The 576,716-nt window shown below is 42.3% G+C and overlaps 1 protein-coding gene across 3 annotated transcripts; it reads right to left on the bottom strand.

Moving 5' to 3' along the window:
* Positions 1-104,591: 104,591 nt before the first annotated feature.
* Positions 104,592-512,702, bottom strand: TMTC2 (transmembrane O-mannosyltransferase targeting cadherins 2). Of its 3 annotated transcripts, XM_019494181.2 has the most exons (12): positions 512,402-512,700; positions 362,619-363,189; positions 283,678-284,506; positions 249,206-249,320; positions 228,090-228,175; positions 224,070-224,254; positions 220,501-220,579; positions 200,588-200,709; positions 178,706-178,787; positions 157,390-157,504; positions 145,556-145,619; positions 104,592-107,509 (listed from the first exon to the last, which is right to left on the bottom strand). In XM_019494181.2, the coding sequence occupies exons 1-12, from the start codon at positions 512,482-512,484 to the stop codon at positions 107,330-107,332; spliced, it is 2,511 nt and encodes an 836-aa protein (XP_019349726.1). In that variant the 5' UTR covers positions 512,485-512,700; the 3' UTR covers positions 104,592-107,329. The 3 variants fall into 3 exon arrangements, with proteins under 3 accessions (XP_019349726.1, XP_019349728.1, XP_059582119.1); XM_019494183.2 differs by lacking the exon at positions 362,619-363,189 and having other exon boundaries at positions 512,402-512,490; XM_059726136.1 differs by lacking the exons at positions 104,592-107,509; positions 145,556-145,619 and adding an exon at positions 160,774-160,847 and having other exon boundaries at positions 157,425-157,504; positions 512,402-512,702.
* Between the last annotated feature and the right edge of the window lie 64,014 nt (positions 512,703-576,716).

Here is a 576,716-nt window from a genome sequence, read left to right as displayed (position 1 = left end):
TTTGAACCAATTTCTGACCACTTAAACCAGTTTATGTGCAATGTCTGTCCCTAGCCTGTTTGTGTTCCCTCTTGGTTATATCTGTATCTGTTCTAGCGCTGTGCTTCTCAATCCTTGGGTCACAAACCCAGAAGTGGGTTGCAAGAATATATGAAAGGGTCATGAACAAGCTTTAAATATGGAGTCTCCTTTAAAGGAGAAAATGTGGGAAACTGTGGCTTTTCCTTTGCAAGGTGTAAGAGTTTCAGCCTTCAAGGGGCTGTTTGGAGGCCAATACCCCTCACACACCTCCCTGACCCACACACTGGGAGGCTGTGGCACAGGGGAAGGGGACAGCGTGGTGGGAATGAGGGGATCTGGGTTGGGACTGATGTTTAGAAATGGGTCCTGGTCCAAAAAAGGTTAAGAAAGAAAGTTCTAGTGTTCTTACTGTTGTTATCCCTTACCCTTTGTTTGACCCCTGTTGTTCTTACAGTAAATCCTTGTTTTATATTTTTTTCAACTTTTAATCCTCTGTTCCTGTGCGTGTGTCAACAAGCTCTGTAAAAGTTAGGCCGGCATGCGCCATCTGTCAGCATATAGGGATGCCTACACTGACAGTGAGTCTATTACTAACCTGCCCTACTCGCTTAACCACCCCAGTGGGTTCAGGTTCTAACTTTGTATCCAGTATACTACAGGCCTCCTGATGAGGAGAAGGTGAATGAGGCCCTCTTTAAACAACTGCCAGAAGCTTCCAAACTATAGGACTTGGTTCTCATGGAGGACTCTAACTATTGGAATATCTGCTAGGAGGGAAACACAGTAGTGTACAAGTATCCAGACAATTCCTAGATTCCAGCATTAAGTTTATGGAAATGGAAAATAGTTGACCCTTCATAAAAAGTAGAAGAACCTTGCAGTGGGGAGCTGTTCTCCACTTTAAGTGCCTTCTTGGCCTCTGATAGTTAGAGATTGAACTAAAATCTGAAGCATGAAGTTTAATAACAAAAAACAAAGTTAGTAATACGAAATAATCAAAAAAGTTAATTATGATCAAGTTAAGGATAATATTGCTATTTATATGTATTCCCCTTTTGAAGGGGTCTCCCTTTGATAAATAAAATATTGCTATGTTCTGAAAGATACTCTATTTTCCCCTTGAGTATTGAACTGAATTATATTATGTTCATAAATCACTTGTAAATGTAAATATTTTCATGATGTACACATGATGAAAATGTCATTTGTGTGGCTTAATAGCATCACATATTACACGTGTGCCAGTTTTGGGGGGATTAGATGAGTTTGCATTGTTGCAAACCAAACTACATCCGGATGTAGTTCAGTTTGCAATAAGGCATTGCAGCTGTCAGCTGCCCCTCCCCCCCACCCCCACCTCGACCATAGAAGAGGCAGGAAAGCTCCACAGAAAAAAAGGATTGGGTCCCTCACCGCTTCTGCTTTTAGCAGGTGTCTGCTGGAGGCAGAAGTGGCCAGGGGCCTGTTCCTTTTTTTTTTTTTTTTTTTTTTTGGCAGAGTCTGCCCACCTCTCCCATGGATGGGGAGTGAGCTGCCAGTGAGCCAGACAGCCCCTGAGTTGTGGGGGGTCCCCATCCTTCCCTCCACGGTGGTGGCACCCCTCAGGGCTGCCCAGGTGGGCTGCTAGTAGGCCGGGTGCTGCCCCAGCATGGAGGCAGCACCTGGATCAATCCAACTGTCCCCTGAACCTGACCACGGGAAGCCTACCAGGCACAGCTCCCTGGGTGGGCTTGGGGAACAGTTGGATTGGGCTGGGTGCTGCCTCCAAGCTGGGGCAGCACCCAGCCCACTAGCAGCCCATCTAGGCAACCCCAGGGGTTGCTGCCACTGCAGAGAAAAGGATCAGGGCCCTCTGCAGGTCAGGGACTACTAAACCCACCGGCAACTCACCCCTTAGCCATGGGGAGGCTCCAACTCTGAGAGGTGGGGGTGGGGAGGATCGGGCCCCTCACCATAATGTGTCAGAAAAACTGAAATGGTGGGTTTCAATTAAAAACCCACCATTTCAGTTTAGGGGGTATTGAATAAAATCCTGGGGATTAAAGCCCCATCACATGTATAAGTACACTATGTGTTTATCTTTTGACACTTCTTGAATTAGTTCTAAGTAACATATAATAAAACTAAGTCAGAAATAGCCTCTCTTGTGCTTCTATGAGAGCTTATTCCAAGAAACAATTACTTCAAGTATCAAGAAATTGCTTCTGTAAATTTTGTCCAATTGTGCTATTTGTCTTGTTTATATGTGGGTAGCTGAAGTTCCCTATGATTATCATTTTCTTCAGTTTTTCTGCCTTTTAATCTCACAAAATTATGCATTATTTTTCCTTTTTCCTAATCAGTTTCTTTTTTCCTAATCTAAAGGCTAGTAGTAAAGCCTTACTAATATACTCTTACCATGTAGGAAATATAATTTTAGCTTCAGAGAAGATGGATAGAGACAAAGGCAAGACACTGAAAAAGCTGACTTCTAAGGTGCATATAAGTATCACATTTCCACCAGTAGAATTGCAGTTCTTCCAGTAGAAAAGCTAGATGTACAAAGAATTCACAATATTTCCCCTAGACTAAGATTGGCATGCAAGGTGGAAATCTCAGCCACATTGCATGAAGTAAAAGTTGCCTGTAGTAGATACTGAACTTGTAAAATGAATCCTTATGCTCTTCCTCTATTGATAGGGGCTAATGTGCCACCCTTCAGTACCCAAGCATGCATTGCTCCCAACCCCCTTCTCTCCAGGGAGAGGCTTTGTGGCTCTGGCTGCACTCTACTGCTCTAACCGAGCATGGAACAAAGAGTGGCCCCCATCACCTGTGGGGCCAGGAAAGCCCAGAAGCTCTCCATAGCCTCACACTGAGCTCCAGAACTCCAGGGGAAAGTGTGGGGAGAGGGAGGGGATTGAGGCACCTATATCCCCTATCAGGGCCTAGACTTCTGGACTCTAATACCCAAAGCCAGACACCAAGACCCAGCTGCAAAGCCTCCCTCCCTACCCAAGACCCAGACAAACTCACACACACAGAAACAAAGACCCCAAGACTCAGACACAGGCCCAAAGACCCAGGATGCCAAGATGGAAACCCAGACCCAAACACCCGAGTCCCCAGCACAGATCTACTCCCTGCATGTTGGAGCCAGTTCTGGCATTTTGGGTTGGGGGTTAGTAGATGGACCACTTTGGGACATCAGGGAGATGAATCTGGAAATTTTGGGGTGGGAGGTATATGGCCAGCCCATTAGGGTTGGCAGATGGATGCCTCTCTGAAATGTCAGGGGTTTGGAGGAAGTGGCCAGTGAAGTTGGGGACACTCTGGATTGGGGGACACACCGAACCAGAGCTGAACCCAGTCAGGGTGAGAGAGAACTATGCACCTGAACCCACACCCAGGAGCCCTTATCTACACCCTGGTATCCAGACCCTTACCACCTGGTGATATCTTCACCCATCTGAGGACACCCAGACCCCAAATGCCCAGTCAAATACCATGGCAGAACCCAGATCTTCCTCCTCTACTACCTACAGCCAGGAACAAAATATGATTAGAGAAGAAATGAAGGACATCATTAACCTCTAGGGTGAGAAAGAAATCAGGAACAACTCCTCACTATACACTGCAACCAGTAGGTATTCTAACAGATTGCTATGGCCATGAGACTAAGTGGCCATGACTGGAACTGGGAGCAGTGCAGGGCACAACCAAATAGATGAAAACCTGATTCAGTAGGGCATTTAACACTAAAATGACCTCTGGAGGCAAGATACAGATTGAATCCTTCTATGAAGAGTTGTTTTGCATCCTTTTGAAGGAGTCTCAACACTGTGCATACCTACACTACATCAGAGGAGGTAGGACAGTAGGTGGCAGCAACCCCCAAGAGCAGGTGGTGCATGAGAGCCTTGGGGACACAGGAAAACCAAGGGCACAGGGGGAGCTTCCATAGGGACACAGGGGAACTGGGGCCCACATAGCTGTTGGAGATACATCTCAGCTCCCTCAAGGTATTCCTGGGCAGTGGAGCTACAGGCAGTAGCAGTAGGAGATGGAGCCTAGCTCTGACAGTATGGTGATCTCTACGCACAATGTGAAACTCTATGCTGTGCACTCTATGTTAGGTGTGGCCTCTTTCCTATTCTGTATTTCCCCATATCTGGATGCTTCTCCAGTGCAAGGCTGGCATCCAGCCAACCAAGGCTTCCTCCATCTTGGGCCCCTTGCGATACCCCAAGGAAAAAGGCAAAACTGATGTGTGTGCAATTGACCACACATAGGATAGGCTGTTTTCTGGAGCCACCAAGTAGGTAGGGAGGGAGGGATTACTGTGCCTCCAGGGGGGCATGGTTGCCTGCAGCACACAGCCAATCAGGGCTACCCTGTGCACTTGGCTGCTCCCAGCAAGCTTCAGCAACTCTCAGAGCTAATAGTGGAGGCTGGGGTGTATGCACAGGGTCCTCTGACTGTAGGCCATGACCAGAGCAAAGTGTGTGTGTTGATCCAGCCACTGACACTCAGCACTCGTACAGTGCTTTACTAGTAGCAGCTCCAGTCACTCAATCTTAAACAGCCAACTTCAGTCAGCTGATCTGAACACCTGCGCACACCCTATGTGACTCAGGGCTCATTTACGCAATTAAATATGCAAACATAACTATACTGTTATACTGGTATCACTTCCTACATCTCAGAAGCTGGAACAGGGGCTGATGGGGAAAGAATAGGCATACATGAAAACCTTCAAATAAGGAAAAAGTACTTTCCATCCTCACGAAGGATAGAGAGATAAGAAACCTCCTGTGAAGCCATTGCACTATAGAAGGACATCCATCTGCAAATTTCTACAAAAGTTATTTTTTATTTTACTCACATTTGAAAATGTTATTCCCATTTGATCTCAGACTTTGTCTCTCTCAAAATCATATCTAGTTTACAAATCAGGTTTAAGATGACTAGGCAATGCATGTACACTTGGGTCTCTCTTTATGCAAGGGTTGCATTCCAAAAAACCCTTGCATAAAGCAAATTCACATAAAGTGAATCCGTTATTACATGTAATTAATAGAGATACGTACCAGCCTCACTCTACTGCCTCCCTAAACCATGACAAATTCAAACAGTAATCACAATACGATACCATAATAAAATAAATATTCACCTGATGTGGTAAAAATAAAATTTAAAAAGAAATAATTACACATACTGACTTGAATGTAGTATAGTACATGGACTGTATTCACCATCAACGGGGCACGTAACCATTAATGGAGATGAGAGGTTGTCGTGAGGGTCATTACATGCGCTGAGAGTATGGCAATGGATCATCAATGCCCGATTCTATATCACTGGTCGGAGGCATCGGCCGGGTGACATCCGGATTAGAAAGTGGTGACAAGGGGCTATCATTGCATGGAAGCAACAATGGAGATGGAGTGGTGGAGAGTAGAGGGGTACAGGTTGATGGTCCAGGAGTGCCAACAGGGTCAGGTGTATCTGAGTGAGGCTTGAAATATTGAAACAATGTTGACTGTTTTGCCATTCATTGTTTTTGTGCATAAAGCTCCTTGTAGAGAGCAAAGGCAGAGGTTAAAGCACACTTGAAGCTCAACCTTCTTTCTAGACTAGGGTCTATATCAATTGCAAACTGTGCAAGAACCTCAGCACATGAAAAAAAAATCAACCATTGTTCATCTTCCTCCTGTTCTTCATTTTCTTCATTGTTCTTTTCAATTTCCAAAAGAGCACCAACACTTAATTAATCATCATAGCAATCAATTAGGTCCAATACATCTTCATCCTGCATGTCAGAGAAACCCTCTCCCCAACACCTTATGTCCGATGTCAACTACCTGTCGCACTGCATTTGAAAATTTAGGAAAACATTTAAAATCATTTACACATTCTTTCCATAGGAATTTCCAACAACAGTTCATGGTTGACTCTTGCAACTCATCCCATGAGGCCTTAATATTATCAACAGCATGCTTAATATTGTAGTTTTCTACCACTGACGAATGTCCAACTTATTAGATCCATGAGTGCCTTCAAGAAGTTGAGAGATTGTCCTCCTCAGGTAACATGATTTAAGAGTTGATAGGATTCCTTGGTCAAGAGGTTGAATTAGTGATGTGATATTAGGGGTCAAGACCAATATCCTGACATTTGGGTGAATGTGTCCAGGGGCATTATCTAATAGGAGAAGCACTTTAAATGCCAGGTTTTGCTGTTTGCGGTGCTGCTCTGCCTCTGAGATAAAATGATTGAAAAAACAGTTCTCAGAATACTGCCCAGTTGTCCATACCATTTTATTTGCTGCCCAGTGTACTGGCAACAAATTCTTGCTAAGTCCTTCCAAGGTACGAGGGTTGAAGTAGTGATAAACTAGTAGCCACTTCATTTTGTAATCACCTGCAGTGTTGCCACATAGTAGTAGAGTAAGTCTGTCTTTTGCAAGTTTGAAACTCAGTGCTACTATTTCATCTTTGGAGATGTATGTCCTGGTTGGCATTTTTTTTCCAATTAAGCCCAGTTTCATGGTCGGCACTTGTAGACTCCCCATTTACCTTCAAATTGTGTGGGTTTCTACATTTTATAAACTTAGTCAGCCATCCCTTACTTGCTGTGCAGGGATTATTAGGTCCACCTTCCTTTTCTACAAGGTGCTTATAGATCTTTAAGGCCCCTAATCATGGCACTACTGAGATCCACCTTTCTCTGGGTTTGGTCTTCTATCCACAAGCCCAGCATCTTTTTCATTTTCTCCAACAAAGGATTTTGTCTTCTTGTGGTTACTTTGGTTGATAGATTAGCTGAATGCATAACCGAATTCCGTATCTTGTTAGCATTCTTCTTAATAGAGCATACCATACTCTCCCCAATGCCACACACAGAACCAAGCACCGATGCACATATGCCAGCTTCAACCCTCCTCAAGGTCTCTAACTTCATTTCTAATGTCATACAAGTCCTTTTTTGCTTCATGGCTGGCTCAGGAGGGGGGCTAGGAGATGCACTAGAAGGTCATTTAGATGACATTTTGCTAAATTCAATAATAAAGACAAATAGATCCACCACAATACAAGTGCAAGTAGCGTAGCACCACATGGAAAATGGACAATGTGAGACTGAGGCAAGTGAGTGATGGCGTCGCATACCCACCTCACTCACCCTCCCACAATGCTTCACTTGTATCCCCGCATAGCCACATTGCATGCCTCTATACATAAGATTGATTTTTTCTCGCACAAAGCAAATTTCTGGTATAAATAAGGTTGTCGCCTATAGGCAAATTTGCATTAAATGAATTTGCATAAAGAGGGACCTGAACATATGTGCAGAAATTTAAAAAATACCTGACAGATGCTACTCTCAAAAATATGCATTTTGATTCTATTTCCTTTAATGAGATTTCACATGTAAGAGGATTTTGACCCTAGTGCCTGCCATTTTTCAGAAGTAACTAGTGACCTTAGGCAGTCAACTTAAAGTATCATAAAGCAATGGCCTGATTTCCAAAGAGTGCTGAATTCCCACCATTTGAAAAACAATACCTCAAACTGGACACCCAATAATTGAGGTAGCCAATATTTGTCACTGTAGAGAACTGAAACTTGATTTCTTATCTGACTTGGGCATTATATACTTACTCAACTGTGTGTCTTCTAGCCCTGGCAGTTTCTCTCCCCAGATGCTACAACTGTTTTTTACTGTGTTGTGCTTGGATGACTGTGCTGGTCAAACCTGATAAAGGATGTCTTACATTTGAAAGTTTGCTTAACTTTACCCCAGCTATGCAGTTGGTCCCATGAAAGTTATAATCCTAAGAAATCCTTGCCTCTTGCATACTTTCTCAACACATTTTTAAGTGTTTTCATATTTTTCATGGCAAATGAAACTACATTATGTAAGCTTGTTTTCTGAACTATGCTTCATCTTACAAGTAGATTTGTATTTCCTAACCCTGCTTCATTCTTCTATGAAGAAACCAGCACTATGATCTAAGCAACTTGCTAATGACACACTTGAGATGCTTCTACATGGTCATTAATGCTCAATAGTTACTGTGCATTTAATTTAGTACTTCTTTAATGAAGTACTAACTAAATGTTCAGTAACTAGAATTACTGCACAATAACCTGGTGAATGAATGCCTTTTTGGTGGCACTATTAGGCAGTAGCTTAATAATATTCTGCAGTGGCGTATTAGCACTGTCCATGGTGTGACATGTTACCGCAAAATGTTATTAGGTTACTGTGCATCCTATTGGGTAAATGCGCCCACTAAAGAAGGAACTTCTGCTGGTGGAGTCTCCTATCACTGCACAAAGCTGATATTGTTTCAGAAGTCAATGAAAGGTGCAGTGCTGTGTGATCTCAATTCATCTTCATCGCAGTAAGCAGTCAGTGACAAGATAAAAACGAACACTTGAAAAGGAATTTAAGAATTTCAGAGGGAAAACTATCCTTGTTGAGCATGCAGTTGGTGTCATTTGTAATAAAGAACAGAACAGTTCTCTTTTTTTGCATAAATAATTTAAATGCAGCAACTACTATAGCAGCCACTTGGAATGTAAATGGCTAGTTTTAGAGACTAAATCCCTTGATTTCAATATTAGGCTGTTAAAGAGGTTATAGTTGTCAGACCACAGTCATTACTTATATGGCAGAACTCAGAGAAATGAACAGCCCTTCTCTATTGAAATGGTAATTACAGAAACGATAAACCCATCCCCACCTTAAATCTTAAGCAATAAATGTTCATTTATTCTAATAAATAGATAGAATCGCTCTGTATTTCAAGGACCACATTTCAAGTGCCTATACAATTAGATCTACCCATTTTGCATGCACATTGAGACATCTCTCCATTCTGTCTGCTAGGTTCATTGTTTTCTACAGATCCATTATTGAAATCTGTAAGAAATCACAGTCCTCTGAGACGCTATGGCCTGACCATGGGAACAGCATACCGCAAAGATGGTATCACACTGCCATGTGCATTTCAGGTAGCAAGAAACCCAGAAGCCTGAGCCCCATGGAAGTATAGACTATGACACTAAAAAAAGGAAGAAAAAATAACTGTAGGTTCAATAAAAATAAAATAGGCACTGACTTTTTGACTAACTTGCAAAATACTAATCTATCTGAAAGTTAGGGATCCAGTGAAAAAAATGGCCACTGTGCTCTATTACATTCAGGGGCTTTTGGTATTTTTGAGTTTTTGTCCCTGATTCTTTCTGATCAATTTGCTATCCTTTAAGATGAAACTTTGAGAAACTCTCAAAACCTCCCATCAGCCAGGAACTTGGAACCTTTCCGTTACGAATTTTTCAAATTCATGTAAAACTGAACCCTGCAGTATCCTGTTGTCTTTCCAAAAAGACTGATTTCAAAATGGATGGCTTTTCACACATGCATTGTTGCTAAACTTTGCATTCTTTGGAGCTTTTCTTGCTATGCTGTAATCAAGATAATGACCAAGTAAAAGACATTTTTAATCACAGAGATTTAGATAAAGGGATAATTGGTTTCATCTCCATTGCATGCAGCCTTAAAGCAAAAGCACCACAGGTCAGATAACTGTTATTGCAACTATACAACTTTTATACAGGACTGAAGGAATGTTTTGTTTTGTTGGGGTTTTTTAAATTTGGATGCATGTGAATACTGAGAAAGGCTCTCTTTGTTTGTGTAAGTAGATCTTTTTTTGAAAAGCACTCCTAGCATCCCTGTATATTTCCAGCTGGTGTTACACGTAAATTAGCATTGTGCATACTTTTTGGATCTCATATGCTGATATCTGAAAAATTACCTTAGTAGAGAAAACATCTTTTTGCTAGAGACTGAATGATGAAGATAGGAAATTCTGCAAACTATCCTAGAGGTATTGCCTCAAGATGTCTGCCAGAATAGAATGCTTTAGCAGGCAAAAAGTAGCAGAAAGCTTTTTATTCCTGACAGCCTTAGGGTAGAAACGGACGTCACCTGACATTGCAGTTATAATGCCATCAAAAATTTTATGGCAAAACAAATGGCAAGCAAATAGACATCCCTACCCTTTGCTGCACCACATCAATAGCCACAATAGAAGGTAGTGTAAAATAGTGCCGCTTTATTGTGCCAGATGTCTATTTGCTCTCTCCAGCTGCCCCAGGCAACTCCAGGAGCTTGAGGGCCCAATCCCACACATCCTGGAAATTCAAGAGTATGACCCAGCCCATTAAGCCCCAGGAGTATGCCCCCAGCTTTCCCCACTTAGAGTCAATGGGGATTTTTTGGAGTGTCACTCTGTAAGTCAGAGATAGTCAGGGTTCCTCGCTTATGGGGACCTACCTCAAGATCTCCAGGGTGCATTTTCATAAGTGAGGAAAGCCCACACAACCCAACACAGGACCCAAGGAATCCCAAGTGCTTGGGCTTGTACACTGTGATCCATGTTGCCTTGTTCTTCAATGTTAGGATCCATACCAGGGCTGTCCCATGCTGGCAAGGAGGCCGGGAGAGCAAGGAATACTTAGAATCCGTGGGCAAAGGGAACACGTTGCTTGTTGTCCTGCGATGGATCTCTGCCCAGCGTAGGAAAATGGGCGACCTGTGTTTTGCCCAATAAAGTGGATCAGCTGTGGCAGGATGTATCCTGATAGAGCTGATTCACTTTGTTTGGCAACATCTGTTTTTACCCTTAGAGTGAAATATTCTTTGTGACACATCAGATGTCTTGCATCAGATTAGAAAACTTTGAAAGTCACAGGAACTGTAGCTGCTCACTTTCTTTCCTCCTGTATTGCATGGAAGAGAAGAGAGTCTCATCTCAGCTACCTGTTTATAGGAATTACCTTTCTTTACCTCCTTAATGCAATTTTCCCCCTCTAATTCTCAGATAAGGAAAATGCAAAGCCTTTGGCAGAGCGTTATTCACTCTTGCCAGTTGCAATATCCAATCTACAGTGTATATAACAGTGCCAGCTTCCTTAAATGTGGTGCTTGAACAGCTATGGACACTGAATTTTTGGTTGGTGAATGAGTGACCTTCTTTAAGTGGATTCTTTTCACCTATAGACAAATGTTTCCCCTTGTAGGTCTTGTAATTCAATTTAAGACAGTCCAATATTCTTAGACAGTGCCTCTACTGAAGATGAGAGCATTTTCTACATTACTGTTATGAGTTTCCCCAGCTCAGAAGAATTTTCTTCTTCTATTGGGCATATTTTTCCTGGGTATTAAAAAAATGACAAAACAGCTTTCACAAATGACAATTTTAAGCAATCTAAAATAGAAGGTATCTTGCTATCTCCCATAATTTATTTTTTTGTGCAATGCCAGAAGAAATTGAGGGAAGAAGCTCTCCTGAGTGGTGAGTGGGTGTATAATTTTGTACACTAGAAAAAGAAACCCCCTTTTTAGAATAAGCAGCCCATGACAAACATTCCTGTTTGGCATCTGTGTCTGGAAGTTGACTATATAAGCAGGTTTCATCTGCCACTGCAAATCCTTTTCATTGTCGTTCTGCCACAGGAAAAATTTTGACTCTATGCTTACATCTCAAAAACAATTGAAGAGCTCAAGAACAGATAGGGCAAATAGAAAAAAAATCCTCCGGGGGGGGGGGGAGTTGGGGGGGGGAGTAGGCAACCACTACACTAAAACACTGCTTCTGTTATGTCCATCTGCACAATATCTCTTATTCTTTAGTATTTTACGTTGATTTTTTTTCCTTATTCTTTTAGCTACCAATCCATGTTTTTAACCACATTAAACATCATTAATGTTCTGCCATTTACTACTGTGTGGTGGGTTTCAGAAATACCTTTATAATCTCTGTTTTCCTCTTCAGTGTTTTTGTGTCTCAGTTTCTTTTGTTTCTTTTTCCCATTCTCATAATGTGATATCACATAAAGTAAGTAAAGGAAAAGACCGTTTGCAATTACATTCAAGAGAACAGCAACTGTTCATTTATGCATACTAAATGTTTAGAAAACAGGATCTATTTTCATATGTAGTCATTTGTTGGTTACAACAAAAATTTAGTGTGTCAGTTTTACTACCTGTTAATAGAAAATATAATAGGAAGAAAATGGGAGGAATGATATCATCTGCTCTTGACAGATGTTTCAGCATATTTTAACAATGTGAGTTGATTTTTTTTTGGTTACTTTAAGTAATGAAAACACAGCTGAAAAATTAACACTCTAAATATACAGTAGAAATTTCCACAGATGAACAATATAAATTCCACATATGGCAGACTATCCAAATAATTTCAGGAGAGATATGGATTAAGTAGGATGCTGATGTAGCCATGAATCAGTGAAAAGTCATGATTTTTTATCTAAATGGTCAGACAGGGAACTCACAGAAGAAGATAAGGAAGATATGTATGCTTGAAAAGAAATGTTTATTTAAAGAGGCTTGGAAGGATTATAAAGGAGTTTGGAATGGGTAACCCTCAAAGTTTTAGTGCATATGTCCTTCACTTGGCTTGAAATAAAATACTTAAGGGTGGAGGGAAACCATTCTTCCTTAATGGGCATTTTTTCTAAATTTTATTCTGGTACATGAGTGAGTGAGGGCTTGCAATTCAATTAATTTTGACCTGAGATACCATCCAGCACTCACCCAAAATTTTCATCTGGAACTTCGGTTCAGATGTGAACCAGCTGCAATATTCAAAACCTAATTCAAATCCTGGATCTCCACAACATTCAAGGATATTTGAATCCATGATTTAAATGTGTTAGTACATGCACTAGTCTCAGAAAAGAAATGTTGCAAAGAATCAGAAGGTCATGACTAATATGCAATATAAAGTATAGGGTTAGAATTTTCAAAAGCCTCTACGTCGTCAGATTGCTGTAGTCAGGCACTTTGAAAATCCAGCTAAGATGGTTTTGAAGATTTTAACCACAGTCAATAATTTATATTCAGTCAGAAAAGTACAAACAGGAAAGGCCTAAATGAAAGGCTTGTGATTCTAAAACTGCTCAACAAGATTTTTTTAAAGTTTGAAAGGTTCAGTTTATATTGTGGCATGAAAAAAGCAAAAAAAAAAAAATTATGACTCAAAAAAATCATGTCTAGATTCTGATCTTATTTACACTGGTATGCATCCAAACCCCATTCTGGATGGGTGAAGAAGGGAAAAAATGTGCAATTGCAATCAGGCTCTATTCTATTAGCTCTTCTATCAAGTGATCTAAAACTTAGAACTCCATCCTCAAAAGACCTCAATGAGATTTAGGTGCCAAAATATTTTTGAGATTGGCACCCAAACGATAAATGGCCAGATTCTCCAGGTGTACTAGAGCTATGTATATGTTTAAGAGGGAGCAAATATAAATGCTTTTCTGTCCTCTTCATCTAGGGAGCAGTAAGGGACAGTGGGACAATTAAGAAGGGCAATTAAGTCCCATGTCCAAATTAAAGGAACCTCAAAGGGGCAAGTCTTCCTTTATGATGTGATGGATCACTAACATAAAAGGAGTAGTGCCAAGAACTGGCACAATATATTCAGTTATAGCTTGGATATGGGACAGTACTGCCATCATAATTTTAATGCTCTTTTTGGGCCACAATTCTCCGTGATTTACACCACTGTAATGCTTAATTTCAGTAGAGCTCCTCTAGATTTAGACAAGAGTCAGTAGAAAGAATCAGTTCTTTTATCCCTCATCTCTTAAGGCTGCATTACCTTCATCTCTTCCCACAACTCCTAAGTAGCATTTTTTATTTCATGCTACTATTATGCATTAATTATTACAGTGCAGGCATTGTATGGATGCTTTATATATGTAAGTCTGTAGCAGCCCTGGGGAGGGATTCTGTGAGTATCTAATGGTGAACTGGAGAAAAATACAGTAAGGCAGACCTAATTTGCGTATTTATTACCTATTATCACAATGTGAACATCTTGATCATTTTAGTTAAGTTTTCATTTAACTTGGGTCTAGGGATAATGGAATGTTATTGCCATTTTTTTTAGACAAAAAAGTAATATTCTTCTATTACCTATTTCATATTGCCTGACTAAAGAATTGTCATAAGCTAAGCCCTTTCATAGCTGGACAAGGAATATGGACATCAAGGGAAGATAAGGAAGACTCTATTCTGTATTGCATGCCAAAGGTATTCCCTCCACAGTGCAATGACACAATTGAGTAAACTGTGATCAGAACCTAGTACCGTAGAAGTAGTGACAAGTTTTCCTCAGTCCTGCATCACGAGAGCTGTCATGGGCTTGCTGGTAGAGCCTAAGAAGGACCAAGCTTGACATCATAAGTCAACCAAGTGATGACATGATGAAGAGGTAAAGGACAGAGATGACTGCAGGACCAGGGGTAACATTACTTCATGAAAACCAGCCAAACTTCACCTAGGCCTGGAGATGGACTTGTTTGATTGAAGTCCAAATTCTGGGACTTCAGTACCCATAGATTCCCAATCATGAGTTGGCAAAAAGAGAGAGAGAGAGGACAGGAGGATTTGAAAGGGAAGTTTGTCAATCAGATATTCACAATGACAGGTGCAGGACACAGAATCAAGATACCCAAACTACTCAGGATGAGTATTTTCTGTGTTTCTTTTCTTCTATGTAAAGGTTTACCAAGTTTCATACACAGAGGGGCAGCATTACCTTTAAAGGACTTGCACAGGAAGTCCTTCCTGGGTAGGGTCTGAAGTTAATTACAATATAACAAGCTGGGTATCCTTTTCGTTGTTAGCGTTGCCAGATGGAAGGGTTCATGCAAAATATTCTGCTTACAATAATATTTCTCTTTAAGAGCTATAACTTCTTATCCTAACTTCTTAAAGCCATGCCTGTCTTTTGGAATAGATTGTTTTACTTCACTAACGTTGCATTTGCTAGGAGCAAATTAAATGACACTGCTGAGGCTGGGACACATTTTGATTCCAGCCTTCAAATTTTGAAAACAAATTCAAGCATTTTGAAGTCTGACATTGGCTGACAATGTGGCTTGAGGCCAGTACCACTCCAGCAATGTCAAGTTCCTCTGAAGGAAACAGTTTCTAGCTTATAATTGCTGTTAAGCGTGCGATACAAAAGGTATCTTTGTGGGGTAGAAGGGTCTGTTTGCCTTCAGATAGTCATATCCTGACTGACTAACTTCAGCCACATTTTAAGCTTTGAAGCTGCTCCAGCAAAGGCTTCCTGGAATGTTTCAAACAATTCAGCTTTAATTTGAGGCAGAACATTAGCATCTTCAATAAACTCAACAATAAAGTCGTATAACTCTAAGCACTCTTAGGGAACTAGTATTCTTCAAAGCATGTTTTAGCTCCTTTGGTGCTTGATGATATCAGTGGTGAGACCAATCTGAAGTTGAAAAATCCCATGAAGAGAACTGGAGTCTACTTATTTGTTCCCTCAGACTGCCAATTCTAGCAGGAGACTCCAAAAGTGAAGTTATTACTGAGAAGTTTTGCAAGGAGCATAACAATCAGGGTAAATGTCATACTCATTAATCACCTTCTTAAATAGACAAAGCAAATAGCACTGACTGTATTAGATCTGTTTTTATGAAAATGCAGCATGGATTATGAAGATTATAATTGCATCTGATATTTTATAAACAAACCAGGATTGTTCTTTTACAGCTGAGTACAACAAGCTTTGTTTCTCCTATTCACCTCTTTTTTAATACTGAATAATTCCCAGAATAGACAGAGAAAACAAAACACCATTTTGCAAATTAAAGGTGTGCTAGAGATGTAATAAATTCATTTATTCGAGACACTTAATAGAAAGGGTAAAATCCTATCAAGATTTCAACAAAGATCTAACTCGTAGAGTTTCATATACTGGGCCACAATGTACACCATATGCTGCCTGAATAATCTGATCAAGGGGCCAGCTAAACTGACACAGGAAGGATAATTCCAAGAGACAAATGAACAAAGAACTGGTATATGAGTTTTTAAACCTTCATTGTCCTGCTGCTGACATAGCAAAGATACAGGATACGGCCATGATGTCTATGCCATAGTAATCTTCAGCTATGTTTTTGCCCCCCTACATCCACTTACAGCTGTCAAACTAGGCTTGTCTTACAGGGCTAGCCATTCACAGCTGCATCAAGGGAGTTCAAAAAAATGACTCAACTTTGCCCTTGGAAAGGCAAAGACCTATAATCTGTTTAGATGAGCCATATCCCTGTATATTGCTGAATGTTTAGTAAAGAGGGTGAGATTTTAGCCCTTAAGTAGCCTGCAGCAATGATGTGTCAAGCAAAATAATGTGCAAGCAGTTTGCCAAAGATAGACCATAATGGGGTATGGCTAGATACTCAGCCATATGACTTACGTTAATATATTGTTATGCTGAGTACTGATGTTTGCTGACAGCAAGTGAGTCTCTGATCTATGGGAAATCATGGACCCCGGTAAAGCTGATAGGAATGTCAGCTTCCTTTCATTCTGGCTGAATGGAAAGAAGTAATTATGCACCATTTTGAGTCAATGAAAAGCACTGACCAGATGTAAGACTTCAGCAGAGGCTGAACCATGCAGGTGGCAGTTTTCCAATGCAGACTGACTGCAAATTCACAACAAAAGCATTTGTTAGATGGAGTTACACACATTTCAGTAGGTCAAAAAGCAGAAATCCTGAAGAAAGAAACAAGGAAGTGAGGATAAAGCATATAAATGTTAGTAGCATGGCCATGGAGAGAAGCTAAGAGAAAGCTCCTTCTCGGACGATTGCTTATGTGCTTTTATCACACCTTCTATTTGTGTTCTCTTTTTTAAACAGGAAATTCATGGAGAGCCAATAGAAAATCTAATTGATTGTTTTCTTAAGATATACAATGTCAATTAAAACCATAAGTGCAAACCTCATTTTTTAACAGTGCTAAATGTTTAAAATTCTGTGTGTCCTGCAGAAAGTGACTCTTAAAGTGACTTTAAAAAAACCTAGGAAGTCAGAAATCAAATCCGATGGGGAAAGGGAGGGAGGGAAGGTTCTGATGTGTCACTCACAAACCTCTCCAGTTGTACAACTTGGGAGTCACCCTGGCAGCAGAACTGGATTGGCTGAACTAACAGTTCCCATGCAGGGCTCCTGGCCTTTTTTGGACTGAGAGGTAGAACAGAAGAGGGGTTGTTTGGCAAGGGGATTTTTTTTTCATTCCCTGCCGCGCTGCAGCTCCAGTGGTTCTCATAGATAGCTGGGTGCTGTCTCCTGCCTCTAACCTCAGTAACTTCTCTGCTTCTCAGCCACATATCACTGCCAATCAGGGTGGGGCACAGAGCTCTGGCAATTGTACCAGTTTTTTGGGTTTTTTACACTTTTTCCTACAGAGTTCAATAAACTGTTTTAGTGCCTTTCTATGAGTGCAAGGGAGAGGAGGGCTGTTTCAGTGCCAATGCTATGGGCACCTGGAAGAAGGCTCTGTTTCTCCCAGTAGCTGAGCATGGCCCTGAAAGAGAGGACAGGAAGGTGTGAATGAGGCAGATTTATGCTCCCCCCAAGGCCAGGAAGGCAGCGGGGCTTGGCACCTTGGCTGTGCTCCAGAAAGGGGAAGGGGGGTGAGCGGAGAGAAGGGGGTGACTTGTCTGCCCAGTGCCGAAAGACATAATCATCTCAAGCAATTAGTGGCCTGGGTCCCTATGCTTTGAGTGGTCAGGAAGGGACAACTGACTGGCCCACGACACCCCTCCATTCATAGACCAGGCTTCTCATCCATGATGGCCTGGGAGAGGGCTGTGACTAGGCATGTTCAGTAGTGGCCACTGAACCCCCAGGGGCTGGAGGGAAAGGGGAATAAAAGGCCAGCTGGTTGGGTCCAGTGACCACCTTCTGGAGGATTGCACTGGGGGATTTGGGCTGGTAGGGCATCATTGTCCTGCTACATGCTATTCTACTGGCTGTAGGCATGGCCCACCTGCTCCCCTTTCCCCACCCCAACCTCGCAGACACTTCTTGTTTCCCCTGGTGCCTGGGTCCCCACCATGACCACATGGAGTTGGGGTACAGCCATACCATCCTGAGCAACAGAGCATTGTCAATCAGTGCCAGAGTCTTCACCAGAACTGGAGTGAGGGTTGGCCATGGGTGCTCTGGGTCATGCTACAACTGCTACTGCACTGGTAGCCAAGGGAGTTAGGCAGTGCTCTGCACATCTGGAAGGGGGAGAGTGAGGAGGTGCCAGAGGAGTGGGAGCAGAAACCCATGACAGCTGTGTCAGGAATGGTGCCCTGGGGGTTGCATCTTCAGCCATAGTCCACAGAATCAAGGACTGAGTGGGGCACTCCCATGAGGTAAAGGGCACAGGTTTGGGGTCCAGGGGACAGACTCTGTTTGCAGATTGCTTTGGCCCTGCTTATGCATGGCTGAGAAGTGGAGGCGGGTATGGACAGTGGGGTGGGGGGGAGGGATGAAGGAGCTCAGCTGCTCATAAAGCCCCACTGGGCAGGGGCAGGTGCAGGACAAGAGGGTGGGCTGGGAGCAGCAGCAATAGCAGGAGCCAGTGTGGTCTTGGCTTCAGCCCTGTCAGACAGAGGTCAAACGAGCCAGTGGCACCAGGTTTGGCTCCCCTCCCTCCTCTCTCTTCTAGTAGGGGCTTCTCTTGCTGCCTGCCAGTGGCAGTTGCTTTCCTGCCTGTTTGCAGGATGCTGTTAGCCAGGCAGGCAATGCTGATCCTCCCCCTTCCCCCTACCACCTATGGAGAAGCTGGATTCAGTCATTAGGACAGTGCAAAGCTTCAGATCACGATTCAAATTCAGAGATGATCTGGAGTCCGAATCTACAAATCTGAATTGAATTGCTAGAAGCTTTAGGCTTTCTGAATTGATTCAGAAAAGATTTGGTGATTCAGCCACAGGGTATAATGGGGAATCAATGAAATATCTATAACTTTGTTGTTTTTTGGCTGATTTGGATGAAACTTGCCCCTGCTGAGAGCATGAAGGGCATGTCTCAAGGACCAAGAGACATACCTGTGCCTTAACACACACACAGTGTCACCTATGTCATGAGGTTTGCTTGTCAGCAGTTTGAGGTGGTTTCCCAGAAACCCCTGCACCTATCACCTTGAAACTTGAAAGGCTTTGTGGCCTCAGCAAGAGCTATCATCCCTGCAGTTTGTATCCCACTGTGGCTTAACACAGACACATGACATGAGTTTTGCTTTCAGGAGTTTGAGGTGCAGTTTCTCAAAAACCCTGCAAGCTTCATTCAAATCAGCCAAAGAACAACAAAGTTATAGATATTTCTTTGATTCCCTGTTATACCCGATGGCCAAATCTCTGAATCTCTCTGAATTGGCTCTGAGTATTTTCCAAATCGATTCAGCTGAATTGAATCGGAAAAGTGATTCAAATCTCTGAATCGAAGCAGCTGAATCCAAATCTGAATCGAATAGCTGCCTACTCGCACAGGCCTATCAGCCATGTCACAAAGAGCAGGTGGTGAGGAAGCCCCCCACATGCGCACATCCCAACCACATACCCCACACACACATCCACACCCCAGCCCCCGCCATATCCATACACACACCCAACACCCTCCCATACCTCCACACCCCAACCACACACCCCACCATACCCACACACATACCCTCCAGACACAGGCTACACACATCCCATACACCCAGTTACCTCTCCCACACCCCCCACACATGCACCCCACACACTCTCCACCATATCCACACCTGCAAACCATACCCCCCAACCTTCCCACATAGTATATAGAAGTAGGACTTTATTTTGAGCTATTATGCAATCACCTCTATACACACTACACAAATACATATAAATCAGAACAAAAACATTTTTTGAAATAAAATTAAAATATGTTATAGTATTTGTTTGATTTTTAGTGTATGATTTTTTTTTTCTGGTTCCCAGATGGCAGACTCCCCCTCTCCCCCTCTCAAAAAGGAGTACTTCAGGGGCAAGGGAAGGGACTTCTGGTTGTACAGGTCAGGGCCTAGGAGCATGACTTCCAGTCACAAGATGGCATCCAGGGGGTGAGATATTTGTCAAGGGACAGGGCTACCCTTGCAGCCCTCAACAACTCACCAAAATGCGTTTAAGTGGCCCTCCAGCCAAAATAATTGCCCACCCCTAGGTTAAAGCATCATGTTATGGCTCCAGTGGTCTGAATATGAACACCAGACACACTGAACTCTTTCCCTTTGCTGACCTATCTGACAAGGGTTCCTGATCTTTCAGACTGGGTATTCAAAGATGACTAGGTACAGTGATAGCCACACTATTCTCTTGCATGTAAATGCCTGAGAAAACTAATGGACCTTATACACAACAGTGCAATGGACCATTAAACTTGAGTGGCCTCTTTTTTTTTAAACCACTTTCTGATGAGAGACAGCCAGAGTCTGAGTTGGTTAATAATCAAAAATATAGAGTGTCCATATTTCATACAGTCTCTGTAGAATGCATGAACTAAACTAGTGAAGTTCTAGAGAGCAGAAACAAGGTCTAAACTTCTATGCTGCTTATCCTTAATATGGTCACTGGTTAATCTAGTATTTTGAAAATATGGGTACAGATGGTATAGTACAACATCACATATAACAGACACAATACAACTTAAATACACCCTTTTTCCAATTAAAGATAAAGAAGAGTTACTAATATGCTAGGAGCTCAGTGCTGTATTATTTAATTTAAGATCAAAGCAAAAACAAATATAACTTTTTTGGAAGGTGTACTAATTTGCTATCTTAAGTTTAAGAAACACAACAAACTAGGCAAAAATAGTTCAAAATACTGTTTTATTAGTCCTGTAGTCCTTATAGTTAAACATACATCGCTTCCTCAGATTCATAAAACTAAATCTAGCCTTCTTGAGCCTCTTGACAGTGAATCTAATAGTTCGCTGTCAATAATTTCTGCACCTGACTAAATGTTACCATGCTTGAGTTAAGGCTTTTAGCTAGAACAAAATACAGTCTGCAGGGCTGTAATATAGAAGAGAGACATTACCAGGAATGGCTAACAGAAAGCAAAATTGAAAAAGAAAGGATAATTTGATAAATGGAACATCAAGACCATTAAAATAGAGAAAGGGTCATTAATACCGGTGAAGTAAAGAGAGATTATCAGGAATCAGGTACATGATAGAGCCGTGAAGTCAATTGACTCCCTCAGCACTAACTAAATAGAAATGCGTTTGCCTTTCCAGGGCAGATGGTTTTAAAGTTTGGGTAGAGCAGGAATCAATTGTACCATTGCACCCCACCTAGATCCACCCCCGTTTTAGGCCAAATATAATGCAGAAGCTAACAGAGGCCTTAATACCATCTATATTGGTTCTCAAAAATTATATTACATTATTGTGCCCATTCAAATGTGACATAAGCCAAAACCCATATAATTAGAAAGTGACCTTTTCTACTAAAAAAAAAAAAAAAAAAAAAAAAAAACCCAAAAAAACTTACGTGCAAGAAAAGTATTTCTTTGGCTCATGCAAGCCCCCCATGTGAAAAAGTTGCATGGTCAGTACTTCTGGTTGTGATAGTTATTAATATTGTTAGTACTAATCGTATTTGTTGATAAATATGAAGCCAGATCTATTAAGTATAGAAGAACAGACCCACTGGTATTTCAAAGCACATTGCAGTGTGATAAATGGACTAGAAGACAAGAAATCAACAACTCCCAAAACTGTAAAGGGCATTTATTAAGTAAAAGAAAGATTTTGGTTCAATTCAAAAAGCCTTGGATTTTCACTTTGGACCAGAATATCAGGTCAAAGGAGTACCTTTATGACTGGTTTTCCTCAGTGGACCCTTTAGTACTAAGTTATTTCCACTGAACCAAAACCTTATTCTTAATTGGTAAATCTCACGGGCAATGATCTGTTTCAATTATTTGTCTTTACTCATAGTTCATTTATCATAGTAGGAAAGATTGACTGCAGAATCCCAATCCGATGCCTGCCTGCTTTCCCTGGGTGAAAATCTAGACTTGCAGTTATTTATTCAGCACTTTCATGACAGGTTTGTAGAGTTCAGATAGGAAAGACGGTAGCTGAGCAGCTGAACAAAACCTGTATGTGCTGTGTGACACAGTAGAATCCATACTAATTCTTTCTTCTCACTTGTGATACTAATGGTACCGATGGCATTTTCCCCTTACTTCTGTTCTTTTGCTTCCTAAGGCTTACTCAATGGTGGTGGTAGCTGTACCATCTTTTCCCAGGCACTTTTAATTCTCACATAGCAATGCATTTCATCATCTGAAAATAAATCCTCATCATCTACAAGGCTCTTTTTATTTATAAGAAAATATATATATATTTTTTTTTTATTTGGCTAGCACAAAAGATGAAGATAAGGGGCATCTTTTTTGGCAAGGAGGAAATTCCTTTAAATAACTAGGTTTCTGAGTACATCATTTGATTTTTCCTATTATTTTGCTAAGGGGGGCAAGGTCATTTGTCTTCTCATCCTCTTGTCCTTTTATCCTCCAGGAGTATCCCCAAATCATGAATATTTTTTTTCAATCTTTTTTCTTTAAAGCTCATAATTTTGGTGTATTAAGCCATCTTTTTATTTTTTTTTTTTTACTGGTTTCAGGTACAGGAAAGTGTAATAAATATAATGTGCTAGAGTATATTTTTAGAACAGTCAAAGGGATTATCAAACTACAAATAAATGTTATTTTCCACACAGTGCAAATAAATGTTTCATAGTGGAAATTAATCAATTATTTTCACCATAGACCTATGGATTTAAGCAGTATGACATTGCTATAGTATTGGAAAAGATGCACTCATCAGTAGCTGACAGATCCTTTGCCCAATTGTAATTTTACCAAATAGAGTTTTTAATATTTTCTTACACACTGAGCGCATCTCCGCAAGATGTTTTCCTGCACAGTAAAGCATCACCATCTATACGTGCATGCCATTTACTGCACAGGAAATTAGTCTATTGCACAATTAGCTACTACCTGTAAATACAGGTAGTAAACTATATTGTAGATATTGCACAATAGCACATATATAGATGCTAACCAGGAGCACATTTGCTCCCAGTCAGCTGCAACACCAGGGGATCAGAGGGGATAGGGAACTCCCTCGGTTCTGGTGCTGCTCAGCTCTTGGCTCCCCACAGGAGCCAGGAGCTGAATACCGCCAGGGCGAGGTAGCTCTCTGCCCTCCTCCCTCGGCACTGCTCAGCTTCCAGCTCCTCACAGGAGGAGCTTCTCAGCCCAGCCAGGGGCTGGCCAAGAGCTTCTGGGGCAGCTCCTAGTCAGCCACCCACTGGGCAGGGATTTCCCTGAGCAGGTGGAGGCTGGCTGGGAGCTACCCCAGAAGTGAGACAGCCTCTGGCCAGCCCCTGGCTGTTCAGGGAAGCCCTGCTGGGCACAGAGCTTGTCCCCATGTTCACAGAGCTAAGAGTCCTCTACAGCAGCAGCTGTTTCCCAGCTCCATGCACATCAGGACCCCTCCTGATGTGCACAGGGCCAGGAGACAGCTACCACTGCAGCCAGCAGGGCTCTCCTGGTCCCATGCACATTGGGACCAGCCCCCACGTTCTCCGCCAGCCCCTGAGCTAGCACTCTGAAGGAGCCTGGAGCTTCCCTGGGCTGCTGCAGGAGGCCAGAGCAGGGCTGAAGCAGCTCCGTACCAGGGTGCTTTAGTTGGGTGCAGAGATGCTCCCAACAGGGAGCATGAGTAGATGTGCTCCCATGGAAGGCTATGTATTTTACCGCACAGTAAGCCTTTTTACTATTAATAGCTCATGTAGACATGCCCACTACCTTGGTTTCCTACTAAGCAAGAGAGAAAGAGAGAGATGGCAAAAGTGAAAAAATATATATTTTCTTTTCCGTTGAAATCTTCTCCTCACTCTCCCCCATGGACCTTCTACTACTCCCCTCCCCCCATATAGTTTCCTTTTAATTGGTTTGTTTTAATGATGCTAGTTAAAGCAGAGAAGGCTCTATTTAAATTTGTGGAATACAAGTCTTGCCAGCACCTATCTGCTGTTATTGCAAACTTCCCCAATAGGTATTTCTAATTATAACTTTATTTTCTTTTGATTCTTCTACAAGGTTCTCTTCATTTAAAGGAAAATTGCTTTAAATTTAACTTTACTTTGAACACAAACACATACTCCAGTATGAAATGTGGATAAGGACTTCCCTGGTAGGGAAAAGTTCCCTTCTTTAAACCTCTTGCTAAAACTAGGCCACTGAGTCCTGAACCAATCATGGATTTGGCTCAGGACTGGAACTGAATGTGAAACAGCTCTTCAGTCCTTCCAAAATTTCTGTTCCGAAAGGGAATAAAACTGAGACCTTTCCAAAATATTTGCAAAAAAATGAGGAAGACAGGAGGGGGACCCACCCTATAGCAGTTGGCCTTTGGGGTTTAGGAAACATGGGCTCACATCCAAGTTCCAGCAAGAGAAATTGTTTCCTTTCTCATAACTAATTATTCCCTGGGTTACCAAAAAACCAAAAAAAACCCAAAACAACAACCCCCCCCAGCCTATATTTCTCATGTCTTGCCTTAGCCACTAGTCTTATTCTGAAGTCTCTATTGACCAGAAGTTCCATGTTATACCTTAGAAAATTCCTGACAAACTTGGAAGCAAAATGGAGATGGTCCTGCTTAAAGTATCACTTTTGACAAATCTTCATTTTCTGATGGAAAACCATTTTGGCAAATATTCCTCACCAGCTCCATTGAGAACCCAAGATTTACTGGGGAAAAATTGATTTTATTCAATCTTTAGGAACCTGTGATCATTAAATATCTCAACCCTTGACAAAATGTTTCCCAGAACACCAGTAGCTAAGGCTTCAATATACCCTCCCATTTTGTAAATCCTGTTTCCTAGCAGGTTTTTTTCTTAATGATCTCCAAGCAAAATGCACAGTGTAGGTGCAAGCTACTGCTCCCTGGTCCTTTCCTTTAGCAGTATTCAGCAGGATGTGAACTCGAGGATCTTTGTTACAAGGAATGGGGATTTAGAGACTAATGTTTCGTGGTACAACATTCCATTTAGTGTCAATTTAAAATGACTGATTTTTGCTCCAAATATAATTGACACTAAACTCTACACAGGGTCATCTGCTATAAGCAATTTTTCAGGTTTCCAATTAAGCATACTATGCTGCTTTCAGTCGAGCTGCAATACACCTACAGAGTTTGAACAAGCTAAAAATATTACTTCAGTTTTAGCACAAAAAATAAATGAAAACAATACCTCTTATGATTTTGTTGTCCATTTCAGTAGTCAGAACTGGACCTGTAAAAATAGATGTTTTTAGTTTGCTGACTGAACCAATAAAGGGAGAGAGAAAGAGAAGAGCGAGAGGGAGAGAGAGAAAAAAAAAAACACACTTCATTTTAGAACGACAGAAAACACTTGATTTGATTTGATTTGATTTGATTGTCAAAAGAACTGAACACTGAAAAAAATAGTTGAGGTTGAAGAAGACACTTACATTTGATCCTTTCACTTTTAATTTTTGTATACTTTTTTATTTCTAAGCCAATTAGGAAAACCGTTTCTTGAAATATCATTTTGATATGCAATAAATTATTAATGCAATTAATATGAAAAAATAATGAAATATTTTCTTTTTAAAGTATTTTTTTTTCAGCCACGAGTTGTCATCGATGTTGCTGTTTCTTTCTCCTGATAGTAACTGTCACATTCAGCACAAATTCATAGTTTCCATTGACTCAAGTATGCATTTTTTCCATAAATAAAATATTCAACTAAAAACTATGCCCAACTCCAGTAAAAATGAAGTTGTGGTGTAGAGTAGTTCAAGTGTTTTGCTACAACTCCACAAGCATGGTACTTTCAAGCCTCACTCCAGGCTTATCTCAATGGCTACCTCCAGTTGACCCCGCTGTAAATAGGTAGGTACCATTTACATATGCTCGTAGCAAAGTAGGGCAGGAAGGGACTTCCTGAGGTCATTAATCCAGCATAATGCAGGATAATCTCTGTTTAAACCATCCCAGGTAAGTGTCTATCTAATCTTCCCTTGAAAATGTCAAAGGATGAAGATTCCACAACTTCTCTGAGTAACTTGTTCCAATATTTGGCCACCCACATAGGGTGATCATTTGGGCTGAGGAATGAAATGCAGTCAGAAGTAATATGATGATGGCCACATCATTCATCTTTGTGTTGGCTAGAGAAATTGGCATGACTTAACTATACTACTAGCCCAATAAGTCACTGGGATCAAATGAACTTTTGACTTTTATCTATTAGAACACCTGACAGACAATTTCATAAAGTATATAGGACTTCTTCCTATTGAAGGAAGCAGGTAATCCTAACTGACTACAGTAATAAGGAATGGAACACATCTTTTTGAAGCATTACAATATGTGCCACAGTACAGTATTCAAACCTATAGCCCATTTGCCCATACAGTTGGGATGAAATGTGCTGCATCAGGTCAGAGCCAGGCTTAGAACTGAGGTCTTCTGCCTCACAGTCTAGTGCCCTATATATTGACAGTATTGTTTCTATATCTCTACAACATAAATATTGCATGTTCCTCAGGGTGGCCTGAGACCACATAAAGTATCCAAAAAATTAATTAAGTACATATTTTAGACCAAAAAGTCTTCTAGAAATAGGTTTCTATCATTTTTATTTCAGCTGTTGGCATAACTGTCTCTTGCAATGTACTTTTATTAAAATGCACATTTGCTATCTGAAAAGCCAGAATACAATATTAAAATAATATACTGACCTTTAACTGAGCTTTTCTTTCAACTTCTGTTTTAATAGAATTTATGACACATAATTATCTGTTCATTCTAATTCTGCTGTAATTATTCTTCATCAAAATGAAAATTATCAAGGTTACTGGAGAAAAGCACATAGAACTAAATTAGAGAACAAAATTAAAATTATATCAAGGTATTTAGTACCCCCCCTCCCTTTTCATTGTATTGCATTTCAAACAATTCAGGACAAAAGGACACACGTGTAAGACAAATCTTCATAAGTTCCCTTGGTACAATGTATATGCAACAAACTGTAGTACATAGGAAAACAAAAAAGAATAATTATGCCATTAGATTAGAAGAGTAAATTAAGTCATAACAGGGAACAACTCAACTGCTGAGTGAAAAACTCAACTGCTCTAGAAGATGAGTTAAAAACTCCATGAAACCTTCTCCCTCCTTTTAAATTCCATTAATGCCATAATTTTATGGGCAAATTCCTAAAGATTTTTTCAGTTTTATTCATCCATCTAGGAAGCACTCACTTACTTCAGTAGAGTTCCACAAAGCGAATACTCTGCTTCAAGCATTTCTTGTGTAAAGTCAAAATCAAAGGTGCTCCAAAGCTAGTGATCTTCAAATTTAGCCTGGTTAAGGCACACCACAGCTTATGGCAGAAGAGGAAGCTGAGGCTAGCATTACACATAGCTGCTTTGAACTCCCTAGGCCAAATGACCATATACCAGTTCACAGATGGGTCTACTGGAGCCTTTGGTATTGTAAAGCATCATGTGGCTACCCCTGATGTTGTGGTCTAATAAAATAGAGGAAAACTAGTTGGGAGGTGACCTTCTTGCTATGCATTTGGGTCATGACCATGGGTCTTTTCACATGGCTCCTCCAACCCCTACACCCTGCCCTTACCACACCTGCAATGTTCTGGACACATGTGCTCTCTTTGGGACTCTCCCTCTTCCTCTTTCCAGGCTTGGTCCTGGTACTGTCCTTCCCCAGTGGTTCCTTTAAGTATCTGACCACTGCCACCTACAGTTGACTGGCACTCCTCCAGGAGCTCTCCCCTTCAGGCTGTTATCTTCACAGCCCCTCCAGTGTCCCTGATAAGCACCTACAGCTGGTGACAGAATTACTGCCAGGCCCTTGCTTCCTTCAGGGTCCCAGTGCCTGCCTGTCCCTCTCAGCAGGGACATCCCTAGAGTCCCTTTAAACCCCTTTCAGCCCTTAGCATTTCCAGGCCACCTTTGCAGTGGAGGGGGATCACCCTCACTCCTGCTACCTTATAAACTGGCTCTGCTCAGCTTCTGTCTCTGTGGATGGGGCTCCACGCTGATTCTTCCCTCACCTGGCTTCCACATCCCTCTCTGTCATAAATGTCTCCACTGCCTCCAGACCATTGGCAAGTACCTGTGAGCACTGTGTTGCAGCGAGGCTCCAGACATCAGTCTTCATAGGGGTCTGCTCCGCTGGCCTGTGTCATCCCCATCATGCCACCAGTCCACTCTCCAAGGGCTTCCTTTCAGCCCCCTTCCCCCTTTTGTCCCCTGGCTCCTCCCCTGGGAGTCAATCCAGCAGGCTGAAGGCCACGTGTTTCCCTGCTGGGGTCTAGGTGGGGCTTCACTGAGAGCACCTGGGACCCTGGATCATCCCACTTTTCCTGCTGCAGCTCAGGTGCAGGTGAGTCTTATCCCCCTTAGTAACAGGCACCATCTCAGGTGTCTTGTTACAGGCATGAAGATAAATAAAGGCTCAGACTCATGCCACTGTGGCTACAGTACAATGCCTGAACCTTTCCGCCATCACAGAACTTTTTATTTGTAACCAAAAGCAAATATTTGCATGGATACCAGAGTTAATTTTAAATTTAATAGCCTCTTACCCCAAGTGATAGTTTCTAGGTTTCTAAGAACTGAACTTATTAAGAATACCACCCAGACTGCAATGGTGGAAAGCATGTCTTCTGATTCTCTTCCAGGGTTCAAAATGGCAAGCTTAACAGAAATGCTCATAAGCAACATATTTTGAAAGTCTCAGGGAAGCAGATACTGTTGGAAAAAGAGTAAAGAGTTGACTACTTTTACACTTTAGAACACTTGCAGTAAAAAAAAAAAAAGAGATTTTCCCATAATCCACCAGGATCAAGTGGCAGGTGTAGAAAACAAGGGGAACAATACATTATCATCTTCTTTGAAGAGAGTGTAAGAATCTCTGAGGGCTTCCCAATTTCAGTCACACTTAAAGACAGACTCATGATACTGGAATCATGTACCAGCAGATGACAATGGAGAGACTATGACATGATTTGTTTGTGATCTGGGTATGAGTCAGGGTTGTGGGTGCTTAGCACTTTTCACAACTTGGAGACTGCACTTGATGGTTCACAAAGCCCCTTCCAGTCCTATATTCTTCTGTTGTTACCCTTAAGCTATAATACCAAAACAGTAGAGGTAGTGGCATAACTAGTACAGGGAAAGAGGAGCACTAGGCCCAGACACTGACTCCTCCTGCCAGGAGTCTTCCTCATAGCAGATGCAGAGCTGAGCAGGCACAGCTGGACTAAGGCAGTGCCAGGCTTAGCAGTGCATCTGGAACTGGGATGACAGAATAATTCTCCCACCAACCCATGCCAGGCTTTGCTATAGGAGGTGCAACCCTGCCCTTCTGGGGCAGGGGACAAACAGGGCACCAGGAAAGGATCATGGGAGCTTGCAGTGTGCCTCAGCAGCAGCAGTCCAAGCTTATGTTTATAGATTTATAGATGCTAGGGTCTGAAGGGAACCCAACAGATCATCAAAATCATCGATGTTGCTAGGAGATAAGCAGCAGCAATGGCAGCTGCTGCTCAAGTGAGAAGAGCCTTGGCAGGTAACACTCCCCTCCCTCTTCCTTCCTTCCTTCCCCTGCTGTCCAGTGGTCAGCACAATTCCCCCTGCCCGTACCCCACTCCCCACCCTGCCCTGAGCACTGAAAGACCTTCTTACACTCTGAGTTCAGTAAAGAGTAGATGATACAGCTAAGGAATGGAAATAAAATGATAACTCACACCGGATCAGGAGAGTAGAGATAAAATTGGCATAGGAAGGCGTAACAATTTAGGAAATCTGTACAATTTACAAATCATGAGAGAGATTATAGACTCATTCTGTGTATCTTTATTAACCTACCTACTTCATATTGCATGTGCAGTCTTCTCCATTGTCTTTTCTCTTCCATGCTAGGCTGATATTCCAAAGGGTGGTGGCACACACCTGACAAAAAGGAGTTTTAAATGGAGACTGTTGTCTAATCAAATACAAATATCCTAGACAGTATGCAAGCTTTCATCTAGAAGAATGGAGTTGGGGGTATTGGCGTGGGAGCATTGTTTTGGCAATGATATCACCTTACAGGGTCTGCAATCACTTGAGAAGGAGTCAGTGGGTCCCCTATAAAGAAGGGGAAAATTATAAAATGCCAGAAACTGAAGCATTTGCTTGCTTTGGCTATTTTCAGTATTTCAAACTGAGGGGGAGCTGGCTGCATCAAGAACCTGGCAAAACAGTAGAAACACAGAAAGATCTTCTAGGAAATTGTAAGGGAAGAGTGAGCTAGACAGAGGAACACTGAGTTTAGTTGCTTGGTTGGATTTTAGCACTATGTTCTATTCTCTTCTGCTTTATACTTCACCTTTAAAAATAGGGGTTTTAGAAACTCCGTGGAAAGGTGCATATGCTTTCACATACCAAATGAGGCAAAGAACCTTGTCTCAAAAAGATAAACTGCAAAATTGAAAGATGAGATTCTGCTAAAGGGCATGTTAGACATGCAGTGGTAGTCTGAAGATTCAGAACTGGACCTGGGAAACAGCCTATTGTGGGCATCAGCTTTCAGGTTGGGGTGCTAGGCAGAAAGCCTGCAAGCCAAGAGTGAGATTAGAGATGACAAGACTAAAGAGCAGTGCATAGCACTGGTTCAGACTCCAGAGGCTTAAAAATACCAGGGAATTAAGTGGCTTATTCCTCTTACAGAAATTTGGTATACAGCCAACAGAGGTATTAGCCAAACTACTACAAGGAGCAAAGTAGGAGATGCCTTTCCCCTGAATTAATTGAGATTTAAATTGAGGACTTACAAATCAGGTGACAGGTACAAAATGTACACATTCATAATTAAGCATAAGAAGAAACTGGACACTTATTTTAAATGTTATGGTAATATTTACATATGTATCTTTCTCTCCCACTTAATTCATGTGGTTTTTGCAGAGTCAATAGCAGCCAAACAATGTTGTCATGTAAAAAGATACTGTCTTCATAGAAGTGGGTATAGGGGGAAAATTGTCTAGTATCACGCAGATTTAGTAACTGACTTCGGGACAGTGTTGATTGGCCAAAAGAAAAGACAAAGGGAATGGCTTAGCAGACAGGATTCCAACCATGATTGTTTATACACTTGGCTTATACATGTTGTTCTACCATTTGCTTATTTAAAACCCATGTTAGTATTTCTTTGGAAAACATTACATTTCTCTGAGCCTACCGCACTGATTTGGAATGATTACATATGAGCTTTTAAATGTTCTTAGATCTAAGAAGTTTTTTTTAAAATACAATATACAACTACAATCTTTGTGTCTCAGTCTCTAGCTAACCAATGCCACTTTGAAAGCTTCTTGGTTTAAAACAACCACTCTAAACAGTATGTTTTCTCTCCACAAAGCAATTTTGTGTCCTACAGAGAGATAGCTTATGTTACCTAAATGATCTAGCTTCAGTAGCAGAAGTGTAGCTATTGCTCTGCCCAGACTATCTCATCTCAGAAACAGAATATTAAGCCCAGGTGAAGCTATATGTTAAAGTGGCTAAAAAATACACAGGCTAAGTCAGACAGAGCTAGCTCAGATATCACCCCACGGCACTGCATTACACTGCAAAGTCATACCCTAGAATGATGGACACACAATCTAAAATATTTTATCATGATTGGAGTGACCTATGTTCCAATATTATCTCAAAGCCCACTCATTTAAATGGGATTTGTGTTCCTAAATTACCTAGGACCAGATGTCCAAAACAGACTTAGAATTTTAGCACCTTGATCCAAAACTGCAATCCTAAAAACCCCTGTTCGGCTGCTACCTTGAATTGCACCTCTGCCCACACCCAGCACTATCCCCATCTTGACAAGGCTGAGCAGTTCAGAGCTTATTGCATCCTGAGACTGATCAGGATGCAGAACCCAGATGTACACTCACTAAAGTGTCCTGACTCAGAAGATTTAACTCAATAGGCATGAGTAGAGAACTAATACAAACCATCAGGGCAAGGCTACCCACAGAATGCACTTGTGGTCACTATTTTCTTTAAAAATGATGATGGTAGAGGATAACCCAAAACTATTTAATATTTTTATAGAATGACAGCCGAGTAGATAATACAGGAATAATACTAAAAGCTGGAACCCCTCCTCCAAGGTGAGTGCCCTAACACTGAGTAAGGAGTTGGGCTTCTTTTCTTTGTCACATTTACACAGTAGCACGGCATCAACGGGAGCTGCGGACTGTGTCCACACCTGTGTCCCCCTGGGAAGAGGAAGATATGGCTTTGAGCCCAAACCACTTCCTGTGTAATAATTTTCACCACTGGATTATGAAAGGCCAACACTTCAACTTATTGCTCTGAATATATTTGAAAAGAAAAACGTGAACTCTGCTTAGTCTCCTTGACTAACTTCAGGAGGGGGTTCTGCGATACGCAGCCCTATAGCTCTGAGTGATTCCCCTAAGTCCCAGAGAGAAGAAAGACTTTAAACATACCCCTGTACTGCAGAAGTTTTAGGTAACTTCATGCTAAGTGTGATGGTTTTAGGCACTTTGTTCAGTAAGCTGGCTGTTTTGAATCAGGATACCTAAATCTCCCTGTATACTGTATAGGGAACCTGGAAAATTAACACAGGGTTCTGGTTTCCACCTGAAGACAAGGTGCTGGTCACTGTGTAGTGTAATATTTAGGGATCTAAATCTTTTCTGATGTCAAGCCATTAGTTATTTTTGAAAATCCTCACCTTCTAAATATCTAAAATCATACTTAGAGAAGAGGCAAGTACGGAAATCCCAGGAACATCTACATTAAAATGTACCAACAAACCTTGGAAACTTGCAAGACTTGCCTGGTTTCTGAAAGATTTACAGAGGAAAACAAGCAAGTGTATAAGTCGAAGTGTCTGCCTTTCAGACTTTAAGCTGATGATTCCTCAGACTTATTGACAGAGGTTTGATGCTTAATTCATCTGACCCTCATTTTCAAAGCAAAAGTAAGGCAAAGGAGAAGATGGCAATTAATAAAACCAAAAAATGTCACAGAAAATACAAACATGGCACCCAAATATGAAATAGTTACTGAATAATTAGCTTGCCCTTTAGTTTCATAATAATATAAATAAGCATTTTTTAAAAATCTAGAATAAAAAATGACTGTTGTTTAAGATGTATCTCCTTGTTATTTTATTACAAATTATATAAACTTTCTACTACAGGCAGAAACAAAAGAGGAAAGCAGGGGGAACAGAACAAAATCAGAATTCATGATTCATCAGCAAAAAGTAGCTTCCACCACGCTGTTGGCAAATATAGCCTTCTTTTGTTAAATGCAGACGAATTCTTGTTTCCTTTTTGTGCTTTTCTTCACCTTTTATTCTATCTGTAGGGCATGGTTTGTTTTTCTTGACAGTATTTGAGATTTCTGTGCTAGTCCACTGTGGTGCCAACACACACTGTGCACACTAAGTAAAGAAGAAACAATCTGGCTGTTGTTTCTGTACTTTGCAAATAGCAATTTGGTTCTTAAGCTCATATTTTTAAACCTGGATACCCGGGTTCTTAGTTCCAAGATTTTAAGTGTCTATTTATTTATTCATTCATTTATGCATGACTACTCTGAAGCAATCATACACACATCTGCAAATTCTTGTCTGCGTATATACATGTGGTGAAGAAAAAGCACAAAAACACTTCATGAACTGATGGCCTTGTATTTCTGATAATCCAAGCTCCCTCTGCTAAAACTGTTCATCATATTCAAACAAAAGTAGCTTTTTTCTTTTCCTGTAAAATCCAGGAGCAACTCAATAGACTGAACAAAAAGAAAATAGAGTCATTATAATTTATATTTATTATCTCACATAAAAAGGTAACCATACACTATACTATTTGCTCAATACAGCTTAATAAAACAATCTACCTTATTCCATTTAGACATCAATTAGCCATAATTAAACTGAAACCAGACCTCTTATAGCAAACTTTGAATCTTTTCCCAAAACATAATATTACTCATCAAGAAATCTCTAGGAAAACAGTACTATAAATCATATCTGCCACACACATGCATAAGTATGTATTTCATTTAGATTTAATAGACATGGTCCTCAACTAGTACAGACTGTTATAACTCTATTGAAGCCAATGGAGTTTATTTACGCCAGCTGAATACCTTTCTCCATACTGTTGGATGATTCACGTTGGTTTTTAAGCATTAGTAGAAAATGGGATCAGATGGTGAGACAGAGCAAGATGAAAACAAGCAGAAAAAGCATTCCAGGTACTTCTGGGATTTTCCAAGGGGGAGCTGAAAACCAACAATTAAAAAAAAGATTGCCTTCTTTAAAGACCCAATTAAAGTAAAATTTTGAAAAAAAATTTTGATCTATCTTGTATTGGGTGGGAGGGATGAACAAGTATTAAAAACTGAAGATTAATGATCTGGTTGCCACATAATAGAAGTTGTATTGTGACAAGGTCAGAGATGGTCATCCTGTGTTATATTAAAGATAATCCAGAACTATTGTGTTTAATTATTTCTATTTTTGCTCTTCAGAAAGATGCTGATTTAGCTTTACAAGTGGCCAGTTGCATCCAGAGAAGTGCATGTGTACATCATCAGCTCTTGTGATTCAGTATAGCTTTATCTCTTATTTAACATGGCTTTGGTTTCATTATAATAGACCCAGTTACAGTAGGCATCATTCTGGCTGCAACAGAAGATGTTATGAATCCTTGCAAATAATTAAACATGGTAATTCTGGATTATCTTTAATTAAACCACTGCTCTAAAGTGTCCTTTGTGATTATATCGACAAGTGATTGAAGATAATCTCAAGGTGGAACAATTAAGCTTCTTTCATCTTGATTGCCTTCGTTAAGTACCTTAATTGAAATGAGCTATTAACACAATTCACTCATTTCTGAAGGTGAAAAAACTCAGTATTTGGGCTAACCTGATTATCTTGGATTTTGCACTTCTGATTATTTTTCTGATAAGCCTTTCTACCCCAAACTCAAAGTGAAAAAGCTGAGCACAAGGCTCTCCATTGCACTTAGACCAGGTATCAAGGGCATGTGTAGATGAGCATTAATGTAGAGCGCCTGAAAATTTTAACCCATCTTTTTTTTGGTGTGGTGCATTTGTTTGCATGACTCAGCGTTTGTATTCGCACAAACAGTACTTTCGAGTTAGTTAAGCCTCATGTATCATTCCCCGCAAATTTCAGTAGGGTGAATCAAATACCAATTTACCCCCTGTAATGTGTTTCCTAATGTATTACAGCAGGAGGTACATGTAAACCACCCAGGCTCCCCAACCCCCCCCCACCCCGACTCTCACTGGGCATCTCCCCTGGGCATGGCATGGTCACCCCAAAATCCTTATCACTTGCATCCACCTATGCTTGGTCGGTCTGGTCTCTCTCCACCCAGTACACGATCCCTAAGACAAGTCACTTGAATCCTCCCCTCCTGTTCTTTTCCCTTCCCCTGCCACCATGTTAAAATGAAATGTTTCTTTAATTTACTATAGCTGCTATGATAACTGCTATGATATCATAAAATATTCAGGGATTAGAGTAGCAGGTGGGTGGATGTTTGTTGACGCCCGGTTAATTGGCGATTGCTGTTGATGTTGGTGGTGGCAAGCTCTTCTGGCTATTTTTTTTTCTGTTTTTTTGGATGACATTTCCCAGCATTCCCGAGCTTATTGATCTTTGTACAGTTTCCAATGGGGCCTCCCATTGGAACCCTTCCATTCCCTGCCCAGGTACACCATCAATCTGTTTGTGTAGTGCCACATATGGCTTTTGGAGCTGTGTTGTGAATTGTTTTATGAAAGTTTTGGAAAATGTGGATTGCTGTTCAGCTTGGTCTCCCACCCACCTAGCCCACCAAGAGCTATAATAGTTAACCTTCTCACCCACATGGGGGAGGGGGGTTCATTCAGATGTGGGTGACTGTGAGTAATGCCCCGCTCCCCTAAGTCACACTCAGTCTGGAAGCAGCAAACCGCTAGCCTAGTGCAGATTTCCTCCCCCTTCCCCTGACCGTCTTCCCTTCCACCCCCTGTCTGCAACACTGCATGCCCCTGTAGACAAACACAGATTTAAAGTGTAAATGCATTTATTTTAACATTACCAAAAGAAAGAACAAAGCACTCCTAGGTGTTGTTATCAGCAATATATCCTGCCAGACAATCACGCACAAGGACCACCCAACCAGCCTCTCCTTGAAGATATCTCCTCAGTCCCTGTGCTGCTGCTATTGCCTGGACACGTCTGTGTTGTCTGACCACTGCCTGACATGCTTCTTCCCATGACTCCTTAAAAACCTTTCTGTGGCTCTCACAGCTATTGTGCAGCATGCAGACTGCCACTACAAAGGCCATGTTATTTTCTTGCTCCATCTTGAGCAGGCACATAAGCACCCTCGTTGTCCTTTCAATCAGCCAAATGTACATTCCACAGCCATCCTGCAACTGCTCAGACAGTATTTAAAAACCAGCTTCTACAGGTCGGTGATGTCCCTCCATAAGGCTTCATGAGCCAGGGCTTTAGGGGTAGGCAGCATCTGCTAATATAACTGGGGGAATGGCAATACTGCAGATGACTGTCTCCTCCACACTGGATACGCACCAGGGAGGCCAGGGAGAGGGGAGTTTCTGAACACACGCGCATCATGTGCACTGCTGGCCCACCCAGTATAAGTGTTCATGAACCAGCCTCAGTGGTTCACCATGACTTGCAGGATCATGGAGGCATATCCTTTCCTGTTTGTGAAAGCCCTCCTCCTCCCTGCAAGGCACAGTACTGGGGTCTGAGTGCTGTTTAAAGCCCCCACACAGTTCGGAAACCCCTTCTTATTAAAGCCATGACTTGCTGCGGATTCACCAGGTGAATAATTTTGTTTGCAGTGATCTCCTTAAGCAGCTGGCATACCTCACAAGTTGCCAGCCCAACTGTGCAGGCAGCCATGCCAAACTGGTTCGTGATGCAGCAGAGGCTGGATGAACTGGCCAGTTTCATGATGGCTATTGCAACCCTCTTGTCTGGTGGGATGGCCCCATGCATTTAATGTCCTGCCTCATGATGTGGGACCCCAGCATCAAGATGATATGATAGAACATCTCCCTTTTCATTCAGAACATCTCCAGCCACTGCTGGTCATTCCAAGTCGTCAGCAGGATTCACTCCCACCACTCCAAGCTGCTCTTGCGGGCCCACGCTGGGTGGATTCTAGTCCTCCTCAGGTTTCTCAACAGAGCCCAGTCAAATTTCACTTCTTCACTTTCCTCTGTGTAGTCCAAGTCCTCTGGGTACCCGTATCATCTTCTTATTGTCATTAATGCTGTTAAACCAAGAACACAACTTGTCACTGAACACTGTAGCACAGTTCCTATCCTTCTCAAGAGTTCCAGCAGTAATCCCCAGGTAAACAGCATTTGCAGAAGCAGTAATGCTTCCTCCTCCTACTCACCCATGTCCTCCATATTCTCTATGTCGGAGAACTCTTCACTGCATTGTTCTCTATCATCATGTATTTCATCCTTATTCTCCATTTTGCCCCTCTCCATCAGCAGCAGCTTCTTACCTGTCTGCACCATGTGGGGGCGGGGCCAGGGACTGTAGGGTGTTGTGTGGTCTGGAGCTTTGTGTAGCTGCTTTTTCACCACTTCACCCTGGCACCTCAGGGCATTGGGGCTTTTGCACATCCTTTCATCCTGAGCTTCGCAGCCATTGGTGTTGTAATGTAATCAAGCTTGCAAACAAAAAAATGTTTTGCTTCCTCCTCACCTGGTAATATAGGTGTCACAACCCAAAGTTGTGATTTTTTGTTTGTGTGTGTGCTTCGGCATCGCTAAATTATTTCCCGCCAATTTGTCGCTTTCTTTGCACGGTAGAGTTCTCTGCTGCTAGAGAGAACTCTGGTGCAACGGGGGATTTCCCGCCAGATTACAGCTTCTTTGCAGTGTGCATCTCTTTTGCATCATAGTGATACACACTGTAAAGAAGTTCCCGCCATTTATATTAGGATTCGCGCCACGTTATTGGCCCATTCCTAATATAGGCACACGTGGCGGCTAGTGATTGGCTTGCTAGCCGTACAAAAGGCTTGTGTGGTTTCCTCCCAAGTTGGAGGACTCCACGAACACCGGAGGAGGGAGGAAGAGAGAGAGATTCTGTGTGAAGATCTCCAAGCACTGCGGACCCTCGCAGACCCGACGCGCCTCCCCTAAGCAGGCAAGAGAGGCAATAGAACCGAGCCTACGGAGCTTTCGCTTCTCGCCTCTCCCCGTCACCGAGAGCAATCCTAGACGTATCCCTTTCCTGTAACCGGACCTGCGGAGCCTAGCAAACTCCAGGGAAAACTTATCGGACCCGCGGAGCCTAACTAACTCTGGGGAAACTTTTCAAACCCAACTTAACCGGACCCGCGGAGCCTAGCAAACTCCGTGGGAGCAATCGATTTGTTAGAATCCTCCAACGAGGGTTCAAGCGGGATCTGTGCCTGGAAACCTGTCCAGTCTACACCAATTTCATCTTTGGGTGTAAGTAAATAATCTTTTCAATCAACCATTACGCCTCCGTAAGTAATTCTAACTCGCGTGCGCTAAACCACCCCGCGGTTCTCTCCCACCCCCGCGTGCCCGGGCTGCCGGCCACAGCCCGTGTGCACCGAAACGGGTCCGGTACGACCCCGGTTCACTCCCGGCTTGCCCATGGTGGCCAGAATGGGATCGGAATCACCGCCGCGCATGGTGACGAGGGCGGGATCGGGGCCCGGCCCGCATAATAGGCTACTCAAAACTTTTGCCACTTTAGGGAAAACAGGCTGTGCTTCTATAATAAAATCATTTTGCACAAGCAGGCAGGTAGGTATTGATTTTTGCAACACTCTAGGCCATTGAGCAGCCATCCCAACGTACAATGGCCTTATTTACCCCATCACCAGGTCTTTTTTTGTTGTTAAACTAGGTGCTTCATCATCTTTGGGTGTTTTGACACTTACAGGTAATGACTTCACAATCCCTGGAATTTTCCCCCACCCTCATGCAAACACAGCCTGAGTATAAAGGCACCCACCACCCCAAATTTCCCAGCCCCCTTTCACAAATTGCTTGTGCTGTTGACCACAAACTGCTTTGCCATGTCTCAGAAAGTATGGAACTGACAGCTGATACCTCCAATGCCCATGGACCCAACTGGACCAGGAGGAACTGGAGGACTTAATCAACATTTGGTCAGAGCAAAGGATCATAGACAGACTGGAAAGTAGGAGGAATAAGCCTACTTATGTCAAGATCACAAAAGGCATGCAGGCATGAGGGCACAATTGTGACTGGACCCAGGTCTGGTGCGAGGTCAAATTCCTGAGATCAGCGTTTTACAAAGCCAAAGATGCAAACTGTTGTTCTGGGGCAGGTCACACAATTGCCTCCTTCTATGACAAGCTGGCCACCATTCTCTCCAAGGATATGAGTGACAATCTGGGTATGGAGACTTTCAGCACTGGAATTGGGCAGAAGGAGGTGGCAGCAGCGGCTGAGGGTGAAACCATGAGCATGTCTCAATGATATGGAGACCGCTCCCTGGTCCCTGATGACTATGAGGCAGGAAGAGCTGTAGATCACCATACACTTAGTGCCACTTAGCCCCTCCATTCCACAGACTACCATAGATAATTAAGAGGAGGTGGTGGAGGGTCAGGAAGAAAAGCCAGTGCATCATCTACTGTTCCCGAGACCCAAGAACATGCTGCACTTGGTAACTCTTTTGTAATGTGCCTCTTGCCACTGCCAGGCAATGCCCAGGTTTGTGCTGGTTGGGTTTGGGGGCTAGGGGGAGAGGAAGAAATTCATATTTTGCTGTCGGTGGGTGGCCATGTTCTTTCAGTGGTGGTGCATGTTGGGTTCAATAGCTCATAATGTAACAGATGACAAACTAATTATTTGCTTTAATTAATTTTTTGCAGCTAGCATAGGCAGTGGCAGCCATGGACCTGTTTCCAAACTGAGTGTAAGTTTGGGGCAGGTCGAGTGGATGCAGGGTCTGTTTCTGTGCCTGCCAGCATTTTGTGCACTGCATGGTAGAGGTGGGGGTGTGTACTTCCTCTTGGGGGGAAGGCAACCATCATTTTTTTCTTTGTTTATCAGCCACCGTGACCCATATCTGCCCAGAATGGCACTCCATTCTCACTATAGCAAAGCGCTGCAGAGATTTTCGCAGCAAGCAGAGACAGTCCCACAAAACCTTGCTCACAGTTTTGGTGGACTCCTCAGTACCCAGAGCAGTACATGCAGATGCCTGGTGGGACAAATTCCGCGAGTCTCTGCGTAAGGATGATGCCATCCATGTGGTTGATGAGTCCCATGTTGAATTACAGAGGTCACAGGACACTTTCAATGATGCCTTTCAGAGTGTCCAGAAGTACCCAAATAAATGGGTATGATGACCAAAAGGGAAAAGTCGGTCCACTTTTCTTGCCTCTGTGCAAGACAAGCAGGCAATTACAGCCGAGCCATTCTCCCTAACTCAGTGGAGTCACAAGAAGGCCATATGAATGCCAGTAGGGCTAGGCAGGTGCCACTGCATTTCAGGGAGACAGGGGTGGTTCAGGATCATGGTGGGGTGAAGGCAAAGAAGCACAAGTAACTATAACAGTGTGTTTTGCTGCATGGTGCCGGGGGGAAGAGGTTGGCAATCTCCCTTGCACAGGTACACAGGGGGGCTCCAGAAGTAAACAGGGATGCTGCCTGGGTGAATTGCAACTCACAAGTGCTGGTGCGCACACCAGCATTTTGCAAAGGCAGCGCCCACTCTACAAAGTCACTTTTGAGGCCACACCTTAATTTCACCACCCTTAATTGGGAGAAGGGAAGTGATGTGTCACCCCCCAGGAGCCTGGCTTGCTTTTTTGCAAGCCACCAGCCACTTTGCAAAGGGGCTTATGCATTTTCCCTAGACCGGAAACTTTGAAAATGCACTTTTTCAAAATTCTTTTTACACTCTTTTCCAGCCAGATGTCAGGCACTGTCTCATTTGTTTTGGAACACCAAAGAGAGTCTGTGAGTTTCTGCAAGGAAGGGAGGGGGGAAGGAAGGTGGTGGTGGGGGGCAGCATGGGGTTTAAGACCTGCTTTGCTTGCACACAAACCCAGGGACTTTGCAAACTTTTCTGTCTTCTTTTCATGATTTTTTCCAGCCTGGCCCCAGAGTGTGTGGTTATTTTTCCACACCAAAACAAGGCTGCCAGTGGGGGGGGGGGGGGGCTGCCCCACTCAAGCACTATAAATTGGGGGAGCAGGTCAGGGTGCACGTTCGCTGCATCAATGAGGGAGATTTGAGATGGGTGAGGGACGACAGCACAGCAGGGGCAGAGAAAGATTAATACCAGTCACAAGACTTGCCCCTGGGGGGCACAGCAATGTGAGTCCAGGGTTTGAAAAGACTGAAGGCTGATCAAGTGGGGTGCAGTGAAGCTTTGGGTGCTATTTGATGCCCGCACCTCTGCGACATGTGACTCAAAAGAGGGCATGGAGATGTGCTACACACCACCTTTGGTAAGTGACACCTGACACTTTGGGGGCCCTGCAGAGATAGGTGGAGTGGATGGGGTGACTACTCAGCATCCGGATGCTCACCAACTCCCCTCCCTGCCACCGCCGCATGTGGGATGGGCTCTGCATGGGAGGGTGGGGACTAATTTGCCCAAGGCCCTGCACCAGTGGTGTATCATGGGTCTCCAGGGCCCAGGTAGTAGGCTCAAGTCTGTGGACTCTTTGATCCACTTGCCCACCTCTGCACCTCTCCATTGCACCTTTGTAACTTTTGAATAGTTGCCGGCCACAAAGGTAACTGTGCTCCTGAGCTATGACCACTGCAGTGGCGGAAGCTGAAGCTGAAGCTAAAGCATCAGTTCAATTTGCACAAATTCTGCAGGCCCACTTCATATAGTTTTCTTTCCCTCCTCCTGCTTACTGCTCATGTCTTGCATCAGCATGAACTGGACAAGTTCTGCAAGTGCATTTCATTCATTGCTACAGAGGGCTCGGGGTGCAGGTCAGGCCTTCCACTAAGGAAGCTGAGGCTTCAGTTTCTTTTCTGAATCATGGAGGCTTTCTTCTTGGTTGCTGGCCCAGACCCCCAGAGCCAGGTAGTAGGCTCTTCGCCCCACTTGCCCACCTCTGCCTTACACCTCTCTGTTGGACCCTTGGAACTTTGGAGTCATTGCTGGCCACAAAGCAAGCTGTGCTCAGGAGCTATGACCACTGCAGTGGCAGAAGCTGAGGCTTGAATTTCTTTTCTGAATTATGGAGGCCTTCTTCTTGCTTGCTGGCCAAGACCTCTAGTGTTTGGGTAGTAGGCTCTTTGCCCCACTTGCGCCTTACACCTTGTGAAGGCTTTGTTCTTGGTTGCTGGCCAAGACCCTCAGGGGTCCGGGTAGTAGGCCTAGGCCTGCGGGCTCTTTGCCCCACTCACCCAGCTCTGCCTTACACCTCTCCATTGCACCCTACTAACTTTTGAATCATTGCTGGCCAAGGGAAGCTGAGCTTTCTTCACTGGCTTTGGTCTGAGCATCAGCTCAATTTGCAGAAGTTCTGCAGGCCCATTTCATCATCTTCTCACCATCCTCCTGGTTACTGTCCCTGGGCGGTCCATGCATGGAGAAGTTTTGGAGATTGCCTGCTTGCCACTGGGGGTGGGTAGGTGGGGTTGTTTAGTCTTTTTTCTTACAGAACATGCTGGCTACACCACACACTAGCTAGCACTTAACAAGCTTGAGAGAGTTCAGAGGAGAGCCACGCTCATGCTCAGAGGGCAAGAGACTAGGCCTTATGAAGACAGGCTGACAGCCATGGGACTCTTCAGTGTGGAAAAGTGCAGGCTCAGGGGTGACCTGGTGGCTGCTTATAAGTACATAAGGGGTGTACATCAGAATCTGGGAGAACATCTGTTCACCAGAGCACCCCAAGGAAAATCAAGGACCAATGGTCATAAACTCCTACAAGACCATTTTAGGCTAGACATAAGAAAAAATTTCTTTACGGTCCAAGCCCCCAACACCTGGAATAGACTCCCTCCAGATGTGGTGCAGGCACCTACTCTGGACTTATTCAAGAAATGCTTGGATGGTTACCTTGATAAGATCCTTTGACCCTAGTTGACTTCCTGCCTCTGGGGCAGGGGGCTGAACTTAATGATCATCGAGGTCCCTTCCAGCCCTAGAGTCTATGAAATCTATGAAGCATTTTCCCTCCCTCCCTCTGATAACAGTCCACCCTGCAACTCTTTGCAACTCCTTCCAGTAATGCCATGACTCCATAACCTCCCCTCCCCCAAATCAAGCATAGCATCCTCACCACACTGAGGTGGGTGCAGTCTCCAGAAACCAACCCAACCACCCACCCACCCATGTGTAAAGAAAACATGACACATATATAGAACAAAAATAAAACACTTTACTGAAAATGCTGCAGCTTTAACAATAACTATATACAACTTAACAATATAAAATATATTCAAAATGTTTTAAAAGTTTTTAAAAATCTGAAGATATTTTCACTGTACTCCTCTTTACTATCTTCACTCTAATTTTCTTGTCACTTAGCTGTGTGCTGCTTGCCGCCCCCAGCAAGTTCCACTCACAAAAGTTTTCTGCAAGGAAGGGAGGGGGGAAGGAAGAAGAGGAAGGGGGGGGGTTGGCACACAGGTAAAAAATATACTTTTGCCCCCTCCTCCCCCTGCCACACACACAAGGTCAGTGGGACATAGTGCCTAAATATCACCCAGGACAATGCATATCTTGGGTGTCGGGTCTGGCAGGCAGCGTCCTGCCCCTGGACTTTTGGTCATGGTTGTGAAATGGAATGTGATGAACTTCAGAAGGTTTGAAATATTGAAGGAAGTCACATAACCACTCACTCCAAAGTTTCAAACAACTTGCAGAAAACTTACCATTATGGTGGTGCTGATGGGGGATGTGGGGGGGTCGCAGGTAGAGGGTACATAGGGGGGAGGACATACACTATAGGCGGCAGGGAGGGAAGAAGAATTAAGAAGGGGGTAGAAAATCAAGGAGTTATTTGTCTTCCACATTTTAAAATAATAATTCGTCTGAGTGGACCCATCCCGACTTAAACTGCATGCTGTGAGGGAGAAGGAAGGAGTGAGGAGTGAAGGAGGGTAAAAAAGAACACATAGTAGCACCTACTGGCTAAAGGCCAGAACACAGCGCCTGCTCATGGCTAAGGGGATTAATTAGAAGTCTTTGGAATCTCTGGCTGTTTGCATGAACAAATCCACCGTTGGAGCAGCATAACTGGAGAGCACCACAAATTAACACATCTCTGAGTATTATTAGTTTAAGGTGTTAAATGAACTTTAGAGCAGCAGGAAATCCTGGGTTGTGCAAACACAAATGCAGTTGTGTTGACGTAAACGAGAAATATCATTTCATCTACACATGCCCAATTCTACCCCATAAGTAGTCTCACCAGACAGCTGCATCTCTTCTACAGAGTACAAAGAAAATTCTCCCCATGCCAATTATACGTAGGACCATGCAAGTGGTCACAGAGGGCCTTGGGAGCCACTATAATTAAAGCGCCCACAGTATCTCATGTATTCAACATCCCACACTTCAAAATGGTGGTGGGGGCTCTTTAGCTAAAGCTTGTTCAATGGGATTTAGTTAAAGTACCCCCACCACCATTTGAAGCATGGGGACGCTGAACATACAAGATGCTGAGGCTGTTGGAGCGTGCTAATTAAACAAGTCTGCTCTGACACGCTGTAACTACAGAACATTGAAGCAGGCATCCCACATGTCTACAGGCACCCAATTTTAGCTGGTCCAGTGATGCTTGAATTGAGTGGCATCACTATGCAATGCATCTGGGACAGAAGGGCTGCAGACACCTTTCCACTTAACAGGGCAAAATGGCAGCTATGGGGAAGGGCAATACAAGTTAAAGAAAGGTCCCCATTGGGTTAATGGAAAAGTAGTAATTTTCAAGGATTTTTAATTTTTTGTATATAAATTAATCAGAATTCCTTTAATAGAATGGCTCAAAAAGCCTATAGAAATTATATCATTCTCTATTAAATTCTATGTCGTATTTTCCCCCCCCCCAAAAATCAAGCACACATAGCCGAAGTTGACTTTATTCAGCCTATAGGTATACAAACTCTACTGAAAAACAAAGCACATAAGTTTTTAGAATCATTTCTAAAGCACCTTCACACATTTATTTTTACTTCATTAGATTTTCTATCCCAATTCATCTCTTTGGGACTTTTCCATAAAGAAAAATATAGCAACAGCTTGAGGCTGTTTCTTATAAACTTCATAACAATTATAAACACCAACTGGTTATTGAGAATGTATGAAACACATTTCAAATTATTCTATAGTCATATTATCAAGGAAACACCAGTTACTTATTAACAGGCCTCTCAAAGGACCAAATATATCCATAGACTTAAAATGAGATACAAATTCCTTGGTCAAAGCTAATCAAGGTCAACAATAAGAATATATATATATATATATATATATATATATATATATATATATATATATATATACACATATACATACATACATACATACATACATACACACACACACACCTTTCTCATCCAATTTCTCTTTGGTCATCTGTGTTAACATGGAAATCCCAGACCATTTCCTAGTAAAATACTAAACACACAGACATAGCATGTCTACTGGTAACTTTAGCATGAAGGCCAAAAGCCAAATAAAGTATAGCAGATCTATATTTTTATCCCTGTGGAAGCCAAAGAAGTTAGGCTAGTGCTTCAAAAACTAACAACTGGCTTGTAGTTATGTTACAATTTTAACATCTATACTGAAGGTCCCTCTATATTTCAGGAATCATGGAATTAACTGGTTAATTGTGCAAGTACCTTGAGACCAGCTACACATGCAAAATACCTATCATGCCATAAAAAGCTCCAACCTGTTGGGTGATTGCTGCCTGTGTCTGACAAAAGCCCTAACAAGGGAGCAGAGCCAGGCCTAGCAGGGTTTAAAAGGAGACTTCCCAAGTGACCAAGGAGTGAGAAAATAGAAACAGCAAACAAGGCAGATTGCAACCAGTTCACAGGTCAATTCACCACCCCCTTTTTGAAGGGGAGCCTTTACAGTAAGCTCTTTCTTTAATTAAGAATAGGTAATTTACATATATTTACTGTAAGTAGCTAAAACTCAGTAGTTAGACCAATAACATAGGCCCCTTGTTTAACTCAAGTCCCAAGTGAAGAGGAATTCACTAGGGAGTCTGCCTGGAAACTCTCTCCTTTCTTCACTGTAAATTTGGTGAGTGGAAGCAGGAAAAAGGGAATCTTTCAGGACCAAGAAGCAGTGACTGGGCCAGCTTACAGGGAAGTTTACTAAGGGAGGCCTGCTTGGAAAGAGGGGCAGAAAGAAAGAAGCACTGGACTAAGAGACCAAGAAAAATGGCTGGAGGACATCACAATGCCAGAGCCACTGCTGCTGCCAGCTCTTCCTCTGCTTACACCTGTGATGTGTTGGCCCAAGCAGGACCGCTCACTGTCAAGGCTTCCAGCCAGGTCTTGGTTAGGAACTGTGGAGACTGCAACTTGCAGGTTCCTTCCAGTTACAGCCAGGTAGAGGAATGCCTGAAATGTGAGAGGTGCCTCCTGATGGTGTCCCTCAGAGAGCAGACAAGAGAACTGCAGGAGGAGATGCCAAGGCTCCAATGCATCCTCCACTGTAGGGACTTAACTGATTCAATGCTGGAAGAACCTCCAGGGCTGCAGAGGAAGGACTGCCAGAGGTAGTGCTAGAGAAGAAAAAAGACATGGACTTCCAGGAAGGTGGAAACTGAAAGCTTGTGACCTCTGGCAGTGGGCAGAAGTTTTCATTTCCACCTGCTGTGGTTTGCCTGAAGAACAGATAATGGATCCCTAGCAACAGAGGAAGAAAAGCATGTTCCATTGGTGGAAGAGATCAGTCTAGGCCTCCCCAAGGTCAGGAAGATTGAGATCACTGGCATCAAGAGGAAGCAACAGGTGGTAAGGGTTGGAGACTCCCTTATGCAGGGGGCAGAGGCATCCATCTGCTGGCCTGGCCTGTTTTTCTCAGGAGGTCTGCTGCTTACCTGGAGCCCTGATATGAGATGTCATGAACCATTACCAAGACTCACCTGGCCCTCTGACTACTACCCCATGCTGCACATCCACATGGACTGCCTGGGGTAGCCCTAAGCAGATCAAAAGTAACTACAGGGCTCTGGGTGAAAGGGTGAAGGGCATAGGGGCAGGTATTCTCCTTGACCCTTCCAGTGAAGGAAAAGACCTGGACAAGAGCTGATGCATCCTGCAGATCAATGCATGGCTGTGCAGATGATGTCACCATGGGAAGTTGTTACAAGAAGGATTGCCAGGAAGAGATGGAAGCCACCTGACAAAGAGAGGGAAGAGCATCTTTACAGACAGGCTGACTAACCTAGTGAGAAGGGCTTTAAACTAGGCTCACTGGGGGATGGAGACAAAAGCCCTGAGGTAAGTGGGGAAGTGGGTGACCTGGAGGAACCACCAGCTGGAGGGGGCAGTAGGGGAGGCCTTCTCATTCTTCCTGAGAAAGTAGGGCAATTGGCTGCTTACCTCAGGTGTCTTCACAAAGACTTCCAATCCCTCCTGCTTATGTTCCAGGCTCTGTGCATTCATGTACAGTCATAGAACTATGATGTGACTGGAATAAAAGAGGCTTGGTGGGATAGCTCACATGACTGGAGCACTGTCATGGATAGGTATGAACCATTCAGGAAGGACAGGAGGGGAGAAGAGGAGGAGGAATTGTGTGTTATGTAAATGAGTTGTAAGGTTGCTCAGAGATCCGGTATGAAACTAGAGATAAGACTGTTGAAAGTGTCTGGGTTAGGGTCAGAGGGGAGAGCAACAAGGATGATGTTGTGGTGGGGATCTGCTATAGACCACCAGACCAGGAGGAAGTGGTGGATAAGGCTTTCTTCAAACAGCTAGTGGAAGCTTCCTGATCACAGGGCCTGGTTCTCACGAGGGAGTTCAATCACCCTGACATCTGCTGAAAGGGAAATACAGCAGTTCACAGACAATCAAGGAAGTTTTTGGAGAGTATTGGGGACAACTTCCTGATGCAAGTGTTGGAGAGGCTAACTTGGGGCCATGTTCCTTTTGACCTGCTGCTCACAAGCAGAGAAGACTTGGTAGAGAATGTAGTACTGGATGGCAAGTTGGGCAGCAGCAAGATGACTGAGTTCAGGATTCTGGGAAAGGAAGGAAGGAAGGAGGGGAGCATAGGTAGTACCCTGGACTTCAGAAAAGCAGACTTTGACTCACTCGGGGAACTAATGGGCAGGATCCTCTGCGAGGCCCAGCTGAGGGGGAAAGGAGTTCAGGAGAACTGGTTGTATTTTAAAGAATTGTTATTAAAGGCACAGGAATGAACCATCCTGAGGTGCAAGAAGACAAGTAAGTATAGTAGAAGACCAGTTTGGCATAGCAGGGAACTCTCTAGTGAACACAATAAGGAAACTTATAAGTGTAGCCAGCTTACCTTTCAGAGCTTGGGTTGAGTCCCAGGCTTGAGATCCTGCTGTTTTGATTGGTGGAGCCCATCCACCAATCAGGAGGCAGCAGGAGAAATAGAGTCATGCCTCCTTCCTGAGGGGAGAGGGAGAAGAGCTCTCTCCAACCTGATCGAAGACTGTGAACTGTCAGGTCCGGAGGACTTCAGGGGCAGAGTCCTGGAGTGTATAAAAGGAGCTGCATGCCCAGCATGAGGGGCAGATGCAGTGAGGGACTCAAGAAAAGCATAGCTAATAAAAGCTGGGGAGCTCTCCTCCAGTAGGCAATAGGCCCAAGGCTCCTGAAGCTGCCACTGGAGGAGCAGCTTTGGGAGCGGTGCGAGGCCGCTCAGGCTGTTAACAGCACACAGGGATGGTGCACAGAGACCCAGCCCTGGGAGCAATGCGAGACTGCTTGAGCCCATCATGATGCACAGTTGGCTAAACGGAGCCAAGGCTTTGGAAGCCACAAGCGGCAGCTTGAGCCTGCAATCCCGGCAGGGCCTTGGGGGCCACAGTGAGGTGGCTCAGGCCCCATCTCCCAGCAAGCAGCCAGGTCCCACAGTGCACAGGGTGGTGCACGGGCCCGAGTCTTGGGAGCCAGGGAGCCATGGAGGCTTCTTGGGCTAGCCACCCAGCATGAGGAAGGCTGGCCAGAGCCTGAAGGGCCCGGCCTGTGCTAAGAGAGCCCTCAGTGCTGAGCCAGGGCAGAAGGAAAATAGTAGTGCTATAGCGTGAGGCTCAGCACCCAGGAGCCAGCAGCAGTGGTGCAGCAGCTGAGAGGAGCTGAGCCCTCAGCGCCCAGAGCGGGGCACAGGGTAGAGTGGATCCCAACAGTGTGGGAGAAGCCTGGAGAGGTGCTCGAGCAGAGGAGACCCCATCAACCACCACCACCTGAGGGAGCATGAGTCATTGGGTCCCACAGGGGATAGATGTTTGGGATGGGCAAACCCAGAGAAGGGGCTGGGTGAGCAGCCCGCCCTCCCCCCCCCACCTAGTCAAGGCCCTAAGAGGAGGGGCCCCTGGTGCTTCCTGGACACCCCCCAAGGGACCCCATTGGAAGGAGAACTATCTCTTGCCATGGGTCAGGGACTGTATTAGGGAAAAGATGTTATTAAGATTGTTCATGTTTGCACTTTATATTGTGGAATTGAAATGTTGTATTGTGATTTAGGTTAGTGTTCTCTGTATATATATATATGATATTTAATGTTATGTTTATGTATATTATAACTTAATAAATTGTATATAGTTAAGAACTTTGGGCCTGCATTAACTCTATAGAGGAAAGAAGGATCTGCTTGAAATCTGCTTGGCATCCATCTCACAGCACCCCCTCCTGGCTCCCCATCCCATCCAATTGAGAATAGGACACACCCTTGGGTGTACCTGGGTTACATAAGAAGTGGAAACTTGGACAAACAGCTAGGAAGAAGTATAGGAACATTGCTCAGGCGTGCAGGGATGAAATCGGAAAGGCCAGAGAACATACGAAGTTACAGCTAGCAAAGAATGTGAAGAACAACAAGAAGGGTTTCTACAAGTATGTCAGCAACAGGAGGAAGATCAGGGAAAGTGTGGGTGCCTTACTGAATAGGGCAGGCAATTTAGTGACAGATGTTGTGGAAAAGGCTTAAGTACTCAATGCCTTTTTCATTTCAGTCTTCACAGGCAATATCAGCTCCCAAACTACTGCACCTAACAGCACAATTTGGGGAGAAGCTGAGCAGTCAACACTGACAAAAGAACAGGTTAGGGATTATTTAGAAAAGCTGGATGTATATAAGTCCATGGGACAAGATGGGATGCACCCAAGGGTGTTGAGGGAGGTGGCTGATGTCTTTGCAGAGCCACTGGCCATCATCTCTGAAAACTCATGACAATTGGAAGAGGTCCCTGGCAATTGGAAAAGGGCAAATATAGTGTCCATCTTTAAGAAAGGGAAAAAGGAGGACCCAAGGAACTACAGCCTGGTCAGCCTCATCTCAGTCCCTAGGATTCAGAGAGACCTCAACAAATTAGAGGATTGGACCAAAAGAATTTTCACGAGGTTCAATAAGGACAAGTGCTGCACTTAGGACAGAACTGGCTACACAGCAGCTCCACAGAAAAGGGCTGTGGGGTGATAGTGGACAATAAGCTGAATATGAGCCAACAATGTGCACTTGTTGCCTTGTTGGCTAATAGCATTAATAGGAGTGTTGCCAGAAGGTCAAGGGAAGTGTTGATTCCCCTCTATTCAGCACTGGTGAGACCACATCTGTAGTACTGTATCCAGCTTTGGGCCCCCCACTACAGAAAGGATGTGGACAAACTGAAGAAAGTCCAGCGGAGGGCAGCAAAAATAGTTAGGGGACTGGGGGACATGACTTATGAGGAGAGGCTGAGGGAACTGGGCTTATTTAGTAAGGAGAAGAGAAGACAGAGGGGGGTGTAATAGCAACCTTCAACTACCTGAAGGGTGACTACGAAGAGGATGCAGCTACGCTCTTCTCAGTGGCGGTAGATGACACAAGAAGAGAATGGTCTCAAGTTCAAGCAAGGGAAGTTTATATTAAATATTAGAAAAAGCTCTCTCACTGGGAGGGTAGTAAAGCACTGGAACAGGTTACCCAGGGTGGTTGTAAAATCTCCATCCTTGAAGGTCTTTAAGACCCAGTTAGACAAAGCCTTAGGTGGAACGATTTAGTTGGGGGTGGCCCTGCTTTGAGCAGGAGGTTGGACTACATGACCTCCTGAGGTCCCTTCCAATCCTCATGTTCTATGATAAAGTTAGACCTTGAAAATGTGGACTAACTTTACAGCTGATTGCTATCAAACTTCAATTTGTATGTGTAGCAAGGTATCTCCTGCAGCTGATAGGGCTCCCAGCTTCATGGGTGCACCAGAGGGGTATGAAAACCCTCGGCCTGAGAGATCACAGCTGCTGCAATTTTCCAGCCCCTGGAGTTTCAATGTTCCTCGGAGGCTGTACCATCATGTTTCATGCAACCTTGAGGCTGGGAGATCAACTGAGGGGGTTCCCAGCCTGGGGAACTTGCTTATTGCTGGTGTGGAGAGAGCCTAGGATCAGCCCCCCACCCTTCACGCTCAATAAGGGTTAAATGGAATCTAATGCACAAGCATACCTCCTGCTATGCATGTGTGGCATCCCAGGAAGCATTATTATGTTGATCACAAATTAGATCCCATTGTGCCTTTACCGGCACATATAGAGGGGCCCTACCTGGCAACATTAGTGACCACATTCTGACTGTTCTGATGAAAAGAGACTCAAACCTTGTTTTTACCCTTTAAATATTTACAGCACATAGGAGGAACCGTGCAATCTTCCCAATTGGCAATTTGACACTGATATGCCTGCTAAAACTGCCCTGAGCCATTGGCATTAGAAGGGTTTTGACTAAGAATAGCTGATATCTTTAGTATCTTAGGAAACCCTAAGAAAATATTATCTGCGTGTAACAACTTTTGTGATAATTCAAACAATGGGGAAATAAAAGCAAAAAAAAGGCACTATATTTAAATGCCGTTGAATATATGTTTAAACAGTTAATATCATGCTAAGGATAACTGTCATATTTCTCAATATATTTAAGATCTGTAATGCAATTAACTATATTTTTTTACATTATGCTACATAAACATTATTAGTGAAGTACTACTGAAATAGGAAGGAAGCTAAAAGCACAAGAAGTTTCCCCTCCAAATGTTAAACGTTTAACATAGTTATACTTACCGATTCCTGGAATATTGCTGAAACGTTCCTTAGATATAAAGAAGCTCCAAGATCTTTCCAAAAGTCGATTTGATCCTTTCCTTAACATTACTTCCATACTTGATAGAAAAAAATGACAAAGATCGGGGGGTTTTATAACTCTGCTGAGGAAAATGGCATCTGATTCCAAGATAACAGAGCTCAAATTATTATATAAACTCACTTTATATTTGAGATACACATTTAAATGGATCAGTGCTATCTAAAATGTACTGAAGCTGCCAGGTGGGATATGTAATAAACCAAATGGGTAAATTCGGTCCTTCTGCCAAACAAACAGAAATCGACATACATTCAAATACTCGTGCAAATTTCCTTCATATCAAAGTTATTCAATAGGCAGTGATATTTATGTAAACTAGATACTTGAGCTAAATTTGTTTAGTTCACTTATTCATTTAATCTTAGGAAAAATCAACTTACTGTATCTTAAACACACAAGGAGGGCCTATGACTTCCTCATTCCTCTTAGTGGCTAAGACCTCATGTACTCTGAGATAAGCGAAAGCTAAATTCTCTAGTAAGAACTTAAGGCTTGTATTCTGGTCCTGATTTCTATAGCAAATATGAAATCCATTGACAGCTGCAAGGAAAGAGAAAAACAGAAGCTTTCACAGAAATAAATTACGTTTAATACTCATTAAAGCATGATTTTACCAACTCTTGAAAAAGAAAAGAATATTCAATACAATACACTTTAAGCTGTTTATGGATAATTACACACACTTTATCGTATGCAGTTCTTAAAGATTTTCAATATGCCACTGATTTTTTTTTTCCGAGTTGGCTGTAAGTATGGAGGTGTTTTACCAAATGTCAGGTTATGCAGAGTGGTTTGTATTTTGGTCACTTGAATTCCATCTGAATGTTTTTTGCTGGAGGGTAGAGATGAAAGAATTTCTTTTCTCATTCCATTTTGTACAGAGAGTGTAATATAAATTACACTACAAAAATGAGTTTTGGTGCTAGCTGCACTTATTCCAAATAACATTTCAAGTTTGTGTTTTGGGATTCTTCCTACCCCGGCACCCAGATATATTTAAATCCTACTATCTGTCCCTTTCAGTCTGCAAACTCCTTAGAGAAAGGAATGTGTTTTCATCTTGTGAAGTTGAGTTATGGCTTTGCCTTGCTCTTACATTTGGCGTGATAAGCTATCATTTTCCACTGCCCCTTCCTTAGGCCAAAAAGGAGAGCATATGAAGGCGATAAATCCAAGGAAGTTGTTTAGATTCAAACCTGATCTCCTTCAAACTATCCCAGGCTGATGGTTTAAGGCTCTTCTCACAAATCAGTTCACTTCTCTTATGATGGTCATGATCCAGTCCTTGTGATGTCTATGGAAGTTTTGTCATAAACTTCAAGGAGAGGCAGTGCCTGTGAAAGAGAACAGTAGCTATGATACTTCTTTAGTAAATCTCCTAACTCCAGCATCAAGAGGCCAAGGGTATAACTTATTTGCATACTGGGAGATCTAAAAACAGCAAAATGAGCCCACTAGAGATACAAGGCCAGCTTGTGATCCGGTCTGCTTGATAATGCAAAGCTCTAAGGGGAAGGAGGGACATGCTCTTTGTTTTTCTTACTCACTGCAGCTATAGTAGGCAGCACCTCAAAAGAGAGAACAGCTTGCCTTAGTAGTAGTAGTGCTCCATTTATTGCCACCCATGCAAGTGGGTGAAATCAAGGCATAGTGTGGACAAAGATTTAGGGCCTTTATACACCTTACACAGTGGCAGCACAAATGTTGATCGTGTCAGCACTACCTCAAGCTTGGAGCAGTCACAAGTTCAGGCCAGCAGGGGCCTGAAGGACTGAAAGTTAAGAATTCCTGACCCCATTCTGGGTTTCCCCTGGCACCTGGCCCCCACCCTTTGCCCCTTGGGCCATTACTAACTTGTGACTGCCTGTGCTGTCTGTCCCAAGGGAGCAGGCAGGCAAGGGTTAATCTGTATGCCCAACCACCAGCCATCACTGCTGCAAGGCAGCTGTTCCTCTGGCCTAGAGAGCTGCAGCAGCAGCGGGGGCTGGGCCTGGGCAAACAGTTCAACCCTTTCCTGCCTGCTCCTCCAGGACAGACAGCATGGGCAGCCATAAGTAAGTAGGGCAGGGAGCAGTGAGTGGGGATCTGGGGTGTTGGAGATGTTGTGGGAGGGTTTAGGGCCTTGTTGCATGGTAATTTTAGTTAGTTCTTGGAGCTCTTAATCCCTGGATTGTCTGCACATTAACACCTGAAACTAGTTTAAAGTATTTATTAGGTGGCTCAAAGTTACTCCACTGCAGTGGAGGATTATCTCTTTTCTGTATTACCTATCTCTTGTTACACTAAGGTGTAGCCACTCTAGACCACACTTTAGTGAACCCCCCCCCCCTCTTTCTTTTACTGGCCCAGATTGGGCTCACTGCTCACCCCCAGCCCCTCAGTACCCCAGAGCCCCACTCACTGCCCCCTGCCCACCCTCCCTGGCTTGCTTGTGACTGCCCATGCTGTCTGTGCCAGGAGAGCAGGTAGGGAAGGGTTAACCTGGCTGCCTGGCTTCTGCCACCACTGCTGATCCCTGGATCAATATAGCAGCAGTACAGCTGCAGATGCAGCAGCAGCAGCAGGGTAGGCAAGTTAACTCTTCCCTGCCTGCGCCCCTGGGGCAGACAGTGAGTGCAGGCTGCCACAAGTAAGTAATGCCCTGAGAGGTGGGAGGCAGTGGAAACCTGAATAAGGTTGGATTCACTCATAGGCAAACTAGGCACATACCTAGGGCCCTGAGCTGTGGGGGGCCCTGGTCCTTCCCTCTGTGGCAGCAGCATGAATGGACCTGTCTGCTTCTATTCCCTTCCCTTTCCCTCCCATATGCTGGCTTTTGCCACTGGGGTGGCTGCTTCTTAGCGGCAGCTCTGAGCTCCCCACGGGCAGCAGTACTGAAGGAAGGGGAAGAGGGGTCCTAACCAGCCCAGGACCTACAAATTTGTTTGCCTAAGGCCCACTAAGGGGTTAATCCAGCCCTGATCCTGAAGAGCAGAAAGGGGAGACCTGGAAGCAGGGGTGAACTGCGGGAGCCCCAGAGGTAGGGTGGAATTTTTACCTTTCAGTCCCCCAGGCCCCTGCTGGCCTAAAGTGTCCTAACTTTAGGTAGCACTAACACAGATCAACATTTGTGCAGTTCACAGTGTAAGTTGTAACAAGTCCTTTGGTATAACATGCGGTGTATAGCATGGAACAGAGATAAACCTGCCCTAGAGTGGCATAACTTTAAGCTGCATAACAAGTGCTTAAAACTGGTTTTAGGTGTTAACATGCAAACATTCCAGAAGTTAAGAGTTCCAGGAGCCACATTAAATTACCGTGTAACAAGACCCTTAGAAGGTGGGGTAGATTTGCCTCTAAGACCAACAAAGACCTGGAGTCAGTTACAAATCAGTCTCTTGGGCACTTCCACAGGCACTGCAGTGCCTAAAAATTGGATGCAAGCCCCAACAGACAGTCCAGATTGACATGGCTAGATATCTAGATCTAAGCCTATGGTGAAAGTTAGGAGCAATCCAGAACACTCATGTTCTGAGCATGGGGTCAGTACAACTAGCCAGTAGAAAATGCTAGGCACAAATATATGCCTCAGTTCCTCAGATCTTAGACTCAAAGATGCCTCTGTCATCTTGGCACCCAAACTCACAGGAGCAGAGTCTACCTTACCAGGTAGAGATATCTACCTTACCAGGATGCAGACTAGCCCTGGAGTGCCTTTTGATTCATTCTGAACTGTAACATTCACTCTCAAGCTCTGAGCAGCTGGTCTCTGTTGCCAGGTTCATTACTTTTTCTTTAACCAGTGACTGTCTAATGTAAAATACATGAACTATTCTGGGAGTAGAAATAGAACTCAGGACTCTCCCCTCCCAGGGGACTGCTTTCTTCATGAATTACAAAGGAGGAACGCATTTTCCTTCTGACCCTGTGACACTGGCACTCTTGGCTGGCCAGTGGCCAAGCTTCAGCACTAGTGGTGGAAAGTATCCTCCACACAGCTTTGCCCTCACCCTGGTACTTACGAAAAGCAGTGATTGAGTCCAACTGGATGCATCTAATTAGAAAAAAAAATATATTCCACACTTAAGAATGACATTACTTGAATTCCCTAAATGCCTCTGAGACTCAGCATAGACCAAGGAACACAAGTCAGAATTAACAGTAAAGCCAGTTTTACAAAGACAGTGGAAAAGTGGCTTTTGCCCTAATCTGTTGCCATTTAAGGAGTAGCTTGTGCCATCTGCTGAGCAGCTTTCCTCTATGCTGCCTTGTTTGCCATTCTTTAACACTGACAGGACTGCAACATTAACCTGCCTAACAAGTGATGCCTCTAACTGAGATAACTTCTGATGTGGATTCTGCCTCTAAAATACAGCCTGTTTCATTTCTGCCCTCCAGCTTCATCTCTGAAGTGTTACTGGTTGTGGTTTGTGATTGCAGTTGCTTCTCACTGAGCTCTGCCCCTATTATTCTCTCCCTTTTTCAGGACACAATTTTTTGGACTTTATGTTTTATTTAATTTCTCTAGTTCATGTCTTTCTTTTTTACTCATCTGCTTTTTTGTACTTCTACCACCGTTCCCCCATTTTTATAGGATTTATGTTACTGATTCAATATACTCTTAACCAAAGAAACATCAAAGTTCAACAGTCCCAAACACCCTCCTTTCTACCACCCCAGAATGACAGGGAATAAAAGAGAAATAACTACAAAAACCATTTTGTAATGAAAAAAAGAACAAAATGTGCTTTTGGATGCATTTTCAAAGCACTGGATAGCTATTTAGAAGTGTGACTCCCATTAACCCAGGGCCCTTGAACTAGAGCTAACAGCCATACTATCCTGTGATATGATCACTTCAAATCCACTGAAGTAAGAAGGATCATGCTAGGTCACTAGTTGACTGCAAGAATGATTGTCACTGTTACAAAGCTAACTGCAACTCTCTCGCCTTTCGTGTTTGTCTGAATGTACTCCTATTAGCTGGTCAGGCTTTTTTCCATACATTTCTGCAGGTAGATATAACAATTCTTCTGCTCTTAGACTGAACAACAAATATGCTATCCTGGGTATACAAACTGCCGATCACCAGGCAGGTAGAGCTGTGTTCCTCCTCATCATGCAGCCTGTAACCTTCTGTGTTGACTAACACCCAGCTTACAACAAGGACACCTGAAAACCTCTCACAAACCTACTTAAAGATCTCCACCAACTATACAACGTACATTGTCAAATACTATCTGTAACAGCCTAGCGCTTGCTTGGGGGCGTGGAGCTGGAGGGTGGGGACATGGTGCCCCTAAGTGCCCACACTAGGTCAATACCCCCCTCTCTGGTTTGCTAAATTGGCTTTGGTTTCTCAGTGCCTGCCACATATTTGATGTTCCAATTTGTTTGTATTTTAGGAGTCTGCCTTCAGAAACCAGAAATAGGGCTCAGGTACCTGCTCCACTCTGATCATTACCAGGCTGCCAGGCTTCCCTAGTCTTTTTCCCTTGCCTATGTGGAGTTCAGGCCCTCTTGTTCAGCTCTGTGGGTTTTGGGACCTTTTTTCCATCCCCACCCCCCAAGGGCCCTCCTGGGCATCAGACCCTCTAACCCTGTCCTTTTGGGGTTTCTTGCCCTCACTAGAAACCCACAGCCTCCCAACCTCCGCTCATAGCTGCTTCTAGTCTTTTTGTCTTACACAGAAATAAAGGATATACATACAACATAAATGACAACTTCAATGCATGGTGTTGCTGAGCTTCCTTTGACCCCTGAAGTATAGAACTCTTTTGCCAAAGCAGATCAAAGCCTTATAAACAGGGACCTACCAAATTCACGGGCCCCAGCAGCCGATTACACGGCTGTAACACAGTTGGGGCCCCTGATTTCATGGCCATATCACAGCCAGGGTCACCAATTTGAAGACGAAGCAAAGCCCCCTGCCACCCCCCCCACCTCTGATTGGCTGAGGGATGATGCAAGTCCCACCCCTAACAAGCATTGCTTGAAAGCCCTAGTTCAGGGGTTGGCAACCCCCAACATGCATGCTGCAGCATGATGCACAAGGCCATTTTACTTGGCATGCCACATCCAGCTGGGCTCCAGGCAGCTGCCACCAGCCAGAGCCCAGGTTGCTCACAACAGGAGGCAGGGGGCCTGCAAGCCTTGCTGCAAGCCACCTGGGCTCCATGGGTGGCAGCAGCTGCCCAGAGCTTGGCTGAATGTGACAGGCAGGCGCCAGTCTCGAAGCAGCTGCACCAGGCCCCAAGAGTCCTGCTCCAGCTTGCAATGTGCACCTCAGGGGAAGGCGCCAGTGCTGTGCTCCACTGCCAGGGGCTGCGCACCTGCAAAGCCTGGCGTCCCCATAAGGGGTAAGAAGGGGATGGAACGGGGGAGCAAGGAGGCATGTCCCCATCCCACCAGGCACAGCTGCTAAAGGCAGGGTGAACTGTGCAAGTGCAGCAGCCCCATGCAGGAAGGCTCCAGTCAGATGGCTCTGGCCCTGCTGTTCTCATCCACATCTCCTGGGGATGGGTGCTCGCAGGCAGTGGCTGTCCTGGGTAGTCCCAGGGGAGCTCCTCTTCCCACAACCAAGCACCAGTGGGCTAATCTGTGCTGCCAGCCCTGGCCCCCAGTCTTGATCCCATTGCAATAAGCTGGGAACTGGGCCACTGTTACAGGGTAGCACAGACCTTGGCTGTGGCCCCTGTCACTGTCATGGATGGAGGCATCCCAGCAGGGTCTATGCTGACCCTGTGTGCAGCTGAAGCCTGGTCTGCAGTGGGGAAGGGGCCAGCTCTCTCCCTATGCCCTGTTCAGCTGCCGTGCCTGCAGCCACTGACAACCTCCAGACCCCAGTTATTGATTTAAAATTAATTTGCCTTTATATATTCTTGATATTACCTTTATAATATCCTTTATTGCTTTGTTAATTTTTATTTTATAACCAATATCCATTTTACTTTTGCTCAAATAACTCTGTAACTTAGCCTTAGTTGGGACTCCATTTTGATTTTTACATTGCTTAATGTAAGTATAACAGTCATTTTGTTTTGTGATTTTATAGGTTAAATATAGTATGAGAAAAGTGGTGTGTATGCAAGACCTGTGATATGTCTGGGACACTTGAAGGTAATGAGGGAATAAATATGTAACCTGGGTACACCCAAATGTGTGCCCTATTCTCAATTGGAAGGGATGGGTAGGCAGGAGCGGGAGCTGTGAGAGGGATGCCAGAATTTCAGGCGGATCCCTCTTCCATCTATAGAGTTAACCCAGGCCCAAAGTTCTTAACTATATACAATTTATTGAGTTGCAAACATTTATATATAAAAGTCTTTAAAATAGATACAGGCACAGGTATAGATACAAATATACATAAAAAGGTCTGTTAGCAAGAGGAAGTCTGCCCTATGGAGGGCATTCAGGTAAGAAGAATTCTATGCCTCAGAACCAGAAGAGGGGTAGATCCTGGGACAGTCAATCCAGCAAGTTTATACCACAAGTGGGTTAGCTAATAAAGACATCCTTACAGAGCCCATTATACAGAATTAATACACCCAGCTATTTATAACACCAACAATAGCAATGGATACTAAATAGGAAGCATAACTATACCAGATATTAGATGCACCCTATCTGGGTTCCAACCACTTGGTCCCTCAAATGGGATAGGTTCTTCTCCCCCTAGGTTCCCTGGGTGTTCCACAGAACTCTCCCCAGTGTATATTTGGGGTATCCTCCCCTTCTACTCTGGAGAGCGGAGGGTGTGTGGGGCTGCCCCCCTTGCCCACTCCTCCCAGGGTCCCTTGCCTGGGGAACCTCCTCTGCATGACCCAGGTTCAAGGTAACACATGGTCTTTCACTGGGGGCTGTTGATCTGGCTTCTGGGTCCCCATACCATCTCAGGCCTCCTGGAGCTGTTGGCCTTGAGTTGGGGCCCTTCCTTCTGGGCCCTGTGCCCTGCACTGGGCAACCAGGGAGCTCCTACATGAGCCAAGCCCTCTCTGGCTCCAATTCCCCAGCCTCATGCCGAGGGTCTTTCCCCTTTCCGGGCCCTCTTCTGGGCACCAGGGCTCTTTTAGTTTAATGCTGAGCCATATTACGGGGCCCTGGTTACCCAGCCTACAGCCAGGGCTAACTTGAGAAGTCTCAAGCTGCTCTTGAGCGTCAACCTGCGCACCATGTGGGGCCCAAGCAGCCTTGAGGTGCTCCTAGGGCTGGCTTTTCCATGCACCGAGCTGTGCATCACGTGGGCCCTGAGCAGCCTCAAGCTGATCCCAGGGCTGGCTCTCCATGCACCAACCTGCACATGTGTGGGGCCCGAGCAGCCTCGACCTGCTCCCAGTGCCAGCTCTCTGTGCGCTGATCCACACACTGCCCTACCCAGCCTCTTGCTGGGTTCACAGACTCAAGCTGCCTCAAGAAGCTCCAGAGCCTGAGCACCATACGTTGATCCATGCACTATCGAGGCTCAGGCCAGGTCCCGATGACAGTGTGCTCCAGAGCTCCTCTCTCCTTGCCATCCCTTATTTACACCAGAGGCAAAACCCTGAAGTCCACTGGACCCGCAAAGCACAGTCTTCAACCAGGTCAGGGGCTCCTCGTCCCTCCCCCCCAAGCAGGGGTGGGGCAAGCCCCTCCTAGATGTTACCTGATTGGTGGAAATGTTCCAATCCAAAGTGTCCTTCTCCAAGCCTGGGTTGCCGGGCAAACACAGTGAGCCCACCACAAAGAGTATGTGTGGAAATGCATATGTTGAGACAATCTGTCTTGCACCTCAGACTAAAAGAATAGATTCTGTGATTTAACAGCCAAAAGTTACAGCAATGTCCAAAGATCAGCAGTTAAGGATTGAAAAGTATAAGATCAGGTTTTGTTTTAATGGCTAAAGAAATTGCGGGCAACAGATGGAAGAAATTGCAGACCACAAAGCCGAAGAGTCTGTCAATCATAACATCGTAACCGAAGAGAAGGATTATTTCATCATCGAGGGGACATGACATAGCAAGAACCATAGACTTATCTGGGGAACAATCACTATAAAGATGGAAAAGAACAAAGTGGCTTTTGGTCTTTCCTGCACAGAAGCAGCAGCAGCATTGGAACACCTCTGACAAGACCTGGCTTCATGCTCGTGGTTAACTTGGCTGGCCACCATGCTAACCTGAGCATCTTAATGACTGGTAATATCTTGATATTTTCAGGACTGTCTGTCTGTCTCCTATGTATGTGAATAAATGGGTATGTATGTGTGAGTGTATGAAATTACATTACCTTCTGTTGTTCTTTCTTTTATTTTGTTTGTCTTATTTTTTCAATAAATGTGGTGTTGTGCCTTGTCCCCTGATAACATTCCCGTTTGCTTTTAATTCACACTGTATGCCCTGTGTGTACAACACAGTGCAGCCACTTGCAGGCTTATGGCTGCCTGCTGCAAGCAGCCTGGGCTCCCCAGCAGGTGGCAGGGGCCTGCCCAGAGCCCAAGCTGTTCACAGCAGGCAGCCATGAACCTGCAAGTGGTTGCGCTGGGGTTAGAGACCCGGCCCTACTTGTTGCTGGCAGTGGCTGCACACTTGCCTCCAGACAGAGGGCAATGAAGGGGCTGGGGCTGCACTGCCACGACAAAGATCAGGTCTCTTGCGACTCCCCTACCATCCACTCTTACCCACACCTGCCCTAGCTGGAACTGCCTGGCTTATTAATTCAGTAATTATCAGTTATCACCCTATTCAAGGGGCGGAAGGGCAATAATTACTAAGTAAACAAACACTTTTGCTCTGCTCTGGCTGTCATCCTGCTCCTCCCCCTTCCCCCTTCAGGAGAAAGGGACTTTTGATGGGCTTTTCCCTGCTCCCCCCTCCCCTCCAGAGACAGAGAGACAGGAAATTTTCCATCTTCTCCCCCCACTTCAGGAGACAGGTGTCCAATTTTTTTGGTTGGCTTCCTTCCCCCTTCCCGCATCCTTCTAGGACACCGCTTTTTGCTGTCTCTTTGCCAGATTTTTTTAACATAGCCGGTCCCCATGCTTTTTCATGGGGAACCAGCTATTTCATGGGAGACTGCCAATTACACAATTTCCATGAAATCCATGAGATTGTGTATTTGGTAGGTCCCTACTTATAAAGTCTATACCCATACACCCCTTGGTCACCTAGTTTCCTGGGGCAAGGGGCTGGACTCAATGATCTTCCAAGGTCCCTTCCAGCCTTAGTGTCTATACCTGACCAGTCATTTTCCCATCAGGCATGTCAGTCATGGTTTGGGGGCCTGTGTTTCAGGCTATGATTGCACTTTCCACACCTGGGGGCAGGCAGCTGTTTTTCTCAGGGCCTCTTAATTCCCAGCAGTTCCTATAGCCTGTTGCCCCCCGGTCCTCTCCTCCTCAGTAATGGGGTAGGGGAGCCATCACATTTGAACCTATAAGAGAAAGATGAATAAATAGTCAAAATAAGCACTTGAAGTGATACCTCAGAAGTTCCCCACCCCCACACCAAAACACCCGCTCCTGGCTTTCAAACGATGCCTCATTCGCACCAAACTCATCATCAGAAGCAAACTCTCCACTGACCAACGAACACCAAATGGCACCAGTTGCTGCCATAACAAGTGCAGAACTTGCCAAAACCCCTTCCACTACCACCATCAATATTAGTATTCCTCAAAAACAAAACCAGCAGAATCCATGGAAGACCTAAAACAATGTGATACACCTCCTCATTCAGTGCATGAAAGGCCCTCATGGAAACCATGTGGGTGAACCAAGCAACCACTATGCTCCATAATGAACTCCCATAGAGAAATGGGCAGAAGACAGGGTAAGGCAACACCTTAGAGACATCACTTTAGAAAGATATAAGCTTTCATAGGTAACAGCCTACTTCATCAGTGCTATGAATGGATTTACAGAGAGCAGGAGTATTAAATAGAAAGGAATAAAGTAATTTAAATACAAAGGGGAGGGAAAGGGAAATGAAAGGCTAGATTGAAAGGACACTGCTGAGAGAGGCAAAAGTGGATTGAAGAGAAATAATAAAAGATAGAAACACCAGTCTGTCTCTGACTTCACAGTTCCATCTTCAAAGAAATCAACACAATACCATCAGAACATAAACCTGGGAACAGAATTCACAACTTTATTGAACATGAAAAAAACATGGACTTTATCGAGACAGTGATTTTATGATTAATTATAACTTCCCTCTCATGTCTCCCTCTGCTAGCTTCGCTGATAGTTCTACAATATATGACTGCACGCTTCTCTTTCAAATGGTCAAATTCATTAACATAAATAGGTTTAACTAAATCAATATTCTAACTTGTACTTAACTTGGGCTAGGACTGATTCTTTCCTGGACTGATGAAAGGTTCTTAAAGCAAATATCCCATTCCAGAACAGTATTAAACATCCCATTCCAAAATAAATCCTTCCATAAAAGAAATGGAGACCACTGAGGAGTTCACGTAATCTCATCTAGACTAGAACAATCTAGATGCAACTCAATACTTGGGTTAGAAATAACTTTATTGGCACTGATAGATGATCTACTGCTCCCAGTGAAAGGTAGGAAAATGGCCTGCCTGAAAGGGACCAGAAAATTGGGGAAATATGCTAAAAAGGAATAAAAGGAACTTCAGAAAAGGAAAAGTACTCCTTTTAGGGAGTAAAAGGAAGGCCCAGGGAGGAATAGGACCCCTGCAAAATGGGCAGAAACAATTGGTGATGGACAGGGAGGACAAGGCTGAACTCCTCAACGAGTTCTTTGCCTCAGTGTTCCTAAGTGAGGGGCACGACAAATCTCACACTGGGGTTGTAGAGAGGCAGCAGCAAGGTGCCAGACTTCCATGCGTAGACCCCGAAATGGTGCAGAGTCACTTGGAAGAACTGGATGCCTTTAAGTCGGCAGGCCCGGATGAGCTCCATCCGAGGGTGCTGAAGGCACTGGCCGACATCATTGCAGAGCCACTGGCGGGAATATTCAAACTCTCATGGCACACGGGCCAAGTCCCGGAGGACTGGAAAAGGGCCAATGTGGTCCCCATTTTCAAGAAGGGGAGGAAGGAGGACCCAGGCAACTATAGGTCAGTCAGTCTCACCTCCATCCTTGGCAACGTCTTTGAAAAAATTATCAAGGCTCACATATGCAAGAGCCCGGCAGGACAAATTATGCTGAGGGGAAACCAGCACAGGTTCGTGGCAGGCAGATCGTGCCTGACCAATCTAGTTTCTTTTTATGACCAGGTTACGAAACGCCTGGACACAGGAGGAGGGATGGATGTCGTATACTTAGACTTCAGGAAGGCCTTCGATACAGTATCCCATCCATACTGGTGAACAAGTTAAGAGGCTGTGACTTGGATGACTACACAGTCCAGTGGGTGGCGAATTGGCTAGAGGGTCGCACCCAGAGAGTCGTGGTGGATGGGTCGGCTTTGACCTGGAAGGGTGTGGGCAGTGGGGTCCCGCAGGGCTCAGTCCTTGGACCGATACTCTTTAATGTCTTCATCAGTGACTTGGACGAGGGAGTGAAATGTACTCTGTCCAAGTTTGCAGATGACACAAAGCTATGGGGAGAAGTGGACACGCCGGAGGGCAGGGAACAGCTGCAAGCAGATCTGGACAGGTTGGACAAGTGGGCAGAAAACAACAGAATGCAGTTCAACAAGGAGAAATGCAGAAAGGGATCTTGGAGTCCTAGTGGACTCCAAGATGAACATGAGTCGGCAGTGTGACGAAGCCATCAGAAAAGCCAATGGCACTTTATCATGCATCAGCAGATGCATGACGAATAGGTCCAAGGAGGTGATACTTCCCCTCTATCGGGTGCTGGTCAGACTGCAGTTGGAATACTGCATGCAATTCTGGGCGCCACAATTCAAGAGGGATGCAGATAACCTGGAGAGGGTCCAGAGAAGGGCCACTCGTATGGTAAAGGGCCTGCAGACCAAGCCCTACGAGGAGAGACTAGAGAAACTGGACCTTTTCAGCCTCCGCAAGAGAAGGTTGAGAGGCGACCTTGTGGCTGCCTATAAGTTCATCACGGGGGCACAGAAGGGAATTGGTGAGTATTTATTCACCAAGGCACCCCCGGGGGTTACAAGAAAAAATGGCCACAAGCTAGGAGAGAGCAGATTTAGATTGGACATTAGGAAGAACTTCTTCACAGATTGAGTGGCCAAGGTCTGGAACGGGCTCCCAAGGGAGGTGATGCTCTCCCCTACCCTGGGGGTCTTCAAGAGGAGGTTAGATAAGCATCTAGCTGGGGTCATCTAGACCCAGCACTCTTTCCTGCCTATGCAGGGGGTCGGACTCAATGATCTATTGAGGTCCCTTCCGACCCTAACATCTATGAATCTATGAATCTATGCTAAAAAGGCTTCTGTCTGAAAGAATGGTGAAAGGAGTGTATACTTTCACAGTTGGAACTCTGTTTTACAATCCTCATGAATATCAGTTCTCTTATCAGGTGTATTAAAATGAAACTACCAGGTAAAACTGATCAAAAACATGTATTAAAGTGCCAGCCATCTGCATCCTTACCAGATGTGCCACCAAGATGGCCCAGTGCACGGAAGAGAGAGGTTCTTCAACTGAGGATTCTTGGAGAGAGTGGGTGGACAAGGCATGCTTCTTGGTTGCATTCTAATGAGTGCCTCAGAGGCAGTAAAGAGTAGATATATCTTGAATAAATTATTAGAAGGTTCTGATAAAAGAAAATATAAAAAGGTAATAAAAGAACAATACAGAATGAATAGAACAGCCAAACACCTTAACCTTAAGGTAATAACACACACACGTATAGCATAACTGCATAGTAAACCCATCACTGCACAGCACCCATATAGCACTGCTGAACAGTAAACGCATTGCACGTGTAGACTAGTCCAGTGTTACTTAGTTCTCTTCACAACGCAGGATAAATGGGGATCAAAGGAGGTCATGGGATCCAAGTGAAGATGCTATAACAAAATGAAATGAAAACTAATTTTGAAGCTGACATTGAAGAGGTAAATGTCCAAAACAAAGAACCAGGCACTCAGCAATACAGTATTTTAAAATTAAAAAGTGAGTTTTATCCTAATGCATTCCAATGTATTAAAATCATGAGAGACAGAGAGAGAGAGAGAGAGAGAGAGAGTGTAGCTCTATCTTTTCTCTCTCTCTCTCTCCTTTTAGATCTACAGAGAGAGAGAGAGGCTAGCAGCCAGGGCCACTAGGGCCCATGTGTGATGCTGGTCCTGCTCTGGGGTTGCACGGAGCTGGGGTGAGCAACAGGGGTGGGCCCAGGCAGGGAGAGCAGCTGACGGGGGACCCAGGACATGAGGACCTTGCCATTGTAGGTCCACCAGACTGTTGCAAGTCAGGGGGCAGTAGGGGCTTGAGCCAGGGGCAGGGCAGTGGGTAGCATGATGGTGGCCACCAGGGCCAGGATGGTATCTGGCACCCAGCAGCCCTCTTCTGTGGTTTCCACTGCCCTGGCGATCATGGCAACCTGCTGCTCCTGATGATCCACTCTCTCCTGATGAATCCTGATTATCATCCTGAGCATGATGCTCCTCTCCTTGAGGGCCAGCCTGTCCCAGATTGCTTGGTCTGCCCGGTCTCTATCCTGCTCACACACAAGATTGGTCTCCTACACACCAGGCCCATGAGTCCACCAGCTGCTCCTCTGCCACAGTGATCAGCCAGGGTCTGGTTCTGGATTCACAGCGGCCAGAGCCAGCACATACGAAGGGCCCCCAGCAGCAGGGTCTAGTCCTGGGTTCTCCACTACCAGAGCCAGCACATACAAAAGGTCCCAACCGAGGTTGCTGGTCACCCTGATTGTGCATTCCCATGCACAGCTGGTGCCTCTCCCTTGAGTCCAGCTGCTAGACTTGCAAAAGCCAGGAGAAAGTGGCTGTTTGTGAGTTTGCAACATTTCTGAGAACATGCATTGTACCAGGGGGCTGTGCGCTACCTGGCCTCAGATTGAGGGGTTGTGCACACACAGGTGCTCAGGAACCATGGTAAATTGGCCAGGCAGACAGCCCCTACTGTAGCTGCTCCAGGCCCACTCCCCCTCCCCCTTCTCCACCTGAAAGTCAGACAATCTCCTCTATTGCCACCAGGCCCATCGTGCCTGGCCTCAGAGGGCAAGGGACTCCCAGCCAACTGGGGCATAAGAGCTGATGGCACCCCTACCCTTCCCCCAGGGGGGTATCTTTGGAGAGGCATCCCAGAGCAGGCTTCTCCAACCCCCTGCACCCCTAGTGTGCTCCTGGTATGTCCCATGCATGCTGCAATAGCAGTGTCCATGGACCAAGGGGTACCCAACCCACTATGTCCTGCTGCTGTTGACTGCCATGGTGGCCCAGGTGCACCTGAGAACCTGGTGTAGGATCCTGAGTTTTGACAGTGTGTCAGGCAAGCCTGCACTTTCCTGCAATGTTCATTGCCATCTGGAGGGGTATCTTTGCCTACACTGTGTCACTGCCCCTCACAGGTGAGGATGATATCACTGCTGGCATCAGCGTGCTTTTTCCACATGTTAGAGGCCCATGCCTGCCTAGCTGTGGGGGCACAGGCTGCTCATAAAAATGGTTTGCATGGCCTACCACCTCCCTGTGTGCTGTGGGGGTGAACTCCAGGGGCCAGGGGTATCTTGGCCAGGTCTGGTGGGAAGGGGGAGCAAGGTCAGGGATGAGGGCAGGGAGGGTCTTCCTTCCAGTTCAGGGCTTACCAGGTGGGCATGGCAGGCATGCCCAGTGGCCCAAGTCTGTCCCCACTGGTGGTGATGATGTGCGGCTCCCAGCAGCATTCCAGGGTGCAGGGGTGAGATGCTTGGCTGGCTGGGCAGGGGCCTCCTCCAGGGAGAACCTCATGAAGGTAGGCAGTGCCATCCCCAGGTTTGCTTGCTGGGTGGGCCTGCGCACCCAGACCTGACAGGACAGGGGCTGGCTCAGACTGCTGGAGCTGCTGGATTCTGGGGGTGGGGACTACAGTGGGATGGGCCCTCCCCCAAGGGGCCCTTCCCCACTGATGGCTCATCACTGCTGCCAGGCCATGGTGGAGGCTCTGGCAGGCTGCCCATGCTGGTGTACATGGAACAGCTCCAGCCAGGGTCCTGGGGCACAAGAATGCAGTCCAACTGCCACATAAATGGCATGGTCCTGCAGGCTGCCCCCAACAGATGGTTGTGGTTGGTGACACTGACCTATTGTGCCTGGAAGGCCCTGACCTTTATGCAGCACAGGCACAACAGACCAGCCATGCCCTGCTCCTACATGCAGCCCATCAGGCCCTCAGAGATGAACGTTGGAGTACTCACTCTGGACAAACTGGCTCTGGACTACAGCCTTATCCCACAGTGCTACAAGATCTTCGGTCCTCTCCTTGGACAAGTTATGCCCCTGGGAGGTGGTGTGTGGTGTCAGGGATGGTGCTAGCATGGCTCCCTCAATGGCCCTCAGGGGCTGCACTTGAGAGTCCAAGCCTGCTGGGCCTGGGCAAGTGCCTGCAGTGAACAGTGCAGGGGCACTATGCAGGACAGGTGGACAAGCAGTGGGGCTGGACCAGGAGCCAGCACTGGGGTTCAGGCAGACTGCTGCAGCTGGCGTGGGTCCAGTGGTGTGGGACCCAGTAGCGAGAGGCAGGCAGCAGGTGGCAAAGGCCTCTGGGGGTCACCACAGCATTTTAAAGGGTAGGCTAGGGCAGCTAAAGAGCCACTCCAGCCCCAGGGCTACAGAAGCCTGGGGCTAGCCCAAAGGTTACCTCCTGGTGGTAGGGCTGACCAGGAGCTAATTTGTTCCCGGTTGGTGTCTAGACATGAGCAGTAGCTACGACACAGTTAATTTGTTCCCTGCATTTGCAGATAGCAAATTAATCACACAGTAGACTAATTTACTGCACAATAAGCAGCTGCACATGTAGACAATGATGCTTTACTGTGCAGTAAATTAGTCTACTGTGCAGTAAAGCATCTTGTATATACACACCCACTGAGTACATCTACACATGCATTTTACTGCAGAGTTGATATTAGCTCTGCAGTAAAGCGTCACTGTCTATATGTGCTGATATTAGGGTGCATTAAATTAATTAGCTTCTCCATAGGATAGTACAGTCAGGGACAGTACTATCCTATGATGGACTAATTACATGTGCTGAAATGCACGGGTAAATGATGACAGGGGCTGGCTGGAGCATGAGGGTGCTAAAGTATGGGGCTGCCTGTCACACAGCTGCACACTTTAGCACCATTATGCCCCAGCTAGCCTCACTGCAGCCTGATGCTCCCACCAGGAGCCCAGGGTTGACTTCCCAATTCCTCCTGCCAGCCTGGGGTTGCTCTGCTGCTGTCTGGGGCACACGTGGAGGTGCTGCACCTGGGATCAGGTGACTCTGGCTGAAGCAGCTCCAGAGTTTATTGAGTTGGCTTCGCTGCATGTGTAGATGCACCCACTGAGAAAACAAATAGTACACAGTGTTTAGAATATAACTCTAAGAACAGAAAAGCTGCACAGAAATGTTTACCTTCTTAAGAGGCAAATAAAGCAGGTCCTTTTAATTTGAAATAAAACTGAGGTCCTTAAGACCTGTGGATCCTTCTTGCAAGAAAAAGGAGCTGACCCCAGTACCCTTGTGAAATTCCAGCTCGGGCATTTACATTCTTTGTAGTATTATTCCTCATTGTCTGTCATAAACTCTTTAAGGTTGCTGGAAGGTACTAAAATGCTGATGTGTTCTGCTTCAAAGACATTTCAGTCATGGGGAAATTATTTCTCTGCAACTCTCCACTGTGTTTCAGGAATGATTTGAGGTTTAAACTTACTGAGATCCTTAAATGAAAAATACTACAAGGAAGGCAAGACATTAATAAAATAATAATTTATATTGTGACATTTTTCTTCAATTATTAACTTCTAGTACAATAGTGAGACTGTGAGCCACATGAACTGAAGCCATCCAACATTTTCCAAAACCGGAATTAATATTTGGTGAACAATTCTATATACAGAGCATGCATCTATACATGCATTTGAACTGAGATCAGTTTACTCACGAGCTCCCAGGCAGGTGTCTACACATGCAGAAAAGTGGGAACAAATTTGCTGCTCCTAGCAGCAAATTGCTCCTGCTTCCTGGGGCCTTCCAATGGGCCCCTGCTGACCACAGGGGGAGCTTTAGGCTCCCCTGGGTGCTAGCCCAGGTGCTGGCAAGGAGCACTGGGCCAGGAGATAGCTGGGAGACATTGTTCTCTGCCCCCAGGGCTCTGCTTGTTGCCAGGGCAGAGACAATGTCCCTCTGCCTCAGTAGCAGGGAAGTCCTGGCCCTGGCTCCCCAGTCAGAGGCAGGAGACTTGGAAAGAGCTATAGGAGAGAGGCAGGTTCCAGTATCCTGCCTCAGTGCTCCAGTGGGGCAGCTAGCTAGCTCCTAGCTGCCCCAACAGCAGATCAGGGCAGGGATCAGGGACCTACCCCACCTCTGAAGCTCTTTCCAAGCCCCATGCCTTCATCACCCAATCAGGACATGGGCCTGGGAGACCCTGATCAGGACAGTTCCCAGCCCACCCTGCACATTGAGTGGAGGCTGGGAACCCTGTTTCCCTACTCAGTTCCACAAGTGCAGAGCTGGGTAGGGAACAATGTCCCCAGTCCACACCAGCAGGGAGTTCCCAGTGTCAGTTCCTCACTGAAAGGCTGGCCCTCATATCCCAACCTGAGCTCCGTGGTCATAGACACTTATCTCCCAGCACCAGCTCCATGACCATGGGGCCAACACTGGGAGATCCACAATCACGGGGCTGGTGCTGGGAGATCCTTTTGTCTGAGCACTGACCCTGCAACAACAGAGCTGGTGCTGGAAGAGGAGGATCTCCCAGCTCCCAGGCTCCCTGATCATGACGGCAGACTGGGTGTTGGGAGATAAGAACCTCCCAGTCCCTGCTCCCTGATTGTGATCTCGGAGCAGGAGGCTTGGAGCTCCCTACTGTTTGGGCAGGGAGACATAGTCCCCACCTGGGCTTCAGTGACAGAGCCCACCCCAGCAGCTCCCAGGGGCAGGGATCAATCTCCTGCACCCTGGTAGACGGCTGACTGGGAGCAAATTTATTCTGGTCAGTTGTCTACATGAGTGCTACTGTGCCATTACTAATTGAAAGTAAATTTGCTGCTTGCATTTGCAGGTAGCAAATTTACTCATGATTAGCAAGGTTTACTGTGTAGTAAGCATGTGCACATGTAGACACATATGCTTACTTTGCAGTAAATTATGCTACTGAGCAGTTAAGCATCTGGTGTAAACGCGCCAAGAAGGCGCATCTACATGTGACACTTAACTCTCAGTAGACTGATTCTATTGTGCATTAGTGCATAATGGCACTAATGCACAGTAGAATTAGTCTACTGCACATTAAGCATCACAAAAATACCATGCACCGTTGCTACTGCACATTAGCACCAGCTACTCCGCAATTACGTAGTACCTCATATTAGAGGTACTAAACTTAGTGCACAGTAGTACCAGAATATTAGATCCTAATGTGTAGACATGCCCAGAGGACCTTAGTTTTAGAAATACTAAATGTTCAGGAGTCAAAAGACAATGAGAACTGCAGGTTTTTCACCACTGAAAGGCAGACGCAGAATGACTTATTGTAGGTATCTAAAAATTGTGGCACCCAAAATGAAAGTCTGCGTTTTACCCAAGTTGTTTTGGGTTGTTTTTTTTTTAACATTTGGGAAAAAATATTCTTAAAGGGGCTTCTTCAAGTGTGATCTGATTACCATGGTAGGCTGCCTTTCTGTCTCTACTTCAGCCTACTGTTCACAGCATGATAGCATTGTATATTTCAGGTTTCTTGGAACCAAGAAAATAGCTATTCCAACCTTTAGGTATTTTTTACTTATGCAAAGCTTTTATGAAATCAATGAAATGACAATTAATTTTCCCATGTGGAAATTGTTGAGGAATTATCTTCTGCATAGTACATCTCTTTGGCTCTTCTCTTCTGAAAGCTTTTTGTTTCTATTCTTAAAACAGGGAGCTATTCTTTGCTTCCCTCACTTTATATTTCAGTGGAAGTTTGGATGGTTTCAGTTCGGAGTAAATTCAGCAGTTCAGAATAAATATAATTATTTCAACTTTGTCTATCACTTTAACAACCTGATAAGAGCAGTGAAAGATGTAATCAACCTGTTATATGTGGAAACTCAAAGACAAGTTAACCATGGAGATAAAATGAATCCATTCTGTCAAGACTGTGATTTAGAGGCTGCTGTTAGAAACCTCTGAAACAGTAGAAGTAAACTGTTTTATCAGGGATATTTGATGCCAATTAATGGTAATGATATATAATTGCATAATTATTATTATTATTATTATTAATCTTGGTACTTTAATAAAAAGTTCCAAAGAACTATATACAGATATATTGATCAATTTTTATAGAACATCCTCAAATTCTACAGAGCCAAGGAACTGGACAGCATCACAGCCAATTGAACAATGCAGTCAAAGCCAAGAGCACTTGAAAAATCCATTCAGTGAGCAAGAGCAGTTTCATAAATACAGTAAATAGTAAATATTGGCAACATTACAAATCAATGCTATAGGAGAAATTAAACAAGGATTACTTGTCTCATTTTTCCAGGAATTATAACAGTTAGGAAAATTAGGAAAAATGGAAAATAAGATGTTTTGCTGTTCTGTGAATTTTCCACCTGTGAAATTAAGTTCCTTCCATACTAAAGGAATTTAATAAGTTGTATGTTTGAGAGCATGGTTGGAAACATTTCTTTCCAGTCCTTTCTAGATTGGCATAATTGCCTGCCTGGTATCCTCTAGGCTAGAATTAGAAAAGGATTTGGTAAATAGCAACCTTTTAAATTATATGTATTAATCTTTTAACAAGATCAAATTCCATTCAAGAATCTGGAAATACAGTTTTTGAAAGGCTGTGCAATTAAAACCAGCTGGCAGAATAATCACTCCTACTTTGAAGTAATTTTATGGAAGGAACTATATGAATGCAAAAGGCTTTAAAACCAAAATGAATCTAATGACATCCCCATAGGGGGTATGTTATATGGTGTTTACAGAAAGGTAAACTCAGGTGAAATGAAGTTACCCAAACTACCCAAGGCACAAGAATAGAATCAAATTTGCTCTCACCATGAAATCACCACTTTCCTTGAAGGCTCGTTATAAGACTCCATCAACTCCAGAATGCATTAAGTGAGGAAAGGCACTGAGTATTGGCTCTTTATATTATGCATGGCTTGTCTAAATCCAGCTATACAGCTATTCTTGACCTCAGTTTGGAGGAATAGTTTTAAAAAAGTCTTTTAAAAGAGGATGTGATGAATAATAAAATTAATAAATTACTCTGTTTCGTAAGAGAAGATAAGAGCTAGTAATGTTCTCTTCCTTTCTACAAGCACAGCATCACACACAGGATTGGCAGCTACACATAGTATTTGGCAAGTGTTTGTCATCACTGATTCATGTGTTGCAAATGACAGATGACATTAATTTTATAAGCTTTGGGTGAGGTCCTTATTTAGGAAATAAGACCATAGTCCAATTAATAATACTTATAATGTGCTTTTCTTATCCTGAAGTTGCAGCTGTTATAGACACTAATTATTACTTCCAGTTAAGTCATTTTTACTTCTTGTAGTGTAACCGAAAATAAAATCATTTAGGAAGTGGATGAGAAAGCCTAGGAGCTAGATTCTTTTCTCACTTGTACATCCCCATTGACATCAGTAGTTTCTGTAGCATACAGCAATGTAACTGGAATTAGAAAGTAGTTCTAAATTTTTTCCTGCCTCTTCATCTCACTGTGTGTGAAAACTATTTGAATGCATAAGAACATGTAGGTGGAAATAGCCCTAAGGATCTTTATGGCACTAGACATTTTAGGCATTCTTTCCAATAATACCAAATAGCTAATCTACAAACAAGGTTATGCAGCTGTCCTTTATTACAGCACCTTAAATTAGATGTGGGAGAGGGGTCATTTCTTTTATAATGTATTCATTAATTCATTATCATATCTCATTTTCTGTCCTTGATGTATCCCTTTCCTTCCATGAGTGATGAATTACATCAGGCAATGCTAGCTTTTCTCTAACTGGTTCCAATTGACCTTTATAAGTTAACTTCTTGTTCCTTATCCCTCTCCCCTACTCAATTTACATTTTCTCTCATTAACCATGTTTTAAATAGCAACCTTGCAGTCAGAGTAGGCTTTTCCCATCCCCTAGTTTACTTAAACATAATTTAAGTAATTCGTCTTAATATTAACTCATTATAGAGATAGAATATATATGATGACTTTTCAGAAACTGACAACAATTTTGAAATAAAGCTACTTTGTGTGTAACGATCACTTGCTGGACCACATCACTTTTCTACTTAGTCATAAATGATTGGTGTGTTCAACAGTACCATCAGTATTCCCTGCTGCTGTGTAGTTTCCCACTTTGTTGTGGGCTTACAGCACGGGTAGCCATTTTGCCATTATTTCTGAAACACCCTTGTATATGGAAAAAAGAGAGCAATCTGCATCACAGTTGCATTAAGAATCACAAACGCCTTATCAATAGATCCAATCATTTCCTCCTCTCAAATGTCCGTGCACCATCAGCTTGAAGTGCATCTTCCCATACAATTTGAACAGCAACATAATGAAAATATACTTTCAGTTTTGTCTTGTTAATCCTGTCTGATGACTGAGAGAAGGGAGTGTATCACCTAATTCACATAAAGGGGCATTTTACATGACAAACTGACCAATAGCTTTTAATGAGGCTAGTCTCATCCCATGGGTGAGATCCAGTGCTGCAAGCTCTGAGATAACATTTTTTTTAAGGGTGCTCTGCTAATTTAACAGAATAGCACTTAACCTGGCTATGGTATTTAGACACCCCCAAAATATACAATTAAATCCCGTGACTACCATGACTGTCATTAATTAGTGATAACTTGTTTTTTCACATACATTGTAGAAGTTTGTGCTTGCTGTCTTGTTACTGCCAGAACAACAACATTTACAGCTTTGAGGTTTTGCTCCTACAGGTTGCACTGAAGTACCTGGAAGAGTCAGAAAATATAAGCACCACACATACAGAATAACAAGCAATTGGGGTCTGCGCTTCAATTTTTCACATGTTAACCTTTGGTCTGATGGGCTATAAGGATCAAGGCTAGGTATAGACATACTTATCGCGCATTAAGCAGGCAGAAAACACTCTAATGCCATAACTGAACAGACATTCATGGCTCTTGGAGCACTTAAAAATGGCGGATCATGCTCTAAATTAATCCTTGATAGATGAGGTATTAGATTAAAGCACTTCCTGTTAGAGCACTTTTTCAAATGTCTGTGCCAGAATCCATCAAGGATTAACTTAGAGCAGCAGTTCCCAAACTCTGACAGATTGCACATCACTAATTTAAAATAATACAAACTTAAGTACCACCAGCAAATTTTTCAGTTCAACCTTAAATACCACCAGCAGACTTTGTCATATGAAGTAATTCTAATAAATCCCTTAACGAATACCACAGACAGGTTGTCCATGTATCACTGGTGGTACCCGTACCACAGATTGGGAACTGCTGACATACAGCACGATCGCTGCCATCCCAGACGGCGCTGTGCAAGGCTGTGCTCTAGCCTCAAGCAGAGCACATTTGCCCTGCCCCCTTGGCTGTCACTGACACAACAGTTGTTGGGGAGTGTGGAGGAAGGGGTTTCCATCCCCACAGCTGCCCCAGACCCACAGCGCACTGCTGCTTGGTGAAGATCCCTACAGCTGCTCCTATCAGGGCATGCCATAGCATAGCCTGGGTGGGGTGGGGATGTGGGGAGAGAGGTCTGGAGTATCTCTCGTCACAGCAGCCCAGGCATTGACATGCTGCTGCTTGGGCGTGGGGGGGGGCGGAGCAGGCTATGAGAGAAGGGCTCAGGGGTCTCTCTCCCCACTGCTATCCCTGCTGACCTGTGCCATAACACAGCCTGGGTGGGAGCCAGTGATCAGGGAGCCTCTGGACAGGGGCTGAAAACAGGATAAGCAGTTTGCAAGCAGTTGCTTGGGGCAAGATGAGGAATGGGGGGAGAAGTCAGGCACCAGATCGTGCTCAGGGAAGGTAAGCAATTCCCCTGCCTGTGCCTTTGGTTTCTTGAGTGTTTGTTTGGTGGGGTCTGTGTGTTTGGGGCGTGTGCTCTGAGAAGCTGGGAGTGATTGCTGACTACTGAGTGACTGCTGGTTGTTGAGTGATTGCTGAGTGACTACTGCCTGGGCCTACAGAAGCCCTAACAAGGGGCCAGAGCCCAACAAGTTATAAAAGGAGACTCCCTAGGTGACCAGGGAGCCAGTGAACAGGGGCTGCAAACAGGGTAAACACTTTGCAAGCAGTTCTGAGGCCAGTTCGTGAGTTTTTGTTTTTGTTTTTTTGGAGGGGCAAGGCTTTCAGTTTGTCATGAAAAAGTAGCAAATAAAAGGAACTCTTTGGGGCTACCAAGAAATAAACAGGCCAGTTCCAGGCAAGTTCACTAGGGAAGGTCTGTTTGGAAGAAGAGTAGTAGGAGAGAGAAGGCAGATTAAGAAACCTGGGGAAATGGCTGGGAGACGTTGCAATGCCAGAGCCACTGCCTCTGCTTGCACCTGTGAGGCTTCTGTCCAGGCAGAAATGCTCACCTTTGATGCTTCTACCCAGGTCCAGGCTTGCAGGTTCCTTCCAGTAACAGCCAGGTCAGGGAGCGCCTGTGGTATGAGTGGTGCCTCCTGGTGATCTCTCTCAGGCAACAGGCAAGAGAACTACAGGAGGAGGTGGCAAGACTCTGAAGCATCCACTGCCATGAGGCATTAATTGATTGGAGGTCTTATGAAGACAGGCTGAGATCCATGGGACTCTTCAGTCTGGAAAAGCGCAGGCTCAGGGGGAACCTGGTGGCTGCCTATAAGTACCAAAGGGTGTACATCAGGATCTGGGAGAAAGTCTGTTCACCAGAGCACCCCAAGATAAAACAAGGACCAATGGTCATAAACTCCTACAAGACCATTTTAGGCTGGACATAATAAAAAAAATTCTTTACTGTCTGAGCCCCCAAGAAATGGAATAGACTCCCTCCAGAGGTGCTGCAGGCACATACTCTGGACTTATTCAAGAAACAATCTTGCTGGGGGTCTTTTGCCCCTAGCTGACTTCCTGCCCCTGGGGCAGGGGCCTGGACTTGATGATCTTTGAGGTCCCTTCCAGCCCTAACATCTATGAAATCTATGGAGGATACCTCCAAGACTGTGGAGGAAGAAATGCCAGATGCAGTGCTAGAGAAGAGAGAAGACATGGGCACCCAAAAGGGTGGAAGCTGGAAGCTTGTGACTTCTGGCCAACCCAAGATCTTCACCTCAATCTGCAGTTGCTCATTTGGAGAACAGATATACAGCCTTAGCAGCAGAGGGGGAGGAACATGTTCCATTGGTGGAGGAAGACAGGACAGGACAGGCCTCACCAAGGTGGGAAGGATCAAAATGACTGCCACCAAGAGAAAGCAATGGGTGGTGGTGGTTGGAGATTCCTTTCTGCAAGGGACAGAGGGAGTCATCTGCCAACCTGGCCTTTTGTCTTGTGTGGTCTGCTGTTTGCCTGGAGCCCAGATTCGAGATGTCACAAAGGGACTACCAAGGTTGATCTGGCCCTCTGACTACAACCCCATGCTGTTCATCCATGTGGGCACCAATGATACTGCCTGGGAAGACCCTGAATGTATCCAGAGTGACTACAGGGCTCTGGGTGCAAGGGTGAGGGGGCCTGGGGCTCTGGTTGTGTTTTCATCAATCCTTCTGGTCAAGGGAAAGATGCTGGGCAGGAGCAGGTGTATTCTGTAGATCAACACCTGGCTGTGCACACTGTGTCACCAGCAGGGCTTTGGCTTCTTCAACCATGGGATGTTGTTCCAAGAAGGATTGCTAGGAAGAGATTAGATCCACCTGACAAAGAGGGAAGAACGTCTTCACAGACAGGCTTGCTAACCTAGTGAGAAGGGCCTTAAACTATGTTTGCCAGGGGATGGAGATCAAAGCCCTGAGGTAAGTGGGGAAGTGGGAGACCTGGAGGAAAAGCAAGCAGGAGGGGGCAACAGGGGAGTGCTCTCACACTTCCTGAGAAATCAGGGAAATCAGCTAGTTACTTCAGGTGCCTGTACACAAATGCACAGAGCTTGGGAAACAAGCAGGAAGAATTGGAAGTCCTCTCACAGTCACAGAACTATGATGTGATTAGAATAACAGTGACTTGGTGGGATAGCTTGCATGACTGGAGCACTGTCATGGATGGGTACCAACTGTTCAGGAAGATCAGGCAAGATCAAAGAGGAGGAGGAGTTGTGCCTTAAGTAAATGAGCTGTTTGATTGTACAGAGCTCTTGTATGAAACTGGGGATAAAGCTGTTGTGAGTCTTTGGACTAAGGTCAGAGGGGAGAGCAACAAGGGTGATGTTGTGGTGGGTATCTGCTATAGACCACCAGACCAGGAGGAGGTGGTGGATGAGACTTCCTTCAAATAGCTATTGGAAGTTACCTGATCACAGGCCCTGGTTCTCATGAGGGACTTCAATCACCCTGACATCTGCTGAAAAGGAAATACAGCAGTTCACAGGCAATCCAGGAAGTTTTTTGAAAGTGTTGGGAACAAATACCTGGTGCAAGTGTTGGAGTGGCCAACTAGAGGCCATGATCTTCTTGATCTGCTGCTCACAAATAGGGAAGAATTGGTGGGGAATGTAGTATAGTTGGTGGCAACTTGGGCAGCAGTGACCACGAGATGATACAGTTCAAGATCCTGAGGACAAGAAGGATGGAGAGCAGTAGAGTAAGGACCCTGGACTTCAGAAAAAACAGACTTCAACTCACTCAGGGAACTCATAGGCAGGATCCCCTGGGAAGCCAGACTGAGGGGGAAAGGAGTCCCGGAGAGCTGGCTGTACTTTAAAGAAGCCTTACTGAGAGTGCAGGAACAAACCAACCCAATGTGCAGAAAGACTAGAAAGTATGGCTGATAACCCACTTGGCTTAGCAGGGAACTCTTAGTAAACTAACTCACAAAATGGAAGCTATAAGAAGTAGAAACTTGGACAAATCACTAGGGAAGAATATAAGAGCATTGCTCAGGCATGCAGGGATGAAGTCAGGAAAGCCATTTGGAGTTGCAGCTAGCCAGGGATGTGAAGGGTAACAAGAATGGTCTCTACAAGTATGTTGGTAGCAAAAGGCCAGTTCCTTACTGAATGGGGGAGGCAACCATGTGACAGGATGCAGAAGAGGCTGTTGTGCTCAATGCCTTTTTTGCTTTCGTCTTCACAGGCAAGGTCAGCTCCCACACTACTGCACTGGACAGCACAGTTTGGGGTGGCGGTGAGCTGCCCTCAGTGCTGAAACAATAGGTTATGGACTACTTAGAAAAGCTGGACATGTGCAAGTCCATGGCTGAGGGAGTTGACTGTTGTGATTGTAGAGTCATTGGCCATCATCTTTGAAAATTCATGATGATCAAATTACCCAAGGATGATTTGAAAAGGCCAAACATAGTGCCATATTTAAGAAAGGGAAGAAGGAAGGATCCAGGGAACCACAGACCGGTCAGCCTCACCTCAGTCCCTGGAAAAATCATGGAGCAGATCCTCAAGGAATCCATTTCAAGCACTTGGTTGAGAAAAAGGTGATTAGGATCAGTCAGCATAGATTCACCAGAAGCAAGTCATGGCTCACCAACCTGATTGCCTTCTATGATGAGATGACTGCCTCTGCGAATGCAGGAAGACTGGTGGATGTGGTTTTAAAACCTTGATTTTAGCAAGGCTTTTGATACAATCTCCCATAGCATTCTCATATGCAAACTAAGGAAGTATGGGCTGGATGAATGGACTGTATGGTAGATAAAAAATTGGCTGCAGCATTGGGCTCAGAGAGTAGCAATCAATGGTCCAATGTCTAGTTGGCAACCAGTATCAAGTGGAGTGCCCCATGGGTCTATCCTGCAGCCAGTTTTGTTCAATATCTTCATCAACAACCTGGAAGATGGCATAGAGTGCAAGTTTGCAGATGACACCAAGCTGCGGGGAATAGTAGATACACTGGAGGGTAGGGCTAAGATTCAGAGTGACCTAGACAAATTGGGGGATTGGGCCAAAAGGAATATCATGAGGTTCAACAAGGACAAGTGCAAAAGTCCTGCACTTAGGACAGAACAATCCCATGCACCAATACAGGCTGGGAGCTGACTGGCTGGGCAGCAGCTCTGCAGAAAAGGCACTGGGGGTTACAGTGGACGATAAGCTGAATATGAGCCAGCAATGTGCCTTTGTTGCCAAGAAGGCTAACGGCATTCTGAGCTGCATTGGTAGGTGTGTTGCTAGCAGGTCAAGGGAAGTGATTATTCCCCTCTATTCAGCACTGGTGAGGCCACATCTGGAGCTTCGCACAGCCCTACTGGACATCATCTTTGAAAACTCATGGAAATCAGGAGAGGTCCCAGATGATTGGAAAGGGGCAAACATAGTGACTATATTTAACAAAGGGAAAGAGGAGGCTCTAAGGAAATACAGATCGGTTAGCTTCACCTCAGTCCCTGGAAAAATCATGAAGCAGATCCCCAAGGAATCCATGTCTAAGCACTTGGAGGAGAAGAGGGTGATTAGGAACAGTCAGCATGGATTCAGCAAGGATAAGTCATGCTTGACGAGCCTGATTGTGTTCTATGATGAGATGACTGGCTCTGTGGATGCAGCGAGACCAGTGGATGTGGTATACCTTGATTTTAGCAAGGCTTTTGTTACGGTCACCCACAACATTCTTGCAGGCAAGCTAAAGAACTACAGGGTGAATGAATGAAATGTAAAGTGGATGGAAAACTGGTTGGATCATCAGGTGCTAAGGGAAGAAATCAATGGCTTGATGTCTGGTTGGCAGCCGGTATCAAGTGGTATGCCCCAAGGGTTGGTTCTGGGGCTGGTTTTGTTCAAAATTTTCATCAATGACCTGGAGTGCACTCTCAGCAAGCTTGCAGATGACAACAAGCTGGAGGAAGTAGTAGATACACTGGAGGGTAAGGCTAGGATTCAAAGTGACTTAGACAAATTGGAGGATTGGGCCAAAAGAAATCTCATGAGGTTCAACAAGGACAAGTGCAAAGTCCTGCATTTAAGACAGAACAAGCTCAGGCACCAGTACAGGCTGGGGGCTGACTGGCTGGGCAACAGCTCTGGTTCACTTCTGGGCCTGCTGCCAAGCATGCTGGGGACTCCTGTGGGATCCCACTTCTGTGGGATGCTCCATCTGCCCCACCATCACAGCATTCATGAGCCACCTGGTACCTTGTGGCAAGTAGAAAAAACATTTAAAGCGGTGTCTATGTCCGAATTGCCAAATCAATACAGAGGGTTCCTATTAGATTCAGAGAGATTAGAGGATCTCCTGATTCAATTTGGATTCAGAGATTCAGCCACCGAATTGAGGAAATCTCCGCCGAATTGAATCAGGGACCAAAGCTTTACACTGCCCTAATTATTAATGCCACAGCAACCTTTGCAAGTACAAACTATAGGGCAGTTTGGAAGGACAGTTCTATAGCAATGCTAGGAGCCCAAGGACCTGTGCCAATTTACTAATAGCTCCTATACAAGTGCAGGGAGGCTGCTCTGACATGCTGGAATTCCAGCACATCAGAGCAGACTCAGTTAATTAAGCAGACGTAATTAATTGACTCTGCTGGAGTGCAGAAATTACCGTGCTCCAGCAGACTCCAGCGTCATGTGTATCAGTGTCCCCGCACTGAAAAATGGCCATGGAGCACTTTAAACTGAAGCTCATTTGATGCACTTTAGTTCAAAGCTTCCCACCACCATTTTTCAGCACAGGGATGCTGATGATACACGTGACGCTCCAGGTGCCTTTAATTAGCGCAGCTCTGAGAGCTGCGCTAATTAAAGTGCCTCCCCTCTTTCCTACCCCCTCTCCTGGAGCATGTCTATAAATGGCCTAAGAGATGTTTCTAGGACAAAGGAAAATAATGTAATTACTTAATCTATGTAAAAAATACCCTTTAAATCAGGGGTGTCAAACATTTGGCCTGTGGGTCAGATCCAGCCCAGGGAGGTGGGACTTCTGGCCCCTGAGCTTTTTACTGTGGCCATCAGCATCCAAGACGTTAATGTTACTGCCATGCAAACCCTGTCATTTTAGCTAGCACGTTATGTCAGTGTGGCCTGTGCCACAGAATTTAGTGGTTTCGGGTGACTAAACTCAGTGGCATCCACTCCCTGGATGTTGCAGTGCTGACATTGTAGCACCAACAGCAATGGTGATGGGGGGGTTGAGTGGCATTAACTCCTTAGCTGCTGGCACCAACAAATCAGTGCTAGGAGCCATGGCCAGAAGCCCTGCCGTCTAGATCTAACTTACAAAGAGCCCTGTGTTCCCAATGCAGGCTGCAGGGCCAAATGAGTTGACTTAAATCAAACTCACTTGATTTGAATGAATTCCACAAGAAAAGAAATTCCATAATAAGAATAGATTTTCACTGTTCTCCAGTTCCTGCTGCATGGGCTAAATCCTTTGCTCTGTAGGAGCTGAAGAATCTGTCTCCTTCTATATTAGCTCACATGAATTTAAAAACACCCACAATTCTCAGCTTTTGTTTTTCTTTTTTTCCCTTTCTCATTATGCTGAGTTTGGACACATGTCGAAAACCTTAAACTTTTATAAATTACAGCCTTTGATTTTAGCTACACATTGCTGGAGCAAAAAAAAAAAAAGCTAGTTTTTTTTCCCCTTGATTACTTGACTATGTCCTATCAATCATGATTATAGTCCTGTTAAAATAATTAGGGCTTTTAATCAATTTTCAAACCTCATTGCTCACTGGACTGTGAAGTGAAGCTAAAATGCATCACAAGAGAGGTTATACTGAATACTACTAGAAATAATGCTTTCTGCAGATGGTGTGTGTATTATGGGGAAAGGCAGTGAGATCACCTTCTTATCAGGCCTTAGCATTCTTTCAGTACAGCACTAAAATAATTATAACCGTGCACTTGACAAACTGAAACATAAATTAGTTCTCAGTTGGATACTGTAATGCCACAGTAACAGAAGCTCTCTTGGCATCTCGAGAAGAAATATCTCCCAATAAATGGCATATTACTAAACATACAAAAGAATTTCCCTTTTGCAAAAAGTCCCTGTTACTATTTGATAATGTGACCTTCACAGTAAAAACAACCCACTTACTGCATTAATGACCAATGCTGGTTTTGTTCCAGGGTTTTAAAACAGACTTTGCTGTCTCAGTGCTCTCAGTAATATATCTCAGCATTGCCTGTGTACAGCTGTAGAGTCTCATGGAGTAAAAAAACAAAAAAAACCCCAACCAGTATTCTTTAAAATTTAAAATGTCCTTTATTTATGATACCATTAGAGTAGAAAATGGGAGACTAAAGTGGGGAAAACACATTTATATGGTGATAGTACCTAAAGGCAACTGGCTAGAGCTTTATCCCTTTTCTAGACGCATGCCAAATACTGACCCCAGTTTCCCCAAATATAAATGTGAGTAGTTATTTGCTCTAGGGAAAGAAAAGCAGACTGGTGTGATGCTATTCACCCCACTCCTGTGTGCTGTTGGCTACAGAGACTCATGTATTGCTAGCTCTATGGGCTGCCCTGCAAGGAGTAAGAAAACTTTTCACCTTGAGTACCTACCTAAATGAATCATTAATCAGGGATCCTATTGTGCAAGATACCATAAAGATGTGAAAAGATCCTTCTTGGCCCAAGGAACTTAACAATGAATTCCTGATCTCACTGCTGTCAATGACAAAACTAGCAGTTTTTCAAGATTTCTTCTTTACAAGCTAAGTAAATGTAAAATGGGGCCAGGACCTCTAAAAACCTCAGAGCCCATAAGGTGACTGGATATTTTAATGAAACAGTTAAACGTAGAAGGGCTATTGAGAAGCTACCTTACTCACTTTGTCATAACCAGCACTACTTTCTTCCCTGCATCTTGATCTTGTTACCAAAGTTTTTCTTTTTCAGACATTCTGGTCTATTACACCTGAGTTTTCAAAGTACTGCTTACTAGACAGAAGCTGGCAGAAGAAAATTAAGGCAAGGAAACTGTAAACCTATTAGGACATTTATTTCACAAACTTAGCCATTTGGACTGTTTCCAGCAGATCATTACTTCAAATTCAGCACATATATGCTAGTTAATGTGGAAGAATTGGAGAAAATCATGCTTACCACTGAACTTTGCAACTTACAAGACAATACTAAAAAAAAAAAAAAAAAAGCCCTATGGCTCCTCTAAATTTGGTATCCATCTCTGAGAATCCAGCATCCTCCTAGGGCTCAGTTATGTGCTTGAAGTTATTATTCATTTTGTAGCAGGTCTGTTGCACATGTTCATAATAATGACTGATGCTTAATTCAGCAGATGGTTGGAACCTGTACAATTCCCTCAGAGATATTGACTATGGTTATATTATTCCCAGTGTTGATTTAAAAGCAGAAAGCCAATACCAAGTGATTCAGTTTATCCAATGTAAGTGAGTTTATCATTTCTACAGCTTTTTGAATCTCTCTGATCTTGGTATGAGACAAATTACATCTTCTTACATTGTTATTAATGCTTTTTCTTGTCATACACATGGCAAAAGCAAGGCGAGTAGAAACAATGTATTAACCCTGCAATTATTTATTATGCAGATTGTAGCTCCCCATTGCTGTTGCTTATGGGTTTTGGAATGAGATAGGCTAATTATTTTATTTATACAGCACCATAAGTTTGCAGGATACTTTACACAGAACTATAAGAAATAATTCAATGTTCTCAGTACTGTACTAGTACAATAGATAGAAGGAATGAGCAGTGGCAATAGGTACAAAAATAAAGCATTGTGCACAGACTTATGTGCAGGGTTATGTGCATAAAAATGAGAAAGTTTTATTTATACACTGTCAATTCTTAAGTTTCAGCTTCCAAATAGGAAGTAATCAAATTAGACCTGACAATCATGAATTTGCCCAAAACTGTGATGCCCTGTACTTTTTAGTCAGCATGCCTGACAATCCTAGAATACCTAAGAAAAGTAATGGGAGAGAGTGACTAAGCAATCAGTCACAGATAGTGTTTCCACAGCGTTCACCTTGCTTCTATATATTTTTAGTTGTGGAATTTTTCCTGGTGAGTACACTAAACAAACAAGCAACCCCACCCTCTTCTTTAGACATCCATTGTCATTTCCTCTATTTTTTTCAGTGCATCATCATATCCTCTTTCTTTTCCTGCTGCTCATGCTGGGCTTCAGTTTTAACAACCTGCATGGCAATTTTTCCAGTTAAACCAATTGTCAGCAAAACCTGTACAAAATAATCTCTTTCCATTAAATAGTAGCAGTATGTTTTAGTTCGGAGTGGGTGTTGTCCCATTGTAAAGTGCCTTATCTCATTACCAATACTGCAGAATTAGCATTTTCAAGAAACTCCCCTATAGTTAAGGAAAATATATGCTGAATAAAAATTGGTCTACAGTGCAGGACTGGTTGAAAAAAAAGTTACTGAATACAAACAAGTTACATCTTTTATTTTATAACCTATTTTGATAAGATGCTTTTGTTCTATTTTTGAAGCCACCTTTGCTATCACGATCCGCATTGGAAGTGTCATGTTTGTGTCCCTGAAGGTCGAGGTGACTGTCTGCACTAAATCCAAGCTGATGACGCATTGAAGGAGAAGGGCCAAGTGTTGAAAACACAATGATCAACTCTGCAGAGTATCAAAAAGAATGAAAATTTCTAGGAAGGTGTCAGAAACAGTGATACAGGACAGGCTGATGAACAAAGACAATTAAATGGCAGCATATCAGAATCTGGGAGATGCCAGCTGGCATGGCCTGCAGAGGCAAAGGGGGCAGGAAGGGGGTGTTTCCCCCCTCAGTCCCTTCTGTCTCTGGGGGACTGCAGTGGGGTTTGCCAGCCCCAACTGCTGCCACCACCAATTGCTCCCCATATGGGACAAGCACCCAGATAAGCCCCCTTCTGCCTGCCTCTGCTAGATGCTGTAGGGAGTGGGGAATAACCCCTCTCCCTGCCCCCTCATCTCAGGGGCCACACATGCTGGCCTCTGGACATGACCCGGCCTCTGCCGCTGGAGCAGCGAGGGTGTAGCGCCCATGATGGGGGCAGTACCCCCTGTCATGGTGTCTGGGGAGCTAGCTAGCACTGCATCCAAAAGAGACCTGGGGGTCATAATTGACCATAAAATGAATGTGAGCCACCACTGTGATGCTACAGTTAGCAGAGCAAACAATAAGCTGGCCTACATCAATTAATGCATCTCAAGCAAAACTAAGAAAGTTATTCTCCCACTCTACTCAGCATTAGCGAGGGCACAGCTGGATTAATGCATCCAGTTCTGGGTGCCACACTTCAAGAAGCAGGTGGAGAAGCTTGAGAGAAACCAGAGAAGAGCCACTCATATGATTAGAGGCCAGAAGAGCAAGCCATGTGAGGAAAGGCTGACAGACATGGGACTGTTCAGCCTACAAGAGAAGACTTTGGGGAGATTTGGTGGCAGCTTACAAATATATCTGAGTAGAGCATCAGGGGCTATGCAAACAACTATTCATCAAAGCACCCCAGGGGAAAACCAGGAGTAACAGTCAAACTGCTAAAAAAAGGTTTCATACTGGATATAAGGAAAAACTTCTTCATGGTTCATGTGGCTAGACTCTAGAATAGATTCCCAGCAGGGGTGGTGCAGACACCTAACCTGGAGTTCTTCAAAAGGAAACTGGATGCACAGTTTACTGGAGTTATTTGACCTCAGCAGTTTTTCCTGCCCAAAGTAAGGGGCTGGATGCGATGATCTTATGAGGTCCCTTCCAGCCCTTAACTTCTGTGAATCTGTGAGACCCTTCCCAGTGGGGGGGGGGGAGGGAGGAGTGCACTTCAGGCAGGTTCGCCAAAGCTGTCACACACTGCATGGGGTGAGCGGTGGCACTGGGGCTTGAAGCAGTGACAATAGCCCCTAAACCACCCTAGTACCACCACTGCTTGCCTTATGCAGTTGGCAGCAGCTTTCCCTGCCCCACAGTTTAGCCCCCTACTGGAAAGAGGCTCACACTTTGGGATACCATGACAGGGAGTGCTGCTCTGGTCATGGTCCCTGCCCCCTCACCAGTCCAGTGGCAGGGATGGGGTCATGGCCAGAAGCCAGCCAGCATGGTCCTTTAGCTGAGGGGCCAGGGATGGGAGTTATTCCTTCACTCCCTCTGGCATCTGGCAGAGGGGGCAGGAGGGAGCTTATCTCACCACTTGTGCCATACAGGGAGCAATCGGTGGCAACAGTCAGGGCTGGCAGACTCCACTGTGGTCTCCCAGGGGCAGAGGGGGAAAACCCCCCTCCCTGCCCCCTCTGCCTCAGGGGGCCATACTGGCTGGCATCTGGCCATGCCCCGCCCCTGCCACTGCAGCAGCAAGAGGGGAGCAGTGGGTGGACCCTGGCTCTGATCCTTGCTGATGGGACAGGGAGGGGTCAGTTCATTCCAGGCTACTGCGGGGGCTGGCCACGCCCCCACCAGAGAAATGCCTGGCAGGTCGAAGCTGGTGGAACAGGGAAGGGAGGGAGGGGGGAATAAACCTCTTACCTGCTCCCTTCTGGGGCCAGCATCTGGCCAGGCCCCCACCCCTGCCTGTCCCTGCTCCAGCTAGGGACCAGAGGGACAGAGCCAACCCTGTTCCACTGAAGCAGAGATCACAGCCCATCCCAAAGACCATGCTGGGATGCTGGGGGACTCTGGTTTAACTTAAACCAGGAAGGTGTCTGGGACAGAAATTGCATAAACCAGTTTGAGCTCAATCAGTTAAGTCTGATACTACATTCAACCAGGTTTATCTCAAACTGGTTTCAGACATTTTGAAACTGGTTTATGTACACTGAGCTTAGATTCATAGATGTTAGGGTCGGAAGGGACCTCAATAGATCATCAAGTCCGACCCCCTCATAAGCAGGAAAGAGTGCTGGGTCTAGATGACCCCAGCTAGATACTCATCTAACCTCCTCTTGAAGACCCCCAGGGTAGGGGAGAGCACCACCTCCCTTGGGAGCCCATTCCAGACCTTGGCCACTCGAACTGTGAAGAAGTTCTTCCTCATGTCCAATCTAAATCTGCTCTCTGCTAGCTTGTGGCCATTATTTCTTGTAAACCCCGGGGGCACCTTGGTGAATAAATACTCACCAATTCCCTTCTGTGCCCCCGTGATGAACTTATAGGCAGCCACAAGGTCGCCTCTCAACCTTCTCTTGCGGAGGCTGAAAAGGTCCAGTTTCTCTAGTCTCTCCTCATAGGGCTTGGTCTGTAGGCCCTTAACCATACGAGTGGCCCTTCTCTGGACCCTCTCCAGGTTATCCTTATCCTTCTTGAATTGTGGCGCCCAGAATTGCACGCAGTACTCCAACTGCGGTCTGACCAGCGCCCGATAGAGGGGAAGTATCACCTCCTTGGACCTATTCGTCATGCATCTGCTGATGCATGATAAAGTGCCATTGGCTTTTTGATGGCTTCGTCACACTGCCGACTCATGTTCATCTTGGAGTCCACTAGGACTCCAAGATCCCTTTCCACTTCCGTGCCACCCAGCAGGTCATTCCCTAGGCTGTAGGTGTGCTGGACATTTTTCCTCCCTAGGTGCAGCACTTTGCATTTCTCCTTGTTGAACTGCATTCTGTTGTTTTCTGCCCACTTGTCCAACCTGTCCAGATCTGCTTGCAGCTGTTCCCTGTCCTCCAGCGTGTCCACATCTCCCCATAGCTTTGTGTCATCTGCAAACTTGGACAGAGTACATTTCACTCCCTCGTCCAAGTCGCTGATGAAGACATTAAAGAGTATCGGTCCAAGGACCGAACCCTGTGGGACCCCACTGCCCACACCCTTCCAGGTCGAAGCCGACCCATCCACCACAACTGTCTGGGTGTGACCCTCCAGCCAATTCGCCACCCACCAGACTGTGTAGTCATCCAAGTCGCAGCCTCTTAACTTGTTCACCAGTATGGGGTGGGATACCGTATCGAAGGCCTTCCTGAAGTCCAAGTATACAACATCCACCCCTCCTCCTGTGTCCAGGCGTTTCGTAACCTGGTCATAAAAAGAAACTAGATTGGTCAGGCACGATCTGCCTGCCACAAACCCGTGCTGGTTTCCCCTCAGCATAATTTGTCCTGCCAGGCTCTCACAAATGTGAGCCTTGATAATTTTTTCAAAGACTTTGCCAAGGATGGAGGTGAGACTGACTGGCCTATAGTTGCCCGGGTCCTCCTTCCTCCCCTTTTTGAAAATGGGGACCACGTTGGCCCTTTTCCAGTCCTCCGGGGCTTGGCCCATGCGCCACGAGCTTTCAAATATTCCCGCCAGTGGCTCTGCAATGATGTCAGCCAGTGCCTTCAGCACCCTCGGATGGAGCTCATCCGGGCCTGCCGACTTAAAGGCATCCAGTTCTTCCAAATGAAGAACTTATTGTTCAGAACAATATGTTTTGTTCCAAACAACTTTCTGTTCCAAAAACTTGAGTACATAATTGGGCGTCATCTATCTTGGATCTTGTTCTCAACAATAAGTTCTTCATTCCAGCTTATGTTCTGTTACGGGTTTAAACCAGTTTCTGGTCACTTAAACCAGTTTATAGGTAACTTCTGTCCCTAGGCCTGATGGCAAGAATCAGAAATGTACCCTATAGACCAGAAGGCAAGAGTTAAGTAGTTTTTGGAGTGAAGGCAGCCCCTTAGGCAACGGGCAGGTGACGGGCAGGCGGGAGTACCAGTGCCCCCCTGCGAGCACCGGCTGGAGAGTGGGGGTGCCGGATGAACTGCCATTGGCACAATCAGCTGTGCCCCCCCTGACCGGTCACTGACTGGCCTCTGGGGGGGCACGTGCCCCCCCCCCCCAACTCAGGTGGCACCAGTCACCCATGCTGCCTATTCTATTACACATTAACATATTAGCACAGTTTTTTACATGCCAGTTTAATGTGCAGTAGAATAGGATACTGAGCACTGAAGTACATGTGTAGATGCACCCAGTATGTAAAGAAAGTTATGACTTTATTAGCATTAAAAATTCAGTTGGAACAACTCACATGATTGGAAAATCAATATTGTGGACTGTACCCTATTTCAGAAGGGCAGGCTTAGTTAAAAAAAAAAAATACAAGGTACTTCACTCTGCCTAGAATATATATATGCCTGTTCCCAGCTGCACAAGGAAGAAACCAAGAAAAGAACAATAATGATACTCTGCTGCAGACCGCCAATTCAGGAAAAAGAAGTACATGAAGTGAGCAGGTAATAAGAGTATCCAAAACTTATGAAGTGGTATTAATAGCAGGTACCAGGGAAATTTTAAATTTTCCTGATACCTGCTAGAGGAAATAAGCAGCCATTAAGAAAAACACAAGAGGTCCTTATATTTCTTTATATGTGTAGAGAACATAGTATCATAGTACTTAGGGTCATAGGGGACCTAAACAGATCATCAGGTCTCACCCCCTGACCCGGGCAGGAATGGGTGCCATGGTCATATCACCCCAGCCAAATATCTGTCCAGCCTCCTCTTGAAGACCCCCAAGGTAGAAGAGCGTACCATCTCACTTGGGAGCCTGTTCCAGAGCCTGGCAACCCTAACTGTAAAGTAATGTCTCCTGATGTTCAGCCTGAACTTTCTCTCTAACAATTTGTGGCCATTATTCCTAGTAACCTTGGGTGGTGCAGAGCCTCCCCCAATTCCCACTGGTCCCCCCTGGTGAGTTTTTAAATCACCACCAGATCCCCTCTCAGCCTTCTCTTGTGGAGGCTGAATAGGTTCAGGCCCTTTAACCTCTCTTTGTAGGGCCTGCCCCACTGCCCCTTGACCATGCGAGTGGCCCTCCTCTGGACCCTCTCAATGCTAGCCACATCCCTCTTGAAGTGCGGCACCCAGAACTGGATGCTGTATGCCAACTGTGGTCTGACCAATGCTGCATAGAGGGGAAGGATCACCTCCCTGGACCTGCTTGTGATGCATCTGTAGATGCACAACAAGGTGCAGTTTGCCTTAATGACCACTTCCTTGCATTGGTGGCTCATGTTCATCCTGGAGTCAGCAATGACTCCAAGATCCCTTTCTGCCACCGTGTTGACAAGAAGGGTGTTCCCCAGCCTGTAGGTGTTTTGCTGGTTCCTTCCCCCTAGATGCAGCACCTTGCACTTGTCTGCTTTGAATTCCATCCTATTCTCATCTGCCCATTTCTGAAATTTATCTAGATCTAGCTGGATTCTGTCCCTCCCCATCAGTGTGCCTACCTCGCCCCACAACTTGGTGTTGTCAGCAAATTTGGACAGCATGCTTTCCACACACACATTCAGATCACTGATAAAGATGTTGAACAGTACAGGCCCCAGGACCAAGCCCTGGGTGACTCCACTGCCCACATCCCTCCAGGTCAAAAATGACCTGCCCATCACCACTCTCTGGGTGCGACCATCTAGTCAATTTGCCACCCGCCTGACTGTGTAGGCATCAATGCCGCAGTCACCAAGTTTTTTTAAGAGAATGTGGTGGGAAACCATGTCAAAGGCCTTCTTAAAGTCCAGGAAGATGACATCCACTGCAACATCCTTGTCCAGGGACTTTGTGACGTGATCATAAAAAGAAACCAGGTTAGTCAGGCAGGACCTGCCCTCCATGAGCACTACCTCCCCTGCTGGGCCCTTGCAGATGTGCTCCTTGATAATTTTCTCAAAGATAATTTTCTCAAACAACTTTCTGTTCCAAAAATTTGAGTACATAATTGGGTGTCATCTATCTTGGATCTTGTTCTGAACAATAAGGAAGAACTGATTACTAATGTGGCAGCGACAGGGAAGAAATAATCACATGAAATGAAAGAATTCATTAGCTTCCTCCGAAAGAGGCTTTCCTATGATTTAAAACAACTGAAAAATAGTAGATGAGGTCTTATGGGTAGACAAACTCATATATAAAGGAAAGCAGGAAGTTAGACACTTCTTAAAATGTATTATATTGGAAGTTTAACAAGAAGATATTCCAAAAAGGTAGGAACCGCTTGGCTACACAAGGAGCCAGAGACCAACTTGGCTACACAAGGAACTTCTTAGTTCCCTCAAAAACAAGAAAAAAATATTTAGTTAAAGTAAAAGAGTGTAAGTCATTGCAAAAGTAGGCCAAGGAATATCAAGAACTTGCAGAGACAAAACCAAGAAAGCAAAGATGAAAAAATGAGATGTAACTGGCAAGGGACCTTAAAGATATGACAAGGGCCTACAACTATGTCAGACAGAAGAAAAAGACCAAGATAGCTGTAAATCTATTTCTCAGTATAAAAGGTGATCAGTTAATACAAGATACAAAATGGCTCAATGACTACTTTGCCTGTCATGAAAACAAAAACAAAAACTGCAATCAAATAGCTAAAAAAAGTGCTACAGATGAAGAAAACAGAGCCAGATCACAGTCAGTAAAGAACAATGACAGTGTGCTTGACAAACTTGAATGAATTCAAATCAGCAGGGCCTGAGATATTCATCACAGGACACTGAAACAACTGACTAAAGAAGTGTCCAAGACACTGGAACAATATTTGCAAAGATATGGGTAAGAGGTGAGATTCCAGAAGACAGGATTTGGGCTATCACAGTGAACTTGTACATGTGGTAGCATTTAATCCTCATTAAATTAAATAGGTTTATTAAAATTGAAATGATTTGTTTTAAATAATGCATCCATGTTTACAGGTGACAGCTTTTCGACTGAACTAAGCTCAGCACAATTCACAGTAAATTACAGCAGGGGAAGCCACATAATCCAACCCGCTGATGTCTTTGATATTCAATTATAGCAGGGGGCACCAGCAAACTAGTAATCCCTTCACTACTGAAATGCAACCCTCTGAAGTTGTAAGCACATCCAGAAGGAACTGTAGAAAACGTAAACCTTTATTTGCTGCTTAAAAATATTACAGGAGCCCTCACTATTTGTGGTTTCAGCATTCATGGTCTCAAATATTCATGAATGCTGAACCCGCTTCTTAAATACACTTAAAGGAGCTCCTTGGAATTCTGTGCTTGCTGCCACCGCTGCGCTGTCGCCGTCGCCAGAGCAGTTGTGCGCCCCCCCCAGCCACTGGGGACACTGAGTTCATGAATGCAGATGGCGATCATGAATGCAGTGCCTTATTTGCGGATTTCACCATTCATGGGGGATATGCGAACGTATCTCGCATGAATGGTAAGGGTTGTCTGTATTTGCATATTAGTAAAGTATTAAAATATAAATAGCATTAAAATGATAAAATTTCACCATTCATGGGGGATATGCAAACGTATCTTGTGTGAATGGCAAGGGTTGTCTGTATTTGCATATTAGTAAAGTATTAAAATATAAATAGCATTAAAATGATAAAATGATCATATTATTGCAAAATCACTGTATAATATTTTTAAAAATGGTATAAAATATAAATTTGCATTTTCTGTCTTACGTACAAAATAAATAAATTAATAAACTATATGTAATTATTTAAATAAATAAATGTAGCTAACATCCAGGAACAACATCAACAACTGTTAATTACCCTATTCTACCTATTCTGTATTCTACTCTATTCCTATTTTATATTCTACTCTATCACTATTATTCTATAGTCTATTAATCTATTCTATTGTACTTCTATCTATTTCTATTCAGTTAGTTATCATTTTACTTTTCAACTGTCTCAATTCTTGTCTTGTCAATTGTGCTCCCTCTTCTTTTATCTCATGTCTTCTGAGAGTCCTGCAACGGAAGAAAAAAGATGGCTTTTCGCCCATACTCCCCAAAGCATCTTCCTTTGCCTCCCCCCATAGGCTACAAAATCTCCCATGGGAGATTTAAGTATTGTCTTTCCTTAGCTAAATATAATACGTGATGCAGCGTAGCCTGGAGGATGGGTTTGTCATGCTGTATCCACCATTCATGGGTTTTCTGGAATGCAATCATAAGAAATACTAAAGTTACCTCGAAATATCAGTGTGCTAACATTTGTCAAGGCACAGCCCCTCAATTGCAAACTTACCATTTGCTCCACCTGTTGCTGGAGAGCTCTTCTCACAGTTGAGGTGTGCGGAGGTGGTGGTGGGAAACATCACAAGCAGTGGTGACGGTGTTGGCATCACCACCACCACCATACATGGCCAGTATATAGTTAAAATCAGGTGGTAGGTGTGGCTCTGTCCCTCCATCTTTTTTTCTTTGTGTACAGACTACATTTCCCAGAAGCCCCTGGCCACATGACTCGGTTTCCATGGAGACCCCAGCAGCCACACAGTGCAGCCCTGTTGGTTTCCATGGAGGCCAAGCCAGATGCGTTGGCAATGTGCGCATCTGTGCATGCAGCTACATGCAATTTTGGGGTGGCTTTCCCCTCCCCCCAAAGACCCCCACCCCTTAGCATCGGCACTGCTTTCAAGGCATGTAGCATGGTGCGGAGCTGCAATGCAGTTAACCTGGCATCATGTGGCAGTGACAGTGTGGTCTGTAGCTGGGGCAGAGCCATGATTTCCTTCTCTCTGATATTATATTTAGCTGGGTTCAAAATTAGTTCAACTTTCCAGAAAGATCAAAATATGACCATGGTCTGTTCTAGATGTGCTTTTTAGTCCCATATCATCCAACTAGGCAGTGATTTTCGCATAAGCTGTGGAATCACCGTAACACATCCATGGGATGTTGGAGAGTTGTGTGTTCCCATATAGGTGAAAAGGCAGTCTGCCATTGATACAACCCAAGTGGCATAAAAAAGGCAGTCTTGTCATATGATTCTTCCTCGAGAGGCACGTGCCACTGTCTCTCTCTGAGACTGATTCCAAGGACACGTTTAACTTTACCCTCCAATCTCGGTCTTATTTATACACACGCAAACATGGAAAAAACATCAAGCTTTCAAAAGTCCACGCAGAACTGGGTTTTCCATCTGGCTTCGGAACTAGCTCAAATGAACTTTGTCTGCCACTGGGGGACACATCAATAGCATGCATTTCCAGCATAGTTGTTCATGTTTTACAATCTTATGCATTCTCTGGGGAAGTAGAAAGTTTTTTTCTCTTTGCAATTTTTCCTCGCTGTGTTTTGAGCTAATTGGGCATAAAACAGCTTATTAACCATCTGTGAGGAAATATGTTGTTTTGTACATATGTATATAGCAAAATTCTTACCTAGAAATTTAACAGGCAGGATCACAGTTTTTTCTTCAAAAATTTTAAGTGAGAGATGTTTGATGGTTTTCTGAACTAGCGCTGAAAAGGTCAGCCATACCTCAAAAATCAAATCCTCAATACACACAGAAAAGCACTGCAATTAAAACAGCTGTGAGGAAGGACTAGGTGAGCAGCCAGGTGGATCAGAAAAATCTAAAAAGGAAAAAGCTTTTAATATAAATTAGGACACTAATCCCTATGAAAAGCACTGAAGTAAACAAACTTTAATCTATTTACAAATTATAAATATCAAGCAATTATGACTACAGAGGCCAGTACTATTTTTTTGAATCTTCAAATTCACTGCAAAACCCACTCTTAAAAGGTCACACTATATTGACCTTTCCATATTGTTCCTAGTGAGATCACAGAACTTTAAAATAAATATACATGACTTTAAGTGACTGGAGTTTTGTTTTTCTGTGCAACCAGACAGTATTGCCTTACAGAGCAGCCCTCCATCAATCAAAATTAAACATTGCAGTAGATGGCATACTAACAGTATTTGCATAAATATTTACAGGGTTATACAGAGAGCTAGAAAGAATGATAGATAAAAATTATCAAATGTCAATGTTATGATGTAATGAATGAAGTAATAAGGGATTTCTTCAGCATAATGGAGAATCTGGTAAACCTGTTTGGCATTATGGGAATATTTTGTAAATCTCATTTAGTTATTCATTTAATTAAAAATTATTAAAATTATGTATTGTTCTTTTATCGATTAATCTTAATGAAGAATACTTTATTATATGAAAATGAAGCAATAGGCATAGTTAGGAACAACCAAAAATGAAAGAACAAATATTTGAAAAGAGAACCAGCAACAAAGAATACTTGGAGGAATTTACATTCATACTATAGGTAACAGTAGGCACTTCTACATGACACACTTTACTGTAGAGTAATTTACTGTGAGGTAAGTGTGTGCATCTATACATGCACATACTACCTGTGCAGTAAACCTTGCTAATCATGAGTAAGTTTGTTACCTGCAAATGCAAGTAGCAAATTTATTCATGAGTAGTTACTGTGCAGTAGCACTCATGTAGATGCCTGACCAGGAGCAAATCTGCTCCCAGTCAGCTGGCCACCAGGGGGAGGGAAATTGCTCCCTGCCCTTGGCCCTGCTGCCGGGGCAGGTTCTGCCACTGGAGCCTGGGTGGGGATTATGTCCCCAGCCCTGGCAGCAAGGAACTCCAAACACCCACCACCCCTCCTCCCCCCTGAGATCATGATCAGGGAGTGGGGGCTGTGGCAGGCCAGTAGCTCTAGGAGGTAGTCCTCCTCCCTTTGCAGGTATTCTAGAGCTCTGAAACATCAAATCCCACCAAGATGGGAACAGGAACCGCTTCCAGCGCACCCAGTTCTATGCACATCCCACAGCCTCTCCACTCAATGGGGGGATGGTTTACTGGTACTTCGAATGGCTGGGACCCCACCCCTTGAATGGTAAGGGTAATCCCCGGGACTATATCTGCAGGTGAAACAAGGTTGGCATTTATTAATGACACATGGACCCTGTGTCCAGTTCCCCAACAAGGGTTCTGTCATTTACTGTTATCCCAGTCTGGTGCAAGGCTGTCACCTCCTCTGGGTTTGTAATCCTGTAGCAACAGGCATGCCCTTCAGAATGGCTTGGGTCTCCCCTCTCACTGCTTACAGCTGTTGCATGTCTGACTGGTTTGGGTTTGTTTCTTAACTTTGGGCAGCTGGGCCTGATATGGCCTGGCTCCCCACAGTTATAGCACCCCCTCATTTCTGAATTGGGTGGTTTGTCCAAATCTGGGGTTGCCTTGCGCTCAGCAGGAGGTGGCTCTCTTTCCCCTTTTGGGAACCCTTTCTGTTCCTTCCCAAAGTAGGGAGGGCTTCTTGTCAGGCCCCTTGTGATTTAGCAACAGCTGGTCTGCAATTTCAGCCTCTTGGATGGTTTTGGGGGCCCTGTCTTTGACTAGGGTTTGAATCTTCCTCGGACAGTGGTGATAAAATTGGTCCAGTGCTATGAGGTTTAGCACCTTCTCTCTATTGTCTGCCTTGGCTCCATCTGCCCATTTAAGGAGTGAGTCCCACACCTGGGCTGCAAAATCGACCATTGTCTTCCCTGTTGTGGGATGGTATTCCGGAATTTTTTCCAGAAATAATCCGGTCCTAACCTGAACCTTGAACACACAGCATTTTTAAAGGCATCATAGTTATCTGCTGATTCCAAGGGCAGGCTGTTCAGGACCACAGACATGTTGCCCTCTACCAGAGCAGCCATGTGTTTCATGAACTCTTCCTTTGGCAACTTACATTGGTGTGCTTGGTTTTCGAAGATGTTTAGGAACACTTCTGGATGATCCCCATCTTCGTAGCAAGAGAAGATTGGGGTGTTCAGTCTGGGGGATGCAGCTAGTGCTGACTGGGCACACACAGTTTCAGTATTTGCCTGCATTCGGAGTACTGCAAGCTCATGCTCACGTTTGAGTTGCCTCTTCAGCCTCGCCTCACGTGGGCGCTGGGCTTCTCCAGCCTCCAGCTCCATCCTTTTCAACTCTAGTTCATGCTTGACCTTGCAGTCTCACTCCTCAGCTTCTAGCTGCAGCTCGAATTTCTGGAAGTCCCACTCAGAGGGTGGCCCCTCAGTGCTCCCCATGGGTTCTGTATGGATGGCTGGAGGTGATCTTGTGGCCTGGTCATTATCACACAGGATCTTAATCAGGTCTTCTCTCTTTTGCTCCTTCTTCATTGGAAGGCCTCTCTCTTTCATCAGCTCTCTTGAGTCGGCCACCATCAGGTGGTCATACTCATCAGCCATCCTATCTATCTATACTGTCCAGTTGACCTGATGCCAAATTAGAAATTGTTTGCTCAAGGGTTTTCAGTGACTCTATTCCCTTCCCCAGATTATGCCTTCAATATAGCAGGTTGTCGTATCCCACCACTATCACCACATGTGGTGGGCCAATAGGGGGTGCTCCTACATTGAGCCACCCACCTCACTATGCCCAACCACCTTCCAAGCTCTGAGTGCCTCCCTGGGGGCACCTCATGTCTGGCCAACCCCCTTCCTGCAGCACACCTGCTAGTCTGGGGATAAAACTGCCACCAACCAGGGATGAGCTTGATTCTGGCTCTGCACACCCTGGGAAACACAGGCCTAGTAGCCCTCAAGGGTACTTGATTCACTTCAAGAACTTGGGATGCTTCCCTCAGTCGGAAGCACAAGTAGTGGTCTCCCTTAGTCAGCCAAACCCAGGGCACCCCAAAACATAATCTAGACCCACTCCCAATAAAACTCCCATGCTAGGTACAAAGGAGAACTTTATTGGTTACAAGGGGTAGGGTGGCAATAGGGTACAGGGTACAGCAATATCAGAGAAATCCCATACAGCAAACTGGCATGACTGGGTAGCCTTTCATCATGCATCTGAGTTACTGCAAACTATATATCTAGTTAGATCTCAGGTAGCTTACTCACAAGTATCATCCAGAGGCAGGTGGAGATTCCCTCTGGAGGCAGGCAGTTCCTTGATGATGAGTTTTGTGAGAGAGATCAAGTTTCAGATGGTCCAGCTCTTCTCTCTCTCTGAGACTTCCTCATAGCTGCTTCCCCTTCCTCCTGGGCAGTCCTTAACTTATATAGCCCTTATGACCTCATTTACCTGGTCCAATGGAGGCCAGCACTCATTTGCTGTCAGCCAACCAATTTGAAATGCATCACTAGTTCCTGGACAGACTGGCAGTTCCTAGCTCCAAAGAGAGCCCAAGCCCCTCACCCAGGTATGTGATACCAGTCACATAGGCAGAGGGAGCAGGTGTTTCCCCCCTCCCTCAGGAATGTACCCAGCTCAGGTTACCTAAAGAGATAGGGTAAGGTGTGTACCCTCTGCAGGGCCCATCTTAAGCAAATTTTCACAGATCAGAGTTTTTGGGGAGAAACAGAGGTGGCCTTCTGCCACAGGGGATCTTTATCTTGCAGCCCCTGCTTTGCCTTCGAAATCAGGGAGCAGGGGGCTGGGAGATTCTAATCCTCCAGCATCAGCTCCACGATTGCAGGACCAGAGCTGGGAGATCCTTACCTCCCAGCCCAAGCCCTGCAACTCGGGGCTCGGGCTGGGAGATAAGGATCTCCTGGTGCCAGCCCTATGACCACAGAGCTGATACTGGGAGATAAGCATTTCCCAGCCCAAGCCCCACAAAGGTGGAGTTCAGGCTGGGAGATAAAGATCTCCCAGCACTGGCCCCAGGTTACAGAGCTGGCACTGGGAGCTCCCTGCTGGTAGAAGCTGGGGAGCTTGTACCACACCCAGATCTATTATCACAGAGCTGGGTGGGGAACAGGCTGGGGAGTGGAGCTGAACAGGAAACAGGCTTTGCTGTCATGGAACTGAGTGAGGAATAAGCTCCCCAGTCTGTTCCTCACCCAGCTCTGCACCCGTGGAGCTAAGCGGGGAAAAGGCTCTGCAGCACCCACTCTGCAATTACAGAGAGGGGGTGGGAACTGTCCTGGTTGGGGTAGGTCATAACCCTGAACCCCAATCAGGTGATCAAGGTTCAGGGCTTGGAAAGGGCTGCAGGGGTGGGACAGGTCTCCGCCCTCTGCCCCATCCACCTGTGGGACAGCTAGTAGCCAGCCCCTGGCTGGGCAGAGAATCCCCACCCAGCTATGGGATCGCTGCTTGCTGCCTCACTGGTGGATTAGAGCGGGGGGCTGGGACCCTGGCCCCTCCCCTGCAGCTCTTTCTAAGTCCCCTGCCCCAATGAGGAAGCCGGGGCTAGGAGCTCCCTGCTGCCAGGGCAGGGGGACATCACATTTACAAATGAGCTCAGAGTATTCATCAAAACAGATGCTTGAAAAGAAGCAAAAGGATAATAGATAATATATGCAAAAATATATAATATTTTTCAGAGTTTTTGGAGGAACAACTAATTAGGGGTGTGTGAAGTGGGCCCTATTCAATTTGAATTCAGCCCGAATCAGGGACAGTGATTCGATTCATTGATTTGGATCACCGTCCCTGATTTGATTCGGCTGAATCCAAATCTGAAGTTCCTATGCTGATTTGGAGAATCAGCGCTTTGGACACAGACACAGCTTTAAAAGTTTTTTCTACATACCTTGAGGTAGGAGGCACAGCTCATGATCATTACGATGCTGGGCTGAATGGCGAGTCCCACAGGTGTGGAGTTGGGGGCCCTCCACATGCTCAGTGGCAAACCCGGAAGTACTTCTGGTCCACTTCCAGGTCTTCCAGGGAGCGTGCTGCCCCCTCCACCCTGTGCCTCCCCAGCTTAGTGATCGGCCGCAGGGGGACCCTGGGTGCCCCACCCCAGATGCAGGAGGCACCAGTCACTGAGCCAGGTGAGGTTGGCGGGGGGGGGGGGGGCGCATGCTCCCCGGCAGACCCAGAAGTGGACCAGAAGTGATACTAGATTGAAAACCTTGGAAATCAAATAAGGATGAATTTAAACAAAAATAACTTGATAGAAAAAACTGTCTTTTAATGGGAAGAATAATAATTTAGAGAATATACTTGGTATAAATAAAAGAAACTCACTGATTTCATCCTTTTAGTGACCATTAATGCATTAGTTTCAACACATGCCGTTATTAATATTACAATGTAAAACAGACTGCAAGTCTTTTCTCTATATTGGATCAGTATAGGAATAAGAGATTTCCATGAATGCATTTGGATGAAGTATAAAAACTTTGATGTGTAAAGTTGTTAACAAGTTTCATTGTACATTCTATGGCAAGTATGTCACCATTCCTGACACTATACACACTCGCTGCCAATTCCCATGTATTGTATGAACATGAAATAACCACAATACCCAGAGCACTCTGGATTCCAGCATTTGTGGGTGTGTGAGTTTTTAGTCTTTGCTGGAATGGTGGCTTTGCAGGGTGGATACAAACCAGAATAAGGAATTTGTAAAATAGAAGAAACAATAAGTTGGGTTGATCATTGACATACCGCAGAGAACCTTATGGCAATGTTTGCAAGCATAAGCATGTCAGAATAATAAATAAATTACGCCATTAAAAGTTCTTTTACTGTAATGATTTAAAAACCAAAAATATTTCTCCAGAAAACTAGGAGGAAAAAATATTTTCCTGAATGAAAGGAGAAAATTCTAAGTTATGTATAATTATAATATGGGGGAGGGGAGGTGTTGGAACTAAACAAGCGCATCTCCACTTGGTTCACTGGAATTCCATATTTGTACATTAGAGTTAAAATTAGTTCTACCTTGTGGCTCTCATTACTCAGCCATTACTTTCATAAACATCACATTTACAAAGGAGATCAAACTATTCTACAAAACAGATGCTTGTAGAGAAGTAAAAGATTAACAGATAATATATGCAAAAATATATAGTATTTTGCATAGTTTTTGGAGGAACAACTAATACTACTTTGCACTGCAAATGGTTTCCAGCATATATGACTTTACAGAGAGAACTTAATATAAGGAACTCTGAAACAGATTTCTGTGCAATCTTGATCACTTTCTCATCATTACAGATACCTGCTTTCCCAGGAGAAACTCACCTGGGAATGATTTAGCTCTGGTTGATCCCAGGTCATTCTTGTCCTGGACCAGACATTTTTACTTTGCGAGAAAAAGCCTGAACATATGTACATTTTTGGTTTCTCCTAGGAAAGCGGCAACTCTCTCAGGATAAACTGAATGTCTGTAGGAGCTCTCTCTCTGCAGTCCCTCTGTCACAAAGGTAAATGAAAAATGAACAAGGTTTGTATGGAAATGCCAACTAGTTCCAGCACCTAGGATAATTTAACTTATTTACTCTCAAGGCAATTTAAAATGCTGCATGTGAAAATATATTTTAATTATATCCAAACTATAAAAAAAAATCTATTTTTTTTCCTGAAAACCCTTTGGAAAGTTCTTCTAACATTTATATAAATATTTATGTTCTCCTTTGCACTTTTAACCTTAATTAGATCTGCAATCTAGAACTCAGATTCTAGGCAAGCAGTTGATGAATCATTAGGTTAGTTAAACATGAAAAAAATCCCTGGAGATTTGATAACAGAAAAAGTTCCTTCTCACTTGAGAGAACACACACACACACACACACACACACACACACACACACACACACACACACTCCTTAATGATTAACTCAGTGTTACATAACATCATTCCAGGAAAAAGAAGAAAAGAGTTAAGGGTTTATTTTTTCCTGGGGGATAGGGGGAGGCTTTAAAAGCATACATTTCCATAACTTAACATGTTTGGATGTTTTTGCACTCTAATCTTAAATCAGAATTTCCTGTGTTTGCAATGCTTGGGTTTTGGATACAATGCTACTATAATTTATTTATTTTACTTTGAATTTCTTTCTTTTAAGTTACAGATACTTACTCGCAGCTTTCATGTCATCTTTCATCTTTGAATGAAGTTCTTTCTTTGGTGATGGGAGAAAATTCTCTCCCACTATGACTCCTTTTCCATTTTCATATGGCTACAGACAACAGCAGCATGCCTGCCACCACAGAGACAGTACTTTTGCTTATTTACAATACAGACTTGTATCACTAAATTACTGCATCATAGCGTGATTAACCATACAGCAGTGAGAAGTGAAATGGTCTTTCTCAATTTGTGGGGGCAAGCTAAATGGTGAGACCTGGATTATATCTGAATGGCATCCTGGTCATATTTCCAAGAACATAAGGGTAAAAGGGTAAGAAAATGAACATACATATAAGAGATTTTCTTTAGATTTCCCATGTATGCGTTCTGACTAAAATTTCTTCCACATAGTCCACAAATCTGCAACAACTGTGCAGACGTTCTACTGTACTAATTCTTCCCAGCTGTCAGAGAGTGCTGTGGCACTTGAATTAAGGGCACAAATAATCTTCCTCTGTGTCTTGTGTCTTCATTTTCTGTCAAGCTAGCATGAGGAGAATGCAGAAGACATGTTGGCAGGTAGGCCAATGGGGAAAGAATAGGATTTGGGGTGAAATATGTGAGGGATGCTGGTCTGAGAGAACAGACGCTCAAGGGGAAGTGATGAAGGAGCAATTAGGGAATTCAGAGGCTCAAAGGAACTTATGCACAGGCTGAGCACAATAGTACAATTCTGAGAGTTGCTGATCTGAGATGCAGCGCAAAGGTCTAGCCATAGCAAGCAACATTTCTGAGGCATAGAGGACTTAGCTAGTAGATCCACTGGCAAAGTCTCCTGTGTAGTTGAAGAACAGCTCTTCTGGGCCCACTGCAGACCTGACATTACAGGAAAGACTGCATTGGTAACTGGGTATATGTAATTAGGTAGATTGGAGAATGCTATGTGTGTCTGCTTGCTGAGGTCATTTACCCAGGGTAGGATTGGAGTTTGACTTCATGTGAACAGTTGTACATTCAATAACTATGCCATTTACTGCATATAGTAATCACATTTTTATGTCAATATAAAAATTGAACTAACTATATACCATCTTCTTCGTCAGTGTTTCCTGCCCTTATAGACAAAGTTATCCTCCCCAAATAATTCAAAGCCAGGGTTTAATATTTAAGAGACTCAAGAAAAATATTACCTTTCTGTTAGCTTTATCTGAATGGAGAGCAGTTATTAACACCATTTCCAGGTAAAACAAAGACAGATTTTTACAGTTGTAAATGTTGGAATAAGGGCTTTGAAAATATCAGTAAAAACATTTTTTTCAAGTCAGTACAGTACACCTGAATGCATAACTGCAATAAACAAGTACTCTGCTTACACTGTATATAACTTTGATGAAAAAACAATAAATATAAATTGGTAGCTTACAGTAATAAATCAGTCAGTGCAGTATTTTTAGCAATAGATAAAGGCATGAACAATGTATTAGTTGTCAATGCTTTATTATTGAAAACAAAATCAAAATTTTCTTATCTGGCACATAAACAATTATTTCTACAAAAACGAAAGCCTACAAATCTTGATAACTTATACAAATAACAGTTTTTTTCAAAAAATAAAATTTTAATTTAGTAAACTTGTCTTGTGCTCTTTTATTTTTTAGCACTGTCTGCAATAATCCACTATAAATCCCTGAGCAGAGAGACATATTTTAAACATGTTTTAAACTTATTCCAAAAGAAGAAAGTTATCAAGCCTAGCCCTAAATTGAAATGTATTCAGGGACAGTCTCATTAAATTTCTGTTAGTCCTTTTTAAAATAAATTTTTAAAAAACTTCAGACAATTATAAAAGGCAGGATGAAACCATATCAATTGAGTGGCTTTTGTGCAATGAATGAAAACTATGAAACAAGAATGAACACAGCTTGAAAGGAAGACACATATAACACAATAAAAAGTTATGACCAGGAAGCCACCAAAGTTTTATGACTTAAAATAAATAAAACTGCAGGATATCACACTTATATACTCAGTTCACTCGTGGCCTAATATCTAATTCACTTTTACAGTTTTTCAGACAGCCAAAAGAGAGAAAATAAACTCGAGCCACCATTATATTCTTACCATTGGCTTCAGTGGATGATCATGAAAAAATTGAAATCCGTCTTCTGACCACTAAGTTTTGCTTAAGTAGCCATATCATTATTTAAGTAAAAGTTTGATGCTTTCAACCAAACCCAACAGCCCCATGCCTTCAGAACCTATAGTAGGACAGTTGTAAACCTACTGATTAAAGCATGTAATTGCTGAATGAAAAGAAAAAAAAAATGTCCCCCCTCTCCCAGAAACCAAAACAAGCAAATAGAAAAGACTCCAACAACCTATTACAAGTTGCATTTATGCTCATTTAGAATAGTTACTCCCTGGTGTAGAGGTCTAAAAAAGAGAATATGAGGAGAATGTACAATAATGTAGAGTATATGCAGATGTTCCATTTCCCTTGAAGCAAACAACTGTCCACAAAAAAGGTAGCCAAATAAGATAGCAACTGTTGCAGATTATTGTCCTAGTGAAAGAAAAGTTGCTGCTGTCAAATAACAAATAAATAAATACAGCAAAGTATTCTCCTATATAGTTTAGTTGGAATGATGCTAAATACTAAAAAGTAAGCTTTTTCAGTACAAAGCGTTTTAAGAGAACATGAAGAAACTTCAGACCAAGGTGCTTGAGCACTTAACATTATATCATTTGTGAAGTGAACATTGAAGCAGATACTGGTCATTAAATGAAAGGAAATTCTCACATACACTAGTACCTGTTGCAACAAAAGAAAGCAGCTAGCAAATGGTCTGGACTAAAACGTTAATAAAATGAAACAAAAAAAAAATGATATGAATTTGTATGGAAAGCAAATTATCTGAAGCAGAAGCCCCCTCCTCCTCCTCCCCCCCTCCCCAAAAAACCCCTCATTGAGAATTGTGATAGTTCTGTTGCTTCTATGCATGTCTGGATATAAATGAATCCCTAATATATTAAAATCTGAGCAGACAAGCTGTCAAAAATATTCCAAAATATTTAAAATAATTAGAAGCCTTTGTTACATATTTCTCAGCTACACTGTTTTTGAGGATGCTCAACTAAAAACCAATCCCTCCTGTTAGTTGCTGGCATAGGCAATGGAAATTGTTGATAAGCTTCATCAGTAGCACATTTGATTTTAGTATTTGTAAAACTCATCCAGCTTGAACTTGTACAAAAATACTGTAGTTTGAAAAGCGTGGACAGTTCTGTTTAAAGAAGGTCTTCAATAACCACAGCACAAAAGAAGTTAAACAGGAGTTAAAAAGGAGTGTAGGATAAGGCCAAAAAAAAAAAAAAGTCCCCGTATTTTTTCCTAAGATTACAGCCTGTCCCCCACTTGTTATGAGGGCAAGCATTGGTTTCTGTATAAAACTGGACAATTCACAGAATTAATGATACCGATTAGGCTCTCTTATATTGGTCAGATGTAGCACATCAGACTGTCCCTTGCTTATTTTGTTTAGGACAGGCAAAACAAGTCATACTCAGTTGAGTATTTTAAGTAATCTACATCCAAACTCTTAACAACAAGCTGAAATAATATATGCAACTCTTCAGTAAACAATTTTAAGTACTGTCATAGAACCACAAGTGACACTTTTTTTAGATGGTCGTGTAAGTCTGTGGAATTGATAAAGTAAGCGATCCTAAAGAGAGATACAGCAGCATTAAAGCAAACTGCAAACACATTGGATTTAGTATACATTTTAATGAATTACAGCCTCAGCAAATACTTTAAGCTAGTATTATCTCTTTTACTCCCAGGTGGCTGGGTGTGTTCTACACAGTCTTTCCTCAGTGTCTTCAGGACAGTATAATTTTCAAGAACCCACATGGAAATAAGCAATATATGATTAACTGTGATGACTTGTCAAATATGCAAGAATACCTTCCTTTAAGTGTTATGGTATTAAATATGTTTGTGGGGTAACACTTAACTCCTCTGTGAAGCTCCCAAGAAGTCTTTTTTTTTTTTTTGGCAAGAAGTTATGCCAAAAATACACAATAGGATTTCCTAGCAGCAATTAAGACCCCTGACCCTGGCAGTCAAGTCCAATGAGAGCTTTGACAGATAACTTCCTGGAAGTTTTTATTTTGGGTTTGAGTCAATTAATTAAAAAAATACTAGATTATTCTGTGTCATGTTTTGGAGGTCTTTAAACCTTGTTTTTCCATGATGTTCCAGAGTTTGCGAAGGTTTGACTGGGTTATGACATCATCACGTTTAAGCTGGAGAGCTCGGAGGTAGTTTGCTTCAGCCTCTATGAGTTTCCCATTGAGATGAAGAATGGCTCCAAGGTTCATCAGGGCAGCCGGATACTGCACAAAAGGAGGGAAAGAAAAATATTAAGAGTATTTTCAGTTTTTCTTAACAGGCAAAATTCATCCACTTATACAAATTATTCCCTTATGTTTGCAGGCATTTCATGGAAGCAATTTAACAATTTAAACAAATAGAGATAACAAGAAAAAGTTTTTGAACAGCTGCTAACTGTGTACTTTGTGCTTTAAACAGGGTAGGCTCTGGTGTCTACATACATAGACTTCTTTCTTTAATGAGAAAACACAGACCCCATAAAAGCTTTACATGTGGTAACATTGGCATACTACAGTTTCCAAGAGAAAATTAAAGTAGTGCAACAGAAGATTGAAGAGAAGAATTTAATTTCAATTCAACCCATTGCCAATAGGAGTTTATAATCGCTGGGAAAGGATAACACATTGGGACTCCTGCCACCTTATTCTTTTACTTTGTTTTAAAGATAAGCGGAAAATACTGGTTGCCTTTGGATTTTAAAGACATACAAAGCTCCAAGGTACCCATTTTAGATTTGCCTTTATACAAACTCGGTGTTATGACAAGCTCTGGTATCTACAATACCTGAATAACTTTAGAATTACCAGGGGCAGAAACACGTAATATATTCACAAGGATATCGAAGAACACCACAATAAATTAAGAAGTTGTTTACCTTAGGATCTTTTTCTAATTAAATTGCATGAGCAACATTCTTCTTACTTTTATTTAAAAGCCTGTACATTATTTAATTTTAACTGAAAGGTTATTTTTAGGACCAAGAATGAGAATTTTATCACCCCAAATCTCTGACAATTACAAATTATGAGGAAAGACTTCTGATTTTGAAAATGAAGTAAAGTTTACTCTACATACCTGCATAGGAATCCATAGGACACTATACTTCAGTGAAAGTATAATCCCCTTATCCAACAAGTAAATAGATCCTGATTTAAAGTAAAAATTGACAAGAGTTCAACATGAGTTGTCCAAGACACCGTGGGCGAGTGGTGCCTCCTGAGTTGGGGGGGGGGGGGGGGGGGAGGGCACTAGATCACCGATGGGGGGTCCCCCAGTTGCCGATTGCCGAGCCAGCAGCGAAACCAGAAGTACACTTCTAGTTTCACAGCTGGCACGTTCAGGGGGTGCACATGCACCTGCGTGTACCTCCTACACATTGCCAATGCAAGATACCCATGTTTTTAGGTCCACATTGGGAACATTATTTTCCCAGATTACAGAGGTTAGAGGCAATAGCAATTAATTTGGTGTTTGGAGAGTAAAGTTATTCTAGGTATCATTCAATAGCACTCTCATAACATTTTTAAAATCAACTGTAAAGTTCCAGTCAACTCATGTATATACAAATTGTACACAGGATGCTTTTTGATGAATAGCATTAGAAATAACTCAAAGGTAAGAGAGAGACATGAAAATGCTCATATCTCATCTTCATACCAGGATGCAAGCCCTTCCAGGATGGTGTGGTGATAGGATGACATTGTGACTGGGTTTTAAATAACTCTCAAGCAATTCTCAGAGTTTACACAAGTATCTACAGTTTGCCTGTCTCTACATGCAATTTTAAAATCCCTTCTTTCAATAAGAGATCGATGTAAAAACAACAACAACAACAACAACACATGTTTCTCCCATCTAAAACAAACTTTTTCACTAAGGTTTAGAACAGCCTTTAAGTCGATTCCATTTTATTTTTCTTGTCTTTTTCTCACCTCTGATTAAAACAAACTCACTAGTAATAAAGTATGAGTAAAGCTTTCAGAGCCTCTAGGTTTTAAAGAGTTTCAAAACTAAACAAAAACAGTGAGTTCACCCATCTCCCCTGTAAATATCATGATGCTAAGCCAGGAGGATATGAACTGGCTACTGCTTTTGTTTTTCTTCCTTAAACCTGACAGGGTAATTTTTCCCCCCTCTTTGAGTCATTTCCCCAGCATACATGAAAACACAATATCTGTTATTTGTCGTATGTCCAAATATGACACAGATCCTTTCTCCACTCACACTTAAATAAAAAAAGAAACACAGCGTAATGATTCACCCTCACATGCAGCGTAAGGGCGCATGACTTAGGAGAAGTTACCCAACACCTGCTCTAGGTCATTAGGATGACTAATCTTCACATGCTGCTGGCCTGATCAGCTACCCTGTCCTTGATTCTCTTTAGTCCATATCACACAGAAAGCAATTGGAGATCCCACAACTTCCCTTGGTAGCCTGTTTATATTCTTGACCACTCTCACAGTCAGAATGTTTCTCCTAAATCTCCAACCAAAACTTTCCTCTGCTGCAGGCTGAGGTCATTGCACCTAGTCCTTTTCCTTACAGCCACAGATAAAAATATATCTCCAATCTATCTCCATCCTTTTTATAATTACCCTTCAGGTATCTAAAGATTGTAAAATCAAATCCCCCTAAGTCTTCTCTTCTCCAGGTTAAATAACCTTGACTCTTTCAGCCTTTCCTCATAAATCCTGCCTTCAAGGCCTCTAATAATTGTTGTCATTCTCCACTGGACTCTTTTCAATCTGTTCACAAGTGTGGAGCCCAAACCTGGACAAAGTGAAGCCTCACCAGTGCTGAATGGAGCAGAAGAACCACTTCTCTTGATTTGCAAGAGACATTCTTGTTGATACAATATAGTTTGCTGTTGACATTTTTTCTTTTTATAGCAAGAAGAGCACACCTCAAAACTAGGTGCGGAATGCATGGGTATTCTCCCAAATCAGATTTTAATCCTATGTACTTCTGTCATTTGATGATGTAACTGGAAAATGATCAAGTGAGGTATTTAGCACACACCTAAGATATTGTCCACCGGTGATGGGGAAAATCAACTCCACAACAGAGAAGGAATTGAGAGGAATAGTCCTCCAATGAGAGGCCCCAGGTGTCCTAGAGAGACACGAATCTACTGGAGAATTTTGGTGACAAATCAGCATTAGAATAATAGTGATGGGAAGGGACAGTCTGGGGAGGAGGCTAACCTTGGAGGCTTTCTAGGGTCTAGCTAGGATTGAATAAGTGCTTTTAAAATATCAGACTTGGCAGGGTCCAATGACCCTAGTTGCCAGGACTGGTAGAGTCAGCAGGAAGGCTGATATCCAAGAACACTGGCAGGTCTTTCAGGAGGGGCTAAGCTGTAGTAATTTGAGAAGGTAAATTGCACTTGTTTTGCTTTTCTGTTTCCAAACCTATGGTCTGTTTTGTCTGTATGGCTCTTTTCTCCTATATGATAAATATTTTTGTTGTTTTTCTCTTTATTGATTGCTTATGAGGGTGATTTCTGAGCAAGTGATATTCTAGGATGACTATCTCAATAGAGAGGGGGACCTATAATATCTTCTCAACCTAAAAATGGGAGCCACCTGGAGTTGGCACAGATTCCTTCACTGCAGGTGCAGGGTCCAATATAAGTGCAATGGAGCTGAGGCTTGCTGGGGTAGGGAGCTATCCTAGGGAAAACCTTGGTCTGTTCCATGGGGCAAGTGTGGGGCAGCACAGTGGGAGAAAACTCAGGGCTTTGGGAGATGGACAGGTTTGTGAAACACATTGTTGGCTCATATTGGTCCACTGCAACTCCCAGGTCCTTCTCTGAAGTATTGTAGCCTAGCCAATCATTCTTCACTCTGTATTTTTGCATAAAATTGATTTACAATGCAATTGCAGGTAATATGGAAACAATAGCTCTGAAATAAAAACTCTATTACCCTGCACTGTCAAGTAAAGGTTCCTTATACTATTTTTTGTTTAACTTGGTAAAGCAATTTCACTATAACAGGCTGAGAAGGGATGGAGGAAGGGGTGGGGAAGGAAAGAAAGCCAACACATTTCTCTGATAACCTTTGTAATTTTACCAAATCATCTGTTTTGGGGCCATTAATGCAAATAAAAATATCATGTCAAGTTGTGATGAATGGATTGTGTTATTTCAGATGGTGCTGAAAATTCATACAAAATCCTCCCTGTTTGAAACAACAAAGAGTACAGGTCTCCCAAAAGAACAACAGTGCACGTGACCTACCCACTGTATGTATATGGCACCGATCACTGCAGCGTCTAGGCGCCTGCAGTTTATTATAACATACACAAGAATTTCAGGTGACTGACTGATTAGACATCTGTGTCATCACTCCCTGACAGCTGTAGCGGATGGGCTAGGGACAGAGAGCCAGCCACATTCACTACAGTTTTTTCCTCAACATATATTGCCTTTTATTAAAGACAGCTGATGAAACTTTTCAGCATGTTAACAAAGGCAGTCAGCAGCTACCAATCCAATAATACAGGACTTGTAGCACTGTATAACAAATGACACCACCTACTACTTCAGAGACTTGAAAGGAAAAACAGGCCTTCCTTCATTTCCTTTATGAGACAGATGCTTTACATCAAAAGAGCTGACTGGCAGTTCTATCAGGGTTATAAATAGCATTTTCCATGGTCTATTGGGAATTATACCCTTTATTAGAATTTTTTGTGGCATAAATGTTTCCTTAGGGTGTGTATGTGTGTGCATGATTTTTTAAAAATTAATTATGCAACTAATAATGAAAATCTGTTTGATTTCTAAAGTGTTTTTGTTTTATATTGACATCAATTCTCCCAAAACTCCTCCACATTATCAAAATAGATGATACAACTCTGCATACAAAAAAAGCCAAAGACTAAAATCTTCTCTAAAAGACATTATAGAAATCCAACACTGCTTAATGTAATTCCACAAAGCTGTTTCATATTTACACTGACGTAACCAACAGCAGAATTTAGCCCCCTACTTCAACCATTAATTAAAATAAAATAGATGCGTTGGCTTTTCCCCACATCATCCCTGGTTCATTTTACACATGAAATCTCATATTTGCTAGTAGTTTATTCCAATATAGAGCTCTAAAGTGGCTTTGGAGATATAAAAACTTGTATGCAATCATTTCACTCACCAACGAAAGAGCAGAGCAGATAACAGCATCAGACACTGGTTTATGGAGAGTTGTGAAAACTGTACCATTTTAAAAAAAAAAGGAAAGTTCTGCCCAACACCCGACTTCCTATGTCAAGCGAGCATTAGGGGTGTGTGAAATGGGCCCTATTCAATTTGGATTCGGCCCAAGTCGGGGACAGTGATTCAATTTGTTGATTTGGATCACTGTCCCCTATTTGATTCAGCCAAATCCAAATCTGAAGATTCAATGCTGATTCAGAGAATCAGTGATTCGGCCATAAACACAGCTTTAAATGTTTTTTCTACATACCTCGTGGTACCAGGCGCAGCTTGTGAATGCTGCGATGCTGGGCCAGATGGAGGGTGCGGGGGGAAGGGCCTGCGTGCTCACTGGTGGACCTGGAAGTGGACTGGAAGTGCTTCTGGTCCACTTCTGGGTCTGCTGCCGAGTGCACTGGAGACCTTCCCCCCCAACACACTCCTGTGAGACACTTCATCTGCCCCAGCATCGCAGCATTTACGAGATGCCTGGTACCTTGAGGTATGTAGAAAAAACATTTAAAGTTGTGTCTATGTCTGAATCGCTGATTTGGAGGGTTCTGATTCGGTTCAGAGATACTAAAGGGTCTCCTGATTTGATTTGGATTCAGAGATTTGGCCACCAAATTGGACCGAATCTCTGCCAAATCGATTCAGCAACCAAAGCTTCACACAGCCCTAGTGAGCATACAGCGCAAGATGGATATATGGCTTCTGAATTTCAAAATGAATGCTTTGTTTAGAAAAAGTCCTAATTTGCTCTTCAGTACATTCACATGTCTGAATTACTTCTGGAATGATTGACTGATATTTAAAAGGTCACTGAAAGGTTGCTGCCAATAATCCTCTTGCCTTTAATGAATTGCTGCAAATGTACATTCCTCTTTGTGTTCTGAAATGACACCAGAATTGTTTAGTGAATGCTGCAGTCAGAATGGCTACACTTCTTTACATTCATAGGAGGAATCAAATTCACTAATCAACTGTAGAAAATAATTCCTTAGCATTAGAGGTGCACCACCATGGGCTTTCTTTTATTTAAGAGCAATTAAGAACGCCTAATTTTTTCCTTCAAGCACCTCTGCATAGTAGAATTTCATGCTCTGAAAAGATTCACAGAATTCTGCATGCAACTATTTTATCTTTAGGCTTTTTGGTTAGATGTGATTGAGGCATTCAAATAATTCAGTTCAGTAATTGAAAACAGAGTAGCTTGATACAGGTTGAGTAATAAAACAGAAAAGATACAGATTTATAGAATGGATCACTAAGTATGAAAACTAACTACAGTGGGCTGCTTCACCTTGTCAGTCACCATTATAATGTGCTGTCATGCTTTTTTATCCTCCTATAGTGATGGCAAAAATTTTCACTTGAACTTTTATTAATGGTGTCATTGCCATAGCATACTGGTGGGCTATTTTCTGAAATAATCAAGTGTCAAAAGCCCTTTTTTTTTTGGTAAGAGAACTGTGCACAACTGAGTCATTTCACAGGTGGCATTTATTTTTCACAGACCCCACAATGTTAATTTCAATGTTAGACTCTAACCTAAAAGCTTCCCTTAGGTTTTGTAGCTGCTGTTTCAAAGCAGGGTGAATATTCTGTAACCTGATACAAGTGCATGGATCCTGTCTCCTCTTTACAATTCCACTTAAGCCAGCAGGTATCATCACTCAAGAGAAGTCCATGCTCCTAGATATATTTACAGAATGGGACCCTAGAGATGCCAGATGTCCTAATATGTGAGTCTCAATTTCAGGCAGAAATTCCCATTTCCACCTGCTTCCTCGTACTATAGAACCACTGTATATGCAGTTCCTAAACAACTGGCCTGCCCCCTGAATCTTGCTGAGCCTAGCATCAGCTACAGTGCTTTTATAAAATTTTCTGAGAATATGTTAAACAACTACCTCTTCGCCATCGGAGATGCAGGGCAATGGCAGTGACCCCTTCTTCCCCAGGAGCCTCCAATCCACCTGTCCCCATCACTTGCAGCTCAGCATGGGCAAACCCCAACCCGAAGCTCCCTCTCCTCCCTTCTCCCCACTCACATCATGCAGACAGCACTGGAGCTGGGAGGGGGCTGGTGGGGCTAGGGGACAGAGGCTTCAGGCAGGCAGGTCCTCCTGGATCAGCTCCAAAGTAGAGCTTGATTTTCTCCCCTCTTCCCCTTGCACTCCCCCAAGGGTCCACAGGCTACATCAAAGGGGTATGTGAAAGATGACTGATCAAAAGTATGTGAACCCATCCACAACTCCATTGAAAATTTCCAAAGGAGTCTGGCACCTCCATGTAATTTTTTTTAGGGGTCCACAAATGAAATAAGGTTGAAAACCACTGCCTTAAACACATACTCTGGAAAAATGTATAATCTGTACATTGTAATCAACAGTTCAGTCCTAAATTACAATGGTACATCAAATTGTAAGTGGTAGGAGTAAACAGCAGCATAAGTAAACAGTTGAGTCACTCTAGTTTCTGAAAATATGAACATCCTTAATTGATCTAGACTGTAATAACTGGATATTTTACATCAACTGAGTATTTGCCCCTTAGTGTGTGATGTCCAAAGAAGATGTAGAGTATACAACTTGTTTACATATGTTTGGTCTTGAGAGCTTTTCAAGATTTGGGCTTAGATGTTTATGTCTAAGCCACTTACTAGATATTGTTTGTGTCTAAAACCACACAACTACATATAAACTAAAAAACCTTCCACCATTTCCACCCCCACCATACATCTCAAGTACCTTTGAGGTAAGGATGAGAATTTGTAGACACACACATACACTCCAAACTTTTCAGTTTGCTTGGTGATGTTTATAACATCATAATTTAGGAAACTGTAGCTGTAAGCTGGAATGGAGTTCTAGAACCTGGCATAAAAAAGGGAAAACCAAATAGCCTGTTTTGCTTCTAAAGATACCATACCACAGGGACAATGTCAGCACAATATGATAGTTTTCTAGTCAGTAAGAGCTCTTGCTCAGTCTCAGCTTTCAGAAAATACCCTAAACTTTATAAAATACAAAATCGTGCAAAACTGCAATTGCATATATATGTTATGTACCTGGTAAAAATTATCTGCTATTAATATCTGTATAAATTCACAGTGCACAGTATTACACACTGTACATTATAAATGCAAAAGTTACAACTATTAAATGCTGTATATCATAATGGCAGCTTGAAAAGTCCCAAAAGAACATTTGTAATTTGGGTAGCCCTAGGATTTCTGTTCCCAAAAGCTATGCATTAATTGCTTTTCTACATAGTCAAAAAGTCTCTCAGAAACCATTCTTTCACTCCATATGGAAACTATGATGAATATTTTTAGATAGCTTTTATTATAAAGCAAAGATACTAAATAAAAACATACTTTATGAGTATTTAATATTGTGGTCATAATTTTAGAAAAATAAATCACTGAAGTAAGTTTTCCAGACCTCAAAGTGTTTTTAATTAAACTCCTCCAGCTTTCCAGCTCAAATATTTTCATCAGTGCACAGCATCTGATAATCATATAAAATTTTCCTAGCAGTTTAGAATTTCATACAAATATCTTCAAATGACTCAATTTTTATTTGTAAAAAGAAAAAAAAACCACACAAGATGTGCAATGATGTGTATAATTCAATCATTTTAATATTTACCCAGGATTGCCATTTAATACGTGCAACTATTTATGCAGCAAAAACAGATTGTATTAATTAGAAAATTCTTGTTCACAGCAAATGTGATGTCTGCTAAATGAAAATGTCATCTGCAGCACAGTAGTGACAAATAGTAATTTTAATAACAATATTCTGTCCCATTAGGAAAAATGGTAGATATTTTAACACTACATGAAATCTTTGAATAACTCTACATTTTTGCACATCAATACTTTCTATTTCTGAAAACAGGAACTAACTTACCTTCTTTTTCATTGAAAAAATATACAGTTTACTGATAACACACATGATTAATTTAAAAGAAATCTGAAGCATTTAAAGGAATATAACATGATCTACTTCACCTGGCATTAGAGATGTACAGTGCTAAGCAGAATGCCTTTTCATAGGAATGCAATCACAGCTAGCTAGAACACTGATTTAGCAAATGTTTGAATTACACTTTTGGGCCCACTTTTAATATATGAATCCATCTCCCACTACTTTAAAAACCTTATACAATTTCACTAATGAAATTAAGACTTCAGATAATGAGGTGGGATGGGGAACAACAGAAGGGAGATGGAAAGAATACTATTCTTAAAGGAACACATTTATGCATACTATGCTAAGAATATAAAGGGGAAGACTGCTCTGGGCCCGAAAGAGTCTGAGGAAGCTCTAGTAGAAATTTTTATTTTACATCATTTCAAATATTTAGACTCAAGCAGCTTACATAAATTAACCTGAATTATTCCACAGTTTGATGTAAGAATTAGAGTGGGGTGGGGGGAGATGACTGAGAAGAATCTTAAGGGCAGGTTAAAGGGTAAAATGCTGGAGAAACTGGACAACAACAAAAAAATGGAAAGGGAGTTCATTTCCATTGAAAATAACAGCTCCCCTGAAAGAACTTTTAGGCAACATCTGATAACTATAATATAAATAACCATCCAACACAGGCCAAAAAATATTAATGATTTTTTTTTTGGTAGTCACTTCCATGAAGATGTCAGGATCAGGCCCTTATCATGTCACTTAGACACTGTTGTCTACTGTACTACTTATAAACTAAAGATTCGCATACCTTAACCAAACAAACACCAGAATCAGATTTGAACTTAATTAGCTGTTTTATAAACATTATTGTTTCCACAGAAATTTCTCTTCCTGCTGTTTCATTACTATTTATTTAGGTGATGACTATGGTGGCTGACTCAGAGTCTTAAGAGACTTACTGGTGTTAACAAACTTTCTCAGAATATAGCTCTATACTTTACCAGAATATATAGCAACATATAGTCCTTCAGGTTTGTAAAGTTACTTCATTCAATTTGATACAGCTCCTTAGAACAATGATGGAATAAGAATGATATAAAATTACACAGGGAAGTATGGAAGGAGCATGACACAATCATACATTAAAACAAAGTCAAAGATATTAGTCAAAGGATGTGTTATCAGAACCTAAAAGAAAAGGAGAAAAAACACGAAGAAATGCAGTGGGCAGTAAGACATTTCAGAATGCATTTCAGGTCCTTCTCTAGCCTTTCTGTACATGGTTTTATTGTTGAATAACTATCCCACAGCAATATAATCACCATCAATTCTGCTGACAACTTACAATTTGACAACTGTGCTAGAGGGAAAATAAATGTAGCTGTTTATCAAGAGAATTTAAATTGATTTCAGCAATTTAGATGCTGATCAATAATACTGGGTGCTGAGTACAGCTCCAAAATGATAGGGAAAAAAATAACTTCAGTTTGCAGTAAACTGTACAACCCAATGTTACCAAGGCAATCCCGGGGCAAAGCTAAACTAAAAAACACACAACTCTGTAAATAAACACACCTTCAGAAAGACCTACAATGCAAAAATACATTATGCAATCAGTAGCCACTGCTGAAGCAGTATAGAAGAACCTAGGGTAGGTTTCCAACAGCCTCAGCATGTGCCATGATCTAGCTATTGGCTCACCTATGTTTTGAATGCCTGATCTGGGAAGGTGACTGTAGGCATCTAGAATCTCTATACAGGCCATGGAAAAACTGTAGCGGTCCAAGACAGATTCAGTTTTAGGTGAGTAGGCCCCCAACACAGAACCCGGGTAACCTTAAGTACCTCTAAAAGGTGAGTCTGAAAGCCTGGAGATATCCTGAGGCAGCCAACTCCTTCCCCTCTGAGGAGTTTAGATACCCGACTCAAATTAAGCATTAAACATGTTCATTCACTTGCAATTCAAAAAGCACAGACCTACATCTGATGATAGCTGCATAGAGGGTTTCTAAAGACAGGACATTCTGAATGACTCATCTTACTTGCTCTTCTCTTCTTCCTCACTGTCTGAACAATAATCTAGCATTTACAACTCTAGAACAATCCCAGGAAGTGAGAGATCTGGAATCTAGCCCTCCTCACCTAAAGGGATCCTAAGCCCTATGACCCAATTCTCTAAATACCGGGCTGTAATAGACACTAAGTGAAGGAAGCCAAAAAGGAGGATCCCAAAGCTCCTCCAACCCACAGATCACTATCCCATGCTCCTTATTCATGTGGGCGCCAATGACACGACTCGGAGCGCTCCCAGATGGGTCATGAGGCGCTACAGGGATTTGGGAGCGGGGCTAAAGGGTCTGGGGGCACAGGTGGTGTTCTCGTCGATCCTCCCAGTCTCAGGCTATGGGCTGAGGAGGGAGAGGAGGATCTACGTGGTCAACCAAAGACTGAGGCGCTCGTGTTGTCGGGAAGGCTTTGGCTTTCATGACCACAGCCCGCTCTTTGGTGAGAGAGGCAGCGAGCTGCTGGGAAGAGATGGCCTCCACCTCTCTCCCCTAGGGAGGAGGCTCTTCTCAGCCAGACTGGCTGACCTGCTCCACCGGGCTTTAAACTAAGCCCGCTGGGGGACAGGGGGACTACCGCCACTGCTGGCCCGCTGAGCAATCCTTGCAAAGCCAGGAGTTCAAGGCACTTAAGGAAGCCCACCCCCGCCCCAGCCCTGGTAAAATCTGTGGGCAAGGAAGGAGCCCCCCAGGGGGCACTTGCCTACCTGTACACTAATGCCAGGAGCTTGGGGAATAAGCAGGAGGAGCTCATCCTCCTGCTCAATGCAAATAATTATGATGTCATAGGGATAACGGAGACCTGGTGGGACTCCACCCATGACTGGACCATGGGTATAGATGGCTATACCCTGTACAGGAGGGATCGTGTAGACTAAAGGGGCGGGGGTGTAGCTCTCTATGTTAAGGAAAGCTACACATCCCTGCAAGCTGATATTGGTGACCAGGGTGGACGACTGGAGACCCTTTGGGTTAAAATCCATGGGGAACACGGCACAGGAGACACAATGGTGGGAGTCTACTACAGACCTCCCACCCAAAGTCCTGAGCTTGACCAGGAGTTTGCCCAGGAACTGGCTGAGGCCGCATGCTCCGGGACCATGGTTGTCATGGGTGACTTCAATTACCCGGACATCTCGTGGGAGGATCACCCAGCAAAAGCTTCCTCTTGTGCGTGGATGACCTCTACCTGACTCAAGAAGTCTATGGGCCAATGAGAGGCAAAGCGCTGCTCGACCTGGTACTGGCTACTGGGGAGGACCTAGTTGGCGACCTAGTGATCGATGGGAAGCTGGGTGACAGCGACCGTGACTTGATCACCTTCACCATCTGCCGAAAAGCTGGCAAGTCAGTCAGCAACACAGAAGTCCTTGACCTCAGGAAAGCCGACTTTGACAAGCTCAGGAGGCTTGTCAGTGAGGCCCTAAGGGACCATGACCACAGGGAGAGGGGAGTTCAAGAAGAGTAGTTGCTCCTCAAGGGAGCGATCCTCAATGCACAAACTAAGTCTATTCCATCTCGGAGGAAAGGCAGCAAGAGGGCACAGCAGCCCCCCGGCTCTCCAGGGACCTAGCAGACCTTCTGAGGCTAAAAAGAAAGGCCTACAAAGGATGGAGGATGGGAGTCACCTCCAAGGAGGATTATTCTGCACTGGCCCAGTCCTGTAAGGAGCAGACCAGGAAAGCCAAGGCTGCAACTGAACTCCAACTAGCTTTGATCATCAAGGACAATAAAAAGTCCTTTTTCAGATATGTGGGGAGCCGGAGGAAAAGCAGGGGCAACATTGGACCCCTGCTGAACCAGATGGGGCAACTGACAATTGACGCCCAGGAAAAAGCCAACCTATTAAATAGGTACTTTGCGTCGGTCTTTCATCAGTCCCATGGAAAGCCCATGCCTGCTACGGGACAGGGAAGTCCAGGTGAGGGTGATCCCCTGCCCTCCATTAATGCTGACTTCGTGAAGGAACATCTTGAGAAGCTGGATACCTTCAAGTCAGCCGGCCCTGACAATCTTCACCCCAGGGTACTCAAGGAGCTGGCGAGCATCATAGCCCAGCCTCTAGCGCGGATCTTTGAAAACTCTTGGCGCTCTGGTGGAATGCCCGAAGACTGGAAGAAGGCCAATGTGGTGCCTATCTTCAAGAAAAGGAGAAAAGTGGATCCGGCTAACTATAGGCCCATTAGCCTGACTTCTATCCCTGGGAAGATCTTAGAAAAGTTTATTAAAGAGGCCATCCTTAATGAACTGGCCAATGCCAACATCTTAAGGGATAGCCAGTACGGGTTTGTTGCGGGTAGGTCTTGCTTGACCAATCTCATTTCCTTCTATGACCAGGTGACCTATCACCTGGACAAGGGAGAAGAGATTGATGTCATATATCTTGACTTCAAAAAAAGCCTTCGATCTGGTGTCCCATGATTGCCTCTTGGAGAAACTGGCCAGTTGTCGCCTTGGGTCCACCACAATCCACTGGCTGGAAAATTGGCTCCGGGGTCGGACCCAGAGGGTAGTAATTGATGGAAGTCACTCATCATGGTGTCCTGTGACCAGTGGGGTCCCCCAAGGCTCTGTCCTTGGACCCATACTGTTCAACATCTTCATTAATGATGTGGACACTGGAGTCAGAAGCGGACTGGCCAAGTTTGCCGATGACACCAAACTTTGGGGCAAAGCATCCACACCAGAAGACAGGTGAGTGATCCAGGCTGACCTGGAAAGGCTCAGCAAGTGGGTGGACGAGAATTTGATGGTGTTCAATGCCGATAAATACAAGGTTCTCCACCTTGGGAAGAAAAACCCGCAGCATCCTTATAGGCTCGGCAGTTGTATGTTGGCTAGCACTAAGGAAGAAAGAGACTTGGGGGTCATGATTGACCACAAGATGAACACGAGCCTGCAATGCGATGCTGCGGCTAGTAAAGCGACCAAAACGCTGGCTTGCATCCATAGATGCTTCTCAAGCAAATCCCGGGATGTCATTCTCCCCTTGTACGCAGCCTGAGTGAGGCCACAGCTGGAGTACTGCGTCCAGTTTTGGGCTCCACAATTCAAAAAGGATGTGGAGAAGCTTGAGAGAGTCCAGAGAAGAGCCACACGCATGATCAGAGGTCAGGGAAGCAGACCCTACGATGACAGGCTGAGAGCCCTGGGGCTCTTTAGCCTGGAAAAGCGCAGGCTCAGGGGTGATCTGATGGCCACCTATAAGTTTATCAGGGGTGACCACCAGTATCTGGGGGAACATTTGTTCACCAGAGCACCCCAAGGGATGACGACTAGGTCGAATGGTCATAAACTACTACAAGACCATTTCAGGCTGGACATAAGGAAGAATTTCTTTACTGTCTGAGCCCCCAAGGTCTGGAACAGCCTGCCACCGGAGGTGGTTCAAGCACCTACATTGAATACCTTCAAGAGCAAACTGGATGCTTATCTTGCTGGGATCCTATGACCCCAGAGGACTTCCTGCCCTTTGGGCAGGGGGCTGGACTCGATGATCTTCCGAGGTCCCTTCCAGCACTAATGTCTATGAAATCTATGAAAGTCTTCTCCTCCTCTTGAATGTAGACCATTATGCGGACAAGGCTGAAAGTGGAGAAGTCTAGTTTTTGTCACCAGGATTATTTCTGTTTCCCAGCAAATGACTGTGTAACGTAAATAATGTGCAAACAGTTATAGGAAGCAAGGTCAAGAACCAAGACTCTGCACATTCCCAGGATACACTTTAACTGAAAGGCTACACAGGCAGACTCTTGCTTGGTCTCCTTCTGGCCCACTGACTCTTGTATTCTTGGATGCTCAGAACATCCAAGCTCCCACAGGAGGGGTAGATAAATAACAGCTGGGAAGAGGGAACATGGCAGCATGGTAGTCCTTTTGCTCTGTAAAATACAGTTCATCATATAATGTACAAAAATTGGTAGAGTACAACCTATAGGTATTACTCTGTGTAGCATAAAGTAATTAAAATCAACATAGCCAGTTAAAATTGTGAACTGTAAGTTAAAATTGTGCCACTGGACACTTACCTGCTTTAACTTGTGTCTTGCAATCCCTACTATTGCTGTCCTATGTATTTGGTCCAAGAGACTAACTGCAGTGCTACACAAGTAGTAAATATTAATAACTACCTACATGAGGCCTGTTTTGAAGTATTGTGTTATATCCACATTTGTTTCATTTACATTCATACCATTAAATACTAGTGAATGAACTTGAACATAGAGTTTAGAGTTTTCCTACCACAGTTCCAAAAGCTGGTTGGGTACCAGGACCCAACACTGTGGGCGCATCTACACAAGATGCTACTGCACAGTCATTCCTGAGCATTTATTTAGTACTTGTATAAGCAAGTATTAAATAATTGTGCAGTAACTGAAGATACACCAAAGTAGTACTGGTGAACATCTTTTAGGTGATGTTACTGTGCAGTAGCCTAATAATACTGCACAGTTGCATATTAGCACTGTCCGTGCTGTGGTGCCCTACTGTGAAGTATTATTCAGCTACTGCACAGTTGGCATTTCATGTAGCTGTGCCCTGTGATTAGTATTTTCTTTAAAATATGTATTCATTTTCTTTCCTAAAATGTAAGAAGAAGGTTGGCTGGACTGGCTGTCAAAAGATCTAATTCCAGACTACCACAAACTTCCCAACCTTGATGCCACATGGGAAGTCACCTACTCATTGCCTGCAGTAGTTTGCTGTTTACAAAGACATCCTCTTCCTCAGCCTTTGCCTGTTTCATATATTTAGAATGTAAGTTCTGAGCAGCATGGACATCTTGTACAGTGGGGATGTACAGAAGCTAGCAAAGTTGTTTTTTTAGGTAACACTACATATAATAGTGTTAATAATGTGACAATGTCTGTCATTTATTTAGTTAGTCAAATAGGCCCTAAAAGTATGCATGCTCATGAAGGCCACTGACAGACATTAAAAAGATGGGATATGATGCACAATCCTAAAAATTGTGTTTCCTGCCATGCCACATGCACCTGGCAGGAGGCATGATCATGGGATCGAGTATCAAATCCCATCATGCCATGTGTTGGGGTGCACAGTACATCCCAGTTGCTTGGATGCTCAGTGCAGGGGGAGCTTGGGATCATGATCCTGGGCTCCCCCTGCACTGACAACCTTTGCTCCTGAGGCCACAGTGGTACACCATGTGCATCTCTAATGGGTTCAGAGCTTCCAGCTGCAGGAGTGCATGGTGTGGCCACACAGCTGGGAACTTCACTGATTGGAGTTCCTAGCCAGGGGAGCTCACTGTGCTTCTCAAGCTGGGACCCCAGTCAGCTAACCAGTGCTCCCAGCTTTTGGAGGACCCAGGAATGTGCTCTGGAAGCTGGAAGCACTGGCTACATGTTCAATAAGAAGAGTGATAGAAGCACACAATAACATTACAATGCACATTTTGTGTAACAGCTTTGTCACTTATTCCTGGTTTTATCACACCATTAATTGAACGAATGGGTGGCCAGGTTTTTAAAGTCGTGTTTAACCACTTAATGATGTCATAAGTGTTACTTGTGTCAGGGATCCAAAAAACCTAAGCTTCCCTGCCCACCCCAAGCCTACCTTCCTAGCATCCTAGAGGAATTAATTTTTACTTCTATTTACCAGTATCTTCTCCTTTACTCCCTCATTTATTCCTAAAGCAAACATTTTTGCTGGCCCTATGTTTTTCACATTCTCTATGCAGGAAGCATTTTCTTTCTCTATTATGGATATAAGTATAGTGTTAAATCTGTGGATGTCATCAACAGATGCACCAAATATGTCTTCTGGGAACAAGGTTTCTAAATAAGACTAGCAAAGGAGCAGTTACTCACCTTTCAAACACTACAACTGAAAAATGGAATTATATTTACAAGTATATTTATAAGCAATAACATTTTAGAAAAATGGAAAGGCAGAGTCTTGAACTTTTGCCCCACTAAACACTGCTCATCCCTAGAAAAAAAACCAGTCAGTTATCCCAGTATGTTTGAGAGACACTCATCATATTAGAATTCATATTAAGTTTTTAATTTTTTGTTATTTGGAGAAAGCTTGATTTTTTTTTTTTCATACTGTAGTTGTTTTCAGTTAGTGAGAGGCAGCCAGATGCCATGGCAATTAATACTTTTAGAAACCATAAAGTTAGGTTAAGTAAAGCTATTTGTTGTTCCATAGCTGAGAACAATTTTACTGGAATACCTGAAAAATTAGTAAAATTGTCTCATCTTAGATTTAGTCCTGCCCATTGCTCATTTCAGGAATAGATTACAAATATTAAGATTATCAGTTTAAATTTATGTTTTTGTTGGTCATTAACATTAATCGTGCCAAATACCATTATGAGTTTCAATCTGTCTCATACACCGTGTTTCTAATTTTTCCCATAGGAGCAGACTATCTATCAAGGAATTGACAGTAACCCTCACCCTTTCACTATCAGTGCCACCTTTTCCCAGAGAAAAGCAAATGCACCCTAGGAAGGCAGTAAGAAAAGTTATTGAAAGATTATGTACGTCTCTTCCAACCTCAATCAGCACTAATTCACACCCTTGCTCAGCAGATCCAGCCGATGTGGAGAGGTCTCTATCTTCAGACCTTAGTGAGAACAATACACACAAAATAAAAAACGGTCACTTACATCTTCTGTAAGAAGCAGCCGTGTTAAATGTGTCAAGAAAAAATATTAATCAGGTATTCCTTTTATAGTTGTCAAAGCATTGTTAGTAATACAAATGCCCTCTATCAGATGTTTTGCTGTTCTCAAAAAACTCCATGGCCTTACCACCACAACAGGAAAATAGGTAGAGCTGAAGGAGAGAATATCAAAGTGGATATACTATCCCTCCTCTAGAAATCATTCTTAAGTGGAAAATACATCAGTACGGTAGGTTAGAAAGAAAATTAGAAAGTTATTTATTGCAATATACCCTACTGAGTATGTAGAGTTGCAGGGTTTGTTTAATGAGCATTAAAAACCACTTCCTTATCAATTCTAATTGGATAATAAATTCATTGCATTGTTTCTAGAATCAGCACTGGAATACTTTATTAGGAGAACCTTGTTGGATTCTTTTTAAATAGAGTTCAAACAGATGGTTTAATTTCTGAAATGCTAATCAACTGCTGCGAGTTCTATATTTCATGGCACTTCATTTTTGATTGACACAGAGCTACATTCACAAGGCACAGATGATTCTGATCTCTATAAGAAGGGATGCAGGCATATTGGCACCCTCTGCTCTACTGCTGGAAAGCTCCAAATCACGATCAAGCACATAGGTGTGTCTGTGATGCATCTTCTCCTACCCTAAGGAGTCCCCCAAAAGTGACTGCAGCTTAACAGACTACTGACTCCTACTACCCAAAGCATGATGATCCTTTTTATTTAAGTCAATAGTAAAAAACTAGGCTGTGGCATCCAATTAATTAGTTTCACAGACCTCCTTTTTGAATTATTCATTCAATGAGCTACACAGTTCATTCTGCAGTTATTCTGTATCTAGATACTACAAAGTAATCTTGAGAATCAGTCTATAAAAATTTAGATGATATAACACAGAAAACAAAACTCTCACAGAAACAAGCCTACATGACTCTAAAACATTTTTGTCCCCACTTTCAGCTATACAAAGCAGATACCCATATATGGATTTAAAGATGTTATATTTACATAATGACAATGAACATACATTAAAAAATGGTTGAATGGGTTTCTATTCAGCAAGTTTTGCACTTATCCCAGTAACTTCTGAACTGGAATCTTAGAAAAAAATGGTTTAAGTATTACCTTAACTATAAAATGTTTTTCCTTGGACTATTATGACCCATCATTTAAGAATTATGATCTTCAGTTGACATGAGAAGTACCGTATGCTTTAATTTAAACTGAGCTGTCCAGAAAACAAAAGTGATTAGTACCTCGGTACCAATGAAACAATCATAGAAAATGTTTAACAATGTTAGTAATAATCAAGTATGATTTTCCAGAAGCAGGTGGGGCAGGGGGAGGAGAGATTTATGTATTTATTCAAGAAGATTTTGCATATCACTCTAGAGAAACATAATATGTCTTAGAAAATATTTCCCCAAAGTATTTTGTTTTATATTTTATATGGATAGTTTCTTGTGATAAGATTTTTTGGCAACCTCTAAGCTGATTTAGTTTATAATGCACCATGCATAGATAATGGGACAACAAAAAAGACTGTCAGTAGAAAATACTTCCTCGCTATGAGTTATGCACTAAGAGAATACATAGCTAGATCACTGATCAAGAAGATTTCTCCTCTCTTTATATAAAATTGCTATTTCTGCAATTACTAATAAGATTGTTTAACTATTTCACAAAGATCCAAGAATTAGGAAAAAACATTATTTCACAGTTACTTGCTTGTTCCTTCCATCCACTGTGTATTCAAATTAAATATATACATTTTATAGCAGACTTTGACTCTCTCTTTCTCTCTCTCTCTCTCTCTTGCAATGGCCCCCACTTGTAGGGATCAGATCAGAAAAGCTAAGGCAGAGAATGAACTACAATTAGCAACAGGAATCAAGGACAGCAATAAGTCCTTCTTGAGGTACATAGGGAATGGGGGGAAAACAAATGGAAGTGTGGGGCCATTGCTCAATAACTAAGGACTGCTAGTCACTTGTACTTAGGAGAAAACTGAACTCCTGAATGACTACTTTGCTTTGGTCTTTCACTGGGCCAAGGGGAAAATCACACCAGCTAGGGTACAGAATGAACGTTCAAGTGACCACCTTCCTACTATTGCTGTAGAACTGGTGTGTGATCAGTTAAAGAAATTAGATGTATAAAAGTCCACAGGACTGGATGAACTTCATCTGAGAGTGCTGAAGGAGCTGGCCGAAGTCATCATGGAACCCCTGGACGAGTTCTTCCAAAATTTTTGGTCCTCCAGGGATGTCCCTGAGGACTGGAAGAGGGCCAATATTTTGTCCATCTTCAAGAAGGGGAGGAGGGAGGGCACAGGTAACTATAGGCCAATTAGCCTAACTTCTACCCCAGAGAAAACTGCAGAAAAATTCATTAAGGAGACTATGTGTGATAGGCTTGCAGAAGGCAGGATTCTGAATGACAGCCAGCATGACTTCATCGCAGGCAGGTCTTGTCTTAGCAACCTCATCTCCTTTTCCAATCAGGTGACTCGTCACATGGATAAGAGAGAGGAGGTTGACATTATATACCTCGACTTCCAAAACGCTTTCAATCTGGTCTCCCATGATGTTTTCATGAGCAAATTGGAAGACTGTGGGCTTAACTGCAAGACAGTCACATGGGTAGGAAACTGGCTACAGGGTAGGACCCAGAGAGTTCTCATGTAATGAACGGATCTGTGTCTTCTTGACGGGAAGTGGCCACTGGTGTCCTGCAGGGGTCTGTGCTTGATCCAGTGCTATTTAACTTCTTCATCAATGATTTGGATGTGGAGGTGAAGAGCTCACTGGCCAAGTTTGCAGATGATACCAAGTTATGGGGAAGCGTGGTCATGCTTTAAGATAGGCTGAAGATAAAGGTGGACCTAGACAGGCTAGCAATTTGGGTGGACCGGAAACAAATGAAGTTCAAGATCAAGAAATTTAAAGTGCTCCACCTGGGGACTAACAATTGCCTGAACACCTACAGGCTTGAGCAAAACCAAAGAAATGATTCTCCCACTATACTTGGCATTGGTGAGACCGTAGCTGGAGTAAAGCATCCAATTCTGAGTGCCACACTTTAACTAGGATGTGGTAAGGCTTGACAGTCCAGAGACTGGCCACCCACGCGATCAGAGACTTGCATGGCAAGCCATATGAGGAAAGACTGAGGGATCTGGGACTCTTCAGCCTGAAAAAAAAGAAGGCTGAGAAGGGACTTGGTAGCAGCTTACTGCTACATCAGAAGCGTACATCAAGGGCTTGGTGAACAACTGTTCACCAGGGCACCCTTGGGGAAAACTAGGAGTAATGGTCACAAACCCCTGGAAGACCGTTTTAGGTTTAACATTAGGAAACACAACGTCACAACTAGGGTGTCCAGACTGTGGAATAGGCTCCCTCTAGAGGTGGTACAAATTGCCTACCCTGGAAATCTTCAACAGGAGATTAGATGGTCAACTTGCTGGGGTCACCTGACCCCAGTTGTCTTTCCTCCTTGGTGCAGGGGGCTGGACCTGATGATCTTCCGAGGTCCCTTCCAGCCTTGCTATCTATGAATCTATGGATCTATTAAAGCAATAATTAGGATAACAGCTATTTAATTATTAGGGCAAAACTGTAAGGAGTTCTGTAACCAAAACGTGAAAAGGCAAGTGTGACAGGCTGTACGGTGAGCCTGCCACTTTAAGAGGAAAGGCATCCAGGAAAACACCTTGCAGGTGTGGCATGGGCTGATTACAGGACAGGCTGCTTGATGAGCCTGTCACAGTCAAAGGAAAGGCAGCCAGCAAAGCTCCCTGCAGGTCTGGCAGGGGGCTAATTACTGAGTCTCCTGGCTGGGAGGGGGCTGGGCTTAGCCAGGAGATAATCCCAGACCCTGACCAGGTCAGGCAGTTTAGTGAGAGCCTGAAGGAACAGACCTTCCTGGCAGCAGGGCTGCAGTGGGTTCAGGAGAACAAGCAGAAAGGGGTAAGCAGCAGAGAGCCTGGGAACAGGAAGTGATAGGCTGGAAAATAGAGTGCCTTGGAATAGACAGTCCCAGGGGGTGGCTATACATGAGCAGGGAGGCTCTCTCTGACGTGCTGTAATTCCAGTGCATCAGATCAGACTCAATTAATCAAGTCCACTGGAGCAAGGTTATTACTTCACTCCAGCAGTCTCCCACATCTCATGTATCAGTGTCCCCATGCTTCAAAATGGCAGTGGGGGCACTTTATCTAAAGTGCCACTGCTCCCCCCACTCCCCCAATCCCAGATCATCCAGGGAGGCCAGGCTCTGGAATAGATAGGCCTGGGGAAGCCAGACCTTGGAAGCAGCAGACCTGCTGATAGGGGCCCATAACTCAGAGAGGGGCTGAGAATATGGAGGAAGAACAGAGAGTATGTAGAAAGAACATAAGTGAGTAATAAAGTGAGTAATAACACCCATAAGGCTTAGAGTCTGGTGTAGGGGTGGAATAGAGCCATGCAATTAGCCCTTAAGGTAAGAACCACAAGCACCTCGTGGTCATTAGAAAGAGAGCAGTTTGGGAAACCCTGGGGCAGCCTCCTTTATAGATAACAAACATCAAGACATGGCAGGAAAGATGAAGGGGCAGCTGCCCAAAACAAGCAGAGGGAACCAGGGCTGAAGGAACTCTAGGGGCTTCACAGTTGCGCCTGGAGAGGGAACCCCTTACAGAAAGTAATTCTATTATATTAACAAAACTCTGTACAAATGTTTCAAAGAAGTCTCTCTTCTGTTGTGTGGAGAATTGCTGGATAACATTTTTCAAACAGCAGCTTAGCTTAACTTTCATAATACACTGCATATTTTTAATGTGATTAGAAAGACCAATTCTCTTCTCATACTCAGGTAAATCAGGAATAATACTGGTGAAGTTGCATCATAAAAAAGTACCATTTGTGTAAACCAGAAGTAATTAGGCCAAACACTTTTTTTGTTGTTAATTTAGAAAATGCACAGACAAAATGGTAAGTTTGTAAGGTTAAAACAGTTTTAAGTGTGGCATTTAACTCACATAAACTCTTGAAAGGACGAAAGTTAAGGGACACATTTTATCCAGACCTGAATGTCTACACAACCCATCTCCACTGACTGTTTTAAATAAACACAGATTTGAACATACTGTCAATTAAACTGAGTTTCTTCTGTGAAGGAAACAAATATTAGAATTCCATTCCAAATGGAAAGTGTCTGTTCCCCCCCATTGTCTATTTTAGTTCTCATAAAAATCAAAGCTGAGAATTGCGAAAATGTGGTTCAAAACCTCCCACAGCTCAAACATGAAGATGGATCACAATGGTAAGGAACAGATTTAAATATTCCATAATACTGAATATTGTATTCAATCCTACAGCCTTTGCTCTTATAAAGCTTCTGTAGTGTGCGTGAGTATGTGCACTTTTTAAGGAGATGATGGTAACATATTTTCCAAAGGATATTCAGTTTTCCACAGCTGAGTAAGCTGCTTTTGCAATTAGACAACTCTTCCAGATACTCCATTTCAGTATTGTTGGTAAATATCCAATTTTAACTATAAATGATTCATCCAAGGTCTTTGATCTGGGAGGACCCATGCTCCCAGCCAGAAATTGTTAGAAGCAGAGAAAATTTTTAATAAAGCAAGGAGAGAGTTTCATTAGCCATCAACAAGTTTATGCCAAAACAAAGATTGTTCAAGACCTGGCACATTAGGAAGCTTTGGGATTTTCTGGCATGTGCAAAAGACTGTGTACAAGCGAGTGATTAGGAATATAAAAGAATTTGATAGAGGCTGGAAAAAAAAGTAGAAACGTAATGAATCAGAACATTAGTAGTCTGCAAGGCCATAATAAATTGTATGTGAATCTCACTAAGTCCCCTATCTTTTCAATTAAAAGTTTGACAATAATGGTCCATGGCTCTCTGCAATAAATAAATAAATAAATACATGTGTAGAGTGGTCTGTTGGTTCAAAAAGTTTGGGAACAGTAGACCTGAATAGCCAGGAGCAGGTATAGGAAAGAAGTAAATGTGAGAGTCTGGCATCATTCCATTGTTCAAAAGATGTGAGACCAAAGACAGACAGGTGGTAACTATTCTGAGCAAGCAAGGGAAGAAATAATTTAGGGGAAAGGCTGCAGAATCCATTTCTGCCAGTAGTGACAAAGCTGGTATAAGAAATACTGTCATCCCACTTTATGAAGATCCCCCTGGGACTGGTGAAATGGGCCAGTACACAATGACTATCAAGTGACATTTCCTTAAGTTTAACACCATCTTCCATGGAGTTTCTCTTATTCTGCATTCCTGACCACTCTGATACAAGACAAGGGCAAATATAGATATCCTTACTTGTACAGCTTATGGAGTAATTTATGTGATACAACTGACCCTGGTTATTTATGTTATTATGATCAGAGAACATATGTTGGAGATAAAAGTTGACATGTATTATTTATTTCTTTAGATTTACAATATCATAGAAGGTACCTATCTTGTTTTGCTATACACTAAAGTAACACATTTTTAAGACTGATCAGAGGAGACACTGGAAGCATGTCTCATGAGAAGGTTTTTGAGGAAGAATGATTTCCAGATAGTCTACTTTTAAAATAGTTCTACAGCTCCATATCTGCTAGAGGTATGGAAAGCCTGACTTTTATGACTCTAATCTTGCAATGAAATAAGCCTGCATGGAGTTTACTGCAAGATCAGAGCCTTTGTCATGAAACTCATACCATAAATGTTTGGAAAACCCCCCACTGATAAACTGCTTTGAAGACTGCAGTAATGTGCTATAGTATACTACTTGATTATATACACCCTTCAATTTAAGAAATGCTTTAGTCTTCCACATTGGCCAGGGACAGACATCACACATAAACCGGTTTAAGTGATCAGAAATGAGTTTAAACCTGTAATGCATTCAGTGTACATAAACCAGTTCAAAAATGCCTGAAACTGGTTTGAGATAAACCTGGTTGAATGTAGTATCAGACTTAACTGATTTGTCTCAAACTGGTTTATCCATTGTCTGTCCCAGACCCTTTCCTGGTTTGAGTTAAAACAGAGACCTCAAGCATCCCAGCATGCTCTCTGAGTGGGGCTCTCTGCTCCAGCCCAGCCAGGCTCTCTGCCCAGCCCAGGCCTAGCAGGGAGTGGCAGGGGCAAGGGCGGGGATCTGGCCAGTGAGGGGTTTAATTCCCCTTTCCCCCACACTCCCCCCTTGCTGCTGCAGCAGAGGGGCATCATGGCTCCTGAGGCAGATGGGGGCAGGGAGTAGAGTTAATTTCCCCTTTACCTCACTGCCTGCTGGGTGGCTCCCTGCCCGGAATAGGCCCCCAGCTGTCCCCTCTGCTGGAGGAATAACCCTGTCCCTGCCCGGCAGCTGAAGCAGCAAGAGGTGAGTGACCGACGGGCAGTAAGTGCCCTGGTCCCCTCCCGCCACAGCGGCAGGGAGGGGACAGGGCCCCTGGGGGGGGGCAGGGACAGGGTTATTCCTTCTCCCTCCAGCCTCTGGCAGAGGGGACAGCTAGGGGCATATTCCAGGCCAGGAGCCACCTGGCTGCCAGTGGGGTACAGGGGAAACAAACTGTGCTCTCTGCCTCCCTCTGCCTCACGTGCCATGGTGCCCCCCTGCTGCAGTAGTGAAAGGGAATGCGGGCAGATGGAGGTCAGGTCCCTACCGGTAGCACAGGGAGTGGGAATTAAACTCCTCTTTGGGCAGTTCAGCCTAGGTTCGCCACACTGCCCCCTCCCCTGCCAGTTTCACTGCAGGCGAGGGCCAGTTCTAGCATGCCCTGTGCCTAGCCTGAGCAACTGCAGGCATGTGCCCGCATTGCCTCGGTCCAGAGAGCATGTTTGTCCTGGTATGAACTGGTTCAGCCTAGACAGGTTAGACTAACCTGCAAAGGTTGAATCCATTCAAGCTCCAGCTTTTTAAATATCTTTCCCTAGCCATTTTGATTAAACTATGCAGTGGAGACTATATTTGCCTATAGGTGAAGTACTCCCTACCCTTATGCTATGTGTGTGTCTGTATGTGTTTTGTTGCAGTAAGATATTTAATCAAAACTTTTTGAAGTGGAAGAGTGGAAACAGCTGTATCTGACAATGTGTTGATGACATGGGGCTTAAAGCTGTCAAGAGCTGTAGACTGCAAGCAGGACTAATATGTAAGTGGGAGGGCAGTGGCTTGCAGGTCATGGCATCTTCATGAGGAATGCATCCAAACCAATCAGCTCAAGGTGGTTGCTCAAAGTCTCAAGGATCTGGTGAACTTTCATTTAATGCTCCAGAGGCAGTACTTCAAAGCACCCTTTCTTTTTAAAAGCCAGGGCCAGATGCGGGATGTTCACGAGTAGTCTTTTTTTGGGACTGGCTGTTTTAACTTCAGACCTAAGACATTTGAAATGCTCCACTACTACACAAATGGTATCCTAACAAATAAATAAATTTAAACTTTAATCAACATCCTGTGTGCTGGAAAAAAGAATGTCAGTTTAAAGCAAATGTTTACGTGACTTCCGCAACAAAATTAGCCAGAAGCATAATTGCAAGGTTCTTAACAACCTATTAAAGCAATTTCCTGGTTGCTGAACGTTATAAGATGAATAACTGCTAGACCCCATCTTTAAGCACAGAGATTTTTCAGTAATATTTCCATTTTCATCTATTAAGGGTGAAATGTCATCATGTCTAGAAACCCTCTTGCTTTTCATTGTGAGCAGTGGCATTTACTTGGATCAGGCTGGTACAAGTGTTCACCACTGGAAGGACTCGGCACTGCAGCCAGGCAACCAGATCAGCAAGACTCAACCTCCTAAGCAGGGCCAACTGAGCCTGAGCCTGCTGATTGGTTCCAGGGCTGCTCTTAAGCTGTTCTTGCAGCACCTGGTCCCTGCTATGCAACAAACTGGTCCCAGTCTGTGTGTAGCTATCGTCCATGTGACTTCTCTGGTGCCTATTCCTGACCCCATTCCCAGTCCCTGAACTTTGGAACCCCAATTTGACTTCGGCTTGCTACCTGACATCTGCTCCTGATGTAGTAGAGTCAATGGATGGATCCACCCTCTCCCTGTCACACAGAAAATGGTTCCCCTGAAAGTATGAACAGGCAAACTCCTTTGCTTTGATTTAATTATTTTTTTCCTACTGTTCAATCATCCTGGGGACACCCTGGCTGTCCTGCCATCATCCAGATGTCCTGTGGGGACAGAGAGAATGCCAATTTGGTTCCATAGAGAAGTTTCCTGGGAAGCCTCTGACCAGGGTCCAGATCAAGTGTAGGGCCAAAGCTGCCAGCCTCATCACATTATTGACAAAGGGATCACAGCCTGTACTACTAGAGACTGCTTGTCCAACAGTCAGTGACCCATCTCTCCTGGAAAAATACTGCAACCTGACTGATGCATTTGATAAGATGGGGGCAGATCAACTTTTCCCAAACCGCCCCTATGATTGCCCCATTGACCTGGTGCTAGGGACACAAATTCCACTTGGACACATCTACTCCCTCTCCAAGATGGAACCAAAGTCCTTCAAGGAGTATATCAAAGAGAACCTGCAAAAGGGGTTTATTAGGCCCTCCACATCCACATCTGGGGCTCCGACTTTCTTTGTAACCTAGAAAGATGGGTCTCTCTATTCCTGTGTGGACTACAGAGCCTAATCAAAGTCAGCATTCAAAACCACTGCCCACTTCTGTTGATCCAAAATTGTTGGACTAGCCCCACTTTGCCAAGCTATTCACCAGATTGGATCTCTAGGGGGCCTACAACATTGTCCACATTCATGAAGGTGATGAATAGAAGGCTAGTTTCCATTAATGAAATAGACATTTTGAATACTTGGTGATGTCTTTTGGGCTTTCTAATGTTCCCACAACCTTTCAGCACTTTGAAAAATGACATTTTTAAGGACATCCTGGACAAGTTGGTGATAATCTATCTAGGTGACATTTAAATATTTTCCAAGCACCCCAACCAGCATGAACATTTGAGCAGTGCTGCAACAGTTAAGGATTTCTGTCTTATATGCCAAATTGGAGAGGTGTGAATTTGATAAGACAACAATCAAGTTTTTAAAATGTGTGACCACTCCTGAAGGATTGCCTATAGCAGGGGTTGTTAACCAGGGGTATGTGTACCCCTGGGGGTACTTGGACCTGTCCTAGGGGGTATGTGCGGGCAGGTGGGGATGGAGCGCCACTACCTTGCAGGAGCAGAGCTAGGGTGGGCCAAGGGAAGTGGTGCCCCTTTGTGGGGTGGGAAAGCTCACACATAGCAGCCGCCACTGCCACACACCAGCCCAGTGAGCTTCCACGCCCTGCAGAGGGTACCTCTGCCCTCACCTCAGGCTGGTGAGCTTCCCTATCCCTCCCCAACCCTTCTGCTGGAGGTGGTGGTGCTTTGTCCCCGACCGCCTATGCGCCATCCCCATCTCTCTGCTCTGTGTCCAGCTGCACGCTACCCCACCCCACCATTCAGTGTTTGGTCGTGTGCTCCCCACCGGTGTTCAGTCACGTGCTGCCCCCTGGCGCTCGGGCACGCGCTGCCCCCCCCGGTGCTTGGCTGTGCGCTGCCCCGCCCCCCCCCAGTGCTCAGCCATGCGCTGCCCCCCTGGTGCTTGGTCATGCGCTAACCCCCCCCACAGTGTTCAGCCTCACACTAACCTCCCCCGGTGTTCGGCCTCATGCTAACCTCCCCCTCAGGGTTTGGCCTCATGCTAACCTCCCCCCAGCATTTGGCCTCATGCTAACCTCCCCCCCCAGCGCTCGGCCATGTGCTATTCCCCTTGCCCCCCGCTCGGCATCCAGCTGTCGGGGATACTTAGACTAAAAAAGGTTGAAAGCCCCTAGCCTATTGAACCAAGGGAGGTATCTGCCATGTGAGACTAGCAACCACCAAAAGATATCCATGGAATGCAGTGCTTCTTCAGTTTCACCAGTTTCTATAGGTGGTTCATCTAGGGGTAACCCCAATCAGTGCCCTTCTTAAGAAAGGGGTATTCTTTATATGGACCCCAGGGACTCAGGCTGCCCTCACTAGGTTTAAGCAAGCCTTCACCTTGGCCCCCATTTTGATACACCCTGGCCCTACCTGTCCTTTCTCGGTGAAGACTGATGCCTCCAGCTGTGCCATTGGGGCTGACTGGTCTAACCATCAAAAGCAGAGGGACTTCCTTATCCATGTGCCTATTTTCCTGGAAAAGTGACTCCTGCCAAGTGCAATTATAATATCATGGACTGGGAGCTTCTAGACATCAAGGCAGCATTTGAAGAGTGGCACCATTTAGAAGGGGCTCAGGTACAGGTACTAATCAACCATAAAAATCTAGAATACTTGCAGACACCCAGAATCTCAACCAGAGATGGATCCAACGGTCTCTATTCTTGACCTGTTTTAATTTCACCATCACCTACCACCGAAGTACCAAGAACACGAAGACAGGTGCCCTGTCCTGGAAAGATGAATATTCAGAATCTCTTCCTGCATCCTGGGTCCAAGGAACTTTATCAGGGCCACAGTAAACAAAGACCTTGTGACACAGCTTGGAAGGCCCCGAATCATCCCCCACATCAAATTTCAAGTTTCATGATGACCTTCTGGTACCAGGGATGCCTGCACATCCCAGAAGGAGAACAACAGATCAGAGTCCTAGAGCACTGTCATGATGCCCCACTTGCAGGGCACTTCAGACTTGCCAAAACCACCAGCCAAGTCCTCTAAAGTTTCCGGTTGCTCCAGAAACATTGACAAAGCATGCAGAGCTATGTTACCTCATACAAGGTATGTGTTCACACCAAGACCCCATGCATGAAGCAACTGGGCCTCCAGCTACTACCAACACTGAGCCAACCTTGGCACAAGGTATCTGTGGATTTTATTACAGGCTACCCCCCACCCCTCACTCAAGCATTTTGGTGGTAGTGGATCTTCTGACCAAGATGGCTCATTTTGTTCTCTTACCTCAACATCACAGCTCCTAAAACTGCATGGCTGTTCATCAACCACTTTTTCTGGCTAAAATGCCTCCCCATGAGCATCATTTTGGATTACAGATCTCTATTCATATCTCATTTCTGGAGGGGACTCCTGAAGCTATTAGACATCCAGCCATTGACCTCATCAGCCCACTATTCACAAATCAATGGGCAGACAGAACAGTTCAATCAAATAATAGAACAGTATCTCTGGTCCTTTCTAAATTATCCCCAAGACAGCTAGGTCTCTCTATTTCCCCTCCCAGCATTTGCATACAATAATGCTGAACACACATCCACCAACCAGTCTCCTTTTTTCTCTAATTATGATTTTCACCCCCAATTTCATATCCAACCCCCTTGGCCCTTCCACACACCAGCCATGGCCAATTTAGTTATACATCTCCACCAGGTCCAAAAGGAATTAAAAGAGCACTTGGAAACTGCTGAATAGGACTACAAGAAATTTGGAGACAGGGGTTATTGAGAATCACTAGACTTCACTGGGAAGGTCTGGTTGTCTACTGCTATATGAGATCCACATGGCCATCTGGCAAGCTTGATTACTGGTACCTGAGTCCTTCCCCATCACTGCACAGATTAACACAGTTACCTACAGGTTAAGGCTCCCTAGGAAAATGAAAATACATCTGGTCTTTCATACCTCATTACCAAAACTGCATAAGCAAAACCCATTTCTAGGCTGTACACTTACTCATCCACCTCCCATGCAGGTCCAGGAACATATCCTTCATATCTTGGATTCCTAGAGGATCGGGGGGAAATGCACTATCTGGTAGACTGGGAAGGGTATATTCTGAATGAAGACTCTTGGAAACCAGCTAGTAATGTCCATGCACCAGATCTGATTAGGAGTTTCATCAGGCTTTTCCAAACAAACCTGGTATCTAGAAGCTGCCTTTAAGGAAGGAGGGAGATAGCTGTAAGGCCTCTACACTGCAGCTGGGCAACTAGGTCAGCAACACTCAACCCCCTAAGCAGGGCAAACTGATCCTGAGCCTTTTAACTGGTTCCAGTGATCCGCTTGCAGCACCAGGTCCCTTCTGTGCCACAAACTGGCCTCAGCCTGTGTGTAGCTCTCATCCATGTGACTTCCCTGGTGCCTTTTCCTGCATTCCTGCCCCTGTACCCATTCCTTAAAATTTAGAACCCCAGTTTGACTTTGGCTTGCTTCCTGACAGCTGCTTCTGTTAACTCCCTGGGATCAGCACATGTATTTTGGTTTGATTTCAGCTCGCTTCCTGACATCCTCTTCTGGTAACCCCCTTTGGCTTAGTGTGTAGACCCCAGTTTGACTTTGGCTTTGCCCCTGACTATGGACATTGGAAACAACCCCATCATTAAGCACTAAGCTGGATGCCTCTGTGGATTTTGATGGCAGCACCCATTCTAGGTTTAGGTGCCATTGCTGGGAGTGGTGTGGGCAATCCAAGGTAAATATCTCAAGGTGGAAGGAGGGGCTAACAGATCCATAGGGTTTGGGGGTTGCAGGAGTGGTTGTTGGGTCCGGGGGGAGGGTGGGGAAGTGATCTGGGTGGGGAATGCATGGGGCTAAAAATATCCCAGTCAGGGTCAGTGGGGGTAGGAACAGCACAGGGCCAGGGCCAGGGTGAGCAAATGGGCTTTTCTACCCCAGACCTGTGCTGTGAATTACTAGATTGGATAAACCCTTTCCTAAATCAGATTAACATTTTCTTGATCTAAGTTAGCACATCTCCTGAGGTGAACTAACTTAGATTGGGTGCACCATTTTTTGGCCAATTTAAACTCTGAACACCTGCCTGAGTGGGCATTTAGACGGACCTAACCCTGCTTAGGTTGATCAAAATATAACACCTGTATGTACCCAATGTGTCTAGTCAACACTCCACCAGGATGACATAGCTAGAATTGACAAATTACCTTCCAGTAGAAGCTGAGAAGGATTTAATATGCTTCCGGTTTACCAAAGCATAAAAAAAAGTAAGAATGTTTTCTTTATGTCAGCCCTTCAGAAGTCCATTCAGAAAAAGAATGAATGTAGACTGGGGAACATATACCACTTGAATACAATTTAACAAAAACAGCTTCCCATTTTTATAGTATATTTTACAGAATGTACTGTTCTTATAATATTTAATTGGATAGAAATCATTGTAAGTGAGGTTTAGTACTTATCTACCAGTAACTCCAAACAAGGCTGACACATGACTGTTGTTACAAAGAACTGTCAGACTAAAGTTGGGCTTAATGGTATTTAGATTTTTTCTCACTGCTTCAGGCTTGCATTTCAAATTCTGTTGCCTTTAGGCTTCAATGCCATAACTGTTTTCACTGTTTGAACTAAAACTTCATCCTGTCTGCAGCCAGGAGGGAAGAAGAGTCCAGGAGCTCATGCACATTTTAATTTACCTGTAGTGCATTTAAAACTGTCCTGTTATTACAGACCTATTTGTCTCTCAATTTTCAGTCACCCTCTTAGCAGGTTTAAAAAAAAAAAAATGAAATATTAGCATTTTCAACCTAACTGGAATTATTTCAGTGATGAGGGCTTTTGCCAGAATTTCTGAAGGATGTCATTATATATCAACACTGAAATATAATAATTATTATTATTTGTATGTCTATTTTGGACTGAATGTCTCTCCTCCCACTTTCAACCATTTTTTTGCTCAATCTCAGCCTTGTAGCTTCAACAAGTACAGTGCAACAAGTACAGTAAATAAAGTGGCTGAAAAACAGCAAGCCAAGTAGCTGTGGACAAATGTACCTATTAGACACTTCAAAAGGAGAGTGGGAGCTGCCACTCACACATGCACAATCAGATGTTATAATCTAACTGTTGTGCCTACATGATCCTGTAGCAGTACAAGTTAGCTTAGTGCTGTAGCTTTAATCTCAAGAGAAATAGTTCCTATGGTTTTGCTACACATGCATAGCTATAGGATTATGCAGGCGCAAGTTTAATAGTAAGAGCTTATGTTGGGATCATTTAATGTCAATATAATTAAATCTGTCTGTATCTGAAGAAGAACAATTTTATAGCAGCAGTCTCTAAAACGGCAGTTCCCAAACTGTGGCTCATGACCCTGAATAGGGTTGCAGCATCAGTGAATGGATCACAGGAGTGGGGGGGGGGCTGTGGGTTGGGAGTGAGGGGCCATGCTGAGGAAATGGGGCCATAAATGGGGTCATGCTGAGTTCAGGAAGCACTGCTCTAAAACACCTTATGCTTTACTTTCTTAACAGCATACACAACAGAGGAAAGCTTAAGCAAGAGACAACTGCAATGCGACAATGCGAGTAAAACTACTAAAAATACTGTACTAATTGGCTGCGTCTCCACAAGATGTTTTACTGAGCAGTAGACTAACCTGGTGCACAGTAAAGTGTCAGCGTCTACTTGTGCGCAACATTTACTGTGCAGTAAATTAGATTAATTTCTACTACCAAGAAATACAGGTACTAGATTAAATGCATGGTAGCTACTGCATAGTAGTGCATGTGTAGACAGCTGACTGGGAGCAAATTGCTCCTGAGCAGCCCGGACAGTAGCAAGGCAGTTCCTGCCTCCCCTGAGCTGAGCCAGGCAAGCCCCACTCAGCACAGGGTTCACAGGGAGATGCCCCACAAGTGAGACAGTTTCCCTCCTTCCCTCCCCCCCCCCCCCTCCCTGGAGTCTAGGACTGACCCTGTTCCCCTCTGCCAGCTCAGGGCTGGCACCCAGGGGAGCCTGGAGCTCCCCCTGGATGCTGCAGGGAAGCACAGCAGGTCTGCAGCCACCATGAATTGAACTATTCCCATCAGGAGCACATGTAGACACACTCCCAGCCACCTGTTAATGCACCTTAAGGTACTGGTCAGTAACCTGAATGCACATTAATTGAATGTGTAGATGCACTCATTATGTGAGGAATTCTGACTGAAAGTCATACACAGAGAGGCTACTTTTTACTACTCAGATCTGAATCAGCTTGTTTCTTCGTGTCAGACAATCTAAAATGTGTGGATCATTTCACTCCCCCCTTACAACACATCCATTCTTTTTTAGGCTCAGATACCTCCCTTCTCCTGTTCCAGATGAATTCTTAAAAAAAAACAAAAAACACAAAAAGCATGCAGTTTTTCAGCCTTTTGCTATGCCACAGTGCCACTCTATTTCCTTTCCACATGCTATTGAGACCCCAATATAGAATCAGAGACATAGTGGGCAATCTGGCCCCCTCTACACATTTCCACTTAAGGCATGATTAACCAAGTAATAATCAAGACCCAGCTACACATTTAACTAATTAATTGTTTGTTTTATCACACCATAAGCTATGACGTTATCCCACAAAAAATGTGCAATAACTTTGTAGTTTGTTCTAATCATGTCATGAATTGAACGTGGAATATGTGGCCAAGTGCTCCCTTGTGTCTGGGAGTCCCATTAACTATGATGCTCCCAGACACAGGGGTGCACCACCTGCTTCCAGTCCCACAGCAGCCAAGGTTTGCAGTGGGGGCAGTGCTGTCAGCTGCAGGGCTTGCAGTGGGGGCAGCATCTTCACCTGCATGGCTCACAGCAGGGGCAGAGGAAGAATGCTGCTGCCAGTGCAAGCCTCGTGAGGTGTAAGGCAGTATGGGCAAAATCTGCCATTCCTGCAAGACCCCACCTCACAAGGCTCACAGTGGTGGCAGTGTTCTCCCCACTGCCATCACTTCCAGCCTCACAGAGACACTGGCTGCAGGGCTCACAGCAAGGGCAGTGCAGGTGAAAGCTGCTGACACTGTGAGCCCCACATTTCAAGACGCTCACAGTGGTGGCAGTGCATTCACTGCCAATGCTGCAAGCTCTACAGTGACATTAGCTGCGGAGCTTGCAGCAGGGACAGAACAAGGGAATGCTCCTGCCACTGTGATCTCCTCACCTCATGAGGCTCACAGTAGGGGCAGCATTCCCCATTTTGAGCCCAGAGGCCAATGATGTTTGGAGTGGCGAATGCTGCCTGCAAGCCCTGCCAAGCCCCAACAGCTGCAGGGCTGGTGCAGGAGGAGCTCAGGAACATGATCCCAAGGTCCCCCTGCACTGGCAACAAGTTGTGCTGGAATCTAAAGCACGATCCCACAACTGTGCTTCCTGCCATGCACATGTAGTAAGTGACTACAGATGATAGCTGAAAAAAATAACTTGGCAAAACACCAAACTTAAAGATAATACTTCAAAACCTCTTGCTATAATGAACATTTTTATGATCCTTCAGGCTCTTGTAAGATGGTGATGTGATTCATTAAGTACATATTAAGGTCTAAACATAGCTGGGCATGACTTACTGTGTACTCCTGTGCAAGTTACCATGAATTACATTATTTATTTCCTCTAAAATCTGGTTCAGGGGCTTATTTTCTTTGTGCTATAGAGGAATAAGGCAGAGATGATAGTAATAAAAACAAAGCAATTAAAATTCTTAATTGTACTAGATATAGCACCTTCTTTAACATGCTTAAGTGGCAATTTAAAATATTTAAAATAGCCCGTGCTACATTCTTTTTCTTGAAGGTCATAACAGCAACTAAAAAAAGAAAGCTAAATAACACAGCCTTTTAAATTTCTAGTTAAATATCACAGATTCATAGAAAATTAGGGTTGGAAGGCTCCTCAGGAGGTCATCCAGCCGACCCCCTGCTCAAACCAGTACCAGCCCCAACTAGATCATCCCAGCCACGCTTTTGAGCTGTCTAGCTTTTAAAAACCTATAAGGATGGAGATTCCACAATCTCTCTGGGTATGCTCTTCCACTGCTTTACTATCCTCCTCATGAGAAAGTTTTTCCTAATATATAATATTAACTTCCCTTGGTGCAATTTGAGACCATGCTCCTTGCTGTCATCTGCCACCACTGAGGACAGTCTAGCTCCAGCCTCTTTGGAACCACCCTTCAGGCAGTTGAAGGCTGTTATTAAATCCCCCCTCAGTCTTTTTTCTCTCCAGACTAAATAAGCCCAGTTCCCCAGTTCTCCTCATACGTCATGCCCCTAGCCCTCTAACCATTTTCCTTGCTCTTTGCTAGACTCTCTCCAATTTATCCAAATCCTTTCTGTGATGGGGGGCCCAAAACTGGATACAGTACTCTAGAAGTGGTCTCACCGGTGCTGAAAAGAGGGGAGTTATCACCTCCTTTCATCTGACAACACTAAGAAATTATTCCCACTAATACATGGTTGGTGATCCATTGGTATATCTTAGCTGTAGCTGGAACCTTGTTACCATACTTTATTCTGATTGGCAAACTCAGCAGAAAGTCAATGAACTTAATAAGCCATGGAAATGAATTACCCTTGATTTACTTCAATGACATTCCCTCAGATCACAGTTGGGACAAAGACAGGGTAATACATGTTTGTGAAGTTTGCACTGCTGCTTCCCAAACAGAGAGCTTCCTTTATCAGGATTCCATGATCTTCAAAGACCTTTCCAACTATCACAGTGATTAAGCCTGGAACTGATCAGCTAGAGAAGTTGTAAAAATCTTCCCATGAGAAAGATTAAAGTGCCTAGGCTGATTTAAAAAATGATGACCATGTTTTGAGCAGGAACATTGGATTTAGATGACCTCTTCAAGTCTGTTCCCGCCTTATTTTTCTATGATTATATGAAATCAACACATTGTTTAAATTTGGAATTTATGGTTACATAATATGTATCTGTAATAATTTGTATGCAATATAACTTGGCTATGGTCAAAATATGATGGCTATGGAATATGGCAGGTTTCTGATTAACAGCTGAGTGGATGAACAGAGAAAGGATTTAAAAATTAAATGCTATTAAGGTAGCTTATGGTATTCTATGAGTTCATTCAACATATCCATTCCACATTGCAATCGTTCATTTAAACTGAGCACCAACACACCTGAAACTTTTTATAATTAAAAAAAAAAAGTTTTGCTTGGCAATATTTCTGAAAACATGCACTCTAGCAGGCTTGAAGGTAACCAGATCCAAGCATTATGTCAATATCATTAAAAACAGTTGTCCAAAAAGGTGAAAGGAAGAAGGAATGAAAAACAGAATAAGAGAACCATAGGTAATGCAAATCAAAAATGACTATTTCCAATTCATTCTGCTTCCTTTCAGTTTTCTCGTTTTCACTTTGTCATTGTACTACAATCAGCTGGCGGTAAATGGTTGAAATAAAGGATAATTATTCCCATTAAATTATAAAAGCAACCTCAGAATTGTGTTTTTTTCTTCCTTGCTCAAGAAATGATCTGAGATTCCAACACCCAGTCCTCCCCCCAAAAAAGAGTTTACATACAAAGAGCTAAGAACTCTGATTATGAAGCATCAATTATTATATATAGCCAATAATGTATACTATACCTTTGATGCCTCACCCTTCAAATATATAAAAATGCAATGTGTTCTCCAAAAGTCAGACATATGTACAAACATTTGTAAGAGACTTTGAGAGTAAAATGATGAAATGAAGAAAAAAGAACACTGTCATGATTTTAACAACTTTGTACAATATTTAAGCTACTTTTTAACTGTTAAGGTATCCACAAGTAATAAAGACTCCTCAGAAGCATATAGGAATTTTTAAAATCTTTAAAATTACATCCCACAAGGTCTTTACATCTCTAATGAAAGACATCCTAGAAATAACAATACAAAGAAGTGTACATAGAAAGCTGGCATTCCTAGGGAAAAGGAGTTTAAATTCTTTGGATGTTTAAACTGTACACTGCCTTTCATACTTTTATATGGTTTGGTTTCTGTTGGGTATTTTGAAGCTGATTTTTTCACAGTTAAAAAAACAAACACTTTACAACTTTGTTTTTTACTTTCTCTAGAAATCCACTCCCTAAGTTTATCTCATCATATATCCCTACATATTATGGACCTCATGTGACATCCTGACCCCAATGATATCAAGACCCATCAATAAGCCATGTGCACAGTGGCAGACAGTGGATACTGAAAGGGAGAGTGAACTGGGTATGAACAAGGTTTTTCCCACTGTTCCTCTTTCACTTGCAGGCTCTAGCATTCAAGTCTGTATCTCTAATTCCCAAACGCAATAGCTACTGATGTCCCTTTCCCCCAAGAATCTGTCCGATCTCTTTTTCAACCTGGCAAAGCTGTAAACTTCTGCAACATCTGGTGACAAGGAGTTCCACACTTAAATTACCATTGTGTGAAAAATCTAGGGATTTTATTTAGCAAACTGTTAATAAATACTGCTTGTTTCTTGAAGATTCTACCTAGAAAACTCAGAAATATAGTGGCTGGCTATAATTACCTCAATTATCTATTAAAATAATATGAACAATGCAGGGTGAGAGATCAAGCACTTCAGCAATGACTTTTTTCAACAATCAGAGGCTCTTACACTATTGTGAATTCATCATTTTGAATAATGTGCATCATTAAGAAAGTACTTACATTAGGCCTTAATCCCGCTGCCATTTCATAATACTTCTCTGCTTCTTCATTGAGACTGGCTTGTCTAGTGAATTAGAAGGGGGAAAAAACACAGCACTTAGTTTTTCTTGGGTAAAGAGGTTAGTATTCAGATGGGCATTAGTATATACTAATGTTGTGAATTAAGATAAACTAACAGTACATTATATTTGTTCTCACCACTTAAAATACCCCTTTACCAAGTACACAAAAATATGTCAATAAAATTATGATTTTTATAGGTCAGAATATCAGTTCTTTATACTGAAATGCTATGTTTGTATACCTTAGTTTCTTTCTAGATCTCACAGAATGTCATTGTATATTGCATTGAAATATAGGAGTCTCAACTGATCAACAGAGGTTTGCTCGTTTACATCAGCTGCAGTTCTGGTCCATTTTTTTTGTAAATGTATCCATATACTTAATGTTATTTGTGAAGATTTGGGTTACAAAATAGCACAGTCTTTTTCTTCTCTCTTCTCCAAGAAACTGGAATTTTGATCCAAGTAACATTTTAACAACGAATAAAAAACAATGCGCTGACAAATGTAGTTGTGGGCAGACTGAATTTAGCAAATGCCTTCAGCCAAAAAAAAAAGAAAAAAAAATCTTAGAACTGTTGAACAGATTCATTTCTGTAACATTTTGATTTTTCAAACTGGATTTACAAGGAAGCACAAGCATTTGACAATGATGGTAGCAATACCTTTATGCTCTATAATGCCATTGATTTGGGTACTTACCTGGGAAATAGGAGACCTGATGTTAAATCTCCTTTCTGCATGATTTAGCATGTACTTGATGCTAAACCTCTCATCTCTCAAGAGAATATACTAAGTGATAGGGCATTCTTAGTGTCTCTCATTGAAGCTATTCCATTTTAAACAAATATAATTATATATTCATGGGGCCAGAGAGAGAAAGAATGACACTGTAACCTGGTGGTTTGGGTAATCTGCTGTGAAGGGAGCTCTGCAGTTTGCAGTCACTGCTCCGTGTTAGGCTGAAACAAGATTTGCACCTGGGCGTCTCACATTACAAGTGAAAGTTGTGAAATATTGACAACTAAGCAGACAACTCATCCTTCCTCCTCCATTTTGTATCAACAGTTCTGAATGCAGCAAAATTCCATGTAACAAAAAGGTGCCTTGCTCTGGAAGCACAAATGGGGACATACATTTATTCAGGAAAGAGCTTGTGGCACATAGGCCTGGAACAAATAGAAATTCCTGTTCTCTGCAGCCCAGTGAAAATCATTACTCTCCTTTCTTCCAGAAATGGAAGCCGTTCCATAGCCTTTCATAGTTTGAAAAATCTTTTGTTCTTTTTATACAAAGTGGCTAAAAATGCCTCAAAAGCAAAATGAAGCCTTTTTGTTTTTTGCCGACTTCTTATTACTTTAATTATTTTTTAGCTTGGTCACTGACCTCCAAAATCAATTATTCACATAAGCCATGTTGCCAAATAGCAACTGGCAGAGCCCAGAATAACTGTGGGAACAGCCAACAAAATAATGGGCTGCCCAAGACAGGTTACACTTTCCAGTATTATTAATGCTTAGCTTCTTATAATTCTTGAAACAAAGAGAAGGGCAAATGCAGTATGATTTCCTCTACAGGAGATAACACCTGGGCTTTTTTCTGGTTATCTCAGAAATCTTCATACCCTTATCAGGATACCTTGGTACATTTGTATATGCTAAAAGGCTACAGTGCATTTCTTTGCAAGTTTCTCATTCTTATCCAGAGATATATTATCCTGCAGCTTTTGTAGAATGTGAGAAAAGGTAAGAAGAGTAGTACAACAGATATTTCATTAGTTTTCTCAAGATTTCTGTAGCAGTTGTCAGTTCAAGCAATATTATTCAAATAAGTGCTTGAATCCACAGAATTTACTTTGCTGAATATGCAAGGTTTTTAAAATGTATGTTCTTCAGAGATCACCAGCTGCAGGTGTTCACCCTCCATGTGACTTTCCACCCAATTTCTGCAAATTAACCACACAGCATGCTATAGGCAATTCATTCCAATCAATGTGTTTTGATAGACAGTTATTGGTCTTGGGAGGAGAAGGGAAAAAGGAAAATCCTTTTGAAGTCTCACATAATTTACAAGCAGGTTGAAACCACTTCCTCACTAACACTTTGCCAAGGGGAACCAGGTTTATACCTGTTAACTGTTTTAAATTACTCTGCACATGTATCAACTCAGTGGTCCAGTGGTTAGATGCAAGTGTCTAAAAATATTCATTTAACAAGCTTGTGAATCATTCCTGCTGTGCTTTAGTAAAATGAATGCTGAGACATTTGAAACCACTGAACAAAAAGCAGAATTTTAAATCTTAAAAAAAAGAACAAAGAGAAAAAAGAAAGACAATAATACGGAATGCACCACACAGCTTTTAACCACAGGACTGTCAGGAAATGCAACACTCACGAATATTGAAAAATTCTGTATAACAAACAAGGTGTTTTGCTCAGAAGGAACATATAGAAAGCATACTATTTTCAGGAAAGGACTGCTGGCACATGAGCATGGAAAGAATTGAAATTCCTATCCCATCTAGCCCACTGGAAATACATTATTCTCTTTCCTTCCACAAATACATCTTGAAACATGGACTATTAATTTTCAAGTTGAAATCAAATTAAATTTATAGTTCTCTATTAAAAAATGGTTTTTATAAATGAATGCAAACCACACTAATCTGCCCAGGAAAATGCAAGTTCCATTCTCATGGTGTTCTAAAACAGTTCCTTCTGTGAAGGTATAGTCGAATTCTGGTTCACTTTCTCACTGGAAATCTAAACTAGAATTCATTATGTTAAGCCCTGGTATGGCTTCCCCTTGAGAAAAATAAAAGACAGAGGTAGGAAATTGCAGTAACCCTATGCCACTAAGCAGTAAATGGCTCTGGATCAATGTCAAACAATGGAAAGCTTCCACGGGAAGAAACATAATTCACATTTGAGTATAATATTTGATACAACACTGATAAGAATAAAATACAAGAGCAGAAAAGAAATCCAAGAGAAGCCGGGGAAGAAATAGTAGAAAAACTATTTTGTAATTATGAGCTATATCTATTATCTCTATTGTTAGATTTTCATAAGTACTGACCTTGACAGCATACTTGAGTCTTGCCTCTGACACCCAAAGCTTTAATTTAATCTAACTAAGAAAAAAAAATGTCTCTTTTTTTACTAAAACAACCTGCTCTCAACAATTGCTGGACAGAGCAATGCATAAACTGAGGACCTACACTGACTCACAGTCATCTTTAAAAAATGCCAAGCAATCACAAGTAATATCTCACAGTCAGAACTGATGGAACCTGGGTTGTATTGACATCCAACTAAATAATGAAAATGAATTAGTCTTGAATCCTAATGTTGCTAAATACTTTTTATAGGGAAAAAATATAAATGAAATGTTTACTTCATCTTTGTGCCAAGCACAAATATCTGAGTGGGAAAAACATATTATTAACTTGCACAAGGCAGTTACCATGTTATGAAGCCTGTAACTGCCTGCCCCTGGTTAAGTGAAAATCTGGTGTGTATACAGCCAAAGAAAGATTTTTTCCCCTTAGATAGAGATTCTAACTACAAAAGCTAGAATCTATCAGCAAGTATTCTTAAATTAAACTTTTTTGTACCATAATAAAATGATTTCAAACTGTAAATCTTTAAACTTTCATCCTTTTTTGTTTCACAATTAATTTAGAACTTAGCATACAGCCATATGCACATGTAGAATCTCTAAATATTGCCACATTATCTGCATAGTCAGTTATATATGGCAGGGGGTCTGGCAACCTACAGCCCACAGTTCTGGATCCAACTTGAGGATTCACTGGATAAGGCCCATGGATATGGAGCTTTGGTATGGGCACTCTCCCTGTGCTGCAGCAGGGACAAGCACTGGCTGTGGGCACTCTCCCAGAACCACTAGAGACAAGTGGTAGTGGTGGCTGGGTTCTAGCACCTGCCTTTCTCCCTGCCAATGACTGGGTGGGTCACTGCAGCCCACATCCAGAAAAGGTTACCTACTCCTGAATTTCTTGTTCCAGCATGTACTGCGATGTAACCTGTTTCAACTGCCACATGAAACCGATGGCTACAGAATGAAATTTAGAGGTTTGCTTTTGGGAACTGGCATGTAGGTAAAGCAGGTATGCATTAGAATAATGGTTCAGGGGAATGGCAAGGGTTAACTGGTTCTAAAAGCCTGTTTGTGACAGTTTTCCCTTCAAGGCCCACTGTCTGAAGCCAGCAGACACACAGAAAGTATGAAAAAATGAAAAACATGTACCACACTGTTCCATACCATGAGATAAGGTGGCATTAGGTCACAATGCCAAACTGTGCAGCTCTTGGGAGTTCCGGTTTGGGTGGATGGAGACCAATAAATGCCCAAATAAAGATATGTGTGCATGGGATGGGTTTGTGAAACAAAGGAATATGCTGCCAGGACAGAATGTAGACAATATGATAACCACAGGGAGACCAATCAACAAAACCCAAAGATGAAGGGTCAGAGGGGGGAAAAATACAAAATGAGGAATTTCAGAGCACCAAAGGATCCCCAAAAGGGAAACTGAGACCACCATGGACAAAGGGCACACCACCAGCCCGTCTCACCCACCCAACTCGGTGAACTCAGCTCTCAACCTCTAAGCTGCTGACATCTGATATTCAACAAAGAACCTCAGAGTGAAGCTCATGTACTGGCCAGACATACCTTCCCTGTGACAGCTCTAGGACTGGTAGATATAGAACTGTTTGCATTATTCTTAACTGTTATTGCTGTGTAGCAATAAAATTTGCCTATTATCAAATGGAGAGGCTGTGGTCAGTTAGAATCTGGGTCTGCCTGGAACAAGGTATCTGGATCACAAATCCAGAAACTAGAAATCCAGCAGAAACAAGGAACTTGCACTAGCATTGCAGGTCCAAACACCAACCTCCATCCCCATGGCATGCCCCTCTTCATCCCCTCCACCCCCCAAAACAAACTCACAGTAAAATAAGTTTCTTGATATACAGTATTACTGTAGATTAAATCTTTGTTTTCAAATCCTCACATAACACTCACTATCTTCACACACTGAATTGACTGTCTCAGTAGCAGCCCTTTGTTTTACTGAAGTGCCAAAAAAACAGTTATTCCCACAGTATGTGCTTTCAAGCAAAGCTTTTCTTTCTTTGCCTCTTTTTCATCTGGAGATACTGTACTGCTCTCCCCTTTTGTTTCCATCTAATTAGAACAAAGGTGTCACTAAACTACCATTTTTCACTTTAAGAGTAACCACCAGTTAGGTCACAAGAGACTTATCTGATTTCTCACGGCAGCTGACCTCAGGTAAAATACTAGAAAATAAAAGTCAGCTAGTACTGTTGTTATAGAATTCCCCAAGCTCTTCATCACTGAACCCATACAGACATAATTCCCTAGTCCTAATACAGGCTTCAGTATATTCCATTAAAATGTACGCAGTGCTCATGAAAGGTCCTAGAGAGTTTTTGAACAAAGATGAAACAAAACAAAACAAAAAACCCCAAACCCACAGCAAGTAATATATGTGAGCAGTTAGAAATTTAAACAGAATAAACAAACAAATAGCAATTTGACCCTTGAATGAAGCTTATTTGAAAATCAGATCCAGTCAGGAAATAAATTTAACAGGAGAGGACCTTGGAAACAAGGTGTTATTAGTCCAAGTCACTGCTGCAAAGACAGGCTGTTAGGATTCATACAAAACTTGAAGAACGTTATTTTTTTTCTTAAGCTACCACATTGTGAAGCATGCGCCCCTACCTCATTTAAAAAAAACAACTATTGGTCATTTCTTATAAAATTTTCACAACTGGGCTAAACAAATTTCTCAGTAATTAATCTTAGAAAACATAGTTAATATTAAATTGGAGAATCAGTATGAAGGCCTACGGTTCATGTTGTAGCAAAACCCCCAGTTTTTCTTTTTTTTTTTAATTTATTTTAAAATGCATTCCCACCCCTTCCCCAACCATTTCTAACTTTTTCTCTCCCTCCCTGTTCCCTATGGATAAGTGCAAGTGAGCTCAGACTTAGGATAAGCTTTAAACATTTTTATTTTGGTAGCAAGCTTTTGGTTTTGGATATCCACTGTTTTATATTGTATTATTATTAGGTTTGTATTGATTTTTACTATTGTATATTGTTTTATTATCATTTTCATATTGATTTTTGTTTCACATGGATATTGTATGGTTTAGGTCTGTGTTTGTAAGTGAACCAAAATCATGTCAAGTTTCCATTTTATAAATCAAGCCTCCATCTTCTGTCTTCTGCCTGGGCATTCCCTGCATCACAGCTGGTTGAGTCACGTATCCCTCCCATGTAAATTGGTTCCTGGATGAATGAGTGTGATTGGGAATGATTGAAATACAATGGTAGCAGGCCTCTACTGAATGGCCTGTAATGACTGGGCCATCACCTCGCATTGATTCACCCAGGTACCATGGACCTCACCCAGGAACAGAGACAAGAACCAGCATTTGAAAGACAAAAGACCCTGCAGAACCAGCAACTCTCACCATTACAGACATCTGAAACTGCACATCCCTGCATGGAGCACACATGCTCAGTATGCCAGGGGCTGACCCTTGCCTGGGTATGCCTCCTGTCACTAGGGTCACACAAGGTCTGCCCCTATAAAAAGGGGCAGTGAAGACAGACCCAGTGGGACCCATCTGGACCGGCACCATGCCATACCACCTATCCACCCAGAGGCCCTGCCGGCGACCCCCCTCTGGACAACACCTACTGGACAAGGACCCCTTCCAGCCTGGATAGGTAGATATTACCTGCACACCTCCTCCTACAATTTGGACTCTCTCTCTCTCTCTCCTCCTGGACTTCAGTGGACTTCAGCCCCTGCACCAAGTCTCTTTAACCCCTGCTGCCATTGTGTGTGTGTGTATGGGTGGGTGGGTGCAAGGGAACCAATTTGGCATTGTGTCACCATCTCCCCTGTTCAATAAAACCACTGTCATTTGCAACCCCGAGTTGGGTCATGTTTTACTGAATCCCAGTCCCTTCCCTATCTTAAATTCCAGCCTCATTCTCTCTCTTTCTCTCAGCTCCAGTCCCCACCCTCTCTGCTAGTTTCCTGATCTCCTCCCAATTCCATCTTCCCTTTTCTGCCACCCCTCAGCCTCTCCTTGCTTTCCTGCTGTCCCTCAGCCTCCCCTGCTCCTACTGCCTTTTCCCTGTGACTTTCTGCTGCCTTTCTCTGCTTTCCTGCTGCTCTGCCACCTGCTGCTTTTCCTGTGATTTTCTGCTGTCCATCTCTCTGTTTTCAGGCTTCCCCCCACACCTTCTATAATACTCCCCCCACTCCTGCAGCTTCCCAGCTCCTCTTAGCTGTCCTGCAGTTTTCTCCAGCAGCTAGAGCCTTTCTCCAGCTTCCAGCACCTACTGTTGCTCCCTGCAACTTCTTTAGCTGCCCTGGAGCCATCCTCTGGCTCCCCATACCCACAGCCCCTCTTTAACACCCACACTTTCCCTTAGTCCCATTTTCCCTCCCCCCACCTACCTTTTCAGCTCCCTCATAGCTCTGACTCCAGTCCGGCATGCTTCCCTGTTCTGCAGGCTTTGCGTGTTGTCTTTTAATCAATTAAGATCAATTAACCTAAAGTTACCCCCGAGCATCAGTTCTTCAGCCCAGGCCCCTCTAGTCTACCGGTTCTAATCCCGGTGACTTTCATTTCCTGGTAACTTTAACTCCCTACACTTCTACTTTCTTATCTTATCCTTTCCCCAGGTATCCCACATACACCAAGCACATACATACATACACATCACAACATTCAACTTACGAACTCACCTGTGTGTATGTGTAGGTGGGTGGTATGTGTGTAAATTAGTGAATACACATATATAGATATCATTTTGTGTGGAGGGGGGTATATGAATTAGTAATCCACGTATGTGTATTAGATGTGCAGGTGTCGGTAACTGGTAACTGATTCTGTCTAAATTTGGTGTGTGTAGCGTGTATGGGCTTAAACTGGTGATAGGTGTGGATGAACCAAGACTAGTTATTTTGAACATGTGTGTATCTGAGTTGCTAGTGTGTGTGTGCATGCGTGTGTGTGTATGGCATTGTATGCATGATATACGAATTACTGATCTGAGTCTAACTTTTGGGGCGTATAGTGTATGTGCTTGAATTGGTGATAAGTATGCATGTGCCTAGGCTCGTTTGGATGTGTATGTGCCTGAGTTGGTAGTGTGTGTGTGTATGCACCTAATTGATTTGTGTGTGTTTTGTGTATGTGCAATTGTGTCACACCCTCCTGTCTAACAGCACAATATTGAGATCCTGAGAGTTGGCCTGAGCCCCCCAGGGCAACAATGTCATACTCACACCTTCCATCATAATTCCCTATTTTCAGTTGCTAGCAGAACTGTCAGACTAGACTCCCCTGAGTTGAAGTTTTACATGCCTCAGGGTCAGTTTTCTTAGCAGCATACAGGTTGCTATATGCTCACCTACAGCAAGCTCTGTGACTACCATTGAGCCTGCATTGAACTCCAGCAGACATCTGCCACTGAATACAAGTAATCTCACCACATAATAATAGAGTTAATGCAGGTTCATGGTCTTTGTTAGGAAATATCAAGCTGGTTATGGAATAGCTGCTAGCTATTCATTGCAACTTGGAGGCCTGCAATCTGGCTTACTATTATTAAGGGAATATATGGAATTTCCCTACACCTAGTTTATTTCTTGGCAGCTTAAATAATACTTTTTTTTCAGTAACCATTTGAGTGTATATTATTGTCTTTCAATAGAACAGTATTTAAACCTATACAGAATGTTAAGCAGTGCAATTCAGTATTGAGCTCATTGATTTATGCAATTAAAAGTAAACCAAGTTTCCTAAATCAATACTGACATGAGTGATAGTGTAGGAGCAGAGTCTTAACTAAAAGGATTTGCATCCTGGGCAAACCCTGCTGGAGAACAGGGATCAGGTGGTGCTGCTGCTGAGTGAATAAGAAAAGGTGCATTCTTACCCACTTTGCAGACTTGAGAAAAGTTCCTAGCTTCAGCTGCCTTGGCGTGATCTTCCCACACCTACTATTGCTGCCACGGCAGCAGTGCAACATCCATGCACCCAGCTGCTACTACAAGAGCAGTGGTATGGGGCTACTACTGCCTAGACCACCATTTTGGCACCCCTACTAAATTGGCACTTGGGGCTGGTGACCAGTTTACCCGCTGCCCTTGCCAAGTTACATTTTTGCTTAGGAGCATTTCTCAAGTCTTGCTTTCCTCATTGACAAGAGTATCATCTGTCAGATATGTTGGGATTCTGAGAGTCTAGAAAGCAGGATTTGGATCACACATGGCTCTTTTATGAGCAGAAAGAGCAACTCTGAGGGTTCATTCAATTGCCAATTATTCCTTTTCTGTAAGAATATCTGTATTGTGCAAAGGCACAAACAGTTTTTTTAGTTTAACATTTATTCTACTCTGAGCAAATGCTTGGGAAAAAAGGGTGCAAAACAGGTTACTAAAAATAAACATAACTTTAGAAAGCAAAATTACTACTCCCTCCTGTAAAGTCATTTTATATGTTTACAGTCACAAAATTCATTTTTGATCAGGAATGTTATTGCTGGCATTACTTTCTTGTCATTTTAACCTTGTTGCTCTATATCCAGGCTAACACCAACTCCTAGCTTCTTCTCAATCCATAGTGTATTTTTTTTAAGCCATTCTTTTTTCCCTCTGTTGTCATGGCTAAACAATTTTCCACACCTGGTTAATTCCTCTAATATGTTTTCTGTCTTACAGCTATCCAGGCCCACTGGCTACCTACTATGATGTTTAAGATTCCCAATTTTGCTTTCATGGCTCAGCAAAACAGAGCACTTATCTACATTTTGGTCTCTTGTTCTGCTCCATCTGGCCACTTTCATTCCCCTCAGTAAGCCAATATTACCACTCACTCCATAACCTTCTCACTTTCACCCATGTACATTCTTATAACTAGCTTCAAACTAGTCCTAGAACTATTTCAGGTCTATCATCCTTTTTCACCCCCAAAACTCACTTCCTCCAGAATTGTTAAACACCTGTGATTGGTTGTTGTTTTCTGTGTATGTTGTAGGTAGAAACATAGGGCACTTACATACATGTAGGGAGCCTGCTCCGATGTGCTGGAAATCCAGCACATTGCAGTAGACTCGATTAATCAAGTCTGCTGGAACACGTAAATTGACATGCTCTGGCAGCCTCATGCATAATCAGCAGTGCAGAGTGACTCTGCAATGAGAAAATGGCAGCAGTACACTTTGAACTAAAACACGTTCAATGTGCTTTAGTTCAAAGCGCTCCACCACCATTTTCTCAGCACAGAGGCACACTGTGCCACTGATACTCATGATGTACAGGCATGTTTACTTAGCATGGCTTGCTAATTAAAAGTACCCGGAGCCACATCAGAACCACATGTAAAAATTTCCATTTTATTTAAAGCTAGCTGTAACTAAGTCACATAGTGTTCTCTCATTGTCCCTCTTTTTAAGTACATGGTACAGAGTATTTACCATACTTACTCAAATATAAGATAAGATTTTTTCCTCCAAACATTATGAGGAAAAAAGGTCTTCATCCTAAAATTGTATACAAGGAAATCATATAACATACATTGTCTCTCATTAAACTGCTGCCAAAAGCAGCATGTGCTCAGTAATTGAAGTCAACAATGAGATCGAATCAATGCATCCAACACTGAGCAAGACTATGAAACACTTGGCCCATATGGGGCACACAGACTGATGGGAACTTATAATAGTAAATTAGTAAAGCTCCTTTGAAAAAAATATATGGTAGTACCCATTGTACTCAGTCCCCCTCTATGCCAATTCTTTTTCAAATCATATTGAGCCACTACATTGCATACATTTCAACTGCTTCACTTCCACAGCTGAACAGCACCTTTCTTTCCCATTTCCACTGATTCCTGTTTCTTCACCAGCCTTAAATATCTGGCAAACATCAGCAAGCAGGGCTCCAAACAGTTCCCCAGAATTCTTCTGTTGCCCCTGTGTCAGCCTGCCACATATGATTAGTGTGGCCCCACTGTTTATGAGGTGGAACCAGAACAGGTTGCCCTGTGCTTCATCTATATATACATTTTGGGAGATCCCAGGACTCATGAGAAGAAAACCTAGTTCCAGTCACGAGTGGGGGGCTAGTTAGCACATGAATCTTTTGGAAGGGTGGTTTCTGGAGTACACACACACTGAGCAGTGCTCAGTGGTGGGGTAACAATGGCTTGAAAAGCTCTCGACTCTGGTGGAGTCCAGCCCAATGAACTGTGTGGTATATCATGAGCTTCTTGACTTTCAACTAATATTATGTGAAGTTTGTACTCAACATAAGTAAATACAAATTGCTGCTTAACAGTGTAATACCTGTTCTAAAATTTGCATCAGTAAAAAAAAAAAAGGTGGGGGGTGAAATGTATCATCTATCAGTGTTTTCAAATTTTTCCCTCACTTCCATGTGCTCAGGGAGAGCAGGGTTTGACAGTCAGGGATACAGAAGGGCTGCAGGGGGAAGAAGCTGGAGGAGCAGAGGACAAGGATGCCACCTTCCACCCTGCAGTTTATTTTCCCTGTTGTAGCAGAGGGACAGGGACAAAAATCAAGAAAAACCTCCAATAATTCGATTCTATGCCTGGAAAATTAGATAGGAATTTTTCCCTTACAGGTGAGAAAGAAAAACAGACAAGATAGAGATAAAGAACTAACCTGAGCATGTGTGCTGCATTGAAAACAACATCAAACTCTGTGTTATCCAGCTCAGCTGCTTTCTTTGCCATCTCAGCTGCTTCTATCAAGCGGGACTCTTCTAGGAGAAACTGACCTATAATGAAGTATGCATATGTGAGCAAGAGAAGCAGAAAGTACTTTGGCAAATCAACAACACAGACCCAAAAGAAAATATATATTCTAAGCAAATATAAAACTATATCAAGGGAATTTTTGCTTGCTTTCAAATAAAACAGAATAAGAGATTGAGAGTTACAACTGTAGCCTACTTATCTCTATAAAATTTACAGTATTATTGTTTATCATAAATAATTTGTTTCCATATAGTCAAATGCATATTAATCTCCCTATGCCTAAGTACTATTAAATGTATAATAAAAAGGAGAAATCAAAAACAGGACTAAAAACATTGAGTTCATTCAGTTGTATGTGCCTAAAGTTAGATGCAACAAAACCCAAACCAACGTATACAGGAGGTAAAGCATTCATCTGCAAACATTTCCATGCCAAATTCTTTATTTTGGTATTCAAGTTACTCGTTCTGCTAACTGTTTACATGATACAGTTAAAATAGCGGAGACATGACCTGATTCTTCACACAATCTAATGTAAGCCAGAAGTAAATACTTTGAAGTCAGTGAAAAGAAAGAGGTACAGTTTTTATATTCATTTCCCTTGTTCTCTTCAGTTCCTCCCCTAAACAATACTGTTTCAAAACTCCCATGTACATATTATTTTCTTTTTTGTGAAACTTAACCCTGAATCAACTAAAAACTTCCAAATTGCATGAGCCATTATATGCGCATTCAGGAAAAAGACATGGTTTGTGCTGAAAAATATCAGATAATTCTGAAAATTTCAACTAAAAACAAAACACATGGGAGGAAAAGAACCATAATGAATATATTTGTTGGGAATAAAGATAATATATTTGAGGGGAGTTTCTAGTCCTGGTAAACTATTTACATCCTGCGGATGACAAAACTGAAAACAAGGAATAGCAGTGCAGCTTTAAGGACCTAAACAAGTGTTCATGCTTTGTTGGCTGCAGTCTTTCACACTGAAATAGGCATTAAAATAGTAATGCAGGTACCCACTATGGGTGTTTAAGCAGGCACAGTATTCTCTGACATACTGTATAAGTAAAATGTCAGAAACCAAAATTAGTCAGAAACCATACTGCCAATCTCTTCTCTTTTTTGCATGGAGAAAAAAAAACTTTTAGAAATCTGCTTCTTCCCCACCCACCTTCAAAATTATATATACCTAGATATAGAAAAAGAAAAAAAAATGAAACATAGCTTTTTTGCTCATATACATCAAGCGAACATGGATTACTATGCATTAAACCCCCAAAACAGGGTCAAAGGTCCACTTGTCTACAAAACTGACTAGTGTGGTTAAGATACTGAATTTCTTTATGAATGCTGAGAAAACTCAAGAGCAAGCAATTAAATAGAGAAGGTATAAAGAGCTGGACATAGAATGATGTAATCAGATGGTAAAATAGTTATATCACTGAAAGGAGGCAAAGATTTTTTGTGATATCTTTTTTGTACCAGCAGCGCAGGTGAGAGGGCTGTTGTCCAAAAGCTGTTGTCAACACCTCTCCCAACTGTAACACCCATCCAAAGAAAGATATCACAAAAAACCTTCTCTTGACATTTCCTGGACTATCACAGCTACCGCAACACCCCAACCCTACTTAAATAACTGAACAGATTTCTTTTCATTCTAGAATTCTATCCATCATACTTCAGATAACCTGGACATCTCTGAGGACCTGGGTTTTGACCAAGGCCATGAACAGATATGCATTTGTAGAGCTACCACATACTAAGGAGGGGTATATAACTGCACAGCACCCTGGCTAGGGATTGACAGAGCCACACTCTTCAGTCAGGGGGTGATAGTGGACTACTGATTTGATCTTCACTTGATCCCCTACTCCCTTGAAAGAAAGGTTGCCTCAAACTGATGCCACTACTTGCATTAGCTGGAGGCAGCCATGGCAGAAAGCCATCCCTCCAGTTACTTGAAAGGCTGGTGGAGATGAGAATAACTTGCTCCAATAACTTACACGTAGACTGAAAGCTATTTTTGACAGCTGCTACCTCCTCTTTTCTCCCAGTCCCAGTATTGGAAAAAAGGCGGTCGAAGACAGTTCTCCCTCCCCGCGGTGGCAGCTGCAGTTAGTGCATCAGTAAGATGCTAGGCAGACAAGGTTCCTTGGGTGAATCTGATACCTTTTATTAGACCAACCCAAATAGTTGGAATATAATTATTCTATCTTATGTCCTTAGACCAACACGGCTACAACCTACACCTCAGTAAGATGCTGGTGTTCTGGGAGTAGTGGCAAGAACTGCAGGGTACCAGCAGAGCTCTTTCACAGCTTGCCAGGAGGCATCAGCTCTCCTTGCCCCCCTCCCCTGACTTAGAGGGGGCTAGGGCGAGTTGAGGGATGCTGCAGGGCTGACAGTCCTCCTGTAGTACTACATCTAACTACACAGATGTTCCATGTGGCACTAAAAAAATGCCCCACTTAAGTTCTTCTTCAAAGCAGAAATGTTTTGGTGGAAGATGTGTCATTTCTGTAATGTTGCAGACAGTGTACAGGTCTATACACTTGCTTTTGGTAGTGCTACAAATGTAACATCTGCCCACAGCCTAAATGTTATATCTGAGAGGCAAGCTGAATTTTCTTGGTAGACTACCCAGTTTCAGTTTGCAATAAATTATATTTTGTACCTTAAATAGAAAGGTAATGTAAATTAAAATAAAGATGTGCAGCTGCTTCCCTCTAACTACTACTCTTTCAAAATGAGAGGTGGTACAGATGGAAAATAGGAAATTTACATTCTTCTCCATCATAGGCCTTCCTAGGAATGCCAGAACAACAATTTCTTCACTACATACCATATCCCAACTGAGCCATATCTTAACAACACATATGAAAACATGCAAGCTAGCTGTATTTAGTAGATGAGTTTGTTAATATTACATTTGTGATATACTTCTCAATAGTATTAAAGTTTACGCACATCTGGCAAAAATTCACAGCAAAAATGTCTCTCTTTCGGCCATATTAGCACCCAAAGTATAAAAGATCTTTTTGTTGATACAGGCCAGGTCCCTAAGGAGACTGAAGTCTGATAGAGTTGGTTTATAGACTAAGGAGTGAGGGAAGAAACAATATTTGATTTCATTATCTAGATTCTTTCTTCATATTTTATATTCCATTTATAAGTTATAATATGTATGTTTTATACACAAGTCTGTTTAGGATGCAATTTATTGAGGATATTTTGGACACAACTGCATAGTAACTTTTCCATACCATTCAAATGATGCTTCACTTACATGCTATATATATGTTCTGTTGTATATTACTTGGAGGTCAAGTCAGACCTACTCAGGTATTCCATTTTCTGAACCTATAACACATTAATTTTCATTTTTATAAAGGCATAATTAGCACTATTTATTGATCTCATGAAATATATTTCTTTTGCTTTACACTTATAAAAAATATCTTGCTATAAAACACGAGTATATGCGTCTTTTGATGAACTGTTAATTTATCTTTTGCTATAATAATACTAAGAAATTGGCATCCTTCTGCGTCCAACAGTATTTTTTTTTTTTTTAATCGACATGGCTGTTTTTCTTGTTTCTCAAGAAACTGTAGCAAGCCATCATCAGGAGATTGTACCTATATAAAACAATACCAACAACTGTGGAAAAGCAGCCATCTCTTAGCAGCAAAAACCCATTTAATTGAGTTGAGATTAAGACATATGAATAATCTAAAGGAATAATATTTTACAACCATACTATAGTTCTACAATAATCAAACAACAAAGAAACAGCAGAACACCAGAAAAATGAGTTAAAATAGTTTCTCTCAAAGGGGTGGTGTGGAGAAGGAAAACCCCCACAACTCTGGAAACTGCCTACATGTACGCTTACTTTGTAAAATGTATTGCTTTTGGATTAAGGGTTTTGCAACAGATTTTAAAGGTCTGAAATCTTAAGTCTGAAATCTAAGTCTATACCTGCATCTTAATTTTGGGGGGAAGCACTTTCACTTTAAGGCACAGTAACTTTGCCTTCCATCTCCCATCTCTCCTTTTTCATGTAATTGTATACAAAGAGGATGTAGACTTTCTCTAGTCTCTGATTACTTTTAATTTGAGAAGCCACCATATCTTCACATCTTTCAAAATTTCAGAAATGCATATCACAGTATTGTTTCTATAATGATTTAGAAGATGTACGTATAGCCACGTTTCAATTTTTTCTGATTGATAGAACATAGAAAGATAATGAAAGAAGGAGCAAGTATTCCCAGGGTGGCAAGTGCCTAATCAGTAATTCGGATAGTTTGCATTTTTTGTTCATTATTTGTGAATTTAAAAGGATTAGAATATGCACAACCACTGCATGAGGTAATTTAGTCAATGGCTTTGTGACCAGTTGAAGTCAATAAAACTGCTGACAAGATCAAAATTAAGCAAATTTATGTTTGCAGAATCGGGACCTAAACAGCAATAAACCCATAATCTAGTTCTGGTTTAACACATATTCTATTGTCAAACTGAGTGTTCCTGGAACAGGGGACCCTAGCCCTGTTATGGAGAGAAAAGGGCCAAGGAAGGAAAGGCAGTGGGGCCTCTTTAAAGCCCTGAACCTTTATACTTTAGAGAAGAGGATGATTAGAGTAAGGAGGGACCCAGCCAGCATGAATGGGGCAGAGAAAACTTCAGCTGTCAAAGGAAGCCCCAGCTGGGCAGAAGGGGTGAGCAGCTTGCAGTATAGAGGGGGAACAGGGATGCAGAGAAGTGATAAGGCCAAGCCTTAGGCTGGGGGCTCACACTTGCAAAGTTTAGCCTGGGCTGAGCAGGACCAGCAGAGGGAAGAGAACAAGAGATTGAGCACATCTGTATGCAGGGAGCAGGAAGCCAAGTCATCTGACCAAGTGGGCATGGCTGACTGAGATATAAACTCTCCCCAGGTCAGAGGAAGGGGACTGGCCACAGTGGCAGAGGAAAACAGAGTCCCACAAGGAGGCAAGGGTGAAAACCCCTCTGGCCAGGAGAAAAAAAAATTGGAGGGCAGTTTTATGTTCACCCTGGAAAAGCCCCTAGAAGAAGGCCTGAGTATGCCTAAACATACTAAAAACCATTTGTGGTGACACCAGAGAGGCCTGAGAAAGTGGGGTGCCCCCAGGACCATGGACTTTTTGAGAGCCCAGTAAGGGCCTGCCTGCTGCTCTTTTTTCTTTTTTTGTTTGTTTTTTCCTGTTTGGGAATACCAGGTGGATCAGAGTGGCTATGCAGGGAGGCAAGGAGGCCACAGAACAGTGTACCCAGTGCATGGAGATTTTCCCTATGTTTTTTTCCAGATTTATCTTGATGGTTTTGGTGGGGGTAGGAGAAAGGGGCAAGAGACCTGGGATGGGTCCAGAATCCAGACTGATCAGAACCTGGAGAGGAGGAGGACTAGGACAGACCGGAGCCCTCCAGGGCTGGGCATCCACCCACCGGCAAAAGGGGTAGAGGGCGGTAGAAAGAGAGATGTCAAGCCCTGCACAGCCCTGTCAAAACTTGGGGTTCAGGACAAGATAGGGTAGGAGTGGACAATTATTTGGGCCCAAGGGAGTTTTGATGAGCTGTTGCAGGCCAAGTCAGCATCTCCACTCTCCTCCCTGACAACAGCTCACCAAAACTCCCTATGGGGTTGTAGATGGGTGGGGAGCAGTGTTCAGAAGCAGGGGTGGGAGTGAGGCTGGGATCACATGGCCAGGCCATGGGGCAATGACAGCTCAAGGGTGTGTGGCACATTGGTGTGGGGGGGCAGCATGTGCATACATGTGAGTGTGGGAGGGAGGCTGCCTGAGCGCTAGGTCCCAGGAGTCTGCTGTGGGTGAGGGGCAGGGGTGGGGGGCAAGTGCAGTAGAGCTTGATTGGGCAGTGCAGTCTGTGCTTCCCCCATGGAGCTCTGCATGGAGTTAAGCCCTGCCTGCCTGTGTTGGGGCAACCTATGCTGTGCTGGCACATGACCCAGGTCCAGCTGGCTGTTGTTCCGCTCCCCCTTCCTCCAGTGGTGATTCCTGCTCCTGTCCCTAACATGCTGCGCCCCTCTGGGTGGGCAGTAGGGATGTGCGAAGCAGGCCCTATTTGATTCGGATTCAGCCTGAATCAGCGACAGTGATTCGACTCGTTGATTTGGATCATGGTCTCTGACTCAATTCGGCCGAATCCGAATCTGAAGATTCAATGTTGATTCAGAGAATCAGTGATCTGGACATGGACACAGCTGTAAAAGTTTTTTCTACATTCCTTAAGGTACCAGAGCAGCGTGTGAACACTGTGATGCTGGGGCACATGGAGCATCCCACAGCAGTGTTGGGGGCAGGGGCCCTCCACATGCTCAGTGGCAAACTCAGAAGTGGACCAGAAGTACTTCCGGTCCACTTCCAGATGTGCTGGGGAGCATGCTGGGCCCCTCCCCACACCTCCCTGGCTCAGCAATCACCCAACAAGGTTCCCTGGTGTCCCCCCAGACCCAGGAGGCACCAGTAACTGAGCTGGACGGGGGCGGGGAGCCAGAGAGGGGCGGGAAGCCACCTGTGTGCTCCCCAGTGAACCCGAAAGTGGACTGGAAGTACTTCTGTTCCACTTCTGGGTCTGTTGCTGAGCACGCTGGGGAGCCCCCAGTGCTTCTGTGAGACACTTTATGTGCTCCAGTATCACAGCACTCATGAGCTACCTTCTACCTAGAGCAGGGGTGGGCAAAATGCGGCCCCGGGGGCCGGATGCAGACCACCAGGCCATTCTATCTGGCCCACGGGGCCCCTAAAAAATTTAGAAAATTAATATTTATATGTCCCTGGCTGCCTATCCGGTGGCCCTTGATGGCTTGCCAAAACTCAGTAAGCGGCCCTCTGCCCAAAATAATTGCCTGCCCCTGACCTAGAGGTATGTAGAAAAAACATTTAAAGCTGTCTTTATGTCCCAATCTCTGAATCTTTCCTAATCTGTCAGGGTTCCGATTTGATTTGGAGAAATCAAAGGGTCCTCTGATTCTATTTGGATTTGGAGATTTGGCTACCGAATCGGGTTGAATCCCTGCCAAATCAAATCAGGGACCAAAGCTTCGCACAGCCCTAGTGGGCAGGCAGCTTCATCTGGGTGGCTCCTGTCACAGCACAGTGGACTTTGGCTCCAGTTCCTGGGAAGGAAGGTAGCCAAGAGCTGAAGCCTGAGTCCCGCATGCTGGTGCAGGAGCTGTGTAGCTAAAACTGCCCACCTGCCCAGAGTGGCAGAGCATGGCAGGGGCAAGATCAGGACCAGCTTCCAGCTGTTCAGTGCGGCTGTAGCAGGGTGCTGTTCTGCTCCCCTGCCTCTGGTCTTGCTCCTGCCCCTGCTGTGTTATGCTGTTCCCAACAGGCAGGAAGGCAGCTTCAGCCGGGAAGCTCCTGCTCTAGCACACAGGGCTCCAATGAAAGGCAGCTGGGAGCTGGAGCCCCATTGTGCGGGCAGGAGCCACCCAGCAGAAGCTTCTCACTCAGAGTAGCATAGCACAACACAGCAGAGGCAAGATCAGGAGAAGGAACTACTCCTGGAGGTGAGGGGATTGGAGCAGCACCTGGCTGCAGCCGCATCAGGAACAGCCCCATGAAGCTGAGTGCGCCAGCCAGGGCTGAGCCATAGGTGCTGGTAGGAGCCTGGCATGGGCTGTTCCAACATGAGCAGGTAGGGCTTTGCCCCATGCAGAGCACCACAGAGGGAGCCACAGGCTGGCTCCAGTCACCTGGCAGGCTGGACCTGGTCCACTGGCTGTATTTTGCCCACCCTGGGATAGGGAAACAAGGCACCTACGGACTAGGTTTAGGTTGCTTAAACATTTCATTTAACACCAAGACATGGCAGGTGAGAGAGACATGGGGCTAGATTAGAGGATCAGAGTAGGTAGCCAGATACTGCTCCATCACAAAGGGGGCACCCAGTAGCCTCTGGAGAAGCACCCTATTATATTTCCCAGGAACATATGGACAAAAATGGCTTCTCATAAACCTGGCATTTTACTACACACCATGGTTTGGTGGGTCATCAGCACAGTGCCACCATTTCAAAGAAGAGGGAAAATAATTCCTTCAGAAATAAAAGTATTTTAAGAGAACCACTACTCATTTGTGATAGCATTATTAATAGTAGTAGTAGACAAACATTGATCCTTCTGGATCATAGTGTATGCACGAGAGGTCATCCAGACCTTTGACATAAGCCTAGGCAAGAGCATGGAGGACTGGAGGCTGCCTAGAATCCAAAAGGCTAGACTAAGTCCAGACATTTGGTGCCTCTAGGGCTGTACTTATGTGTGTGTCCAGGAATGGAACCCAGGTCTCCTGCATGGCACACAAGAATTCAACCACTGACCCACAACAGCAGGGCATGAACAGCATTACATTTAATGTAAAAGCAGCATTTTCTCTGAAACAGAGGCCTCTATGATACCTCAGAAGGCAAGTGGAGAAATCAATTGCATGCAAAATCTATTAAAACTATGGAAGCCTTTAGGATCCTGGTCCTAACATGGAACATCTGTACTACAATAGGGCTTAAATTGCATTTTACACACCAACCACAGATATATGGGAAACTTTCTTTGGTAAAAGTAAAGAAACCATTTTCTGAATTTAAAGTTTTTCTTCTTTTTAAACAAAACAAGAACAGAGATAATCACCAGAGTTAGTCAGAGGGGAGGAAGACACAAAATACAGAGGCTTACCCAGTGCATGGGAATGGAGCAGCAACATTTTGTTTTATTCTGTTATATCCACTCCTCAGATGCTAGAAAGAGTAGGGAGAGCAGAACAGTGGACACTGGTGCAAGCTAGAGCAGGATGAAAGTTACCTTAACTTATAAGTGCCATTTTCCCCCAGGGAACCCTTCGGGCAACTTGATTTCAGCCAAGCATTTTTAGCCATACTCATCCTACCATGGAGCAGGCCTATCAAACTTTTGAAGGACTGGGGGGCTGCAGGTGCCCTGCCACTCACCTCATAGGCCACATATCCCCCTCCCCTGGGCCACATACTGCATGGGCCATGCAAGGTACCTCATGGGCTCCCCCACACCAGCCATCTCATGCTGCATCATTGCCCCAGGTCCCCCCTGAGCATCCTATCTGTGGTAATGCTTGGTCCCATAGGCTATGCCATGCTGCCCCTCACCAACCCCAGAAGCAGGAGCAGACAGGAGAAGGAGAAGGAGAAGGAGAAGGGAGAGGGAGCCCAGGACTCTGGAAGCAAGAACAGTAGCAGCAGCAGAAGCAGCAAGGAGGCCAGAGGTGTTATTTAAGCCCTCAGGGGCCACCAGTTGGACAGCCCTGCTATAGCAGCAGGCTTAGTGGACAGTGGCAACACCACAAGATCAAAATAACATATGACAGAATCTTGTTACCTATGGAATCCTCAGGATTTCTAAGCAGGAGACAACAGCACAAGTAGCATAGCATTTGCCTTGCAAGGCAGAGGTCAGCTATCCAAAACCTGTCTTTTCCAGGTGACCTCTTATTAGACAAACATTTGTCAGGTCATCTTAGATGTGAATGATCCTAGCTCGACCAGGGAATGGACTAGTTCACATTTTGAGGTCTCTTTCTATGATTCTATGATGTTTGGATCCAAAAGTTGCCTTCTTTGGAAATATCTTGGTAGAGAATACCTAGTCAAACGTTTATAATCTAGCAAAATCAATTTTAATTTAGTGAAATGCAACCAGGAACTAAGAACATACCTATAATATGGATAACACTGCCCATATTAACATTGGAAAGGACTTTGGGGTCATAATCAATAACCACCTCCAAATGAGCTCTCAGTTCAAATCTGTGACAAGAAGAGCAAGTGTGATCCTCAAGTATAGGAAAGGGAAAATACCAAGTAATAGCAGGGGAGTAATCTTGCCTCCGTACATGCTAACGATAAAACCACTACTAAAATACAGTGGCCAGTTTTGGTGTTTATACTTGAAGAAGGATTTGTAAATACCAGAGAGCTTTCAAAGAGAACCATAAAAATGATCCAGAGGCTGCAAAACCAGCCTTAAGGCTAGGGATAGAAGTTGCACATAAGCCAGTTTAAGTGATCAGAAACTGGTTTAAGTCTGTAACAGAAGTTCAGTGCACATAAATCAGTTTCAAAATGTCTAAAACTGGTTTAAGATAAACCTAGCTGAATGTACTATCAGACTTAACTGACTTGGGTCAAACCAGTTTATGAAACTTCTGTCCCAGACCCCTTCCTGGTTTAAGTTAAATCAGAGTCCCCCAGCATCCCAGCATGCTTTCCAGCACTGGGGTGTGCTGTGCTATCTGTTCCAGCAGAGAATGGCTGGGGGGAAGGAAGGGACTGCCTGCCTCTCCCAGGCAAACCCCAGCTGGGGTCTGCAGTAGTTAAACCTCCCTCCCCAGTTAAACCCCACTTCCCCTGTGTACAGAGCTGCCATGCCCCACTAAACTTACTGAAAGTTACTGCTGGCTGCAACTGTGGGCTCCAAATCCCAGAGATACCTGGAAGCAGGAACAGGAAGTGATAAGCAACCCTGCAGAGTCCTGCTTCTGTGATTGTGGACTTCAAATCCTACAGACCTCGAGGGCAGCAGGAAGAGGAAGTGAACACATTGAGAATGTATCAGAGAGCCATGCTCTAGTGCCTCCTGGCTTCTGGCCTGAGCCACTGCAGGCATGTTGCTGCATTTCCCGAATCAAAGGTGAGTGTGTGTCCAGTTGTTTCTCAGTTTAATCTCTGCAGTTTATACTAACCTCCAAAGACTAAATCTATTCACTGTCAGGCTTTTTGACTGTCTGTACTTAGCCTAAGAGTGACATCTAAGAAATTCAATCTAGCTTCTCAATAAAAAGTTGAGAGGTAACTTGATTGCTGTATTTATACCTGGAAAAGATATCTGATAGCAGTGAGAGTGGGGGAAACACAGGTTCAACCTTGCTGACAGAGGTATGATAAGATGCAATGGTTGAACATTTAAGTTGGAAAACTGAACCTTGAAATATGATGTAGTTTCCCATCCATTAGGAGAATTAAGCTTCCTTATAGTTTAATTGGGTGTGTGGTAGGTATATCATCACTTAAGTCTTTACAAGCTTTCTAAAGGTTTCAATCCAGTTTCTAGTAAAATTCTACTGAAGGTTCAGAATGAATAGCTGTTGCCATTTTTGGTCCTGGAATCTGTGAATGGAGGAGTTTCCCTTTCCTCAGTATATCCATGTAGAGGTTGTGGTGATTCCCACACCCTGTTCCCCTCCCTAGCCCCTTCCCTTCCCCCTACCCCCCCGAAAAGCACAGCGGCCGCAGTTGGAAATGAGACAATAGACAAGACGGAAAAATTCTTTCAGAGAATAAGAGATAAATCCGGTTCAAACCAATCACCAGATTTGGACTTGGGAAGGAATTGTCCTCAGGTTTAGATTAAGAATCTGAGATCTTGATTATCTTTCACTTTCCTCTTTAGTCATGATCATCTACTGTGGTCATCACAGCAAATCTGAGTCAATCAGTTGCCTAACAGAGCAGTTCTTTGGCCATTAGTCAGATCCTGATCTTCTCCAGTTCTCTGCCTGAGACGTACAGTTTGATCTTCCAGTGGTTGAAATACTTTAGTGTAACTAAAGGACTTGAATTTAACATAGGATTATATGGGGAAATTTAAGATAATATGAGATAGAGGAGGTTAGACTAGAAGATCTAATGCAAGGAATCAGAGGAGGCAGTATCTTGTCCCTTTGCTACTCATGGATTTCTTTACACAAGGGAATCTTCATGAGGCCGGTTAAGGTGACCCACATAAATAGTTCCACTGATTTCATTTCGCCCACTCATGTCCTTATAGATTTGAAGACTGGATTCCTGCCTATTGCCTAGTGAAGTCTTTGAAGACCAGCTTTATCAATTGGTCACAAATTCTTTGCCGCAAACTGAATTTGAAATCTGGTCCATAATCTGAAATGTCATGACAAATGAAACTGACTTAGAGATGCTTATGTTTATTGCTCTATTAAAATTGTTAAATCTTGCCCTCCACCAAAGTTAACTTAAAAAAAAATCACAATTATTTCAATGTACTACCAAAGCACAAGTAAAAAAATGCATTAACTTCAGAATAACGCAAGCAAGAACTCCATTCACTCCAATTCCCTGTAAAGGCAACCCTGTGACTACCTATTGTAATAAATAAACCTTCCCTTTTGCTTAAGCCTAAATTATCTCCCAGTAAGCTAAATAACAAGTGTTCAGAAAAGCCTTACATTAAAATTAAATTACTAAGCAGTAAGAGTTGGGATACTCTGTTCAAAAAAAGGTCTGTAATACACTTTAGAGCCAAGTTCTCAAAAGGAGGCCAAGTACAAACAAAAATGCTTGTGAAAGGCATGAGGAAAAGTCTTTCAACTGCCACACACACATCTTCTGAATAGAAGAACTAGGTCTTTTTTCTGATGGACTGAGCCTTAAATATAACTTTCAGGACTCACTTTTCAAGTTGATGACAAAATCAATATCTGTACAGCCATGATGGAATTTTGAAGTTTGTGAAAAATGAGAGATGCTTAGTCCTCCTGAAAAACCAGGGAAATGCTAATCACATGATTAAATGGGTATAACTCAGTTGTGATATACCGCACTGAGAGCAAACAAGAAATTGGAATAATTTTAAAGGAGATATATTCTGCACTACTTGTTTAAAACCTGCTTAATAAACATCAGGCAGGTAGAGAAGGGTAATTTCTAGGAGAAGCAAACTAGGGTGGGTAGAATGTTGTCAGGAATTTGGATTGGTTTGGGAGTTATGACGCAAGGTCTCAACCTTGAGGGAAGTCTAGATCCAGTAGATCCTAATCTAGGAACAAATTGCACAGGTATAAATATATTACCATCATTTTCTTCTTAAAGATTACTGCCAACTAGACATGATTTTGAGACATTGCCAAGTCACAAATACTCTCACCAACTATGCAAGTTAGAATAGCCCCCTTTTTTTCCTCGAATCAGGATCAACTTTTAGAAAAAACAGATTTCTAAAGACTCTTAATCCATAAAACATTTTCCTTTTTTCAGGCATGTATACTTAAGTGTTTCTACAGAACTGTGCCCCTTCAATGCACAGGCCTTTCTCTGTGGGTGAAACTGTAGATCCGATGAGAAGTCCTTTAATAACTTCTGATTGCCATTTAAGATCTCCTGGCTTTTCAGCAGTTGAAAATCATCTGTTAACCAGCTGCAGTAAAACGTTCTATATGTTGTCTGTAGTCACAGAGACTTTTCACGAGTCCAACAGTAACGTTGCAGATTGGTTCTGATGTTACTTTTGATCCCCATCAGACCCAACTTCCATAGACGTGGTGAAATCTGCTTTTTCAGTCCAATTTAGATAGAGGCTATGAGAACTCTAGTTGTCTCTTTGGAATAAAGTAGTAGATTTTAGGTCATTTAAACTAACACCAATTTATTCCTGTCTCTTGGAGGTGCAAAAGCAGGTGCTGGGATTCTATCAAAGGACTTGATGAACTAATAACCCAGCTAGAAGAAAGCATGTACTCTTCTGTCCCTAAAATTATCATAAATTTTGATGAGACACAAACATGACGACACCAGTGCAACTCTCTGAATTGGTAGCTCTGTTATTCCATCAAAAAAATGCATAATTGGTTAGAATATCCATACATGTAGTCAATTTGCCATGTCCCGACCACATAGTTAATCACTATCCTCTAGAATGGATATGGTTGTTTAGAGATGTTCCATCTTAACTTTAGTTTCACCAGATAGAAGTTAATGTCTTTGATATTCAGGAAAGACTAACAATATTTTGAAATTAAAGTGTCTTTGTTTTGGCCAAAGGCATGGATTAAATATTGTTCTTTCATAATAAATTGATTCTTTGAAACATATGATTCATGGTAGGGTGGTATTTCAAGTTCCCACAGGTCTAGGCTAGTGTCCCCGGTAGTCTATAAATTAAAATGAACTTCCCTTAGCTGTCTGGTGCATAAAAGGAGGGAAAAATCAAAGCCTCCAAGGATGGGGACTCCCTGAAAAATATTCTGGGACTGGCATGTACATACATCATCCTTCTTTCTAATCAGGGTTTACTTAGAAGCTGAATGTTATGCTGTTTTTCTGCCATTGTTTAAATTATAGGTGTACAGCTATCCTGGGATAACTGTACAGATGCACTTTGCAGTATTCTAGGATAAACTGTTAATATGTCTTATTTAGAAAACTTTATTTTAGGATTTATTCCAGGAAAATAACCATGGATGTCTGTACAGCTGCATTTTCTACCAAGATAAAATGGTTTATTCCAGGAAAAATGGACTGTTTATTGCAGCCTTAGGCATCAAAATGACCTTTTATATCATTGGTGTCCAGACTGCACCTCTATTCAACCTTCTCAAAATAATAATTTTCTCCTCCAGCAGCAACATAACACTAAATTAACCTAGAAGTATTATGCTTCAAACTGTGGAATCAATTAACAAATCTAGTTGCATTATGTCCACAGTTTGTAGCAGTTATAACAATTCTATAACATTAATGTATTGTCTGCTGAAGCTAAGTAATTTTGGCACATTCACAGTATTTGAAGTTCCAGTAGAAAGCCAAGTTGTGATTAAACTTTGTTTGAAGTAATATAGCATGTATATTTTCATGCATCCAAAGAATGTGGTGGAAGCAAAACAAGAGACCCCCATCTTGTTGACCTCTGAACCATGGGTAATTGGTACAAACACAACCAAATGTGGAGGCACCATCAGTGTTAATCATCTGCTGTAAACATTCAAGAGCAGAAAAGGAGATTTCACAGGTGCTATCTTATGGACGAAGGAGTGGAGCTCTTGTGGTAGCAGTGAATGAAAAGTTCTTGTCCGAGTTTTTGTCAAACACTTCTCTAATTGTGCATCAATGTTTTTGTCACAGATAGAAAGCAAGTTGGCAATGTCACTTGCTTTGGGTTCACAAATTCACTGGCTCTGAGCAAATTCTGCAAAAAGCACCATCTTAAAATGCAGATATCCAATGGGACATCTTCCATTTGCTTGAATATTTTACTTTCAAAGCCTACCAAATCAGTTTTGTGCTGAAGATACTGGAAAGGACAAAGAAACCCAACTGAGCTGACACCAGGATGCCATGAACAGAAACTTTCAACCTTTCCCTAAGGCATGGATTTGATAGTGATCGCCTATAATAACATATTTACCCAAATCCAGGTCAACTGTGGATTTAACATGACCCTACAATAATTAGATTCTATGCATAGAAAATGTATACATTTATGATATTTCCATGCATGGAATCTAATTATTGGAGGGTTGTCTTAAATTCCACCCCCCTCCCCGCAGTGTGGAAAGCAGTGAGGAGAGTGTGGTGAAGTAGTGTAGTTGGGGGGGGGGGGTGTCAGGCAGTGGGGTAGGCATATGGTGGTGGGGGTGCTGCCTGTCCCAAACACTGTCCATCCCCTCCACCCCACCTTCCTCCACTCCAGCACCCTCTCCCTTCCACAATGCTTACCCTTGCTCCAGAGCTATAGCCCAGGACATGGAGTATGGCCCTAGCTGGCTGGTAGCAACAGTGGTGGCAGCTCTGGTCAGGCCTCAGAGTCAGGGTCAGACTCCTATGATACTGCCACTGCTATGAGCTGGACTTATATACCACCACAACTGTTACTGGCTGGGCTGGGGGCATGCCACAGGCTGGAGTGTGGATGAAGCCTCAAATGCTAAAGCAAGGTTAAGTGGGCAGAGGAGAGCAGGAGACAGAGGGCCTGATGCTGCCTGCCCCCCACCCCCACCCCTCATATAGTATTCCTAGACACGGCTAGGCTTTTCCCTTCCCCCCTGCTAAATGGGGTAGCAGCACTGTTACCTACTGCTATCAGCCAGCTAGTTCACTGTGAAGGAAGTAGAAAATATTACGTATATTCAGAATGCCAGAAAGAGTAGATTTAAGGATAAACTCTTGAAGAAACAGCAGAAAAATACTTTCAAATTGCACAGCCTTTGGGGTCATACATCTAGCCAGTTTGGAAAGATTCTATTTCATCCCAGAAAAAATGATCACCCTAAAAGGGATTTTATGATAAGCACACATTGTAATGGAAAGTAAATATGCTGTTTTATGTTGTGCAATTTCAGTATCCTTATGAGCAGAAAGAAGGTCTTGACAGTTTATGAAGACACATGGCATTTCTTTGTACATTAATTATATCACAGCTTTACTTAAATGCTGAATCACCTTCACAGCTGCCAAGTTGTTTGCAAACAAGACTTAACATTGGGATATTCTTTCACTTAGTCTGTTTGGTTTCAGTTTCAATACAAAGAGAGATGTATTCTCATATTATATCAGAGAGGCTAAAGCTTTTCTTAAATCAAGTTACTGAAGGCAGTTCAGGGAGCAGAGAGGTTGGAAGCTTAATGTGATCTTTATACTATCAATTACATCTATCAAAATATTTAACGTTTAGGAACTCAGCAATCCCATCTTCCTTGAACTATATTTCTTTGTGTTATAGTAGTAGCTGGAGGCTACACTCAGAAATTGGGACTCCTTTGTGAGACACACTGCATACGCAAGAACATATTCTGAGAGTACTCATTATCTGAATACTAGATAAGCACATTCTGCATTTTCCCCCCACATATCACCATACATTTGTGTAATGTCTGCCATTTTAAGTCTTTGTGGAGATTTCATTTTGAAATTCTGAGAACTTCTTTCCCTGGTTGAGAAGTTCACAGGTGTGGAACAGGAATGTTGGGAGAGTCGTATGCTAATCAGCATAGTGCATCTGTCTGGCTCTAAGCTCATGTCAATGGGGAATTCAGTTACCAAATATGTATTGTTATGAAACATCTGGTGTTCCCAGTGGAACAGATCCATGTTCTTTGTTCTGTTGCTCACTCAGGATAGTCTATGTTTAGTTGATCTGACATTCAGAAACAAACAATCCAGTGGAATTATGAAATGTGCAGTCAACTTTTAGGCTTTTGACCAGAAAACCAGTCATTTTTCTTAAGGTTTGGTGATATCTTCTCTCCAACAAGAGAATTCCCCCAAATACATCAGTTTTTTATTACCACATCACTGGCGATCTTCTTTACGGTCTTCAGTTTTTTCCACCCTCCCCCCAACATTGGGTTTTGATACACTCACAGTTCTCCGAACAACATAATAAAGAAACCAGACAGAATTTTTCTGAAGAAAACCAAAATCTTCTTTGAAAATGATATAGTAGAGAAAGGCTGAAGGTGTGATTTTGTAACTTTTAAGAGGAGTCCACTGCAACTCTAAGATACAACCCTTCTTCCACTAATAAAGCATGTTCAGAAATAAACTTATGTTTGAAAACTTAATAGCCACAATTTTCAACCCTTGCTGCCAAAAGTTGGACACAATCTAAATAAAATGCCATGATTTTTGAGAGGACTCCCAATTCCTAGATATTCAGCATCAGAAAGCCAAGTAATGTCTCATTACTGAAGAACACAAACATGCTTACATAGGTGTAAATAAGGAAACAAGCAGACAACGAACAGTCCTATTTTGGTGCAAGTCGAATACAGCGTAGAATGACCTGGAAGCAGAGAACTGGGTTAAACCCAAAGCAGCGTAAGTTACTGTCATCTGTCTTCAGCTCATCCCAGGATAGCATGAGGATTTGGTCAGAACATAGGCAGCTGGGCCCATGATAGGCCCACTAAGAGTAACTTGGGGGTCAGCACAGCAGGGGTGCAGGTTGCCAGAGCCAAGAGGGGATATTTAAGAGACGTAGTCTGAGGTGTAAGCCAAGGTCAGAAGCCAGGAGTCAAGAGAAATGGTGCCAAGTCCCAAGGAAGATCCAAGATCAGAGTCAAGGAATCCAAACTGAGTTAGGACGCCAGGGAAAGTAGAAAAACAGGGCCAGTACAAAGGTTCAGGGAAGATTCAAGATCAGGGTCAGAGAAAGCCAAAGCTAAGTCAGCCACCAGGAGAACCAGAGAGCAAGGCTTGCCGGAACAGACTGGGGTTGTGTAAAAGTGTGCCTGCAGCCTGAGGCTATAAGTGTGCTTACAGGATGTAAGTGGCATTTACAGCAGCTAACCTAGCTGCAGAGAACTGGGGCAGTCATATTAGGTAGGGATCAGGGGCTAGTATGACTACACAGGTGCTTGGCCCAGCCAGGCATGCCTGATCAATTGTCCTGACAGGTGGTCACTTTCTCAGGGCAAGCAGATTAGTCCCTAGGCCTCCACCACCTAATTGGGATATGCTATAGTAACACTTATATGTTGTTATATCTATGGGTCAAAAAGGGACATAGCCTGATGTCTCATTTGCACTGCCATAAACATTTTTATGGAGGCTTAAATGTTGACCTAATAGATGTTGTTATCCTGTGTTGCAGCATATCAAAGGAAAATGAGTAGCATGATAAAAGGTAGCAGACTCCACTGCTTTACTGCAGAAGACATCTATTATTATTTCCCTCAGTGTCAGGAAAGTAGAACAGCCTAAAGTGATCCTACTCTCCAGCCACCCCAAAGCACCTGCCTGGTTTACTCTTAGAGAGGCACCAGATGGATTCTGGATTGCCTCTTCATAAGCGGGGAGATCACATAGTCTCTTGTCCTGCAAGGATGGCACAAGGGCCAATCTGTGTTTCTCCCAATGAGGTGGATCACCTGTGCTATGACACGATGGCGCAGCTGATCTGCTTCATTTGGCGATATCTATTTCTAGCCTCAATCACCTATGTAGCTGCATATCTGTCCATTTCTAATGTCAGTGTAATTTACATCAGCATGCAAAACTGATATAAATTGCATCAGCATAAATTTCCATTCTGTCCTTATGGTAAGAACAAGTGCATAACATCATGATTTTTATAGCTTGAGAATTTTAGCTACAGTGTTGCTATCATATAACTGCTGCCCTATAATATGTATATATATTTTGAAGTACATGTATAACAAAAAAATCTACACGTGGAACTTCACGTGTACAAGCAAGAAAAAGAATTATGATTTACTTAATGAAGTAAATGTATAATTAATTTAATTAAACTAATGTATTGTTATTATAAAAAGAAAATAGTTAAGTGATTATTCAATGCATTATTCAAAGATAATTAAATTTAAATGAAGGTCTTAATGGTGATTAATACAAACAAATTAATTTGACCATCCTATTGGGTTCTTTTCTCTCCCATTTCAATTAAGTAATTGCAAATATGAGGAAGGTGGGATTTCTATACACATGTATATATTAACACCTCACATCTCTCTCGACTTCTACCATAATCCTGTACAAAGCAGACAACAAGAAGTACTTCCAGAGGCTAAGGTTAGAAATGAGAAATTGAAATCTTAAGTATTAACTAAAGCATAATCTCTATTTAATTTAATTTTAAATTGATAAATTAAGGAGGAAATAGTGAAATAAGGAAAGGTAAGTATTTCTAACATTTATAAGATGTGTAGCTAACTTGTTGGCTTTTATCTTTAATAATTGGAATGTTCCTGGACATATTATGAGTTTCCTACCAGGACTGTGGAATAAGCAAAGAAAAAAAAATACCCCAGAGAATCCTTTCCTAATTTTAGGATAAGTACAGCACCTGCCCAGTTTTGGCAGGTTGCAGGTTTTAGAGACTGCCCGTGTGGTGTGGTATATCTAATCCATACAAAAGCTAGGCCAAGTTCAGCTTGAGTTTGCTTTGATATAAATGTGGAGTAAACACCATTGAAAGCAAAGAGCTATTCTGAATATTTGCTGATATAACTAGTCACACTCACAGCCGTCTATCCCTAGTACTTGCCAAATTCTGACAGTGCATCTGTACAGATGAATCATATCCTTTGCAATAAGGGCCCTCTGTACCTAAAGGGATGGAGGACATTATTTGTCCTTTACAAAGCAAAAAAAAAAAATGCTTTCCTCTCTTTTATTCTGATCAGGTGATATCTTCTGTAGTGTTAAATGGATAACCTAAAATTATGAAACATTACAGTAGAATGTATGATTTTAGCATTTTAAATTTGAGAGGTACCACTGAATTTGTCCTCACTGGTTTCTGTGATCGTAACATTTATGTGCAACTTTGCATGTGCATAGGATATACAAATTTGTTCTCATGAGGACAAATAACTTCACATATTTAGGTATTACCTTAGGAAGGTAGGGTACTCCACTTTGTAATACCACAAAACCAGATCACCATGCAAGAGCAACCAGATTATTGCAGCCATTAAGCATGAGACTCAAAAGCATATGACTGCACATTTCATAGAAACTGCACAGTGATAGAAATAAAATTGCAACTGGTTACCTATCTTTTATTCTTATTATTTCAATTTTTGTACACCATCTCTACTGTTCATGTACTTAAGCTAGCTGGAACCAGAAGAGGAAATTAAAACAATATACAAAAATATATACTGTATGCCTGTGGTTCCCCACCTTCCTCCCCAACTAAGATTAAATTTATTCCCCTCTCTAAATTTTCCAGCTGGGACTATATAACTCATATTTTCTGCCGTTTCTGTTATCAGTTTTAAACTACAATAAGAGGCAGTTCATAAAGTTAAATATTTTTGGTTTCTTGGGACCAATCACATCTGGAAATATTTTTTGTAAATGTAGCAAAAAACAATCTAAAGCTATAATGATACAAATTAACTGTATACTTTGCATTACTTAGACACATGATTGGCTTAGTGTTACGAAGGTATAGCCAAACTTTTCAAAGCCTTTTATAATACTTATCTATTTTAAGCCAGAGAATCTGGGAGGGAGGCAGATGTATGGCCCATAACTACTCAATAGGAAACAGAAACTTAGCTGTCCTGCATTGGAGCATGCTATAATATAACCTTTAGTTGCCCACCCACAGGCAGCAAGCAAAGCTAGGCCAATGCTGTTAAACAATAACAAACAAAACTATGAAGCCTTTGACATATGGCTATATTCACCTTCCCCTTTTCCTGAGAGAGAGCAGTTCTGAAATTCCCCTCCCAGGAGGAAAGTTGTACAAAATATGAATATATCTACCTCTCTCTTTGCTGCGATTAACAAATTGAAATGGAGATGAAGTTCTACATGGTAAGTTAGGCTTTTTCCTTTAAAGGAGATATTTTGCCAGTAGCAGTTTTCAAATCCTTAATCATTCAGAGAGATTAACAGCGAGCCTGGAATATATGAGGAAATCCTATCTATCTGAAACTCACCATAATGCATGTAACAGTTTCCTTTGGTAGGATCCAGCTGAATAGCCTTCAAGAAGTACTTCTCTGCCTCACTCTTGCGGCCCTTAAAAAGAGAAAAGTGCATTATTTTAACTCTGTCACTATGGCGCTATCAGCTGACAGTTCAGTTACACTTTCCATATTCCAGGCACTAGAGAAAAAAAACCCATTTACTATTATCACTAGATTTAACCTAAGTAAATACGAATGCTTAAGTGTTATAACAAGGCCTGCGGCTGACTGTTTTATGCTATAGATCTCCAGGCAGTGAAAGAAATATGTCCAGACCTATCAAAGTTCAGGAACTAAGGTAAAAGTGAAAATCCATTATAACATATATTGTAAAGGAACTTCAGTGAACTGCAAACCACAAGCTACTTTTCCAGAAAAGTCATGGAAAGCATCACTCTGAAACAAAACTAAAGTATGAAAAATTAAATGCATTTATTCTTTCACAGAAATAACATACATTGGCTACATAATTTTTTACTGCATACACAGTGGATTGGTCAACATGAGATGATTTACTGCGCATTATACTAATCTAATGCACAGTAAAGCATCAGTGTTTCAACATGCATGGCAATTTCTGAGAATTAAATTAGTCTAATGCGCATAGATACAGGTTCTAGAAAACAGCACATTAAACTCATGTGGCAAAGCACACATGTAAATGCTGACTGGGAGCAAATTGCTCCTGGTTAGCCCAGGTAGCAGGGGGTCACAGGTTATCCCTGAGCTCCGTATGTGGGTGGGGAGCTGGGGACTGCTACCTGCCCACTTCTCAGACCAGCTGTCCACAGCTCCCTACCTGCCTGGTGATGCTCCCAGCTCCACAGGACTCAGAGTTGTTCCAGGGAGTTGGCAGATGGCTGTCCCCAGCTCCCTGCTTGCCTGGCAGAGGTCCCAGCTCCATGGGGTTCAGAGCTGCTCTAGGAAGTGGGCGGACAGTTGTCCTGCCCCTGCCCCCCCCCCCCATGCTCTCTGCCAGCCTAGGGCTGGCACCTAGAGGAGCCTGGAGCTCCCCTGGCTGCTGCAGAGGGGCAGAGTAGGGCAGGACAGTCCTGGACTTAACTGCTCTCATTGAGAGCAAATTTGTTCTCGATGTGTGCAGGGGTGCAATTTAATGCACCTGAATTTTCTGCGCATAAAATTCAGGCACATTTATTGGTTGTGTAGAGGCACCCAATATGTAGCTAAATCATTAACAATGGAACAACTCAGACACGACATATTTAATTATTAGTCATTTTCACACACATTAAATGTCTGAAGTAACAGCTTTACCTTCATACATGTACATGCACACACTTGCACAGACAGACACCTCAAAGCGATGGATACTCTGTAGCCTGTAGGAACTGATCAAGTACCAATACTATGAGAAAAAACAGTTGTTAAAAGAGTATATCTTTGTTAATAAAGTCAACAGTCCCTTTTGTTTGCTTAACACATCAAGCCACTAAAGCAAAGAAACACTATCAAGTAGGATCCAGAGGAAGTCTTGAAGTCAATAATCTTTCCTCATGGAAATGGGCATACAGGATTTCATCAATAATTCATCTCATCTAGAATGGTCTCAAACATTGGTCAGCCTTAAGTATGTCATAACATGCCTGCGAACAAAAGTTTCTCTCTAGCTCCACAAAGTCTTTGCCGTTGGTAGGGATTATGTAGGGTGACCATATGTCCTGGGTTGGCTGGGACACTCCTGCATTCTGTTGGCCAGTCCTGGCCAGTTGGTCAAAAGTCTTAAGCTAGGGTCCAGCAGGGAGGCAGAGTGGCATGGTGCACCAGGCAGGCAGCTGGACAGGCACCACTGCTGCTGTGTGAACGTATCACATGCAGGTAGGGTCATACCTGCTCCAGTCTACCTGTCTTGTTCCCTTACAGGAGCAACAGTGCCTGCCTGGCTGCCTCCCAGCTGGACTCCAGCCTTGGAATTTTGACCAACTGGCCAGGACTGGCCTACAGAATCCAGGAGCATCCCACCCAGGTAAAAGTGACCCTTATACCTCATGCACAGAGCTATAGCTTTTCCTGCCTCATTAGGGTTCATGCAACACCTGGCTGAGAACCACTGTAACTGCAGAAGAAAAATAAGTAATGATCCAGAAGATGTTAATGATACCTAAATAAAGTGCTCATGGGGCACAGCACTGATGCTCATGAGCAGTTTGCAATAACAATGCAGTCTGCACAACTTCAGCACTTACAAACTTATGCCAGCAATCCTATAACCCAAGCACCAGGAGCAAACTCACCATTTGCTCCTTTGTGAAAACATAATTATCTCTAGACTATAGGGGCCTGCCCACAACAGCAAACTGCATGGGACTCCCCTACACTGCACCATACCATGTGGCTCCTGCCCTGCCACAGCAGATAACCTCTGCTGCACTGCACCAATGACCCTGTGCAGTGCAGGGTCTCCAGGTCCCTTCAGCCCTCTGGCAGTGGACTCCCTCAGCTTCATGGGCCATGCTGCACTGCTCCACCCTTAGTTGCAGGCAGCAGAAGCTAGATCTACATTTGAATTTTATATAACTGCAGATTTTAGTGACAGATATGCATCCCAAGCTCTAGGAATCTACACCATAAATTAACATTCAAATGATAAGAACTGCCTTATGCAATTACTCAACTTCTCAACCACAAATAAGGTAAAAAGAGGCTTTACTGCATGTCCCAAAAACTTATTTCAAGTCTAGCACAAATAAGGAGAGTGGAAGGTAAATTCTGAGATCAAGGACACCATTCAGAGCGTAACCTACCAATTATTTTGCTGGTACTCCAGGAGCTGAGCTATCACGCTAGGGAAAAATTTAGCCCTTATCATCTAATAACATTTTCTTCATTCCTCAGATACTGACCAGCTTCTGGATAACTGATGCTTCCTAATATCACATAGTGCAAGGGAAGGCTGCCTTCCGAAACTGTGCCAGATGTGCCAGATGGTATCATCTTACCTTTAGTGCATTTCATCCCAAAATACAGTACACAAGTAGCACATACAGTACCAGCTTATGCAGATATCACTCATCCAGTGGGTGAAATCCAGAAACTACTTTTAAATAGCACACGAGTTATTTGGAACATGAGCTGAAGAAAAGTAGCACAACCAGTTGAAGTCACACAGGGGATTCTGGTATATATAAAATAATTATTAAAATAGAAATTGGTCAAATTACTGAGGTCAATAGCCTTACTCTGACAAAAAGTATTAGGGCACAATGTTCAGTCCTGAAACTCCAAAATGACAGACATCACCTGTATGCACAAATAATTAAACACATTTACAATTTCTGAATCCCTGCACTAAAACAGACTAACATTATTAAACTTTTCTGGTTGCAACCTTTTTTGCACCAAGCCTGGCTGCTATTCCTAAAAAGCAGTTTATTGAATACTTCCCCAAAAATGGAATTGCTGATAGGATTATGCATATAAGACCAAAAATATTTATCTAATTTAATTAACATTCATCTACTCAGGTCACTGGAATATGTTACCATTAAATTTTGTTTGGGCAGTTTCTAAATGTATGCTGCATGCAGCTAAAACCTGTCAGGAGAACTAAAGTACATAATAGTGGCAGGTGCCTATATATATGTGTTTGTGTGTGTGTATCTATACACACACACACACACACACACACACACACGAATGAATGTGCTATTAACATCCCAAATGCTTATTAACAGATAAAGGTGAAAAAAATGTACTTGCATCGCCCAAGGCATAAAAATGAACCAACTACAAATGAACAGCAAAGCCATTTGTTCATCCTCTTAATATATCTAAATTTGTCAAAAAACATGTAAAAATGTTTTCTTGAAGAGTGAATTCTGAGAAAACTTGCATCACAATTCATCTAAAGACTCCTCTTCTACATCATTTGTTTGCTGTTAAAAGGCTAATTTTTTGGCATAAATTTAGTAAGCTTTATTCTGGTGTCTAATGCTATAAACCCAATCATTTGACAGAATCAGGCTATTTCACTATTAAACTTTGGCATTTATCAAACCTATGTCTTCTGTCAGGCAGCTAAGTTATTCAACTTGCCAGTTTATTCCTTTACTAACATAAAAGGACAGATATGCTGAAATAGTGAGATTTGGAAGGCAACATCTATCTTTTTCCTACCTCACTGTAAGGATTCAGTACTATGTAGAACACAGACATGAGGGAATAGAGTTCTGGAACATAAAGGAAATCTGCAATTAATTGTTAAAACAGCTAAAAAACACTCAATTGCTGAAGACTGGCACGTTGTGTACATATTCACTTTTATGTGAACTGACCCACACAAATGCAGGCATTGAAGTCCATTGGAAATCTTCCAATTTCTAACAGCAGGGTCTACAGATGTACATGCACACCCATGTACCTTGGCAACCTTACAAATAAAAATATAGATGTATGACTGCACACCCAGAGACTTATAACTGTTTTCATAAATAAGTTTTTAATGGAAGGACTCTCTGGCTCCGAGAATTAATAATGGGATAAAAATGCCTTTCACCCATAGGTCACTAGTTCATCACAGCTAGTCCAGTTCAGTAGCTAATGAAAAGGTGCCATGTAGCCACTATTTGTTTTGAGAAATGAGTAGGTAGGTAGGTCTCAGCCAACATTCTAATGGAGAGATGCCAACATCTTATAATTGTGTACAATATCACTGTTAAACTGTTACTAGTCAGCCTTTTAGCAAGAGAAAAAGGACTCCAATATCATGAAATCCCACTTAATTGCCTGGGAAAGAATCCCTGTAGGAGTGAGTTAGGAAATAGTAAGTGGTATTTGGAAGAAGCTTGTACTGCTGCTGTCCACATTCTAGTTGGCTGTGCCTTATCCAGAAGTCCTTATTCAGACAAAATATGCATCAGCTTCAATGAGAATCTTCCATGAAAAAATCATGCTCAAGCATAAATGGAGGACGGAGTGCTCATTGCTATAATACTCCAGAACTCTTTATAATCAATGTTTCACTGGGGTCCTCCAACATAAGACTCTCTGAAGTTGCTAGGAATTTCAATAGTTGAGCAATTGGAAGAAAGAGTCATTTAAGGATAATTGAAATAATATTTAAGACTTAATTTATAATTTATTAAAATGCTACAAAAAACTCAGAAGAAAGAACATAACATCCACTCAACCCCCAGCCAAAACTGCAGAATTTTTCTTATTAATATAGCAATTTCTCCACAACCTGGCATAAATAAAATTTACTAGATTAAATTTTGAGGAATCTGGCCAACTTCAGGCTTCTGAGAAACCCAAGAAACCTAAGAAGCCCAGGCCCCTACTTCGCCCAGCCCCCCAGGGAGCCACGCGACCGGAGCCGCACGAACAGGCTGCACAAACAGGCGCGCTTCTCTGCCAGCGCGTGAGTTAGCACGGAGTTCGCGCGGGAGGGCATGCGGGAGGGCGCCAGACCCTGCCTGCGCACCCCCCAGGGTAGACAGTCCCAGCCGTAGCCAGCCTACCTGAGGCATGACATGGATGGGCACGCGCTGCACCCCGAGGGTCCCCTCGGGCTCCGTGGCCCACCCCTCTGGCACCTCAGAGACGGCCACCCAGACGGAGCCCCTGGTTCCGGGCTCCACGCAGACGGAGCCCCTGGCTTTCGGCTGCGGGGGCTGCCTGTCCCTTTTTCAGGCTCTGGGGCCTGGGAGCATGGCGACCTCCCCTTGCGGGGTCTGCTCCCTTTTGGGGTCTCTGGCACGCCAGGTGGAGGAGCTCCAGGCCACAGTCTGTGTGCCATCAGGGACTACAAGCAGGAGATAGACTCCTACTGCCAGGCCCTTCTCCCCCAGGAGGAAGAGGGTAGATCACAGTCTCCCTCCAGGCCAGAGGAGGACTCTGGGACCTCCTGCTGTGTCCAGCCAGGGGCATGGACCAAGGTGGTCAAGGGCCATAAGGCCCACCGCACCAAGGCCCCTCCCCCACCAGAACTGAGCAACAGGTATGCACCTCTTGCTGCCCCAGCAGAGCCTGCTGAGTTGCCGGCCCCCACAGGCAACATGGGCCTAACTGCAACTCCCGCCCCTGCTCTTCCCAAGACAAAACGTAAGGTGTTTGTTGTGGGAGACTCCCTCCTGAGGGGGATGGAGGGGCCAATCTGCCACCCTGACCCCTTAGCCCGGCAAGTCTGCTGTTTCCCAGGGGCCCGCATCCGGGACATTGCAGAGAGGATCCCCAAGCTCCTCAAACCCACAGACCACTATCCCATGATCCTTATTCATGTGGGCACCAATGACACGGCTCGGAGCACTCCCAGCCAGGTCATGAGGTGCTACAGGGATTTGGGAGCGGGGCTTAAGGGTCTGGGGGCACAGGTGGTGTTCTCGTCGATCCTCCCAGTCTCAGGCTATGGGCTGAGAAGGGACAGGAGGATCTATGTGGTCAACCAAAGACTGCGGTGCTGGTGTCGTCAGGAAGGCTTTGGCTTTCATGACCACAGCCCGCTCTTTGGCGAGAGAGGCAGCGAGATGCTGGGAAGAGATGGTCTCCACCTCTCTCCCCTAGGGAGGAGGCTCTTCTCAGCCAGACTGGCTGACCTGCTCCACCGGGCTTTAAACTAAGCCCGCTGGGGGACGGGGGGATGACCGCCACTGCTGGCCCGCTGAACAATCCTTGCAAAGCCAGCGGATCATGGCACTCAAGGGAGCCCGCCCCAGCCCCAGCCCTGGTAAAATCTGTGGGCAAGGGAGGAGCCCCCCAGGGGGCACTTGCCTGCCTGTACACAAATGCCAGGAGCTTGGGGAATAAGCAGGAGGAGCTCATCCTCCTGCTCAGTGCAAACAATTACGATGTCATAGGGATAACGGAGACCTGGTGGGACTCCACCCATGACTGGACCACGGGGATAGATGGCTATACCCTGTACAGGAGGGATCGTGTAGAGAAAAGGGGCGGGGGTGTAGCTCTCTATGTTAAGGAAAGCTACGCGTCCCTGCAAGCCGATATTGGCGACCAGGGTGGACGGCTGGAGACCCTCTGGGTTAAAATCCGTGGGGAACACAGCACAGGGGACACAATGGTGGGAGTCTATTACAGACCTCCCACCCAAAGTCCTGAGCTAGACCAGGAGTTTGCCCAGGAACTGGCTGAGGCAGCTTGCTCCAGGACCATGGTTGTCATGGGTGACTTCAATTACCCAGACATCTCGTGGGAGGATCGCTCAGCAAAATCTGAGCGGTCGCAGAGCTTCCTCTCGTGCGTGGATGACCTCTACCTGACTCAAGAAGTCTATGGGCCAACGAGAGGCAAAGCGCTGCTCGACCTGGTGCTGGCTACTGGGGAGGACCTAGTCAGCGACCTAGTGATTGATGGGAAGCTGGGTGACAGCGACCACGAGCTGATCACCTTCACCATCCGCCGAAAAGCTGGCAAGTCAGTCAGCAACACGCAAGTCCTTGACTTCAGGAAAGCCGACTTTGACAAGCTCAGGAGGCTTGTCAGTGAGGCCCTAAGGGACTGTGACCGCAGGGAGAGGGGAGTTCAAGAAGAGTGGTTGCTCCTCAAGGGAGCAATCCTCAATGCACAAACTAAGTCTATTCCATCTTGGAGGAAAGGCAGCAAGAGGGCACAGCAGCCCCCCTGGCTCTCCAGGGACCTAGCAGACCTTCTGAGGCTAAAAAGAAAGGCCTACAAAGGATGGAGGATGGGAGTCACCTCCAAGGAGGATTATTCTGCACTGGTCCGGTCCTCTAGGGAGCAGACCAGGAAAGCCAAGGCTGCAACTGAACTCCAGCTAGCTTTGAGCATCAAGGACAATAAAAAGTCCTTTTTCAGATATGTGGGGAGCCGGAGGAAAAGCAGGGGCAACATTGGACCCCTGCTGAACCAGATGGGGCAACTGACAACTGACGCCCAGGAAAAAGCCAACCTATTAAATAGGTACTTTGCATCAGTCTTTCATCAGCCCCATGGGATGCTTGTGCCTGCTACAGGGCCGGGAAGTCCGGGTGAGGGTGATCCCCTGCCCTCCATTAATGCTGACTTTGTGAAGGAACATCTTGAGAAGCTGGATACCTTCAAGTCAGCCGGCCCTGACAATCTTCACCCCAGGGTACTCAAGGAGCTGGCGAGCATCATAGCCCAGCCTCTAGCGCGGATCTTTGAAAACTCTTGGCGCTCTGGTGTAGTGCCCGAAGACTGGAAGAAGGCCAACGTGGTGCCTATCTTCAAGAAAGGGAGGAAAGTGGATCCGGCTAACTATAGGCCCATCAGCCTGACTTCTATCCCGGGGAAGATCTTAGAAAAGTTTATTAAGGAGGCCATCCTTAATGGACTGGCCGACGCCAACACCTTAAGGGATAGCCAGCACGGGTTTGTTGCGGGTAGGTCTTGCTTGACCAATCTCATTTCCTTCTACGACCAGGTGACCTATCACCTGGACAAGGGAGATGAGATTGAAGTCATATATCTTGACTTCAAAAAAGCCTTCGATCTGGTGTCCCATGATCGTCTCTTGGAGAAACTGGCCAATTGTCGCCTTGGGTCCCCCACGATCCACTGGCTGGAAAATTGGCTCCGGGGTCGGACCCAGAGGGTAGTAATTGATGGAAGTCACTCATCACGGTGTCCTGTGACCAGTGGGGTCCCCCAGGGCTCTGTCCTTGGACCCATACTGTTCAACATCTTCATTAACGATGTGGACACTGGAGTCAGAAGCAGACTGGCCAAGTTCGCCGATGACACCAAACTTTGGGGCAAAGCATCCACACCAGAAGACAGGCGGGTGATCCAGGCTGACCTGGACAGGCTCAGCAAGTGGGCGGATGAGAATCTGATGGTGTTCAACGCCGATAAATGCAAGGTTCTCCACCTTGGGAAAAAAAACCCGCAGCATCCTTATAGGCTCGGCAGTGCTATGTTGGTTAGCACTATGGAAGAAAGAGACTTGGGGGTCGTCATTGACCACAAGATGAACATGAGCCTGCAATGCGATGCTGCGGCTAGTAAAGCGACCAAAACGCTGGCTTGCATCCATAGATGCTTCTCAAGCAAATCCCGGGACATCATTCTCCCCCTGTACTCGGCCTTAGTGAGGCCGCAGCTGGAGTACTGCGTCCAGTTTTGGGCTCCACAATTCAAAAAGGATGTGGAGAAGCTTGAGAGAGTCCAGAGAAGAGCCACGCGCATGATCAGGGGTCAGGGAAGCAGACCCTATGATGACAGGCTGAGAGCCCTGGGGCTCTTTAGCCTGGAAAAGCACAGGCTCAGGGGTGATCTGATGGCCACCTACAAGTTTATCAGGGGTGACCACCAGTATCTAGGGGAACGTTTGTTCACCAGAGCGCCCCAAGGGATGACGAGGACGAATGGTCACAAACTACTACAAGATCGTTTCAGGCTGGACATAAGGAAGAATTTCTTTACTGTCCGAGCCCCCAAGGTCTGGAACAGCCTGCCGCCGGAGGTTGTTCAAGCGCCTTCATTGAACACCTTCAAGATGAAACTGGATGCTTATCTTGCTGGGATCCTATGACCCCAGCTGACGTCCTGCCCTTTGGGCGGGGGGCTGGACTCGATCTTCCGAGGTTCCTTCCAGCCCTAATGTCTATGAAATCTATGAAATCTATGAAAGAAAAATGGGAGGGGCTAAGGCAGTTAAACAGTTCTGTGTAATTTACCTGATATACATAAAACTATTAAAAACATAACTTTTAGCTAGCTGTTTACATGCCTTAATGAGGAATTTAAGTGATGAAGTTCTCAATTTTTTTACTCAGATAAGGATGGATATAAAGAAATATCACTGAACAGCTACAATTTCTACTGAAGTCAGAGTTATGAGAGCCCAACATACCTATGGATAAAAACTCAGATTGAGGTGATAAAGGGTACACAAGTACTTATGAAAAATAGGTTTTCTCTTTCCTACCTGCTCTTCTGTACTTCTATTACTAGAGTGACCATATGTCCCAGTTTGGCCAGGACAGTCCCAGATTTCATACATGGCTGAAAATGGAAACAAATTCCCGGATTGGTGCCACCTCACCAGTACTGCCTTGCCCAGCTCCTCCTGAGCAGCAGCTGGAGCAGGGGGTGGGCTGGGTTAGATACTGCTCCTCCTGCCCGGGGCAAGGACTGGCCAGGTCTGGGCAGGGGGAGAGCAATACTGTGAGTGCACATTGCTCATGTGTGTGGCAGACAAGCTTGCCTGCTTTCAGCCCAGCAGAGTTGGGACCAGGGAGCAGTCACCACCACTGTGCGGAGCCCAGGTGAAGGAGGGGCTTCCCCATGGGAGTTGGGTAGAGGTAGCTTGAGCTGTCAAATTTTCATTTAGTCTCTGGAATAGACTGAAGTTACCCTAAAACAAGCTAGGTAGCATGGTCCAGAGCTAACCCTCCCCTGAAGTGGTATAACTTTGAGACATTCAGAGGGCACTTAACACAAATTAACAAGCCTTAATATGCAGATACTTGTGTTTTAAGTGCCCTTTGTATGCTGTAAGTGTAACATATAATTTCACTCTAAGTATCCTGTCAACAGGAAGTTGGAACCAGTTATTGTAGCCCAGACCAACAAGTATGATTAGGTATTTAATAATTTTTTCAGGATCTTTATTAACCAGTTAGTGCAAAATTTACTATGAGATGAAATAGTCTTCTGTTTCACAATTAATCTCGTAAAATTTTTGCATATAGTAAAAAACTAAGTCCTAAGGGAAGTGAAAAGTAGGGGTGCACCGATAGAGATTTTTGGGTCAATACCGATAGTCAATATTTCAGGAGGCATATTGGCTGATATCAATCTGATTTCCGATACAGCTGCCTCCAGCTGGTAAGTCTGTGTGGTAGAAGGGGAGGGGGAATGGAAAGGGCATGGTGGGGGGGCAGATCAACATCCGTCATGATGGGGAGGGAGGGCGTAGAGGCAGGGGCAGGCACTGCCTAGGTGGGGTTCATGGGGGGAGAAGCGGCTCCTACCACTGCTTGCACCCTGGTAATGCAACAGGGTGGGGGGGCGTGTGCTCCCTGGCTCTGCACTATTAGTATTTGAGATAGGGTGGGCTGCAGCCAGGGCTGCACGGGGCTCTTCTCAGCGAGGGCTGGGCTCAGAATGGGCACCAGTGGCACTGGGAGGATGCTGCATCCACCAAAAATTTTGCTGCTGCTCTTCTCCCAGGACCGCCACCGCTGCCTGGCACAGCCCCGGCTCAATGTCGTGCCTCCACCCACATGCTGAAAAGAGCTGGGGCTGTGCTACGTGGCTGGCAGCAGCAGCACTGGGAAAAGAGTGGTGGTGAAATTTCGGGTGGATAATCTGAAGGTTATTAAAAATTGGCTTTAGGCAAATTAATAAATGCTCAAATACTAATAATGGCACGGTGCTACCCAATGGCCAAAGTACCATCCTTCAATGCTGCAGGGAGAAGAAGTTGAGGAGGAAGAGAGTGATGAAGACACCTGACCCCCAACCCCCCAGCCACTATTCTGTCTCCTGGAGTAGTAGGAGGGAGCCAAATTCAAGACAAACCTCCAATATTTAGATTCTACACCTGAAAAAAAGATTGTAACAGATTTATACATTTTCCATATATAAAATCTAATTATGAGGGAGACATCTTATATTCAGTCAACTTAGATCAAGTAAATATGGTAATTTTACAACCTTTTTGTTTTGCTTTGTCTTTTTTTTTGCCTTCCCTTGATCCCCTCATTCTCAATTTTTTTCAGGCTTACACATTTTGTTCTACTGGGGTCTGCATTATTTTTTTAAATAAATTAATTAATCTGTGGTGAACCTTTTGTTGTTACTTGAGTCCCAATAATTAACAAAAGACCTTTACATATTATTTGGCTAATATTCAGGACTGACAATTCATACTCCTTTCCTTCTCATTAGTCAACAGCATAAGGTCAATGCAAAACACCCAGGTAAGACTTTGGCTAGCTACTGGATATAATTAAAAAAAATGAGTATTCAGGTCTAACTTTAATTATAATACTTGAATTACTTTGTTTAATTTAATTTAATTTAATTCTAAACAAAGCCCTTACCTAATATATTTGGCACTTTAATTATATTTTTAAAAGTGCACTATAAGTATTAAGCCCAAACATTGTTGATTTTATCTGGTATGATTACTGTTGAATGCTTGAGAGCTGCAATATGGAAACTTGATAAAGCAATGACATTTTTCTTCTAACTTTTGGGTGAATTTCCAAGCTTGTAAAAATAAGAGAATAATAGCACTGTATGAAGCCATGTAAAATGCAAGCAAACACTGCAAATTTTTCCTAAGGAATTCACCAGCCCTATAATTCCTTAACTGTAACATGCCTAATTTTACAATATGGGGAAGCTTCTTAAGCATATTTGCAAGTGTATGAATTATTACAAATACTGTGTATTATAATGTGTCATAAGTCTACTTAGAATAAATGCAATCAAAACCATCAAGATGCTTTTATCTATGACTTCAGTATAGTCTCAAGAAGTAGAAGCTGAGCACAGCTACCATCGCTGCATATTGTAGTATATGCTAATAAATAGCTTTTAAAAGGGAAGAAGCTTTTGAGTTTAAAGTAAAAAAAACCCCAAACTTTGTTTATGTATGAAGCTTTCTTAGCATGTCTGCCGAGTCTTTCTGCCTAGAAGATTTGTTCATACAATGTAAAATAAATTAGCATGCTCAAGACTGCACCTGGTCCTGTCAATTTTGACAAAGAGACTCATTTATATCTTAGGAATGAAAGTCCTGCCTTTCTTTAGAATTATGTTTTCTTTTTTAAAGTAGAAATAAATTACCCTAATAAGGTAAGAGGCTCAGATGCTATAGCTGCAAACCCATGTTCTACCAGTTGACTAACTAGGTCAGCTAGACCTATCATGGCTAGATTCAAGGTCTCAAAACAGCCTGGAAAATGCAGAGTATTTAGACATTATCTGCTTAAATTCTGTTTCTGAGAAATAAATGAAGAAAGCAAAACTAGGAATCTAAAACCCAGAAAAATTGGCTGCTTTCCAAGTTTTCTAGCTGAACTACTAATCATGCTTTTTTAACCATTAAATTTTACCATTCTTGTGTATTTTCTGGAAAAAATGTATCCTGGTAAGATGTAATTTTAATATATGAATGTACAATGTTATCCAACAACGTGTGGATTGTGAAATATGTGTGACTGCTGATACTAGGTAAGAAGATCATAAATTCATTAGCTATTCATTTGGAGCACAGTTTTCAAGCATCTCAAGTTTCATCTGGTTTTCTGCATATAGAGAAAATATTGCTGCCAGTTTCCTTTTGGCATTTTCTCTCACCCAGAAAAGTTATCATGACATATGAGAAATGTTTACCTAACAGGATAGTCCAGGCAACATTTAATTTTGGTAGGAACTTTTTCAAACAACTTGGCATGGGCTTAACTGTGGTCCCAAATGAAGTCAATGGAACTTTTAACATTTACTTCAAAGAGAGCAGAGTTAGGTCACCAAGAAGCACCTCTGAAAATCCTACCTGTAGAATGCATAGAAAAATCTAACCTTGAAATGCTATGTATCGCTTTGAAAGCATAGTTAATTATGTCACTGTGTTCCCAAGCAGCCCAGGGAAATGAGAGTGAAATATGTCCTGTGAAATAGGCAGCTCCAAACCCATGTACTACTCAAGTACCAATTAAGCTAAAATTTGGATACTTTATGTTGGTTGAATTTTACCCTCAGTTAATAATATTGATGGAAAATAGCTGGCATCAACAACATGTGTGTGAATGACTATGTACAGTTAAAGGTTTGACAACAACAAGCTATAAAAACAACTGCAGAGAGTGAATTTTCATTTACATTAAAGATACTTTACATTATTCTGGCAACCTAAAGGAACCTCAGAGTAGAAACACACTATGCAAACCCATTAACATGGGATTTATATAAATTTTAAGGCTATCCATCCTCTTTCTATCTTTAGATGTAATGCTGTCTAAGAGAGAGAGACAAATCAGACCTAGGTGTTTTGTTATATACAGTAAACAAAATAAAGTTACATGAAAATGCTCAATTTATTAAATTTCTGAGTGTATTGGAATGATCACTGACCAGGAATATCTACTTTTATTGAGGTCTACATAGTTTCAGTTGAAATGTCCCATTGCTATTACAACACAGACAGCATCCTCTCAGTTCTGTGGACATATAAGCACAAGAGTAGCAGTGTCCCAGATAAGCACGCTTAATATGTGTATTAATATCAGACAATAGACAGTATTCAATAAAGCTTAAACCATATCACATTATTGGAAATTATACATGTACAAAGTAAATATATATAAGAATTAGGGAAACCTAAGATTTAGAAAGGGACTGGGTTGTCTAAAGGCCCTAATTAGAGATTGACCTCAGTGTGGTAGGCACTGTGAACGTAACTCCTTTTCTCACCACCTCACCCCCTAAAGTACACATAGAGGATCCCTGAAGCATGTGCTTAAACTCCCAAACAAAAACACATTTTGAACTTTTTTCGATAAAAATAGTACTATGAATGTAAATAAGGCATTTATTAAAATGCACAAAGTTTTCAATTATGTTCCTTTTTAGGTTGTGTGAAAATAGCATGACATGCTGTACTTTAAAGTCAAGCTAGTATTTTCTTCTTTTTGGCAGAAACAGTTGGAAGCATATAAATGAAACTGTTTAGTACTTTCCTTATAACTTCATATGAAGCACATACAAAACCAAGCACATTTTCACAAAGAAAAATGTAGAACACAAATTAGACTTTCTGCTTCCTATTGTTCATTTTATTGCTTATGAAATGCAAGCTTAAGGTCCTGCTGTGCAAACTGTCCTTAAAGGCAGTAGTAATATTAGCTACATGCAGATCTGAAGCTGCTAAAAATCAACTTCAAATGATGGCCTGAATTCATATCTTTCTCTCACTGCACAATTACCATCATTTTAAGACTAACAGTGCAGGATGAGTGATGATTTGCATTTTTCAAAATAGTAAAAGCTGGGTGCACCTTGCTGTGACAGCAACCATTTTTGTTTAAGAATCTCTCTTCAGCAAAACAGGACATCAGCTTTTAACTTAAAATGAACTGGAGTGTGAGTCTTAACACTGTCTCTCTGAGATTTTTGTAATGCAATTTTGGTCATTTAAAATTTGTTTCAGCAGGTAAATCAAGAAAATAACTTGACATGAAGACCATTGTCTCAAGTAGGAAGGAACAGAAAAAGGATTATACTAATTTTTTAACCGCTGACCTAGTACATTGGATTTAGCAGTGAGATGTCTTTATTTTAAAAGTATTTTGTAGAATTTGTTATTGGAATAAACAAACTCCATCAGAGCTGAAAATGTAAAAAGCATGTTCTCTGCAATTCCAAGCTCATTATTTGAATTTGAGTGTTAGAAGCTAGTCTAGACGATGAGCAAATTTAGCAGTCCAATACTTTAGTATACTATTTTGCCTATATTCCTTTTTTTCAAAACTATAAATACTTCCAGTGTAGGCTAGGAAATCATAGCCTGAAGTAATTAGCAAAAATTTTGCAAATGTCAATGCACTAGGCAAAGGTTTGCCACTCCTATAATCCTGAGAGTTACTAACAAGCAGAGGAAAACAGAAGGTACAAGAAGCTGGTTCAACAGCCAAGGATTGGCACTTTGGAAATAAATTAATCAAGTCACACTGCTGTTATTAAGTGCTAATACTGGCAGCAGAAATCCTGGGGTTAAAATTAGGCCACTACTGCAGTTTAAGTCAGGAAATAAAACATTACTGAATTTGTGCACTTTACAGTTTTGATTTTACAACTAGTGCTTTATATAGTACAACTACCTTTGGCTTGTACCAGAAGTTTGGCTAAGGTGTGTTTTCTTTTAACTCACTGGTCAAGGAAAGTTTTCTTCCCACATCATTGGTCACTTCCAGTGTTATTCCCCTTTTAATCTACTACCCACCTGTAGCAGGGCACTAAGGTGCCTGCTACTGAGAGAGCTGGGATAACTCCTCAGGTGCCAGTTGCTGAGGTAACTGGAGGGAACTACTGATCCCCACCTGCCTAGCCAGCTGAAGGAAGGGGCAGGGCCTGGCTCCTATATAAACCACAGGCAGGAGGCAGTTCCCTACGAGCAGCCAAGGAGGAAGGAGCTCCCTGCCATGTAAGAGAGGAGAGGATTGATGAAGGAGCAGCGTCTGATACTGCTGAGAGATAAAGGATCCCCGGTAGGCTTGAGCATGATTATAGCCGGGTGGCTTCTGTTTGTGTTGTAGCCAAAGGGGCTTGTGTTCGTGTTGCTGTTTTATTACCGGTGGTTTGGGTGAGGCTGTTAGGGGTTGGAGGAGGCCTCATAGGGGCCCACAGCAGTGTGGGGACCCCAGCACCAGCGAGGGCGCAGCATATGGGGTGCATAGACCCCAGCCCCAGAGAAGGGGGCATTGCTGAGAAGCGCCAGTGTGGGCGTGGTGAGCCCCGAGAGAGGGCGGCATTACTGGGAAGGCACCAGAGGAGAGTGGCATTACTGGGAAGGCGCCAGAGTGTGGGCACAGAGAGAGAGAGACGGGACTGCAGAGAGCCCGAGCGCTAGAGAGGGCACGATGAGAGAGAGACCTAACAACGTCGGGCATATCTGCGAGGCGTGGGGCATGGTACAGGGGTGGTAGGAGCCACACATAGCCCATAAGGTGGGAGTATACAGAATACTCAATACCGGAGAAGATCTAGAGATAGCAGGAGAACCATGGACAAGCAGACGAAGGGCAGCCTCCCTATAAAATATATAAGATCAAAGTCATGGCGGACGAGAATTGGAGGGCGCTAATCGGTAACTTGACATGGTAAAGGAGGCGGCAGGGGGAAGCACAGTGACCCTGACCGCCCTCCTGTTACACCACCCCATCATCTCTTCCCTAATAAATCTGATAACATCCAAAAAGATTTCCTAGCACTTGTCTCAGCATTCATTTTACTGTAAGTTACAAAAAAGGACTGCAAAAGGTTTGAGTTCAAGCACAATGCGACTGGTATGTAAGAAAAAGTGATGCGTACAAAAAATATATTTTCCCAAATATTTGAATAAATAATTAGAAACAACCCCAATAATACACCCCATAGTTTACTAACTCCTTGCCCTTTTTCTGTTGTCTCAAATCTGTTCATTCTATTCAAGGCAATAGCTCTAGGTAGCAAACTTCAAACGAAGAATGTGCCTCAAGCTAACCATGGCCTGAAATATATTTTTCCTAGTGGAGAGGCTTACTCCAGTTTCTATCTCCACTTAATCCCAAGAAAATCTAGGGAGACTTCCAACAAACAATCCAGTTAATGCTAAGTATGAAAGCAGAGTTTGTCTTACCACTTTCTGTGCACTAGGAACTGGCTTAAAGCACATTTCACTTAAGGCACTGAACCACAATCAGCACATCCAGATGAGTGCAGTCGTAACGTGTGGCACTGCAAACACTTATGCAGTGCCACGTACTGAACAGTCTGGTGCTCTCCACGCTGTAAGGGGGTGCTGCCCGAGCATGTGTTGCACTGGGGTATTTTTTTTGGAAACTGGTGCAACGCATGGTCAGCCAGTGCACATTGCTGAAAAGCGGAGCCAGGCCTCTCATAGCCGCACTGTGGCTGCCAGCCAGGCTCCATGCAGCAGAATTGTCACAGCTGCAGTCCCAGGAGGACCCCAGGCAAGGCTGCTGGGGCCAGCCCAATGCTGGCCCCAGTCTTCCCTCCACTACGCAGGGCAACTTGCCGCGTGCCAAAGCGTGCATGGTACAGGCGTTCACACCGCTGCTACTTATCCCCGCGGAACCAAATGTCCGTGCACATCTGGACGTGCCCCAGAAAGCTATAAAAACTAACCAGGGGTAAACTAAATTATCAACATAGAGGTAAAAGACTTCCTATTCTGCTGCCAAAGCCCTGTTCCATACAGCTCTCCTGGAAGATCACTGATGTCTGTAGGAAATCCAGTAAAATATATTATGCTCCTTTCCTATTACTAGGTAATAAATCAGTCCCAATACTGAATCATTAATGATTGAATTTGAATGACTTTAAAAAAAAAAAAAAAGGCCTCAAGTATCCATATGAAAAAGTGAACCTGACTTATAGTCTAAAGCTGTACAAATAACTGATGCTTTAGTCAGTAAAAAAAAAAAAAAAATGGTGTTAAATACTTAATTTCTAAATAATTTTTGACCAGACATGGATTTAAAAAAAAAAAGTTTTGAAACTGGAAAACCAGAACATTTCAATGCCAATTTTTGACTGAAAAAATGAGGCAAACATGATGTAAATTCTCAAATAATTTGTGCATTTTTCAGGGATTAAAGCATTCTTTTCTGAAAATCTTCTCCCAGCTCTAACTACAACATCAGTTAAATAGTGTCTTGTTACTTACCTTCTGGAGCAGTATGTAAATTATATTCTGGAAGGGTAAAAAAATACCTGTATTTTCTGCCTTATTTTGCTATAAAAGGAATAAATTTGAGCTGCTTCCATATGCACTGCACTGACTGTATAATGACAAGAAGTGACAGTAAAACAAAGACTTTAAGGAATGATGAAATCAACTTTGATGGAAATAGGCAGAGAGCTTGTGTATAAAGAGCAAAGGCCGAGTATTTCACTGGCCTATGGATTATCTTCCTGGTGAATAATTCAAATCTCAAGGTTGATGATAGCTTCTTTCATTTTTGTTAATGATTCACATTCTTTTCTGAATATAGAGCAGAACCTGGAGAGAGTCCACCTCAGAGGTGTCTCATGTTTAAATTACCTGTAGAAATGTACAGTTTTAAATACCACTAAAAAGTTTTGTGCATATTTACTTGTTTTCAGTTCTTCCCCCCAGTAAGGGCATACTACCAATCCAGAAGCCTGAGCCTGTAAAATGAAATACTTTCAGGACCAGAGGACAAACCTGAAGTTTCCTGTGGCCAGTTCTCATAAATTAGAAGGAATTAAGCTATTTACAAAGTGGTAGGAATTTTTTCATGGCATTTACAAGGCAGCCCAGATATTATATTCCAACTAATCAACCACTCTAAAAGTGTGTTTAAAAAAAAAAAAGGAAGAGGTGTGGGGAATCTTTTTTTTAAAAAAAGAAGAGATTTGTGTGTGTTCTAGTACACTAGAATGTGTCTCAAAAAAAAATGCTTCTAAAAAGCAAGAAAAAATTCAACCTCTCAGGTGCAAAACATGGAAAAGCATGCCAGAAAAAAGAAGGTGCACAGGGAAATTCTACTGTATATTCTTTTTGGAGTTTAATATTACATGGATGGGCTCAGCATGTTCATGTACATGTCAGCATGTGAGAAATTATATCTGAAATTGAGGATTAGAGTGAAAAATTACAGTCCCATGGGGTGAAAGCAACAGACAGTGTGATGACATTAAGAGTTCAACTCTATTGTATTTCAAGCTAAAAACACTAATCCAGAGCCTTGATGGCTCTGTCAAACATTGAAGCAACAGCTTTTCATAACCTTCAAAATGGTTACTACTTTTAATTTTTGCTTTCACTTGTATCGCTCATCTCTGCACTTCCATAATCAAATTATTTGCTCCTTACAATTTCATGTATTTTAAGCAGGAATACCACAGGTGCAGATGTGGTTGAATTAAATTCTATCTTGTAAATTCATTATTTTGTTTAGACTGTATCCAAATGTCCTTTGCCTGAAGATTGAACAGAATACAACTGAGGCAGAGAATATTCATGACGATGAGTGAAACAGAGATGGTGGTATGCATGTTCAGAATAAAGCCAGAAAAGTGAGGAGTCTAACAGGGCGAAGCAACAGCAACAGTTTTAAAAAGGAAACTTGTCAATAAAAGTGCCTTTCCAAATGACAAACAAAAGCAACAGAGAAACATCATTTTGGAGAGAAAAGCCCAGATGAAGCAAATGGAATAAAAGGAAAAAAGGGAAGGAGGAGAACAGAAAGACAACCAAAAATATGGAGCAAATCTATCAGGAAAAAGAGGATAGCCACTGGACACTTTAAAAGAGGAGAAAATCCAGGGCAGGGAGACAAAAGTTAGCAATACACTATTAGTACAATCCTATCTCAGAAAGGATGCCTGAATTATATTGGAGCAACAACCTAATATGTTTTAAGACATGAAAATAAATTCGATGACATGACATGAACACAGCTGGAAAAAAAGTCTAATAAAGTCATATTATGGCAACTCCAATTCTGAGAATGTGAAAAAGGGTTACTTAAGGCTTTGCCAGGAACACCATCCTGGGAAGGCTGCTACTAAAGGATAGAGGCAGGCAAAGTTCTTTGGTTAAATGTGATATCTTTTATTAGACCACCTGAGTAGTTAGAAAAAAGTTCTCTGCAAGCTTTCAGGTGCAAACACCCTTCTTCAGGCATAGGAAGTCTCTGCTGTTCTGAGACTCTCAAGGAATGAAAGAAGATAAAAGTTCATTCCTTGGAGTCTTAGAACAGCAGAGACTTCCTATGCCTGAAGAAAAGTGATTGCACCTGCAAGCTTGCAAAAAACTTTTTTCCAACTGCTCAGTTTGTATAATAAAAGATATCACATCTAACCACAAAATCTTTCCTGCCTAGGTCCTTAGACCAACATGGCTACAACCAAAATAACAAAGGGCAGAAGTAGGTGCAACATGAGACAAGTAAATGGGAGCCAAACTCCTAGCTCTGCTACTGGAGTTGCTGCATGACTTCAGTAAAACTGCTTAATTTCTGTGTCTCAGATGTTCATTCTGTAAAATGAAGGTACTGTTTTAAAATACCAAAGGAAAAAAAAACCTCAAGAACATTTGCAAAATCATTATCTGAAAGTTGACATGTATGCTAATGTATAGTTGTAATATTAATAGGGTCACTTGCTATCTTAACTGACTACCTTAAATTAACTTATTCTTAATACATGTCAATTTAAGCAGATACAGTTGTTCAGAAGCACAAGACTAGAAAGAAATTTCTACATCATCAAGTCCCAATTCCTGCTGTTTCAAGCACCATGTTATATAATACCTTCCATAGTAGTTAGCTATATCTTAAAAGCAGTCTTGCTTTTTGTCTTCATTGCTCCTTTTACCACTACTTACAAACTTACATTTCTTTGCCTCTCCCTTTACTACTACTACTACTACTACTTACATTTCCTTCCCTATATAAAGAAGTCTTGTGAGACTTGGATGCTTCTGCAGTATGTTAATGTTCTTAGTTGGAAGATACTGGCTGCATACACACATTCAAAAAAACTGGGAGAATACTCCCAGGTTTGCTCTTGTGTATAGACATTTGTATGATGAAGTCCTGAGGAGTGGAAAGCTTGCAATACTGACATTGAAGCTGGGAGGGACCCAGTGCATACATCTCATCATGCTCCGCAGGCTTCCTTAGTCTGCCTCTGACAACAGATCACAGCAGTGCATAGAGCAACTCTGACTGGCTATCCCAAACTGCCCATGGTCAGCCTACATTTCCCTGCAGCACAATGTCAAGATTGTGAAGGGGAAGTGTTCTGGAGCAGCAGAGTCCAGCAAGCAATACACTGTCTCCTTGAAGAGAAGGGGGAGAAGCTGGAGGACTATGTTCTCTTCTGAGAATGTATATACATGACACATACAAAACATTTGCTGTCCCAGAAGGAACTCTCCTGGGAGTGATTTAACTCTGCTTGTTCCCATGTTTGGACTCCTAGAGTGCCTATTTTTACCCTGGAGTGCCCATTTACCCCTGGGAGAAAACTCTTGAACATCTGTACATACAGTGACACTCCCAGGAGAACCTGAATGCATATATGAGGATACGACTGAAACATAAGCATAATAGGTATAATATCAATTTGTACCCCAAGAATGCCCTGCCCAGAGAACTTTTGAATTTACTCTGATGCTGCTGATTCACTCACCGTAAGAGCTAGAAGTTTCCCATATGTAAGGTGCGCTGGGACGTGATCGCCCTTGGACCTCAGTGACTCCACATACCAGTGTTCTGCTTCAGGCAGCTTGCTTAGTCTCATATAGGCTTCACCTACAGAGTAAAACAGATTAGTCAGGGGACGTAGGATTTTTGTCAATGTATTGTGTATCCACTTAGCATATAGACAAAGATTTCTAAGATGATAGACTACTTTGAATACTTGCAAAATGGAAAACACTCAACCTCATGGATACCTGAGTGACAGAAACAGCATTATAGGTACATTGAGGATGAAAGTCTTGTCAGAAAGAAGCTGAAAGTGAGAACCCCAGCTGCTAATATCAGTCAAATTTCTGAAGTAGCCACATTTATATCACATCTACTGTGCAAAAGCTATTTCTTTTCAATCAGTCTACATTACACAGCATGACTATCAGTGAAAATACAAAATTTGTTTGTGTTAAACCATAACACACTGAGATTATAGTAAAAACAAAACAAAAAAACCCCAAAGTAAAAAAAAAACCCCAAACCTGAAAGAGGTTAATAGTTCCAAAACTGTATGAGAATAAGGGAAGCGAATCTTAAAAAAAAAAAATTAACACAGCCCTTGCTGAGTCTTGTTCCCTGCCATCACTGAATAAAAGCATCAATGCTTTAATCTGATTTGAACTTGGTGAGGTTTTAGGAAGTGAACCAGTGAGAAATGATCAAAACCTGACAAACTTTTTAAAGCAAAATCCTTTGTTCTGAAAAACTCAGGGAGAAAATGTACAAGGACAGTGACAGAATGATAGAAGTAAAAGAACCATGCTCTATGGGACGGACGGTTGTAATCTTGAAGTTTTTGAAAAATGCATTTAATGTACTGTAGAAGAATCCATTTGAAGGGACAATCAAACTGAATCTTTCAAAGCCATGAAGCATGGCAGCTTTCAGAATACTCCTTTGGATTTACATAGAGCATTTTCTAAATACACCAATAATTATAATAAGATAAGATTTTCACCAGTTGAATAAGCTGACCCATATAATCTCCCTTCAAAATAAATGATTACGTATTTTTCTATTTTCACACAAAACATATAAGCATTTTATATTGGAAAGTGTTCTAGCTTTATGTTGTTGTAATATAGTGTTCTAGTTTGAATATGACCAGGTTTAATGCATGTTTGCTCTGCTGTACCTTGTCTGTTTCTCAGTCTTAAAAAATATTGCACCAGAACATAGGCAGGCAAGCTCCTTTGCTTAGACCTTTTGTCTAGAACCCACCCTTCTGTTTACTAGAAACAAGAAACCTAGCTATTTGTTACATAAGTACAGGAAAGCAGACCCCTAGCCTAATTGGCCAACTGGGCCATGTTCATAGATTATAGAGTAGGAAGGGACCCAATGGATCATCGTGTCCGACCCCCTGCCCCTGGCAGGAAAGAGGACTGAGGTCAGATAACCCCAGCCTCTGCTTGAAGACCTCCAAGATGGAGGTCTTCAAGAGGAGACTTGACAATCTTGGAGGTCTTCAAGAGGAGACTTGACAAAGTTAGGTGACAGCACCACCCCTCCTGGAAGCCCATTCCAGACTCTGGCCACCCTTACTGTAAAAAATGTCTTCCTAATGTCTAATTTAAATCTACTCTCCACTAGTTTGCACCCATTATTTCTAGTTACTCTCTGAGGTGCTCCGGTAAACAGCACATCCCCAATTCCCTGCTGTCCTCCCCTGATAAATTTATAGGCTGCTAGAAGGTCACCACTCAGCCATCTTTTGTATAGACTGAAGAGATCCAGATCTCTCAACCTCTCCTCGTAGAGTCTTTCATGGAGACAACTAATCATGTGAGTGGCCCTCCCCTGAACCCTCCCCAGATCCTCTGTGCACCCAAAACTGGACACAGTACTCCAACTGGGAAGTAATCCCTACACAAATCAAAGGGGGCAAGATGGCAAAAAGGCCCCCCTGGCTAACCAAAAGCATCCAGAAACGTCTCCAAACAAGAAAGGAGGTGTACACCTGTTGGAAGGGAGGGGCCATCACAAGAGAGGGCTATACCTCAGTAGCTTGGGAATGTAGGGGGGGCGGTCAGGAAGGCCAAGGCGGAAATGGAGCTGGGACTACTGACTCAGATCAAGGACAACAAGAAGTCTTCTTTCAAATACATAGGGGGGTAAAAGAAGGTGCCAAGTAACGTGGGGCCTCTGCAGGACACACTAGGAAATCTGGTCATCTCACCTGATGGTAAAGCTGACATAATTCAACAATTTCTTTGCCTCCGTATTTCTGAGGAGGGACCCGGATATCTCCCTCACTGGCCCCCCCGAGGGCCCTGTGGGTGGCACACCCAGGCCTAGTGTTAATGAAGACCTTGTCAGGGAACTTCTGGAGGGACTAGATGTATTTAAATCCACAGGTCCTGATGATCTCCACCCCAGAGTGCTGAAGGAACTAGCAGGGTTCATTGCGGGACCTCTGGCACAGCTATACGAGCACTCATGGCGCTTGGGCGATGTGCAGGAGGACCGGAAAAGGGCCAATGTGGTCCCCATCTTCAAAAAAGGGAGGAGGAGGACCCAGGAAACTTAGGCCTGTGAGTCTTACCTTGGTCCTGGGGAAGCTTTTCAAAAGAATTATCCTGCACATGTCCAGGAAGTGCCAGCAGGGGAAGTTATGCTCAGGGGCAACCAGCATGGGTTCATTAGGGGCAGGTCTTGTCAAACCAACCTGGTGGCCTTTTATGACCAGGTCACCAAGTCCTTGGATGTAGGTGTTGTAGTGGATATAGCCTTCCTGGACTTCAGGAAGGCCTTCAACACGGTCTCTCACCCCATTCTCAGTAAGCAACTAGGAGACAGTGGTGTTGATGCCTACACGGTCAGATGGGTCACTAACTGGCTGGAGGGCCACACCCAGAGCATAGTGGTGGATGGGTCTTATTCGACCTGGAAGGATGTGGCCAGTGGGGTTCCTCAGGGCTCAGTCCTCAGGCCCGCACTATTCAACATCTTCATCAGTGACTTGGGCGAGGGGGTAGAAAGCACCCTGTTCAAATTCGCAGATGACACTAAGATGAGGGGTGAAGTGGGTACGCTAGTAGGAAGGAACAGGCTGCAAGTGGATCTAGACAGGTTACAGGAGTGGGCCGAAGAGAACAGGATGGGGTTCAACACTGACAAGTGCAGGGTAATGCACCTGGGGAAGAAGAACCAGTGGCACACCTACAGGCTGGGGAACTCCCTTCTCGCCAGTGTTGAGACAGAAAAGGATCTTGGAGTCATCATTGATGCCACAATGAACATGGGCCGACAGTGTGGGGATGCGATCAGGAAGGCCAACTATACCTTGTTGTGCATCCACAGATGCATCTCAAGCAGGTCCAAGGATGTGATCCTCCCCCTCTATGCGACACTGGTCAGGCCGCAGCTGGAGCACTGCATCCAGTTCTGGGCGCCACATTTCAGGAGGGATGTGGCTGATATGGAGAGGGTCCAAAGGACGGCAACTCGCGTGATCAGGGGTCAGCAGGGCAGGCCCTACAAGGAGAGGCTGAAGGACCTGAACCTGTTCAGCCTCCAAAAGAGAAGGCTGAGAGGGGATCTAGTGGCACTCTACAAACTAGTCAAGGGGGACCAGCAGGCATTGGGAGAGTCCCTGTTCCCCCGAGCAATCCCGGGAGTTACACAAAACAGCGGACACAAGCTAGCAGAGGGTAGTTTCAGGCTAGACATTAGGAAGCGCTATTTCACTGTCAGGGTGGCTAGGACCTGGAACCAACTTCCAAAAGAAGTGGTGCTGGCTCCTACCCTGGGGGTCTTCAAAAGGAGGCTGGACAAACATCTGGCCAGGGTCGTTTGACCCCAGTACTCTTTCCTGCCACGGCAGGGGGTCGGACTAGATGATCTCCTCAGGTCCCTTCTGACCCTACCAACTATGAAACTGCTCCCTGCCCTCTGGTGAATTCACTTTGCCCCATAATTTGGTATCATCCGCGAACTTGGAGAGGGTGCTCACCACACCCTCATCCAAATCACTGATGAAGACATTTAATAACACCGGTCCAAGGACCAAACCCTGCAGGACTCTACTGCCCACCTCCTTCTAGGCCGAGAATGACCCGTCAATCACCACTGTCTGGGTGCAGTCCCTAATCCAGTTAGCCACCCACCTGACTGTGTAGGCATCCACTCTACAGCCCGCTAGCTTCCCTATGAGAATAGGATACAAAACTGTGTCAAAGGCCTTCCTAAAATCCAGGTAGATGACATCGGCCTCCGCTCCTGTGTCAAGGCAGTATGTGACCTGGTCATAAAAGGCTACAAGGTTTGTCAGGCAGGATCTACCTGTGACGAACTCATGCTGGTTTCCTTTCAGCATCGTTTCTCCTGCTGGGCCTTCACAAATATGATCTTTGATGATTTTTCCTAGTATTTTCCCAGGGATAGAGGTAAGAATGACTGGCCTAAAGTTACCTGGCTCCTCCCTTCTCCCCTTCTTAAAAATGGGCACCACGCTGGCCTTTTTCCAGTCCTCAGGGACCTGGATGGAGTGCCATGAGAGCTCAAACAGCCATGTCAGAGGATCAGCAATGACACTGGCCAATTCCTTTAGCATCCATGGATGGAGGGCATCCAGGCCAGCTGACTTGTACCCATCCAGCCCTTCCAAGTGCTCTTTAACTAGATTTTTCAAATTAAAAGGAAAAAAACCACAAGACACCTGGCAACCCCTGATAGGATGGCTGATATCACCCCAGGTACATAGGAAGAGGAAGCTAGGGGAACCCTAGGGAGGGCATATCTGTATGAGACTTTACAACAGAGTTGCCTAATTAGCTCTGCAGTAAAGTCTCTGTGTCTACACATACAGCCCTATTAGGTCTCGGTAAACAAATAAACACTGCCATAGTTTAGTACTTGTAAATACAAGTACTATCCTGCAGCAGCATTATTTACTGCACAAAAATGCACATGTAGATGTTGATGGGGCTGGCTGGGGCATGAGGGTGCTTCAGTGTGGGAGCTGGTTGCCAGACAGCCCTACAATGAAGCACCCTCATGCCCCAGCCAGCCGCTCCACAGGACAATGAGTCAGGTCAGAACAGCCCCAGGCTGCCAGACTGACTCCTCTCCCTTCCCCACACAGACCCCACTGCCAGTCAGGCTGCTCTGACCCAGATCAACATGCTGCAGTCCCAGGTACATATGTAAACATGGCACTCAGAAGCAATAAACTCTGGTGCGATATTGTGCTGGAGTTTATTGCTTTGCATTAATTGCATGTGTAGATGTACTCATAAAGTACTATATAAGGTGCCTAAACTCTGACTCTTACCTAACCCACAGCCACTCAGAGTTGCAGTTTATATGGAAAAAACAGCTTGATGAATTAATGGGAGCCAGAAGAAATTCAGCTGATAAAATGTAAAAAAAAAATCTCCATCAAGCATATTCCAACTACAGGGTTCTGGGTTTTTTTAATGTCAAATTAGTCTAAATTTGGGCACCGAGATGATACAAGGATGTAGGCCAATCCATCTACCCCAACTAAACTAAGTTCTCTCTCCAAAGCATGGGGGACCTATGACATTAAACCCCTCCCTGCACCAAAACAAAACAAGACAATTCTGGTGACTCTTATTTTCCTTCCCTAGACTTTGATTCCTTTTCTTTCCCTACTAGTCACATTCGTGGAAATGACTGAACCATGTGAATGGATATTTTTAACAAAAAGGGTAGAATTTCAACTAAAAAAGTTAGTTTGGCAATGTTCTAAGCAACTGAAACCTGGGTCATAAAAAGGGAAGAGCTACCAAACTCAAGAGACAATTCTACCAATGCCATTTAGAATATCCTCATACTGCTAACAATAAACTAGGTACTTTCCAAACTTTAGAACATAAAAAGTGCCATACTGGGTCAGATCAATGGTTCATCTGGCCCAGTATACTGTCCTTGATAGTGGCTTGGGTGGGTGCTTTTGAGGGATAGCACTGAACTGGATACATGTTGAGAAGTGGTTCTCAATCTTTTCAGACATGAGGTACCACCCGGCGGGCTCGAGATACAACACAGAAAATGCCAGCTCTTAATTATGGTGGGTTTTCTGGCTAAAGAAAAGCAATAGAGCAATTATTCTGTTGGCAAAGAACTCAAAAAGAACATAGCAGGTCAAAATGTTCATGCTTTGGATTCCTATTTAAAATCTTTGGGTTTATCTTGTGAATTTGGTTTTCACATCTAACAGTGCTAACATTGTATGGCACCCTGAGGCACCCTTGAATGGATCTCAAGGCACCCATAGAAAGTGATCCATCTCCTATTCATTAACTTCCCTGGCATCTACCTTTATTGGTTTAGAGATGCCAGAGGACATCTCTCTAAACTCTTATGGAAAGATACAATTTCTCAAAAACAAAAAATTTCTCATGGTGGGTGCTAACAACAGGAGCTGAACTGAGAAATATAATCTTGAAAGAAAGTTAGGCAGATTAAACTGCTGCAGGGTTTTTAGAGATCAAATATTTCACAGCATAGCCAGATAAAATGACCTCCTTTTGGAGGGTTCTTTAGGCTTGGAGGGTACCCAGAAGTTCAGCTATGGATTGATTGACCTGAATGTCAAGCTGTCCACAAAGGGAGCTTTTTAGAAGATTTTAAAATTGCCCTTTGTTTCTGGCCACATTCAAGGGCTTTTAAGGAAACTATGTTTTCTGCCTATAACTCCCCAGGTGCTAATTGCTTATAATAGCTTTTCACCATGCCACTACAGTTGAAAGAAGGTTTGTAAGAGTTCTACTACTATAAATCTCTTTTATTGAAAGATTTAGAACTCTTGATGCTAAAAAAATCATTTCACATTAAACATAAAGATGCAGAGGCTTAGCCATCCCCAAAATTACAAAATGTGTATTCAATCAATATAGCAATTTTCTTGGTTAAACTGAAGCACATCAAATAATTTTTTTTCCAGTTTGAGGTACATTTTTGTTATTCTATTGTACTGATATACAGAGACACAAAAATATATTCACACATGCTTGCACATATATGTACATAAATGATATGCAATATCAGTTTTTGACTGGATTTAGGATATGATGCATATCAACTTTGTTTGCTATGGCAAAACATTTAAAATAAACTGAATAATGTTTATCCTTAATACTGTACATTTATATTAATGATGCATTAGTAGAAACCTTATTAGGGTACCCATTGTGAAGAGATATCTGAGCCATTGCTGAATTGAAACTGGCTTTTCCACCTACACTAGCACTTACTAATTGCATCATTTAATGTAAATTAACTTTACATTAATTTGTAAAGTGCTTTGAAGTCCTCATAGTAAAACAATAAAAGGTAAAAAAAACCCAAAAAACCTAACATGTCAATTTCTTAATGTAATTTCTTAAATGAATGAAGTTCAACAGTATTAGACCCCACTTTGATTCAATAGTTTATAATAGCTTAGAAGAAAAAAAAAAAAACATTCAAGGAAGGAAGACCATATTATAAGACACCTCATACATAAAAAAGGAAATAAAAAAATACATTAATAGGAAACTAGACCTTGATTCAGCTGATGGGTGATCCCAGACTTTAATTAATTTTTACACTGTAAGAATCTGCTTATATGCAAGTTTGCATATCCTGTTGATATGGGACTAAAGTAAATCATCAACAGATAAGACTTTGATTAAGCAAATTTTCTTGTGGAACAATTATTAAATTTTTGTATTTAGAGTTCTGTGAATTTCAGACCTGAAAGTGGTGGAAGCCACATCTCATGGGACATCTAAAACACCTCACCTAACCCAGGGAAAATAAAATAAAATAAAATAAAAGGTAATCTATTTGTATAACATGTTTCAAATACTGGAGGAAGTTATTCAGTTGTTTGTTTTTTTTTTAATTATAACCACTTCTAAATCAACCTACATTGGTAAGTGATTGGTTTAAATGATTGAATTAATCTATGGTAGTTGTGATTTAATAAGATGGTGTAGAGTGATGCAGTATCTAAAACAATGTATACCGGCTTTTTTAACCACTGATTCCTTTAGTGCTCACTACCAAGGCATGCATAATGGATAAAATATATCCTTTGCCTAGATTTAAATGAATGAAATTCAAAATTGGTTTTCTTTAGAGCAACAGAGAAAAGATCAACCTTGGGATTTCTACTACCATTCCAAAAGCCAGTACTTTCAGTTTTGTAAACCTTATCAAAACCTTTGGAATTGAAATATCATCATGCAGTATAGGTAGCTATTTTAAAATGTAAGTAGGAAAATAACACTTAAATCATCACAGAGTAAGTAGCTAGCAATGACTCAACATTAAAGAGGTAATCAGAAAAGAAGACAATAAGAAAATGATTATTTGCAAAAGAAAAATGGAAAAATAAGGTGGCTCCATATCATCATCATCCATTACTTTATCCTGTAATGAAATAAGGTGTTAATACTTAGAATCCAAGAAAACAAAACAAAACAAAAAACCCACAAGGTGTAATTTTCCTAAGCACTGTGGAAAACAACAAAATTGGGCACCTGTTTACTATGAAGGAGGAGGCACTAGAGCAGGGGCAGGCAAAATACAGCCCATGGGCTGGATCTGGCCCACCAGACACTTTCATCTGGCCCATGGTGCCCACCACTGAATTGTACCCTGCCCAGACTTTCTGAGGGTGGGGCGAGGTGTCCATGTATACACATGGGTGGAAGGGCCCAGCCCAGCCAGCAGGCAGCTTCCAGGCAGGGCTGCTGCTGCTGCAGCCACCACAGACATTCTCAGCCTCCCTGGCATCACTCTCCCTCCAGGCAGCAGCTAGGGGAGTGGTAGGGGCAGGGGTGGAGCTACAGCTGGGCAGGAGCTTGGAGCCTGGGGCTGGTGACAGTGCAGAGCTTGGGTGGTCAACGTGTGGGTGTGAGGGAGGGTGGGGGGGTATGGGCCCCCGCTACAGTTCTCCTATGGCACACAGCCCTGGCATGCAACAGCAGCAGCAGGCTGGAGCACTTGGGACATTTGTGCCCAACACTGGTGCTCACCAGCACGCAGCTCCAGCCAGTGCTACACATTGCAGCATGAGGTGCAGGCCCCACTGGGCCATCTCTATCACCAGCGCTCTCCATCGTGCATGCGCAGCCCCTGCACTCACGTGGCCTGGGAGGGAAGCCCCACACACTGGAGCTGACTTCTTTCACAGCAGGGGGCAAGAAAGGTAGCTGGCTCCAGTGCACAGGGCTTCCCTCCCATGCTGCATAGGTGCAGGGACTGAGCATGCATGGCAGGAAGTGCCAGCGATTGAGATGCCCTGGCGGGGGCTACGTTCCTCACTGTGATGTTCAGTGGTGGCCAAAGCCATGTGCCATTGGGTACCAGCACCTGTGTCAGGCATAAGCACCCTGCCTACTGCTGCACCATGGGAAGGGAGGAGTGTGGGGGGGGGCATACCTCTGACCCTCCCTCACACCCTGCAAATGTGACACACCCACACCCTGCCCCCACAACTGCCCACTTATACACCCCCCAACATACTGTATGCCTCCCACACACAGCTAAACCCCCTCACAAACCCTCCCCCACACACGCATACCCCCCACACTCCACCATACCAACACCCGCACCCCACCATACACACACATACAACTACACCCCCTACACAATATACAAGGCTAAGACTTTATTTTTTAGTTATTATGCAATCACCTCTGTATACAGTATGCAAACACAGATCATAATAAAAATAATTTTGTTAATAAAATTAAAATATATTATAGTAGGTGTTTGACCTTTAGTGTAGGATTTCGTTTTTTTCTGGTTCTAAGATGGCAATCCCTCCCCCCCCCCTCCTCCCCGCAAATGAATATTTTCTGGGAAGGGGCAAGGGGAAGGAGTTCCATTGGCAAAGGTCAGTGGTTAGGGGTGGGACTTCTGGTCCCAAGGTGGTGACCAGGGGGCAGGGCAATACCCATGCAGCCCTGGAAAGCTCACCAATAAACTCATTGAGCGGCCCTTCACCCAAAATGTATTGTCCACCACTGCAACAAAAGTTATTCTGTTCTAGATTAAGTTCACCTGTGTTCATTTCTGATATGTTCATAAAGAATAAATCTGTACATCACAAGGTCAGCTTTACTTCAGACAGATGCAAGAACTTTTCACCATACCACAAATAATACTGTTATTTTTTTCAACACTAAGACAGCCAGAAATCTGAACAACCCAAGCAAAAGCCACCTCCTTGAGGGGAACATGTTAGGTTTATTGATGAGGGGATACTATGGGACTATGAATGTAACAGTATTGTGCTTCAATAGATGCCACATTCACATATGCTTTTGATCATTAACATCAGTCTTTCTTGGATAGCGGAACCCCTGGAGATGAAGATGCAAAAAGACAAATGAAGATATATATTATCTATAGTAAGAAGACATGCATTACAATCTGCCTTTTTATTCTTCCTCCACAGCATTGTTAAAGAGTTTATAATCTGACACACGAATTGATTGCTAACAAATTTGTTGAACAAAATCTCAGAACAATCTATTGGACATTGCAATGCCAAGAACGGAATTCAAAATATAATAAAATAAGGAAACAGAGCTAGGAAAACAACACCTATTGAAAATGCTCTGTACATTTTGTATTCTTGATTATCATACTGATAACTTTGCAGAACATAATGCATGGACTTTTACTGCACAAGGAGTTTATGCATGCAAGTAATAAAACTAAGAGCATAGCTAGCTCGATGCAATGTTTCACAGTAATACAAAACAGACAGTAATAAGTAAACGCTGAATCAAAGCTTCTCTGAAATCACTGGTGCATCCAGTATAGGATAGAGAAAAAGGATTTTTCTTTTCTGTCACAGAACACTGTGATTTACAATTTCTCAGAATGCAGAGTATTGTAGATGCTATTTTGATAGACTGAAGGTGGTCACATTTATTGAGAATGAGTTGATTTTTATGGGCCTCTGCTAGTCAATCAGGATAGAATCTTGGAGTTATTTAGAAGGCAAATCTATTTTTTTATATTTGTAAAATTGGAAAGGGGTAATAAATGAAAATCCAAAGTGAGTCAATTCCAATAAGGAACTTCAGGGACTGAGCACAATCATATTCTTTCACTGGAGGCCTCCAAGTAACAGAAGTAATTGACAAACAGTGACCTCATCTGAGAAAGGATTTGATTTTTACTTTCAGACAAATGTATAATGAACAGCAAAGGAGGAGGGAACAGACAGAATGACTAAGATTGCAAAAATATTAAGTGAATCTCTCTCTCACCTTTCATATTACTTAATTTCATGTTAAAGATTTTTAGTCTGCATTAAAGAGTTAAACATTGATATTGTACCAAAAAAGTATATTTCATTCCAAAGTGCTCTTGCTAAAAGTACTTAACACTAGGGCTATATCTAATTGGTGTTCCCGGAGGCCTTGTTTAGACACATGACTACATTTTGGTCTGGAAATCTTATGGTTATATTATTATTTTTATTCAGACTCCCATTATATTAAAAAATACATGCAAGGCAGGCCTACTGTCTTATTCACTCCAGAATACTGTTCATGTGAAAAAACTGAACTATTTTATTAGACAGTAGAGATCAATTGTCAAAAGGGGAAAAGTGTGAATGAAAATCCTGAGACTGTTGTAGTCCCAGTCCCTTTAGCAATCCATTACTATAACCTCTGTACTTAGTCTGAGTATGGTAACGAGAATCCCAAAACAAAAACAAAATACCCGAGAAGTTTCCATCAGCCCAAAGCTGATATTTTGCTGTGTACAGAGAATATCAACTACAGTAACCTATGAAGACTCATAGGTAAAGGAATTGGATAAAAGAATGGAAGCAAAACTATTCCTTCCATTAGAGTGGAGCTACATTTTTAGTACCTCTGTTATACTATTTTCCACTCATTTACATTTAGAGAAAAAATATTTTCAATGTACACTTAGCAAATAATTACCAACAAAACCCTATGACAAGCATGGTTAATGTTTTGACAACTGTATCTTGAACAAGTGCAAGAAACTATGCTTTGAATAAGTTATGTGGCGTGGGATACGCATTTCACAAATTAATCATCCTTGGCTCTTAAAAAATAAGTCTAGCACAGCATGAACTGTAAAACTATACCAACAAAAGTGTTTCTTGAAGCCCAAAACAATATTTAAAAGTAATTCAATAAAAAGGCATTTAATGGAATTAAGTGGCAAATGGGATAGGAGCCTTAACAATATTAACAGGTTTGTACAAACAGCCACATCCACCCAAAAGTATAAAAAGTAAAAATAAAGTAATACTTTATTACTTTATTCACTTTATCAAATAAAGTAATAGTTATGTTATAATCATCAAAACAGAAACTCTTTCCCTGTCTGCTAAGCCTTCAGACTTGTGAAGTGAACCTCCATGCCAGATGTAAAATCTGGCTTCCCCTCTTCTTTACCTGGCTTCCATTGAAGTAAGACTGCATTTTTTTTGTTCATGTATAGTGTAGTAGAGCAAGGAAGAAAGATAACGGACTTCCCAGATTGAAGGAAAAAAATTTGCCAAGACAGTAACTTTTCACCAGGCACATGTGCTAAATATGGACAGATGCTCATCATGTGTAAAGGCTGACCGGGAACTTCATTAATGGTTACAAGTCCCTCCGTTCCTTTTTGCCCTGGATGTTCCTTCTACAACCTGCACTATATACACACACACACGTTATAAAGTTTACAGGGTTAGGTGCAAGTTACAGAAGAAACTCTCTCACAAGAAATGGTGAGCAAAAATGCACTTGAAAATAGATATTCACTGCTGGTTGGAAGGGATGGACGAAGAGGAAAAATAGTATATGCCTATGAATGTATGCACTTGATAGCACTTTGTCATTCAAGGAGCTGAGGAACACTGCTTAAACATCCCTCCCTGTACCTTCACATTTTTTAAAATAAGGCCCCAGTACTCCATATCACTCCCTTTCACACCACTAAACTGGCAGAAGTATGAATTACTTTAGCAGGTGGGCCAGTGTAGTTTTAAAAGCAATGTAATTCAATCAACTGTACAATATCATATTTCCAGGAAAGCAAAAGACATATAGACCAGACCCTTATTCTTAAGCAATTCTAATATTGGCATTAAAGTGTTCAAGATCCCACAGGGACCATTTTATCTTTTGACCCTAGGTTTTAATTGAAACTTTAAACAAAATATATTACCTATTTAATTCAGCTGAGCTGGGCTCTGGCCTTTGTAGTGCATGTTGTAATGCCAAGCAAGTTAATCTCTGTAACCTTAGTATGTACTTTTTAATTCATATCAAAGATGAATTCCATAGAGAAAACACATACCAAGCCAACAAAACATGGAATCTTAAATAATTATTTTGATTTCAAAGTTTTAATTTGTATTTGTTTTGTGTTTTAGAGAAAAAGGAATAGGTTTTTTTTTCTTGGTACAAAGCCAAAAATCCATATGGTTCCCTTAGCTTGGTTACTGCACACCTGGCCAAATAAATCACAATGATAGAGGACCAAAACCTACATTGCAAGTTTTCATACATATGAACCTTGAACATCAAATGCACATCTCTTGATTTTCATACAATGGGGCAAATGCAAAGCTCAATGGATTGTTTGGGTCCTTTGGGCCAAACATTCCTTATATGTTTAAGATGCAAGGGGTTTTTTTGGTTTCTAGCAGCAAGGAGTCATCTAGGCAGATTGGCGCAACGGAGGAGTGAGTCACCACTGGCTTGCCAGAAGAAAAAGCCAATAGAAGTGAGCACAGGAAAGTACTGTAATGCAAACAGGGAAAACAGGTGGTGTAAAGGCTTAGCACTGTTAGAGTGTTAATGCTACTGGACTTAGAGATCTGGAGTTCAAATCTTAATTCAGTATAAACAGCAAACCTTTGTGTTTATACTCCTTGAGTATGTCATGTATAGCATATGGGGAAAAGGCTCCAGAAAAATCTCCATAAACTGCTGGAATAAGAGTTAACAATGGAAAGCAAGGTAAATTAAACATTTTTCTCAAATTGTAAAATTGTATCCAATACTGCAAACTAACTGTGACAAACAGATAAGGTTTACAATTCATCAATCCCAAAGTCATCTGAAGAGGACTGTCTTTACACCCACTATTCTCAGATTAAATAATCAACCCAATGGATTACCTATGTAGATTCTTGCTCTCACAGAGCAGATCTGAAATAGGGAAGTACCTACGCGTACTGAGTGTTCCCAGGTTGTGCCCTTCTCTGCTCTAGGGCTAAGTACAGACAGTCAAAAAGCCTGAGGCTGAATTGACTCAATCTTCACACATTTTTCATTCTGGAAATGCAGTCACATGCCTGCAATGGCCCTGGCCAGAAGCTGGGGGACACTAGAACCAGAGACAACCCCAGCAGGGTACGGGGCCCGGGGCAAAGCAGCCTGCGCAGGGCCCTCCTCTCCATCCCATGGCACACTTACACCAAGGAGTGAAAGCCCTGGCATACCGGACGCGGTGAGAGGGGTGACTGCCAGAACTTCCAGCTGGAACAGGCAAACAAACATCCAACCTGCCAGGCGGGAGGGTGGGCTAAACTAAAAATGCAGCAGCCACAGCCTCTCTGCCTGGCTCTGCGGGGCCCCCCAAAGTGCGGGGCCTGGGGCAGTTACCCCAATTTGCACCCCGCCAGGGACAGCCCTGGCTAGAGCATGCTTCTTTGCTCGGCTGGAGCAGACAGTTTGGGCCAAGGCTAGCTCACTCAGCCTGCCAGGTGGGGATTGCGGGGGAAGTGCAAAACATCCTGTAATGCTGGGCAACTGTGAGTCAAACTGAATCTGCAGGGGATCTAGGACAGAAGTTCAATAAGCTGATTTAACCTAAATCAATTAAGTCTGGTACTACAGTTTCGGCCATTTTGAAAGCAGTTTATGTGTACTGAATTTCTGTTGTCTTACAGATCTGAACTGGTTTCCAATCACTTACTGGTTTATGTGTAATTTTTGTCCCTGGCCTAGGGGATATCAAGCATAGCTCACTATCACGTTCCTGCAGTTACACATATAGGAGCACTGGCAGATCCCAATCCCTCAAGTTTCCAGTTGCTTATGTACTTCAAATATTTGTTCAGATACAATTTTGTAAGTAAGCAGCAGGCAAGTGTATCTAAAAATGAATATGTATTAAATAATAGCATTGTAGCTAACATTAGTTATTTTTGCTTAAATATTAAAACAGGCTTAAACATCCCTGGCAGAGGTTATCAAGGGGCCCCTGGCACAGCTTTACAAGCACTCATGGTGCTCTGGCCAGGTGCCAGATGACTGGAAGAAGGCCAATGTGGTTCCCATTTTCAAAAAAGGGAGGAGGAAGGACCCGGGAAACTATAGGCCCGTTATTCTTACTTCAATCCTGGAGAAGCTCTTTGAAAAGATTATCCAGGAGCACATCTGGGAAGGACCAGCAGGGGGGATGATGCTCAGGGGCAACCAGCATGGGTTCATTAGGGGCAGGTCCTATCAGACCAACCTGATTCCCTTCTACGATCAGGTCAAAAAAATCACTGGATGCAGGTGTCACGATGGATGCAGTCTTTCTAGACTTCAGGAAAGCTTTTGATACCATCTCCCACCCCATTCTCAATTTAAAACCCAGGCAACTGTGGCATTGATCCCTACACAGCCAGATGGGTCGCAAATTGGCTGAGGGGCCACACCCAGAGAGTGGTGGTGGATGGGTCATATTCGACCTGCAAGGATGTGGGCAGTGGGGTCCCCCAGGGTCCGGTCCTCGGGCCCACACTGTTCAATTCCTTTATTAGCGCTTTGGACGAGGGATTGAAAAGCACTCTGTTCAAATTCGCTGACAACACCAAGATTTGGGGCGAGGTGGGTACACAAGAAGGGAGGGAAAGGATACAGCTGGACCTGGACAGGTTACAGGGGTGGGCGAATGAAAATAGGATGGGATTCAATACTGACAAGTGCAGGGTGCTGCACTTGGGCAGAAAGAACCAGCACCATATCTATAGGCTGGGGAACTCCCTTCTCAAAAGCACAGTGGCAGAAAGAGATCTTGGGGTCATTATCGATTCCAAAATGAACACAGGCTGCCAATATGAGGATGTGGTCAGTAAGGCCAACTGTACCTTGTCATGCATCCACAGATGCATCATGAGCAGGGCCAAGGAGGTGATCCTCCCCCTCTATGCGACACTGGTTAGGCCACAGTTGGAGTACTGTGTCCAGTTCTGGGCGCCACACTTTAGGAGGGATGTAGCCAGCATCGAGAGGGTCCAGAGGAGGGCCACTTGCATGCTCCAGGGCCAGCAGGGCAGACCCTACGAGGAGAGGCTAGGGTACCTTAACCTGTTCAGCCTTCACAAGAGAAGGCTGAGAAGGGGACCTGGTGGCCATCTATAAACTTACCAGGGGGGACTAGCAGAGAATGGGAGAGACCCTGTTCCCCCGAGCACCTCCCGGAGTAACAAGGAATAACGGCCACAAGTTGATTGAGAGTAGGTTCAGGCTGGACATTAGAAGGCACTATTTCACAATCAGGGCAGCTAGGATCTGGAACCAACTTCCAAGGGAATTAGTGCTGGCTCCTACCTTGAGGGTCTTTAAGAGGAGGCTTGATAATTACCTGGCTGGGGTCATATGAACCCAGTTCTCTCTCCTGCCTAGGGCAAGGGTTCAGACTTAAAAATCTACTTAGGTGTCTTCTCACCCTATATCTATGAATCTATGAATCCCAGTTGGCCTGTTGATGCACAGTGCAGTAAAAGAATTGCAGGCTGCATGTATTTAGTATGTTTCTATAGCACACATCCTACAAAAGTAAGGACATGGGCACAAGAACAAATTACCAGGTTGTAAATGAGGCTGGTTTACTGCACAGAAGATACTAGCCATCAGAAAAGCCAATGGCACTTTATCGTGCATCAGCAGGTGCATGACGAATAGGTCCAAGGAGGTGATACTTCCCCTCTATTGGGCGCTGGTCAGACCACAGTTGGAGTACTGCGTGCAATTCTGGGCACCACAATTCAAGAGGGATGCGGATAACCTGGAGAGGGTCCAGAGAAGGGCCACTCCTATGGTTAAGGGCCTGCAGACCAAGCCCTGCAACGAGAGACTAGAGAAACTGGACCTTTTCAGCCTCCGCAAGAGAAGGTTGAGAGGTGACCTTGTGGCTGCCTATAAGTTCATCACGGGGGCACAGAAGGGAATTGGTGAGTATTTATTCACCAAGGTGCCCCCGGGGGTTACAAGAAATAATAGCCACAAGCTAGCAGAGAGCAGATTTAGATTGGACATTAGGAGGAACTTCACAGTTCGAGTGGCCAAGGTCTGGAACGGGCTCCCAAGGGAGGTGGTGCTCTCCCCTACCCTGGGGGTCTTCAAGAGGAGGTTAGCTAAGCATCTAGCTGGGGTCATCTAGACCCAGCACTCTTTCCTGCCTATGCAGGGGGTCGGACTCGATGATCTATTGAGGTCCCTTCCGACCCTAACATCTATGAATCTATGAACTGCCTGTGAACACACCCATCTTACATTAAATGGAAGTTAACCCACTCTTCTGTTATTATATATAGTACACAATGGAAAACACCACTGTGAAAATAAAAAGTGAAATTAAATTAACAACATTAAAACAATTTTTAAAATGAATTATTAATGAAAAAATTAAGAAAAGATTTAATTATTAAATTTAGAAGTAATTTCTACATAGAAGAAACTGCTGAGGAAAACAACTGGAGAAATTATCTGCTAATATTTCTTCTCTTTATTTCACTGAGAGCAAAAGTACAGCATTTTCACTTTTATTTCCTGTGGGGAGTAAGAGCAGGCACAGGGATAACTATGAAGAACTGCTGTTGAACTGCAAATACCCTGATTTTCCTTGTGGTAACTTGTTTGTGTGTCCGTGCCTTGTACATATCTAGATTCTTAGATTACAGAAAAATTATAATGTTATATCTACACTGTTCTCTTTGAAGCATGTATATTCCCCCCCACCAAGTAAACTTCAAAATAGCTAGCCAGGACACTGCCATAATGAGGCTGTGGCATCTCAGAAATCAGCAATTACTAATCATCCAATTATTATTTATTCAACTTTGCAAATGTAGCAACATCTAAGCTACCTAGTTTGAAGCCATTCCAGGCATGTGGTATCTCTAACTAAAGTACAGACTATGTAATGACTGAAGTGTAGACACATATGCAGTTTAGGGATACATGAACTTATCTATGCAGCCCTGCAACAGCCTGGCATTGTTTTCTAGCTTTTTAGCTGACACTGATTCTTCTGACAAGAGTTTAAGTAAGCTCTGCTGACCTTTAATTATTACTCTACCAGAAAATAAATGAAGTATAAATGTCTAAAGTTAAGATGTTGGACAAAATGGAAGAACAAAACCTCGCAGCAGCCACGCCTGGGAGAAAACCAAAATGATCTCTGCGTTTCTTTCCTGCTTTGTTCAATTAATCCAACTACTAGGAAACAGAGGAAGTTGGGCTCTGTGAACTGTTCTTATAAAGCAAGCAGGAACAATCCTCTCAGCCTACATATATAGCTGAAAGAAATTTGAGATTTGGGGTACTCAGTAAAGTACTTTATATGCAGCAATAGTTTTATAGAATAAATCCATTCAGGGGACAGGGCAGCACACTTCTTTTATACTGAAAGAACTGTCTGGGCAGAAATAGTAATGGCCATAGTTTTGTAACTTCTACTATTGGAAAATAATATTTTTATTTAGATTTTGAACTTTTGCACACAAAATAGGGCAATCATACTTCTCAAGCTATGACAATCCATCTTCAAAAGTTTCTAGTGAATATTAATAATAAGCAGATTATCACACAACAAAATGACGACTCTTTGTAAATTTGTTAGGATAATCAATGCAAGCTGACAAATGTAACTGATAAATTCATAGCAACTATCCAGGAATTCTTATATTAACTAAAATGTGTCCAAAAACAAGAGTATGGATTTCAGGTATTGTAGCCATACGGTTTAATATGCTGGCAGTCAGTGTTCTGGAAAAATGACTACAGTATTCATCAAAAACTACACACTGGCAAAGTGACATCAAACACGTAATTAAATATACCACCACAGTAAGTCTATTTATTGACTTTAAAAATTTACATACCACCTTACAAGTTTGTATACCTTTGTATATCTCCTTACAAGCTCTTACAGTTTTGTGACAATAGTCTACATGCACAATTCTTATAATCATATTCAAAATTTAGCTTTCAGAAAAGAAACAATTTAATTAGCAACTTTGCAGTGTACTAAAATTGATGTCACCATTTTAAGAGAGGATATTAGCTAGACCCAGATGAGAGGCTACTGAACTCCCTTATTACAGATCATACTCTAGTCAATTCTGTACTATAAAGCACTTAAATTGGACTGTGAGCCCATTAGGACATCTTATTTCTCTCCAAGGTAAGTAGTAAAAAAAAAATAAACATATTCCTTATATAATCTTAGTGGTTTCCTGATCCATCACCTATTGCATAAAATGAAGACGGTCTCATTTATTTCAATAATAAATAAAATTAGGGGCATTTATGAATAAAAGCTGTCTTATTCTCACATGACATTCTTAGATATTGGACAGGAAGTTCTTTAGATGAGCACCACTTAATGGATTCTGTGAACATTGCCAAATAAATTCAGAATTTAACTGCTCATGTACCTACTGGATTTTCTCAAGCTCATCTATTGCTGTTACTTGAACTCTGAAGCTTAAGTTAAGATTTATTTGAGCAATTTTTTATAATTAATTATATAATTTTAACTTTGATTTTAAGATAAGCACTCTCTCATTTTACCCTGCCTAATTCCTCAAGAGTCATTCTGAAATATTTACACTGCACTTACCCATCATATTATATAAGCTCTGGGGAGCAAACTGTCTTGGCATTTTTTGTATCGCTTCCTTGTAAACCATCAGTGCATCCTAATATGAAAGACAGAATCAAGAAAAATCACTATTAAAGTACCAATTTGAAAAGCAGTCTCTCACATGCAATTAAAAACAAGCTACCATCTCTGAATGGAAAAAAAAAACAACAGAGTCTACAATACTAATTCAATGGGAAGATCACATTTATCATTTATAAAAAGATCACCAAAAGATATAAAGCTCTTTGACACTAAACTTAATCATTTCTATTAGTTCATCTCTTTCCTGCAAGAGGAAAAAATGTAACATTAGTACTCCCAAAAGCTCATTAGTTTACTGATCAATTTAAAATTCTGTAGACTGACAGACTACACAGATTAATATCAAATTCCAGATAGAGAATTTTTCACATTATTGTGCTACAATAAGTACCTTAATAATAAAGAGTCATTGCTAGTACAAGTGCCAATAAAACACAGAACCCCAGTAAAAAATGCCCAAATTAGGTTTTTCCTCATTTCCCCCACTCTTGAAAGTGTATTGTTTTTTGAATTACATGAATTAGAGATGCACCAATACATTGGTCTGATATCAGATTGGTACCAATATAAAGAAAATTGGCTATATTGCAAATTGGTTTAATGTGGCCGATAATTTGTGCCCCATCCCCACCACAGCACACAGTAGGACAGCCCCATCCACATCACAGCATGCAGGCAGCAAGGAGCAGAGCCCAGCAGCGTACAGCTGGTAAATCTGTTGTGGTGGAAGGGGAGGGAAGGGGTGTGGGGGAGGAACATCAATGCCCCCTGCGGTGAGGGAGGGAAGGGGCAGGGGTGGATGGGTGGGGTGAGGGACAGAGCTGCAGCTCATCAGGAGAGTGGCTCCCACCACTGCCACCCTGGAAGGCCACCGGGTGGGGGCATTCCAGATTGGGACAGGCAGGCTGCAGCTGCAGGTTGGAGCCAGGGCCACGCTGGGCTCTTCTCGGCAGGGGCTGGCCTTGGGGCAGGTGGCAGCGGTGCTGGGAGTGGAGCTATGGAAAGGGATGCAGCCACCCCAAATTTCGCCATAGCTATGCTCCCAGTACTGCCACCACCCCAGCTCTTCCTGGAATGTGGGGGAAGGCGGGGGTTAAGCCAGGGTTGTACCAGGTGAGCAGCAGTGGCATTGGGAGTGGGGCTATAGCAAAATTTGGGATGGCTGCAGCCCCCCTCCCCTGTCCAGCCTCTGCCAAGAAGAGCCCAGCACAGCCCCAGCTCCATCCTACAGCCTACCCATCCCACCCTGATTTGTGGGCACATGCCCCCCACATGCCCTCCCAGGATGGCAGTGGTGGGAGCTGCCCCCCCTCCCCCGATGAGTCATGGATTCGTCCCGTGCCCTGCCCTGCCCCACCCTGGCTGGGAAGAACCTACCCCTGTCCCCTTCCTCCCTCACTGCAAGGGGGTTGATCTGCCCCCCCCAACCCCTTCTCTCCCCCTTCCCCTTTCCACCGCAACAGGCTTCATGCAGCTGCATGCAGCTATATAGGAAATTGGATCAGTATCAGCCAATATGCCTCCTTAAATATTGGCTACCAGATACTGGCCCCCAAAATCTCTATCAGTGCACCCCTAACATGAACATATTTTAATGTTTCATTCAGCTCTTGGGTAGGAGGTGCGTTGTGAATGAGGCAGTCATATAGTGAATATTTTCATTCATTAATGTACAGTGGCTACTGTGCATTTACTTTAGTACTTTTATAATCAAGTACTAAATAGATGTGCAGTAACCAGAATTACTGTGCAGTAGTGCAAATGAACACCTTTTTAGTGATGCTTCTGCGCAGTAGCCTAATAATTATGCACAGTAGCTTATTAGCACAGTTTGTCCTGTGATGTGCTACTGTGTAGTATTATTAGGCTACTGCACAATTAGTGTCTCGTGTAGATGTGACCACTGTGTAGTGTTCTAGAGCAGTGAACTATACAGCACTACACAGCATGACAGCAAACTTCTGCACTGTGCAATGGGTCAGACTAATTTGCAATACATAACTGAATGATCATTTAAGTCCAAATTAGATTGCAACTAGCCTGCGCAGTGAGCAGTTGTTTTATTTACTTCTGGTATGTCAGGCATATCTATGCCATTATATAAATAATAACTAAACACAATAAACCATGCACAGCCACAGCAGAATTATACAATATGCTACTTCATCTTTACAAAGGAATTAGTTTTCTGTGACTGCATTTTAAATAATGAATAACTCCCCAAGCTGAAAAAGGAAGTTGAATGCAGGGAGCTTGAAATGACCTATGCAAATTTAATCTTGAACAGCCAAGTTTGAGTGTTGGAATCTGAAGAGTTACGTGTATCGAAACTATGAGTAACTCAGTTCTGAATCGCCTCACCGAACAAAATAAAAATACTTTCTTTCTGGAACACAGAAATGTGTCTTAATCACACACAAGGACCTATTGCTTACTACTTCCTGAAGGGGGGAAAATGAATGTTACAATTTCCTTGTCATGCAGGAAAATTAGACAGCCTGGATACAGAATAAGATTATGCAAACAGTTGTATTTTAACCAACAGTAAAATGCAGACATGTGTCCGCAGAGAAGCCCAACCAAAAGGATACAAAATATCACAGTCTATAGTTAAGATCTAAGCTTTTCAAGTAGAAAAGTATTTGATTTTTCCAACTAGGCTTCAGTTTTTTTGGAATTATAACACTGTACGTGGAATTAAATTAGTAATTATGTACAAGGAATAACTTCCTAGGGAGAAACATGAATTCATGTAGGTGCAGAAATGTAGGCATGAATACTGTAGGGGCAATTAAAAAAAAAAGGTAAAGCTTGTTTTTATAAAAACAACAGGCCCTTACTATGCATACAACTGACAAAAAGACTTAACACCTCTTCGGCAAAGACGTCAGCCACTGCCTTACTTGACTCAGAATGGGACACAAGGTTGTTTAATTTGGGGAAAGGGTAGGCCACTTTTCTGTGTGGCAGGCCGGAATGACCCATTCTGCATCAGAGACAGATGGGCAGACACGTGCTCATCCACACAGTGGCATGGGGAAAGCACTCAGCCAAAGCCCCCACTGCTGAATGCCATGGAAGGCCCATGTCTGTGAGTCAGATGTGGCCTATGGGCTGTAAATTGATAATCCCTGACTTGAAGTGTTAAATACTATAAACTCTGCAGACTAGGCAGAGGGAAACCTATAAACCTATACTAAACTAGTTAGTTATGTATATTTTACCTGCTGTGACATATCCTTACGGAAAAAGGCAAACAGCAGAAAGTGATAAGTCTAAGAGTTTGATTATAATCCTGGATTTCAGAATGACTCTGTGAGCACTTCTGTATGTCTGAGGCTGTCTCTCCAAATTGTGACTATCCATCTACCTTACTGTGCTTAGTGAGCCTTAGCCAATATTTGTGAAGTATTTTGAGATTCTTGATTATATGAACTATGTTATATATACACATAATCGGTGGCATTTTCCCTTCTTTTTTGTAGGGAAATTTGGGGTCTCACCTCATAATGTCCTTGTTCATGAAAAAGTTTTCCTAAATTGTAGAGGCAGCTGGTAACTGAGCTCTTATGAGCATGAGGATCCTTCAAATTTTCATCCGGAATCTCTGAACACTTCAAAAATGTCCTCCTTGCTTCCTCAGTCTTTCCTTGATTCATTAGAATAATACCAGTATTTAAATAAGCAGCTGTGAAGGAGGGGAAAAAAAAAGTTGTTATATGTTTTACTGAAGCTCTACAATATCATTATACTTGTTCTCCATTTTATATCCACAAGCCTAAGATAGTCATAATGAAAAGCAACCATTGTGATAACTCAATCTGGCCTCCTATCTAACGCATGGCTTAAGACTTCCCTAAATGTTGTCTGATGCCTACTTAGAAGAACACTATTACAAATAATTATTTGTTTTGTTTAAGTAGAAGGAAAATGCTTCCATTAAAACAAGCATATGCTTACACACACGGATACCAAAGTGACTAAAAAGCTACAATTTGGGAACTGAAACTGGACAATATAATTGGAAACATTCCTGGATCTTATTTGTGGAATCTCTGTCCCAGATAAGGAAATAACAATAAAAGACAAACACCCGAACCCTTGTATTTTTGATTAACTACATTCCATAAAAAACCAGAAAACATAAAGTACTTATGTCATATGTATTTGAGGCAGACTCTTGTGTATGGTACTAGGATGTGCCATTGCTTTCAGTTGTTCTATAGCTCATTGTCCATGGTGAAAAATGTTAATACAACTACTGAATAACGAAGCAATGGTTCTATTAGCCATTGCACAGTAAAATCATTTCTGCTTCTCATTTTAACACTGAAAGGAAATTTTCTGAAATACGAGTGTCTAGATATGCACATCTCCACAGCCTAGGGCTAGGGACAGACATTACACAAACTGGTTTAAGGGATCAGAAACTGGTTTAAACCTGTAACAGAACAGAAGCTCAGGGCATATAAACCAGTCTCAAAATGGCCGAAACCAGTTTGAAATAAACGTGGTTGAATGTAGTAACAGACTTAACCGATTTGGCTCAAACCTGTTTAAGCAATGTCTTTAGCAGAGCCCTATCTGGTTTAACTTAATCCAGCATCCCCCAGCATCCCAGCATGCTCTCTGGGCTGGGCCCAGCAGGGTTGGCCCCCAGGTGTTCCAAAGGCAGGGACCCGAGTCAGGTCTGCTGAGCACTTCTCTGCACCTCCAGCCCTCCCGCTGCTGCAGTGGCAGGCCACTGTGGCCCCTGAGGCAGAAGGGGCAAGGAGTGGGGGTTATTCTACCCTCTATCATCACTGCCCCATGGGGAATGCAGCTGGATCCTCCTGCCCTGACCACTGCTGAGCAGTGGATTAAGCCCCTTCTTGTCCCCTGTGGAGTCTAGTGGAGGGAGGAGGAATGAGCTCCATCCTTGCCTCTCCCCCAGGTGGACATACTGGCCCGTGTCTAGCCGTGGCCTTGCTCAGCTGCTATAGTGGGAGGCGGCACGGCCTTTGATGGGGGCAGCAGCCCATCATAGTGTCCGGGAGCGCAAGCTCCTTCCCAGCGGGGGGCCCTGCTGTGGGCTGGGCAGAGCTGTGGGAGACTGCACGCAGCTGCACTGGGGCCTGGAGGGGGCCAGAGCTCTCCAAGCCTGTGCCCCCCTGCCCAGTGCTGTGGCCTGTAGCACCTTTCCCCATCATGAGCATGGCACCTCCTAGCCAGGAAGGGGTTCACACTCTGGGAAACTGTGACAGGGGTTTTGGCACACAGCTCTGGGTATGGGGGGCAGGATGTTTCAGTCCCATGAGTTCTGCCCTACACAATGAGCTCTGGTTCCAGCTGTCAAATGCCTTGGAAGGCAGAACGTGCCTGGGGATTGCAGCTGGAGTTCCATGCATGGGGCAGAAGCAGATGGGCCGAAGCCTCCGCCCCCAACCACCACCTCCTGGAGTGGCTCCAGAGCTGCAGGAATGGGAGGGTACATAACCACTGCAGGCAAGGGGAAGCTGGCTTTCCCCTGCAGGGATGTTTTTCTCCCCTCACTTCCAGCTGTGGCTCCTGCTGCATCGCACAACACCACTCAGGGCTAGGAGATCTTCCTTCAGCCCTGCCACTTCAACCTGAGCTGGGCTGAAGCTGCCAGGCTGAAGAAAGCTCTCCCAGCCCTGAGCAGCATTGTGTGGTGTGACAGGAGCCACAACTTGAGGTAAGGGGAGAAAAACAGCCTTGCAGGACCAAGCCAGCTTCCCCTCACCTGCAGCAGTTTCCTCCTCTCATTCCTGCTACTCCTGAGCTGCTCTGGGAGGCAGCGGGGGAGAGGGGGCAGCTTCAGCCCAGCAGCTTCCAACCTGCATGCGGAGTTCCAGCTGCAGCTCCTGGACACCTTCCACCTGGGCACCTTATGCTTTCCAAGGTGTCTGGGAGCTGGAGCCAAAGCTCCATGTGAGGGGCAAAAGCTTTCTGCCCCGCCACCCAGAGCAGCACAGCATGGTTGTGGCAGAGGCAGCTGGAAGTGAGGGGGGAAGAACAGCTCCCGATCCTGGCCAGCCCACATCTGCTTGTGTAGATGCAACCTTGGGTGCTGCTCAGGGCAAGGGACATGGCAGTGGTTCCTGCTGGGCTTGGGGTCCCCCAGCAGCTCTGAGTTGGCCCAGGAAGCCTACTCCCCAGCCAGCCCACACCTGGTGGGGCCAGATGTCAGCGGGCAGGGCCCCTTGGGGCAGGGCAGGGAACAGGGTAATTCCCCGCTCTGCCCTTGGGGCACTGCAGTGGGGTTTGCCTGCTCAGATTGCTGCTGCCACTGCTCACTGTGTCCCCTGGGCAAGCGGGGTAAGCCCCTTCTGCCAGACACCAGAGGGAGGGGGACAGGAGGGAGCTTATTCCGTTGCTTGCCCCAGGCACACAGCAAGCAGCAGCAAGGGCAGTCAGGGCAGGCAGACCCCACTGCAGTGCCCAGGGGGCAGTGGGGAGAATAACCCCCCTCCCTGCCCTCTCTGCCTCGGGGGGCACATTGGCCCACTGTTGCAGCAGCAAGAGGGGAATACCTGGCAGACCTGTTTCGGATCCCTGCTGGTGGGACAGGGAGGGGGAATTAAAACCTCTCTCTGGCCAGTTCAACCCAGGCTGGCCAAGTCCCCCCAGCACTGCATCCCTGCAGCCGAGGGCGTGCTCTAATGCCCCCGCCCCCCCTCCAACCCCGCAGCACCTAGCCTAATCAACTACAGGCAGTCCTCAACTTACAATGTTTCAAGTTACAATGTTTCTGACTTACAACGTTTATAAATTAACACCCTGTTTTAACTTTCTAACATCAGTTTTGATTTTACAATGCTTGATCCGATGCAATGCCATGCCAGTGAACACATTCACTACATCGACTGTCTTCCTGGAAAACATCTGTCCAAGCTTTCTTGGACGCTTTCTTTAAGAAAGCAACCAAGACTCCAGAAAAACCCGCAGCCAAGACTCCTGAGAAGACTCCAGCCAAGAACCCTTCAAAAAGTCCAGCAAAGTCACCTCAAAGAAGTCCTTCCAAATCAGTGTGATTGCTAATTACAATATAAATACATGAATGTAGCTATATTACTCATCTGTAATTGACTGAGTACAAAATTATGGGTTATTTTGGTGAAAATAGGGAATTGGGCCTTGGTTCAGGAACCAATCCCCCATTTATAATATTGTTTCCTATGGGAAAATCGGTTCCGAGTTACAACATTTCAACTTAAGACGTAGTTTTCAGGAACCAATTGTGTCGTAAGTCTGAGGACTGCCTGTACAGGCATATGCCCACATTTTCTCTGTCCAGAGGCTATGTCTGTGCTGTTACAAACCAGTTCAACCTAGGCAAGTTAGACTAACCTGCAAAGGTTGAATCATTGCAGGCTCTGGCTTTTTGAACGTCTGTTTCTAACCTAAAAGTACTAAAGTTTTACTTTGTATGCTACTGCATAAGTGTCCCTTTTTCATTCCTTAAGTGATTATAAGACTGAAATATGAAGGGTGGGGGGAGAGGGAACTAGTGAATTACTTACAAGCTAATGTGGGTCTGCTACCAATTGCCAGTTTATAGTAATGTAGTGCTTCTGAAAACCTGCTGTTTTCCTGTAACAGTAATCCTCTGTATAAAGATAAAAAAAAGAGAAGGTAGAGCATTACTGTAAATAACAATTTAAAACATAACTATCATTCTGTCATCCCAGAGGAAGCAAAAACTTTAAACACAAAACTAAGATAACAAAGGAAATTATACTGACCTGTATTCAAAGAAGTGGTACAATAAGAAAACCACTTACCTGCAAATATTAATTCAGAGAGGAAATTATTGTCATTGAAAAATAGGATTAATTTATAGATGTCAGGTGCATTCATATAGCTTTTGTTAAGCAGTTATTAAAATGCAGCAGTGTCAGCTTCTGTGGAAACTGGATGATTCAGTCATATTGAAAGAAAATGGCAGATTTGAGGGCTATTTTTTTAAATAGGAAGCTAGGGTTGGTGAGCTATTGTTAGCAAATAATCTTTCATATTTAGCCTCTTTCCTATTTACGACTAGAGAGAAACTAAATTTTTCAAACAAGTTTGTTACTCAGAGTTCATCACCTAATAGTTTTAGAAAAATGTAATTTCAGCCAGAGGCTTTTTTTGAGCTATTTGGTTTGACTATTCATGGTATATTACTGGCACATAGGACACATGATGCAGTTTCCCCCTTGTTCATTGAAGACAACGTGCAGCAATAGAAAGGAAAAGGAAAGACGCTTTCCAGTGCCAGCCCTTTATATGCAGACAAGGTTCTCTGGGTAAATGTGACATTATTTATTAGACTGACTAAATAGTTGGAAAAAAATTCCAACTATTTAGTTGGTCTATAAAAGATCTCATAGTTACCCAACAAAGCTTGTCTGCCTATGTCCTTAGACCAACGTGCCTACAACCAACAGCCCTTTATATGAACACTTACCCAAGTATTACTTTTGCTTCCCATAGAAGAGTAAAAAAAAAAAAAGACAAAAGAAACAGAGAGAACATACAATTTTAAGGGATTTTTTTTAAAAACAGGGTCAGGATACTGCTAAAATGAATTCTTAGTCTTCTATTCAGATGAATGTTCAGTACTTAGTACTATAATATTTCCAGGGTCTAAATGGATGTTTAAAATTAAAGGACAGACATACTTAAAATAAAACCCTTAGTTACTCATAATAGGACAAAAAGGCGCTAGTCAGAGTCATGACATCTCCGTAAAAATATGAGGTTGCTTCAGAAAATAATGGCTATTTCAAGATATTGTATTTACTCGAATCTAAGATGACCCTGAATTGAAGACAAGTCCTTAATAATCAGATTATCTACATGGAAGATTTATATATTGGTTCTAATTTTCCATGTAGGTAATCTTATTATTGTAGGGTCATCTTTAAAAGTTACCTGACCCCCTACAGCCCTCATATGCAAGTCTAAGATGAGCCCCCCCCCCATATTAAATAGGAGGATCATCTTAGAATTGAGTAAATATGGTAAAACTATGTTGTGTGCAATGAGTGGGAAACTATAAAGCAGAGAAGAATACTGATGTCAGCATTTTTTAATGCACCCATTGTTTATGACTGTAAATGATTCAGTAAATGATCACTACACATAGACTGATTTTATCACAATGGCCATTACTTTCTGAAACACCCTTTTATATGGTTCTTGTTTATAACTCAAATTATTCAGAAATACATAATGGAACCTGCTCATGAAGTGACTGAAGAAAGCAACTACTAAAGTTAAAGACAGGTATACACTGATTTCTCTGCTCTAGAACACTTCCCCTACTCTCCACCTATTTTTAGCAACTCTGAACACATACATTGGATTGAAGATTTTCATGCTTTTCATGATTTTCATGAAGATTTTCCATGTCCAGATGCAGGCTTTACTCAAAAGTGGTTAACTGGAATTTCCTATTTCTATTTTCTTTTTTAAGCATGGGTAGAATTTAACAGAGCACTTCAGTATAAATAACTGAAATATGTGATTTGAAACTAATGCTATCAACATAATATTCATCAGTATCTATAAAAAATTACAACAATAGTGTTCTGATGAATTTATTCATTTGAATGTTAAAAAAATTAAAAAATAAAATTATTTTATTTTGTTTTTTGGTGTTTTTCCAATTGGCTTCCAACTGCAAATTTAATGAAAGATTCCATCAAAATCCGTGTTTATGGGCATGTAGGTGTATACGCACAATGCATGTGTGCATGTGTATGAGCACATGTCGGGTGGGGGAATTCAATTTTTTAAACATTACTTAATTTTTTTATCACATCCTTTTATTTATTAAGAGAACTATTTTACTTCATTAAAAAAAAATACAAAACTCATTTTAAGTGTATGAAATGTATAAAAACTGAACACATTACAGGAATTTTAAGGTAACAAAACAGGAAAATATAGTTCTTCTGTACTGACTTTTCAAGCATAACCCAAATCCCATATTACTGCATTAACATAGTAGAAATATAACTTTCAAACAAAAATACCCATCAAATACAATGAGTTGGTTCTCTAAGCAATGTCTTATTCTTCAGATACATGGAGAAGAATGGAACAAGTCATACAATCAATAGGCTAGAACTTGCATTTTCCGGAGTAACCATGAGCTCAGAAGATTACTTTTGGTCACAATGAATATCTGACACATTATACATAGCCAGACATAAAAGACCTTTCTAACTCTGGTTTCAGTTGTATCCAAACAGCTTTCATGAAAATATTTCCCTTCACAACAGGAATTAAGATTCACTTTTTAAAAATTAATCTCTTTCTTAACAACAAAACACTTTTTACTTCAGCCTGTGCACTGACAGAAAAGAAAATATCAGGATGTAAGAGACAGGAGTCCTTTGTATATATACATTTCTGTACAATATAATTATAGGCAGAAATAATAATAAATTCTAAAATCCTAGAAAACTCAGATAATCTGACTGAGGTAGATTTCTAAACTTGAGAGGCAGGAACAAGAGGCTTTCTTATGGAGCAATAACCTCTATATTTTCCCCTTTATCTCTATATTCTCATTAGCAGGGATCCTGGTTTTCTCTGTTTAAAAAATCCAAAATTCTCTGACACGAAAATCCTCCAAATCCATGATACTCCCCAATTAAAATGAACCGACACTATATACTTATCTGTTGAACACAATGTTTTATCAATATATTTACAATTTTAAAGCAATTTAGAACCCTACCAGTGCCTCAGTCATTAAACAATAAATTCTAAATACCTATATATTTTGGCATTTGATTTTATTTTTATCATAAAGAAATCAGGCCTCCCCCATCCTCATTAGGATATGGGTCCAGCTGCAGCTTCCTCCCACCCCCCACTACTTTGTGTTGCTGAGCGGCCCTGATATGCCAGTGAACCTCAACCTTGACCCACAGCCCCATACCCCTACCAGATGCCCCTGCCCACAATCCCCCAGTGTGTGGGGCGGAGGGGTGCTGATCATAGGTGATGCCATAGGCAATGTGTAGGAGGATCATTGGTGGGGCACGTGGCTGCAGCTTGGCCAGGTGGGCACGAGGCCACCTCTGTGGCCCACAGGGCAGGATCTGGCATGGAAGGACAGAGTGGGGTGGTGACACTCATTGTTACTGCTGCCACTGCCGGAAACCCCACACCAGCCCCACCACCATGGAGTAAGACTGCACCACCAGCAGTGTGAGGAGTAACAGACTGGAGTGGGGGGTGCTGCCCTCATCTCTTCCCACCTCCAGCCACTTGCACACTGGGCCAGAGACCTACTCCACTGCCATGGCCCAGCCACTGCTACTGCTGCCACTCCCCTCAGGCTACCCATGCTGCCATCCAACACACCTCCCCTCTGGGGCAGACCTGCAGCCCAGCACACGAGTAGCTGGTGGAGGGAGGAGGTGAGGGCAGCAGTGTTATTCCATGGCAGTGTGGCCGGTACAGGGATCCCATAGGTGGAGGCAGCAGCAGCAATGAGGCTTACAGCCCCACTCCAGCCTCCTGTGCTGGGTCCAACTCACTGGGTGACAAAGGAGGCTCCTGCCCAGTTCCAGTCCAGCCAGGCCCCAGCCCCATGCCCCACTGTAGGCATACCAAAATGGAGTGGAGCACGTGTCCCCCCCATGCCCCTCTGACACATCATCTATCATGCCCAACCCCTCCCAAGGATAACCCACAGCAGCGGGGAGCTGGTCCCCCTGCTAGTTCCCCTCACCTCCCAAATGAGCCGCCTGTGGCTGCATCACACTCTGTGGCCAGGCCCCATGGCTGTGCATTCTTACCTGGCCCCGAGCACCACCCTAGCTGGGCAGTGCCCCCAGCCCCAGCTACCAACCCTTTCCCAGTCCCTCCCTCACCATGGGGGCTCAATGTGAACCACTGCCTCAATCTGTTCCTCACCATAGACTTACCCACGCAGGCAGCTGGGGGAGTTGCTCTTCACCACACTCTGCCTGGCTGAATTGCTGGCCACATGCATGTGGCACCCCCAGTGTCTGATCCCCCTCTTTGAGCTCCCCACATCCCTAAGCAGCCCCTTTCAGGCTGGAACTCAGTCAGCCTGCCAGGGGAAACCCATAGTTTCCTGCACTTTTTCTCTTTAACATAATCTATATTTTTCTCCTTTAAATCAGAAAATCCACATTTTTTCATGGCAAATGGAAAACCCAGATCTCTGCTCATCAGGATCAAAAAGCTTCACTTCTGCTCTCATGTTTTAGGCTAATATAGTAATAATGTGTTATAAATTATTTACAATATCAAGGCTATTTCCATTTCTCACATCCAGTAGTCTGAGACAATGACAGAGTGACATCTTTGTCATTAACGTGTTTAAAGACACGTGATTTGTAAGAAAAGGTTACTATAAAGGTTCTTTCTTCTAATGGAAAAACAAATAATATGCCTTAAAGATTTTCAGTTTCCAATTATTTATTTATATTTTATTTTTAAATATAAGCTTACTTTAAGATTATCTGTAAACCCAATGTTTTCCAGACAGGGTAAAGCAGCATTGCTACAATGTATGTACAATACAACATCTAGAATTTCTGTATTTTTCTGTCTAAAGCCTTATATATTATATTTGTACTGATGAAAACCTGTTTTTATTGTTCAAGGTATTTATTACTAGCATATAAAATCAACACCCATCATAAATGTAACATGTAACCTAAACCTGATGTTTAGGTTTGTCAGTTTGGCTTTCATGCTGTGCTCATGGTCTTGGTCAACAATTATCTCCTGGCAATTGAGAAATGAAAATGTGCCCTACAGATCTTATTAGATCTTTCAGCAGCCTTTGATACACTTGACCACTGGGTGCTGATAAAGTATTTATATAACCTGGTGGGTATTCACAGGAATGCTATAAATTTGTTCTGCTCTTTCCTAGAAGGGAGGTACCAGAGGGTGGTGATGTGGAAGTGTTTATCATTCCCACTGGTCCTTTCTTGGAAGGTTCTTCAGGGCTTAATTCTGTTGCCTCTCCTGCACATTGTGTAAATAAATCTGCTGGGTGAGATTATGTGGGGATTTGAAGTGAGGTGTCATCAGTATGTTGTATTTTCAAATCTTTGGATTAAAAAGATGCATCCATAGGAGAAGCTCTATTATTATGAAGTTTGGAAATACAGTTTTCACAACTTAAGAAAATTATTATTATTAATGATACAACATAAATTTTCAGTTTGAATATAATAAATAACTTTGGTATGACATCTCCACCATTTGGATTAAAAACACATTTGCTATTATTACTAAACTAATACCTTCTTTTCACTGTGTGCTTTAATATTGGCACTCGATTAATTACCTGACATTATATAGTTTTATTTTTCCTCCATCATTGTTTAAGATTCAGACATATTTTGCAGCATGCTAACTAAAAGTTTGTTTCACTAAAACTACTATTGATACAAAACTGAGACCTGAATTCCAGTAAACAATTAAACTTTTATTTCTATTTTGGTAGAAATAGCAGTGAAATAAAATAAAAATGATGTACATGACCTAAAGAACCTTGGTCAGGCATGAAACTGCCTCTTCCGATACAAAATTGGCTCTGATTGACCTATGGCTTTCCCAATGGCTTCTGACAGTATGAAATTGACTAGATTTATGGGTTTCTAGCTCTAGTTTCAGCTTAAACAAAATCAGGAAAAGACTTAGAGAGAAATTCCAAATGCAATTTTTTTAAACTGAAAAAAATAATATTTTTAATATGTTTTCGAGATGTAATGAGTTTGTATGCCTGCCAAGAAGGGAGTACAAATGCTTAATTAAATAGATAAAAAGTTAAGAAAACGATGCTAGCATGAAATTGGAAACAATGATTTAAGTACATGACTCACAAGATGACACTGTTATCTCTGCCTTCTTGAAACGGTAAAGGTATTTAGCAAGTTTTAAAAAGGTTTTGTATTTCCTTCCCCAAAAGAAAACTTAGCTCTTACCTATCTTTAAGACCAAACAAAACACAAATGTATATGTATACATATACATTACAAACTCTAAGTCCTTATTCAAACGCTGTAGTAACACACATTAAAAAAAAAATCACTGTTAAATGAACATAAAGGTTGCAAAGTCAAGCACTCAAAATGTAATGTCAGAATTAATGTTATCTGTGCAGGCTTAATTCAGTTCCATTTAGTATATACATTGTTAGCAATGCTTAATTATATGATTGCACACCATGATTTTCACAGCACGCAGACAGATGGTGCTCCCTTAATGAGCACCTATTTGATATTAGTTTTTCTCTTTATTGTTCAATGTACGGTCCATGCCTTCTTTACTGCATGCTATTCAAGCTCTGCTTCCCGATTTCATTTCCTCATAGTATTTTCCATGATACTCATAATACCATGGTATTTCTGCTCTTCACCAGCATAACTTGATATTTTGCCTTTTTTTTATTGTTGTTGTTAGAAAGGGGAAACTAAGGCCCCACCTACCTACCAGTTAATCTCATATTCAGTCATCACTCACTCACATATTCAATCAGTTAATGGTGTGATAAAAACAGGAATAAGTTACAAAATCATTCCACAAAATAAGTGTAATAACTTTGTAGCTGCTTCCTATCATGCCACTTATTGAATGTGTGGTAAGGGGCTCCTGTGACTAGGAGCCCTATCAATTTATGGGAGCTCCAACATAGGGGAGAGGCGGTCCATGTGCACCCCTGAGCTTGAGAGCTCCAAGCTGATGCTGGCTCCCAGCCATAGGAATGCATGCCCCTGCAGCTGGGAGCCCCATCAACTGACAGGGTCCCCAGTCACAGGGGCACCTATAGCTGGGAGACTAGCTGATGTGATGTCCCAACCATGGGGTGGCTTCATGCATATACTCTAGCTTCATATCTGCATGCCAGATTTAAATTTTGGAATTTAAGTGGGGTGCTTCTAGCCCCCTCCTGAGGTGTGGCAGGGACTCAGTGGCTCCCCAGGGCCACACCTCACAGTGATCTGGGTGAGCAGGTCTTCTCTGGACCCAGGCCCAGGCATGGACAAGGTGGGTGGGCAGGGTAGGCCATGTGCCTGAGCTGCAGGCCCTGGTGAGCCACCCCACAACCTCTTACCTCCACCTTGCCCCTGCTAGGCCCTGCAGCCACTGTGAGTCTAACAGGGGGGAGGGCAGCAGAGTTGGGGAAACAAGGGAGGGGTAGCAGGGGATTAGTACCTAATAGCTAGGTTCTGTGGACCTCACTGCAGCTGCTTGCAGCCTTCCTACTGCCTGCTGTGAGCAGCCTAGGCTCCATGGTAGGTGGCAGGGGCCAGGGCTGCTCATGGCAAACAGTGGGAAGGCTGGAAGTGGTTGCACTGGGGAGCACAGAGCCTAGCGAAAGGTACTAGTCCCCTTTCTCTCTCTCTCCTCCCCCTTCCCTGCTTCCCTCCTCCTTGCCCCTCTTTACTCCTCCATCCCTCCCACCTGTCCTGCTGCCTTCCAGTTTCTGCTGGAGCATTTTGCAGCCCCCACTTCCCTGCCAGACTGCACCCCACCCCATGCTATATAATAACTAGTAAGCTATAATCAGTTATCACTGGGCTTATTGGTTAATGATTAATCAATTAATTGTTCGCACCCCCCAATGCATTTATTATGTTACTGACTCTTTCAGAAGTAGTTCAAGAAGATTCTGAAAGCTCTATGGGTTACAGAAATTCATACATGCCAGAATCTTCACCGTCTGTTTCATAACAATATCTAATCAGCTCATGAGACAGAGCTAACATTTATTCCCAATCAAATGTTCTACAGATGATTTAATGTTGTGATTATGACGCAGAATGATGGTGGCAAGAAGCAGATAGTGAAAACCTAGCCAGGTACTTATACTATGTGCATCACTATGCTACTGGGATCCTGTATTATTCAAGTTTCCAGACTGAAGCAGAAAGAGATGTGAAGGGGTGACAATAACAGGAAGCAGATCACTCAGCAGGGGAGAGAAACATTGTTACATACAGTCCTTCATGTTAATTTTAGTCCTGCATGTTGACATGGTTGCAGCAGATAATACGTTCTGAGGACATCTGTGAAAGTGGCCAGCTACAGAATACAATTTGCAACATACAAAGACAACAGAAGACGAGTCTGGAGTGTATGGAACGGACAAAGCTGTAGCATGTGCCTCACTACAGAGAATGATTAGGATTACTCTGATTCTAATTATTATTATTATTATTATTATTAATATTGTTATTTATATTAAAATCTCATCAGTAGAATAAAGACAGACAGTGCCTAAACACCCTGGTGGGAGGTAGGGCCTAGACTCTCATTGCCCTAATCATCTACTGAAGAAATATGACACTAGCTCCGGATTGTTAAATAAAAACAAACTGATTTTTATTATTAGTACTCTGCTAAATTACAATAGACATACTATATCTCCAAACTGAAAGAGTATGTTGGCCTAGTTGTTTTATTTTCCCTTGCTGAGAATTGGTTAATTATGAGATATCTAAAAATAGAAACGCTCTTTTTGATCTAATATCATTTCCATTTTAGTGTAAAGGTTGAAGTCATTCAAACAAACTGAAAAATAAAACAAAGACATCACCTCAAGTAAGTCTGATCATCAGACACCTTAGCATCCTCCATTCCCATCTACAGAATTTCTCAGCATTGTGTATGCAATTAAAGTTACTTACTAGGCAGTCTGCAACTAGTTATCAATGAACCATAAAGGAGTGGGCTGTAGCATTTTGTGCTTCTTTAAGATTTTTCCAGAATAACTCAACCTACTTTAAAAAATTATAAATAATTAAGCATCCCTATCTGTTAGGTAGGCAAGTCTGAAAAGAGTTGCCAATGACACCCACAGAAATGGCAGAGCTGGAAGTAAAACTAATTAGAACTAAAACAAACATGTCTGATAATTATATTATTTTCCTCCCAAAAAGGCTCGTAATGCTTGTGGCAATGTATGATGCCACGAGCTAGAAATCAACAGCAGCACAGCTACTGAACCTGACTATGCTGTCAGGGAAAATGAGTCTTCAGCCACTGTTTAGCAGCTTTAAAGAAAAAAAATGTAATTTAATCATGGGATCAGACAGGCTTAAGCCCTTTGTATCATGCATATTATTCTGCTTTATTTCATCAAAGATTGAAGAAGCATGCCTTTTGGAGCTTTCAGGGCTCAAATGAAAGTTTTAATGCATTCAGCTATCAGTGGTGTAACTAGAGTGGAGCAACTGGGGCAGTTGTCCTGGAGGCTGATTTGTTGGGGATGGGTGGGGTGGGGGTCAAAAAGAAAAAAATAAAGTAGTTGTCACAGCCACTTGCTTGCACGGGCAGGGTGTCAGCAACTGAAAGTCACAGCTGCCCCTGATTAAACACCAGGGAGACAGCTGCTTCGGGCCCTAGCCATGTCGTTATGCCTCTGACAATCTTGCTCTGTATCTTGAAAGAAAAAAAATTATTTCTACAAAAAACTGATTTCCACCCTCTCATATACACTATCTCGTCCTCTATGCCCTCCCTGCAAATTCTCAAGAAAACCAAAGCCTTGGTCTGAATCTGTATATTCCTAACAAGCTGAAGGAAGTAATCTAGTTGGAGCTCATTCCACCATGTGCTAGAATTGTAGTGTGCATGTTTAGTGTGTATGACCTCAATGACTAGAGTAGGACAGAGGAAGACAGCCAGGACATAATGAACCAAGTTTTATGTACCAAAGTCAGGCTCTTGAAGTGAACCTAGCAATTACTACACACTACTGTGCTTCTTTTCCTGGAAGAGAGTAAGGAAGCAATGGTATGAGTCATGTCACAGATTATCTAGCAGAGGGAACAGGCTTGCATTAGATATGTATGCACCATTTTTGTCTCCAAATGGAAAGAGTGTCTTCTTTATAATGCAAAACCTGATTTGAAAATGAAAAAATGAAGGCCTTTGAAATCTGCTGGGTGCAGTAGAACAAGCTTGAGAGTTCCAAAAGCCTTCTGAAATGTTTACTTCCAACAAATCATTAGCAAAAGCAAACTAAATAAATAGCAGAAACAATCAGTTACTCAGTTATGACAATACATCCCTTTCAGATTTTACTGTGCTTTCTCCAGTTCACCTTACTGGGTTGTATTAACAGGAGAGGCACTTGCAAATCAAGAGGAATGATTCTTTCAGCCTCTTTGGCACTGGTGATCCCTCACATAAGGTACTTGTCCAGTTTTGGGCCACACACTTGATTTATCAGGAAAAACAAATAATTGTCTGCAGACAAGACAACGGAACGGGTATTTGACAATAGTCTTCCAATACCTGATGGCAGTTATAAAAAAATAGAGATATATTATTTTCTGTGGTCACAGGGAATGGGGCTAGGAGCAACAGTCTAAAACTGCATCAGAGGATATTCAGATTGTATATTGGAAAAAAAAACTCTCTCACTATGAGGATGTTTAAACATTGGAAAAGGCTTCCCAGAGAGGCTGTAAAATCTCTAAGTTTGGAAATTTAAGAGCAAATTAAACAAACATTTGATGGGGGTGATTTAGTTTGTGGGTTGGACTAAATGATGTCCTGAAGTCCTACCCAGCCGCCCTGTTTTCTGTAATTCTAAATGTAATCTCTGTGTACTAAATCTTAATGGGAAAAACTGCATTTTTTCATAGGAGAGAATTCCTGAAATGATCAGGGAAATGGGGAATGACCAGGGTAATATTATGATGGGACACTTAAAACGTTTAACTTATTTAGCGTAACAAATGAAGGTAGAGAGGGGATATGATTACTCCCTATAAATACAATAGGGGTGATGGGATTAAACATTGGGGAGGAACAAAGAACTATTTAAACTAAAAAAACCTGTGAATATAAGCTGGCCACAAATAAATTTAGGCTAGCAATTAGAAGGTTTCTAACCATCACAGCAATGAGATTTTGAACAGTCTTCCAATAGATTTTTGCTTATTCTATTCTGAACTACTTTTAAGATGAAGTCAAGTTAGTTTCTGAAAGGGACAACTTTACATCGTTACCTGTGTCAGGAAGCGACTGCACACATTAACAAAGGAGGTTAAATCTTGTCCTATTCCAACCTACCTCTCTCTTTTATTTTCAAGTGAGGCTCACACTTGAGGGATGCCTTAATGAAATGCCCAAAGTGACATACCTCCTGATTAGAGAATAATTTGTTCTTAAAGTTTGGCATTTCTTCCCCCTCAAAATAGTTTCTCATTAATTAAGGTTTCCATTACTCAGCTTAGTCTGGACCTACTGTATTTGTTCTTCAAATGCTAATTCATGCATGGAGATGCACTATCAACAGTAAACAACAACTATGCCAGCAGCTCTTATTTAAACATTTCAAGAAGGGTGAACTGCTTACCAAATTATGTATGTGTAGCAGAATACTTCCAACCCCCCCCCCCCCAAAAATCCCCACACAACCTCCCCCCCCCCCCCCGGTGTCCTATGGAACCATCCTGAACCCTTTGGGCTGTCATCCCTAACAGAAAATTCTCCTTATTTTGTTTGACCTAGCTCTGTGTGTGTGTGTGTGTGTGTGTGTGTGTGCGTGTGTGTGTGTGTGTGTGTGTGTGTGTGTATAAACATATTATAAACAGGTTTTCTGGGAAGTTGAAAGGGGGTGCTTTTTGGTTTGTGTTTTTTTCCCCATTAAAATTATTAAATATAGATGGCACAAAATTATTAAATGGTGTCATTATAAGTGATACAGAAAATAGTATTAAAATGTAATTACAAAAGCCATATAGTGGAATCATCATTATAGCACCTGTACTCAATAAGCACATTAGTTTAATTCCTGAGATGGCCCCAGTAAATGTAGTGGTTCTACTAAGTAAATTAATGCCCAATGTGAGTAAAGGTGAAAAAGAAAGAACATCTGCCAGTGGAATAAATGTATGAATTTGGGGAATACTCAAACTTCTTAGTCTAACATTATCTTGATGCATTACCAAAACTATAAAATCTTTCTTCTCTCATGATTGTTACTCCAAGGACATTTACTTGGAGCTTATTTGGGGCCTGATTCTGTCATCTATAGTCTTGTTCCATTCTATACACACAGTCCTATTTCAGTGGGTCTAACCTCAGACTGTTAGATTTTCATATATCATACACTGGCATCAAAGAATAAGTGGGAGTAAAACCCCCTCCACACATTATTCAACTTGTGACTCAGCTAGGCACACATCAGATAATTTCCATCTATCCCTGTAAGTGGTGTTTGAGCACTTGTGGCACTCAGGACAGGTCCCAGAGGACTGGAAAGGTGCCAACATGGTCCCTATTTTCAAAAAGGGGAGGAAGGAGGATCCAGGTTACTATTGGCCACATTAGTCTCACCTCTATCCTTGGGAAAACCTTTGAAAAAGTTATTAACGAACACATTTGTGGGAGTCCAGCAGGAAAAATAATGCTGAAGGGCAACCAGCATGGGTTCATAGCAGGTAGGTCCAGCCAGACTAATCTTGTTTCTTTTTTACGACCAGGTCACAAAATGTGTAGATGCAGGAGTTGAGGTTGATGTCATTAACTTGGATTTTAAAAAGGCCTTTGATACAGCGTCTCATCCCATTCTCATACGTAAACTAAGAGGCTGTGACACAGATAATTACACAATTAGGTGGGTGGTGAATTGGCTTAAGGGATGCACCCAGAAAGTGGTGGTGGATGGGTCGGTATCGACCTGGAAAGATGTGGGCAGTGGGGTCTCCCAAGGTTCAGTCATTGTACCAGTGCTGTTCAATATCTTCATCAGTGACCTGGATGAGGGCATGGAGAGCAGTCTGTCCAAATCTGCAGATTATACCAAATTATAGGGCAAAGTAAACACATTAGTGGGCAGGAAACAGATTCAGGCGGATTTGGACAGGTTGGAAAAGTGGGCAGAGCAGAATAGGATGCAGTTTAACAAAGATAAGTGCAAAGTACTGCACCAGGGACAAGGAATCTCCAACACACTTACAGACTTGGAGATGACTTCCTAAGCAGCACAGCAGCAGAAAGGGGTCTTAGAGTCATAGACAACTCTAAGATGAACATGAGTCAATGTGATGAAGTGATCAGTAAAGCTAACCGCTGTCTATCATGCATTAGCAGGGGATACTTCCCCTCTATGTGGCACTGCTGAGGCCACAGCTGGAGTACAGTTTTTGGTGCCACACTTCAAAAGGGATGTGGAAAACCTTGAAAGGGTCCAGAGGAGGGCTACTTGGATCGTTAGAGGCCTGCAGGTAAGGCTATAGAAGAAGGGATTGAGGGCCCCGGATATCTTCAGCCTCTGCAAGAGAAGGCTGACTGGGGATCTAGGGGCTATCTACAAATTCATCAGGGGGGACAGCAAGGAATAGGAAATGCTCTGTTTACCAGGGTACCCCTTGGAGTTACTAGAAACAATGGCCACAGTGACAGGGTGACAGAGGGCAGATTTAGATTAGACATAAGGAAGAACTTGTTTATGGTAAGGGTTACCAGAATCTGGAATGGGCTTCCAAAGGAGGTGGTGCTCTCCCCTACCTTGGAGGTCTTTAAGAAGTAACTGGACAAGCACCTGGAGGGGGTCACCTCACACAACCACGTTCCTGCCCAGGGCACTCAATGATCTACTAAGGTCCCTTCTGACCCTAAACATCTATGAAATCTATGAAATATCCATCAGTACTGTTTTGCCACCAACTATCATCAACTGGAGAAAAGTCATTCAAAAGCAAGTAATTTCCAGGAAAAGCCAAGCCCTTCTGTTATCCATGGACAATCCAATTAAGATTGCTTCCACCTCAGCACTATAGCACTTTCCACAAGCTGTACTTTCTCAACAGTTGGCAAGAAGGTATAGGGAAAGTGAAAAGTATCGCTTTTGTCTTTCTTACTATTTCTGGTGCAGCAGATAGTTATGCTAAGTTTTGGTCCTCCTGTTCTGACATCCCACTGAACAGAAAAAGCTGGTTTGTGGGCACGTCTACATGTAAAATTCATATGAAGCAATAAACTCTGGAGCTCATTGCTGGGCATTACTGGGCTAGCCAGCCAAGACTTTTTGTGCCTGTAATGGGGAAATCAACTTCTCTGTATTAAAGGCATCTGAAAGAAATACCCCATCTTCCAGAGGAATGCTAGATATCCCAGGAAGATAAATCAGGACCATGCTGATGGGGGGGGGAGGGATGAACTGGATAGGAGATATTATAAGGACTGGTTGTAAGATGGCTAAGGTCTTTGGATTTTTCCCAGGCTAGAGAAAGGTCCAAGGCGCCAGAAGTCAGGGCTGGCAGAATCAGCAGGAAGGCTGTTTTCTGAAATACTGGCCTCTCTCTCAGGGGGGCAAGGAGGTAGCCAAACAAGAGGGTAAGAAGATGTGCATGTCCTGTTTTGGGGTCTTCAAACTCACAGTCAGTTCTTCTTGTATAATTCTTTTCTCCTAAATAATAAATCCTTCTGTTGTTTTATCTCCTTACAGATTGCCTGTGGCAGATAGTAATTTCAGGGCAGTAATATTCCAGGCTGGCCCATTCTATGGAAAGAGGGACTTAGACCTTCTTCCACAACCCAAAGGGGAGACCACACAACTGTGGCAAAGGTTCTCCTGGTGCAGTTTAAGGGCAGGAAGCCAAGACTTGCAGGGATAAGGAATAATCCCAGGGCAAACCTTGTTCTGTTCCTTGGGACAAACAACAGGCCAGCAGGGAGAAACTCAGGTTTTGGGGGCATGACATGGATGTGTTTTGCAACACCCCTGAAATTTTCATGTGGTTAACTCTTTCAATCACTTTCTTTTAGGTTTTTTTTGTTTATTTTTGTTTTTTAAACTTAAGTGGCATCAGGATTTTTTCTCTCTCTTACTGGGAAGTAGCTCCTTTAAAAATGCTCAGCATTTAAATAATTATTAACTACTAGTTTTTTACAGAGGATTCTAAAAATCAGTCTGAGTTTCTTAAAATGTAGAAAATCTCCTGAAATATTTAACCTACTATCTAATTACTAGTACAGATCACAGGACTGTAACCAGGACTCAGAGACTCAGCCCTAACCCAAATGAAATAACATAGACAAAACTGTCTTGTAAACTGAAAAGCTATTTTGCTTTGGGCAGTAATGAGAAGTAACATGAAACAGTAACAATATGAGTTTCAACTTCTAGTAATAAAACTAAGCTGCAAAAGCACAAAGAATAAGCCTCTTCTCTTAATTTTACTGAAAATTATTAAGTTTGAGAAACGGAGCCAACAGCATTTTTTCTACAGTACTGTCTTTGGTGATTCCAAAGTTAACATATATTGAGCACTTTGTTTTTTAAAAATTAGAGAGGATAATTCTGGGCTGATTTACAGCCTATGCAATTCAAGTCAAGTCAGTAGGGTAGCCTATTGCATGCAAATTGGCAAGGAACTCTGTTTTAAGATTTATTCATACATTTGTATTTGAGGATCTCTCAAAGTGTCAGAGAAACCATTATTTATTAATTAGTTTTGGTCAGCATTTCAGAAAGGTAACATCTCATTAAATATTATATTGTAATACATCCCTTATCTATACCAAAATATTATGAGTAAAATCTTAACCCCAATTAAAGTCAGCGGCAAAACCCTATTGACTTTAGTGGAGTTGGGATTTCCCAATATAGATGGACAATATATGCTGTACAAAACTATCAGCCCTACAAATAGGGCTAAGCAGGGAAAAAAAATGAACATCTGAAGTTTTAATTCCCCCTCAGAATGAAACCAAGTATTGTTTTCAACTTTTAGGGAAAGAAATAAAACAAGCTTATCTAAGAGAACACAATACCAAAAAAAATCTCAGCATTGGTATGGCCATGGTTTACACCTTGAAATAACTGGGCCTCTACAACATGAATGAATATAGCTCATATTATTTCCTCCACTTTTCTCCATATTAAATTATCATATTATTCCATAAAAGCAGTTGGAAAAAATGTGCTGTTGTATGCTCAAAATCAGTAGCAAGCTGTTTACTAACACTTTAGAAATTATTTAAGAGTTTTACATAACTTTCCTTTTCAGACAATTAAAGATTTTACAGAAGAAAATGAAATGCTCAGAATTATGCGAGGTTCTGAATAGGGATGATATAATTACTCCATACTCAATTAATGTGGAGTGAATTTTTCTTACCAGTGGGTGAGCCATTGTAGTGGTCTCAGAAGCCATATTAATCTAACAAAATATGTTCTACCTCGTACCTGGAAATCCAGTTTCGTAAGTATGCAGAAGCAATACTGAAAAGTATCAAGCTAAACAAATTCACCATGGGAAGTGCTAGCATGCTATAGCCCATAACAAATTTATGTCAGAATCATTTCAAAAACCAACCAAAGTACTAGAAATAGCTATTTAACTGCACCTAAATCCCACAAATTTTAGTAAAGTAAAGGACAATTGTTAAGTTTATGCAACAATTTTTTATATGAGATAATGTCTTTAAAAAAGGAATAAAAAGATACCACAGAGGTATTCTATCCAATTAATCAAAATTGTTCTCCCTCTTTATAATCCCTGGGAATTTGAGTTGTGCCTTAACAATGTATTACCCCTCACCAGATAAGCATATTGGCTTGTTATTCTTGAATATGAATATTGAGCAGTGTCTGTACTTAGTAATTAAAAGTGCCTTGACACAGCAGAATTCTTAGCACAATGCGAGTACTCAGTGCAAGGGATGCCTTGCTACAGAGGGAAAAGCCTTGGTGCAGTGATCAGCTCCCGCCAAAACTAGCAGCTGCACTGTTTGGATGCATGCTACCGATTGGCTCATTGTAAATTATTCATACCCGGCGGCTAGCAATTGGCTCACTAGCTGTATAAATCTTGGGTAGTTTCCGCCCAAGTCGGAGAACTCCGCGTGTACGTTGGGAACGAGTTCCTCATGTACCTTGAAGCAAAATTGGAGCCCTTTTCAACCACCAACCACTCCCCGTCGCCAACTGTCCCAACGTACCCCGCACCCTGCATGCTCGGAAAACATTGGTGTGCCACCCGGTTTCTTTCTTTTGTTTGTAACCTGTACGGAGTGTGCCTACACTGTGTGCATCGACGCAAGTCCCTGTACATCAGTTTGTAAGTAAAGTTCTTTTCAATTCAACCAATACGCGTTTATGCCTAATTCCACTCCATCGGTGCAGCCCCATTCCAGCTATACTCAACCCCCACAAGCAGGAGGGATATTTATTTATTTTTATGTTACATGCCAAAGAATAAATGGGAAGGAAAAATATAACAAAACCAGCAAACAAAAGGGTGAAGACACACCCACAGCTTATTAAATTTAGCAGCATGTGTAGAGACACATACAAAGACAGTTCAGATAGAATCTAAGTGTTTCTGGATTAAGAATACTGACAGATCTGGCCAAGTTTTATTTTAATTCCATACAAAAGCTATGCTAAATGAATATTATCACTATAAGGGAACATACTGAAAAGTCAGGAAATGAGAAAGTCTAACCCAGTGCAAATACACTTCATGATATATACTTCAATTACAAGACTGCACTGTAATGCTTTTATATAGTTCTTAAAATTCAAGTCCAGGATGGGATGTGCCCAGGGAACAAGATAACTGTTTGGACCTTATGCCTAATCTCATTGTGCAGCTTGTGGTCCCAACGCTTCATTTACAACAAATCTTACCCAATTCATGGTTCAGTTTGGACACCTATTTCATTTAGTGCATAATGTAAAGAGATAAATAAGAAGGTATGTAGTCAAAGATGTCCATAATGCATATACAAAAGGGAAGAGTTGACAAGAAATATTTGCTCAGTCATTTGGAAAACTTTAAATCATCACTGAAATTTCCCTGTGGAGCTGCCTAGTAATTTTTGTTTGATTTGGGTTTTTTTTTTAAATGGAAAGAAGGGATTCCATTATATGTTAGAAAATGATAGTATTTTTTTCATGTGGAAAAATATCTATCTATCTATATCTCATGTATGGATGGAGAATGTGCTCCATTAAAATTCTGTCATCCTTTATGTGTACAGACACAAATAAGTACCATGTGCCATTTCCTATTCATACTAAAATTTCATTTATTACACACAGAAATCCAATGAAAACTGAGAAACTGTCTATTCAACTGAAATTTCTATTTTACACACACCACGCACACTTCATGCCACTACAATGTTAACGTTTTTCAGTTGCATAGAGGAAATAGTGTGTATGCACACATATTTAAAACATAAAAGATTAAAGCAAAACCATTTTCACTCAATCACCAAAAGACTGGTTAGTAAAATTTAATATTATTTATTTCTATAACTACTTGCTGAGTCACAAGAGCCATTTCTTTAAAAAATGACCAGAAATAATAAGAGAGTTTATTTCACAATTTCTTCCTCTTACCAACCTAAAAGAAACAAACACATTTTTTCTACTTAATTTGGTACACAAATTATGTTCCTACAAATAACTTGTTAGCCTATTATGATAAAGAGAGCTAGCTAAATGATTGTATTTATCTGCCAAGTCAAAGCTGTCTTACTTCTGAATGCCCATGGGCTGCTCACAGTGTAGCCGCCCCCTGCTCCCCCACCCCCACTTGGGCAACTAGGTTCCTTGAATATGCAGGTTCCCTGCCTCTCATGCACAGACCACGTGTACAGTGCATAACCTCCTGCCCACATGGGCCACACTGCCCCACTTCTAGGGGCAGGGACAGGAAGCTGAAACTAGAGGGAGGGGAATTTCAGAGACTCCAGTAGAAATAGTAGCAGGTAGGAACCTTTGGGACAGGTGTTAACTATTTATGGGCCACATGCAGCTCACAGGCTGCCAGTTGGCTAGCTCTGCTGTAGGTTAAAGCAATACTAATTGGCAAGCAAATCTTTAATACTTAACACAAATCAACTGACTGAGATAGTAAGGAAATAAGTTTTCTAGGCTGTGTAAAATTCTATTTTACAGGACAGTTATAGACAAAAGAATAAATAAAAATGAAATTTCTTTACTGAGATTTGCTTCTTATGTGTATTCTTGTTCTCACCTATTAACTGTTCTGAGCCACATATGATTTCTTTTTAAATGTTATACAGTTCATGAGTCTGGTGAGTTCTGATACATTATGAAATTGAATAGGTGATCATAATCATGAGTGATGATGTATAAGGCAAAACATCGCTTTGAGACTATCAGGCTGTGGCTACATACAGACATTCAAATTTCTTCTGGGAGAGTCACTACTCTTCCAGTAAAAACAATGAGTGTACAGTTCAGGATTTTTCTCCCAGAGCATAAGTGGTCACTCCAGGACAAAAATAATCTGGATAACAGCCAAGAGTAAATCACTCCCAAGAGAGTTTCTCCTGGGAGTGCAAATGCTTGTTCATATTCTAGTCTGAGAGGGACTACAACACATTCATTCCAGGGTGCTTTGCTTCCCCTCTGTTCTGCCTCCTCCCCACAACTCTCTTGCAGGAGGACAGTGTGTTACTTGATGCACTTAATTGCTTCAGCCAAGCAGGAAGTATCACAATTCCAATTTTGTACTGCAGGGAAACACAGGCTTACACTAAGAAGTTTGGGTCAGCCAATCAGGGCTGCCCTTTACATTGTTGCCATCTGTCACCAGGCAGGCTAAGGAAGCTAAGATGTGTGCACAGAAGAACCCTAGCTGTGCAGCATTAGCCCTACATGCTCTCTGCCCTTCAGGGGTTCAGCATTCAAATGTCTGTTCAAGTGCCTCCTGGTAAGTTTTCTACCAGAAAAAAGAACCCAGGAGAATTATCCAAGTACATCTAATCATGTATACACAGCATATGTTACGAGGGATGACAGTTAGGGACAAAGAAGCTTGCATAGTGAGCCATAGGGATGAGACACAAGACCCCCCACCCATGATGACAAGTTTCCCAATATCACAAGAAAAGCATGCTTTAGTCAATCAAGATGTACAATAAGTATACTCGGTAGCATCTGCTTATTATCTAGATAAAGGCTTACTGAGTCAGGAAATAACTTATTCACTCTATTGCTATCATCACTTATTCATAAGATTCATTTAATTTATTTCTTCCACCCACCTACAAACCTACCCAAATTGCAATGAATGACCTTTCTGCATCTATGTTCTTCTGATTCTAGGCAGCAATACCCATGTCAATCCTTAAGGAAAGAAAATAAAATATTTAGCTACTCTGACACTACAGTCTAGTATAGCTGACCAAATATCAATGATTTATATTATTCTGATTCTCACCTCTCGCTACCCTCATACCCTTAAAAAGGATTAAACTGTTTATATTTTTAGAGATTAATAATGATACGATGCTGGTGTTGAGTATCTGATTTTTTTCTGTATTTTTTCCATTTAGTGCATGGGTCGAGTATACTTAGTTTCAAACCAGATCCACATGCTTAATCTATGTGGTTCTACAGCACATGTACTTGGTCACTTCAAAAGGGAGCAGCAATAGACAAATATATCATAATGTGAATGTATACAAAAAAGGCCCTGTCCACCTCTTAGTTTTAAAAGCATGATTAATGAAAAGACTATTACCAAGACCAAAAAAAAAAGCAACAGCTAACATCAGCTCCATTTCCAACAGCTAAATCAATAGCCCCATTCACAACAGGTTTCACAGATGAACCAACCCAGGCAAAGTCGTGCATACTTACAAATTATAAAGCATATCAGCCATGTTGCTGCGGTAGTACAAGGCATTTCTATAGGCGCTTTCAGCTTCAGAAATCTTGCTCTGGCTCTTGAGAACATTTCCAAGGTTACCCCATGCTGCCAAGAGGAGAAAACAGTATTCAGAAAGAGCTACAATCCGATTATACATGACATAGTATCTGAATGTCAGGAAGTTCCACAGGGAGAAAAAACCCACAAAGAACCATTTTTATGGAACAATTCCCTCTCCCCCCAGCCCCCGCCCCTCCCCCCATTCCCCTGTATCATTTTATCTTACTGGGAGACATTAGTTTAGTAACAACAATCTGCATACATTCTGTCAAACTATAGTATTTCTGGCAAAAAAGATAATGTTTAAAAACTAAATGTTTAAGAGGACTTAAAGAAAACCTGTACTAGAAGACAAGGAATATTTCATTTAATATCACCTTAATATAAAAACTTTCAGTTCACATATATACCTAGGGGGTCTTCATGGTTTCAGTTTGTCAAATACCTATGTGCTCTCAAGCCTCAAAAAGTCTTCCCATAGTAAACAGATTTTACTAGAGTATGTAAAAGTTGATAAATGACATAGAAATTGACGGGAAGGAAAGGAAACTAAACAAAATCAAAGGCACATAATATGGTTCTAAACACACTACAAAGATCAGTAAAAATGCATTTTCTACTTAGAAGAACATGTGGTTCTTTACCTTACAATGTATTACAATATACAATGATCTGTTATATCATGCCTATAAAGCAGTTTGAAGTAAAATGTATTTGAGGCTCTGCAGATGTTCATTTTGAGAGTAAGGCTCCCTTAGTTGCAAAGAAAAATAAAAAGAGCACATGCAAACTAAAATGGAACAGAAGACTTATATAAAGTCCCCACTGCTCAATTTTTGAGCATTTGATACAACTGGTACTGCAAGGAGATGATGTACCTCTATGTGCATGTAAAATAGTTTGGATTTATACATGTAGATGTTAAAGATGCTTGTTTCATCGAATGTATTCTTTATGATCAAGCATAAAGGATGACAATGTTAGATGTCTTTTCTACAACATATGGAGATATAGTCTCCCTTCATATGTATTAGCCATATTAGTGACATTAACACTAATAAAAGTTAAACAAGAACATGAGACATCAGGGCTAGGTACAGACATTCAAAAAGCCCAAGACAGAATTGATCTAAGTTGCACTCTTTTCTGTAATTGGTGTTGTTTTGATTGGGATTGAAAAGAACACATATTTGCCCTTTGGTGGTAGGGCAAATCTTAGACCAGGTCCCACCTTCTTGAAACCAGTCCATGTATGCTGAATTTCTGTTGTTATGGGTGTAGACCAGTTTTCATCACTTATACTGGCACAAGTGTAATATTTGTACTTGGCCCAGATGTTCCTTCCTAACAATTCATCAAACCAATCTTACAGCTATGGGACACTGATATCAAGTTATTTCTTTCAGTGTATTGCTATTGGTCACAACTCCAGAAATCTAAATACTACAGCTAATTTTTATACTATAGATTCCTTTTCATACTGTTGCAATATATTTTTCAACAGAGCAATAATTATCACAAATACAATTTTTCTTATACTGCACACTGCTATTGTTGAGTTTACATCCAGCCACAGGAACAAAAGCAACAGCAACATTTTCCTCTTAGCAGAAGAGACTAAGCAGAAGCCTGCATAAAGAAACTATTGTGAACCACTGATGAAAGAAAACCTAAAAGCATCCATGAAAACAAAATAAAACAAAACAAAACAAAAATCACACAATTTTACACACAGCACTTTATACAGGTGAGGAGGCAAAACTGGATATTCCCATGAGAAGGGAATCTATTGCTTAGATGAGTTATATAATTTCTGCCTAGGCTTTCTGATAAAGAACATTAACTCAACAAATCTTATTTATCTCCTAAGTAACAAGAGGGACTAAAGCTGAAAACGCACTCTCTCTCTTGTTTAACAAAATATAACTGCTAAAATATTCCAATCCTCCTTCATTTGGTGGGCAGGGGGGTTCACTCCATCATTCTTTTTACTACAGTTCAGAAGCCTGAGAATACAGTTTATTCCCTGACAGTACTGATCATTTTTTATACATGATAAACGTTATGGCCATGTCCAGATGCGCATGACTGTGCAGTATGTGGCACTGCAGATACATCTGTGGCGCCACATACAGCACATTCAGCTGTTCTCCGTACTCCAAGGCAGCAGCACACAGGGGCTTTTTTGACCCCTGAATATGCAGGGGTCAAAAAACCCTGCACATAAAAAAGCAAAGCTGTGTATGCAGGGGTAGCACACTCTGCCCAAACCCAGAGTCCGGCCAGCCAGAGCCAGGCTCCAGCCGTTGGCCAGGCTCTGAGCAGCAGGATCACCACTGTTGCAGCCCCAGGAGGTCCCCAGGACCCCAGGTAAGTTTCCTCAGGCCAGCCCAGTGCTGGCCCCAGCCTCCTTTACCTCTCCCAGGGAAACATGCAGCACACCAGAGGCGGGTGGCACAGGCATTCCCCAGGGAGAACTAGCAGTGGCACACAGTGTGCCATCATGGCTCTGACTACTTTGCCACCTGATAGGATACCAACATTATTGGTACATCAGCAGAACACTGAGGCTTGTTAGTTAATGTACTCACTGTGAAGTTTAGTTCTGCCCTGCAGAAACACCATCTTAAAAAAGGATGTAGGTCCTCACAATCAATAGATTAAAATAGATTTTTTCTACTAATTCTCCCAGGACAGAGTAATAGACTGACTGATCATTTGAACTCGTAAAGCTATCTCCTATTAAATAGTCTTTACCTGCCAAGCCATCCCACTAACTTCATAAATCCTCATAAAAAGGACAATAATCCATCTAATATCTTTATATGTACTTCACTGTTACAGCCAATATTGTTTCATGGAGCGATTTAAAACTTTATCAAAATTCAAACTAGTACCAACTTTAAGGGAAATCAATACTAAAATACAGCACTGAAATGAGAAGATATAGACAAACACACTTTCTAATTTTTTTAAGAGGGGAAGGAGACCTGTTACTCAGGAGCTTGCTATACAGTCTAACACAGTGATGCTCAACCGGGGTGCCATAAGATTGCCATGGCACCTGCATCCTGTGCAAGGAGGTAAGCACTCTCTTTGCTCATGAACAAGCAACACTTGTGGCTATTCCTTTGAAGACGGCTACTGTCAGTTGCTTCACGCTGGGCAGCATGCTCTGCCATGGGTGACTGGACATGGGACCACAAGCCCAAGCTTTTCAGCACAGCTTGCTCCCCACTCCTTGCCCACACTCCCAGGGCTGGTGAGAGTAGTCATGGAGACAGATGACTTATCACCAGTATGCACGACTGGAGGAGCAGCTTTGGTGGTGTGGGCAGTACTTGGCCCCCTTAGGTACAGACCAGGGACAGGAAGAGGGCAGACAGGGAAAGAATGAGGCATGGTGGGATGGGGGCCTGTCCCCACTGCCCTCACCTGGCACCAGCTAGATCAGTGGTTCTCAAACTTTTTAGCATCAAGGCAAACTCCATGTCTTTTCTGAACTTAGATTCTAGCTCACGATCTCAACCAGGCACCACTATATTAAAAACTATGGAGGTATGTCTTGAGGCTAAAAAGGTTGAAAACCACTGATTTAACTCTTACATCTGCATGATTCCATAGTAAAAAGTAAGATAAACCATCCCCTGAATGAAATGGTATTAAAATTGCACCAGTTTTGGTGCACTTACCACTACAAAACATGCAGAATGATGCATGCAGTTGTAACCTAAAACTTGTATCAGTGTGCCTTCATGTTGATATGGTTCAATACATCTATCCACAGCCAAATAATTCCTCGGTTGTCCTATACTGCTCTCCATTTCATTTAATTTACAACAATCAATTGCTCTTTAACAGAAATCAAGTGGTTATTGAAGAGGACACTTCATTTTAGAAGTCACAAGATGTTACTCACCAGATTCTTAATACAGGTTGAAATCTGGGTTTGTTTCCAATATGACACTAAATAACATATTTTCTCTACATACTTTTGCTTCACTTTGTATATGCTGACCAATCTGAAGGCAATCTAATCGGTCAGTTCCTATATTTATATTAAAAAAATGGGATGTCTTAGGATATCAGTCTATATCCTGAAGTCCTACTACCCTCCTATATTAGTAAATGGAAACAGGACTAATCACATCAAAGTAAAGCCATGGTGTAGGCAAGTGAGAACAACTCTATATCTAGACAGCCACAAATGCAATGGAGGCAAATGGAGATCAAATCTAGGTACAATACAGCTTACTATTGTAACAGTGTAACATTGGCTACTTAGGAATGATTGACAAGGTATTTCCATGATTGAAAAGGTATTTCCAGTATTAATTACAATTTCAGCTTATAAAATGCTTTAATGTTCATGCTTTATAATTATATCCTGGATAAAGGTTTTGGTTTTTATGCAAAACTGGCACAAAAATAAGTCAAGTATTTAAGACTGAGAGGAGAAGAAACAAAATTATACATCACAAATTATACATAACTGCACACTGTTCTGATACTCAACTATTTTAGGACTTTAAACTACACATAGCTACAATTTAGAGGCATAGTTTCAATATTAAATGGGAAGACAACTGGATTTGCAATTCTGCAATTTTAAGTGTGATACTTAAGTGGAAATGTATTAAATTTCCATAGAATTAAAAAAATTAACACTAAAAATCACTTAACATTCAGTAAAAGCTGAAGGTAATATATGTTATGATTCAGTCTTAAATTACCAAGCTACATTTTCCCCATAAGAACCTTTATTCAATGCAAGGGCTTGTTGGTGTGCAGGGAATGAAGAAATTTAAAAATGTTGTCTCCTGCTTCATTCACTCTTCAGTGTCAGTACTGAAAAGGATGAGGGTAATTTTTTAAAAACAGCATGTGGTCGGATAATTGCAAATAAATTAATATTCATGCATCAAACACACTTTCAAAGAGTATATTCAAAGTTCTGTCTTGCGGTACACAGACAGTTAAATTCTACTTCACATTCTTATGCACAAAGACAAGAGAAAATCAAGAAATCACATACCGAATGAAAATTTCCATTCTAGTTACAGCTGTATACATGCTAAGCCAAAAGAAATGTGGGATTTGGGGGCAAAAAATAATAAATGTATATGAAATGAAATCAGCCCATGAATAGAAAACAAAAAATAAAACTTAGTCTGGCCCAACCAAATCACAATTTTACCAGATCATAAAACAATGCATATGTAACTATGGTGTTGCATAATTGTGCAGTTTCAGTCCCAACTAGTTGTATTCCAACTCCTCCAAACAAATGGGGATATTTCAACTGATGTACATTTTTGGTCTTTTTTTTTTCATTTGCTCTGTGACTGAAGGTAAATATGGAGAGTATCACTTTCAAAGGGGAAAAAAAAACAATTCTAAAGACTGTGCCTGATTTACTATGCTCCAAGTCATCTCATATAAATCAAGGCTTAAGCCCTCACTACTCTGAAAGGGAGTCATATACTTTAGTTTCTCTGATTCCCTCTGGCATAAAAGTACTAAGCCTTTTTTTTTTTAAACAGTAATAATGTTTTAATCTGCCTGGATTCACGGAGGCCTATTTTCTAAAACAGAACAGAGTTGGATTTTTATTTCCACTTCTTATTTCTTTGTTTCATTCAAATGCAAAGTAAATATGTACAAGTACATTTTTTTAAAACCCTTTTTCTTTCCACTATATCACACCTTACGATAAAAATAAAGGAATAAGATACGTTTCAGATAAAAGTACTTAGGTGGTGATACCAAGTAATAAACCTGGACTATTTTATTCAGATTTCTTATGAAAATGTGCTTAGAAAAAGTCAATCAGTACTGAAAAGGTAACAAATAGTCCTAAATCATGGACAGGCATTACATTTATGCTAGGGGAAAAGCCTCTCTCCCAGCACAAACCAAGAGCACGTAGCCATTCAGTCTTTTTTTCTTGCAGAAGAGACTTGACTCTTGCACAGGAAAGTTAGATGGATTCACAAAAGAAGGATCTCCTTTCTCACACACTAACTTTAATTGCTGTATACTTCTCTTCTATGTGGAGGTCACACAATAGCCCACAGTCCTCTGCTCTCACTCCTTCCCTCCATGGAAGATGGAGAGAGCAGCAGCACTGGCACTCTGATGGCCCACCCAGGACAAGTTGTCAGGGAGCCCTGTGGGGACCCTGCTTTGGAAAACTCCCCACAGTCCTACCAATCATTCTATTGGCCAGGCAAGGGAGGCTCCTGCTGGGCCTGCATGAAGCAGCTACTTTTCACTTTGGATTTGGGGGGTAGTGATTCAATTCAGTGATTCGAATCACTGCCGTGAATCAATTTGGCCGAGTCTGATTTGAAGATTCAGCCACCGCCGAATTTCTGAATCAAACAGGCCCTCATCCCCCGCCCGTTCTCCCAACCCCAGCCCCATTGTCCCGGGTCTTCAAAAAAAAAGCCCCATACTTAACTCACCGGCTCCTGCGAGGTGGGAGGAGTGGTGATCCCCACTGCCCCATGCAACATGGGGGTGCTCTGCCACAAGCCCCCAGAAGCCCTGACAACTGCTGCTGCACTGGTGAGTGTGGGGATTTTATTTTATTTTTTTTTAAAGAGCTGGGATGCTGGAGCTGGGCAGGGCAGCCATTGATGGGGCCTGGAGAGTGGGTGGGGGTCGGGGAGCACTCTGGGGGGCTGGGGGAGCAGGCAGGGAATGGGGCATATATAGGGGTGTATATAGTAAATATACAGCACTCAGAAACTAAAAGTAAATCAAAGGTATGCACATGCACGTTAACAACTGATTAACACTTTATGCAGTATTAGCCTTATATTACGTTTATGAAACAGAATAACCTGATGAAAGCAACAGAATTGTGACCTACATTACCTGAGCACCACTGAAAAAGTACTTTCAAAAAAGCCAAATTAAGGAGCAGCAAACAAGCTTGATATGTAATGGATCAAGTTCTCAATGGTCTATCGAACAAAGCACTTTGCCCCATGTAGATACAAATGAAAAGCAAAAACACCACTTTGGGACTTTTTACTATCCTTTAATTTTGGAAATTCATGAGTCTTATTTTTGGTTGGATTCTTGTGTATCCTTATTCTTTAAAATCTTTTCTTCTTCTCTTTACTGATGAATAAAAGAATGAATACAACAAATACAGAGTTTTCTATTTTCACAACAAATTTCAGGGATGGCAGCAGACTTCACTTTGTGTTCCAAGGGAAAGTCTTTAATTTTCGGTTTTCATAATACCTGCATTCAATGTTTAAAATTCAGCCAGTATATCACTGCTCTTATTTCTCAAAAAAAAACTGATAAGCAGAAGGTGCACTTCACATAGGGTATATAGTCCTGTCGATTTTTGTTTAAGTTAATTCCAAGGCTACCACCCTCTGGTACTTCTGGTTACATAGGATAATGCTGAAATGCAATTGTTCTTCGTCAATTTTTTTGCTTCCTTTACAGAGTTTCCTCTTTTCCAAAATACTGTCAAATCTGGCCCCACATTTTCTTTTCTTTCTTCCCAAAATTAACAGTGTAGCCCCCAGCACACGTTTATTGAATTGCACAATGGGATCTAGTCCCTGATCCCAATTATCAGGCACAATCCCAGGCTCTCCCTGAAGTGGCAGGTTGAAAGAGACAACAGGCTTATCCAGGACCAAAAACTTGTTGCTTGTCTGTTCCCGACTCCAGGCTCTACCAGGGACCCACACTGAGGTCTGAGGCTAGGGTCAACAATCAGCTTTCAGCCCCAGCACTGGACCACATCAAATTAGTTCAAGACCCCAGTATAGCAAGCTCACAATTGGGCAATTGGGTCAGCTTTAGAAAGCTTTGGGTCCAGTCTGAGACTGGGGCTGTCCAGGCTGGCTTGACAATAAACCGACTGTCAAAACCCCATGCCTGGCAGCTCTGGTTGGGCAGTTGGGCACAGAGATACCAGAGGCTCCCAGTAAGGGGAACCCTGCTGAGGGCTTTAAATCCAGCCACAGCCTCTGATTCCCCATGCACCAGAAGCTACTGGGCATGAAGTTTAAAGTCCCCAATGGTGAAACTACTTCAGGCCATTCTTTAAAGCCCTCTCTGGGTGCAAAGAGCCAGGCACTAGGAAGCCTCTACCTGCTGCCTGGGTCTAAGCATGTGAGCATGGCTGCAGCCCATCTGCAGGTGCATTCTTTAAAGCTCCCCATGTGCCACGACCCACAGTGCAGAGCTTGAATAACAGAGCTCCTGGCTCCCCATGCCCCATACTGTTAAGTGACACCTTCAGTTGTCAAGCAGGGAGCTGTTATACATTATATAGGGAATATTTGTGGCATGTTTACTATTTTATCATGCCATGAATTGGATTTAATATGCAACTTAAATGTAATGTCCATCCAGGGCTCTTATATTCTTTAGAGGTTAATGGTCCTTCCCTTTCAAGGATACCTTGCTACAAAACAAATAAGAGTAAAATTTCTTGGGACCAGCCTTTAAGACTTGCATTTAACAACAAAAAATCTGAGTTAATCATTTGGTTCCAGAAAAAAATAATCCTGAATCAACTGAAGGCCCTTCACATCTTAAAGGAATATATCTAAACTCAAAAGAACTGGTGGTGTTGTTGATTCAGTCTTCTTCTCCAAGGCAGTTCTGAACTGATGCACAAGAATAACACTGTAATTGGAGATACTTTAGATATGGTGATATATCAAATGTTCTAGGCATGAGGGGATTTGAAACTTCCTGTAGATCTCTATAAGAGTATTAAACACTTTAAATCCTCATGCCCTGGTTGAACACAAACACAGGAAATTGCATTCTATTAATCTAAGTTTTCCCTAAACGTTGTCTTCTTTACTTCCTATCCAGACATATTGTTGCTTTGCACTAATTCCAGAAACATTCCAGTGGCAGATACTTATATCAAAATTGTGCCCAAGGATAAAGCTTTGTTTATGAAATTCTTTTGGATGAATGGTGCCAGTGAGATCACCGATTCAGTATTTTGCTGAAAGAAAGGATTATATGAGAGAGGTTTTTTCTCATATATAATACCTGGTAGTGACCAACAGCTGGCACCATACAGTCATTTTGCCCTCTGTGGCTCTTCTGAAAACAACTGTCTTGATCTATTTCACAGTGGAATTGAGTCAAGACTCCAAAAAGAGAGTATCACAACTTGCTGCTAGATAGCACACTTGGTTGTCTGTCTCAAGTAGAGATAAAATCAGTCATGAACATGCAAAGCACTCCTACTACAAGTGAGGACCCCCGGAGGTCAGAGCTGAGGTGTATTGGCAGGCTAGTGTGGGGAAACTCCATCTGCCCATACTATACCTGCTTTAAGACGTCACTTTATAGGGCTGTCAGCTCTGTAACCTTAACTGAACATTACATTCAATTAGAAATGTGTTTCAAGTATTAAAGGCAGAAAAGAACTAAAAATTAATTAATATTCTCTTTTCCTTTACTATTAACTTTGACGTGCACTGAATTTCTAAAGCATGACAATCTAGGATTCCAATGCATGCCATTTTTTGCCATCCATTCTTACCACCTTTTCATATTGCACTATAAATTATTGTCTTACAACTATAGTAAGATACATATACATTATAAATATACACATTAGCACTTTACATCATGATAGCAACACCCATGATCTAAGCATTGGCACTCAATTGACTATATCATCATCCATGCCTGGGGTTGCAAAGATGTCACATCATCCAAGCTATGGTAGGAGCTGATAATTATTGGACTGATCACCAACTCATCCATTCGGCTGTGTCACTGCAACTAGCTCCCAAACAACAGCTGCAGCAGAAGCAATGCCAACAGAAGATCAACGTGGATTCAAGGACTCAAGCAAGAAAGACTTCTTCCACTGGTGCCTCAATGAAAAACTTGCGAATTCCAATCGAAAACAGTGGGACGTCAGCAGTATGTGGTGTGCCCTCAGGGCCACCATCATCAGTGCCTGTGAAGAAATGCTTGGTTTCTGTACCAGGAGACATCAAGACTGGTTTCATGAGAAGATCCAAGAGTTAATTTATCTCAAGCGTAAGGCCTTTTCTGCTTGGCAAAATGACACCAACTCCAAGCAAAAGAAACTGAATCTCCAATAAGACAAGGCAGAGGCCCAAAGGAGGACCCACAATATGAAGAAAAAATGGCAGGAAGACAAGACTAAGGAGATTCAACATCTCACTGACATCCATGATATGTACAGCTTCTTCAGTGCCACCAAAGCCACATGGTCTGAACACTCAGAAACCAACCCCCTTGAGACCTAAGAATGCAGGAGACCTGATCAAGGAAAGAGGAACCATCAATGCCCATTGAAAGGAGCATTTTGAAGACCTTCTCAATCAAGACTCTGCTGCTGATGAGAGTGTTCTCAACTCCATCCTGCAACACCCAGTCAGAGATGACTTCCTAATCCAACCTTCCTGAAGTGAGGAAAGCCATCAAGCAGAAGAAGAACAACAAAGCATCTGGAGCGGATAGATCCCTGCTGAAATCATCAACAAGGGAAGACCGGAGCTCACAAAACAGCTTCACGCCCTCATCTTCAGGTTCGAGAATGATAAGGAAATCCAAGACAACCTCAGAGATGCCATGACTGTGACAATCTTCAAGTCAGACAATCTGACTGTTGAAACTACAGCAGGATAACCTTGCTGTTCACCGCAGGAAAGATCATTGCAAAACCCTTCTGAACAGTCTTCCACTTGCTGAAGAGCTCCTCCCAGAATCTCAGTGTGAGTTTAGGGCAGGGGTGGGCAAAATATGGCCAACGAGTCTTTGTCCACCCTGCAGCAAGTCCCTCAGTCCCCTGACCCAGGCACTGTCCAGCTGTGGCATGTCCTGCTGCCCCTTGGGCATGCAGCAGGGCAGGGACAGCTCTACAGCTGGACTGCTTTTCTAGGCATCCCTAGATACCAGTAGGGACCTGCGCTGCCCAGCCCCAACCCCATGCACCCTGCACCTGCTCTGGGCTTACCCACCCAGGCTTAGCAGCAGTGGTGCAGGACAAAAGCTGTTGCTCAGTGCAAAGGGAAAAGCTGCCCCTCCCCCTCCTGCTGCCAGCCGTTCCCTGCTGCAGCCGCCCAGAGCCTATGCTAAGCTGCCTGGCATCTCCACTGCCATCACTGATGCTTCCAGGCTGCCCCACGGGGCAGCAGTGACACTGCAGAGCAGACGCAGGGCAGCCCCATGAGGTGGCTATAGCAGGGAATTGCCGGCAGTAGGAGGGGGAGGAGCTGCTTTCCCCCAGCACTGAGCAACAGCTTTTGTCCCGCACTGCTCCTGCTGAGCCTGGGCACATGAGCCCGGAGCAGGCATGGGGCATGCAGGTTCAGGGCTGTGCAGCATGGGTCCCCACGGGTACCAGAGGACTGGGGCTGCTGTCACCTGGGCTGCCCAGAAAGGCAGTCCAACTGAAGAGCTGCCCAACTCTGCGGCATGCCCAGGAGACGACAAGATGTGCCATGGGCAGGCGGTGCACAGCAGGCGTGGGGTAAGCCAGGTCAGGGCTGTGCCTGGGTTCCAGCTGATCCACTCTGGTGAGGGTGAGTCCAAAGTGGGCGTGGGGCATATTGAGACCATGCGCTGCTGACAGTGGTGGGGAGGTGCCACAGGTCACGCGGGCTCCGAGGTGCTGTGGGGGCAGGAGGGAGTGCTGACCGCTCAGGGGGGCATGCATGGGGGCTTCCATGCCCACCCCAGCATACTAGCATACTGTCCCCTGGACACCCAACCACAGCCTCCCCACACACAATCACACACCCCAGAAACACTGCACCCACCCACCCCTTTTGTCCACACCCCACAAACCCCACACTCTCCCTCACATGCACGCTTCCCCACACACACCTGCATGCCTCTGGAGGGAGTCCTGCTCACTGCTACACACACATACCCCACCGCACACACACACCCCCACACATGCACCCCTAGCCAGCCTCCCTCTCCACACACCCTACAAACCCCATACCTACCCACACACCCACATACCCCCACAAACACTCCTTCCCACAGACCCCGATACCCACCCACATTCACATCATCCCCCACACACCCACCCCTGCATACACCCCTACCATATACAAGAGTAAGACCTCTTTTTAAGCTTTATGCAATCACCTCTATATATACAACCACACAAATGCACATAAATCAGGAGAAAAATATTTTTAAAAATAAAATTAAAATATGTTAGAATCAATGTTTGATTTTTAGTATACATTTTTTTTTCTGGAAGGAATACTTCTGGGGGTCAAGGGGAGGAACTTCCGGTGGCAAAGGTCAGAAGTTAGGGGATGGGACTTCCAGTCCCAAGATGGTGACCAGAGATCAGGGCACCTGTCAAGGGGCAGGGCTACTCTTGCAGCCATCAACAGCTCACCAGAACTCATTAAGTGGCCCTCCACCTGAAATAATTGCCCGCCCCTGGGTTAGGGCATCAACTGACATGATCTTCACCGCTCACTAGCTGTGGGAGAAATGTTGGGAACAATATAAGCTTCTCTACATGGCTGTTTTTGACCTGACAAAAGTTTTTGACTCTGTCAGCTGAGAAGTTTTGTGGAGGATCCTTCTGAAGTATGGATGCCCACCGAAATTTGTCACCATTCTCTGCCTGCTCCACGATGGTATGTGAGTGGTGGTTCTCAGTAATGGATTTATCACAATCCTTTTAGGATTAAAATGGGACTTAGGCAAGGCTGTGTCATCATTCCAATACTCTTCTCAATATTCCTTACCGAAATGCTATATCTGACCACCAGCAAGCTTCCAGCCAGAGTGGAGCTAAACTGCTAAATGGATGGTAAACTGTTTAAACCCAGCTGACTATGAGCCAAAACCAGGACCACCCTGACCTCAATCACTGAGATCCAGTATGCTGCTCGTGCTGTAGTGTTTGCTCACTCAGAAGCAGACCTTCAAGCAATCATCAATGTCTTTACTGAGGCATACAGAACATAGGACTGATGCTTAACATTCAGAAGACTAAGGTCCTCCACCAACAAGCTCCTAATGAACAGTTCCCAGCTCTGGTAATCCAGATCCATGGTAGGACTCTGGAGAATATTGAGTATTTCCTGTACCTTTAAAGCTATCTAAAGCAGAAGGCCGACTTGGATGAAGAAACTCAACAGTGCCTCAAAACATGCAAGTGCACCCACTGGATGCCTGAAGAAACAGGTGTTCAAAAATCACAACATCAGATCTGAAACCAAGCTTGTGTTTTAACAAGCAGTCATGATCCCCACCTTGCTATACAGAGCTGAGACATGGACAACGTACAGGAAATACCTAAAGTTGTTGGAGAAGTACCATCCTGTGGAAAATCCTCCAAATCCAGTGGGAAGGCAGACATACCAATGTTAGCATCCTCCTGCAAGCAAACACCATGAATATTGAGGTGATGATCATCTGCCATCAATTTTGTTAGGCCAGCCATTTCATCTGGATGTCTGACTCCAGACTCCTGAAGCCAGTTTTATTCTCCCAGCTCAGCCAAGGTATACACTCAAGAGGAGGGCAGACAAAGTGCTTCAGGAATGTCTTCCAAGGCCAATTTAAAAAACAACAACATTGATGTCAACTCATAGGAGACTATCACCCAGGACTGCCACAAATGGAAAGAGTCTGCTGCAGAGATCTCAGTATTTTAAAACTACACAACAACAACAGGAGTTAGAAAAGAGGGAGCGCAGAATCAGCATGTCCTGGACCAAATCAAGAATCCAGTGCCACCCACCCCACATTGAAACATGGACACACAGATATGACAATCATGGAAGACAATCATCCTCATCTGTGAGGGATTGCCAAAGAACTATCTTACAAGTATAGTAATGTATAAATGATAAATTAGCACTTTAGGCCCTGTGGCAGGATCACCATAATGCAAAAAGTGAGAAATAAAGTATAGCACAATGGATCTCACCTCCCTGTAGGAGAAAAACCTATGAAAATTTCCAGAAAGTTTATATTTTTTTCCCATGCAGCCACAACCTTTTTCTAGCCTGAATATATCAATCACAATGTTGAAAATGTACTAAAATGCCCACTTTAACCTATGTTTTAACAAAACTATGTGTTGTCTTATGTAGCTAGGAAGAGTAACTTATTTTGTGGACCATAATTAAACTAGACTAGTCTATGCAATGATGATAGTTCAATGGGCACATAGTTAAAGCCTGAAGCCAGTGTAGAACCCCACACAATGGTCATCTGTGAATTATTGCATAAGTGTTTCATCCTGCTCTCTCTTGTTGTTCCATGGGGTAAGAATATAGCTGACAGTTCTCATGAGTCCCAGTACAGTACTTTGAATTCAAAAGCCATTTCTGCTGTAGGCTAGTATATGGCCTTGATCAGCTCACTTTATCTGCCTATGCCTTTCTATTTCTATTCCCAATTGCTGTTTCTTGTCTACTTAGATTGCAGCCTCTTTTGATCAGCAACTGTTTCTTGCTACGTGTTTGTACAGTGTATAACACTATGCAATTTCCAGACCATGCTTAAATACAAATAAATTAACATGATAATTTTGGTAAAAAGGTAAGTAGTAGAAATTGTTTCCATCCTATAAAAAAGATTCAAGTACTTCAACAGAGCCATGGGTACTAATCAGTGGGTTCTCTTTTCAGGATCAGTATACAGGGAGAGAACAAAACACTAGTTACATTGTTCTTATTTGACAGGTTGTCATCATAGCCACAAAGTTAATTTTTTATTTTTTTTTTAAATGTTCTGAGGTTAGATTCTTAAGTTGATGATCCTTTCCTTTCTAGTATACTTTACTATTTAATGAAGAGAGGCAGTTAGCCTAAAGTCAGGCAAATGGTAGGGCAGGAAGTATGAATTTTTTAACTGCTAGCTTTTAACAAGCAAATTTTGGCTGAGTTAATCATTTTCTTCCAGAAAAAAAAACAAAAATAATTCTTGCGTGAATGGAAGTTTCAAAATAGCTTCCCAAATAGAAATTTTTGAAATCTTGAACAATGCTCTACACAATTTAATGTACAACAGAGATTAATTATTACGCTATGTTTTAAATAACTTTTATATAATACTTAGTCATCATACCTCATGAGACATTCAAAATGATTAGATACTGTTTGTAAGGTATTTGAACAAACATGCAGTAAGATATGTTACAAGTTGTTACTTTGGTGGGTAACAGTTTAACATATAAGAATCTGCCTTTAAAAGTAAGGGTGTGCAACAGAATATTTTGGCTTCTCTATGTGTGAAGGAGTGAGACAGAACTTACAGCATGGAGGGCCAGCAGGGCTGCAGCTGCAGCCCAGAAAGGAAGGAAAATACGCACCCAATTTCTGGAGCCGCATCTCACTCAGGATTGGTGGAGGGAGGCTGCTCAAAGGTATTTCCAGCCCCAGAGAAGGGCAGAGAGGGGTCAGTTCCCTGCAGGCCACAGGGAGAGAGGAATGGCTGAGCATCTCGGCAGGCAGAAACTGCAGAATGTGCCTGAGGAATGCTGTGGGAGTGACCCTGAGGCAGGCAGAGGCCTGCGAGCAAGTGTCTAGTGGGAATCTTCAGAGCGGAGCTGCAGCTGAGGATCTGGAGCAAGGGAGTCCACAAGGCCAGAGAGAATTTCCGGACTAGAGTTTTTCCAACAGAGGATCTGGAGGAGGGCCTAAAGGGAAAAATCTATGGTCACAGGTAGAGCCTTCCTGCACAAGGGGGAGACCCCTAAAAGACTGTGAACATTCATAGGGGTGCAGGGCAGGCTAGCACACAGCAAAGGATGGACTAAGGGATTGTTTTGAGAGCCTGGCAAGAAGGCTGCTGGGTTTTTTTTCTGTGATTTCTTTTGCTGTCTATTTTGATTTTGTTTTGAGCATAGGCCAAGACCAGTCCCTGGAAGGGTGTACCAAAAGAGGCACTAGGACACCCTGGGGTGCAGAGGTTACAACAGGCATCACTGCAACCTGGCTGCAGAAAAACATCATAAAACACCATCCGGAGAGGCTAGGCTGGGGTAAAGGGGAGGTTTGAAGCCCCACAGCAGACACAGGGATCAAGATCAGGCAGGATCACCGTGGGCATTGCCTCTCGGAAAGATATAGGTCAAAGTCGTGGCAGGCGAGAAACATAAAATCCACTTCCTGGCAGACCTGGTGATCCAGAGCCAAGGTCTACCCTGTCGCCACCTGTAGGCAGACAAGCACGGAAAAGGACCAGCAAGCCCTATAATACTTACAGACACACTGTGGTATTCACATTTTCCACAAAATTCCAAATACATTAAACTTAGAAAAATATACCATAAAAATTAACCATACCAATTACTATATTTTTTGAAGAAAGGCTATTTGTAAATGTATATGTTCATTTCAATACACTACCCCATTTGCTTATCTATCAATGGGAAATACTGTACTTTTTATGTTTCAGGAGATAAATGAGTAGCCTCTACATCCCCATAACTATTAATATTAATGTTCTATATAGGAATTTTTCATATCAGCAAATATCTGCTAATGTCTAGATCTACCCTAATACTTGCGACTCAACTCTCAGTGCCTATACATTATTTTTCTTGCCCGTTAACTGTGCCCTTTGAATTGTTTGTTCAGCTTTTCAATTGTTGATATATTATATGGCTTAAGACATGACAGCCTGTGCAACATGCACACAAAGAGAGCTACAAGTCATTCATTATCATCTCACCATGGTTACTGAGCCAAATGAAGAATTTTTGGAAATCTCTGAGCCAATGTCGTCTCAAAGCTTTCTTGATGCATATGGCTATGAATAAATGCAGATATTTTCAGTTATACTTGTTCCAATGGTCTAAGATTCTCAAGCCACATGGTACATTCCAGTTTATGTAACAGTCAACTTCAGAGGTACTTTGTAGCAAAGGGGCTCTCTCAGCCCAATCAAACAAGCAAAGACCTTGAATGTCTTATGAAATTGAATTGATCTTGGCTTCATGAGTTAGGTCAGACTGTACAGCCTTCGCTTACTCTAGGAAGCACTTACTTAAATATTTCCATTGTTTTCAATAGATCTAATTACAGGACTGAATGATCAATAGTTAGTTATGAGGCTTTAGAGTGTATCCTTAGTAATAAATAACATGTTGCTAAAAGGATTTCCATTATGGATCTGCAGTGGAAACTACCCCTGAAAAAAGACACTCAGTATCTGACCACTTCTACCTTCCAGTAGGGTTGTGTGAAGTGGGCCCTATTCAATTCAGGTTTGGATTCGGCCCGAATTGGGGACAGTGATTCGATTTGTTGATTTAGATCACTGTCCCTGATTTGATTTGGCCAAATCCGAATCTGAAGATTCAACGCTGATTCAGAGAATCAACAATTCGAACATAGACACAGCTTTAAATGATTTTTCTACGCATCTCGAGGTACCATCACAGCTCGTGAATGCTGTGATGCTGGGATGGATGGAGCATCCCACAGGAACACCGGGGGGTGGGGGGAGGGCAGGGGGCATGTGCTTAGCGGCGAACCCAGAAGTGCTCCTGGTCCTCTGCCATGGAGTGCATGGACCCTCCCCGTGCCCCCCCAGCTCAGGGATCAGCTGCAGGGGGACCCCAGGTGCCCCCTGCAGACCCAGGAGGCACTAGTTGCCAAGCCAGGGGGGAGCCACCAGCATTCCCTGGCAGACCCAGAAGTGGACCAAAAGTGCTTCTGGTCCACTTCCGGGTCTGCTGATAAGCACAATGGGGACCCCCCCACACACTCCTGTGGGACACTCCATGTGCCCCAGCATTGCAGCATTCATGAGCCGCCTGGTACCTAGAGGTATGTAGAAAAACATTTAAAGCTGTGTCTATGTCCAAATCTTTCCGAATTGATTTGGAGGGTTCCAATTTGATTTGGAGAGATTAAACGGTCTCCCGATTCGATTCAGAAATTTAGGAACCGAATCAGACTGAATCTCCACTGAATTGAATCGGAGACCAAAGCTTTGCATGGTCTTACCTTGCCGTCCTGTTTCATAGGAGGAAGTTAATTAAAAAGACACAGACTTTGAGAAGCAAGAAGAGAATAGTTTATGCATGCTGTACCTCACAGGACAGAATAAAATTGAACTTTTTATTACTTTTAATTGTTCAAGTGTTGTTCTAACTGTCATATAAACTCTCACCAAGGGTTATTCAAAATGAAAAACATTCTAACCATACTCACTAGATATTACTAGAAAATAGTTGTCCCCCAGTGTAACAACTACAAATGGTGAGTCAATGTAGAACATACAATTTCAGTTTGACCTTCCTGCATATATATATTTAACAAATTACAACTTCCATGTTGTGTTCTGAGACTATTTGTAAAATTATTTTGCTGGCTCTATAAAGTTCTGGGATATCTGGCAATATCAGGAGAAGTGCTTTCATCTAGCAGAGTGGTAAAAAAGGTGGGTCATTAAACACTGATGACCTTTTATTTAAATATACCATATTTGCCTGAATCTAAGATGAACCCAAATTTAAGATGACCTACCCTCAATAATTAAAATCTATGTATGGAAAATCTTGTTATAATTTTCCATGTATAGTATCTAATTATTGGAGGGTCATCTTTTATTCATGCCCCCTTACTGCTGAAAAGGGGAAGCAGTTGGAGGGGCAGGTGGTTTAGGGAGGTCAAGCAGCCTGTCCCCTGCTTATGCTTGCTGCCCTACCACCCCTACCCCCTGCCTGTCCCTCCACAGACTCAGGCCCCTCCCCTTTTCCCCACCAGCCTCTGTTCCCTTCTTCCCTTGCCTTACCCTTGCTCTGTGCTGGCAGGAACTGTCCCCATTCTAGCCTGAGCATGGCCACAGGCCAGCCCCTGTAGGAGGTATGTGAGCTGCCTCCCACTGTTACCAGACCAGGCTAGGGCCATGCTCAGTGTCCCAGGCTGGAATGTGGATGGAGCAACGGTAACAGGGGCAGGGAAAGGGACAGATAAGGGAGCAAAGACTGACGCAGGGAAAGATAGTGGAAGAGGCTACAGGGAGGAGATGGCAGGGTGCAGCAACTGTGGCTATGACCCCAACCCCAGGTCAGCGCCTGAGCCCCAGCCACAGCAGCTGTCTACCACATCCTTCCTCTCCCCACCCCCATACTCAATTCTAAGATAAGGCGCTTTTCCTCCCATGTTAAATGCAGAACAAACCTCATCTTAGAATCAAGTAAATACTGAAAGCCCCTTGGATAAAGTCAATGATAACAGCAAGAAAACTAGTCTGCCTAAATAGGCTGGTAACTGAGCACTGGATCACGTAATGAAACTGGTGATGAGGAGTTCATCTAGCAAAAGCAACTGCTGTTTTATAAAAGTAGGTCTCTTTCACCAGGCATTACACATAGACAAAGATACAGGCACCCATAGCCAGAGAACTGTTTAGATGAATAAGCCTTTTTCAGAAGAAGAAGAAAAAAAAAAAAAATCGGTGACTCCTAGATATCCACAGGGACTCTAGCTTACACTCTTCAATCCCTCTTCCCCAAATGATTCAGATTGCTGCAGTGGCATAACAAGCCAAGTGGGTGCCCAGGGCAACCCTAGATGACATTCTGAGAGCTGGGGCAGAGGGAACACGTTCTGAGAGCAGTGGGGTGGAGTGCACATCTGGGAATGGGGCACTGGGAGGGGTGGAGGTGAGAAGGCAGCACTCTTATCTTCCAGTAACTTCTACACAGTCTCAACTGAGCTGCTGCTGCTACACATACTCTGCCTACCCTGGGTCTGTTGCTTTTAAAGCAACAGCAGTCAGGGACTGTTTTGGAGTTCTCAGCATGGCAATGCTGCTGGAGTGAACTCTGTAAGCCTGGGAAGAGATTATGCTTTGCTGAGGAAATCAATGTAGTGAATATCATGCAAGTTTCATGATGTTTTGTGCTGTCTAAAGAGTACATGCAAACCAGATTCTTAAACAAAGTCTGTTGCATATACTAAATATTTTAACTCCCTAGAGCGGTATCTGTATATGGACTGTCTGCAAAGTTGAAGCTCTAGGAAAAGACGTGCTTAAGCAACTGGAATGTTAAGCAAGAGAAGTGTTACTGGTCTTTGGGTATGAAAGAGTTGGACCACGTAGTGTCACTTCCAGGAAGGGGTAATAAGCAGAGCATGCGCCTTAGAAATGAGCCGGAGGCAAGAGAGACGGTGCTAAAGCCTTCCCACACCAAAGGAAGCTTCAAAGTGAATAAATTTAACATGTGAGACCTAAACATAACATGCCAAGTGCCCAGCAACTGGGCTTTGTCAGGACTGTGATAGTCTCTAGGCTTTTTTCCTTCTGTATCTGGCAACAAGAATAGACGTATACTTGAAAACCAAAACTAACTTGTTAGCTGTTGGTCAAATAGGGGTTCAGTGTTTTCACTGACACAATGAAAAGCATCATGAAATTATTATTTCAGATTTTGCCTACAGCGAATTATAGCTACAAGCAGACAACACCTTTGTCACGCCATAAAAGTTTTATGACAAGACAAAACACAAGCATATAGAAGTTTTTAGAACATAAGAACTGCCATAGTCCCATCTTCCTGTGTTCACATGCCAGAAAATGGATGTTGAAAGGGTGAGTGAACAATGTATGACTAGGGTTTTTTTCATGGTTCCTCTCCCACTTGCTAACATTGGAGGTCTAGAAAGCTCCAATTCAGAGTTTGTACCCCTAACTTCCATGCTTAATAACTACCGATACACCCCTTCCTGCAAGAATTTGCCCAGTCCCTTTTTGAACTTGGTTATAAACTGTCAGTTTCCACAAGGATAATGGAACACTCATTCTAACTGTGCCCTGCAGCTTCCTGACTTTAATACTGAGTAACAGTCCACATATTTAACCCATACTACATGTCCCATGCAACAAAAGCATTTACATTACGAGTCTCAAAAGGCAAGATGGGTGTAAATAACTGTCATACTGATTCAAGATCTCATCACTGCTGGAACAGCATAAAGGGGATTCAGGGCACAAAAGAATAAGGTCCATTAAGAGTTCTGAATGGCAAAACAAAGCAATCCATCGCCTATTTTATACAAAAAGGGTGCATTTACCTTTTAGAAGTACTAAAGCACAGTGCAGTATGGGCAACTACTACATTGTGTGCATAGTGAACAGTTAGATTTCATCGTTGTGTCGCTGTGTAGACCCACTTGAGTGCTACTTCACTGTACTGCGCCATACAGCAACGTAGCATGCTGCTATGTCTCCATAGGGAGATGTGTAGATGTGCCAAAAAGATACAAAAGTAAAGCTTTCTTGAAATGACTACACTTTGCACACTTGTTTATATTCATATAAGAGAAATATCTGGATGATCTCATTTTTCCTTCCACTATTAACAAAATAGCATCTGAAAGTCATCTAAGTAGAAAGAGATTTGGGTGCCTAAATTTAAGCACTGAAACTTTAAAAAAATAATAAAATAAAAAAATCACTTCTATATAAAGGTAAAACTCTTAAGTATAGGAATAATTTTAAAGAACCACCTTTCCTAAAACTATCAGGCACTCTTCTCTTTATTGGCGTGACTCTATTGGTGTTTGTTATATGTGGAATATGAGATGAAGAAAAATGTTTACCAGCCATATTTTACACCACAGACGTTAAAACTGGCTCTGAAAAAGTAATATGCCCCAGATACTGTATTTATTTGAATCTAAAATGGCCCTGAATTTAAAATGACCCCCCAATAATTAGATTCTATATATGGAATTTTCATAAATTTGTTTTACACTTCCAGGTATATAATGTTCTAGGTACAGAATCTAATCTAAAATTAGTCTTAAATTCATCCCCCTACACTGCTACAGCAAGGGAAATAGTGGCAGGGCTCCCTTGCCCTCTGTCCCCCCAGTTCTTCCTCATGAAACCTTCTTGACTTCTTGACTTCTCTTCCATCAGTCCTACCACCCCCAGCTCCTCACAGCCTCTGCCCCTCTCCCCAACTCCCCACAGTCTTTGCCCCATCCCCACACTGCTCCCTGCAGTCTCTGCCTGTTCCTCTTACTCTGCCCTTTACAGTCAGATGCTGTTCATTCTCTGTTCCCTCCTAGGGAACAGCACATGGAAGCACAGCCCTTGCCTGGCTATGCAGCAGCGGGGGCACTGCTGATTCGGTGGGCAAGGGATGGAGTTTCCCTATGCTTCATACCTGGGAAGAAGCCAGGTCCATGCCAGAGCCAAGCTGCACCTGACAGTAAGAGGGGGAGGGAAAGGGATGGGGGGGTGGCAGAAGCTGTAGAAGTCAAGTACAGGGGAGGCAGGAAGCTGCTGCGGGTCTGACTTGGCTCCCAACACAGGCTTAGAGCTAGAGTCAGGGCTGCAGCAGCCACTTCTTCTACTTTGTATGCGAATCTAACATTGGTGACATGTAGAGAGTGCACATGCACCAGGTGCGGCAGTGTACCCCCTGCAAAAAGGCACTGCCAACACTGCTGGTGGTGCCTATTGGCAGTTGCCACTCACCATCCCTCTCCCCTCCTCACCACCTACACCACCGGTGGCATTTGCAGGTGGTCCACAATCACTGGTGGCCACCACCAGCATCTGTGGATGGTTGCCAACCTCCCCCTCTCCCCACCACTGACAGCACCATGGCTGCTTGCAGGAGCTCTCTGCTTGCCATCACCACACTCCTGCTGCCGACAGCGCCACCACTGCTGCCTGCAGGAGCTCACCTGCCCCCAGTCTCCCGAGGTACAGTGTTCATGGAATCTAAGATGGGGGGCTTTTTCCCCCCCAGGCTGACGGGAAAAAACCCTGTCGTAGGATTTGAATAAATACTGTAATATCACCATCTCATGAAATGGGGTTTCTTTCCTCCTTTGCTTCTTAAGATGTGCAAAGATGATGTCTAAGCATCAAATCACTTTTTACAATGATAGTGGTAAATGTTATCCTCATCTTTAGGATTAATTGCTTAGAAATGAAATGTGTCTGAGGGAGAAAAAAAAATTAAGTATACTGTTTTTCCCCAGAAAAATATACTCACATACAATGAATGTGTCAAGTGTCCTTTCGAAAGGCAGATACTCACCAGTGATTTCTGATTTGGTTTTAAAAGAATGACAGTAATACTTTAGAAAATGAAAGAAAGAAAAAAATACTGATGTTAGGAACTAAAATCCAGTTCTTTTAACTGGAGAGCAAACCACTTTCTTTCTGCTTTCCAAGATTCTCAAAGATTCAGATTGTTTAACTGGGGCTAGGCTATACGTGGGATGCTCAGCTGCACTAGCTGCCTGTAGCTCTTTCTGAAATAACTTGCTGTGGTCATGTCCTCCACACCCTTCAACTATTCAGAGCAGCAGCACCACCCACTTAGGGAGGGCCCTGGGTTATTTTCTGAAGGTATCAATTTTATATAACAGACAGTTCTACGGACCTACTGGCCTGAGCTTTCTCTTTTTAAAGTTGTCATGCTCTACATACGATTGATGGATAGGCAAAGTCTTTTCTATGTATTTCAAAGTTCCAAAGTAAGAATCATGTTGGGCCTTCAAAATCTGCTCATTTCGTCTGAGGGAAGAATAAGTTTAGCTCACTCTTCCCATATAGTTCATATACTTTTAGACAAGTACTATAAAGACTGATGAAACCATTTGTATTTATCTATATCTTTAACAATACAATTAATAATAACAATACAATTAATAAAAACAATAATACCTCAAAAATCTTTGACTTGCATAAATAAGTTTATTTTAGGATTGGCTTTATTACTTACAGCAGCTGCTATAGGAAACCTAGCCAATGGTTAGAAGCATTTAGTTATATTGACTAAAATATGTATTTGCTTCTTACGCTAACTTGTCAAATAGCTACAGGCTTCAATCAAATTTTGATAAATAAACAAACCAACCACAGGCAGGAATTAAACATGAAAAATATCATCCTTAAAAAGTTAAAGATCGAGAGTAGGAAGCAATTTGAAACAGCCGTTTATGAAGGAAAGTCTTACAGAATCTTAAATGAAGAGGTGTTTCTATACTTCTCCTCTGATAACTGAACACCTAAAATCTCCCTAAATGTGCTTTTAAATGATCTCTTTCTTTGTGTTTTTGTTGAGGAACCATATTTATTCTCCATATCTAGTTAAATAAAAACTCTAAACTTATTAGTCTCCAGGAACTGCCAAGAACAAATACCTGCAGCAAATACCATATTTACTCAAATCTAAGATGATCCTAAATTTAAGACATCTCCCCAATAATGAGATTCTATATATGTAAAATTTATACATTTGTTATAATTTCCCAGGTACAGAATCTACTTATTGCAAGGTTGTCTTAAATTCATCCCTCTCCACTGCTACAGCAGGGAAAGCAGTGGCTGGGGGGGAGGGGTCAGGTGCTCCCCTTACCCTCAAGTCCCCACATTTTTTCCCCCTGCAGTCTTTCTTTCTGTGACCCCTGCCACTGGCACCCTTGCAACCCCCCTGCTCCCCACAGTCTCCATCCTTTCCCCCCCATTCACCATAGTCTCTGCTCCTTCCATTCCACTTCCCAGGCTCTGCCCCTTCTCCCTGCCACTTGCTGCAAGGTGCTGCTTGGATTCTGTTTCCTCCCATGTTACAGAGCATAGCATGTGAAGAACGCAATTTTGGCCAGCCCATTCAGCAGCAGTGGCACTGGTGATTGGCCAGGCAGGGGACAGAGTTTCCATGTGCTCCATGCCCAGGAGGGAATCCAGCCTGAGAAGGAGCCCAGGTGTTCCTGACAGTAAGGGGATGAAAGTGGGCAGGGTAGGGACAGAAGCTGCAGAGGGCAAGTGTGGGCGGGGGGGAGGGGAGCAGGCAGGACAGGAGGCTGCTGTGGGTCTGACTCTGGCACAGGACCAGGGCCAGAGTCAGAGTCATAGCAGCCATTCCCATCCTCTCCCCACTCCAACTCACACTCACTCAGTCTCTCTCTCTCTCTCTCACACACACACTTTTTTACATGAATCTAATATGAGGGGGCCTTTTTTCCCCATGCGGGGGTGGAGGGGGGAGGAAGTATATGGTGTTTTATTAATATGGTAGTGTAATTTAACTGTTTTTTTAAAGGAAAATCCAAGGTGCATCATTAATAACATTCTTAACAACTAAAGTAGTACGTCCTATACAGTATGTATTCAACACATTGTGAAATGTTTAATTCAATATCTAATGTAGCTCCCATTTTATAGCTGGGAGAATCTGAGACAGAGAGGTAAGGTAGCATGCCTAGAGCCACAAGGGCAGGCAGCAGCAAAAAGGCTAATGGAACTCCGGGGTGCCTGACATCAAGCACTGTACTCAGACCACCCCAATTAAAGCAAAAAGATGTTGAACTCTAAGGTATATGCAATTAACAGATTAGATATTTAACATAATTTGAGTGAAAGTCACTGAACCAAAATTACTTTAAAGTCTTAAATTGTATGGAAAACATTCCCCAGTCCACCTGTAGCAATATCCAAATAACCAGTATTACTCCTATATTAGTTCCAAAGACTTTCATTATTGGTAAACATGAAGGAAATATCAGAGAAACAAATGGTAATTACTAATCATTACTTTTGCTGATGCATTGGTCAAATGAGTCAATATTTTAATAGCACGACTCCAAAATGCTCAAAATGTTAAAAGTTGCCACTTAATAGTTCTCACAGTCCATTACTCTAAAGTTCATTTAGTAATACAAACATGAGGCACCTTTACACGTACATCGAGGCTGCTCCGCACACTGTGATTACAGTGATCAACTGAGTCTGCTGGAGCGTGGTAATTACCACGTTCCAGCAGACTCCAGCGTCACATGTATCAGCATCCCCATGCTGAAAAATGGGAGCGGGGGTGCTTTAACTAAAGCTCGTTCAATAAGCTTTAGTTAAAGTGCCCCCACTACCATTTTTCAGCACAGGTACACTGATACACATGAGACTCTGGGCACTTTAATTACACCAGCAATCTAATCCACACTAATTAAAGTGCCCCCCCCTAGCTCCTGCACCTCCCAGAACATGTGTATAAGTGCCAAGCATGCCTGGTATAGGTACTGAAAACAAAGCCAAAAGTTGTGCCCAGTTTCTTGATGGTAAATTTTCAGTTAGTAACAATAGCTCTAAGTCCCTTATTGGCAAGATTCAATTGGTTAGAACAGGTCTGAGGATACTGGGATAAGTACATGGTTTCCCCCATTCAGCTATTATTGAAAAATGTCACAGAGAATACTAGTTTGTGACTGAGAAAATTCTCTCATTCATGATTACTATGAAGGTACTACAATAGTTGTGTTGCATCTACATGACCAGCAGTTATTTTTAAGATTTGAAGTGGAGGAAGAGACACACTGCTGACAACCTTTGTCTGTAAGGAGTTATTTTCCTAAAGCAAATATGTATAATAAGAAAAGACTGTCAGATCAGTGGAAAGGCCTATGTTATTTCTCTTCTAACAAAGCACTCAATAACACTGGAGCCAAAGAATACAAACTACACGTTATAGTTTTAAGGAAGGGAAATATACTGTGCAAGTCAAATGTGAGCTCATGTTTTAATGTTGTAAAATGAAGATGAACAAAAACGTGTCACTGACTTTCTACCCACACTAAGAATTAAAATGTATTTTAAACTAAGACATTCTTCTGCTGTATTATGTAGCAGTAGACTAGAATGGATATTAACACTACTAAAAAATGCATAACAGATAAACAAAAAACCCTTACTATTAAAAATTATAATTGTTCCAGGCAGAAGTCAGACAATATAGCATAAATGGCATTCCTTCAGTTTAAACTAACAACTATTATTAGTGACTTAAACTGAAAGTATATGAACTCAATACCTGCATCTGTAACAAGTACCTAGTTTTGTAAATGTGTAAAAAAATAAATAAATAAATAAAATTAAAAAAAAAAGCTTGAAAGGATCAAAGTACTCTGTACCTAGTTGTTTAACTGACCTGATTTGCTATGCCATTGAACATAGTCATGATCAGATCTTGGCCGTAGTATACAGCCACTCCTTACTAGTAAAGAAAGATAGCACAGCTATGAATACAAAAATAGGCCAAAATGACCAAACCACTTCCCTAGTTTAGCACAGTATGCAAAATAGGGTAGTGGACAGTCCAAAAATAATTATGCTAGCTTTAAATATGATGCCAAGAGAGATTGAAATGTCACATTCTGCTGAAAAAAGACTGTTATCCAGCCTTCCAATAGTCCATACCCCTGAGAAGATAAAGACAAAAATTCATTATACAGACTGATGTGGAGGTGAGACAAAAGAAGAAAAGGAAAAAAAGAAAAAAAAAAGAAAAAAAATGAAACACTTTCTGTATATATTCATACCCAAAAGCTTTTGTAGCCAATGAGATCTATTACCTTACCACTGCTCGCATGCTTGATTTCCTGTTTCTACAAGATGATACAACAATTGACATGCCAGTCAGAGCAGATTTCATTTAAAGTGAGGTCTGTAAACCTTAATTATTTATTAGTTCTAAATTTAAGATGTTTAGGATAGTTTATTTTAACCACAATCCTATGTGAAAAAAAACAATTTAAAATATTGTTTCAGGACTATTTATCTATCTAAATTAAAGCTATACTGAAACAATGTTTATCTGGATATGACAACAGTAAATAAATCAATTTTTTGATGCCACAGAAATTAGATATGAGCAGCTTTTACTGATATAATCAGTAGAAACAAAAACCCTGTTTTTCCTATCATTGACCTTAGATAATATTTTGGAGTAAGTTTGGTCAGTGTCTACTATATTACAGAGCATACACCTCTATACATACAAATTCATTATTACTGTCGTTCATAAAGTTCAAAATAATCTGGGTGAAAAAGAATGAGTCTACTACATAGTATAAGTAGAAATAATAGTATGACATACCAGATACTATTATTCTGTGGGTAATCAACAAAAAAAAAAATCGCCATCAATTTTGAAAAGACACGTAAACTACTATCCTAATCCTTAAACGTAAAGCTGGAAAAAAAGGAGGGAAAGAAAAAGCCTTCCTCATTAAAGAAAGAATTTAATATTCAAGCAATGGAAACTACTTCATAACACTGACTGATCATTAAGTTGAAGACAGTCACAGAAAAACACATCCCCCCTATCTCCCCAATGTTGACATATATATAGCCATTCCAGAATTCATAAACTACATTAATCAATCTAGTTTGTTTTCTTTCCAAGTGCTGACAAATAGGGAGACACTAGTCGGCTCATTTTGGAGTTATTTTAAATACTAGTTATGAAAAAGTTGCTGTTCAATCAAAGGCAGAAGTGAGCATGCACACTAACAGATGCAATAAGAAATCTCTTATCTTCACTTAACTTCCACCGTGCAACATGCTTCCATGCAGTTTTTCATACTGGCAAAAGCAGTAAGAAACATCCATAAATTGAGGTAAGGCTGCTGCAGTCCAGAAAGGGTGAGAACTCCCACAGCACTTAGCGTATGTAGTCTGCTCACACTTGAGACAGCAATGAAAACTTATGAAGGTCAGAAGGAACAGAGAAACCACATCACTGACACACACCCTTTTCTGACACTCACCCTTTACACTTGCCCTTTTCTTTCCTTACACAGTTTGGGGAACCGATTAAAATACTGTTTCAAAGCTCCATGTTAGCAGAAAACAAAATGGCTTCACTACAGTTGGCCCACAGCAAAACTGTTCTCTCCATAGGCCTCTGGCTACATCTCTGTCAGTGAAGGAGCAAAGGATATCTTTGTAACAATTCCTGTTCTTAGTCTGATAAATCATTGTTGAAATGTTCTAAACAGGAGAAGGTAGCAGAAGGAAGATAATAGCATCTTCAGGGAGAATGTTTTTTTTTCTGAAATCAACCAATTGCCCTAGCTTCCTTCAGGCCATCAGCTTTCATCCTAAAATACTACTCCCATCATCTACAACCAAGCTCTACATTACAATCACATTTGCTCTGATCCCACTGACCAGGGTGTATATCTTAAAGACCTGGAGCAGGGATTTTTACAATTAGAATATATTCCCAAGATGGGCGCCACTCAAATCAACAAAGCCAAACTCAGACCTTGCTCTGACATAATACAACATAATACTAGGGCAAGGACAACAGAGTCCCTCTAATTGTAACCAACAGCCTCCAGCTTTTACACCCTAGACACATCATTAATTACCTCCACCCCCTCCTTGAAAAGAGTATGAGTGCCTCAAAGTAACCAGGAGGGAAAACCTGTCCTGGTTTACAGGAAGCCCTCTAATCTTTAATTTCCCAAGGAGCAGGCTACTTAATATCCATTCTCACCAAGGCAGCAGGCCCTGCAATGGACCCAGGTGCTGTGCCCCAATATCAATACAGACCACATCATCACTGGACTGATTAACATGGGTTATAAACAACCAAGGTTCATTCACCTGCAACCCTACCAATGTCTTACATGCCATCACCTGCTTACAGTGCCCCTCTGTAATCTACATTGTCTACAATGCATGATTCCTACATGAAAGAATGAATGCAAATTTATCTGACATCAGCTCGAGAAAGACACAAAAGCCTGCAACAAAACTCTTTTACCTTCCTGGACATTCCAGTGCTGACCTCAGGTTAGCTGTTCTTAGGCAACTGTTAAAAAACTGATTCAGATGGGAAAGAAGAGTAAGAAATCATCTACAGATAGGTCATGTTTAAAGGGGGACTACATACGTGTATCCCATTACTTGAATTAGTTTTTGTGACCCACTTTGTTCCTATGGGTTCTTTGTTGGTATGTCTTTCCCAGCACTGTTCTCTGCCCCTTCCTCCATCATACCTTTTCTTTCCACCTCTTACATACAAATCACTCTCTCCATTCTACATTTTGCTCTATGAACATCCTTTCGCAGCTTAAGATGAAGTGAGCTCCTATTCACAAAACCGCTGCTATATATAATTTAATTAGTTAATGAGGTGAAAAACTACCCCGCCTTCTACTGAGGCAGAGTGATGGGAAAAAGAACAGCAACCTTCCTGGACAGCCAGAAAGTCACCAGTAAAACAGCTATTTCTTTCACCTGGATATCATATTTTGTATCAAAAGTTTAAAAACAAACAGAAAACCCAAAATGACAAGGCAGACAGAAAAGAACCTATTTTATGACATCCTCATTTAATTAATGCAAAAGAGTTTGGAGCATTGATTTCTTAATTCTTTGGATTGCTACTCAATCCCAAAACCAGTTGGGATTGCTCAAGTTAAATGAAAAAAACTGAATGCACTTTAAAAATCAAAGTTTACATACAAACATTCAGTTTCTCCCAAAAAAATCATTGCTTTCCTAGGAAACACCATGAGCCTACAAATGTTCAGAATTTTTATCCCAGAGTGAAAATGCCTACTCAGGGGAAAAAAAAAAATCACCAGGAAACAACCATGGTTAAATCACTACTGGGACAGCAAATGTCTGTACATGTTCTCTTCAGAGAGAAGTCAGGGAACAGTCCTTCAAATTCCCAAAGGGCTTTGCTCCTCCTCCCCCTTCATTCCAGGAGAAAGTGTATCACTCACCGGATTCTACTTCTCGAGCTAATCAAGCAGCACTACCCCTTTCACAATTCTCATATTGTGCAGTAAGGAGAAACAGGTTGACCCTGAGCTCTCTGGGTCAGCTAGTCAGGACTGTTCTGTACACTGCTGCCGTCCATCTCCAGTGCATGCTAAGATGTTTGCACAGAGGAACACTGTCTGCTACGCATTAGCACTGCTCCTCAGGGTCTCAGCATTCAAATGTCTGTTCAGGTGTTGCTGGGTAAGTTTTGCTACCAGAAAAACAAACTTCTCCCAAATTATTTGAATGAGTATACACAGCCAAAATCAAAGATAATCTAGGAAATATTCTCTATAATGAATATTGCTTGGATAATGGGATGCCATTTCTGAGACAACATCACCATCTGATATGTTGTCTTCAAGGCTGCTAAAGGTCTGTAAAAGTGATGTTGACTTGCCAGATAAGAGCCAATGCAACAATATATAAGCAATAATGTATATAGTTAAGATGCGAGATGCAGGAATAACAGAATGAATGCAGGATGACACCAACTAGATTGTCTTCTGGGAGTGGACTGCTTACTTCACCATTTCTAGTCACCACCTACATCAAAAAACGTATTGTTGGACAACACCAGGAATGGTAAGGAGGACTCCATCAGCGGTCCTAGAAAATAAATGGCTATTCCACAACCTCTGATGTTTAGGAAGACTCTGTTAAGGATATAAATGATAATGGGAAATAAAACCAACAGAAGTTACCTTGCCAAATGAACACACGTTTTCTTCTGTAAAAAGTATATCAATATTTGCTGCGCATCTTATCCTGTCAGTGAACAAATATACCTCATTGCAGTATGTAAGCATTCCGGCATGCCGTCAGCCCACACAGCCACATTTATTCTCTACCACTAAATACTTCTTTTGCAAAACATAAATAAAAAATGGGATGCACTTAGCACAGTCACTTACTTTCAGCATCAGGTTTTTATAACTACAGATTTTACCCAAGAGCTCTAAAAATATGAAAAAAGGTTTAATAAGTTTAGATTTAGAAACTTTAGTACTATTTTACACGATGCCTTTCCAGCAAAACCTACTACTTTTACTCTCTCTTCCTTTTAACTTATGGCAACATTTGCATTTACATTTTATCATCATAGTATTTAGAATATGGATGATTATGGTCTAAGCAAAAGCACAGTTTTATCACAGCAATTCCTGATCCAACATCACATAACTAAAGATTCTAAGTACAGATTCCTAGGATAAAGTAGAAAATGTTAACATGGCATTTAGTTTCCATAATTAAATATATGAATAAACACACCACTTCCCAGATGCGGGGAGTTATAAATATGGATATGCTTACACCAGTGGCTATCAACTTGGACTTGAGACACCCCTCAGTGGACTAAAGGCACATCTGGATAACTTTTGTGAATTGAGTAACACCCAGTTTCAAAAATGAATTTATATATTACAGCACTTACCTCCTTGAAAAGAGGCTAGACAGCTGGGGTAAAGAAGGATCCAGGCAGGAACAGGGCAGCCTGCACTTAACTGCTTATCTCATCACATCTCATTTATCTTCTCATACTTCATGGAACCCTTCAAAGGATCTGGCAGCATCCCAGTGCCCCCCACACTCTGGGTGGGAATCACTGGTCTACAATGTAATAAAAAAGTAGGGCTAAAGCTGCACTAGCTTTAAACTAACAGCTTGGGTACTGGTAGCAGTGTAGCCATGGTAACAAACACCCTGACATGGGCTAGCTGCATGGGTATTTACTCAGGGGGCCACAATGAACCTCCATCCTGCAGCTATACTTACAACCTACCTAGAGAACTAGCCAGCTTAAAATCAGCTATAGGATGTTTAAGTGAGCTGCAGTCACATTTTTGATCCACTCCAGTGTAGGTACATCCTTTGAGTAAGATATTTGGCTGGTGTTACAAATCCCTGATATTTATGCATTAATATGTTAATATAAGTGGCTATGCTTATTTGGTTCCACAGTGTTTTCAATACAACATGGGTTCCAGTCACTTTTCAAACTGAATTATTACAAGCCTGACTTTATGTGGCTACATCATTTGCAATTATACCCAACAAGAAATTCAGTCAAAACTAATGGAAGCTTTATCACAGAGAAGGCAAACAGACTTCATCCTCTGAACAGAGATTACCACTTAAGGTCTATATCAGTGGTCTCCAACCTTTTCCAGTAGCAGATCACTTTTGGAAAGGGCCGTGGTGGAGGGTGGAGTAGATGGAGGCCTCCACACCCTAAATCACCACTGGGGCCCTGATCTGCGCCCCCCCCCAACCCCTTAAACGGCGGTGAAGTAGGGAGTGGGGCAGGGGCAGGCCGTGAAGCAGGGGAAGGGCAGGACAGAGCCATGAGCAGCTCATCTGAGGGGTGTAGGGAGGGGGGCGTGCACCCCAGGAGGGCATGGGGGGGGCATGTGCGGGGCAGGCCGCAGCTGTGGGCTGGAGCACTGGGCCACTGGGAAGAGCCTGGCCAGCAGCAGTACCTGGAATGGAGCTACAGGGGGGGCTGCAGCCCCCCCCAAACCTTGTTTCCCAGTGCTGCTGCCCGCCGCAGCGCAGCACAGTGCAACCTCCCAGCTTCCAGCAGCAGCCACCCCACCCCGTGCAGAACCTGAGCACACCACTCCCATGCCCTCAGCAGTGGGGAGGGGAAGGCTGTGGCATGGTGTTCCTGGTGAAGGCTGTGTTGCGCTGTGCTCAGGGTGGGTGGTGGCAGCACTGGGAGGGGAGCCTGGGGGGGGCTACAGTTAATTTTTGGGTGGCTGCAGCACCCCCTCCCCACCGTGGCAATGCTCCCAGCACTGTTGCAGGCCTTTTTCCAGTGGGCCAGCTCCCCTACCCCTGCTGAGAAGAGCCAAGCCCCAGCCCCCAGCTGCAGCCCACTCTGCCCCACCTGCAGAACCAGGGGCACATGCCCCCGTGCCCTCCTGGGTACATGCCTCCCCCTCCCTGCACCCCATGGACAAGCTGCTCATGGCTCCATCCCACCCCTGCTGCAGCTGCCCGCACTGCTCTGTGTTGGGGGGACGGGCGTGTGCCCTCCCCCAACTCTATGTGCAGGGCAAGACAGCTGTAACTTCATGCTTAGCTTTGCACCATGGACTTGGTGCCCTCAGCTGCAGTGGGGCACAGGGCACAAAGCCCAGTGCACAGTGGCAACTGCCTCACCCTGCACACAGACTGGGGGGGCACGTGCCCCCTTAGACTCTGCTGGGGTGTGTGCATAGACAGAAGCCCCCCAAACACCTGGATGAGCAGCCTGGGCTCCAACCCTCTCCCAGCCCAGTGGCTGGGGACCCACTCATCCAGTGGCAGGGGGTGTGGAGGGGGATCATGCCATTCACCCAGCCCAGCCCTGGCTACAGGGGGTGTACCTCAGCCCAGCTACATGCACCTTGCCGCTCCTATGTCCCGCCACTCCCGAACTGCATCCCAGCTGCTTCCAATCATGGAAACTCTGATAGTTGATCTCAGTCTGGGGCGGGAGGTGTCAGGGCTCCCCAACCGACCAGTTGATCGGGAGAGACCAGTTGGTGGCCACTAGTTTATATAATGCTAATGGTAAGCATTTGATTCCAGAGTACTTAAAATAAATAAATAAATAAATAAATAAATAAATAATCTTACCTCACATTCCCATTTTCTGTATATCAAGGCCAAACCTGAACACCTAATCAACAGGTTTTCCAGCTTTGCCTTCTTTTCACTGCACTCACATGCATACTACTGCACCTAAATATACAGTTCTGAAATGAATCTTTTTTAAACATAGTTGATAAACCTAAAAATAGAAGAGAGACAGAGGCAGGAATAAAATATTCACCATAGAAAGTATTACCTTTGGCTGGGTTTACTTTTATCCCTGACCTATACAGCATCTCCTCATTCTGCCAGTCCCCATTTCTGACAACAGTCTTGAGTCCATAGAAAACAATTAATGAAGCAGTGGCATAAAAAATCAAGTTCTTCAGAAAGCGCTTTTGGGCTTTGACATAAAGGGCCCTGACACCCACTGTAATCAGCAGGCAGAAGCCCATACTAGGAATATACAGCACACGCTCTGCTATTACAAAGCCTACATAGAAAAATAGGTTTGTGGCTGGAACAAAGGGCACTATTAACAGAGACAGAGACAGAACTACAATGTTCTCAGTTGAAGGAAGTTGCAGTCTCTGGATTACATGTTTTTTTATGCCATTCTCTTCTTTTGATGCAAAGCTGGACTTCTGCTCCAAGCTCCTATATTCCATGTCTGAGTGGCAGCTATGCCCATTAGTATTCTGCTTGCCATTCATTACAGCTTTCCCATTGCATTCTCTCTCACTGCTGGAACTCTTCAAGCTAGAGTAGGCAAGAAGGAGGAGTCCAGCATAGAAGGCCACAGTGTGTAGATTCCTCCAGTCACTGACTGTTTTAAGAAGAGGCACAGCATCCATGGACCAATCAAAGCTGAGGGTGTCCGGGCACAGCAACAGCCAGAGGTTCTTGGTCGGCAAGTAAAAAAAGGTCAGAGTGCGTGTGAGAAAACTGTCTGAGTCAGCTGCTGGGTTGTCAGAGTTGGAAAAGCTTGGCGGCTTGTTGCCCATCCAGTACAAGCGGGCACCCAGCAGTGCAGTCCCCCAGAATGTCAATAAACCAATGCTGAAGTAAAGGGACAAATTCTTCCTCTGAAACCAAAAGTAAAAGAAAAAAAAAGAATCATCAATACAAAAATGACATCAGAACCTTGAATTCATACTAGGGCTGTTAAACACACTTTGTTAAAACACTGTGTTGTTTCTTATACATGAGGTGGTTTTTAATGTACCTTAGTGACCCACATTCCCACAGTAATTTCACCACCCCGCCTCATTGTCTGGACAATAGAAATCTCTGGATCTTTCCCAGGTTTTAAGTTAAAAGAGCTGCCTATTTTCGCTCATGGACTAGAGGCCCATGCTTTAAGATGCATATGTAATAGATTCCATTTCAACTGCTGACCACCTACCCAGAGATGTCTTACCCTTTATAAACTCTTATCCAGATGAAATGTACAATGTATCACTTTCTACTGTATTCAGCTCTCTCTCACAGCTCCATTCTGTGGCTAATTTTGTGGCCTATTTTGCTGCCTTTATTATTGCTAATATTTGAATGTAAAGCTTGTAATAGTTGCTGGCTCAGCAGCATTAGGATATTGAGAATTTACTCTACAGACTGAAGGACCTTTTCAAGAAGATAAGAAATTAAAGCACTTCCAATCAGATGCCATATTTATTTTAACTAAGACTCTTGACAAAAGTTATTTGTTGAAGGTTGAAGGTTGAATACCTATCAGTTAAGAAACATAAGAAAAAGCATGTTTGCTCCCTAATGAAGTACACCACACTCAAACCAGTGCCCTAAAAGGAGGGGTAAAGGTGGTATGGAAACTAAGCCATTCACCTCTCCACCCCTATTCAAATCCCCCTTGTATCCATTAAGGTTTTTGTGTAACACTCCACTTACTCATGGATCCATTTATGTAGATTATAAATGTTCTGAACTTGGGGGGTGGGAGGGGGGTGGGGGAAGGACAGGGGGACGATACCCAAACACCTTTTTCATAAGAAAACACAGAAATGTATTTGCTTTGATGATGTCAGGGAAAGAGAGAAAGATGCCACCACCTCTATAGCCTGAGGTGGAAGAAACAGGTTCAAATCCCTGCTCCAAATCATGGAACCAAAAGAAGGATTGCAGGCTGCAATGCATCATGGAGATACCTGAATAAACTAAGGGTACAGACAGACATGACAATTTTTGCCTAATTTGGCCATAGTAAGCAGTTTATAACCATGACCAAACACAAGTGCATGGCTGCAGACAGCTTCAAAAATGACCGACTGGGTGAAAATCTGATCCCTCATTACATGAGGGGTCAGATGAAGAAGTTTCAAAACAGGCCTGCCTGCCTCTTAGTCTGTTGCTGTTTTCAGAATGGGAGAGGGGAAAAGGAGCAGATTGAGTTTGGTGTGGGGGGTTTTCAGTCCCTGCTGGAGGGTGGGGTGGGTGTATTGAAGCCTTACCCCACCCCTCCCGGAAGTGTTGGCATCAATTCATCCACCCCACCCTCCCTCCAGAGCTGGCTGGAAAACCCCTAGTATGAGCTCCCTCTGCTCCCTTTCCCATATCCCATTCTGAAACAGGGACAGGCTGGGAAAGAGGAGGGGCCACTGCTAGAGGAAACTGGCTGCAGGCTTCCAGCCAGCAGCTAGATTCCCCTTGGGGAGGAGCCATACTTCTGTCTGCACCCTAAATGAGCTTGTTCTGGTACCAGAAGCAATTCAATGACACTGGAGCCAATTCACACTACCTCTCAAAGAGTTGATTCCTAGTTCTTTGTGGGAAAAAATGTCCTTGATCTCATGAACCATAAAACTGTTTGTTTCTTTGTTTATGCCCATTGTTTGAAGTTAAGATCAAAGGAAAGTAGGTCTGGAAGGGACCTCACAAGGATATCTAGTCCAGTCCCCTGGTCAAGGCAAAATCATCTCTTGACTAAACCATCCAAGCCAAACATCTGCCTACCCTGCTCTTGAAAACTTCCAAAGAGGGGGATTCCACAATTTATCTAGGTTCCAATGCTTGACAATCCTCAGTCAAAAAGTTCCTCCTAATCTCCAGCCTAAATTTCTCCTGCTGAAGCTTGAGGCCATTACTTCCAGTCCTGTCCTCATAGTCCCATATTTGCAGTAAAGAGCCAAATTTAGATTATCAGAAAAGAGCGTGCCAAAAGAGCAGCGTGGTGTGCATGGCAGCTATGTGCACCTCCCAACACCTGAGCCTGGCTGGCCACAGCCATACTCCAGTTGCCAGCCAGGCTCCACGTGGCCAGATCACCATCACTACAACCCCAGGAGGCCCCCCAGAACCCCAGGTAAGACTGCTGGAGCCAGCCCAGATGCTAGCCCCAGCTTCCCCTACCCTACCCGGAGCAATCTGCCCTGCACCAGAGAGCAGACACAGGGGCGTTCCCTGGGGACAAATAGAAGTCACACAAATGTGCCATTTCTAGTTGTCCCTTGGGAAACATGTGTGTGCTCTTGTCTGGATGTGCCCACTGGGTACATCTTCTACACATGCACTTTATTGAGGAGTAGATTAATTAGCTCCAGAGGAAAGCATCATTGTCTATGTTTGTGCTGGTATTAGCGCACAGTAAATTAATTAACACTGCTATACAATAGTACTGTCGGGGACAGTACTATCTTATGGCAGAGCAATTAACTGGGCTGAAACTCACACATAGATGCTGACCAAAGGGCATAAATTGCACCCAGTAAGCCCAGGAAGCTAGGGGCCTACTCCGCCCCAACTCAAATTGCTGTTGTCCTGGGTGCACGTGTAGACACTGTGCCCAGGAGCAGTTAACTCTAGCTTGAACTTGTCTGGAGTTTGATTCACATTAATTGCACAGGTAGATGCACCCAGCATAAATTATTTATTCCCTGACTAGTTTACTCTAGCAGCATTTTTTTGTTGTGCTACTCATTTGTTGTGGCACTGTTCACATCAGGCCTTTTTTAGGTGACTCAACTGATTCTCTGAGTTTATTTAACAAGACTCTTCAAATCTCAGCTCTGCTGGTTTCACTTATACCCCTCAGTTGTGATTTAGGACAAATCAGAAGCTGAACACTTTCTTTCATCCCCTATTGTTATTTTTGCCACTTTTAAATTCTTTTGCACCTGTGGTTGAGATGTGTTGGAACTTATTTTCCATGGTACATCCAACTCTCAGCTCTTAAAGGTGACCCTTTTTTGCTCCCTTCTGTGCTCTTTTTGGCTCTCTTGTGAGATATAAAGGAGAACCAAAAGGCTTTGTGTAGAAAGAAAATAGGCTGGGAGGGGAAGGATGTTCTGCTTAATTTCTTAATTAGAAATTCAGGTCAGGCCTGTACTAGTAGTATGCAGGACTAGCAAGATTAAGACATCGCAAGTACAATTACAGAGAGACTTGATTGCTGAGAGAGGAAATGAGATCCTTAGATTGTTAGAATCCCTTTGTTGCTTTGTTATCTTATTAATACTTATTTAACAAAAATAATTAGAAGAAAACCTCCCTTTGGTAAGGATCCACCAATTGCCCCTTTCAATTAAGGGCAGACAAAGTCTGAATATTTACTACTCCCAACAAAATCGTTCTGGTTAAATAGAAGACAAATGGAAACCTCCTTAAAAAACAATAAACAAACTTGGATTTCTTATTCATATATGATGCAACAGCAAAGATCCTTGGATTTATGGTACCATAAACAAATACAGTATTACTACTAGTAATGCTGTTTCATGCTTGTCACATATTATCCTAATGTCCTCAAAAGTTTACTCACTGTGTAACCTTTTCTTTTTCAATTCTATTTAATATTCGAGTTATTTACCATATGGTTATTTGAGGGGTTACAATGGACATCACAGTTGAATAGAGGACAATGCATAAAATATTGACCGAAACAGCAGAGCAGAAATATTGACTGAAACAGTCCAGTGGTGGCAGCAACAGGAGCTTTGGCCACATTAGGACACGCGCTGGAATGTGGGGCTGGTCTGTAGGTCTGGTCTGGCCTGCAGACTGGTCCTGCACCACTTATCTGGCTGAGTTTGATGCCCTACTTAAAATTTAAAATGCCCTCCTAGGTGGAACTTTAAAATAGTGAATTCCTGTATTTCCCTTAATATTTCACAAAACAAAGGGTAACACTTTGTTCAATTAACCATTTTCATAACTAATCTTACACTAAATAAAAGTCACCTACTCTTTTTCACTAGGCCTAAGCCTAACTCATGCCATGCTCTTCATTTGCAGGTTTTAGGTCCTCCTTGTTCCCTACCTGCATTATAGATATATTATTTCCTATAGTTCCAGGCTCCAAATCTACAGGGCTCATGGACTTAACTGAAGCATGTGGGTTTTCACTAGGCTCGCTGTACTTGGGTCATTTTCCATCCTGATTTTGTTTAACACACAGTATAGTAAATCTAATGGGTAATGGTGAAAGGTACTATATGGGGGTGGGAAGGAAGTGTTTTTAAATGACAGAGAGCTGAGATAGAGTTAGTCAGGGAATAAAGGACGAAACAATCATGGGCCGGCAGAAGCAGCTGAGGAGAGTCAGCCTCAGTGCACAAAGATCATGGAGGCTGTTACCCAGTGAAAAAAAAAATGTAGTGAAAAAGGGAAAATTAAGAGGTTTGTATAAAGTAACCCAGGTTTACTTTATATAAAGCTTTAGTTAAAATGAGGAAGGAAGAAATGTAAACCAATGGATGTTCCCTAGTCATTCCTTAAAGATTATCTGGTTCCATATATGCAAGTTGCAAACTCTAAATTTTTCCTTTACCAACTATAATTTTTTCCTTTATCAATGGAGAAGAAATATCAATATGGCTGCATGGCAGAAGTTATTTAATCTATGTTTTCTCCTCTGTCTCATCTTGAAGCTGAAAAATGAAATGGTATAAACCAGAAAGGAGTAAAGAAAGAGATAAATTACAGAAGTGAATTCTCATTAAAAAAAAAAAATCACATCATTGCTTCTGTGGCTATCTGCAGAGGGAAGAGGAGGGGGAGAGTAGGGATGGAAAGAATGATAAGGGAAACAACAATGACATGAAACTAATAAAATAGAAGGAAGAAAAAATTCAAGTAAGAACAGGGAAAATTTGAGAGATGAGGAACTCCTCTCTAATTAAGATTCTCATTATTGTTCAGACTTAGACACTTTGAACTGTTTTCTAGATATTAGTTTTCCATACCTGTACCTTCTTAAGAGCTGGCAGACTCATTAGGAACTTCCTGTGCATGATTATATTGATAAATGAGATTGTTCTGGAGCCACTTGCCATAAATGGATATTGATCTCAATGAGACTACTTCAGATTAACAGAACCAAACTGAAACCTTCCATCACACAAACTGGAGGGTGAGTGAATCTATACTGTTTAATCTAGCTACTGTTTGTTCTCCACCTTTCTTCTCATACCCATCAGCTACTGGAGGTTCTAACAATATAGAGCCTTTTCCCTGGGGTAACATGTCCACACCTGGTCAGGAATTTGCAATTTAAAACTCTTAAATCCAAAACAAAATTGTCAACATTTTGTTTCCTTCTTTCCAATAACGCTTCCTCTAAGAAGTGTGTGTGTTTGAAGACCACAAACAAATCATGCTTTTCCAGTTGGTTCTTTCTAGGCAAGCTGTTCCTTTGACAATTCTTCCTTTTCATTGCCTGCATATGCTCCTTCAGACTGTGTATATTCAGTGTAGCCCAGCAGCAGGGGAAGATCCTCTGTAATGCTTGGCAGCAAGGCTTTAGATTACAGTGCTCCAGAGCCCTAATCCAGCCCATCTGCCATGTGTTCTGACACCCTCATAAATCCTCCACCCTTTCATACACAGTTATTTTCATCTGGGAAAAAAGCGAACACTGATTTAGATCAGATTTAATGTCTCCTCTCTCAGCTACCAGCCAAGTACCACAGGCAATTTTAGTGTTTTTGATTGGAGAACCACTTTCATCCCCTACCAAAACCCATCCATATGAACCACCCACACTGTACATTTTCCTTGCACTGAGTTCTAAGTCACAAGCTGCATAATAACACTCCCGAATGAAGCACCACAGCATATTGGCCAACGGTCCACTCTGCCAACACTCAGTCCTCAGTCATCCAGTGACATATACCATTCTCACAACGCTGTTTAGACTTCCCTCTCTCTCACAAACAAGTACCAAGAACCATTCATGGACATTAAAATGAGTGATTTGTTATTTATTAAGATCTGCTATAATGCATCTGGAAATGTTAGCAGGAAATTGGGCAAACTTAAAGCCCTCTGTCACTAATATTACTCGGTGACATGTTTACCATATGTTTAATGCTATTTCCTCCCTGAAGTTTTACTGACTCACATGACTCCCTGCAACAGAAGAGAAAACTTAGTCATAAAGTACATGGGCATTAGGCCTATGTGAAGTGGCTAGTATTCGCTTCAGATTCGGCCGATTTGGGGGACGGTGATTTGATTCAGTGATTCGAATCACTGATCCAAATCGATCTGGCCAAATCACCCAGGCCCCATCCCCCGCCCACTCTCCCAGCCCAGCAATGGCTGCCCTGCCTGCCCCAGCTCCCGACACTTTGGGAAAAAAAAAAAAAAAAGCCCCGACTTAGCTGGTGCTGCTGGGCGGAGGGGCGATCCCTGCTGCCCCATGATGCATGGGGGCTCTGCTCGAGCCCCGACCCCCTCCTGCTCCCCAGTCCCCCCCCCGTGGCTGCCCCGCCCACCCCAGCTCCGGCCCTTTAAGGGGAAAAAAAAAATGAGAAAACCCCCCTGGGGTTACCAGTTCCTGCCAGTAATCGGGCAATTCCTGCTGTCTCACACCACATGGGGGGCTCTTCCACGAGGCTGCCAAAGCAGGAGCAGTGAGTCCTGAGGTTTTTCTTGGTTTTTTTTCTTAAAGGGCCAGAGCTGGGGGGGGGCAGGGCAGCCATGGTGGGGAGGGCTAAAAAAACAAGGGGGAGGAATCCATGCAGCATGGGGCAGTGGGGATCGCCCCCCTGCAGCACTCACTGAGTCAGAGCTTTTTTTTTTAAAGCACCAGGAACTGGGGCGGGTGGGGCAGCGGGAGTGGGCAGGGGGTGCTCAGGGGGAATTAGCGAGCAGACAGTGGCTGGCAGGGGTCCCCCCCCTATGGTCCCCTCCCTTCTCCTCCAGCCCTCCCTCCCCTGCACCCTACTTACCAGCTCCAAGTCCAGCTGCAGCTCTGTGCTGCAGCCACCAGGGACTGTATGAATCATTGAAGCTCTCCAAATCTTTTCCAAAGATTCGGAGAGCTTCTAAACAATTTGGACCTTTTAACTGGTCCCTTGATTCGGAGATTCGGCCATCAAGTCAGGCTGAATTTCCTCCAAATCAAATCAGCACCCGAAGCTTCACACAGCCTTAATGGGCATATCCCTTACCATAGCTGTAAATACTCAGAAATGTGAACAGTGTCTCCCATTGTTGATTTGCTTTACAAAAGCTTTACTAAAATGAATAAATTTAAAATGCTGTTTTATTCAAAAAATTATATGTGAATTGAGCTATATATTATCCTCTTCAAATTTTTCTACTTGAATTTGTAAATAAAGCCCAGAGCATCACCTGAACGAATAGTGATTGTCACTACTGTGGAAATGAGACATCATTATAATGAATGTTTTTGTTCAGGTGAACAGACAGTGGCGTCCCACGAGTCTCTGGCACCCGGGAGCCTATGTCTGTCTTTGCATTCCCCCCTGGACAATCCAAAAAGGGTGAGGGTCCTGAGTCAAATCTACCTGTGCAGGGCCCCACCTCCTGCCCTACGACACTTCTGTGGGAGAATTAGCAGCACGGCATACCAGCTGCAGGGGGTGGAGTGGCAGCCAAAATTAATGGCAAAAGAAGGCCACAACCCACCGGGGGTGGGGGGCGCATAAAATGTGGGAGGCACCCAAGCTGGCGCGCCCACCCTCCCAGGCAGGCGTTCAGGGGGCCATGGCCCCTCCCCCCCCATCAGTACGCCACTGTGAACAGATAGAATTTCAGTATGGTAGCACCTATACTATTTAAATTAAGTGTCTTGAACATGCCTACTGTGAAATGGAAGCTTCAGTCTGCAGACATGTCTACAAAACTAAAGCATGGGTGATTGTAGTGCAGTTTAGTGCTGCCTTGGTTTACTATACAACAGATAACAATAACAGCAAAGATGAGCAAGCCCCAGGTGGAGTCTGAATATTTTCACCATTACTGGTACCAGAGCCACCATACACACTACAAATCATACCTGTATTAGGCTGTGCAAACATATACTGAACTGAGTGTTTTTCACAGGTTTCATAGACATTAGGGCTGTAAGGGACCTGGCAAGATCATCTGGTCCAGCCCCTGCCCAAAGGTCAGGAAGTCAGCTACGGTCAAAGGATCCCAGCAATATAAGCATCCAAATGTTTCTTAAGAGAGTCCAGAGTAGGTGCTTGCACCACCTCTGGGGGGGGCCTATTCCAGGCCTTAGGGGCTCGGACAGTAAAGTTTTTCCTAATGTCCAGCCTAAAACGGTCTCGGAGAAGTTTGTGACTGTTGGACCTTGTCATCTCTTGGGATGCTGTGGTGAACAAGTGTTCCCCCAGGTCCTGATGCACACCCTTTAGGTACTTATAGGCAGCCACCAAGTCACCTGTGAGCCTTTGCTTCTCCAGGCTGAAGAGTCCCATGGCTCTCAGCCTCTCCTTGTAGGGCCTGTTCTGTTGCCCTCTGATCATGCGCGTGGCTCTCCTCTGGACTCTATCAAGCTTTTCCACATCCTTTTTGAACTGTGGAGCCCAGAATTGGATGCAGTACTCCAGCTGTGGTCTCAAAGCTGAGTACAACTAGAGGATGACATCCTGGGACATGCTTGAGAAGCATCAGTGGATGCAAGCCAGAGTTTTGTTCACTTTACCACTTCTGTTCACTTTTTCTAATGACTGGAAACTGATGCACTATCTGTCCTAGTCAATGAGCCTCCTGAATATTCCCTAAATGTCACATCAGCTGCCAACAGCACAATATCCAGTATTTCAGTATTAAAAAGGGATTCTGCCAGATAGCTTAAACTCAAAATGAATACTTTGTCGAAACATAACCTATTTTTCTCTGACCTGTCAAACAACTCATCTATACTCTGACTGTCTCCTTTTTGACTACTGCAATTTCTTGGTATTTTGTCTCAGTGATATTCATTTCACTCCTCTCTATTCACCCACAATGTGATGCTTAAAATGGCAATATAGTCCTTTCTTCCAATCCCGTCACTATCCTCTGATTCTTTCTAGCAGCTCTCCTTTTCTCCTTCATATCACGTTTACATTTCCTGTTTTCAGCTTCAAAGAATAATATTAATCCATACTTTTGCCCTTGCCTGAACCTTGTTTCTTATTGTTTGATGCTCTCCCTCTTCCAGTTACTAATAAGAGTTTATCCATCTCTTTTCATCCATTTTTTTATGCCATTTCCAATACATGAAACACTCCCCAATTTTGGTCATCCTAAAGAAAAATACTCTCACATCATGACCAGAACCAAGTCAATAACCTTCATCTCTTTGTCTTTGTATATGTAACAAGAACAACAAATTGACAAAATCTATCAAAATGCATCCATTCCCAAGCTGAGCAGTCACTCTGGTATCAGAACCATATTTTAATGTCTCATGGGAAGATCTTGTTTCTGGTCATCGCCAAAAATATGTTTCTGGATGGCATAAATGAGAATCAGCTCCTTGGATCAGTATGGTCCTACCATGTTTCTGACAAACTAAGAATCTGGCTCATAACACTAAACAATAATATTAACCATGAACAGTTTGTCACTGTAACCTTGTAGCCTGTTGCTAATATGCGAGAAGTATAAAGTAAAACTAAGTGAAAACAAACAGACAGACAAAGTGGAGAGCTACAATAAATGCAAAAACAGAATACAAGATGAAATGGAAATGCCAGAATGATATAATAAGCATTAAAGAAACTCAATTAACATACATGCACAGCATTTGTGATCAGAATGAGCCAAGCTTTTTCAGGCTCATAAATGACCCAAGGGAGAATTCTAGCTCACCTGTGCCAGGTACCCACAAGGAAGAAACACAGGCCAAAGAGTAGCACTGGTTGGATAGCTTTCGTGATTTAGCAATACCCTCTCAGCATCATAGCAGAAATTTCACAAAGGCATTCCTGATAAAAATTGACCTTGTAAGAAGCCCTGAAGGAAAGACAAGCTGCTGTACTACCACCTGTCCTCTCTCAATGTGAATATGCCCAGGATCACTTGGCCAACCTGATGCTGAAAAACATGATTTATCTGTCATTGCACTTTAACTTTATACAGTAGATATGGGTTAAAAGCACAGATACAAATGCTGAGAACTTACCAAGGACCACATCATTTGAGCTGATTAATGTATCTTTTCAAAAGAGGTGTGTGCTGTTGCACTGTACAATGTATACATGGGGATTAAACAAAAAGAGAAAATTCATTAAAGGAGTCTTTCAGCTCATATTGTGATTACAACATCATAATTTTTGACAGCAAGGTGTTTTTTGGATGCCAAATTTGACCTTTGCTTTCTACACCAATAAACAGTATGCTGCTAAGTGAAAATATGAGCCAATAAGCATGTTTAAAATTCAATGCAAGAAAAAAATATAAATACTGTATGACATTAAAAATGGCAAGGAGGCAAATACTTTGCAATGAACTAATGTAAACGGATTTTATGAGCAGAAGTGTCATTTCATCCCAAATTAAGCCTCTGGCAAGAACTAAGCAGCTAGTAACAGGAAAGTCATGAATACTGAATTCTGTTCATGGTATAAATAGCAGGCTGGTTCTAGATTTGATAGAACAAACTATGAAGGTAACAGACATCCAATCAGTTGAAGTATCTATCAGTCATCACTGTTGTCAGCACTTGAGTATACGCCTATAATACATGTTTCTACAATGGAAGACAGTGACATTTTATTACACATATTTTTATCTATAAATTTAAGAGAGTTTTTTTCTTGTATGTTTAAGGTAAAAGATAAGGTTTAAGGAAAACAACAGCAAAGGTCATCTAAAAGTTCAAATTCTTATTGCATTTCAAGTAACAGGACACTACTTGCGCATCTACAGCCCCAGAACCTTATCATTTTCCAAAAAAATAAAAAAAAGTAGTTAGACACACACACACAATGCTGAAATATCACTACAATACTTAAAGGATTATTAAGGCAGGAAGATTAATCTTACTATAAGCAAAAGTTTCCTAACATCATGCTGGGAGAAGTCACTGTTTGCTGTTTAAAAGAATTTTAAAAAAATCTTATTAGTATATAAAAGGAATGAGTTTTCACATCAACTCAGTGGCAAGATAGGAATAAAGTACATGTTTTATTGTTAACTGAAACAAAACGTATTGTATGACAGTATTGCCCCTCTGGTTTGTATATGCTGGATAAATGCTTGAAAAATATAAATATGGAGTAAGAAGATGGGAAAAACAGCATTGAGCACCACTGGACAACAACTATGATGACTCGAATCAATCATTTGGAAGTAAGAACAAATTTCAAATCACCAGAGCAGCTATGCACCCAATTGGTACTTATATTATTAATTGCAAGTTAGTAAAAAGGCTGAATAACTGATTAACATGAGCTAGATCTGATCTTTAATAATTTTTGATTGGCCTGTCATTGTTTTCCTGCTGTAGTTAGTTTAGAGTATTTGGTTTCCAACCTATTTGGAAATGTCATGCTATTCTAACAGACCAATCAAAAATTATTAAAGATCAGATCTAGCTCATGTTAATATACTCTAAACTAACTACAGCAGAAAAACAGTGAGTATCAGGAAGAAAAAGTTTCTAACTAATACATTTACAAACAAATGAAGAATTACATTCCTAGAAGATCAAAAGTCACTCCCTAGCATCTTAGAGGTAATTCAGAGACAGAAAGCAATAGATTGTCTTCAAAACTTATAAAAGCCAGGGTTTCCGAATACTGTATTCACCTCCTCCCACACTCCCAGGTCAAAATGTATTGGGGCTAGGGACAGACATTCAAAAAATCCTTGCCTGAATTGATTCAATCTTTGCAGGTTAGTCTAACCTGTCTAGTTTGAACTGGTTTGCAACTGCACAGACATTCCCTGTGGACTGAGGAAATGCACATACCTGTAGTGGCTCAGGCTAGAAGTCAAGGGGCACTAGAGAAGCCCTCCCTTCCCTTCCACAATGCCAAGCTGAGGGCAGGTGTGGCCAGGCCCTGGCAGGATGTTCTGATTATGGAGGGGTATAAACCCCCACCCTGGCCTGCAGAGTTCCAGGCTTTTCCCTGCTCGCTGCTCAAGGGGCAGGAGTGTTGCCAGCCACCAGCCAGCACTCTGAGGCAAAGGTTTGGGGGGGAGGGGGGGGAGCACAGTGCATGCATCTATTGATCATACTGTGCTTTTCAAATCTCCGTCTGCCTACTTCTTCATACTGTCTGCAAACCTGACAGGATGGGAGCCAGCAGGGAGCTGATAGCACAGCATGCATCAGCCCATTAACAAAACAAAAGCCTCTCTCACTGGTTCAAGCTCTTCTTAAACAGCTTTTTGCAAGGAAGGAACAGAGGGACATTACCAGCTGACCTGCTGATTAGCTCAAAAAATGCCTAAGCAGACTGTTGTGTCTGCCTGTCCCAGTGAAATTGGAGACACTCACACAGGCACCTCTCAGCATTAGGCTAGCATACCACATGCCTAGGGTCCATGCTGTGGAGATGGAAGGGACAGGGGTGGAATCAATGCTTGAGCAGTGAGCAGCAAAGGGAGGTAGGCAGGGGGAAGCTAGGCAGACCTTGCTGTGCCTGCAGTCTCTGCCGGAGCCCTGGCTAGAGAGTAGAGGGCTGCGGACAGCCCTGTTCTCTGGAGCAAACAGACCAGACCAGCCCAGCCAAGCCCAGGGCTACAAAGCATCTGGGATGCTGGGGGACTCTAGTTTAACTTAAACTAGGGGTTTGGGACAGACATTGCATAAGCTTTTTTGACCCAAATCAGTTAGGTTTGATACTACATTAAACCAGATTTATCTTAAACCAGTTTCAGTCATTTTGAAACTGGTTTGTATGCACTGAACTTATGTTCTGTTAAAAGGTTTAAACCAGTTTTTGATCACTTAAACCAATTTATGTATAATATCTGCCCCTAGCCTTGTGTGAATTACAACTAAAAGCCTCTTTCCATGCACCCTAGACTTCCTTTCCATGCAACTAGCCAGACAATTATAAGGCCTAACGGTAAAATACTATGTCCTTGGACATATGAAATATACCAGACTGAAAAATGCAGGTAAATGTCCAAAGTTTATGAAAGAAAGGGAAATAACATGGTTTGGGGGGCCTGAGCAATGGTGCAAATCTCAGACAAGTAGGACTAAAAAATATTTTAATAACAGGAATTCATTTGTCCTCTGCCTTTTCCCCATTTGTTATAGTTTCTTATTAGGATCAGATTAATTTGAAGGAGAGAGCACTTCATATGTCCTATGCTAATGTTTATTTGTTTTTTTCTTTCTTTTTCATTCATTCCTCATTTGCTGAACTAAAATGAAATTGGAATGAAAACCTATTAGAAAAAGAATGGAAGGAACAAATTGAACATTTCTCAGCAAATAGCAGCTGCCAGCTACACAAATAATGACTACCTGACAACCCTACAAAAATATATTACCATAAAATGTACAAAAACATTTAAAATATTTAGCCAACACTGAAAGTCTCAAAAGAAATCTGAGCAGTAAGTTAGGGAAAGCAAAGGATTCAACCACAGGTGATCCTATTTACTTTGGTGACACTATCCATTAAGTATAAAGAATAAAAAATATTTTCAACATATTTCTAAGATATTGTGTTTTCCCATCATTAGGCTAATACAGCACTGCCTTCTTTCAAAAACATAAAATGTGAAATGGGTTATTAGGGTCTGATACAAAACCTATTAAAGTCAACAGTACTCTCCACTTCAATAATGCAAGTTCAAGCCCTTAACAATCCAGGGAGAGAGAGAAATGGAAAATGGAAAGCAGGAGTATGGATGGCAATCCTTACTTCATTTCATGGTATTGTAGTTGACATGGCAACTCATTATTCTTCATTAAACTAATGTGAGGAAATCAAGCAGTTAGCAATCTCTTGCACACCAATGGCAAGCTACTTCTAAAGAAAACTATTGGAAGCTGAATACCCTAAAGGAGTTCCATTACTGGAACCGCAAGGGGTATGTTGGAGCCCCTAACCCATTACATGAAAGCTGCTTTAACACCAGCTTTCACAGTAATCTTGTTTAGCTTAAAATAAGAGGTTTAACACTTCCCACCAGGCAGTGCGCCGTAGTCAAATCGGTTTAGCTGAGAAACAATCAAGCCTTTATGAAGAAATGTGGAGAAAGAATTGTTTTAAGGAAAATAAAGTTTGGTTTCTTTTTAAATCGTCACTTATATGATCAAAGCACTTTTGACTTCAATAAATACATTTTCTCCACACTTTGAACAACAACAAAACATAACTAATGGAATAAGAAATGAAATAGTGAGGGCACAAAAGTAATTGAATTAAAAAAAGAAAAGAAAAATATCTTTCTCTATCCATCTCCCTTTAGCAGGCCTTCTACAGTACATTGCAAATGCATTTCCAGCATCAATGAATTAAACTGCAACATTCTTTTCATACTGTGTGCGACTTTGGTGCAACAAGGTAGCCATTATGAAATACATTCCAGGCTCATTAATGAGGAAAGCTTGGGAGCCCAGCATTTTGGAACTATAAAGGGACATTTTATAATGAGACTTCACTCAGTGGGAAGGCTGAAGTATGGCAGTCCCCTCTCTAAGTTATTATAATAGAAAGCTGTTTAATGAGTGTGGGATTCTTCAAGAACAAAAAGACAGGACTTAGGAGAAGTAATATTATATTACACAGGTACCCACATCACTTGGTCTCTGCTAAGGCAAAATCATTAGAAAAAAAAATCCTTCGATTTCCTTTAATGTCTGCTTAATTTGGGCTTTTTATTTTAAATGAACACTTTCAAATATAAAATACAGATTGGCACAAATCAGCAAATTGACATGATTCAACAGAACAAAACAAGGTTTAGTGAATTGGGCTATATAAGGTCAGGCACTGCAAAATATACACAAAAAACTGCTTTAAAGACAAGCTGGGGCTGACAAAGACGAAATGACACAGCAGAGTGAAGTAACTTACCTCAACAGGCAAAACAGAAGCCTCCTATTAGCCAATTCACCCTCAGAGCATACTCCGGCTCTTTTTAAAATATAATTTTAACAGCATATGTGCCATAATAATGGATAGGACACTTCTGTGCACTATTTCCTAGGGGGGGAGAAGGGGGGAAATGGGGAATCTCAATCCAGTTTTCAGATTTTAAAATTATCTATAGTATTTATTTATTTATTTGCTAGTCTTTCCTTCCTTTTTCATGTCCTTGCAACAAGGTGTTTAGCAGAATTGGCAGATTCACTGGCATCTGACAGGCCATGCTGTGAGTGTTCCTGCTACAGCTTGCTTCCACAATGGCCATTAGCACTTCTACTATGGCTTGAGACTTCTGGGTCCTGTTTTTGCTAGTGAGTGATAGGAAAGGGTACAGTGTGTACATTAGATTTTTCAGTGTCACCAGGACAGAGACATATAGTCATATAGTGCTCCTCAACTAGTAAATTCAGACATTACCTTACAATCTACACTACTTCAATTTACTGCATGTATTGATACACCACATATTTACCCCAGTGTCATTTACATCAGTTTGTACACCAAAGTCCAGAGTGAACAGTGCCTCACTATTTCAGTGCCTCACTACTAGCTGTTAGTGAGATAATAGCTGCTAGCTAACAGCCTGTTTACACTGTACAAACATTACCCCAGAACAAAACTGACTAGAGAGGAAGACATCCGACACAGGCAATATATATACACTCCAGACTTTAAGAGGAAACTTGACTTAAGTACAGGAATTTGAACCCATGTAAGACTGTAAATCACATGTCCACTCCACATTTATGCCACCAAAGACAGATTTACACAGCTGTGTAAATCTGTTTATCCATATCCTGCATTAAGCTTGACATGCAAGAGTCAAGCAATGCATATATGAGTATTCAATAAACTAGTGGCATAAGTGTTGATCGGGAACATTTCATCACCAGACACTGACATTTCTTAATACTGCCTGTCACTGGACATTTTTAAAGCAACTTTGGCTTTTCCTATCATCTAGAGCAGCGGTTTTCAAACTTTTTTCATTTGCAGACCCTAAAAAATTTCAAATGGAGGTGCAGACTCCTCTGAATTGTGAGCATGGGTATTCACATACTATTGATTGACCACAGTCATCTTTCATGGAACCCTTAGACCCTTAGCCTTCACCATTGAAGGCTGCTATTAAATCCTCCCTCAGTCTTCTCTTCTGCAGACTAAATAAGCCCAGTTCACTTAGCCTGTCCTCACAAGTCATGTGCCCCAGCCCCGTCACCATTTTTGTTGCCCTCTGCTGGACTACCTCCAATTTGTCCACATCCTGTGTGTAGTGGGGGGATGGAAGAGGGACTGAACACAGTACTCCTGATGTGGCCTCACCAGAGTTGAACAGAGGGAAATAATCACTTCCCTTGACCTACTGGCAACGCACATACCAATGCAGCCCAGTATGCTGTTAGCCTTCTTGGCAACAAGGGCACACTGCTGGCTCATATTCAGCTTATTATCCATTGTAACCCCCAGGTCCCTTTCTGCAGAGCTGCTGCCCAGCCAGTCATCCCCCAGCCTGTACTGATACATCAGATTTTTCTGTCCTAAGTGAAGAACTTTGCATTTGTCCTTGTTGAACCTCATGAGATTCCTTTTGGCCCAATCCTCCAATTTGTCTAGGTCACTTGGGAGAGTGTTTCAGTGAAGAGTTGCAAAACAACTGGACACCTTTCAGAATTTTTTTCTCTTTTTCACCAAAATTCTTGTACAAGTGAAATCTACTACCACACTTAAATGTCAAATGTAAACCTAAAATTTTCTCTCTCAATATACTGATGCCAGTGGGAATTTCAAAGTAACATCTTGGCTGGAATGAAGAGAGCGGTGAGTAAGAATAGTGGAAATAACAAGGAAGGGTCAGAAGCAGCAGGGAAACAAAAAATAAATATGGAAATGTGAGGAGAGTAGGAAACAGTACTACAGAAAAGAGGAGGAAGAGGCACCATGACTCAGGAATAATGAGTGTAATAATACCACCTCCCCATTTCAGGGAGAAGGAAAAAAAAGTTAGAATAAGCATGTGGGTGAACAGTTAAAAATGTGGGACTAAAGAAAGAGAAGGGATGAAATACATTTGCAGGGAAGAACAGAAGCCAAAAGGCAATTCCCATGGACTGTGAATTTTTTCCTTCAATGTTTTACCATTTTTTTCCTTGCAAGCATCCCACATCCTGGGAGCGCAAACAGCTGCGGCATTCATGTCCTTGCAAGCCTTGTAGAATACTTCCCACTCCTTTGACAATAAGAACAAGCTATACAGCAAGTTTAGGAATTCTGACTTCAGACTACTGAAGCAGTGATCAGTCACAATACAAGATGTTAGTACATTCAGGGAAGACTGAACTATACATGGACATTCAAGTGGAGACTTAAGTAGTAAAGAGAAGAGTGGAAGACTTAAAAGATGCAAGAAAAAAAGGGTGTATTTTGGCAGAGTAATTAATAGACCATTTTTCAAATAAGCTAGAGGGGCTGCTAGTCACCGAGTCTGTCGCCCAGATGTATGTATACATGCAATGACTGCCTCAAGGATCACACGCAGGGGACGGGACCAGAAACCTCCAGAGATAAAAGCACGAGGGCTGTAATAATTTATATCCTCTAGTCATCAGTCACAGAAGCCGGAGACCTAAAATGCACTGACCGCTAGCTTATGTGAACATTTTGCAGCATGTAATCTTATTCATTCTCTTCCTGTCCCTCACTAAGAAAAGCTATAACCACAGTAGCATTTTTAAGCATCCACACCCAAAGTATCGGAAGACATGGCCCTTGAAATCATTCTGTAATACTAGTACCAGTCAGGGACAAGCCAAAGCCAGGGAAGTCAGGAGGGTTTTGAGGCCAGTTTTTAAGGTACCAGCAGGCATGCAACTGTAGCATGCATGCTTACTCCCACCTGAGAAAAAGCAGAGATGAATGCGAAGAAGTCTTTCAAGACCACCAAATGCGATGGACCATGCAAGACATGGACTAAATACGATGGAACATTTCAGCAGTGGACCATTCAAGACAGTATCCTGAAGGCACCTTGTACACAGATGGAGACAGACTTGTCTGTACTACCTGCAATCTAACTCTGAACGTGCCCAGGGAAGCCAACATTGATCATCATTTGGAGTTTGAGGCACACATGGAGAGGAAGGCTGTTGCAGAGGCTGAAGGTCAGAGCACGAAGCAAGCAACCATCCCCATTTAAAAGGACCATAGAAAGCAGTTTGACAAGGTAAGGGGTGGCATTTCCCCTTGTGAAGGCTTTTGCAGCAGTGAACATCCTGCTGGAGAAACTTAATCAGCTCAAGTTAAGGGACTACCTGAAACAAAACATGCCGAATGTTGGCAGCTGTCCATGTGCCAATAAGCTTCACTAGAACTATCTCCCTGAAGTGACTGCTTCACATGTAGTCCATGAGGGCTGCCTTGACAGAGTATCATTCCTTTTCCATTGAGTGGTTGATGAAGCCACTGACTCTCAGAACCACTATATGCTGCTCATTTTGTTTGTACCAGGGACTGGCCAGACCAGGACCTGCTTGTGTTTCAAACTGAGCCTGCCAATCCACCTCGCGTCTGTCAATTTTTCTACTGTGCCCCAAGCAATTGTGAAGATAATTGTCAGCTAGGATGCAGACTTTAACAAGATCCCAGCATTTCTGCCTGACAAGGCCATGTAAGTGTGCAAGGCTTTCTCTGATGTGCTCCACGGATCGCTGCCCAGTGCTGTTCATGCCACCTAAAACGAGTGCATTCTATCCCTAATAAGTGATATCTGGCTCATGCAAGATTCCCCAAGGTGGATAGCCTGGTGTCTTCTTTCAAGAAAGCCTTCAAGCACTGTCCAGGTTTTAAGATCCAGTACAGGAGTCTGTCGCCAGTCAAAGTGGGGACTTGCACAGGCACTGGTGGCAGTGACAGCGCTCACATGGTGGAATTCCTGGTTCAACGCAATCCATTACCACACCAAGTTCATGCAACACTACCAGCAACTTGAGTAAGGAGCTGGAAATCACAGTGGTGCATGCTCAAGTTTCATGATCTATTTAAGCAATGCAACATTCAAGATCAAGTGACATTTGTGGCTGGCAATGCCACCTGGTTCATGGAGTTCCTGACCTGGTTTTGAAAGCCAGCAGGCAGTGATCCACCATGCACACAAGGTGATGGATTTGATAAGCTGGGCTGAACACAGGGCATCACAAGAACTGTCAAGCTACCCTCATGAAAACCAGTACAGAAGGGACCTATTCCAGGCAACAGCTGCAAAGCTAAACCACTACTACAGGTATGACTGTCTCGGCGATTCAGACATCCAGCTGCCCGCTTCCTTAGTGCTGCTCGCATTTTGTGCAACAGGTGTCTTTGCTCATTTGTGACCCTCAGGTACTAAAAGGAATCCTGGGATGGAGGAAAGAGCATGACAATAAAATAGCATGCAGCTTACGTGATCTTTGCCAAAGAGTGCAACATCTTTATACTCTAGCAAGACGCTGCATCAACGTTCCAACCAACTCAGTGAACGCTGACCATGCCATCTCAGTGTAAAGACAAGTATTCACCCTACGGAGACAGAGAATGTCTGCAGTGATGGCAGCTGGATGCAGCATGCTAGCACTTAATAAACAGCATAAACTGCCTATCTTAAGGTTAGCATTCATTTTCAGTAAACTCCTTTTTGTAATGTCCTTTAATAAAGTGTATATAGCTGGTATTGGTTGCATTTCGTGTTGTGCATAGTATAGCTTTATTTTCATAAGATATTTTAATTTAAAGTTTAAGTGCTTAGAGTTTGATTGACTGCTTACTTAATAAAGTGTATGTAGATGGCATTGATAAAGTGTATGTAGTTGGTATTAATTACAATTCATGGTGTCCATTGCTTTATTTTAACAAAATATTTCATTTTAGACCTTACTTAGCTGCTTAGACTGCTTAATAATAATGTATCAATTAATGTCTTCCACAGGTTTAATCCCCTGATTAAGCCCATGGAAGCCGTTAACTGATGCACTATTAAGTAGTCTAGGATGTGCTTAATGGCTTCTGCAGGCTTGCTCAAGCCCATGAAAGCTATTAACCATGTCCTAGACTGCTTAATAACGCATTAATCAATGGCTTCCATGAGCTTAATCAGGGGAGTAAGCCCATGGAAGCCATTAATTGACATATTAGTAAACCCCAGTTTCGGGCCATCTGGTAATCTGTGGGGAGGGATGGGACTTCCAGGGCCCCTCAGCCGGAGGTGTGGGGGGGAACCAACCTCACTCAGACCATGAAAATGGCACTAGGAGCCATACTCAGACTGGGAAATAGGTGGGCAGCCACCCTGAATTTGGTAGGTCCCTACCTACATCCATAATATGCCTGTGGTCATTTGTGACCTACACTTATTGCCAAACTAGAAACAACAGTTTCTATGTCACCTATTGTGAACGTACTTTTCTACTACTGTGCTTCTATGCCCCACAAAGTCACAACCTGCTAGCTGTGACATTTAGCATGGTACAAACTTAGGCCTTAAAGAGGATGGGGAATAGATCAGCTATGTCTGAGACTTACTGAAACACTAGAAAATGGTAAAATAGGCATAAGGGGTAGGCATAAATGTTATATTTAGATCAGTATAACTCGGGTTAGGTTGATCTAAAGGCTGATCTGTGCCAACGTTTGGGGAGGTTAAACTGGGTAAAATATGGAGGTGATCTAAATGAGTTTACCTGAGGAGGTAAACTAACTTAGATCAGAAAGGGATTAGCCCAATCTAGTGAATGTCTGCACACAGGGACCCAGTGCTCTTTCCCAAACCTGATCCTGCGCACGCCATTCCCTATCCCAAGTTACTTACACCAGGTTCCTGGTGCAACTCCTGGTATCAGCAAGTATCTTCACATGCCACTTAAAAGTAAGCCACATGATCATTGACCTGCGGCAGTGAATGTCTGCATGTACCCTCAGTCAATTAATCATCTTTTAACTTAAGTTTACTGTTTAAAAAATTCCATAAACCTCTCTTCCTTGCCACATTTAGATATTATGCAACTAGCCTTTAAAACCTTAAGGTATCAATATTCTAGGTATTCTTCAGGTCATAAAAGTTTGGGTTCATGGCCCAAGTGTTTTTAAACTCCACTGTATCTGTGACTCAATTTCATAGAAATACAGAAATATAGGAAGGTTTTGAAATAGTCAACAAGAAAATGTCTATGGGCCCAAAGAAACGAAAAGGTGGAATGACAATTGCTCATCTTGCCAGCAATCAGCCTGAAGGGAGATGAGCTGCTCTTCTAGTCATTAAAATTCCCAGCATTCACCATTTGCTCACCCAGCAAGGAACCCCAGGCAGCAAAATGTAAGGGTCAAAAGAGTTCTCTATACCAGCATTTGTATCTCTCTACAAACCAGCTATGAGTTACTTTTAAAAATTACTATTGCTTGGTACCTATTCTGAAATTAGGTCACGCAGTTAAAATTCTAAAAGAAGACGAAAAAGAGTGTAAATGTCTAGATCCAGAAAAGGACATACGCTTTAAAATGCTGAGTGATTCAGAACTGAATTTATTAGGCAACTAGCCACCTATCAGAATCTACAGTCCCCAGTTAAATACCTGGGCTTATGATGAGCTAAGAGTTGGGTGCCTCAGAATAAGATTCACAAAAGCCAATCTACTGAGTAAGGGGCTATTAAAACCAGCCAATAAGGAATCCCAGCAAAAGGGAAGAAGGAGAACAGTTAAAGGCCCCACCTCTCCAAAGGACTCAAGTGCTTCCTACAAGATGCATGCAGGCACCTTCCTCCTCTTAGAGCTAAAATTGTCCTAGAGACTGATGTCCAAGCCAGGTCTCTCTCACAAGACATCAGGGATATAACCTGTTTTTATCTTTATCCATCAGCACTCACAACCAGGTTTATAAATATCTTTTCTGCATGAGAGGACTTGAACCTCCAATGATATGATTTTCATATCCCTGGAGAATGCTCTAACCATCAGATAATTTTGCATTACACCTGTTAGTTTTTCCTGTTGAAGTTATTCCATTTTTCTGGTAATAATAAAGTATTAATTAGGCAAGAGAAAGAGTTCAAATATGGGACGGACTCTTCAGCCAAGTGGTTAGGGCAATCACCTACTGGAAGAAAGATCTGGCTTTTACAGTGAAAATATAAAATTAAATATTCATTAGACTTGCCAGCACCACACAACCACTTCCATTACCATCCACTCCTCCTGTTCTATCTGGGGCCTGACCTGGTAAACATGCTATAAGCATGTCTACCAAACTGGGTCAGGAAAGTAAGGCAGACTAGAAGAATACCCATGCCTGTGAATCCTGACAGGGATCACAAGTGAGCTAGCTACTTAATTTAGCCCAGGTGCCTTTTCTCATGGAAACTTAGGGGCCTCTAGGGATAGGAAACAGCTGTGCACAGGCTCTGAAGATCTACATTTTGGTCTCAAGTGCCACTATACATGCTTAGGTTCCTAAATGCTTGCTTTAGATTTAGCCTCAAGCGCCTACTGTAAAAGATGACTGTACTTTCCACATACTTTTCACGTAAACCAAAGCAAATGTAGCTATTTTCCCTAAGCCCAGAAATCTATAGCCTGGCAATGCAAGTCACACAGCATTCATGTTCATAGCAGGGGACACTGCTCTTTGCCCTCATCTATTTTTTCAAGCTGATTTCATGGGACTTCATGTACAGCACTTTGCACCCTTTGTTTTGCAATAAAGATACAACTCATGATAGAGAAAGGCCCACATGCAAAGGCTATCATCCCACTGTAGCCTTGGATGGCAAGGAGTGTAGTCCTCCTGGAATGATACTTTTCTCAAGACTGGAGAAAGAACGCTTAAAAAAGCACTGAAACAGCTGGGGGAAAGGGCTTCCATTTAAAAAAAAAAATCTTACTGGAGCTAATCCTTCTCCACAGTTACTCATCCATTTTTCAAGTGACCAAAGATGTCCTAAAGTCGATATCAATTTGGGATGTTTCATAGTAGCTAGGGTCAGGAGGGACCTGAACAGATCATCTATCCTGACCCCCTGCTGGGTTCACAAGACCCCAGACAGGTGATCATCCAACCTCCTCTTGAATTTGCAAAAGGTAGGGGCGAGGACCACTCCCCTGGGAAGTTGGTTCCAGATTTTGGCCACCCTAACTGTAAAATATTGCCTTCTGATCTCCAACCTAAACCTGTTCTCCATCAGCTTATGACCATTGTTCCTCGTCACCCCAGGTGGTGCTGGGGAGAAAAGAGCTCTGCCTATTTGCTGTTGATCCCCCCGATGAGCTTGTTGGCAGCCACCAGGTCCCCCCTCCTTCAGCCTCCTCTTGCTGAGGCTGAACAGGTTCAGGTCCTTCAGTCTCTCCTCATAGGGCCTGTCCTGCTACCCTCTTACCAAGTGGGTGGCCCTCCTCTGAACCCTCTCCAGGCTGGCCACATCCCTTTTGAAGTGCGGCGCCCAGTACTGGACGCAGTACTGCAACTGCGGCCTAACAAAAGTCACATAGAGGAGGAGTATCACCTCTCTGGACCGGCTTGAGATGCACCTTTGGATGTATGACAAGGTAGGGCTGGCCTTGCTGGCTGCGGTCTGGCATTGGCGGCTCATGTTTCATCTTGGAGTCAATAATGACTCTAAGATGCCTTTCCGCCTCTGTGCTTTCAAGAAGGGAACTCCCCAGCCTGTATGTATGCTATGGATTCCTTCTCCCAAGGTGCAGCACCCTGCATTTGTCTATGTTGAATCCCATCCTATTCTTGTCTGCCCACTGTTGCAGTCTGTCTAAATCTAGTTGCAGCCTCTCTCTCCCTTCAAGTGTGTCCACCTCGCCCCACATCTTAGTGTCATCAGCAAACTTGGACAGCGTGCTTTCCACCCCCTCGTCCAAGTCGCTGATGAAGATGTCGTGGTGGATGGGTCGGTCTTTGTGGTGGATGGGTCGGTCTTTGTGGTGGATGGGTCGGTCTCGACCTGGAAGGGTGTGGGCAGTGGGGTCCCGCAGGGCTCGGTCCTTGGACCGATACTCTTTAATGTCTTCATCAGCGACTCGGACGAGGGAGTCAAATGTACTCTGTCCAAGTTTGCAGATGACACAAAGCTATGGGGAGATGTGGACACGCTGGAGGGCAGGGAACAGCTGCAGGCAGACCTGGATAGGTTGGACAAGTGGGCAGAAAACAACAGAATGCAGTTCAACAAGGAGAAATGCAAAGTGCTGCACCTAGGGAGGAAAAATGTCCAGCACACCTACAGCCTAGGGAATGACCTGCTGGGTGGCACAGAGGTGGAAAGGGATCTTGGAGTCCTAGTGGACTCCAAGATGAACATGAGCCGGCAGTGTGACGAAGCCATCAAAAAAGCCAATGGCACTTTATCATGCATCAGCAGATGCATGACGAATAGGTCCAAGGAGGTGATACTTCCCCTCTATCGGGCGCTGGTCAGACCGCAGTTGGAGTACTGCGTGCAATTCTGGGCGCCACACTTCAAGAAGGATGTGGATAACCTGGAGAGGGTCCAGAGAAGGGCAACTCGTATGGTCAGGGGCCTGCAGACCAAGCCCTACGAGGAGAGACTAGAGAAACTGGACCTTTTCAGCCTCCGCAAGAGAAGGTTGAGAGGCGACCTTGTGGCTGCCTTTAAGTTCATCACGGGGGCACAGAAGGGAATTGGTGAGTATTTATTCACCAAGGCGCCCTCGGGGGTTACAAGAAATAATGGCCACAAGCTAGCAGACAGCAGATTTAGATTGGACATTAGGAAGAACTTCTTCACAGTTCGAGCGGCCAAGGTCTGGAACGGGCTCCCAAGGGAGGTGGTGCTCTCCCCTACCCTGGGGGCCTTCAAGAGGAGGTTAGATGAGCATCTAGCTGGGGTCATCTAGACCCAGCACTCTTTCCTGCTTATGCAGGGGGTCGGACTCGATGATCTATTGAGGTCCCTTCCAACCCTAACTTCTATGAATCTATGTTAAACAGCATGGGCCCAAGGACCAAGCCCTGGGGTACCCCACTGCTCACATCTTGTCAGGTTGAGTACAACCCGTCCACCACTACTCTCTGGGTGCACCCCATTAGCCAATTTTTTACCCACCCAACTATGCAGGCATCAATGCCGCAGTCACTTAATTTATTGATGAGGATGGGGTGTTTGGGGATGACTAAATGAATCTAAGATTAACACTGAAAAGCAGACTGGTTAAATTGCTGGATGATGGTGCCAGCAGCAGTAACATAAGAAGAGAAGATGGGTGAATGCTAAAAGTGTACATATTGAGGAGTCCTTTTCAGTCATCTTGGAGTCACCGAATCTGAGCTATACCAGAGTTGAGGATTCGACCAAAACTGAGGCTTTTGCCTGACTGGAGCTGCGGAGTTTGGAGGAGGAAAAGGTGTTTGGTCCTTGTTTTGTAATGCTACCTGCACTGCATATACTTGGGAACCTCATTTTGCTTCTATTAATAAGTACTTCAATGCACACACACCCTAACAAAACTAGGGAGAGGAACAAAACTTGGGTTGAGAAACCTATTACTGGCACTGCAGCTAGAGCATCTGATAACACTACCAGTTAAAGGTATAACCCAGGGTAAGAAAAGGGTCCTTATGCAAGAGTTTTTATTCCACTAGAGCCTGGAATAGTACTAGCAATTTCTTATAGTGATCCATTTCCTCTTTTTGCCAAAATTGCTATTTCAGCAGAGTACAGATCAAAAAAACCCAGTAACATTAAGTATGTCGTCATACTGTTTTAAAACTAATGATGGAAGGAGGCAGCCCCTATGAAAAACAGAGATTATTTTTATTCCAAAGATGCATGAAAAAGTATGACTTGCAAATTTCAAGCATTATTTACCTTGTGAAATTACCATCATGTATCTTCACATCCTATGACACCACAACTAGTGAATTTGGAGAGATTTATGCCATCAGAAACTTCAGTTTAAAAAACAAAACAATGCATGCAGATGAAGTGTTTATGTATGGGTTGAAAAAGTTGAAAAAGAAACAGCTAACAGATTATTTATGAACCTCTAGCCAACAAGGGTTGCACTCCAAACAACAGTCACTTTCATACAGCAACACAAGCGTGTTCCAGTGCCATCTAGCTAACACTCAAGGTAACTTGCATCACTAGACAAAGATCCTGTTTCCATGCAAAAATCCCTGCTTAAAAGAAATAAAAGTGAAAAGCATTTCATATTGCAGTTTCTAAGAAAAATGGATTCAGATGCATCAACAGTTTCTGAGTACTTTACAGCAACAAGTTGGCAATACAAAATATTAGCTCATACAACATTTAAACTGCATCAAGGTGCTTTTCAGTTATATGAGTTTGGAAACTTTAGTTCAAAGACATGATTTAATACATAAGGCGTGACAGATACAGGACCCTTAAATCATGTCTGGTCTGACTGAATTTTTCATTTACCCAGATTCTTTCCTTTGAATGGTTTAAACACTTGCTTATAAAGTAAAACATACTAAATATCATTCTGCTACAGTTCTGTTCTGTTCTTTTGTGCCATATTACTTATTAAAGAGGAGAGGGAAGGTGAGAGAAGAATAGAAAACTAACAACAAAAAGGAAGCACAGCTCTAGCTTCTTTCAGCAAAAGGAAGGAGCACTGCTTTTCTGGAAATAAAGACAAGTGTAAAAGTGGACAAGAAAATTTTTTTTTGGAACTTCTGGGCAAAACATTCTGGTCAGTGTTCAATGAATTGTCTGAAAAATATCGTTTTACCCCCTTCCTTATAATGTGAGCTTTCAGACAATAAAGGCACTTAATATCCAGACCAAACTACTGTGATCAAATTAATACAGTACTACAAAATCCAGAAGCTCATTCTAAACTTTAATTATAATTCTATAGTAGTTAAAACCTCAGAGTCTAACTCTACTTCCTCCCTGACACCAAAAGGAGATGGTAGAAAAATGGTTTCCTTGCACACAGCAATATTCTTCTATATTCTCTACAAACTGGTTCAGCAACATAATGACCCAATCTTAAATCCTTCAGGCTTGAATGCTCACCATTTAAACCCCCTTACAATGTCCATGGATACTTAACAAATGCATGCCAAGTCATGCCATTGAAACTCCCTAGGGAAATATATATCTGGACCTACACTCACTTTCTCTAAGAACTGTCTCTGTTTTATGGGTATGTGCAAGAGGACAGTCCCTGGGATATCCCAGGGTAAAAAAAACCTGTGCAAAAATAATAAAAAAATAAAAACAGGGTGGCACATGAGGGACAGCACTCACTGCCCAAAACGAGAGCCTGCCCAGCCATAGCCGTGCTCCAGCTGCCAGCCAGGTTAAGAACAGCAGGATCACAGCTGCTGCAGCCCCATGAGGCCCACCAGGACCATGAGTGAGGCTGCTGGAGCCAGCCTAGTGCAGGCCCCAGTCTTCCCTACCCCACCCAGGGTAACCTGCCACACACCAGAGGGTGTGAGGCACAGGCGCTCCCCAGGGGCAAGTAGTGGCACAGGGTGTGCTGCTGCTAGTTGTCCCCAGGGAACCAAAAGTCCATGCTTATGTGAACATGGCCAAAATGTTCTCAATAAGAAAAGAACATAGAAACTTAAATAAGATAATGAGCACAGAAACGTACACCACACAAAAGTGAATCTTCAGGAAGATGTTAGGCATGTATTATCCTAGCAGTATATGTAATGTATTACAACAAAAATTACAATTAAGTGTTCCTTTTCCAGCAGATGCCACTACTCATTCCTTTCCCCCACTTATATTAAAACTTCCAGTTTCAAATTGCACTCTCATTGTCCTTATGCCCCCATTACTAACCATTCAGCCACTTCCCTCTGCATGATTAAGTTTACACATGAGATATATGAAAAGCATATATAAAAAGATTTAGTCATCAAGTATCAAAGGAAGCAATATAATGAGAATATTGTGGCGCCTTCGCAAAACAGCTCAAGAACGTTGTTCTGTTCACAAGATGTGGCACTGACAAAACATCAAAAAATAGCTGTGGGAGACATAAGCAACATGGGGATGCTGAAGCTGATATCACTGGTGGGAGAACTGAGAGAAGATGATAAAGCAAGACTAAGGCAAACAAGGCTTTCAAGACAGAGGCAAATTTGTCTTGAAGAATGAGCCAGTTAATGGACTGTAAAGCAAAAGGGAGATAATGTTGATGGAAGCGTTTGGTACAGACTGCGTGCAGGGTAAAACAGAATGAGGAGGGTCTCAAAGAAATTAAGATAGAAGGCTCTTAAATGGATGTGCTGCCGAAAGGGTTCTGTAAAGACTTTCCTATTGGTGTTACTTCTAAGTGAGTATTAGAATATAAAAGTTTACATAATATTTTTTTCTACATCCAAAAAAATCACCACATCGGTAAGAATATTTCTTGCCAACTGCTGACTCTATTTGATGCTATTTTTTAGTTGAATAAAATCAACAAGTCTTCAGGAAATCATGGTAACTGACTCAAATATATTTCAGTAGCTGACTCAAATATATCTTATGACTTAACTCAAAGTGACCATGATTTAGACTATGAGACTAAGTTTCTACCTTTATGTTTTGGCAACCATAATTATATATATTTTCAATATCCTTGCCCTTTCAAAACAGATTTTAGAGGCAAAGAGTAATGAATTTTAAAAAAAGACCCACAAAAACAGCAATTCTATCCTATCATCCAAGCTTCCATAAGAAGCTATCCAACTAAGAGGTCGAAAGGTAATTGGGTACAATTGAGACATAGCTACCTGCTTATGTAACTTTCTAAATCAGTATATTAATAATTCTATTGCATATCTCAGTCTGCCACCATCATGCAGGATTCTATTAAATTGTTAGTTCTCTGGAGCAGAGACCAAGGCAGGAGCTAGGATACCGTGTTTGTGAGTACTGTGATAGTGGGATGTGATCTCTAGTCAGTTCCCACAATCATATTCTAGAAGTGAAGAGTTCAAAATGTGAAGGTAAATCTGGAAAGTGTAAAATTCTTCCATACAATTTACTACTCAACTTCTAGGGTTGACTAGTACAACTCTAGAAGTGGTTCATCTTTACTCTCTCCATGAATCTTTCCACACAGTTACTTTCTGAATCCCTGGTGGAACATTTTATAATTTACGAAAACCTAGCATTTGCATTGAATTGACCAGCATAGAAGACATTTTGACTTTTCTTCAATTTTGGGAGTATTTTAAGTTAACTTGACACACACACGTTACTGTTTTAATATCACTTAAAACACACTTCCTTTGAGTTAAGTGAGGCCAGATATAAAAGCCTAAAAAAGTTTTAACAAACAAGTTCCAGCAATAATTTAGAACAATCTTCTTGGTCTCTTGCAATTATTGCAAATCAATGGTATGTGCTAATTATGCTGACACTCTTGAAGACATCATGCACCCACCTTCCTTCCCCAGTAGACAAACTCATGAGATTAGACAACTTGTCTGGCAGAGTACAGTAATTGTATTAGTTCCTAGAAGTATGTGCCTAATAGGAATTCTGTTTCATTTAACCATCATGGTCCAGCTGAGGTACTTTCATCAAGCTGTCAATCATTTCCTGACTGGCTTTCAGCACTCGTGATCCTGCTGGGAAATGGTGGGTGGTGCTTTATCAGGTGTGCAGCTTGTACTGAGTGCAGTAGGAGAGAACCAGCAGGGGAGGTGCTGAGTAAATCAGAGGAATCTGACCTTTTGCCTTAGGCACCTCATCGGATTTTGGCTCTGTCCCAAATGACCAATGGCCATGCAATTTTATAAAAATCCGTTGTTAAATAACTGTGAAGTGCTTAGTACAGTTCCTAATGGATTGCACATCTGGCATAATGGGTAAACATTACTCGTAAGAGGCCTAGGACTGTGCAGGCTGATAACAAAGACTATACAGCCAGGAAATAACAATATAGTTAAGAGAAAATCTCTCTTGTGCCAAATTAACTCTGCTCTCAATGACTAAATCCAGGACATGTTGGCAGCATTATTGAAATTAAATGGGTATAGATACAGCCATGGTATCTGATCCTTCAGACAAAGCACAAAGACAAAAACCTTATAAACATTTACTGTGTACAAATCTCTTCTCTAAGTTATGAGACCTCTCATTATTTTCTCTCCCGACATAGAAGCATTTGAAATTGTTATAGTGTTATGTTTGCAGGTATATTATGCAGTTCCTATGTCCACTGAACTGTAAATTTCTGATGTACTTGATTGGAAATGCTTATGAAATTTGATCTAGACTTAGTATAACACAGAACAAGTAGCACATCAGTTACATTAACTTGACAGTTGCATTCAGAAACTATTGGGTTGCAGTTATCTATTTCTTAGTACAAAGACAGATACTTCTACTGACATAGTTAAAATCAGAAGAGAAGAGCTAGGAATCAAGAAAGCAAAATTCCTGCATTACTTTGCTCTGTTGTTCTTTTGCCACTAACTCATCCTTTTTTATATCTAGAAGTCAAAGGTCTGAAAGTTGATGTGCCACATTTTTTCCACTAAAAAATATGTGGAAGAAATCTTACTTGAGACCTCCTTTGAAAAGTATTTCGAAAGTGTTACCACCTTGGAAACAGCATGAGATAAACAATTCCTATCCCTACCCACCTCTCAAAAAAGAAAGCAAGCTTCTCATCTAGACTCTTTTCCAAGTAGACACAATCGTACATTACATTTACCATTCACTGAGAATTCTGCATATTTGTATTCTCACTCTAGAAACATAGCCTTTGGGGCTGTGTTATCTAAGCAGCTCATAAATATTAATGAAGTTATGCTCTAGAAAAAAAAAATTTCTAGATATCAGTCCCATCTATGGCAATGAAATAATAAACCAATTCTACAGGGCGGAACCTAGATACAGAGATTGAGTGTCTTGCCCAAGGTCATACCAAGCCTGTGACAGAAAAGGGATTGAACCCAAGCTTCCCAATACCCAGCCTTGTCTACAAAGCGATTCTTCTAAACTGGCAGAAACAGAGAAGTTACACTACAGTAGTAAACCTGGAAAAAAATGTCTTTATTTAAATGTATATTTGAGCAATGCTAATTGGCATTCCTGACACTCAAAAAGAATAAGAGGTTGCCAAAGCTTAGACCTTCAGCTAATGTGCACAAATATTCATTAGACAATAAACTTTACATCCTACTTCCTGCAATGACTACACCATATCTATAATAATCCATTATTTTATAATGTTAACATATTATGCTGTTCCTCCCTAATTAAGCTCCTTTAAAAACTATTAATACTTTCTACATAACATCTAAACCCAAAAATTAAAGCTTTTGGTCATTTTAATTCTTTTAAAATTCAACATTTTGTTTTTTTGCCAAAGTTTCTAAAGTTCCGATTATTGTGGCAATTTTTCTTTGGCAACAGAAGTTCAGGAATATTTTTTTTGGCCTGCTGTAAGAAATTCTATGTACAGTTTTAGGGATACTACAAGTCTGATTTTGATCAGGATTATCACTGGGGGAGAAAACAGATCAGAGATCAAATAGCATTTTGTACTTTCAGTTAAAAAACAATTTGATAAACATTCACTAGGAAGACCCAAGAAAAAAAAAATGACCAGAGATGCTGGAGATTTGACTAACCAGTATCATAACCACATCATGTATCATAATCAGACACACAGTATCATAATCAGACAGTTATCATTCACTGATGATTAACAAATGCTGAAGTGTGCAAAAAGGTTTTAAATGGAAACTGTAAAAATGTAAGACTTCATCTACAAACTAGAGAATATTTAAAATAATCAGAGACCCAGACAGCTTACATTAAAATGTAGTAGTTTCCCTTCTATTACATTTATGGTGTAAGAGACAACATACGGTTTCTGTTCTGAAATTTTTACCACCAAAGCAGAAAACACAAATGGTAAGGCATGGACTATAAAAAAAGCAAAATGGCTTAATGGAGCTATTTCATAAAGCTTGTTGGAACCACAGCTCATTCATTTACTCTCTTTTCATCAGCATAGTAAGCTGCACTAGCGATTAAAAACCAGTGCAGGGAATAGAGTTAACAGTACAACTTTCTGAACTTCCACAGCATATCTTTCAAAAGCTCCTTTACAGATATCATAGCATATATTAATACCGAACCTACTAGAATATAAGTAGATACTATAGATCTAGGATTCCCAACAGTCAGCAGAGAGCAATGCAGATTTTTAGAACATTAAACACTCTATTTTTTCGGCTCTTTTAGCACCCATAAACTAAAATCAATTCTGAAACTCATTTTGGTAATCTAGCTCAGGGGTTCAGCATCAGTTAAATCAACCAACACATGTAAAAGTATTTTTTCAAGAGAGTTTCATTCTTTGAGCAGATAGGAGGCAGCAACGTCATATGGGTCACCGTGGATTCAGGGACACTTTGCAATATTTTGGTAGCAATAGTTATCGATTTAGTTTATTGGAGAGAATTAGAAGAAAGTCCAGAGAAGAAAATCTACCTTGCCACAAAGACAATTTTATTATCAGTTAAAGGGTTTTCTGTTTACAGAAGTATCTGAAAATCAGCTGACACTAAGCCTGACCAAGAAACAGGTGTGGCACATATCAGACAAGTAGTAGTAAAGAAAAAAAACAGACCTAAAAATAGACTTATAACATTCTCATAAGTGTCTAAAGAGGGCTTCAATATTCTGTAAGCCATATCCCTGGGCATATAAACATGTAAGTGTATGCTTTAGTATGTGAGCAAAAGCTAATGATCATGTGTTCAAGGAGAAAGGAGTAATGGAATAGACATTTTAACCCATTCAGAAAAATAATTTATAATTTATAGCATCACATGGTTCAAAAGTCATCAGGCTTGTAAATTTTATATTTGTAATTTAAGAATCCAAAACTTGCTTTACATTTCTTCCAAAAAGTCATGTGCTATATTTGTGCTAAGTTTCACCTCAGACAATTTTTACAGCTGCGTTATAAATTCTAGAAATAAGTTGTTCTTGGGAGCCAAGTTCTGTTTATTCAAGTTACTTGGGTGGAATATCACCAAAAATTATTTTGTGTTCAGGAAGTATAATATCCAGAGATGGCTAGAGTTTAATGTGCTATGATGTATAATAATAAATTTGCACTACCAGGAAGAACAATAAAAATCATTTTCATTTGCAACATAAATCAACATCTGAATTCAAAGAAACTAGAGGTACCTGACTACTGCAACTGACAGATTTTATGAGCAGTAATTTTACACAATTTCCATTTCTAAGTTTCACAACAAGGTATTTCTGTGCCTTTGTAGACCTACTTTATTAGGCCACCATCTCTGAATTTGGAAGATGGTTAGCCAAAATGTCCATACTGATCTAACGAGTAGAAAACAAACAAAGCAAAAGCCTATTTTAATATTATTCATAAGTGAAATTATTAATCAGATCCCTGGTACATCTAGGTAAGCATTCTTTAACACACAGTGTGGATGCTAAGGGGAAAGGTATATATGCAGGGTCTATTCAGGTTGACTTGTCCCCTGCCTTTCTTCCTTTACTGTTCCCAGAATTCAGAGGCCTATGACACCCTAATTTGCAGGTTACACCACTAACTATCCTGATTAATACCTCTATTACACCAATCCTGCAGGAATCTGTTCAAATCTGGATAAATTATCAGTCTGCAACATCTTGTGGCACTGAGGTACATAGATTAATTATATAAGGTATAAAAAAGAACATTCTTTTGTCTATTTTAAAACTTGTTTCCTAATACTTTCATTATATGCCCCTTAGCTCTAGTATTATGAGACAGTACAGGATCTCTGTTTATCTTCTCCACACAACACCCTTCTCTGTACTTTTTCTACCTCTCCCATGTATTTTTGAGGTTGGGGACAGACATTACACATAAACCAGTTTAAGTGATCAGAAATTGGTTTAAACCTGCAACAGAACATAAGTTCAGTGCATATAACCCAGTTTCAAAATGGCCGAAACTGGTTTAAGATAAACCTGGCTGAATGTAGTATCAGACTTAACTGATTTGGGTCAAACTGGCTTATGCAATGTCTGTCCCAGACCCCTTTCTGGTGAAACTTAAACCAGAGTCCCCCAGCAGCCCAGATGCTTTGCAGCACTGGGCTGGGCTGGGCTTTCTGCTCCAAGGAACAGAATGGCCCTGCCCCTCTCCTCTCTAGCCAGAGCTCTGAGGGAGACTGCAAGCACAGCAAGGTCTGTCTGCCTTCTCTTGCTGCTCAAGTAGGGATTCCCACCTCCCTTCCTCCCCACCAGGGACCCTAAGCTCAGTATAATCAACAGATGCATGCACTGCACACCCCTCTTCTGCCTGAGAGTGCTAGCCCAGGGCTGGGGGCCTGTAACACTCCCGCCGCTGGAGCAGCAAGCGAGGGAAAAGCCTGAGACAGTGCAGGCTAGGGTGGGGGTATAAACCCCTTCCTACCCAAAGCATCCTGCCCTGGCCTGGCCACCCCTCGGCCCCTCCCTCAGCTTAGCACTAGTTCTAGCACCCCCCGGCTTCTAGCCTAAGCCACTGCAGGTATGTGCCTGTATTTCTGGAATGAAAAGGGAACGTCTATCCACCTCTTACCTGCAAAGCATGAACAGATTTGGACTAACCTGCAAAGATTGAATCAATTCAGGCTCAGGCTTTTTGAATGTCTGTCCATAGCCTTGGAGGTAGAAAAGCAAGAACTGCTTGTAGAAGATACTTGCTCAGTTAAGACTTAAATGCTAATCAGCATCATTTTAAGATTTGTAAGCAGCTTTTTCCAATGGCCGTTTCTTAAACCATCTCAGTGACATGGGTCACAAGTAGTTTTATTGTTGCTTTATCATTAGGGACCTACTTAACTTGCAGTGAGACAGAGCCCTATTTATGGCTTTGTCCTGGCATGAACAGCCTATTTCACAGGCGTTTCACAGTGCCCCACCCCTCGGCACTGATTGGTAGATAGGCCCAAGGGGTAGGAGGGACAACAGGGCAGCCACCATCTTGACTGCTAGTTGCCCTTCATCTGGTCCCATCTCTCAGTGCTGATTGGTGGAGAGGTCCCAGGAGAGAAGAAGGGAGGTGGGCAGCCACCATCTTGTCTGCTGCCTGCTTCATGCCACCCCACCAGCCAGCACCTTCGCTCTATGACAGACTGCAACAAGGTGAAGACTTAATAAAAATTAATTTTTATTTGGTTTCTCCCCACTCCCCCCTGGATTTCACAGGCAACCCCAGATTTCACAGTTTATGTGAAATCCACAAAAACAGGATTTAGCTAGGTCTCTACTTATTAGGACTGTGCAAAATTTCACCACCAGTTTTGTTTCGACGCTGTTTCGACCCATTTTGAGGTCGAAACAGCAAAACCAAAACAGAAGATTCTGTGGTATGACGACTATTTTATCAATGTATTGATCAAATTATTTTCATTATCAACTTTACCTTCAGGGTGAGAAGTTTGGCATTAAATGGCTTCATACAAATAGCAGTTCATAAATAAAGAAAGAAAAATCACCTGGCAAAAAAAAAAAGTCTTATTTTTTAAAAATGCAACACAAAAGTTACTATATTGGAGGGACATATATTTCCCTTTGAAATGTTTATGGTGGTGGAGAGAATTCCTAGTTTTCTGAGCATAACCCATATAATTTTACGAATGTACTTACCTAGGATGGGGATAATGTACAACCTTCTTACTGGTTGACATTTTTTCCAGAGATACACAGCAAAGATGTTAAGATATGCTGAAAACTCTTCAGCTTACCCTAAAAACTCCAAAATCTGGTGTCGCTTAAAGATACTTACACTTTTTCAATCCGTTGCTGTTATAACACTTAGCTAAATAATAGTAGACAATAAAATGTGATAGATAGAGTGCTTTTTCAAATATTTTATGCCAAATACTTCTATTTGCCCATGAGAAAAAACACACACAACCTCAATTTCACCAGTGAAGCATCTTCCTATTTATCTTACTCAATAGGGTAATGTAGACGGTTAGAAAAATGGCTTTTAAGGCTAATTTTCTTTTTCATATTAATTAAGGCCATTATGCTTTAGATAATATTCAGGAATTTCCATCCCAGCCCTCTCCAATCACTGCTTGTTTCTAAACAGTAAAGAACAAAAGCACTAGTGCCACTCCAGAAACTGCTTCAATTCACATTTTGTCACTTAGAAAGAAACTTCAAGATAGCCATTTTTACTTGAACTATCTGATATCTTGACTCATTAAGAAAGAATGTTTTTCTATCTGAAGCCCTCTGTCCTGATGCATTTGTGCGGTGTATCTGAACCTAGCACTTCTGGTTTATGGTTCCTCTGCCAAAAAGGCTTGTTGGATACAAGACAAGGTATAAATTCTATCCAAATCTTAAACTGATAACATCTCTGACTGGGTGCAGTGCAAGGCTTTTACTATTGAAAGGCTGTACATTTCTGACAGGAGAAGCTGACTTGGCCTTAGATGTAGCTTTCCATAATCAGATTACAAAACCCAATTTTGCTTTCCCTCCCCATTCTTACTGTACAAGTATTTGTTACTTTTAACAGAATGGAAAGCAAAAAAATACAGACTTCAGAGAGAAACTTCAGTGAATCAGGTGTTCAGTGATAAAATAATCTAGTCCCATTTTAAACATAATTATTTTGATTCCCCCTACAGCAATTTTTTCCAGTCTAATTTTAAACGCCCTATATAATTAAGCTTCTACCCATTGCTTTAGAAACCTTACCATAGTCTAATGTTGTACTATCCAGAGCTTCTCTAATGTAAAACCTAAGAGTTCTGGTTCCTTATATTTCATCCTATTATTTTTAGCTATAGGCTTTAGGGTTACCATTACAAAAAAATCCTCTTCTCCAACAGTGTTTGGAGAATGTATTTGTAGACTTAATCAGCTATTGTAGACTTTAAAAAAAAATTACCTTCCATTCATCATGCATATATTTAGTTCTTTTAGCCTTTTCTCATAAAATTAATCCCTCTTTACCTGATAAATTTTGCTTCTCATCTCATCTCCCTCCAATTTTCTATACCTTTCTCATGAAATACCCAGCAGCAAATATAATATTCCTGGTCTAATAATTACCAAAGCACCATACAATAAGAAATTATCAGCTAGCAGGATGCAGAGCCAGCCTCAGGGGTGGGCAAGTGCCCAGGGTACCGTGGTCAGGGGGGCACCACATACACATACATGTAAGCAGCCCGTGTACACAGCAGCGCTCTCCCCTTGCCCCATCCCACCCAGGAGGAGCGGTGCCCAGCCCAGCCTACCCCCAGCTGCTGCTGAGAAGGAGCTGAGCTGAGCTGGGCCAGGCGGGGCAGGCAGCAGTAGTGGTGCCTGCCCGCCAGCCCACCTACCTGGTGTACCATGCTGTCCACCTCCCCATTGAACTGCACCCTGAATCCCTGCCTCCCTGTGCCTGCAGCAGTGCCACTGACATGGAGGGGTAGAGGAGACACCATAGATTCATAGATGCTAGGGCCAGAAGGGACCTCAATGGATCATCGAGTCTGACCCCTTGCCAGTGGCAGGAAAAACTGCTGGGGTCATGTGACCCCAGCCAAGTTCTTGCCCAGTCACCAGGAAGGGTGCAAGGGGCAGGTGGAAGGGGGTTTAAAATACAAGGTTGCCCAGGGTGCCACTTTCCCCAAGCCCATCTCTGGTTCCATAACATGCTGACTCACTTTATAGAATCCATGCATGCAGTAGGCTTTTTGTTAGCATAGCACACTGAAACTCAGGTCTAATTCACTGTCCACTAGTATATCTGCATGGATGCCCTTTCAATATTACTACTTCCCTAGGTTTTTCCTTGCCATTAGACACCTGTTTTATATTTCCCTCCACCACCTCAGGAAAATGCACTGTATTTTTCCAAACCAAGTCTCACTTTGTTATTTTCTAACCATGTTTCCAACCCACCTTGGTCAGCAATTCTTAAATGGTTATATTATGAATCATAAATTATAGAATCTCAGGTGTAGGTCCCTTCTTAACTTGTTCCTACCATCACAACATTTTTGCAAACAGTATTTGGGAAACATAAAAGTAATACCCCTATGTTAGGGATATGAAAGAAAATCCTGCTTATGACAGGTGAGGCAACTTGGTTAGGGGTTCATTTGATATATATTATTTATTTCCCCTATACTGTTGGAGATCTGTATGTTCATTGGTACTCAACTGCCTATCTGCAACTCTCACTGCTCATAATCTCTTAAAGTTGTTTGCAATTTGGTTTTGCCTTCCATTTCTTTTGCCAGCCTTTTCATTTCTGGTTTCATCGGCACATCTGAGCACAATATACTGTATATTAAAGAACCAGTTGTCAGTGAAACACAAAGCAGATGTACAAGATGCAAAGAGATTTTGAGTTAAATAGACTAAAGACAAGAAAAGCTTGCTGTTAGGGTCCTACAAGACAGCAGAAAGCAAGAAAGATATGTTGTCTTTTCCATTTTCAAAGTAGTTTCAAATCAAAGTTTATTTTGTCAGGTAACATAGCAGCTCTTTCTCTTTGCTTGTTATTGTGCACAAATCATCCTTGTTTCAAAGTATTCTACCAATTTTAATAGGTTTTCTGTCTCGTAAATCATTAATAAAAATATTAGGGATGCCAGATCCCAACACGCATTTGTTTTCAGGGTCCCACCTTAAACATGCCTCAAATAGATAATATGCCATTCTTGCTTTCTTTGTCCTTGAGGCAGGTTTTAACCTGCATCACAGCTTTCCTAAACAAGTCAATCTGAATTAGTTTTCAGACAAAAACTGAGGCATTGGGAAATGTCTTAAAAGTAAGGGTGAACTTGATAGAATCTAACATAAAAAATAATTGAGAACTATTGGTTTGATTTTTTGTCTTATTTTTAATTGAAAAGTCATCTTTATTATAAAAATGAATAAAGCCTTTCAAGCTAAAGGGAAAATTGTGCTTCATTGTATACCGTGCGTAACCATGCATTCTTTAAAAACAAACAAATCAAAGCTGGTGCAAATGTATGATTTGTGTTCTTGGTGGTGTATGCATATAAACAGAAGCACATAACACATTTTTCTCTGCACACTACAGTTTTTCCTGGATGAAAAATTAACTTAAAAACATCTGAGCTGGAACTGAACTTTGGAACAAAGTGCTGAAAATTAAAGTGGCTATTCTTCCTATTAAAGGGATTACTTATACTTTAGATCCCTTATTTTTAAAAATCTCCCAACTAAAAAGAAAGAAAGAAAAGAAATCAAGTTTCGATAAAAATGTGTTCTGCCTTTTTTCTAGGTTATCCAAATTTCTTTATCAATCTTGTAAAGAGATATTTGAGTAAAGTGTTCTGTTCCTTAAGCAATTCATCCCTTCCCTGTATGTCTAGTATTTTTCTCTCTTTCTTTAAAAGTTCTTCTCAATTGAGTAAATCTTTGACAGACACCAGTTCATTCTCCTTGTTACCACCAACCCCTTTTCTCTGAAAACTGTTCTAACCATGTATTCTTTATTTTGCCTATTCCAGCTGCCATCTATTTTATTCTTGAAAGTTTTAGTTAGCTTCAGTAGGAAAAGTATTCTGGTTGACAAAGCAAATAGTGTTTCATAGTCTCTGTTCAGAGTGTTCTTTAATACGTTAACTGTCCAATAAAGATCCTGTATATGTCAAATATGAACCACCTGTCAAGGGCATTCAAATAGGCTAAGGTAGACTAGTAATGATTCAGCAACTTGCTTTTCAGATTAAATATGATCTTCAAATAATTTTCTATGTATGCTTTTAAAGATATCACAGCTTTTAAGAAAAGGAAGAAAAGCTTAAAAGAAAAACTAATAAGTTCCATTTTAAATCATATGTAAATTAAACTCAGATACGAATAAGGATACATCATCTAGAAAATCTAGGAGTAATCGCTTAAAGCCTGTTGTATCTGATAACTTTGTAAAGGAAGCTGTCATTGTCTAGTGGACACCCAACCAGTATATTTCATGCTGAAGATGATTAGTCAGGCAAATACAGAGGTAGTACCCGAGTCAATATTTCTTAAAAATTGGAGCGAGTTAAAATCCAAATGTTTATTTATTTACCTTCAGCTACTAGAGCTGAAATATTCTGGCTGCCCAAGTACATAATAGTTTCAGGCAAGTGACAGACTTTCGCTCTGAATGTAAGGAAAGAATTACCTAAGATAAAGTTACATTGCCCCTTCTCCTATTTATGCAGTAACCTGAACAGTATGGAAACCAGTTTCAAATCTTAAAAGTGTACTTGTAGCAGGTGGACATTGAAGACTGCATTATCTTGTCAAAAGACAAAGAACCGTTATGTTGCCTCTTTGACAGTTTAAATCCAACTCTTCTTTAATCAGCCTTCCCATTTTTCAACAGTCATTTTCACCTTCGTCCACATACACTTTAGGGTTCATTTGTTCCTGGACCAGGCAGAAAGAACTGATGGCCAAATAATGGTCAAACTTACTTTGTGATGCAAAATTTAACCAAAATAGTCTTGCAAATTTACAAACAAGTGTAGTCCCCTTAATAAAAAAAGGAAGTTTGATATTGCTCAAGTCAGAACTAGATTTAACTGGATAATATATATTTCATAAGAGAGGTGGCATATAGGAAGAATTCTGATGCTAGTTCCAATGCAGAACACAGTCTTTCACACCACAACAGAAAGCAGAGAAAGAGGAGAAATCCCATGTTATAAAAAACTCAAACTTCACCCTTAAAAAGCACCTGAAGAATAGAAACACAGCATTTAAGCAAAGAGAAGCTGACTCAGTGATTAAGTTTTGTTACTTTCTAATTAAGCTTTCAAGAGTAGTCTCCTTTTCTTACTACAGTACTTTCCATAACTTGCAATTATTGCAACCAGTCAATTAATGGAAGGACAGATCACATTACTTTGCCAAGAACCTATAAATAGAAAATGTGATGCATTTATTGTTGGTGACTGGGGAAATGTGTCAGCAGAAACACTGCTGGAAAAAACAGAGTTGTGTATTTGTTTTCATGTACATCAAATAGTTTCCCAAGAGTATTCAACAAAAAGCTATGCTAGAATTCCTTAAGAAAATTGAAGTACATGGTTAAGGAAAATCTCCTCAGGATCTATAATAAAGCACACACTATCTGATCTGTTATATTGCGTATCTTCAGGTTGTAGTAAAAAGACATTAGCCCCCATAATTTTGCAGTAATGCTTGAGCAACAACCATATGATAGAAGTGTCTTATGACCATCTTATGACCCTTTTGTGTAAAGATCAGGAGGTCTAATGTCCAAGCTGTGGTTCTTACTGCTTGCCTTGCATTTTGAAATTATCTCTGTCCAGTGCCTTAAGGTTACGTTAAGATAAGAAGTTACTAAAGTTTAACTAACTTTGTTGAAATTGCTCTTTTCTTCTGATCATGCTGCAATTCTACCTTTGAGGGCGCACGTACTAACCCTGATAAGTCACATTAACCAATAACTAGTTAAGTACAGCCTACAAGATAAGACGTCACAATTAGGAACTGGTACTGCAGCCAATAAACTTCTAGTACGTCAAGACTCTGTTGAATGTAAGCTATAAAAATGTGATTCCAGGCCGGACTCATCGTCGGCCCTGATTTGAGCTCTCTGCTCCTCGGTCGAACCGTTTGCAAACAATAAACCTAGATGGACCCAGCCTGTATGTATGTGTGACTCTTTCCTTGAGGGTAATTGAACAAGCCCCCAGGGGAACGAAACTAGCCGTTTTGGCAACAATTTGGCGAGCCAGGCAGGAGCCCTCTGGACTACTTCAGGGCACGACGAGATCGGCAAAAGGGAGTCGTGAAGTGGCCATCGGACTGATCTTGGAGTCCGTCACGACCCCCGGGTCCGTGAGTCAGGCACCTGAAAGGTCAAAGGCACTCCTTTGAATGAGTCACCCAGGCTGAGTGGGTCCGAAGAGACGGAGCCAGGGGTCCAGCAGAGTGAGTATTCGCTTTCCTTGTGTCAATTGAATGGTGTCTAAGGGAATTTGGGGAGCCCTGAGGATTTAAGTGTTGGTTTTGGTATCCAGCATATTGGTCTGGATTTTGGATCCGGGGAATCCCTTTAGAAAAATGAGCCGCTGACCAAGTCTGAGACTATAGCTGAGCCTAGCCACACCGATTCTGCCCAACAAGGTAGAGTTGAACGCAAGGGGGCTCAGCTGGAACCTCATGACTCAGCGGACAGGGACCTGAGTGCATTTGTATATTAGTCGACACAATGGGTTCGGGTAGCTCCCGAGAAGAAGATTCTGCTTCCCCATTAGGATGCATGCTGAGGAATTTTGGTAAATTTAAGGGAGACTATGGAATAGAAATGACAAAGGATGACTTGATTATATTTTGCCAGAAGGAATGGCCCACTTTCGGGGTTGGATGGCCGGAAGTTAGTTCTTACAATGTAAAATTAGCTAATGCAGTTTCGAATGTGATAACCCGGGACGGCCACTGGGATCAGTGGCCGTATATAGATTGTTGGATAAGTGCTATAATGAATCCTGTTCCCCCATGGGTTCAGAAGTGTAAAAAGAAAATGTGTAAGATGTTATTGGCAAAAGACACTGGGAGAACAGCCCAAGTCCTTCCTGATTCTGGTAGTGGGGGAGATCTGATTCAGGGACCAGGACACAGAGTTAGAACACAGTCACCTGTCAGCCCCAGCTCCAGGAGCCAGGAATCATCACCATTATCCTCATCATTCCGAGAGGATCCTGACTTGTTGGGCAGGGAGAGGTCAGAAAGTCCCTCAGTAGCACCCCTAACTGGCCTCGGGGTTTCAGGAGAAAAGAAGGGAAAAGACCCAGAGAATCTCCCACCAACAGCTCCACCTTATGAGGAAACGGACAGCTTCCCAAAGGGGCTGGCTCAGCTCAAATCAGCATTAAAGCTCGTGGAATCCTGGCATGATAAAATCCCCTGGAGTTCCCGTAAGAAGAACCCCAATTACACCAATTACAATTGTCCCATGAGACAAGTAGTGACTCCAGGAGAAGGGGGGGGAACAACCTTCGTTTACGTACCCTTTCACACGTCAGATTTGTTTAATTGGAAGAATCAAAATCCTTCTTTTAGAGAAGACCCTGATAAGATGCTAAATCTGTTTCGGTCAGTAGGGCAAACCCACCGTCCTACCTGGGCTGATGTTCAAATGATGCTGCATACCCTCCTGACCTCTGAAGAAAGGCGGATGGTACAGGGAGTAGCGGAAAGTATGTAACGGTAGAAGGGATAGAGGGAAGACGGATCAGATTGCCTGTATATAAGCCCCTCCTCACGAAGATTGGGAATAATAAGCTGGAGCATGCATTTGTAGTATCACCTGCCTGCCCAGTAGCACTATTGGGACGGGATTTGCTAACAAAACTGCAAGCAGAAATCTTCTTCCGTGAAGATCAAATCGTAGTGCAATTACCGGTAAAGCAAGGCTCAAACTACCAGGTGGCTTTACGGACAGTTGAGACAAGATCAGAACCCAAAGGGATTGAGATTTTAGAAAATGTGGATCCCTGTGTATGGGCAGATGGAACTCCTGCCCGAGCAAAATATGTACACCCTGTAAAAATTCCCCTGAGGGAAGGAGAAGGTCCTGTGTGTGTCAAACAATATCCTCTGAAGAAAGCCACTCGAATAGGCTTGAAGCCACTAATTGAAAAATTTAAGAGGTATGGGTGGTTAATAGAGGGATCATCCCCCTTTAACACCCCAATCTTGGGTGTACTCAAAGCAGATGGAATCTCTTTTAGGCTGGTACAAGACTTAAGGGCCATAAACAAAAAGATTTTAGTGGACCACCATACAGTCCCAAATCCCCACACCATCTTAACCCAGGTTCCAGCGGATGCTGAGGTATTCTCTGTGCTAGATTTAAAAGATGCTTTCTTCTCTATTCCACTACATGAAGATAGTCAGAAATTGTTTGCCTTTGAATGGGATGGGAGCTGACATGGAGATACACACTCCACATGGGGTTCCCCAGATTCTCGGAGGAGAAGGAGGGAAATTTTTGAACCCCTCCAGACAATCGAGATATGAAATCTTCCTTTTATCTAATCCAGGTCTTACCTTTAAGCACACCACTGCCTTAAATCCAGCGACTCTACTGCCGGAGCCAGGGCCTCCGGGTTATGACTGTTTAGAAGTATTGACACAGACAGTACTAATTCGCCCTGATTTGAACGATGACACAATTGAGAACCCGAAGGAGGAATTCTTTGTAGATGGTTCGAGCAGTGTGATACAGGGTGTGCAATATACCTGATGTGCTGTGGTGACATTGACAGAAACGGTATGGAAAGAAAAGCTCCCTGCGACATGGTCAGCACAGGCAGCACAGCTCGTGGCCCTAACTCATGCACTAGAATTGGGAAAAGATAAAAGGGTAAACATTTTTACAGACTCATGTTATGTCTTTGCCACTGTTCATGCCCATGGGTTGTTGTGGAAAGAGCGGGGATTCATCACGGCCTCTGGACAAAAGATTGCCAATGGCCCACAAATAATAATGTTATTGGAAGCCCTCCGGCTACCAAAGGAGGTGGCCGTGGTACATGTAAGAGCCCATGGCAAGGCTGCAGATGAACGCCAGAAAAAGGGAAATGCAAAGGCTGACATGGCAGTTAAAGAGGCAGCACAAACAGGAGGAGAGGCAGCGTTCCAGGGCACGGCCCATGAAGTGTCTTCCTATTTAGAAAATTGTGAAGTAAAATATGGTCCAGGGTCAGATAAGCTAGCCGCTGAACGCAAGGCTAGTAAAAATTCACAGGGATGGTGGATCGTACCAGGAGGGAAAGTGTTGATACCTCGAGCCCTGCTGGGAGAGATACTCCACCGATTGCATTCTTCCACTCACATGGGAAGCACAGCAGTGGGAGATTTGTTGACTCGTCAAATGGTAGCCCCCAGACTTTGTTTGGATGCCCAGAGAGTGGTCTCTCAGTGTCCGACTTGCCAGAAGGTGAATCCAAAATCTGCCAGACCACCAGCTCCCATGGGAGGAAGACCATGGGCTCAATATCCTGGACAAGCTTGGCAGATTGATTTTGCTGAACTTCCTAGATCCGGCCGATACCATTACCTGTTGGTACTAGTTGACCAGTTAACTGGGTGGGTGGAAGCGTACCCCACGAGAACAGCTACTGCATCTACAGTAGCACGAGTGCTACTCCATGAGATAATACCCAGATTTCTGTTACCTGAGTCTATTGAGTCAGATCAAGGCAGTCATTTCGTGGGGAAAATAGTACAGGAAGTGTCCAAAGCTTTAGATATCACTTGGAAACTCCATGCTCCATGGAGACCCCAGAGTTCAGGCCAGGTGGAACGCATGAATAGGACACTGAAGGCTATGTTGACAAAAATTTGTATTGAGGCTCATTTGAAATGGCCACAGGCACTCCCACTGGCTTTAACTCGTATTCGTAGTACACCACGTAGGGGAATTAAATTATCACCTTTTGAATTGATGTTTGGTATGCCTCCCAGGGTCTTGCCAGCAGGATGGAGGGAACTAGTTACTGTAGAACTTGGTAAATCTGAAATTTGGAACCACGTTATTACCTTGCAGTCTGTTTTGTCTTCTCTACACAGGTTTGCTGCATCCTTCCAGAGTCTTCCGCTTGATGCACCAGCCCACAACTTCAAACCGGGTGACCAGGTCCTAGTACAGAAGTGGAAAAAAGATCCTCTTGCGGAAAAGTGGGAAGGACCCTATCAGGTGTTGCTGACTACGCACACGGCTGTCCGCTTATTAAACAGCGACAAGTAGACCCACTATTCAAGAGTGAAGCCTTTCCATCTGGAGGACACCAACTCCCAGGGTGTGGTCACTCCGGAAGCTGACAACACCCGGGAACAAGAAGCCGACAAGTGGACAAGTGAACCAGTAGGAGATCTGAAGTTACGTTTACACAAATGTGGACTCTAATCTATTTTTTTGGCTACCGTGCATCGTGACCCTTCTGAGACGGACTGTTTGATTAGTTGTTAACCGTGAAATGTTTGTACACTATCAGAAATTGGCTATCGCAGACACTTATTAAAAATTTAGAGTAAGAAAGCATCTGAGGGGGGAGTTGTAGTAAAAAGACGTTAGCCCCCATAATTTTGCAGTAATGCTTGAGCAACAACCATATGATAGAAGTGTCTTATGACCATCTTATGACCCTTTTGTGTAAAGATCAGGAGGTCTAATGTCCAAGCTGTGGTTCTTACTGCTTGCCTTGCATTTTGAAATTATCTCTGTCCAGTGCCTTAAGGTTACGTTAAGATAAGAAGTTACTAAAGTTTAACTAACTTTGTTGAAATTGCTCTTTTCTTCTGAGCATGCTGCAATTTTACCTTTGAGGGCGCACGTACTAACCCTGATAAGTCACATTAACCAATAACTAGTTAAGTACAGCCTACAAGATAAGACGTCACAATTAGGAACTGGTACTGCAGCCAATAAACTTCTAGTACGTCAAGACTCTGTTGAATGTAAGCTATAAAAATGTGATTCCAGGCCGGACTCATCGTCGGCCCCGATTTGAGCTCTCTGCTCCTCGGTCGAACCATTTGCAAACAATAAACCTAGATGGACCCAGCCTGTATGTATGTGTGACTCTTTCCTTGAGGGTAATTGAACAAGCCTCCAGGGGAACGAAACTAGCCGTTTTGGCAAGAAGGTGGATGGAACTGAAATTACAGTAAGATGGTTTGGGGGCATAAGCAAAGGTTAATATGCAGTGATCTGTATCGTATGCAGAGACGTGGTATTTTTTAATGATTTTTTTTTTAAACAGATTTCTACATTTCAAGTGGTTTGCAAATCACAGTAATGTGACATTTAATAAAAACATTATAACCAAGTCCAAAAGATGAAGTAGCATGTAGACTCTGTGACAGACAGATCAATTTAAAAAGCTCCCCCTTAGGACTTGAAACTGTCTGCCACACAACGAGCAAAACAAATAACTGCATGAAAACCTGAAGTTATTACCCAGTGAGGTGGTATTCTGGTTGCTAACCAGCAAGTGCCACAAAATGCAAGGTCACATATCAAATAAGATTTCAGAAGTTTCATTTTCTCATTAAACTGTCAATATATATACGAATGCATGCAAACACTGCGCCCACTTAGGGTAGGGGACAGGTTCTGCAGGCACTGTAAAAGGGATATACATAGTTCTGTTGATTAATATTGAAATGGTGAATAGTTTTCCTGGACAGGTTCCCAAATTTCTGCCTTCTACAGTATATGCTCAGCTTTTCAATCAATATAAAAAGCTATTTCTTCATTTTTAGAGATTGTTACTGCATGGTTGCCTGTCTTCCTTAAGCTTTGGAGGTCTAGTCACTTGCAGGATTTAGGGATGTATTCCAATGCTTTTTTTTTCAAATGTATGGAGAAATGCTGTTTATAAAATGGGGTGGAGGCAAAGCGGGGAGCAGGTAGAGCCACAAACAAGCACAAAACACAAAGCAGCTTTGCTCCAAGGTAGATATAGTCCTGAAATATATCAGAGTACTTTCTTTGCTAATGTACACCTTGCATCATAGCTTTCTCAGAATACATTTTACTTCCCAGGACCTAAGTGAAAATGAGATGTACCCACATAGCCAATAAATTAGTATCTTGCTTACATATGTAAAGCAAATGTGCAAATCCCAAGTATGAACAAGGCAAATAGCAGTACAGACACTACATTGACACCTGTGCTTTCACTGGTTCACCTGCTGTCATGAGTAATAATCAGACCAGCAGAGCATAAAGAATCCATCTAGGGAATACAGAGCCTTGGAGACTAACTTTAGAGAGCAAGGACACTTCAACCTTTCTGCTACTAAACAATCACAGACTGCTGGACAAGATCACCCATACAGCCTTGCTGGTCTTTTTTATCCATTAGCAGGACACTTCCTTGGGACAAACAGTTACTCGAGATCAACTGTGTAGGTGCCCATACATCACTTTTCAAGCATCTGATGCAGTAAGCCTTCTGCTTATGAAGGCTTATGCTATACAGCTCTAATTTAGTCTATAAACATGCAAATCTACCCTGCCTCCTCTATTTTCTAAAACGTGTAGTGCAAGGTTAATAAATATAGATATATCTATCTATCTATCTAGCCATCTATAGACAGGAGGAAGGACGAAGGAGGACAGAGGAAGGAGAGACCTCACAGCATTCAGGATCTAGAGACTCAGCATGGGACTAACATGACATTCAACTGATCATAGAATTAATCATTTGCAAATTCTCTCTCTCTCTCTCTCTCTCTCTATTTTTTTTTTTTTTTTAATTAAAAAGGGTACCAATACAGAGGCCAATGGTGAACTGAAGGTTATTAACTGAGTTGTTTTTAAATGAAGTCAGTTACGGCAACAATATTGCCAACTCATAATTTTATTTAATTCTTATAATTAAGAATTCGAATGATGACATGAGATGCCCATCTTTCATTTTGGGTAGAGGGGAATTTGTAGCCATTATCATTGGGAAAAAGAGCTTTTAAACCAATCCATAGCTACAGAAAAAGGTTAATGGATATTGTCAGAAAGAAGCCACGCAGACAACAGAACCTACTCTGATTATAGCATATGCTAGATTAATTACATGGCTGACAGAAAGGGCAACCTGGAGACCTTGGTGAGATCAAAGGAGAAAAATGCTCCTAGACCTTGAGAGCAATGTTCGTATACTGGCTCTTTAAAAAACCAAAAACAAATAAACAACAAACATTGTTTATGCTTCTCTAGAGGTTTTTGGAACCTGATGCCTAAATTCTCAGTAATCACTTTGAATCTAAATAAACCTGTCAAAGTTTCTACCAGAACCTTTACTATAGAAAAATCACTTTTTCAATCAAATGACAAATTTTACAGAGTGTCTGCTTTTTGCACAAATATTTTTTTCCAGAAAAAAGTTTTTTCAGTGAGAAAGAAAATTTACAGAAAAGGGCGTAAACATATGTTCCAACCAACTCTTGTTCTAATTTCATATCATAGCTAGGCTAAAAGACAGATGAAACAAGTTAGACTTTCTAGTTTTAAGAATAAGTATTGTACAATACAAGTTCAATGTGCAATTTTATGTATTATGACTTCACATTACCTTTCATGCATCACTTATGTTATCATCATAGGTAACAAGCTCTTTGAAACAGAATCCATATGCATATTTCTTCTGTGCATGACTTATGTATGTGTTTCTATAGCATCTAATAAATAGGTCCTAAACATTTAGGCTAGGTACATATATTCAAAAAGCCCAAGTCAGAAGCACTCTAAGTAATGTGATTTACTAAAAAAGCCCTAGATCAGATAAGGAGCAAACAGAACAGATGTTTGCCCTTCAGTTTGGCAGGCTCAGACCCTGCTTGCACTGGCCAAGGCCAGCAGGCTGGAGGCATGCCTACACACTTCCCAGGAGGACTGCCAGAAAATCTGGAGCCCAGTTGAGCAGCCAGCCATCCCAATTGGCCAGCGCAGCCCCTCTTCAGCTCCACCCATCTGCCAGCTGGGTTTTGGCAGCGGGAGAGGTGGAGGCCGGGCCTGCATGGCAAGGGGACTCCATTCCCCCATCCCACTGCTTCTAGTTCCCAGCACAACAAAAAGCCACATACATCTCCAATTCGCAGCTGTCACTGGGGTGAGGGGGAGGGGGAGGGAATGGAGCCCTCCTGTTGCGTACAGAGAGGAGAGCGAGCCTTTTCTGTCTTCTCTCTGAGACAGGCTGAGGGCAGGGCTTGGCCAGCGCTCCAGGACAGACAAGCACCAACCAAAGCTAGCATGCCACCCAGAAAGGGGCCCCTGGTGTACTGAGGGACTATGACCTAACCTGAGTCACAGTGGGATCTGCTGTAGATGTTTGATAGAGTGCTCTAACCTAATGAACGTTAGTCTGATACTGCATTCATCCAGGTTTATCTTAGACCGGGACCCTCCATTTTTAAAGCTGTTTATGTGCAGTGAGCATCTGTTCAGTTACGGGTGTAGAACACTTTGACCACTTATCGCACAATAAGTGTGATGTCTGTTCCTGCCCGTTGTGGGTTGGTAGATGTTGCTGTAACATAAAACGTAGTACAACCTCAGTAAAACAAGTCCTCCCCACTCTCATGAACTTACAAAAAAATTCTTTAAAAAAGAGTGTTTTGTATACCAGAGAGAGGCAGTTAGCCATGTTAGTATGAAGTCAGGCAGAAAGCAGGGTAAATTTGCACTGTAAGAAGCAGAACGAAACAGAAAGCAGTGATTAGAATAAAAGATGAGGCATTGTTGAGTGAGCCAAGGTGGATGAGAGAGAGAAAGACAGAGCAGTTAACCTAATGAGGGATATAAGGATTATAAAAACTAGTCTTGGTAAAGGGATAAGAATCTATAGACCACACGTAAAATCCAGTCTGGACAATTTCTAGTTTCACAATTTCCTGTTCAAGTTCATTTTTGAAGTTTTGTCTAAGAACAGCCAACCTGACATTGGCAATGGAGTTTTTTGTTTTCTCTCGCAGATATTTTCTGTTCGACTCCTCCTGTGTTAAGGGGAAAATTACTTGGTATGCTCTCTATAATTAAAACAGATTTGCATCAAAGACACCTGATTCCTTAATGTATCCTCCTAACTTAAATAAACCCCAAGACTCCACATTTTTGGCAAACTACTCAAGTTAAGAGATGTAACAATATATTAAGCAAGAAGAAAAAAAAACCCTCTGTAAAATTGCTAATCTTGAGTTTCTCCAGATTTCAAGTTATAAGAAGCCAAAACCATTGTAAAGCGGTCCAGAGAAACAAGCACTAATGAAAAAGATTGAAACTGGCATTACTACCGTTTTAAAACTCATGAGATCTGTTTTGTGGTGGAGGTTTGCCACTTCTAATAATGTTTTTAAGAGAGGAATCTCCAACTTGGAGAGAAAGCTATAATACTGGTTTATTTTCAAATGCTCATAATCTAACAGTCTATTCTAAATAAGCACCACAGCTGAGGGCCTCCCTGTGTTCTGCAACAGTATAGGTAGCCCAAGATACTTTTTTAAAAGTGAGTACAATTGGCCAGAATTTTATACAAAATCTCCAAGTCCCTCCAAGTCCTGTTACAAGGAAGGACAAGGTTTGAGAAACTCAGTAGCTTTCCGTCCACTCACTAATTTCCTTATTTTATTATGCCCTGACACTTGTTTTTAAAAGTTTGATGGTAAAAAGACCCAGTTCCATATTTTACTGGGGAGACAAAAACAAAATCATTGTTGATTACATGTCATGGAAGCTCTTTTGCAAAACACAAATCAAGCCTGTGGGCTCATAGGTGAACTGCATCTATCTCTACAAGCCTCATCATTTTGATCATAAAAAGGTACATATGCTGTACCTGACATTTAGAAGCACAAAAGTGAATAAATTGAGTAAAAAATATATACATATGCTTCTGGCAACTTTTAGCATCATTTCCCCCCTGCTTCTTTTTTCCCATTTGTTTCCTATAAAACTAAAAAAAAAAAAAAATATGAAGACTACTTCTCGTTCCCATCTAAATTGTCTGCTTATAGTGACATTAAGGTTCTTCTCCCCACCTGCACTTTTCTTTCTTCTTTTTTTTTTTCTTTTTTAAAGGGACATGCAAGGTTAGTAAGTCTACCAATTTACCTCTTGGCAAAAAACCCATAAAGCAGTACATCAGGACTGCAGAAATAGCTCCCCCCCCACACAGCCCAACTCAATCCATACTATAGCAGGGGAAAGAAATAAAAGCATGTGTGCAAAATACCAGTTCTCTTCATCCAGTAAATGTGCCAGCAAATGCCTGCCACCTTCTATCACAACTCACTCGTTGACTGCAAATGTAATACAGAGCTTGCTTGTTATTGGTTTCTTCTTCCCCACTTTGTTTAATATTATAACTGTCCAGACAAATTAATGTTTAGAGTTGCCCAACATTCAAAAAAGCGTTTACGTAATCAGTAAATCATTACAGCTGAAAGAAAAATGAATAAAAGCCAGGAAACTGAAAGAAAAAAACCCAACTCAATGTAAATGATGACTAGGGTTTAGAAAAATCCTTGATATGCCCCCATCCCCATGCAAATACTCCTGCCTCATAGGCAAAAGCTCCCATAGATCAGGTAATTACAAAAGGGCAGCATGTTATATGCACCACAGATGGAAACAGAATATAACTGGTGACCTATGTTGAACTGACCCAGGCAACTATGATCAAAACACTAAAATACTGAATTTGGCCACCTGAAGTCAGGGATTTAGATTACCAACTTGATTCCAAGAATCATGAGCTCCCACAGAAATAAATGGAACTGCCAATGCAGTGATGACAACAGGAGTCGGCATCCACAGACAGTTCAATGTACTTTTCAAAAAAGCAACACAGCTCACTTGCATCTCATCCAAGCCAAGGGCTATACCTACTGGTAAATGGTCTCTAGCATGCCTGCATTTTCACTCTTCTGATTCTACTAGCAATCACACCAGCCTTAGGGAAATGCATCCCACACCTGCCAATTAGCCAATACAGTCAGTCATGAAATGATTCCAGTCACTGAGTCCATAAGGAGCTGTGAGCATTCAGCACTTAAAGTCAAGGCTATCTAGATGCTTAAACATGACATTAAAAATCTAAGTTGAGGCACTCAAGTTTAAATATTTCAGTATAAGAGGCATAAAAATAACTGATTTCCTGCTTAGCATGTAACATATCAGAGTGGGACTACTAAGAAGAAAAATATTTTATGGAATGTAAAAATTATATGCCAGACACTAGACCATAACCACACACATTCACGGTCACTTATCCCCAAAGCAACTTCATTTCCAAGGAGTCGTATCAAGGATAACCTTAACTGATTACATTCTTAATGAAGTGTTCTGGGATCCCCACCACCTTCTTGTGACCCATAACAACAACTGATCCTTTGAGAAGGTAGTGGGGATTAACCTCATGAATAACTTGGCTGTCAGTTTTTAAAATGTAAATAAGGGCACTGTAAAAGTAGATAGGGAAGTTGCATCTCCTCGCATCATGAAACAATTAATGAATTGACATCGTCTCAGGAAACAAAAAAAATGCAAATGTTGTTTAAATAGACATTTTACATGTGGAGATCCTCAACTCTCCACACAGTAAGCTGTTTAAAAAAATGTTTTCCATTACGCAAAGACAGCGTTTACTTGAATATATAAAAAAAAAGATATCTAAAATATTCTTGAAATGCGATGAAATGGTGCTTAATACTTTTTACTTTAGCTAATAAATATTTTGAAAGCACCATTTTAGCAACTGAAGTAACATTATCCTGTTAGTACTGCTGTCAGGAGTTTTGAAGACCTATGACAAGCAGCAAGGCCACCAAAACCCTGCAGTTAAATGAGGCTATGAAAGAACCACATATTACTTGATGCTGGTAACTGGCACATAATCTTGGAAAGAAAATTGAACACTAAGACGAACTGTGCAAATCCCCTGAACATGTTCTCACTCAGTGTCTCCAAAAGATCTCTTTCTAGCGAAGGGGAGGAGTAGACACATACTTTGCATCTTAATATTTAGTACAAAATGTATGCAACACTGAGGATAGCAATAACTTTCAGCCAGCAACAGACTGACTTGTATAAAGCTGAAACTTCTCCTTCCTTCAAATCTTCCATGTAGATTAAAGTGACTTTCTCCCTTTGATTACTAGTTTGCTAAAAGAAAAGTTTTCTTTTTTCTTGAAAATGCAAATAACCCCTTGGAGTTTCTCGCTAAAATAGCCAGCAGAGTATTAGTTTGAACTTGGAAACGAAGGGCGCTTGTACACATGATAAAAACATCATTTTGCGTGGCTTAATGGCATCACATGGTACACATGCAAGAGTTTTGTGGGTTTTAAATGAGTTTGCATCATTGCAAACTAAGCTGCATCCTGATGTAAGTTAGCTTACAACACTGAAAATTGCAATGATGCCGCTGTCAGCTCGCACCCTGTCTGTGGGAGAGGCAGGCAGTCTCAACAGAAAAAAAAAAAGGATCGGGCCCTTTGTAGCTTTCAGCAGGCTCCTGCAACTGGCGGGATGCCTGGGGCCACCTGGGAATGGGTTTGCTTGGCCCTGGGGCAGCACAGAAAGGTGGTAAGAGGGCAGCTGGGTTTGCTGATGGACGGAGAAGGCAGTGGGGATGGTACACAGGACGCTGGAAGCCAGGGCGGGCTTGAGGAAGTGTTGGATCAGGCACCTCCAAGCTGGGACAGCACCCAGCCAGCTACCAGCCCGCCAAGACTTCCAGTGCCCCATGCACCATTCATGTCCCCTTCTCTTGCTGCCAGCAAACTCTGCCACCTTCCCACACAAATCAGCCCGTTCCTGGGTGGCCCCTGTACAGGAGCTTGCCAAAGGCAGAAGCGGTGAGGGGCCCGATCCTTTTTTGGGGGGTGGAGCCTGTCCGCCTCTCCCACAGCCAAGGGGCAAGCTGCTGGTGGGCCAAGCAGCCCCTCAGCTACAGGGGGGGACCGGTCCTTCCCTCTGTGATGGCAGTGCATGAGCTGAGGCAGGACCCAGCCCACTAGCAGCCTGCCTGGGTGGCCCTGAGGTGCACTGCTGCTGTGGAGGGAAGGACTGGGGCCCCCTGTAGCTCAGGGGCCGTTTGGCCTTCCAACAGCTCACCCCCAAGGCACGGGCAGGCTCCAGCTCTGACCAGAAAAATAAATAAATAAAGGGTCAGGACCCTCGCCGTAAAGTAATGGAAAAACTGAAATGGTGGGTTTCAATTAAAAAACCATGACTTCAATTTAGAGGGCATAGAATAAAACTCCAAGGACTAAACCCCTGTCACATGTCCAAGCACCCAAAGAGGCACAGGACTGCATATGTCAGCACCAAAAGAAATAGACACAAGCTACTTACAGATGTAAAAAAAAGGTAGCTTTAAACTCAGCACACCCCCATGCTGAGCCCAGCGCATGCCCAGAAGAGATATCGTGTTAGTTGGACCTGGCTCGCCCAATATATGTATAGATTGGGAGCTTCAGCAGGACATTTCTGGCACTTATTTAACAGCTGATTGAATCAACTATTAGATAAAAGTGTTTAAAAACCCCCACTGATATGCACGATCTATACAGATGCTGCACAGCCGGGTTGAACTAATGCACTGCCTCTTCCAGTAAAGTGCATTTTTTTGCTCATCATCTCTCACCACCCTCATTGTTCAGGGAGACGACTTTATCCAAGGCGTCCTGCCACATCTTATACTTAAGGTATGATCAACCACTTAATCGTGTCTTAAGTTGTAACCCAGGTACATGTTAACACAACGAATAGTGTCATGAAACAAGGAATAAGCTACAAAGTTTAAAAAAAAAAAATGTGAAATAACTTTCTGGTTAGTTCCTATCATGCCATTAACTGAACATGTGGCCAGCTGCATCCCCACAGTTGGGGATCCAATTGATGGGGCTCCCAGACATGGGAACTTGCTACTTGCTGGTGTAAGGGAATCTGGGATCATGATCCCAGGCTCCTGCTCTGGCAATAAGGCTTGATGGGATCTGATGCTCTATCCTACAATCATGCCTACTGCCATGAACATGAAGCATGGCAGGATGCGTTATTGTGTGGATCACATATCAGCTCCCATAGTACCTTTACCTGCATATCTAGCAGGGATCCAAGAAATGTGAAATCTCTCCCTGTGAGATCTTCCAAGTTTCTTTAAAAAATTGTGTTCTTAAACTGGCACTGAAGTATGATTTTTGGAGTAATGACCATTATTGACATTTCCCAGCTTTGTGCATAAAATGGCATCTACTGGTTTTGATTCTAACATTAATCATCCTACTGTCAAAGGTACTTACAATGCCTCCTGAAATCAAAACAGAACTGAAGGAGTTCAGACCTGGAGTGGGGGAATGTGTGCGTGCATGTGCACACACACACACACCCATCTTGCTGTTACTCAGAATTGGAAGGAAGAGTACAGACTGGGAAGCAGGGGAAACAGTAACACCAGTCAGTTAGAAGTAAAGAAAAGAAAGCAAGTTGTGTGAAGCCTCTGTTGTCTGGGAAGTGTCTGCTCATGAGAATGGGCAGCAGATTGCAGGCCCCATGCTGCTGCTACCCAGCCTTTAGAGTCAGGGGCAGGGCTAGTGCATCTGGAAACGCATGTGGTGCACACAAACATTTGTCTCAGCACTTTCACCACTTTGTAAGAGTTTATAAAACTGCTGGAAAAATTAATCCCCAGCTGACTGCCTTTGAATAGAAGGACACAATAAGGGAATAAACAAATCCCCAGTTGACAGTGGTGTTCCCAATCTTTTGTTTAGCTCTTCAAATGCAAAAGCTAACATCGCTCACAAAGCTCATGTTTAACAGTTTAATGCACTTCAGTATGCAGTTTCTGTTTAGATGAAAAGATCTGGCAAGAGGTCAGGCCATGTTTTAAAGCTAAAAGTCATTCACTGCCAGTTACTGGGACATTTTGAACTAATTTTCAAATGAAAAACATGTTTTCTAAATATATAGTTATACAACCTGGTCCCAATCCTGTAACAAAATTCATGAAGACTTCAGGAGCCCAGCATTTAACTTCAAGGAGAAACAAGATTAGAGTAGACCCATTCATATGACCAAAAGAAGCATCTTTGAAAATGTCTGCATGCCAACCAGCTCACTGTATAGTTCTTATTGATGCAAATGACAAAAAGGTATTTGTGGGAGGACACAGGAGGAGAGAGGGGAAAGCGAGAGGGAGAAGGAGGAAGGGAACAGGAACTAAGGCTAGAAATAGACATTGCCAAATGGACAGATTAAGCTGTGCCGCAATTTGTCATGAAACAGCTGATTCACTTCGCTGGACAAAACACACAACACTCCTTGTCCCGACTTTGATGGCATGGGACACGGGCAATGTGATCTCCCTACCTTCCTTACTGCCCCAGACCTGAACCTTGGGTCTGGAGCAGTGGAGAATGTTGGTGTTCCCCCATAGCATGGGTTTGGGGCAGCAGGCAAAGTGGGAGGAGGGGGTTTCCCTTGCCCAGCCAGCTCCACGGAGTTAGCCAAGTTGAGAAGTACTTTTCCCCCTGCCCTAGATCCATGGCACAGATCTGGGACAGTAGAGAAAGTGGGGGTCCAAGGTAATAAATGTCTGCTGCTGTTACAGGGCTGCTGCTCTTCTCAAGGCTGAGCCTGGCTCAGAGAGCAGCAGCAGCAAGGCAGCCAGGCAAACAGGTTAACCCTTCCCTGCCTTGATTCCCCTGGGACAGACAGTGCAGGCAGCTGCAAGTAAGTGGGGGCCAGGAAAGAGGGGAGCAGGAGAAGCAGTGAGCAGGGATCTGGGTGCTGGGGAAGGCAGCAGGGTGGGCAGTGGGCCCAGTCTGGGACAATGGGGGAGAGGGCAGGTGAGGTGTTTACACCAAAGTGTAGTCTAGCCTGGCTACACCTTAGTGTAAAGTGAGCTGGGTAACAGATCAGAGATAATCCTGCCCTGAAGTGGTGTAACTTTGAGCCACATAATAAGTTCTTACAACTACTTTCAGGTGTTAAGAGCTCCAGGAACTGCCCATAATTATTGTGTAACAAGGCGCTATTATTGCCTTTTGTTGCACCACTGATTTTCCTGTTACTTAGTGCAAGAAAGGGTATGGACATCTATTTAGTCTGTATGTGTGCCACCTTAAAAATGTTTAAGGTTGATCCCCTCTAAAGTACTATAATTTCAAACCTCCTGAGAAGAGAAAACAAAACTGCAAATTTAAATTTAAAGAAGAGTGTTTTATTTTAACAGTAAGCTTTGAAGTTGTGCAGTTAATGCCAGTGTCCTTTGAAGGCAGCTATTTCAAATAGTAAAAAAGGCTGAATACAGTAAATTTAATTTTCAGGTCTTCTGAAAAACCATTAGTTTTATTCAATGCCCAGAAAGTTCAAGATATAATTCACCTGCCACAATAAAGGTTGCTCCAAATTAAATATGAGTGGCTGACTGTAAGCATGTTAGTGAGCAGAATTTTACTATCCATGGAGTCCCTAAGTTTGCACCATTACCTTACACAGAGTATAAGTCTTGAATTTTTTTTTTTAAGAAACCCACAGAGTTATAGTGCAGTAGTGGAGAAGGATCATAGGATGCAGTAGCTAACCCATTTATGCTTCATTTCAAGCTATAGATACCAGTTACTAATCTCATATGAGACAGACTTCCCAAGGGGATTGTTAATTAAATAAGAGATGGAGGATGAGAAGTTTCCTTACCTCAGTATTACAATTTCCCAATATTCACAAGATGTTGATCTGACAAAACATGGGAAATACATCTGGATAAATTACACTTCTATAAAGCAATTTGTGCACATGAAGAACTAAATGTGTAATATAATGGTAACGATGATAAAATATTAAGAAGTAACTAATGGTATTTTTCCCACTGTTCTGCTGCATACCCCATTTGAAAAGAGAAAAAGGAAAAGCTAGTGCACAAGGGCTTAAATTAGCTTTGTACTACTAATTGGACCTAAGACTGTGTATTGCAAATTTAATTAATGGCACTGCTCGCAGGCTGGCAAACTGTAAATACAAAAGAGTAAGGCTTCTGTGACTTTGCAGTTTCTATAATTACAACCTCACCACAGTTTTCTCCCCTATTGCGGGTTTTTCTCCTTATTTTTGGTTGTTTAATTGGTGAAGGTCTAGCTGCTGACATGTACAATTATTTGATAAATATGATATATGATAAGTCAATCTATTTGTTTACATTTTCTTTGACTTGCACTGTAAAAGGCTTAAGGTCTAAAATGTTAGGAATGAAACAGAAAACACCAACTTCTTCCACAGAGAAATTAACTCAATGCACTGCCCAATACGTGGTCAGCTGTGCAGCTGTTCTCATTTCAACAGATTAATTTAAAACTGGAATAAAATATACTTCCATCAAGAGATGCAAGACCTAACTATAAACATGCTCTTATCAGGCTTCATTTAAAGGAAAAATTGGACTGAATACTTAGTCATAACATAGCTGACCTAATCTAATTGGGCTTCATACATTTCAGGTAGACATCTCTTCCAGCTATAAGGACCATCCAGACTTGAATAAGAACAACTGACCAAAAGAAGGAAAACAAACTAGCTAAATTCTATTCAATAATATATGTGCAGATTCCAATAGCATCCATATTTATTATGTCAGAGAGCAGCAACTGAATACTCTAATAGCTTTAGGAAAAAAACAATGTTCTTTTGAAAAATTAAGCAAATGCTCAAAAATAGATTCTAAGGGCACTTCTATACATGCTCTGGGGTTGGGGGGTGGGGGGGAGGGGAGGGGAGGGGAGGGGAGGCAGCACTTGAATAAAAGCGGTTCCAAGAGCCACTCTAGAGCACTGCCGCATCTCGTGTATCAGCATCCCTGTGCTTAAAAATGGTGGCAGGGGCACTTGAACTAAAGCTCATCAGTGAGATTTAGTTCAAGCAGTGGCAATGTGTAGGGGGTGCACACTTAGGGCAAGTGCCGGCTGGGGAGTGAAGCGCCATTGTGCACCCAGAAGGGGCTGCAGCCACTTCCAGAAGTGGCCGCAGCAATCAAATCCCCGCAGTGTGTCAGAGCACCCTCTGCACTCTTGTATAGGCACCCTAAGTGAAGAAAAAGAAACCTTCATCTGCTTTGCTGGTGGTCTTGCTTTACACAGCAACTGGGCTTTGAAGCCCTGACATTCTATTGAAATCACAATGGAAAGTTGCATTTTACCTTGCACAAAAAAGTAGTCCTAGATGTTTATTAACACAACAACAGTAACAGAAGGAGATCCAACACAGAGGCCTGTTCTCCCTAAATCTCATGTACCAGCAGCTGTATCATATTTACCTGATGCTTAAGAATCTAAAGACTAAGTTAAACAAAACAAACAAACAAAAACAGGGACCCCCCCCCACCCCCATTTGATCCAAGGCCAATGCTATGTCCCCTGGCTATTTTTAGATATGGTATTTACCCAAATCCAAGACAACTTCAAATTTAAGATGACCCACCCAATAATTAGATTATATTCATAAGAAATTCTATATCTGTTAGAATTTTCCAAGCACAGAATCTATTTTTTGGAAGGTTACTTTAAATCTGTCCCCTCCACACTTGCCTCCATGCTAGTTGCCCCCCACCACACACATACTGACTTCACCCCCCAAAGCTTGCCCCCTGTTCCCTCTGTCACTTGCCTCCCCCCTCACCACATCCACCCTGCCACTATCACCTATCCTACGTAGTGGTTCTGGCTCCGGCTCCAGCCCAGGGCACAGAGCACACAGTGTCTCCAGCCCTGGTTAGGCAGTGGTGGTGGCAGCATCTGTAGTCCCAGCCCCGGGTCAGGGCCAAAGCCATAGTCAGTATGTCCCCTGATGCTGTGTAATCCCCCCACATTCCCCCTACCCTGCACCATGCACCACCCTATGCTTTCCCCAACTTCCTCACACATGCATGCCACTCTCTCCCCACTCCCCCCTACTGAAGGGCAGGAAATTGAACCCAGATATTCGATATTTAAGGCTATACCGCTGGGCCATCCTTCCTCTCTATTCATTGCCTCCCATCAGGGGTACACTCTCTATTATGGATATTTGATATGTATTATTAATCATTTGTTCCCTTAAGTGGGGAAAAAAATAAGAGATTTTTTATGCTCTTTTAAGTTTTCTACACCTGCCCCTAAACTGTGAATAGGACCTTTGGCTTGAAATGGGTGCCTTCCCTGACACACAAATTTTAGAATCACAAAGAACAACAGGGCTAGAAGTGACCTCCAAAAGTCACCTAGGCTTAGATTTTATATTTTTTCTATTAGGTATGCAAATGGACCTAGGCCCCTAGGTATAATCCTATTTCATCACAATTACATCCCTGAAAAACTAGTAAAAATAGGTGGGTGGGTCCTCCCTACTCTTCCCTGCTTTTAGTGATGCAAATCTTACAAGTTAGATAAAGGTGCATTACAAAAGTGGATGCATTAATGGGTTTTGAGGAGCTTTAACGGGATAGAATAGTGCACCTCAGTCTATCTGCATACTTTTGCTCAAGTCAAGACCATCTCTCTATCTAAGCAATCCCAATAAAGTGCTTGTCTAACCTGCACTTAGAAACTACTAGTGACAGATTCCACTTCTTCTATAGCAGGGGTGTCCAAACTTTTTGAATGTGGGGCCGGATCATGAACTTTTTATCACCCAGTGGGGCCAGTGAGCCATCTTCAAAGACCTCACAGGAAGCGGTATCACATCAGGAAGTAATGTCACATGAACTTTGACACCAATTAAGTTGCAGGAAGTGACAATGAAATGGGTCTGGAAATGTGGTTTAAAATACAAAATAAAATCAATATAAAAGCAACAATGAAATAATACCAAACACTTGACTAAAATAAACACTTTTGCTTCTACTCACTTCTCAATGAATGAAAAGCACAACGCAGGCTTGCCCTGGGACACCCGAGCGTACAGCACCAGGTAGAGGAAGCCATGGAGGAGCAGCCAGCAGTTGGCCTCCAGGGGCAGCAGCAAGGAGGAGGAGAAGGAGGAGGAGGAGCAGCACCTCAGGCCTGGCTCCATCAGGGATGAGGAGCCTGGTCTTCACACACAGCCATGCGTGCACAGCCTGCCTCCCTCCTCGCCCCCGGCTCCCATGGAGGAGGAGGAGGAAGGTGCGAGTGTGACATTGTGCTTGCTGCTCACAAGCATACACACACAGGCACCTCAGCATTCTACCCGGGGACACGGCCCCTTTGACAGCCGGGCAGCCATGTTTCATGCTCACATGCTCATCCCTGCACCAGACCGTGCCACCCCGCGCCACCCCTTCCCCGCTGTGGAATCAGAAAAATATATGCCTTAAACTTTGATTATTTTAGTTATAAAATGACATAACCCCTTTGTGTAGAATTGCTGGCTCTGTACAGTAGAACAGATAAGGGCAAGTGTTTGTTCTTTGTAACTCCTCTGCAACTGCTTTGCTCACCGTGGCCTTGAAGGTAGCAAAAAAAAAAAGTATATACAAAGTTAATTTCCAGGTGCAAGGAGGTTTGTGAACTAATCTCGCCTCCCCCATTAGTTCCCATCCTGATTACAGCAAAAAAATAATGAAGTAATATTATAGCCGCTTTTCATGCTAATTTCACTATATGATCACGTGAGTTGTAAGCAACTGTTAAAAAGTATATAAGCCTCCTGATTTTGCTCTTGGGGGGGGACCCCTTCCAAGTGCTTGGGAAATCCATGTCACTTTGGAACTCCCCCTACAGCTGTAGTTTCTTTTGAATAAAAGCTTCTGCTGACCTGACCCAAAAGTATGCTGCGTGTGTTTCCATGACAATTCCTGGTGCCGTGACTCGGATCCAGAACACAGGCTGAGGAAGGAGGACCGCAGGCTGCCCCCCCCCCCGAACCCCGAGGCGCCAAACTTGAGAGGTAAGAGACCTAATTCAAAATCTCTATTGGGGTTTCGGAGGAGGACTGACTGTAGGCTCCCAACTTGGCCGTGGTAACTGGATCTGAACCTTGTTAAAACAGGTCAGTCTGAACCTTACTGCCGGCTAAAATTTTCTGTCTGGTAAAGGATCCCATTTTGTGTCTGGTAACATACGTTTTATTTAGGGAGAAACTCTAAATAGGTGTTTGAGGCACCTTCATCCAACAGCACATCGGGCTTGTAGTTAATTAACTAAGGCGGTGTGGGGTAGGAGATCTGACTGACTGAATAAATGTGCATGTGTGTGTATTTAGAAATATGAGCCACTGACCAGGACTGAGACTACGGTTGGACTCAGCCGCCCCAATTCTGCCTGACAGGGCAGTTTTGAAAGCAAGGGGGCCCAACTGGAACCTCGTGACCCAGTGGACAGGGCGTCTGAGTGATTTTGTCTGTTCCAAACCCCTTGTCCCAGTAGCTTCTGCCGAAAGCAGGAGTGAAAGGATCCCTCTAATGTTTCCCTCCCCATTTCCATTCTATGAGCCGGTGTCGGGTCAGAAGCCTTTTGTCTGGGCAGTGAAAAACTGCGGGGCAAGGCACTGAGCGGCCCGGACATCCTAAATAAGCCTCTCCTACGTCTCCCTGTGTGACTGAAAATGGGAACAAGTCAGTCTAAACAAGTTCCTGTCCCCTCTAAGGGGACTCTGGCATACTTTATGTACACACACTATTCTCCCGAGACTTGCAAGTACCTGGATAAGTGGAACTGGTATACTAGGGATGATCCTGTGAAGCATTTTCCACAGGAAGGAACATTTAATCAGGATAAAATAGTGCACTTGAGAAGGGCGTTAGAGTCCCGTGGATCCAAAACACCACAAAATCAGTGGGACGCGTTCTTTTATTGGTATGATGAAATGTCCAAAAGGCGGACAGAATCTCAAACTAGGAGCCTAAAAGACTCTCAAGAAAAATTAAAACAGCAGTTAAAAGCTGTTTGGGAGAAATTCGCTGCTCCCCCAAATTACACGCTGGCCACCGCTCCAATGTATCCAGCATTGCCCGGGGCGCCCCCACCACCGGAGCCAGCAGAGGATATCCTTGACCTTTGTTCGAAACCTGCTCTCCTGGGACTCCCACATCAGCAACAACCGGTTCAACATCAGGCTGCAGCCCAGGCTAGTGACCCATTAGCTGAAGCTCCTTCAGTAAATCCATCCACGGAGCTTAATAGTCCGGACTCATCCACCATATCTGCCACTCAATCATCACCAGTGTGGCAATTTACTCCTGGGTCACAACCCACCACAGGTGTATTTAAAAGAATGGGAATAGGCATGGAAAGATCTCCCATCAATCTGAGATCCCGAACTGCACAAGTTTACCCCCTAAGACAAATGCCAGGCATTGGCACCGATGGACAAAATATAGTAGCTGTGCATGCACCCTGGACTCCAGGTGATCTCTACAATTTAACTCAAAAGTTCCCAAAAATCAGGGAAGACCCAGAAAAATTTCAGAAAAAATTGCAAACTGTTATAAATTGTTATAATCCAACATGGGCTGACATTAATCAGCTCATGCGATCGATTTTGCCCAAGAAAACTATGCTACGTCTGTATGCTGCCTGTACTTGGCCAGATCAAAACCCAGGGATTGGCCAAGACTTTATTAACAAGAGAAATGCTTTAGTTCAGGCAGTTCTCACAATTTGCCCAAAAAAGGCAGACTGGACCAAAATAAATACCTGTAAACAAAACAAAAATGAACACCCCAGTAACTATTTAAAATGCCTCAAACAGGCATTTGAACAATACTCAGGAATGGATAACCCAGTCGGAAATGCTAAACAAGCAATAGTGGCAGCATTCGTCCAGGGACTTAACCCTAAAATTGCTGAGAAAATTCAAACAGTAATTATTGGCTGGGAAACTAAAGATTTGACCGAAGTCCTTGCTGCGGCTAACCATTTTCATAACAAATTGGAACGTTCTGAAGACAATGTCGAGTTTAAGTTAATGGCCTTACAGATTTCCTCAGTTGCAGGGTCCAGGTAGAGGAAGGGGACGAGGATGGGGAAGGGGAGGCCCGGGTAGATTCAGGGGAAGAGATAGATCCTTGAGCCCACAAAACCCAGTCTATGGGAACCAATGTCATTATTGCAAGCTAGAAGGACATTGGAAATCAGAATGCCCCAACTGCCCCGGCCAAGAACCCAGACCCCAGCCCCCACCTCCACTTCCTGTCAATTTTCCCAGTGTTGAATAGGACAGCCTGAGGGACAGGGACATCATTGCTCCTTTGCTTGCTACTGACCAATCTGGTCCGTTTGTTCAATGCCTTATTTCTGGTAAACCTGTCTCCTGTCTTGTCAACACCAGAGCGTCCCGCTCCACGCTAAAGGCTGCTGAGTTTTCTTTTCTACTTTATTCTCCTGAAACTGTAAATGCTGTCAGTATAGGCGGACAACCTATCCCACATCCCGTCTCTGAACCTGTCTCCATCTCTATTGGCCCTTTGTCTAAAAATCATGCCTTTCTTCTTAGCCCCTGTGCACCTGTCAACCTTCTTGGTAAGGATTTGCTGTGTAAACTGGGATGCGTAATTTATTGTAGCCCAGATGGTGTTTACCTTGAGGTACCGGAACATAGGGAAACCGAGCTTGTGGCTTTGCTAACCCAGGAGTACTCTGATCCTAACACTTCCTACTTGCAAGAGGAACTGTTGGCACGAGTACCTCCACAGCTGTGGTCCACCCATGCGAATGAAGTGGGGCACATGCTGAGTGCTGAACCAGTGCATATCATCCTGAACCCTGCCAAGCCACTTCCTCGTGTCCCACAGTACCCCATCTCAAAGGAAGCTGAGGAAGGGATCAAGCCTGTCGTTTCCTCACTCCTTGAGCAAGGGATTATTGTCCCAATACGCTCCCCTTGCAACACACCTATCCTACCTGTCAAAAAACCTGGTAAAGATACGTATCACTTTGTGCAAGATCTTCGAGCTGTAAATGCTGCTGTTTTACCCGCTTTCCCCGTGGTCCCTAACCCTGCCACTATTCTTTCCTGTATCCCTTCAGATGCTACATATTTCACAGTAGTGGATCTTTGTTCTGCTTTTTTCTCTATCCCCGTTCATAAGGATAGCCAGTATCTGTTTGCATTTACTTATCAGGGATTTCAATACACCTGGACAAGACTCCCTCAGGGATATACAGAGTCCCCAACCCTGTTTTCCCAGATCCTAAAAAAAGATTTGGATCCTATCATGTTCAAAGGGGGGTCCACCCTTGTTCAGTACGTTGATGATCTATTGTTAGCCTCACCCACTTTAGAGGCCTGTAAGCAAGATACTTTAACACTCCTCACAGCTTTAGCTCAGAAAGGCCACAAGGCCTCAAAATCTAAATTGCAGCTCTGCAAGTCTAAGGTACATTATTTAGGGCATGATATCTCAGCAGGAGAACAACACCTTTCCCCTAGTAGAGTTGAAGCTATCTTCAACACTCCCAAACCTATGACTAGAAAACAGATGAGGGGATTCTTAGGTGCAACGGGTTATTGTAGACAGTGGATCCTGGGTTATGCTGCTTTTGCAAAACTCTTGCAAGCATTCACTCATGATACCACCCCGGAACCCTTCCCTTGAACTCCTGAAGCCGAACAAGCATTTGTGGCCCTTAAGCAAGCCCTCACTCTTGCTCCCGCTCTTGAACTTCCTAATTATAAGAAACCCTTTACCTTGTTTTGTCATGAACGGAAAGGAATCGCTTTAGGAGTACTCACTCAGCTGCATGGTGAAAAGCATCGCCCAATTGCATATTACAGCTCTGCCCTTGATCCCATAGCTGCGGGACTTCCTCCTTGCCTCCGTTCAGTTGCAGCTGCTGCCTTGTTGGTTGAAAAGGCAGATTCTCTAGTTTTGGGACACTCTTTAACTGTTGCAGTTCCACATGCTGTGATGGCCCTTCTGCTCAAGGGCAAAACTCAGCACATTTCCAATTCCCGTCTTACTAAATATGAGAAACTTCTACTGTCAGCTGCAAATGTAACCTTAAATCGCTGTTCAATTCTAAATCCTGCGTCACTTCTGCCTATTGCCTCTGATGGTGAGCCTCATGATTGCCTGTCTATCACAACTCAATTGTTAACCCCTCAAACTGACCTCAAGAACATTCCTATCCTGAACTCTAACCTTGTTTTGTTTGTTAATGGTTCCTGTCTTAGAAATGATGCAGACAAATTAGTTGTGGGATGTGCAGTATGCATTCAGTATGCTGTTTTGGAAGCCTATTCTTTACCCCAAGCTCATTCTGCTCAAGTTGCTGAACTCATTGCTTTAACACGTGCTTGCATTCTTGCAAAAAATCAAACCACAACCATTTATACTGACTCTAAGTATGCTTTTGGTGTTGTTCATGATTTTGGACAAATCTGGAAACAAAGAGGGTTCCTCACTTCATCAGGGACCCAAATCAGTCATGGTTGTTATGTAAAAGCGCTCTTAGAAGCTGTTCAATTGCCTCTTGCTATTGCTATTGTTAAATGTAAAGCTCACGAGAAACCCTTTGATGATGTCACACGAGGAAATCATCTGGCAGACCGTTCTGCCAGAAATGCGGCCCTTTCTGGCCCACAGGCTCCTAACCGTGTTCTTGTTTGTTTTTCAGCAGACCAGTCTCCTTTGGCTAGCCTTTCAAGTCTGGCCCTTCTTCAAAATCAGGCCCCAAAAAAAGAAATAAATGACTGGCTGCATGCAGGATGTTCACTGCACCCCGACTCTCTCTGGCGTTCCCCGGACGGCCGCCTGGTGGTGCCTAGAGAGCTTTTGCCACATCTTGCTCGTTTAACCCACTCTGTGGCCCATACAAGCAAAGGGGGGATGATTGCTACAGTACAAAGAAACTGGTTTGCCCAAAATTTTCCTTCCATGGCACAACAGTACTGTAGCTCCTGTCCCATCTGCTTAGCTCACAACATTGGGCAACGGGTAAAAATGACACCCGCAGCCCATCCCCCTCCATGGGGACCATTTGTAAATCTGCAAATTGATTTTGTGCAGCTACCTAAGTGCTGTTCTTATGAGTACATTCTTGTTATTATTGATGTGTTCTCTGGATGGGTAGAAGCCTACCCATGCGTACATGCTGATTCCATCACTGTAGCAAAGAAATTGCTCAAAGAATTCATCCCTAGATTTGGATTGCCCCTCACAATAGATAGTGACCGCGGCACCCATTTCACAGAACAGATAGTAAAAAACATCTGCCAAGCACTCAACATACAGCAACACTCCTGGGGGAGTAACTGTAGTTATCATCCACAATCAAGTGGTGCTGTAGAACGTAAAAACTCTGATTTAAAAATGCGCATTTCGAAGATTTGTGCTGAAACAGGCCTCAAATGGCCTGATGCACTGCCCATTGCTCTTATGCACATTAGAAACACTGTTAACAGAAAACATGGCCTAACCCCTTATGAAATACTCATGGCATGACCCATGAGGATGCCAGCTACACCACCTGTTGCCCCTCACCAAACAGACCTACAATTAACTGATGAAACTGTACTAAATTATTGCAAGGCATTAATGAAGTATGCCAGGTCTCTTCATTCACAGTTCCAAGAAGCCTCATCTCAACCACCGGATGTTCCCTGTCACAACCTCGAACCAGGGGATTGGATCTACGTAAAGGTCTATCAACGGAAAAACGCACTTCAACCCAGATGGAAAGGCCCTTTCCAGGTACTTCTGACCACTAATTCTGCTGTTCGTTGCCAAGGTCACCAAACATGGACTCACGCCTCGCACTGCAAGAAGGTATCACCTCCATTGGACCCCGAAGCAGCTGTATTCCAACCAAGGTTGGGATCTTTCCCTGAGGCCAAGGACAAAGACCCTCAGGACCTCACTCAGGCAAGTGAGGAGCATCAGGGTGCAAGTGCTAGTAACCTCTCCCCTAAACCCAACACCTCAGCCCAGCCGGATTCATCAGTTAAAGAACGAAGATATCATCTTCGGCCTCAAAGAAAGTGAATGCTCCCATTCGGAAGATCACCACCTCGATCAAGACCAAGAGCTGACATTATCAGTCCTTTACGTAACTTGAGCCCAGAGGACGAAGAAAGACTTTGGCTGCCATCCTGGGTTTGGCTGGTAGTGTTCTTTTTCTTACTGGTGCTGGTTATGTTTGTTGTTAAGATTCTTTGTCCCTCCTGTATCTAAAAATGGCACTGATATCCTTATATATCACACTTGGGTATCTCAGTATCACCCAAGGGGGGTGGGAGAAAAATTTGTATTTGCAGATCTCCCGTACAGTGGCTCAAGCTGGAAATAAAAGTGACTGCTGGATATGCTCTCACAGCCCAACACACCTACACCAAGGAATCCCAATGATCGGAGTACCAATATCCCTTCAGCAATGGGGAACAATAAACGGCGGCTTCGTTAGACTCTCGTTAGCTGCCCATCGGTCCACTCCTAAAGAATGGAGGGCCGCCCCTGCTAACTGGATAATCTCCCCAAGAGTAGAGGCACCTTTCTGTTACAGATCCAACAACACCGGAGCTTATAATAAAGCCACACCTGTAGGACACTACCCTCATTGCCTAACTACTCTAGATTATAGCCCTAGTAGCACCAGTGGAATCCTGTTGGGTAACGTACCCTCTCTCAATTGTACAGGATTCATGGTCTACAACTTTTCTAAGGAACCTCATGTTGCTCTCATTGCAAACAGATCAGAATTTTACATTGACTCCAATTTTACTTCTTGTAATATATCTCGGTCCAGCAGGATAGCAGCTGAACGTGGTCCGTCCTATACGATGCATATCAATCAAAAGTGCCAGATATGGCACAACAACTGTCGAGATTTGAGTACCCTTTCTGCCCCAGGACTTTACTGGCTCTGTGGAAACAGGGCTCATAAAATCTTGCCCTGGAATTGGGCGGGGGCATGCACTCTTGGACGTGTTATCCCTGGTTTCGAAATGCATAGTGCAATATATCTGGAACAAATAAAAAATTTCAACCATCACATGAAAAGGGCAGTTAACCCCTTAGCTACCAGAAACACAGGGTTCCATCGATTTGTGAGAACCTTCATACCGTGGCTTGGAGTAAGAGAATTGGAACTAGCCATAATTAACATTTCAGCCACAATGGAAGCTATGGGAAATGCCACTGCAGATGCAATTCAGGCTCTACAAAAAGAGATCTCCCAGATCTCACAAGTAACTATACAACACCGCATAGCCCTAGATTACCTATTGGTATCCCAGGGAAGAGTATGTGCCTTAGTAAACTCCACCTGTTGTGTCTATGTCAATCAGAACATGCGAATCGAAACTGACATTCGCAAAATCCGAAATCAGTTAAGGGTCTTACATCAAGTGGCCTCAGAAAATACTGACTGGGGTCTAGAAGAAATGTGGTCTTGGCTAACCTCCTGGCTCCCAGATTTCGGGGCCCTTGGCAAGAAAATCCTGTATGGAATATTGTTTGTCTTGATAGTTCCGATAATGTTCTATGTCTTAGTGCAACTGATCCTCTGCTGCGTGAAAGCCAGCAGGAGAAGCTTTAGCAAGGCAAGAAAACCCACAGCAGAGTCTAGAATAATGGTGTTACAAAAGTGTGAGCAGATTGAAAGAAAACATGAAAGGCTGCATGATGAAATAGAGGGGCTCATGAGAATGGAAATTTAAGGCTAAAGTGAGACTAAATAGTCTCAAAGGGGGGGCTGTGGAATCAGAAAAAATATATGCCTTAAACTTTGATTATTTTAGTTATAAGATGACATAACCGCTTTGTGTAGAATTGCTGGCTCTGTACAGTAGAACAGATAAGGGCAAGTGTTTGTTCTTTGTAACTCCTCTGCAACTGCTTTGCTCACCGTGGCCTTGAAGGTAGCAAAAAAAAAAAAGTATATACAAAGTTAATTTCCAGGTGCAAGGAGGTTTGTGAACTAATCTCGCCTCCCCCATTAGTTCCCATCCTGATTACAGCAAAAAAATAATGAAGTAATATTATAGCCGCTTTTCATGCTAATTTCACTATATGATCACGTGAGTTGTAAGCAACTATTAAAAAATATATAAGCCTCCTGATTTTGCTCTTGGGGGGGGGGGGACCCCTTCCAAGTGCTTGGGAAATCCATGTCACTTTGGAACTCCCCCTACAGCTGTAGTTTCTTTTGAATAAAAGCTTCTGCTGACCTGACCCAAAAGTATGCTGCGTGTGTTTCCACGACACCGCCGATGCAGTGCGGACTGCCCCAGGTGCGGGGCTTAAAGAAACCGCATGATGGGCACGGAAGGGGCAAGGGGGGGTACCTTGGCCCAGGCCCTGGGACCCGCCTGGTGCGAGCTCACCCGCCCCAGACTCCATGGCTGCAGTTGGAGGAGCCAAAAGAGGGGCCCTGCTTCCCCACGGGGAGAGGGTCAGCAGTCACCAGGCAGCCAACTGCCTCGTAGTCCATGTTCGCCAGTCACCTGCTGAGGGGCTGGGGAAGGGACAAGGGGTGGGAACAAAAGTAAAGAGTGTTTACTTTCATTTCCCGTCACAGCACCTCAGGCCTCAGAAAACGGCTTAGTGGGCCGCATGGCAGCCTGCAGGCCTTATGCTGGACAAGCCAGTTTTATAGTGTTCTAATGTCTGATCACCCCTCATTGTTACAAATCTCATTGTTTTGATTACCCAGAGATCTATAAAATCCATTTTACACCACAAAAGCAACACTTTCCTTCTCCTTGTAATTCACAACATAACAAACATTGGTTAGAAAACATATTACAAATCAAAATCTACATTCCACCTCAATACCCAAGTGCCTCAGTCATCCACAAGATATCTGACAACATGGGCTTAGCAGCACATCCAGAAAATTATTTTCACTCCTTCAGTGGAGCAGATCAGGGTCAGTATTTTTACTCTCATGTAAGGATTAATCTTGTATTGAACAGTTGTGTGTAAAATAGTAGTAGTAAAAATAGGGAAAAGGTACACTTTTAGCAATTCTTTCTAGAGCTTCTGCACATTAGAACATTATTATGATGATAAAGAATATTAAAGTGAGCAGTCTATGATACTAAGTGCAGCTTTAGATGCAACTGACTTGTTGGTTATTATCTATTTTAAAACAAGATATATTGGCTTTCCTTTAACTTTACATTATCTTTTCTAAATCAATCTTTTCCCCCTTTCAAACAAGTTTGTACTTCTCCTTCTTAATCCCTACTTAGCATTTGAGAACTAGACCTGCAGGATGCCCATAGACGTGCTTGGGGAAGGGGAGGGGGGCGTATTAATTAGAGCAGCTCCCAGAGAGCCATTCTAATTAAAACGTCATCACATCACATGTATTAAGTCCCCGTGAATTTTAAAATGGCTGTGGGGTGCTTCAAGTAAAACTCCTTTGAAATTTATCAATTTGTAAATTTGTTATAATTTTCCAGGTATAGAATCTAATTTTTGCAGTTTTGCCTTGAATTTGCTCCCCTCTCACTGTTACAAAAGAGAAAATAAATCTGGGGGAGGGAGTCAGGTGGCCCCCTGCCCCACTCTGCCCCCAACTCCTTCCCCCTACAGCCCCTGCTCTCCCAAAGTATATGAAACTATTGCAAGTTTTATTATAGGTACTCCATAAACACACTTTTGAGCAGCACTTTGATATCTATTTATATACAGTACAAAATATCCATGAGCCTTTCATGAGCCAAAAGGCTCATGATTTACAATATAGTTCATTAGGCTGGGCCCTAGCAGAGTCAACAGCATTTCAAGCCATGGTGACCCCATAGGTCAGCACTGCTTGGCATGTGTCTGTAAATTTCTAAATACCCCCACAAAGGATCCATGCTCTACTTAACCCCCCCACTTATGAATGGAACTAGGAGTTTTTGTCATGAGCCCTGTGATCTCCAAAAATATATATGCAGATGAGCCACAAGGCAACCAGATCTGGCTCCCCCTCATGGAGAACAGAGTCACACTAATCTTATGTGACAGGCTAAGAAGCAGGTGACAAAGAGATTCTGAGTGAACTGTTTGGGGCCCCATTTGGTGACGAATGCCAGACATTTAGGCCAGTAAAGAAACAGGAATAATTGGAAATGGGAAAGAAAGGCATAGTCCAGCTGTGCGAGTAAAGAGGAAGTCAAAATGTATTCAATGTAGTGGCTCACCATGACTTGAAAAAGAGGAGGGGAACTGAGGGGAATTGAGCACAGTGGATCATTTATCTTATTCAGATGTGCTGCACAGGTCTACCCTTGTGGTAGGTTCCCAAAAGCATCTCAGCCTTTTGGCTAAAATGAAGCATTTTTGGCACGAATGGGAAGGTGGCAGGATTGGTTCTATAACAGTGCCAGCCTGGTACTGCAGTACCTTCTGGCCTGGTGCCAGTTCCCTCCTGAGGGAGTAACTGCCTTTTTGGGGGGTTTTTTGTTTGTTTTTTTTTGTTTTGTTTTGTTTTTTTTAAGCACCCCCACCCACACACACAAACAAAGGTTCCCATCAGTAAGTTTGTCCAATGTGGGCCATGTGTTTTATAGTCATGCTGTGTGTAGGCTTCATTTAAATCAGCTTCATAGCTGGTTTCCATTACTGAGCATATGCTGCTTTTGGCAAGTTTCAAGATAGACAACATGTTTAATGAGATTTCCTTGTATGTAACTGAAACTATAAGACTAGTTTTTTTCCCCATGCAGATTGGAGGAGAGGGGGGACCTCATCTTATATTCAAGTAAATACAGTACAAAATGTCTGGTGTTCAAGCCTGAAGAGATCCCCTCACTGTCCATGTCACACCATTTATCTTCTGTAATGCTACATTGTAAGTACTTATACCAATTGTAAATAATTTATAAAATCCCTAGAAGGTAAATAGTAAGCATCCCTAATTTAAGCCTCACAGGGCATGTTTATATATTAATGACACAAACTCTGGTGCATACCTTACCGAAGCTTATTGCTCCTGGGCACAGCATCTTCACATACACCACGGACCACAGCACATTGAGCTGGGTCACAGCTGCTCCAGCTGACAGGAACCCAGGGGTCAACCTACCAGCCCACGGCTGCTCCAACCTGGCTCAATGTGCTTCAGAGGTGCTGGCTGGGGAAAGAGGGTGTTCAAGTATAGAGCTGACCAGTAGGCAGCCCCTGCACTGAAGTGCCCTCAAGCCCCAGCCAGGCCAGTCAGCATCTGCACATACACTGCTGTGCAGTGAAGAACACTGCCATAGGATAATACTTGTGCTTACAAGTGGTATGGCAGAATTAATTAATTTCCTGCAGCCAAATAGGGCCACATGTATAGATGCTGAGACTTCACTGCAGAGCTAATTAGACAGCTCCACAGTAAACATCTCATGTAGATGTGCACACCCGAAGCAGCTTTGTGACAATAACTGCTGAGGAGCCCACTTAATGGTTGAAAGAAAACTTCCCTGGTGTTGATGCTCAAAATCCCTGAGACAGAACAAAAATATATGAAGTGGGATAAAGAAATTAGAGGGGAGAAATGTGCATCTGAAAAAATGGCCAGAGGGTTATTTTAAAAATATTTACAGACACTGCTAGAGCGATCTCTATTGCCTGATCTCCTATGGTCCTCTTCTCTAGTTTCTAAATCTGGTTTGGTCCTGGTTTGGTCAAATATAGGAAATCTGCCAACGGAGTATAGAATCCAGGTCTCCAGATTTCCAGTCATGTGACCTAGAAAAAAAATGCCCTTGGGTTTAAAGGAATTCAAGGGGGACTCGAGAGACTTGGATTCAACATTCAGCTTTGCCACTTGCCACTGACCAGACTCTAGGCAAATTACTTAATATCTCTGTTCCTCACTCCTCATTTCACTTCCCTGTTCAGGGCACTGCCAGATTAAATTCATTAAAGTTTGTGAGGCAGACAAATATAATGATTGGAGCCAGACAAGTATACAGGCAGACCTCCCTAGAGATTAAAAAAAAAGATCTAAGAATACAAGACAGTGTTGTGGGAAAGTTTGGGGTTGGGGTCAAACTAGAGTTTAATTTTAACATGAATCTAATATGGTTATTGCAATATCTCGAATACAACTCAAGAGTCCAGAGATACTTAAACAAAATAGATAGGGAAAAAAAAATCTATCAATGGGTTTCAAACTGTGCTCTGTGGAGCTTTCTAATGGTATGGAGAGCTGTTTCCATTTCTTCACAATAGCTAAACATTTCATGGTCTTCAAGCAGTGACACTTCCTGTCTAATTCAGGACAAACTTGCAGTAGCCAGAGGCTTTCTCAACTGAAACACACACAAAGCATCTTGTGATCAGCATTACTGCTTAGGCCACTGCTTAGAGAGTGCTCCCCCCCACCCCTCTCAAATAGTCAAATCAGCCTAACTGAACTTACCAAAAATCATACAAATAAAAAGGTATAGCAAATGCACAGAAGGAAAGAGTCCAACTGCAGGTCAGAGTGGGAATTTTCTCACCAAATGGGGTTTGTCAGGAAAATGCTTACCAATTACAAAAATAACTTCTGCTAAAGCAAGCAGGCTTTAAATTGGTACCCAGACAGCTCCCCTGGAAAACTGCTTAGGAGCCTGGGCTTCTAGAGTCTGTGGTTCTGGTGCAACCCAACCATGTGGGCTGCCTTTGGGCAAGAATCTTAAGGCTTCTAAGGGCTCCCAAAGTGCTGAAAGCCCAAGCACCCTGCCTTGGAAAGTGTTCTCAAGGCTTCTGGGCTGCACCATCCACCAGAGGGGAAGTCAGGAAGGAGAAGAGGGAGGAAGGTTTCCCAAACTGAACCCAATTCTCCCTGTAAAGCCAAAAAGCTTTCTGAAGTTGCAGCTGGCTGTTCTGATTTTTCTAGAATGAAACACATTGAAAACATCCCTTTAAAAAAATTCTGTGGGCAATTTTTAGCTTTTATCCTGATTTGGAACAAAAACTTTTGTGAAATATGAGCATCTCCCCCTCTTCTCTCTTCCAACGAATAAGTATTTGGAAGTATTCAAACAAAAGAAACTAAGAACCCTCTCCCTCCAAAAATAGCATCCCAGAAATGAAGACCAAGATTCAAGTTCTTGGTCTAAATCAGAGCAGGCATTTGAGTCTTCTACTTCCCAGAGGAATGATCTGACCACCAAACAATCGGCTATTTCCTATTTCTGTTCCTTACTTATTGGCCATATCTAAGTAAAGTTTCCCAAATGACAGTTTTATCAAAACTGATATGCTTTCACAAAGATTGGTTTCAACCAGACATTCCCAAACTTTTTCTTATTGCATATTCCCTTCCAGACTATGCAATAACCCTACCAGCACATGTTTTACATTTTAATCCCGTAAGGCCACGTCCAGATGAGTGCAGATATCTGCACCGCCACATATTGCACATTCACTGTGCTGCAGGGGAGCAGTGCGCCAGGGGGCGGGGAGGGGGGGGGAAATTGACCCCTGGAAAATATCCAGGGGTCAAAAAAGCCTGCATCAAAAAATAAAGCAGAGTGGCACACAGAGGGGGCAATGCACACCGCCCAAAACCAGAGCCTGATTGGCCAGAGCCACACACTGACTGCCAGCCAGGCTCCAAGTGGCAGAATCACCACTCCTGCAGCCCCAGGAGGCCCCAAGGACCCCAGGTAAGTGTGCTGGGGCCAGCCCAGAGTAACCTGCTGTGCGTCAGAGAGCAGGTGACATAGGCAATCCCTGGGGACAATTAGCAGCCACACAGCTGTCCCCAGGGAACCAAACGTTCACCCTTGTGTGGATGCAGCCTTAAATGACAATTATTATAATGAAAATGAAATCTATCATTACACAATTTCTCCCACGTAACTCCTAGAGATGTTTTGTGTATCCTCACTGCTATGTATACTACGGTTTTGGAATCCCTGATTTAGATTAAATCAGCATTATTTTCAGCAAAACAGTTTCCATGATAGAACCTTGATCTTAAATGAGGTTCAATGGGAAACAGTCCAAGTCACTTTCTACTGGTATTGACTGTATATAAAAGTGAGATGAAATGTATTTAGAACATAGTATGTTAGGAGAAATTTACGCAGCATGATGAGAAGATGGTTTAAAATATATTTTTTATCACTCACTCAGCTTTGCAGAATAAGGTTGAGATTTTCAAACATGCCTAAAGAAGTTTTGAACGAAATTCCTTCAGGCAGTTTTGAAAAATTCCATCCTATATCTAGCAATCCAACTTGCTATCAAGTTGGACTGAACACTTCCTTTTTCACAATTAGTTTATTCTTTATTTCTGGTTACCAATAGGTGTACCATATAACAACATATTATTTGGCTATTGCTTCTCAGAACTGTTCTTGCATGTTCAGGTTTTTCCACTTCAGTATGTTTTAGTTAATTCTTTTTTCTTAAGGACATTTACTTTCATAAGGAAAGGACACGGTGTCATAAGCAAACACTTCAGACTAGTTTAATAAGGAACTGCTGGAAGCCACCTTTATCCGCCCTGCCTATTTAAACTATGTGCTCTCCAAGTCTTACTTGGAGCAAAACAAAACCTGGAATTTACTTTCATTCTGAAGAAGAACAAAGTTAAAACAACTTTTAGCAAAAAAATTAAAGCAAAAAATTAAAAAGTAAATCAAATTCTTTTTCATATTAATATAAACATAAATATTCTTTAAAAATATACAAACCAAAGTGCAAAGGTTTGACCTTATCAAAATGAAACCTTTTGATAATTACCCATCAAAACCTGACAAAACTGATGCATTCCCAATTGTGTTAAATCAAAATTTTTCTGACAGAAGAAGTCCCCTGAAAGTAAACCAGGCCTTTTCTTATTCAGTTGTACTGTGTCCAGTACAAACTGGATCCTACTTTTACTTATGGAATCTAACAGACTGAAATGCATATATTAAAGAATAAGAACTTTCTTTTTGTTAGGTTTGTGGGCCATTAGTTTAATTCTAAGAAATCTTCTGAGAAGGTAGTAACAAATTTGAACTAAAGGCTACAAAAGGCAGAAATGGAAAGAGAGAAGCCAGAGGCCAACATTCAGGTACATTTATTTTTGTCAAGCCTCCTCTAATATTAAGTCCTCTGTCATCCCCTGAAAGAGCATGCAGATTGTATCAGTTGATGCGTTCGTACACCCAAACATACTAAGCTGAATTTTGAATACAAGGAATAATGACATGAATTAGTGCTTTGGCAAAACAAAAACAAACAAAAAACCCTCAGCTAAATATGAACTAGATGGGGGTGGTTATAAGAGATGGAAGTGAAGTAACCAATGGATGAAATGCATCTCCAGCCAAGAACTATCATTAGTGAAATCATTATTGAACTGTCTTAGTTACACTTTCTGTATTAGGTATCTTCAGTTATTTTACAGAGGCTTGGCACTTGCTAAACAATTTTGCATACTCAAAAATCACCACAGTGACTGGTACTTCATAAAAATTACTTAAGGAGGTTCAGGGAAAGGGTCAAAGTCGCTTACCTTGTATAAAACAGGAATGATGTGGTGCATTTTCAGTTTATGAAACACAAATACATCATAAACTGCTGAAACGGCTAAAACAGTCACTCCTTGCTCCTTCCACAACATGCTGCACCCAGCACATAGTCCTGTTCCCAAGATCCATCCCCAAGTGCTGGTTGAATAGCTTCTTGTAGAGCAGTGTTTAACATAACACATCAATGAGAGCAGAAAAAAGAGGCAGGCTCCAACATCAGCTCTCCCTACAATCCCTGCTACTGCTTCTGTGTGGATGGGATGAGAAGCAAACAGCAGGCCTGCAACTAAACTCCAGTACCCATCGCCAAATAATATTCTGGAGAAGTTTGTAAAAAAGCCTGTGACTGCAGCATGTAACAGGACATTTACAAGATGGTAGCCCCATGGGTCCATGCCTCCAAAAGCATGATTAATCCGAAAGGAAAGTGTGCAGAGAGGTCTATATGACTTGTGGCTTCCACTGTGAGTAAGAAGAGTTCCCCAAAAATCATTGTAGAATATGTGAGTCCAGGGTGTTTCTGGCAGAAGATCCTGATTTGTCTTGATAGCTCGGCTATTAAAAAGATAAAAAAAGAGGGGGAAAAAAGTAATCAAATCAATCAATCATTACATTACTATAGCACTAGCAGTGTATAGAGGTCTTTATTTTGTCATTCTTTATGCTATTAAAGAAACAACAGCACTACTCTGTGCTACTTTGCATTTTGAATTTCTACTAGAATACCATACGTGTTAGAAGTGTCTGCATCTATTGACTTTTTGCTAAAGTACATTTCCATATAAATTGGCTTTTAAAACATTAGAAACAGATGTTATGCTGGATCCATTAAATTAAAACACCCTTCAATGACACTCATCTGAGTCTAACCCAGGAGCAATTGCTTAACATTTGATGGGTTATAATAAAAACTTTAAAGAAATATGAAGAACTGACAAACTGATAAATACTATTGTTGAACAAACTGATCCTCTAGCAATTCAAAAGCAAAATCTCAACTAGCCCTTTATTCTGAAATTTTAATGCAGAAGTTCCATGAATCTCATTGACACGGATGAGCAATATATAAATAAAGTCATACAATGTATGCAAATTGTGTCACTAAATGGGGCAGTTCACAGACATCCCTATGCTTCTTTTGTCAGACTTTCATTCTTCATTAATGCCATAGCAGGGGCTTAAGGCAAAGTATTTTAAAGATAAAGTTCCAACTTTAGGTTGATTTTCTTACATTTGTGGTTGGTTAAATAACAATTTTAAGGTGCATTAGTTTACAGTTTCATGTTATATCTACTTTATTGTAGAAGTAAACTACTACAAAGCCTTAATTTAATCTCTTTGTGGTTTGCATACCTGATCTCAATGCAATAGAAACCTATGCACCATAATGTTTGTGAAATTACTTATTACAAATCTAAAAATCCTCACTTACAATTACAAATACATTATGGGGAAAAAGAATTAGATGGGTAAAACACAAGAAGATGGCCACAGTTCAACTAAGTTTGCCTGCATATCTCTGCAGTAATGCTTTAATTCTTGTTCTTTCAAGAAGCCTTAGCCTAACTATGCAACATAGAATATTATTAGTATTTAGAAATACTTCTATTGTAAAGGCACCTATGCTATCTCATGACATGCCAGAATATACCACAGTGAAGCAAAGTACAACTTCTGCATTCATGCTACACCCTTAAATGCATGCACTAGAGCTGCATGAATAGGTGCCAACACAATTTGAAAATAATGAATTTATTGACATATGCGCAGAACCACTTGAAAGAGACTAGAATATATCCATTCAATGATGTAGTACATGTTAAGCATTTATTACTTTAATATGCACTACCTGAACTAAACTTAGCAGCTAACCAGGTTTAGGACCAAGTATGTTAGGCATCTTAAAAATAAATTATATGTAAAAACCACAGCTGATGCAACTCATTTGCCAAGTGACTTATTTTAACCCTCAGATACCACCGAATTTACACTGAAGAGAACAACTGGGATTGCCACCTCACCAATCTTAAAAAGGCTTTCACCCACAAAGGGCACTCCTCCAGAGAGATAGATCACATGTTTGAAAGAGCCACCCGGATACCATGTGAAGAACTACTACAGTACAGAAGAAAAGTACAGTACAGGACCTCCACCTGACACAGGAGGTACATGGTCCCACTAGGGGGAATGCAAGACTGGATCTGGTATTGGCAATGGGGGATGACATGGTAGGGGACGTACAGATTGGTAGCCATATGGGGGACAGTGATCACCTAATAATAGAATTCACCATAAGACATCGAGTGGGTAAGGTAACTAGCAGGGTGAAAGTACTAAACTTTAGGAAAGCTGTATAAAATGAACTCAGGCGATTAGTCAAGGATGCACTGCAGAGTAGGAGTTTTGAAATGATGGGAGCCCAAGAAGGGTGGCTGTGCCTTAAGGAAACAATCCTTCGGGCACAAAGCGAGACGATCCCCGTGGGGGGTAAAAGAGGGAAAGGGGCCAGGAGGCTTCCCTGGCTGACCACAGAAATCCAGGGCAGCCTAAGGGCCAAAAGGGGAGCACATAAAAAGTGGAAACAGGGAGAGATCACCAAAGACGAATATACCTCCTCTGCTCGTGCTTGTAGGGAGGCAGTTAGACGGGCCAAAGCTACCATGGAGCTGAGGATGGCAACCCAAGTAAAAGACAACAAGAAATTGTTTTTTAGATATATAGGGAGTAAAAGGAAGGCCTGGGGAGGAATAGGACCCCTGCTAAATGGGCAGAAACAATTGGTGACGGACAGGGGGGACAAGGCTGAACTCCTCAATGAGTTCTTTGCTTCAGTGTTCCTAAGAGAGGGGCACGACAAGTCTCTCACTGGGGTTGTAGAGAGGCAGCAGCAAGGAGCCAGACTTCCATGCGTAGACCCCGAGATGGTGCAAAGTCACTTGGAAGAACTGGATGCCTTTAAGTCGGCAGGCCCGGATGAGCTCCATCCGAGGGTGCTGAAGGCACTGGCCGACATCATTGCAGAGCCACTGGCGGGAATATTCAAACGCTCGTGGTGCACGGGCCAAGTCCCGGAGGACTGGAAAAGGGCCAATGTGGTCCCCATTTTCAAAAAGGGGACGAAGGAGGACCCGGGCAACTATAGGCCAGTCAGTCTCACCTCCATCCTTGGCAAAGTCTTTGAAAAAATTATCAAGGCTCACATATGCGAGAGCCCGGCAGGACAAATTATGCTGAGGGGAAACCAGCACGGGTTCGTGGCAGGCAGATTGTGCCTGACCAATCTAGTCTCTTTTTATGACCAGGTTACGAAACGCCTGGCAACAGGAAGAGGGGTGGATGTCGTATACTTAGACTTCAGGAAGGCCTTCGATATGGTATCCCACCCCATACTGGTGAACAAGTTAAGAGGCTGTGACTTGGATGACTACACAGTCCAGTGGGTGGCGAATTGGCTGGAGGGTCGCACCCAGAGAGTCGCGGTGGATGGGTCGGCTTCGACCTGGAAGGTTGTGGGCAGTGGGGTCCCGCAGGGCTCGGTCCTTGGACCGATACTCTTTAATGTCTTCATCAGCGACTTGGACGAGGGAGTGAAATGTACTCTGTCCAAGTTTGCAGATGACACAAAGCTATGGGGAGAAGTGGACATGCGGGAGGGCAGGGAACAGCTGCAAGCAGACCTGGACAGGTTAGACAACTGGGCAGAAAACAACAGAATGCAGTTCAACAAGGAGAAATGCAAAGTGCTGCACCTAGGGAGGAAAAATGTCCAGCACACCTACAGCCTAGGGAATGACCTGCTGGGTAGCACGGAAGTGGAAAGGGATCTTGGAGTCCTAGTGGACTCCAAGATGAACATGAGCCGGCAGCTGTTTTATATTTTTTCCAACTATTTAAGTTGGTCTAATAAAAGATACCAGATTCACCCAAAGAGCCTTGTCTCATTTTAACCATGAGGTTCATAAGAAAGTACCAACATTACAAAACATCATTCCAAACTAAAACACGAACCAGTGAAGGGAAAAATCATTTCACACTTCTTTTAAGTAACCTGCCTATAGTACAATATTATGGCACACTTTGGAGACACCAAAGCAAAGGTGCAGGCAGAGGATACTGTCTCACAATGAGATGGGATACTACTTCTACTAAAAATCAAGACAACCATACTTGCAAGAAAAAGAGCTACCCTGAAAAGCTTTCACTCTGAAGAAGACTTGAGGGTTATGGTAGAGAATGAGCTAAACATGAGACTCCAGTAATCTTAAAAGCTAATACAATGCTCCACAGAAATTATATACTACTTGACATATGTGAATATACCATACTTACCCAATCCAAGATTACTTCAAATTTAAAGCACCCTCCCCCACAATAATTGGACTGTATACATAGAAAATTATAATGTAAAATTTCCCATGTATTTTGTTATAATTATAACAGATTTATAATTTTATGTATAGAATTTAATTATTGGAGGGTCATCTTGAATTTGTACCTTATACTTCTGTGGCAAGGAAAGCAATGTTGAAGAGGCTGGTGGCCAGACCCCTTGCTCCCCGCACTGTGCCTGTATTCCCCCTCCCAAAGGCACCTGCCCCTACCACTAGTCCCCCTGCCACTTGCTTTCCCAGTGACCACCCCATTGCTTACCTTATGCATCAGCTCTGGCCCCAGTCCTAGCCCCTGATGCCTGACCAAGCCAGGGTGGCTTGTGCAGAGAGGGAAGAAGGCACATGGCAGGGGGAGCACAGGGGAGACAGCATAGTAGGGGTCTTCTCTGTGCCCCTGCCTCCCTGCTGCTGCTTTCCTAGCACCTCATGCAGCATGGCATCTCCTCCACCCATAAAACTACACAACCTCTCCCAGCCCAGCCAGGTAGCAGCAGCAGCAATGGCTCCAATCCCAATCAGGGCCCAACTTCCTGCCCTGGGCTGATACTCAAAATGAAGATGAGACTTCTCCCTCACTCCATGTTGAATAAGGAAAAAACACTCATTTTGGATTCAAGTAAATACAGTATGATTGCTACTAAAATAGCAAGAGGGATGTTGATAACTTGGAGTGCATTCAGAGAAAAGCCACTTGAATGGTTAAGAAATACACCTTACAATGCAGACAGACCAAAAATCTAACTGTTCCCCTTCCCCAGCTAGATGTTGAAATTCAGATCTAGAAGTAAACTGTGCAACTTGAGTCAATTTCTACACTAGACAGCATGCAATTGAGACACTTCAGCTGGAAGAAAAAGCAAGTACACCAATCTTTTGGAATGTCATCACCCATTTTCCTGCTTTTGTTGCTTTTCATTTAAGAGTATATATGTTTCTTTAAAGAAAAATGCTTAAATGTCAAGATACTAAACTATAACTCCATGCAAATACTCTAAATACCATGTAGCTTAGTATTTCCACTGTCTAAAGAATATTGCTGTAATGCTTTTGGACATGACTACACCTGACATGTCCCTATGCTTGGTGCATATGAAGGTTACAAAGAGATAAATTTAAATCCTTTAAAGATGCTATGATGCTGCCTAGAACACTTTAAAATTTTAATTTTGAGTTCTGCTTATGAAGAGTATCATGTTTGCGCTTGTTTGTTTTTACAATCCTATATGCATTCTTTCAATTTACTACTTCTAAAGGGAGAACACTTCAATAAAACACAACCTTTGCTTTCATAGTGTTTATCTGATCCAGTAACATATTCCTTTCTCGAAATCTGAATCCTCTGAAGTTGCAACATCAACTCTGAAACCAATCAACAGAAGACTAGGAATTTGTGCAGGAATGGCGCAGGTGTCAGGCTAAATGTTAGCCTCTCTCAGATACAACACAAGGTGCAAGGTGTTCAGTGGTATAACAGACTGAATGGAGAAGGGAGCAGTGGTACAGAGCAATCATAGCCTACTAAACAATGAGCATGGTTAAGAGTGGCTGAAATGTGCAGGGATTTAATGCTGATGACCATTTGATGATAAAGGTGTTCTCAGGAGGCAGAATTCCCAAGGGAATAAAGCAGCAATGTTTCTATTATTGCCCTCCCCCACAAAGAACGTGGTACTATATGAAAAATATGTTACTTCTTTTCCGAGTTGGTATGTTGTGGGTTTGTTTTTTCCTTTTGCAAATATAGTGATTTTTCAGTATACAACCAGCAGTTTTCAATATCAGAATATTTCAGGACTGTGCTCATTATGACTGGGGACAGACAATATCCCACAACACACAGTACTTACCCCAGAAAGAACAATCAAGTTTACTAAGGAACAAAGGAGAATATAACTTCGTGCTCCCACTTTTCAACTGAACAGCTGTCATTTGGGCCATTTCCCTGTCACCTACCTTCTCTTAAGTGGCTTCCTTCCATCCAGGAAAATACTAGAAAGAAATGCCAGACCCTTCCTTCCTTTTTCCCTCCTCCCCTCTCCCCACCCACCCATCACATTTTTTAAAACAAGCAACACCTATTGTACACTCTAAGGGTGTGTCTACACATCACCATGCTTTAGTATTTGCTCTTAGAAGTACTAAAGCATGGCGCAGCACAGGCGGTTACTGCTCCACCTGCATAGCACATGGGTAAATTTTGCCACTACATCACCATAGGGGCATGCTATACCTGGGGAGTGCACCACTATGGTGATGTAGCAGGTGATCACGTGTAGACACATATGATCACTATGTTGGTAGATGTGCCCTAAAAGCATCAGCTGATGGGGCTCCCAGCCACAGGGGAGATCCTGCTACATGTGCAAATTAAGGTTTAAAAGCAACCAGCTATAAAATGAGTACGTATCTTCAAGGCCTAACATTATAGCTGGTGGGAGCTTTTTATGGTATGATAAGTGCTTTACTCATGTGGCTGGTCTAAAGATAATTGTGCAATTAACCAGGTAATTGCACAATACCTGTAACATGTAGAAGGAGCCTTATAGACTAACCAAACTGGAAATGTATAAGCTTTCATAAGCAATAGCTCACTTCCATCAGATGATATTTGTTGCTGGGTATTTACATTCTTAGCAACAATCCCAAATCCAACAGAGCCCTTACTGTTTCTTGCTAAAACTCCTTTCTATCAAAATTTCAATGAAAGCATCACAGATACAATATTGATTACACTGTTCTTTGGTGCAGAATCCAGCTGATGCCTCTGGAGTCTGTGAAAATAAGAAGATAAGATTCTAGTATTTGTCAGTAAGCATCAAAAAAAGAAATAGAACTTTGCTGGTTCCATGGCATTTACTTGAACATCCATTTATATCAGTCTGTTCCCCATAATTGGAATACATTTTTTCCTTCTCATTATTTTTTGATAAACTATTTAGAAGTAAAAAGGATTCTGTTAAAGCTCTAGGATATTGGGAAACCTCATTCAAGTGAAGTGTTGTGAATCAAAAGGGCAGTCTTTCATAGGCCACTGGTTAGCATTCAAGTACTACTCTGTTTTATATTACAAAACGTAATAAAACCCTTCCTTGGCCAACATTTTTGTCTTTCATTACACAAAAGGATGCAGAAATACAGTGTTTCATATAAACATCAGAGATATCATTCAGGCACTGTTATGGCATATTGTAATATTTAGAGTTAAAAAAGCAAAGCATAGGAAGTTTGATTTATGCTGTCTAAAGACAAACCACACTTAACAGAAATCCCTACCGTATGCAGGACTTAGGGCTCATGGAAACAGGTTCCCAGTATAACCTTTGAAGGGGAAAAATTGGCAAAGAAAAAAATGGGAGATAGATCTGAACTTCAAATTAAATGTAAGTATAAAAATAAGTGTTTCGCAAAACAACAGTGACTTTCAACGCTATGTTGCCATTAGAGACACATTTGGACATACCATCCCAGTAATGTAAAAAATCATCTCATGTTAGACTAGCTCACTAAGGTGTCAAGACAACTCTTTAAATTAAGAAAGTTTATATATATATACATATAATATGGATTATTATTAAAATCTCTCTCATTATATAGTTATATATTGATAGACAGACAGACAGACAGACAGACAGACAGACATAATTGATCAGATCTGGCCTTAAACCCTTCTGGAAGTTTCCCATATTTCTTTCAACAGCAAAATTCAAAACCAGTCAGTGGCTTAGACTTCAGAAAAACATAGTAAACGGTAAAATGATCCAAGACCCAGCAAGAGTGGTGCCTGGGTAATATGAATTGCACTCTTTACAATAGGGCAATGAGTAAGCAATAAGACACTCTGCAGATGCTGTGGCTCATGGCTCTACCCAAAGCAATGATGAGGAAGGCATTTCTCTTACTCCCCCTCTAAAAATACAAGAGGTTATAAGAAATTCAGGTACCACATCAGGTATCAAAATGAGTTTGAAGTTCTCAAAAGGAGCAGCTTGGGGATAGGAAAGAAGGAAAAAAAGCCAGTCCTGAATAAAAAACAGTCTTTTAAAGCATTAATTCAGATGCCTCCCATATAAAAGAATGGGCAGGAGAAAGGAAAGCATAAAATTCAAAATATTTATTTTACCCACAATATATTTTCATTAAGCTCCATTTTAAGTCAAGAGAACACATATGAAGAATCAATTCTACTGCTTAGCAGCACATGCCAAAAATGGATTCCTAAAAGCTGTTACTTCTCAGTCTTTGGAGACTGATAAAACCTACAGCATCTAAGGTCAAAACTGCTGGACTTAACTACCAAGGTATTCACTATACCAGCGCAAGCTCCCTTCTAATTTATGGCTGTGTGTATGTGGTTAGGATTTAGTATCCTATTTTATTCCTCTCAAGTAGAAAACCCAAAAACGATACTAATAAGTATAGGCATTTTTTAAAATGTATATTAGGTTTAAAAGCAGTTAATTTTGCTGCACTCATTGATAGAAACATTTCAAAACCAGTTTCTCAACATGATGGAAAGCAGCATGGATGTTCTTTATAATGCCTCCTGCACTTGCTATCTATAAAGAATCTAGATTGTTGCAATATTAATTGCTGGCTCTGGGAAAGACAGCAATAAAGGAAACTACAAAATGCCATATTAGTCCTGTCTTTTCATTCACTTAGTTTACCTTTAGGTTACATCCTGCAGATTAGTCCAGTCTTGCTAATGGGCATAATAAGAGAGCATCTCCAAGGGCATTCAGCACTCTAACAAGGAACTGTAAACTGTTCTTTCTAAAAGGCAGCAGGTCACAGGGGAAAGTCATTTTTCAGAGCTCCAACACAATTGGCATTTTTACTTCCAGCCAGCCACAGATAGGCTCTGCAGACTCTGAGAACTTGCTTTCTTCAATTTTTAATATCTGACCATTTCATACATCCCAGGAGAGTGGGATGTCTTAGTACCACAAATGGATCTATTTTGAAAAAAAGTCATTAGTCAGCCATCACCACAGGAAAAAAATGAATGCTTGATGAAAAAAAGCTTTATATTTTTCTCATCTCTTTCCAGCAATAAACAAATATTTTTAGCTCATCTGATGTATCTGTGCACTACTAGGAGTACATGTCCAAATCAGGTAAGGTTATTTCATCAAACTCAAAAAAGGTGAAAGATCCAACAGTTCACACACAAGAATCAGCAGACGTTTTTTAAATTAACAGCTCTGTATGGCCTAAATGTGTGCAGTAGTGCTAAACTGATCCAAGTGTTAGTACCAAGGTAAGAAAACAGATGCAATGCTTTTTAAAAGATTTAACACATTAAACCATGCATCCAGTTTCAATACTGCTAATGGTCCCCACATGTTAAAAATGAACATCGCCATCTGAGAAGCACAGAACATACTTTCACCAATAGAAAAACTAAATGTATACACAAGAAGCTATTGTCCAACTTGATCTCATAAAACAGATACAGGTCTAGCACATACATTGTGCTGGCCAGTCTCCATTTCATAATCTTTGTTTCTCTCCACCTCTTCCTCCCCAAGGATCATTGGAAAATCATAATTCAGACTTCAGGCTACTGGGTTTAGTGGCAGGAGACTGACATTTTGCACATCAGAAAAAATGTCTAGTACCTATAATGTCTGATCAACTTAACACAATGCCAACATGTTAAAACACTGAAGGAATCAGATTTTAAGTAACGACAGACATTAAGAACATATTCATCATAATTTTACATTTCTGGCAGCAGTTACGTCTTACATCGGGGTGGGCAAAATGTGGCACACGGGCTGGATGCAGCTTCCCAGGCCTTTCTATCCGGCCTGCAGAGCCCCTAAAATTTTAGAAAATCAATATTTATCTGCCCTTGGCTGCTTGTCATGTGACCCTCGATGGCTTGCCAAAACTCAGTAAGCAGCCCTCCACCCAAAATAATTATCCACCCCTGTCTTACATAGTTTGTATTTAAATTCATTCATTCTTAATAATTGTGGAAGTGTGACAGGTTCTAGAAATATCTACATCCATGACACTTCTTTAAAGGATATATAAAGGTTATATAGATCAAACCACCTATATCAACTGCCAGGATGAGACTGAAGACTAGACCCTAGCCATTTACTTTTTTCAAACTGACCAAAAGCAAACTCTCTTATGGAACATGCTCTAAACTGCAGAGAGTAACCAGCAATATAAGCTGTTTTAATCTGATGAAAATAATGCAACAATTAGCACTCTGGCAGATGCAACAGAACATTAATGGGTAGGAGCATAAATATTTAAGTATTTTAAAAAAGCATACCTAAAGAGAAAATATATCATATTTCCTCAAATTTAAGACAGTTGTATTCCCATTCCACATTGAGTGAAAAACTCCACATCATGGATTTACGTACAAGGCAGGGAGGCAGGCAGCTGATGCAGTTCCAGCTCCAGCCCCAACCTGGGTGCAGGGTCAGAGTCACAGTCACTACCCACCCCACAGCCACTGCCCCTACCTTCCAGCCCTACCCTCTACAGGCCCTGCCCTCCACCTCCATTTACCCTGCATCAAGGCTGCAGCTCCAACTCTCATCCCTACTCCTGCAAAAGGCATGAAGCACATGGCAACTCCAGCCCTTGGCAAGCCAAGCAGGGTGGGCAGCTATGGTGCTGACAGCTCTTGCCCCAGAGCTGCCCACTGCTAAGAGGAGGCTGAAGACACTTCCTTGTTCAAGTTAAATCAGAGTCCACCAGCATCCTAGAATGCTTTTGCGGCCCTGGGCTGTGCTGTCCTGTCTGCTCCATCAGAAAAGGGTTGGGAGGGGGGAGGCAGCCAGGAGACAGAGAGAGAGACAGAGAGGGAGGCAAGACCAGTGTTGCAAAGGGCAGGATGGGGATGCAGCTTGCAGAGGGATGAGCTGTAAATCACAGGCTGCCGAATTTTGGCACACGAACAACCCCTGTTACTGAGAATACAATCAAGCAGCAGAGCTAAATAGCTGCAAGAAGGAAGCTTAGAGAAAAGCCCGTTTGGCTGAAAGACACTGCATCTTACAGAGAAGTGAGTTGGCTTGTCGTGTAGGGAGAAACACAGTGGAAAGGTAAACCTACAGACTGGGTAATAGAAACCCCCTGCCTGGTGCTTAGGAACAGATGACCAAACAGGGGAAGAGGAGAGGTGGGAGGAGTGGATTCAGTGAATATATACACTTAGCTTCAGGGCTGGAGAATCACTCTGGCCCTGATCTTGCTAAGGGAAGGAACACTACAGAGAGATCCATAGAGATATAAGGTACCCCAAGGAACTTGTGGGAGTCAGATGATAGGGCCACAGGAGGATCTATTCTGTGGTAAGAGTACCCAGATGGGTTAGTTGTTTTGATTAAGGAGTGTTTGTTTTTACCCATGAAGCATGGGAACAGCTAAAGAGGAGTTAGGGAGCCACTAAGAGATACCCCAGGCAGAGCACCTTAGAGAGTTTTGGCTTACAGAGGGTCGTAGCTTTGCAAAGGAACGGTTGAGGGCTGATAAGCCACTAGGGCAAGGGACAGAATTTACATATAAACCAGTATACGTGATCAAAAAATGGTTCAAATCTGTAACACAACAAAAGTTCAGTGCACATAAGCTGGTTTCAAAATGGCCAAAACCAGTTTAAGATAAGCCTGAATAGATCAGACTTAATTGATTTAGGTTAAATTGGTTTACTGACCTTCTGTCCCAGATCCCCTCCTGATTCAAGTTAACTCACAGGTCTCCAGCATCCCAGGATGCTCTGCACTTCCCTCACAAACCTCCCCTCGCAGGGTGGGCTGGCTAGCCTTGGCCCAAGGTATCTGCTCAAGCTGTGCAAGAAAGCATGCTCAAGCACACCCCAATTTCCAGTCTGAGCCACCACAGGCACGTGGCTGCATTTCTGGAATCAAAAGTGAATGTCTGTTCACTTGCTTATCAGTTCAATCTACCCAGCTTAGACTGACCTGCAAAGATTCAATCAAATCAGCCTCAGGCTTTTTGACTGTTTGTATTTAGCTGAAATGTTTTTCAGTTAGCAGGCTTAGAGCCAGGGGGGACCCAATGGATCCAAGTAGGGCCAGGGGGCCCAGTGTAGAGAAATTAGGAGAGCACATGGATGTGGCCTGGGAAAGAACAATGCCTTGCTCAAGGCAGACACTAGGCCCGACCTAGGCAGGCCGATAATGAGCAAAACAAAGAGAACACCCAAGCCACTCTGAGGGCACCCTCCCAAAGTCATCTTTATCACCACAAAAGGGTGGCAGGCTAAGATAGGACAGTCAGTGAAGAAATCAGGGTGGGTGGAGAAGGATTAGTATGGCGGTCACTAGAGGCAGGACCCTGTCACAGGGTATAATCATCATAGGTCGTGAACCATCATAGTTTCACTGTTACAATAAAGTGACTGAAGAAATAAACCTTGAACAGATCTAGAGAGTAAGTCAGAGTTGCATGCAGAACACCAGTCTGCTTGACTGCTTTTCTGAACTGGGGCAGAAGTGAATCAAAATTATGCATGGCTGAGGTGAATAAATAAGATTCAGCCTTGCCCATTTACAAGGGCTCTTAAAATGTTAACAGAAACACAGAGCAACAAAAAGAAAGCAGGGAAAAGGTTGTTTCAGAACCTGTCCTCACATGCTGAAAAAGATATCAGTCTACCTCAATATTAACCCTTGACATACATCATATACTTTTAGTTTATTCTTTAACTTGGGATGAAGCCATCTTCAAACCACACATGAGAGAAAAGGCTACAGAAAATGTGAAACTCTAATTAGGATTACAGAATGGCACAAAATTGCATGAATAGTCAGAAGCAGGTTTAAAAAATTAATGCTGAAGAGGAGTGGGAGAAGTAATTAATATCTTCTGGCTCTGAACAATAGGATACTGTCAGTCTCCTCTCAGGCTGTAACAGATAAAAATAAAGGAAGAAGAATGGCTCTCGTCTTTGGGTCTGCTCCTACAGTTTCTCTACCACTTGGTGTTATGTACAGTACATCTATGAGACACATTAATGAAAGGGATATTTTAAATTCTGGAACCTGGAAAATGCTTTGTGCTTCTCTCAAAACCTTGGTTCATCACAGAACTTGTTGCCATGCTTTTCTACATAATACCTAATTGCGAATTATGCTTTGCTGAGATTTCAAGATATTTCCTGCTTACATTGTTCTTTTTAAGGATTTTGCAGGCCAGGCAATAGTAAGGAAATACCTGAGGATTTTCTCATATAAAATTTAACGTTGGTTCCTGATAAATGGTCAGAATTCACAGTCAGAACCTCTGCTGCCCTTTCAAATCTATTTTAGTTGATAAAAGGGGGCCCAGCGGGCCTTATTAGATTTACTATTCTATGGTGAAACATGACACTACACCATTTCTCTTTCCCACTTTCCGTTGAAAAAACAACACATAAATAACTCTTATCATTTCAAAATATAGCAACAGTACAATTATCTCTAAAGAAAATGGAAGACACTCAAATTTCCAAAATGTAATAGTCACAGTAGCAAAAGACAGATGCACATAAATCTAGATAAGAGAGTCAGAGGTTAAGAATGCCATGAAGATATTCCTTTTTATACAAGCATACTGCTGACTATTCACACACAAGACATAGCCAAAATATCTAAAATTGAAACATTTATTAAATCTGAGAAATACATACATTTGGGACTATTTTTTTAATTGTGCTATTAATGCACCATAGGCCCATCCATTATTTTTCTTTTTACTATATTAGCGGGGCATATCTCAGTGCTGTCATTAGTTCTGAAACACTAATTTTAGATGCATCTCTGCAGAACTTTTTGTAGTTAAATCAAACATTTTGCCACGTCAATTTCAGAAAGCATAAATGAAAATTTTATGCAGCCTCTGCCTCTAAATGCCAGCCTCTGCTTCTCAGTAAGACATAAATTTTAGAAGTAAGATCTAAAAACGTTGGATATGGACCCACTAATGGCGCTCTGGGCTTTTATTTCTAGTCAGTCAGGCATGTATGAGGGTATACAGGGATACATACATGCATAAAGAAGTAATGAGTTAGAGGAAGCTTCTGAACCACAGCAAGGCCAAATAATTTGAGAAAAGATAAAGAAAAAATAAGTTTCTTTCTTCAAATCTTTTATAGAAGTATTCCAAAAATCTTGTCAACCAAGCCCTGGTCAATACACAAGATTTGCACTAATTTAACTCAATGATTCAAATGCATTGATTTATCTCTCTACCCCCCATCCTCAACTAAGTAGTAACACATTTTTGTAGACATTACATATGATTTTTCTCGTTTTGTTCTCTCTCATGAAAATATCCACAAAGATATCAAAAGACATTTTAAGGGTTTAAAAGATTATTTTTAATTGTGGTGTTCTCAAAGGATATTAATTTGTGTTGATTTCACCACTCAAAGTGCTGAACAAGCATTGCAACGCAGACTTCCCAAACCATATACTATAGAATTACAATCCCTCATTCCCTCCCCAAACCCTTCTTTTAGTATGTTCTAAGGATCCAAACCTCCAGATAGCACCAGTCTTCAAAATCACCACTGCCTGAACATCCTAATCCAACTTCCTAAACTTGTCTTATTCAAAGCCAAAAGGAGAAGACAGCAATAGGAGCTATTTCTAGGAAGATATAGCAGTAGAAAAGGGAATCCTCCCTGCTGATTAAACCCTGCTGTATATTCTGAGTCAGACCCAAATTTACACCACACACACAAACCAAAGATATGCTGTACTATAGTTCCAGCGGGATGATCTGTGGAAAAAGGGGAAACCTCAAGAAACAACTTTCAAGCAGGCAAAATACAATGAATTTAGCATGAGGAAATAAGTATTTTTAATGCAAACTTGACAGTTTATAGATTAGGTTTAAATTGTTTTAACATAGTATCGCATAGGAATTAAGTTCTACTGAAACACTTAAAAAATCTTTTCTGAGGTTCTATATAAGGTTGATCACAGCATTTCTCTCTCCCTAAATCAGATGATACCTATCAAGCAAACATTCCTACACAATAGAAAGGGGCCAAAATTTGGTTGGAAAGTCTTTATGAAGAATTGGGGCTAAACATTATTTGCAGCCTTAGCCAGGACATCTCAGAAAAATTCCTGAGAACTTTTCTTCAAGCAAAAAGAATGGGCCTTACTGCAGAGTTCAGGAAAATTGATTTTGACATAAAATTGCATTCTGCCCAAAAATAAATCCAGCCAATAATTTTAAAAAAACTATACTTATTCCTGCAAAAAAAAAATATTCAGTCATTTCAAGTGAATGCAAGCAACTGTTTTACATAAGGCTGGCTGAACATAACACAATCTGTCCCACCTCTGTCACTCCCTTTGCAGGAACACATTAGACCACCTTAGTAAATATGGCGTAAAGTAGGCCAGCCTCCTCTCAGTTTGCAGGGTGGTGCTCTGAAGATTTAATATTAAAGCAGGTTTTGCTAATATTGTGTGGGTGTCTCATTAGTACACTGAAGAGAGAGAAGTTATAGGTGGGCAATTATTTCAGCTGGCAGGCAACTTAATTAAATTTGGTGAGCTGTTGAGGGCTGCACACAAAGTCTTTCAAAAGATATCATTTTAACAAATTACACATAAAAACAAATCATATGCTAAAAATCAAACATCTAGTATAACATATTTTAATTTTATTTCAAAAAATATTTTTATCTTGATTTACATATTTTTGAGTAGTGTATGTAGAGACAATTGTGTAATAGCTCAAAATAAGGTCTTTTGTATATTTTGTGTGAGGGTGGGTAAGTGGATGGGAGGGGTACACATGTGTAAGTGGGGGGGTGCTTTTAGGTGAGAGCAGTGAACAAAAGGAAGAGTTCAGTAAAGGTTACTAAAAATATTATCAGAAATCATGCTTTAGATCAACCTTCCTGGCTACAATACTGCTAGTATAACAAAGCTGAACTGAAAAAAAAAAAATGAGCTAGCATTCAAATGAAACAAGTCTATCTGGTTCCATGCTAGAGCAAGAGAAAAATATGTATCAGTCAATTGCTATATGACTGCAGTGGCCTTCTCAGATCAGCTAGTTTGGAACAGATTCAGTTATCTAGATTTTTTTAATTCTAATGTTTGGTATATTGGTTTCCATTATGTGAGGGTCCCAGCTCTGTTATACTAAAAACAACTGGAAGGTTGATGAAGATTCCATGTTATAAATTAACACAGAGGCTGCTTACAGATGTTTAAAAAAAGTGCTTTAAACTCAGTGCACTCCCACACTGAGCCCAGCACATACCTAAAAGAGGCGCGGCATTAGTTCAGGGGCAGGTAAAATATGGTCCGTGGGCCATTCTATACGGGGCACCTACAAAGTTTAGAAGATAAATATTTATCTGCTCCAGGCTCCCTATCAAAGCTGACAGGAGTCATGGGGCAGTAGCAACCAGGGGAAGTCGGCAGGAGTCAGAAGAAAGGTCAAGCCAGCCCCGCTCCCCCCACCCACAAGTCTCTAACTGCAGGAGCTTTCCCTGCATACAGCTGCTCCAGCACCACGTGGCCCTGGCTGCATCGCTGGACCGCAGGAGCAGGGGCACACTGGTACCCCGGGGCCAGAAGGGGGGGGCGTGGAGCTGTTGTATGTGTCTGTGTGCAAAAAGAGAGAGAGAGTGTAGCGAGCAAAGCAGTACGTGTGCATGTGCATGCAATGAGGGAGGGAGAGTGTGCATGTGTTCATAGGGTAAGTCCCACAGGCACCCCCCAGCATACACATACATCTCCCCTACACTGCCATACACGCAGACCCCCACAACCACACCCCCTCACATACCCCAGCCACCCTTCCCCCACAAACCCCATACCCACCCACGCCCCACATATCCATACACCCCCACATGCTCCCTCCACCCACACACCTATCCACCCCAACAAACCCCCCAACCCTCCCCTACAAACCTATACCCACCCCCTCATGCCCCCCCACAGCCCCACATTATACAAGAGTAAGACTTCATTTAAGCAATTGTGCGATCACCACTATATACACTACACAAACACCTGACAAATCAGGACAAAAGTATTTTTTAAATCAAATTAATGAATGTTGTAGATGTTTGATTTTTAGAATATAATTTGGTGTTTTTCTGCTTCTGAGATGGCAAAACCCCTTGCTGAAAGGAGCATTTCCAGGGGCAAAAGGAGGGGCTTCTGGTGGCAAAGGTCAGGGGTTAGGGGGAGGGACTACCAGTCCCAAGATGGTGGCCAGGGGGCGGGGCGCCTGTCAAGGGGCAGGGCTACCCATGCAGCCCTCAACAGCTTGCCAAAACTCGGTAAGTGCTCCTCCAACCAAAATAATTGCCCACTCCTGCATTAGTTGGACCCAGCTGGTCCAACATCTGTATAAATCGGGCAGTCTAGTGGGCCTTTTTTGATGCTTTTATCTAACAGCTGATTGAATCTATACAGACACTATGGAGCCAGGTCAAACTAATGCTCTGCTTCTTCCAGTAAAGTGCCGTTTGGTTTGGTTTTGGTTTGGAGGGGGGAGTTGTTTTTTTGTTTGTTTTTTTGTTTTTGTTTTTTAACTAGAGTAAGCAGCCATTGTGTACAAATATAGTCCAGTCACTTTCATTCTAGTCTTGTTCCTCTCTTTCTCTCAAGCCTGTACCTTCCCAAAGCCATTGTATTGGCAACAGAGCACCGAAGTGCCCTTGTACTTCCATCTGTAACACTCCAAATTAGTTTAATGTGCCCAATATACACATCTGCAAGATCTTTTTGATTTTGTTTCGGTTCCTGAAAATTGATGTGGAGAAGCTTGAGAGAGTCCAGAGAAGAGCCACGCGCATGATCAGAGGTCAGGGAAGCAGACCCTACGATGACAGGCTGAGAGCCCTGGGGCTCTTTAGCCTGGAAAAGCGCAGGCTCAGGGGTGATCTGATGGCCACCTACAAGTTTATCAGGGGTGACCACCAGTATCTAGGGGAACGTTTGTTCACCAGAGCGCCCCAAGGGATGACGAGGACGAATGGTCACAAACTACTACAAGATCGTTTCAGGCTGGACATAAGGAAGAATTTCTTTACTGTCCGAGCCCCCAAGGTCTGGAACAGCCTGCCACCGGAGGTTGTTCAAGCGCCTTCATTGAACACCTTCAAGATGAAACTGGATGCTTATCTTGCTGGGATCCTATGACCCCAGCTGACGTCCTGCCCTTTGGGCGGGGGGCTGGACTCGATGATCTTCCGAGGTCCCTTCCAGCCCTAATGTCTATGAAATCTATGAAAATCCTCCCTTTTGTCTACCCAAAGCCCTAGCAACTCCAAGCCAACCTTCAGTTAGCAGTTATCACCTTCTTTCTGGTAGCCACTCACAAGCTGTACAAAAATTAACAGCTGTTTTCCAATAGGGTTCCGTTTCCAAATACCTGGCTGAAAGGCAAAGCTGTTTCTGTATATGGATATCAGAACTCTGAGCAACTAGTAAATTGCCTGGCTCAGCTCCCAAGTGTGACATTAACAGTTCATCCACCTCTCACAGCAGCAGTACAGCAAGAGGACTGTATCTTTTTCCAACAGTTGAAACAACCCAGTGTCATGGAAGGCTATGTTATATCAAGACTCTAGCCCTCTCAGCAATTAAGCAATTAGAGCTGCACATGAAATGAAATACACACTTAGAGAGAAAGGGTTTATCTAAAGCTTACAATGCATATTAGGACATTAATAATGAATGCCTCTCCCAGTATATAAAAGAAATAGTCTATACCAGTGGTGCCCAAACGTTTTGCCCCACAGGCTAGGCAAAAGGCACTCAGTCCATCCACAGGCTGGATCTGGCTGGTGGGCCCAATCCAGTGTGTCGGGGGGTAGCAAGAAGGGGCCTGATTTGGCTGTATACTACTGGGGGAGGGTGGAGGGGCTGGAAGCAGCAGCCCTGATCTGGCCCTGCAGGGCTTGGGAATTTGGCAGCTGGAAGGGATTGCAATCTTACTTGCCACTGCTCCCCTACCACCAAATTTCACAATCTGTGGGAAGCCTCACAGACTAGATGCTATGGCTCCACAGGCCAGATTTGGCTGGCAGGCCAGGGGTTGAGTATTCCTGGTCTATACATGCATTCCTGATTTAGAACTGTTCTATAATAATTTATAAATATACTATATTGGATTCATTTTGATTTTTTTAGGAAAATAAGTATACTAGTTTAAATCAACAGGAGAAACTGCCTAGAAAAAATGTGAACAAAAGGGAAAAGAAAACTATGCTAAACCACTACTCTACAAACATTTATGATTTGCTAAAGGAAAATATCAGAACTACTATATTTGATAATTTTTGTCTCCTACTACAAACCTACAAAATGTGCTTAGACCTGAACAGGAAAAGGCCAACAAGTACAGAAAAGGAAAAGGTTTAGTCTTATGGATTTAAGGTATCATTTTTCAGCAAGTTATTTTGGAGAACCAGACAAAACACACACTAATCTATACGGGTATCTGAATAACCTATATTACCATTGGGTGAGGTAATATAGACTATTTGTAGTTTTAAAATCCTTCTCTCTAAAAAGTGTTGTTTCTACTGCAAAACTAAATTCTTATTTCAAGAAAGCTATTTGCACTATACAAAGTACTGTTCACAGAAGAGAACTGTACCTTAAGTTAACTGGACCTTCTGGGTAAGAGTGGTTGACACAGAATACGGCACATACCTGTGTCTGAATACAAGAATAGGAAAATTGTGTAAATCCATCTTAATGGTAAAGGCAGAAAGTCGAGCATCTCTGAGGACTCTTCAGCAACAACAGAAAGCGGACAGACATGCAACTTGTCTTTCAACCTTGCTAACAATTCTACCTCAATAACAGACACCATGCATACAGATGACAAAAAACCCAGCCTATAAACTAATAGGGAAGCAATAAATGGCTATGTATATTAGAACAGAACAGGGAAACTGTTTTCCCCTAGAGATCAGCATGTACATAATATGCAGCATCAGAGTAAGAGCAACTCCCTACTCTAAGTGGATAATAGTCTCTCCTTGAATCTTTATATAAATTGCAGTAGAAACATACCACCTGCAGAGCCATGGAAAAGCTGGCTCTTCAGAATTAAATATGTCTTTTTGCCTTCTCCCATGACATTACAGGCCACTGAAAGTTTAATGAAGAAAATTATAATTTGTCAAGGCATATAAAACAGCAGGATCTATTTCTTCATATTAAAACTAACCTAAAGCAACATAACGAGTAAACAGTTTTTGCTCTGCAAGCCCTATTTCTCTCCACAATCCACTATTGATCTTGCAACACAGTTATTTGGGATTTTACAGATTTATTTCTCACTGAAAATTAGTTGTATGCAATAATAAAAAAAATGTATACTTCCATAAATTCCCAGACTTCTAGAATGCTGCAATACACAGAAAAGATGCTGAACAATGAATTATAGCATACTACAGTGGCTAAATCCAACAGTGTTGCCCAAGGCCGAGAGTATGCTGCCCTCAGAAATAGTGTTACACCCTACCTCCTAATACCACAAAGCATTGAATGATTATGCATATTAATTTTATCCATGGGTATGTAAACTGCAGTGAACTTGGAAAAATCAATTTGCAAAAAAATAAAAAACAAAGATATAGGCATTACTCACCAACCATCTTGGAAAGTTTACCAAGTTAAACTTTCCACATGCCCTAAACCAGGGGTTTTCAACCTTTTTGGGTCAGTGTACCCTCAGTGGCTGGATGTGGCCGGGGGGGGGGTGAACTGGCGTGTGGCTGGATGCTGAGTGGAGGGGGGTGGCGGCACGCACCCGAGCAGGGGGGGATGGGGGGTGGCACGCAGCTGAACATACAGCAGCGGCAGTCACCATCTGCAACCTTCCCACCCCCCCACATCTGGCCAGGCGGGCGGCACCTGTGCGGGATGTTGTGTGGCACCACTCCATCCCTGCCTGCCCATGCATACTCCCTAGGGCCTTCTCATATGTACCCTGGTTGACAACCCCTGCCCTAAACCATACACACCACCTTCCCATCAGTTTCATATTTTCTTCCCCAAAATATGACTTGCAAACTTCAAAACCCTAGTCTCATAAACAGAACCTACAGAATTAAGGGGAAAAGAAGAACCTAAAGAAGTAAGGGTCAAAGAAAGAGGCATACAGGCTGTGGAAGTGAGGGGTAGCTACCAAAGAGGAGTACACCTCATTAGCTTGCACTTGCAGGGAGACAGTTAGGAAGGCCAAAGCAGCAGTGGAACTCAGGCTGTTGACAAAAATTAAAGACAACAAAAAGGCCTTCTTGTGGTATACAGGGAACAAAAAGGCGGCACAGGGTAACACAGGACCCCTACAGGACAGGCTAGGGCAATTAGTGACAGATAGGAGGGACAAGGCTGAACTCTTCAGTGAGTTTTTTGCTTCTGTATTCCTGAACAAGGACCAAGACAAATATCCCAACTGCATCATAGGTAAGTACAGGAGAAACACCAGCCCACCAATGGTCAGCACCAACCTAGTAAAGGGACACTTGGAGGGGCTGAATGTGTTTAAATTGGCAGGCCTGGATGATCATCCAAGGGTGCTGAAGGAATTGGCCAGTGTCACAGCAGAACCACTGGCATGGCTATTTGAGCACTAATGGTACTCAGGGCCAGGTCCCAGAAGACTGGAAAAGGGCCAATGTGGTCCCTATTTTCAAGAAAGGAAGGAAGGAGGATCCAGGTAATTATAAGCTGGTTAGTCTCACCTCTATTTTTGGGAAAACCTTTGAAAAAAAATTATCAAGGATCACATTTGTGGGAGCCCAGCACGAAAAATCATGCTGAAGAGGTGGTACTCTCCCCTGCCTTGGGGATCTTTAAGAGGAAACTGGAGTAGCACCTGGCTCGGGTCATCTGACCCCAGCGCTCTTTCCTGCCCAGGGCATGGGGTCAGACTTGATGATTTATTGAGGTCCCTTCTGACCCTAACAACTAGGAAACTATAAGTGAGCAGACAGTAAAGGCAAGCCCCAGTACCATCATGAAAACTAGTGCCTGTAGATCACAGAAACCAACAGAAAGGCTCAGCATGCATCCTGTGCATTCTATATATTTGAAGTCTCCTTTTTTCCATATATCCCTAGTTAGGAATGACTGTACTAAGTATAATAACCAGAAAGGGCCTTAAATAAGAAAACCCAGCTATTCAGAATATGGAATTTTTATATTTCAGCTACTAAGAAAACTGAAGAGAGAGTATGTACAAGAGATCTTACATGTATACAAGCTGCATTAGTTGCTGTTTTAAAGCCACAGGCAAAGTCAGAGATTAAAGTTAAATTAAAGTTCTGGAGCTTTTACATGTAATCAAGCCAGGTCACTTATTTCCAATAACCATAAATTATATACATAAAAAAGCCCTCTGGTTCCAATGACCTCAGAGACATGTATGCTTATTTGCGGTTGTGGCCCCAAGCAACCCTGAAATCAGTCATTCCATTAGGTCAGAGCTGGGGCACATAGCCAAGTTCCTGTGAAGAGTTAAAGATTTTAGGCATATGTGCCTTATGCACTTACTGAAGCAGAATACAGTGAAGCAGAGACTTCAGATTTTGGGCCACCCATCCATTACAGACTTCCCATAGTAAGAAGTAAAAAGGCTCCTCAGCAGAACTGCACCTTAACATGTCAAGCTCTAGTGTGGAACACTGAATTAAATGCAAAAAAATGGAAGAAAGTAGCAAAAAAAGAAGAAGTGAAGGTAAGAGCAATTAAAATGCTAAATTATCTAGAAGTATTTTTGTGTACGCTTTCTCAGTTGCCCAGCATTTTCTTACATTATTTAATTACAAGAATGAGATAAAGAACACTAAAGATCTCAGTAAATCAAAGGGAATATACAACTAAAATATGAGGCTGTCCAACATTATGAAAAAAGAGATGAGAGATAATGGCAATAACTGTCACAAGACAAAAGAAAGTAGTTCAGGGCGTTGTGTTCTGTACTAATCTGGAAATCACAAGACCTCTTGCTCATTTCCTTCTTCCAGGTGCAAAGAACTGTGCCAGCTAAATGAAAAAAAAATATGGACTGGAGACAATTACATTAATAAATCCAATACATATACCCAGAAATGATAACGCATATGCCACTGAATTTAGAGCCAACCTACTTGGAAAAAAAATATTAGAAGGCAAAATTCAACATTAATTCCCAGCTGCAAAGCGCTAAAACTGATCAGGAACACAGTTATTCAAGACCTCTCAATTAAACAATGGGTTCACTTAGAAACGTGGCAGATTGCCCATATCACATGCAAATTGGAGCATCACTTTCTCTTATTATAATTTCTATATCAGTGGTCTCACTAGTGCAACAAATTCAAGTTAAAAAAAGTGTTCTGCCTAATGACAAACAGTGGGAAATGCGATTCAAGCCAACAAATACGGATACTGTTCCATTCTGTTGCCAATGGCCGTGCATTTTACCATGCTGGTTGACTTTTCACAGTTGCTTTTTGAAGACAAGAGTCAAAATCAGCTACAAAAAGCAGAATAAAACTAGTTCATCTCAATAGCTCTGAAGAGCCACAATCAGAATGAAAGCCAATTTTGCAACACACTGTGCAAATATACAATGGAAAATAGTCCTTGTCCTGAAGAATTTACAATCTAAGGCCAGACAAATAAAAACAGGTGGTTATCAGAATCCCTGACTCATATTAGTTTATACAATTGAGGGATTCTGACAATTAAAAATGTATAATCCCTCCCACATCTTGAATCCAACTGCTATAGCACTATCTTCTGGAAACAACATGCATTACAACTTCTACAAAAAGTGAATAACCAGAATTAGACATAAAATCTAGGGTAATCCATGATTTCATAGAGTTAAATGGAATGGATCTTATTCCATTCTTCGCATACTATAGAAAGTTGGTGAACTGCATTCTCTTCACTACTGAATTTGTATTGCCAATAGTGACACTCCTCCTACACAAAGGATTACAACTATGACTTTCCTCTAAATCTAAAATTCATATTTGCTACTATCTTATGTTTATAAGGCAAATGGGAAAGATCTAGTGCTTTACACCACTCTCTAATAAACAACTAGTAAATCACTCAAAACTAGATGTATTATTATCATCTATGGAACAAGTTATTGAAGCACAGATGCTGGATGTTTCTTCAATACACTGATGAAAATAATATAGCCTAAGATTAGAAATACTCTTGAGGTTCTGTAAGCATTAACCTTAATAGTCAAAGTACATTACTGCTGCTTAGACAATAAGAGTATGCAAGTTTGTAGCTATTGTAGACAACTTCTTATAACCTTCCTTGGAAGCTCATTTTAGATGGACTTTAAAAAAAAAAAAAGAGAGAGAGAGAGAGATCTTATTTAGACAAGGCAAAATAATGAAGATAAAATCAATACATCACAACATCTCAGCTAGGGACAGCAGTTATACATAAACCAGTTTAGGTGAACAGAAACTGGTTTAAACCTGTAACAGAACAAAAGTTCAGTGCACATAAACCCCTTTCAAAATGGCCCAAACTGGTTTGAGATAAACCTGGTTGAATGTGGAATTAGACTTAACTGATTTGGGTCAAACTGGTTTATGCAACTTCTGTCCCAGATCCCTTCCTCGTTTACGTTAAACAAGAGTCCCCCAGCATCCCAGCATGCTCTGCAGCCCTGGGATGTGTTGTGCTCTCTGCTCCAAAGAGCAGGGCTGGCCCCATCCATTTGCTCCATAGCCATAGCAGGGGCAGGGGCAGATGCTGGCCCCCCTAAGATGAAGGGGGCAGGGAAGAGGTTTGTTCTCTTCTCCCTCTCATGTGACATCCCACCAGTGTGAACCCCAGCCAGGGTCTTATGGCAAGGGCACAGAACCCCCTGCCAGGCATTTCTCCACTCGCCAATCCAGCTGTGGGAGCGTGGCTAGACCCAGCAGCAGCATGAAGCAAACAGAGATGGGGGTTTAATTCCCTACTCTGTCCCCTGTCCCACTGGCACTGACCCCAGCTGAGGTCTGCTTGGCCAGGACAAAGTAGCCCATGTCAGGGTGTCCCCCCTCCAGCTGCTTCAGGGACAGGGGCGCAGCCAGGTATTGGCTGACATGGTCCCTGAGATGAAGGGGGCAGGGAGGGAGTTTATTCCCCCCACAACCCTAGCCAGGGTATGCCTGGCCAGGGCAGAAAAGTCTGTCAGGCATTCCCCCTCCCTCAACACCACTGGAGTAGCAGGGGGCATGGCCTGCCCAAGAAGTAGCCTCAAGTCAACTGGCCAGGGAGGGGATTTAATTCCCCCCTCCCTGTCCCACCAGCACAGACCTAAGCCAGAGTCTGCCTGGCACTCCCCCCTCAGTGCTGCAGTGATGGGGGTGGGGGTATGGCCAGACACCAGCTGGAATATCTCCCTGAGGCAAAGGGGACTGGGCAAGGGTTTATTCCCGCTCTGCCCCCAGGGAACCACAGCTGGGGTCTGCTAGCCCTGACCGGCACCTCCACTGATTGCTCCCTGCATGGGGGAAAAGGCAGAAGAAGCTCCCTCCCTGCCCCCTTTTCCAGAAATGGGAGGAAGTGGAAAATAAATCCCATCCCTGCCCCCTAAGGGGGCCATCTGGAGAGCCTCTGGCCATGTCACCACCACTGCCGCTGGAGCAGTGAGGAGCCTCGATGGGCAGCAGCCCCTGTGATGATGTCCTAGCAGTGCAAGCCTCTTTCCAATTGAGGGGGCTGCACTACAGGCAGGAGAGGGGTGGGCAGACCTGCTTCAGACTGTGCAGGGAGAGCTGCAGCACCAGGGCTCGGAGGAGTGGCCATAGCCCACCACACCCCACTAGCATGTGCTGCTCACCCCACACAGTCTGCAGTAGCTCTGCCCACCCTGCTCCCACCTGCAGTGCAACCCCTAACCCCTGCTGGGAAGAGGCTTGCACTCCTGTGACACCATCATAGGGGCTGCTACCCCTTCAGGGTCCCTTCCCCCTCACTGCTCCAGCAACAGGGGTGGGGCCATGGCCAGAGGCATGGCCCCCTTAGGTGAAAGGGGCAGGGAGGAGGTTTATTCCACAATCAGCAGAAGTGGTGGTTGAGGCTAGCAGATCCCACCTGTGGTCCCCTGGGAGCAGAGGGGGTAGAAGCCCTGCAGGGGAGGGAAGCCCCAGGCACCTTCCCCTGTGGGGCAGGGAAGGAAGGCAGCTCCAGCCTGAGGCTTCTCTCTGGTGCCTCACAGAAAGAGGCTTCTCTCTGGTGCCCGGCAGGGAAGGCACCTGGCTACAGCATTTGGGGCTTCCCTCCCTGCTGTGCAAGTGCAGGGGCTGCACGTGAGTGGTGGGGACTGCCAGCGATGCAGATGGCCCCATGGAGGCTGCGCCCCTTACTGCAATGTGCAGCACTGGCCAGAGCCATGTCTCGCTGGGAGCCTGAGCACCCTGCTTGCTACTGCTGTGCCATGGGGGGAGTGCGGGGTCTCCAACTCCCACATTCTCCCTCACATCCACACCCTGGTCCCACAACCCTCCACATATACACAAGCCCCCAACATACCCTTGGCCTCCCAACACACAGCCACAACCCCTCACAAACTCCCACATCCTACCACATCCACCCACCACCCACACACACCCCACCATACACACATCCCTACACCCATACCCTACCATACATCCCACCCACAATATACAGAACTAAGAATTTATTTTTGAGTTATTATGCAATCACTTATATATACACCATGCAAACACAAATCGTGACAAAAATATTTTTTGTAATAAAATTAAAGTATGTTATAGGTGTTTGACTTTTAGTGTATGATTTGGTTCTAAGATGGCCAAAAGGAGTATTTCTGGGGGTGGGGGTAGGAGGGATTGCCATCTTAGAATCAGAGAGAGAGCAAAGGGAAGGACTTCCGATGGCAAAGGTCAGATGTTAGGGGTGGGACTTCTGGTCACAAGATGGTGACAAGGAGGCGGGGCAACTGCCAAGGGGCAGACTACCCAGGCAGTCCTCAGCAGCTCACCAAAACTCATTAAGTGACCCTCCACCCAAAATAACTGCCTTCCTCTGATCTAGTGCAATAGCATATTATATATATTTACAGTATATCCATACTATGATACATATACATACATGTATAAGCACAAATGCATACATACTGTATATACCATAGAATGGAACTTCTATCTTAGCATATACAAGACATGCCGGTTATCTAGTTTTTGTTCATAAAACTACAAGGAGAAGCCTGAAAAGCATCTAACACAATTTGTTATTACTGGCAGCAGCCTTCCCCTTCATTAGGCACATTTTGTCTTCATGGAATTTAGATAAATCTGGCAACAACAATTCACCTCTTCCTCCAGGTACTTATTTACATGTTTCTCTGTCTGAAGGATGTTGATGTCTCAGGAATGCATTCATGTAATTTTTCAGAACTTATTTTAGGTACTGTATAATGACTTTTAAAGTGAAGTTGCATGTTGATGTTTTTCAAGCTCAACTGATTAAAGCTTGTTTAATGGATCTTGAAGAAAATATATTATCTATCGTAATGAGAATTTATGCAAATCACTGGCACTAGCTTCAGCCGAAAATACAGTTAATTATAATTAGGCTTTTTGGGTTTAGGTTTCTAATTTTTTTCCTGAGAGAGGATTTTCTTTTTTTGTTTTTTATTTACTCTTCTCTGAGCTCATTGGAAATACGAGGTTATGTAAGTAAAAGAAAGGGCTTTGGTCTTTAGTCTTTTTCACAAATTATTACTTGGCTTTTAGGACAAAAAAATACTTTTATGCTCAGTTCATTATAAAGATTATACACACATGCATACACACATTCTCTCTCTCCAACTACTGACCTTTTCAGAATCCCCAAACTGTAAGACGTGGTCCCAAGAGCCAAGGGTATCTGTGATTCACAAGCTCATTTTACTAACCATATCCCACATTACATACATAGTATAACACAAATCTGGTTGGTCTGGTTTAGTGCATTTCATGCATATATATTCTCAGTTGTTTACAACTAACACAAGGAACCTCAATGCCAGCAGTAGATTAACTACACTTATAATGTAGCCACATTTATACTGATTCAGAATTTTTTTTGGTTCAGAGGAAAAGAGAAAACAAGCCTTAATATAAGGGCATCAGAGCTATGCTTTTATGAACAAGGAATTACATATTTCAGCATAACAAAATACTTAAAAATGTCAATTCCTATATATTGAGATAAAAAAACAAAGAATATTATGGTTGATTACAATTGTGTCAAATTTTGATTATTTTCGGTAGCTATTAAACTGAGACTGAAGTGCTAGTTACAGCAGAGTAGATTTCCTAAAATAAAGGGCTTTAGTAGTCATTTACAGAAATTTAGTAAATTTATTTTTTACTTTTTTAATGTTATAAAACAGTTTAGACTACTGTTACAGCCCAGGCTGAGTCTCTCTAATGGACCACCAGTATACAATATCAAACCAAAACTTTTGGATCCCACAGGTTCATTCAGTTGGCTCTGGGCAGAGGCTAAACACTATCTCTAGTACTGGCACTGCTCCTTCGGGATGCTGTACTCTCCACTCTTCTCACCACCATTCTATGCAGCCCTGTTCATGATGAAACTACCTAATTGGCACTTTGATCATATTTTATATAAAACGTAAAGTTTTAGTTTAAGAGTTAAACTATCTATTACCAGAAGACCAGATTCCTTCTACCTCCAATCTCCTGCTGAATCTGCTGCTTCTGGTAATGAAATGATTCCTCTTGCTGAAAGAGAATATGCCTCTTAAAGCAGACTTAGACATTTCTTTGTGTTCCTGTTCTTTGATTGGGAATTTCTAAGCTCCATACCTGTAAGGGATTACTGGGGGACTGTGATAAAAAGTTGATGGATCATCCTGTTGCAACTCCATTGTTCTATCAGGATACGTAAAATTATTTAATTTAGTTTGCCCTAACCAAGCCTAGGGAGACTGGGTGTGCAAGTGTTTGCAAGGTATAAGTCATCCTAAAAATGGTATGCCTGATTAAAGATAGTTCTTATCAGATTAGAATTTTAGATCGACATGGGTTAACCAGTCCTAACAAGGGTTAGCTTGGCATAAATGCTTGTACATGTACCCAGCACACCCCTGGGGCTGGGAAAGGCCAGCCACTATGCACAGTGTTAGGGCTATTTTGACCCTTCTTTGACCTTGACCAAGTTATTTTTACTCCCTCCTCCCTGATCTAGCCTTCTCCAGACTGGGCAGATTCCCCCACCCCCAGCCTGCCAACTCCTTCCCCTCTCCTTTTACCACCCCTGACTTACTTGCCTCTAGCTGCCTCTTCCTGACAAGTGGTAAATGCTTATATGCAGTCATCCCAACTCAAATTTAGGTGATTTAAACTAAACCACCTAAAACCTGAGCTGTTTCTGAAAATGCTTCTTTGCCCCCCATATTGATGGCTCCCTGATGGTCCCCTTTCAGCTCCTCAAGTGTAGCTTATTTTCTATTATAAAATGAAAGTTTTGAATCATACTGATAGTTACCATCATAAATGCTATTCATAAAGACAAAATAGTTCATAATTGGGAACAGACTTTTTCCCCCAAACGGTTACAGTTACTTAATCAGATATCATTTAACTATCTCTGAAAAAGTGCTTCCTCTTTGAAAGATAAATGTAAAATGGCTACGTAGGATTCTAGGTTTATTGTCTTTTAATCCAGAGTGAACATGTTCAGGAAAAAAAATTGCGTTTAAATAACCACTGACCCTACAAAACAAACCAAGGATCAACAAACCCATTTAATAGAATCAGAGAAAATTAGGGTTGGCAGGGACCTCAGGAGGTCATCCAGTCCACCCCGCCCTGCTCAAAGCAAGACCATCCCCAACTAGATCATTCCAGCCAAAAAAACCTTCCTAAGCCGGTTATAAGAGATTATTCCAGACTGAAGGTCATGTACCCACACCCAAACTTGAACTCACAACCCAACTCACAACCTTCGTATTTGTCTTTTTATTCTTTATTTCACACACACATGCACATATATATATATATACACATACACATATACGCACACACATATGTGCATGTGTGTGTAAAATATATATATGATCATTGGTAACATATTTTATGGGTTAATACTAATGTTAGTTCCATTTTATATTCATGCAATGCTAAGGAATGAACAACATATGAATGATCATGCGTCAAGCCTGCATAAAAGCACAAAGTCCAAAAGTCACTGTGTACAGAAGTTATAAGAAGCTATAAGAAGTTTCCAGCAGACAAACAGACTCCCCAGAAATGTAAAGACAAAGTAACAATTAAATAGCAACATGAATAAGTCAAACCTATGCCATCCATTTATTTACAATTGGAAACCCAAGACTTAATTCAGGTGCACCTTTGTTAATGCTTGCCTTGTTGATGCAACAACCAGAACAGAATTCAGTTCACTCTCCCTTCACTATATTGGCAGGACTAGCAGAAGTTACAAGCAGTAAAATTTACGGGGTATAGAAGAAGTTAGAGTTTTGAAAATACATGGACACAGTTCATTTCAGTGATTTTTAAACACAAAGCACTTGTCTAATCATAATCAGCTTTCAGAAAGAGCTAATGACAGAAATCACATCTTGAATCTGTATAGCATTCTATGCTATGAAAATGTTGCTAAGCTAGTATCAATAGCCCGATAACATCATCCAAGTCACCTGTTGACCCCACCCTCCCTCCCTGCTTTCTCCCCCGCAACCAAGCTTCTTTCTTATTAAAGAGGTGTTTGTCTTATAGGAAATTGTTTACATTTGTCCCTGGGGAGCAAAGAAACAATGCGAGTAATAAAAAGATAAACAGCTTTCAAGAGATTTCATGCATCAGAAAAAATAACTCATAATAAATAAATTTTGTATATGATTGATGTCTTATTGGCCAATTATAAAAGTATCTTCGAACAATACTGAGACAAACTGAAAAGGAAAATTATGCCTTCAGCAAAAATCTAGCATTAAGTAATTTTTTTATTATTATAAATGGTCTCTTATGCATAACATTCAACACTAAAATAGCATGCACTGGCTTTCAGCACTGTAATTTTGCGAATTATAGTTTCTGAGTCCCAAAATATTTTGCAGTTATAACATTTCAGATGTGCTCTTCTTTAAATAGCTAAATCCCTTTGCTTTTTTCCCTCCTGAACATGGACTTTTTTAACGTAGTTTTTTCTGTCCCCTTCTAAGGTTTTTTTCTAGCTTCTGTGCTTGCTCATTTCAATCTCATATTTTAGGAATATCTAGAATATTAAAAATACATCACACACTATACAATTTGATAACTTTCCTGTTTGTGAAGTGGAATTCCAAGATAATCCTTAAAGTAGTTCCAAATACTTGTTGTTTCTCATCAGAAATATCAACTCTATCCAAATATATGTTTTAAAATTGTTATACATTACTATTTCTTTTAAAAGAAGGTTTCCAGTTCATCTTTGGACATTGTGAAACTATTAATTTACAACTGGCCACACAACACACCCCACAGACGTAATTCTTTGAATTAACACCAATTCTGAATTTAGGTTTATTGAGCTCAATAGAGCTATATTTTAACCTCTGATCAGTGTTGTGTGGGAAATGAGATGGAACAAAGCAGCAAGTTTCCTTTTTTTTTTTTTCTTGGCTCATTTTCCTGTCTTCAGAAACTATTTAGAAAATAATCAGGGTAAACTTCCTTTTCATCAACAGAATGATGTCAAGTTGTAGCCTTGAAACAGGTGGAAGGAGGCTTCAGACACAGAAGGAAGAGGATGTATGGGTCAGTGTCAAGAAAGGAAGGAACAAGTGATGCGTTGGAAATGCTTTTCTTTGTAAATTAAACATTGACTTCCCTAATTAAAAAAAGCTGAAAAAAAATTAAGCCAAAATAAATCCCTTTGAATAACAGCCTTTTCTAGCATCTTGTTACTTTCTGTACTATTTGAAAGCAAGTACAGCAGAACAATTAAGACAGAAGAATATTAAGACAAAAAATTAAGAGAAGAATATGCTAAAATGCATCAAGAATTTACAGTATTGTATGGCTAAAAACATACTATAAGTGATTGCTGGTTCTCACTGACAGCATGTAATATCACCTGGGTTATACCTGGCTTATAGAAGAGGTGTGAAGTAGTGGTCCTAGAATGCAAAATACCAGAGAAGAATAAAGCTATCAGGATTTTTTTATGTCTGTGTCTTTTAATGGTAGCCATTGCTTAGAGTATAATGTCATAGTAGAACTTCCAATAGTGTCATTATATAGAACCAATCTTTTGTCATTTACCAGTGTGTTTTGTTTTAATCATTAATAGTACATGTAAAGAAATTATTGTTATTGGTACTTCCACAGTGTGATCATTTCACTTGGAAAGCACTGCAGTTTAATTGTAATACTGAAAAAAAAATTAAGAAACCCACAGAAAGTGAGATAAAGAATATTTAGATTGACATAGCACTTAAAAAGTAACTGCAATAATCAAAAAATCGATGCTGAAAACAATGTTTTTTTAAAGAAAATGCTGTACAAGTGAGAATTTTTCAACTAGACTTTTTAATATTATTCTAATAGCAATGTTTTAATTTTAAAGAATTTATTCTCAAAAGTAAAAATAAACTTGGTGGCTTAGTTGCTATTATTTTTTGTTTTATTCCTAAAGGACACAACCTGCCTCAAGCTGATCACTTGCATTCCTTTACACATTTCCTTCCCTTCTACTCTCTCCCCTCCTATCTCTACCCATTGTCTTCCAAACTTCCATTTATTTGCATTTTTATAGACTTCTTGTTTACTTTAGCTTCTTTCTACATTGGAGAGCATATAACAGCAGCAATGTCTACCAACGCCTGAAGAAAGGCATTCATGCCTGAAAGCTTGCAAAGAACTTTTCCCCCCCCAACTATTTAACTGGTCGAATAAAACATATCACATCTACCCAAAGGACATCGCCTGCCTAAAGGACATTGAGCATTTCTGCCTTTTCATGGTATCTTCATCTGAATGCATTTTTGTGTTAGATTAACAAGGGTTTATATTAAGACTAAATGGACCCTTTTTTAATTTACTGTATTATATTTTCTGGACTGAATATTTTGCTGATGCTTGGGTTTTTTTCTTTCTGATGCTTGCTGAGATTATTAGGCCAATTTACAGGAAAGTAAATCTTTCCTTTCTAACGACCGATATCTGCAATATAAGCTTGTTGCAATTCAGTTCTCTCACATGGACTATCACTACATTTTTATTTAAATATAGAAACTAGTTGCCTATGAAGTTAAAAAGCTCTAAAGTAAAATGACCAGAAAAATCAAGAAACCCAGTGTACTGGATATTGTGACCAGTTAGCAATCTGGCTTTTAGTGTCACCTCAAGAGCTATAGGGCGCTGAGCTTTAAAAAAAACATCTGATCCTATTTGTGAGTAAAGAGAGCATCAAAAAAAACTTAACGTCAAGCTCTTATTTTTACTCTGGTGATTTAGGCTAGGGAGAGAAGTTACACATAAACTGGTTTAAGTGAACAGAAACTGGTTTAAACCTGTAACAGAACAGAAGCTCAGTGCACATAAACCAGTTTCAAAATGGCTGAAAATGGTTTAAGATAAACCTGGTTGAATGTAGTATCAGACTTACCTGATTTGTGTCAAACTGGTTTATGAAACTTCTGACCCAGACCCCTTCCTGGTTCAAGTTAAATCACAGTCCCCTGGCATCCCATCATGCTTTCCAGCCCTGGGCTGGGCTGTGTCTACTCCTGAGAGCACGGCTGGCACTGCCACTCTGCAGTGGCTTACCAAGGGTCTTGGGCACCCAGGGAACAACGCTTACATTTGCACCCCCACCGCTGTACCACCCAACAACACCAACAGCAATGTCGGCAACGGAGGGGTGGGGGGACGGCGGGTGGTAAGGGCCGAGAGTTAAACACTCCTTCCCCCACTCAAACTTACTGTTGGCTGCAACTGTGGACTACAAATCCCAGAGGCACCTAGAAGCAGGAAGAGGAAGAAATGAACAACCCTGCAGAGTCCTGCTCTTGTAATTCTGAACTGCAAATCCTAGAGACCTCAGGGGCAGCAGGAAGAAGTGAATACACAGCCAGAGAGCTGTGCTTTAGCACCCCCTGTTTTCTGGCCTGAGCCACTGCAGGCATGCGGCTGCATTTCCTGAACCAAAGGCAAATGTCTGTTCACTTCTGTTTCAATTTAATCTGTGCAGCTAACCTGCAAAATCTGAATCGATTCAGCCTCGGGCTTTTTGACCGTCTGTACCTAGCCTAGGCCTATCATCATCACATTGTTTTTTTTTTAATGAATTAGGTTATGAACCAACAGCCTAGGCCTATCATCATCACATTTTTTTTTTTTTTTAATGAATTAGGTTATGAACCAACCCACACAGAGAAGTAATTAAATGTTTTAGTCTGAGGAAGGCAAGGTAGATATCACCTTTACAGACTAACTAAATAGAGAGCAGGAGAGAATGAGCCCACATGCAAGCACACACATACAAGCTTTCATGGGCTGAAACTTACTTCATCAGATGCTGTGAAAGGATATGCAAAAAGTGGAGTATAGAGAGAGAGAAATTAGAATACAAGAGACAAGTAGAAGTATGTGTGGCAGAGAGAGAGGAAGAGAGCGCGAGCAGGATCAGGGAGAGAGCTGGGAGGGGGTCAATGCTAGGAGACAAGTAAACAAGCATTAAACCCATAGGAACAAAGGAGCCACAAAAGCTAATCCAGGTAATGAAATAAGAATCCATAGTCCCTGTTTAAACCATACTTAAAATATAGTTTGTGGCTGATTTCTTGTTCCTCAATTTACCATTTGAACTGGTTCAAAGATGGGGATTTAGTTACACAGGTACTTGCCATCTACAGTACCATGGAGGAATGCTTTGAAAAATCATACCTGTGCAACATTTTAACATGTAGAATACTACACATATAAGCAGGTTATTCAATGTTAATAGAAGTCATTTAGCTAAATCCCTGTTTAGCACACTGAATATTAAATGTTTAATATATATTTTAAAAGGAAACAGAATATCTAAAAACCCGCAGCATCCTTATAGGCTCGGCAGTGCTATGTTGGTTAGCACTATGGAAGAAAGAGACTTGGGGGTCATCATTGACCACAAGATGAACATGAGCCTGCAATGCGATGCTGCGGCTAGTAAAGCGACCAAAACGCTGGCTTGCACCCATAGATGCTTCTCAAGCAAATCCCGGGACATCATTCTCCCCCTGTACTCGGCCTTAGTGAGGCCGCAGCTGGAGTACTGCATCCAGTTTTGGGCTCCACAATTCAAAAAGGATGTGGAGAAGCTTGAGAGAGTCCAGAGAAGAGCCACGCGCATGATCAGAGGTCAGGGAAGCAGACCCTACGATGACAGGCTGAGAGCCCTGGGGCTCTTTAGCCTGGAAAAGCGCAGGCTCAGGGGTGATCTGATGGCCACCTACAAGTTTATCAGGGGTGACCACCAGTATCTAGGGGAACGTTTGTTCACCAGAGCGCCCCAAGGGATGACGAGGACGAATGGTCACAAACTACTACAAGATCGTTTCAGGCTGGACATAAGGAAGAATTTCTTTACTGTCCGAGCCCCCAAGGTCTGGAACAGCCTGCCACCGGAGGTTGTTCAAGCGCCTTCATTGAACACCTTCAAGATGAAACTGGATGCTTATCTTGCTGGGATCCTATGACCCCAGCTGACGTCCTGCCCTTTGGGCGGGGGGCTGGACTCGATGATCTTCCGAGGTCCCTTCCAGCCCTAATGCCTATGAAACCTATGAAATCTAAAAAAGATTGCCAGACATTTTATAAGTGACTTAACATGAAGATGGAAAGTCACTCTCCTATCAAACAGTGGTTCAAAGTCTGACTCCAGTCAACTCACAGTGGCCATCTACTAATGGTCCATCAGCACATATGAAATGGTCACTACAGAAGGAGGCAAGGAAACTAACTTTCTTCCATATTTTAATGAGACCTGCTTCAAGACCTAGTGAGATTTTTCCCCCTGAAAATGTACTTCATATGTAAACAAATAATAATTTTAAAAAAGGTAGTGAATTTGTCACAAAGGCTAGGGACAGACATTCAAAAAGCATGAGCCTAAATTGATTCAATCTTTGCAGGTTAGTGTAACCTGGCTAGGCTAAATCATTTTGTAACTGTACAGACATCCCAGACATGCAGGCACGTGCCTGCAGTGGCTCAGACTACAAGCCAGGAGCGCTAGACCACCCCCCGCCCTTTCCTTCCACAGAACTGAACTGAGGTGGGGGCATAGCCAGGCCCTGGCAGGATGATCTTATTAGCCCAGCAGGGAATTGATAAGTGTTTATCACTCCATTAAAAAAAAAAAACAGGGGGAAAATTACCAGCTATGTAAGATTCTACTGGTTGATTCAGCATGGACCACAGCCAGCATGTGGTGTTCTAGCTAATACACAGACACCTCTCCACAAGGTGCAGGGGAGTGGGAAAGCAGCCTGCAGACTCTGGAGCTACAGCCAGGAAGCAGAGTGGAGGGGCCAGCCTTGCTGTGGAGCAGAGAACCCTGCCCAGGGCTACAAAGCATCTGGGATTCTGAGATACTCTACTTTAACTTAAACTAGGAAGGGGTCTGGGACAGACATTGCATAAACTGGTTTGACCCAAATCATCAAGTCTGATACTACATTCAAACAGCTTCATCTCAAACTGGTTTCAGCCATTTTGAAACAGGTTTATGTGCACTGAACATCTGTTCTGTTAGAGGTTTAAACCAGTTTCTGATCACTTAAACCAGTTTTTGTATAATGTCTGTCCCTAGCCAAACTGCACTGAACAGGACAAATTAAGAGGATGACTAGTATCTAAAGACCTGTACTCTTCAGGAGAGGAAATAGTTCTAGCCAATGGGAATACTGTTACCTTCTCTTCCTGCACCATATCAATGGCCTGTAACCTATCAAGTATCCAAGAACTACAAAGAGAAATCAAAGCACTCCTAGTCTCCACAGCAGATTTTGTGCCACTGAAAAGATGTCTTAACCACACACACACACACACGTGGACCCTCTAGGATGTTAATTTACTTGAGGCTTCTATTATACTTACATAAAAAATACTATTATCTATAAAGATATTTCTAATCTACATATTTCTTAGATAATTTTGATCATCACTACTCACCTGGTAGTACAGACATAATGGGCTATTTTCTCAGGGAAGAAAATGAAAGTCTTGTGTGGATTTTGATGTACAAAAATTTGCACAAATATTTGTTTTGTACTGTAAGCTTTTGCAAATACTATAGCATACCACATATCTTTGGAGTTGCTGCTACATTTAATCCTAGGCAGAACTGTTATTAATATAACTTTCCTTGCAAATTCACCAATACATGATTCTAATTTAAGTCTATATTTTTCCTGCATAATACAAACAGTTTGAAGAGATGAAACCATCCCACAACGTTAACAAAATGGTGGGTCTTTATAGGTTTGAGTAAAAACCCAAGTCATCCCACCTCTTGCATACATAAAACAACGTTATCAATGCAGGAATTCCACATATTTCCAAGTTCACAAGTCTGGAAACATTATATCAGCAACAAAATTTACACTAAGACATACAGGGGTTCCTGACATTCAGATTTAAATATCTATTTCTAGGTCCCTAGCTTCATTAAAAACAAAACAAAAAACCCTCCTGTTATATACTAGAACATAAAACAGATTTTAAAAAAAAATTATTTTTAGGACATCAAAATCAGCGTTCCTTCTAAGGTGTGCAGCGTGCATGGTCACGCAAGCATGCCTGGCAATGTGGCATGAGCACACCTGCGTGGCCATGCAACGTAGAGGAAACACTGATCAAAAGATAAGAGCATTACTTTGAGATGAAGAAAGACCATTCAGTAGAAAGTAAAAACAATGAGTGGCAGTGTACTATCTCTATTGAAGATGAAATATATTATACCAAATTTACAGAGAGAGGAGAAAGATAGAAAGGGTTAGGAAAGCAGGTTGCAGATGCAATGCCCTTCAGATATGGACGTAACTCCAATATTAACTGAGAAAGCTGTCAAATAATTAGTTATGCAAAATTTAGCAGTAATATTATTAAGATGTGGTGGAGCTGCAGGTAGCATTTCTGTTCCTTTAAAACACGACAAACACTCATTGATAACATAGGAGTGTGACAAGTTCAGGTCACAACAAAATTAGCCTATTGTTGAATTTTGGAGACAAACCTGACCACTTCAGTGACTGGCCAAAAGAGCTGAACCCAAAACAAGACCATAAAAAAACATTAGTATAGTACGAGAGGGTATAATCTGCAAGCCTGAAGCCATTTCAGCATATACTATATAAGATAGTACTGCTGTGCATGATTTCATTCTGTTATGAAGGTATACTAAATCTACAGTTAATGCTATATTGATCTGAGGAAGTATTTCTTTATTGTTACTTTTGGAAAGTAAGCAGTTCACAGACAGGAAAGTTACAGATGTTCTTAAGGAGATGGAAAAGAATAAGATAAAGATCTTAGGCTCAGCAGAAACTAGATGGAGTGGACAAGATGATCTTAGTCCTAACAATTGTCATCTCTTACCACTTCTTATTGCAAGACATAATAGAGTTTTAGCATAAACACTGATCAGCAGAAAAAATAGGTAATTTTTAGGATACAAAGCCATAATAAAATGTACTCTAAGATGGAAAAGCACCCAGCAAGTACCAGTTGGCTCCAACTTGGTACAGTGGCAGAGGCTGAAGAGAATAAACACATCTATAATGTAGCTATCAACTGTACAATACAAGAAACAGATCCCCCCACAGGGACTTTATATGCATTTTTAGTGATTACAGTACAAAGGTTGCTAGGAATAGCTACTGTGGATCTATCGGTGCACTAGAATTCCATTACTGGTGCAAAAGCCACTATTGTAAGGCTTACATGATTTAAAAGGAAGAAATGAGCCCAGAGGCTGTTGCATAACAATCTATGGTATATGATAATACAGTCATCTAAGAGCACCATTAAGCAAAATAATTTGGTATCAAGAAAGTTTTACACTACTAAATGTTAAGAAAAAAAAGATGAGCATAACCAAAAAAAGACATCACTTATGAGGAAGCAGCTGAAGAGATAACATGTTCTGAACACTGAGGATGGATGCTTAATTTTAAGGTAGTCCAAAACAAGACATCAAATGGAGATCACTTACTACACATAAAGCTCTGAAAAACAAAATACAATTTGGAAAGACTCATGCTGTTCCCATGAATTTTAAGGTGCAACTTCTGAGGTAATAGTTTTGATTAGGACATCAATCTGAGTTCTTGGCATTGAAGAAAAATGAAGAATGGAAGAAAAAAAATTGAGATGCTGCCATTTTACCTTACATAAAAGGAAAAACTTATAGCAAAATAGGAGTCCTTAGAAATGATTTTCTTCTCTCTACTTGACAGACAGCAAGTCGAGAGTTAGATGACCTTGTGCAGACTGGATAGAGGACAGCAACAGTAAAGGTGCACTGATACATCGGTCTGACATTGGATCAGTACCGATATAAAGAAAATTGGTTGTAGCAGAAATTGGTCCGATACAGCTGATAATTTGGCCGATAAATGTCCCTATGTGCATGCAGCCACAGTGCAGCACACAGGCAGCAAGGAGCACAGCCCAGCAACATGGAGAGCAGCATGCAACTGGTAAGTCCATTGTTTTGGACAGGGAGGGGAGAAGGAAAGGGCATGGTGGGGCAGATTATTGCCCCCTGCAGTGAGGGACAGAGGGGGCAGGGACAGGCGCTGCCCCGCCGGGGTGGGGAGGGATGCAGGATGGAATCGCAACTCATTGGGCTGTGTGCCCCCCAGATATGCACAGGGCAGAGCAGGAGGCTGGGGCAGGCTGGAGCTGGGAGCTGAGCTGGATTTTTCTTGGTGGGAGCCAGACTCAGGGCGGGAGCTATGAAGGGGGCTGCAGCCACCCCAAATTTCGCTGTAGTACCCCCATAGCCCCACTACCTGTGCTACTGCCACATGCCCAGCACAGCCCTGACTCAACACCCCGCCTCCACTCATGTGCCGGGAAGAGCCAGGGCTGAATTGAGGGCACAGCAGCAGCACTGGGAGCGGGACTACCAGAGTGTCTACAAAATTTGGGGTAGATGCAGCCCTCTCTGTAGCCCCCACCCTGGACCCAGCCCCTGCCAAGAAGAGCCCAGAGCAGCCCCAACTCCAGACCACAGCTGCAGCTCACCCATCCCACCCTGCCGTGTGCAAATCTGGGGGGGGGGGGGGAGCATATGCACAACCCTCCCCCCCCCGTGCCCTCCCAGGGTGCACGCAGCAGCGGGAATCTCCCACCCAATGAGCCGTGGATCTGTCCCATGCCCCACCCCACCCCGGCTGGGCAATGCCTGCCTTTGCCCCTCCCTCCCTCCACACAGGGGGCATTGATTTACCCCCCCATACACCCCTTCCCTCCCCGCTCCCCATCTACCACAACAGACTTATCAGCTGCACACAGCTGTATCAGAAATCAAATCAGTATCAGCCGATATGTCTCCTTAAAAATTGGCTATTGGTGTCGGCCCCCAAAATCTTTATCGATGCACCCCTAATCAAGAGCTATAGCCAAGGATTTCTTAGGGTGATTATCTTTTATTGGATTAACTGTGTAGCTGGGATAGAGTTAGCAAGCTTTTGAATGCAAGATATTCTTTCTCAAGTCACCCCACCAATGAATCATGCCTATGATGTCCTTTTCCACTAGCTTCTTTACCTACCTGATTGTTGCTTTTGAAAGAGCTTCACTATTTCTGCTTGCAGACCTGTAAGCAGCACTTAAGAATCTCCAGTGTGCTTTCAGATTTTGTCAGCAACCACAGAAGTTCTTTGGAACCAGCATTATTAATTAGTTTTGCAAAGGACAGAGGGGCAAATATTGCAAACATAGGCAACACAGAAGACAACTGAAAATAAGTCAGATTCCTGTTTCAGTCCTTGGAAGAGGATGAAGTAAGTGGTTTCCTGACTTGTGTAGTTTGCTGGGGGAGAAGCAGGGGGAGTGGGGGATGAGGAAAAGAAGAAGGAAACCGTTATGGTTGGCTAAAGGCAAAAAAGGAGGATCTCCCAATATAACATTTGTGTGCGCCCTGGACCAAACATATGTGTTGATGAACTGTTAAACAGTTTACTATTTAACAGTTCATCAAGACTGACTGTGACAAAGCCTGTGGGTAGGGGCGTGGGATAAAAATTACCCATCTGCACCGCTTTGCTCCTGTGATTTATATTAAAACAAAAATAGGCTCAAATAAATGTCACATAAATAACTACTCTAAAAAAATTCTGGAGGGTCATCACATTTTGATTTGTACATCTTTTTCTTTTAATGAAGTAATACTAACATGATTTGATTAACAACAGTAACAAAAGCTTCATGCATCAGTTCCAGTTTTGTGGCTCTGAGAAGATGAACAGCAAGCTTCAGATCATTTTATGAATCAAGAAAAAAAAAATCTGTTAATACAAAATGAGCTAAAACAGGTGTGTCAAAGATACGGCCTGTGAAGCCCTGTCATCTAGCCTACAGTCTTGTCTGTGGATCATGGACTGGCCCCACGTGCTACACACAGTACACCGAGCTCATTTGGCACAACCTGCACATAGGGCCGGTCTGGCATGAGTGCAGCAGGCAGCACGCATGCAGGGCCAGGGCCAAGCTGTGCTGCACATAACACATACATCTGGTCCAGGACATGCACTAGCTTCAAAGCATGGAGCTTGTCTGTGGGCCCAATTCAGTAAACAGCCTATGGGGCTGGATGTGTTTGATGCTCCTGAGCTAAAACAAGCTAACGTGCTCCTTGTTTACTTTAGAGACAGCAATATTTTAGAATACATCATAAAGAGGAAAAGAAAGAAAAGCAGGCATCTACAGGTACCAAAAAACTGTGGATTACAAACACAATGAAGCCCCCCATGCTGCATTTTAACAACAGCTGGCAAAAAGGGGGAGGTGATGGGCAGAGAGGGAGGGAAGGCACAGGGCGGGGGGGGTGATATTGCATGCAGCTAGACATGGATTGGCAGCAGCACGGGGCACTGGGTGTTGGCGGCTGCTGTTGCATACAAACTCCCCACCCCCCTTTTCCTGGGAGCTGCCGGCATTGTGGGCTGGAGCAGCTGGGGGTGGGGGGTGCATGGGGCTTTACTGGGAGAGGTGGAGGGTGGGAGGGGCCAAGGGGCCAGACATAGAGAGTGGGGGGGGTGCATGGGGCTACACTGGGGGATGCACAGGCCCAGTGGGGAGAAGCAGCATTGCAGGGCACTGGGTGGCAGCACTCCATCTCTGCTTCCCTCCCCCCGCCCCCACCATTCATGTACTAGCAAATTGCTAGTACAACAGAAAGGAGGAAAAAGGGAAGGAGGGGAGAGAGGGAAGGGGTGACAGTGTTGGGAGAAGCAAACAAGTAACAAATGCATAGGACCATGGGTTTAGACCAGTGGTTCCCAAACTGACAAATTGCACACTACCAATGTAAAATGGCACAACTTTAAGTAGCACCAGCAAATTTTTAAGTTCAACCTAAAGTGCTACCAGCAGATTTTTGTCATATAAAGTAATTATAATAAATCTGCTAACATGTACCACTAACAGGTTGCCTGCGTGCCACTGGTGGTACCTGTACCACAGATTGGGAACCGCTGGTTTAGACTATACTTAAAATCCAGCCTGGGGATGACTTCTTGTTCCACAATTTTATCTTCAAGTCTGTTTTTAAGTTCTGTTGTCTAAGAACAGCTACCCTGAGTGCAGAGACGGAATTTACAGTATTCTGCCACAGCCCTTTCTGTGTTTTTAGAACTGATGTCAGATCAGCGTTCATTCAATCTTATACGGATGTAGACAGCAGAGGGGCACAGTAGACCAGGTGATGGAGTGTGTGATGGTAGTTGCAGGTAAATAAACTTCAGACGTTATAATCTGTGTTATTCGGTCCAGTGATAAGGTAGTCTGTGTTGACAAGAAGCACACTTAACATCTGGTCCACTGCTAAGCCCAGCATCTCAGTGAAATTGGGAGTTATGTAGCCTGACACTTGAGACACTATGGGCACTTACAAATGTGGAAAACAACAAACACAAATAAAAAACACAAGCACTTTACTTTCAACTCAGTGCACCCCCCACACCAAGCACAGTACATGTGTAGATGAGGAATTACGTCAGTTTGACCCAGCTCACTCACTGAAGCACGTGAGCTATACAGATGTTGGGGAGCCAAGTTAAATATGCATATTTATGCATATGCTCTTGCATATTTATGCATATGCATATGCATATGCATTTGCTCTTCCAGTGAAGTGCTGTTTCCACACACCCCCACCCCGACATCTGTCAGCACCCTATTTGAGGCTGCAGGGCCATCTGCAAGCACAGTTTGTTCACCATGGCTACCTTGAGATAGTTGTCCTTTTAAGAACATAAGAAGTGCCATCCATGGTCAGAACAATGGTCCATCTAGCCCAGTATCCTGTCTCCAACAGTGGCAGGACTGGATGCTATACAGGAAGAGTATTGAGGCTAGGGACAGCCGTTGCACACAAACCAGTTTAAGCGATCAGAAACAGGTTTAACCCTGTATCGGAACAGAGGTTCAGTGCACATAAACCAGTCTCAAAATGGCTGAAACTGGTTTAAGATAAACCTGGTTGAATGTAGTATCACACTTAACTGATTTGGGTCAAACCAGTCTATGCAATGTCTGTTCCAGACCCCTTCCTGGTTTAACATAAACCAGAGTCCCACAGCATCCCAGATGCTTTGTAGCCCTGAGCTGGGCTGGAGGAGAGCAGGGTTGGCCCCACGCCTCTCCTTCCTAGCCAGAGCACTATCACTGCTCTGGCTGGCCAAGGGATTGCAGCCGCTGCCAGGCTTCCCTTTACACCTCCCCTCCCCTGCTGGCTCCTCAAGCAGGGATCCCCGCCTCCTGCCCCTCTCTCATGGTAGGGACCCCAGCACAGGGACTGGGCATCTGGCCATGTCCCCCCTCCACCCCTGCATGCTAGCTATTGCTGAGAAGTGTATGTGTGGGTCTCCAATTTCACTGGAATAAAGGCAGACAGCTAGTGGCTTGCAAATGCAAATGCAACCTGCAGATAAGAGCTTGAAACCAATGAAAGAGATGTTTTCTTTTTAGGGCTTGACAGGCTGATAAACTTTGCTCTAACAAGCAACCTACTATCTGCAATCTGTCACTCTTCAAGAGGGGACAGAGAAAGGTGTTAGAAATGCCCTGGTTTGCAGACAATATGAAGAAGCAGGGAGCAGGAGATTGAAAAGCTCACTATCAGCAGATGTAGGGTCTGGCAACACTCCCCACCCCTTGAGCAGTGAGTGATAAAAAGCCAAGGACTGCAGTCAGGGTGGGGGGTTTACACCTCTCCCTAATCAGAGCATCCTGCTGGGGGTTGGCCATGCCCCCACTCACTCAGTACTATAGAAGGGAAGGGAGGGCTGCTCTTGCCCTCCTCTCCCCTGGCTCCTAGCCTGAGCCACAGCAGGCATGGGCCTGCATTTCTAGAATGAAAAGGGAATGTCTATCTACCTCCAAATCAGTTCTAGCTTTGCAGGTTAGATTAACCTGCAAACATTGAATCAATTCAGGCTCAGGCTTTTTGAACGTCTGTCCCTAGCCCCTAAGATCTATCCCTTAATTCAATATCCTCCCTGGCATCCACCATTACAGATATAGAGTTTCCATAAGAAACATCTCCAACCATACTGTTCAAAAGCTATTAACAGAGCTATCATTCATGAATTTATTCAAGAGGGTTTGGAGGTCATTAATGATGTGTCCAAGGTGTTCAAGCTGGAACAGGTGACAACCAGAAGGATTCTGTTGTCCTTGTCTTGGGGTGTGTATTGTAGCTGGCCAGAGCAAGGTTTAAATCTGGCTCTGTTTATTTGAATAGTTACAGTTTTTTGACTGTATTATAATTGTAGGAAGCCCTGCTCCAGGTCCTTAAGGTGTACATTCCAATCAGTGGGATCAGAGTTGAAAGCCTGGGTTTGGGTATAGACAATTGATCTAGTGGTGTGCATAGGATGGAAGATGTTGGTATGAAGGTAAGCTGTGGTGGTCAGTGAGTTTCCAATATAATGTGGTTGCAATGTGGCTAAGGGAGCTTTGAGGTCTACATAATTAGAACATAAGTCCAAGACTGAGAACTGGATTCAATTCCTTGCTCAGCCGCAGATTTCTTGTGCAACTTAGTGCAAGATCTTTAATGATATTCACGAATTTAAGTCCTGTTGAAACTAACCCTATTTACCAAACTCCAAGAGAGTCAGGAGCCTAAGCAACTTTAAAAGTCTAGGCCCTAGTTCCTCAATTCGTAGCATATACAAATCTACCACTGCTGTACATTATGAAGCACCTTTTTAACATACAACTGAATTCAGGAAAAAAAATCTATTCTGGCATTCATTAATAAGGAAATGTAGTAGTCACTGAAAGGCAAGTCTTAGAAACAACTATTTTTAAGAATCACTTTTCATAGCAAAACAAGATTTTCCAGCATTGTTTAAAGACACTTCTTTAAATGGAAATGCAGACAGCATTAGCAAAGAGCAGATCCTACTGCTATTGAAGCCCCTCAGATTTTGATACTTACTTCAGGCTAAATATTGCTGCAGTGTGAATAAACAATAATAAATGCACTAAACTAATGAACAACTCGCTGTTCAAAAATATAAATTACTCCTTGTAACTAGCCCAGTCCTGTGAGCTAATAAACCCTTGAAAGGTGTAGAGTGCCTTCAAATCCCATTTTATTCAGTAGTACTTGGGTGGTATCTGGCTATATCAATCACAGTAGGTAACAGGCCTGAGGACTATACTCAAACACAACTGCAGGTAATTGGTTGGGGGCATCTGAATGCATACTGCTGTCCAGGAATTATAGGAAATTAAAATTATACCATTATAGCAATATTCTCTAGTTTTGGTCTTTAATAATAAAAGGTTTTTATCTGGCTTCCCCAGTTCTATTCAAACTGTTGTCCTAATCTTAGTGTCTTTACTTACAAAATATAACCAAGAGCCTCTCCTCTTGCCAAGCCACTAACATTTTCAATGGTAAATGGTATTAGATGTTACACTAAAGCTTGTTTAAACACCCACCAAGATGCTTCAGATAAGCTGCATTTTCCATATAGTACATAATAACAGCCTCTAAAATTACAGCAGGTGGAGGAAAGCTAAAAACTAACTTTTCAATGTCATCAAAATTAATATGCACTCAAATCAACACAGAGAGCATTCAAAGAGACCTTTACTGCCAATTTGCATTTGTAAGCAGAAGCTTGTAAAGCAGAAGCTATGGGCACCTCTTCACTTCACACAAAACAAGGTTTTTTGAATAATCAGCTGAAACTATTTCTGCAAATATTCTGCAAGCTCCTCTTATTTACATGAGAACACTATGGCTTTTCTTTTAATTCTGTTTCAAGGTTTCTTCCCTCTCCCCAGCCATGAAAATATTGTTAATAATGTGGCAATTCATTCCCCTCCCTCCCTCCCCCCAATAAGTATTAACCTTGCTTAGGTCTGGTTGATACAACACCTACAGCTTCTCTGAAGGTCTTTTACCCAAGCAGTTTTAAATAAATGGAACAAATTCTGGCCTTCGAGAGATATACTGTGCTGTTCTGAATCAATACATCAGTAGCTCTTTTCCTGTCTTACCCTATAAAGTGTCATCTATAACAAACGACCCACCCAAATGCAATTTCTGCCCCAGGGATTCAGAATTATTTTCAAGGAATGTGGGAGGATTTGCGTGGAAGAAACGTGCCCCATTGATAGCTTTCAACAGAAACAAATGTGAGGCCAAATTTTATAGTGACAGCCAATGAACAGGAGGACGCAAAGGCTTTGTGGACAGCACACATCCAGAGAGCCTGTAATCACAGACCAAATGAGGGGCTGTGCCCTGCCCCTCACACAAGCTCAAGCTGTTAAGCTTCCACTGAACCCAAGTCATATGTGCTCAATTACTTCCCTTCAATATGAGCTGCGGACAAGCAAAGAGACCTGCAATTGTGTCTTCCCCCTAAAACCAGAAAACCATAAGGAAGACAGAAGACCAAAAAAAAAGTTTAAACCTTAAACTGAGAATAAAAACAAAGGAGAAAGATTCTTATCCCAGTGAAGGAAGCACAGGACTAAAAAGCTCTTTCAAGTCCTATACACTGTGAATAAGCCAGTTACAAAGCATACTGTGCGCTATGCTAATCAGTTGAGCAGTTACCACTCGTTTGTTTTAGTTCTGCTTTCCTGTACCCAGGGGGATTTGTGGGCCTATTGTTAGGATCCCACCATATTGCAAGGAAAACCTGTAGTGTTCTGACGGAGTACATCCCTCTCCTCGATGCTACTGCTGAAACTGCTGCTGTCTGAGATGGTTTAGGTCTGGAGGTCATGTAAGTGCTTTTAAAGAAGTAATGGGCCTTGGAATGCACCAGACTTCAAGTACAACATTTTCCAGATACATTGAAATCCCTCCTTTTACCAAGCCTCCCTCTCTCTCTTCACTTTAAATTCACAAGTTGAGTATGGCACTGTACCCTCATCATACTTTATGGAAGGATGTCTAAATATTCACGGCAGAAAGGACGGATTGGTTTGCTTCCTTTAGAGTAAGAACCCTCATTAAAAAGAGAAGGGGAAATAACTGAATCTCTTTACATCTCTGAAAGCCCCCTGTGCTGGTATGCGTTTAATTTCTTTACAAGCTAAAAAAGAAAACCTTTTATATATGACTGCTATCTTTTAAAATATTTTAAAAACTCATTTACCAAGCTATTGTCATATGAGAGTGAAACCTGGACAACATTCGAATCACCTGAAATCCTTGGAATGTTACCATCAGCCATGTCTTTGGAAAATCCTCCATATCAACTGGAAGACAGAAGAATGGGTGCAGGTGTATTGGCTCAAGCAAACACCACCAGGATTGCAGCCATGTTTATATGGCACCAGCTCCATTGGACAGCACATGGTTAGATGATGCCTGACAACCAGCTCCCAAAATAGGTCCTATACTTCCAACTTCCTAATGGCAGCTGCTTTAGAACTGGGTACAAAAAGAGATTCAAGAGCACCTTGAAGACCAAGCTAAAGAAATGCAATATTAACATCAATACCTGTAAGACTCGAGCACTAAATCATCCCCAATGGCACCATGAAGAACAACAAGGCATCAACCATTTCCAGCAAACACCTCACTAGGAAGACAAATAGGTGAGCGAGACAGAGGGAAAGAGCTATGACCCGGTATCACCAGGATCCGCTCCTACTTCTGAAACGTTGTGCCTTTTCTGCAATCAAACATGCAGACTGGATTGGCCTCTTCAGTCATCTTTGTACTCACCAGTGACTCCCTATCTCCTGGAATAATGTCGTCCTCATATCAAGGGATTGCCAATGATGATTTTTAAAATACTGGCAGCACAGTATTGCCTTCACCCAATTCACCTGGCCCCAGGGGAAAAGCAACAAAATACTGCTCAGACCTAGACTAGATATGGTAGTATTTAAAACATTTATTTGTATATTCCACAGCAGCATTATGCAGTGCTCAGATACCTCAGTGACAACTGCCATAAAAACAGCTGAATAGAAATTAATTTTCATAGGCAGACTGCAATTTGGGATCATATACTGGCTTAGGGTAAAATACAGCAACTGTTTAAAACTTGCTAACAACTACCAGAACCTCTCATTTCTTTCTGGAGCTACCACAATACTGACATTTGATCAAAAACTGCAGTTCTCAGATTATTTTTAAACTATCTTTGTAAGCCACATGGGCACTTTTGCATTTAAATTCCATTTCCCCAACTCCTTGCGTATTCGGAGAAGATGTATTAAGACACATGCAGCGTGCTCTAGAAAATATGTTGTCTAACATAGAGCTATCCAACTTCTGAGAGGCCAGGGGCCACATATCACACCAGTTGCAGGCCCTGGGCCACACACAGCAGGGGCTGCATGACACATGGGCTCCTCAAAGGCTCCTCCATGCAGCTGGCCATCTCTTGCTCCCACCATGTTAGCAGCGCAAGCCTACCCCTCCTTCCCCCCTCACCCAACTGTGCTGCCCTGCCCCAGAGACCACAGGCACTACAGCAACAGGAGCAAAGAGGTAAGTTGCAGCCTACGAGTTACTAGCTGGACAGTGCTGGTGTAACAGATGAAACCTGAATCATGAGATCCAAATTTCTAATGTCTGTGACACTGATTTGCCATAAAAACCTCAAGCAACGAATCTTATCTCCCTACCATTCCTTGCTCTATTTAGACAGAAAATCCCTTCCACAAGGGAACTTTCCCCCCACTTACGCTTGAGGGGGGTACCATACAGTGCAGACTGAACTCATCTAAAATCAACCATGCAACTTCTGTACAAGTCAAAGTCATTGAAAAAAATAATTAAAATACATTTAAGACAGCATAGGAAGCCTGAGAAATTATCATTTCTAACTAAAAACTAGTCCGAATTTGCATTCCCCATTGTGAAATAGGACTTTCCGCTCTATAATGTAGAAAAAGAGGAAAAACCCAAATCAAGATTTACAAGTGGCATGAGATCCAGCATCTCTATCTGATGTCTGTCTGTACATGCATAAAGGCGTTGCCAGATGAAATGCAATACTTCACCTGCTGACAAGTTTAATGAACTTCTCTTCATACTTCAAGTCAATACAATCTGACAGCAAATCTTACTGCTCAAGCAGCAGCAACCCAACAGAGTAGTATCATTCTGATTATCCTACTGCACCCACCACACTCATGGTCTCCCCAAGAATATAACAATTCTGCAAAAGAAATGGCATCAGCTACATGTATCCCAAAAAATCAGTCTATGGAGAAAATCAAACTAGATCTTCAGCTCTCCAGAAATCTTCTCTGAGAATTATTATTAACTGTGTAACAAACCAACAGAGACCTTCCTAAAAACTAAAATCTTCCACATTGGTAAGAAATTTAAGAGAAGTCTTTATTATATGAATACATAAATTGGCTATACTTAACAGTTGTTTTCTGTTCTTTCAGTATTCCTATTTCTTTCAAATCTCTCCAAAAAGAATGAAGTTAAATTGCTATAAACAAACATAATTCATGAGACTGTGTTTTTTATATATATGGTGTCCACACATCCTAAATACATATCACTGAAGCAAAGGTTTATACTTAACCAAGTAGCTGCACAATTTTATGGCAGACAATACATCCTCTCCCTATATTTTGTTCCACCTCATCATATCTATTTTAGACATAGGTTGTAATCTTTCAAAGACAAGGCCTAAGCTTCTTCCTATAAACTATAAAACATCCTGCTTCCTGCACATTTCAGGATTCTATTTACAAACTGTAACTTTCAATTCCTAAGGATAAACTAGTGGGACGTGAGGATATGCCAATACCCGGCATATTCACATAGCTTATGATAGACTTCAGTTAGCCTAAGTACACATGCTCTAAAAGGCCCTGACAGAAGTGTTATAACTATTGCACTTTACTTAAAGAGCTATAAGTTAGGGCACAGGTGAACTGAAAAGATGCTCCTTGTTTAGTGAAGGGGGCTCAGAGCCGGGCCACAATGGCAGCTGGGGGTGCTGCTACATGCCTCCCAGGAGGCTGCTCAAGTGGCCTCTCACCCTCGACCAGCTGGCAACTATAAGCAGCATCTGGGGAGAGAGGAGAGACACCAACCCTCTTCCCTGCAGCTTCCCCCCACTTGGGCTCTGCCACAGCGTAGCACAACAGGGGTATCTACAGGGAGAGAGACCCAAACCCTTTCCCCACAGCCCTCTCCCCCATGTAGCGGCATACTGCTGCCTGGCCCAAGCTGCTGTAGGGAAAGAGACCCAGAGCCCTTCCCTCACAGCCTTTCCTTTGGGGCCAGGATGGCTGCAGGAACAGAAACTCCCCTTCCCCCCTACCCCTAACCAAGTCTGCAAGCCAGGATGGGATCAGTGACTGTCACTGACTCAGGGAAGGTGGTGGGGCCAATTCAGTGCTCAGGCAGGCAGGTGCTCGGGCTGCACTCTGCCCAAGGCTAGAGTGCAGCCCAGCACAATGCCACCTGGGATGGCAGCAATCATGCTGCAAGTTAAGCCTCCATGGGATCTGGCACAAATGTTTGATAAAGTGCTCTAACAGAAAGTGCTTTAGGTTGGTAGTCATTCATTGAGAGTTAACTTAGCATTCAAATCTGCCATTTTAAAGAGATCTAAGGGCTGTGAATGTCTGTTCAGTAATGGCTTTACAGCACTTTCTGCCTGCATAATGTGCAATACATGTAAGTTCTGTACCTAGCCACCATGATTGCCTACGACATCTGAAAAACAAATATGATAGATACAGCAGGTTATGGAAAATCTGATTTGCATCAAGTCAGAATACAGTTGCAGCACACACTTGAAACTTCTGAAATAACACCAATAATTGCAACAACACGGAAATATTCTTTATATAGTTCTCTAAATAATCACATCTGTAAAACATGTCCTTTCCAAAAACCACAAGCAATCATTACTTTTCATCAATATCAGCTCTGAAACTTACTATGATTACAACCAACATACAAATTGATTCTATCTTATACAGAAAGCTTCCTAATAATTTATAATCTGGATAAAAGGAGAAAGCATGATTATGATCGTACATTTGAGTTTCTGGAGTCCAGGTAAAATAGGAGAAAAAAGTTCAATATCACAATAATATACTAGTTTCTAAAATAAAGACTTGTAGAACTTTCATTGCATTTATTTGCCCTACACATAGCTGAGGTTTTTGATTCAAGATTAGTTTACATGCACTACATTTACTTTCAGGTTCAATTTTGATTCTCTGTCAACTAGCTGAATATATTTGCCTTGAAAATCAGGTATAGACATGTTGATTTTCATCCCCCTGCCCCTTCTCTTCCCTAAAATAAAAGTAACATCCATGATACACATTCATGGGAAGATCTCTAGAAGCATCTTTCACTATCAGACAGCCACTACTTGATAAGTGATTTCTGCTTATGCTTTTTCTAACAGGGGAAGATAAAGTACACTTAAATATGAAAAATAACTGGATGCCAAGGACCACGAGGCAGAATCTACATGGAGGTATAAAGCATTTTGACGAGTATTACAGGGATAAAAAGAAGTACAGATATTACAATGAAATACTACCTCTCTGAGCCATCAGAGGTATTTGAGAGAGCACAGAAAATAGTGGATAAATCCTGTATCTGAGGCCGTTAAAATGTTTCGGTAACCACAGAGTAAGTACTGAAGTCCTATCATGGCCTGGAAGCTGGCAAAGAGATAGGAAGCAAAAGAACATGAATAAATGGCTAACCCGCAGCATGGAAAGAGGTTAATAATGGGTTGCCCCAGGGAACTGTGCTAGGACTTGTGCTGTTCAATGCATTTATTAACAATCTGGAGGAGATGGAAAAAATGCTGATGGAAGATAATTATTTAGGTTATTCAAGACTAAGGAGGACTGTGTGAGACGCTTAAGGAACCTAACAGAACTAAATGTAAAGGTAAATATTTCTGCAAATAAAAGCTGTACACTAGAAAATATGAGCATCTCATTTACACAGGTGTCCTCTCAATTATACCTCTCCAGGAAAAGGTTTGGGCACATTGTATGGTGCCACCATAGGACCCAATTCTTCTCCTCATTACAGCCTACTTAAAATCAGCAATAATTCTAATTCTGTCATTACCAATGGAGTAACTAAAAGAACCAGGGTTTCCAAAGCAGTTGAGACTAATGTAAGAAAAAAAATATTATGCCAAAATAAAGGATAAAAAAATTCTAAGCCACTGGCCACCTTCATACTAATATAGATTCATTTTTTGGTCAGTTCTGGGAGGGATATAGTAACAAGAAGAGGATTACAGAAGAGCAGTGAAAAACATTAGAGAAAAGGGATTAAAAGCATAAAGGATCTGAGAATGCAAAGTCAGAAAAAAACTCATGGGTGGGATAAGTCCTGCTGGATATTGAGACACATGTTTAGCAAGATTAAAGGAGAGTAGAAATATGATAAAAGAATGATATCTGCAGTTACACGAGAGTCAGGAAAATTCTAAAGGCTATCATTCCTTTAGCTTCAGCCCTTTAAATGAGCTAGTTGGATAAACCTCATGATTAGTTACTGGGCAAATAGGTAGGTATTACATAGAAGTTTTCATGTCAGCCTCCAGACCATTCAGCATCTTTCTCTTTTGGAGCGACAACACTGGAATCAATTTCAAGTATGGAAAATCCTATATACACTGAGAACATACGAAATAGAATTTTAAAATGGACTATCAATTGTTAGTTTTTTGACCTCATGATAAGAAAATTCTACGTCCTTGTCAGAAATATCGCTTGAGAGAATACTACAAACCAAGGGGAGGGGGATAAAATTGTAAAGTCATGTGCACAGGAACCCTTGCACTACAGGGCTCTCTATCAGGCAAATAAGAGCTTAGCTCAACTTTTTTATTCCATTCCTTTTTAATATAATATGAATAAAGCCATTTGTAAGGTTAGGAAGTAAAGCAACATTCAGGAAGATACCAGTAAACCTTAGTATGTTGAAGGGGGTAGGGAAGCTTGAAGCAAATATGTAATCCTCTGTTTAATAAGAAGGCAGCAGCAGTATGATTGAAAACACCTGAAGGGAACTCTTAAGGTCAGGACGTTTTCCTGTACCATAGACTTTCTTGTTGTTCACTTTATAAAAGGTATCTTATAACTAAAGCCACAGCCACAGAACAAGCCAAATTCCTCAGCCAAAAATCTTTTCTTTAAACTCTCTCTCTGACAAGTTTCCTGTTTAAAAGCAGGTTCAGGCTGATGGGATCACAAAAAGCTCAGCAGGAATTGTTCACAGAAAAGAGAAAGATTTCAAGCAAAAATATACTGGTACATACAACCACATGTTTAAGGACATATGTTCCTGACTTCAAGTCAGCATATACACAGACTTTCTTTACAGCTTAGATTTGCTACTTGCTACAACTTCTGTATTATGAAGCAAAAGTCCAGCTTAAAAAATGCAAAATTCAAATCACACACTTTGTCCACACACTAGCAACTTTGTCTTACAACTGATCATCTAACAGGTTGACTAATGCCTAAAAGCAGTGGTTCTTAACCATTTCAGACTCAAGGTATCCCTTAAAAAATGCCAGATCTTAGGTTCCATTTATTTTTTACTACTAAAAATAAACAAAAATCTTTCTGTTGCAAAGAATTCAGAAAGACCACACAGGTAAAACTGCTATTTGAAATATCTGGATTTATCTGGTGAATTACATACACATACCTAACAATGCTAACATTAAGTGGCACCCTGTGACACCCTTGAAAGGATCTCAAGGCACCCGGACTAGCACAACACCATGGTTGAGAATCACTGGTCAGGAGGCATTTCTCTCCCATTGATCACGTTTACTTTGAGAAGTAATCATCCTAAATAATCAAATAGCCGAACAAACTTTCAAACAAAAAACCCTTCCGTCTTTCTGAAAAAACTGAACTGATTCTAGATACTTATGTTTGATTTGTAAAAACAGTTGCCAAGCAAGGAAGTTTCCCTTCTGAACTGACTTGATGTTTCAGGCTGCATGTAATAAAACCCATACCCCCCAGGTAAAAAGGGACTGGACACAGATCTCTTCACTCACAACCTTCAGCTGCAAAAGCACCCACGTAACAAGGAATTTTGAGAAGGAATGCCAGGATATTTGGCTCCTGCATGCAGTATTTCCTTGACCAATAACATTTTCTCCACATAACAAATGAGAATGTAACCATTTAGGGCATGAGTTCTTTAGAATGCCTACACTGATCTTCCAAATAAGTGAAGACTTGTGCATTTGACTTCTCCTTTTTGTGCACTTCAAAGGAGAAGGAAAGTGACTTGGACAGCTGTTTTTTCAATTATGATGTAACCACTACCAGACACACAGCAGTCTCTCCAGTGGTCAACACAAAGAAAACACCACAGAGAAAGTGAAAGGTTGCTAGAACCCTAAACCCAGAGCTTCCAGAACTAATATCTTATACCTGGAGCTTCCTAGCTAAAGCATTTTGCCACTCCACTCAGGATCACACTGACTACCATATCTGGGGTCAGGAAGGAAATTTAGCAGTGGTCAAATTGCTACAGACTGTAGGGGGTTTTGACTTCCTCTAGCAAGGGGCATGGCCCTCTTCCTTTGATCTCTTGAGCATATATTAACCCTGATAGCAGCAAGACATTAGCTGCTGTAGTCCCTCTGCTTTATCTGTATCAGGTTAAGGTGTTATGTCCTGTGGTTATGTCCAGGTTGACTATGTAGTTTTCCTAATAGACTAGTCATTGTATTTGTATAAAACAGTTTGGATATATGGATGAACCTGCCTCTTGTGGCGGACTGGATTAGACGACCTTTGGACGTCCATCCCAGCCACTTTCCTATGATTCAATGATCTCTTTTTAAGATAGAGACCCACTATGCAATATGGTTCTGCACTTCTGGGGCCTGTACTATAACTAGGGATCTACTTAATTCAGTTTTGTGGAAACCGCAAAATCCAGGGTTGCTTGTGAAATCTGTAAAATTGACCAAAGAAAAAAGAAAAGAAAGTACTGCCTCCCGGGGGGGGGGGGGGGGGGGGAGGGGGGATGGTGCTGGCTGGTGGAGTGGCACAAACGGCAGCAGACAAGATGGCAATTGCCCTCTCGTCCCTCCTCCCCGCACCTCCCACCAGGGCCAATCAGCACCAAAGGGCAAAGCAGCACCAAGGTCATCTAACGATCAAGATGGCAGCTGCCCCCTCATCCCTTCTTCCCCCGTGGATCTATTTGCCAATCAGTGCTAAGGGGCAGAGCCTCTCTGCCAATCAGTGCTGAGGGCAGGGCAGCCACAAAATTGGATCTGCTCATTGTGTACAGACTGTGAAAAACCCTTTGTCTTACTGCGATTTAGGTAGATCCCTAACTATAACTGACTTATTTAATTCTCTCATTAATGTCTTTGGAATCAACAACTATGATTTTAAAATTAATACAGTACATGGCCAAAGAAATAAAGACACCTACTTTGCCTTATTAATATGTCAGTGTCACTCACCACTGCCATATTTCAGTACTTGATATCTTAACTCCTTAACTTAATGGCTAAATACACGCTAATACTGGAATCACTCTAAAGTAAAGGACATGGAGATGCTGCTGAAAAAAAAAAGATGTGTTGCACTGATCAGTTCAGGACCACCAATGTGGTCTTTGGACAAGGTCCTGCTTTCAAGAAAACCAGCTGTAAACAGCACCCTAATTAGCATTACACAGGCCCAAGCCTGAACAGAAAAAAAAAAGTCAATAGACTGAAGAGGAGGCCAAGTTACCAAAAGTCTTAGGGAACAATGCCTGGGGCACCATGCAAAGCAGCAAGTCATCTCATCATCCATGTAAACAAACCTGACAAAAACAAAAATCTCCACGCTGAAACCTCTATGTCTGTTCCCCTCCTCTCACTTTTAATTCTACCCCCTCTTTCAAAACATGACAATAAAGGGGCAGGGTTTGGAAAGAAGAAAAGAAAAGAAAATCAGATACATCTGATCTATGATCAGTAAGCTAACAAAATTTTGAGCACAGAAAATAAAGGCCACGTCATGGACAACCAGCAAAACGAAGACTCAACAATCACAAGAGCAAGCAGCAGTATTCTCCCACAATATCCCTGCTTTTCCCACCATACAGAAACAGAGACATTCAACTGGAGGTGAATCAGGTTACATCCCACCTCCTCCCCCCCGCCCCCATAAAAATGGACACATTCTATAACACAAACACTACACATTATCAGAAAAGTTCTCTTAAAATACATACTCAAGTTCTGTTTGTTCTTCCTACTGTGAACACTGAACTTTGAACACTGAACTTTATTCACCCATTTTTTAACAAAAGATTCCAACTGTTAAGAAAAGGGTAACCAGATTTGCCAATTACTGATTGCTCTTGTGACTCCTGAAACATTAAATATTTCTTCTGAAAGCTTTGTATGGTCTTCTGAAATAGCCCATGCAGTGTTTGTCCTCATCCTCCACTTATTTAAGTGGACCTGAAACCAACCTGCCCTAAGTTAAAGAAAACTGCATTTATCTGCAGCTTTTTCATACAGGAATGAAGCTGCCACCACCCAAATAGCTGTCATTTCCCGTTCCATTGGAAACAATGTAGTCATGCTGTCCTCAGCTAAAATGACCACACATTCTACTGTATATAACCCAAGCAGGAAGTAGTAATGGGAAAACTGGAGTAAGCAGGAAGGAGGGCACAAGAGCAGACTGAGGTAGGGATAAAGGCATGGTTATGCTGGTGAGTGAGAATGGAGGGTAACTAAGACACTAGGAGATGATACAAAAGAACACAATTTAGTTGGGGAGAGAAATAAAACAAGGGAGGGACCCTACCCCACTCCCACCCCCAAAAAATTGCTATACCATTTTTGATCTTATCCTTTAATGTCAGCTGTTGTAAAATAGACTGGAATACCCCACACCCAATCATACTCTACCTTTAAAATGATAATATGTTGAGTCCAAATCTTTCTGAACATTTTGATATGTTATAAAACTATCTGAACAAACTCATGATTATCAGTAAATAACATTCATGCAGTACTGTTCACCTTATCATTTCAATGCCCATTTTAAAAAAAGAGAGGAGGAAAGAGGACAAATGAACCCAAAAAAATCTGGAATGTGTGTTTTAAAAAAATACCGATAAGATTTTATTTAAGGAAAAAAAATATTTTTCATTTCACATATGTAAATTTCAGAGGTTATAATTAAAAGTTAATTCTAAAACTCTAGAAATGAATGTTAGCAATATGCTGCATGTTCCAAAATACTGTACAGGAATTTAATTATGCTATTCCAGCAAATTAGGAGTAACCGGTCAAGGCATCTTCAAATAATTTCTCCAGTTATGTCTTAAAGCAATAAAAGTTAAAAATTTGGAACAACAAAATAAGAATCAGTTTCTTGGAGGGTCAAAACCTGAAGTCCCAATTCAGGCAAAGTCCCTTTGAAGGAAATAGAAGTTCCAACTATATACTGAATTATGCAAACATAATAAAAAATCATGCAAAAGCCAAACTTTGCGCCCAAAAGCTTGCAAAGAACAATTTTCCCAACTGTTTAGTTGGTCTAATAATTTAAAAGGTATCACATTAACCCAAAGAACCTTGCCTGCCTATATTCTCAACTCAAATAGAGCAGTCTTGGTTTTTGTAACAGTCAGAATTCTAGAGTCATGGTAACAGATGTTCAGGAATAAAACCACGCAGGACAGCTCAACACGTTACAATAAATCAGGTCTTCCATATTTCTGACTTATTCCCTTTCTAATATATTTATTTATAAACAAACCTGCCAAACAGAAAAAGGGCAAGGGAGCCCTTTCCAAAGTAAACACCTGTGTGATATACTATACCACATATTTCATACACTTTGCTTCATGCACAATTGCATTAGAGTAAAAACTGGTACAGATGCAACATGTTTGCATGTAGCTGAATTTGATGACATGGGTCAAAGATTATATTGTATAATGTGATTACAAAAACAACACAGTGAAGCTTTCAGGAAGAGATTTCCCAGAAAGAAAAAGCAAAAATACTAATTTGATTCAACTTATTCCCTCAATGTTTACAGGGTTTGTTTGTTAATTAAAACTGAAAATACACAGAACTTTTATAACAAATTCATCCTAGTTCCCCTTTCTGTCATCCATAGTTAGAAATGTCACAAACAGCTCAGACTTTGGAACACATTCTCGTCTCCTGACAAGTACAAATTTAATATCACATAAAGAATTCTGCTAAGGCCCTAGAGGAGCAGTTCTGAATGGAAAGTGCAAAAAAAGATTTTTACTGGTAATTTATATGCAACATCATACTACTTTCCATTAGAGGGAAGAAAAGGGACTCATTCAGATGGAGTGCCTGTCTAGCCTCTCCTTCTCTGATCTGCATCACTAAAAATTAAGACGACAAAAACAAGAGAGACGCTTACTGTATTTTTTTGAAACTACAGAAAAGATTTCTCCTCTTGAATATTCAGACTGGAAAGTTAAATGCAGTTGAGAAGAAAGAAAAACAAAGTTTGAATTTGATATAACATTACTCATGATAAACAAGCAGCAGTTTTAGTTGAATATTCAAGGAAGAGAGATTAAGGAACAGATGTTATAACAAGAGCAAGTTACATATTCTGCGATTTGCTCAGTTCATTAGCAACTTTGAAAATGACAGTCCTGCACGTGTTCAAGAAAAGATACCTGATGTTTGAAAATCATTTGAAGAATGAAATGCTTAATTAAAAAGGAATTTCCCCTTTAAAATTATTGCTACAAACATGGATATAAATTGTGTAATACTAATGATGTAGTAGGATGAAATCAGAAACACTCAGAACAGGGATCAACTTAAGTCACTTAGAAAGCTGTGGACCTATTGCTTTGCAATCTAGCCACTAAAAAATGACCTGTTACCTTCACACCAGCACTGTACAATAAAATTAACATGGTGACCCAGCAGTTTGCACTTGAAGTGGTTTATGGGTTAAAGCAAATATACTTACTCCCTTTAAATTTTGTTACGTGGTGTTATATTTTTAGTATAAACTGGTAACTTAAGTGATACAGCACCTAAAAAAAAAAAGATTGGAGACTTGAATTGCCCTTTAAATGCTTAACAATCTTCCAGGAGATAAAGTGGACACAAAATTTTAATCCATGGTTTCATCTACTTGAGAAAGATTCCTTGAAAACCTGCTTCTTTAGGGAGTTGGAGCCAGTGGCTAAGCAAACGACTTCATCTGTAAAAGAGGAACCAGAACACTATGGTGGTGGTGGTTTTGGTGGCATATTGGAGGGAGAGGGAGAAAAGAAAAAAAAAGAAAAAAAAGGCATATGTAAAATTATTTTGGATACTCTACGTGCTCAGACTGGAAAATCTTTGCCAACATTTAAGCTTGTTGGTCCAAATTCAAAGCCCCCAAGTATGGGGTCTAAATTTCAGAAACATACAACAGTGCAGCATCTCCCAGAAATCAGTGAGAATGGCTCAGGGCCCATCATCTGAGGGGAAGAGAAAGGGAAAGGGAGATAGACCATTGCATGCATTTAAGTAGCTAAGTTTATGAAACTAGTTTTAAATATTTTGACCTCCATGTACCAAAACTGTAGGCCACATCAAACCATTTTCTCTAATGGCAGCCTGAATCTGAAAGGTTACTCCCACTGACTTCAGCATAGGAAAGCTCTGTGGTATTAAATCATAATTATTCCACACCTGTTTAGTTATGGGATTCCTGGCTTTTCAAAAGATTGCAATATATGGATTTATTCAATTCCTTTTCCTTCCTCCTTCCCAAACTAGACAGTATAATCGTGACCTGGCAGATCATGACTAGTTGGAATTTGATGCTATTCCCAGAACTGATCAATCAGGACCTAAAAGCTAGATGAATGCATTATGGCCCAACAGATTTGGAAGTGCAGGCTTCAATTTGTGTGGAGCTGGCAATGGTTTCCTTCCCTCCTATTGTTCAAGTCCATGGAGGATTCTTACAGATGCTGAAAGTTGTACTACAGTGAAACCAAACCGTTAAAAGAGCAAAAACAGAATGTGATTGAATGAAGTTGCAAACCAGAATGATGACCATCTTTAATAAGAACCTCTTTTTTTATTAAGGAAAGAAGGGGGGACAGGGAGAGGAGTTAGCTTTAAATTTATTCTTAAAAAGATAGAATGCCAGCTTTGAGGATTTTTTTCCATGAAAAGTTTCATAAATTAGGATACTAACTGTTCGAATAAGCTTTGCTTTGATTTTGGTAGTCATCTATTAAACATTAGGTTATTAATTTATATAGCCTATTTTTCCCTCCAGACAATTTGCTGACCTACCAATCCTGTTCCTTCTTTTAAAACATCTCAAGCCCCTAGAGCAAAATTCAGTATGTTTTTAACATAATTGTTTTAAATGGTCACTTACTGCAGGGATTGCTAGTCTCCAAGGGACAGAAAACCACACTTTTAATAAAGAAAATATACATCTGCTGTAGTTATTCCGTTAGCAAATCGACAGGGGTGGGTGAGAAGGAAAGGGATTGAGAAATGGCATTTATAAAGTTGATTTGAATATTTGCTTTGCCATGGAAATTTCTTTTTTTAGATACCCTTAGAATATACTCATTAGGACACACACATTTCCAGGGAGGTATATTGGGATTTAGCTATACAATGCATCTGTGAGAGTCTGAATTTGAATTTACAAGCACCACTTCAATAATCTATGCTATTTCTTTCTCCTCTCATGCTCAGTGGAATGTGAATTTGGTTACTGTATTATTAAAATAACCAACATTACAGGACAGATCAAAGCACAGTGAAGGCAGGTACTGTGTCAGCATCAGAAAGCTTTGCCAATATGCTTTACTTCTGATCTACAATTGCCCTTCAGTTTCAGGTTTGAGCCTCTATGAAAGACAACCTGCCAATGCGGTGGTAATGTGGGATGTTACTCGGACATGGAAGAACGTCCACTAGGAAACAGAATGAATCCCATGAACACAAATTTCACTTATGATCCTCACCAGACTGCACATCTGATTAAAAAAACCCCCGAACAAAAATAAAAAAACCACTAAACAGGCAATATTTCATAATGTTAGAAATTGTATTTAAAGCAAGAATATCACTTATCTTTCTCCTTTTTTTATAATGAAACCAGGCAGATACTTGATTAGGAGGAGCTAGAAGGATTTCCCCCATCCTTTTAAATAATACTCAAATGGCCTTTAGCCTGCAAATATATGAGAAGCTCAGCTGTGCTGCTTTTCATTTTTAGAAAAGTCTATGTTTTTCTTTATAAAACCATCCATACAAAATACGGCTTCTGAGTTAGCAGATTGTAATCCAGGCCTAGAAACCACATGTTTGTTGAGGTGAAAGATTTGTTCTGCCAGGGATCACTAAGGGGGAACAAGGGAGGGGCAGACAGGGAAGAGGGGCAGGTTGATGAAGCTACTACTCTATTATTTTCACAGCATTAAATTTATAGACTGGTATACTAAAGCAAACAGTATACCACAATTTGCACACCCTCCAGCCCCCTCCATCCTTACATGTTGCAGCCTCTTCTTTCAAATACTGATCCTACTAAACACTTACACATGTACTTACCTTGATGCTCCTGAGCTCATTAAAAAGTTACACCTGGGCTTAAAGTGTTTTGGTTCTCAGGGCCACAGCTGGAGGTTTGCAGTATATTTTCAAGGCAAGGGCTCTTACTAGAGCAACGTGAAACTCAGTTGTTTTGCTTTGTGCATATTTACCACCACTTCCTATATTTTGCTTTGAGTTTCAGATTCCAGACTGCTTCAGACTGTTGCTTGGATTCCTCACAATTAGAAAAAGACCCCCTCCTTGCCCCCACATTGTTGCTTGGCTTCCTCCAGGTCAGTGATAAGCTTCTCCACTACCCCAGTTTGAACCTTTAGTTGAATATGGTAAAGAATAGAAACAATGGCTCCCTTCTTACCAAATCCCCACTTTAAGCTCAATAAATCTTCAAGGTGGCGACCATAATACTATCCAGGGAAGCATAGATGGTAAAGTCTCATGTCTGCAAAAGACCTTAGAAAAAAAAAAACCCTCACACAAAACCCCTAATCAATGGACTTGAGGTTTTGATTCACACTTATTGCAGGAACCAGCCCTAAACAGCGCTACTGGGTATACTCAGAAAAAGAACATTACCATGTTACCACCAATTTATGCAGCCATAAGAACTACCAAGCTTAACTCTCCAAATTTACAAATCAATCTCCCAAAATCATGGAATTGACTTTAAAAAAATCAGAACATTCTGAAAATATTATATGTGGGAGCCTTATTTCCCTTCCATTGTTTAAGCTTTTAGATTTACTTTTCCAGTTTTGTTCTACACAATTTTTTTTTTTTAATGAAAACTCAGATTCACATATAATCTCATAACTCTATGAGATGGGGCTTAATAAAAAACTTAATATCACAAACTTCCCAATAAAATGTTGTATTGGCAATGCTGTAGCTATAGCATAAGGTAACTAAGCAGACTTAGAAACCAGAAAAATAATGTGAATGAGGAATCATAAAAGTCACTGAAAAACTTATAAAGGTTTAAGTGTGGGAGACTGAGAAAAAGGGGTGGGGGGGAGCAAGTTTACCATTTGATTACAAATTAAGCTCTTCTGGGTCAGACACACAGGCTCACTCTTGCAGAACTGCTTGCAGGATTGGGAGCCCAATATGCTCAAATTTCTCAGGAAAGAGGACCTAAAGTCTTTGTATTCAAATTATTAGTAAACTTCATGTCATCTAGAAAATGTAAAAGGAATATTTAATATGTTCCAACCTCTCCCAACCTTAGTTAAGTTCAATTTCCCCTCAGTGTCTGAAAAGAGGAAAATGGAGAAATATAATTCAGTTAAAACTCACAACACTCAAAGTAACAAGACAAGTCAAAGATAAATCTGTACATACTCATGCTCAGGTGCTTCTTCAGCCCACACCTGTGAAGTGAGCTCTACACCTTTCTTCAGGCCGAATGGCTAAAGGAACAAGACTGCCTGTAGCTATCAATGTTATTACTTCTAAAATTGCATAGATGCCTGGATCCTTTCTTGATGTCTATCACAGTAACAGCATTGATGCAAAGCGCCAAGATTCATTCTCTAGGGCAATTGGTTTGAATCAGTCTCTGGTTAAAGTTTAAACAAATCTGTTGGCCTCTACTCAGGCACTATAAAACAAAGTGTTCCACACCACAAAACCACCAAATGTTCCTGCAAAATCTCCTAACATTCAAGACCCACCAGTATGAATCAAGGTGATGAGAAATGTTAAGCCAACAGCACTCATTTGGAACAGAAGGGTTCTACACTATTTTAAAAAAAAATGACGGAAGGGGGCATAAGATAAAGGCCATGAACATTTATTTTGCACAAAGACAACAATATTCTTGAGTTCATTAAAGGTATTACCCAACTGGCACTGGCCCATTAAGATAAGTAGAGACAGCACGTACACACGCATACAAGTGCACGCGTGCACACACCCCCTGAAGAATTTACAATCAAATTTATTGCACCAGACATAGCTAGCAACATGCAGCTAACTTCTCCAATAGCATATTGCTTAGATATTCAGTTTCCCAATAGCATATTGCTTAGATATTCAGTTTCCCCTTCTTTCCCCCAGCTAGCTGGAAAGAACAAAGCAGGCCTGATTTGCTGTACATTTTTATGGCTGACCTTGTAATAAAGAAATGTAAAGCCATCCAACACCCACCCAGAATGAAAAATTCCTCAAGAATACAAATTTTCTAACTTTCAAAATAAATGTTTTCTATGAATGTTTTGCTGATAATATAACATTGCAAACTTCAAGATGCTGAAAGGTTTATTACTTCATAGGAGAACTCAAGTTTAAGTCACAGTTGGACTTTTAATAGTGCATTTTATTAATAGTCAAAAATAAATTACTCTGGTCTACCTTTTATTTTTAATGCAGTTCACACACATTCAGAGACAGAACTGCCATAGTACAGTAATTATAGCAGAAAGCACCTCCACACTAAAACAAAGAGAAGACTACCTACTGGTTATGCTATCTTGCTTTGTATTCTGCTTGCATTTCTGACCAGAGGGAGAGAATGGAAGGAAGCTAAATCCTGCTTATATGTGCTTGAGGATTTTTTTTCCCCAGTACTCTTGCAATCCAAAAGATATATACTTTGAGATTTCTATAAGCAAGTATTACAGTAGCTCTGTTAAAATATAAGTGGGAAAAATACACAAGCTTTTTTCCAGGGTGTTGAAACTGAGAGCTCCAGTGGCTGCTCTTTGTCTTTGGACAAAGCAAAGCAGAAATGCCCTTGCTGAGTTCAGCATTCCCTAAATATGGCCAGTCAAATTGCTATTTTTAATAAATGTTAAAGGAGCCTCTTGCATGGAGGCCCAGTTATCTTCACATAAAGAGGCACCTTTCAGAGATAATAGAAAGGATTTGGTGGCACTTGGTACATATATTTTTACCTGATCATGTCCAGAAGAGGCATTTGCAGAGGAGTGGTTCTGAACTGGCTTGGAGTTTCCTGACTGACTTGAAAACATAAGAGGGATCCAGCAAGAGTCAAGGAGTTGGACATTAGAAGTTTCCAGGAAAAAAAATAATTAGCAATAATTTGCCTAGGCCTCAAAATGAAATTAAGAAAGAATTAAGTAATTGCTCACATTTCTTCTCTGGGCAATGTTACATCCATCTTTGATATCAAAGCATTTTCTGAAATTTGTAAAGCTTACAAGATTTACTGAAACCAAAACAGCTTTTTTTTGTTGTTGTTTTTTGTGGGGGGTTGGGGTGCATGATGAAGCAGGGCACCAGAAAACAAATGACTCTTTCAGTTCTTTACCCTTGTAAAATTAATGGGTGCAGCTGGGTGGACATGAAGAGGAGGAAGCTAATAAAAAGCAACGCATCGTTTGGGGAAGTGCCTTTTCTCACTACAATGGAAGACTAGTTGGCAAAGTTCCCTATGGATTGGTTTATCTGGAGGCATATCAAAATTAGCAGAAGGTGGGCAGAAAAGAAAAAGTGTACAGAATGAAACTGCAGAACATACCCAGAATACCTACAACATTTTAAAAACTGAGATATACTGAGATGTACATCAAGCTAATATGCTTAAGCATAAAACTGTATTAGTTTCTCTTCCGGGAGAAGTAAACCAATAGGTAAATAAGAATCTTGTTTTCTTTTGCCACAGTCTTTTATGTAATTGCATTTACTTAGGATTTCATTATACTATTTCTTGAAGTTAGTGCAGCTGAATATCATCATGTTCACAGTTAGGTTCTGTCCTCCCTTGATTTAACTGATGGCTCTCCTCAGGCACACAGGAAGTAGGATTCCATCCATCTCTTCTAGGCATGTTTCAAATGCTTTGAATGTAAATCAAAAGCCATTCTTATACTATTGGACAAACCTAGAAATCCAAACAAGTTGCATAAAGGCTATTGTAAATGACAGTGAACAAGTACATACATGATAAAATGATAGCACATCCCAAGCTCTGAAAGTTCCCCACAGATTTAACTGTTATGTCCTGACATACGAATGAGTTCATAAAAAACTCTTCTTGTCTACTTCGAGAAAAATCCCTGACAGTCTCCACCCTGGCCATTCCTGAACTGGAGGAGAAGGGATGTGCCTAATAAAACTCTCGGGAAAAGAAAAACTAGAAATACAAACCAAACACCAGTGACTATTACCTTCACCATCATAAATTTTACACAGGCATAGTTTTGCCAGTGACTTTCTTAGAAATAATACCATCTTGCATTTGATTAAGTTAGCAATGTCAGGACTTCTGTCATCTGTCCGCTCCTTATTTATAGCGAAAGACCAGTTACACTAATGTAAATGTGCTGCCCGTCTCAGCACCCTCTGGCCAAACTCAAATCATGATTAGCTAACAAGAATGATAAGCAAAAATGCTGAATGCTACCCATCCTACCTCAATCCCATCCCAGGAAGCCACACTTCTAGCAAAGTACTTCTGTGCATACATCAAAATAGTTAATCTTTTAGTTTTTGACAATCCAGTCCTTGACAAGCTGTCCAGAGGCCAAAATGAGCACTATTCAATACTCAGTGCAATTATGTCAATCTTTGTTTTAGCCCATTAAAACCTGAAAGTGTTAGGGGCATGCTTCATTTTAACATTTCATCCTGATTTAACCTGGAATTGTTAAGCAGGGTAAGACTTTAATCTATTTTTTTCTGGTAATTTCATTTAACTCATTAACTCTATAGGCATTTGACCTATAGTAGGCCATGTCCCTAAGTAGGGCACGTCCTACTTAAGAACACAGTTCAATTTGCTGTAAGAACACTTGATACACCAGAGTATGACATATAGAAAATAGAAAAAAGTGAACCAACACATCTATCTCCCTCCAGCCCCTTCACAAGGTGTTATTAAAAAAAAAAGATTTTTATTAAAAAAATCTCTACTGTGCTCATTCAGTGGAAAAAGATCTGCAAGCGTCATAGGCTGTAGACTTACTATATTATCTGCTCTCACCGTACCATTTTCCATTACAAATCATTATAAATTCCTCTTTCAAAACATACTGTACACAAGCACCTCATTATAGCATGCAAATTCCTTGGTTGCCAACCTCATTAGTGTGGGTGAACTGTATTAAATAAGGCTCCTTTAGCCACTTCCTAAGTGAACAGGATTAAAATAATCCATACAAAAAGAGAAAAAAAGAGACAGGTATTTAAAACTGCAGAATCAAGGGCCCAAAGTCCCTCTTTGCAATACATCAATTTAAGATCACGTTCTGCCTTAAGAAGAAAGCTTTTGTAAGACAGGTTTATTAGCCTGGATTCAACAGTAAAATAACATTCAAATAGGTCCAAATAGTAGAGAGTTTTTGGTGGGTCTGTGTACCTTTTCCCACCCATTTGTCTTAAGTTTTCATACAGTTCATCGAAGGGGGGAGGGGAATCTTCGTTAAACAAGTCAAGGGTGTAAAACACCTATCGTACAAGGTTCAGTGATCTCTTCACATCACATTATCCTCTAAAAGCTTATTGAGAGCCTGTTCACAAACAGTCTGGGAGAGGTGGGGGGGAGGGAAGAAATGTCAGCCAAACTAATTTCAAACCTTAAGAAATTCAGCAGAAATTCAAAGAGTATCAGACATTATTTTAAAAGAACCATTTTTTTGCTTATCTGAAAAGCAGTAACAATACATAAGGGTACAAAGCTAAAAACTCTGTGAACCTTTGAAATGGACAGTTGAGGATCATAGGGTTACATATTTAAACAGATAATTTGCTAACTGTGCACATCACCACTAGTGCTAAGGAAGGATTTTATTTTTCCTACCAATGGAATTTGTCCACAGGCCCCACTTTTATTCTGAGGCAGTGCCAGGGCTAGGTTTACAATCACAAGTGTGTTTGGTTCTTTATTTATAAGAAAAACAAAATCAGAATTTCATATATGGCCTGCTGGCACAGAAAGGCCAACAGCTGTGGAAAGCTAATTTTATACAAAACCCAATGGACAACGATTTTCGCAGTCTGTGGATGGTACATTAAATCATGCAAACTGTGCACAATCTGTTACAGACAAATAAAGCCTGCTTTCACCTACAAAATCCATCACGTATTAAGGCACAATCTAATTAATATTCAATTCAATATTTTCAGCAACAGTAAGTGTACACAGGTTTTAAGCAAATTACTTTGAGACTAATACAAAAGCTCTTTGAGCAAACAAAGTTGAACCAAGAGGAACTTTGCAGAAAGCTCAGAACATTAATCAGTTCAAAATATTATCAGAAAGTGACACACAGGAAACCACAGAGACTTTAAAATTAGGTACCCTAGTTAATCATTGATTTGTTTCTATACTTAAGAGCAAATTAAATAAAAATGTTGAATGTGTTATGGTAGGAACTGATCATAAGAAGTTGAAACAACTGACAAATGGCATTTTATCCAAAGCCTGATGTGGAGAAATTCCAAAGTTCAGTTCATAAGATGATAACTTTCCTGTGTCTTAAAAGAATATTAAAGCAGATTCTGTGACCCCTAGAAATAGACTTTGTTTTGTTTTGTTTTTTTAAATCTTCGGAATCTTTTCCTCTTGTGTTCTCAAATCTGAGTGCATGAGAAAGAAACTGGAGAGAACTGCATAAGAATTGACCAAACTGCCAACTATTATGTTAAAGAAAAATTGACTTCAGTAGGTAACTGATGATCATATTTACACATGAAAACCATTCACAGTGTTTGCTTAATGGAAGCAATAACTTGCAAGCATTTCGCGTGGTCTTACAATATTGATTAAGTTTACTAGGCTGAAGGTCAAGGCTTCAGCTTCAACCCCACTCCAGCCCATGATGCAGAGCATGTGGTTGCTTGGGTCCCTGCCTAGCCAGGCAGTAGTGGCACCCGCAGAAATGGCGAAGCAGCTCCAGCAATGGTGCCTAGCCACATGCCAGGGGTTGGGTGGTGGCAGGCAGCAAGGGGATCAGGCAAAAGTGGAGGAAAGTGCCAAGGGGCACAAGCATCATGGGGGTGGGTGTAGACAGAATGGAGCACAGGCATGGGAAGAACAAGTAGAGAGGTGGTGGGCACCACGAGAGGGCAGGTGCCAGGGGTGACCAGGAAACAGAGGAGCAATTAAGGGGAAGGGACATGCAGCAGAGAAGCAGGGGCAAGGGTCAGGTCATTTGACTCCCTCAAATGTCTGCCCTGCTCCTTGATGCAGCAGTGGGAGTGTGCGGGGTGGGGGCAGGAAGTAATTTAAAATGACCCTGCTCCAAGAATAAGATTCTATGCAAAGATTATATAACATGTATAGAATCTAATTATTGGAGGGAGGGTCATCTTAAAATTTGAAGTTGCCTTGGCTTGGTTCAATATAGTACTTGCAATATCTATAATTCAGAAACTTTAATCAGACCTACAACTCAATGTACTGTTGGTATATCTGACTTATCTTTGAGTGACACACAGTTTGACCTTCTATAAAGTGCCCTCCAAGCAAAATGTCAACAAAATATGTTGCATACAAAACAGATTAAATACACATCTAATATGAAATTGGTGCAAATTTGTTACTCACAAGACACTAAGAAACCAGCAACTGGTTGAATATTTAAAGTATGAAACTCCAATGAGTTTTCTGAAGAACTAGAAAGGTGTACAGATTAAATCATGGTTCTACAAATCAAGTCATGATCCTATCAGTTATTAAAAGCAATTAAAATAATCTAGGTATTTTACTGTTCTAATACTAGGCTGGAAGTTTTAGTTTATCTCATCATCTTGTCACTTCCTCCATCGCTTTAAGGAAGTGTCTTCCTCCCTCCTCCTCCTCCTCCACCCCACTCTTTACCTCTGGTCATTAGGGTGGCACTAGCAGCAGTTGGTGCTACAAACTAATTGTGACCTCTTTGGGGCAAATACTAAGCTTCTTATATGTCTATGAATTGACAAAAAGCAATGGTTTTATACACACAAACACACACACACGCGCACACACACCCCCGCCCACGCACAAGTTCATAATGCACAGGACCATGAATACTGACACGCAATGCAAAATAGAGCCTCTTTTCCCTCCAAGATGCATGAACCTTAGCAATATATTTTAGGGTTACAAGACTGAGATATTCATTAATATCCTGATTTCCTAATTAACATTGTGAGACCACATGAAAGTGATTACTGGAATTTATTTTATTTAGAAGGATATGTTCAAAGCCAGAAGAGCAAGCTGCCAAAAAAAAAACAAAAAGTGGCTCCACTGCACAGTCTTTAGTTAGGTAACTTAGCTTGGTATATTTCACAATGTATAAATATGAAGATTTGATAAAGGATCTAAAACTTGAAAGAATATAACCTGTGAGCCATTCTGTTCTAGTAAGCAGACATTTCAGTTGCTTCCAGCTATAGCTATTGATAGCAGTACAAGTCAATAGAGGAATACACTCCCACTATTTTGTTCCATCTACATCTGATTTTTTTTTTAAATCAAACATTGTATGCTACCAGGCCTCTATATTATGCTGCAAAGAGAAGGTGAAGGGGAGCTGTCTGCCTTCATTCATTTTCCAGCCCATGCTGAGACCAAATCTGTAACAGAAATATATGCCAAAAATGTACAGGTCAGAAATGGTTAGGTGCAATACCCATACAGCTCTGCAACACCATTTTTACTCAGCACTGGACAGATAGTAATGAGGTTTCATGAAGAGAACCTACTCAGATCTCCATCACCTGTCAATGCCAGCTACTTACACTTGCTGTGTCAGAGCTGACCTTGAAAAGCAACTTTTGAAAATTCACAGGCCATCTCTAATCATTGAGACACCCTTAGATAAGGATCTAAAACTATTATATTTATACTATAGCATGTATCTTATCCCTTGAAGCCTACATTTCAGGCTGGCCATTCACAAAGCCATCCTGATGTACTAGATGATGTATTTGCTATTACTAACACCATTGAGTAGGGAATGGTGCAAAAATGGAACAGAAGACAGCCAAGACCACTCCTCAAAGATATATAACATACAGGAATATAAGGTATCCACAGAGAGCAAGAGAGATTTCACTGCAACTAAAATATGCATAGTTCAGTTGTGAAACTCAATCCTGCACATTATTCTACAGTTCTACTGTCCCTCTCTTTTCTAAAAGGTAAACTGAAAAGCAACACTCTTCATTAACACACTATCAGGGCTGCATTGTAGCACATATCAATTAGAGAATAATGTTACCACAATTCTAAAACTTCATAATTAATACACATTGAAGCGTCTCAGCAAGCTACTGCATGATCACAGTATACCAGCCCATCCATTCATTCAAACATTTTTGCTCTGCAAATTTTTGCTACAAATATGGTAAAGAAAACTGATCAATATCTATAAATGATTTCCATGTAAAATTGTATGAAGACACCATCAAGCTTTCTAAAGAAAGTATGATAAGGAATTTTATATCTTTGTTGTTTCTTAGTTGGGCTAGTGTTACTTACAAGCCTTACAATATAGCAGTACACCTTTTCTAATCTCACAGGTCTCCAAAGATTAAGATGCAGAATCAAGTATCTTATTTAAAAGGCAGGACAATAAAACAGCCTTCACTCATACTACTAATACTGAAAAGCTTAGTATATGAGGCTAGGAACAAACATTACACATAAACCAGTTTAATTGATCAGAAACCGGTTTAAACCTGTAACAGAACAGATGTGTAGTGCACATAAACCAGTTTGAAAATGGCTGAAACTAGTTAGAGATAAACCTGGTTGAATGTAGTATCAGGCTTAACTGATTTGGCTCAAACCAGTTTATGCAACGTCTGTCCCAGACCCCTTGCTGGTTTAAGATAAACCAGACTCCCCCAGCATCCCTGCATGCTCTCTGGGCTGGGCAGGACTCTCTGCTGTAGAGCAGGGCTGGACCCTCCCCTCTATTCCCTGGCTGCAGCTCCGGCAGAGACCTGCAGACACAGCAACAGCTGCCCATCTTCTCCCTGCTAAACAGGGATTATTCCCCAGTCCCTCTGCCTTACGCAGACACCTCAGCATTAGCTAGCATACCACATGCTGGCTACAGACCACGCTGTGGGAGATGACAAAGGCAGACAGGCTTTTTGGAGCTAATCAACAGGTGGCTTAATGTCCTTCCTTAGGAAAGCTGTTTAAGGAGAGCTCCATTAATTAATGAAGAGAAGCTTTGTTTTCTTAAAAGGTTGATCAACAGATTAGAGGTGATAAACTTTCCCTGCTGGGAAGGGAAATAATAAGAGCCTCCTGCTGGGACATGGCCACACCCCCCTCAGTTCAGCTCTGTGGAAAGAAGGAAGGGCTGCTCTACTGCTCCCCCGGCTTCTAGTTTGAGCCACTGCAGACATGTGCCTGCAGTTGTGGAATGAAAAGGGAATGTCTATCCACCTCCAAATCAGTTCAAGCTTTGCAGGTTAGACTAACCTGAAACGACTGAATCAGTTCAGGCTCAGGCTTTTTGAATGTCTGTCCCTAGCCTGAATGGCATCTAGAATCAGTTCTGTTAGCAAGAAGTACAATAATATCAGCTATTCCAACAGTAGGATTAGCAAGTTTTATACATTATTTCTGCTGTACAGCTATATATCAGGTCTCTCTGACTTAAATTTCCAGAGAAGTAAAAGCTGCATTCTACTTCGCAAATGTAAAATCTTACCTACATTTATTTTCACCTTAATAATAACCGATAGTTACTAGAGAACACCTCTGTACTAGGATCTAGTTCTAAAAAGATATTACTGTACAAAGAATACAGAAAAAAAAGACTTGATCATTACAGTGAAATTTACCCCATATTTTTCTCTAGAGGAAAATTTTCTTTGTAATACAAAACAGACAGAACCCTTTCACCAAATTAGCTGCCTGCTATAGGGGATATTACAACATCAAGTCACTAGGTGCAGGTGCTTTGAGCAAATGGTGACCTCTGGATGAAACTGATTAAGAAATTAGATGCAAGACAACTCCCAAGTAATAAAGTTACTGTGCATTTTTCAAGGGGTAACTTCACCTTGGATTTGAATTATTTGCTGCTTAGCAACCAGCATGTGCCAAGTGCCCAGTTCACTTTTACTAAATAATAAAGTCAGCAATACATTATAAATGTATCACGGGTCCACCCCTAAGCATTTTCATCCCTCTCCCCCAACCTCCCACACCCTTTTATTTTAGGATTGTTTTCCAGACACCTACACTGTAGAGAATTGTTCTACTGCCAAGCACTCCAAATGAACTGGCAGAATATTGCAGCTACTCATGATTTTTGTTTCAGTTGCTTATATTGTATCAAAGTAATAATGGCAACTATCCTCAATACTTTAGCATGCCTGAAGGCTATCCAATGAATTTGGTCAAGTTAGTCAAGTCTATCTTCTTAATTAATACAATATGTATTTTTACCCTTTTTACCTTTATAGAACAAATATATTCAAAGCTACAAGCAAAAGTTAATTTGTATATTAGAAATCAATAAAGTCCATACATCAATATATAGCAAGCACCAAAAGTCCTTCAAAGATATACATTTTAAAATAGAGGGCTAATAAAGCAATGCAACTCTCCAACAGCTAAACAACTTCACTTGGGTATTGTATTATAGGAACTGTGACTGCTTTTATTTTTGCTCCAGCTTTTAGATAATGTGGACAAGTGGATCAATCAGATTCTGTGCTGTCAATTCATTAAAAATGGGCAAAAATAAAAAGGTTAATATAGCTTCTTAAAAACTCTTTTCCTTTCTAATATCATCTTGATAACTTCTATGCCTTGGGTGTTACCAAATAACATAGTCTAAGCTATCCAAAGTTTTTTTGAAATTTGTGGTACTTGTAATGTTGCAGTGGTGAATTTTGGGATAATTTTAGTGAACCAAATAGTGCTAAGAAAATATTTTTTAAAGTTTAAATAAAAATTAAACCTGTCCTAAAGGATCACATTGTCTGTGTACCAAGAACAGGCACCAAATAAATCAATTATTAACTCTATTTTACCTTTTAGGTTCACTCCTACAAAACAGCCAGAAATTGGGTCTTTTAAATTCTTTTACTAATACAAATTTAAGTTAGTACTATATTTCCCAACTTACCCTCCACCAAGTCCAAGTCCTCTGTTTTTATTTTATAAGCTAGTTACAACGAAAAGCCTTCAAATGCAGCATCAGCCCAAATAAGGAAGATTTAGAGAGATGAATAAGTGGTCCGAAACAGTTTGTGCCAACACAAAAATATATCGCTATATCAAAAACCCATTATGTGTAGCACAACTGTGCCAGAAAAAAGATTATTTAAATAAAAACTTAATTCTACTTTGATTTATTCTTTTCTACAACCAAGCAATGAAATGTAAAAATAAAAAAAAATAAATCAAGAAACCAAATTTATTCTGTGGACACTACTTTATGCAGAAAATAATCATATAAATACAGTCCAAATATTACAGTAGTCTAGAGAAACATTAGAAAATAATTTGAAACAATATTCCATGAATGGCCAAATTGTACAGAATATAGAATAAATTCTTCTAAGTTCCAGGTCCCTAAACTATATGCTAAAATTTGTTAAAAATTCTTATTTCACAAAGCAGATTTCTGGTTTACATTTTTGGCTATGGTTAGTTTCTACTTCAAAAGCAAATAGTAAAGAATAAAACTTTTAAGAGGGTTGGTTTTTTTTTTTGTCTTTTACTGGGATAGGTCTGAGGAGGAATTGTTCACGGGCAAGATTTATTTTACTGTCAATACATTTCTAAAATTATTTATTTAAAATCCTTGATTATTGAAGGCTTTTTAACGAAGCACTTGTTGCAAACAGCTCAAAATTAAACATTTGTATCTCACTCTTCTTTAACATTCTTCCCTCCCCCACCCCAAATGACAAAATACAAAACTAAACATAAAAAAATTTGAGCTCAACGTGTTAAGATACCATAACAAGTGTAGCAGTCAGTCTTCTCTTGCCCCTAGCAAACTTTGTAAAGCCACATTTTAAAAACACCATTCTTTATTTGTACCCCTGCCTACTTCACCTCTGAGAACATTATGGAAAAGTTTCTTAGCTAAACAACTGAATTGTCAGGATGAAACCTACTAGGGTTCACTGATAGAGATTTTTGGGGCCTATACCAATAGTCAATTTTTAAGGAAGCATATCAGCTGATACTGATCCAATTTCCAATACCAGCCCAGCAGCTTGGAAAGCTGCGTGAAGCTGGTAAGTCTGATGTGGTGGATGGGGAAAGGGGAGGGAAGGCTGGGGGAGCGCAGATAAAGGCCCCCACAGTGAGGGATGACTGGGGCTAGGGCACGGGCGGGACAGAGCCAAGGCTCATCCAGGATGCCGGGGGAGGAGGGAGTAGCTCCCGCCATTGTGCGTTGCTGATCCGGGAGCCACTGGTCCGGCACTCACCCACTGGTTCAGCAGCTCCCACCGCTCACCTGGGAGGGCATGGAGGGGGCATGTGCCCCCCAATCTGCATGGGGTGGGGCAGGGCAGGTGAGCTGCAGTTCCATCTTGTACCCTCCCCACCCTGGCTGGACAGCACTTGGCCCATCCCCACTCCTCCCTCACTGTGGGGGCCTTGATCTGCTACCCCACACCCCTTTCCTCCCCTTCCACCACAACAGATTTACCAGCTGCATGCAGCTCTTCAAGCTGCCGATCTGTGCTCCTTGCAGCCTACGTGCTACACTGTTGCCTATGCATACATACGGGCATTTATGCACCGAATTGGCCACATCAGGCCAATTTCCGATACAATCAATTTTCTTTATATCGGTACAAATCTGATACCAGAAAGATGTATTGGTGCACCTGTAAAACCTACTTTCTGTCTCCACCCAATCAAGGGCAGCTGTCCCATTCAAATACTACTCCAATATCTTCCCATCATAAGAGCAAAACTTAGCATATTGATAGGAAATTTGTTTCCTCTCTGCCAAAGATATTTTTCTTTTTAATAGGTACAGTTTCACAGTTTCATAGTAGCTAGGGTCAGGAGGGACATGAACAGATCATCTAGCCTGACCCCCTGCCACAGGCAGGAATGAATGCTGGGTTCACAAGACCCCAGGCAGGTGATCATCCAACCTCTTTTTGAATTTACCCAAAGTAGGGGCGAGGACCACTTACCTATCAAGTTGGTTCCAGATTCTGGCCATCCGAACTATAAAATATTGCCTCCCGATCACTAACCTAAACCTATTCTCCATCAGCTTATTACCATTGTTCCTTGTCACCCCAGGTGGTGCTGGGGAGAATAGGGCTCTTCCTTTTTGCTGATGATCTCCCCTGATGAGTTTGTAGGCAGCCACCAGGGCCCCCTTCAGCCTCCTCTTGCCGAGGTTGAACAGGATCAGGTGCCTCAGTCTCTCCTCATAGGGCCTGTCCTGCTGCCCTCTCACCAAACGAGCGGGCCTCCTCTGCACTCTCTCCAGGCTGGCCACATCCTTTTTAAAGTGTGGCGCCCAGTACCGGACGCAGTACTCCAACTGCAGCCTGACAAAAGTCGCATAGAGGGGGAGTATCACCTCTCTGGACCGGCTTGAGATGCATCTTTGGATGCATAACAAGGTATGGCTGGCCTTGCTGGCTGCGGTCTAGCATTGGCGGCTCATGTTCTTGGAGTCAATAATGACTCTAAGATCCCTTTCCGTCTCTGTGCTTTTAAGAGGGGAACTCCCCAGCCTGTATGTATGCTGTGGATTCCTTCTCCCAAGGTGCAGCACCCTGCATTTGTCTATGTTGAACCCCATCCTATTCTCATCTGCCCACTTTTGTAGTCTATCTAAATCTAATTGCAGCCTCTCTTTCCCTTCAAGTGTGTCCACCTCGCCCCACATCTTAGTGTCATCAGCAAACTTGAACAATGTGCTTTCCACCAAATCGTCCAAGTTGCTGATAAAGATGTTAAACAGTGCGGGCCCGAGGACTGAGCCCTTGGAGACCCTACTGCTCACATCTCGCCAGGTTGAGCACAACCCATCCACCGCTACTCTCTGGGTGTGCCCCATCAGCCAATTTTTTACCCATCCAATTGTGTAGGCATCAATGCCACAGTCGCTTAATTTATTAATGAGTATGGGATGAGAGACGGTGTCAAAGGCCTTCTTAAAGTCTAGAAAGACTACATCCACAGCAACACCATCATCCTAGGATTTAGTTACTTGGTCATAAAAGGCAATCAGGTTGGTCTGGCAGGACCTGCCTTTGATGAACCCATGCTGGTTGCCCCTGAGCATGATCTCCCCTGTTGGTCCCCCATAGATATGTTCCTTGATGATTTTCTCCAAGATCTTCCCAAGGACCGAGGTGAGGCTTATGGGCCTATAGTTACTTGGGTTCTCCTTCCTCCCTTTCTTAAAAATGGGAACCCCATTAGCTAGTTTCCAATCCCCCAGCACCTGGCCAGATGAGCACAAATGCTCATACAGCCAGGCCAAGGGCTCCGCGATCACCCCTGCCAGCTCCCTCAACCCCCCTGGGTGAAGGGCATCTGAACCTGCAGATTTAAAAATGTCCATCCCTTCCAGAAGATCCCCAACTACCTCTGCACTGACCCAAGGCCTGACAGAGCCATCCCTGAGATTGTCTCTACCTCTGGCAGGAGGGATGTCCTGGGCCCTGTTCAAGAAAACAGAGGCAAAGAAACTCTTAAAAATATCGGCTCTCTCATCTGGAGTAACCACAAGGTTACCATTTGAGTCTTGCAGGGGCCCTAAATTGCCTGGTGCCCTCTTCTTGCTCCCAGTGTACTTGGAAAAGGACTTTTTGTTGTCCTTAATCCTGGACGCTAACCTGAGTTCCATCTTTGCCTTGGTCTTCCTAATAGCCCTTCTACACTCATGGGCTGAGGAGGAATACTCTTCCTTGGTGATACCCCTCTCTTCCACTGGTTGTACACGGCCCTTTTAGTCCCCAGGCATTCAGGAATACCCTTGATGAGCCATGGGGGTTTCTGAGCATTCTTACCCACCTTGCTTCTCTCAGGGATTATTACCCTTTGGTAACCCTGGAGGATCGCCCCCTTAAAGTATGACCATCCCTCATGGACTCCCATCTCTTCTACCCTCTGGGCCCTCAGTGCCTCCCCCGCTAATCTCCGAAGCTCAGTGAAGTTGGCCCTTCTGAAGTCAAGGACTTTAGTCTTGCTATAAGCCCTTGATACCCTGCGCTGGATAGTGAATTTCAGCAGGTGATGATCGCTATTGTCCAGGTGGTCAAGTACCTGCAGTTCCCTCACCAGGTCATCCCCAGTGGCCAGGACCAGGTCCAGCAAGGTGTTATCCCTAGTGAGGCTGAGCACCTCGTAGATAAGGTGAAGGTCTTATAATACAGCCAGGAACCTATGCAAGTGGTCAGACCTGGCTGTCTGCTCCTCCCAGCAAATATCTGGGTAGTTTAGGTCACCCATGACAATGATATCCCTTGACTAACTGCCTCCATAAACTGACTGGAGAAGTACCGGTCCAGCTCTTCCCCCCTGGTTGGGTGGTCTGTAGCAGACACCCACTATAAGATCCCTTTCACCACGCCCCCTTGTAGTTTGACCCAGTGTCTCCGCCCAAACCTCCTCTAACCCGAAGCTAATCCTTGATGATGTGAGTTGCTCTTAGACATAGAGCGTGACCACCCCTCCCCCCACCTTTCCTCTCTGTCTTGTCCCTTCTATAAAGAGTGGTCCCTAGTAAGACATTTAGTCATTGCAAAAATGAACATGTGAGTCTGGAATCAAAATCCCTTTAGGATATTAACAGAGATAGCAAGTGGAATATGCATGCAGAGTGTAGCAAGGATCGGGCCCCAGGGACAGTGCCGGTGGCCTTGCAAGTCCTGCTCTGATCCAGATCCCTAAGTCACCTTCTTTTCCCTTACCTGCCACAAAAAATAAAGATGTAATGAGTTGAAGGATGAAAACTGAGGCTGCCCTTGGATCCCAGATCAAGCCCTTGTCTGTCTTTGTTCAGCAGGTCCCTCTTGGACCCTGCTGGTCCTAAACCTACTCGAGCACTAAGTGGGCTATCTTGACCTGTCCGTTCCCCCAAAACACTAATTGCCTTAAAGGCTCATTCCATGGCCTCTGACTTCCCCTAGAGCCATGCCAGTGCCTCACAGATGCCACCATTCAATCACTCTCTTTTGCTGAGCCTCAGCTTTTGCTCTCTCTCTCTCACTGGGCCTTCTAGCCCAGGCCCACTGTGTCAGACCCACCTTCTAGGCTCCAGACCTTGTCATGTCTACTTTGGCACTGAGCCCACTGGCCCTGGTGTATGCCCTGCTTTGGCACTAGACCCACTAGCCCTGGTGTCCACTGTGCCCACTGGCTCTGGTGTCTGCCCAGACCTGCCCTGCCCTGCCCTGCCGTTGGCTCTGCTAGAACCTCCTCCACCCCAATAGTCCCAGTCTAAACCACCAGTTTAAATTATCAGAAAGGAATAACCCCTCTAGCTAAAACATAAATTCCATTCTGAGTCTGCACACAAACATCAGTTCCCTGGCCGTACTACAAACTCCACCCTACCCTGAGTTCTATCCTCCTGCAAGCCAGCAGTAAGTATCCTACTTGCATTTTCCCCACAGTAACCCAGGTGCCAGGTGGGAACTCTTCTGCAACCTTCCTTTCCCAAAGCTCTTTCCCCTTCAGCCTGTAGGGCTAGACTGACAGCCCTGGCTCAGGCTCTAAGCTTATATGCTCCCCAAGCCCTACTCCCTTCCAGCCAGGTGATTTCCCCAGCCACCCGCAGTTTTCTCTATGGGCTTGCTGAACAGCCTGCCTTTCCTCCTTCAGTTAACCCCTGCTCAGCTGCCCAGGCTCCATCTGCTGCAATTTCACCCTCTTAAAGCAACAAAAGCTTTAAGCTCCCCGTTACACAGACCAACTGTCAGGCAACAATAAGACAGAAGATGTAAAAATTCATAATTCCATCTCCTTACTATATAATTACTGCACACTGACTTATAACAGAAACAAACCACCTATTTGATTCTCAGTTATTACCATGGGAAATATTCAAAATTAATTTTTCTATTGACCAGTACCACATACTTCACTCATTTTATCCTGTATATTTCAATATTGCTACATTTTGAATTAAGTAATTAAACATTCACATGTCAATAAGCATGAGCTGGTTAATATTTTTAGACCACTCAGAACACTGCAAAGCTACGATATATTTTGTTGTACAAGCCATTCACAGCTTGCCAATTAAATGCAGATGGCTGACCAAAACATCACTTACATGGGACATTAGAGAAAAAAGCTTAATTGCAAGTTTTCTCAACTAATGTCTCAACAAGTGCATGTGGCTCTTTTGATCCATTTATATACAAGAATCCACAGGTCATAGGTTCTCTCTTCAATTTCTCTTCTAGATACAGCCATGGCACTACAGAAATAAAAGGAAAAGGTGCCTGCAAAACTTGTGTCATAATGCAAGTCTCACGTGCATTAATTTGCACCAGTTTTTGTATTGCACTTGTGCCTACAAGCCAACTAAATCAGGACTCCAAAGAAAATGACATACCCTGCCCCAAAATCTTACAATATAAATGGCAACAAGCCATTACAATACAAGTGTTGTGGGGCAATATCAATACAGTATGGCTTTGCAACGTTTCATCAGAAAAAAACTGGATACTTTAAAGCAGAGACATTTTATTTATAGATAACAATTATGTAAGGGGTAAAGAGACTTAAGAATAGTCTCAATTACTACATTTAAAACACAATTTATACAATTATTTTCACATCCCTCAAAAACAAGGAAAGGTGATCCCCATTTTACAGATGGGGAGGGATGGGAACCCAGACAGATGAAGTGGTTTCCCTAATGTCAGCCAGAGAGCTAGGATTTGTTTACTACTTCCCCCCTTTGCTGTTCCTCCATTTCTGTTCATTGGGGGTAGTTTTTTGTTTGTTTTAGATCCGTTCCCCTTTAATGTCTCCTGTTTGCCTTAATGATGAAATTCTCCTATTTAACATGAATTTTACAGCAACCATGGTCTTAATCAAATTTAAAATACAAAATTCTGACAGTGCTGAAGACTATAACTAATAAGAATTTTTTTAAGTCTCCATTTAATCTATTTAGAAACTTCATGCAAATCATCTGAGATGCATAATATTTTACGTTATGGTAATAACACTAACTAGATGAAGCGTAGGGAGGCACTGTCCTTCAAAAGTTAATTCAATACAAACAGGCTTAGTAAAACAAATACTGGTAGTTATAAGTAAGGAAAAGAGTTCTTTCTGCTATCAAAAGTAACTGATTATTGCTGAGTACCTAGTTTAAGAACATAATAAACTTTGTGGGTGTTTTTCAAAATGTTGAGGGTCAAACTATATAAAGATTATATTACTGAACTTGTACTTTTATTAATCAAAGATTAGGTTTCGTCCTAGATTAACCTTCATCTAATCGATCCAGTTTAACCTTAGGCTGGATAACAATAACAAATATTGAAGATCAATGTTGTCCTTAGTTCAGTTGTACCATAGTAGCTTTTTTTTTTCCCTTTACACTTGCTTTAAGCAATGTTTTAACAAAAGCTAAAGTAGCATAATCTTAAATTACAGCAATTCAATAATCTAAAATTAGCCAAGTTCCATATAAACATTTCATATATACTTGCAACATGCCAATACTAGTTAGGCACTTTCACTTAAGAGGTTTGCTCTTGGATCATCAACATTTTTCAAACATGCATTCAAGATGCTCTGAAAGATATATCAGCTTTACTGTCTATTCTAGCATTATCATTCACTGGAAAAGGAATTTACAGTATCCTTAAAACTTTCTCTTGTAGGCTACGTAAAAAAATTGCCTATGATGGATCTTATCTTAGTCAGAGGAAACATGTGAGAGGTACAGCATTTCTTGTTTCTGCTAATTCCAAGGTTATTTAGTTCCCTGTTACAGAATGACATAGATGAAAAGGTCATGCATTGTAATAATGGGGAAAAAAAATCTGTCAAGTGTCTCAAGCTGCAAACTATAGCTCTTTATTTTTTATTGATTATATGCTACTAGAGCAGGACTATTATCCAGGCTTCCTGACCAAAACGAACAGCACAGCCTCTTGGCTTCCTTTATTGTTATACATGCTAATAAACAGATATACAGGGCGAGATGATTGTGATATGTAAGTATTCCTTAGTATGTGAAGCCAAAATTGTTAATACAAAACTATTAGAAAACCCTACATTAAAATCAACTTAAAGACAAGAATCCCTGCGGTAATTTAGTTGATATAGTAAGAGGCTAACAACACAGATCAATACAAATCATCCTGAAACCACTACTACTCTCACTTTAACTCTATTATAGGAAAAATGTCTTTTGCTTCAACTAAGAATTCCAGCAGATTGCATCCTCATTCAGCCTATACTCTTCCACCCCCTCCACCCTCATGATACAAGCAAACCAAAGCTGAAATTGGTATGTGGGACCAGTGGCAGCTCCACAGGGACAAAGCAAATGGCAGCAGTGGCATTTCCCTATTGAACGGGGAACCAGCTACAACAGGTGCAGCTTCTGCAGGATGTTAGCCCCCACCCCTTAAGAGCTTGCAAGGGTTAGTTATACATATAATTTTGTTTGTCTCCAAAATTGGATTTGCTAGACTTGAACAAAACAGTTAAGTATAGCACAAGGAAAAATCTGTATCTATGATACTTTTCAAATTTGTTATAAACTCTATAGGGACAACCTGCTGTTACTAGTGCATTCATCAGTTACACACTTTATAATCCAAATTGTATTTCTTCTGAGCTTGTGGTCTGATCAGTCCTTGAAAATAAGATTTATTTTTCTCCATAAGAGAAAACTGTAGCCTGACCATATTTCAAATTCAGATTAAATCAAACAGAACTACAGTTCTAATTATATTAGCAGGAAGCCAAGAGGAAGGATCGTCTGAAACAACGGTTTGGATAAGACCTTGCCAATGCAATGCTGGATCAAATAGTTGGAAGGGATCTCATCCCCTCAAGATGTTCCATCAACATCTAAGCTTTAAATATTTAAAGAAAAAAAAGAGATAACAGTAGCAAACAAATCTACCAAACATGAACAGAGGGTAAAGCCTGCTGCAGATGGAACAGAACATTCTTTTGAGAAATGCGTATAAGGAGGTTAAAGAAAGCATATTCTTTGCAAGACCATTTATAGCACAAGTGTTGCTAGAATCTAAACAATTGTCTACCTATAGAAGAGGGCCAGTGGGATTTGCATGATGTTCCTCAGTGTGCTTTAGTTCAACAGACTACATTTACAACATAATCAATTCACTCTTTAATCATAGGTTCCATGAACCAGCTTACTTGGGCTATTTAGAATTGTCCCTCTTCCCCAACAACTGTTCAGTCTCAAAGTAATCTCTTTTACTCTTAGGCCCCTAGCATATGTGCATGACAGGAGGCATAACTGTGGGATCTAGCATCAGACCCCACCATACCTTATGCCAGTGCAGAGGAAGCCTGGGATTGCTACACTGGTAAGTAGCAAGCTCCTGTGGCTGGGAGCCCTATCACCTACTCCAGGCTCCAAGGTTCAGGGGCACAACCTGTGTCCCCAAGGTTGGGAGCCATCAGCTGATCACTGGAAAGATCTTCTACAAGTAGCTTCTTCATAGCAAGTAAGTTAGGAAAACACTGAAGTTGATAAACAGGCTGCCTGAAAAGCTTGCCCTATATACACATTGGGGAACAGGCATCTCAACATCCTAACAAGCTACAGCTATTGATATGTGCTCTTGTTTTCACATCTAAAACAAGGATATCAAACTTGACTGAGCCCCCAGGCTGGATCCAGACTATGGGATGTGTTGTGGGCCGTATCCAGATGCAGCAGTGGCATGTGGTGATGACCACAGAGGGTAACGCAATTGTCACACACCCCTCACCACTAATACATGTTCCCAGCAAGGCTCTGCATCCAGGATTTTGGTGGTGTACCCAGTGATGTACTGTGGGTCTCCAGCACACAGAGGCCAATGCTTGCATTTGTGATCCTCATCCGCAGCCAATTGTTGAGCAGGGGGTTCACCCAGAGGCTGATTGCTGAGCTGCCAGGGGCAGTCCCTCAGCAGCCAAATCACTGAGCTTGGAAATGCCAGCAGTGGAACCAGAAGTGCTGGCAGGGGACTGAGTACCCTCTGGAGGGCCCCCTCCAGGCCAGTGCCTGGGGACATGCTCCCCTCCCCATTCCCTTGTCAGTACACCACTAAGCATGCCCCACCCCTGAATTCCCAGCCCCTGTGAGCCAGACAACACTCTTCCATGGACCATACCCTTTGACACCCCAATACAGAATATTCCCATCCTTAGGTGTTTCAGAATTGATGCTACTTCATTCCACTTCCTCCAACTCTGACATAATTTTGAAAAATAAATCTGTACTTTAAAATACTATCCACAATTCTTCCAGATACAGGTGAGCTTTTCCCATGTGTTTACCCATGTTGTCACCAGCTTCCAAGATACACCAAAGTATCTCTGAATACCAGAATTACTCACCCAGAAAACAGAAATAGTTTGCCGTCCACCCGAGATTCCTTAGATTATGCCAAGTTCCATGAATAGTATTGGACACTACAGAAGAGAACAATTGTAATCATAATCTTACTACTGCACAGAGTTTATCTGGTTTTCAAGGGGGAGTTTTTGACAAAAGGAATATGGTCATAGATGACACGTAAGTGTTGATAGTTGGGGGACATAACTCTGCACTGCTGCTGCCACCCCTGCTGCTGCCAGGTCCTGACTCCAGCTGGGCAGCAGCCCCAGGGCTCACTGCTGGCACAGAAATCTGGGGGGGCATGTGCTCCCTGTGACCCACCGCCACCCACTCCCATGCATTACTTATAAATATGGTCTTCATTGACAAGAATGTGGAATAACAGAAAACACCTAAAAGCCTTCACAAAAGAGCTAGCTACATAGACCCTTCAATCACAGCAAAGCTGAATATAGATTCACAGATATTAGGTGAATTATCAGCAAATTATCGAGTTTGACCCCCTGCCCCAGGCAGGAAAGAGTGCTGGGGAAAGATGACCCCATCCAGTCTCCTCTTAAAGACCCCACAAGGTAGGGGAGAGCACCACTTCCCATGGAAGCCCATTCCAGATTCTGGCAACCCTTACCATAAACAAGTTCCTCCTGATGTCTAACCTGAATCTGCTCTCTGTCAGTTTATGGCCGTTATTTCCGGTTTCTCCATGGGGTGCCCTGTTAAACAGAGCATCTCCTATCCCTTGCTGTCCCTCTCTGATGAATTTGTAGATGGTCACAAGATCACTTCTCAGCCTTCTCTTGCAGAGGCTGAAGAGATTCAGGTCCCTCAATCTCTCCTTGTAGGGCCTTACCCGCAGGCCCCTAACCATATGAGTGGCCCTCCTCTGGACCCTCTCAAGGTTATCCACATCTCTCTTGAAGTGCAGCACCCAGAATTGGACGCAGTACTCCAACTGCGGCCTGACCAATGCCATAGAGGGGAATTATCACCTCCCTAGACCTGTTTGTGATGCACCTGCTAATGTATGATAGAGTGCAGTTAGCTTTACTAATCACTTCATCACATTGAGGAATCATGTTCAACTTTGAGTCAACTATGACTCTGAGATCTCTTTCTGCTACAGTGCTGCTGAGAGGCCTATAAGTATGCTGGGGTTCCTTTTCCCTATGTACAGTACAGCACTTTGCATTTGTCTTTGTTGAATTGCATCTTATTCTGTTCTGCCTACTTCTCCAACCTGTCCAGATCCACCTGGATTCATTCCCTGCCCACTAGTGTGTTTACTTTATCCTGTTATTTGGTGTCATCTGCGAATTTGGACAGAGTACTCTCCAAATCCTCCTCCAAGTCACTGATGAAGACATTGAACAGCACTGGTCCACAGACTGAACCTTGGGGAACTCCACTGCCCACATCTTTCCAGATCAATACCAACCCGTCCATCACCACCCTTTGGATGCATCCCATTAGCCAATTTGCCACGCACCTAACCATGTAATCATCTACGTCATGGCCAATCAGTTTATTTATGAGAATAGGATGAGATACTGTATCAAAGGCTTTCTAAAAATCCAGGTAGATGACATCTACCTCATCCCCTGCATCTAAGCATTTTGTGACCTGATCATATAAAGAAACATGGTTAGTCAGGCAGGATCTACCTGCTATAAGCCCATGCTGGTTGCCCTTCAACATTATTTTTCATGCTGGCCTCCCACAGATGTGATCCTTGGTAATGTTTTCAAAGGTTTTCCCAAGGATCAAGGTGAGGCTAACTGGCCTATAGTTACACAAATCCTCCTTCCTCCCCTTCTTAAAAATAGGGACCATGTTGGCTCTTTCCCAATCCTCTGGGACCTGACCTGAGCACATTGAGTGCTCAAACAACCATGCTAGTGGTTCTGCTATGATATTGGCCAATTCCTTCAGCACCCTTGAATGAAGATCATCCGGCCCTGCTGACTTAAACGCACCCAACCCCTCCAAATCTCCCTTCACTATGTCGGCGCTAACAGTTGGTGGGCTGGTTTCCCTCCTGTGCGCGTCTATATTCCAATTGGGAGATTTGTCCTGATCCATGTTCAGGAATACAGAAGCAAAAAACTCATTAAAGAGCTCAGCTTTGTCCCTCCTAACTGTCACCAATTGCCCTAGTCTACCCTGTACAGGTCCTATGTTACTCTTCACCCTCTTTTTGCTCCCTGTAGAAGGACTTTTTGTTGTCTTTAATTTTTGTTGCCAGCCTAAGTTCCATTGCAGCTTCGGCCTTTCTAACCGACTCCCTGCAAGTGTGAGCCATATAGGTATACTCCTCCTTCCATAGTCTGTATGCCTCTTTATTTTGCCCCTAGACTTTGCTTGATTTCCCTGTTCAGCAAAGAGGGTTTCTTGACTCCTCTGCCCCCTTTCACATGCAATATCACCAAAGAGAATTGTTTACTACATAGAACTTTTGATTGGTCCCAATAGAGGGTCTGATATTTGTAAAAAAAAACCACTAATGAAAAAAATCTTTAGAAAGAACAGAATGATTCTGAGTAAGATCAAATGAGTAATTCTTAGATGTTTCAAAGCATATTGTGTGCTGGCTTTGAGAATATCGAATCAGAAGGTTGGTATCTTGCATTAAACAAAAATATAGACTTATTAATAGTGGTGACAAGGAGCTGGATAATCATCTAGAATATAGTTCCAAAAAATATAGATCATATTATAAAAAATAATTTTTTGATTAAGTGGAAAATCTGACTCTAGTGTTCAAATCACCAATTATCCAAGTAGGATAAGATTGTAAAAGTTGAATAGTTGACATAGGACAAATGAAAAAACTCGGCCTCTGTCCATCTCACAAGACAATAGAATAACAGTCTTTTAAAGGTGCTTGCACATGTATCAGAGCACTTTTGCTAATTTACCAAAATCAAGTTACAGTTATAAAACAAGGCACGACTTGATCATCATCAAATGCTTATTAGACTTACCTACTTGGTTTTTGATGGAATCAATGCAATGTTAATAACCACTTGCACTCTATGTCTTTTGTGCAACTCGCTGTGTACACATAATTAGTAAGTTTAAAGGAGGTTCTTGGAGTTAATGATTGTTGTGATACAACACAATAAATAAGTAAACCAAAACAAAACAAAAAGAAAAGAAATGACCCACCTAGATTACCACCCCCAAACCAATGAAAAATATTTACAATAATTTTTTTTTTTTTAAATTGCCCATTGAGTGGAATAACATAATTTTAGCATTTTCCATACATTTTACTATCATCTCAGTTTTCCACAATTTTTGGAGATATACCAAGGGAGACAAATATTGCCTGCTGTATTTCAAGAGATACCATCTACCATCTTATTCAATATACTTGGCATTAGTACTTACTGTGCCCCACAGCTGACTTGCCCATGGCCAAAGCCACCAAAAAATAAAATTTTCCCTGATAACATAAATGATTTTGGTCTTGACAAAAATCAGAATTGAAAAGCGATTGTTTTTAGAATTTGATATCATGTATTATCAAGCATTTTGATGAGCTTTTAATAAAAATAAAAAGGTACATATAATTAAATAAGATGTGGCAAAGCCACATGGAAAGCTACCACTTTTATAAGTAGCTCATGTCTTCAATGTTAGTTTTTAATTTTCCCATTTTCTATTATCACAGTGAAATGTACTATATTCATGAAAATAAGACAAAAAAACAACACTGGAGATACCATTTATTCTGCAATACTGATTCTCATCATTGAAAGATTCCCTTCATCTTTTTAAAATGTACGTGCAAGGTGACAGCTACTGAGAGAGAGAGAAATCATTTCAGCTGCTATGCCCATCTTTGACTTTCTCTGCCAACTTATTTGGTTTTACAGCGCATTTTACCACTCCAGTGCATTTTTTAGCTTCCTAATCCAAAGACGCACACTAATAAAAGAAACTGGCAAACTTTAGAGGAAATGAGCCACTGCCTATGCACAAAGCAGCATCCAGGGTCAAACACAACAAAACAACAAAAATCCACAAAATAAACTGGGGGAAATATATATTTTGCTTTTCTACTAAAACGAAAGAAATTTCCCATTATTCTTAGAGCAGAAGTATGATTCTTTTTTTTATTTGTTACCCCTTTAAGAGTTTAGAGATAGCCTGGATTGCCTGCTAAATAGAATACCATAAAAGTTGTTTGAAAAACTATTTTAGAGATTACTCTGGCACAAAAAAATACTTTGCAATTCTGACACTACTCTCCTGAATAGAAGTTATTGCTAGATTTACATTTTGGCAACAGGTAAATTATAGATCTAGTTAATTCATTTATTCATGTTGCTAGGATCACTTCATTTCTTGGTGTATTAAATTAACAATCCTACTGTATAGACTGCATATACAGGAGACTGAAAGATTTCAGATACCATCACTCTAAGTTAGGTTGATCTAAATGTCCAATCATTCAGGTACAGGATGGCTTAAGTCACCCAAACAATGGTGCACCCAATCTAAGTTAGTTCATCTGAGGAGATGCACTAATTTAGATTGAAATCAGGTTAACCCAATTTAAGAATGGATTAACTCAATCTTGCAAATGCCTTCATGTGTTCACAACCACAGATCCTGGGCTGGCAAAGCCCAAACACTTTCCCCAGCCCCAGGGTAGGGTTGTACTATTCCCACCCAGACCCCCCAGACTGAATGGGCTATTTTTAGCTCCCTGACCTCTCCCTCCCCAAAGTGGGCAAACCCCACCTACCACAGACCCATCAATCCCCTCCCACAGATGTACTAGCCCTACTTTATCCCTCCAAACCCCTCCTCCAGACCCATCAAAACCCCCTGTAGACCCACTATCCCCCTTCCACACATCTGCCTCAAAATTACTTACACCGACTTCCCTGCACTGCTACTGGTCTAGATTTGTGTGGTTTCAAATCAGCCCGAGTCCCAACTGATCCTGAAAGTCATTCCTGCATTCCATTGTGCCAGAAATCTATTTGCCATTCAGAGAGTAAAAATTCTCTCTAAGCAGGGTCCACTTCTTAAACACTTCATGTCCCTCTAACACGTTAATTGCAGAATACTTGTAGAACGTAATCGTGGTATAAATGTCAAGAGTGCTATATGTGCACCTAATTTAAAAGTGCCATAATATGGCAAACCAGCCATGAAAACATTTCACATATAATGTAGAACATTTTTATGACCAGTTTGCATGGCACCTTAAATTGAACATGTGGCACAACCAGGGCTGCCTCAGGAGAGGTATTGCCAATCAGCCAGCTGGTTTTCTATCCCGGTATAGCTCAAGGCCACACTTGGCTGTGGGCACCTAGCTTCCAACTAGCCCAGGATCATGACTGGGCTCATCATTGGCTCATCCCTTATGTTCATGATTAGGTCATCCTTTATCCCCAAAATCCCACCTTCTGTCATACATACATGGCATAGCAGGAGGTGTGATTGTTGGGGTCAGAGATCAGATCCCATGGCATCTTTAAATGAATGTGTGGTAGGGGCCTCTTAGATGCAAAACACCCATACTTGTCCCATTCACTGAATGTGCCATTTTCCAAGTCTGCAGTGTTGGGATACCATCCATATTTATGGGAATTCCCAGACAGAATCCTGTCTTGCATCAAAGAGCCTTCAACTTGGGTGATGGGCAGATCTTGTATCATAATTATTTCCAGAAAACACTATTTGAGGCATGTCTTAGGTAGGTTTCAAGTGTCACAGTCTGCAAGTGCTTGATAACACCACAAAATAATCAAGGCAGCGAAATGGTAGGCTTAGCAAAGTGGAAGTTACAGTTCTGACAGATATAAGCTTTCAGGGTTACTAGGTAAACAGTAATAACCCCTGATACACAAGACTGACTGCATGATGTAATGGTCCCTTTAAGCTATTAATTTATTATGCTTTGAATCTATGTGTTGGCTTTAAGCTATGACCCTATGAGGAGATAATATTTTAGCTTAATTTGATCACTTTTGGTTAGTTTCATTTAGTTTGAAAGCATGTTCCAGTTTAGAAGGTTGAGTATGTGTCCTGGTAATTATATATATATATTAGGCAAAAACATACTTGCCTTCCCTTTTTAAACATATGCCAGTTGCCCATGACATAATTCCTTGACGTACAACCTTTTGCAGCTAGTACTCCGGGGATAATTCTACTGCATCTGCAAATTATCTCCTTCCAGAAAATGTCATTTAGAGAGTTGCAAAATGGCAGGATTCTTTCCCCATGTGGATAGTTTTTGGCAATAAAAGACAAGTGCTGAGCCAGAGTCCGTTCTCAGTTATGAATGTAAATCCAAGGCAGCTCCAAAGCAATTGCTGATTTACACCAGTGTAGCTGAAAACAATTGGATTCACTGTGCTCTATCCTGTCACCACATAACAAGCTTCTTCTGTTTGAAAGTATCAAATATCTCTACAAAGCTAACATGACAAGAGGTGACCTTTTCAATCTTATGTGCATAAATCAGCCATTTCTGGCTCCATTTTATCCTAGTCTGAACTGATGCCAGTGTGAAAAGTACAACTAGCCTGATACTCCCTTTTACTTGACTCCTAGTGCCACAGTAGGATTTGCTTCCTGCTCTTTATGTAGCTTAGGATGAGATTTTGTTTTATTTTTAAGGAAATGCTATTTTTAAAGCTCCCTGTGTAGCTGTAGTTCAAAGGCTTATAAGAAATTATAGAGTACCACAGCACAACTGCTTTAATTGAATATGGATTCAACTCAATTTCAAAACAGTATTTCACATAAATACATTTATTATTAATATTACTCCCATATTAGTGTCATTTTAGTATGAGAGTATATTTAAATATTAGTTGTCATGCCTACAAGGACTATTGTATTACCTGTACAGGAGTTCCTGTAAAAACAAGTTTAAAAACTGTCACATTGACTTAAGTCTTATGAGGAATGGTGGGGAGGAATATTTTAAACACAAAGGACCTGTTTTGTTGCCCCGATCTCCCTATCAAAATTTAACAGCAGCAGGATTCCTCTTTAATAAAAATCTTTGTTAGGCTGGGTTAGTTTATAGGTCCCTACCACAGAAGTGTTATTTGTAAAAAACTTCACACACTTCTAATAAAACTTCAGGCTTCCAAAGGAAAAATCCTCAGTTTCATGTGCCAAAGTATTTTTTTTTAATAATGTAGGATCAGTTAGTTACAACCTTCTCCCCCTGCCCCACAACCCTTCAAGTCAGGGCAGTAGTGTTAAAACCATGCCCTGAACACCACAGTGAACATATATCACCAGATCTGAGGCAAAGTGTTTATGAAATGCAATCTTACCCTTCATCTTGGTTTTAGACGTAGCTATTTTAGACATTATTTCACATGGATCGGTTTTCAAGATTTACAGTTGAAACTATACAATCAGTTGATTGATTAGTTCCTAATTATGCCACGAACAAATTAAATACGTTTTAAAATAAGTAATGAGTAAAGATAGATCAGATGGAGACTTTTTCTACTTCAATAGAAGGATACTTTAACATTCCACACCTAAAGAGAAAGCACGTCCATGGAAAACTTGTGATTAAGGTTTATTGATATTGTACATCTGAAATCTTCAGCAGGGGGAAGGAGATAGAAGACAAAACTGAAGAAATATTATCCCACATAAATCATTAGCAGGATTAGATGATTTGAATTTTTATTTCTGAGGCCCAACCAAATGAACTAAAAGGTGATTTTTTTTCCAGAATTTTCCTGAATAGGGAAAAATCATTTTGGGATTAACAAAATATATGTCATCTATGTTTTCTTTTTCTCTTCCCCAAATGCAAAGTAAACCAAACGCAAAAGAGTTTAATTGAATTTTGTAGAATGTTTTAATTACAAGACAAAAGTTTTTATTTACAAGTAGATTAAGTCAGCAAAGAGAAGGTCTACCTATGACAAACAATCCAGTGGTTAGGACAACTATTTAGGACACTGGAGTCCAGATGTCAACTCCCCTCTCTGCACAATTCACAAGACAAAGTATCCTACTACTAAGTTGCATGAATTATTGTAGCAGATCTAAGCCTGCCCTGTTAAAGCTTTGCCACATGTACAACATCCTTGACTAAACACTGGGTCAGAAAGTAAGTATGTGTATACCACCTCTTAATTTTTTCATATTGACCTACATATACATTACTAATGTTAATGGCAGTTACATGACTGAATTGCCACAATAAAATATACAGTTTACATCAGAAATTCTAGCTTTTATTTAACAGTGGTTAATGCAAAAATCAGCTAATTTGGACATTAGAAGGAACTTCTTCACAGCAAGGGTTGCCAGAATTTGAAATGGGCTTCCAAAGCAGGTGGGGCTCTCCCCTACCCTGGGGGTCTTCAAGAGGAGACTGGAAAAGCACCTAGCTGGGGTTGGACTTGATGACTTACTGAGGTCCCTTCCAACCCCAACATCTATGAATCTATGAACAGAGGGGTGGGCAAATTTTGGCCCATGGGCTGGATCTGGCTGACAGTGGACTCTGTTTCCCAGTATCCCCTCCCCACGTGGCTGGGGCCCATTTTCATGGAGACCCCAGCAGCAATTGCACTGTGATAATGCAGAGCTGGGAGTTCTGTTCAGACTGGCCCCAGCAGCGCTGGCAGGCAGCAGTGGTGCCAGCCTCTTTCTGGTGGGGGGAGCAAGGGGGATCTGTGCTGTGAGCAAGAGTGGGGTGGGCTCAGCTACCACTACCTGTGGGGGGGGAGTAGCAGTGGCACCACTGGGAGGGGTGCTTAGGAGAATTCACGGTGGTTATAGCCTCCCCAAGTCCTCCCCTAGTGCCACCCCTGCTAGCAGGGAGCAAAGCTGCTCCACAGGCCAGCTGGGATCTTGTGGCAGTGACAGTGTGGTCCAGAGCCAAGGCAAAGCCAACATCTAAAGCCTGCATGCCTCAGGCAGGGATACACAGGCTGCAGATCGCAGCTCTGCCCCAGCTCCGGACCATGCTGTCACTGCTGCAAGATCCCAGCCAGGCTCTGGAGCAACCTGCCAGTGTTCCTGGGGCCAGTCTCCACAGAAACCCCGGCCTCATGCTATCACAGCACAGCTACTGCTGGGATTTCCATGGAAACTGGCCCCAGCCATATCGGTAGGGGCTACTAGGAAATAGTCTGGCCATTGGCCAGATCCAGCATTTTGCCCACTCTTGAGTTTCAAAAAGAAATTTAAAAACTATACTAAGTCCTTGATGTATTTTCTGCAAAGTACTGCATTATTGTTCCTGTAGGATTTCACCTTGGATTAGTCAGTTTGTGATGCTGAAACTGATCTGACTCATTAAATACTTTGGTGTCTTTCAGTGTTGGTTGTTTTTAACATCCTCTGTTCTGCCCAAACTCTGTAGGCACTATCCAACATAAATCCCTTAACAACATACCTGCTTATTACCTATTCCAAAAGCAACAATGCATGCCAGCCTCAAACAGCGGTTTTCTATCAGATGCAAATTCCTACCAGATAAGGTTTAGCGTTACTACATTATAGCCTGTTATTGTAGTTACCTGGTGTTATTTTGTATCAAGACCTTTGTTTATGCTGCTTTCTTTTTCCTAGGTTCGGTTTTTAATACGTGTCTAATTCTTTGATTTTTTTTGTGTGAAGACTTCAAAGAAAAAACAGCAATTTTTTTTGTATTTATTTTACAAGTACATACTTTTCTGCTCAAACCAGTTTTAATCTAATGAAGTCAGATGAATTATTTTTAAAAGAAAGTTACTCTCTGATGACAAACTTTAATACAAGCATCAACAATTTCAAAGACTCAGCAGAGATTAAAATAAAATCGAGAACTGCTGCTTTCAAGTGGAGATCAGCAGCACCTTTTTCAAGAACTACCAAAATGCCTAAAAACCCCATAGAAATCAACAAGATCTGCAGGTGGTTGGCATCTTTGAAAAATGAACCTGACTATTAATGTTCTACAATCCACAATATCTTTGATCCTTCATCATTTACAACATTCATATAAGAATTACATCTTTCCAAAAGGTGTATAGCTAGGTACAGGAGTTAAGAAGGTAGAAGGGTGATATTTGTTTGTTTGGTTGGTTGGGGTTTGGTGGGGGAGGGGGGGAGGAGTTGTTTTATTTTAAATATCCCCAATCTTAGATGCCCTAAAAACAAAGCAATATGTGGTACTTGACTGAAAACACTTAAACTGATGTGAGGAGAAACAAAAGAGATTAAATCTGCAAAAGTGGAGGTGATACACCAAGATAACAGCATAATATGGTTGCATAGGGTGATGACATATTATTCACTTGGTCTTCTGTTTGTTTCTATATGACCCTTCAACCCCATACTCACTTATATAATCCCACTGAAGTCACATGTAGGAAAGACTATTATGCTCAAGCCAGACTTTTTTATTATTAGGTTCCAATAATGTATCCAAGGTAGCAAATCATTTAACAATAGCTAAGCATGTGGCCTATATTTACATAGGGGAAATTCCATAATTACTTTGATTTTTCAGAAACAAGCCACTGCTGATACTTAGCATAATTCTTCCAAATTCTATTGGTAAATATTGTTATATTTCTCAGAAGCTTATCCCTGTTTAAATACTATGGGAAACTGCTGCAATGGTGACTTGCCTGAGAAAAATAGAAAAGCAGAGATAAGAATTAATTTCAGAAAAATGCTGATGACTAACTCACTCAAACCTCAGAATCCAAAAGTGATCAAAATGGAACTACAGCATTCTAGGAGACCATACTAAACAATCACATTAATACAACTAGATGGGGCCCATCAAGCTACAAATTCAATTTTATTCTTATTCTAATTGATAGATACAGTATGCTTCTTTTCTATAGTCCTTTTATTTCACCAACTATCTACAGTTTCATACAAAAGTTCAGCCAGTAGGCATATCTTACCTGATAGAACCTTCTAAAGCTAATGTATTCCCCAGTGCAAAGCTTCAATAAGATGTGGTCATGAAAGTTATATAACCTGGTAGTAAAATTCCCAAAGTCCTCTCTACAATGCAGTCTGCACCCAGTTCTCAACCTTCCCTCAAGCAGTGCCAAACCACTGAAGAATGCATTTTCTGTAACCTCCAAATGGAGTCAGCAGAAGGAAAGGATTCCTGGCTTTTTTAAATGCCCTCCCTTTTGGAGGTGGTTGCACAGAGATGGAAGACAGTAGAGGAGGAAAGGATGACAGGAATAGGGAAACTTAATCTGAATTTAAAATATACAATTTTATAAAATTGTGTGTGTGCACGCACTGTACACACACTTTCACTGGAATATAGACACCAGTAAGTTACCTCATCCAGCATATCAGATCAAGTTTCCCTGCTCCCCAACCAGCTCAGTTTGATTCATAGATTACAGATAGATTCATAGATTGTAAGGGGCTGGAAAGGACCTCACAACATCATTGGGTCCAGCCCCCTTGCATTAGGCAGGAGAGCCAACTGGGATCAGGTGATCCCAGCAAGGTAACCATCCAGTCTCCACTTGAAGATTTCCAGGGTAGGTGATTGCACCATCTCTGGAAGGAGTTTATTCCACAGTCTGGACACCCTAACTGTGAAGAAGTTTTTCCTAGTGTTAAGCCTGAAATGATCTTCCAGGAGTTTGTGGCCGTTACACCTTGTTTTCCCCAAGGGTGCCCTGGTGAACAGTTGTTCACCTGGCCCTTGATGTATTCCCCTGATATAGCAGTAAGCTGCTACCAAGTCCCCTCTCAGCCTTCTCTTTGTTAGGCTGAAGAGACCCAAGTCTATGGGCTTTTCCTTATATGGCTTGCCTTGTAAGTCTCTGATCATACAGGTGGCTCTTCTCTGGACTTCAACAAGGACGTGGAAAAGCTTAAGAAAGTACAACACCTAGAACTGGAGTCAGTATTCCAGCTGCGGTCTCACCAATGCTGAGTAAAGTGGAAGAATCACATCCTTGGTTTTGCTTGAGATGCTTCATTTGATGCATGCCAGAGTACTGTTTACCACGCTGGCTACAGCATCGCATTGACGGCTCATGTTCATACTATTGTCTATTATTACCCTTAGGTGCCTTTCAGTCCTCATGCTAGTCAGTTTGGCACCACCAGCCTGTAAGTATTGGGGATTATTCATCCCCAAATGGAGCACTTTACACTTCTCAATGTTGAACTTCATCTGGTTCTGATCTGCCCAACTTGGAGGGACATGTTCCAAGCGGAGCAGTCTCACACCTGGTCAGCAACCCATACTCTTGAGATTCACACTTGGCTGTGTTTTTTGGTCTGCTGAATTAGTCAACTTTATTGGACAAGAAAGGATTTTTTGTCACACAGCTAGAATGGTCAGGGCAGACTGGGTTTTTCTACTGTCCTCAGAGCAAGTGAAGGACTGAGAAAGGTATGATGAGGATAGGGTTCAAGTTATTGCACTTGAGATGGTGATGAGTGCCCAATGCCAGTACATGGTCCATATGAGGCCCAGCTCTCTGATAGGTTGCAGATGAAGTGAATTTAGGAGATGCTTTCTCTTAAATGGTAATGGAGAATTGGGCTTGTATTGTCTACTATCACAAGGCAACTTCTCAGAAGAGTGGCAAGTAGTGGAGTTAAAGTGTTTAGAACCAAATTTTATAGGAGGTAGAGAGCTAGTAGCAGTGAGTGAGGTAGGAATCATAACACTATAAGTTATTGCCATATGGATACCAGATAAGCTATTAAAGCTGTAGCCTCAATTAAACTACATCCTCCCCCTCTTTTCTCCCTGTGTGTGCATCTGAGAACATTTTTTCCCACTACAGAGTTTGTTAGTATCCTTGACTACATGAAGCTGAACTGAATAACCAACAAATCTTGAGTTAGATGTGCTTTAAGGGGAGAAAGTGCTAAGGTTTCTAGCTCAGGTTGTTATGAGAAGGTAAACACTATCTGCTTGATGGATTGGACTGGACACCTATCCTGATTAAACTCATCACTTCCTCTTATTTCACAGGTCTGTATTCATATGTGAATGAAGATTTATCTTCTACCATGCCATTACAAGTGCCAAAGAAAAAAGAGTTAACTGAAAACCTGTTGAAGTCCATTAGCTTTACCTAATCAAAAAGGATTCAGGTGTGCATGCTGAAAAGAAAGACATACAGCTTTCAAATTTTCAGAAAATCTTTTAATATAAATTAATGTTTCAAAGAAATCTTTTTTAATTTTGTCATGCTCAGTTCCTTTCAGTTTGTCCCATACATATTTTTTTTCTTTTTAAACATAAGCTTGTACTATTATCTTTAAATACTTAGAAATCCCAAGACTGGGTATGCAAAAAACAAAAAGTACCCCTTATCCAATTTTTTCATTTACATTTTTGTAAGCTCTACACTCTAAATAAAAGAGCCTCATTAAAATAATAAAATAAACCTAAAAAAATAAAATAAACCTTGCTATTTACGTCCCCTTCTTCAAAATCTGGGGAAATAAGCAGGCTTTGCATAAAATCCAAAGACATTACAGGTTTAAACTATTCAGGTCAAGGTGAAAGTGAGAGAGCAAGCGAGTGAGAGAGCAAGTGAGAGAACTACACATGCTAAAGGTAAGGAGTCCTCAAAAAAAAAACAAAAACCTGACAATGGGGATACAATTTCAGCTTGAGAGAAGTAGAAAAATGCAGCTATGCTATCAGGGTGCCTGTAGACATGAGGAGAGGCTGCTCCGATACCCTGTAATTACAGGATCTGATTAGTTGGGTCTGCTGGAACAAGCTAACTAGCGCACTCTGGCAGCCTCTATGTCTCACGTATCAGAGTCCCAGTGCTTCAAAACAGTGGCATGGGCACTTCAACTGAAGCTTGTTAGTTCATTTAGTTAAAAGTGCCCCTGCTGCCATTTTGAAGTGCAGGGATGCCAATACATGAGATGCTGCTCTAATTAAAACTCCCCCCTCCCACTCCCAGAGAACATGTAAAAATGCACTCAGATTGGCAGATCCCAGGCCAAAGATCATTAGCACATCTGGGCATGCAGGACAAACTGAAACTCGTTCATTACTACCAGTAGAGACAGGCTCTTCAGATATTATTGAAAAAATTCATGCCACTCAAGAGAAAACGGACATAGTATAGGTCTTCAGGGGAAGAGAGACATTGAACTTTATCACAAGAACTGCATTAGCTACCTGAAGTAGTAGTAGGCTGTTATCCTCTGTGTATTAGCCGCTACAGGAATGCAGTACATTTTTACTTCTGCACTACGCTTAGATTAATCTTTAATTTACATATGTAATAACCATTCATTCCTCTGTGAAATACTAACTTAAGAATGTTAAACCTTACATGAACCTTGGAACAGCTATTCATTACATTTGGTAATGTAATGTGTACAAGTCAGTCAAAGAAATGAGTCCTAGTCATTTGCTCTACATATTTAAGCATAGCCTTATCTCTTCATTCATTGGAGTATTTGATAGAAGTCCTGACTTTGCCTCAAGCCACAGCAACCAAAGCAATGAAATATAATGTATCCAAGATAGACAGGATCTTTGCCAGGTTCCACATTCACTGGGTTTTACGTCAACAAAAATATTATAATTTACAAAAAGGATTACAAGACATGTAACAATGCAAAAAGAAAATAAGTTCATGATTTCTTGTTGCCTTCTTTAAAAACAGTTGGATATTTACAGTCAGTCAGTCTTAAATGGAAATGTTCTTGCCAAGAATCTCCTTTCCTCTAAAATTTGTACGTAGCCTAGTATACACTTTTCTTGAGTTACTTCCTGACAGTCTGTTATTTCTACTTACTGAAAATACTATTGCACTTACTAAGCATTTTTTTTAAATGATGGCTGAGACCCTGGTCCATTCCAGCCATTTCTCAACAAGACATGTTCAGACATTTTGCATGCTGTGATGGCAGCATAGTATAATGACAAGAATTTTGGTTGCTTACCACTGCAAAGCACAGCAAGTGGGTACTCAAGTGGTTAACTTGAGTAATAACTGAAATGTTTTGTAAAGAGAGCCAGACTCAAACCACACCAACACTTAGTCCTCCTCCTCCCTGCTCCAAACTGGATCCAAATGCAATAAGAACAACCACAAATATATTTATTTAATGTTATAAAATAGAAAAGCCCAAATTCAAGATAAACGTATTTAAACTTGAGAGTGACCGACAAGATATCTATGAATAGACTCTTCAGGACAAGATAATTTCTCCTCAAGGTCAGGGATCAGTTTTGGGAGAGAGAAATAGTCACCATGACCACCACCCTCCCTTCCCCAGTACCAAGTATGCACTGCTAAAGAGAATGGTTTATTTTATTTCTGCATGCCTCCTCTCCTCCCCCACAATCCTACACCCTCACTTCATACCATAAGAAGCTAAACAATCCAGACTCTTGGGACACGTCCTTAAGAGTGCACACACACAGCTTTCAGCATCTCAAAACTGTTTTAAGTGCCACAAACCACATGCAGCACAGTGTTGTGTTGTGTGTTGTGTGTTGTGTGTTGTGTGTTGTGTGTTGTGTGTTGTGTGTTGTGTGTTGTGTGTTGTGTGTTGTGTGTTGTGTGTTGTGTGTTGTGTGTTGTGTGTTGTGTGTTGTGTTGTAACCAGGAGATCACAGTGCGAAAAAAAAGCAGCTGCTAAAAAAACAAAACCAAAAAACCATGCAGTGCACAGGGCAGCACCATGCGCCGCCAGAAACCAGAGCCTTTCCAGCCAGAGCCACACTCTGGTCACTGGCCATGGTCCGAGTGGCAAGCTCAGTGCTGCTGCTGCTGCCCCAGGAGGCCCCCAAGACCCCATATAAGGCTGCTGGGACCACCCTCCGTTACCCCACCTAGGTCCCTTTGCCATGCACCATAGCATGCATGCAGGGGCACACCCAGGGAGAAATAGCAGCAGCAAAAATGTGTGTCACTGTCATATGTCCCATGGGAAACATGCCCCTGCATGTGTATACTCAAGGGGACACTCCCTTAAAGGCTATAGGCAAACATACCTTTTAACTGCTTTAAGAGAGAAGGGGAAGATGCCGCGTGAATAAATGCACCGTGAAGCTCTAACTAGGATGTCTGCATCTTCTTGTAAAGATGCACATTAGCTAAGTTGCTTTAAAACTTGACCCTGAATGAAGCTTAATGAATAAATGAATGCTTAAAAGTTTGAGCAGTTCTGTTACAGGATCATACAGAACTGCTTATGGCCATGGACAGCCTTTTTTGGGCACAAAGAGAAGAGTACACAGCTGTTCAAACAGTCTGGTACAGAAGGGAAATGGCTTCCCCATTCCCAGGAGAGGGAGGAAGGGGGCATTCCCTCTAGGAGAGCTCTAGGAAGACTCCAGCCCCCAGGCCACCTGCCTACCACCCTGTATACTCCTCCAGGACAACCCACTAATTCTGCCAATGTTGAGCCCAGGAGCATTCCAGCCAAAGAACAATGACCCCTATTCCATGCATCCCTCTGAGTCATCCAGAGGCAGACTCAGAGACAGTTTAGTGGTGCAGTCACATTCTCCTTTGATTCCTGCTCCACTCACATTTTAAAACCAACTGGCAGTAGCGACAAGATTTCTATTCAGACAGCAGTGACAGTCAATTGACTTTGCGATCATTATGATCTACCTGACTCCTTCTGAACTCTTAATTGCATAGGTGTTCATGATCCACCCCACCCCCTTTTTTAATGGTCATGATGTTCCACTAATCAAGCTATCATTTCTGCTGTCTGAGCTGCTCCTGGTAATGAAGCTCCCATTTCCCAGCCATGCAGACTGTGTTAATTCTACCTAAAAACCTTAACTCAGGTGAATATTAACTCACATGTAGAAACTTTACTTTCAATAAAGCATTGGATGCACTGTTAAGATGCTCAAGAATACTAATTTGTTTTTTATGAATGTTAAAAAAAGAGAAGTACATTTAATTCTAATCCCTACAGAACTAATGAAAAAATACATTGCTTTGATTGTTTTTTTGCCTGGTTTGTTGCACTTTTATACATAATATATGATATAACACATTAATGTGCATACCAATACAGTTATACTTGTTTTTACTTAGTAACTGAATAATATAGCTCAGGGGCCCTAGCTTATTAGTAAAGCTTCTAGTTTATTTTTAACTAGACAAAAATGTGTTGTGTTATATATGAGACACCACACCAAATGTAGCCCCCTTTTCAGAATCCTACCTCTACCCATGACCTGGTTGGCGGGGGGGGGGGGGGGGGGGGGGGAGTGGACTATACCTGCTGCTATTTTTTGTTGTTGTTTGTGGGAGGGTGAGGGGGGTTGTTTTATTTTCTTAAGGAGACGACCATACTTCATACAAAAAATCCTAAGGGAAAAATCCATAAGGGAACCTTAGAGTTCTCCTTTCCATAGACCTCTCCTTACTGAGTGAGGGCCTGACCAACTCAGGAGCACACAACAGTAATCACCACCTTTCACAGTGTAGTTGCTTGCACTTGAATTTATTGCTCAAAAGAGAGAGAAGGGTAGGAAAAATATCTCCTCTACAAGGAAAAAGCATGTCCTCTCTGGTCCTGGGGCAGAGTAGTATTAGTGGTTGTCTTCTTATACTCAGGCATCATAAATATTTGCTCCTTAAATCCAGGAGTTAGCTCTGGGATCACTTTAATGCATTTCTGTAAAATGAAATGAGTAATTAAAGAACATTCTAAATTGTCCCCCACAGAGCAGATTGAACCAATTGGGAATCTATCATTTTCTTTATCTGCTATCTGGGGCTGGATTTCAGGATAATTCAAGCAGCCCAGTGTTTTGGGCAGAGCAATAAAAATCTTTGCTCATGAACCCTGCATTGCTTCTAGCAACCAAAAAAGGTTAACATCATTTCTTGATGAAATCTACATAATGATTAAGACTGGCTCAAGCTGTTCTGAGCAAGGCGCTCTTAAAGGTAATTAACATTCTAGTAGGTCAGGGTTTCATTTCAAGAGACAGGGTTTTTTCCAGACCTCAGAGGAAAGTTTATTGACTCTCCATGTAAAACTATACCCACTAGCATATTATAATGACATTTCAATTCAAGAATACTTTATTGGCATGAGAAACTATTAGACTGCTGCCAGAATGCAAGAGTGTCACAAGCCTTATGTCACATACCCCACATCAAATATCTGTGCATTATAAAATTTTGTAAGTACAGATAAGTTAATTAGCATTTTGCTAAAGAAATTAGAATTGGGAACAAACATAAGGGTATACTACTACTTTGATAGAAATGCCAAGTTTCTCCTAGTACATAATTCTATCCGAATAACTGAGAACATGGACCCTGCATATTCTGTCCCCTCCCCGTCCCTGTTTCAATAATACCTGCATCCAATTCACATTGACCGAAGGATCAGAGGTGTAGCTAGGGGTCAACTGAAGTATTAATTTTTATGAAGATCATACTCTAGCTCATAGTACTTTAAAAACCAGAAAAATTTCTATAATATATAGAGACTGCATATTAATTGAGAAACTGATCCAGATCTCAGATATGTGCAGGTAAGTCTTTAGAGTACTAAGTATACTCAAGAGAGCACAGAAAATAGGAGATTTAAGTGGAAAGGAAACGTATTGAAATCTCATAGAATTTGTTTGGCCATGAATCTGTTTCTATTATATGCTCTAAATAGACCTCTTCCTCTATCAAGTATTCAACACGACTTTGTTCGGATACTTGGAACTTTCTCTCCTCATTGGCGAAGTACAGACATTCTGGAGGTTGAATCAGGTTCAAAATGGCCACCCAATTTAAAACTTAGCTAGTCCCAGTGCCAACAATACACACACAAACCTCGTTTCAGTGACCAGCAATCAGTCTAAACCTGTAACAGAAGTTCCACTCACACAAACCAGTCTAAAAATTGTAGAACCTAGTTTAAGATTAACTGGGAACTATGTAGTATCAGACTGAGTAGTAGTCTGTAGTATTAAATAGGTGCATGGAACTTCTGTCCACTTCTCCTGCACAGCCCTGGCCCCAGCCCCAGGGCTGCTCTTTTAACTCCCCCCTTCCCTCACACTGGTTTATTTTTTGTTCCCCACTGCCCCTTGCTCCTTGACCCCCCCCCTCCCCTCCCCCCAGCCAGCACTCTCAAACTCCATCCAACAAGCTGCTCTGGGTGCAGCCATTTTTATCAGCATTCACTGCAGCTGGAGCCAAGCAAGTAAGTCTTGGTGGGGTGAGGGATGAGGCTGTATGTTCATTGGGAGGGGACCCCACCCCACCCATGGGATGTGCCTCCCCTCTCACAGGTCACACTTGTTCCCCCAATGCATCCATGAGTTGCGCCTGTCCCCCTCACCCACAGGTCATGCCTGCCCCTCCTACCCCTCATGGATTGAACCAGCTCCCCCGCCCCGCCCGCATGCTGTACCTGGCCCCCTGTTCCACCCATGGGTTGTGCCCACCCCCCCACCCCACCCTGTTAGTCACACCTACCCTCCCTACCCCTGGCAGACCCCCAATCCCTTCCAACCTGATGGACCTCCAACCCATCTGCTAGATTCCCATCCTGACTTAATACTGGGCAGCCATTTTTAATCAACTTAACCTCCTCCTAATGCTCCCAAATATGTGTACTTAGCCACTGTGGAAGGAAACAGGTTTAATTAAGAAGTTTGGTTTTCCAAAGCTATTCAGTCAGAAGTGCAAAGAAAGTTTTGCAAAAGATTTAATAGATTTCATAGATTTTTAGGGTCAGAAGGGACCTCAGTAGATCATTGAGTCCAACCCCCTACCCTGGGGAGGTGGTACTCTCTTGGTCATGTATCTGCCTGTTTGAGCAGACACCTGTGAATACAATTTATAACTGTCTTTGCTGCTTTTCCTCTTAGCTCTGCACTGCCATGAAACAGCAGATTTTATTCCAATTACTGGGCCAGTCACACCTGTACAAGTTTCCTTAGAGCAAAAGGGTCACAATCGGGTGTAGCCAAGGACCTTGTTACCCATTTATCTTTACTATTGGTGACAATGCATAAGAAGAGAAGTCAGCCTAATGTTCTAATACGAAGTTCACTTTCCCAGCCTGGCAACTGAGTCAGGAAGTACAAGGTTAGAGTGACCAACTTCTTGTACAGATCTGGACACTCTACATGGCAGAGGTAACACAAAGTAGAGGAGACATCAGCTGAGCCCTACCTGTAGCTGTCCTCCATTTCTCAGAGAATTTCTTCAGGTTCATTCCGCTACTTCTTAATGATCACCAAGGTAAGGAAAGTCTCAAATGCTTACAGGCTGGTACTGCAGCTTGGTAATTGAGTTTTTGCTTCTAATACATTACAGAGTCATATAAATATGTCATAGTGAAAAACAAGTTTCAAGAAGGAGATGAACAACAGTATCACTGCTAATCTTCTAATGCAAGGCAAAATTTGTCAAATATTCTTTAAACAGGATAATCACTCTTCAGCTGCACAAGAAACCCTAGCAACTTTAAGAGCATTGCTTTCCCTACTTCTTCCATAATAATAGGAGAGCCTATTAGCCTTTCTATGCCATTGTTCCACTAGGAAAGATGCTCTCTCATTCATAACTTTGCCTCCCTAGAAGAGAGAGACATTTTCTTAGAAAGGGGTAGCAAGCAATTTTTACATCTTAAAATTTAAAAACGTGAAAAGACGTTTTTTGGTTTTTTGTTTTTTGTTGTTTTTTTTTACAAAGTAGAGGGTAGAAAAAAAGGATAGCAATGATTAAAAAACTTGAATGCTCGAGTGTATATTATCACAATAGTAAAAGGCAAGCATATGGCATATAGGGACATAGTTAAAAGTACTACTACTTGATAGTGTACTTCATAGAAAAAGCCTGTTGGAAAAGCCTGAAAGCATCACCTGAATAAGTGTCTGCATGACTAAAAAACCAGGTCAAGCTCAAGAGCATCTTTGTGCTTTAGTATTTCCATCTAGAAATGTGACAAAACTACTTAATGCTTGATAATGAATTCCTTGCAAGCCTTAATTCACTCATATTTATTAATTTTGAGATTCTTGGTTTTGTGACATCAAAGCTACATTCAGAGTTATAGCAAAGACACTAACCATCGCATAGAGTGAACTATGTCATTTGAAAAGTTAGGTGGTCCAGAAGATCATCAAGTCCCAAGTGGGCCACACTTTTTCATTGCTGCAAACACCAGCAACAGACTGGAAACAAAAGGATTACATTTACAGAAGAGATTGGTTAAACAACACAGTAAAAACATTAGCTATGAAAGCAGTAGTTTTACGACACCAATAAGGGTAACGAAGGCTACAATATCACAACACAGAAAAGCATATACAACACAGCAACACACTTGAAAAAGATTATTATTTTTCTAGCTGAGCTCAATTATTCAAGGAAAGAGAGGTTAAGGCTCCTAAAACAGAGAAAACTGATATAGTGTGGTAAAGTGCCACTAATATCAAACCATTGAGGAACAGACATGAAATATGCTAGATAATTTTAAAATGAGTACATCTCAAGTCTTTTCAGAGTCCTTTATCTTTCAGTTCAGCCACTACAACTTTACCAGCAGTGGTGTTACTTTCAAAAATATGAATAAACTGAATCTCAATTGTTGGAAGAGATATCAAAAGCATTTTAGTCAACATTAGAAACACACTGGCAAAGCTACTTTCATCAATATTCTGTTAGAGGTGTCAAATCCCATGCATCAAATCAGGCAATTACAATAACTGCTTTGAACTATGAACTGCATTATAACTTCAGAAGACATCCTTTTCCGCACTGGAATTATATCTGTGCATGGCACACACTATCTAGTCCAATAAAACCATCTTTCTGAAACTGGCCTCTACTTACTTAACAGTTCCATCCACGGGCATTCTGTACAGTAGAGAGCAAAAAGAAAAGAAAATGGAGTACACGTAGCCATGAAATACACTGTGCCTTATTTCACATTTAAGTCCAGTTTCAATAGCTTATGCATTTTAGTTTCATTTCCTCTACAAAAATATTTAATTTAATGTTCACTGTTTCTTTATTGTACTGAATTGTTAAGGAGCAAAGCAGTTTTGCTTACTTATAATTCAAAACCAGCTGTGTCTTTTTGCAAAAAGCTTCAAATAAAATATTACTTCCTGATTTGCAACCTGAATTGTGTTACTGCCATAGAGAAGAGATACCACTCTTCTTATAGTATACGTAATAAGTCAAGCCAAATCAGACATCGGCATACAGCTCAAAGCCCTGGGGATGGAGACCTTATCAATTAGAAAACAAACTACTAAAGACAGTGAACAGCTGCTAAATGAAAGAGAAATGATGTTATACCCTTATCTCCTCCCTGCAGTCAAAAAGTAGCATTGCAGCTTCAGTTTTTTATACTAAATTCCTTCAGTCTCAACAAATTATTTATCAAATGCAATGGGTAATTGCAAGGTGAAAACCTTACTTAATATAGTTCAAGATTCTGCTTTCCACTGTACTGCCTTCAGAAAAAATTCGGAGTAGTGTTTAGTCACATTCTAACCCTAAGGAGGTACCATTTGAAATATACAGCCTAATAGTAGTTTACCTTTGACCACCAAAAGTTCAGCACTTCATATTTTAACATGCAAGGTACATGGGTTCAGCCCTGCTCTCAAATCGTAGCATGAACCTGAGATACTTTCACCACTTCTAACTCTCACAGGCTTTATCAGAAACAGACACTACTATGCACCTTGAAAGACTGCAATTGGGTGGGACTCAAAACTCCCACTGATTTCACTAGGTATATGACCAAGCCTAAAATGAGAGACCTTTCTGATATGTGCATTATGTTCATGTAATCTTCCATTTTTTTCTCAGGAAAATGGTTTGTCCTGAAATACCTTTGTTGATGATGAACTAGTAATGAAAAAATTTTGCTTAGGATAAGTTTAACCCATTATATCCACCACAGGATACTACAGAAAGCCTTTACTACAAATGATGCTATGTTTGTTGCAAATTCAACTCAAAATGATTCACAAAAGAAAGATTAAATGAGAACTGATGGTCTTGTTTGCAAGATTTCCATCCAAATCATTTTCCTCCTAATCTCAGAAGTAGGTTAATTGTCATGCCTTTTGTTTTTCCACAGATTAGACTGTAGTCTGACTAATGCCAGATTAGACTGTAATTAACACAAAGCAATCTCACCCCAACATAATGAGGCATATTTACCACATTTTAATATTCTGCTGCTAATACCAACTATTTCCTAGAAGCCGAGTGAATCAAAGCAAGGAAGAATAGTTCATTCCCAATGGGACATCTTCTACTTGCCCAAGTAACAAATTAATGTGCCTCAGTAGCGAGGCCAATAGCCAACAATCTAAATGAATGTATTCAGTATGCCTAGAAATAATGATTTATAGTCACTATACATCAATCTTTATTTCTAATCCCCAAGATTATTAACAAACGTAAAATTGTAAATGGATCACCAAGCACCATCATTATTGAAAAGTAAAAATAGACCCTAATAGGAAAATAAGTATAAATAAGCAGTTTTTTGGCCATACTCTATACACTGTATTTCAGTTTCCTTGCCATAATATACTGAACTTTTGCCTCATCATGGAAACTCATTCAGTTTATTTACATATCTGCTGAATTTTAAAACAGAAACCAAGTAGTCTGTTAGATGGATAGTAGAACAGACATTCACATTTTAACCTTTGGTTGTTAAAAGTCTCTCTCTCTCCATTGGACAAAACATGTTCTACGATTTTTACACAAAAGAAATCTTAATGTCACTTATACTGTAATGCTTTTCTGCATGCAAGGCAACTACAATTAAGCTAGGGATAGACATTGCACATATACCAGTTTAAGTGATCAGAAACTGGTTTAAACCTGTAACAGAATACACACACACTGCACATAAACCAGTTTGAAAATGGCTAAAACTGGTTTGAGATAAACCTGGTTGAATGTAGTATCAAACTTAACTGATTTGGCTCAAACCAGTTTATGCAACTTGTGTCCCAGACCCTCTCCTGGTTTAAAGTAAACCAGAGTCCCCCAGCATCCCAGAGGAGAGACTGAGGGACCTCGACCTCTTCAGCTTCTGCAAAAGAAGGCTGAGAGGTGATCTTGTGGCTGCCTAGAAGTTCATTAGGGGGACGCAGCAAGGGATCTGAGATGTTCTGTTCACCAGGGCACCTCTTGGGGTAACAAGAAACAATAGTCACAAACTGACAGAGCACAGATTTGGTTAGATATCAGGAAAAACTTAATGGTAAAGGTGGCCAAAATCTGGAACGGGCTTCCAAGGGAGGTGATGCTCTCCCCCCACCCCTACCTTGGGGGTCTTTAAGAGAAGGCTGGATAGGCATCTGGCTGGGCTCATCTGACATCAGCACTCTTTCCTACCTAGGCAGGGGGTTGGACTTGATGATCTGTTGAGGTCCCTTCTGACCCAAGCATCTATGAATCTACGCTTTGTAGGGCAGGGCTCTCTGCTCCACAGCAGAGCTGGCCCCTCCCCTCTGCTCCCTGGCTGGAGCTCTGGCAGAAACTGCAGACACAAAAGCATCTGCCTGGTTTTCTCTGCCTCCCCCAACCAAACCCCCCTGCCCCCCGCACCACATCCTGCTCAAGCAGGGATTTCTCCTCCTCCTATCTCCCACATCACAGACAGTAGCCAGCACATGGTATGCTAGCTAATGCTGAGAGGTGTCTGTGTCAGACAGACAGGACATTGTCCACTTAAGGCTTTTTGGAACTAAAAGAAGAGATTGATGAGAGAGGCTTCTGTTTTCTTGATGGGCTGAAAAACACTGTGTTAGTCCCTGTATAACTCCCTGCATTTCTTCACTCCAGAGGGGATTATCTGTGCAGTTACAAACTGGTTCAGCCTAGCCAGGTTAAACTAACCTGCAAAAATTGAATCAATTCAGGCTCACGCTTTTTGAACATCTGTCTCTAGCCTTATAATCAATAACTATCTTTTTCCTGATTATTAAAATTAAGAGCACAAGGGAGGATTTTTATTGTAAGATTGTAATTTTTCTTTTTATAATGTCAATGCACTTCAGAAAGGTTTCCAACTGAGTGGATCTACTCAGATGAAATCATATCAACCTTTAAGGCACTGCAACATTTTAAGCTTTTCTATTAACTTTTTTAAAACATACCAGATACTTTATTCTGCCAGGTTTCTCATCACCACATTTAATCAGACTTACTGTTGGTCACCAAAACTGCCAATTTGCTCCCAAGAAGTTAAGAAGTTTTAAGCATTTATACACAAATCCATTTGTTCCACCCGCAGATTCACTTCCAAAGCTGATAAATGAAGATGCTCAATAATATGCCTTAGTATAACTTTCAGCCCCAATCTTTAATTACAAGTGGGATGAAAAGGATGTATTTGAATAGTCTCACTAGATACTCATGTTTCTCAGTGATGTTCAGCACATGAAAATGCCTTATTCATTGGTAAGGAAACATTCATGCTGATGGTGGCTAACAGCCCCAGAAAGATTGTGTTGCACCAGCCAGAACACTGTTACTGGTATTTGGTACCAACATGCATTGCACGTGCAATGGCACCTGCTGTATGTAATCAGAAAGAAAAAATAATGTTCCTTTAATCCAAGCACTGTTGTGAATTCCTCCCAGTTACAAGCCCTTTGCTATGCCATAATAAGTGCAATCAAATTTCTGACTTTAAAAGGCTTGAAAGAAATTATTTCCTTTCTTCCTCTAAACTCCTATTTCTCAAAAGTAGATTGAGGGGAAATAAGACCAAACATTTTTAAGACCAACAAGCCTCTTAAAATAAGGCCAGTTCAAGTTTCTTAGGAACTTTCCTGGAGATTAAGGAGATCATCTACCAGGTGGCACAACAGGAAGCAAAGCTCCTGCAGCAACCTACCTAGTAGAGCAAAATACTCCATGAAGCATCAAGAAAGAAAACTATGGATTATTTACTTTAACCTCTGGATTGATTCAATAGGCAGGGAGGAAAGATGGGGAGGATATGTAGTAGACAGCTACACTTTTCATCTCTTCCCTTACATCAGTGGCCTCCAACCTTTTTTAGTATCACTTTTGGAATTTAAAAGCAAACCAAGATCTATGCCCCCAACAGCCCAGCAGGTAACTATGTGTGGAGGGAAGGGAAGAGCATATCAAGGCAGAGGGAGAAAAAATTATTTGGCGGCATGCCCCCCCCTCCCCCCCACCAGCAGGTAAGTCTGTGGAGGAAGGGGTAGGGGTAGGGGAAAGGGCTATGGCAGGGTGGGGGGCAGGGCAGATCAAGGTCCCAGCCCTAGCCCCACTCCTTCTCTCACCACTTGGACCTTGACCTGCCCCGCCCAACGGCGGTGAGGGAGAGAGTCGAGCTGAAGAAGGGGCAGGCCCTGCAGCCGGGGTGGGGAAAGCTGGAGCCGTGAGCGGCTCAACCTTGGGGTGCGGGGGGGGGAAGCACATACACCCTGGGAGGGCATGGGAGGTGCATGCTCCTGGATCTGCATGTGGGGTGGGAAGGGGAGGGGTGGGCTGCAGCTGCAGCCGGGCTTTTCCTGGCAGGAGGGCTGGACCACTGGGAAGAGCCTGGCCCATGGCAGCAGCACTGAGAGCGGGGCTAAGGGAAGGGCTGTAGCCCCCCCCCGGTCCTCCTCTCAACCTGTGTGCAGCACAGCTGCCCTGCCCCATGCAGATCCCGGGCACACAGGCCCCATGCCCTCGGGGGGGGGGGAAGGCTGCACTGGGGTGTTCCTGGCTGCACTGCACTTGGGTTGGGTGATGGCAGTGCTGGGATGGGGGACTGGGGGGGCTACAGTGAATTTATGGGTGGCTGCAGCCCCACCCCTGTGGCCCTACTCCGAGCGCTGAAGCTGCAGGTTGGGTTCTTCCTGGCAGCCCAGCCCCCCCACCAGGAACAGCCCAGCCCCAGCCCGTAGCTGCAGTCCACCCCGCCCCACCCCACATATAGATCTGGGGGCACACCCCCCCCCATGCCCTGCCGGGGTACATGCCCCCCTCCCCATGCCCTGCGGATGAGCCACTTGCAGCTGCATCCTGCCCCGCCCCAGCTGTAGGGCCTGCACCTGCTCCAGCCCCACTCCCTCCTTCACTGCTGCTACAGCCACCCGCACTGTCCCATGTTTGGACAGGGGCATGTGCCCCCCTGATCTGTACATGGGACAAAGTGGCTGCTGCTACGAGCAGGGCTCAAGGTGCAAGGCCCACCATGCACTGGCAGCTGCCTCACCCCGTGCACAGATGGGGGCGAGGAGCACATGACTCCCAGGCCTCTGCCAGGGTGCATGCAGCAGAGGGACCCCCCCCCCTTTGTGCCTGGACAAGCCCCCCAGGCTCCAACCCTCTCCCGGCCCAACCCAGGCCCCACTCACCCAGTGGCAGCAGGTGCAGCAAGGGATCATCCCGGCCCAGCCCCAGCAGCAGGGGGCACAGCTCAGCCCAATCACGTGTGTCCTACCACTCCTATGACCTGCTGCTCCCAGACTGTGTCCTGGCCACTCCCCACATGCGTTCTGCCACTCCTGATCACAAAGCCTCCTACAGTCGATTTCAGTCTGGGGGTCTAGCCCCCCCAAGATTGAGATCAACTGTCAGGGGCCTCCCAATCAACCAGTTGATCAGCATCAGCCAGTTGGTGACCACTGCCTTCAAGCATTGGTCTTACTGGGAGACCAATACCTTACAGCATTGCTTGGTGACCACTGCCATGCAGAATAATCTGAATGCCCCCAACTTAGAGGGATGTGAGGCAATGACAAAACAGCAACTGGTACCTTTTTTTTTCCTCATCCATCTTTTTAGATGCATTAAATGGGGCAGGATAATCAAAATACTGTTACACAGATCACCCACAAAACAGACAGAAGTGAGAAAGGCAAGTGGAGAATTCTTTCCCAAAACAGGGATTCATCATTATGGGTGAACAGAGGATATATTTAAGGAGTGGGTCAAAGTGCTTCAAGTTCCTTTCCAGTTGTCTCTGGAGGCCAGGAAGTCCTAGCTTCTGGAAAGACCCTTTTTTATATAGTCTTCAACATTCCTGTTATCAGGAATTGTTAGTAAAACCGCCTTTCAATGTAGTCATAGTTTAATTTCTTTAGAAACAAAGGATTTTTTTTTAAGGAAAAAGAGATGCAGAACATGGAGTGAACAGCCCACTCCAGATCGGTTCAAGTTATAACACTTTCCTGATTGTGATACATTATTTGAGTGTCTGAAATTTAAATTTTAAAAAATTAATAGATGAAAGGCTAGTCAAGTAGAGACAACTTAGAAACACATCTGAGTCCATTACAAGTTATTACATTTACTCTGGAACAGTTATTCACTTCATGCTTCTTTTTAAACTCTGCTATGCTTCTGCCCTAAACAGGTGGGAAGAACTAAATCTTTTAATATTAACAAAAGAAAAACATGAAGGCCAGGGACAGAAGTTACACATAAACCAGTTTAAGTGATCACAAATTGGTTTAAACCTGTAACAGAATAGAAGTTCAGTGCACATAAACGTTTCAAAAACGCTGAAACTGGTTTAAAATAAACCTGGTTGAATGTAGTATCAGACTTAACTGATTTGAGTCAAACCAGTTTACGAAACTTCTGTCCCAGATACCTACCTAGTTTAAGTTAAATCAGAATCCCCCAGCATTTTGCAACCCTGGGCTGGGCTTGGCTGTCTGTTCCAGAGAGCAGGGCTGGCCCTGCCCCTCCGCTCCCTATCTGGAGCAGTGAGGGCTGGTTAATGGCTGCACTGGCTGGCTCACTGCCCCCCTCCCCCCAGGTAAACCCCTTCCAGGGTCTGGGGCCAGGGAGAGGGGTTAAACTTCCCTTCCCCTGAGTACAGAGAAGCCTTGCCCTGCTTACTTAGTGCTGGCTCCAGATGTGGACTACAAATCCCAGAAGCACCTGGAAGTCGGAAGAGGATGTGATAAGCAACCCTGCAGAGTCCTGCTGCTGCACCGCAAATCCCAGAGAACTCGGGAGCATTAGGAAAAGGAAACGAGCACACAGACCATGCTGGCAAATTGCCAGAGAGCCCAGCTCTAGTGCCCCCTGGCATCTGGCTTGAGGCACTTCAGGCATGTGTCTGCATTTCCTGAATCAAAAGTGAATGTCTATTAATTTGGTTATTGGTTCAATCTTTGCAGCTTAGACTAACTTGCAAAGACTGAATTAATTCAACCTCAGGCTTTTTGACTGTCTTTACTTAGCCAACAAGAAATGCTGGAACAAAGCATATAATGTCTCCTCTGCTGCTTTCACAAACCTGTACTGTGGGGGAAACCCCCTTTGAAGCTCAGAGAAGTAACAGATTTTTCTTCATCTACACTTGCATTTGGCACACTTGAATGCACAAAGCCAGCATCACTGCTTAATGCACGGCCTTGGTAGACAAAAATAAATAAATAATAATGAAACAGCTCCACAGAAGGTTAAGCCTACACATGATTATGGAAGTATTAACCAAAGAACGTTACAGACTAATCAGATCACTTCAGTGACAGGCTGCATGCTGTCAACAATAAACTCTTCACCTCCCCTGCCCCCCCCCCCCATAAAGAAAGCTTCTGAAAGTCAGAACATAGGGGAATATCCAGGCCAAACAATTGGAGAAGCAATCCAAGGATGAGAAATACTAAAAAGAGAAAGAAAGAAAAAAAAACCATACCCTTGAAGTAGCATGCAGCTTGTCTGCCAACTACAGACTTGTCTATTTTGGGGGTTTGCCTTGCTTGCTAGTCACTGGCACCTAGCTGCCAGGATTGGTACAGGCTGCCAGACAATGCTGCCATTAGGAGCAGTAAATCTTTTAAGTTATTACCTCCAGTGGTCTTGTGTCATGTTCATAAGCACTGAGACAGAGCAGCTAGAGTCTGTCACGAATTTATATTTAATATGAAAGGGACAAGGGCAACAAGGAAGAATCTTTAGGAAATACTGAGCTGCCTATTTGAGTCCTAGACACTGGCAAACAAAACAAATGTGTGAAATATTGTGAATGAGCCAAATACTGAAGCATCTGAAAAGGCAGCTATGTAGCGCTGGTATAGCACCTTCATCCCTACCTTACACAGTCTCCTAGAGTGTGTGGAGAATATAAATATTTGCTAAGTCCTAAATGATGTATATATCTTCAGAGAGTGGCTTGAAATCTAACAAACCATGAATGTCTGCAATCTGCCCTGGACTGAGATTTAAGCAACAAATTCAGAAGACAAAAGGGAAGATCAATGGGAACAGCAGCACAAAGCTGGACCACAGGATGGCCAGAGCAGTATTTGATTTCAAGACTCCACCTCTGCTGTTGCCCCACCCCCAAACTAAAAATAATGGGAATTTTTCACACTGGACTTCACAGACTTCTTAGATGATGCATGGTATGTAAATCATTTCTTTTATTTCAATCATCTCTTACATACACAGACTCAAATAATTTGCAAACTGCTCCAGAAGACAACAAAGTCTTGAAGCTTGTAAAGAGAAGTAAGATGCACTTCTGGAGCCTAACTCCTTCTATTTGTATCTCAGTCAAAAGAGGTATGGACAGAAGCATCTATTCCAGATGCAACACAAAGGACCAGAGCAGGTGAGCGAAGGGGAGAACCTGAATGACCAAGCAAAAGAAGATAGCAAGGTGCAGGGAATCAGCAGAAATCTGTCCACTACATTAGACAAGTAGCAAGTAACCAATGTGCCCACACATGGAAGTTCAGAAACAAAAAACTGTTAAACTGTGAACAGTGTGTGCAACAAATGTTCAAAAGTCATTACTTGAGTATTTTACTAGAGAATTGACATACAGCTCCCTTTAGACAATTACCTTATCCTTGCTTTGTAAAAGTTTCTGGGCAATATTTTTTAACTGACAATACATATGTACAAAATCCTGGAAATCCTTTTGTTAAGTACACACAAAAGGAAAAATCACTTGAACAAATAAAAAAAGAAATTTGTGAAGAGCAATAAGAACTGAGGAAGTACGTTATGATGAAATGTATTCAGTAATATTCATTGCAGTATTTGAAAGTTACAGATCAAGGCTAGGGACAGAAATTACACATAAACCAGTATAAGTGATTGGAAACCTGTTCAAATTTGTAACACAACGGAAGTTCAGTGTATGTAAACAACTTTCAAAATGGCCAAAACTGTTTAACAAGCCTGGATGGATGCAGTATCAGGCTTAACTGAATTAGGGTAAATCAGTTTACTGAACTTCTGTCCCAGATCTCCTCCAGATTCAAGTCAACTCACAGAAGCCCAGCAGCCCAGAATGCTTTGCACTTCCGCCACAAGCCACATCTTGCAGGGTGGGTGGGTTAATCTAGCCCCAAGCTGCCTGGTCCAGCCAAGCAGGGAGGCATGCTCTAGCATCCCCCGCCTTCTGACCTGGGCTACTGCAGGCATCTGGCTGCTTTTCGGGAGTCAAAAGTGAATGTCAACAGGGAGGCTCAAATTTTCAAAATCTACATGGGGGAAAATATTTTGTGCTCTGTTGAGGCTTTTCTCCTCTCCTAACCATATAAACACATGGGGAAAGGATTCATGAAATTAAGCTTATGCAAGGAACGTAGAAAACACTAAAGAATGAGTAAAGAATTAGACAAACTACAGAATGCGAAAGGCTGTGTATAACTGAAGCCTTTTCCTTTTGCTTTCAATGCTACAATAGGAAGACTATTCATAACATACCTTTGGAAAGAGAGTATTTTATGGACACATTTTCACACATGTAAAAATTGTTAGTGAACTGTATGCCCATAGTTGGTTGTTTTTTGCATCTAGTTTATCTACACTACCTCTGAAGGATATGTGAACAACTGATCTGTTGTAAAATGGAAAAGTCCCATCCACTGCCATTATCAAGGAGGACAGTTCCATGAGTTCCAAAAGCCCTTACTAATTTTGAAAACAATTTTAGGCGCTCAGATTCTCAGGCTGAATACAGGCTTTCAAAAACATTTTAAAAATTCAAACTTATTTTTTTCACATGTTCACATTTAACTGATAAGACTATAAGGACATATAATTTCAGAACCAAAAGGTAAAATCTTCAGAACATACCTATATCATGCTCAAAACAGCATAAATTATATATACACACACACACACACACACACACACACACACACCACTTATGTATATGTACATCATGATGTCTCTGTTAGGAAATTAACCAAAGGCTATCAGATTATTACAAAAGGCATAATTCCAGCTCAAGAATTAAAGATTTACTATAAGATGAAGTATTAAAACACCAGCTTTAGACTTTGATGATTTCTAGGCATTAAAAGAGAGAACCCGTTGATTTATATTATGAGGCCTCACGTAGCCCTGTTGCCTGCTAAACTTATGCCCTTAAAATACGGCCTGTAATCAGATACAGGGAGCTGAGCAAGAGCTAGCTGCAGGAAATTAAGCTGCTAGGTGAAGCTGAAGATAGAGGCTACAGGGTGCAAGACATCTAACTGGGAGCTAACTGCATGGCAATAGGCCAACATGGAATAACCCAGACAGGTAGGAGGGCAGCAACTATACCACAGGTGGCCAAACTACAGCAAATGAGAGCAGAGTACCCACTGAGTTGAGGGAACACACTTGTGACTGTCCAAGGGGCCCATGACCATAAGGGGTGGAACTCAAAGGGTATAAAACTTGTTTCCTAAGTCAAAGCAGGCAGTCTGGCCCTGTCCTCTGGAGAAGGGAAGCTTCTGCCAGCATGAGTCATAAGAGAAGGGAGCCAGCAGATTAGGGATAGGGTTTTGTAGTTTAAGACTGAGTTAGAAACTTGTTATTTTGTTTAAACTAGAGGTCTGGATGTGGCTACAGAGGTGGCTGGAAAATACATGTGGGGTACCTGGGAGGTACCCCATGCTATCTGGGACCAATGCCAAGATAGAGCCCTGCAAGGGTCTGGGACATGGTGGGATGAAGGAACAGTCCTGCATGCAAGAGTCTGGGACACCACAGAAGGCTGAGCATGCTGATGTTAAGATTCTCCAGTGAGGTATTAGGGGTGTGTGAAATAGGCCATATTCAATTTGGATTCGGCCCGAATCAGGGACAGTGATTCGATTTGATTTAGATCACTGTCCCCAATTCGATTCAGCCGAATCCAAATCTGAAGATTCAATGCCAATTCAGAGAATCAGCAATTCAGACATAGACAAAGCTTTAAAATGTTTTTTCCACAACTTGAGGTGCCAGGGGTGGCTTGTGAACGCTGCAATGCTGGGGCAGATGGAGAATCCCACAGGAGCGTGGGGGGGACCCCCGCATGTTCAGTGGCAAACCTGGATGTAGACCGGAAGTACTTCCTGTCCACTTCCAGGTCCACCGGGGAACATGACGGGGGGGCCCCCCTGCATGCCCCCAGCTCAGCAATAGGCCACAGGGGAACCCTGGGTACCCCCTCAGACCCAGGAGACACCAGTCACTGAGCCGGAGAGATGTGGTGGGGTCCCCCAACATACTCCCTGGCAGACATGGAAGTGCTTCTGGTCCACTTCTAGGTCTGCTCCGAGCATGCTGAAGGAACCTCCCCCTCCCCACCCCGTGCTCCTGTGGGACACTCCATCCACCCCACCATCACAGAATTCATGAGCCACCTGGTACCTTGAGGCATGTAGAAAAAACATTTCAAGCTGTGTCTATGTCCGAATCGTCAAATCTTTCCGAATCTCTCTGAATCGATTCAGAGAGATTAAAAGGTCTCCTGATTTGATTCAGAGATTCAGCCACCTAATCAGACCGAATCTCTGCCAAATCGAATCAGCAACTGAAGCTTCTCACAGCCCTATGAGGTATGGGTGTGACAATGGGGGAGGCTGGAAGCTGCAATTAGTATCCCTACATCACAATTAGGGCATGGAGGGCCACAGTTAAGGTCAGTGAAGGATGCAGGAATTAGAAAACTAACTGAGGCCAATCAGAAAGAGAGCACCCCTAGCTCACCAAGGCTAGAAACAGAAGTTACACATAAACTGGTTTCAGTGACTGGAAACTGGTTTAAACCTGTAACAGAACAAAAGTTCAGTGCATATAAATTAATTTCAAAATGGCTGAAACTGGTTTAAGATAAACCTGGTTGAATCCAGTATCAGACTTAAGTGACTAAGGTCAAACCAGGTTATGGAACTTCTGTCCCAGACCCTTCCTGGTTTAAGCTTTTAAGCCCTGGGATGGGCTGTGCTCTCTGCTCCAGAGAGCAGGACTAGACCTGCCCCTCTGCCCTTTAGCTAGAGCAGGGGCAGGGCCATGGCCAGGCACCAGCCCAACATGGCCTCTTGAGGCAAATGGGGCAGGGAGGGAGTTTATTCCACCCTCTCTCTCCTCTTCCTGCCTAGGGACCCCAGTCTCGCTGGGGCAGAGCAGCCTCTGTCTACCCCCCTCTCTCATCACTCCAGAGGCAGGGCCATGGCCAGATGCCAGCCTGGCATGGCCCCCTAAGGAAAAGGGGACAGGGAGAAGGTTTATTCCCCCCTCCATCTGCTCTCCCCGTGGAAGTATAGCCAAGGTCTGCCTGGTCAGGGCACAGCAGCTCCTGGCAAGGTTCCCTCCCCCCTCATTGCTCCAGGGGTGGAGGCATGGCCAGAAGCTGGCTGGCATGGACCCTTGAGGCAGAAGGGACTTATTTCCTCCTCCATCCCCTCTCCCACTGGGGGACCACAGCTGGGGTCTGCCAGCCCCAGCCACCACCTCCACCGCTTGCTCCCACCCAGGCAGACCCTAGCTGGAGTCCCCCAGTGGGAGAGGGGAGGGAGGTGGGAAATAAACCCCCTCCCTGCCTCCTTCATCTCAGGAGGCCATGCTGGCTAGCATCTGGCCATGTTCCCACCCCTGCCACTGGAGCAGCAAGAGAGGAGGAACCCTGATGGGCCAGGGGTGAGCAGCAGAGGCAGCAGCCAGGGCTGGCAGACCCTGACTACAGTCGCCCAGTAGGGAGGGAGCGGGGGGAGAAATAAACCCCCTCCCTACCCCTTCATCTCAGGGAGCTATGCTGTGGCTGCATTCCCAGAATCAAAAGTGAATGTCTACTCACTTGACTGTCAGTTCAATCTACACAGGTTAGACTAACCTGCAAAGATTAAATCAATTCAGGCTTGGACTTTCTGAATGTCTGTACTTAGCCCAAGAGTCCCTAAAGGCAGCCTCCCAAAAATATATTGCACATTCAAACAGTGTGGCAGGTAGGAAGGAAGCAATAGTCTTCAGAGACCAGAGGAAGTGAAACAGGATTAATTTGGCTGTGAGGGACACCATAGCCACCCTCCAGGGGGCAAGCCCTACTACACCTTGGAATTCAACAATCCTGGCTTTACTTTTCTTCTGTCTCTTCTCTTTCTTTTTTAATCTCAACATACTTTTCTAATAATCTCAACATGCAAAAGTAAAATGCTCTATTTTACTCGAAAACTAGGAATTCCAAAATTAAGAGGTAACAAAAAGTTAAGAGGAATTTGAAGGTCAAAAATCAAGTACTTGCTGTAAGTTTTAAAAGAGGCACAAGCGGGGGAAAAGGAAAGCTGTGAAATAGCTTAATCAGATGCTCAAGTAGACATAAAAAAGGGACTCCAGTAAAGTGTATGCACACAAGAAAATACTTGTCACCTAACTGGTACAAAGTCAACTATACAAAATAATCTGAAATACAACCCGCATACTTCTCATAGTACCTTTTATACAGTAACTTCAGATTAATTCTGAACTAAGTTCAGTTACTAAGAATATGGAGAAAAGGCCATCAAGTCATTGTTCAGGTGAAGGGGGGAGAGGAGCAGGTAAAAAAAAATAAGTGTACTACAAACCAATGTTTGCATTTATTTGTAAGGAATCTGCACTATAAAAATCGCACATCTGAAGTGAGATGGTACATAAATCCAATCCAGATACAAAAATCAGCTGAAGTTTAGAACATTTATTCCTTAACAGTGAGGTATAATTTTATATATGCTCTATTAAATATATAAGTATTAAATATTTCAATATGCTCAATAAAGCCTGACCACAATTCCTGTGTTGGCAGAAGGATCAGCCTGCCAATTCTACATTATGGACTCTCAACTAGTCTGACTGTCCCCCACTGTAGATATTCTGTAGTTTACTACTAAGCTACAGTTAGCAAGTCACAATTATACCAGAACCTAATTTCATCTATAAGCAAGCATTTTCTCCTTTTAGCTCTCCTGTATAGGAATCTAACTATAAAGAATGGTTTACTGTGCTACATTTTCTGAAGCACCAGAGACGGGGTCAGTACAACTGACACCACGCTCACTCTGCATCCTTAGCTGCAAATCACTCATCTGAAGTAAGGTTATGGCCCATGCATTTTGATGGTGATGCTGTTGCTATGATCTATCCCAGCTAAGCAGGAGCTAGGGCCAAGATTTTAGTACTCCTGCAACTGGGCAGGAGCCACAGGAAATCAAAAGAGCTAGTCACCTGCCACACTGTTAAGGAAGCAACCCCAGGATGGCAGTGTGGGGGAACAGGGAGCAGGAGATTATTTTTTTTCTTTTAATCAAAGCAATCATATTCCCCCCCCACCTACCTTCTCAGCACCTACTCTTGGAAAAGATAACACATCCTCTAGGCTCTTGTGGCAACACCTGGATGTGGAATCCAAAGAATCTTATTTGCAACAGGGAAGGCATTTCCCACAGTTCTGCCCCTGCAGCATATCTAGAGAGGTAAACACACATAAACCCCCACCACTGTTGCCCAATGTTTGTCCTATTGTGTTAATGTTTGCTGTGTCCATATTTCCCATACAATACAGATCAGAAACTGTTACTGGTGTTCACCAGCATATAACTCAGAAGCTTCTCACCAAAAAGCAGAAGAAAACAATGCAACACAAAGCAGCAAAGGCAAGATCGCAGTTCAGAGGCCTTGCTGGTATGTGCAATGGTATTACAAATAATATTTAAAAACCCTAAGCCAAGCAGCAGCCCAGTGATAGACTCGGATCCCAGTGAACTAGGCTCCAACCTTTGCCCAAAGACCACTTACAATTTAAGTACAAGGAAACAATGACAAACTATTGGTAAACATGAGAGACAGCTTAAGATTAACAACCTGCAAAGAAAAAGATATGATGGATTTGTGCTTTCCACACTTCCCATATAACTAGTTAGGAGTTTTGTTTTTTTGTGTTTTACATTTTAAAAAAACCCCATGATGGTCTTGAAGGCACTTGACTGTTATGACTGGGAAAGTAGTAAAGTGTAAGAGTGAAAGATTTCTTAGGCCCCTTCTACTGGTTGCATGTATTACACAATTATCTGGTTAACTGTGCAATTAATTTAAACTGCCTACATATGCAAGTTAACTATGGCACCTTAAAAAGGTTCAATCAGCTATAAAGTTGTTGCTGGAAAATGTTTATTAACTTTATAGCTGGTTTCTATCCAGCTTTATTTTGCAAACTTAATCTGTGCCCCGCAGCTGGGAGCCCTGTCAGCTGATTGAAGCTCCCAGCTGCAGGAGCCCATGTACACCCCAAGCCTGGGAGCTCCCAGCCATAAGAGCACCTGCATCCACAACTGGGAGCCCCACAGCTGACAGAGCTCCCAGACATGGGGGCACCCTATTCACCCCAGCAGCTGAGGGGGCTCCCAGGTGCAGAAACCTGGTTCTTGCCAGTGTAGGGGAAGTCTGGGATTAGGTTCCCCCGACACTGGCAATAACACATGATGGAATCTAATAAGTGATCCCACAATCACACCTCCTGCCATACAATTGTGTGGATAATGCATTAGATCCCATCGCACCATTACTTGCACATGTGGAGGGGCCTTTAGGTTGCTGGCTTTTCTTGGATCAGCTATGTAGTTAGGACAAAGTTAGACAAGCTTTCAAATGCAAGACTTGATGAAGAATGTTCTTTGGGGCAGGGACTCCTGAGGTGTTTGCATGGTCTCCGACTTCAGAACTCGGATTCTAAACAAGGTTTGAGTGTACCATAAATAAAGGTTTTGAAACGTATAGTAGATTTTTACAAACCATCCGTCTTGCATGGATTTAAGTTCTTTATACACTTGAAACAGAAGCTGGCACCTTGATTAATTAAAACATATAATGAGCCTATATAATTAAAGTACTATAGATTTATTATTTAATAGTATTGATTAATAATTCTAATTCAGAAATTAATCAAACCAACCTATGACCTTGGGCAAGTTTATAGGCCCATAACGTTGCAGCATTGGTGGTCTTGGAATCCAAATCTCTAGGGTAAGGCTAGCTTGGGTACATCTATGTAGGCTGCAGTCATGCCCCTGACTGCATTGTAGACAGTCTCAGAAGCTGATCTTAATTTCTGCTAGTCAGTCTGAAAATAGCATTCCGAGTCTAGCACTGAAGCAAGCTATGAAAAAATGCTATAAAAAAGCAATTAGCCCTCCTAATTTCACCTTCATGTAAGCTTTTTATTGTTGTCTTTGAGATACTCTAGGCACTAGTGTAAATATCACCGTGGTAGATAGTTTCATAGCCCTAACCTTGATCTCTAGCCCTGTTCAGCAGTGTTGCATTTTAGAGTAAAACCCAAGTCTTGATATGACTGGCTATATTATTATTCCGCCCTTGTATTTGTAAATTGACTCTGCCCTTCCAGTTTGGCAAGCACACTTTTGTAATTGTAAGCTTGGACACAGATGCTTTGCATGCGTCTATTATACCAGTTACTCTGCTGGCTGGGTTTGTGGGACACATCCACACACAGCTCCTAAAAAAATGTTAACTTCTCCTGAAGAGAAATAACCCCGACACAGGAAAGGAAGTTGAAAAGTGTTTGTTTCCTGCTTCGGGGAGAGAGGGAAGTTATCTGAACTAGCTAAAGATAGGTTTTAAAAAAACAACTGAAAACTTATGAACATTTACTGAAATCACTTCAGTAAAACCCTACTCAACCTGGAGCTGGCTGCAGGGACTGTTGCTAATGACTTCAAATAAAATCCTGTAGGTTCCCGCTGTTTCTAAGTTACAAGTCTCAGCGAAAAGTGGAAGTGCAGATATATACTGATTTTTTTTTCTTTTTTTTTTTTTTTTTAAAAGGGAAGAGGGAAGGGAGACAGGCATTCTTTATTAATTGAAGCAGCAGCTAATATCTTATTTTTCTTCTGGAAGACAGGAAGAAAAAGGCCAGAAAAAGAAAGTAAAAAGCCTGCCTACTTACCAGGTACTAAAAGGTGTACTTTGGGGAGTAATTATATCAAAATACATATAAACATATACCCACTTAGTTCATAAAGTTTGCCTTAATGATGCGATAATATAGGGTGCGTGCACTGTACCATGCAATGTTGAAATTCAGAATTCAACTGTCATATTCAGAAAGATGTGGAGACTTCCATAAAGCACTCAAAATTCAGGTTCAATATAATTTAGAAGATTTTCTCTGGCTATCATGAGGTGTGTATTTCCCCACACTGCTATAAAAGGAGAGAGAAAAATCACTTAGCCCAGTTAGGAGGCAACCTTCTTGGCAGGTGTGCCATAAATGAGCTCCACACCCTTCCCAAATGCCAGTCCAATCCCCTTCCCCTGCCTAATATACTGCACATATTTCTGTTCCCTGCCCGATCTGCTGTTCTGCTATCTGCTCTATCTGCTACTGTGCCATCTGTTCCCTTCCCAATCTGCTGTGCACCACATACAGGCTGCCTGTGCCACTTGCAGCATGCAGACCTCAGATTGGCCAACTTAGCCAGTAGTTCAGTTCAGTTTGCCCTTCCATCCAAACCACTGCTGCCAAGAGTACAGTAGGTTAGAAATGAGCACTTAATTAGCCACACGCCAGCTTTGATGAGAACACACTGTAAGTCACACTTCCCCTTGTCAGTACTCTATCTCCCAAGACTGGTGCCATTAGGGAAAATTAACAAAGATGGCTGCAAAATCCATTGCCCCTCTAGTAATGAGCCCTTTGTGAAACAAGAGTTAGGCCTCTGTCTCTGCAGCTACAGCTAAACAGTTTCTCCCACATTCATTTTCCAGGCACAGAGCAATTCATATACCTCATCTAGTCTAAACTTTCTCACTTGACCCTTGATCACTTCACCCTCGGTACATTCAACTGCTCCTTTTCCTCATGTTGGTAGTAATGTGCATTTTCTGTAGATGTCTTATTGACAGCTTAATATAGGAAACACAGGGCAGGAAGCTATACATGGAGACCAAGAAACACCAGTCTAAAGGAAGGGATCATATAAAAGTAGAGCTACAACTCAAAGTCATCTAATCCAGCCCCCTTCTCAAGGCAAGACCATCCCTAACTAAGTGCTACACTAGACAGACAAGGTGCTCTCTATGTGCAAGCATGAATGGACACCAGTCTGACATCAGCTAAAGAAAAGACAAAAGGCTAAGACAGAACACTCCAACCTCCCTGGACTCTTCACCACTTACCTCATGATTGCTGTTCTCTGGCAGAAAAAATTTAAAAAACAGTTTGAGCCCAAATTGTGGAACAAGAAATCATCCACGAGCTGCACTGTATTAAATATGTTTTAAACATGGACTACAGATTCTTATCTCATTACCAGGTTTAGTTTTTGTGACCCTTTGTTACTATGGATTCTTTGCTTCTATGCCTCATGCCTCTCACAGCATTCCCGTATCCCTTTCCCCACTTCCTCTCTCTCCTGCTTTCCTACCTATTGTATTCTGGTCACTCACTTCATACTCTGCTTTTGCATGTCCTTTCACAGCACCTGATGAAGCTTTCATTTCAGTCATGAAACCATGTGAGCTTAAATACTCTCTATCTTATCTAGTCTATAAGGATGCATATCTACCCAGCCTTTTGACCTACTTCAGTCTAAAACTGCTAACTACCTTTCTTTAAACCATCCCAGCCAAATGTATCTCTAACCTGTTTGAAGGTTTCCAAAGATGGCGATTCCTGTTCCAATGCCTGATCACCATCATCATCAAAATGTTCCTCCTAATCTCCAACCTAAATCTCCCCTACCACAGCTTGAGGCCATTGCTCCTAGTCCTGTCCCATACAGCCACAGAGAAAAGTCCATCTCCATCCCCCCCCCCCCCCCCAAAATACTCTTCAGGTATTTAAAGACTTATCAAATACCACCCCCCGCCCCCTCCCCATCCCTTCCTCCGAGGCTTTGTTTCTCTAGGCTAAATAACCCTAGTTCTTTCAGCCTGATCATTTTCTGGTTGCCATCACCCAAGTTACCTTCTACCTTCCTATTCTCAATCAATTCCTCCCTATTTGTGAGCTGTAAGTTGAGAAGATTTACATTTCCCCACTGGCCTCTCTACCACCTCAGTCAGAAAGTTATCCCCCAACAGTCTCCAGGAATTTGCTGGACTGCGTGTTCACTGGTGTGTCCCTTCTAGCAGGTGTCCCAAAGCCCCCATTAAAACCAAGTCCTGTGATATGGAAGCTTCCATCACTCGTTTAAAGAAGGACTCATCTTTCCAGTCATCTTACTGATCCTCCTACTAGTTCTTTCTTCCTCTTCTGATGATCAGACAAGCAAGCTGAAAGCTTGCAATTGTAAGAAAGCATGGAATCCAAGGGAACTGGAAGAAAAAAAAATCAATTTACCTACCTTACCAAGATGAGGGAGGGAGCGGGGGAAAGAGGGGAATATTTATTTTGCTGGAAGGAGAATTTATAAATAGGTTTTATCAGGGTTTCTTCTCCCCATCCTTCAGGTAAATCCATTGTTTGCCTTTCCTCCACTGGCTAAGAGCCTCACCAAAGCACCCCACCTTGTGTCCCACTCCAAAAGAGGGAAGCCTTTCAATACTCCCAAGGGGAATGTTCGCACAACACAACACAGGAAACACTTACTACTACCAACACCACTATGCTATATTGTTTGGGAAATTCCTCCCTTCAGCTTTTCCTCTTATCAGCTGCTCAGGCTTACCTTCCTCTCCATCCATCACTCTCCTCCACTGTATGTTTTTCCTCTTTCTTTCTCCATATCCTTCTTCCTCTCAATTTCTATTATGGAATTTTCCCACCAAAATCATAGGTGACTAGTTATGTTAACAATCTAAATCAGGGCTGTTGAACTTCCTCATGGCCAAAGTTATATGGCAGAGTTAGCAATACGTTGCAGGGATAGGCCCCTAAAATCCTCTCCCAGGCTATACAAATAGCACCTGCAGCATGCAACTAACTCCCTACCACATGGGTAGTACTGGCAGCATGCAGCTTTCCCCCCCACCACATGACTGTGGGAGAAGCTGCAGCAGGAGCCCACAGGCCACATAGTGGCCCCTCCTGGGGCATTAGTTAGACAGCCCTGATCCAACTGAAAAAAGGCAAAAAGGGGTAGGAATGACAAGACGTGCTAGTCATCCAAATCACAATGCATCATCTCCCTTTTCTATCCACCATCTTTTTCATCCCTTGAGTTTCATCTTTGTCTTCTTACATGTTTCTGCAGTACCTTTCCACAGCATAATATATGTAGGTAGAGACAAATCAGTTGAGCTCAGATTTATCTCCAGGATGGGCTGGCATGCCAGTTACTGAAGCTGCAGGGGTTGCAAGTGTTGCAAGAAATATGAGCCCCTAGCAAGAAAATCTGATATATGCAGCCTGTGGACAGTCATATACAAGAGCAGTGCTCCTGTAGTCAATTTTCCAGGTTCTTAAATTCCCTGTTTATTCTTCACCCCAATACATGAGGCCATCCCAGGAGGGGGGCAAATTGGGGCAACTGCCCCAGGCCCCACACTTTGGGGGCCCCATGGAGCCAGATGGAGCAGCGGTGGCACAGAGCTGGTAGGAGCGGTGACTCCACATCCAGCCACTTGCTACCCCCCCCCGCCTTGCCAATTACAGCTTATTTTGGTCCGAGGCTCATGGCATCAGAGTGGGGGCGGGTCCCCACATGGGCTGATCTGGCCCGGGCTCTACACCCTGCTCAGCTCAGCTCAGCTCTACCAGTACCAGCGAACAAGGAGGCAGAGGATTGACAAGAGAATGAACTTTGTGAAGCCTGCAAGGCAACCAGGGGAAGGAAGGAAGAAAGAAACACCACCCCACAAAAGAAGCACAAGCTTTGAGTTAACATCTACAAGTTGGGGGGAGGGGTAGAATTTTCCATTCATCACCAAGCTGCAAGATGCTATGAGGGGTGGGGGGAGAGAAAAACAGCTTCAAAGTCAACTAACTTAGCAGGAACTCTAACAACTATTATTATTTTAATCTCTCAGTGTTTGTCTCTTTATATAACTTTATCTTACAATACTACAGGCTTAGTTTTAAATGAGAATTCAGCTCTTTAGGATACACTAGATAAAAAGGGATGCACACACAGTCAGTTGATAACATTATTTGTTCTTCCACTATTGTCTAACACTTTGCATATCCACAAAGAACTAAGATTGCAGCAAGACTTTATTCTAAATGCTTGGTTGTGTTTTCATTTACATTTCATAAGAACAGTTCCCTATGTTTAAGGTGTTTCATCAGTCGCATAGGATTAGGGGGCTTTAGTTAAAATGGTACTGTTAGCCAAAAAAATACAAAATTGGACTCTGCAAAGGTGGCTGTATACATTCAACATAAAGATCTATTTTAATTTCAATGACAGACTGCCTGTTGAACGGGACAGTCTAATTAAATACAGCGTTCATTTTCCCAAATTTTACACGCCACTGAAACGTCTCAAAAGGAAGTACCTCAAAATGTGTTAACTGTCAATGGGGCTGTGAGTCTATTCCCTATGGTTTTTCAATTTACCAAGTGTGGTATGAAATCAGATAGTTTATTACACTGACTTCCATAATCACCATGCCAAACACTGTAAAACTTCTTAGGATTCAGTGGCAGACACTATATTTGGCCTGTAACTTCCATTGTAAAACTTTTTCTTAAAAAAAAGGCTTATCACATTACTAAGTTCTTTTGAGTAATGAAATATAATATTAATACTAATTCCTTATGTGTGTTTCTGCCAAAAAATATAAAATAAAAATCTATTACAAAAAGAACCACAGCCCATAAACATTTTCACTACTTCATTATTTAGGACCAACCAAGCATTTTATGAATTGTAGTCCTTTGTGTTTTACATCCTATTTGTGTTTGTTTATGCCTGAAAGGTTTACCTATTCCTCCACTTCAGCTCACAGTCACACAATAGCAAGTCAAGTCAAATTTCAGACTGGGTCACAAGGGTCTTATTCTTGTATCCTTGCAGACCCTCAATCCTACAAACACTTAGCCATGTGTTTAACTTTATACTCACAAGCAGTCCCTCTGAACTCCACTAGTGAAATCTTAACCTTAAGTCAATGAGAGTTTTGCCACTGACTTCAGTTGGACCAGAACGGCACCTAAGAGAACTGCTGACATGTTAAAAAACTGAACACATGCCCAAGCCTTCACAGTACTTAAGGGTAGGCTGGTATTATTTCTGTTCCCCAACTCAAAATTAGCAACAACATAACTGGGGGCCAGGAAAAAAAAAAAATCACTTGACAGAGAAATTGTTACCAAAGCAGATTAATTACTATTGTTTACTTCAATTCCATCCATAATTGACAAGTACATAACATAAAATGCCAGCCCCGGTTTGTTGTCAGTTATTTACATTGTAATAAACATTTATTACCTCCATATTAGTAAGTATATAACCTACTTAGGTATATAGAACCTTTCAACTAGAGGAAGTTGTATACCAGTTAACCTCATACTACCTGTAACTATCTTATTTAGTAATAGATTGTATTTAAATGTGCCAAAGCAGAAAAAAGGGAAGCAGCTGTCAAAAGTACTGTTATCAGAAGCCTTGAAAAAGTGACAGGAGCTAAACAAGTGTGAAACTTTCCCCTCCCATTTTCCAGACTTAAAAGCAGCCCCAAAACTGGCTACTAAAAACTTTGAAAATGAGGAGACCTAGTCAAGTTCAGGGTTACCCATCACTGTGTACTGATTTAGCATAGTTTACTTTCAGTTTGGATAAACATATAGCATGGGTTTTTTTTCCTATCCACTTAGACTATGCACTTAGAGTACACTGTACCATATTCTGGCCATAAAAGTGGTCTCAAACCTCCCCTTTTTTAAGGCTAATAGAACACTCCTTTGGCATACCTGTATGTTATGCAAAACTACACAGAACAAGAGGCTATTACTAGCTTGACATTCTCTCTTATGAGATATGCAGTTTCCATGTGCAGGTGGTGTCAGACCCTGTATTCAGACAGAATATGCTCCTGCGGGAAGAAGGAGATAGACTACTTAAATCATTGTCAACTCATTTGTTTTTGAAGAAACAGGAGGAAAATTGATCTCTCCATATTAATGGGAAAGTTTAAATACTCAGATTAAAGAAAAAACTCTGGTTTATTTCTAACCCTTCAAAGCCTATCCTGTACTTTGTACGTATATTTGTGTTAGTTGCACCAAAAAATAAGGGATAAAAATCAAGTAGAACTCTTACGTTTGGTTTTCATGTTTACTACTTCATTTTCTTTTTTCTTCAATATCATACACTATGCTCCGTTTTAATTTTGTTTAGGCTCATGGGACGGATAATCTTGTTGTGTGTTTTTAGCAAGAGCTGTATATTGCACAGGTGCTTCAGTATTGGTAAAGCAAGGTTCTTTGGATAGATGTGATCTATTTTATTAGACCAACTAAATAGTTGGAAAATTTTTTTTGCAAGCTTTCAGGCCAAAACACCCTTCCTCAGGCACTGGGAGACTCTGCTTCTGTTTTGAGGTCTCCAAGGTAGACATGCACTATTGCATGTAATTTTTATAGATCATTTCATTGTACTGTTTTGGCAAGAGCCATAAATAAGCTACTACTACTTACCATGTTCACATCATCTTTGGATAAGACCAAGCAACTCAGGATCCACTGTAATCTACTGACCACCAGTTTGACAACCAAGAACCCAGACAAAATTATTTGACAGCCAACAATGGCTTTGCCTAGCCTTGGGGTCACTTGCTCATGTGTACTTTAATGGGAAGAAATTCCAGGCAGGTGCAAAGGCAGACAGAAAAATAATATAGCCAGTAGCAAGTATATCTTTCTTTAAACTGACAGCAACAGCAATCTATGCTCAACTCAATTAAATGAAGGGTTAGTCAGTCTTTGTAACAGTAGTTGAAATGCTGTCCCTGTATCTGTTTACTCATCGCAAATTTTCCAAAGAATAAACAGCACAAGCTTCAGCGATTACCCAATTTCTTCACATTTACAAGCCACAGAATTGAATTCCTTTCTGCCAAAAAATTCAACAGTATGATTGTCATAGAAGATTTATCATTGCCTTTGATAATACATCACAACCAATGATAATAAACTCTTAATTAAGTCAAATATGGGAAAGTTTTCAGTAGTAAAATAATGGGCAAAGTTTGTCCATTGCTAGGCAAAGAATTCTCCAAAGAATGGAAAGAAGAAAAAAAAAGTGTCAAGAAATTTCTCATAACAGCACCTGATGATCTCTTACTCTGCCTGCCAGAGGCAAAAATAAGCCGCAAAATGGCTCATGTCGTTGGCTGTATAAGAATAATATTTTGAGGATTTTCCATTTTTTGTTTGCATTATTTCATACCTATTTTAAGTTTGCAAAAGATGACATTAAACAAGCAACAGCTTTACTTCCAAAAGAAAGGCTTCTGCCATTCCCTTTATTTAGCATGCATGCAAAATGAAAATGTTGTGAAAGCACTTTTAAAAGTGTTTTGTCATTCAAAGGCTTAAATTCTGAAAGACTGCCTGACATTTACTGCAATAACTAAATAAAATTTAGGCCAGTAGGATGCCGACAAATATGCAGTATATTAGAATGCCATGCTGCTTGCTATATTTAAGTCCTTAAAATCTTCAATTTCCCATTAAGGTTAATAGCTCTTTTGACAGATCCCCCTTCTTCCATCGACGACTTCTTCATTCTAAGCTCCCAATATATGCATTAGTTGATGGGGATGTGAATAAGCATTGCGAGTAAGGCTAGGCAGAAAAAAGTGCCAATTTTTATTACTACATAAAGAGTAAATATACCATAAAATGTATGGTATAACCATGGTATGATGTGGGTTTCTTTGTGCCAATCACTGTACAAATATAGTAGTCATAGACATGTTCTGTCTTAAAGAGCTTACCCTCTAAGTATATAGAGGCTTTTACCAAGAGTAGAAAATAAATGTTAAGATTTCAGTGTTATTTTTGCTATAAATAGAGCATCAAATCTTCCCTCTTCTTGAACAAGATATCCTGCCTTGTGGTACCATTTCTTCCTCTCTCAGTCATTTTGAGTGGGGCCTTGGTCTATATGAAGTCAGGAGATGTCACATGAAGTAATCCTTGGGGAAAACAAATATGAGGTGTCCCTCCCCCAGTACTACTTCTTCCAAAATGCACAATAAGATATATAAATATGAAAAGCTCTTGAGTGCATCTTGCTCAAACTGAGTGACATGTTCCTCTCCCATTACCATTCCCCTGACTTGACACTGCATGCCTCAAGATCAAGAAAGTACTCTCAAAACAGTTCTTTAAGAGCAATGCTCAACCTATGCTACTGCAAAGCAACTTAGTGCAAGGTGGTGGCATCTGTTCACCAAGATAAAATAAAGCTACACCAAAGAACAACTATTCAAATTATACTGGAGAAGAAGAAAATAAATAGATCCAGAAGATATTCTTAATCCCACCTCCAAAATAAAAAGTAATCTGTTCTACTCATGAATATTTAAAGACAAAATAGACTATTGGCAGCATACGTATCTGCATGAAAAATAATGTTTACCCTTTTCAGTAATTTATCCAGGTATTACATTTCTACTTGCATATTCTGACTCCATTTTAAATAGTGAGAATGTGTTTGGCTCCTTTAGGCCCAAGATTTCAAAGTGGAAAGTTGCATGTTAACACACTGTAAAAATGTGTGGGCTTTTTCTACTGTCATTATTATGTAGCAGTAAATACAGAATTAATTGAAAAGCACCTGGGGGTTACAGTGGACAATATGCCGAATATAAGCCCTTGCTGCAAATAAGGCTAAGAGCATACTGGGCTACATTTGGATATTTTCTTCTTTTAGTAAAAGAAAACATTGTTTTAGGAATGCTTTGATCTGGATGAAAGTTATGGGCATACGCTCTCCCATCTCTCTTTTTTTCTTAATTATTTTTTTTAGGGGTGCACCAAAGAGATTTTCAGGACCAATACTAATACGCAATATTTAAGGAGGCAGATAATACTGATCCGATATCCGATACAGCTGCCATCAGCTGGCAAGTCCATTGCAGTGGAGGGGAGGGGGGAGGGAAGGGGCATGTGGGGGGGAAGCAGATCAACACCCCCCACAGTGAGGGATGGGGCAGGGGCTGCCCAGCTGGAGTCGGGGGGGGGGGGACTGTGGGATGGAGCAGTGGCTTATGGGGTAGGAGCAGTTCCCACCATTGCTTGCACCCCGAGAGGGCAGGGAGGTGTGTGCCCCCAAATCTGCACAGTGTGGGGCAGGCTGCAGCTGTGGGGCGGACCTGAAGCCAGTTCTGTGCAGAGCACAGGTGGCTACGCTCAGAGTGGGGTCCAGCCACGCTGGGAGGAGGCTGTAGCCACCCCAAATTTAACCCCAACTCCGCTCCCAGCCCTGTACCATCGCCTGGTGCAGCTGTGGCTTTTCCCAGCACTTAGGTGGAGGCAGGGCGTTCAGCGCCGTCAGAGCCCACTCCGAGCCCATCTCCCACTGAGAATAGCCCCATGCAGCACCAGCTCTGGCTCCACCTCACAGCTGCAGCCTGCCCCGTGCTGTGCAGCTCCGGGAGTACACGCCCCCCCTGGGGTGCAAACAGCAGCAGAAGCTGCCCCCCCCCCAAGCTGTACCTCCATCCCGTGCCCCCCCCCACCCCAGCTGGGCAGTGCCTGCCCCTGTCCCCTCCCTCACTGTGGGGGGCATCAATCTGCCCTCCCATATCCTTTCCCTCCCCTTCCAACTTACCATCTGGATGCAGCTCTCTATGCTCCCAGCTCTGCCCCATGCTACGCTGCAGCTGTGCACATGCACAGGCATTTATCAGCCAAATTATTGTCTCCACTGGGCCAATATCCAATATAGACAATTTTCTTTATATCAGTACCAATCCGATATCAGACTGTTGTATTAGTGCACCTCTAATTTTTTTAACGTCAGAAAGTTTAATAAACAGTTAACTGCTTAACCAAGAAGCATATACTGGGCACATCTATACATGCATTTAATACGACTGAATAAACACTGGCACAATTTGAGCCAAAGTAAACTAATCCCAAAGTAAACTAATGTAGTCACCATCTACATGTGCATTTAAGTGCAATAATTTACTCTGCCATCAGATAGTACCCATGTCTGACAGAACTATGCAACGGTACTGTAAATTAGCCTATGTCAGCCCAGTTGCTACGCACATGTAGACAATGACGCTTTACTTTATAGTAAATTAGTCTAGTGCACAGTAAACTGCATATGCAAATGCACCCACTTCCTATACTTCCTCCTGTAACTAATCCTAACTTTGGAAAATGTATACTTCCTTTCTGAAAATGTACTTAACATGTTTCCTTACGTGCAATCAGATTTCTGCACCAGGGTCAGGAGAAAATGGAGACAAAGGATTGATAGGATGAGGACTCACCTGTACATAATTATACATTGGATGCATTTCCCTACTAAGGCACTGATCCAGCAATCAAGCCCCAAATCAGACCCTAGCTTATGTTAAACCCTAGATAAGTTTCATGAAAAGGATTATGTTAATTGAAGGGGGTTTTTTCCCCACCATCCAGACCAGGCATATAAAACAGGGCCTAAACAGGACATTCATGTACATATGGTTATGTACAGACATTCGAGGAGGTTAGGGGTGGATTAGACAGAATTAAAAATGGTCACCTGATCTAAGGTAAGTCAGGATGAGGGGGCTAGTGAGGAGGCTTGGAGGATTGGGAGGCAGGCAGGGTCTGTGGGGTGGTGTGGGTGGGGTCCATGAGGGTTTAAGCAGGATCGAGAGGGCTATCAGGGTCCACAGTAAGGGTTGGAGGGACCGGGGGGGGGGGTGCTGGGGTCCAGGAGGGTTTCACAGTATCAAGAAGGTTAGGAGGGTCCACCGGGAGGGGGGGTTGGAGAGGCTCTCCAATCCTGCTAAGCCAACTCAAAAGCCCCTAGCACCACCCCCCCCCCACAATGCCTCTGAACTGCCCCTGATCCTGCAAACCACTCCTTGGATTGGTCCAGGAGTCTGACTGTAGTAGGTCAGAGTGGGGGAAGGGGCTGGTAGATCAGGAGGCTGGAAGGTCTGTAGGGAGTGGGAGTGGCAGGATCAAAATTAAGCTTGTGGGTTCCACAGGGTACTTTGGAGGTATAGGGGAGCTCTCCCCACCCCTCCAGGGACCAGGGCTACTTTTAGCCCCCCATCCCCAAATGAACAACTCCCCCAGCAAGCCAACCTCCCATCACATCCGCCCCTTCACCTACCCCAAATACCTCCTCATGGGGATATAGGAAAAGCACAGTCTCAGGGCTAGGACCAGTGTCTGGGCTTTCCCAGCCCCAAGGCTACACTGAAAACTGTAGAGAAGTTCAGTTAGATTGATCTTGTTGGAACAGATCTATGTTAGACTAAGACCTAAGTACACTTAAATTAGATAAGGTCAGCCATTTTTAGACAGATCTAACCTTCCTGAACTTCTTTACAGTTTGCACTTAGATCAATCTAAGTGCAAGGTATGCATGTGGGGAAACAAAGTTAGGTAAGGTGGCCATTTCTAATACAATCTAATTTTCCCCTAACCTCTCTGAATATATGTACCTAGCACTTGTGTGTGTGTGTGTGTGTGTGTGTGTGTGTGTGTGTGTGTGTGTGTGTGTGTGTGTGTGTGTGTGTGTGTGTGTGTGTGTGTGTGTGTGTGTGTGTGTGTGTGTGTGCATGTCAGGGAGTGCACACGGCAGAGACAGCGGGAGAGATGTGCGTGTACACACTCCACATATATTTATGGTTTTATTTTGGTGTTGGGGTGGAGGTGCTTTGTTTTTTTAACATCTGAGGGGCAGCATAAGGTGCTAAATTCAGCACAGATCTACAAATCAAAATGCCAGTATTAGTTCAGCCACTAAAATTACTGATTGCCCATGCCCAGATATTTAACTTTATGTCTCAGTAGCAAAATTGAGGTCTCAATGAACAACAGCATTCCCACTGACTAAGATTTAGTCTGGTGCCTTCATTGGAGATGAGAGACTAACATTTTCTCACTTCTGTGGTTCTGACAGGATTAAGTCTAACTTCTCCTTCATCTTGATATCAAAACTGTCTAATATTTGTCATTCTGTTGCCAAGTTAAGTAACAACCATGTCAAATTAAGTATTATAATACTTCACTACAGTATCAAGCAAGAGAGAAGGACAACTTATAGCCTCACAGATGATTTAACAAATAGCTATGGCAGTCATAAATCACTAAAAGAAACTTGGGGGCCAGAGGAAAGCAACTAAAGGTATTTTATTCCAGCCTGATATGCTATGAAAGAAAATCCTTTTTCTTTTTTTAATTCATGGACAACATTTCTGTTTTAGAAGCACACTGAACAGCAGATCCAAACCAGCAAACTGATGCTCGTAAGGTCTTATGCCTATGTAGAAATCACTGAAGTCAACATGACACCAGTCGCATACAAAAAATGTGAACCTTTGTTTTCAAAAAGGGCAATTTGGAAACCCATTTTACACTGTCATTTGCGTAACCCTGATTGCCTCTCAATGGATTCATATCAGAGTATCACTAGGTCATGTTTGTCATCATTTCTCAGGCTAGAATCAGACTTTTAAAAGATATATTCATTTCACAGATCTATTCAAACAGAAGGGGCAATCAGTCAAGTTTAACTGGATACAACTCCCGAGTGTTATAGTATATAGTACCATGTGCCCATTTTCATTTTATCATCCCATAAAAAGGCTTAAAGCATGCACAGGCACAGGCTGAAGAAGCAAAGCTGATAGACTGCAGCACATTCTATGAAAACACACATGTAGCAGGCTTTAAGATGCAGTTTGTCAAGTGTTTGTGTATTGCTGTACTAAATGATGTGTTTGAGTCAGTAGCGTCAGCTTTACTTTCGCTATAGGGAAGCCATCAAATCACTTACTATTACCACCAGTTAAGTGAGGCACCAAATGCGCGCACACACAGAACTCCAAAAATCTAAAGGTCAGGCTTTTCAGAGTTACTAGTTTGTCACGCTCCAATTTTCAGATGATAGGTGCACTGGCCAGGGGAGGAGAAAGAACAGGTCTCACTAAGTTGCCAAATCAGGCATCCAAAAGAGGCCATTTTTAAAAACAAATCTTGATTCAGGTTTCCATTTTCAATACTCCTCATATCCCTTCCAGAAGCAGCCACTGGACTAAGTAATATAGAAAGCCATGGATGAAGATAAGTTACAATATACAATTTGCATAATGTGGTTAAATACTTATACATGAATGATAATATGCACTACACTGACTATATGAAAACAAAAACAAATTAAGCACAGCAGATGAACTGTTAGAAGCTGATGGGTTCAGTCTAAGAATATAGCATAATAAATGCAAACTGCATTTTGGTAGAAACACACCTAAAATAACTTTAAATATTGTGGCCAAAATCATCTTGGAAAGTAGTCCTAACTTCTTTCTATTGCTCTGACAATTTCATGATTTTAAAATGAAAGGCCAGACTGAAAGTTCAAGAACACCCAAAAGTTCAGAACACACTACACCTTAACAGGAGGTACAAGCACATCTTAATCTAGCTCCCAGTGAATTAGACAGAATCTAGCTCAGTTTCTGTCTAATCCGCTGTCTTAATCTAGCTCACAGTTTCAACTCAGTTGCGCCCCCTTTGCACAGATGTCGGGGGAAACTACTAAGGATTTATAGTAGTTTCAGGTAAGTCAACTGGACTTTTACCATTGGCATTAATGGGTTCTGGATAAGGGCATAAAAACAAATATTTGGAGCGTGTATTTGAAAATATAGGCCTCCATAGGCAAGGCTTGACCAAACCCTATAGGGTAAGGGTATGCTTCTAGTTCTTTATTTACTTTCTGATGTCAGCTTATTTACTTTCCTATTATAAACCAAACTCTTGAAGATAAGGCCTTGCTGATAGCAACTGCCTCCTCTCCCACACCCTCCTACCAAATGATTCCACCAATATAAAAAAACATGAAAATGCTGTTTATTATGTAAAGGTGATAAACAGTAAAAGAAAAAAACCTTATCATCTTTAAGGCCAAAATCTAAAATGCCATTGCAAGAAAACAACTTTTCTGAAACTGATAATCATTACTTACTTTGGCATAAAGTTATTGGGCAGAGCTTGTGTTATTTTAGATGGTACCAACTGAGAAATGCTTCTTCATGGAAATAGTTCAACATATTCACACAAAGACAATCTTTCATCCACATACAAAGCTTATGATAATGGTTTCCTTGATAGAATGGTATTACCTATTTAGAGAGCAACAAAGCAACTTCAAACTAAAATTACTCAAGAGTTAAAACCATGCAGAAATTTCTGCATAGGTTGAGAAAGCAAAGGCCTGTCCAAAAACCTGTAGTGCCAAGTGCTGAAGGCAATGTTGTCTCTCCTATAGTTATGGATTTAAGCTAAAGCTTCCCTTCATCTATTTGCAGTTCCATGAATAATAATAATAATAATAATAATAATAATACAGTAAAAGCTGTGTTATCTGGCACTTTACCATCCGGAATGCTCTATTAACCGGCATCTGTCCCACTGTGGCACTTCCGCTTTTGCCACTGTGAGCCAAGTCCCACTTCTTCCTCGTAGACCATGGCCTGGGGCAAAGCAGCCTGCACGGGCCCCCCTCCCTGTCTCCTGCAACATTGATGCCACGGAGTGAAAGCCATGGAGCACTGGACGTGGCGGGAGGGGCAGCAGCTCAAACAGGCAAGGACGTCTCCAATCTGCTGGGCTGGACATAAGTATAACTCTCAGATAACCGGCATATTTGATTAACTGGCACCCCCCTATTCCCCATGGAGGCTGGATAACAGAGCTTTTACTGTAGTAATAATAATAATAATTAAAAGATAGGTATCCTACCAGCCAGCCCAGTTGTGCAGCAGTTAGTATACTGTACTATCATACAGAAAATTCTGGATCAAATGCACATCAGTCTCCAGCTTCCTGAACCACTGAGTACAGAAGCAATACTGAGATGACATCATCTTGAGCTTTGGGGAGGAGGCAACGCTCTGAGCCACTTAACAGCGACCCTAACAAATGAATTAAGGAGGCACACTGACAGATTCCAAAGGGAGATGTATCCAGCTCTCTGCCAGAAAAGCAGAAGCCAGAACACTGGGCTTCAAACTTGAGGTATAATGCAGAAAAAGTTGGAAGTGGGTGGCAAAGAAAGCTCCTATATTTTATTTTACTGTCATCACATGCATACTCCCACACATGCTTTTAGAGATTACACTGATTTTGTAAATGGTTTTAAATCATGCATATGGTCCATTTATTGCAAAACCATTGAAAAGCAAATAAACTAAAAATAAGGGATTCAGCCAAAATAGTTTTCTTGGGGGAAAGTACAATATTTATGTTAAAACAAACATCAAGAATTCAGAATACAAAGGGAATTATACTGAGGAGTGAGGATTTCTCATCATTTTCATGATGATTAGATCCTATACTACAGATAGAAAAAAATAAAGTACAAGGCTACAGAAGAAGTCAGGGCCAGGTTTAGAACTCAGGAGTTCCTGACTGCATTTACCACTCTTTGAAAAGGAAAATGGCAGCAGATGCTAAAGAATGGATTGATACCAGAGGACAGATGCAATGAATAGTAGTCACAATTAAGGAAATGGCATGCCTAATGGTTTTGTTGGCTTTTAAATATAGACTTGTTCACTGGGTATGGTAGACAGCAGAAACAAAAGAGCGACATTTTCATAAAAGGCCCAGACTCTGGCCTCCTTATTCTGCTAAGACCACTCCTATAAACCTTTGCTTTGTTTCATAATAAGCTGTGTATACCATATTTACCTGAATCCAAGACTACTTGGAATTTAAGATGACCCCCTAATAATTAGGTTCTATACATGGAAAATGTATAAATATTACAACTTTCCATGTAAAGAATCTAATTATTGGAAGGTTACCTTAAATTTGTCCCCCCCACTACTGCAGTGGCAGAAGGCAGAGGTAAATCAAGTTGTCTGACCCCCGTCTCTTGCCACCTGTCCCTGTCCATCATTTGCCTGCCCATACCTGTCTCCACTCCCTGGCAGCTCTTCACTACCACTACTTAAATCCCCTGCCACTAGCCTCGGCACAGAATACAATGTTACTCCAACTCCTGCCTGGCCACACAGCAACAGTTATAGTGGTGGTGGCCATGGCTCTGGCCCCGGCCCCGGCCCCCTGGCACAGGAGCCACCACTGTTGCATGGCCAGGCAGGGGCCAGACTGACCATGTACTTCACGACCAAGGCTGAAGCTGAGTCAGAGCTGGAACTAGAGCCAGTCCTGGAGTGTAAGTGGCAGATGGGCTGGCAAGTGGTGCTGGGGAGGGGACGGGTGGAAGGGCAGTGAGGAGGGGACAGGTGGAAGCAGTAACTCCAACTCCAACCCCAGGTTGGGGCCGGAGTCAGAACCACAGCATCTACCTGCCCCCCACTTGTACTCAAATCCAAAAAAGAGGGGGCTTTCCCCCGACTGCCCTTTTTGTAATTTAAATCCATTTTTCCCCTCTATCTACACAGGATAGAAGTGAGAAAAAATCATCATCATCCTTTTCTATTTGAAGGTTGTGAAATCCCCCAGTCTTCTCCTTTCTAAACAAAACAGTCTCAGCTCTTCCAAACTTTCCCTGTTTTATCAACAAAAATTATTAGAAGTTTATCTTCTTTAGAGTCCTTCCAACTTCTCCTACCTTTCTTCAAGTGCTGTGACCAGAACTGGACACAGAACAAAGGAAGCCTCACCAGCCATGAAGAGAGTGACAGAAGCACTTACCAGGACTTGCAAACAGCATTCATGTTAATACATAGCAGGTATTAGCTTCTTCTCTTGACTCATTCAACTTGCAGTTTACCATAACCTCCAACTCTTTTTTTCTCTGATACAAAAGAGGAATCTTCTGACTAGGCTGCTATATTTACGGATTTGAGCATTTGCTCATAAAGCACAATTCTTTGCATGGGTCCTTATTGAATTTCATGTCATTTCTGACCATTTATCCAGATTCAGCACGATCATTTTGTTCCCAGCTATCCCCCAAGTTTGCTGTCATCTACAGATTTACTAAGTGTATACACTTAAGTCTATACTCCAAATCATGGATGAAGACACTAACTAGCACTGGACCCAGGACAATCCCTGGGGACCACACTTAACACTCCTTTTCCATTTGACACTTAATCACTGATGACTGCTCTTTGAGCACCAGTTATGTGTTCACCCTGTAGTGGTTTAACTCCATCTTACTTAGAAGATTATGGGAGAGAGTGCCAAAGACTTGTTATGTCAAGATACATCATCCACAGCTCTCCCCCATTCACAAAGCCTACCACCTTATCATAGAAGAGACTCAGCGTAGTTAGGCTGACTGACTGCCTCTTAATAAATCCATGCTGTCTGTTACTTATTATCACTTTTTTATCCTATAGGTACTAATACACTTTCCAGTGTCCTTGTAAGCATCAAAGTTAGATAGACTTGTCTGTAGTTTTCTGGGTCCTCAGTTATTTTTGGTTTTTGTTTGTTTGTTTTTTAAATGATCACTCTAATTTGCCCTTTTCCAGACTACTGGAATCTCCAGACTTCTATGACTTCTCAAAAACTGTAGGCAATTTACTTTAGCAAATAACTTGAGTATTCCACTGAGATATCATTAGCAAAAGACATTTTGTGCCTTGACCCTCCCAATCTTGTCTCCATATTGCCATACTATATTCCTATGCTCATCAGTATTAATACAGTCAGGTTTCCATTTTTTGTAAGATTCCTTCTCAAATCTGAATATCTCAGTTCAGTCATTGAATAGCTCATGGTTTAGCCAAGCAGACTGCCTGATACACTGGTTATCCCCTTTTCACATCTGGATAGAATACTCTAATAAAATGTTTCATTTCAAACTACAGTTAGAGCCCAGCCTAGCATCTTCAAGTTTTATTCAATTAACATGATAATTTCTCCAGGAAACATTGTGGGGTTTAGAAAAAAATACCAAGGTAGAATTGAAAAATAGAAGTGATATTCTTTTTTTCCTTTTCTATGCAAGAATGTTCAGTTGAGCTGAACATATGAACCCTTTAAGCGTAAAGATCACGCTAGGACCAAGAAAAGGTGACATGAGAATCCAAGTAGGTTTGAACTAAAATCCTAAAGCACTGCATGGTGTCTTCTTCACATAAACACACTGCCTTTGAAGGCTGATAAGCAGAATCCAAATGACCAGTCATGCAAGTTAGGAAAGAACAAAGAGTTCAAAGGTTGACAAACCCCAAAGGCCAGCAACAGGCTTCTGCAATTAAGAAGAATTCCATAAACCAACTACAAAGCTAGAGGGCCAAAATGTCAGCAACCAGAGATGTAGAACATGCAATATTGAGTTTGAGACTCCAAACAGAATACCCAATTTTTGTTGTCAACAACATCAGGCAAGAATCCAGGTCCAAAAAACAAAAACAAACAAACAAAAAACCCCAAACTCATTAAAAGCCATAGCTGAAAAAAATAAATACAAGTAATATAAAATGGTTAATTCAGGCAGTCAAGTCAAATCTATAATATGTCTAAAATAAAGAAGAAAAGCTAGCAATAAATTTATTGCCTATGGTACTAAGAAAACGATTTGCAGTTACATGGGTGTCAGCATGCTTTAGGCAAATGATGCACAACTGAAAGAGCTTCCTTTACGTTCAAGATTATTTTCGTACAAGTTTAACTGTACTTTGGAACAAGCTTCACAAATCTGTAGCAGGTTGGCACCTTGAGCTTAGCATTAGCAAACACTATAGCTAAAGGAATAATTCCATAAACTAACAGTACTTCCTCCACTACACCCAACATCGGAGAAGACAGCATTAGACGGCAACTAAGAGAAAAAGACAAAGCTTTAAGTGAAGAAAGAAAAAACAACGGCAGTTTTAATTCAACTCTCTTCTCTTACAAATGTATCAAATTTTCAAGAAATTGAAGGGCACTTCTGAGTTTTATGATAGCTTCCACAAAGGAAAAGTTCAAGCATTAAGAAGCGTAGCTTGCATACATTGTGAAGAAGCTAGATCACTGTAATTCAATTCTCTGTTATGGCTGAAAGAAATTCCCAAAGGTGAGAAAAAACAACCAGTGACTCCCATCTTATTGGGACAGTCCACTATTAAATCTGGAAGTAGGCAGTCATGCACTTAACTAGTTTTAGAAATTACATATGCTTTACATACTGTTGTATATTCGATGAGAATCTTAAATGAGACCATGATTTTCACTCTGCTTCCTGTATTGTGACATAAGGGCATGAAAAACAGCTATTCACTTTACATATTTATTGCACATCTTGAGAGTCATTCTATTTGGATGAAGATTTTATAGATTGATCAAGGACTAAGAGGATTCAATACATGCAACTAAAACAAAGGCTAAAGACTTTTTTTTTTGTAGTTGGAAAACAATGTATTACATTTTAACATAGACCAAAATTAGTAATATCACTACATCAGGATTTCTGAGTCAGCATTTTGTTTGCTTGGTTGTTTCTTAATTATAGTACCTTAGAACTAGGAATTCTCCTCAACTGCGATTATGCAGGCATCTGCTCTAGAGCACATTTTCTTCTATCAACATGCTAAGGCCACAGCTTTGTATACCTGCTGTCATTATGGTTACTTTCAATAAGTACATTTAGTATACTTAGCAGCAGGAGGCAGGGGCAAGGAAGGATTAGGAAAGTAAACGGAATAACTCCCCCTCTGTTTTAGCTCCACTCTGGGAATTTGAAAGGTTGCAACCTTTGAGAATTGCAGCAGCAGAAAGCTCAAAGCTACCAGAAAGGTGCATTAAAACTTAAGATTTAAGTATGGATGACAAGGTAAAGGGCTGAAAAAATCGTAAGTATAAATTAATAATCAAATATACATACACAGATCAACTAAGAGACAGATGGCAAGCAATTTTCCCCAGTGTACTTATACTTGTTCTTTCAGTGCACATATTTAGGTCACTTGCTAGATTAAATCTCATATGGCACACCCAACAGAGGTACTGTGGAATAGTGTATGGGCATGGCCTAATTTAAAATAGTGTAATAACCTCAGATATTACACATTTAAGGAATTTATGAAAATCTAGATTGTGGCATTAAGCAGAAACTCTGGAAAAGAATCACTTGAAATTATTTCCCCTTCCTGTTTAGTAAGTACAAAGGGAACAACAGTGTAGAAACAGCATAACCTAAAAACCTGGTCTATTATACTGTATCTGACTGAATAAGCATCATACACCGTATCAGTTAGGAAACATTCGCTGTTATGCTAATAAGTTGATCAAAAATTTTTTAACATAACTAATTCACTTGAATTTGTGGCTCCTAAAATGTTATTGTAGAGTTTATGGATTAGCATGCAGCCCGTATTTGTCTGGAACAATCACTGCAAGTTAAAGTGAACAATGAAACTCCATCTGCCTATGCAACAAAGTGGCAAAGGGCATTTCTGTTTAAACAAAAACAAACTGGTACCTTTGAAAAACCCACTGCTTTGTGAAAGGGCTGCAGAGACAATACGTCATGTAAGGTTAAAGGGTCATACTAATACTCTCCTTAAAATGTGCCTTTCTTCAGGCATTTGGGAGTAGAGGGGAAACACTTCAATGGATGAGTTGTTTTGAGACATACGCTGTAGTCCTTAGGAGCACAAAGCACTAAATCTTTCCCGTCCCAACTGTGCACTGATAGTGACCTATCTTAATTAATGGAACTCATGCCAAGGAGGATAGCTTCAAAGCAAAGCACTCATTAACCTGTTAAACAGAAAACGGAAATGTAATCCAAGCATAAATGGGCAAGTAAAAGTAATTATGCAAGCATGTTAGTTTAGCTGTGGCAGTACACCTCTTCCCTGGCACATTGGTAGATATGCACACAGCTCCCATTAATGTGAATGAGAGTTTCATGTGCATTGACTAGAGATTAGCCCCTCAAATCCAGTGTCTTGCCAGATTAGCACACTGCAACAAACAGCAAGGAAAAGCTTCAATGCATCCCCAGCAGTGGTAATTGAGTTTCTCCAGTTCTGTCATCAGTTCCAAGTGAGTTCGCTCAGAAAAACCTTTATTAACCAGCAATGTCAGCTGGATGTAGTAGACAAACATCTAACTATTAGCGTATATTTCTCACTCACCTTATTCCATCCAAGTATAGTGTACCTTATCTGCTTAATTTTCATCCTGTGTCCTAATGATCAACTGGTCAAATAGGGAGCTATGTATGTGGCAAAAATACTTGTTTTCTTTGCTGCATGAACAGATAGTCCTAAAATCTCTGCACATCATTTAAACGTCAAAACTCTCTCCAGGAATTATGGGAAGTAGGGAGATAATAGCTTGCTTTTGTAAATAAGGCATACAGGATTTGAGTTATCTATGGTTGCAGGGGGAGAAGGAGGAAAGGAAAGAGGCAAGGAATCTCTCCTTTATGTTGGCCCTCTGGCTCAGTTATCAATATAGTATCTGACCACAAGAATACCAACAGGAGCTAATTTTCCTTATTAGTGTGCCAAAGACCAATCTAGTCTTCAAGAGCACCTTACATGGCCTAATGATTAAGAGGAGGAATGCACAGGTTTCTTACTCTACTCTTAAAGACTGTAGATTCATTCAATTTCAATTTAATCGGGTAAAACAGGGTAAATAGAATATTGAACACTTTGATATAAAGCACTAGAGCTTAGACAGTAAGTAAGTTTGTTATATTCCTATCATGCTCAGTTTTAGGTTTGGTACTAAGGAACCACTAAAATATTAAGTTTTACCATAGGGAAATTGATTTTGCTATAAGAAGTTTTTACAATGCCACTTAATCTTATCCAACCTACATAAAAAAATACAGAAAGCAATTATATGCACCCTTTATAGTACGCTTGATCACTATATTAAAAAGAAAAAGAAGGATGATAGCTCTACATGTAGTTTCAATGTAGCGGAAAACAAAGCAGAAAAAACTATGGCAGTACACTGCCATTCTGAAACAAGCATGACAGTTTCCAAGCTTAAATGCACAATCTTGATTCACTTAAAGTTAGAAGCATGATCCGTCTCCCACATGGAGTGCTGTGTCCTGCAGCTCAAGCACTGACCTCCTTTTCTAGTGTTACATTTCAAGTAGGCTTCTATAGGGCAGTGTGATTCCGTGATTACAGTTAAAAGAATACCTTAGGTCTGAGAGTCTTACTTTTTAAACAGACAGCTGTTCTTGGCTGTTCCTAGCTCAACAATTACTATCTTGCAACATTCTTTTTTTCCTTGCCGCTTCTAGTTCTGCAGTTGAAAATGTGCTAATTAGATGACCTACTGTACAGACCTGTCATTAATTGGGAGTTCAGTCTATTCTGGTGAATGCCCAAATCTTGGTTACAGTGACTAGAAGTATTTAATGTATTTAAAAGCAAAAGATATAAACAACCCAGAATTTCATTTCAACAGTATGAGATTAATGTTAAAAGGATACCATGCAGATTATCTTTTCCATCCTTTCCAAATATGACCCACAATTACACACCACTAAAATCTTCTAATGGCATTGAGGCACAATTATGACTAGATCAGCAATGACCTTGACCTCTACATCAATAATATTTAGTAGCATTTCAAACTACATGCCATTTTCAGCCAATTTGTACTGGCCAACAGCAGCAAAGCGTTATAACCATGTCCTCAAACAACCCAGTTTTGCTTAAATATTGGAACACATGCTACTTAGGGTTACATAAATATTCCACAACTCCTGCAGTTTCTAAGTATAACAGGATGGTTTAAAACAGTGTCAGTGTGTCAAGAAAAACTCTACTTCAGCTGCTTTAACTTGGAATTTACATCTCAGAAAAGCAGATTTCTCATCTGCATTTTAAACAGCATTTCAAAGAGCAAAATAAAGAATTCATAATATAGAACTGGAGTCTTGACACAAACTTTGATATATTTAACTACCTCAGAAAACTTCTTCAAGTGCATGCAAATGACCTAAAGGATTAAAATTTGAATGGTTACAATCTATAATTGTAATTGAAACTATTTCAGGGCTGAGCCACAGGATCAAGACTAAAATTTGGCATTCAGGTTTAGTATACTGGTTGCAACCCTTAAAAAACAAGGATTTATTCTGGAAACACTGGTAGAACCTTAAATATAGCAGGTGCACTGCAAGGGAATGCAAGAAAATTCCAAGTTGAGTAACTAATTGACTCCAGTACAGACAGGCTATTTCCCAAGGCAAATGACTAATCAAAGCCATAACTGATCCTTTCACTTCCCATTACAATGTCTGAAAGTTTGGAATAAGTTATCTAGCAACAGCTCTGCTCTAGTCAGTTTTTCCCCTCGATCTTGTCCCCTCATATTCCCAGGGCTCTAAGAGGTTAATACTTTTAGAGTCTACAGAGACAGACTCCTTAGTGATTTGTATAACCTAAAGTGCATGTGCAACATGAACTACTAGCCTATCACTTAAAGGCACATACACACACTCACTCGTTAAATTTGGATCCACATAAGACTCCGAGACATTGTGATAGCCAATTACTACCATACAGGAGGATTCAAGCGGCATCGCCTCAACATAAAGCCACTCTGCTGAATCCCGGGCACCAGCACACCCTAAGCCAGGGGATCCATTCACTTTCCACAACAGAGGGAGGCTGATGAAAAGCTGTCAAAGTAAATCTATGCTCACTTTTTGGATGGTTTCATTTCAATGGAGCATAAAACACCCCAGGACAGTTAATAAATTTAGCCAGGCGTGCTTGTCTCCCTAATATATTTTAATTATGCATCTGTTTTAATTGTAATCAGATTAAGTCACTGGAAAAAGGCACAAATTGGAATTCTCCTTCATTGCTAATGGAGCTTTTCAACAGTTTCTAAACACGAGTCCATTTAGGGAAGGGCTCTAGGTAGGCACCAGCACAACTGTGACATTTTCCAGAAATCAATGCAGTTTCTCTGACAACACAGTTCAGGTCTCATTAGCTGCCCAAACCAACCCCCGATGCACAAGACCACTTCAAGCCCTGGGGATTTCGTCTTTGGCTAATTAGCATAAAGAAATGTTGAGTGGGCAAGCGAAAGCCGCACAGCGAGAAGAAAAGCCAATGGCTTGGAGAAGCGCTGCTCCTTGGAGGGCATCACGCACCCCGACATGCACTGTGCCGAGTACAGCACTGGCAAAGTTGCGGCAGTCAGCCTCACTCGTGTGCACGTCTGTGTGCATACATACATACTGAGTACAGCACAGGCAAAGTTAGAGCAATCAGCCTCTCTCTAGCAAGTATGTGTCTGTGTGTGTCTGCATGTACTAAGTACAGCACAGGCAAAGTTAAAGCAGTCAGATTCTATCAAACATGTGGGTTTGTGTGTCTGTTTGTCCATGTACTGAGTTGCCGAGAGAAAGAGAGAGAGAGAGAGTGTGTGTGTGTATCAAGTACCGCACAGGCGAAGTTACAGCAGTCAGCCCCACTCTACCAAGTCTGTGTGTGTGTGCATGTACAGTGCAGGCTAAGTTAAAACAACCCGATTCTACTAAATGTGTGGGTTTGTGCATCTGTTTGTCCAAGTGTGTGCCTGTGTGTGTGTCCCTGTGTGTGCATGTACTGAATTGCCAAGCTTGTGTGTCTATCTGTCCCTGTACTGAGTTGCTAAGTGCGTGCATCGTGTCTGTCTGTATGGGTGTCTATACAAACCAAGCACAGCACAGGCAAAGTTACAGCAGTCAGTGTGTGTGTGTGTGTGTGTGTGTGTGTGTGTACACTGAGTACAACGCAGGCAAAGTTAAAGCAGCCTCATTCTACCAAATGTGTGTTTGTGCATCTGTGTGCCCATGCACAGAGCTACCAAGCGTGTTCATCTGTGTTGCTGTGTGTGAGTGTACTGAGTTGCCAAGCATGTGCCTGTGTGTGCATGTACTGAGTGATCAAGCGTGTGTGTGCATGAGTACAGCACAGGCAAAGTTAAAGCAGTCAGCTTCACTCTACCAAGTGTGCTTGTGTGTGTGTAGTGGGGGGGGGGGGGTAACCTGTCAAATCCTCGGGAACCCGGAGTATCCCAGGGGCAGGAGGAATCAGGGAGGGTCGAGACCCACTAGGCATGAGGCTCCCCCGGCGCGAAGCGCTGCATTTTCTCTCCCAAAGCGCCGGGGAGACTCGCCGGGGCCCCACGGCTGCTCGCCGGAAAAACTTGCCACCACTTGGGGGTGAGGGGGGGGGTCCCTGCAAACGAAGTAGCAGGTGGTCCGAGCCCCGGGCAGGCTCCCCCGGGGGCACGTCCCGGCGGGGCCCGGGCAGGGCGGCGGCAGGTGAGCGGGGCAGGGCAGGGCAGGGCGATGCCGCCTACCTGTCATCGTAGCAGAAATCCGCGCGGAGGGTGTTGAGGTAGAGGGCGAGCCCCAGGGCGCTGCTCGCCAACTCCGCCAGCATCTCTCCTCCGTCCCCGCCGCCGCCGGCCGCGAGCAGGGGCAGCCCCGAGCAGCGCCCCGCTCCCCGCTCCTGCCGCCGGCGCTGCTGCTGCTGCTGCTGCTGCTTCCTCCTCCTCCTCCTCCTGCCCGGGTCTCGGCTCCGCTCAGCGCATCCCGCAGCCCGGCCGCGGCCGCAGCTGCTTTATTGTCTCCACCGCCCTGCCCCGCGCCCCCCGCCCCTTACCCCATGGCAGCGCGGACAGCTGCTACTGCCGCTCTCTCTCCCTCCCTCCTCCTCCTCCTCCTCCTCCTGCCGCCCACCCCCCGCTCCTCCTCCTCCTCCTCCTCCTCCTCCTCTCCGGGCCGCCTGGGGGTGCTGCTGCCTCCCCCCACCCGCAGCCCTCTCGGCTCCAGCCGCTGCTCCGCCGCCAGCCGCTGCCGAGGCTGTGGGAGCCCCGCGTGGGGCTCTCCGGGCTCCCAGCGCGCTTGCGTGCCGCCTCCCGGCCCTCCTCCCCCGGCCCCGCCCCGCCGCCGCCCCGCCCCCGCTCCTTCCACCGCTGCCTGCCCGCGGAGCCCGGGGGGCGGCCGAGCCCGTCTGGGGAACTCCCGGGGGCCGGGTGGCTCTTTGCCTCTCCGCCTCACGCGCGGCTGGGGGAGCAGCCTCGCCTCGCCTCGCCTCGCCTCGCCTCCTGAGGCAGCCGCTCGCTGCCAAACTTGAAGCCTTTCGGAGGCAGTGCCGGGGGGGGGTATAGATGGGCAACTGCTTAGCAGGCGCGGAGCATTAGAAACAAAAACGAGGATGCAATTAGGCGCAGTTATATGAGAAGCTCCTTGGTCCCCATCAGTCTGGAGCCAGGTCCTGAGTGGCTCCGGCTGGGGAAGTCTTGGACAGTCCCCAGAGTCCCCTGTGTGCGCTGTGCCCGGCCAGGGTTTGGGGGGAGCGAAGCGGGCAATGTGTCGGGGCGCCTGGCGCGTGGTGTTGCTATGTGGATTTGCATGGGATGGGTTGGCTAGGGAGGATCCTGCCTCGGGCAGGGGAGTTGGTTCAGGTCAGCGTTTGTCACCCTGCCTGGCGTGGCCCCCCCCCCCAAAAGTGGGCGGCAAGGCTAGATGAAAGAGTGGCGAACAAGCTTGAAAAATGGATCGACTGACTTTCAAGAGGGATTCTCCTTTAAAGGAGAAAAGTGTGCCTTTGCCCTTGCAGGCTGGTACCATTCCAGCCTGTGAGGGGCTGCTTGCCCCCTCCCCCCCATACCCTGCGCATGCCCCTGGGGCATACACGGGGGGGCTGGGGCCTGGGGCAATGGGTCAGGAGTGAGGGGAGCTGGGTTGGGACTGGCCACTGATGTTCAGTGGGTCCTGATACAAAAAAAGGTTGAGAACCAGTGGTCTAGATCAGGGTTTCTCAACTGCTGGGATGCAAAGGTCCTCTAGGTGGGACAGCAGGACTTTCAGTTTCACTTTTCCATGCTTCAATTGGCTGCTGGGGGACCTCCCCTTTCACCCCCTGCTCTTCGACTGGTCTCTGTGGGACACCCCCCCCCACACACACACACCCTCGCTCATCAAGCAGTGGGACCAGGATGTTTTGACCCTACATAGGTGGGACATAAGGTAAAGAAGTTTGAGAACCGCCAATCTAGATTACCTCTCAAGGTCCCTTCCTGTCCTAATTCTCTATGATAAGAGTGTAAATGAAGCACCAGGAGTGGAAAGAAGACGTTAGCCAGCAACAGGCAAGAAAACACAATCATTCATGAGCCAAGGAGGCAGGAAGGCATGGAGAGAGGCTTGGGGCTGAAAGACTCAGGGCTGCTTTTTGCAACTGTTTCTCAGCGTTGCCTCCCCTTCCCCAGCCTCTGGCCACTCAAATAAAAGTTACTTCAGGGTTTCTGCCAAGCAGCACCTCACGCTGTCCCTGAAGAATAGGAGCCTGGGCCTGCAGCTGTGTGCATTAAATTGGGGGGGGGGGGTTTACCCAGTGTTCCCCCCCGTTATTATTTAATACAGCCCTCTCCAATCTCAGAGATGTTCTGTGCCTTAAAGCCTCTTGCAGGTGATCCATAGAGGGCTCTTGTGAAGCCTGTCCCTTAGGATCACCAACCTCCCTGCTGCTTTCACTTGGATACCATTGCATCCAAGTGTGTGTCATCATCCCCCAGAGCCCAAATGGTAGAGATGGAGGTGCAGGGCGTTACGTACAGAATATTAAATCTCTGAAGGGCCTCCCCAAAACCATCATACTCATCTTTGGGAACACTGGAAAAGCAAAAGGTCTTTGAATGATAGATATATCCTTGGATTGTACTGAACTTTTCTAAGTCTGCAGCTCAGAGCACAGCAACCTAGTGCCTAAGACATCCAGGGCTCTGCTGCCAAAAAAAAGATGGGAGCTCTTCATTCCAGCCTGGATATAATTTATATGCCTGCCCAAACAATCCTTTACATGATATGCCACAGTAACAGGATTGTTAGACAGAGCACTGCAGGCATTGGATCCAGCATGTGGGGGTGGGGAGTGTCCATGGGCCAGCCCCACACCATTCATTTGGCCTATAGACTGGCCCCAGGCCACTCATCTAGCCCGTGGGGCTAGACAAGTTTGACATCCCTCTTATAAAGCATTGGTAAGACCCTGTTCGGAGCATTATGTGCAGTTCTGATCACCAACATTTGCAAAAGTTTAACTTAAACAGGAGCATGTACAAAGAAGGGTCAGGAAGATGATTACAGTAGTGCAGACTTTTCCTTATGCAAATGGGTTACAGGAGCTTAGCTGGTTTAAGAGGCGATCTGATTATTTTTCACAAACATTTGTGTGGTGAATATTAGGGAGGGAGACGGTATCCAGGTTGTAGCTGTACTGGTCTAGAGGAAAAGGGAATCAGGACTTGTAGCGGAGATAATATCTTTTATTAGACCAACAAGATTTTTGCAAAAAAAAAATTCCTCAATTGCAAGATTTCGGGCATGAACACCCTTCATCAGGCATTGGAGAAGAAAGGGAGGGAAAATAACTTTTTTAGGTTAAAAAGGAACACCAGCACAAGGTCAAATGGATACAAACTGGTCCTGCACACATTTAGACTGGAAATCAGATTTTTACCATCATAGCTGTACATTTTTGGAATGGTCTTCAAAGAAGACAAGGGAAATAGTTACAGAGTCATACAGGCACAAGTAGCTCTTTCACTCCACCTAAAATGCTTGAGAGGTTGAAAATTTTCCTCAAAGAGGCAGGGATGACTACTGCCTGGAACAGAAGAGGTCCAGTAGGAACAAAACAGCTTGGGGACAAGCCCTAGCTAAATTTGACAATCTGTTAATTTTAAACCAAGAGCCAACTCTTAGAAAAGGGGTGAACTGAACTACACACACGCACACACACAGCTTGTGTCCTCCCTCACACAAACATTATACGCACACATGCACAGCTTGTGTCCTCCCTGAGGAAGCAGTACTGAGGAAGAGAAATAGGAGGGTGGATGTCAGTGTGTTGGCAGAGTTCCTTCTGTTGCTCAGCTGGTTAAAAATAGTAAATGCACTGGTGGTATGAATTATGATATATTTTACCATATCACCAGAAGATGTCAGGTAACTCAGTGTGACTCATAATAGGTTTACAATTTGACATGCAGTAATCACAACGTATCAGGAACGGTAATTTAGGAGTTCACTTGTGTCACCAGGCAGCCACTTCCAAAATATCTTTCACTTCAAGAAAGTCACATTGTCACAGACTCTGTTATCAGGGGGAAGAGCAGAGGTGGAGGGTTGTAAGAACACATAATAATAACAGTAATTGTGAAGACAACTTGGGTTACGCAACCTGAAAGCTACTCTATTGTATGCTTTTAGAAGACAAATGCAGATGCCATGAATATGAATACAGCAATCACAAATGGCCTAGCAGCTTTAGCACCAATATGGAAATCTTTTTACCATATAAAACGCAAAAGGATTCTAATCCATTGTGTTCCATATACCTCACCTGAACCAGGCCTGAAAGAGAAAGCAAGGGCACAGCACGTAGGAAAACACATGACTGTTATAGTGATAGATTTAGTTTTCCGGTCACTGACTGTGAGGCCTGAGATACCATGATGATGCATGTGGTATAAAATCCCAGATAGATTGGATTAGACACTTCTGATTCTGCACACCATGCTGAGCAATGCCTTTTAGAAAATATTTGTGCTGACTCCCTTGGGACATATAGAAAAACAGAAAGAACCCCCTAAGACTGCAGTGACTTTGCATTAAAAGGGAACTATTTAAGTATTGAATGTCAATATGAAAGCTGTCAGAATTTATCTATATTCATATTTTATCAATTCTTATGCCCAAATACATGACAAGTAAATGTTCAATGTACTTTGCATAATTTTGAACAATACAGTGGAGTTTTCAATTATGTGATTCAGTGAGTCCCTAAAATGTAAAATATGGTACAATCTAAAATAGCCATTCGGCTCTTATTATTAGCAGTCCGTAATGAATTGATCTTGTCTTTAAAAAAAAGAACCAAATTAATTAGAATGTTTAAAACAAGGGGTGTGCTGAAAAGTATGGAACACTATCAGTAAATCACCTACTATTCTCACCATTCTCTGTTTCATTACATACTAAAAACACCTGAGTTTTCAGTCTCACATGTAAAATAAATACTACATCTTTTCAACTTGTACAGCTACCCTTTCGGCCAATAAATCTATTGATAAATACAGAAAAAAATTACAAAACCATACATATTACCCAGGTCAAGTAAGATGAAGGGCTGCTTAACTCGTTTTAAACAAAATTTAGGACCAGACTATGAGCCCTTTACAAGCAAATCCATTTACATCAATGGAATTACTCATGTGAGTAATTGCTCACTACAGTGAGCAATGAGTTCACAATCTGGTGTTTAATTTATAGGCAGTAGAGGAAGATGGGGTGGGGAAGAATGTTTTTTATCCAAATGCCTTTCTCAGAATCACACTGCGGTTCACAAAGGCAGCGTTGCTTAATTTTGTAGATGTTTTCAGGATCTTAGTGGTTGGCTTCCTGTCACATTGACAGGACCCCATTCATCCTGGAGAGAATCAACATGATTGCATTTTTTTTTCTTTTGCAAATGCTACAATAATAATGTTAGTAATAACACTAACAGAAGCAAGACCATTTCCCAACCATAAAACAATAAAATCTAGTGGAAACCTGTAAGAAAAGGGTCAGTGAACACAATGAGAACTTAACAGAAAGAGACTCAGCAAGGATTTCAATTGAACAGATTTTATAAGCAAGCATATTTTCAGGAGGCACCAGTTCCTAGTTTAGATCAGTCAGTGGAGCTAGAGTATTGCTACAGAGTGGATAAGTTCGTTGAGAGAGAGAAAGGAAAACACATTGTAGCTTTATATATGTAATTACACAGACTCAGAGCCACTCCAGTAAGAACCAAAAATGATTATAGGCAGGTTTCTATATCAACCTCTAGCTTTTTTTTTTTTTTTTTTGGTATAGTCCTATTGGCCAGGAGTGTTAATATAACCCAGTGATGAGTACATTTTTAAGTATTTTTCTGTGCCTAACGCACAAAGAATACAGATTGTTACAGCCTCCTGCTAGAAAACTTTAACTTCAAACTGTAACAGCTCACACTGAAGTTCTTGAGGTTCCTGATTTAAACCCAAGAACAGTTTGAAAGTGGCTTAAACCTGAAGCAAACAGACACACAAGCCTATTAAAACATTTTAAGTCTGCCTGGACCAGTTCAAAATTTTACCTGGAAAATCTAGTACTGTTCTGAATCAGTTCACTGTGAACTGGCTCCGTATTATGTGTGGATGCCAAGTGTTTTGTGATGTGGGTCCAGTCAGTCCTTGAAGTATCATACATTGCATTGCTCCTCACCCACCCCACACACACACTACTGCAACAGGCCACTCCCATACGTAGGCAGAACTCTACTATCCCCTTTTTTTCCCTTGTGTTTGCACTTTTTATCCATGAGCTCCTGTGCACCACTTGCTCAGTAAAAGCTATCTTTCTAATAACCATCTGTGTCCTCACTCCCTACTCAACCATAAACACATGCCTCCCCAGCCCCATACAACCAGAAAGCATGGGTCCAAACACATCCCCCACCATCTTCCTCCCTTCCCCAAGTCCAGCAAGCAAACTGCAGACGTCCACCATTTGCAGGCTATTGAAGTAACTGAACTCCTGTTCAGGAAACAAAAGAAAGCTGAAGAGTGATAATACCCCCAGCCAGAAGTCACCCATCACCTGGGAATCCAAAAGGATAGATGCAAGCAGTCCACATGCACACATACACACATTGCAAGATATGCTGAGCTGAGTCCTTACTTCCAACCCCTGGTGTTGGAGGCACAACATTTCACACAATTTAACCAGGCTTTCCAGTGAATACTTAACTTTTAGTCTACTGGGAATAGGGGGAAGATACCTTCTCCTTGTTTTTTGAGGAAAGCAGTTGTCCAACCTGTGATGTAGCCCTAGGAGAGGGTTCAAAGCTTTGAATTATGAATGGAGGGAGATGTTCCCCTTCTGCTTAGTGGTAGATACCTAGTTCACTGCAACGGCAAACTTATGCCTTCCCTCTCTCCTTGGCACATCCTGTTAGCTAGCTCAGCCATCTCACCTTGCTGAATCCCAAGCTTCTTTCTCTCCTCATCTTGCTGACTTCTGTGAATCACAATATTAACCACCCACATCTCCTCATACAACAATATCTAATTTCTGCCACCCGCATATGTGTGTAGTTGATGGTGCATCTCAGGGTAAAGTTACATGTTACAATTAGAACATAATAAATCTATGGAATGTTAAGTGTCAAAATTAGAATGTGCTGTGAGCGGTTGCATATTGTAATACTGTTAAATACAGTTAATACTGTTTCTTGCCTGTACAGCTCTGACTTGACACTAAAGAGCTGGTGCGCAGGGACATAGCTAGGAGCCAGGAGCCCTGAGCTATATGCATGTGCTTGGGGGGGGGAGGCTGGGAGCAATGCATCCTGGGATGCTGGAGGACTGCAAATTTCTCACTTTCTATGGAACACACTGAAATTACCCTAGCATGAGTCAGATAGCATGGCTCAGAGTTAACTTGCACCTGAAGTGGAGTAACTTTCAAAGGCTCAGAGGGCAGGGCCCGGCGCATTGACTGCAGGAGGCTGTCACTCTTCTCTCCCAGCAGGGGCTGCAGGCAGCAGAGCATGGCTGCCAGTGCACATGTGAGGGAGGCAGGCAGGGACGCAGGCAGAGAGCAGGACTGTGTTTGAATTGCCATGCTAAACGTTGGTCAGGCCATGGCCCAAGATGGTCCACCCTCTTCCGTGGCCTCTTTCAGAGGGGCACTTAGCATGAGTCAACAAAACTTAACGTGTGGACACTCTCATTATAAGTGCCTTTAGTATGGTCTAAGCATACTATGGTATAACATGTAACTTCACCCTATCAGATGGGTTCTACAATCATCCATTTGTATCTGCCATTATCAAATAATGTGTTGCTGGATAGTATTAACCGACTATTGATATGTATTTGTTGAGTTTGGTCAGGATGCTCATTACTGTTTGAAGTAAAGACTAGCAGCATAAATAAAGATGGTTTTTAGTTTGTTTTCTCAAGCTTCAAGGCTGATCATCCTCCTGAAATTCCTTTCCTTATTATCCTTCTAGTCTACTGTACAGATCCATAAATACCTAGTATTAGGTATTGTCTTTTGAGATAGTTTAGCATTAGATTAGAAAGACATTTATGATTACAACCAACAGATTATATTGGTGGTATAAATTTACTAATGGTAGGTGTATTAACTTGTCACTTTAGAGAGGGTGAGCTTCTATGTTCCATTGGTATGCTATTACTGTAAACACATAACTACATAGTCATTTTCCCTTCTGTAGCTCACTTCACTCAGGGATCTCAAAGCACTTTAAAATCATTAAACAATTCCCCTAATACTCCAGAAGTAGATTAGAACTAACCTCATTTTACACATGGGGAAACTGATGAGTTAAATGAAATCCTCAAATCATCCAGAAATCCTGTGGCAAATTGGGAATAGAACCTAGGTATCCTGTCCTGGTTCCTAGTTATTTGCTTTCATCATAAGGTCATCCTTCCACTCACAATAATTGATATTTCCCTTACACAAAACACAGTGGAGTTACTCCTGGGATTAATTTGGCCAAATAGCATCATTCTAAGAAAAGGTCAACTTGATAGATAGATTCCTACAACAGTATCAAGAAATCTGTGGTGCATGGTCTGGATGTTGCACAGGTGTAGAGGGAGGGGATATATTTGGTATAGTGTATCACATCCTGTCTCTCGTCATTTCTTGGCATATGTATTGTCCAGTAGATGGAAAAGCTTCAGCAACAGCTGAAAACTGTTTCTTGTCATTTCCATTTCCTTAGAAAGAAGTCAGTCATCATGCTGTCTATCAGTTCTGTCCTTTTTAGGGGAATGATTTTCACTTGAATTGCAGATGTTAAAAAATAGCTTAATTTCAGTTTTGGTGTGTCTACCTCATCTCATGGAATAAAACAGACAAAGATACAAGAGTCCCTGCATTTGAATCCCTGCATTTGAATCCCTGCAGACCTTTGGAGGTTAAATGTGGGTTGACCTTCCAGGTACAACCTAACTTACTCCCATTTTAGGGAATCTGTCTTCCCCTTAAATAAATTTGATGCAAAGATAGAAAAGTAATAGTTCTGCTGCAAGGAGGACTGTGTACATTACTAGATTTTGTTTTCCATAAACATAATTGCAAAATGAAAGGTCTTATTATCTGGAATGATGCTGACCGTAATGACAGAGATCATGCATATGCATGTTTGGCACCTGAAAAGATATTAAACCTTGACATTGATTCTGAATGTAATATGTTCTGGTCTACACTGACAGGTCAGTAGGGTCAGTTTTATACTGACTTGCTCAGCTTCTCACAGTTGTGTTTGGCAAGATATTTTTTGTTATTTAGAGAAGCCCAAAAGAAGACACACAGTAAAACCCCACACCTTTTATCAATTATAGAGTGAAACTAATCAGCAGCATTCTCCCCCAGCATTGTAGAGGGACCATTGAATTCCTATAGCAAATTGTTTCCTTCCCTCCATTTTCTTAACACAGGGGTTTATCTTTTGTGCATGCATGCAATTATATAGAGAAGAACTTGCTACTCTATGGCCTCTCCTATCTTCTTACTGTAAAAGGATCCTAGCAGCCATCATCATGTGTTCTCCCCACACTTTCCCATGTGCTGCAGAATACTAGGGGCTTAAAACTCCCAGGTGCCAAGGAAAAATGCTGCTGGATCCCTAAATTCAGCTTTTGCCATCTTTGAAGACACTGAATTTCATAACAGTCTTTCCATGAACTCTAGTGGGCATTTTGTCAGGCCTTCCTAGAACATGCTTTGCTTAGTTTCATTTTAGGGAACACTCTCTCATACATTCTCTCTCTCTCTCAGACACACAGATGTGCCTGCCTACTGACTGAAAAAGAAAATCTCCCCAATTAAGGAGTTGCTAAATAGCTTAATCCTATAGTATTTTCTTTTATTGCATTGTCATTCATGAGGTTTATGTTCAAATGTATTTAAAATCATTTCAAGGGAATACACGCAAAGAGTTGGCCCATTTACCCCAGTGCTGAATTTGGGACACTAGGAGCATTCCAGACAGATTTTGCTCACTGTCTGAGCAGCCTTTGAGAGATTCTGAGATCCTGAAATTATAACTTATTGCTAATGGTAATCAGAACTTCTCAAAATCTGGGATTTTTTTTCCCCCATTTTTCAGAAAAAAATATCCCTAATGAAAAATATTTGATGAAAAAGCTTTTCCGTGGGAAAGATTTATTTTCAACTGAGTGTTGGTTCCTGAACCTTCTAATGCAAAAGAACAACAATTGCCTTGACCACCCTAGGATTTTTCTTATGTCTTGGCAGTCAAGTGGTTAAAAAAATAGTTTCCCAGTGTAGAGGCTCGCTCTGTGGCAAGATGGCAGATTCTCAGCTGATATAAACTGCAATAGCTTCGGTGGAACTCTGATAATGTAGTGATCTGTCCAAAAGGTGGGAAACATTTGAAAAAGACATAAAAAGAGATAAACAGGTCTAGTGAATGTTGACAATTTAAATTCTTTCCTGCCCTATTTTGCACAAGAAAGAGCATTATATTTGGCTATGTAAATATGTCCCAGATCTTAAAATAGCCAGGTTCCTTTCTGCCTCAAGGAGAGGGAAAGATATAAACCAGAATTATTGGCTTTCTGTAATATTTTATATTGAATTTTCTCTTGTTACATTTATGCCATGTAATTGTGTGCACATGTGTACATGCATGGTCCTACTTGTACAGGGTTGCAACCAGATTCTTGTCTGTGTGCCAGTACTTAGACCAGGGGCTCATGGAGTACTGTGCACTCCTTCATCCCATGTACAACAAGAAATACTCTTTCCTATATCTGCCAAATACATGGCTTGAATCTATTGATCTCCATTTTTGTATCGTGCTTTTATTCACTAACCATTCACCACAGTCATTAATCACATGCACATGTGTAGTGCTTTTTGCACTATATTGGCTTCACATATCTGTTTGTTGTCTAGTTACGCTAGATGCATTAATTCCAGGGTCCTGGCCTAGAGTTTCCCCTCTATCCCGCTGCTGTACTGCCCAACTGTGAGAGCTGATCCCTGTTTCACTCCTCACTCCTAACAACCACAATGTAGATACTTGTCCCCGGGATGGAATATATTCCAAGTGTTTCCAGGTAACAGACTTTTCCACCACTTAACTATTTATCCCCTATTTCCTCTTCAATCCTAAAATAGCTACATTTGCTGATGTTAGATGTTTTCTTTTTTCCAAGGAAGCCACAAATTTTAAAATGCTCTCCTGTGTACTTAACAATGTAATTGTCACACAAAACCAAACATTTGTGGTGGACATGCAAGCCATTTTGCCATAAATATGTTCCCTTATGTACAAAAGCCCACGTTCATACAAATAATGGCTGTTCTCCAAATGTTCATAAAATCAAGAACTGGTTGCAAAATATCTGCTTAAAAATGGTAATATCTTTACCTCTTTTTGACCCAGTCAGTTCACCTAGCTTTGAATGCTTGGGGTTTTCTCTGTTAGGAGTCAGGTGCTTCTTTGAGCTTATTTTATTTACTTACAAATGTTTATTTAATGTTTATTTAATGTAAAGTGCTGTTTCCCCAAACAGAGCAGAAACAATAATAAGCTTGCGATTTTAATCCCCTCTCTAATCAGAACTTATTTCAAACACTCTCCCAGATTTTTCACAGGGCCAAATTTTTAGTGCTTGTTCTAGCTATGTGCTTGGTTTTTCTGTTCCTGCTTTTGTCTGGTATGCATGCACACTTCTCTGACTCAGTCATGAACACTGCATTTGTAGGGCAGCCACTGGGAAACCTCTTGCCTTGTCCGGCACTGTTTCTTTTCATCCTGGTCAAGTGGATATTTGGTAAAGACCTCCACTGTTCTGGCTATTAATAAGAAAAGAAACATTTAGCCATTTCCTTATTTAACTGCAATGAAAGGGTGGCTATTAGGCATGCTAGTTTCAGGGAGATTTGTCCTATCCCCTCCCAGTACCAATAAAATGGATTGATTTGTGAATCTGATTTTGTGAACATGGGGCCAGATCCTCAGGCCATGTAAATCAGCATGACTCCATCAATATAAAGAAAGATCCAGTGATTTAAGTTAGCTGTGGATCTGACCAATGATGTTCATAAGTATATCCCATTTCCATTTTTTGTTTTAATAGTATTTTGCAAAAAGAAATGTGTACATTTTTGTCTGTGTTCTGTGTATTCGTGTTATATTTGCATGGGGACTTTGAAATACCTTCCTACTTTCTCTGAATAATGTTTTATGCACACAACAGTTTAGGGGCAAGGGCATGTGCAAAAATAAATTGCATCCTCCCCTTACAAAGTAAATCACTGTTCCTCAAAGGGACATATTTATTTGGCTCATACCCACTCTCTAGGAACTGTTTTTTTGGAAGTTTTCAAGACAAATGTTTTAGTTAGGGTCTCTAGAGTTAAAAGCAATCTCTTCAATGTTCAAATTCCATCATCAACCATACTACAGGGAACCGCTACCCCGGCTACTAGAAAGACCTGATAGTGTGAGAGACTCAGGGCCAAGTAGGGCAGTAAGAAGTAACAACCCAGGTGGGCTGGACCCATGACTAATAAGGCCAGGTGGCTAAAGAACCAATTAGATGCACTTGGCTACTTGGTGCAGAAGACCCAGTCACATGACTGAAAGGAGACTGGGCTTGGAGATAGAAGCTCAGTCTTGACCATGCATGAGACAGTCCCTGCCTGCAGCAGAAACAGCAACTGTCAGGAATGAGGGGCTGCTGGAGATGGACATGTCGGCACCCAGGCCACCCAGGGGTGCTGGAGAAGGGAGGCTCCTATGAATGTAGGGCCTCCAGGCAACATTTATTCCAAGGAGGGAGACTATTTGTATTATGAAGCAGCTAGTTTGTGTTTTTGTTCTGTTTAAGCCAGAGGACTGGGTTGTGGCTATAGAGATAGAGGAAGCCATGAACAGAGGTGCCTGGATAGCACTACCCTACTGTTTGTGCCAGGAACTAGCCCTAAGTTAAAGAAGTGGAGGCTGGCACTGAGAATGAAACCTCAGGAGGGACTGCCACCAAACAGTAAGACCAAGGTTAATGGTGCAGCCAGAGAAAAAGTGGATAGGGAAGAGCCTGGTGTTGGGGTAGCAGTACCAACATGGGCACTGCAAGCCAATAGTCAAAAACCTCACAAGGCTGCAGAACAGACAGCAGAAGGACTATATTGACGAGAATTGGGAACATAAGACTGCAATGGGCCCCTCCAGTCACTGACTCCAATCCCTTACTATCACATGCAACCCAAGATCTTGCATGCACTAGAGAATTTTCTCAGGTTTTAACAGCAGTGTAAGTATTAATGGAGGGCAGTAGGCCCACACTACCTTGGCTGTTTCAAATAAAGATCATGAGTTTGGGCCTAAGTCCAGACTAGCACCATATGTTAAGTTTCCAGAGTATCTGAGCAGCTATTCCAAGGTCCTGCTTTGGCGCTTTAACTCCCAAAGTCCTATTTTGGCTCCCATAACTATTGGGAGATATTCTTAGGCTTTCTATAAGCTTTTGGGGAGTCCAAAGGAACTATGGGAACATGTCAACCTTTCACAATTCTTTAGGTAACTACTATAAATTACTAATTTCTCATCTTGCTCTCAAAATGGAGCCAAGATGAACGTTCATCTCATGAAGAAATGTTTTTGCTGCATGTTTTGCAAAATCATTATTAGGCAGCTGAGGCATGGGGGTGGACAATACCTACAAAGCCAGAAACCAAAAAGCATGCATCCACTTCTACTAGAGTGAACAGCAGCATACTACTGGACTCATACATGCTCTTCAGTGAACCTTTGCAGGACCACAGTTGCAGACTGGTTACATTAATTTGCTCAGTTGCCTTGAGATGGGGAACAAGCAGAACTACACAGAAAGGCGGAGAATTCTCCAAAACATGGGAGCTGAAAGGACATAAGAAACTTAAATACCATTAAGATTCAAAAGCATTGGCATTATTGTCTAGCTAATATTTGCTAAGGGAAAGAGGTAACATGGCTATCAACCCTCTGCACTAGTCAAAAGTACACAGAAGTTCTTGTGTTTAACAGGAACACAATTAATTCTCTTCAATGTTGTACCAAAGCTCTGGTTACTTCATGGCAACTCAGCGCCTCCCAGAGCCCCTGATGGGCAGTGCAGGTCTATCACCCCAAACACAAGGGTTGTGGCTCAGTGCCACAGTGTAGACTCTCACTCTGCATATGTACCATGTGGCATGTCCAGATTCAGAAGTATAGTGTCTCCTGTCACTTATTTTAAATCATGAGAGCTTTGAGGGGAATAATTCACTACTGTATTGTAACTGTCTTTCTACATGAGGCAAAAACAGCCAGCTACAATAAAACCATTAGTTTAGTATTAGATTCAAGATGCTTTTAAATAACCTGTAATGAATTGCTGGGGTTTTAATTTGAGAAAATATTTTAAGTTAGAGATGTCATAACAAAAAGGAATTGTGTTCCTTAACAGGTGCAGAGGAATAGCTATCTTTTTTCACATCTATAGAGACATGCCATCAATCTTTTCAATCTGTTTAAGAGTTTAATCTTGGGATTATTTGACTAATGCAAAGATTTAGGAGGCTTTAGAAAGACTGTATGTCCACATAATTCAGGATATATACTGTTGCTTGTCTCACTGGGTCCAGAGAAATCTGTATATTTCAGTCTAATATCTTCACTTTCACTCTGTTTATCCTAGTCTTAATCTGCATTGTTCTTCCTTTCCATAAAGCAAAAAAAGATCAATTTTCCATTATGTTTGTTAATCAGTTATAGTAGGAGTTGAGTAGTACTGGGTATTGAAGTGATAATTAGTTATTGAGATATTTCACTTCTGTTGGATAGACAGTTATACACAAATAACGTAACAAAAGACTGTGAGCTAAATCCTTTCCTGATGAGCACAGTTAAGATGAGAAGGAATGCTGGCAGAAGTGCCAAGGTAGTTTCCCCACACAGACCTTGAAAACTGATGTCAGGAATAAAAGTAGTCTTGAGAAAGAGAATGCTTGACTTCAGACTCCAGACTGACATTTGTTTCAGAAATCTGAGGGTTGGAATAGCATGATCATTTCCCTCCCTTATTATTAAACTATAGAGGCTTGAAATAGTTATGTTCAATAAACTTTTGAGCAGGGGAAACTCCTTGCACTTCCAGTACTGTGACTTGCACAGGATCATTTCTAGGTGTAGAAAGACATTTACTGCAGTGCTTACCTGTCCATGGTTCTTTCCCGAAAACATTTTAAAAACATGCCAAGCTGAGTATAAATAAGCTTTGGACATGATTAAAACTCAAAACACACTTAGTAATGTGCTGAATCAGGGCCTCAGTGATACAGGATAGATCGTGATTTTTGTTTCTTTTGACAGTTTTCTACTGCACTTTTCTAAACCTAGGCTAAAAAGCTCTAATAATATTGAGGAGCACATTTCCACTAGGTAAAAAGTTTAATATACAGGGGAAAACATGCAGCTTCAAGTCCCTGCTAGAAGCAGAAGAACTTAATTGCCCCATTAATCATACTTTTACACTTCATCACATTTCAGTATAAAATATTGATCAGTGGTGTTCTCAATCACTCAAACTACACAGTGTTAGTCAGGGGACTTTACAAACCTTCTTTAGACTGAATAACCTCTCTACCCTTTCCTGCTCCCAAAAGAGATTCCTGTGGGTCAGGACCAAGACTCAGCAGAGTAATGCAGAAAAGGGCACAGCAGCAGTACAATTATCATGTGGGTAGATATCGTCAGACTCTTAGGGTACCTTAGCAGAAGCATCACATTGCTTTAAAAGATTTAGGAGAAGGGGAAAGGTGGAGTAAAGCAGGGACAAGAGGTGGGTACTCCCTAGAGACAACATGCTAAGACTAATGGAATAATACTGCCCCTATGTGGCCACATAATCCCTGGGCATCCCCTGCTGGCATGGAACAATGCAGCAGTGCCTCTGCCTCACTCTTCTTTCATCTGATCTACTCAACCACCACCATCTTCCAGGCTAAAGAAGTGTAGATCTCCATTTGGGTCATGTGAAAGATTCCATTCCTTCCAGGATAGACATATACAAGGAAATATGCAGTGATTTGCGAGGTCTACCCTTTCTGCAGGGAGCTCTGATAAATTGCAGTCTTCCTCAGTTCCTGGGCCCAAGCCAATCTGCTCTCCCACAGTAAGAGTTAAAAGCCTGCATTGTTTCATAGCCAGCCTAGTGTGAACTGTACTCTCCCTCTTTAGTTTTGCTGCTGAAGCCTAAAGCAGTCTTTTAATTATTTTGTTAGTTGTGTGGTGTTTGGACAGCGCATCACATTCCCTTCTCTGCAAGTCAGACCACCATCATGTGTCCCCCATATCATGCCAAAGGTCTGGAATCTGTGCACGCAGTCTTCATCTTTTCTTTCAGCTCATTCACCATCAAGAGCAGGTGACTTCTCTCTCTCCCTTAGTTGAATGATGGCCTTCGGCCAGCTGTTCCTTTTCTCATAGGGTCATTTGCAGGGCATTCTTTGCCAGTTGCTCTTGCTCTCATTTTCTGTGATGAGAGCTGCAAAGCTGATGTGTCCCTATATAAACTCTACATGGGAACATTTGCTTTCACCCGTAGCTTCTGTCCTGATCCCAAGCATGCTAATGAGACCTGGAGTTGTATACACATTTTCTGTTGCTATGTGAGGCAATGTCTGGGCTTTCTCCTGGACATTGGTTGGCTTCTGTTATGGCTTTCCACCCCCCAGCACTCTTCTCTGCCCACAGCGTAGCCAACTCCTGCTTTACCTGCAAACATAGCCGTCTCCTGTCTTTGGCCACTATCCTAAACCCTACTGACTCATGTACTTGGTCTGTAATCTGTTCTAGGATTTTCTGCCAAGACATGCTTACTTATGGTTACTTATAAGAAGAGACATGAAGCTCCCTCCTAAGCCCTCTTAACAGTCTCAACTCAACTAGTTCCCTTCACTCTTCTAACCAACTATTAGTTTTTCTGCTCCAGTCTGTTATTCCTCTAAGCAAAGTCATGTCTTACTTTCCTCCACACCAGTCTTGTCCTAAGATAAAGAATTTTCTTTATCAGGTTACTATCCTGACTTGTACTCAGCTTCAGTGAAAATCAGTTTCAACATAACCTCAGCCATTGGATCCTTCCATGCACATGAGATATGCACGGAGGATGGGGTGCTAAGGTCATTTCCATAGCAGGGCCTTATTTCGCAAATATGAATGTTTTTCACAAAGTCTTCCATTTACACTCAGATCCACATCAAGCAGAACTAGGTCTTGGCACTGCTTTTTTCCAGGTCACAGATTAAGCTGAAAACAGTCACATCACATTATCAGGTATTCTTGCTCAGTGTGTTTAACCTTGCTATTTTCAAGCATACTTTCTGACTTGCTTGGCTATTCCAAAGGGACCTTCCACCAGATTTGGGGACTGGCTGGGGAAGTTGGCAACTTTTCTACTTCCTTCATTCACCCAGAGGTTTCTAGGACCTCCTGCCTTTTTAGCATTTCTCTGAGGATTCCCCCAATACTGACATCTTCTCCTCCAGTCTTGTCACAGGAAGAGAGGATTACTATCACACTCCTTGGCCATCAAGTCCAGTCTCTCGCATCAGCAGGCATTTGCCCAGGCAGTGCCCAAAACCACCACCAGCACCTGCCAATAACATCCCATAGGTTAAAGCAGTGGAGATGAGGCACTACCAATGCTCTGCTACTTAAACAACAGGGAATTTGTTGCTACAGTTTTTTCTGAACTGTTGGTGTTTAAACCACACCACTCTCACTTCCCTTGTACTTCAGTGGTTGATTGCCACTACTTCTCTTATTGCTATTGCTTCACCCACTGCTGCTTGCTGCCAAGTGCTGCTGACTTTCCCCACTGCTGAAAGTCAAACCCCATCCCCAGGAAAATTCCATGCCCCCCTCCCTAAGGGGGCATTCCCCATAGTTTGGGAAACATTGAGAAAAAAATGTGCTCAGAAGATCCTAAGAAAAGGACCATGGTTGCAGAGGAAGGCAATCCCTTCCACCCCATGCTCTCCCCGCGAAGTCTATGACAATCTGATCTAGAGGGGAAAATCCTGACACCAAATTTGGTAATCAGACTGATCATGTTAGTTAACTGACTTGTATGGGATATGTGCCACATCATAGCCTGCCATGTAGTCCTGCTGAAGGCTGCAACATAGAAGTCCTGTTGTTTGTAGAGGTTGGCCAGGGTGCTGTCATTTCTAAGTCTCATCTGGTACATGTACCTATCAAGATCCGATCATAGCAGGTCAGCTTGATTGTACTTGTGCTATTAACAAGCTGCATAAACAAATAGTCATCATATATTCAATGAAACAACAAGATCTGCATATACCACGAGAGACTTTATAGGATTTGATGATAGTTACAGGATTATTAATTGGTGAACTTTGGGTTATAAAAATAGTTTGTACTCACATAGGTCTTTTTATCCAAGCTCTTCAAGTATTTTATGACTTCTAATAGGGTTTAACAACTCTATTTTGGAAAAATAAGTAGTAGTATGTCATTTTGTAGCTCCACAAATACAAAAACAGGTAAGTCAAATATCTTGACCAAAAGCACCCATAGGTCCTGAAACTTAGTCCTGTGATTTAACCAGCAGACACCACACATTACTTTCTATTAAAATCTATCTAACCTATTTTTAGCAGGCTACTTTTTAAAAGTATCAGTTCTTGCCTTTCTACACTAACTCCTTCAGTCACAAAGCTTAAAGCCCACATGTTTCAAATCATAAAAATATACCTTAAAGCTCTTCCTTAGTTATGCTTTATCTGTGCATCTATGTCTTTTTAAATTTACAGGAAAAAATACAAAACTTTGGTTGTTAAGCTTGTATTGTCAGCAGCATATCCTATATGAAAGCCATTTTTATATGCATCAGTGTTTGTTCTGCAACAAGATATGTACATGGAGAAAGAGAGAATGAAGTACATTTTTAAATGCTGGCTATATCTCATGTAACAACATTTTGAAGCTGCTGGGGGAATGTAACAGAATAGTGATTTGTAGAATTTATGTAGCATGAATTCCAGATGCTAATCATGTGATCGGTCTTTTATGTCAAACACAAGCATATGACATTTTTCCTGATTCACACAGTGATTCCACACCCTAACTTGCATTTTTTGTTTTTAAACTGAGGAAACAATTTGATGTGACCACAGGTCTTTTGTGTGATGAAACAGATTAATAATTATTACCAGACCCATTAAATGAACAAATCTGTTCATAATAAATCCCTTGTGCACAAACGTATGCCATTTTGTCAGATGTTGTAAGACTTATTTATGGTAAAACAAAAGCCTTCAACCAATTCCTGATAAAGGATATGACAAGTTAACTGATTTACTACACACAGAAGAAAAACACAGAAAAGGTCTCTGCTGTACATGTTTCCGTGTAGAAATATTATCCCTGCTTTGGAGTCATCTGCAGATTAATCTTCCACACCAATTTGGTTATTGCAAAAAAAAAAAGTGTGTAAAAACTGCAGCACTCTCAATTGCATTTTGAAAACTTTTCTTTTCCCGTGTGATCTCTTTTATTATAGGGCCAAATGTTGCATTGATGTTAATGGGAATTTTGCCTAAGTTAAAACTCATTAAGGGCTGTAGAATATGGAACAGTTTCTTTTACTAATTAATAAAGCACTATAGATACAGTACAGCTTCATGAAAGACTCAGCAGGCAGTGGGGAGGAAGCAAGGATGAGGGTGAAATGAGTCCTGGCAATACCGGAATTATCACTCTCTCTGGCCCTGATTCAGTAAAGCACTTAAACACATATTTAATTTTAAACACATGAGTAGTCCCATCACTGTGCAGCAAAGCATATTGTATAGTCCCATTGACTTTAATAGGACTACTTACGTGTCTATAGTTAGGCACTTATTCTTTGCTGAATTAGAACTTAACTTCCTTAAAGAAATAATGTGTTGATCAAGCTGGAGGATTTTTAAAGAGTCTGGTTTGAACCCAGTATGTTGAGGCCGAACACCGTTGACATGTCAGCAATCCAGCTACCCAACATAGTTCTAAACTTTTTGAGAGAGCCTAGGATCCACATCTACAGAGCTATTGACCCTGCTTTGGGGAATGATACTGTATTATGCTCTAAGTCAATGGAAATTTCCCCACTGCTTTCAAGGGGAGCTCTGGGCTCTTATCTAACAAAGTGGCATTACTTATAATCCTTTGAAGATACTAAGACTGAAGCATATGCTTAAGAGCTTTACTGAATCATACCCCTAAACTATACCTGAATCCACAACACCAGGGTATCTGCAAAGTATATCTTGTCGTCTGAGCCTCTGGCTGCAGGTAGGATCTTATTTGATTGCATCATGAAACTGACAGGAGGTTTTCTTCCTATTTTGTTACTTAATTTCCTTTTAACATACAAAGCATTATAAATGATTATCACTGGGCTAGTCATGTTTTACACTGATCATATGCTTGGAAACCGTTTCAATCCATTTTAGTTTTCCTTTACACTTCTGCCGAGGCTGACTAAAATGACTAGTAGGATATCTAGGGATTTGCTGAGCATGCTTACTGGGCTCCACTCAATGCCATTCCCTAAAGCCTGCTTGCCATGGCAGATTTCATTTTCAAAACTTGCAGGGGTTATTTATGGGAAAACAAAAGCCCTTCAAATGCTTGATACTGAATTTGGCAAGTTAACTGATTTACTACACACAAAGGGACGGCATTCAACAGCTTTTGTCTTGTATATATTTTCTAGTGGAAACCTTATATTTGGTTTTGAGTCATCTGCTTATTAATCTTTCATGCCAAGTTGGCTCTAGAGATAAAGAGTGAAATCCACAGTTCTCTCTGCTACAGTGCCAGTCAGAAAAAGGCCAGCATGGGATGTATAATTTGGCATTCTGAAGCAGTAGAAAGAAGGTTTTCCCATCAGAATCAAAAGTAGCCTTCTTGACTACAGAGCCCAGGAGGTCCATGAAACTTCAAGGAGTCAGCAGTCATAGAAGCCACTTGCTGCTGGATCAAGCCCAGTGCGTATTCTTCCAATGTCAGATGTACAGGCATGGATCACAGTATACAGTACACTGAAACTCTTGCTGTGCTTGTGCACAGTTGGAAATTAGCTTGAAATTAGAATAGATCCCTGGATCAACATTAAAAAAAACACTTGACATTTTCTTTGGAAGGTTATTGTACATGGACATGCAACATAGGTAGTTCTTTCAAATACACAAAAATGACTGAAACTCAGCTAACTATACACTCACAGCTGACAAACTTCAAGTTTTACAAAAGCAAAGCTGTCTACTGGATGTAGAAAAGAAACTAAAAATTAGGGGAGAGTGAACTCATTCTGTTTAATTTCAAACAGCATTTTAGGTCTAAGAATTCCTTGCTTGATCAGCTTTCCCATTCAGCTTAATGAAGTTCATGGAGGGGAAGGGGGAAAGGAGCAATGATGAGTTTTTTGGGTTTTTTAAATAGACTAAAAGATTTTAGAGGTCTCTCCATTTGGGGAGAATGATTGTCTAATCTTTAACATAGAAAAAAGATAACTTTAAGTAGAAAGGGGATTTTTTAAAATCATAGAATCATTTCGGGGGGGGGGAGGGGAAGGAGGAGGTTTCAGCCATAAAAGAGAAGATTTGTAAAGTTAAACTTTACAATCCTAACAAAGACATTGTAAGCTAGGCAAAACCACAATTGTACTGGGAATGTCCAGAACTATTAAGTACATTTATACAAAAATTCTAAGAGGTGACAATCAGATTTTTGGAAAAGACAGACCAGGGGTAAAATTTCAAAGGTACCTAAGTGACCTGTAAGTAAGTATAAGTCCAACTTTCAAAGGAGGTTTAGAAAACTATGAACAAATTTGGGTCTCTCTCATTTGGTATCAACAAAAATTGTCACTTTGATATCCTTGCAAATCTGATGTTAATTCCAATTGCCTTTTGATTATACTTAACTGTCTAAGTTACTTCTGAAAAGGAACTTATGCTCTTATGTCATTCAGATAGGTGCTTTTGAAACTGTTACCCTATATCTTTCATTTAATTCTTCTTAAAGAGTGATCACTTACATTTGGAGGATATTTTTATACATTTTAAAGCAGAAAAAATAGAATGGAAATATGGGGTGAGGATTGTGTGTGTGTGTGTGACCTGCTTTAAACTGCAGTATGGAAAACACTGCAGAATACAAAGTCTGATCTCTCAGACACTCCATGGGTAGAACTGACTCTGAAGTCATGAGAATTCATGAAGCATAAAGTTATATAAGGAGAATGACTTGTGCATGTTTCAGCTATATTGTTTTTAGGGAATCTGCCTGTCTACTGTGAGGACTTCTACTTCGAAGCTCAAGTCAAAGCAGCATGCTACAGAGGAGGTGTACACTGTGCTCTCCCAAGGATATTTCTATTTTGTTCTTTCTTGTTTGATTAATTTCCTTAAAGCTAAAATTAAAGATCTTCCTTTAATTTCTTCCTTCTAACCACACCAGGGGATTGGGGTTAGAAGCACCTCTTTTCCCTGTCCTCTCTGTAGTCTAGCCGAAGTAAATACAGAGTCAGGTAAAGGCCAAGTGGGATTCCATGAACTATGTTCTGAATAGTTCTACTTCTCCTTTATGTTCTTGTTCTACCTCCCCCTTTCTGTACAGCCTAGCAGAACTAGACAGCCACACAATCAACAGTAAAGGGCACCCTATAACAAAGGTCATAAAACATCTATTTATTTGGGAACTCTAGAATTCCATTTTCTCAAGGAATTGTGCTCCTCATGCTCTCTCTGCCTTGAAATGTATCTTCTTTGTATCTTCTTTGCACCTTCTGTATCTTTTTTCCTAAAGTTTCTGTCTAAATAGTACAAAGGAGACTGAAGCCATGGAGCCTGAAAGTATGCGATTGTTCTTTGTATATAGAAAACAGAAATGCTTACCAACAACAACAAACTCTTCAAACAAAAGAGATTAATTTATTTTTATTTTGCAATGATTCTATTAAAAACTCTGACAGCCCGCAAGAAAAAAAACACGGTTTCCCACATTTTAAGTTTGTTGATCTATTTTAAAAGTTTGTTCATGCCCCTTTCTTATATTCTTGTGACCCACTTTTGGGTTGCAACCTATGGGTTGAGAAATGCTGGTGTAGAGGCATCCAGGTTAGCTGAAGATGCATTCAACCATTCACATCTGGTCTGGGTTCATGCACTTCACTTTAAGCTGCATGAACTTAGACCAGGAGTAACATGTACAGCTGTTCACCAGTAGCAGAAGCCATGTAGTAAACCCAGTGTTAGTAACTCATTTTGAGGTAGGGGCAGGCAGGACTGGTGGGGTGGCTAGCAGGTCCATAGAGGAGTTTGTTTGAGTCAGAGGGGGAAGAGCTGGTGGGTATACAGGGGGAATTGGTGGGTCCAATGGGGGGGGGTCCTCCCTCCAAAGATGGGGAGGTCAGGGGACTGAAAATAGCTGGATTAATCTTGAAGGAGTAGGAAGAACACAGCCCCAAGGCAGGGGCAATCAACTGGGCTTTCCTAACCACAGGGCTGTGCTCTGAACACATAGTGTTCAGTAGATTGCTTTAACCCATTCCTGATTTAATGGAGTTTGCGTCTTCAGGTGAACTAGCTTAGATTAGGCCTGCCACTTTTCCCAATTTAATCCTTCTTAATGCCTACACAGATGGGTATTTAAACTGACCCAACCATGATCTAGTTAGGTAGATCCAAATATAATGGTTGTATTAGTCCTCAAGGACTAATAGTGGCCCAGCTTAGCTACCGCGTTGTACCTGCAGTTTAAATGTACTCTTAGTTGAGAACCAGTGATCACAGTGGACTCTGGGATGGCAACTAGTAAGTATAATAGCTTGGCTCTGTATCCAATTGTTTTGTTTTTATTATTTCCTCACATCTTCCACCCTCATGTTTATAATATGTCTGTGCCTATTTTCTTGATTCAATAAAAATAAAGAATAAAAAAATTCCATTCATTAGAGATGTTACTAGTTTGGCTGCTGGTTAATACCTGGATATGGGCCAAATTTCTCATCCATTCCTTGTATAAGATTGTAATCCTTACAACTCATCTGACTAATGCCAGAAGTCAATAGACCTGCTTATGAGTGATGATTAGACCCAAGAGTAAAGGTTATAGACATAGTGCTAATTGCTGCCTGTAAAAGGAAGGAGTTATGAACCTATATACCATAGTGGAAAAGAAGGTTTTCCTTTACAACACATTTCAGTAGAGACAGTTATGTGCAATAATAAGAAAATGTTAGCTACATTGGCACTGGAAGACTTTCATTCCTAGATTTGTGCTCACCTCCCAAGAAGTCTTGCCACTGTGACTGTTTCAGTTCTTTTTATAAGAACATTTTTTTAAAATGAACCACAATAGTGAAAATCCTCTGCCAAATACCCAGTTCAAATAACCAGACCCTTTGTGACAGAAAACTTATCCCCTGAAGGCTGGGGATGATGCAGAGCTGTCTCTCGGAGACTGATGCAGCCTGACAGCTGGAGTAGCCTATTCAGATCTATATGCAGCTCTGTTCAATAGGAAAGATGTATAGGATACAGCATACATCACAACAGCTATGATACTGCTCCCAAGTAACTGCACGGTCCAGTAGCCTCGCCAGTCATGGTCACCTTCAGAACAGGAAGATTCATGCAGCCTATATAGATGCAGCTCTTTTTTGCCCCTGAAGGTTGTTCCATGGAGATGATGATGGTGGATGAGGCAGGAATGTGTAATCCCAGAAATGACCCTCTCTTGCTCAATAGACTAGTACAGTGGCCAGCAAGCCCCATAGAAAGGAGCTCTTCGGTAGAGGAACAAATATAGCATAATGTTAAATAATATGATGGGGGAGGTCATTGCTAAAACTCTATATGAGGGGGAAATTTCCTGCTATCTTCTCACTCTCTCATCAACCTGACAGTCAAAACTTTAAAGACAAAGTAACATAATCACAAGTAGTATTATAGTTTCTAGTCACACAACAACTCAGTCAGATCAGCTGAAATATAACAGCTGGAGGTGCTGAAGCCTTTAATAAATTGACCCTCCTGTTGAGATTTACAAGAGCTCTCTATCTGTCATCATGCCTGTTGTGTCTGTCATTTGCACCTGGTATGAATATCTTATTTAGCAATCATGTATCACTTTCATCTTGTCAAGGAAAATAGTTGGGTGGAATTATCAACTCTTTGTGTTGATTCCATTGAAGTAAAACATGTTGATATAATGTTTGCCTGCAATGTTGCTAGTATTGTTGTTTGGGGCTTGATTCTTCTCTTTTGGATGCTCTATGGACATAAGCTGGTGGATTTCAGATCACAGCAAATGAAATATACAGGCAACCCCAGCTTAGCGCTCTTAATTGGTTCCTGAAAAAATGAGCATTAAGCAAAATGAACATTAAGTGAAACCGAAAGTATTTGATGACCCAAGATGACAACTGCAAGTGTTTTTAATGACCCAAGATGGCGACCACTATAATGAAATTTGCTGAGCGATAAGTGAAATCAGGTATCAATTTAAAATGAGCATTATAGGGAAATAGCACTAAGCAAAACAGCATTAAGCAGGGGTTGCCAGATATAGATATGCGCATGATTCTTCCCTGTGGTTTTCTGATGCCAATGTGCAAATATTGCTTCATGGAAATTATCCTACTGGTACTTCCATCAGACATTATCTATGCATAGGACAATGTTGTTCTTACTTAAGCATTTGTACAGGATCTCCTTATGTTTCATAGGCATTTTATAGATAGTTATTCCCTCTTAGACTACAGGCCCACATTTGAACTAAGAATTCCATTATTTTAGTTACTGTCTTATTTATTCTGATGCTTGCTTTCTAGGTGGAGGCTTTTACCACAAATTCAGACCCCCATCCTGGGTTAGCACAGTTCTGGAGCGTGGGGTGTGTCACAATACTGACGAGGTGACTTTTGTTTCCCAAATCCTTGACTGGCTCTGTGCTAGGAATGGCAGCCTGCAAGCTGCTGTGTCTCACACAAGCTGTCAATGGTCCCAAAGGGCCACATGAAAAACAAGAAATACCCGAGATAAAAGGAAGTCTCTTTGGTTCCTTTTATGCCACCTAGAAGAAAGGAGATTGTGCAGGACCATTGTACTGGTAGTACAGCATTGGGGAAAAAACAAACAAACAAACCAAAAACCAACTGGGAACTGATTTCTGGGAAGTATTCTAGCAGCTCAGTAGAGTAAGGAAATGCCTCCAAAAGCTCCCCACTTTCTTGAAACAGAAGTTTTTAGCTGCCTACATCTTCAGATAGCTTTGTATTTATGAAACAGTATGTAGTGTTCCCAAAGAGCCTATGAGGGAGGTCTCACAGTTAATGCTGCAAGACATCATTTTACATGTACAATATACATTTTTACCCCTTAGTTTATATGTCCATAACTATATTCTGCAGTACTATCAACTTCACTATATATACGGGGCATTTTTAATGTAGAAGATCTGCACTCTTCACATGTGCAAAGCACAGAGACAATGGGTACAGGATTGGTTTCCTGTGAAATTAATAACATATTTGCTTCCAAATCATCACTTCTTCCAAAACATTCTTATTGTCTTCTTTGTAGAGCACAAGTAACTTATTTTAAATTAATTGACTTTTCAAAAGAACAGGTCTTCTTAAGAATCTGTATCCCATTAGATGGTTGGGAAAAGGAATATTTTTTGTCTCTCTCCAAATTTATGCATTACAGTATATAAAAACATTAGTAGGCTTACCACTTTTAATTAAAGTGGTCCATATAAATATCTATAGAACAGAATTTGATAGAACAGATCTAAAAATTAAGCATAGACTTCAAAGATTTCCTCCTTATAGCACAATAATAGGGAAATTAATTGCATTAATTCTAGGAAACACAAAAGTGCTCAAGTTTCCTCCCTATTCATATTTTATGAGATCACTGGGCGTGTCTACACGTGTATTAGTGCACTTGAACTAATGTACATTAAATCTTGTATCTCCATTGTGAGATACTAAAGAAGTGCACATTAGCCTGTCTTAATGCACATTAACTAAAGAGCCACACTGGTTTTTAAGTGATGCTTAATGAACATTAGCTTATTTTAAAGCAAAATAACTAAATAGCATGTTTTTTTCAGTGACACTTTAATGCACATTAAAGTGTATGTGCAGACATGCTCTTTTTGTAATAAATTAAGTGGCAGCCTGATGGTAAAAAGTTTAAAGTCTTGATCATGCCAGAGAAGGTGAACTTGATTTTCATTAGATTGCCTTAAAAAAAAGTGCTCAGTCTGTTTTGTAAGGGCAGCTTTCTCATACAATATCATCTTGTGACCGCAGAGTTTGGAAGAAATTCTCATAGCTAGAAGTTTCACTAGTGTAGTTTATTATGGTCATCAACATGTCTGAAGCACTGTTCCTTTGTGTCCCACGTAGATTATAGGCAATGTAGGGTAATGTTTAGAGCAAAGGTTGCCAGTGGTTGTCTGAAAAGTAAACCAAAGGTTAAGAGCCAAACATCTGTACTGGAATCATAGAGCTGGAGATGAGGCTGGGACATGATGATCAGACACTTGCCAGCAGTCTGCCAAGTACTTTTATTGTTAGCTTTAAGGCAAATGTGGTCACACAGAGACACTGTCTCCAGTGGAGCATGACTTAAACCAGTTACTTCTTCCCATGCGTCACAGGACGGGGTCCCCAAGGATGGCCATGATCTCCTAAGGCCCCTTGACCGTGCCAATTCGGACCAATGGGCACCCTCTATTCTCACCCACCACGTCTTTGATGGAAATAAAGATACGGAGGCTGCCTTTAAGTCCTCTTGGACATGGTTTGATGGATTCTGAACCCCATGGGTTCCCAGATCCCTTGTGGGTCCCATTTCACAATGGGTGTTTTGGGGGCACCCTAGTCTTATGGGCTATATGCGTGGCTCCAACTGCCCCTTTACCATGCCCCAAGCCTCACAGATGGTACTGGCATTGTCTTGCCTAGGCCTCATTATAATTCAGCCCCTTGTCCTCACTGGGCTCTCCACAGCCCTTGTCCCTTGGCACTGGGGTCTGTGCCCCCCAAATGCTGCACCCTCTCTGGCACCGGAGTCTATGCCCCCCCCCAAATGCCACACCCTCTTTGGCACCAGGGTCCCCACACTGCAGTAGGCCCCCAATGAGGCCTCCTCCTTCCTCAAATAGCCTTGCCCAAACCACTAGTCTTATAAAATGGCAAACAAAACATAAGCCCCTGGGCTATAACATAACACAAGCTACCTAAAGCATACTCGGCCCCTTTACAATACCCAGAGCAGAACTTAGGCCTCATCCCTTCGCTTGCTTTAGGAGGGCTCCTTCTCCCTTCATCACCAGCAGAGAACTGACTCCTAGTCCCCATCCTGGGGTTTATATGAGCCCACAGCCCTGCCCCTTCTGGCCAGCTGATCAGGCACAGGTGCAGGCTAATTTCCTCATTAACTAGCTGCCATGGCAACCTGCAACTGGGCTCCTGTCTGGCTCTTTGGGCTCTCCCCAGGCAGTTTCTGCTCTTCTAGGAGCAGGCACCTAAGTGCCCTGCGCCACCATGCTTATATATCAAATGGCCCTTTACCCCTCCTGGAAGAGCCTTCTAAGTGCTCCTAAGTCTTTCAGGGTGGAAGCCATGGAATTCTCAAAGCAGATTGGGAGCATGAATAGTCTTGGCTAGTTTCCAGAAACAATCAGCAGGTCCATAGATTTCTCAAATAATATTGCTGGCTTTGAAGAAGAGATGTGCTTACATAGGAATGAAGGTTACTGAAGGGTATGGCCAGCCTGGCTACCTCATTCCTGAGCAACTCTATGAAGTGCTTAACAGTTTGGAAGTTCAAGAGCTCCATTTTGGTGGAAGTCATGCCTACGAAACTCTTGAGACTTGCTTCAGTATAAAAAAAAGTTCATTGGCTTCAATGGTAATATGAATCATACTGGCCTATGGATTCTATAAGCAGCTATTCACAAGGAGCAGAACATCTGATGTTAGTATGTTTGTAGGATGGAACCTTGCATGAGTGCTTGGGATGTTGGAGACATGTGGAACAACACAGAATTGGAATTCGACCTCTTAGCTATATAATGATTTAGGGACGTAAAAAACAAACCAAACAAAAAACAAACAAAAAACCCAAACAAAATCAAACCCAGTTCAATCCAGTAGTTCATTTAAACCCATATCCTATGGGTTGAGAGTAGCCAAAACCAGATGCTTCAGAGAAAAATTCAAGAAATCCCATAATGAACAATTATATAACAACCAGTCCATAAGGAAAAGTCTTTCTAGACAGGTAGTAACTGGCTTATACCATGAAACAGAGTTTCTATACTACATAATAAATGTCAGACATCCTCACTGCTCAGAAATATCCTTTTTTCACCCTAATAAGCTTTTGATTTCAATGAAATCATGTGGTAATGAAACCCTTAGAGTAATTTTGCATTGTTTAAAACTGTCACTTTTCCATTTCTTTGAAAGTCTCATGCTTCTTCATTTTGACACCATAAGAAGAAACATCTGTTTTTCCTTCTCTATAACATGTCTGTCTCATTTGTCAATAAATAATTCCTAACTTTTTAGTCCAGGGGTCAGCAACCCCTGGAACGTGTGCTGACCATGGCACACAAGGCCATTTTGCTCGGCATGCCACAGCCAGCCCTGGCTCTCGGTAGCTGCTGGAGCCTGGGCTGCTCCCAACAGGGCTTGCAGCATCCTAGCTGCCTGCTGGCAGCAGCCCAGGCTCCCTGGCTGGCAGCAGCTACCCAGAGCCGGGGCCGACTGCAGCTGGGAGGCTCCAAACAGGTGTGCCAGGCTCCAGAGCTCCAGCATCAGCTTCATACCAGCACATGCACCTGCGCATTGGAGTGAGCAGTGGGGGAGGGGCCTGAGGCAGCGCAACCCCGGTGTCTCCCCCACTCCCAGCACAGAGGTGATGGCAGGGCTCTGGAGTCCAGTGCAGCTGTTTGTAGCCAGCCTGGGCTCTGGGCAGCTGCAGCAGGCAGCAAACACCTGTGCTGGGCTCCACAGCTCTGACATCAGCTCTGTGTTGGTGGTGACTGTGCCCTGAGGTGCCCATGCAGTCATCATCAGCACGGAGCTGATGCTGGAGCAGTGGAGCCTGGCACAGCTGTTTGCAGCCTGCCTGCTGCCTGCTCCAGCTGCCCAGAGCCCAGGCTGGCTCCAAACAGCTGCGCTGGGCTCTGCAGCCCAGTCACCAGCTCTGTGCTGGGAGCAGGGGAGAGACTGGGGTTGCACTGCCTCAGGCCCCTTCCCAACCGCCCGCTCCAATATGCGGGTGCACGCTCCGGTACAGAGCTGATGCTGGGGCTCAGGAGCCCAGCGCAGCTGTTTGAAGCCTCCCAGCTGCAGCCGGTCCTGGGCCTGGGTAGCTGCTGCCAGCCACAGAGCCTGGGCTGGGGGGCATGGGGCAGCAGGGCTGGGAGGGCACGGGGGCTCTGGGTGGGGGACAAGGGGCACACGCAGGGCATCCCACCATGTACCCTCTGTACTCATTTTGTTTTTCTGGCATGCCAGCGCTCCGGCACCTTCTGAGGTAGGCATTGCGGGGGGTTTTGGCACTCCGACCAAAAAACATTGCCTACCCTTATTTTAGTCTATCTGACCAAGAAGTCATTCCATTCCTTTAATCATTTGGGCTAGGGAGCAGAGAGCACCCAGTTCAAGTTCGCAGATGACACTAAGATGAGGGGTGAAGTGGGTACACTAGTAGGAAGGAACAGGCTGCAAGCAAATCTAGACAGGTTACAGGGGTGGGCCAAAGAGAACAGGATGCGGTTCAACACTGACAAGTGCAGGGTAATGCACCTGGGGAGGAAGAACCAGTGGCACACCTACAGGCTGGGGAACTCCCTTCTTGCCAGTGTTGAGACAGAAGAGTATCTTGGAGTCATCATTGATGCCACAATGAACATGGGCCAACAGTGTGGGGACACGATCAGGAAGGCCAACCATACCTTGTTGTGCATCCACAGATGCATCTCAAGCAGGTCCAAGGAGGTGATCCTCCCCCTCTATGTGACATTGGTCAGGCCGCAGCTGGAGTACTGCATCCAGTTCTGGGTGCCGTACTTCAGGAGGGATATGGCCAATATGGAGAGGGTCCAAAGGAGGGCCACCTGCATGATCAGGGGCCAGCAGGGCAGGCCCTATGAGGAGAGGCTGAAGGACCTGAACCTGTTCAGCCTCCAAAAGAGAAGGCTGAGAGGGGATCTAGTGGCAGTCTACAAACTAGTCAAGGGGGACCAGCAGGCATTGGGAGAGTCCCTGTTCCCCCGAGCACTCCCGGGAGTTACAAGAAACAATGGACACAAGCTAGCGGAGAGTAGTTTCAGGCTAGACATTAGGAAGTGCTATTTCACTGTGAGGGCGGCTAGGACCTGGAACCAACTTCCAAAAGAAGTGGTGCTGGCTCCTACCCTGGGGGTCTTTAAAAGGACGCTGAACGAACATCTGGCCAGGGTCGTTTGACCCCAGTGCTCTTTCCTGTCATGGCAGGGGGTCGGACTAGATGACCTCCTCTGCTCGTGCTTGTAGGGAGGCAGTTAGGCGGGCCAAAGCTACCATGGAGCTGAGGATGGCAACCCAAGTAAAAGACAACAAGAAATTGTTTTTTAGATATATTGGGAGTAAAAGGAAGGCCCAGGGAGGAATAGGACCCCTGCTAAATGGGCAGAAACAATTGGTGACAGACAGGGGGGACAAGGCTGAACTCCTCAACGAGTTCTTTGCCTCAGTGTTCCTAAGTGAGGGGCACGACAAGTCTCTCACTGGGGTTGTAGAGAGGCAGCAGCAAGGCACCAGACTTCCATACGTAGATCCTGAGGTGGTGCAGAGTCACTTGGAAGAACTGGATGCCTTTAAGTCGGCAGGCCCAGATGAGCTCCATCCGAGGGTGCTGAAGGCACTGGCCGACATCATTGCAGAGCCACTGGCGAGAATATTCGAACACTCGTGGCACACGGGACAAGTCCCAGAGGACTGGAAAAGGGCTAACGTGGTCCCCATTTTCAAGAAGGGGAGGAAGGAGGACCCGGGCAACTATAGGCCAGTCAGTCTCACCTGCATCCTTGGTAAAGTCTTTGAAAAAATTATCAAGGCTCACATTTGTGAGAGCCCGGCAGGACAAATTATGCTGAGGGGAAACCAGCACGGGTTTGTGGCAGGCAGATCGTGCCTGACCAATCTAGACTCCTTCTATGACCAGGTTACGAAACGCCTGGACACAGAAGGAGGGGTGGATGTAGTATACTTAGACTTCAGGAAGGCCTTCGATACGGTATCCCACCCCATACTGGTGAACAAGTTAAGAGGCTGTGATGTGGATGACTACACAGTCCAGTGGGTGGCGAATTGGCTAGAGGGTCGCACCCAAAGAGTCATGGTGGATGGGTCGGTCTCGACCTGGAAGGGTGTGGGCAGTGGGGTCCCGCAGGGCTCGGTCCTTGGACCGATACTCTTTAATGTCTTCATCAGTGACTTGGACGAGGGAGTCAAATGTACTCTGTCCAAGTTTGCAGAGACACAAAGCTATGGGGAGAAGGGGACACGCCGGAGGGCAGGGAACAGCTGCAGGCAGACCTGGATAGGTTGGACAAGTGGGCAGAAAACAACAGGATGCAGTTCAACAAGGAGAAATGCAAAGTGCTGCACCTAGGGAGGAAAAATGTCCAGCACACCTACAGCCTAGGGAATGACCTGCTGGGTGGCACAGAGGTGGAAAGGGATCTTGGAGTCCTAGTGGACTCCAAGATGAACATGAGCCAGCAGTGTGACGAAGCCATCAGAAAAGCCAATGGCACTTTATCGTGCATCAGCAGATGCATGACGAATAGGTCCAGGGAGGTGATACTTCCCCTCTATCGGGCGCTGGTCAGACCGCAGTTGGAGTACTGCGTGCAATTCTGGGCGCCACACTTCAAGAAGGATGCGGAAAACCTGGAGAGGGTCCAGAGAAGGGCAACTCGTATGGTCAAGGGCCTGCAGACCAAGCCCTACAAGGAGAGACTAGAGAAACTGGACCTTTTCAGCCTCCGCTAGAGAAGGTTGAGAGGCGACCTTGTGGCTGCCTATAAGTTCATCACGGGGGCACAGAAGGGAATTGGTGAGTATTTATTCACCAAGGTGCCCCTGGGGGTTACAAGAAACAATGGCCACAAGCTAGCAGAGAGCAGATTTAGATTGGACATTAGGAAGAACTTCTTCACAGTTCGAGTGGCCAAGGTCTGGAACGGGCTCCCAAGGGAGGTGGTGCTCTCCCCTACCCTGGGGTTCTTCAAGAGGAGGTTAGATGAGCATCTAGCTGGGGTCATCTAGACCCAGCACTCTTTCCTGCTTATGCAGGGGGTCGGACTCGATGATCTATTGAGGTCCCTTCCGACCCTAACATCTATGAATCTATGAATCTCCTCAGGTCCCTTCCGACCCTACCAACTATGAAACTATTTTCAGTTTCCATCTGTGGAGAATATCTTCTTCACATCTTATTTGTCATGAGGTAAACTGAATTCACCATGTTGACAGAGATGGTGGGCCAAAATCCCCTCCTTTAGCTTTGTGCCATAAGTGAATGATGCAAGGTTTTTTCAGCCTGCTGCTATTAGCTAATGGGGTACAGGCAACCCCCGCTTGGCACTCTTAATTTGTTCCTGAAAAAATGAGAATTAAACAAAATCAAAAGTATTTGATGACCCAAGATGGCAACCGCAATTGTTTTTAATGACCCAAGATGGCAATTGTGAGTGCTATAGTGAAACTTGTTGAGCGCTAAGTGAAATCAGGTATCAATTAAAATGAGTGTTATAGTGAAACAGTGCTAAGCGAAACAGCATTGAGCAGGACTTGCCTGTACAGAATTAGGACTCTTCCTGCCTCAATCTACTTCCCATACCATCCACCTTCCTCCTGTCTCCTCACGTGCATGGAGGCAGGAAAGGTATTTAGGGCTTCCACTTTTCTCAATACTACCTTCTCTTTTGCTTATCTTTTTCCTCCTCTTTCTGTCTGTCTTGCTCCCATTCACACAAAATGAGAACCGAGGCAGAAATCTTAGAGAAGTTACAAATATCCTTTAACTTTCAGATTTCAAATAATTAATAACAATAAAAAATGATGCTCACATGATAGAACTTCTTGGAAAAGGTAATTTAAACAGGACAGAGAACTACCCTGAGCCTTTCCTTCTCCAGAGTCAGCAACCTGTTTTGCCATTTTTCCTTTTAAGTTCTCTATTACGAGTTCTGGTTTTTCCACACTTCAAGATGATGCCCTTAATACCGTTGTCTGTATCCACTGGTCAAAGACAGAGGTACTGGAGCATGTAGGACTGACACAGTTGCAAACCAGTACCAAGAAGAAAAGGTTGTGATGAATCAGCCATGTCGGGAGAATGGGAGAAGACCTTATCGAAGAATATTTTGTATAGCAAGATTAGCGACAGCTCTAGAAAGTGCAGTCACCCTCCATGGTGGTACCACGATGTGTGCAAAAATTATATGAAATCATTCAACATCAACATAGAAAGCTGGGAAGGACACACAGAATCCCATCCGATCTGGGGGAACATTTGCCACTGGGTGCATCTCAACGTGAAGTGGCTTTGATCCAGAGGATGGAAGCAAAGACAGAAAGAAGAAAGCAGTGTGTTGCAAATTTGAAACTTAAACAACATATGGATCCATGAAACTTGTAACAAGCTGTGTCACTCTTGAATTGGGCTTGGCAGCACCAAGCAGATTCATCAGGCATCTGATTAGATCTCTTATGTGCACATCGTAGGCACATCCAGATGAGCACGCACTTGCCTCTTGCCCCATCTGAAATCCCTTTGAGATGGGGCAAGAGGCATGGGCAGAAATGAAAAATGTTCCCTGCACTGCAAGTTTGCAGCACAGGGAGAAAATTGGACCCCTGGATATCCAGAGCTCTAAAAAAAATTAAGTTAAAAAAAGCTGGGCAGGTTTGGTTGCTACCTTGGCCCCTTGCCCTGGTGCTGAAGCAGCGTGCTTCAGCACCAGAGCTCCAGTGCCGTAAGTAAGGGGTTGGAAGGGGCTGATGCAGGGGAGAAGGTTACCCACCCCAGCAACACCCACTCCAGCATCCCAACAGTTTAAACAAAACAAAACTAAACAAAACCCCCCCAGCACTTACCAGCAGTTGGAGCTGCTGTCTGTGTCACTGGGGCCCTGCCCACACAGCACGGGGCAGAGGGACAGCCCCAGCCTGGGCCCTCCTGCCCCCTGCTGCCCTGTGCTGCCTGAGGCGGGCTCTGCCAGGAGGCTCTGGAGCCCCCACCAGCCCCTGCTTCTAGGGTAAGTAGAGGCTTTTTTTTTCATTTCCCTTTTCTTTTTTTCTTTTTAAAGTGATGGTGCCTGGAGTTGGCAGGGCAGCCATGGGAGCCTGAAGGAGTAGTGGGGTGGGGTTGGGGGGGCAGCCATCGAGGTGGCTGCAGCAGCTGGTGGGGGATGGGGCCAGGTGAGGCAGCAATCAGGGGGACTGGGGTGGGGCATATGGGCCTTGCAGGGTGGGGTTGGTAGCCCCTGAAGGCACCATTTGGCCCCTGTTGGGGAGCCGTAACCCCCGTGTGGGGTCGTAGCCCCTGTGTGGGGGCCAGAGCCCCTGTGGGAAGGCAGCAAAATATATATTCATGTTTCATGAATTCATGAAGCATGTATTTAGAGTTTACTTCATTATTGTGATAGAGACACTAGTAGGCTTCTACATTGCTTTAAAGCTGTAGATATATCAATAAAACATTGCCCAACTGATTGCTGTCTCTCTGTCTCTCTCGCTCTCTTTATAGTGGTCTTTTGTTTTACTTGTGGAGGAACATGGATTTTGGGGTATTTTACAGAGTGACTTTGGGATTTTTTTTTATCAGGGATTTTTCAGTTTTCACATAGGGAACACCAGAATTCCTGCTAGGGAGGCCAGTGGCAGGACCCTGCCTGCTCAGAGCTGGCACCTTGGACCCAGCTGGCTGTGGCTGATCTCCTGGCCAAATGGGGCCAGAAGGACATGCTTTGACAGTTCAAAGCAGGCCACCACACCTGGAACATCTTCTAGGCAATAGTTGCCCAGATGGCCAGGCAGGGGGCACAAATGCCAGTAGTGCCGCACTGAGGCCAACCCTGCAGCCACAGCCCACTGGCAGCTGGCCCAGAGGGGCAGATGCCTCTACTGGCTGTGCAGTCCCCATCTGGGTCTGGCAGGTGCACAGCAGGTCACAGCCAGGCAGCAGCCCCCACTGCCAGACTGCTGCAGTAGGTAGAGGGTGCAGGGAAGTCTCAGGGCTGCTTCAGCAATCCAGCTGGCACAAGAGGTAGTGTCCCCAGGTACCAACTGGCTGGGCCCCAAAAGCTCCTGAGAGTGAGTAGCCCTGAGATACTTGCCAGGGCAGCTTTTGTACTGCTGGGGCCAGGACAGGGCAGCTTTTTATACTGCTGGGGACAGCACAGGTATAATTTGGATTTGGGAGACTGAGTAAAAGGAGAATGGTACAGTGACCTTGCCTCGTAACATAACTAGGGTGGGGCGAATGGGGTACCATCCCTGGCACAGACCATGAAAGGGATTATGGGAATCCCCCCAGGGAGCTTTTTTTGCAGCAGGCACAGCCTTGTGCCCAGAAGCAAATGGGGCCTCCCAGGGAGCCCATGCCATGGAGCTGCTGTGCTGGACTCTGTCTCTTCTGCTGCCTGAGCTCCCTGCATAGGGAAGACAGCACTGGCCACAGCAGTAGCAGAAGCAGCTGTTACCTGTACAGAGAGCTGGGTAGGTAAGACTTGCCTTCCTTTCACTCCCTCCTCTCTACAGTAGTTGGCATACCATCTGCCTTCTCCCTCCCCTTCCTACCCCACTCCACTCCCCACCCTGCCATCCCTTCAGGCTTGCTGCACTTTTGGCTTTGCTTTTCTTGAACTGAGGCAGAAATCTTAGAGAAGCAGGACTGGTCATTTATTAAAGCAACATGTTCAGCTCTCCCCAAACTAGAAAGCTTGGCAAGCTTAGAAAACCATGTTTTCCTAATCTCTCAACTCTAGTTAATTTGTTAAGAATGTATTCAATAAAGTGTGAACAGCTCCTTATCAAAGCAATTTCAATTAGAAAGCACTCTCTTGAGCTTTCTTTAATGAATGAATAACTGGAAAATGTTTATTGTATGAAATATTGCAACTTAAGTTTCTTCACAGGTGAAAAGGCATTCCAGTTGTGACGAAATCTGCCACATACAGTTTTCCTGCCATGGAAAATGCAGCAATGAAAGGTGTGTAGGTTGTAGCCATGTTGGTCTAAGGACATAGACAGAATCTGATATCTTTTATTAGACCAACTTAAATAGTTCGAAAAAAAAAATTTAAGCAGGTTTTCGGGTTCAAAACTCCGTCATCAAAGGTGTTCCTTTTTTCTGATGTGTCAGGAGAGATTAAAATTGTAGGGGCACAAGTACCCTGAACACTTTCAAGTTTCAGGCATAGACTTGGGTTGTGGGCCAATCCATTTCTACAGTTATCAAGAGATGCTTGTGGTCTGAGTAGTTAGCTTTGACATAAAAGTCAAATAATGTTCTGACACATGGTTTATCTTAATTGAGCCTTTTCAATTAATCCACCCACTGATTAATTGAACTGCTCCTTGTTATTAAGCCTCTGGGAAGTTTACTAAACTTTTGGAAAATACCGTACTTCAACAGTAGACTACCACCTACAGTACTGGTTGATTTGTAATACAGCTTTCCAAGTAAGAAGAAACCTAAAGTAGAAGTGGAGTCCTGTAAGAGACTAAGGATGCTTCTACAATTATTTGACTATTGTAGCTCCACGAGAGATTTTTTTTTAGCCCAGCTATAGGGAAGGATTGCTTCACACACAGCCCAGGTTTTGGGGCCTGAGTTCCAGAAGTGTAAATCTAGAAGTCCTCTACTGGCCTCATTGCAGTGACTTTGGAAACATACTGCTGTAAGAGACTAGAACTTGTTTGTTAAAGTACAAACAACCATTCACAGAAACCACTTTAGGTTTAGGCAGCTTACTTTAAATTGTCTAAACCTAAGCCAGGAGGTGCGCAAGCAGGCGTTCACCACTTCTGGGAGTAGCATGGGGTAAGTCCCTTGGGATGGATGGAAGAGGTTAGTGGGTCTGTGGGGGGGATTGGTGGGTCTGCTGGGGGGACAGGGAGTGGGGGCAATACTCAGGGGGCTAAAAATTTCCCAGTCAGGATTGTGGCATAGGCGATATAGTACAGTGAGTGTATGGGCTTTCCTAACCTTGAGGCTGTGATGTGAACATGTGCAGGCATTCATTAGACCAGGTTATTCTATTTTAGATTGGGTTAACCCACGTTGATCTAAAGTTAGTTCATCTCTTGAGGTAAAGGAACTTAAATTGGGTGCATCAGCTTTGGGGCTATTTAAGCCTTGTGAATACCTGCATGATCAGGTACTTAGACCTTGGTTAGGTCTATCTAAATGTAACATTTGCATGCATCTTTTTATTATTTTGTCTATGCTTTTGCATCTGAATTTGCAATGTAACAAGAGTATACTCTGAGGCTAGGTTAGTGAAAGGCCTTACCTTTCATGTCATATTCTCAAATATTTGTATATTATCATCTAAGAGAAGTAAATTATATAGCTTTTTCAATATCTGCAAAGAACGCTCATATAGTACTGTACCACCACCAGTAAGGTCAGTCTCTTGCAACTCTGTTCATCTGATGAGAACCAGTGACACTATCCATTAATATATTCTAGCCAGCTCTAACATAAGGCCATATCATGCCATCAATTATTGACTCAGATTAACCAACTCAAACAGTTCAGAGTTCTATTTAAAAAAAAAAAAAAGAACAAATAATAATGCAATAATTGTAGGAGATAAAAAGTAAGTGAATAATCCCTGGGCAAGAACATAATTAAAAATGTACTTAAGTGTGCTTCCACCCAAGATGTTAAGCATTACTCTGAATACAGGTGTTTTCAGGGCAGAATTACATCATTGCCGTCACAGTACTGGGAATACACTATTGCCTTGTTGGACCTACAGCTGCCAATATTCAGGGTCTTGCTGGTTGGAAGAGAAATTGATGAAGGAGCTATGCATTTCATTTATAGAATACCATTTATTTACGAAGGATGCATGTAAAGACCTGCTTTCCTGAACTCAGTAGAAATCCTACAACTAGAAACTTCTTTGTCTTTTCAGTTGGCACGCAAACCAAAAGCTCTCTCGCTCTCTCCCCCCCCCCGAGCCCTGCTCCTTGTGATGCTTATCCTTAGCACACTGTTACTACTCTAGTGTTCTGCAACAGGGTGGCCTGTCTTGTTAAGAGGAGGCAGCCAGCTTGCCCGAGGGGCTGCAGCTGTGAAGGCTAATAAGGGAGTGGGTTGCTAGAAATCAAAAACCTCAGCAGACAGAATCAGAGTGAAGTGTGGATGAGAAGCATCAGAAATGGGAGACTTCTGGGCTATGAGGAGGGTAAGCCTCTGGTGGGAAGACTAAAGCCACAGCAGAACCCTCCCAGCATCCAGGACAATAAGAATTTTTTTTGTTTACCTGCTGTGTATTACTGGGGTGTGCTGAGTGACATCTCAGGGAGCATAGACCAGTTTCTGATCCCTTATACCAGTAACAGTGTAATGTTTATTTGTGGTTCTCCAGACTAAATAAGCCCAGGTCCCTCAGCTTTGCCTCATAAATCATGTGCCCCAGCCATCTAACCATTTTCATTGCCTCCTGCTGGACTCTCTCCAGTTTGTCCTTTCTGTAGTGGGAGGCCCAAAACTGGAAGCAGTATTACAGATGTGGCCTCATCAGTGCCAAACAGAAAGGCATAATCACTTCCCTCAATCTGCTGGCAATACTCCTATTAATGCATCCCAGTATGTTGTTAGCCTTCACAACAAGGACATACTGTTGGCTTGTATTCAGCTTCTTGTCCACTGCAACCCCCAGGTCCTTTTCTCATGTGAATGTGGACAGGAGACAACAACTGCAGTATTGCTGGCTTTTGCTCTTGTGGGGAAAGGGCATGTAAAGAGTCCAGTAAACTTCTTATTGCATATGGAGTTACTGGTAAGCTGAAGCAGTACAACACTGGTTCTCAACCAGGGTACCAGAAAAATCACAAAAGCTATGGAGAGATGCACTGACTCGAAAAAGTTTAAGAAGCAATGGACTAAATAAAGGAGTATTGAATTGTTCTCTCATTTAGTCATAAGCAAGGTAGCCACCTTTTCCAACCACAAGGTTCTCAGTGTGGCTGCCAATTGACTAGCATATAAAATCATAGAAAATTCCAATTGGTCAGAATTTCTGGCAGTGCCTAGACCTCCTAAGTATGTGATAAGTATGTAGATAGCAATCTTAATTATGCTGTTTTCTCCATTTAAATTGCTAATTTGGTAAATTTTAACAGGGGGTTGAAAGGGTTTTTGAGCTTTGTAAAATTAAAAATACATTTTCATGAAACAAGATAGCTTGCTTTAATAATGAATCAGGTTCAAGGAATGGTGTTAACTGTAACAAAGTTATTTCAGTTAAAAATACCCCCTCCCCCAACACCATGTGCTTATCTTAAGTAAACTCCACATTATAGAAATCCAATCAGGCTCAGTCTGACTTACAATCCATAAGAAAAAATATAAAGGATGGAGATATACACATATCCGTAGCAGCACATTTCTCATGTGCTCTCTGTCTGACCTTGCTACCCTTGTGCTCAAGGGAAATCTACCTAACACCTTTAAAAGAACTTGGGAACAAAAAATCATAAGCTGGCTGACACTAAGAGGACCAAGGACTAAACATTGACATCTGTTTTATGGCTCATTCTATTTTACCCAATTCCTAAATTCTTTCCACACAGGAAAGATGAGAATAACCCTCCTCCTCTTTTTAGTAGGCCTTGATTTCTCAATAACCAACTTTTTTGCTAATTGTTTGCCTGCTACCCTTGAAAATTCCCTCCTCCCCACTCCCCTGCTGTTTTACACTTTGCTGTACCTGGTTTCTGAGATCAGAAACCTGAGGAAGAATGTCTTGCATTTGAAAGCTTGTCTAACTTTATCCCAACTATGTAGTTGGTCCAATAAAAGAGAGTACCTTGAGAAATCCTTGCCTCTTACACTCCCTAATACTTCAGACTTTACATTTAACTGTAATAACAAGCAAAATACAATCTTAAGATACCTTATCAGGTCAATGCACAGAATGTTCCTCTGTGTGTGTGTGTGTGCGCACGCACACAAAATTCCTCCACAGCTAAATGTAAAGGCTTTTTTCTTTGAAGGGACCAGGGAATTTGCCTTAAAGGGCCACCCTCCTCTATGCTCCTGCAGTAAGCAGCCAAGAACTGTCTCCTTGTGGATTACAACCAGCAGCTGTAAGGTGTAAAGTTTTGCAATTTACAGTAAGGGGATTTCTTCTTTTTCTCTGTAATCCTTATTAAAAACCTTAAAATCTTTGGTTTCCTTGGCCAGCTTTGAAACTCTAGATTGTTAGGTAAACACATACCTAACATATATATGCTAAAGGGCGTATACACAAACAGACACACTGACTATGTAAATATTGACTGGCTTGAGGATAAAAGGCAAAACCTGGAAAATAATAACCAGAATTGTCATAATCCTGTAGAGCCATTTCAAGAAGTGAATGAACTTTCTGTTCCCTTCCTGGAAATGTCCTATTCAATTAACTAGAGAATGATCTTTTTAATAGCATGGAAATATTTTGCTATTACATTCTAAAACCCTACAGAAATTATTTGTATAATTTTTAAGGAAGTAATTTTAATAGAAACCTATTTAATGTCTACAGAATCTACCAGAATTGTTCCTGTTAAAATCCCAAAGGCTTATTTTTGGAAAGCAGAATTTAGGGTCATAGAAAAGTAGGGCTGGAAGGGACTCCGTAAGGTCACCTAGTCCAGCCCCCTGCTCAGAGCAGGATCTTCCTTGACTAAATCATCCCAGTTAAGTGTCTGTCTAACCTGCTCTTGAAAATTTCCAAGGGTAGAGATCACACAACCTTTATAGGTAGCCTGTTCCAGTGTTGACCACTCTGTCAAAAAGTTCCTCCTCATTTCCAGCCTAAATTTCTCCTGATGCAGCTTGAGGCCATTGCTCCTAGTCCTGTCCCCTACAGCCACAGAAAAACCAAGTCCATTTCCATTTTTCCACAGTCACTCTTTGGAAATTGGAAGACAGTTATCAAATTTCTCCCTGTCTTCTTTTCTCCAGACTACACAAGCTTAGTTCTTTCAGCAACATTCTTTCAACCCTAGATCTTTCATCCGATCCCTTGACAAAACAGTGGGAATGGTTCCCAGGCAAAGAAATCTTCATGAGGGCATCCTTGATGAAGGTTGAAAAGATGCACAGTCCCATACACACAGGGTCAGTCTTTGGGAGGGCACAATTTACATCTGTGCTAAAGACCACAGCACCATCCAAGTGTTCATTACAGATTCTGGGGGATTTACAGGTAACACTTTAGCTCACTGGCTATGACCTCAAAGCAGCCACTCTAGTTCCTTGGCAGCATTGTTCTGTTGTAACTAGTCATGCTACCTGGGACTTCTTCTGGCCCTGGATGATCACAAGAATGGTGAGAGGGCTTAGTGAAAAATATAACATGGCCCCACATTGAGGCCAAGACCCTCATAGACTCTTTTGTAGGAACAGATAGGTGATGATTTCCCACCCTGCCTTCCCCCAATCCCCAGCTTGTTCACTCCTTTGATTTATCTGGTTTTTCACTTATCCCAGGTACAGCTCAAGCTTCTCTCTCCAAAGGCCTGAAAGTAGCATGTAGGGGACAAATTTGTGGAAAAAGGGAAGTCTATGCATGCAGGGTAGCCTTTGTGCCTGGTTTAAGGATGGTTTCTCTGTGAAATGAGAAACAAACTACTTTCTACAAACATAAAATATTTCTGAACTGATCCTATACTGATTCCAACTTTACTTTCATCTAAAGGAATGTCCCAGTGGAGTGCAAATTGAGGTTACTGCAATTGCAAAATACAATTGTTTTGAAATGGGAGGATTTGGAAGGTTGAAAGTGAACCACTCTCATCATTTATAATTTGCATACTTTTGCTCTCCAGGACAATGAAAATATGAAACAGTTGGCACTTGGAAAAAAAATCACACACCCAACCTAATAAATAACCATAAGGGTTGGCTTTACTCTAGCTACAGCCATGAAATCAGAGTTAAGGCCAAAATTTAGTCCTTCAATCACCACCTTATATCTTGTTATTCCAGATCACATGGTCACTCCCTATTCTCCAGCCCCCTTCTTGCTACATGAAGGCTGCACCAGCTGCATTGTGTAGATGCAACATGATTTAAGGACAGAGTTTCAGGCTTAACTTTAAACATCCTTACTTTTATTGGATGAAGCCACATCTCAACTTAAGCTTTGAGCCTGTTGTTTCTATTCTTATTTTAAATTTGTTTTAAAGAATAGATAATCACTCTTTAATCAAAGTGATTAGCAGAGATTATATGTAAAAGCTTTTTACATAGGCAGCTTTAGAATAAGTATTACTTAGGCAATGTAACGTAGCAGCACATTTCACAGCCAATACTGCCATTATTTAAATAATGGAGAGATCATTTTAAAAACAATGATTTTTTTTTTCAACAGACTTTAATGAAAGAATATTGTACACTAGAGAATAATACCTGGCATCATTTCAGAAACAAGGGTTGTTGTATTGCATTAAAGACTGTAAGAAAAAGGCATATGTAATGATGTTTCAGGGGTGTTGGTTATAGCCAGGTTGATCTAAGGACATAGGCAGACTTCTTTGGGTACATGTAATATCTTTCATTTGACCAACTAAATAATTGAAAAAAATTGTTCTTCGTAAGCTATCAGGCACAAACACCCTTCAGGCATAGGGAAGATCTGCTGCTGTTTTGTGTTCGCCTGGATGGCATAGAAGCTGATACGCAAAATGTAGGTCTGTGAAAATGCAAATGCATGGCAGTGAAGATCAGAGGCCACAGAAGTCAATAGGTGTGAGACAGGTAGGTGGGTGGGGGGAGGAAAGGTGGGGAATGTTGACCCAGTGATAAAATGTAGCTGGTAAAATGTAGAGAGGTTACTTGGGGTTATTAGATGGCAAGCAGGTTATAATGTGCCATAAATCCAATGTCTATATTTAGTCCATGATTTTTTTGTATCCAGTACATTTATGAAGTGAAGATCATAGGCTCATCTACAAAAGGTGTTTGTAAATTCCATTTGAGGATTAAAACTGGGAGATTGGAGAGAGTGTAGTTGTCTTGTGAGAAATGTGCACCCACAGGTAATTGGGTATTTTGTCTCTGATAGATTTTTGATGTGCATTCATTCTAGTAAGCAGTTGTTGTTTGGTTTCTCCTACATATTTTCCATCAGGGCATTTAGTGTACTGGATGAGATGTATTACATTTCTGGAGGTGCAGGTTTAAGATCCAGGAATGGTGATGGTTCTGCTGTGGGGTGTAGTTATTGTGGGAGTGATGGAGATATGTTACCAGGTTTCACATTTCTTATCCCAGCATGGTCTGTATCCATTGGGTGTGCTTTGGACCACAGGAAGCTTGCTTCTGGTGATGAGATTGCTGAGGTGCTTGTTTAAAGGCTAGGATGCGTGGTTTGGGGAAGACCTCTTTAAGAATTGGGTCTTCTTCTAGTATGGGTTGCAACTGTTTGAGCGTTCTCTGTTTAGGTTCCAGGGAAGGATGGTATGTCATAAGTAATGGTGTGCAATTTGTGGAGATTTTCTTTTTGTGCTGCAGCAGTTTTTCACATGGTATCCAGGTGGCTTTTTCAAAAGTGCAATCTCTCTCTTTGGAGGAGTGTCCTTGTAAATCTCAAAAGGTCTTTCACTCTACAAAGTGATGATCATGGCTGTTCTCCTCAGTGCTAATTCAGTGGTACTGGAGGGCTTGGCTGTATATTACAGCTTTCTTGGTGTGTTAAAGGCAATTGCTGGTCCTGTGCAGATATGTATTTTGGTCCATGGGTTTCTTGTATGTGGCAGTTTGTTTTTTACCATTCTGGATATTGATCATAATATCTAAAAAGGAAATGTTAGTGCTGGAGTATTCAAGAGATAGTCTGATGGGGGGTGATGATTATTGAATTTATGACGGCAATCAATTGGAGATTACAGGTTTTTGATCCACATGATGATATCACCCATGGATGATGATATCATCCATGGATCTTAAGTATTGCATGCGTTTGATAATGCAGTTCCTGAGAAATTATTCTTCCAGGTGGGCCCATAAAAAGCTTGGCATATTGTGGGGCCATACTCTGAAGGAAGTGTTGGTTATTGAAAGTGAAGTTGTTGTGTGTGAGGTTAAAGTATATAAATTCAGTAAGATCTTTAGGTCTGTACTCCAAGTTATAATCTCACTGTTGTAGATATATAAGGCAGGCTTGGATGCCATCCTGGTGTGGGACGTTGGTATATAAGCTGGTGACCTCCATGGTGGCTGGGAGGGTATTTCTTGGAAGGTGGTCTATGTTTTTAAGTTTTTGTAGAAAGTCTGTTGTGTCTTGGACCAAACGTGCTCTTTGGCTGACGAGGTTTTACGATGTATTTGATGAAACCTGATTGTTCCTCAGTAGCATATCATGGTTAGATATTACAGGACTGCCTGGGTTCCCTTGTTTGTGGATTTTAGGGATCATGTAAAAAGTTCCTGGGTTGGGTAGTGAGGGGAATCAAGTTCTGCAGGGTTTTTTTTGTAGTTCAGGTAGAAATGATTTGATAGTGCCTTGGAGTTTGAAGGTGAAAAGGGGAGTTGGATCTTCCTCTAGTTTTTGTGTAGTAGGTGGTGTCAGAGAGTTCTGTTGACTTCTTTTATGTAGTCTTCATGGCTAAGGATAACTATATCTCCTCCTTTATCTGCTGGTTTTATTATTATTTGGTGGTTGGATCTTAGAGATTCTATGGCCCTTCTCTCCAAGATGGAGAGGTCAACGTTTCCCCTTTTCCCTCCCCCACCTACCTGTCTCACACCTATTGTGTCCCATGGCCTCTGATCCTCACTGCCACACATTTGCATTTTCACAAACTTGAATTTTGCATATTGGATTCTGTTCCATCCAGGAGAACACAAAACAGCACTTTCCTTATACCTGAAGAAGGGTTTGTGCCAAAAAGCTTGCAAAGAACAATTTTTTTCTGACTATTCAGTTGGTTTAATGAAAGATATTACATTTACCCAAAGAATCTTGTCTGCCTATGTAATGATGTAACCTTTACAAATTATTTTGTACTGTTATCTAAAATAATAGCCAAAATGCTTTTCTCTGATCTTGAGGGAGAGAGTTTAAAATCCCTTCTATTTTGAGACCTAGTCAAATGTATGGAGTATACTTTTCCATCCCACTTAGGTAACCCTGAAAAGAATGTTTTAGAATGGAAATAATGACAGTGACCTCAAGTGTGGAATAAAAATGATTTTATACAGATGCATATCCATGTAGGGAATAAGGATGAAATCTCAGCCCTATTAAATTAAATGACAAAGTTTCTGTTCACTTCAGTGGGGTTAGGATATCACCCTATCAGTTTCATTAGTTAATTTACCTATGCTTTGGCATTGTTTAAGATGCACCATAATATCAAACATATTGTACAATGAAAGGTTCAATTGATACAATCAATCAGTGGCTTTGTACTTAAACTTGTATATATTATAATCCTTACGATAAGTTCTGTTTCTAGACTACCCTTTCATGTTCATAGGCTAAACACAGAAAGTTTACTGTGTCTAAACACAACTCTACTCAATTATGGTAACTGACATGATGCTAAATATAATTCATTGGTCAGCACAGACCAGGACAAACCATAAGGTTTAGTCACTGTTAGTGGACAAGAACATAATTCATTCTTCACTGAATGCTGAACCATGTTCAACATCATGTCAGTTAATATTGTCTGTAATAATCAGTAGCATAACTAGAGGTGGGTGAGTGAAGCACCAACCCTAGATGCTAACTTAGAGGGGTGAGAGACTGGCAGTCAGTGTGGCAGCCACAAAAGGCTGGTTGTTATGCCTCTGATAGAAGTGTTCAGGTACAGCAGTATCCCATAGTGGAGATTAGAATTTACTATATAGCTAGCATCAACAGATTAGGATCTAAAATTTCTAGGGAAAGATGTGGCATTGTGCTTTTTTATAATTTACGCCATAATAATATTGCTTTTTTCATGGTTTTGGATTAGTATGGTGACTTGTAAAAATAATGCCAAACATCTTGAAATGATTATTTCATGGGATTTTATTTGTAATCTTTTCTTTATAGCAGCACCTGAGTTGAACCATTAATATGTTCCTGTCCAAGGAAAACCATTAACTACCTACAACTCATGGTGTTTTAGATAAAAATTGGTTTTAAATCCATCTGTACCAGTCAAACTCTTACGGGTCAGTACTGTAAATTGGTAGAACATGGTAGATAATGACCTCTACTGGTTGTTTCATGCCATAACCAAAAATAGTCTCACCAAACAAAGTATTTCATTTACTGCACGCATTAGGCATTTTCTGGTTGGGATAAGAACAAAATGTTATTGTTTCAGTTACTAAGTGGTACTACTTAGAGACACTCTCTCTAAGCCAACCTTTGCCCACACAATAATTCCTTTATTTCAAGAAATAGCACCAAGTATCAAAGAGTGTTTGGATGTCTCTTTCATAGTGGCATTGTATAATTTCAGCTGAAATTCCATTTCCATTACAATATTTGGCTGTTTCAAATATTTACAAGGATGAATGTTGGCACCTGTTGTTGAACTACAGTATCTGCCATTTTATTCCTTCAGAAAATATATTAAATGTATTACTGCTCTTTTATTTCCATGTTCTGTAACAGTAAAACAGAAGAACGAGATGTATGTTAGAAAGTTCGTCCAACATTTTTTAAACAGCTCCAGCCAAAACTTAAGTTAAATTTTGCAGAATGTTAAGTCACAAATCATCTGTATAAGCTGCAAAACAACTGCACAATTCTGAAATAAGACAAAAACAGAACAGTACAAATAGAGGTGGTGGTATTATGCTATTCACTAAAGTGAATTGTGTCACTCCAGATCTATAACTCATATTCGCAAGTGCATAGCTGCAACTTTTACCCCTGTGTGCCTGCAGTGACAGGTGAAGTAAAGAATAGAGATTCAGTCAAGACACTCAGTGGTAACTCCTTCCTTCCTAGAGAGTTTGCTGTTTTATATTCCAACTGCAGATCAACAGAATTTCTTGGAAAAGGTACTGGATGATTTTTGCCAGTAGACATGGCATTACCTATTCTTGAACTAGTCTTATTACTGGCCATTTTATCTTGGGCTCCCTTCAGGCATTAAGGATCAAAAGTGACCTGTAATACTGTGATGAACTTTCTGGCAAGTTTGCTGCCATTGAACCCAAATGGTTACACAAACCACAAGGGCTGGGACTTAAAACTTGGAATGTTTAGGCTATACATAAATGTTATCCCAGACTTCAAAGAGGACTTTGTCATGAAAAGGATGCACAGCTTGTCATGAAGTGTTGTCTGGTCCTTTATCTGTTATTAGCTAAATTGTTTAATTTTGCCTCAGGTTTGGTCTAAATACAAAAACACCATCAGTTTAATTCAAGGTGCAAGTTTAAGCTGATTAAGAGAAACTGGCACCAAAGGGTGAATCTCAGTTTATAAACATTTCACAATAAATTCAGTTGAGCTTAAAATCATTTGGAATTGGTTTAAAGTAAACAAGCCATTCTTAAACTCAAGTGAAATTGTCCCTAAAGGAGTTTATATTAGTTTCAGTAAATGAATTCAGGAAAAAAAATTGGCACAACCTTTTCATATTTTATTTCTTGGGGGGAGCTCAATTAGTTTGTTTAACATTAGCTTTATATAAAAGGAATGAAGGCGCAGCCCAATGAAGTGGGTTTGTGAATCCAGCTGTTTTACAGAGGAAAGAAATTCCATTTAGAAGCTGGTCACAGTTTGGTTACTGACAAACCAGACATGCGAAGGAAAAAGAATGGTGTTTTTGCAGAGGACAGAGTGCTGCTAAAAGGATTCACAGACCACATTTTTATTTTTGTTTGCTGGCAAAGGCAAAGTGCTTGCTGTAGGCTGAGAGACAGGCCACTTCCATCTCAATTTCTGCAGAGTCATATGATACATGTTATACTTTTTCAGGACTAACTATATATTAGGAAATCATCTCTGGAAAAAAATCACAGGGGAAAGATTCTCTCTCTTGATATACACATACAGAAAAAGACATGTATGTGTCCCAAATAAAGGCGTGTAAATCTCCTGCTAAAACTATAACTGGGATGCAGATGTTATAAATCATGTTTATATTCATCAATATTCATTGCCTAAAAGGTAGCAGAAATGGGAAAGTTTGTATGGGAAAGAATACATCAATAGTCTTGCTATCTGATAGTTTTGTTTGTTCAGGGTAGTTCATTATAAGCTTTAAGATGCTATATTTGTATTAAATATAAGCACTTGTGTACAAAGTAATTGCATTTTTTTCAAACAATTTTCCTTTTGATATTTACAGTTATAGCTATCTATAAAGATCTACATTCAGGTCCTTAACACTAGGAGCTTGGCTTAGGTCTTTATATTGCTTTGCGGAAAGTTTTAGAAACTGATAACCCATGCTCTAGGGCAGAGCAAAGCTGAAGTACAGGATGGGTAGTAGCAATTCATGTGTAGTTTGCCTCAACGTCCTGGTGACAAATTAATTACTGCAGTCTGCTCTCCAGCTCCAGCAACACTGGGTTCAAGGTAAAAATGATATAACAGCAAAGTGAACAACTTTAGCTTCTCCTTTGCTCTGGTCATTCATTCTATTCTTCTGAGGGGAACATTTAATGTAGAACAGTTTCTTTTCAGTTTTGCCATTGGTCCAGTCTGACATGACCTTTTCCATATCCCTGTCAAATTTGAGATCCCAAGCCAATGATAGATCCTTAAGTGTGTATGGTCTGAATTTTGAGAGGCCAGATAAATAAAGGAATCAAAGCACCAGCTTCTTTATCCTCTATCCAATTTTTGAGAGGTTAGGAATAATTTTTTTCCCCAGAAATTACTGACTCAAAGCTACATGCGTAAGTACAATGACTGAGATTCTTTGTTGTGTCTTTCAGATAACTCTATGTCCTGCGTATCCTGGGCTGTTTTGAGGGTAGAGAGAGTAGAGATATTACTTGTGCAGTCCTGGGCACCTGTGTAAGTTCCAGCAGGCTTCCTAATGGACCATAGCCTGGTATATTAACAGTGTTGCAGTCCTGCCTTGCCATGGTCTTGTAATTCCTAAAATACACCATATGTTCTGAGCCAGCAAAGGCATCTCAAACCACCACTTTACAGCAAGCATTAATTGAATCCTTTAGGAAGCATCAGCCTGTGTGTCAAGTGTAAAGACAAAGGTTGGAGCACTGATAAGATGTTTACCCATTAGCTAGCATATATTGCATTGGCTTCATAAACTGTTTTAATGCCAAACTGGGATTTTTACTAATTAGAATTATTTCTTAAATCTTTAAAAACTTTCCATAGGTAGAAAGTTTCCAAATATAATCCAGGCATCCAGGCATCTCTGCAATATAGTATCTTAGAGTCAAATCAAAATAATTCTTGTAGGTACCTCCATTTAGGCATTGAAATGGCTAAAAATTACGTGCTGTACATCAGGAGGATGACCTCAATCAAGAGTACAGGGGAAGATACCTAGGACTTTTACAATGGAATGAGTTAGCATGTCAAAGTGATCAAGTGAACTTCAATGATCAGCAGGAAGGCTCCTGAAGTAAGCAATTAGAAACACTAAGCATTATGATGTTCTGAACTCCCAATATTGGGAGCTTGGGCATACGATTTAGGACCAACTCTTATCTAGCCTGAAATGGAGTTTAGGCAAGAATAAGGATCCAAGTTCAGAAATATAGGGCATTTTTCAGACCAAATCAGAGGCACCTGGCAATTCTCAGTATCCAAGTTTTTTTCTGGCTGGAGGTTCATCTGGATTGCTTTTTAAGACTCAGGGCCTTGTTACACATCAATTTTAGGTGGATCCTGAAGCTCTTAACCTCTAGATTGTTCATACATTAAAACCTGAAACTAGTTTTAAGCACACGTTAGGCAGCTTAAAGTTATGCCACTCCAGTGCAGGTTTATCCCTGATCTGTGTTACCCAGCTCAAGTTCCATTAGCATGGGGCCACTCCCCACAGATTAACTGCCCAAGTTTGTCCTTTATCCACAGATTAGCTGCCCAGGTTTGTCCTTCAGCACAGGGCCTGTGCTGGTGCTCAGGGACAGGACCCAGGATGGGGTAGCAGAAGCATGGAGCCCAGGCCAGCAGGGGCATGGGGTCCTCCTGCCTGTATTGCACAGGGCTTGCATACAGTTCTTGGCTTCTCTTCCTAAGTCGCATGCCTCTGTGGGGAGCCCTACACAATGCAGCTGGTGGTCTAGCCCTACTCACTGCCATGCACAGGTCATGGAGAACAGTGGGGAACTCCATGCCATGGAGAAAGGCTGACTGCACGTCTCCCTGCCACCCCAGCCAAGCCCCATGACTTGTATTGCTGGCTTTATTGTGTGGTGCTCCCTCTGTCATTGCGGGGTTTGGACATGTAAGCCCTGCACAATGGAGCCAATAGCCTGGCCATGTGAAGTCCTGGGGCTTGCTGGGACCATGTACCATTGGGGTACTCCACCTACTGCAGGTCATGAGCACCTTGAGAGCTCACCACCTATTGCTGCTGGGCAGGGGCTGTGCACAAGAGTGGGGGGGTGTTTTTATAGGGGGAGGTCCCACATGCACACCCCACCATACACATGCACCCACACACTTCCCCCCAACCACCCTCTCTCACCATATACCCCACAACACCCGCCACCTACCCACAGCCCCTCACAAACCCAGTACTCACCTACACCCCGGTACATCTACACACATACCTATAGCAGCAACCCTGAGAAATCCCATCCCCATCCCCCCACATACACACTCAGAGCCCCCCACAAGCCCTATACCCACTCACCTGTATCCCCCCTGCCACCTCCCCAATATACAACTTACAAGAGTACAACTTTATTCTGAGCTATTATACACTCATCTCTATGTACACAATAAACACACAGAACTCAGGACAAAAATATTTTTTGAAATAAAATATATTACTGTAGATGTTTGATTTTTAGTATATAAATTTGTTTCTTTTTTTTTTTCCCTCAGTTCCTAGATAGCAAGCCCTCTTGCCAAAGGAGTATTTCTGGGGGCAAGGGGAGGGACTTCTGGTAGCAAAGGTCAGGGGGTTAGAGGCTCACCAACAGCTCACCAAAACTTGTTAAGCTGCCTTCCAGCCAAAAATAATTTCCCACCCCTGTGCTAGCACAAAAGGCATTTCCCAAGGCCCCCAGCTATGTACTATTCCCTCAGTACAGTAGTTCCCAACCTTTTTTATATTGCAGACTAGCAAGTTTATTCAAAGAATTTTGGCGGACTGGATATAGAAACAATCTAGTTTAAATATTTAAATTTAATTTTTAAGCAGTGGGGGGAGTTGTGAGGATCAGAGGGTTGGGGCATCACCACTGTGGGCACCAGGGGACCCTGCAGAGGAGGGGGCTGTGCAGGTGGTGACCTAGGGGGACCCAGCTGGGGCTGCCTGGGAAGAAGGGGTTCTGCTGCCTTCCCTAAAAGGAAGCAGCGAGCCACCTCCCTGCCCTGTGCCCTGGGCATTTCCCTGACCACATCCCTCTGCTCCCAGCCATGGGAAGGGCTGGCGGGTCCTTTCTGGTCCTGATACCTGCTGTGCAGGCTGCACCTTGCTAAGCATAGCCATGGCAGTGGGAGTGAGATGGGACGCATGGAGCCAGCTGTCTCCCTTCCAGGGCTGTCCCGCCATGGCTTGGCATGACCAGGTACCATGACTCAGCAGCTGCAGTGGTTGGGAACCTCTGCCCTAGCACACACACAAACTCTGAATATCTGAAGTCCTAAGCTAAAGACATACTGAGATATCTAGAACTGGTTGTCCCTAATAGTAGCTTCAAACAACTACTGAGCAAGTCCAGTAACTACCAGCACCCTTTTTCTGTCTGTCCTCCCCCTATCTGGTCCCTGGTAGCTATGTTTCCTGATCCATCCATATCTAGAAAAAGAAGTTTCTGGAAAAAAAAATCCTCTTTTTTGTTTTAACCTCTCTTTGCACTTAAAAATTATGATACCATAAAAGCATGTGGTACTATACCCTAACCCCCTAAAATGTTAAATTTCAGTTTGATGAAAGACACACACAACTACAATATAATTCATCCATAACCTCCTAGCTGGATGTTTTAGATTCCTAACCATATAGATTCATTCACATAAAGTTAATCAACAGTTATGATCAAGCTTAAATGTATTGCCATTTCATAGCAGTCTTATGGTTTATGTGAAATGAGTTCGTAGTCACACATTAGTAGGTACCACAAGTGGCAGTTGTTGATTCGGAGATGAAAGCAGTCAAGAATTCAAAAGATATGCAAACTGAAATATATGGAATTATGAAAGATGACTGTTTCATAAAATACCTGATTAAATGACATTGTAAGAAACACAACATTTGAGTAGAATTAGTAATCTCCAATAGGGTCTTTGAGCTGCTTGCAATTTTATGGCATGAGGTATACTAATATAGTATCATTACAGAATGGGTGACGGGTTGTTAGTATGAAAACTGCTTTATACTACTGTGACTCACCATAAGAACTTTTAGTCAGTAGACCTGCCAAATCTGACTTTCTTGGAGAGGGATTCCTGCATTTAGTATTATTCCTTAGGCAGTTTTTAAGAGGCCCCTCTTGTGGGATGAGAACTGTTGCCAATGTGTTAAAAATATTGTCATTGCAAAGCCTCTCCATCATCTTCTGAAATCTTAATCATTAAAACTGTCACGGTTTGACAGCCCTCAGTCAGTGTGAAATTAGGTCATCTCAGTCCTGTGCAGATGAGACAGCTAGACCTTGATGGAGCATTATGTCTTTTCCTGGTCCTTAAGTGTTCCTACACATGAAATATAGATTCATTAATAGATATAACTAACATGATATGAAAAGCAGAATAGCCCCAGTTATCTCATTGTGTCCTTATTTCAGACTCAAACCTCCTCTGCTAGAAAACCTGAAAAAAGATTCATGACAAGTAGAAAGCTTTAGAAAATCCAGACATCTGGAAGTAAAGATAACATAGTGGTGTAAACCACAATGGAATAAAACATTTGTTTAATTCAACCTTTAGCCTCTAAAACCAGTCAATATGGAAAGAGAGCCAGCAAGTTAGTGGCGGACATTAGTTTGTGTAAGCTCTGCTCTGCAGAGGAGCCATCCAAATTCAACTTCTAAATTTCCCCAAACACAGCAGGTGCAGGGTGTGCTGGGGCGCCAGAGCACCCAGTTCCCTGGTGTAAATGCACACCATCACTCACATCATTCCTGAGCCGCTTCCCTCTGGTTAATGCTCAACATCATTTGGACAGGTTCCCTCTATACAGCCAATTATGTCACTGCAATGTAGGGCCAAATATGGGTACTGTAGAAGAAAATAGTGTCAAATCCATAGGGATAACCTCATATCCTCTCCCCATTTCTGCTGGATAGGAACCCTAAAATACAACTGAGCCAGATGTGAAGCAGCTGCACACCAAGACATAAATAAGAGAGAGGAGGAGGTATCAGAACTAGCAAATTATAAAGTAGATATGTGCAAGAGTTAAAACAAGAAATTATTGTGAGAGTCTTTGAATAGAGGTACATATTTTAAAACACAAACATTTGCACAAATTATGATTTCCTACTTTAGTAGCTTGAAATATATTCTTCCTAACTAGTTGAAATAAAGTTAATACTAACGTAGTGGAGGATTTTTTTCCTGAAAATTCAACTCATATGATACCATCCCATAGCTTTCTTTCTGCAGTATCATTGATGATGCCAGAACAGCTCTGAGAACAGAGGTCTGTAGCATCCTATTCTGCGGTCAGCAATACACTACAGACAAAACCTTGGCTCCAGGTCACAATAGTAGAGAGAAGAATTTTAACTCAGTCTTTTTTAGCTTTTCCAAAATGAGGCCTTTATCTAGTACAGGGCTGTTCAACTGGTAGCCTGTGGGCCACATGTGGCCCCCAAGGGGTTAACATGCAAACCCCAGGCTTCCACCCAGCTTCCACTGCCCACACTCCTCTTTCCTTCGAGGGGGGTGGGTTTGAGAGGCAGGAAGGTACTGCATGTGCAGCAGAGGGGAAATATGGGTTGCCCACGGATGCATGCAAGCACAGTCAAATATGAATTTATGCAGCTCAGTCTGTCTGAACAGTGGTGCAGGGAGCCAGGCTGTGCACATAGCAGAGGAGAGTCATAGATTCATAGATTGTAGAGCTGGGAGAGACCCCAAAGGATCATCATGTCTGAACCCCTGCCCCAGGCAGGAAAAGGATCGAGGGCAGATGACCCCAACCAGGTGCCCATCTAGCTTCCTCTTAAAGACCTCCAAGTTAGGTGATAGTACCACCTCTCTTGGCAGCCCATTCCAGATTCTGGCCACCCTTACTGTGAAAAATTTCTTCCTAATGTCCAACCTGAATTTACTTTCCACTAGTATGTACACATTACACCTAGTTACTCCTAGGGGTTCCCTGGCAAATAGCACATCTTCAACTCTCTGTTGTCCTCCCTTGAAAAACTTATAGGCTGCTAAAAGGTCTCCCCTCAGACGTCTCTTGTGAAGGCTGAAGAGATTCAGATCTCTCAACCTCCCCTTGTAGGGTCCTGCAGGAGGCCACTAATCATATGAGTGGCCCTCCTCTGCACCCTCTCCAGATTTTTTGCATCCCCCTTGAAATGCGGCACCCAGGACCGGACCCGGCACTCCAACTGTGGCCTGACCAATGCTGCATAGAGGGAGAGCATCACCTCCCTTGATCTGTTGGTCATTCATCTGCTAATGCACAATAAGGTACAATTGGCTTTGTTGATGGCTTCGTTACACTGCTGGCTCATGTTCATCTTGGAGTCAACTATGACTCCAAAATCCCTCTCAGCCTCTGAGCTGCTGAGGAGGTCATCTCCCAACCTGTAGGTGTGCTGAGGATTCCTCCTCCCTAGGTGGAATACCTTGCATTTGTCTTTGTTGAATTGTATCCTATTTCATTCTGCCCATTGATCCAACCTGGCCAGATTGGCCTGTATCTGCTCCCTGCCCCCCAGTGTGTTAACTTTGCCCCATAACTTGGTGTCATCTGTGAACTTGGACAGGGTGCTCTCCACACCTGTGTCCAGATCACTGATGAAGATATTTATTAACACCGGTCCAAGGACCGAACCCTGCGGGCCACCACTGCCTACCTCCTTCCAGGTTGAAAATGAACCATCCACCACCACTTTCTGGGTGCGGTCCCTAAGCCAGTTTGCCACCCACCTGACTGTGTAGGCATCCACTCCACAGCTTGCTAGCTTCCTTATGAGAATAGGATATGAAACTGTATTGAAGGCCTTCTTAAAGTCCAGGTAGATGACATCTGCCTCCGCTCCTGTGTCAAGGCAGTGTGTGACCTGGTCGTAAAAGGCTATAAGGTTCGTCAGGAAGGATCTACCTGTGATGAACCCATGCTAGTTTCCTTTTAGCATCATTTCCCCTGCTGGACCTTCACAAATGTGCTCTTTAATGATTTTTTCCAGTGTTTTCCCAAGGACAGAGGTAAGCCTGACTGGCCTAAAGTTACCTGGCTCATCCCTTCTCCCTTTCTTAAAAATGGGCACCACGTTGGCCCTTTTCCAGTCCTCAGGGACCAGTTAGGCTGCCTGGGCTGCATATGGAGTGGGGGAGACTCCTGGGCAGAGTTGGTCTTAGGGAAAGTGGCACCCTGGGTGAAATTGTATTTTGATGCTTCCTCTGGCCCCTTGCCCCTGCCCCCCCATGCCACCCCATGCCAGCTTTTCTCTTCCTTCCCCCAAGTCAGGGGTGTTGCTGCAGGCAGATGCAGGCAGACAGAGGTGCAGGGTACAGTCCAGTAAGAAGGCAGAGCAGCATGGTGCACCAGGCAGGTGGGTTGGCAGACACAGTTGCTGGCACTGCCTGGCTTGGCTCCTCCTCGAGCAGCAGCTGGAAGTGAGGGGCAGGCTAGGCCGGGCACTGCTCCTCTTGCCTGGGGCAGGAATTGGGTGGGGTAGTGCAGGGCAGGGGGAGAGCGTTGCTGTGAGTGTGATCTGCTCACATGTGTGTGCGCGTCGTGCCCTGGGTGGTTGCCCACATTGCCCACCCCTAAGGCCTGCTCTGCTCCTGGGACCTGTAGTCTATGCAGCATGCAACCCAGGGGTTTGCAGCCTGTGTGGCATCAGTGTCTCATAATCCAGTAATTGGATGGCCCTGATCTAGTAGATGAATTAGGGTCATTAGAATTTCACTGACTCACATACGTAAACAGGGATTGTCAGTTCCCGAGTTTTATGCCGGGTTAAAGTTAAGACTGATTTTTACTTGTTTTTAGACAAGGCTTTAGAGATTAATTGTGATTTATCTAATTTGGGGCCTTACAGCACTTAGCAGATCTGGGTCACTTGCAAAAAACTCCTCCCTGACCCACTCCAAAATAAAGATACTTTATCATAATCCATTCTTTTTTTGTTTTAATAAAATCAGTTTATTATGAAATTACTCAGAATCCTTACTGTCTAGTAGGTTTAAATCTTCACCTTACTATTATGTCCATAGATCTGTACTCATAGGTTATGGGCCATAGGATATTTCATTCAAGTAATGAAATCCGAGTAATGTGACAGCTCACTCAAGCTCCCTGCTATGAAGCCTTGGTGCGAAGTGCAGTAAAACTGTCAAGGTCTTTTGGAGAGAATAATCAAGCATTTAAAATCAGTAGTGTGAGAATTAAGAAAGTTCTCCAGTAGGTAGTTATCCTCTCCTTCAAGAGGAACTTTGGCCTGTTTGAGGCCCTGGCCCTGCCTCTAGGCTAGTCGGGGTGCTGAATAGCACTCTGCAGCCCTGGCCTGCCCCTCGTGGTGCACACAATTGCCCTTTGGCCTTCAGCCCCAGCCCTCTTACATTGACCAGTCGAGGAATCAGGGAGTTAATCTAGCAGCTGCTGCCCTCCATGGACAACAGGGGTCCCCTTCTGGGGCTCACCATACAGCCATCTCCCCTTGGGCTTGCTTAGATCCCTAACACACAATAAGTAATAGAAGGGAAAGAGAAAGAAAAAAAATGGACGAGTGAAGGCTAGAACAAGAAAAGAAAAGTGTACAAGGGCTAATATTTTAATTAACATTATGTGAGAATTCGTTCCAAATTATACTAAACTTTTCAAAGACAGTTTAGCCTGGTACACATGATTTTTTCCATAGATGTCTGGTGTACCATCTCATCATACCACATGTCAATTTTTGGAGGTGTCCTGCACTTCCAGTACATTCTGCCATGAACTAAGTGAGGCAGAAATAAGTAGAATGCACATGCACGTTCAGGAAGTTAGAAATTAAACACACACCATTGGCATGGGAAAACCTAAAGATTCATGCAAACACTTAATTTTCTAGCAAGATCTTAGCGTTGGTGGTTATTTCCCCTTGAAATCATATAAAAGAAAGAATAGACTAAAGAAGCACCTTCACATTTGATTATTTGATACAGGAGAAGAATCTTCATTAATAGTTATCACAAGATATATCACACTATTCTAGACCTCTTTCAGGAGGAATTGATTAAAGTGATTTTCTACTTCAGAACATAGAAAGGAAAAGAAAAAAGAGACAGAGAGGGAGAGAGGGAAAGAAAAGGAGAAGCTAACTGGCTAAATATATCACAAAAAAGTGAAATTTAAGTGCATTAAGTGCAGGAGTAGCTGTAAAAGATGTATTGCTTCCCTTTTTTAAATATTAAAAAATTCCTACTAATGTAATCCAAATATCCTGTGGACTGAAACAAATATAAGTATTATAACAGATGCATCTTGTATCATTAAAAAGCTTCAAATCATGAACGAAATGAATTTAATAGAACTACTGGAAAACTGAAACAACTTCTACCTTGAAACTGAAGACATTGCCTATTTCAGGGGCTATCACATAGTTAAATTAAAAGAAAAAGTATCCCTGGGTTACCCATCTCTTTGAGAAACTGAATGTTGGAAAAATCTGGTGCATTTCCATTTTAAAAGCTCAAGAAACTCTTTGTTTTTTCCCTTTACTGAAAGGACAATCCTACCCCATAGAGAACAGAAGGGACTGTGACACCCTGCCCACAAGGAATGAGTTGCTATCTCTTAGCAGCGTCAAGCAGTCAAAAATCTTCTTTTGGACGGCAGTCAAAAGTGCAATTGATACTTCAGATAATTTCACAAGATCAGCAGGATCACAGTGGAAATCTTATTCTCAGTCTTCTCCACTGAATAAAAAGTCCAGCTTTGTCTCTTCAAACAAAGGCATACTATGTGTGTCCCTCTGCACACCCCCCGCTTTTTTTTTTCTTTTTACAGAAGTGCGATTCCAACTGCTGGAGCACTGGCATAACAGTGAATATTTTTTAAACTCTTCAACTGCCCCCTGCTTCATTTACCTTCCCTCCTGTAACATCACAGACCTCCCCACCCATAAAAGTCTCTTGCTATCTCCTGAGAGCTATTCCTAGGCTTTATCTTTCCAGAGGTGCCTATATCAAATGCTAATTGGCTTAATTAACTGCAAGTCATGGCTCCAACAAAAGCATTTGCTATCTAGTCAACTTGACCATTAAAAAGTGATTTGCATTACATTTGGAACAGCAGATACTTAGCTTGTGAAAAGGACTAATGAAGCATGTGTTCTGTGCTCACAAATCAGCTACCAGCAGTGTAAAAAGCAATACAGAATTCTTTTGCAGAAGCAATCTAACAAGAGGGGAGCTTCTTTATTAGTTACTAATTTCTTATTAAAGATAAAATGAATTGTTGACAAGGATATACTAATTAAGAGAAATGGAGGGCACTTTTCTTTAGAAAATGTACAGCACTTTATAGTTTAAAGGGAGAGTGCAATGATTAGTTGCAATAACTCAGACAGCTGATGCTGTAATAGACTCAATAAGAATATATTATACAAATGGTATTTTCAAAATGGCTTTTGGAAGCATGAAGGCTGTATTCTAATGTCTCTAATGAACCAGAGAAATGGAACCCTGCATAAGTACAGAGCTCCATTGACTTTAATGGGTCTCACTGACTATTATTCAGTAATCACTCAGTCAGATCTTAAGAAATATTAAGGTATGCAAAGTTGAACCCTGGCTGAGTTCAAGCACCTTACTACAGCTGTAATGATCCTAAAAACTCCTGCTCAGTTGTCATCCATCCCAGGAAGTATCTAAAGTCCATAGGTACTTGGGTGCCTAAAATGATTTTTTTTTAAAGAAAGGTCATATAACCACCTGTCTTCAGCAGAAGGTTCTAAGTAAAACAATATGCTTTTTGGTAGTGGAAAGTGCCCAAGCCCTTTCATACAGTGGGATTTAAGATAAATCTCTGTCCTCCATATTTCCTCATTTGGTAGCATTAGGCAGCTTCCTCTCAGAGTATCAGCATTTGTGGGTCCCATCTTGAAGTACCGAACTCTCTGCAGATATTGTAGAGGAAGCCCAAGCCCTTGAACCAAGGTTTGGGATTTTTTCAGGGCTAGGTGCAAAAAAGTTACATGTTGCTATGACCAGCATGGTGGCATCTAAATTTCTTTTAGATCTGGGACTTCAGTCAAAGCATTGACCAGAGATCTGCTGTACTCATCACCTGAATTTCAGTTGAACAGCACTATGCAACATGAGCCTCTCTATAACCAGGGCCATGGGCAGGTGTTCATTTCCACTGCTGTAAATTTCTGGAAAGTTTGCAGCAGTAAAAATCTTCCTGAGAAAGGGAGCATACAGGTAGGTAGGCTAGAACAGTGGTTCTCAACCTTTTTTTGTACTAGGATCCATTTGAAAATATTGATGGCCAGTCCTGAGCAAGTTCCCCTCACTCCTGACCTGCTGCCCCCAGACCCCCAGTTTGTGAGGCATAGGGAGCCCTAAGCAGCCCCTTGGGGAAAGCCAGGGTGTCCCACACTTTTCTCCTTTAAAGGAGAATCAATTTTTAAAGTTTGTTGATCCATTTTTAAAGTTTGTTCATGACCCTTTCATATATTCTTGCGACTCACCTTTGAGTCGCCAGCCATGGGTTGAGAAATGCTGGGCTAAAATGTTCTCTCCTCTGCTCCCCATACCTTCCCTAGAGCATGGTCACCCCTATCTGAGAATGGATGGGAGAGCAGCAGCACCTGAACTTCTCCCAAGCATGAAAGCAGTTTAGCTGTGGAGAAATCTCCCCCTCACCCTTCTCAACCTGGGGTTACCATAGTCTGAGGAAGGCACAGGGGAAGCTACTTCTTGACTCCTGATCCTGGAGAAATCAAGTACACAGGCATTAATTCAAGACAGAGAAGGGCTTTCCTGAAGCTCTTCATTGCTAGGCATCACATTGACACGAAATTAGTTCAATAATTATTGCATAGAGTGAAATTGTTTAGCAGTTGTTTAGCAGATACAGTGATGAAAATGGAGAAGTGATACATCTGTAAGTCAACAAGGTTCTTTGGGGAATCTGATATTTTTTATTAGACCAACTTAAAGATCAGATTCACCCAAAGAACCTTATCTGCCTATGACCTTAGACCAACAGGGCTACAACCTACAACCCTGTATATCTGTAAGTCAGCTTTCATAGTATTTTGTAGCCAGGCCTTTATTCTTCTGAGTGCACTGAAATATTGTTCTACTATAGCAACAGTTACTGGAATTCTAGCCAAAAGAGCCATGTTAGTGTCTAGGTAAACTGCAGGATTACGTAGCTAGGATGCTGCATGGCTTTCTTTTTCTTTGTCCAAAATAAATGTTTACTTTGCTTTTCTCTTCTTCAATTCTGGTTACAAGTTTTCTAAGCTAGAGAGATCACCTTTGTATGTTTTATACACAAAGCCCATGACGCAGCCCAGGGCAGTGGGGGGCAGCAAAAAAAAAGAAAGAAAAAAAGAAAAGCCCTGCACTCACCAGCTTCTGCCACGTGGAGGGGGGACAATCCCTGCTGCCCCCCCTCCACCTGGCAGAAGCTGGTGAGAGCAGGGCTTTTCTTTCTTTCTTTTTTTTTTTTTAAGAGGCAAGACATTGGCACTGAGTGGGGCAGCCACTGATGGGGCTGGGAGAATGGATTGGGGTCAGGAAGCACTATGGGGAGCTGGAGGAGCAGGCAGGGGTCCCCTCATGGTCCCCACCCCTTCCTCCAGCACCTCCCCCTCCCCCACCCACTACTTACCGGCATGGAATCCAGGTCCAGCTCCCTGTGGCGGTGAGCGGAGACTGCCCAAATCTCTCTGAAGCTCTCCAAATCTTTTCCAAATCAATTCAGAAAGTTTCAAATAGATTCAGACCTTTTTATTGCTCTCCGATTCAATTAGGATTTGGAGATGTGGCTGCTGAATTGGGCTGAATCTCCTCCAAATTGAATCAGCACCCAAGCTTTGCACATCCCTATATATATATTTCAATTTAATTTAATTTATTTTATTATTTTATTTTATTATCTATTAAATGATATATATCTAATTATATATGGAGAGAGAGCTTTTACCTCTAAACAATCTAGAAGCTTCCTATCTGGCTTGCACATAGAAGAAATGTTTCCTGAGCCTTGACCTGTATCACAATAAGAAGGTGGCTGCTTTCTGATTGCATTTTTTAAATTAAAAGTTGCATTTAAGACCTTCCTTCTTGTGATGACTGTATTTAATTTACATTGCAGTTTTATTCTATGAAGTCATTGCTGCAAAGAAGAGAGAAGGTAGTGGATGAATCAAAGAATATATTTTATTTCCAAGAGCCTTTCATGACAAAAGAAGATAGTTGTCTTCAAAGTGAACAAGTTGACATGTAAGGCAGGATGTATTCTTCACCTTCCTTTCTTCTATGGATCAGTTTTTATATTTGCATTGGTTTCTTCATTAAAAAAACATGTTTGGAAACATATTCTTAGAGAAAAAAATGTCTCTGCTAGGAACCAGAAGCTGAGAGAATAACTTTGAGTCTGTTACCTGTGTCATCACCAATTATTGCACAAATTGAGTTAAAATTTTTACCCAACATTCTGCAAAAGAAATGTACCACAGAGGGATTGAGAAGATAAAGAAGGTCTGACAGAGTAAAAATTGCTATTTCCAGCTTAGACAAAGTGAAGCTTTTGGAACATGACTTAAAAATGGAAGAAAGGGTTTGGAGTAAATGAATAGAATGTCAGACCAGGAGACAATCATCTTTTCTGAAATCCCGCATAAAAACGAATTGAGGATTATAGGTATGCAAGTCACTGGACTTCCCCACAATGAAAACTGAAGTGGCCAGAGATTCGTATAAATCTTGTCTTTTAATAAAAGATCTCTGGCCTCATATTCCAAGCTAAAACCAAGTATTATTAAAGCAAGAATAAGGCCAGGCAGTTTTAGAAAAGGGTTTTGGTGCTCTTTGGCTACAGACAGACGTTCAAAAAGCCCGAATTGAATTTGCAGGTTAGTCTAAGCTTGAACAAATGTGGAGGTGGATAGACATTTCCTTTTCATTCCAGAAATGCAAGCACATGTCTGCAGTGGCTCAGTCTAGAAGCCGGGGGGGGGGGGGGGCACCAGAGTATAAATATGAGCCAGCAGTGCAGTGCTGTAGCCAGTAGGGTAAATAATACTCTGGCATGCATCAATCGATGCATCTCCAGGAAAGACAAGGAAGTGAGTCTTTCGTTCTACTCAGCACTGGTGAGACAACAGCTGGAGTACTGTATCCAGTTCTGGGGACCACACTTTAACAAGGACGTGGACAACCTTGAGAGAGTCCAAAGAAGAGCCACCCATATGATCATGGTCTTAAAAGGCAAGCCATACAAGGAAAGGCTGAGGGACCTGGGACTCTTCAGCCTAAGGAAAAGAAGGCTGAGAGGGGACCTGGTAGCAGCTTACCACTACACTAGGGGAGTACATCAAGGGCTCGGTGAGCAACTGTTCACCAGGGCACCCGAGGGGAAAACCACAAGTAATGGCCATGAACTCCTGGAAGATCAATTCAAGCTCAACGTTAGGAAAAACTTCTTCATGATCAGGGTTTCCAGACTGTGGAATAAGCTCCCTCCAGAGGTGGTGCAATCACCTACCCTGGAAATCTTCAAGAGGAGACTAGACAGTTACCTTGCTGGGGCCACCTTACCCCCAGTTGTCTTTCCTGCTTGGTGCAGGGGGTTGGACCTGATGACCTTCCAAGGTCCCTTCCAGCCTTACAGTCTCTGAATCTATGAATTGAAGAAGATATATCTTCACTTAGTT

Source organism: Alligator mississippiensis, chromosome 4, assembly GCF_030867095.1.
Source record: "Alligator mississippiensis isolate rAllMis1 chromosome 4, rAllMis1, whole genome shotgun sequence".
Lineage (NCBI taxonomy): Eukaryota > Metazoa > Chordata > Crocodylia > Alligatoridae > Alligator > Alligator mississippiensis.
The sequence above is the reverse complement of the archived record's forward strand: the minus strand, read 5'-3'. Positions and strand labels throughout refer to the sequence as shown.

Coding starts and splice junctions, on each gene's coding strand:
- TMTC2 (XM_019494181.2), bottom strand. CDS start 512,484: ATGCTGGCGGAGTTGGCGAGCAGCGCCCTGGGGCTCGCCCTCTACCTC. Junction 249,321..283,677: donor AAAAGTAAACCCAGCCAAAG/GTAATACTTTCT, acceptor TCCTCTTGGCAG/CATGGGGTAACCTTGGAAAT. Junction 178,788..200,587: donor GGAAACTTCTAGCTCTTACG/GTGAGTGAATCA, acceptor TCTCTTTTTAAG/GGCCGCAAGAGTGAGGCAGA.